The sequence below is a fragment of the Peromyscus californicus genome, unplaced genomic scaffold (genome assembly GCF_007827085.1).
Source record: "Peromyscus californicus insignis strain IS unplaced genomic scaffold, ASM782708v3 Scaffold_13__1_contigs__length_99412109, whole genome shotgun sequence".
In the NCBI taxonomy this organism is placed as follows: Eukaryota; Metazoa; Chordata; class Mammalia; order Rodentia; family Cricetidae; genus Peromyscus; species Peromyscus californicus.
In genome coordinates this window covers 13866733-14370237 of record NW_026294424.1, presented here as the reverse complement: position 1 = coordinate 14370237, position 503505 = coordinate 13866733, and the positions used below count along the sequence as shown (strand labels likewise).

The window sequence follows — 503505 nt, the reverse complement described above, 5'->3', positions numbered from 1 at the left end:
GAAGGAGGTAAGAAAGAGAAGGGGTTGAGAGTGACTAGACTACATTACATACATACATAAAATTGTTGAAGAATTTAATTAACAAAAGAAAGGGGCAGTAGCTCATGCCCAGTGGAGAGAATGTGCTTCTTAAGGGAGAGAGAAAAGATGTACTGAGCAGCACATCCATATCTCTTCTGGGCACATGGAAAAAGGTATCAGGGGAAGAGATTGGAATCAAGAGAGGACATAGTGGGCTGGTGACATGGCCTAGCACAGTGGCTCTCAACCTTCCTAATGCTGCAACCCTTTAGTATTGTTCCTCATGTTGTGGTGATCCCCCAACCAAGAGATTCGTTGCTACTTCATAACTGTAATTTTGCTACTGTTAAGAATCATAATGTAAATAACTGTGTTTTCCAATAGTCTTAGGCTACCCCTGTGAAAGGGTCATTTGATCCCCAAAGGGTCGTGACTGACAGGTTGAGAAGCAGTGAAACAGTTCATAAAAGTCTGGTGTCTGAGTTTGATCCCTGGAGCCTATGATGGAAAGAAAGACCTAACTCCCAAAAGTTGTCCTCTGATTTCCACATGTGCTCTGTGACACACGCACCCCCACACTCCAACAATAAACAAACAAATAATATATTACGAAGAGAAGATTCAAGGATCTGTAAGATACCAAAGGCAAAGGGTAGGTTGGGCTTATTATATTGGCTTTACTGAGCTGGAGCTGGGCTGATGGAGATTGGGATCCACATTCCTGACTGTTCTTCAGTGTTGTCATAAACCTGGGATAGGAGAGTTCTTCAGAAAGCACTGATGGAATATTCAAGGTATACATCCATGTGCCAAGTTGTTCTCAAACTTTACAGTTAAAGTAGTCTAAGGGAGCCTTAAGGTTACAATTCAGCTGCTAGCCCAGAATACAGTCATGGAAAGAAGATAATTTGGCAGCAGAATTTGGTCAATTTGGTCTGTGGAGACACTCACCATATGGCAAATTTGCTTACCTAAGAGGGAGAGAAGAGACAGATTTTCTTTCTCTCAGAGTTAATACAGAGGGGTGAGGAGGACCACCAGAGGGAAGGAGAAAGGAGAAGAAGGAAGAGTCAGGGTATGGATTAGTTACTTGTCACACTGCTGTGACTTGTGCCTTGACAAAGGCAAGATAAGCAAGGAAGGGTTTGTTTGGCCTCAGTGTTCATAGTGCACCAGAGCAGAAAAGTTGTGATGGCGAGAGCTGGGGGTGGCAGGTCACACTGTGTTCGTATAACAGGAAGCAGAAGGCAATGGATGCTGGTGTTCAGCTAACCTTAGGGTGGATCCTCCTGCATAAGTAATCTAATCTAGATAATCAGTCACGGCTGCTCTCGTAGACGAACCTCTTCGGCAATTCTAGATGGTGATACATCAATATTAACTATCAGAGGGTGGACAAGAGGGCAAGAGTGCAGCAGGCAGAAAGTGCAACTAAAAGAAGATGCCGGAGCCGGGCAGTGGTGGCGCACGCCTTTAATCCCAGCACTCGGGAGGCAGAGGCAGGCGGATCTCTGTGAGTTCAAGGCCAGCCTGGTCTACAAAGTGAGTTCCAGGAAAGGCGCAAAGCTACACAGAGAAACCCTGTCTTGAAAAAAAAAAAAAAAAGGAGAAGGAGGAGGAGGAGGAGGAGGAGGAGGAGGAGGAGGAGGAGGAGGAGGAGGAGATGCTGGATCCCTGACTTAAATATGGCTGAATTGTGGATTACAGTGGCATCATTTCTTAGAGCAGATATCACTGTTTATCCCTGGATCAGTGAGGCAAAGATGACAGGACTAAAAGGAGACCAGCATGGCTAGCATCTTCTGGAGCTGCCTTGCCCCATGGTCCTATAGCACACCGTGCACCAGCACCCATCATATCTATTCCTTCACCAAGAGAAGATGTGGGTGAACTCATACCTCACACCACATTCCGGATAGGCCATCTTTTCCCTCAGCAGTGAAATTCCATGTGACCTGTTCAGTGCTGGTTTACAGATGTCTAAAGAGGCACCTCTATGCATGACAAATGAACACAAATAAAGAAGTATCTGCTAATTCAAAGAAACAATTCTGTCATTTGATTTTTACTTCCTGTATCCCTCAAAATGACATAACAGAATGGTTCCCTGTTTTTCTAAATGCTCATGGAGCTTTGGTCAGGGCAACAACCGGGGCAAACTCACTCCAATAAGGATAAGGGCAGCAAAGAAGAAAGAGGCAAGAAGACTAAGAAAACAGAGGAGGCAGGTCTGTTGTGGTGGTGTCTGAATCTGCTAGAGCATATATGGTGGTTTGAATGAAAACGGTCCCCATAGGCTCAGGGAGTGGCACTATTAGTAGGTGCAGCCTTGTTGGAGTAGATGTTGCCTTGGAGGGAGGGCTTTGAGGTTTGAAATGCTCAGACCAGGTCCAGTGTCACTCTCTCTTCCTGCTGCATGTGGTTCCAGCTGTAGAACTATCAGCTCCTTCTCCAGCACCATGTTTGCGTGCATGACACCATGCTTCCCACCATGATGACAATGGTCTAAACCTCTGAACTGTAACCCAGCCCCAATTAAGTGCTTTCCTTTATAAGAGCTGCTGTGGTCATGGTGTCTCTTCACAGCAATAAAAATCTTATCTAAAGCAGCATGTGTTAGGGATGAGGCACAGCTCACTCCGAGCAGAGGGCCTGCTCTTTGTTCTAGAACAGTTAGAAAATTCTGTGTCCAATGTCTAGAGACAGGAATGACCACCCAGGCACTGGACTCTCTGCTGCCAAAACCTTCCAGAGAAGATGGCTGCCTGAAGGCTAGACTCTTCTGTACACATGCACTTGCCAAGCCTTCAGGGCACAGTTGTGACCACCAAGTGTGATTATTTGCTTTGCTTAGAGTTTAAGATACAACACATGATATCTGTATCTGCATACATATATATGTATGTATACACACATACAAGTATATATGAACTTCAACGATTAATATCTCTTTTAGAAAATTCAAAGATTCTTCATTTTAAAATAATTTAATTGTGATTAAAATGCATATGATATAAATGTGCTATTTTGGCCAGTTTTTAAGTTTGTAGTTCTCTATTCTTAAGTTCATTCCACTGTTGAGCGACCACCATCACCAATCCCTGAACACCAACCTAAGCTTTACTCATTGAGTACTGATTTGTTATTCCCACCTCACACTTGCTCCTTGTAAGCACCATTCCAACGTATTTGCCCTTTGGTGAGTAGTTTATCTCACTTTGTATGTTTTCAAGTTTCATTCTGGTGGCTGTGGCACCATTTCATATGCCCATCAGCGGCACACAACATTTCCACTGTCTCTACATTCTCTGAAATGCCTACTTTCTGTTTCTTGGGCAGTAGCCATGCTAATGCATGTGCTTACTGTCGTCACACTGCTAACAAAGGACAGAGCCCCGAGTTGTATGCAGGTAGTCTGAATCTAAAAGGCAGAATTTTAACATTCTCTTCCCAGGATAATGGTTCTCTAACTTAGGTTTACAAGAAGAGTTCCTGCAGGTCACTTGGAACTGTCCAGTCCGGGAAGCCATGCCCAGGGAATGTAGGAGACAAATGTACTGGGGTGGGAGATACAAAGCATTTTCATTAGCAATCAGTTTGGTTAAAAACAAGTCCATAACCGGGACCAGATCAAATCAGAGCAGCTCCCGACCTTTGACGCAAATGTCAAGGGACCTGAACGTGGATAATTTTGGAAGGGTAACTGAAGAGTTGAATTATGACTTGTCTCGATGCTTCCTGCTTTCGGTTGGGACTGGAAATGGAAGTGCCAAGCCCTGCCAGGAAGTCTTCTCTCGTGGTTTTACTGGCCAGGGCTAATTTAGGAAGTGCTGGAAATCTTGTAGAAACCCCTTGGGAAATTTTTACCTTGTTTTCCTGCATAAAAAGTTCCACTTAGCTACAAAACCCTCCAGAGTGGCATCTGGACTCCCTGTTGGCTTCTCTGGGTAAGCCATACCTTTGTTACCAGTGCAATTCAGTGTGGGGTAGGGCAGCTAGAGTAACAACCGCCCTTAAGAGGATATGATATGGTCTGTGGGCACTCTGCTGGCTCTCTCAGATGGTCACCCATCTTATCCACTCACTCCCTCCTCTTCCACTCATCAATGGCTGTGAAGATTTCCGTGTCACCCCCGAAGACTACACGGCCAGAGGAGATGGCCTGTTTACTTAACCACCCAGTTAGATGACAAAGTCAACACACAAACCAAATTCATCAACTTCCCCAAACTACACTTTTACCATCTGCTCTCTGTTTCAGAAGTAATTTTTTTCTTAAAAGAGATCCCACCTTCCACATATTGTGCCACAGAATCTTGACCAGGAAGCTGACATCTGTCTTCAAGTTCACACTGAGGGATCCTGTGGCCTCCTGATATTCCTACCTGTCCTTATTCTCCTACCCACAGCCCACATGTTCCTCACAGCTCCAGCCCAGACTTGAGTTTCCCTCATCTGTACCCATCTTCTTCGTGGAATGTCCCTGTCCCTTCTTCATTTAGCCAAGTTCTATTGTCTGTCAAAAGCCCTGTCCAAGAGATTACCCAGACAAGTCACTCTCTTCTCCTTTTTCATGTCCTCACAGCACCTGAGGTAGACCATTTGGTCATGCATCACAATCTCCTTGCCAGTTGCTAAGTGTCTTGCTTCACTTCCAAGAAGGTGTGGATGTGAGAAGCCTGACAATAGAGGGGCACGCTCGGCAGTGATGCCGCTGAAGTTAATATGGACCATGCATGAGTCACAGTGAAAGGAAAAGATCCATATAAATCAAAGGGGAAGGATAATGAGAACTTGCCTTGGGAAATGAGTCACATCAGTCATCATTCAGATCTGAGTGGTAACAATCTGAGGCTGAGAGACTAGGGTTGCCAACCACAGTGAGACAGAGGGAAGGTGGGTGGTTCAGGGCAAGGAGCAATCCCTCCTGGCTGGAGGCAGTTTCCCTCAGAAGGACTGATGTGAACAAAGGTAGGGCTGGAGTCATCTAGGGAATCAAACGGAGACCATCCCTGTCCTCAAGAAAGAAATGTGGGGTTAAGGTCCTCCATTACACCAGGAACAAAAAGAAAATACCTATCATTAGTTATACCACACTAAAACCAACCACCTTTTCCTGATTTATTTTTAAGCTATCTTCAGGTTTACTATAATCAGTGAACCACACAGACTGTCTCTACCCTTGCAGATAGTTGAAGAAAAACAGAGATCAAGTCCGATGTCTTTTTGTTTAACATCGGCTTCTCAAAAATACCTAGCAAGTATGTGTTGAGAGAGTGGATTAATCCTTTACCCCGTAGTAAATATGCTATAAACATATTTTTCCTCATGGTAATATTTTATTCATGTTTGCTAAAGAGTATTCTTTAAGGGTAGAAGACAGAGATCTAAAATTCAGTTCATTTTTACTCCTTAAGATCAATTTTAAAAAGTAAGAACTATATGTCCTATGAAAGATTAATATAGTTCAATTCCTATGAAAAATTAAAAAGGAAAAGCAGCTTAATTATTGCAGTAGTATTATTTACCTTGACGATAAAGCAAAATTTGGTGTCTTGTTTTTTTTTTATTCTGTGTCTTACATATTCTGAGCAACTTGGAAATTATACGTAATGTTTTCAAATTCAATTTACATATCCAGCAGCATTTTGAGTTAAAACGGAAGTTAGAATCAAAATATCACTTTCTCCAGAACACAGTATGAAGGCTGGTGGCACCTCATGCATGAGTCATGGAATGGTTCTGAAGGCCGTTTTCATACTCACACCTAAAACAGGATAAGGTATCCAGTGCTGGCACGTGATAGGCCACTGAGTCAGAGTAGGCTCTGATCCTATCACTTCTCTGTGCTCTGGTGTGGTAACATGATTCAGTCCTGAGACCCAGCCACTAAAAGCTTCCTAGATCCTACCCATGGGATATGAGCTTCCTATTAGTCCCCAGGATGAGAGCACAAATGCTTTACCTTACTGGATCTAGAACACACACAGTGATCAGGTTCTGAAGGTCTAACTCAGACTTGGGAGTGTTTTTGTCTTTTGTTCTTGGTGACAAAATGAGATGATATGTTTTTAGTAGTTGCTTCTGAGCAAGCTAGCCTAAAGTTAGTAGTGAGGAAATTGGGTTTCTTGAAGCACACATTTCTCTTAGGTTGTACTGATAGTGTTGGAAAGTTAGCTGTTTCTTCTCATCATGGATTACCAGTAGGGGTAAGGATGGAGATGGGCAGTGGATCCCAAAGAGGATGGAGCACACCAAGCAATTTGGCAGTGGAACTGGGACCAAGAAGAGAGTGAGTCTCTTAGATGAGGCAGAAGGATGTCAGGAGCAGGGATAGGGGACATCAGCCTTGAATTTTCCCTTCTACATCTTAATCCCTTTATGCTAGACCAGCATCTATGGAGAGAGTCTGCTAGAAGTTACAGTCTGCAGGTTAGCTACAGTTTGAGGCTAAGGAGGATAAGCTCTGACAGTGATCTCAGCAACTCAAAGACTTTGGAAACCTGGAGGGAATTAAGAGCTATCACACCTGCTAGCATGGATTTGAGGGAGATAAAGCTGCCCAGGGATGTGCTGCTGGTCAGTAAGCTGGGGCCAACCTGATTCTTGATTAGACTATAGTGGGTAAGGGCTGGAGAAATGGCCCAGTAATTAAGAGCCTTTCTTGAGGACCTGCTTTGATTCCCGGAACCCAAAAGTGGCTCACAACTGTCTATAACTCCAGTTCCTGGGGTCTGATGCCCTTTTCTGGCCTCCATGGGAACCAGGCACTCAGGTGGTGCATAGACACACATGTAGGCAAAACACACACACTAAAAAAAATTTAAATTAAAAAGAGCACACTGTGGATAGGTCCAAGAATGTGAGAATAGTCATTCATATTTTCATCATTTTTTCAGAAGTTAGATCATTGTAGATCAGATGTCAAAGCCTAGGGTTTATTCATATACAAAGCTGTAATCCTGTCAGGACTGATGTAAACCATAAAAATAGAAACACCCTGAGTCCTGGAAGCAGAAAGCAGAGAGTGTGGGCACTGGGAGACAAAAAGTGACCAGCTCAAAAGACTGGAGACAGTCTGGGGTAGGAATTTACCACAGACTTAAATATTAATTATACGGTCTCAACAAAATAACATCTCTACCCAAATCAGGGTTATGTAGAATCATGCACCCACGCCTTCACTCAGTATAATGGTAAATTTTAGGTGTCAATTTGGCTCCGCAGTCATGATCAAATCTTAGTCAATCAAGTCTAAATGTTACTGTAAAGTAGGTTTCAGCAGATAACCCTCACTGATTGGGGAGGACTCAACCAATCAGAAAGAGAACAGACAGGTTCCCAGGAAGGAATGAATGTACCAAAGGACATGTAGACTCCAGCTACAACATTGCCCCTTTCCAGAGTCCCTGGGTATTAGTCACATTTCTCATTGTGGTGATAAAATCAGACAAGAAGTATTTCAGAAAAGACGGGTGCCTGTTGACTCACAGTTTGAAAGTAGAGCCCATTATGGGGAAAGCGGCGTGAGGCCACTGGTCACACTGTATCCACCACCAGGAAGCAAAGGAAGAACGTGGTACTTGTGCTTTCTTTCCCTTATTCCACGACCCAGTCTACCCTCTGGGGCCAGGTGGTCCGTGTTGAGAGCAGGGCTTCCCACCTCTGTTCAGCTTCTCTGGAAATACCATAACAGATTATCCTAGAGGTTTTTCCCCGAGGTGATTCAAATACTATCAAGATGACAAGATTCAAATTCTAGCTTGCTTCCTTGCCGGTCTCAACATTTCCATGAGCCATCTACTTGAAATTCACTTGTCTGGACACTCATTCTATGGATCGTGTTCCCTAGGGAACTCTGATTAACGACAGGTGCACCTGGTGCTCTCTGTTTGCTTCTCCCAGTCCCAACATTTCCGTCACGTGTTCCTCCTCTGCTTTTGCCGTGTGAAGCACCTGTGTTCTTTTCTCTGCCTTATATGTGGGACATAGTGATTCTTATGGCCAGTATCACCTATTTCCAGGGTGGATCTTCTCCCCTTGGTTAAACCTCTCTGGCAACACTCTTACAGACATATGCAAATGTTTATCTCCTGGGTGATTCTAAATTCGGTCAACCTGGCAATCGAGATTAACCACTATTTGTACGTGTAACCCTAATTTTGCTTCTCCAGGCCAGCCTGGCCCCTCTCTGAGAATCCAGCTTTACTGGCAGCCACACAGCATGTGGGAAATCTGTGTGGGGATGCCTCCTGAGTTTTTCCTCTATGTGATAGTGAAAGCATTTTTAGCTTTCAACTGCAGGAAATAGACTTTCCCATCTCAATGGCCAGACACAGCCAGTTGCTCAGGTCTTTAATACATCTCCTTCCTTCTACCCTATGGTTTAACACTTTCGTTAAAATACAGCTTGATGACAGAAAATAGGCAATTTTTATCGTATACTTTTTAGAAGTATTTACAGAGCTCTGAAGTCATTACGACTGTGCATAGAAAACCTTTTCATCTAGTGCTTGTACCTATTGGTAATCCATCCCTGTACTCTGGTCCCTTTCCTAACTCGGTTCTCCTCCCTGGCACCCAACAACTGGCTCTGTAGACTTGCTTCTTCTGTACATTTTAAGTAAACAGAATCATAGGGTTCTTGTATCTGGATTTTTCAATTATGCTCATGTTTTTGAGGTTCATCTATGATGTGACATATATCTGTACTTTATTCCTTTTATTGTCAAATACTATTTTGTTGCATGGGCATACCAAAGTTTGCTTATGGATTCCTCAATCAACAGTTGGTCTGTTTCCATTCTTTCTCATTATCGAAAATGCTACTGTGAACATTCATGCACAAGGTTTTGTGGGACACAAGTTCTCATTTCTCTTGGTTATGTATCCCAGAGTAGAATTGCTGGGTCATATGGTAACTCTGTTGCCACCATTTGAGGAACAGCCCAACTCCTACCCATTCTATAGGTATACATAATGAATGCTCTCACTTCTCTACATGCCTGCCAACTTATGTCTGTGTTTGATTACAATTGTGCTGTTGGGGAGACTGATTTCTTATGTACTTGTTGCACTATGGCTCACTTTGGGGAAATATTCATGCATGATAAACCACCATCAAGCTGAGCAGGGATCTTTAATTCCTACTGCAGTCACGCCACTTTGTTGGTACTTAGCATGGGCTAAATGAAAGACAACTGAGGTATGATCTATGTTATAAAGTGACTTGTTGCCTTGTTCATTAAATACGTTGTAAAAGTTACCTACATTTAGGATCAGATAACATAAAGATCTTCTTGACAGAGTTAATGGGAACTTCTCTTAGCATCTAGAATATGATTGGTGCTGGATGGAGGAGGAGGGTTTCAGTGGATGTAGATAAAATGAGGAGACCCTTTCTGGAGGAAAGAGGAGCAGAAACGTTAACTTTCCAAGGAGTAAACACAACATCAGACAAATGACATGGTATTGATATCTTGTGCCCTGCCACTGAAGACTGCTCTCTAATAGTGATCTCTCTCTCTCTCTCTCTCTCTCTCTCTCTCTCTCTCTCTGTGTGTGTGTGTGTGTGTGTGTGTGGTGTGGTGTGTTACAGATGATTGAACTGAGGGCTTTGCAAATGCTGAGTGAATAGTCTACTAATGAACTACATCTCAAGCCCTGTTGATTGACATTTGACACAAGAAGTTTTAATAAGGGAGTCTTTAAGCATTTTTGCCCATTTTGTGGTTCTCTTTCTGATCACTTTTCTTGCATATTACATCAAAACTTATTTCCCATTTCAACAATAGCCTTACTTCACTCATCGTCGTCTTGTTTCTCAGTCATACTTCATGCGTATGCTGTGGGATCCAAGTAATGTTCGTATTAGAACTTCCTGCCTTGGGTGAAGCCATAGTGGGAATTGAATGCCCCCAAATCAATAGGGGGAAGTTATCTTCACTGGATGTTCTGAGTAATGAAATGTTGGAAGGTGCTTTATGAAGAGTGCCCTAGTAGTGAGGTAAGAGGTCAAGTTGAGGCACAGAGACCAATAAAGAGCTAGTGCCTAAGCCAAATGGAAGTTCTAGAGAATCTAACTAGGGTGTCAGACAGGAATAGCATGGTATAGTTTACACAAAAGATGCAAAGACAGACTTATTTGGACTTAGAAAAGGTTGGGAAGTTAGTGATGTTTTCAACAGTGCTTCCTCTGCCTTCTTACCTATTATAGGGTATTGGGATTGAAACAATGTAGAAACCACTTTACCTATTTGTTTTTGCCACAATTTGTGAGGCAGAAGTTCACTTGGAAAAGATGTCCCTTGTTAAGCAAGGAGTCCTTTGAGCAAAATATCTCACAAGCAGAAGGACATATAGTAAGTAGCTCCCCTATAGCCATGGTTTCACTTCCTGAAGTCTTAGCTACCTCGTTTCATTACAATCCAAAAATATCAAATGGAAAATTCAAGAAAAATATCATTCTTAAGTTATAAATCACTGAATGTTTTGAGTAGGATGATAAAACCCTGCGCTGCCTCTCTGACTTGCATGGGATGTGAATCATCTGCTTATGCAATGCGTCCATGCTGTATATTGAGCCTGCCCATTGTCACTTAGTAGATAAGTTTTCAGATCAATTTTCATACTGTCACATAATAATGCCATGCTCAAATAACACATTTATCTAACCTGACGATGGCCCGAAGCACAAGAAGGGTAAAGATGGCAATTTAGACATGCCGAAGGGAAGGAAGCCCTAAAGCATTTCGTTTAATGAAAAGATGAACATACTTGACTCAGTGAAGAGAACACCATGTCCTGAAGTTGCTAAGCCCTATGGTAGAAGTAAATCTCCCCACATCATTGTGAAGAAGGTTGGAATCCAGCACGCAAAGGATAGTTGCATGGCTGATGCTTCTCGTTGGAGCTTCAGGCAAGTCACTCTAGAAGTAGTAGACAGGACATGGTGGATGACCCCTGAACAGAGGGGTCCAGATGCCAGGCACCAGTGTGGCCCTTGTGGGTGACTAGGTCAGCCCAGTAGCATGACATGGCTTCCCTGTGGAAGTACCACCCCAGTGGTCAGCACTGAGGACTTGGGGGAAGCATTGGAGGTTCCCAAGGTAAACTTTGCCAGATCTTTGCCAGATGGCCTCCTTGGACCAAGTTAAGCCTGGCAGGAAAACATAGACCTTGACAGTGCGGGGAAGTAGGAGTTCAAATAACAGAGGGAAAATGTAATCTGTATAAAACATGTCACAGGTAGATATTAAAAAATGTTTTCTATTCCAATATGTAAAAATGGCTTTTCTTCTTTGGTTATAACTGATGGGCCATTGTCACTTACAGTCCACAGAAGGACTAATGGAAAGTCACTATTCTTAAGTTTTCTGCTGTGAGAAAGAACCATCTGTGTATATTTAAAACCCGTTAAACCATGGTTAAATATTGTACCAACTCCATGTCTTCACCTCTTTCCCCAAATTTAACAGGAGAGGTGGTAATGAGCAATCTAGTTTCTCCTCTTCTGAATTTCCTCAGCTCGGTGGTCCATGACATTCCTGCGCCCAGCTGTGCTCATCGGGCTTTGTCCTGTGTGCACATCATCCTTCTTGTAACGACTATGACCTTTTCCTATCAGCAGAGAGAAGGGGCAAGTCTGAAATTTATCCCCAGGTTGATGATCACAGCTTTTATGGTCTGAAATCTAAGCAAAATGATATCGCCATCCTCTCTCAGCTCAGCTGTTCGCGTTGAGAGGACGCGTGAGGTTCAATGAGACGCGAAGCAAGGCTCACCTCCCCTCTCACATTACTGACTGCTTGGAAATAGTTTGTCAAATTGTATTTACGGTGAGACAGGTTCAAACAACAGCTTAGAGTTACCCGCCCGGAACTATATTGGAAATGGGAAATGACGGGAGCAAGAGAATAATAAAGGGTCAATTAAGGCTCGAGGGATGACAGGAGGAAGACAAAATCGGAACGAATGTGTAGAGACTAGCTTTTTTTTTTATCACTGCTTTAAAGTATCAAGGGAAAAAGAATGCACAGAGACAAATTATCTCTGTTAGTGCAGAGATACAAGGATAAGTTCATTATATTCGCAGTCACCGTAGCCCCTATCTCTCGAGTGATGGCAAATTAACAATAGTAAGCATCATGGACCCCATTTGCCAAAAGACTCCTGTGCCTCAGTGAGAGTTGGTACCGCTAACTAGGCTTCCGGACTCCTAAACTCTAGTGAGTTTTCAATACAACTGTCACTAAATGAAGAGACAAGAATAGACTTTGGCCAACTTCTGTTCCTTTCTGAGCCCCATTTGTGAGTGTTTCATAACTCCAGTGAGTCCTGGTCTTGGCAAATGTGGAAAGGCTGGAGCCCATGGGCAGGAGCTACCTTGATACCTTTGGGCCACAGTGCATTTCCCTGGATTTCTGGAGTCAAGCAGAAGCAGTCCAGGTGCCAGAGAAGAGAATGGTCCTGAGGACTAGCCATGGCAAAGGAGAAGATCTAAATAGGATTGGGGGTTGGAGAGGGGGACACGCCTGCCAAGCCCAGGTCTCCATCTGCTGTGGTCTTCTGTATAGTAGCAGAGTGCTTCACAAGTGCTCCTGACTCTTGGATCCTGCAACTTTTGTTCAATAATACTCCCCGACACTCTACAGTTAGTTCATATAGGTGATGTTTGCCTATGAGCAGGGCTGGGTTAGGAGAAAAGGAGCCTTGTATGCACAAAGGCAGGTGCTATTGGCAACATCCATGGCCAATAGGATGGCTGCTTGGTAGAGGCCAGAGCCAAAGGCAGCAGAGAAGTGAGTTCTGGGATAGAACTGGTACTGGACCCACCTACTGAGAGGTGAGTAGGAGTCAGCAGCTATTAGCCAAAGTGTGGTTAGGGCAAGAGAGCAGACTTTCTCTCCACTCTCTGAGGGCCCCATGACCTTTTGACTTTAGACAATGACAGTCAGATGGAGAAAAACTAGACAAGTACATTCATTGTGTGCACAGGGGCATCCCAGGGAAGAAAGCAAAGACATACCCAAACGATTGAGGACTACCAGCTTAGATGCCCTCTTCATAAAGAAAAGTGATGAGTAGATGGAAGGGCCCTTGGAAAAACAGGACTATTGGGACAAAGTCTGCCATGGTGTGATACCAGTTTCTGACTTCTAGGCTTCTGTCCTGTCTCTGGGAAGATGACCAGGACACTCGAATACAACAGCCAAATGTCTGCACGCAACTTCCGTTTCCCTGATATTTCAACAGCATGTCTTGAGGTTGAACTTCCTGGGCTCCATGGTTAGGAATTCTTTTTCCCAAGACGGTAACTTCCTCCTGGCCAAAGGGAGACCAAGGGTAATGACCTCGCTTTGGGAATCCCCAATAGTCTTTCCAGGTCAGACAAATAATCTTTTTTTTTCTTTTTATGCCTGTATTCAGTTTCAGTTTATAAAGTGCTCTTATGCAGACCATTTCATTCGACCCTCTCCGAAATCTAGGGTAAGTTATCATTCAAAACTCATGTCACCAAGAAGCCACCTGAGGTCCCGAAGGATGACCAACATTTTTTAAAAATATTCTTAAATATGTATAATATCCCACACACTTTCCCCTCCCTCCTCTCCTCCCAGTCATTTCCCCCATCCCTCCTGTGTTCCCATCCCCAAATCCCCTCCCTCTCCCTTTCTGTTTAGGAAAGAGCAGGTCTCCCACGAGTATCAACAAAACATGGCATATCAAATTACGGAAGACTAAGCATCTCCCCATGTATTAAGGCTGGGCAAGGCGACCCAGTATGAGGAGTAAGGTCCCAAAAGCCTATAAAAGAGACAGAGACAGCCCCTGTTCCCATTGTTAGGAGTCCCACAAGAGGACCAAGCTATACAACTGTAGCAATATATGCAGAGGGCCTAGGTGAGTCCCATGCAGGCTCCCTGGTTGTTAGTTCAGTCTCTGTGAGATGATATGAGCCTAGTTTTAGTTGATTCTATGAGTTCTCTTGTGGTGTCCTTGACCTCTCTGGTTCCCACACTCCTACTTTCTCCTCCCCTTCTGCAGGATTCCCTGAATTCCACCTAATGTTTGACTGTGGATCTGTATCTGTTTCCATTGGTTGCTGGATGAAGCTTCTCTAATGACATTTGGGCTAGGCACCAATCTGGTCATAGGAGATGACCAGATCAGGCTACGTATCTGCTATTGCTAAGATTCTAAGCTGCGGTCTTCCTTGTAGATTCCAGGGAGATTCCGTTTCACCAAGTTTTTACCTGACCCTGAAATGTTCCCCTTTCCAGTAGTCTCTTTCAGTACTCTCCTCCTCCATTCCCCGCCCCCACAGCCTGATCACTTATGTTCCCATTCCAGCCTGCCCTCAGTCCACTCATGAAATCTCTTCTTTTCCCCCTCCCCAAGGAGATATGGGTGTTCCCCCATGAGCCCTCTTTGTTACCTAGCCTCTCTGGGGCTGAGGATTGTAGCATGGTTTGCTGGATTCCTTGCTCTGGACCAGTTTGACGACCTGGAATGGATGTGTGAAGTCAGTGCCATGGAGAAATTGTGACCACCTGTTGTTCAATACTCCTCACCATCCTCTGGCTTTTACATTCTTCCCACCTCCTCTTCCTTGATGTACCCTGAGACTTCATGGTGGTGGTGATGGTGGTGGTGGTGCTGGTGCTGGTGCTGGTGGTGTGATATAGTTCAATTTAGGGCAGAGCACTCACTCTCATTCTGTAGAGTTTGACCACTTACGCACATCTGCATTTACTTCTGCCTACTGCAAAAAGAAGCGTGTCCGACCAAGGTTGAGAGCAGTCAAGATCTATGGGTATAAATATAAATTTTTAGATGGTACTTTCACAGCATGACTATTTAGCAAAATAATAGTTGCAGTTTCTACCCTAGGGATTATGACTTTCCCAGTCATGGGCTTCTGACCAGGATTATAATACAAGATATGAAATTCCTTTTTATGGAGCAAGCCTCAAATCCAATTAGAAAGCTGTTACTCACCCTATAGTTGTGCCACTATTGGACCAGTGGGAACTTCTCCATGGGTGATTTTAATGTCCCCAAGTTCCATGTATCCAGTATCGGTTTCTTAACTCCACAGATGGCTTTCTAGAAGCCTGATTATAAGGAAATCATTATCCATGCTTTATGAATAATAAGCTGGGAACTCTGGGAAGACTAACATCTTATTTAGCTAGCATCAGAGAAACAGCCAATCCCACCATCCCCCACTGGAAATAGAAAGGATAATGGAAGATATTTGAGGGACATTAACCTTCATTTTCAAGAAGTTATTTGTTCAGGTCATGTAGGTAGACTCTTGATCATGAGGGTGGTCCTCTGGTTTTATTTTATGTTATTTTTAACTTTAAAATTTTATATTATATTTATTATTTATTTATTTACTCTGTGTGTGTGTGTGTGTGTGTGTGTGTGCGCGCGCGCGCGCGCGCGCGCGCGCGCACATGCGTGTACATACACACCACAGTGTACTTGTGGAGGTCAGAGGATGACTTATAGGAGTTGGTTCTCTCCTTCCACACATGAATCCTGGGGATCTAATTCAAGTTGCTAAGTTGGTGGCTAGAGCCTTTACTTGCTAAGCTACTTCGCTGTCCCTGGTTCTATGCCTTGAAAACCATCTCAAATGCCAGGGAGGGCCATCTTCCAGTTGCAGACTGCTGAGTTCTAGCTCTATTCTCCAATGACAGAGAATAGAGCAGAGATAAAATGTGTCTTTATATGCACACAGATCCCACTCATGGTGGCTCTGCCCTGGTGGCCAGATCACCTCCCAAGGCCTCATTTCCTCATGCATCCTTTGGAATGAGGCTTTCTATGCAATTTAGGAGGACACAGAAATGCACTCCATTACACTGAAAACATGCCTATTTGGAAATGCCAATGAGCTAGAACATTGTCTAGTTATTTTAATAGGCACGTGCTTTTTAGTGTAAACTCCTTTGCTAGAGGGAAGGCACCTAGAGAGATTAATAAAACCAGATTGTCTTCAATGAAGCTGACACCTAAGTAGGGGATAGACTTGTACACAACTGTAGAGGAAGTAAAGCAGGGGCAGGATAGGCCCAGTAGGAACTGAGAGTAGGGTCACACCTAGTTTTCAGGCTGCAGACTTCTCACCTGATGGCTGGGGGTAGAGGACTCGCTAAAGATGGTAGTCAGGAAGCGAGCCCCCCACCTCTGTTTAGTCCCACTCTGAGGATCAAAACCAGGACTTCATTCATACTTGCTAAGCAGTCAGTGCTGGTTTTGAAAGTGTATGGTCTTTGTAGAGTCATTACATCACCATATCTCATTCCTCTCGGGGATTTAAAACCTGCCTCCTTCACAGCAGTCTAAGGGGCCTATTCCTGTCTGTTGTCCCCTTTGGAGTAATAGTCACTCTTGTTATACCACAGCCAGTCTGGGATCATGGTCCCTGCCACTTTTCCCCCCTGAGACAATAGATTATAGAAATAGATATGATTGTTATTATGAATCTTTAGCTTCGAATATAAAACTTTAAAAAAAACCCTCGTATTCTAAATTGTAGCAGTTGAATAATTTCTAAGCTACCAAATGGAATTTATTTAGGCTAGTTTAAAGGCTAATTGATATAATTTCAATTTCAAATGGAAACAGTACTTATAATGCATTATCATTCATTTTAATGGGTGTTAATGTTGAAACATAATTGTGACTCTTTGGATGAGAGCATCATTAACCCTGTTATTGCTGATCGATGTACAGAGATGTTCTAAGAAAAATACGGTTGGGTAGGACTGGATGTGCAACCGTGATTCTCCAATCAAGAGAGTTTCCAGAAGAAAGGGGGCTATCCAAACGCTTTGGCATTTAGTCTTAGGATAGAAATAAACAAATTGGCACACACAGTGTCAAACATCGTACAGGGGACATGTAACTGCTCCAGGAACAGCTCCAGATAGCAGGTCATGATTTTTGCAGCTCCTCTCAGAAACTATTAGCTTCATTTTCTATTTCCTAGTCCCTTAAAGATTTCTACCAGATATAGAATATATGTAAATCTGCAGAAATGTTTTGAGTAACTTTAATTTTTATAGCCATGAGTTGCTGCATTTTCTGAATTCGTAACAGGCACTCTACAGAGTCTTTCTGATACAGTTAAAATCTAGAAAGTAGATGAGGACACTGAGGTTCAGTGATGTCCAGGCTTAAGTCCCCCAAATCATACTTAACTAGTCACTGAGTAGCTGAAATTTCCTGCACCGTTTGGGTGCATCCTCTTTAACGTGTTGCTCCCAGCTGTATGGGAGGATCCCCAGTGACACTGTGCCACTTCTGCCTCTGGTCTGAGTTTTCACAGATCCTCTGATTTCCAGAAAAATAACTCGAGCTGGTCTCTTGTGTCAGACAACCACTGCCCCTTTCAGTTCCCTTTGCCTCAGTCACCCGTCACCCGAAGAGCCCAAAGCCCACCACTGTGACCATTTCCCTGAACAGATCCTCTAGTGCTTCCTTATAGATGTCAAAGCCACGATCAATTCCACCTCTGCCAGCTCTCTGTGGCCAAAGTTGTAATGTTTCCCTGAGAGCTGTGCTTCAAGTCTTGGCTTTTCTATCTAGTGCCTCCAAATGTCTCTCATGATGGCAAAGACTTGCTATAGTATGGTGTCTAGCATCCATACCCCAAGGCAGTCCTGTTTCAGTCTACTGAGCTGGGAAATGCAGAGACTTTGAGTATTGGTAGGCTAAACCTATTCTCGTTGGCCATTTTGCCATTTATCTAGAGAGATTTGGTACCGTGGCTCTCATCTATGGGCAGGTACATATAGAGAGATCCAAGCTCTTTTAGGATGAAGTTGCCATAGTTCAGTGAAGAAATTGGGAAATAGGCAATACAGTAGTACCACATAATTACTGTAGTTACTTTTTCCTGAACACTGCATACTAGATAATGTGGTAAGTAGTTGAAATACATACTATTAATCCATTTCCACACTAACATTAAGAAGTTACCACTACTGTTCCCATGTGGGGCACCTGAGGTCTGGAAAGGCAAATTTATTCCCTCATAATGTCTTGATCACCTGGTGACAGGGTCAAAATGAACAGCAGTCTATACAATATTAGCTTGCACAAGGCTCCATGGTAGACAGGTAAGTCAAAAAGTTCCACATCCTGACAAAGCCTGAGAAGCACAGAGGAGCCAGGCTTTGACTGGATTCTGACAGTTTGAGTAAGAATCTGCCACATGGACAAGAATATATGAAGTTCTAACTGAGGAACTAATATACATCCAAGTCTGAAGGAGGTCAAGGTCATTTCACGCTGTGGGAACTACCTGTGGTGTTACTCAAGTGAAGTTCCCAGTAGGGTGTGGTTACTAAGGCACTTGAGAAGGGAAGTGGCAACGTTGAGGCTGGGGCATGTCAGAGAGGACCATGTGGACCATGAGGACCATCAGGGCCATGCAAATGCTGGAGATCTTGTTCTATTGGTTTTAGGGTTTCTCTGAGAAAGTCGCAGACCCCCGCCTTAGGAACTTGTCAAAACTGCAGGAGATGGTTGGAGTTAGCAATGGAAAGAGACCTGGATGTCAGACCTACTACATAGTTACTGTGATCCTCCACACAAGGCATAGTGAGGTCATGAAAGAAGCTAAAACAAAGAAGGACAAAAGGTCAATTTACACAGTGAATAGAGTGATCATGACTTGGTGAATGAGTGGGCTTGTGAGTATGGTAGGAAACGTGGATAGCTAAGGTACTCTGCCTAGGTACCAAGAACTGACAAGCTAAAGCATAAAAAGACTGGTTTTTTTTGATGACACTCATCAGCACAGCTTATAGATCTGAAGAGTTGGTTCCCTGCCTCAGGAGGGCATAGCCCTCCGCAGCCAAAAGACCCCAAATAAAGAGAGGGTGAGGATTGACTTCCTAGTCTTGCTAGTGTTGGGACTTGGCTGTAAGACATATCTCTGCCCGCCTTTTTTCAACTTTAAATATGGCCAAATGCTTGCAATGTCAACTTCTGACAGACCATGATTTCAGATGTTCAGGAAGCCAGGTAATGGAGGGATGCGCAAGCAGTTTGACTTCGTGTGGAGGGTAAGGTGGACTCAAGCACAGGTCCTGCAAGGATGTAGTCTAGCTCTTCCTTCTAGAAAAGACTACACTGAGTTTTGTATTTTTAAAGTAAACAGTGTATTTTGTGTTTGTGAACAAAAATTCAACTTTAAGAATTAACTCTTGCTGATTTAAAAGTTGTTCATCTAGATCAGCAGTTGTCTCTGAAGTAGGGGGAGTAGTGAACCAGCTCTCAGTAGCCTACCCCCTCCCCCAAAGTGATCTGTACACAGCTGCTATCAGGAGTTGAAGACTGTAAGATTGAGGAGAATGAATGATAGGGCACAAAGAGGGGAGTCCAGTAGAGTAAATGTACATTCAGAAGGTAAGGAAGCTGGGACTTTAACTCTGGTGTTTACTCATCCTTCAATTCCTGGTTTCCAAGCAGCCACACTCTGCTCCTACTTGTGCCTAGTACTAGGGGTGGAGTTAAAAGACAGGACAGATGGGACGAGCTATTTCAGGGACCTGATGCTCTGGGGAGTACTTACCGACAACTTAACCTAATCAGATAATGAAGTCTCACATCAGGCATAGGGATGGCCCCGGCTGTCACTCCTTTATTATTATATCCTAAAAACATTTTATTAGCAGTTATAGACTGAAGGAAGTTTCCCTTCGCTAGACTTTGGGACGTGTTAGTTGCAAATAAATATCCAAACAGCCCACCTTAGGCTTCAGGAGGCTTAGTGTAGGTAGGGAGGGAGGCATGATTAGGCATTAATGGACCGTCTTCTTCTAGCCTACTGTTTTCTCTGCTGTCCTTGGTAAATCATAGGGGGAAATGTTCATGCTAGTTTGTGTCATTTTTCTGAGCATAATTGTCATTCTTTGGTGTTAAATGGTTGCAGTGTGAGATGTCTAATCTGGTCCATCTAAGCAGATCCCAACCAGGGCAGAATTGTGTCTGAGTTGTTATGCTTCTCTTGAAACCCTGGGAACAAGACCTAGCTGTGGATGCAGGTCAGAATCCGTAGCCTGACTCTGAATGCTATGTACATGTAGCGTAAATAACTGCTTTTCTCATTAGGGAACTGGATGGGAGCAGGTTCAGTGTAGCACAAATGCAGCAATGAGACAGTTAACTTGAAGTGTTTGAGAGATATACATTTCTTTGGGAGCAGAAGTGAGGACCCCACAACTGGCAAGAGTTTGCCTATCGGAAAGAGGAAGCTCTGGCTTGTGCTTTTGTGGTCAGGGTTGGGGGGATGCACTCAGTGTGGCGAACTGGGAAAAGAATAACCAGGGTACGAGGGGCCCTTTGCTATCGTGTGTGTGTGTGTGTGTGTGTGTGTGTGTGTGTGTGTGTGTGTGTGTGTGTGTGTGTGATGAAAACGGGAGTGGCTGGGAGAATTAATGCATTCATACGGGTTCCTAGAGACGTGTGTGGCCTACACATCTTCAGTGCATAGTTGCATGGCACAATTCTTGGCAAGTGTTTGTAAATGACTGACTAATTTGAAATGATTGAGTGGACGATAGGTTCTTGATTGTAACTAAATGAAGCAGTACCGATGGTTCGAGTAGATTGGCTTGAAGGAGGGTGGGGTTGTCATTTCAGCACAGATTAGTAGTTGAGTGGAATCAAAGAGTGGAAGTGGATCTGAGAGGAGTCAGGGGGAGGCCTTGAGGGACACATGATCAGCATGATCAAAATACGTTGTATAAATGTGTGAGATTCTCAAAGAATTAATAAAAATGCATTAAAACAAAAAGAGATAAATAAGAAACCCCTTCATCAAAGTCTCATTTTTCTGCATCTGTGATGTCTGAACAGGAACATCTACCTCACAAGATGCTTTGAAAGATCAGCGGACTTAGGAGGCGGCAGAATCTCTCTTCAGCCTTTGCCCTGGGAATTCTTCAAACCCAGGGCACCTCCTACACGTTTACATGACCCACAGCTTCACTTCCTCTTTTTGCTTGAAGACGCATATACGAATATATTCCCGAGTCAAATTACAGTTAGGCTTTCAGATAATTGGTCAGAGAGAGAGAGAGGTGATGCGCTCAACAGGGCAGAATGCATCACGTTCGTATGTACCACGTGCAGTGTTTAGGTACCAACGCAGGGCCTCTATCTCAGGCGTTTCTACAGCTCTGACCAAACATCCGCATTTGCCAGACTCTTTTTGAAATGGAAATAGACAGTCTGGCAGACATCTAAGCCGAGCCCTGGCAATGAAGAGAACCCCCTGCGTGTATTCAGAAGCCCCTGCAGACCAGGACCACCGCAGCCCCCAGGTTCCGCACCTGGGGACAGGGGAATTCTAAACGAGGACCCTTGGGCAATCCCCACTCTTCCCCCAAACGGTCACAGGGTCTGCAGCACACAGAAGGCTCTGGCTTCTCCCGAGAGGAAACGTGACCGTGGAGAGGCACTGGATAAAGGGAACTTCTGGGCTGGCTTTGTCCAGAAATTTCCTGTTGAGTGTTTCACTTCACGTTTAGGAAAGGATTGAGGAACTCTTGGGAATCAGTTAACAAAGGCAGGGGACGCAAAGAAACATAGCCTGAGCCTGGGTCTTGGGGCTCCTGGTCATACTGCTGCAGCAACCAAGGGCAGGCAGTCCTGGGCTTCCTTGAGCTTATTTTACTTCTTGTCTTTTCGATATTATGGTGACCCTGCGCTCATTGAGCGCTCTCTCTCTCTCTCTCTCTCTCTCTCTCTCTCTCTCTCTCTCTCTCTCTCTCTCTCTCTCTCTCTCTCTCTCTCTCTCTCTCTCTCTCTCTCTCTCTCTGTTTCTTTTCTTTCAAGGCTATAAAAAAAAGAACGAGGAAGCACCGGAAGTGGTTCATCTATCTCTTCCTTCTCACCCATACTTTTCGCCTTTGCAAAAGTGCACCGGTATAACCACCACCTCCAGCACCGTAGTGCTTCCCGTTTCCTCTAACCCTTCATACTAAGAACTTCGACCCAGACCGGACCCAGGGAGATTTAAAAAAAATAAACCAGGACCAGAGAATATAATACGTTCAAGCATGCATTAAAGCCGCGTGCGGAAAGAGTCCGTATCCTTCAGAAGGATGGTTTTAGCATTACTCTGAATGTTTTAAAAGCAGTTCTTGGAAGACTGGAGAGGGGGAAAAAAGAGTGCGGTTCTTTCTTTTCATTTCATGGATCCTTAACCCATATTTAATGCAGAGCCTGGATTTTAGACATAGCAAGTGTGCTTGTAATTATTTCAAACAGTTAAAAAAGCTAGTTAATGATGTTCAACATAAGTAATCATGTTAAATAGTAAAATTTAATTTCTTAAAAACTTAAATCCTCATATCTTCTGGAATGCATTGTACTGGAGGATGTCTGAGTAAATTAAATTCTCTCCTGCACACTAAAGCATCAATTTCCTTATGGTAATTATCTGCTAGATTGGATCTGTCAGAGGCCGGGAAGCAAGGCTGACATTATACCCTCTTTACAAAAAATGATTACAAAAAATTAAGACGAATGAGTAAAATTAAGGCTGTGGCTGGTAAGCCTCTATAAAGCTCTCATGGATCCTTCTACATAAGATACCATTGTACCCCGGACTAAGCTTTTAATGACTAGCGTATAATCAGGTGAAGTCCATTAAAGTGCCGCAGAAGTAACGATAGCAGAGATAACGGCGCGAAATGATTTTCCGCCAAGTAGAAGCAATTTATTATACACAAAAATGAATTTCTAACGGAAGTGTCTGGATGGATGAGGAACTTGGCCAAAGTGACAGGATTTCTTTCCTGGAGAGTTTGAAAGAATGGTGGTAGCACACAAGGGTTGATAGGAGCTTTTTCGCGGTTGGCACTCTGGGAACGGAGTCAGGTGGAATCCTCGGGCTTGTCAAAGCTTGCTGCAGTGTGAGTGGTGCCTACAGAGTCACACTGCTTTCAGAGTGCAGTCTTCTGGTCTAGGTTCTTCAGAAGTGAATCAGTAAAGCCATCTCTTTCAATTCTGTGCTGGGCATCAGCTGATGGTGGTGTGGGGTAACTGACCTGTTAAGGTTGTTGAACCAGCTGTGTATAAAACACTTATGTAATGAAATTGCTGGCTATCAGGGGCAGTGCATTAGTTTAATTAACTGTAAAAGAGTCAACACAACCCCCATAGAATCACAGGGAAATGGGGCATTAATTAGTAATGAAAAATGCATAATGGCATTTGAAGGCTAGAGTGCTACCATCCAGGCATCTTCCAATTTTCATCACTGCTGCCCCAGAAGCTGCCTCACCTACCCCTGGCTGGCTAAGTTTTTCACTTGGGGTTTGTTTCCAAGACTCCTTTCTCCTTGCTGTAGTGACCAAGACACTGAGTCTGCAGTGATCTGTCCCTCTAGATCTCTGTGTCATGATCTATAAAAAACAATATCACTAATGACTTCGCAGCCATCAGGATTGCTGTGAGAGTGGCAGGAGCCTTGGGCTTGACATGGTGCCCACCACTGATTGTAAGGTAGAAGTTTCAGCTAATTGCCCTGGGGGTATCTGTGTCTCTCTTGCCCTCTTCTGTGAACTCTGTGAGAGCAGAAAACGTAGCTTGATTTGAATTAATGCTGTACACCTCTTACAATGTGTATTCAGTTCACAGATCTTGAATCAAGGGAAAGGTCAGAAAGAGCGTTCAGTGGGTAAAAGGTACCTGTGGCCAAGCCTGTGGACTTGAGTTTGATCCCCGAGATCCACCTGGTGGAAGAAAAGAGCTGACGCCTGTATGTTGTCCTCTGACCTCCACATGCATGGCATGGTGCATCCCACCCCCACATAAATACATAAATAAATAAATGTAATAAAAATCAGGGGAGGATAAAGATGGGATCCCAAGGACACAGTCAGTGTCATCCAGGTGTATTTGTATTCACCTCGCCAAATCAACAAAGATTTATGAACTGAATACACATTTATAAACTGAATACACATTTATACGAAGGTAAGGGGAAGTAAATGCATGCAGCAGGCTCAGCTTATGACTCACTCTGCTAGAGTATCTCTGTGGGGACTTGAATCTGTTCTCTTGTTGACAGTTCTACAGAGACAGGAGGAAAGGGTCAAGAGGATGCCAGGAGGAAGTTCTGTGTGACACCATCTGTGACTTTTCTTGTCACTGTGACCAAACACCTGGCAAAATGGATATGGAATTGGGTGGGGGAGGATCTGGGAGGAGATTGGGAGAAGGGATAAATGCAATCAAAATACCGTGGATGAAACTCTCAAAGAATTAATAATATATTTTTAAAAGGCAGCTTATGGGAAGAATGATTGTCTTGTCCTTGGTTCTTTAAGGAAGATGTGTTTTAGAAACAGCAAGAGAGTAAAGACCCAAGCTTACTAGTATAACACACCATGAGAAAATTTGGATCCCTGCCTATATCACATATGTAAACTACTTCAAATGGATTAACACTAAGTGTAAAACTTAAAATGGAAACTCTCTTGGAGAAATTATTAGGCGAAGTCTCTAGGACACTGAATTTGGCAACGTATTCTTGGGTATGTTTCTGAGAAGGTAGAGTCCATCGGGGTCAAGGAGGGCTGACAGTAGGAACATGAGATTGCTGGCCATGTCTACCAACAGTCAGGAAGTGCAGAGAGATTAATGCTGTTTATTCCCCCTTTATGTTCATTCCAGAACGCTTGCCTATTGGATTGTGCCACTTACATTCAAGGTGGGACTTTCTCGCCCAATTAACTTCTTGATGTATCTACAAGTGTGTCTCCTAAGTAATTCTAAAACCAGTAAAGTTGATGGTGGCAATTAGCTCTCACAGCACCCTTGTAGTGAGAAATCTGGTATGTTGGATACTCCCATCATGGTTGTGGGATAAGAACACAAGGGAGAAGGACATCATCTAAGAGCTCAGACGTGGGCCACCAGATCTAGGAAGTCCACGTGAAGGCCCTTGAAATCAGAAAGCATTTACACAAGTTGCTATCCCAGATCACACAAGCAGGACACAGAGAGGAGGTGTGTTGAATGGAAAGTTGGAAGGACGAAGGAGCAGCTACAACAGGTGAAGTGGTTAAGCGGTAACAGTCACAGCCCAACACTGGCTATGAACGCAGTATGCAGGAGGCTGGTTTGCATGAAGTTCTTGTGTTCCTGGGAAATGTACTGGAGGTAAAACTAGTGATTAGAGCTATGTTATGGCCTTCTCTGAAACTCTTTACTCCTTAGGCCCCAGATCTAGATGACTTATTCCTGAGAGTACTTGGAAAAAAACAAAAACAAAAACAAAACAACAACAACAAATCGAGGTCTGAATCAGACCTAGTGCCCTTGGAGTTCTCCAATTTCTCCCTTTACCTTCAAATAAGGTGATTGATAGGAAATTTGTTTGGCATCTAAGACTGTAAGACTGTGACCTGTACTGTGTGATGTATAAACTGAAGTTTCAGGTGGGCAAATTCTTAATCTCACTTTGCACCTGGCATGCTTGGTCTGAATCCCTCTGGTGGCTCTGTAGATGAACACCTAGAAAGAAAGCATGTACAGGTGCAACTGGACTTACATGGGCCTCTGCCCTGGTAAGCCTTTTGTAAATTGTAAGGTTATATCAAAACCTCAGTTTAGCCACACAGCACGCTGTAGTCTGCTGTCTTCCTTTGTGATCTCACCTCTGCTGACCAGCATTATGTCAGAGCATCACTGTGCCCAGGAAAAGATCAGAATTCAAAATTTTAATTATGACTCGACTGAGTACCTGGCTTTCATTCTATCATAAAGTGAAGAAGCCATGTCAAACCATTTACATTGACGATCCTTTGTACGTTGTAGTAGACATGATGGCCCCTGTCTGTTGCCATGGAGTGAGTACTTATAGTCTTCCATATTCCTTTGTTAAAATTTTAATGCCCAAGGTGACCCATCTTCACTATGGACTTGCAGCTTCCCACACTGCAGAAAACGCAGTGTTTCTGTGAGATGGTGTCAGTGCTGTCCTGGAACTCACTGTATAGCTCATGCTAGCCTCAAATTGATGGCGATTCTCCTGTCTTAGCCTCCAGAATTCTGGAATCACTGATGTGAGCATATCTGTTTATTCAAAGCAGCTCTCTTAGGTGCCTCATGACTGGCTAATTCTTCCAGGAATGCTCTAATTATTTTGAATATTCTCAAGATGGAGATGAAAAACAACAATCCTTGAAATCAATAACATCAACATCTCAGGGCCCTTCTGAGACCCAGAGATGCCATTGGACCTGCTGGAAGTCATGCTGCTAGCTGAGGCAGAGCTTACTGCTGCAAGTCACTTAAATTCTCACTATTCCTTACAGCCACTGGCAAGATTTATTGATTTCTTAGACTATCTCAGAAATAAATGTGTGCTATCATATCAAATGTTTTGGCCCAAATAATGATAGACTACTCACCCCAATCTAAAACAATTGGCTGAAAAACAAATTCAACAAGGTGGAAGTCCACACAGAATACCCAGATATTACTAATATTATGTAAAAAAAGAAAGTTTAAAAAGGAGAACAGCCCAGACCATGCCCCAAATGTATTCACCTATGGTACATTATGAAGAGAATTTGCATTTGACAGAAAAACCAAGGGAACAGGTCTCCTGACAACAGACTGGTGGGAGTGCTACTTTTGTGTTAGGATAGCAGAAACCTAGCCTCATACAGAAAGGTTATAAAGAGATACAGCCGGGCGGCACTCGGGAGGCAGAGCCAGGTGGATCTTGGTGAGTTCAAGGCCAGCCTGGTCTACAGAGCGAGTTCCAGGAAAGGTGCAAAGCTACACAGAGAAACCCTGTCTCGAAAAACCAAAACCAAACAACCAAACAAATAAATAAAATAAATAAATAAAAATAAAGAGATACGTACAAACTAGTACGGAACAGTTTCCTTCCTGCACCAACCGACGACACAGATGGAGACAGAGACCTTGGTGGCAGTGGATACTCAGAGTAGAACAAGAACCAAACCCCATTTCACTCTCCACAGGCAGCAACAGAAGCTAAATCAGCTTCCCTCCTCCCTCTCCACACCCTCCTGACAGACCCCCAAAGGGACACTCCTTTATTTTACCCTAAGCTCCAGCAGCAGTCCTGTGCCCACAGGCATGCACAGTCACCCGCATTGGGATTGTCCTGTCTGTGTACCTGCCGCCTCTTACACTTTGGAGGGCTCCCACGTTCCCGGAAACCCCCAGAATCCCATTCCACACAGAATCTTCTCTGAATGTCTGCACACTCAAGTACTGTATGTGAGTCCTTTTCTCCACACGATTCCTAAGCACTCACATTTATTTGGATACATGTGTACTGTGCATGTTCCTGGGACATAGGAGGCATTTAGTAAGTATTGGTGGGAGTCGTGAAAGAGTGAAATCAATGAGTTTGAAGTAGTCTCCTCTCATCTTCTCTATCTTAGGGATCCCATCACATGAAGTGTAATAGTTACAATGAAAAAAAAAAACATTTTATCCACCTCTCCGTTGCTGGATGATCCCTGTGTCTTTCTTAGGGTCCTTTTTACTAGGTAGCCTCCCTGGAGTTGTGAGTTGCAGTCTGGTTATCCTTTGCTTTACATCTAGTATCCACTTATGAGTGAGTACATACCATGTTTGTCTTTCTGAGTCTGGGTTACCTCACTCAGGATGATATTTTGGGCGGGCTGGGGGTGGGAGGGTGATGGAGGGCAAGGGTCAGGGGAGGACGAGCTTGGGGGAGCGAGAGGTCCCAGCTGGATCAGGAACAGAGTGGGAGAGCAAGGAGGGGGACACCATGATAAATGAGGACCCGATGGGAATGGAAAGAGACAGAGTGCTGGAGTGGTCCCCAGAAATCTCAAAGATACCTCCACGGAATGTTGCTGTTAATTATAACCATTGCTAATGTTTATTGAAGGCCTTTATTCTGCCAGGCACTTGAGTGTGTTCTCTTCCTCAATACCTTCAGTGGTCTTTCATTTTCCCAATGAGAAAGGTAAGACTCAGATCACCAACTCCTCCCACAAATCAGAGTAAGAACTGGAGTCATTTTGATGGTCGTGTAGTGTTGACCTGGGCTAGATGTGTTGGCTTCCAGGATAGGGCCTAGGGAGCAATTGCAGATTGGATCTTCTCCATCTTAGGGATCCCATTACATGAAGTGTAATAGTTACAATGAAAAAAAAAATTTATCTACCTCTCCGTCGCTGGGCGATCCCTGTGTCTTTCTTAGGGTCCTCTTTACTAGGTAGCCTCTCTGGAGTTGTGAGTTGCAGTCTGGTTATCCTTTGCTTTACATACATTCCAAAGAACGGATCCTGGTTTTGACAGTACAGATACATGGATTTTAGAAGTTTTAAGCGTTGTAGCTTTGGGAAAATAAGGATTGAGTGAGTGTTAGCAGAATACCTTAATCACCACTAGGTAGATGTTCTCTTCTCACATTCAGGAGATACAGGAGTACGCACCTCAGCCAAGGTAGGACTCCAGGGTCCCTCCATATACAGAACAATTCCTTCACCAGTGTGCCTGGAAGACCCTCCTCCCACCTCTCTGTCCCTGGACTCCAGAGCTTTGCTGCTTCACCTTAGCCAGGACGTACATTTGAGCATTCACTCAGGAGAGGTCCTTCTGGTGGAACTGAGCTCTTTGTCAGCAAGGCCTATGGGGAAGGAAAGGTTCACACTGCAATCTGAGTGGGCTGCAGCCATATGAATACAGTACCCTTCTCTCAGGAGCCCAGGCACCCCAACAGACAAACCCTGAAAAATTCAGAGGAACTGTGTTCAAACTATGGCAAACACAAAACCTAGTACTTTGATGAGAGACAAGGCTCTCTGAGGTTCCTTCCCCTCACTCAAGTTCTAGGAGCAGACACTTCCACAGAGCTGTAGGACCTACTCCTGAATTCCGGTGAACATGAGTGAGGGACAATCTAGGTTGTAACCTGAATATTTCCTCGTCAGGCCACCGTGGAGGTATGGCCACACCACTCATGGACAAGCCAGGGCCTTTTGACCATAGCGTCCACTGATTCTGTGAATTAAATCGAGGAGAGGGCAAACTGGTCAGAATTATTCCAAATATCTACATACTTCTTTGGGTTTCAAGGGATAAAAAGATGGGCACGTACTGACTAGGGTCTGCGATATCCTATGTAGGTACACCCTCGGAGCTGGGTCCTCTCCACACACAGTCTCTATATGCTTCTTGGCTGAAGTTACCACACTTTGGGTGGGTCCACACCTTTTCAACACAACACACCTGTCCCTTTGGGGACAGTTCTTCTTGGAGCTTCTGCTTCTAATCCCAGCAGCTCTGTCTCTCTCAATGCTTGTCTTAGCTGTTTTGTGTATGAGTTACTTGAGGGAGGTCCTTTTATTTTTCTACTGATAAATTCATTATTAAATAATTCTTGGAGATACAGGCCACTGATTTTCTGCAATTTGCATCACCACACTTTGACTTACACTGAAAGCTGAGTCTTTTGGTCCTTTTGTTTTAGAAGCATATTAATATTTCTGTGACCTTTACTAGAAGGCAGTTGAGACATATCCTTTTAAATAGCAAACCAAGGAAACCAATGACCTAAAAGGTATGTTTCTGACCCGAGTTTGATGAGCAAATTGGGGAAGATAAGTTATTTTTCCAAGATAAACATAGTCAAGGGAACTTCTGAAAGTCCAAGGACAATGAGAAATGTACACACATGCACACACATGTAAACACACACACACCAGCACTTTTCAGAAGTGCAATCAGACACATCTTTTGATATGATATAACAGTCTGCTTTCCAAACTTTCATAGCTTACATAATTCCTTCACATTTTTAGAGAATTTAAACTAATCTACTTACAGTTGCAGAATTTTAAATAATTAATTAAATTGATTAATTAATTAAAATAATTAATCAGTGCTTGCAAATCAAGGAAGAAGGTAAGAGAACTACCTGCATAGAAGACACAGGGGCTGTATCAGACACAGATACAAGGTCTCTGTACTTCCTCTTGCTTTTCTGCTCTCCATTTTGACCACTATTGACCCAAACTTCATGGAACCCAACTTGTTTCAGACAGCTGAACAGGGTTCTGAAACTCTGAACCCTGGAGGTCCTGGATGACCGAGGGGTACAGAGATGAGGTGCTGTCTTCCACCCCTGCCTGCATGGCTGAGAGGAGCACACTAGTGGACAAGCATCATGCCCTGAAGCTGAGCTTCTCTCTATGGCCTCAGCTGGAATGGAGGCCTCACACTCTGTGTGTGGGATTTTCCCAGACAGCGGCCCTTCTGATAGCATTGTGAAACCTGTGGTAACTTGTTTGTTTAATTAGTCTTTAGATCTTGAAAGAAGAACATGTGAATGTTCACACTTGTCTTAGAAACATCTCATGGGAGGACTCTCAGGACATCAACCTTGTAAACAGTTTTTCAGCGATCCTCCCAGGGAAGCCTTTGGTTACATTTGTCCTCATCTATAATTGAATGTTAACAGCATAGCACAAAACCACAAGTGTCAGAAACATCGTTGGCCCTCCAAATCTGCCTGTTCTGCATGCATGGATTCAATCTATGGTGTATTGAAAATATTTAGGGAAGGCGTTATGATTCTGTCTATACCTAATATATACCTACCTTTTCCCTTGTCATTATTCCCCAGTAATGCATAACATAACAACCACTTGCATAACAACATTTGATTGTATCAGGTATAATAAGTAGTCTAGGGTTCATAGAGTATACGGAAAGGTGTGGATAGGTTACATGTACATTATGACATGTTATCTAAGCCTCTTGAGTATGTAGATTCTGCTATCCACAGGGTCCTGGAACAAGTTCCCCCAAGAGATACTAAGAGACAGTAGCATTTACCTAGAACACTGGCTTTGTTTTGGAATTGCTGACCTGTGACCATCCTTTCTAGCAGGGAACAGACAACACACTGTTCAGACACATCACCAATGCCTCTTTCTCCCTTCATCTATCTGACAGAGTCTCTGTTTGGTTTCTGCTTTGCTCAATGGTCTTCCCACTAGTCCTAGTGGTGCCCTGAAGCTTAGCAACCACTCAAGAGAACCTATAGCTACACTTTGCATGGGCAAGTAACCACTGAGGGTTACCAGTCCCACCAAAGTCTGCAGCCTTGATCTGGCATTTTGTGAGGTTGACTTGCCCAGACTTCACTCCAGGCCTGCACACCCTAACCCCATAGTACCTTGTGCCTGGGGCCCTTCCCTTCCCTTCTCTGCTCAGATACCTCTTCCTGCTTGTCCCACAGGGTGCTCACTGAGTCTGGCTTTATCTTTTATCTGTGGCTCTGCCCGCAGACAACACAATGAAACGGTCTCCCAGCACTGGAAAAATAGATTTACACCAAACACGTGTTAGGGCTTTATTTCCAAAGTGTAAATGTGACAAAGTAAAGCAGTTTCCATTACAGCTTACAAGCTAGAATCAGCAGAGCTTGCCCTGGAAACCCACACAGAGTAGCCTGTAACATTGCGGGGGGGTGGGGGGGGTGGGGGGGGGGTGGCTGGCAGGAAGAAGCCAGCCCCACCCCCACCTGTAACCACAATAGCAGTTTAGATAGCGGACTACTGGGACTCTCCAGGCCAATCTTCAACACGAGTGAGGAAATGTCCTTTACAGGGGATGGAGCGGGAAACATTTTAACAGCAATTGAGAGTATATTCAAAATCAGCCACAATGAAAGAAGGAAACAAGCAAATTAAAAAAAATGGGCATTAATTAAAACCACAGTGTTGTCTCCGAATACCATTTGGGTAGATCATATAAGAAAGGATTCATGATGTCCCCAAACTAAAACAACCACGTTTGAAAATGATGGTAACTGGCTGAGAATATTTGCATTTTCCTGCAGGATTATCAAAATACTTTCTGGATCCCTCTAGATTCCCAGTCCCTGAGAATCAGCAGTGGCTCTCCCAGTTCCAGAATAATCCATGTAATTTTTTTTGTGTGTGTGTGTGTGTGTGTGTGTGTGTGTGTGTGTGTGTGTGTGTGATGGGGGAGCACTTCTACCATTGCTGCACAACTTGTGGGTTGGTTCTCTCTTTCTCCCATGTGGGTCCTAGGGTTGAACTCAGGACGTGAGGCTTAGTGGCAAGCGCCCTTTACCTGCTGAGCCATCTTGCTGGCCTGAATGTAGTGTTTTGATCTTTGAGAAAGAGGGAATGTCTTCTCTTCATCCAGGGCCAGTGGTAGAGTTGAAACTCCATCCTTTTGGCCAGGAGGAAGTAGCTTTTCATTCATGGGCCTTAACAAAGCCCCAAAGTGTCTGCATTTTCATATGGCTGTTTCAGTATTAAGGTGACAGTTGTGGTGTTTTCATTTCTAGTGCCATCAGGGAAACAAGAGGTGGGATCCAAAGTCAGTCACGAGGGAGGGGGTCCATCCACAAGCCCACTAGTATCTGTCTCGCTGTCTAAAACATATGTGCATGAGTAGCACACCTACCTTAGAAAATGACATTATTTCAACTTTAAAAATGCATCGCAGTTAAAAGAAAATTGCTGGAGATGTAATGTGCTGCTTGTCTGAGCTGAGGCTAGGGTGGGCTCATGCTCATTGAGGCTCCTTGTCATAACTAGGGTTGGTTTAATGACTCTTTGTACATTGCTCCTCGTTGCTTATTGACCCCCTTAGGAATTTCCCCATCATTGTGCCTCGAAGTTTGAATATGAATGCCAGCAGCGTGTTTATATTTATGGTGTACTTTATACATTTTTATTAGGTGACTGAAGTAGCTCAGCTGGAGAGTGGGAGGCAAACCTCAGGCTTGTTCAGGCTGATTATGGAAGCCACAATACAGAGCTGAATGCCCCGGGATGATAAGAGCAGAGATGAAAACATGCTGTTTTTCAAATTAATCTTCTTATTAGCATATATTATTTATACATAATAATGGGTTTCATGATAACATTTTTATACCAATCCTCAAAATGTTTTACAGACAAACAAACCTGTTCCATATTTAATGGTAGCTCTTCAGCTTTGAGTTTTCCTCTGTGCCTTTGATGGTTATTAGTCTACAGTTGTACTAACTACAGTTGTGAATACAGTAAGTCTTAGAGATACAGAAAAGCCATCCAGCCTACCCTGGACTAAGTGGAACAAGTGGATCTATTTTAGGGTATTTTCAATGTCTTCTGAAATAATTCTGGATTGTTGGTTTGTTCTGACTCCCAGGGAACTGTCTTTTCTGGCCACCAAGACAATGCGAGCAGGGAGTAGAAGAGATCTGAGCTCAGCATCCCTGCCCCACTGCACGTTAGACACTTCTGGGAAATAAATGAAAGGTTTGTTTGTTTTTAGTGTGATGGGTGTATTTTCAATCATCTAAGAAGCCTCCTGAGACCATAAGGACCTTGAAGTAGACACAGAAGAACCTAGACATATGTAAAAAGTCAGAGTGGGTGGGGAAGCCAGTTGACAAACCACTAGAATTTGGGTGTGTGCACCAGGATGATTCAAAGGGTTTCTTAAAATAGCAGTTTTAAATGTGAAACCCATCTTTCATTTGTCTGAGTCTCTACGCTAACATGATTATTTAATCAACTCCGAGCTTCCCTGGCAGGCAGAGGAAAACAAGTATTTTACTCTATATTATTGTACTTATTTCTATACTATAAGCTCCCCCTGCCTCAGTTCATAAAAGATTTAGATGGATAACTTATCAGAGTCTTAGACTCAGATACTTTCATTTGATGATACAGGGTCTCTTTTAAAGATTGTTAAGCCTGTATCTCAACGAATTTTAAAAAGGACTTTAAAGGAAACAAGGACAATTTTATTGAAGCTTCAGAGGAAACAACAAGGCAGGCAACTTGCAGAACTTGGTAGCTCATGGTATATGAAAGATGGAAAAAGAGAAAAAGCTAATTTTTTTTTCAGTCAAGAGATGGAGTAAGCAGACAGGCCCAGCAATGGAATTTTGCTAGCCATTGTGTCGGGGTAGGTGGACCCACCCCCACACCCCCACACACAGCACATGCATGCATGAAGAGAGGGGGAGAGAGAGAGAGGAAACAGAGAGGAGAGAGAGGAAAGAGGAGAGAGAGAGAGAGAGAGAGAGAGAGAGAGAGAGAGAGAGAGAGAGAGAGAGAGAGAGAGAGAGAGAGAGAGGAGTGTCAGGGTGAGGCGTCTTCGGATTCTGGCCAAAGTCTAAATAAATAGAGATTAAATGAAGAAAAGAAAAAAATGCTTCCTAAGTTAGAACTCAGAAAGTGGGTGAGCTTAGCAGTGAGGTTGTGTAAACAATTGCATATAGGGAGGGCCTTTGGGGGCCATATAATTATACATCTCATTAAGGGGACAGTCATTCCTCAAGTCTTTTAAAGATGTTTTTAGGTGTGTCTTGAGAATGTAAAGCAGGACTTTTCTCCTTGTCTCCTCACTTTTCTTCTTGTCTCCTCCTCTGAGCAAGAGATACCCCTTCTGTCTCCACCAAAGGGTATTATCAGTTATTGCCAAAGCCATTTGTCAAGTGGATTACTGACTAAGGGACCATGGAGTTTGTGTCAGGAGATGCCACTGCACTGGTAATCATATGTCTCAGAGAAGTCTCCAGATATGGGAGGCACCTGCTGTCAGGGGTGAAAAGGATATCAATGATGTAAATGTCATTTTTACCAGAGGAAGGTGGCCTTGATAAGCATGTGTCCCAAATGGTGCCTGAGAAGCAGCTGGCTGCAAATGGTCCCTTTTAGCCCTCTTCTCTCTGCCTAGCACTACCTCTCAAAACCAATTCTTCAGGAAGGACCAATGCTTTCCTGTTACTCAGTTCTTCAGTCTAACAGTCTCCCATCTGAGCCATGGGGGCTACATCACCACTAGAACAAAAGCAACCAATAGTCTACTCATCCATAAAGCCTATGGCTCTCAACAATGACCAGCATGAAAAGATGACCCCAAGAATGCAGTAATGACACCTATTAGGGACAACCAGTAGCCTTCTAACTGGACTTAAAGACTGTGCAAAAGGAAGGAATTCATGTCTGGTACTGTAAACCTAGCCAATTACCCTACAGGAAAACCTACTGTCTTTCTGTTTCTACATATTTGTCATAATATATGTTAAACAAAATTTATATTGCACCCATGAGTATACAATGATTTCATTTGTCCATTTCTGACGTTATGAGGCTCACCTTTTTCATATTGTGAACTTCCATAACTGGCTGGAGTAATATTAACATGCATTTTTTTTTATCCCAGGTGAATCAGGGCCTTGAATAAGCTGGGCAGTTAGACATGTGCTCTACCACTGAGCTGATATTTCTGGGCCGCTAAAAACAAAACATTTTGAGATAAGCTAAATTGTCCAGGCTAGCCGTGAACTAGAAATCCTCCTGCCTTAGCCTCTGGAGTAGGTGGAATTGTAGGGGTGTACTTCCACACTGGACATGCATGCCACAGTTTATAACTGTGAATTAAATAGCAGAGGTTCAGCCGGGCGGTGGTGGCGCACACCTTTAATCCCAGCACTGGGAGGCAGAGCCAGGCGGATCTCTGTGAGGCCAGCCTGGGCTACCAAGTGAGTTCCAGGAAAGGCGCAAAGCTACACAGGGAAACCCTGTCTCTAAAAAAACCAAAAAAAAAAAAAAAAATAGAGGTTCTTTTCTATATGTTGTTCTCTTTTATATGTCTCACAGATATAAAATTTGAGTGACATTGTATGGGGCACTGAATGAAAGGAAAATGTGCCTATGTGCTAGACCCTGATGTAATCTGTATAATCCAATCTAGGCTGCAGAATTTGAAGAGCAGATGCATGCATATGCCTGTGACATTCATCTTTGACCAGACTGCTAACAACACAGACATTACTATAGCTCATGTTCCCAGCCCAGGAACACTGTTATGGCTCTGTTCTCTGTGATTATTCCTGGCCTGAATTTTAGGTCTGTGGTGAGCAGGATTCACCTTGTGTCTTCACAGATGAGAAGCCTTGTTGGGTTATACACCTAATAGAGTGTCAGCGTGTCTCTTCTAAGTAAGGCCACGGGAATGCTGCAAAACAGAGCCAGCTTTGAAAGAGCACAAGAGCTCTGATGAGTGCTCTAATAGCTGCATTGTAGAGAATGGGAGTGTTTCAGACTACAAAACATCACAATAGGTGAGTTGAGACCATTGATATTGATGGATATTAATGACCAGTGCTCAAGATTCAGACGGATCTCTGCCTCCCAAGTACAGGATTAAGGGTGTGTGCCACCACTGTCTGACCTCTATGTCTAATCTAGTGGCAGGCTCTGTCCTCTGACCCTCAGACAAGCTTTTTTTGGGATACACAATATATCACCACAACAAACACAAATAAATAAATAGTAAGTAAATCAAAAAACAAAACAAAACAAAAGTCACAATAGCTGTAACTGTGTCCTGCTACCAAAAGGCCCAGAAGGATGAGCAGGTGCCTCAGGGTTGAGCAGTAACACTCAACTGAAATATTTGCTGAAAACTGAACCTCAGGTATCACATCCATCTACTTGCTGGATGAGCTAATTCCACTCCACTAAGAATCTTCCAGAACTGAAGGTTTTTATTTCGGTCTGATGTTGTTCCCGAGAGTCACTTTTCTCATTGTTGTGATGAAATACCTAAGAAGCAACTTAAAGAAGAAAGGATTGTTTTGCTTTTTGGGGGATGCGGTCCATCACGGCAGGAGCGTGGGGAGGGGAGAGGACAAGGCTCCTTGCTCACACCTTGGTGCATCAGGAGATGTGTCAGGCCTGGTGACGGTTAGTTTGTCACTTGATCCGAGCTGGAGTCATCGTGGAATAGGCGGCTTCAGCTGAAGAATTGACTCCATCAGATGAGCCCAGGGGCAAGCCTGTGAAGATTTTCTCATTGATGTTTGACATTGAAGGGCTCAGCCCACTGTGGGTGGTGCCATCTCTGGCATGTTGTCCTGAGGTCTACAAGAAAGCAAACTTGAGAAAGCCAGGAGGAGCAAGCCTGTAAGCAGCATTCCCCCGTGGACTCTGTTTTAGTTCCTGCCTTAAGTTCCTGCCCTGACGTTCCTCATGATGGACTGGAAAATATAAGATGAAACAAGCCCAAGTTGCTTTTGGTCATAGTGTTTTAATCACAGCAATAAAAAAGGAAACTAAAGCCGGGCGGTGGTGGCGCACGCCTTTAATCCCAGCACTCGGGAGGCAGAGCCAGGTGGATCTCTGTGAGTTCGAGGCCAGCCTGGTCTCCACATTTATTTGGAGTTCTGGGGTCAATTCCCCTCTTCTGGGTTTTGAAGGAGAGTAAGACGCCATACAGAACCCCTGGGAAGCACTTCAGAAAACTAGAAGCAACTGGAGTTTTCCCTCTTTTTCTAGGTGTTTTTGTTTGTAAACAATTCATGGAAAGTTACCCAATCTGCATAGAAATGGGTCAGAGTTAAGGAAAGTTATCTAAAGCCAGATAATCTGAGTTCCAGATAAGCACCTTACTCTTAGCTTTTCTGTGTTTTATGTATAAAACAGCAAGCTATGTGTGTAACGTTTGCTGCAAGAATGTGTTATGGGGTGGCAAGATCAAATGAGCGAGGGTTGGGAAAGTACTTTAATAACTCTTACAGGCCTGCACAGATGTATACAAACTAGCATGCTTCCTGAACCTATGAATAGAACTGTACTGGGGAGACTCTGGGGCAAGTCTGCTGCTCCTGTTCTCCATGGGTAAGCACGGTCAGGCCACACTAATCTGAAGATGTGTATGGTAGGCCGTGCCTGCCTGAGGACTCCCAGTGAGCCCGGGAATGCTTCCTTCTCCAGAGCAGAAATCCTAGAGTAGGAAAGAGAGTGTTTTGCCTATTTGTCTCTAGATGGTGACCCCCTCCCCCCCTCCCAACGCCCATGTTGTATTGTCCCCTAGGTGACAAAAAGAATGCCATTGTCTGTTGTCACTGCTCAATTTTTAAATGTGAGGATCATCTCTAATCCTCAAACTCATGACCCTCTAGGGAGGGCCCAGTATTCCAACACTGAAGAGGAGTTCTCTGTGGGGGTTCTCTGTGTCCCAACTGCCAGTCCTGGTTTACAGCAGACTGAGTCACCGCCACCAGGGGGAAGAGAGTGCCTGAGCTCAGGCCTGGACATGCTGCCTGTCTGGTACCCCAATTCATTCAGACAGACACGGTTAGAGGTTACACCATTCTGTGTTCTCTTGTTTCTCCATCACTGTGCACAAAGCCTTCCCCCCAGCTGGGGCTCAGAAGTCTCTCAGGGGTGTGGTCTCCTTCAGTACTCAAGGGTTTTTTTCCCAATCCTGAAGGGGTTGTAAGGCTTCACAGTTGTGACCATTCGAGACATTGGGGCCTGGTGACGGAAGCAGTCAATTTCCATTTGTTGTCGTAAAATGCTAGGATCAGAATGGGGACAAGGAGGGAAAAAAATGACATAATTCATTAACATGAAAACAAATATTTCATCTTTTATCCAACTAACAATCCACAGAAGTGGAAGGATAGAGGAGCCAGTAAGGGAAAGGGTAGAGAGTAGCATAGGAGAGGCTGGGAACGACCACCCCTGCTTGGTTTACTGTATCGAGTGCGTTGCACTGTGTTCTGCTTCTGAGAGTGTATCCTAGATTTATAGCAAATGCTTAGAAATGAGGTGGACATAAACCGACCTAAAAACTGCTTTGGAAGTCCATGATAGAAGGACCCAGGAGATAGGTCCACCTCGGGAGGGAGAGGGGCATTTGGATGGAGTCCCCTTGGAGGAGGTGGCAGAGGAAGGTGGGTGGAGAACACATGGGAAGGCAGGCACCTGAGGCTGGGGAGAGGCTGGGGAGTGAGAGACACACATAGGCTGGACAGCCACTGAACTAAGGAGCAGGTGTGGAGTCTGCCTTTCTGTGTCTACCCTGGATTGAAGCCGTCTGCTTGCTCAGCTATAACCCCACTCTGCCTTGGTTTGCTGGTCTGCATAGTAGGAATAAATCCACCCTACCAAACTTTTCCTAAGAATTAATGGAAAGAAAACTGAAAATGTGGACTGCTGTGAAGATAAGGTTTTATCCCTTGTGTTACTACCCCAGAGCAGGGTTGTGTGCATCATACCAATTATTACGAACAAACCCAAGAATCTTCTGTATGTAGACCTCCACTGTGAATGGGCCATGAGGTTGGTCATATACACACACTGCAATGCTTGTGTGAAGCAAAAAGTTAGAGAGCCACTGTGGAAAGGTAACCCCCATGCAGCCATGCAATCTGAAGTAGTTTAATATTTGGGCTGCAATTAACATGATATTGTATGTATGCACCTTTTTAAAAAACGTGTTGTAGAAAATGGCACAGCTTCTGTGCAGGCCACATCCTAGAGTAAGGACCATACAGAGACCACCAGACTCTAACAGAAATAAGAGTTGCTGAGAGGCGTGTTTGCAAACGTATTCCTTCTTATCTACCTCAAGCATGTCCTCATCTACTCCTTGTGCATCTCTTGCCCTTGTTTCTTTCCTACGTATTCTGCATCCTGCCCGCAGGATGAGTCAGAAGGCACTTGGAGTTCACTACACCTGTCTTGAGATTCAGAATGGAGACTCCTTTTCATGTATCCTCCAAAGTCTAAGCAACTAAAAGGCTCACTTTGGCCCTGAAGTTTTATCTAACACAAAGTTTCCTGGCAAATGCACCACCCCTATCCTCAGTGTGGAGAGACATCAACAGTCCCTTCTCCTGTCCCTGCCTAGTCCTCAACCTGGCAGGAGCCCTTCACTCTGCTGGTGCTACCAGAATCCAGATGGTATAAGATTAGGGAACAGCCTGGGAGAAAGTGGAAGTAGGGTGCTAAGAGCAGTTTTGTTTGCTTCCTCCAGAAGTTCAGAAGTCAAAAGAAGGAGAGGAGAAAAAGAGGATGGCAGTTTGGAGGGACGCAGTAGGTCCCCCAAATGGATTTTTCCTAAGCATCTGACCAGTCAGCAGAGAGGAGCCAGATGCTAAGAAGTGAGCAGAAATGGAGAGGTTTCAGAGTTGAGAGGGAAGGGTGAGCCTTTCACAAGTGAGTGCACATTTTCTTAAGAGGAAGAGAAAGACTCAGTGATGGGCTTCTGGGGAGGACGGTGGGGTAGCAGAGGAAATGAGGCAGCCACTTGGGATAGCCCCGGTCTCTTCAGGAGCATGGGGAAAGGACTAGAAGATTACGAAAGGCTTGGTAACAGCCACACCAGACATATGTAGGCATCTAAAAAGAGAGGAGCAGGTTACAAAAGCACAGAAATCATACAGCAGAGCCAACATACCGGAGTTCCCAGATAATGAGATGGCCAGAACAAAACACAACAGGAAACATGCATTAGACCACATAGATACTACCAGAAGGGAAGCCGCTCACGCTTGTGGAGTCCTTGCCATATGCAGTAGGCAGATACATGGCCTTACACTTTCCCTGGAAATTTTCAGAAAAGCACTTAAATAGTGCTACAAAAGTGTCAGCAATGTCAGAGATGGGGACTTCATGGAGAAGAGCTTTGGTTGCTTGCCTTCCTGCTAGAAGCCTCATCTTTATGTCAGTGCAGACATAGTCTAAATTCACACTCTTCCTTTCCCTCTGGACTGTGCTTTCTAAGGCTAGAGGGTTCTGTGTGGGCTGACTGTGTGCTGTAGGCTGGGCAGAGTGGAGTCAACACAAGTTGAGCTGAGGGAAACACTCTGGTGGTTGTCCCTATTTCTGTCTGTTCTTCACTCTCAGATTAAGAGCCTTAGACAAGCCACCGAACAGGACTCCATGTCCTCACTCTGGAGTAATAAATGACATCCATGTGTGTGTTGGAGAAAACCGTGGAAGCAGTCAGGAGCCTGATGGGACAGGAACATCCCTATGAAAGAGTTGAGTTTTTCTCTCTGGTTGCAAAACAAAGGGATACCTTTTAGCTTAGAAGTAGAGGTTTATCTGAAAGACAAAAAGGAGCCTTCTGACCCCTCTTGGATTGTCTGCTTATGTAGCAGTGCGGATGTGTGGGAAGGTGTTACAGCAACAGGATGTCTGGGCAAAGCCTCACACAACTGGGGTTTAAGGAGGACTGCAGAGGAAATGGAGAGAGGTGAGAAACGTCTGTGTTTGCTCTAATGGAAGTCTAAATTATGAACCAGCCTCAGTCAGAATGTTTTACCTTTACTCTTTGTATCCTGACTGGTACAAGGATATATTTAATGGTTGGCATTGTTTCTTTATGTTTTCATATGCAACAAAATTGCAATTGTTCCAGTGCCTACCAACCTTGCTTTCAGAAATGGATTTGTAACATTTGAAATGTGTCTTGACATTGACCTTGGCAATGATATTTTGGATATCACACCAAAAGCTGAGGCTACAAGTCAAAAAATAGATGGGGACGTAGCAAATTAAAGCCACTGCAGAACAAGGAAACAATAAGATGAGAAGACAACCTGAGGACTGGGAAAAATACTTGTGACCTATGTGTCTTATAAGGGTTAACAGCTAAAGATATACAAAACACTCATGCAACTCAACCACAAAAGCCCCCAATGAGTACAGGACGTGCATAGATATTCTTCAAAAAAGACATGAAACTGTGAGGAAAAAAAGCATGTGAAAATGTTCCAAATCGCTAAGGACCTGAGAATGTTAAAAAAAAAAAAACTCAATGAGATACTGTCTCACACTCAGTAGGATGATTCTTATCAAAAGGAGAAAAGACAGGGAACACTGGAGAGACTGGAGCAGAGGGAGTCCTTCACAATGTGGGAGGGAATGTAGATTGGTGCATCAATAAGTAAATCAGCATGGGAGGCCCTGGGCACATAAGAAATGGAGTTCAGAGATGATCCAGCAACCCCATTTCAGGTACATACACATCCAAGGACATGAGAACTGCTTCAAAGAGACACCTATACCACATGTTCATTGCTGTCCCTAACAGCCAAGATATGGATAATCCAAGTGCCTATTGATGGATGAATAAATTATGACATAAATACACATATCAAAATCCCCCCTCCCGGATTATTCTTCAGTCTTACAAAAGAGGCTGAATAATATAAAAAGGAGATTCTGATGTTTGCTATAACATGGGCAAACCTAGAGCGCATTAAGTGAACCATCTAGAAATAGAAAAAAATCTTGTATGATCGCATTTCATGTGAATTTATATTTAAAAAACTAAATATACAAAGGCAGAAAGCAGTGGTTAGAAAGGATGGATGATTAGCAGGAGGAAATGGAGGGATGTAGGTCAGAGGATAAGCCCCAGCAATAGAAAAGAACAAGTCTAGAGATCTAACACAACATGAGGACTATGGGTAATAGCAGTGTACTGCATTCAGAAATTTTATTTATGAGTAGATTTTTGTTGTTCTTGAAAAACTGAGAGATGATGGATATGTTCATTTGTTTGACTATATAACCATTTCATTATCTATATATGTATTCTATAACACCATATTCCTTTAGATACACACAGTAAATTTTATTTTTTAAATTATACTTATAAATATTAAGATTGGAAAAAATGTCTTGGAAGTAAATGAAACTGAATTCTAATTATTAGCCCGAAAAGCACTGACCTCCTATTGAGATGTTCAGCACTAGATGGCTGGATATTCAACAGGGTTGTCAAACCAGAAATTTAGATACGCTGAGAAAGCCCACTGTCAATTGGTACCTTTCCTCTCCTTTAATGTCGCACTTACAGAAGAGGCCTTGTGGGATGTGGAGGACACAGAGGGCTTGACGTGGCCCTTTCCACACTCCTGAGAGTCTCTCTACCCTTTGTGGGGCTGCTGTCACCTGACCCTCAAATATCTGACACCAAGTAAGTCCTTTCCGTCCAAGAGTCACTCCTGGAGGCGATTCCACTGAGAGATCTTCAGCACCCCAACAAGCCCTTGCAGCTTGTAAGTGCGTGCCCCAGTTTCCTCATGTGTGAAATGCAGTTGGTAAGAGCCCCTTCCTAGTTGGGTACCCAGAAAGTAACAGCAACTGATTATCTAGGGCGACTGTCCCGTTTATTCTGGCTACCATCCTTTGCTGCAGTGTCTGTCTTGGTCACTTTCTTGCTTTCTCCTTGTGAGTAAGCTGTGCTCCTATGAATTGCTGGGACACCGTCAGTGTGTGATGATACAATCAGAGAACGTGAGAGTTAAACAAAAATGGATGAGTGAATAGCAAAATGAACAGCTGGGTGACCCTCTTCTTGGATGCTGTTCCCATTTACAGCTGCTGCTTTCCAGAATATTTCAGTCCTTGGAAAGAGGAGCTCTACTTAATGGTCAAGTCCTAGTCTCAGTCCTCAGAAAGCCCTTCCGAGCCACAGAGCACAGACTCCAGATTCCAGCATTATGAGATTATGACATAATGACATCCCTATGATATTAGCCTGCTTCAGGACACCCAAATTCTTCTATTTCTTCAGTTACTTGTAGTTTTTTGTTGTTTGTTTGTTTGTTTTGAGACAGGATCTCAGGATCTAGCCCTGGCTGACCTGGAACTTTCTGTGGAGACCAAGCTGTCCTTGAACTCATAGAGATATGCCTGTCTCCGCCTTCCAAATGAGTGCTGGATTAAAGGCATGTGCCACCGTGACCAGCCTTCCTGTGTGCTTTAGTGTCTGTTTCACAATTCTGGATTTGGATTTAAGTGTGGGGCCATGCACATTCAGTGCCTGACCCAAGCTGAGATAAACATGTGATAAATGGAATATTCACCTACTGAAAGAAAGTGATCTAGAGAAAAAGGTACCCTTAGGGGAGGGCTCTCCATCATAGCTTGTTCACTTGCACGGACTAGCCTTAGCCTCAGGCAGCACCTGCATTTCCAGAACTCCATAGTCCTTTTTGTTCAAGGCCGGGACTTCTCCCAAGTGCTTTCACATTTGAGGTATGATGAGAATAGTGTGCTGCCTCTCATCACCTATTGCCAATGAAGCATTCCTCCATCTTTCCACCCACTGCCTTCTGTTTCAACTTGCAAAAACGGGCATTCAAATACGTGTGAGTTTCAACAGATTTTTTTTTTCTTCATAAAAAGACATTCACAAGAAGCAAATGCATGGCTCTTGTTGCACACACTAGGTAGCATGTAGCTTTGATAACAGCAGATTAATGATGATGTGTGTGCACAACTGGGGGGCGGTCTCAGAGGTGAAGATGCTTTCTTATAATATGCTCGAAATAAGAGCCTTAAGGGACTACCACCATTAGCATTGTCAACAGGACCGTTAACCTGCATTTTTTTCCAAGACAATTCTGAGTAAAGTTCCCCTCAGTAAGAAAATGAACTGCTTTCTTTTTTTTGGCTTGACAATCCATTTTTCTTAAGCATTGCAAATTTTCTCTTAGTATTTAATTGTTCTTTAATGGAATAACCATAATTATCATTTCTCTTTCTAATGCATGTGAGCAAACTGAGTAATAGGATTCCTACTTACCGACTCATCTCTGAATCTGGTGATGGGGTTGTTGATGGAATATTAGAATTTGTTGGGTGGGTGGCTGTGAAATGAACCTTGCCGGTGTATCCTGGAATATTCGCCGCACTGAAGTCAAGAGTGAGAAGAAGGGCATGAGAGGAGATGAAAATAATGATTTGTGAAATAGTCATAGTCACTAGACCCAAATATAAAAAATAGGAAGGAAGATTCAGTCCAGTTGTTTTTCCTTCATAAGCTTGGGTGTATAACCAGGAGAGGAGGCACAGGTATGCATGCATAGACAGACAGGCAACATTTCAACTCTGACACTAAAATACTTACCCTTCAAGTGTGTTTTCACTATTATTTTAAGTGTGTGTGTCCAGGCTTACCACTGACCTCAGTTGCATACTGAAGGAAGATGTAAGTTTTGACAAAACAGTGGATCTATGCCACACATGACTTTGTACTGCAAACTCTGGTATTAATGAAGACATATCCATGTGCTAACACTCATGGTGTTTTTGGTCTGATGTATTTCTTGTCACCATAGTATTTCATATCCTTGATTTCAGACACTTTTCTGAAACTCTGCATTGACCGTCCATGTAAACCCACACAGTAGCTCCCCACTGACTTGTTTCTTTTAGACCACCCATTGGTCTGTTTCCGCCTCTCTTTCCCTGCCACAGACAGAGTGAGAAAAGTCAAACACTGGGGAAGGCTCTGTAGTGTGTACAGAGAACATCTCTCAGGCAGAGGCAGTCAACCAACAACCTAGGATGATTTAACTCAGTCATTCAGGAAAACATGAAAAATCACTAATATGCTTGCCTCGATGACATTCAAAATGGTTTACCCAGATGGCTTCCTGGGAGGAAGGAGAGGGCCCCACATGAGGCTCAAGCCTGGAGGTTGCTTATAACATGCTGCCTTAGCTACCATGAGCACAAGAAAAAAGAAGTAAGATTTAAAGGACACCAAAGAGCATTGGCACATGGCAGGTCACCAAGTCCAGAGCTGATGCCCATCAGTACCACTGTCACAGCCTGCCGCCGCCTCATAGCAGACAAATTACAGCCACCATCACAAACACATAGGAGTTGCAACTTTTAAGCTATGTGGTTTGTGCCTCCCTTCTCTGGGGACTTTCTTTGAGAATATGACATCCCAAGCTTATTTCTTACTCAAAATTTACACTAAGACTAAATACGGGGCTACTAAATACAGCCAAATGTCTACTGAAGGAGAATGCCTTTTCTGTGGATGTCCTGCCTTTGCCCTTTCTACATATCCAATGCACCAAACAAAACCTTCCCTGGGAATGATTTATCTTTGGAGACATTTTGCAAGGTGGAGCTTAAGGAAGGTTGCTTCTTGTTATGGACTGTATCTTAAACATCATCCAAAGGCCCTTGTAGTGACAGATTGATTTTCAGCGTGGTGTACCATTAGACGGCTTTGGGAGATAGGGCCCATAGAGGGGGAGTTAGGTTGCTGGGGGAGTGCTCTTAGGAGGTTCTTAGGAGGCTACTGAGAGGAGGTCTCTGCTTCCTGGTTGTGCTATGAGCAGACTTATCCAGGATTTGTTACTTCCATGGTGTACTGTGTCACCACAGACCCAAAGCAACATGGCCAAGGACCATGGATTGAAACCTCTAGTTCTGTGAGCCAATGTGTGTGTGTGTGTGTGTGTGTGTGTGTGTGTGTGTGTGTGTGTGTGTGTGTGTATTATAGTTGATGCCTTATCTGAGGAATTTTTTTCTCATTGACAGAAATCTGACTAACACTTCTCAGGTAATTGGAAAACGAAAGAGATGTCAGTGAGACAAGTGCATGCTCTAGTGTCAGAGTGAAGGCAGAGGTCTAGTGATTCCCCTTATCAGGCCTAGGATCTGCAGTCTGGATCCTTGTACATTATCGCCTCAGCCATGACATCAGGTAATGGTATAACCTGAAGGACTTGGGGTATAGTCATAAAATTCTTACTGTAATTTCTTGGTGTTCTTCCTACGTTGATTATGTGTTAGTATCGGAATGTTAGGGAAAATTGTGTAGTAAGCAGACAGTTGCTCTAATAAAGCTTACAGCTGTCTTTTGAATGTGTCATTCTATGACAACTGGTGATGGCTTACTGGCTAATCAAATTGGGGACACCTCTACACTTACAAAACAAAGGAAAATCACATCAAGAGCCACAAGTCAGAATAAATGGTATGAATTAATGAATTTTCTGAGGCCAGGAAATGAACATCTAAAGACAAGGCCCTGCATTGAGAGGGTGGGAAGGTCTACTTCTGCAAGCTTGCCTACCGCTCACCACCTGTGAGATGGTACCAACCATAGGGAAAACGCTCTTGCCCCCAGCCCAGCCAACTGCTGTTGAAAGAACAGAGACAAGACAATTTAAAAAAATGAAATATTTACAAAAAGGAAACTTCATAGGTGAAGAATGCAAAATTCATACAGTATACCCAGCTTTAAAGACTTGCAGGTGGTTCCACACACTGAAATCTCCTTAGTAATTTAAAAGGTGGTGATATGTGGCACCAGCTTCCAATATTTGGACTAAATTAAGAATGCTGGGACCGGGAATCTGGGCTCTCCATAACTCTCAAAGGTTCTAGAATAGGGTGAGGATCAGGACCCTGCTGTAAAATGAAGTTGTGAAGTCTTTAGAAGGGCCTGGAAGAGTGAGTGAAAGCTGCCAGGTTCTGGGCACTGTCCCTTGGGATTTCTCGGGAGTTTCTTAAGAGTAGCTGTAAGGTGGAGAGGTACCAGAGAGGAGGCCAAACTACTGATGTGTGTGTGTGTCTCTTCCCCCAAGCATTCTTTGAAGCTTCCATGCATGTTACCAAGGAAATCCCCTCCATCTGGGTGACAGGTTTTTTCCACTGCCTCTGAAACACCTGCAGAAGTAAAGTGCCTCTAAAGTCAGAGTCCTCAGCCAGCAGCTAGGAGGTCAGAGAGATGGACACAAGCATGCTGTCAATCATGAGAGGGGCTTCATTAAAAACCCCATGCAGCTCTGTGAGCCTCTGTGCCTTGAAGACTATTTATTGATCTTGACTGACAGCTGTGTTACATTACATAAAGGCTGTTCTGTGACACATCTTATCTAACAATGACGTACTATGAACTAGTAGACCCGACCAACTAGCTGCTTAGGCTGAGGACAAATTCAGCTGCATAATATAGTGACACATATTTGAAAATGAAAGTTCTCACCCACGCTGTTCTAAACATATTTCCCTTAATCCTGGCCTACAGGGCCATCACAAGAGGACATTTGTGCCCTCTTGTGAAATAAACACTTACATACACTTGCCATATAAGTCCACCCTTCTATGAGGGAAAGAAAGATGACTCTCTGGGACACCCGAGCTGCTTCTAGGAGGGGATGTTTTTCAGCTGAAGGAAACAAAGCCACGAAAGGTACTGAAACAATGGAATGGACCCCTCCATTTGCTGCATGTTCAGGGAACCCTACCTGCCCACGTGAAATCAGAGGGGCATCAGCAATCCACGGGCACTGACACTACATTTGTTTTTATCTTTCTTTCTAACTTCTTGGCCTTGACTACATCTTTTGAGCCCCAATTCCTTCATGGGCCTGGGTTTTGTTTTGTTTGAATATTTTGTTAGCTAAGTTGACAGTTGTTTGTTTCATTACAATAAAGCACAATAAAGTAAAAAATTAACGATTTCAGAAGATAAATCAGCAGTACTAGCAATCTTCCTGGATAAGCCCCTGACTGTTGTGCTTCCAGGTGTGAGACACCATGTCCAGTTCATCATAATTATACACACACGTTGTCTAATACTTACAGGTTAACACAAATAAGGGGAAATACATTTTAAAGTAAAATAGAAAATGAGGAAAATATATTTTACATATAGCATGGGAAAAGCCATCTTGTGTGTAGACTCTATGTATTGCCTACATGGTTAAAGATTTAATTACACACACAAGTTTCCCAATATACTATAGACTTCACACTCATTGTGTATAACAAATTCTCTTTTAAATGATTCATATAATTTAGGCAATTTTTTCAATGATTCTATACCTTACATTGTATCACGTGCATGCATTATACAATGGAATAGGAAGAATAGAATAGAGACAAAGTAATCCACTCAGAGTCAAGCAAACTTCAAGTGGCAGGACCAGTCCCAGTCTGAAAAGCCTGGGCATCAGAGCTCACACAGTGGACTGCATCTGAAAAATCCTGGCAGGTTCTCAGCCAAGCCAGGAGGATAACATATACACATTCGTTACTGCCCTGAGGTACTGGAGACTAAACCTAGGACATTATGCACACTAAACACATCCTCTATCACTGAGCAGTAAACTCAGCCCAGCCATTTGAAAACACAAACATCTGAAGGCTTGAAGAATCTAACTGGGCAAAGACCATGGTGGCAAAAAAAGAAGACAGCCGACGACCAGCTGGGTGACCTCAGATCCAGGTGAAAACTACCCTCCCCTGACACCTTTTTCTTTTTTTTTCTTGTTCTGAATCTTACTAGGTAGTCTGAGCTGGCTTTGAACTCCTGGCATTCTTCCTTCATAAGCCTCCTGAGTGCTGGGCTTCCAGCATGTCCAGTTCATCTTACATTTTTATTTTACTAAAAGATTTAATTTTACATAAAAATGAAAAGATTTTTATTTTTGACATGTCTTTGCGTGTCTTTGGGTTTATGTGCATGTGAGTGTACTGGCCACAGAGGCCAGAAGGTAGCATTGGATCCCCTGAAATTGGATGTGTAGACAGTCGTGAGATGCCTAATATGGGTGCTGGGAACTGAACTCAGGCCCTCTGGAAGAGCCGTACATGCTCTTAACCATCGAACCCATCTCTCCAGTTTCACACAACCAGCTGAGATGGAAACTTTCTGAGCCATCCTCAACTGTACCCTATCCAGGGTCACTGCACCTTCCTTGAAGGGCCCTGGGGGGGCATGTGATGCAGGTGAGGAACTATCATGGCATCGCTCATTATATGCAGAATCAATAAGAGGAACTCAGATGTGCGGCGAGGGGAGGGAGCTCAGGACAGCCAGGGGAAAGTGGATGAGAGAGAAGGATGGGCCCAGAGGATGAAAGGAAGGAAAAGCCCAACACACTGGCAGGGGAAGAGAGAGGGAGAGAGGTGTTTGGAACTATGATGGATCTGATGCTTCCATTCACTGCTTTGTGATGTCATCTGGTGAAGGAATTATTTTTCTGAATGCCTTAAGATTTGTGTTCCAACCTTTTCCAGGAGTTGGCAGTTTTATTATTACTGTCACTATCTTATGGATATGGTTTTTCTCTGCCTTCTTCACTCTTCACACCCTCTTTACAAGGAGATATAGAAATAATATGGCCCAAGGTTTTTCTTCTAGGCAAGGATGAATCCCAAGAACCAGCTCCGTGCCAGACACATAGCACTATCGGCTGTGTGTTAAGGCCAAGATTTGCCTCATGGGTGGGAGGTCCATTCTCTAGATGTGACCTCACAGTTCATGAAGTGAGCTATTTGGGGCTCTTCATGTCATTTCCTCTGACCTCAACCTCCTTGTCTGAAGAATGGGAACAGAACTGGGTTTTGTGCTTCTGCCTTGCTCACACTATTTTGAAAAATAAAGAGGAGCATAGTTGTGAAAATGCTCTGGGAAGGCCGAAATGTCTGGCTACAAGGCCGAAGCATCAGGCTGATACTTTGGGAACAGCTAGTCACAGCCAGTTTTAGTCCGGGTTGTGGTGGAGTTCTGTAAGGCTGAGAGTATTCCACTGAGCTGCCTGTGATCACCCTCTGCTACCCTAGACATTCCCCAGGCACTAGTTGGGAGTCTCTGTTGGACAAGTCCTCTTTATTGGCTGATGTGTCCTCACAGAAGTCTCTGCATTGAAAAAGCAGAGGCAGAGTGAGCCTGTGACCTTTGGAGACCTTTGGAGACCTTTGGTGTTCTCAGTTGTGATGGAAGGGTGGAGGGCCATGGAGGCTGTGATGAGATGACCCACCTGGTTGATCCCTGGGCTCTGTGACCTGGACCTGCATCTCCCTCACAGACCAATCCTCACTCTTCACTGGGAAACACAGTCATGGTGTTTCTATGGCAGGTGCCATGGGCTTGCTCCTTCATTTAGATTCCAATGCCAAAGAAAAGACGCTTTGGGGAACTCTCTTGTTCTCTTATGACTGTGCGAGGGCAGATTGCTCCTGGGCAGCAAGTGTGTACAGGCCTGCAGGTACATGTCACTCAGTTCTGACCGCCTGCCCTGACCACTCCACGGGGTCATGGGGTTATATGTAAAGGAACTGGCCTTGGGTTCAGCCTGGTCAACTGTCTCAGCCACCTCTTGGGTAAAGAGGCAAAGTCAGACTGAAAGCAAAAATGATCCTTACCTTAGTTTTTCTGTTTGATTCAGATTAGAAATGGGGGCTAATTATATAATTGAAAGAAGTTCCCGACCATCACCCATGTCCAGGAAAGGCACTGAATATCTACTAAGGTCTTCTGAATGCCAAGAATTCCTGTTCAACCAGATGGATAGTGTGCATTCTCCTGAATCTTGGCCTCCTCGCAAGCTGTAAGTTCCTTAACTTTAAATGTCTTTTGATATCTGGGCATGCACGCCAAATTAGGAAACTGTTATTTATAATTAGAAAACTCATGTCATAATTTTATTTGTATGGATGTGCTGGACAAGCATGTCAGCATCATTTTGCAAAAATACAAGCAGAAGTTACTTTTTCTTCATTGTTTAATACCAGGAAAACTATTTTAGTCAGAATTTGGACTATATAAACTTGGTGTGGTCTCACAGTAGAATACTATGCAACCATTAAACAAATTTTATTATGAAGAAAATGCTCAGTATTTATTTAAATCTTACATGCAAGCAAGCATTGTATGAATTTGCAGGCTTCTTAGATACATAGATGAAGGATTATCAAACTTCCAACACTGGTATTGAAAACCAAAGAGACAGCTTACCTTTTATACTTTAAAATGCTTGGACTATTGCTATAGTCAGGATATGTAGAAGTTAAAAGGTGATGTTTAATGAGCTCTGCTAATACTAGAGGTGAGCACAGACCTGGGGCACACAGAACAGTTCCAGAAAATCACTGAACAACAGGCTTGAGAGTGTTGTTACATCTTGACCCTGGAATCTATTTCATGGAATCTCCATTAAATAAATAGTTTTAAAACATGAAAGATATATGTAAAAAATATTTGAGAGAACTGTGTATCATAGAGAAAAGAAAAGAGAAAGGAAACAATTCATATATGAACTTAAACAAATCAGTCAATTGCAATATATCTGCAAGAATAGAAGTGGTGTTTAGGAAAGTGTGTTTCATGATCATGCTGTAACTCAGAGGTGGTGCATGTTCCCTTCGGCACATCACAGTGGGGGGTGCTCCCTATGGCACATCACAGTGGGGGGTGCTCCCTATGGCATATCACAGTGGAGGGTGCTCCCTGTGGCATATCACAGTGGAGGGTGCTCCCTATGGCATATCACAGTGGGGGGTGCTCCCTGTGGCATATCACAGTGGAGGGTGCTCCCTATGGCATATCACAGTGGGGGGTGCTCCCTGTGGCATATCACAGTGGGGGGGTGCTCCCTGTGGCATATCACAGTGGAGGGTGCTCCCTGTGGCATATCACAGTGGAGGGTGCTCCCTATGGCATATCACAGTGGGGGGTGCTCCCTGTGGCATATCACAGTGGGGGGTGCTCCCTATGGCATATCACAGTGGGGGGTGCTCCCTATGGCATATCACAGTGGGGGGTGCTCCCTGTGGCATGTGATAGGTGGGAAGGGTCAGAGGCAGTTATGTTCTCATGGGAGAGTTTGGTTTTGTGTTTACTATTGTTCTCTGCACTCAATTCCTATAATCGGATTTAATTCTACAACAAAAATTATAAACTACATTTTCAACTGTTAAAGCATTCTCCATCAATGTTGACCATACTGGTTATGTCAGATGACCTGGTAACTGGAAAAGAAAAAAGAAAGAAACAAAGAAAGGGAGGAAGGAAGGAAGGAAGGAAGGAAGATAGACAGACAGACAGACAGACAGACAGAAAGAAGTCATCTGAGGAAAGTTTGAAAGATAATGCCTCAAAGGTCAAGCCACTGGAGGTCTACTCAGTGACTTTTTGCCTTCCTGAAGGATCGTATCACGGCAAGGGTAAGGGCATAATTAGACATCAAACTTCTGGACTCTAAAGATAATATCGTAGGGTATCTAGGTAAGACATTCTTTTAAGTTGTCAAACTCCAAGGAAAATCATGTTTGCATTTGAATAGGACAGTGGTGTTTTGTTTTTCCCTGTGTGGCACAAAATAAAAATGTGCATTTCTGGACTTCAGACTTTGTGGAGATGAAATCATATTTTTATAAAATTTATAATTTTATTGTTAGCCCAGTGTCATATTGTGCAAAACACATAATATTTAATTTGAGACCCATCCGTAGGTAGCCAAACTCGCAGGTGGGGCAAACAAGAGATCAGCACAAAGCAGAGCTTCTTGGTTGGGGCAGGGGAGGAGATGATGAGGTCCCGGGGCACAGGACACATGGAGTTCAGAAGAGTTCACTAGAAATCTATTTCTCAAGCTCAATGTGGACAAACACAGGCATTTACTATGCACTTGTGTGTGCTTGGTACGACACTACGTGTCACCACATGCATAAACACTTCATGATAAAATTGGAAGACATTTGTTGTGTTAAAAGGTTATGAGTCAGTTAGAAAACAGAATCAATCAGAAGAAACTTTGCAACCTGGGACGCCCTCTAGTGCCCACATCGGAGAAGCACAGCTAAATGTCAGTTACAGGCTTCTCTTCTACTCAGCGTCCTTAAAACACAAGCTTCAGTAGGACAAAGTAAATAAGCACTCTTCCAAACTCAAGGAAATATCATTTTTTCCTTTTTTTTTTGCATAAAAAAGCCTTCTGTTTTTATTTCAGTATCTTTTAAGAATGATCCCAAAGAAAGTTTGATTTTTTTTTCCAGCAAGATTGTTTCACAAAACACTTCAAAATTCAAGTATATATTTGAATAAAAGGAAACATTAATAAAACCAGATGCTTGGTGAACATTTTAAGATTGGCTTTCTCCTTATGTTCCTCCTTTAATTTTTTTATAATGATTGTTTAATAGCAATGATTTCCTTGCAGAATTTATGGAAGAATTTTACATCTGACTCTTTCAGACTTGATAGAGCATGGCAGGTTTCAACAGCCTTCAGAACGCCACATGTGGAAGGGACTTTTCTCCTCCTTCTCCTTCTTCTCCTTCTTTTCCTCCTCCTCCTCCTCCTCTTCCTCCTCCTCCTCCTCCTCCTCCTCCTCCTCCTCCTCCTCCTGCTCCTCCTCCTCTTTCTTTGGTTAATCGAGACAGAGTCTCTCTATGTAGCCCTGGCTGTCCTGGAACTCACTCTGTAGACCAGGCTGGCCTCAAGCTCAGAGAGATCCACCTGCCTCTGCATCCTGAGTGCTGACATTAAAGATGTGGGCCAGCACCGCTCAGCAGAGTGACTTCTTTATAGTCATGAGTCAAAATCAAAGCTCAGGTTTTTGTGAAATAATCTGTCCACCAAGATTTTTAGCTTGTTGGGGGCAAATCTTTTTTAAAAAAAAATATTTACATTAGGACAGTTCTTAGCATAGCCTCCAGCTCTGGACAGATATGCTTAAATTTTTCAATTGAGACTATTTACATAAGTGTACTAAAGTCAAAGATAGTTTTTAAAGATATTTTATAGCTTGACAGAGAGTAAAAAGAATTAGGTAAAATAGATAATAGAAATAAGTAAATAAATAACAGGAAAAAACTCCCAAATTCAAAATTATAGTAAGAGTTAGTGTTACAATTAACAAACAATAAAATATAGCAGAAGGTAAGCTAATCAGAAATTTATCTACATTGGTTTGTGGGCACAATATGTTTTTAAAAGGTAAAATTGGTTAGCATTTAAAATGTTGTGACATGGGCTGGAGAGATCGCTCAGGGGTTAAGAGCACTGGCTGCTCTTCCAAGGGACTCAGGTTCAATTCCCAGCACCCACATGGTGGCTAACCATCATCTGTAACTCTTAATTCCAAGAGAACCTAACACCTTCTTCTGGTCTCTGTGGACACATACACAGGCAAAACACCCATACACATAAGTAAACAAATACTTAAAAAATGTTGTGACTATGACTGTATGAAATCCTTAGTAAGCTGTCAATCATAGAAACCAACGTGAGAGTATCTCTGGTACTTGGCAACTCAGTGGTATGGAGGAAAGAGAATGAAATGTCTACTTCAATTAGCTGCATAAACAAAATACTTTAAAAAATGTGGCCCTCAAAATGATGTTTTATTTTTTTGTCATTGTGTCTAAACAATGCAGTATGAAAGCTACTTAGATGCATGCCCAGTCAGTGTACTAGGTACCACAAGGAATTTAGGGAGGATGTGCACAGTAGGTTTTAGCAATCATTAAACCATTTTATATGGATTTGATATCCTCAAACCTTAACATCTTCAGGTCTTTGGAACCAAATTCTCTACCCCTATACCAGAGGACACCTAACATGACTGCTCTGAGCCTGTGTGTATATGTCGTATACTTTATGGAAGACAATAAGAACTATGGAGGTTTGAAAAAACGTCTCCCATAGTCTAGGGCATTTTAATACTTGGTCCCCAGTCAATGGCACTCTTTGGGCAGTTTAGGAGGTATGACCTTTCTGAAGGAAGTACATCATTGAAGCCAGGCTCTGAGGTTTCAAAGCCTTGCACCATCCCAGTACTCTTTCTCTGTTTCCTTGTGTGTGTGTGTGTGTGTGTGTGTGTGTGTGTGTGTGTGTGTGTACTCTCAGCTTGCTGCTTCGGCTGCTCCCATGACAGACCCTTATTTATCTGGAGCCATAATTCCAAACAAACCCTTCCTTCTACAAGCTGCCTTGGTCCCGGTCTCCCTATTGCAGCAATAGGAAAGTAACTAAGATAACCATAAAAATATTTTGTGACATCTATTATAGAGGGATGTATAGGAGCTTAACTCATTTTCTGACTTCAACATAATGGTGCAAAAGAGGTATGGATACAGTAGAAAGTGTGTCTTGACTTGAAATGTGAATCTTTCCCCTGACCGACTCTATGTGATCCAGTTCTCTATTGGGCTGCCAGGATGCAGTATGCAATATGAGTTAGCCCAGGATTGCAAACAGGAGCAGCTCCAATCCTATATGCATTGTGTGTTGCAAAGTGAGAATAACTTAGGATGAATTTATCTAATCGCAGGTCAAAGAAGGGCTGACTGAGTATATTCATTCTATGGCCCCGTTTCTTAGACTATGCGTCATGATCCATATGCCATTTAACTGAATGTGGGGTCATAAAAGGGATATGGTAATAATAAAATGTTTCTGGACGCACAAGAACCTGAAACTGACTCACAATCCACTTACAATAAATCTGAGGTGGTTCTGGCAGTGTGACCTGTGTGTCATCATTTGACATCACCACAGCCTTGGTTCTGAACACACAACTCAAGCACTTTGCACTGCTCTTGCTGTCTGCCATGTGACACCAACACTCACTGAAACACACAGGCTCAGATTCCAGACAGTGTATGCTAAGACCTACACTGACCTACTGTATAGACAGAGTTTTCCGCTTTCCTAGAAATTTTATGATTCAATTATGAAAGAAAGACTTTTAGTAGTTTCTTACCACCATTCTTAGCACGTAAATATCAAATTAGTATAACTTTAGAATGTACTGTTAGGTGGTTTGAGTTAAAAAAAAAGATTTATTTTTATTTACCCACATATCTGTGTGTCTGTGCACCACATGAATGTGGGTGCTGCAGGAGGCTGTAAGAGGGAATCGAATCCTCCGGAGCTGGAGTAACAAGTGGTTGTGAGTGCCTGGCCTCAATTCTGGAACTAAACGTGGGTCCTTCTCAAGAGCAGAAAGCATTCATAAGCACTGAGCCATCTCTCCAGCCCCAGAATGTTTGAGTTTTAGAATGACTGAGTTGTCTTGATTTTATTTAAAAAGTTGTTCAATGAATTTTCATTTTTGGTCAGTACACAAGTACCAGTAATTTCTGCCATTTTATAGCTATTTATACAAAGTGGTTTTCTCAGCATTGATGGTTATAAAATTGAATGACTGATGGATGACTTGTTGGTCAGCCAAGTCCTTTTACTAATGCTGTTGGCAATTTGTGACAGATGAAGACACTGAAGTCACAGTGATAAAGTGGCTTGCTCAAGGAATTCCAGGTGAGTCCCCAAACTGTTAGCCCTCAGGTCATCATTTCTTTTAAGAAACTCACATTTTTTCTTCATAAGTTTTGGCCCATAATGAGCTAGGCCATTTCTTTCCCTTCCATTTGCAATTCCATGAGCAAGTTTTATCCTTATTGATCAGCAAATAAGTGAGGATGGCACTTACCAACTTGTGTCTGTATAGAGAAGTTTAGAGTGCCGAGGCTTGGCCACGGATGTGATATTTCCACAGGGGTTGTCCACATCATCAGCGTTTGTACTCTGCACATGACCACTGTTACAGTGAAAAGCAAAGTTGTAGAAAACTTAAGATTAGTTGGGCAAAGCAAATAAGGGATGTTTTATTTGTCAGAGTAGATTAAAAGCCCAAGCAGGAAAAAATATGATGACAAATGGCAATTGGGATTAAAAACAAGAAAGGTACGGCTCTTTGTTTTTAGAATATGAGGCCTCTACTCTGGGATTGGAAACTTGAGCAGGAGGGACAGTGGCAGCTGTTCAGGATTTTCTGGTTCAGAAGCTGGGGCTTCTGCAGCCCCAGGACACAGGGTGGATGCCAGGGCATGGGGGGGTTGATATCTGTCGGAGACAGCAAGGCTCTGTGGGCACTGGAGTCTAGCTTGGAAGGTGTCAGGAGCATGGGCCACATTGCTGAGCTGTGAGAAAAGGCTGGAAGGCTGATCACATCAGCAGGTCAGTGTCCCAAGGGCTTCTGGGATTAAAACACCAGTAAGGAGGAGGGAGCCCTGATCAAAGTTTGAGTGTCCCCTCCATGTCCTCTCATCTCCTTCATTTCAAGGTGACCTTTCAAACTAAGAACAAAAAGGAGAGAAGATGGCTGAAGATGAACAATGCACTTCTGCCATTCATAGAGCCAGAGTTACAGTAGGGAAGGACAGGATCGTCCTTCCTGCGTTTCCATGTTCATGACTACAGTGTTACCAACTGCACGTCGTGTCTGACTGACAGCATGAGTAGGAGTAACAGGGTTATTTTATTTCCTAAATCATCCTATTGAGGAAAACAGAAAATGTGTCACTCCTTATTTTAAAATTTAACTAAAATCTGTGGTAAATCTTCGATTAAATTCTCAGCACTAAACAGGCATGGACCAGAAGCACACTGAAGGATGCTAAACACGTATGTCGACTTAAGAGTGGACTGAAGCACATTGAGGTGAAATGAACTACGATTTAGACTTAAGTATGGTTTATTTTAAAGCAACAAGAAATGTCACTTACGTATAGAGAGGGATGTATTTACTCCTAGAACTTGGACTCACACTGAGAAAAAGAAAAAAAAATAGGCAATTGAGTTATTGATATTTTAAATAAATATCAAATTACTATAACAAGTCTCAAATTAAAAGATCTTGAGAGATACGGATATTGGCCTCTAAAATTTTGTTTTAGAAACAATGGAGTGGTTTCAGAGCATTCCATTGCTTTGTAATACTTCCGAATGCCGCCTATCCAACTCCTGCTGAAGGGTGCTTTGGTTGTGTTCAGACCTTAGAAGCTGTGAGTAAAACCATTATGAACAGCTATATACAGGCTCCTGTGGAAGTTCCTGGGAATGACTTTCCATGGCTCCACCTTGAGCGACGCCCTGGTGAGTTTGGAGGAGTGCCATAATAAGAAGGAGCAGAGCTTTCAAGTGCTGTCTCATTTGTTAAACAAACCCCCTAAAACACAGCAAATCCATCAACAACCTCAACAGAAAGATTTAAGTAACATGCCTTCATCAACACCCGGGCATTTCATTCACACTCATACAAGAAAGATTAGTATGAAGCTGAGCTCCTTGGCATAGGCCCATAATTCTAGCACTTGAAGGCTGAGGCAGGAGGATTATGAGGTGGAGGTCAGGTGCCTCAGAAACAAAGCAGAACAAAATAAAAAAAATCAATGATATATATTATTTATAAAGGTATTTGAGGAGCATTATAAACAAGTCTAATTTGCTATGTAGATGCGAAGCTTATTTTTTTAATGTTCCTATCTTAAAAGAATTATCCTCAATTTGTATGCTAAAATCTACACTGAGGTGTGATTACACATTTGAAAAGACAGTTTAACAATAATTCAAAAGTCTTACATATTATTTATATATTTGGCTGAATAAAATGTACTTTAAAATTTTTATTTAAAGGATTTTAAATGTAAACATAATTACATCATTTCCCCCAATCCATTTTCTCCCTCCAAGTCTTCTCAGGTTATCTCTCCAACTCTCTCTTGAAATCATGACCACTTTTTATTTGCTATTGTTACTCCCCTCCCCAAATACATAAATAGAACCAGCTGAATTTGTTTAGTGCTACTTCTATGTATATGATTTCAGGACTGACCACCTGTTGTTGGGTAACTAACTAGGGGACTCATCCCTTGGGGAAACTATGTCTTCCATTTTCTTTCACACGACTTGGTATTTTTCTCAATATCAGGAGGTACAGTGATCACTTCCTGGGACTGTGCATGCTCCTCTGTGGTGGTGCCTGTCTGACTCACACTGTACTTGTGAAAAGCACAGTTTCACCACATTGCCTCTCACAGCTTTGCAGTCATTAGCGATGTTTGTTGTGACTCACCGCACATCAGACCACACACCATCCGTTGGGCTACCGAGGAAACTATTCACACAAATGAACTCGAACTTCATAGTTATGGTGATGGACTGGATCCCTGACTTATACCCAAAAAGAATGGTGAGAAAGACATTTCCATGTGTACCGTTAAGAAAGAAAATTGTCTATTTTTATTACATTTATTTATTCATTTCTTCAGTATGTAAGTTTGAATGTGTATGTGTGTGTGTGTGTGTGTGTGTGTGTGTGTGTGTGTGTGTGTGTGTGTGTGTGTGTTGGGGTGCTACACATGCTTTGGCATATTTGTAAAGATCAGAAGGCAAGTTTTGGGAGTCAGTCCTCTCCTTCCATCATGTGGGTTGCAGGAACTGTACATACAATCAGATTTGGTGGCAAGTGCATTAGGTGTATGTAATCTGCAATTTTAATACAGTGTAACTTCATATTTATAAGAATGAAAAATTATTTTTAATTGGGCAAATTCTAACATTGTCCCCAAGGTATTGTAATGTGAACTTTAGCACTACTGGTGGGACACACCATTGGTTCAACTCATTTGATGAAGAATATGAAAATAACTAGAAGATAAGAAGAGATACCCTTCTTGATCCAGAAAGTATAGACATGAATCGGTATGTGTTAAATCCAGAAATATTTTTACAGCTGAGTATGTGAAAGTACATGTATATTGTTACAACTGAAATTAAATCAGAAACAAATTATGTGAATGGGTAAATGAACTGTGGTATAACTATTTAATGGAATTATATGCTTCAGAAAAAATGAACACCCAGAGAGCCAGAGAGACTAGATATGAATCTTATGAGCACAGTAGGGGATACAAGGCTAGGAGGCATAAACATAAGCAAGATACCATGTATCTTTACAAAAGTTTAAAAAAGGAATCTAATACTGTATGTTGGTTAACAATAGTAGACTTAGGAATCTACAAGGAAGACCCCAGCTTAGACTCCTAGCAATAGCAGGTAATTAGCCTGAACTGGCCATCTCCTGTGACCAGACTGGTGCCTAGCCCAATTATCATCAGAGACATCCAGAAAATGATGGAAACAGATGCAGACCCACAGCCAAACCCTCAGGGAACGTTGCGGAGAAGGAGGAGAAAGGAGTGTAGGAGCCAGAGGGGTCAAAGACACCTCAAGAAAACTCATAAAATCAACTAACCTGGGCTCATAGGAACTCACAGAGACTGAACCAACAGCCAGGGAGCTGTTGAGACTAGGCCCTCTGCACATATGTCACAGCTGTGTATCTTGGTCCTCTCGTGGGACTCCTAACAATGGGAACAGGGCCTGTCTCTGACTCCTTTATAGGCTTTTGGGATCCTAGTCCTCATAAGGCCTTGCCCAACCTTTATACATGGGGAGGTGCTTAGTCTTACTGCAACTTAATATGCCATGTTTTGTTGATACTCATGGGAGATCTGCCTTTTCCTAAACAGAAATGGAGGAGGAGTGGATGTGTGGGTGGTGGGAATAGAGGGGAGCTAGGTGGGGGGAGGGACTGGGAGGAGAGGGGGGAGGGGAGACTACAGCAGGGATGTAAAATAAAAAGTAAGTAAATTTATTAAAAAACAATAGTAGGCTAAAGATTAAAAGACTACATGAAAATGTGGAACATCAAATCTATAATAACGTTTCTGGAAGGAGGTAGACATGCTGTTGGAGAGGCGCAGGCATTCCCACTGTAATTTTTTTCTCAATAGAGGGAAGTGATACACAGAATATATCATATTTTTGTTTATATATTTTTAAATAGGAAATATTTAGAGTGAATTAAACAAGTGTAGACCATAACCAGAGTTGTATCAGCTATAAAGAACAACAAAATACTGATGTTTTGGAAGACCAAACCACCAGTTTTTTTTATACTAATGTACAGAATTGTACATAGGAGAACATCAATAATAAAGCCATAGCTTTAAGCATGAATACAGCACAAATACATGATATGAAAGTTGATGTAACATCATTTAGAATCCCCTTTAGAAGAAGTCCATGGAGTACCACAGCATTGTAACTGTCCACATCAAATTGTTTATACAGTACCATTTTAAAATGTAGTACATTTAATAGTGTTCATTTTGAGGGTAACAAGAGGTCAGGCATTGCCTAGTAACTGAAACGGGATTTGGATTCTCTTCTCCGCCCAGGACCGTTGGATGAAGGTCTCTGGGACACTCTTAATCTAAAGACCCGGCCCCTCTCCTGCCCTCAGCAGGGTATCAGGTTCCTGGTGAGGAGGGTAAAGCTAGCAAGGGCAACAGTAGGAAGGCAAACTTACAAACTGATTGGTTTGACTGGCGCTGAGAACAATCTCGTCTGGAATCTGTCCCAGAGTCCTCCGACCATCTAAAGCATTATGGAGATAAGCAAAAGCTAGTAAACGATCTTATTGTAATTTCATAAATTCAAGCTCTGGTGTCCTTAGCAGGTCATCATAGCCGAGTCTTAACTCTGGGAAAACCCTTTCCAGGCATCCTGGCAATTCTGGGTGGGGTGGGGCAGGGCTTTGCTTCTGAGTGATGTGGCTCTTGGCTCTTTGCTCAAACTTCCACTCCACTCTGTTTCCTCCAAGCTGGAATCTGCCGCGTGTGCACCTTCTCCAGGTGACACGGTTTTTTCCATGTGAAAGGTTTAGCTTTAGTTTCATGACAGAGCCTTCTCCTCTGAGATCCATCGTGGTCTTCCCTTTACGTCTTTGCACAGAGACTAGGTTCAGAGGACTTTAGATATTCAAATTATTTAACATGGGAAATACAATGAAATACCAACTTTTTATGAGATATAAATTTTTTGAGGTAATTTGAAGATCCTTAAAAATAAATGAAGTCATACACAGTTTTTGACCTTTAACTGGTTTTCACTTCTATGTGACAATCCAATGTTTGAGTGTCTATATTAAAGCTATGTTTTTCCTCTTATTATTTCTTTCTCTATGAGAATGGAAGAAATTTTACACGAGAATGCAGATTTCCTAATTGGGGGCTTAGGGACTCCTTAGGGTATAATCGGTTTCTCTCTTTATATGTGGATTTTCTATGCTCAAAAACTTCATTATGAGAAATCATCCAACAGCTGACCCAGACTTACTCTGTGAGCTGTGGCATAGAACACAAAGGGACAAGGAAGCAGGGGTGTCTGAGGCAGTGTTGGGAGGACAAAAGCCAGGGCTTCGTGAATGCTTGGGGTTCATCCTGGCACAGAGTTATTAAAGTGATGAGACACTGCACAAAGCAGGACCCGCTGGGCAGCATGGTGGAACTGGGCACCGAGCGTTCACTAGAGAAGGAAGATAACACAGAACAGGCAAATGACTGGCTACGTGTCTTGTCAAATAGCATGGGTTCCATGTTCTGGAAAAAAAAAAAAACCAGACACAGTCAGTGTAGTAACATGAACAGATCTATACTCTAGAGAAAGTGCTCCAGCTGTAGTAGGGATCCACGGCCAACAGTTGACATGACAAACTCTGACATTCAGAAATGAAACCGATGGTCATCTCTCTGAGAGCCCTCTGGGCTTTGTTGGGTCACATAACCGGAAACATGAGAGAGCAGTCTACAACTCATGGATCTTCCTATTCGGTTTGAGGAGTGGGCAGCTAAATTAGGTCCTATTTCCAGAACTATGCTCAGCATAGATTATCTGAAGGAACAACATCTCTGTGTCTCTTTCCTTATTTAACATTCTTCTGTAATTTCCAAAATTCACAGCCACCACAAATGACTGTGAGGGAGAAGTCATTCAGTAGTAAACATTTTCAGTATGGACAGTGAGAAAGTTGTTTACAGTTACCAGTGACTTGTGATTATATAACTTTCAATTTCACATGGAATTCTTTATGTATACAGTATTCCGCCTGCATGTATCCCTCACATGGAATTCTTAACAAGAAAATTTCACTGTGGCTTGAGTGAAGGCAAACAGTAGGCACCACGGTCAGGCACGCTCACTGACCTGGGTTATGGCGGGCACTCTTTCATATCTTTTCAGTGTGAAACACTGTGAGATGAGGTCAGCAGCCCTTTCCACTGTTGTCTCCTCTGGATCAAGTTTTGGTGGTATCATTTTGTCCCAAGGAACAGTTTCAAACGCTCTGGGGAATTATTAAATAAGGACACATTCAATAAAGAATACACAAAGCACATATTCAGAGCAGGATAGGAAGACCACCCATTTTACAAATAAATTATGTCTTTCAAAATTGATTTTGGAGGCCAGCGTATCAATCAGGTAGGCAATCTATATTCTCCCTCCTATCCCCAGCTTTGTAGTAGACAACCTGCTGTGGCTTCTTCTTCCTCTCTGTCCCCATTCCCAGGGCACTAAGCAGATCCTTGTGACAGACCCAACTTTCCTCCTTCCTATGGACTCTCTCACCCCTCCCCCTTCTAGGTCATTCCCATTCCATCCTTTTAGCTCCCAATACCTAGAAATATATTCTCTCTGGAACCCCCATACCTGGAAGGGTATCAGTAGCACTCCCTACCATGCAACACACAACCACCATACACTCCTAAGATCCAGAGAGGGCAATCCAAATCAAATGAATGAAACCCAAAGAAGACAAGACCTATATCAAACCTAGAATTACAATCATTCTAAACCCAGATGTCTAGATGCCAGCGTAAAAAAACAATGTCAGCTATTAACACAATATGTCTCCACTAAAGGCAAGCCAGACTGCTACAGTAGGCAAAGAAATGCGATATAGCTGATACAGAAGACAAGAACTTCAAAATAGCTATTAGGAATATGTTCAAGGTCCTTAAAGGATGGTATGAACACATCCATTAATGAAACATATGAAAACATAAGCAGTGGAATGAAATAATAAAACAGTTCAAAACATGAAAGTAGAAATGAACTTACTAAAGAAAACCCCAAAACTGAGGTAAAATCAGAAATAAAAAATTTAGGAACTCAAAAAGGAAGCTAATAGGCAAGCCTTACCAACAGAATATTAGAGATGGAAGGGAGACTCTCAGGCACTGAAGACAAGATAGAAGAAATGATACCTCACTCAAAGAAAATATTAAATCTAAAAAAAAAAAATCAAGGCACAAAACATCCAGGAAATCTGGGACACTATGAAAAGATCCAATTTGTGAGAAATGGGGATAGTGGAAGGAGAATAAACCCAAGTCAAAGGCATAGAAAATATTTTTAACAAAGTCATCAAAGAAAATTTCACTAACCTAAAGAAGATGCTATCAAGATAGAAGCATACAGAGCATCATATAGACTGAATAAGAAAGTCTCCATAGTACACAATAATCAAAACACTAAATATACAGAACAAAGAAAGACTATTAAAAGCTGCAAAGGAAAAAGATCAAATAACATAAAAATGCAGACCTGTTAGAATAATACCAGACTTCTTAAGGGAGACTCTAAAAACCAGAAGAGCCTGGACAGATGAGCTAGATGATTCTAAGAGACCACAGATACCAGCCCAGACTACAATACCCAGCAAAACTTTCAGTCACCATAAATGGAGAAATACATTTCACAATAAAACCAAATTTAAACAGTATCTATCTATAAATCCAGGTCTAAAGAAAGTGCTAGAAGAAAAATTTCAACCTAATGAGGTTAACCACAGGAATAAATAACCTCAGACCAACAAATCAAGAGGGAGAAAACAACTCATGACACAACAACAAAATAGTGAGCATCCACAAACACAGTTCATTGGTAACTCTCAACATTAGTGACCTCAATTACCAATAAAAAGACAGAGATTAACAGACCAGATTCAAAAATAGGATCCATTCTTTTGCTGCATCCAAGAAACACACCTTAACATCAGGGACAGACATCATCTCAGGGTAAAAGCATAGAAAAAGATATTCCAAGCAAATGGACCTGAGAAGTAAGCAGGTGTAGCCATTTAAATATCTGACAAAATAGAGTTCAAATCAAAACTTATCAGAAGAGATAAAGATGGACACTACATACACATCAAAGGAAAAATCCACCAGGAGATATCGCAGTTCTAAACATCTATGCACCAAACACAATTGTATCCATGTTCATGAAAGAAACAACACTACAGCTAATATCACACACTGATAGTTATGATTTCAATATCCCACTCTCACCAATAAACAGACAAAAACCAAACAACAAATTGCTGGAGCTAAATGATGTCACAAACCAAAAGAATATATAACAGATATTTACAGAACATTTCACACAAACAAAAAAGAATGTACCTTCTTTTCAGCAGCTCATGAAACTTTCTCCAGAATTTACCACATGATGGGACACAAAATAAGTCTCAATTGATATAAGAAAATTGAAATAATGCCCCACATCCCATCTGATGAGTACAGATTAAGTTGGATATCAGTAACAACAGAAACAACAGGAAGCTTACAAACTCGTGGAAACTGAACAATTCACCACTGAATGAAAAAAATGCATCTAAACAGATATTAATAAAGACATTAAAAACTGTTTAGAACATAATGAAAATGAAAACATAAACATACCCACACTTCTGGGACACATGAAGGTGGTTTTAAGAGGCAGGCTCATAGCACTAAGTGCCTACATAAACATTAGAGAGATCTCAGATTAGTAACGTAACAGCATACCTGAAAGATCTAAACAAAAAGAAGAAATAACACCCAAAAGGCATAGGTGGCAAGAAATAATCAAAATTAGGGCTGCAATCACCAAAATAGAAATAAACAAACAACAACAAAAACCATATAAAGAATCAATGAAACAGAGTTGGTTTCTTGAGAAAAATCAGTAAGATTGACAAACCCTTAGCCAAGTTAAGTAAAAGGCAGATAAAGTCAACTAACAAAATTAGAGATGTACATAACAACAAACACAGAGAAAAATCATAAGAATATACTTTAAAATCTGTACTCCACCAAATCGGAAAAGCTAAAAGGAAATGGATAATGTCATAAAAGAAACCCTACTACACCTAATAAGAAACTCTAAAAGGAAGCCCAGAGGCAAGCCTCACTAACAGAATACAAGAGATGGAAGAGATCTAATCCAATTATTGGCCAAAGGGGGGACCTCATGGCAACCCCCAAAACAACCCAGGCTGTTGACAAGACTATTGGTCATTCTTTAGAAACTGATAGTGAGGGCCTGTTGCTGAAGACAACACCTACACAACTCACTGAATACGGTGAAGTTGAGCTGGCATTTAAGTAGAGCTCTCATCCCACATGCTAGTGTCTTTGGTATGGGAAGGTGCTGTGCATGCTACCAAAGACGAAAGGTAAAAAACAACCCAGTCACAAACTCCTATATCTACAATGACGACCTGCCTGCAATATGAGCTAGTACAATAGTGGTAGCAAGTTTGTGGGAGTAACCAACCAATATCTGATTGGATTTAAGGCCCACTCTGTGAGATGAAGCACATCCGTGACACTGCCTAGATGACCAAGAAGTTGATACTGATAGGACAGGATAGGGGAAAACCAAATGTTACTGTTCTGTTAAAAGAACATAGCAGTAAAACGACTCCTAGTGACATTCTGCTGTACTCATAGATCAGGGTCTTACTTCCTCCTCTTGCTGTACATGGGAACAAATATAGAGACTCACAGCTGGACAATGTGCAGAAAGTGAGAGACCTTGAAACACTCAGTCTTAAGTGGGATGCCACCATTAAATTCTTCTCCTAGGGGTTTATGGAACCCTTGGGTGAGGGGAAGGAGAAAGATTGTAAAAGCCACAGGTGATGGAGGACATCAAGGAAACAAGGCCTTCCAAACACAGCAGGACTGACATGAACTCACAGAGACTTGGCAGCATGCACAGGACTTTCATGGGTCTGGGCCAGATTGGGTAGCAGGGTTGAGAGGGGAAGTGAACATAAGCACACATCCCTAATCCAGAAACTATCTCCAACTGACAATTGTTTTCAAATGAAAAATGAGTTTTCTCCAACAGAGTCTCAGTTGGTATGTAAATAACTCTTAAGGGTAGGCTTCATGTTTAGCTATCAGTGGCCAACACATAATGAACTCAATAGCATTTTTGGAGGTTCTTTGTCTCATAATGCTTTGTCGGGACATTTTTAAAAATAGTTCATAACAACATCATATATGACTAGTAGGCTTATTTCTAAGACTCTTGTCCCCTGGTGTTCACTACATAGATCCTTCAATTTTAATGAAGGAATGAAACTGAAGTATGAAGCGTGTCTGTAGTGTTCACTGCACAAGGCGAGGCAGGCTGTGACCATCACGGAAGCTCTGCTTTCTTATTCTCATCTATTGCTTCTCTTTTCTCCATGCCATACCAGCCATGCCATGTCATTTTTTTTATCATCTACTCTATCTCTTTAGTAGCTTCTAAACATCAGATGAACCTCATAAAGCATCCTTGGACCGTATTTTACTTGATGTAGGTGTATGACATGCAACATCGCCCCTTTCTTCTTGAATTACATTTTTACCTTGTCTTCCAGGCCCTGCATTCTCCTCTCACTTCTGTCTTGCTGGGTGTGCCTTCTTAGGTCCTTTTACTGTATCTTTCTCTTTTCACCAGAATTTTAAATGTAGAAATAGCCCTGTGACTACATGGCTCCTTTAGTGTCACCATCCAGTACCATCATTTTATAGACCTTTCTTGAAGCTGGATCTATCTCTCTAGCTAGACTGTAGCCGAATTTCTAAATGGTCTTATTAAATTCTACAAAACTCCAGATTTGCATACCCTGTTGCCAATCTAAGAGATCCTGTTGGATGGCTAAAAACCATCTTTGTATCAAAGCCTGTCCTTTTTTTTTTTTTTTTTTTTTTTTTTGTTTTTTTTTTGAGACAGGGTTTCACTGTGTAGCTTTGCGCCTTTCCTGGAACTCACTCTGTAGCCCAGGCTGGCCTCAAACTCACAGAGATCTACCTGCTTTTGCCTCCCCAGTGCTGGGATTAAAGGCATGCACCACCATTGCCTGGCATCAAAGCCTGCCTTTGATGCTTTCCCCAAGACTTCCTCCACATGCCTTCACAGTACCTTCATTCAATCCAGCTTTATAGGCCAAAGCACTCCCCCTGTCCCTTAGGTACATTTCCTCTGCTTAGGGAGATATGATGGGTCTGCATTCAACATTTACCCAGAATTCAGCCATGGCTCACAGTCTTCTCTGCTAAGTGCAGCCTTCTCTGAGATAGCATTAACTCTTCCTCAGAAGATATCCAGAGCCCAGCCTTTCTCCACATGTAACTCTGAATACATTAGCCACCACCACTTCTTCATAAAATATCTGGTCTTACCACTTTTTCTTTTTCTTTTTGCTAAGATGAATTCAATCAGAGTGACAATCATTTAAGTGCCCTGCACAGTTGCTCCCTCTCCCCCTGAAGGTTTCTGCTCACACCACATAATCCTGTTGATGACTCTCCACACCTCTTAGCTACCTCTTTCTTTTATTCATGGACTAACGGTTTTCAAAACCTGGTTCTGTTTGTTTTCTCATTAGGTTTTTTCTTACTATCTGTTCCTCTTTAAAATGAGAACTCCTTCAAGAGCAGAGAACATGGTCTGTTTATTCACAGATGATCTCACAGCCTCAGACATAGATATGTTGATATGAGACTGGATATAAGATCCCCTCATCCCAGAGTCTAGCTGAAGCCCATCATCAGCTGACATGCAAGAATTTGGCACAATGAACATTTTCTGCAAAGGAAGCCTATGTAAATTTGACCTTCCTTATAATTTTATATAGATATTTCATGTTCAAATAACAATGAACCAAGCTTAGGGCTTGAATGTATGTGATCTTATAGGACCTTATTCCTTTCCCCGGATGTCACCTGAGAGTCTCAAACAAGACTGCAGTAAAGTCTATCCTACTTTCCTGTAGCCTGTGGGTCTTATCAACTGTAATCTTGCCAGGTGCTCCTGAGGAACCAGCCTGTAATTCCATTCACATGCCTTAGGAATCCTTTAAAGATAATGATGTCAAACCCCACCAAAGTCCGTGGCTATTGTAGAATAATGGGCTTCTAGTCTCCTCTGAGGAGCCATACCTGCACTTTGCTGCACCTTGCTTCAGTGATTCTCGTAGGGAAGACCACATCCATACTGCCAAGTACGTCATCTTCTAAAAGCTCCTTTTTCTTAGATCTTGTGCTTAGGCCCATGTAAATGATATTTTTATTAAAACCTAACTCTGCCTCATTAACTGGCTAGTCTTGAAATTCTTTCCTGTATCTACGTAATGAATCAAAAGTTTCCCTAAGTTATGGTCAGTAAGTCTAGGAGAACTCAGGTTGCTAAAGGGTGACAGTGGGGTGTTGCCAGATGTTTGATCACACTGTGAAACTCTGAGACTGTGTTAATAAAATTAACCTTGGGTCAGGGGGTGGAGCCAGTGACTAGTTGACAAAAATTAGCCATAGAGAGGACAGAGGAGCCAGGAAGACAGAAGGATGTACAGGAAGGAGTAGGGAGGGACTTTGAGATTAATGGTCCTTTTTGGTGTGGGACGAGTGGAGAGGCACTCTTATGCTGGGTCTCCAGCCAAAAAGGAAGATCAGCTGATTGCTTCTCAGCTTCTCTGATCTAGCAAGTTTTCACCCCAACATCTAACTCTGGAGTCTTTATTGGTAAATAGAACAACATACATAGAAAAAACAGTGGAGAGCTTGGCCTCTTGCCTCTGCCCCACAAAGTGCTGGCCGATTGATTCAGTGAATTGTCTTCCTTTAAGCTTTCTTCACCATTGTTATCTGTGTTGTAGAATATTATTTTAAGGGGTGTTATATTAGTTTTTACTCTGTAACATTTGCTTTAAGGATGCAAAGAAGTGCTGCATTGCTTTATGTTGTATTTGCTTAAGTCTGTGAAGCTGTGTTACTGTGCCTGTCTAAAACACCTGATAGTCTAATAAAGAGCTGAACGGCCAATAGTGAGGCAGGAAAAAGGATGGGCTGACAGGCAGAGAGACTAAATAGAAGAAGAAAGAGAAGAGAACAAGGAGAGGAAGATTCAGGGGCCAGTTACCGAGTCACCCAGCCAGCCATGGAATAAGAGTGAAAGCAAGATGCACAGAAGTAAGAAAAGGAAAAAGCCCAGAGGCAAAAGGTAGATGGAATAATTTAAATTAAGAAAAGCTGGCTCAAAGTACGCCAGGCTAAGGCCAGGCATTTATAAGTAATAATAGGCCCCTGTATGTGATTGATTCGGGAAATGAATGGTGCCTCCACAAAGGAGCCAAAAAGAGTAAAGAGTTAAAAAAGCAACAATAATAGTGTTTTTCTCCTCTCCCCTCTTTCCCCCCTTCATTCCCCTCTCTCTGAATGTTGGTTGTATTGACATAGTTCTCTTCTTCCCGCCTACCATTTCTGAGATAGTGTCTTATTCTCCAGTTAGTCCAGGCTTACTTGGAACTCATGGTAATCCTCTAGCCCAGGCCTCTGAGTACTTGGATTACAGGTGTGAACACTTGTCCTCTTCAAGCCCTGATATGTTTGTTATTTAGTCAACATGAATAACTTAGTGCCTTTGTTTGATGTTTTTGAATTATTAATATGATCCAAATCATTTTTGACAATGCGCCATTAAACATTAAGAAATATACTTAAAATTTTTTCATTGGAAAAAGAGCTTACTTCTGTGTTGAGGATTTGTAAAATGCATTCTTTATATTATATTTCTTGTCTGGCTGGACAAGTGGTTCACTGTTATCCTGCAAGATAGGAACAAGAAGTTAAAGCAGACCAAGCATGAATAGAATTGCTATATTTTCACATACACAATGTTTTCTAGATTTCCTTATTCTTCAAGATGTACACAATGACTTGAAGTATGTGCACGTATACATGGTTTAAAGATTAACAAACTCAAATTCCTTAACACATTCATCTCCATCCAAAATTATACTTGGAGTTGTTGAAAACACCTAAAATCTGTTTTTCCTCTTGAAATCCCAGCAAACAGTACTGGATTGTTAGCTATAAACACCATGATATACATCCTATCTCCTGATAATCATCCTTGTTTATATCTTTAAATTGTATCCTCTTATCAACATCTCTCCATTTTTTTCTATACTTACCCCAATGTCTACTCAAATGTGTTGTTTATTTGTCTTAGCATAAGGTTCTAGAGGTTGTTCATGTTGTTGCAAATAGCAGACCTACATTTATGGTTGAAAAGTATTCCATCGTATGCACATATATCCAATTTTCTTTACCTATTCATCTGTAGATGGACACTAGGTAGTCGATCATATTTCATTTTATATATTTTTTCTTTACCTAGGCAGAGGCCAGATGCCTGTAATTCCATCATTCAGGCAATGGAGATTGGAGAATCAAGAATAAAAGGCCAGACTCAGCCACATAGCAAATTTGAGAATACCCAGGGCTACATGATATCTGTCTCAAAAAAACTCAATAAATTTAATTAAAATGAAAATAATTATCCTGTGTATAAATTCTGCATTTCATTATTTTCTAACTTTATATGCTTTAATCTTGCATATATTTTGTTTGATGTGGTCATTTTTTCTAATATCTTAAGATTGAAAAATATCAATTCCTTTTTTAAAAAATCTAATTATGTAAGGCTAAATTTCCTTCTTAGCAAAATCTTAATTGCATGATACCCATTGTTTAGTTTCTTATAAGGCACATCTATTGGGAATTTATTTTCTTCCTTTTTCTTTGATCAAAAACTTCTTTATTTAGCATCCCAATACATTCAAGATATTTGGGTTCCCAAATATACCCATGTTCTAAACTTGGAAAAGGATAATTTACTTTGCAGATGGAATTAAATTGCTTATCAAGTGACCATAGAATGAGAAAAATTATCCTGGACATCCTTATGGTACAATTTAATAATAATTATTAGGAAGTTGGGAGACTGAGGCAGAAGATTATATCAGTCATTCTTTGTGATGAAAGGATTCAGCCCCTCGGTGCTAGCTTTGAAGATGAAGACAGATGCCATAAGCCAAAGAATGCAGGAAGGTTATGCAAGCTGAAAATGTAAGAAATGGGTTCTTTTCTAGTAACTTTAGAAGGAGCACAGCCTCACCAGCACATTGATTTTTAGCTTAGTGGTAGTCAGTCTTTTCTTCTGACCTCCTGGATGGTAAGATAATTTATTTCTAAGCTAGGCATTGATGATAATTTGATGCAAAACCAACAGAAGATGAATGTAGTCTTCATCTTTAAATGACTAAAATATTTTGGGATAAACTCATTGTATTTTTGTCTTCCAGTTTCTGATGACAAATTAAAATATTCTAATTTAATTTTCTTTATCTTATTTCAAGTTTTTTAAAAAATTTTTGGTGTTAGCAATTTGAAAATGATATTCTCATTCTCTATGAAAAGACCTTTATCCTGGCTAGAATTCAGTGAGTCTTTTGCTACAAATGTATGTCTTTTGTTAAAGTTAATGAAATTTCAGAAGTTATTTCTTCAAAGTTTTTTTACTCCCCCGCCTTTTCTGAAAATTTTTGGACTCCAATAAGTGTGTTTGGGGATTTTTCAAATGTCCTAACAGTATATGATATTTTCTGTTCATTTTTAGTTTTTTTTCACCCTTCTTTAAATATGCTCCCCATTTATTTTCAAAATGTCAATACTTCCCTGGTCATATTCTTTCTGTTATTAAGCTCCTGAATCTTTAAGATATTGAACCTTTTAGTGATGTAATTTACATTTGCTTTTTTAAAATACATTCTTTTTCTGCACTATGATTTCCAGTATTTTCATTTTTATGAGACTATTTTTCCACTATATCATTGGTATGGATAATTTTGATACATCTGAGAAGAGAGAACCTCAATAAAGGAACTGATTTCATCAGATTGGCCTGTGGGCATGTCTCGAGGGCATTTTCTTAATTGCTAAATGATGTAGTAGGACCCAATCCACCGTAGGCATGTGTTTCTCAGCAGGAAGGCCTAGGCTGTATAAGAAATGCAGCTGAGCAAGCCAGGGAAGTGAGCAGTGTTCTTCCATGTTCTCAGCTTCAGTTTCTGCCTCAGGGTTTCTGCTTGTGATTCTTCTGTCAGTGATGGACTGTGATGCAGAGGTGCAAGCCAAATAAACCCTTTCATCCCCCAAGTTGCTTTCAATTTGTGTTTACTATGGCAAATGTTTATTTACCAAATGAGAACAGCCATTGAACATAGAATGTTTCATTAATATCTCTACCAAATTTTAGCATTAGAGTCTCTCTTCTCTTGACAGTGTGCCAAATTTCATGGCCTTTTTATGTGGCATAATGATGGACATTATAAATGTTATATTGTAGAGATATTGTACTCAGTAATATTCTGCAAGGGTGTGCTAATTGTCAAAAAATGGGATGTTGATATGATTTACTCTAATGCTAAATGCTCTGAGCTTGTTCTAAGCAAAGCCTGAGCAAAGACTTAATTGTAGTGCACAGAAATAATTGTAGCTCCTGCCCCCTCTCATGTGTGTTCCATTTCTTTCTGGATCCATGACCATTCAATGATCCATTCTTACATATTTAAAACACAAAGAAAGTCCTTTCTGCAAAAGTTTTGACTACTTCTGATTTCTGAAAGCATTCCACCTTCAAGACAAAGACCCAGTAGGAAATTCAGGCTGGTCTTATCTTTTGCTCTAAGTTTTAACTCCCTTTTGAAACATGCCTGACACTGTTCAGTCACCAGAGGGTGTCAAGTAAATGGACATGTATTCTGTCAGGGTTTATAGCTATAATCTGTGGGAGGATTAATCTGTTATACACTTACTCTGTCACACAGGAAGCAAAAGATTAATAATTTTTGATAAATAAAAATTTAATTTACAGAGTTACATTTGATTCCCTGTCATATGTGCCTATCTGTTTTCCTTAGAAATTCAGTTTCTTACTTTCTTTCTGTATTTCAGATTGCTCTGTTACTGCAGATTGCTTGTTCAAGGCACACTTTCCTCTGTGTCTGCTACTGTCCCTTTGTGTTTGGCACTTTTCACTACATTATAGTTTTGAGCATAAATAAGTTCGTGGAATTTGTCCTCTGTCCTTTCCCTTTTGTGTATCTTTTCTATGAATTACTAAGAATGGTTTCCAATTATAGCTGTAGATCTATCCTGACACTCTCCCAGTCTGGGATTAATGTATTTTGAGTTCTGTTATTAGGTGCATATGTATTGTATGTGTTACCATTTTATCAATATAGAATATGAATCTTCAATGAAATTTCTTATTCCATCTACTTTGATGGGATCTTAGTTCCTTCTGCTACTTTTGATGTTTTCTTGTGTGATATATATGTTAACATCCTTAGCATAAATTTACATTTCACTTAGTTTTTTTATTGTTAGCATATAGTTTGGTCTTATTTTCAACATAACTTCTGAATTTTAATTAAATTAAATTAAGCCATGTTTTACATGATAATCAACATTATTTAGTTTAAATCTGTTTTCATTATCTATTTCATCTGCTCTCCTTTCTTTTGAATTAATGATTATTTCTTTGTTAAGTTTTATTTTGTTCACTATAACCATAATACCTGTGTCTCTTATCATACCTGCTCTCCTCAATTCTATACACTCAAATCCCTGCTTATTCATTACTTTCTTCTCTTTAGTGGCTGTTCTCCATGTAGGCTGGCAATATTTTCAGCACTGGTTTTCTAAAGATATCTTTACTTTGGCTTTATTTTTAAAATCTTATGTTGTGGTGGTGGTTTGAATAAAATGGCTCCCATAGGTCCATAAGGAATGGCATTATTAGGAGGCGTGGCCTTGTTGGAGTAGGTGTGGCCTTGGAGGAAATGTGTCACCCGGGGTGAGCTTTGACGTCTCAGATGCTCAAGCCAGGCCAGAGTGTCCCAGTCTCTTCCAGCTGCCTGAAGATCCAGATGTAGTACTCTTAGTTCCTTCTCCAGCACCATGTCTGCCTGCATTCCACCACGCTTCTATGATGTAATGGACTAAACCTCTGAACTGTAAGCCAGTCCCAATTAAATGCTTTCCTTTATGAGTTGCCATGGTCATGATGTCTCTTCACAGCAATAAAATCCTTAACTAAGACAGAGGTTGGTACCAGAAGTGAGCTATTGCTGTGATAGGTCTGACCACGCTTTTGGTTGGAGGAATGTGGACTTTGGGACTGTGGATTAGAAAAGTAGTTGAACAGCTTAAGTGAGGCTTAGTGGGCCATACTAGTGGAGCATTGAAGAAAGTGGTGTGGAGGGTGATTTAAACTGTGGCGGGGTCAGGGGGAGGCTGCCTCAAGATGTTTCAGAGGAGAAGAATTTTAGTATGTGGCCATCAACTGCCAACAGTCCCAAGAAAGGGGTGGGACCTTAAGAGTTCTTCCTTTTCCATGCTGGAATTATTTACTTGCTTGATCTTTTGCAGTCTTGGGTAAGTAACCAGAACTGCTATGAGTTAATGTGTGCAATGGCATCTCATGCCCGGAGAATAGCATCTCATAGCATTCTCCCCATTGTCTGGCTCTTACATCCTCTCCTGTCCAATGCTTCTGAGCCTTGGTGGGGGTGGGTTGTGACAGATGTCTCATCTAAGGTTAAGCACTCACAGTCACTATTCTCAGTGCTTTGAACAGTAAAGACTCTCTGTATTAATCCCTACCCACTCCTATAAGAAGCTTCTCTGACAAAAGTTGAATTTCACACAAATCTGACAGCACAAGGAAATTAGTTGCCAGAGTAGTAGGATCTCAAATTAGTTTCGTAGAGAACCCAGTTGTAACACGGATAATCTTACATTTGTTTTCTATATCCTTAATTTATTTTTCATTTCCTTTACTTTGTTCAAAAATTGATTTTCCCTCACTTTCTAATTTCCTGAGATGTACCTTGCTTATTTCTTGAATTGACAGGTTTTCTTATGTTCTAACATACACTTTAAAGACAGGTCCTGTCTTCCAGGGTTTATTACAGTTGCCAGGTATACATTTGGCTACAACATTTTAATTTTCATTCTGAACACTTTTTAGCTTCTTTTGTGGTTGTGAATTCTTTGGATGATGGTTCATTCCATAAACACATCTTCCTGTTTCTAAATACATGATTTGGAAGGGTGTTTTGTTCTCTTATAATTGTTCTATGTTCATAGACTATGCAGTTTATGAGTCAAAATGTAATTTGTAGAGACTTGTTTTATGACATTGTCTATAGTAATTTGTATAAATACTCCTGGAAAAAGGTATATGTGTGCATTATTTTTCATAGTTTTATATACCATTTTCCATAATGCTTAAAATATTATATGTGAGTTTTTGTTCCTAGTAGGGTAAGCAGGTGTTTTATATCCATGCATTCAGGCAATCTGTCTTTTAACTGTAGAATTAAAATTTTACGTAGAAAGTAATTGCTGATTCTGAGTTTGAAACAACCACCTCATGTGTTCTTCATGATCTACATGCCTTTGTTATAGTCTTTTTATTTTAACATTGTTTGGACTGATTTTCTGTTATTCAATGAATTCTGTTGTTTTTCTATTTTTTTTTACTGTTTAATCTATAAATTGCAATGTGAACACATATTTTTGAGGATTAAATATAACTAGTGCTTTTATTCTTCCCTCAGGAAAGATGAAAAACACTTCCACACTTAACTTCTGACCCTCCTTCAGATTAATTATTCACTTATATTTACATTCAATATATTTGTGTTTAAAACACCACAGGATAGTTAATATTACTTGATAGACTCATTTATACTAACTGTGCTCTTAATATAGTTTGCTCTTCATTCTTGCCTGTGTCTCTGATCACAGTGTTTCCTCCCTACTGACTAATGAATACTTCATATATATTTTCTTTAATTTTTGTCTGCTTTAGGATAGACTGTCTGAACTTGACTAAACTGTCTTCAATTATTAACATTTCTATAGTGCATTTCAGGGGACTAGAATTCTAACTGGCAGAATGGTGAAGTAGTGATAACTGTGTGACTTGGATTGTAGCAGTGATGGGATTCTAGCATTGCCTACTTTCTGTTATATTCAGAAGGATCTGCTATGGCTTTGGAGAATGACTCTGTTGTTTTGGCTGATTCAAGGCACCTTCATTGCAGTTTTTGTTTGTTTGTTTTTTTTCCCTGGAGATTATGGTATGGATGTCTTTTTATATGCACTGACTTTATTTTTATTCTTTAAATTACTGGATTGATGGTTTCAACATTTAAAAAATGAATCTTGGGTCTGTGGAGATGGCAAGGTGGTTAAGAACAGGTGTTGCTTTTGCAGAGGACTGAAGTTGGTTCCTAACACTGACATCAACATATCATGAGGCTCACAATTGCTGTTAACTCCAACTCCAGGGAATTCAATCCCTTGTTCTGGATTCCACAAGCACCTCCACACGCACCTCCACACACATACATACAAATAAAATAAAATTAAGATCTTAGTACATGAATATTTAGTTCAATCTTATTGTATACAAATGCTATCAATTCTATAAATGACTAAGTACCCAAATTCTAGCAAATCTTATTATTCATAAATTTTTGTTACTCTGAAATTTCCTTTTACAATACTGTCTTATCAAATTAATCATGAGTGTTCTAGAACTCACATTATAAGTTACACTGGTAGTTATTTGAAGAAAGTATCATCTACACCAATGCTGCATGGCAAGATCATTGCTTTAGAAAAAGCACAGCTTTTCTTATGATACTTTCTTTGGGGGCAGTAAAACCCACTTTATTACACTGTAGAGATTATCAGATTGGAATTCTATGTATATATAACAAAGCATAAATCTTTTTGACAATATAAAATAATCACTCTATTTGAGACAATTTGATGTATTTGAATGCTATTCCTGACACAAATATTTGTATCTCTTTAAGCTAATGTTTATTGTATGACTATGATGTATCTATTTTATTTTCTGAAATATAAATATTTCCAAGATAACACTAGTTCTGACTCATAAATTGATAAATCTCAGAGAAAGCCCTTAGTTTAAATATGAAAATGGCTCATACCAGTTTTCTTTTCCTCCTAGCAATCAGAGTCTTCAAAGGCTGCCATCTGTCTGTCTTTATTGCTCTTCACAAGGCAGACAATTACTTCCACATGTGTGTTTAAACTTTCTCTAGGAGTACTCCAAGTTCATGTATCATCATGTTCTGGGGGTCACATGTTCTTGTTGATCATCATCTTGGTATGCCATTGGTATTCTGATAAACTTCCATTGGAATTTGGATTTTTTCCCTGACATATAATCTTCTTCTACACCCTGACTATAGACTTATAAGCTGTTACTTCTAAATGTTATGTGTCCTAGCTTCTTTATGAAATGTTGTTAAGTCTGTGTCCTCAGATTTATTAACTATGTGGTTCTCTGAAATTATTCTCCTCATGGCATCTTCTGTTGGAGTCTTCTTTGTGTTCTTGGGTTGATCAGCAGAGATCCTGACTTATAATTCCCCATGTCTTTTAGGTACTTTTGACATCTCTATTGAAACTGAAGCAGAACTATATTTATGTTTATCCTAACAAGATACCAGTAGCACCACAATAAAATTCTTTAATGTCATCACAAGTATCTGCACTGCAAATATCTTACATTCTCTTAGAATGTCTTCATATTAAACATGACAAGACGAAAGATGGCTACTGTTTTTCCGATTTTAGATAATGCAATCACTGCACACTGCATGAAACAATGAACTTTCAGGAGTTTGCTACTTTGTTCTCATGATCATCATGGAAACTTGTGCTGTTATCACTGTTAGGGCTGACACTGGCAGAGATGGTGCTCTTGCTGTCACTTTTGCTCAGGCCTTCTATTTAAGGTAGAGGAGAAATGTGAAAGGGTGCCCCAGAAAGCCCTAGAAAAACGGAGACAAACAATTGTGTCTTATATATTGCTTCTGTCTTATTCTATCTTCTATTTCTCGGACTCCAATAAGCACATGTACTTTCTTTTCTGTTCCTGACTCCTCTCTATTTTTACCTTTTTGTACATTTGTGCTTCATGATATATAGTTTCCTCTGATTTATTTATTCATATTGAATTGTATCTTTAACCATGTCTAATTTGCTGCCACACCACCAAAGAGCTATGAATTATGTTTCTCAATTTCTTCCTTTTTTGTTCTCATAGTTCTTTTATGTAGAATTTCATGAAAATTATGATCTTTGCTATGACCCAGAATTCAATAATTTCTCAATTGCCACTTACACACACACACACACATACACACACACACACACACACACACACACACACACACACACACAGTGTATGAAACAAGACATGTAATTATTATCTTTGAGTCTGGTTTATTTTAATTAGGTTACACAAAATTGAAAGAATAATTAAATTATAACTCATGTAATGCAATGGAATGCTTTCCTTATGAAGCTAGGTAAGGTAAAGATATTTATATTAACATCATGTTGATAGGTTTTCAAAGTCTTCAATCTGTGGAGCCCCCTTTTCATGGAATAGGAAACTAAGGTATATGATTGTGTGCTGTACTGGGATATGGTAAGGATGATCCCTATGTGAAAAGCAGTTCTCTCCAGCTGAAGCATTTTAAGGTTGCTGTTATGTTTTTTACACATTTTGGTATTATATTAACTAATAAAAGGGTTTTATTTATTTTAAAAGCTAGAAAAGGGATACACTTTGTGAACAGTAGCTATTTTTTTTCTCTTGGGAAGAAAATACCAAACACAGAGATGCTGATATAAACAAGCTATATTATATAATACTGTTTATTAAGAAAATCTTACTGTACTTGTCTTCTCATCAAAGGAATGTATGAGACTTAATGAGCTTCTTTTGTTATCATGAGCTGGTAAAGGAGTAACTTTCATTGGGCTTGTCCAACCTGAAAACCAAAAATTCATGCATTTTAGATAAAAAACACAGTGATAATTTTTCTTCCATTAGAAACTTTTAGTTCATGTGCATTAAAGTGTAACAAGGCTTCTGGAAATTGTAGGTTTAGTTTGATGCTTCCAAAATTGCATAAAATTCATGCTAAGATTACAAATTAAAAATTTGGGTCATAATTGCCAATGGTACTGGACTCAATTTAGTGCTCTGAACTAGTTGGTCATTTTTTCAATTCCCACATGTGCTGTGTGCATCAAAGGAAACAAAAAGTATGTATGCTGACCAAACTTTACAAGCTTTAAATTGTGTTAGAGCAAAGATCTAGAATCTAAGCATGTTACATGGACTCTGTGGACATTTGCATCTATAGTAAAACCAATGTCCACTTTGAGCGGCGGCCATTGTAGCCACAGAAGGTACAAACCACAGCTTAGAGTGTGAGCCAGGCAGAATATCTGACCCAAGACCGTTTCTCTAGCCATAGTATGCTTCATTAAACCTGAAGTAAATAATAGTGATTAATTTACCCCACAGATAGGATATGTGGGTCCTTGGTGAAATACTCTGCTTAAAAAAAATCTTGGAAACAAACTTTCACGTTCCTTTATAAAGCTTATTTGGTATAGTGGAGCCATTTCTAACCCTTCTCTGGGAATAATTCTTTGAAGTGTACTGTAGGCAAACCATTTTAACACCTGGCTGGTACCATTTGGCTTTCTTCTCCGGTCTGCTATGGATCCTCCTCATTTTAAATGCCATGCAGTAGATAGTAATGTTAGGAACGTTCATGGTTTGAATTTACGAAAAGGCTACTTGCCTGTGGCCTTGTGGGCCCTAGGTCAGACCCGAGCTACCCTCAGCCGGTTGTGGTGGAGCACACTGGTTGGACTTACTGAAGGAGGCAGAGGCGGGAGGATCCCGAGTTTGAGGCCAGCCTAGGAGGCTTCCTAAGGAGAAGCTTCAGCCGGGGCCTAGCCACAAACATTTTCAGTGGGGACCATGGAGGCAGCGGCTGCCGCTCCAAATTGCTGGCTCCTTCTCATCATGTTGGTGACTGCGGTGATGCTGCTACCTGGGATGAAGAGTTTACTGCTGCTTGTTCAGAAACGAATTGCCAGGACCATCGTGTTACAAGAAAGCATCGGCAAAGGTCAGTTTGGAAAAGTTTGGCAAGACAAATGGTGGGGAGAAATTGCTGTGAAGATTTTCTCTTCTAGGGAAGAATGTTCATGGTTCCAAAAGACAGACATTTATCAGACTGTGATTGCTCCAAACCACAGAGGAGGCAAAAAAAAAAAAAAAAAATCTGCAGGGAACCATGACCACACACGCCTAACAGTGACTTTGAAAACTTCAAAAGGAAGACGGGACTCCACAAAGATAATTCCACATGGACTATGATAAAAACATTAAGCTGATTAACACCACCAAAAGATTGACTTTGGACTACAAACTGTTCAGGACAGTTTTGAGATGACTAGCTGAGATGATCCAGCCTGACAGATTACTAGAGCAAGGACTTGTGACAAGCCCTGAACTTTCTTTTTATGCAGAGACTGGACAAATGATACAGGACTTGACAATTAACCCAAAAATTTTCTTTTCAAGATTCCCTAAAGATATCTTCACCCCTAGAAAGCAAAAAGAAAAAGAGAATATAGGTATGAGATAGATCATCGAATCTACTCTGAGAAAAAAGATAAAGAAATAATAGGATAAATGGGTAGATCACTGAATCTACACTGAAAAGAAAAAGGGGAAGATATAAAAATGACAAAAGGTAGATTATTGAAACTTTTATGAAAATATGAATATGGTAAGATAAAAAGGTCAATTTTTGAATCTACTTTTAAAAAGGAACTACTTGTTTTAAATACGATAAGTAATGAAAATTTTTTGTCTGAGTTTATCAAATGTTACTGGACTGGGCATTGTTAATATATATAATGAAGTTTTTTGTCTGAATTTGTCAAATGTTAATGGACTAGATATTGTTAATGTAATTTTGACTATATATTGTATATACTTATTGGATATAATTTTTCTTGTACTAGTTATAAGCTTTTTTTTAAATTTTAGACAAAAGGAGAAATGTGGTGGTATTGTGTTCCCTAAAATATTGTGCATGCTAATAAATTTATCTGGGGTAAGAGAACAGGACAGCCACAATATTAAACATAGAGGATAGGCAGTGGTAGGACACGCCTTTAATTCTAGCATTCCAGAGGCAGAAATCCACGTGTTCAAGGATACAGCCAAGCATGGTGACTCACGCCTTTAATCCCAGGGAGTGGTGGTAGAAAGCAGGACGGTATATAAGGCATGAGGACCAGGAACTAGAAGCATTTGGCTGGTTAAGCATTTGGCTGGTTAAGCTTTTAGGTTTTGAGCAGCACAGTTCAGCTGAGAGCCATTCGGATATGAGGACACAGAGGCTTTCAGTCTGAGGAAACAAGATCAGCTGAGAAGTTGGCCAGGTGAGGTTAGCTGTGGCTTGTTCTGTCTCTCTGATCTTCCAGTGTTCACCCCAATAACTGGCCTCAGGTTTGATTTAATTAATAAGACCTTTTAAGATTCCTGCTACATCAAAGCTTCTATGTAACCGCTTCATGCAGTTTAGAGAAGCATACTCTAATTCATACATCGTTACCAGCCTTTCTTAGGTTAATTTGCGGTTGCTTAAACTGTGACTTCTTTGTCTTTAACGGACTTCTGTATTTTCCATGTTTTTTTGCTTACAGCTTTGTCAATTGCACAGATCTGTCTAAACATTTGTCTTAGGGTTTTTTGTTTGTTTGTTTGCTTTTTGAGACACGGTTTCTCTATGTAGTTTTGGTTCCTGTCCTGGATCTTGCTCTGTAGACCAGGCTGACCTCCAACTCACAGAGATCCGCCTGGCTCTGCCTCCCAGTGCTAGGATTAAAGGCGTGTGCCACCACCGCCCGGCATTGTCTTAGGGTTTTTATTGCTATGAAGAGACACCATGACCACAGCAACTCTTATAAGGAAAACATTTAATTGGGGTGGCTTGCTTACAGTTTCAGAGGTTCAGTCTATTATCCATCATGGCAGGGAGCATGGCAGCATGCAGACAGACATGGTGCAGCTCCATCTTGATAAGAAGGCAACAGGAAGTGAACTCAGACATTGGGCAGTATCTTGAGCATAGGAAAACTCAAAGTTTGCCCCCACAGTGACACACTTCCTCCAAAAAGGCCATACCTACTCCATCAAAACCCCATCTTCTAATAGTGTCACTCCCTATGAACTAATGGGGGCAATTACATTCAAACTATCTCAACATTTATACTTGAAAATAACAGTCTTTAAGGTTCATATTAGACACAAATCTAGATGTACTGTCTTGCTCATGAGCTTGAATTCAGATCTGGCCCTGTCAACTGGACAATGGCCACACCTGGAAGTACTTTCTGCCTCCAAATCTTCATTGATTTAGATAACTTCTGTAGATAAAACAGTGAAAGGTCTGAAAGCTCCAACCTTCAAGTCTCTTTTCTGCCTTCACTCTGGCCCTTTGTCTTGTTCTCTCCTTTTTGTAATTGAGGTTTCGCCAGCTCAAACTTCTGAACCCAATTCCCTAAACTCTCTTTCAGTTGCCAATCTGGCTGAATCCCCCTCCACCCTCCAGCCCCCATCAAAAGCAGAACATACTGTGATAGCAAATTTTTCTAGGCCATTTAGGCTGACATCCTGCCTTTGGATAGGATCTGGCCTTTCCACTACTGACTCACATGTTTGTCCTGGGTGGTCAGGCTGTCCTTCTGACTCTGTGACTGGGATAAAGAGAGCACCACAGCTCAGTCTTTACCCCATCCTGGAACTGGATTGGGGATGTTCCTTAGGAAGTCACTCTTCTGCTGCTCTAAAGACACCTCCTAACTACTCTATCAGCTGCTTATGGACTCAGATTCCTTGAGCTGCGACCATGAGATTCCTTCCCCTTTTCTTTATTTAGATATTTGGGGCCAACTTGACAGGTACCACCCTCTCCTATATCCACACTAATCTACCTAACTAGTGTATTTCTAAAGAAAAAGGTATAACAATTCACATTTGATCTTCAAAATGGTGGATTCCACAGGGACTCATGCCACAATGGAGAATGGGCTCACTTTACCATGTGGCTGACTTCACTTCAGCAGAAAACAACAACCATGGTTTGCTGCCATCTTAGCTAGGGAGTTCATCAAGACGGAAGCAACCAAGTGTCTGGGCTTCCATCTTTGCTAATGATATCACAAAGGCAAATTTCATGTGACTTCACCACCATTTTGGTTAAACATCACATGACACAAACCAAAATGGTGGCACCCATAAAACTTCATTGTCCCAGTGAATCCATTAGGAATCAGCACACCCCTTTTATATTAGACTAAGGAGAAAACATCAAACATCTAAAATGGTAATTTTATAATTTTAATATTTTGGTTTGTTTTAATTTTGATGGTTTTTACACAATACAGTTATTGGCTTCTGAGGTGAATCTAAATTTTTTTTCCTCACCACCTGCTTCCAATGCTGGCATACTAACAGAGGGAGCTAACGCTCTTGAGGTTCACAGGTCCCAACAGAGACTCGGAGGATAAACGGCCAAGTACTAGACAAGCTGCTGCCAGTGAGGAGCCGCTGCAGCAGGCTCTGCCAGGTCGCACTGTCGGCTCTTTTTGTCTGATATCTTCAGGCCCGTGTTCCTCTAACTTCAATAAAACATTCCCCTCAATACTCCACTGACACGTGTATGCTTTTGTTTCTGCCTGATCTAACAATATCTTTTAAGTTTTCCTTGCACAATGAAAATTATAAAACCATAATCCCAACAAACAGTAATGTTCAAAATATTGGTTTGTCAAAGCATATTTCCTTTTATGTCCATATAAATTGCCCATATGTGATTGTGATATTTTTAACATCATGTATTTAGTAACAAATTGACTTATAAGTAAATGCTCCTATAAACTAAAGTTGTTGACTTGGCTCAACTTCATTTTGTTCATAGTAAAACTAAAATTAATCATAATAATGGTTAATTGTTCTGAATCTTTGAAACAATTAAGGTGAGTTTTTTAAATATAAAAATGTTTAAATCTGCTTTTAATTAATAAGACATATGGATAAGATATACATAATCATATAATGCCACTCAAATGTTATCTCCTTGATCCAGCCTGATTTTTCCAGACTCTTACCACCCCAGACTCTTTCTGAAATCCTGAATGGCAAGATATTGCTCTTCTCAAATTTATCAACTCTCCTGGCATCCTTCCCATTCTGACCCAACTCACCCCTGCCAAATACTCACAGCCCTTTGAGACACAGTATGAATCCTTCCCCCACAATATGGACCCCCTATCTATTGACACCCTCTTCCTTTCACTGGCTCACTTCTGTGCCTCCCACTTCTAATCCTTCTCCTCCATCTCTACCTTTCGGGCAATCTCTCAGTTTTACTTTGTAACCAAATCATCCATTTCAGCCCTCTAACTTTGTAGAGGTTTCTCTAGGAGTGCCCGAAGGAGATAGCATGATGCATCACAGCTGATCAAGTTAAAACTCTCCTCTGCTACATAAAATCAACCCAATCTATGCTCCCGTAGAGCCTGGGGACAGAGCCTAGCCCCTTATCCACTGTTCCCCTTTCTGCAGTAAGTAGCCAATGGAAAAAAAAAAGTCACCCCTCTCTTCCTTTTTGTCTGTCCTGAGGGTTGATAATGAAGGGTAATTAACTAAAAGCTTCAGGTAGACTGAGAAACTTTGGACAGGACGGTTGACTTGGCTGATAAAACCTGTGCAAAATTCTGATAAGGCGGACCACATACCAAACCCGCTGGTATCTACCACTTCCAGACTGCAGGGGAACTTACCTTCAGATGGAGTCTTCTGTCTCTAAAGCCCTCCCCCACTTTGTCCTCTAATGCCTCGAGACCCACACACCCCATGCACACAAGCTCCCATTCTGCAGAGGGACCTACAGCCTTTCCCTACGGCCCTTCCCTTCAGCTGCTCTGAGTAGAGCACAGATCCGCTTCTGGAGAGGCTTGTCAGCTTCCTTTCCTTTCTGCAGCACCTCCATCAATCCCCATCTAACACTATGTATGCTCGAATAGAATTCCTGTAACTTTCCCATTGAGTTTTAGTCTGTTTTTAGACAGAATCAAAAGAAATTATATAACCAATTAATATATTAGCTAAGTTGTCCAACTCTTGACACGAAGGAATCAAGATAGTAAAATATTATTCATTTCCAAAATCCGACCAAACGAAAACCCCAATATTCCTCTACTAGAGAGCTACATTATATGGTATTAGGTATTTAGTAATGAATTATTTAATCAATTTCCTGGATCTTTGACAGAAATGGGTAAGGATGATCTCTGCAATATGAATTGCTATGAAGACACAGTATTTCTCAGATTTATGTAACTAGCAAATTACAACAGGGGAGAGAACTGCTTGGATGTTTAATGTGCTATTGTGAAAGGGCTGTTGAATACTAGGAATTTGTATATATATACATATATATCTATGTATATATATATATATACACACATACATAGTGTGTGTGTGTGTGTGTGTGTGTGTGTGTGTGTGTGTGTGTGTGTGTGTGTGTACATACTAGGAATGGTAGTTGCAAAAATAATTCTGGATACTGTGTAGACAACCCATCTAATTACAGATTATAAATCTTAAGACATTAGCCATATATTTAACAAAAATATAGCCTTCTAAGTACTTGCTATACTGGAATAGAAACGAATGGGCATATCAAAATGAAAAGCAGAGTTTGGTTCTGAGGTTCTGATAAACAAGCAGAAACTTCATACACAGAAGCACTGAAACCACTATGTGGCAACTGCAATAATAATGGAGCCCAGAGTTCTGTGAGGTTGCAGAGAAGGGTTATCTAGTCCAACCAGATTGTCAGGAGTTAGGAACATCTTCCTGAAGATGACAACTGATCTAATCTTGAAAATTAAATAGGACTTAAATTTTTGAAAAAGGGGAAGTGGATGAAAAGCAGTTGTTCCAGGCAGAGAAATAGCATGTACAGCAGTAGCCAGGTCTATGAAAGTATAATGCTGTTAGAAAACTACAGAATGTTATAGCTATCGTACAAAGTGTCAGGAAGGGAATGGTGGAAGAACAGGAGAAGAAAGGGTCAGCACAGGGAAAGCCTTGGACTTAAACTGTAGATGGGTTTCTTTGGAGTTTTAAAACTTTCAGAAATCACTATGATTTACTCAGGTGACTAACAGAAATGATGATGCTGTAGTAACTCTGGTAGTTTCCATAGACAATCCTTCTTCCATCCCCTAGGGACAGAAGAGTCTTCTTTGTCTTCCAATCAGAGTTTTGCTCTGTGAGTTAATGCACTGTACAAACTTTGGATCCAGAAGTTAAAATTTGGGAGCTATGTGGACAGAGATGTTAGAAAAGGAAAGATTGCAGATGATTTGTGCAGTTCAAGTGCTCAGTGGTCATCTCTGAATTCCACTCTGGTACCTCACCCCCAGCTTATTCTGGGTTACAATAGTGAATATATTTCTTATTCAGATGGAGTTGTCTTGACCATTCTGAGCTGTATTTTTTCATTTTTACTGTTATCATTATTGAAAGAAGAAATTAAAGAATATCAAAGAGTAAGCCAAGTTTGTGGTATGCAGTTTAAGTGTCCAACATGTTTATGAACCACTGATTAGTACATATAACTTTATTTCATAATGGCAATGATGATTCATTGAAACTCTATTTCTCTCTGCCACCTGAGGGACAGAGGTAGTAGGCAGCTTTCTGCAAGGCAGGAAGGCTTCATGAAGAGGCAAATCTCCAAACCACTTGACTTTTGATTTCTCACCCTCTAAAACAGTGAGAAATAAGTGACTTTGTTTCAACCAACCAGTCTCCTATATATATATATATATATATATATATATATATATATATATATATATATATATATATATTTATAAAAATGCCTAAGGTAAGGTAGTTACCTCAGAAAGATGGAAAAGATGATTAGGAAGATAGGAAGATATACAGAGAGCTTAAATATTGATATTAGTTGGAGTCCAAAATGAAGAAAAGCAGGTGACAATAGGCAAACTTATTTTATTTATGATAAGGAAAACCAAGCCATCTGCTGCAAGGAGAGGCAGAGTCCAGGAAAGAGCTTAGATGTAGAGCAAGTTTAGAACCATTGCCTAGTAGAGTATTAGAAGAGCCATTCAGGAACAAAAAGTGAAAAGATTGGGATGGGAAGAAAAGTCATCCATGTAATCTTTCATGACCTCACCTTAATATTTGTGAAACTCCACTGAAAATATTAAATGTGGTGTAATTCATTCTAAGATTTCTTTCATTGTCAGGATTTATTGGGGGGTGTGAATTTGGTTTTGCTGAAATCTGACATGCTTGTCATTTATGATTAATAAACATTTCTATGGTCTTCAAAGTCATTAAAACACTTCAAAAATTATGCAGAACTCAATCCCCAAATCTCAAGTATTACTCCTTGATAACAATAGCTATTATTTACTTAATGTTCCTTCAGGTTCCAGAAATTTTTCTGGGCATTATGCATTTTAATTCTTAGAATTTTGTAAGAGATAAATTGTTTCCAATTTATGTATAAAGCAACTGAACATTCTGGGGGTTAATGTATCCTATCTAGTACACTGGTTCTGTTTTTCACATTAGTTATTTTTACATGAAACATATTCATATAAAATAGTAATTATTTTCATGGTATGAATTACTTTCCATAGTTTATAAGTAAGGACACACAGGTAGAGAATTCTAAGTGTCCCTGGGTCACATAACAGATAAGCTTAGAATTCAAGCTCAGATTGTCTTGATCTAAACTCTGAGGTTTTGTTCTGAATCAGGCAGTAAAATATGCAGCCTAGATAAGTCCTAAATTTGATTCTAAGTGTTGTCACCATGTTTATCAAAACTATTTTGGTAATTTAGTGCCTTTAATAAGCCCTTTCTTTAACCTAAAGTCTTTTGTAATGATATTTTAAGAATTCAGGGTGAGAACTACTTTCAAGAACTGACCAACAATGTTCCCTTTAAAATAATATTGGACTGGGGTTTTGTGCTTGCCTGGTAAGTAGCATGTGACTACAAATGACTTTATCTCTTTTAACGATGTATTGTTGGTAATAAACTATCATGCATTGGAATGTTAACAAAGAATGAGTCCATGCTCCTGTTTTTTTTTATTTCTAGTAACTAACATGTTTATTTTTTGTTGAGATAAGTGTGTTTGATTCTCAGTAATATTTTCCTAGATAGAATTTTCAGATAATCAACTCAAAATACGCTGACCTCATTAATACTTTCTATAGGAATTCTATAACTCAGGCATTTCCCTAAGCCCACCTTGAAGACTTAAAGTGGAGTGATACACAAAAAGCACCACTCTTTCCCCTGCTTATGACTCTCCAGTTTCTCCCCTTACAGCTTAAAAGTGGTTGGAAGGTGAGGCTGGAGTCATGCTGACTGCCCTTTTCTTTTTGATTTCTTCATCTTGCTTTGTACTTTCTTCTTGGTCCCTAATAACTACAGTCTTTCTCTGGGAGGAATGTCAGAAAGTATGTATCTCTACTGTGCCAACGTGGGTAGCTTTTCCCTTCCTTCACATATTGTCTTCCTTCATCCTCTAAGGTTTTGGATGAAAGCTGAGGATGAACTGTGAAAGCGTCCTGCAGTTTCTGACACCACAGCAAGCCAAGCACCTCCACCACAGGTTTGATCTTTTCCTTTTCCCACAGTAAGAGATGCTAATCTTCTATCCCTCCCTCCCTGCCTACCATGCACACTTCCCTACACAGGAAGCAGTTGTTGTGGTTTTCCTTTGGAGATATTTTTCACTACAAATGTGTCCAGAGAATCCTAGTGCAGATGACGGTAGGACCATTAATTCAGCCTTCAGCAGCATAACACGATTTATGGAGGGCTTGCTTTGCTTTAGTTCCCGTTCTTATCCAATTTACTTACATCTTCTTTCCCATTTCATTTCAGTCCCTGAAACCTTAATTTTTCAATCAGCAGATTGTTTATAAGGGAGAGAAACAAAGAGGGAAGGTTGTGATACAACTATGAAAGTGATACATAAATCCTCCTTTGGTATTCTATATAACTAGAATAAGTTATATGTTAATATTTTTGTTGTTGATCACTGCAAATAATATTTAATTTTTTTAAACAAAATTTTGTTTAAGCAGTTTTATACATTGTATCATTTTAAATAAGACCTTTTTAAAATCTAATTTGAAATAATTTGTCCAGTTAAAATTTATGCTAATTTAACTGCTAAAATTCTAAAAAGCTCAAGTTCATGTTCCTTTACCTCACTTGAAAAGTTCTTGAAAGACATATAAAGGCTATGTTACTTTTCTTACCTCCAAGTTTTGCCCTGATGGAAATGTCTGGTACTTTCCTGGAACTCCATCTCCTGCTCTGTTGCAGTTCTTCTGATAGTATTGTTTGCCTTTTTATTGTTGTTTGAAATCCTTTGTCTGGCCTAGGAACTCGATTTTGAGGTTTCACATCACTGAAACTCACCAGGTTTGGTATGACTCTGCCAATGCCAGGCTTTAAATCAGCATCAGCACCAGCACTCATGAGTCCTGAGCAGGGATCACCTAAGGGCACATCATCACGAAGTGGAAACAATGGATATGCCTGTCCATATGGTGGGGGATAAGGGTAGTGCACATGACAGTCTGGGAGGACTGAAGGGGGATAAGGATGGAACTTTAAAAACGCAGGGTTGCATTTCTTTTCAAATCTGCCATAGTCATGTCTATCTTCAAGTCCTTTCACAAAGGGCATGTTCATTTTCCGTAAGAGATCATGGTAGTGTGGGTAATCTGGATACTCAATAGCCTTTGCTCCTGAGAAGATGAACCTTTTAGAGACACTAATCTTTCCAGGTTGGTTCTTAACCTCCATATCCGTGGAATTTCTCATCATTTTTGAGGATTGTGAATTAAATTCTTTTGATAATTCTTTTCTCTTTAACTATTAAGAACCCATATTTCCAGTAATGGAAGATCTAGCACAAAATTATTAATTCAATTTTCTAAAGGTTAGTAATTTTTTTATCTTAAGGTAATTTTTTTTTCTGGTGAAGGAGTGATAGGAAAGTACAGAAATAGGGCAGAATAATAATAATAATAAAAAAAACCAAAGAGCCTTTGTTGCTTGGCAACTGGTAGAACCATAACTCATGGAACTACTTATTATGTACATCATAATGCATTTTTAGGACCCCACCCCCAAAAAGTGCTAGTAATATTTCCATTACACTTCTTTTTCCAATACTCAGGAAACTAATATCATATACACATCTACATATATGTACATATATGTATTTTCTATGTTTATATTTTGTGGGTAAGATAGCCACTTAAAGAATATACTGAAATTTATCTAGTGAATACATACACATACAGTCTCTCTCTGACACACAAACTACAACTAAGTATTAGCTGATATGTGATAAATTATAAAAATTGGTATGTTTAATTTAAACATACTGCAACAATGAACATGCATTATACTCATTTTTAAGGACAGTAATTCACAAATTATAGCCAAAGTAAAGGTGCATTCCTTATGTGCCTAAAATTATCCTCAGTTTCCTTAAGGCTACCACAATGTACAGAGTGAAAGCAATGAGGGTTTTTATGTTATTTCAGTTAATGGCAACATGAAAAAAAAATCTGTTTCAAATGTTGTGTACCAGTCCACTTAAGATCTGTTTTTAACTAGACAATTTGGTGTTGCATGAAAACTATAAATTGAAGTATTAGAATTTGGAGGATAATAGCCCACACCTTCCTTAAATGAATCAAGCAAGCAAGCCACCAACCAACCAACCAACCAACTAACCAACCAACCAACCAAACAAACAATAGAAACAAACAAAACAAACCAAGCTTCTACAATATCCAGGAACAGAATATATAAATCAGGTCAACTGTATGGCAGTATGTATAAGCAGAATGCGGCCACGCCCACCTTTGATGATGACTGAAATTTTGAGATATACCATTAAGGAGAGGTAAAGTTGAAATAAATGGTTAAGTCTTTCAGCATGAGGTCCTGGACACAATATATCGAAAACATGAAAGTCAGTGAGTTTTTGTCCACTCAGTACCACTCATTTCTTCATATTAAAGTGAAGCCAGATTGTTTTTAGTTGTTCAAAATATTTATATAAGATTTATTTCCATCATATCTCGACTATCATTAAATCCTTCCAAAGGCAGCAAAGTGGATGTATGGTTCTCTTTCCATTTAAAATACGTTTTCATTATAAATGGCCGCTTAGCTGGCTTGGTATGTATTCCTGAATCCAGGTTATGAAAGGTGATCTTCAGTTTCATCTATGGTCATTTCCTCTGCTTTGCTATCGTGCCATCTCTTTAGGCAATACCTTTAATGCCTCCTAGGTGTCCACTGCATCTATCTTCCGTGAAGTTCCACACATTGACAATGTACAAACGGCTGGCATTACTATCGACAGAAACTTTGTGAGGGCTGTACATGCACTGTCACTAGTTCTCAGGATGTGCAGCCATGAGCGGGCACCCAAAGGCTGGAATGTAACACACCGCCAAGGTGATTAAGAAGGGCTTTCCCTTCGACCACAGGCACCACAGAGAAGCAGTTAGAACTTGGGGGCACAAGATTCTTCTCCCAGCTTTGGAATCTCTGACAAGACTTTTAGGTTCTGGAGGGTTCCCTGGGTGGTGCGGTGACCTCAAAGGCAAAGGAGCCCCCTTGGGGATCGACCCCCCTGCCTCCCATGGGCTCCCAAGCCAGCTCCCAAGCTAGCACACCGGCCGCAGACGGCCCGAGCGGAAGTGGCGGCGTGTCCGTCGGTCCGTCCTTCCGGCCCGCCGTCCGCCAACTTCCGGCGGCGGGTGGGCGCGCGCCAGGTAACGACCTTCAGCGCCGAGGCTCGGCCGGCGGCGGTGGCGTGTGGATGGAGGCCTTGGCCCCGGGCCGGGCTCCGCGGGGCCGGCGGCGGGCCGGGGCCGCGGGCTCCACGCTCTCGGCGCTGTCGGTGGCCGCCGTCCTGCTCTCCGCCTTGCTGCGGGCGCCCCCTGCAGGTGAGGCTCGGCGCCGCATGGCGGGCGCATTGCGTTGGCCCCCCCCGAGTCACGTGACCCCGGCTCACACAAAGAAACCCTCCAACCCTCTGTGGCTGATACTGCGCCAGAGAGCCTGGATTTGTGTGGGCGTCCTAAAGAGAACTGCGTGTGCGCAGAGAAGGTCGCGGTTTGAATAATCAGGAGATTATTTATTCAAACGTGAAACTTGAAATGAAAAGTGCCCTAATAAACTGAGGTCCGTGGGTCATCGCCAGCTTTGTGTTTCTGACATGTGTATACAGAGACGTATAGAAAGTGATGTATTGTGAACCCAGCGAGCCTTAAAACATCCTTGATAGTGGAGCGCCCTCTGTTGGTTCTGGATGTAAAATGCAGGGTGTAGCCGGGGTTTTTAAGATTAAACTGTAACACTTCTCACCCTTTCAAAGTATATTTATGCTGGAGAAAGAAAAGAGCGTTTACTAGATTTGCTTTTTAAGTAGAAGAGTTTGGCTGCATTTGTGTGTTTAAACTTACTAACAATAAGCTGTGTCCCATAGATCCTAAAGAAATGTACTAGAGATAACACTTGTCAGAAGTTAAAATTTGTTCCAATAAGGGAGAATGAAAAGCTAAAGTAACCAAGGATACAAACAGAAGGAATGTGAAGAAAGGGATATGGCGGAGAAAGGAAAGAAATGGGGCTTTTTAATTTTTGTTAACTTAAAAGAAACTATAGCCACCTGGGGATAGGAAACCTCAGTTGAAGATTTGTCTCTATCAGATTGACCCCTGAGAGTGCCTGTAGGGGTATTTTCCTAATTGCTTTCGATGTGGGAAGGACCAGTTGTCTGGGGGTGGTGCCATCCCTGGGCAGGTGGTCCTGGGCTGTGTAAGAAAGCAAGCTGAGGAAGGCTGAGGAAGCAAGCCCGCAAGTAGTGTTTCCCCATGCTTCTGCTTCGCGTCCTGCCTCCAGGTTTGTGCTTGAGTCCTTGCCTTGGCTTTCCTGGACAATGTACAACCTGTAAGGTGAAATGAACCCTCTCTATATCCCCCACCCCCAGCTGATTTTGGCAAAATGTTTATCACAGTAACAGAAAGTATACTAAGACACGATGGGGGGGGGGTTATGACGATTACTCCCTATAAAATATAGTCCAGGTGTTTGGTGCAAAGATAGTTCTGTGAGAATAAATTGTCTTTAATTATTCTGTCTAAGAAAGATGCATTGGAATATGGCTCTTGGCCTTATATCTAGTAATGAAAGTTTCTGTTTTTGTTTTAAAATTTTGCCTGGCTTTCTTTTTTCTCCAATAAGGACTATCAAAAATAGGATAAGCAATTAGTATCTTAAAATGTAAACTCTGAGTAGTAAAGGCTGATACTCATATAGCACTTCACAACTCCTATGATAAACCTGTAAGGTTGGAGTTACTGTCAATCTCATTTTGCAGATGAAACCCTCAAACTGGTAGTTTAAGGTAACTTTCTCGATTTCAGTATGTGGTAGAATTTCCATTAAACTCCACTCCAGCCTTTAATGACATGATCTCTCCTTTACACTTGCTTGCTGTTAAGATTCTTTGGGGGTTAATGCTTTACAGTCACTGCATGGCCTTCCCCATTCATTCTGTTCAGAGCATCATGCTGTCATATGTGTTCATTCAACAATGAATGAAGACTAGCAGGATGTTTTTCATAGTCATTGTTTTAATAGTTTCTGCGGCAAAGGCAAGGTGCTTGCAAATAATTCTTGATAAGTTGACTTAAACGCTGGTGCTTCCATCAATGGAGTTTGTACCAAGAAAAATGATGTATGTGTATGAATAACTGCATTTCATTGTAGATTGAGTGTTAAAAGAGAGATGCCAGTTACAATAGCTGAGTAATGAGGACAGGAGGAGGATTTGAGGGGGGAGGTTTCCGATTTGGGTCCTGTAAGGCAGGAGAGTATTAGAAGTAGGCACAGAAAGGTTGGGTTGATTTATAACAGGTGTAAGTCATAGGTATATTAAATTCTTTAAGGAGTATGCAGAACAGTATATAGCAGTCATAGAAAACTGATTTATACTTTTTTGCAATGGAGGCAAGATACTCTTATTTTAATATTTTGGAGCTTTTATAAGACAGACTTAGATCACTTCTTTTTTCTTTTTGTTTTTCATAGTTGGATATTTGGCTCGATTGCCAAGAAGTTTTCGCTTGATTCAAGATTCACTGAAAATAGTGGGATCATCACATTTTCCCGGTACTCATGAATAGCTTTTCAATAATAGAATGTTACTAGCATCCGTTTACAATTTGACAGTCCTGTTGAAAAGGCTAATGGTCCCCAGTTACTCTCCTTCCCGAAGTTGGTTTCCTTCTGCAGAGCTGAATTAAAGTGGTTTCTGTAGAGCTGGAATCATTCAAGTCTAATTCTGTGTGCCAAGAAAAATTATTTCTAAAAGTTAACAAAATTTTCCTATAGTGATTTTACTTGTAACAGATACACTGCTCACTATAATATTAAATGTGGAAAGCTTAAATATGCTAAAATAATTTTCAGTTGAGATCTAAACACCATAAAGATTTTGGATATATGTTTTCAGAGTATTCATATGCGACACAGCAGCTGCAACTTTTTTGGAACTTTCATTGAGTTCATTTTATTTGCCACAAAATGCCTTCTTGCATGTTTTGTAGTTTGTTGACAAGTTTGACAGCCATCAGAACTCTCTAATTCCACATTGTTATTGTATTGTAAAGAAGCTCTTATGCTCACTGAGCAAGTATTCCCGGTCCCCGAACACTGCTAATACTTTGTTTGGTATTTGCTGTTCAGGACTTAAGTAAAATCGCACATTATATGGCCTTTGTGTTCATTTGGTGTGATGGTGTTTTTTTTTTGTTGAGATTGTGTAAATACTTCATTTTATAGTTCAATAATTTTTTTGTATATGAATGTATGTTTTTATTTCTCTTAAGTATATCGTAGGAGAATAGTTCGTGGTTAACATATCAATTATATATATTCAACATATTGAAGAACTGCTAAAATACTTTCCAGAGGGCCTGAACTTGTTTTCCTTCATAGCAGCAGTATATGAAGGTCCAAACTTCTTAACATTCACAACAACACTTGTTACTATCCATCCATGTTTACTATGACCATCTCGTTGTGTGTGAAATGATAGCTTATTGTGGTTTTGAGTTGCATGCTCCTAATACTAATGAGGTGCCTCTTTTCATATATATCTGTATAATATGTAGGTATCTTTTTGTAAGAATGCCTATTTGAGACCATATCTGGTTCTTACTTTTTGTTGTTTTTGTTGAGTTGTAGAGTTTTTTTTATTATGTACTAATACTGTATATAATACTATTTAGTATCCTGGCTGTTGGAAGCTTATTAAACAATATGACTTGCAAACATTTCCTCCCATTCTGTGAATTATATTTTTACTTTTTAAGTCATTTTGAAAAGTACATTTTAAACTTTGATAGTCTTAGTTTATTCTTTGTTTCCTTTTAAGAGTCTCATAGTCTTCACTATGATCCATTCTGAGTTATTTTTTGCTTTTGATACATTAGTGTATGACTGTCATGTTGTTGAAGTCTATCTTGTCATTGTTATTTGGCTGTAGGGTTCATAATGGGCTCTCAATTCTGGTCCATTGGTCTGCATTTCTTTTTCTTATGCCAACATCTTTGTTGTTTAGATTGTTGTTGCTTTATAGTAAGTCTTTAAGTGATTAAATGCAAAGTCTTCAGTTTTGTTTTTTTTAAGATATTTTTGTTGCTACTGTGGGTCCCATGCAATTCCACATCAATTTCAACAAAAAGTACATTGGGCTTTTAAAATAGGAGTTGAATTGAACCTATAGATCAATTTTTGTCACTTATTAATCCTTTCACTCAATGAACATTAAGTAACTTCACATTTATTTAAGCCTAGTTTATCTTCATGTTGCTTTGTAGTTTTCTTTTTAAACTGGAGTGTAAGTTCCCAATTATTGTTTTTTAAAAAATATTTTTAAGAATTTTTAAAATTCATTTTACATACCAACCTCAGATCCCCCTATTATCCCTCCTCCCCCCCTGCCACTCACCCCTCATCCCTTCCTCCAAAAGGGTAAAGGCTTCCATGAGGAGTCAGCAAAGCCAGGAATATTCAGTTGAGGCAGGACCGAGCTCCTCCACCATGCATTAAGGCTGAGCAAGGCGTCCCCCCCCTCCCCGCCCCTATAGGGAATGGGCTCCAAAAAGCCAGCTCATGAACCAGGGATAGAGCCTGATCCCACTGCCAAGGGCCCCTCAAACAGACCAAACTACACAACTGTCTCCTATATGCAAAGGGCCTAGTTCCGTCCCACGTAGGCTCCACAGCTGCTGGTCTAAAGTTTGTGAGTTCCCATGAGCTTGATTCAATTGGCTCTATAGATTTCCACATAATGATTTTGACCTCCCATGTTCAAATAATCCCTCCTCTCTCTCTTCAACTGGACTCCCAGAGCTCAGCCCAGTGCTTGGTTGTGCATCTCTGTATCTGCTTCCATCAGTTACTGGATGAAGACTCTATGATGACATTTAAGGTATTCACCAATCTGATTACAGGGGAAGGCCAGTTCAGGCACCCTCTCCACTATTGTAGTAGTCTTAGCTGGGGCCATCCTTGTGGATTCCTGGGAATTTCCCTAGCACCAGGTTTCTCCCCAACTCTATTATGTCTCCCTCTATCAAGAGATCTCTTTCATTGCTCTCCTGCTCCATCTTTCCACCAGGTCGACCATCCTATTCTCTCATGTTATTATACCCAATTCCCTCCCCTCTATTGCCCCCCATCCCCAGTTTACTCATGAATATATCATCTGTTTCCCTTTCCCAAGGCGATCCATGTGTCCCTCGTAGGGTCCTCCTTGTTTCCTAGCTTCTCTGGAGGTGTGGCTTATAGTCTGATTATCCTTTGCTTTACATCTAATATCCACTAATGAGTGAGTACATACCACGTTTGTCTTTCTGAGTCTGGGTTACCTCACTCAGGATGATTTTTTCTAGTTCCATCCATTTGTCTGCAAATTTCATGATGTTATTGATTTTTACAGCTGAGTAATACTCCATTGTGTATGTATACTATATTTTCTTTATCCCTCCTTTGGTTGAGGGGCATCTAGGTTGTTTCCAGGTTCTGGCTATTACGAATAATACTGCTATGAACATAGCTGAGCAAATTTCCTTGTGGTATGATTGAGCATGCCTTGGGCATATGCACAAGAGTGGTATCATTGGGTCTTGAGGTAGATTGGTTCCCAATTTTCTGAGAAGTTGCCATACTGATTCCCAAAGTGGCTGTACAAGTTTGCATTCCCACCAACAGTAGAGGAGTGTCCCCCTTGATCCGAATCCTCTCCAACATAAGCTGTCCTCAGTGTTTTTGATCTTAGCCATTCTGACAGGTGTAAGGTGGTATCTCAAAGTTGTTTTGACTTGTATTTCCCTGATGACCAAGGATGTTGAGCAATTCCTTAAATGTCTTTTGGCCATTTGAGATTCTTCTGTTGAGAATTCTCTGTTAAGTTCTGTAGCCCAGTTTTTAATTGGATTGTTCAGTATTTTGATGTCTAGTTTCTTGAGTTCTCTATATATGTTGGAGATCAGCTGTTGTTGTTAATTTTCCCCCTTTGCTCTTCTTTTGCGGGCCCGCCACCCAGCTCCCAAATAAATTACACATGGAAGCTTATTATTACTTCTGAATGTCCGGCCTCAGCTTGTCTTAGTTTCTAACTGGCTTTCCTTATCTTAACTTATCCCATCTGTCTTTCCCTCTGGGCTTTTCCCGTTCTCTTACTTCTGTAAATCTCACTCTTACTCCCTGGCTTGCTGTGTAGCTGGGTGGCTGGGTGGCTGGGTGGTTGGGTGGCTGGGTGGTTGGGTGGCTGGGTGGTTGGGTGGTTGGGTGGCTGGGTGGTTGGGTGGCTGGGTGGTTGGTCCTTGAAGTCCTCTTCCTTCTCTGGCTCCTAGATTTCTCCTCCCAGATTTCTCCTTCTGTTTATCCTCTCTGCCTGACAGCCCCACCTATCCCTCTCTCCTGCCTTGCTACTGGCCATTCAGTTCTTTATTAGCTCATCAGGTGTTTTAAATGGGCATAGTAACACAGCTTCACAGAGTCAAACAAATGCAACATAAACAGAAGTAACACACCTTAAAATATTCTACTATAATTAGCCCTCTGTCAGATGTGGGGTTAATGAAGATCTTTTCCCATTCTGTAGGCTGTTGTGTCTTATTTACTGTGTCCTTTGCCTTAGAGAAGCTTTTCAATTTTAGGAGGTCCCATTTATTAATTGTTGCTCTTAGTGTCTGTACTACCGGTGTTATATTTAGGAAATGATCTCCAGTGCCAATGTGTTCTAGTCTACTTCCTACTTTGTTTTCTATCAGGTTCAGTGTAGCTGGATTTATGTTGAGGTCTTTGATCCTCTTGGACTTGAGTTTTGTGCATGGTGATAGATATGGATCTATTTGAAATCTTCTAACTGTTGACATCCAGTTATACCAATACCATTTGTTGAAGATGCTTTCTTTTTTCCATGGTACAGTTTTGGCTTCTTTGTCAAAAATCTGGTGTTCATAGGTGTATGGATTAATGTCAGGGTCTTCAGTTTGATTCCATTGGTCCACATGTCTGTTTTCATGCCAATACCAAGCCATTTTTATTACTACAGCTCTATAGTAGAGCTTGAGATCAGGGATGGTGATGCCTCCAGAGGTTACTTTATTGTACAGGATTGTTTTAGCTATTCTGGGTTTTTTATTTTTGGGGATTGCTTTGAATCTGTAGATTGCTTTTGGTAAGATTGCCATTTTTATTATAGGCTCCACCTATCCTTGAGCATGGGAGAGCTTTTCATTTTCTGATATCTTCTTCAGTTTCTTTCTTCAAGGACTTAAAGTTCATGTCATACAGGTCTTTCACTTGCTTGTTTATAGTTCCCCAATAGAGTTTATATTATTTGTGGCTATTGTAAAGGGTGATGTCTCTCTGATTTCTTTCTTGGCATGTTTATCATTTGTATATAGGAGGGGTCTTGATTTTTTTGAGTTAATCTTATATCCTGCCACATTACTGTAGATGTTTATCAGTTGTAGGAGTTCCCTGGTAGAATTTTTGGGGTCACTTGTGTATACTATCATATCATCTGCAAATAGCAAAATTTGACTTCTTCCTTTCTAATGTGTATCCACTTGATCTCCCTTTGTTGTCTTATTGCTCTAGCTAGAACTTCAAATACTGTTTTGAATAGGTATGGGGAGAATGTACAGTCTTGTCTTGTTCCTGATTTTAGTGGAATTGCTTTGAGTTTCTCTCCATTTAATTTGATATTGACTGTCAGCTTGCTGTAAATTTTCTTTATTATGTTTAGGTATGTTCCTTGTATTCCTGATCTCTCCAAGATCTTTATCATGAAGGGGTATTGGATTTTGTTGAAGGCTTTTTCAGCATCTAGTGAGATGATCATGTGTTTTTTTTTTTTCTTTCAGTTTGTTTATATGGTGGATTACATTGACAGATTTTCCTATGTTGAACCATCCCTGCATTTCTGGGATGAAGCCTACTTGATCATGGCAGATGATTTTTTTTGATGTGTTCTTGGATTAAGTTTGCCACTATTTCATTGAGTATTTGCATCAATGTTCATGAGGGAGACTGGTCTGTAATTATCTTTCTTAGTTGCTTCTTTGTGTGGTTTAGGTATCAGGGTAACTGTAGCCCCATAGAAAGAGTTTGACAATGTTCCTTCTGTTTCTATTGTGTGGAACATTTTTTTTATTTTGTAGAACAATTTAAGGAGCATTGGTATTAGCTATTCTTTGAAATCCTTGTAGAATTCTGGGCTGAAACCATCTGGCCCTGGGCTTTCTTTTGGGGGCAGGTTGGGAGACTTTTAATGACTGCTTCTAATTTCATAGGGGTTATAGGTCTCTTTGAATTTTTGATCTAGTCTTGACTTAATTTCGGGTGTGGTACCTATCCAGAAAATTATCCATTTCTTTTAGATTTTCCAATTTTGTGGAGTACAGGCTTTTGAAGTATGGCCTGATGATTCTCTGAATTTCCTCCTTGTCTGTTGTTATGTCTCCCTTTTTGTTTCTGATTTTGTTAATTGGATATTCTTTATGCCTTTTGGTTAGTTTGGATAAGGGTTTGTCTATCTTGTTTATTTTTTTCAAAGAACCAACTCTTTGTTTCATTAATTCTTTGTATTGTTCTCTTTTATTGATTTCAGCCCTCAATTTGATTATTTCATGGCGTCTATTTCTCCTGGGTGAGTTTGCTTCTTTTTGTTCTAGAGCTTTCAGGATTTCTGTTAAGTTGCTAGTGTGAGACTTCTTCAACTTCCTTATATAGGCATTCAGTGCTATGAACTTTTCTCTTAGTACTGCTTTCATAGTGTCCCATAAGTTTGGGTATGTTGTACATTCATTTTCATTGAATGCTAGGATGTCTTTAATTTCTTCTTTGACCCAGTGGTGATTCTGTTCAGCATTATTTAGTTTCCATGAGTTTGTATGCTTTCTATAATTTATCTTGTTGATGAGTTCTAGCTTTAAGCCATGGTGGTCTGATAAAATACAAGAGGTTATTTCAATTTTTTTTGTATCTGTTGAGATTTGCTTTATGACTGAGTATGTAGTCAATTTTAAAGAAGGTTCCATGAGGTGCTGAGAAGAAGCTATATTCTTTTGTGTTTGGTGAAATGTTCTGTAGATGTCTATTAAGTCCATTTCATTCATAACATCTGTTAGTACTCTTATTTCTTTGTTAAGTTTCTGTCTGGAAGACCTGTCCATTGGTGAGAGTGGGGTGTTGAAGTCTCCCACTATTAGAGTGTGGGGATTGATGTGCGATTTAAGCTTTTGTAATGTTTCTTTTACATATGTGGGTGCCCTTGTATTTGGAGCATAAATGTTCAGAATTGAGACTTCATCTTGATGGATTTTTCCTGTGATGAATATGTAATGTCCTTCTCAATCTCTTTTGATTAATTTTAGTTTGAAGTCTATTTTGTTAGGTTAGCTACACTAGCTAGCTTCTTAAGTCTATTTGATTGGAAAGTCTTTTCCCAATACTTTACTCTGAGGTAGTGTCTGTCTTTGAAGTTGAGGTGTGTTTCTTGTATGCAGCAGAAGGATGATCCTGTTTTTGTGCCCATTCTGTTAGCCTGTGTCTTTTTATAGGCTAATTGAGTACATTGATATTAAGGGATATTAATGACCAGTGATTATTAATTCCTGTTATTTTTTGGTGGTAGTGTATGTGTGTTTCCCTTCTATGGGATGCTGGTGTGGGATTATCTATTGTCTGTGTTTTGTGGGTGCATCTAACTTCCTTCGGTTGGAGTTTTCCTTCTTGTGCTTTCTGTAGGGCTGGATTTGTGGATAGGTATTGTTTAAATCTGGTTTTGTCTTGGAATATCATGTTTACTCCTTCTATGGTGATTGTTTTGTTGGGTCTAGTAATCTGGGCTGGCATCTGTAGTTTCTTAGTGTCTGCATAACGTCTGTGCAGGACTTCTGGCTTTCAGAGTCTCCATTGAGAAATCGGGTGTTATTCTGATGGTTCTGCCTTTATAAGTCACTTGGCCTTTTTTCTTTGCTGTTCTTAATATTCTTTCTTTATTCTGAGTGTTTAATGCTTTGATTATTGTGTGGTGAGGGGACTTTTATTTTTGGTCCAGTCTATTTTGTATTCTGTAAGCTTCTTCATAGGTATTTCCTCCTTTAGGTTAGGAAAGTTTTCTTCAGTGATTTTAAGGAATGTATTTTCTGTGTCTTTGAGTTGGTATTCTTCTCCTTCTTCTATGCCTATTATTCTTAGGTTTGGTCTTTTCATGGTATCCCAGATTTCCTGAACATTTTGTGTTATGACTTTGTTGACTTTAATGTTTTCTTTGACCAATGAATCTATTTCCTCTATTGTATTTTCAACACTACAGATACTTTCTTCTATCTCTTGCGCCCTGTTGGTTATGCTTGCATCTGTAGTTCCTGTTTGTTTACTCAGATTTTCTATTTCCAGCATCCTGTCCGTTTGTTACTTTTTTATTTCCTCTATTTCAATTTTCAAGTCTTGAACTGTTTCCTTCACCTGTTTGATTGCTTTTTCTTTGTTTTCTTGACTTTCTTTAAGGGCTTTATTGATTTCTTCCAATTTTTTGTTTGTCTTTTCCTCTATTTCTTTAAGGAATTTTTTATTTTCTCTTTAAAGGCCTCTATCATCTTCATAAATTTATTTTTAAGGTTGTTTTCTTCTGTTTCTTCTATGTTGGGATGTTCAGGTCTTGTTGTAGTAAAACTGCTAGGTCCTGGTGGTGCCATATTGCTCTTTATGTTGTTGAACGTATTCTTGCACTGTCATCTTCCCATCTTTTCCTCCAGTCAGTGCAAGGGGTGTCTGTGTCTCAGGAAGCTGCTCTTGGTCCAGTTGGCACTGGTAGTGTTTGTTTCTCAGGGAGCTGCTGGGGTCTTGGGAGGGTGGGTGGGTTTGGGGGACAGAGTTGGACTTGTAGATTACAGGGTGGGTCCAACGGGTGGTGGTAGTGGGAAAGCCTGTCCACAGAAGTCTTGCCTGCTGGCCTGCAGCTGGGACTGCAATGGGTGAGGGTAGGGGGGCACATGTTGTGCTTCTGGGCCTATGGCCTAGAGTCTGTGGTGACCAACTGAGAGAAGAGTCACTCACTTCTTGGTTCAATCAGAGCTGGTGGGGTCTGTGTCTCAGGGAGCAGCTGCAGTCTGCAGGGATGGGTGGGTTAGGGGAAGGAGCGGGATTTGTAGATTTCAAGGTCCACTGGGGGAAGGGTGGGTGCCTCCCGGCAGGAGTCTTGCCTGCTGGCCTGCAACTGGGGCTGCAATGGGTGAGGGTAGAGGGGCAGGGGTTGTACCCCTGGTCCTAGGGCCTAGAGCACTTTGTAATTTACTGACTTTAAGTTTTGTAGTTCTATTGTTTCTTCCTACTTATTTCATTTTAATGCTATTTTAAATGAATTTAAATTTAAGGAATTTAATTTAACTAGTTTTTAGATTTTTGTTGCTGGTGTAGAGACATGCTGTTAACATTTTCATATTGATATTATACCTTTCTATTTGTATAATTTATTTATTAGCTCTCTTTGGGGGGTATTCTTTAGTATTTTCCATGCAAAATATGACACCTGAAGTTAGCTGCATGCTGTTGTTTCTGGTATGAATGCAATTTTTTTTTCTTACAAGTTGCTTCATTTAGAACTTCCTCATCAATAATGGCTTTGTGTTGCCTCTATCTTAGGGGAAAGGGAATGTCTCAGTTTTTGAGTATTCAGAATAATGCTAACTGTGTTTTTAAAGATGTTCTTAATCTCACTGAAGACGATCCTTTCTGTTCTGTTTTGAGTGTTTTCACTGTGAAGGGTGTTGGATTTGTTAATTTGTATAGCTGGGAGGTTGGGAGGGGTGTATATGAATGCTATGACCTGTGTGTGAAGATCAGAGGACAGCTTAAAGTAATTGGTCCTCTCCTTCAATTATATGGGTCCTGGAAATTAAATTCAGTTTGTCAGGCATTGTGAAAAGTGCCTTTACCTGCTGAGCCATCTCACTGGCCCACTATAGTCCTTTTTGTGACGATGGATTTGTTTGTTGGTACTGACTGTGAGGTCTGTTTCCTAAAGGCTTGTAGTCTCTGAGCATTTCATTTGATTTTAGTGTTAGGGTGATGGTAACTTTGTAGAACAGACTGTGGTATATTTCCTGCTCATACTTCTTGAAATGGTTTGTGAAAGATTATTGTTAATTTTACTTTAATTATTTGATACAATTTGCTGGTGAATCCATCTGGTTCTGGAGTTTGTAGAAATATATTTTAATAGTAATTTATTCTGCTTTTAAGCTTATTCAGATTTTATATTTAATCATATCTTCTAAAGAAAAAAATGAGAAACAAACTATTAGTTAAGGATCACTTATATATAACTAGTTACTTCTCGGTTTTCATGATTCTCTTTGTTTATAGATTCTTATGGATCATAAAGTGTCTGGGTGTGTATCTTCTTGAGTTTTGCCTTGCTAAAGTTCAGTGATCTTAAATTTGTAGATTTATGATATTTGTGAATTTGGGGAAGTGCTAACAATTTCTTCAAACACTCTCTGTAATTACTTCCTCTACCTTTCCCAGGACTCTGGTGCAGTGATGATTTCCCTTATGTCTAAGCCATGGTTCATTTATCTTTATTTTCATTTTCTTGTCTCTCAGCCTGGATAATCCCCAAGTGGCTTTTCTTAAAGGCTCCTGTTCCTTCTGGATGCTCAGTCTCCTGCTGATCCCTGAGATTGGCCTTTTCACTTCAGTTATTACACTTTTTAACCTGGAATTTCTTCTGGTTCCTTTTAATCTTTTTATTGATATTCTCTATTTGAAGTGACTGTATCCCATATTTTTATTAGTACTTTAGGTATAGTTTTCTTGGTTCATATTTAAAAATAGCAAATTTAATATTTTAGTTATTTGAGTCAAACAATTATTCTTTTTCAAAGTTAGTTTCAATTGACTATGTTTTATATGCATATTTCTTGGATTTATTTAATGTCTTTTTTATTTGAAAACTGGACATTTAAAATAATATAGCATAGTGATTCTGAAAATAAGATTATTTTTCCTTCTCAAGATATGGTGGTGATTTTGGCTGATTTTGTTTACTTGCTCATTAATACTGAGGTCTCTGACAATGAATTTAGACTGATGATTAGCCAGAAACTGAAACACTTGCCACCAGCTAGCCCTTTAGCCTTTCCTGAGGGTTCTCCATGCCTTTTTTAGGGGTGTAACTTTAGTTTTTTTCCAGGCAGCTTAAAGTTATATTTAAGATATGTAGAACCTCAATTTCATTCAGAGGTGAGAATTTAGTGTTTGCATGAATGTACACAGTCCTGTACATGTGTCCGTTCTTATGCATAAACTTGATGTTCTGTTCTCTGAAATGTGTTAGAATTTTTCAATGTTCCAAATGTCATTCACTGTTTTTTTTCCTTAAGAATTTTGAATAATGTACTTCCTGAAGTTATTTCACTATATCGTATTTGTATATTGTATCGAACTATACAATCCAGTATATTATAAAATCCCGTAAAAATGTCCAGAGGGTCTTTGAAGAAACTCTTAGAGCCTCTGGGAGAAAAAAATTGTAGTCATTTGAATCTATTTACTCCCTCTAGTGACTGTTAGGCTATTGGCTCTCCTATAATTTCTTTATTTTTAAAATTTTTAAAATTCATTTTACATACCAACCACAGTTCTTCCTCCCATTCCTTTTCCTACTCCAACCCCTGCCCAATTCACTCCATATCCACTCCTCTAAAAGGGTAAGGGCTCCCATGGGGAGTCAACAAAGCCTGGTACATTCAGTTGAGGCAAGACCAAGCCTCTCCTCCCTGCATCAAGGGTGACCAAGGCATCCCACCATAGGGAATGGGCTCCAAAAAGCCAGCTCATGCACCAGGGATAGAGCCTGATCCCACTGCCAGGGGTCCCTCAAGCAGACCAGGCTACACAACTGTCTCCTATATGCAAAGGGCCTAGTTCCGTCCCATGTAGGCTCCACAGCTGCTGGTCTAAAGTTTGTGAGTTCCCATGAGCTTGATTCAATTGGCTCTATAGATTTCCACATAATGATCTTGACCTCCCTTGTTCAAATAATCCCTCTTCCCTCTCTTCAACTGGACTCCCAGAGCTCAGCCCAGTGCTTGGTTGTGCATCTCTGTATCTGCTTCCATCAGTTACTGGATGAAGGCTCTATGATGACAATTAAGGTATTCACCAATCTGATTACAGGGGAAGGCCAGTTCAGGCACCCTCTCCACTATTGCTAATAGTCTTAGCTGGGGTCATCCTTGTGGATTCCTGGGAATTTCCCTAGCACCAGGTTTCTCCCTAACCCCATAATGTCTTCCTCTATCAAGATATCTCTTTCATCATGCTACCACTCTGTCCCTCCCTCAGGTCCAGCATCTAGTTCCCTCATGTTCTCATCCCCCATTCCCTCCCCTCTACCTCTCCCCTACTCCCTACCCCCAGTTTACCCAGGAGACGTCTTTTATTTCCCTATCCCAGGGAGATCCATACGTCCCTCTTTGGGTCTTCCTTGTCCCTAGCTTCTCGGAGTTGTGGCTTGTAGTCTGGTTATCCTTTGCTTTACATCTGATATCCACTAATGAGTGAGTGCATACCATGTTTGTCTTTCTGAGTCTGGGTTACCTCACTCAGGATGATTTTTTCTAGTTCCATCCATTTGTCTGCAAATTTCATGGTATCATTGATTTTTACAGCTGAGTAATACTCCATTGTGTATATGTACCATATTTTCTTTATCCCTCCTTTGGTTGAGGGGCATCTAGGTTGTTTCCAGGTTCTGGCTATTATGAATAATGGTGATATGAATATAGTTGAGCAAATTTCCTTGTGGTATGATTGAGCATGCCTTGGGTATATGCACAAGAGTGGTATCATTGGGTCTTGAGGTAGATTGATTCCCAATTTTCTGAGAAGTTGCCATACTGATTTCCACAGTGGCTGTACAAGTTTGCACTTCCACCAACAGTGGAGGAGTGTTGCCCTTACTCCACATCCTTTCCAACACAAGCTGTCCTCAGTGTTTTTTATCTTAGCTATTCTGACAGGTGTAAGATGGTATCACAGAGTTGTTTTGATTTGCATTTCCCTGATGACTAAGGATGTTGAGCAATTCCTTAAATGTCTTTTGGCCATTTGAGATTCTTCTGTTGAGAATTCTCTGTTTAGATCTCTATCCCAATTTTTAATTGGATTATTTGGTATTTTGATGTCTAGTTTCTTGAGTTCTTTATATAATTTGGATATTAGCCCTCTGTCAGGTGTGGGGTTGGTGAAGATCTTTTCTCATTCTATAGGCTGTCATTTTGTCTTATTTACCATGTCCTTTGCCTTAGAGAAGCTTTTCAGTTTCAGGAGGTCCCATTTATTAATTGTTGCTCTCAGTGTCTGTGCTACTGGTGTTATATTTAGGAAGTGATCTCTTGTGCCAATGAAAGACTACTTCTCACTTTCTCTTCTATCAGTTTCAGTGTACCTGGATTTATGTTGATGTCTTTGATCCACTTGGACTTGAGTTTTGTGCATGTTGATAGATATGGATCTATTTGCAATCTTCTACCTGTTGACATCCAGTTATACCAGCACCATTTGTTGAAGATGCTTTCTTTTTTCCATGGTACAGTTTTGACTTCTTTGTCAAGAATCAGGTGTTCATAGGTATGCGGATTAATGTCAGGGTCTTCAGTTTGATTCCATTGGCCCACATGTCTTTTTATGCCAATACCAAGCTATTTTTATTACTATTGAAGTCAGGGATGGTGATGCCTCCAGAGGTTGCTTTATTGTACAGGATTATTGTAGCTACCCTGGGAATTTTATATTTCCATATGAAGTTGAGTATTGTTCTTTCAAGGTCTGTGAAGAATTGTATTGGGATTTTGATGGGGATTGCACTGAATCTGTAGATTGCTTTTGGTAAGATTGCTATTTTTATTATATTGGCTCTATCTATCCATGAGCATGGGAGATCTTTCCATTTTCTGATATCTTCTTCACTTTCTTTCTTCAAAGACTCAAAGTTCTCATTGTACAGGTCTTTCACTAGATTAGAGTTACCCCAAGGTATTTTGTATTATTTGTGGCTATTGTAAAGGGTGATGTCTCTCTGATTTCTTTTTTGGCCCGTATATAGGAGGGCTCCTGATTTCTTTTTGAGTTAATCTTGTATCCTGCCACATTACTGAAGGTGTTTATCAGCTGTAGTAGTTCCCTGGTAGAGTTTTTGGGGTCACTTATGTATACTATCATATCATCTGCAAATAGCAAAAGTTTGACTTCTTCCTTTCTAGTGTGTATCCTCTTGATCTCCTTTTCTTATTGTTCTAGCTAGAACTTCAAATACTGTTTTGAATAGGTATGGGGAGCGGACAGCCTTGTCTTGTTCCTGATTTTAGTGGAATTGCTTGAGTCTCTCTCCATTTAATTTGATGTTGACTGTCAACTTGCTGTAAATTTTCTTTATTATGTTTAGGTATGTTCCTTGTATTCCTGGTCTCTCCAAACCTTTGTCATGAAGGAGTATTGGATTTTGTTGAAAGCTTTTTCAGCATCTAATGAGATGATCATGTGTTTTTCTTCTTTCAGTTTGTTTATATGGTGGATTACATTGACAGATTTTCCTATGTTGAACCATCCCTGCATCTCTGGGATGAAGCCTGCTTGATCATGGCAGATGATTTTTTTTATATGTTCTTGGATTTGGTTTGCCAGTATTTCATTGAGTGTTTTTGCATCATCTTCAACACCAGAGATTGTCTCTTCTTTGATTTCTTTAATGGAATTTTCATTTCCTCTTTAAAGACCTCTATAATCTTCATAAAGTTATTTTTAAGGTTGTTTTCTTCTGTTTCTTCTATGTTGGGATGTTCAGGTCTTGCTGTTATAGAACTGCTAGGTTCTGGTGGTGCCATATTACTCTTTATGTTGTTGAATGTATTCTTGCACTGGGGTCTACTCATCTCTTCCTCCAATTGGTGCAGATACTGTCTGTGCCTCCAGTGGTGTGGGTACTCTTCATTAGATTGGTGCAGGGGGTGTCTGTGTCTCAGGGAGCCCCTGAGGTCTTGGGGGATGGGTCACTTAGTTGCCTATAGTTCTTTGTGTAGGGCTGAAGCCTCCTGAGCTTTCCAGTCATCCATGTTAGCATGTCTATTGGGATTATCCTCATTTAGCTCCTGTTTAGGCAGTCATGTCGTGGGACTTCATGAGTAGAGCGTTTGATACTCCTTGGAGACATAATCTCACAGCCAACTTCCTGTTCCTTTGGCTCTTACAATCTATTCATGCTATCTTCAGGAAGGATCTCTGAGCCCCAGGTGCAGGAGTTGTGTTGTAGAGGGACTGAAATTGACAACTCTACATTTTGACTGCTTATATTTTTCTATAATGGCTTCACTTTGTTGCAAAAAGACAATTCCTTGATGAGAGGTGAGTATTCCACTTAACTGTGGATGTAAGGACAAATATTTAAAATGTCATTAGAGATTATTATGCTGGTTCAGTGAAGTGGTGGTTAGAGGTTCTTCTCCAAGATTCATGGTTTCACTAGCCCTGTGTAGTTGGATAAGTTTCTAGTCCTAGGATTTCCCTCTTGTTGATCAGGTCTTGAGTCCAATTAGAGAGCTGTGGTTTATTGCCAAGGTATGCATGACACTACTGCACCCTTAAGGCTATTGTGTCATTCTGGTGGTTGTAGTTCATAGGTATCATAACTAGGAAGGACTACTTATTGGTTGTTTCTTTCCTTTGGAAGTTTGTATGGTATCCTCTGTTGCCATGAAAGCTAGTTCTCAGGGAGGAGGCATTCAGGTTCTAGTTCAGGGGCCTCTGGGCCCTGAATCTGATGTGCATGCTGTCTTCAGCAATAGGGATTTACCTTCCACCTCTGGGGGGCAACCAAGGGCAAGAACAATAACCTGTGATGCTTTGGGAGTCTCTTGGACAACCCTGACCAACAGTTCAAAAGAGGACTTTTCATGCCTGTTGCTGGGTTTTTTGTTAGGTGGTCTTTGGCTGTTAGAGCGAGCATTATCAGCCCAAATGGGAAAATTTCATTTGTATTATGTATTTTAGTTATTTTTAGGTAGATAGTTAATAGTATGATTCCTTTTGACTTTTCAGGCATTCTTACTATTTTGTAATTTCCCCCTCCTTCTTCTGTATCTACTTCCCCTTCCTTCCCTAATTAGAGATCCCTATTTTCCCCATTTCCCCTGCTATTTCCTTCTCTCTTACACCCCACTACCCCCTACACTTCCCTACTCCTGGTTTCTGCAGTTACTTCAAGTCATGTATTCATATCTGAAGATTTGGATCTAGGAGCCTCCAGTGAGAGAGAACATGCTGTGTTTGTCTTTCTAGGCCTGGGTTACTTCACTCAATATGATCTTTCCTGGTTCCACCCACTTGCCCTCAAAATTCATGATTTCATTTTTCTTTATGGCTGAATAGTATTTCATAGTGTCTATGTACCATGTTGTCATGATGATAGCCACTCTAAATGGAATGGAATCTCAACAGGTTCTAACTTACACTTGATGAGTGGCTAAGGATGTTGACTTCTTTTCCATGTATTTATTGGACATTTGCATTTCTTTTTTTGTTTTATTTTATTGACAATAGATTTTTTTCATACAATATATCCTGATAACAGTTTCCTTCCCCTCCCTCTGCTTTTCCCATTTCCTTCCTATCTCCCGTCTCATCCAGATCCACCCCATTTCTGTCTCCAAGTAGAAAGTAAACTGGCATCTAAGGGATAATAATAAAATATAATAAGATAAGACAAAAAACAAACACAACAGAAGAAAGATAAAATACAACAAACAAACAGAAGGAAAAGAGCTCAAGAAAGGCACAAGATACAAATATAGATACAGAGATACTCATTCCTTCGCATAGTCACAAATCCCATAAAAACACAAAACCAGAAGCCATATATGTGAAGGACCTGTAAGGTGAGAGGGAGAGGGACAGAGAGGAGAGGGAGAGAGGGAGAGGGACAGGGAGGAGAGGGAGAGAGGGAGAGAGGGAGAGGGACAGGGAGAGAGGGAGAGGGAGAGAGGGAGAGGGAAAGAGGGAGAGGGAGGGAGAGGGAGAGAGGGAGAGAGGGAGGGAGAGAGAGAGAGGGGGGGGGGAGAGAAACTGGACAGTGTGCAAATCTTGGAACACTCAGCCCTAAATGGGATGTCTTCATCAAATACTTTGCCCAAGGGCTCAGAAATATATAGAAGAGAAGGTAGAGCCAGAGGGGATGGTTGACACCAAAGAAACTGTCTTCCAGACACAACAAGCTACATTTATGAAGTTACAGAGACTGTGACAGCGTGTGTATGACCTGCACAGATCCAAATCAGATGGAGGGTTAGTGCTGAGATGGGGAAGTAGACAGAAGGTCTCATTCCCAACCAAGAAGCCATCTCCAGTTAACAACCACTTACAAAAGAAAAAATTAGTTTCTCCCTGGGAGTCTCATTGGGTATACCTTATTTTGAAAGTTATCTCTTCAGTTTACATGCTTATTTCTGATTTGAACATTCACTATTATAGTGTTTAACTTTTGAATTAAAAAATATATTACAGATAATAGTCTGTTGATAGAGTAATAGCTGTCAAAGATTTTCTTCCATTCTGTTGACTCTGTTAATTGTTTTCTTTGGTGTGCAGTGGCTCCTTAATTTCATGCAATTCCATTTGTCATTCTCATTGTTTTCTGAGATGTTGTGGTCCTATTCAGAAAACCGTTGCCTCAGCCTATATATTGAAGTGTTTTCTCCTGGTCGTTTCAAAGTTTCAGGCTGTACATTGAGATCCTTGCTCTATGTTGAGTTGATTTTTTTGTGGAAGATGAATGTTAGAAATATACTTTCAGTCTTCCATATGTGAGTATCTGTTTCCTTCCATTTACTGGGGAGGCTCCTTTTTGTCTGAGGTGTTTTTGTACCACCTTTGTTGGGAGTCATGTAGCTGTAGCTATATCTGTGTTGGTTCAGTTTTGGTTCCTCTGGGCAATTGGATTGGTCTGTATGTCTGTTTTGTGCCAGTATTATGCTTTTTTGCTATGATTATACTGTCATATAATTTAAATTTAGATATTGTGGTACCTCTAGCAGTGCTGTTTTTTTCCTTAGGATGTCTTTGGCTATTTGGGGTCTTTTGAACTTTATGAGTTTTTGAATTCTTTTCTATTTCTCTGAAGAAATTGAATGCCACTGGCATTTTCATGGAGAGTATGTTGAATCTGTAGGTTGTTTTCAGTAATACAGGTGTGTTCATAGTACTAATTCTACCAATCTGTGAACATAGGAGTCTTTCTATCTTTTAAGTTTCTTTTTTGTGTTTTCAAGTTTTTTGTTATAGTTTTTGTTTTATTTTTTTCCCTAGGTATTGTTAAAAGGCTATTGTGAATGGGGTTGATTTCCTAGTTTCTTTCTAAATTTGTTTCTTATTGGTATATAGAAAAACTATTGAAATCGGTGTGTTGCATTTTTGTCCTGATACTTTGCTGAAGGTGCTTACTAGAGATAAAACTTTGCTTGTGGAGTCTAAGGCATTTTAAGTATAATGTTTGTTAGTAAGGATGATTTAGCTTTTTCCTTTCTTATTTGTGTGTCTTTTCTTTCTTGACATAAGCTATTATTTCACCAGTGTTTCATGCAAGCAAATCACCATTGTAGATGTCATGGTTTGTAGATGTCATGGTTTGTAGATGGCATGGTTTGTAGATGGCATGGTTTGTAGATGGGTTGGTAGTAGATGGCATGGTTTGTAGATGGCATGGTTTGTAGATGGCATGGTTTGTAGATGGGTTGGTAGTAGATGGGTTGGTAGTTAGCTTTCTCCTCTGGAACATTAGTCAGTAGGGGTGATAGTTCTAGTTAGACACCAGCTCAACTTCTCGGTGTTAAGTGAGATATTAGATGTTGTCTTCAGCAATAGGACCTTACTGTCAGCTTGTGGAGAGCAACCAATAGCCTTGGGGAATAGCCTGGGTTGTTTAGGGTTCCCATAGGGCTGTTTTGGCGAACTACTCAATTAGATTTAACCCATTCCTGGACTTGAGGTTTCATATGGTGGTGAGAGATGTCTTGTTTGGGCTTTGTCTTCCATGTTAGATTTTTTCAAATATATATATATATATATATGTTTTCAAACATATATATATATATATATATATATATGTTTTAAGAAGCTTCTGCTGTAGTAGGTTTCCATATGACCTCTCAAAAGGCCCTTAGTGTTAGCAGTCCTGTGTATTCCCTTTTCTACCCCCTCTTCACTCCTCTTTCCATTTGACTGTCCTGTTCCAGTCTCCCCTTTGTTTCTATCTAACTATATATTCTGTTTATAGATATCCTTCCACCTCCGCCCCCAGTTCCTTATTCCACACCTAACCTCTGTGGTTATTCACATAATAGCATACCTATTGAAGGCTTAAAAGTTAACATTCACATTTAAGAGAATACACCATATTTGTCTTTTGGGGTCTGGCTTACCTCACTCAGGATGATTTTTTTTCTAGCTCCATTCATTTACCTGAAATTTCATGATTGTTTAAACAGCTGAATAATAATCCATTCTTAAAATGTTCTGTGTTTTCCTGATCTTTTCATCTGTTGATGGGTTTCTAGGCTAATGGGAATTATTACAGTCCAGCCCTAATAATCTCCTTCTCATGGGCCCAGAAGAGACACTACTATCAGTGCAAATGATTTTTGTGAAAGGAATCTATAAACACACAGAGCTCTTTCATTCATCCGCTTTATTCCTCTGCCACCATAATTCTGCCTCAACCTCTCAGGGAACCAGTCTATATCTCACCAAAACAGCAACACTCTTATGTTTACAATACAATACAAGACTTGCAAGGTTCCCACCAGAGCCATCCTGGTCAACTTCATTTGCAACCCAAAAGGGGAGTAAATAGAGGTGGAGTCTGATTAGGGCTGGAATCAATCAGAAAAGGAATTTATATGCTCAAAATATATTCTTATAAGTGGTTAGGTGAAATGTTATGAGTCTATCATAAATGCGCTCAACTACAATCTTACAGGTGGTTAGGTGAAAGAAGCTGTAAGTCACTGAAATAAAACTGCCTTATTTCCCTATGCCACCCTTTCTGGCAGAGAGGAGGAAGGAGTATGTGATAGCTAGGTAGCTTGTCACATAGCTTGAAGCACCTGGTATGAAGAAAACCTTTTTGTTCTAAGAAGTTGCTCTAGGGTTGTGAGGGGAAGGGAGATCTGAGCTTGATTTGCTTAGGAAGCAAAGCTATGCACCTAACTCTTGCTCAGGGCCAGTCAGTGTCTCCATAAGGGTGTTTATCTTAATGCAGGGGCCTCAGGCACCTAACAGGTGGACAGGTAGTCTGGCCAGCCATTCCACTTGTCCTTGGATGTAGATGTAACAGTCTTATTAAATAAGAAACACAGAGCCAAATGCAGAGTTAAAAGCCCAAGAGGTCAGAGCAGTAGCTAAGAACTGATACTAAAAAACCTTTCTTACCCTTCGCTGCTGCTGTCGTCCTTCCCCTCTGAAAGAGACCTGCTTCCTGTGTATCTGTCTTTTTATTGACTTTCTGTTCTGCCTTCTCATTGGTTGTAAACCCAACCACGTGACCTCCTCGTCACTGCCTGTCTATACAGACCTCTAGGTCTCTATGGTTGGTATTGAGATTAAAGGCATGTGTCTCCATGCTGGCTTTATTCTTGAACACACAGAGATCTGCCTGTCATGTGATCAGGATTAAAGGTGTGTGCCACTACTGCCTGGCTTCTGCTATGGCTTGCTATTAGCTCTGACCCCCAGGCAACTTTATTTATTAAGTAAAGTACAAGTAAAATCACATTTCAGTACAAATAAAATATCACCATACTTGGATGCTTACTAAAGGGAAGTTGCCGAAGGCAGACATACAGTTCAAATGCTAAAAAAGGAGCTGAGGGCCTGGAAACAGTAGACCTTGCCTACATGCCTTTATTCAGATATCTAATATGTATGCCCAAGAAATGATTCATCCACACCATTATAAGTTCTTGGGGAAATTATGAGAGCATAAGAGAGATTCATAGCAGAAAATAGCTGATATATTAAAAGCCAAATAATACCAAATACTCTCTGAGATTTGACTTATTTCTCTGGAAGGCACTTAGCTTCTTCCAGGTATTAGCTTGTCACAAACAGCTGATTTTCTACTTCATATTTCTGCTGCAGCCTGTGGCACTTTGCAATTTCTGACTATTATGAATAGAACATGATTGGCAGGTATCTCTGTGGTGTGATGTAGAGTTGGATAGACAAGTGTTCCTCTTACTCTACATCCTTCTGAGCATGAGCTGTCATTTGTATTTATTGATCTAGGCCATTCTGACTGGTGGAAGATGAAATCTCAAAATAGTTTTGATTTACATTTCCCTTAAAGAAGTATTGAGCACTTCTTGAATTGTTTCTCAGCTATTTGTGTTTCATCTTTTGAGAATTCTCCATTTAATTTTGTATCTTTTTAAATTTTTAAACTTTTTTATTTATTCTTTGTTTCTTTTACATCATGCATCTTCATCCCATTCATTTTGCATCCCTTCATATCCACCTTATGTCCTTGCAACTCCCCAATAAAATAAAATAAAATTTAAAAGGAAAAAAAAGACAAAAAAAGAAGAAAAGAAAAAAAAATCAGTCTCATCATGGAAGCTGTAACGTGACACAGTGAGTCACACAGTAAACCTTTTATCCATGTATCTTTACTTGCAAATGCTCCTTGCAAAGAGTCATTGGTCTAATTTGAGGACTCTGGTTTTTGCTACACTATCGATACTGGGCCCTCAATAGAACTCCTCTTGGTTATCCTGCTGTTGCTCTGTGTCATGGAGATCCTTCAGCTTTGGATCTGTAGGACTGGTCTGTTATGTACTCCAGCACATCACAGATGTGGTGGATGTTGGGTTGGGCCAATCCATAATCCTGGTTCTGGGCCTGGGTAGTTGCAGGGTTGGTCGGCCCATCAGCTGTCCCTTGTCTCACCACCAAGGTGAGCTCTTTTTCATTGCCCTGGCTAGTTCACCCTAACAGCAATGTACAATGGTGGGGTCAGTTCTCCTACACCTACACCCTCAGAGCCAGCTCTACTGTGTTACCCAGGTCAGGTGTAGAGGCAATTCTGTAAAGTGCTGCAGCTGGTGAGGTGCAGGGGCAGCTCTCATACTCTTATGACCTTGGGGCCAGCTCTCCTACCTGCCATAGGACTCGAGGGGTTGGGGGGATCTCTCCTTAGCCCACACCATCATCTGGCAGATGAGGGGCAGGACCTAATCTCCTGTGCTCACATTCTGGGACAGCTCACCTGTGCCCCTATCAGCAGGGTAAACTGCTGTGTACAGATGAGGTGCAAGGCTTCCTTTCCCAAGTGTTGCAGCTGATAAAGGAGGGGAGGGTCCATTTCCTGGCCAGCTGGAGGCCATAGGGACAAGGGGGGAAGGCATATTTCCTTCACCCCCCCACCACACTGTAGATGAGGGAGGCTGCCTTAGTTAGGGTTTTTATTGCTTTGAAGAGACACCAGCACCATAGTAACTCTTATAAAGAAAAACATTTAATTGGAGTGTCTGGCTTACATCTTCAGAGGTTCAGTCCATTATCATCATGATGAGGAGCATGGCAGTGTGCCAGCAGACATAGTGCTGGAGCTGAAAGAGTCCTACATCTTGCAGGCAACAGGAAGTGGACTGAACAGTCACACTGAGGGAAGCTTGAGCAAAAGAGACCTCCAAGCCCACCCCCACAGTGACACAGTTCCTCCAATAAGGCCACACCTCCTAATAGTGCCACTTCCTTTGGGGGCCATTTTCGTTCACACCACCACAGAGGGGGTACCAGGTGTGCTCTCTTACACCCTCAGGGCTGGCTCACCCACACCACATCAGCAGGGTCAACTCTACTGTGCTGCCCAGGAGGTGCAGGGCCCATTTTTCTGAGTACTGCAGCTGGTGAGGGATGGGGTCAGGTCCCCTACCTGCTGCAAGTGTTGAGGGGCAAGGGGAAGAGGGCAAATTTCCTTCACCCATACCACCACATGGCAGATGAGAAGCACGACCTACTTTCCCATTCTCCCGCTCTCAGGACCAGCTCTCCCATGCTCCTGCAAACAAATTCAGCTCTATTGTGCTGCCCAGGTGAGGTGTAGGACCCTCTCTCCTGAGTGCTTCAGCCTGTGAGGAGCAAGACCAGTTCTCCCTAGTGTTGCAGCCAGTGAGTAGCAGGGCCAACTCTCTACAGTTCTATCCTCTTGACCTTCGGTAGTATCAGGAGCGACAGACATCAACACAGTCCGTGTCTACATCAGGACTGTGAACCTAGGCATGGGTTCGGGCAGCAGCCCAGGCCCAGACATCACCTAAGTCTTTTTGTCACTGCTTTCACTTCTTCAGCTATTCCTCTGTCCACAGGACATGAGCCATTCTGTCTGTCTCTCTCCCATATCACACCATACATTTGCTCACCATAATAGTGCCTATCTGCTTGGTGTTGCAAGGGCCTGTGTTTTCTCCTCACAGACCAGGGCAGAGGGCTCCAGGCCTACATGTGGGTCTCTCTGCCTGGCTCAGTCCATCATGACAATGAGCAGGAACACTTCCTTCTCAAAGCCTAGGGAAGTCTGCCCTGGGCCTGTGTCTGGGTCTCTTTGTCCTGCGCAGTCTGTCATGGCTTTGGACAGGACCATGCTTCCTCCTTGGAGCCTGGGGCATTTGGCCCTGGGCCTGTGTGTGGGTCTCTTAAAAATCCTGTATCCCAATTTTTAATTGGGTTATTTGTTTTCTTGATGTACAGTGAGTGTTTTCTGCTCTTTATATATTTTAGATATTAACCCTTTATTGGATGTATAATTGGTAAAGATCCTTTCCTATTCTGTAGGCTGCCACTTTGTCTGGGTAGTGGTGTTCTTTGCCATACAGAAGCTTTTCAGTTTCATGCAGTCCCATTTATTAATTGTTGGTCTTACTGCTTGTGCTATTGGTGTCCTGTTCAGAAAGTGTTTCCTGTGACAATGTGTTCAAGAACATTCCCTATATTCTCTTCTATGAGTTTCAGTGTATGTGATTTTATGCTGAGGTCTTTGATCTATTTTGAATCGAATTTTGTGCAGGGTGATAAACATGGGCCTGTTTCCATTCTTCTACATGCAGCCATCCAGTCTGACCAGTACCATTTGTTGAAGAGGCTGCCTTTTTTCCAGTGTGTCTTTCTGGTTTCTTTATAAAAAACTGGTGTCCATAGGTGTGTGGATTTATGTCAGGGTCTTCAGTTTAATTCCATTGATCAATGTTTCTGTTCTTATGCTAATACCATGCTGTTTTTTATTACTATTCTCTTCTATAGTAGACTTTAATATCTGGGATGGTGGTACTGCCATCTGTTCTTTTATTATTCAGAATTGTTTTAGCTATTCTTTTTTTCAGTGTTTCCATATGAATCTGAAAATTGCCCTTTCAGTTTCTGTGAAGAATTGTGTTGGAATTTTGATAGGACTGTGTTGAATTTGTGGATTGCTTTTGGTAGGATGGCCATTTCACTACAGCAGTCTAACTGATCCATGAGCATGGGGTTCGTTCATTCCATCTTCTGCTATCTTCTTCAATTTCTTCTTTTTTTTCAGTCTCTTAAAATTTTTATTATAGAAGTTTTTCACTTGCTTGGTTAGAGTTGCCTCAAGATTTTTTTTGGCTGTTGTGAATGATATTATTCCCCTGATTTCTTTCTCAGTCATTTGTATATAGGAAGGCTATTGATTTTTGTGTTAGCTTCATAAGCTGCTGCTTTGCTATAAGTGTTCATATGCTATGGAAATAGTTTCCTTGTGAATTTACTTTACAGGGTCATGTATGTATAAAATCATCTACAAATACAGATACTTTGACTTCTTCCTTTCCTGCTTGCATCCACTTGATCTCCTTCAGTTGTCTTACTGCTCTAGCTAAGACTTCAGGTACTACATGGAAAGAGTGCTTATCCTTGTCTTGTTACTGATTTTAGTGAACATGCTTTGAGTTTCTCTCCATTTAGGGTTACACTGGCTGTGGGCTTGCTGTTAATCACCTTTATTTATTTATTTATTTATTTTGAACTTTTATTCTTCTCTCATACATTACATCCCAACCACAGTTTCCCCTCCCTCCACTCCTTCTCCCAGCCCCTCTCTCTAAATCCCCTCCCCCAGATCAGCTCTGCTTCTCTTTCCTTCCACCCCCGCAAAAAAGAACTGGTTTCCCAGGGATTTCCACTGAACACGGTTTAACAAGACTGGGCACAATTCCTCATATCATGACTGGATGTGACAACCCAGTAGGTCCCAAGCACAGGCAAAAGAGTCAGAGACAACCCCCTCCACTCCCATTGCTGGGAGTCCCACAAGAACACCAAGCTACATAGCTACATAACCATAAGATATATGCAGAGGACCTAGCTCAGATGCATACAGGGTCTGTATTTGTTGCTTCAGTTTCTGTGAGCCCCTATGAGCCTTGCTTAGTTGATTCTGTTGGCCTATGTTCTTGTGGGTATCCTCAACCCCTCTGGCTCCTATAATCCTTCCTCCCCCTCTTTTGTGAGGTTTGTCTGGCTCCGTCTAGTGTTTTGTTGTGTGTCTCTGTGTCTGTTAGGCCATGGTTTCGCTTTTATTGTATTGAGCTTTGTCTCTTGTATTGCCAGTCTTGCCAGGACTTTTATCATGAAGTGATGTTAGATTTTTGTCAAAGGCCTAATGAGATGACTGTGTGGTTTTTATATTTCAGTCTGTTTATATGGTGGATTACATTTATTGATTTATGTATATTGAACTATGTGCATTTCTGGGATGAAGCTTACTTCATCATGGCAGATAATCTTTTTTGATGTGTTCTTGGATTTGGTTTGCAAGTATTTTATTGAGAACTTGGCATCTATGTTCATATGGGAAGTTGGCCTGTAGTTTTCTTTCTTTCTTGGATCTTTGTATAGTTTAGGTATCAGTATAATTGTGGGCTTGTAAAAAGAATTGGGCAATATTACTTCTGTTTCTATTTTTATGGCATAATTTGAGGAGTATTGGCAATAATTCTTCTTGAAGGTATGGTAGAATTTCACACTGAATTGATCTGGCCCTGGGCTGTTTTTGGTTGGAAGACTTTGTTTTTTTGAGACTTTTAATTACTGCTTCTATTTCACTAGGGGCTATAGGTCTGTTTAGATTGCTCATCTGATCCTGATTAACTTTGATATGTTGTATATATCAGAAATTTAACAATTTCTATTGGGGTTTCCAGTTTGGTGATATACAGATTTTTAAAGTATGTCCTTGTGATTCTCTGAATTTCATCAGTGTCTGTTGTGATGTGCCCCCTTTCATCTATAATTTTATTAACTTGTATCTTTTCTCAGTGTCTCTTAGTTAATTTGACTAAGGGTTTAATCAATCATACTGACTGTTTTGAAGAACCAATTCTTTATTTTATTGATTCTTTGTATTGTTTTTTGGTTGTTTGTTTCTGTTTTATTGATTTCATCTCCAAGTTTGGTTATTTCTTGCTGGTTATTCCTTTTTGGTTGTAGTTCTTTTTTTGTTCTGGATCTTTCAGGTGTGTTAAATTACTAATATGAAATCTCTCATATTTCTTTATGTGGGTACTTAGTGCTATGATCTTGCCTCTTAGAACACCCTTCATTGTATTCCATAGGTTTTGTGTTTTCATTTTATTCACTAAAAAGTTCTTAATTTCTGTCTTGACCTATTTTCCATTCAGTAGTGAATTGTTCAGTTTCCATGAGTTTATAAGCTTTATATTGTTTCTGTTATTGATATCTAGTTTTAATCCATGGTGGTCATATAGAAAGCATGGTGTTACTTCATTTTTTTGTTTTATTTTGTTTTGTTTTGTATCTGTTGAGACTTGCTTTGTGTCCTAGTATGTGGTCAATTTTGGATAAAGTTCTGTGAGCTGGGGAGAATAAAGTATATTCTTTTGTCTTGGAATATGTTCAGTTATCTGATAGGTCCATTTGATTCATGATGTCCTTTAACTCCAGCTTTTCTCTCTTTATTGTTTTGCTGGATGACCTTTCTATTGGCAAGAGTGGTGTATTGAAGTCACCTACTATAACTGTGTGAGATTCAATATGTGATTTTAAGTATAGTATTGTTCTTTGGATTTTTCCTTTGAGTATGTAGTTTAGGTATGAGCATGTCCTTCACTGTCTCTTCTCATAAGTTGGGGCTTGAAGTCTATTTTGTCTGATATTAAAGTGTCTATACCTTCATGCTACATTGGTTCATTTACTTCAAATATTTTCTTCCATCATCTGAGGCGATATCTATTTGCCAGTAAGATTCATTTCTTTGGTTCATAAGAAAGATGGATCATGTTTTCTTGTCTGTTAGTCTGTGTCTTTTTATTGAGGAGGTGTGGCCATTAATGCTGAAAATTATCAATGAGCAATGTTTATTGATTCCTGTTATTTTGCTGTGATGTATGTTCTCTCCTTTTGATTTGCTGGTCTGGGATTATTTATTCTTAGTTTTTTCTTGGGTGTGATTAGATTTTGATTGAAGTTTTCCTTCTAGTGCCTTCTGTAGAGCTGGTTGGTAGCTAGATACTGCTTAATTTTGGTTTTATCATGTAATATTTTTCTCCATGTATTGTAATTCATAGTTTTGCTGGGTATAGAAGTCTGGGATGGCATCTATGGTCCCTTAGTATTTTTCGAACATCCATCCATGCCCTATGGCTTTTATACTCTCAGTTGAGAAGTTGTGTGTTATTCTAACAGGTCTGCCTTTATATAATACGTGGTCTTTTTCCTTGAAGCATTTAATATTCTTTGTTTTTTCTGTACATTTAGTGTTTTGATTATTATATGTCATGTGGAATTTCTTTTCTGGTTTAGTTTATTTGGTGTTCTGTATGCTTCTTGAACCTTGATAGGTGCCTTCTTTAGGTTAAGGAAACTTTTTTTCTATGATTTTGTTGAAAATATTTTCTGTGCCTCTCATCTGGGCTTCTTTTCCTTTATTCCTTTTATTCACAAATTTGGTCTTTTCATAGTTTTCCAGATTTCCTGGATGCTTCAAGTCTGGATATTTTAACATTTAATATTTGCTTTGACTAAGGTGTTCATTTATTTTATTTTATTTTATTTTTTTTTTTTACCTTGTCTTCAACACCTTTTATTCTGTCTTCCATCTCTTGTACTCTGTTTGTGAGGCTTGAGGTTTTTGTTTGACGTCCTATAGCTTTTGTTTCCAGTTTTATCTCAATTTGGGTTTTCTTTAGTGATTCTATTTCTACTATCATGTTTTGAACTGTTTTCATCACTTCATTCCACTGTTCATGTTATCAAAGACTCCATTAAGGGATTTATTTTTCCTATTTAGGGTTCTTGAACATCTGAAGTTCTTGTTTTGTGTTTCAGTTTTATTACATTTTCAGTGTCTACTTAGTAGGGTTACTGGGTTCTGGTGGAGACATAATGTCCTGGATGTTATTGTGTTTTACAGTGATGTCTAGATATCTGGGGTTAGGATGATTGAGGTGATTTTAGATATTGATATGTGGTCTTTGTTGAGTGGGTGTTCTGTTTCTTGGTTTGTTTTGTCCTCTCTGAGTGTTAGGAAAGTGTAATGGTGGTGGGTTGCCTGGGTGGGGTGTGCTTCTGAAGGTCAGTAGATAACAGAGAGGAATGGAGGTGGGCTAGGAGAAAAGGCTGAGAGGGGCTTCAGGAAAGAGCTAAAGGGATCCTGTTCACACTTAGAGTTGTGATCCCCAGGGAGTTGGAGGTGTGGTGAGAAGAGATCCTGTAAGAAGGTTGTAGTAAGACATTGAATGATCTGGATTCCCAGGAATGAAAGGAAAAGCAGGATTCTTGGTTTGAACCAAGAAGAATCTTCAGTGAATAGAGTTTAGGAGGAAGGAATGGCACCTGTAATCAGGTTGTTACTGGGATGAGGGTAAGAAAGGAAAGATCATAAAGGAGGGCAAGAAGGAACGTGAATTACCTGCCTAGTTCCTGCAGGTTTGGCTGTTGGGGATCGCCATAGAGAATGTTTTTAGATATTGGCTGCTGACATTAAGGGAGAAAAGCTGGGTCCACCAAAAGGTTTGGCAGAGTTCATAGGGAGGTTGGGAGGAAAAAGGCCCCTGCAAGCAGTGTGCTCCAGGGCTGGGAGGAGACTGGACAGATGAGGTGGCAGACATCTGTTATTTATCTTCTGAGCTTAGTTGTGGTAGAAATTTATCACTTCTAGATTTTCTAACTTACTAGAATGTTAAGTTTTCAAAAATTCCTTGATGATCCTATGGATTTTGTAGGAATCTGTTATAAATATTATCTCTGTCAGGTCTAATTTTTACAATTGGATCTTACTTTGGCTTAATTTGGCTAAGGGTTTGCTAATTTTTTTTTAAAGAACTAACTCTTAGTTCTGCTTATTTTTTGTATATTTCTTTAATGTTCTTAATTTGTTAATTTCTGCTTTTATATTTATTTTCAATTATTTCTTAGTTTTTAAAATTTTAATTTCCTCTCTTATTAAAAATAGATACTTTTCTCATATAATATATTTGGATTACAGTTTCCCCCCATCTACACTTCCCAGTTCCTCCCCACCTCCCCTCCCATCTGGATCAGTTCTCTTTCTGTCTCTCATTAGAAAAGAACAGGTTTCTAAGAGATAATAATAAAACATGAGAAAATAAAATATAATAAGATAAAACAAAAACAATCACATTGAAATTGGACAAGGCAAACCAATAGAAGGAAAAGAGCACAATACAAGGTACAAGAATCAGAGACCCACTCATTCACAAATTCAGAAGTTTCACAAAATTCTAAACTGAAAGCTATAATATATATGAAGAGGACCTGGTATAGACCCACGTTAGCCCTGTGCCTGCTGTTTTAGTCTCTGTGTGTTGATAGGAGCCTATCTCAGTTGACCTACAGAGCCTTGTTCACCTGGTGTCATCCCTTCTGGCTCTTAGACTCTGCTTCCTCTTCTTCAGTGGGGTTCTCTGAGCTCTGAGATGAGGGATTAGATGGAGACATCCCATTTAGAGTTGTGTGTTCCAAAGTTTCTCTTTCTGCATAATGTCTGACTGTAGGACTCTGTATTTGTTCCCATCTGATGCAGAAGGAAGCTTCTCTGATGCTGGCTGAATAAGGCACTGGTCTATGAGTATAGCAGAATGTCATTAGGAGTCATTTTATTGTTATTTTTTTAAAGACCAGTAGTATTTGGTTTTACCCTCTGTCTCTGGGCTATTTGGTCTTTGGTTCTTGGTCAGTCAAGCAGTATTGGGTGTGGACTTTGTCTTGTGGAGTGGGTCTTAAGTTAAATCAAACATTGGTTGGTTATTCCCACAAGCATTGTGCCACTATTATCCTAGCACATTTTTCAGGCAGGACAGATTGTAGATCAAAGGTTTTGTGGATGGGTTGGTGTATACATTTCTCTTTTGGTAAACTGCAGAGTACCTTCCTATACCAAAGACACTAGATGTAGGAACAAGGTTCTATGTAAGCTCTAGCTTTCCCTCTCTTTGTTCAGCTAGTTTGTTGTGTGGGTGTTGTCTTCAGCATTGGGGTCTTGCTATCAGTTTGCTGAGAGCAACCAATTGTCTTGGCAACAACCTGGGTTGTTTTGGGACCCCTTTGGCCAACAGCTCAAGTCAATGCAACCCAGTCTTGGTATGTTGTTGCTGGATCCTAATGGCCCCCTTGAGGGAGTGAGTGAGAAGGTGTGGCATCAACAACACAGATACCGGGATTCAGTTGAAGGCAAACAGCAGACTCATTTATTCAATAATGGCAAATTATCTTATATACCTTCCTTCCAGCACCCAAGCTGTGTCCCAATCTGGTGGCATTGTGTAGTCATCCCTCATTGGTTGGGCACAATCAGGAACTCTGACAGTACCTGTTGCTAGGCCCTTAGGAAGACTCCAGGTAGGCTCATAAGGAAGTACATTATGTGCATGCCTTGGCAACTGGTTTGAGCCAATTTCCTTGACCCTTTGAGCCTGTCCTACTACATATCCACCCTTTTATTTTATTATGTGGGTGCTCAGTGGGAGTCAGAGTTCTTTGATCCGGCCTTGTTGACCCCACCTCAAAGGGGGCTCAGCAACTGGGTGCCTGTTTTAGGTTGGCTTGCCAAACAAGTGCTTACCCATCATTGACTATCTGCCCTCGAAGAGCATTGATCCCTGGGGAGTCACCCCAGGTGGGGAGGGTCAGGCAGTAGCCTTTTGAATTTCAGAAAGCCAGGTGTGCATAACCTCTTGTGGAGGGCTATGATTTGGATGTCTAAAAGCCATTAACATCTGTAGAGTTGCCTTAGTGGTTGCCAGTTGTTGTTAGATGTGCTGTAGGTAACACTTGAAAAGGAGAAAGAGTAAAAGCACCCCCTGCCAATCAAAACATATGTGAAAATCCAAGGGGGATAAAACAGCCTTTTTATATCAGTACTGGAAGCTTTTATTTGGTGACAAGAGATGGGCAGTTGGGACTCTGTCTCCTTCATTATTTGAAGACTTCATTAATATTACCTTCATATATTTTAGGAAGTTTTGGCTGCATGAGGTTTCCATACCACCCCTCAATTCTAGCTGTCTCTCCCTGCATTCCCTCTCTCAACTCCATCTTCCCTCCCCTCCCCACCTGATCCTCCCATTTCTGTCTACCAACTCCCAGTTCAACCATAAAATATGTTCTATTTCCAACTCCCAAGGAGAGCCATGTGTCCCTTCTATTCCCTTCCTCTGTACCTAACTTCTCTAGGTCTATTGATTGTAGCTTGGTTATCATTTATTTAGTAGCTGATATTCACATATAAGCGAATACATACTGTATTTATCTTTCTGGATCTGTGTTACCTCACTAAGGATAAGTTTTTCTAGTCCCATCCATTTGCTTGAAAATTTCAAAATGTCATTTTTGAAAACAGCTGAGTAATACTCCATTGTGTAAATGTACTACATTTTTAAAAATCATTCTTCTGTTGAGGGGAATCTAGGTTTTCTTGCTATTATGAATAGAGCAGCAATGGACATGGTTGATCAAGTGTCCTTGTGGTAGGATCAAGCATCCTTTGGGTATATGCCCAAGAGTGGTATAGCTGAATATTGAGGTAGATTAATTACCAACTTTCCGAGGAACTGCCATATTGGTTTCCAAAGTGACTGTACAAATTTGTACTGCTGCCAGCAATGTATGTTGTTTCCCTTATTCCACATCCTCACCAGCATGAGTTGTCATTTGTGTTTTTGACATGAGCCATTCTGATAGGTGTAAGATGCAATCTCAGAGTTGTTTTGATTTGCATTTCCTTCATGGCTAAGGATGTTGAACATTTCTTAAAGTATTTCTCAACCATTTGAGGTTTCTCTATTGGTAATTCTCTGTTTAGATCTGTATCCCATTTTAAATTGGATTATTTGGTTTGTGGATGTCTAGTTTCTTGAGTTCTTTATATATTTTGGATATTAGTCCTCTGTTGGATGTGGAATTATTAAAAAATCTTTTCCTATTCTGTAGGTTGTCACTTTGTCCCAATAACAATGTCTTTTGCCTTACAGAAGCTTTTCAGTTTTATGAGGTCCCATTTATTAATTGTTGATTGTAGCTAGAGTTTTCCTTCCTGGCCCACAGTCAGGACAAATCTTTGTCACCCGCCAGTCCCACAGCTGCTCAGACCCAACCAAGTAAACACAGAGACTTATATTGCTTACAAACTGTATGGCTGTGGCAGGCTTCTTGCTAACTGTTCTTATATCTTAAATTAATCCATTTCTATAAATCTATACCTTGCCATGTGGCTCGAGGCTTACCGGCATCTTCACATGTTGCTTGTCATGGTGGCAGCTGGCAGTGTCTCCTTCCGCCTTCCTGTTCTCTCAATTCTCCTCTCTGTTAGTCCCACCTATACTTCCTGTCTGGCCACTGGCCAATGAGTGTTTTATTTATTGACCAATCAGAGCACATACAGACTATCCCACAGCAGTTGATCTTAGTGCCTGTGTTAATGGTAATCTGTTCAGAAAGTCTTCTCCTGTGCCAGTGAATTCAAGGTTTCCCCCTACTTTCTCTTCTCTCAGGTTCAATGTTTTTGATTTTGTGTTGAGGTCTTCCACCCATTTGGACTTGAGCCTTGTGTAGGGTGAAATATGGATCTATTTGCATTCTTCTACATGCAGACATCCAATCTGGACTGTCACCATTTGCTGAAGATGCTGTCTTTTTTTCCAGTGTGTATATCTGGCTTCTTTACCAAAAATCAGGTGTCTGTAGATATGTGGATTTATGTCTTGGTCTTCAGTTTGATTCCATTAATCAGTGGGTCTGTTTTTATGCCAATGCTATGCTGTTTTTATTATTATAGCTTTGTAGTACAACAAAATAGGGGATGGTAAGATCTCCAGCAGTTATTTTACTGTTCAGGATTGTTTCAGCTATCCTGTCCCCCACCCTCCATATAAAGCTGAAAATTGTTCTTTCAAGATTTGTGAGGAATTGTGTTGGAATTTTGTTGGAGAATCTGTGGATTCCTTTTGGTAGGATGTCCATTTTTACTATGTTAATCCTACTTATCCATGAGCATAGGAGATTTTTCCATCTTCTGATATCTTCTTTAATTCTTCAAAGACTTGAAGTTTTTAGCATACAATTCTTTTACTTGCTTAGTTAGAGTTACTATAAGATATGTTATATTATTTGAGGCTATTGTAAAAGGTATGGTTTTCATGATTTCTTTCTCAACCCATTTGTAATTTGTATATAGGAGGGCTAATGATTTTTGTGAATTAATTAGTATCCAGCTATTTGTTTATCAACTACAGGAGTTCCCAGTGGAATTTTTAGGGTCATGTATGAATACTATCATATCATCTGCAGGTAAAGATGCTTTGACTCCCTCCTTTCCAGTTTGTATCCCTTTGATCTCCTTCAGTTGTCCTATTGCTCTAGTTAACACTTCAGTTACTATATTGAATAGGTATGGAGTGGACAACTTTCTCTTGTTTCTTATTTTAGTAGAATTGTTTTGAGTTTCTCTCCATTTAGGGTGATGTTGGCTGTGGGCTTACTTTAAACTGCCTTTATTATATTTAGGTATGTCCCTTGTACCTCTGATCTTTCCAGGACATTTATAATGAAAGGGTGTCGGATTTTGTCCAAAGCCTTTTCTACATCAAGTGAGATGATCATGTGTTTTTTTCCTTCCAGTTTGTTTGTATGTTGGATTGCATTTATTGATTTCTGTATATCAAACCACCCTGCATCTCTGGGATGAAGCCTATTTGATCATTGTGGATGATCTTTATGACGTGTTGTTGGATTTAGTTTTCAAGTACTTGATTGAATATTTTTGCACCAATGTTCATGAGAGAAATTTGTCTGTAATTCTCTTTCTTTGATGGGTCTTTAAATGGTTTAGGTATCAGGGCAACTGTGGCTTCATAGAATGAATTGGGCAATGTTCTTTCTGTTTCTATTTTGTGGAATAATTTGAGGAGTACTGGCATTAACTCTTTTTTGAAAGTCTGGTAGAATTCTGTGCTAAATCCATCTGGCCCAAGGCTGCAGCTTCTCCTCCTCCTCTTTTTCCTCCTCCTCCTCTTCCTCCTCCTTTTTTTTTTTTGGTTGGGAGAATTTTAATGACTGCTTCTATTTCACTAGAGGCTGTAGGTCTGTTTAAATTGCCTACCCGATATTGACTTAAGTTTGGTAAGTGATCCCTTTTGAGAAAATTATCCATTTATTTTAGATTTTCCAATTTGGTGGAGTTTAGGTTTTTAAAATATGTCCTTATGATTCTCTGGATTTCCTCAGTGTTTGTTATGTTCCCCCTTTCATTTCTGATTTTGTTATTTTGGATAGTCTTTCTCTGCCTTTTAGTTAATTTGGATAAGCATTTGTCAATTTCACTTATTTTCTCAAAGAACCAACTCTTTGTTTCATTGATTCTTTGTATTGTTCTCAATGTTTCTATTTTTTATTGATTTAAGCCCTGAATTTGATTTTTTAAAAAATTTTTTGCTGTTTGCTTCTCTTGTGTGTGGTTTCTTCTTTTGATTTAGAGCTTTCAGGTATGCTGCTAATTTGCGAGTATGAGATCTCTCCAGTTTTTTAATGTAGGCACTTAGCACTGTGAACTTTCCTCTTATAACCACTTTTGTGTCCCAAAAGTTTGGGTATGCTGTGTATTCATTTTAATTCAATTCTAGAAAGTCTTTCTTACTTGACCCATTTTTCATTCAGTAGAGAGTTGTTCAGTTTCCATGAGTTTGTTAGCTTCCTGTTGTTTCTGTTATTGTTGATATCCAACTCTAATCTGTGGTAGTCTGATAGGATGCAGGAAGTTTTTTCATTTTTTTTCTGTAGCTGTTAGGACTTGCTTTGTGTTTATATATGTGGTCAATTTTGGAGAAAGTTCCATGCTTGAGGTGCAGTAATGAAGGTACATTCTTTTGTGTTTGGGTGAAATGTTCTGTAGATGTCTGTTAGGTCTGTTTGGTTAGCTCCAGCCTTTCTCCATTTAGTTTTTGTCTAGATGACCTGTGTATTGTGAGAATGGTATATTGATGTCTCCCACTATCAGTGGGCAATGGCCAGTATGTGATTTAAGCTATAGTAGTGTTCTTTTTACAAACTTGACTGCCTTCATGTTAGGCATAGATGTTAATCGAAATGTCATCATGGTGAATTTTTTTCCTTTGATGAGTATGTAGTTTCCTTCCCTATCTTTTCTGATTAGTTTTGGTTTGAAGTCTGTTTTGCTATATATTAAAATGGCTACACCAGGTTGCTTCTTGGTCTGTCTATTTGCTTGGAATACTTTTTTCAATTCTCTACCCTGAGATAATGTTTCTTCTTGATGTTGAAGTGGTGTATATTTCTTGGATGTAGCAACAGGATGGATCCTGTTCCAAATTCATTAATTTAGTCTGTATCTTTTTATTGGGGAATTGAGTCCATTGATATTGAGAGATATAAAAGACCAATGATTGTTGATTCCTCTTATTTTGTTGGTGTTGAAGTGTGTGTGCCTGTGTTTCTCTTCTTTTGGTTTTGCTGGTGTGAGATTATTTCCTGTGGTTTCATGGATGTAGTTAGCCTCCTTAGGTTGACGTTTTCCTTCTAGCACCCTAGGGCTGGAATTATAGATAGATATTGTTTACATTTGACTTTATCATGAAATATCTTATTTTCTCAATCTAAAAGTTTTGCTGGGTATAGTAGTCTGGGATGACATCTGTGGTCTCTTAGAGTCTGCCAGACAACTGTCCAGGTCCTCCTGGCTTTTAGATTCTCTGCTGAGAAGTCCGGTGTAATTCTTATAGGTCTGCCTTTATATGCCATTGGCCTTTTCCTTTGCAGCTTTTAATATTCTTTCTTTGTTCTGTATGCTTAGTGTTTTAAATATTATATAACAAGGAGACTTTCTTTTCTAGTTTAGTCTATTTGATGTTCTGTATGCTTCTTGTAGCTTGATAGGCATGCCCTTCTTTAGTTAGGAAAATTTTCTTCTCTGATTTTGTGAAAGTATTTCCTGGGTCTTGAGCTGTGATTCTTTTCCTTCCTCTATTCTTATTATTTTTAGGTTTGATCTTTTCATAGTGTCGTAGATTTCCTGGAAGTTTCATGTCTGATTTTTATATTTAATATTTTCTTTGACTGATGTATCCATTTCTTCTATTGTGTCTTCAACACCTGAAATTCTCTCTTCTATCTCTTATATTCTGTTGGTGAGCCTTGCCTCTGTAGGTCCTGTTTGAATTTCTAAATTTTTCATTTCCAGAATTCCCTCAGTTTTGGTTTTCTTTATTGATTCTATTTCCATTTTCAGGTCTTGAACAGTTTTTTTCTCTATTTCCTTCCACTGTTTTTGTTTTTCTGGATTTATGTGATTTATTCATTTCTTCCCACTGTTTGTTTGGTTTTCCTGGATTTAAAAGATTTATTAATTTCCTCTTTAAGGACCTCTATCATCTTCATACAGGTGGTTTTAAAGTCTTTTTCTTGTGTTTCAGCTATTTGTGTTTCAGCTATGTTAGAATATTCAGGACCTGCTGTGGTGGTAGGATAGCTGGTCTCTACTGTAGACATACTGTAGACATGGCTAGTATTGTGTTTTTACACTGGTGTCTAGACATCTGGGATTGGGATGATAATAGGTATAGGTGCTGATTTATGGTTTTGTCTTTGTTGGGCAGGTGTCTTGTTCCTTTCTTTCTGTTTCCTCTGTTTCCCTGGATTTCTTAGTTGATGTGTTAACAGGGAATGGCTGTTGGTGTTGGAGGCTAGGATGATGGCGTGAACTTGGGGAAGATTGGAGAAGACCCTTGTTATTTATTGGGGATGGAGTCATAGAGGAAAGAGACACTTCAGCAGATTTTCTGTTACAGACTTGGGGATGAGACCAGGGATTAGAGTGGGGGTGATTGGAACTGGAAGAGCAGAAGGAAAGGTGAAGATCTGCAGTCAACCTATCTAGTTTCCTAGCAGGAGTGGCTTGTGGGTTAGCAGCAGCTACATGCTGGAGTTGGGGGCTGGGATAAATCAACAAATTTGGGGGCAATTAGGAGAGGAAGATCTGTGGGATCCACAGGAGATGTGGGCAGTTGGGGAAGGAAGACTGCAGCAGGTGTTCTGTTGCTGAGCTAGTCCAGGGAAAAGACTAGGGGACTGGATTTTGAGGAGAGCAAGGAATGTTGAAGGTCTTCAGTTAGCTTACTTGTTTGATCTAGTCCATATTTATTCTTTATGTCTACTGATTTGGGGTTTGGCTTATGTTTTCTTTTAATCACCTTCATGTCATCATTAAGTTATTTATATAAGTTTTTTCTAAATCTTGAATATAATCAATTACAGCTACAAACTTCTCTATTATGACTGCCCTTACAGTATCCTAGGGGTTATGATTCATTTTCATGATAATTTGATTCAAGGAATTTTTAAATTTTCTCCTTGATTTCTTCAGTGACTCAGATGAATCAAGACTTCATTATTAAGTCTCCATGTATTTGTATAGTTTATCTTAGTATGGATTTCTCATTTTATTCTATCATAATCTGTCAATATAGTAGAAATTATTGGCTTTTTTTGCCTTTGTTAAGAGTAGCTTTATGGTCCAATAAGTGTGTTGTATTGTTTGGAAAGATACATGGATTGCTGAGAAGGTATTCCACAGCTATTGGATAGTATATCATATAGATGTCTGCCTGTTAAATTAATTTTTCTTTATTTAACCCTGGCTTTCCATTTATTTATTTACTCTGAATGATTAATCTATTGGCTAATGAGAATGGGGTATTGAAATTGCCTATTACTACTCTTCCAGACCTGTCTTTCTCTTTACATTTGAAAGTGTTTTATGAAGTTAGGTAAGCTAATATTTAATTCATATCTATTATAGTCATCTTTGTGAAGATCGGTTACCTTTATTATCCTGTGACCTTTCTCATTTCCAACTGACTTAGGCTGGGATATGTCCTTTGTTAGGTATGAGGGTAGGAGCTCCTAATGTTTCAAATTTCCTTTACTTAGAATATCATTTTTTCTATCATTTCACTGTAATGTGTGTGTTTACAAGTGAGGTGAATTTTTTTTAATAGAGAAAGTAGCTGAATATTGTTTTTTAAAGTATCCATTCACTCTACATTTAAGGTTACTGTTGAGAGGTGTTTAACATCTTTCTTCATCTGAGAGGTTTGCTGGCTTGCTGAATTAATAAAACATGAATGTCATTTGTTACCTATTCTGCTAGTGAGGTTTATTCCTGAGCTACTGTGCTTGTATCTTCTGTTTCCTATTCTGTTAAGTTTTTTCTGTAATTGCGGGTTTTGTGTTTAGGAATTGCTTAGTTTAAGATTATCATAGATCTTTATTCTTTACTTTCAATGGATAACTTTGTTAGATTTGATAGTCTTGGTGCACAATTATTTTGTTGCAGGGCTTGAAATATATTAGGCCATGTTCTCCTAGATTTTAGATTTTTTGCTGAAAAGTCTGCTATTACCTTGGTATATCTCTTTTGTAGTTTTGAGTGTTCTTTCTTGCATTTCTGTTCTTGGCATTGTTGTTGGTGTCATAACTCTTTTAGGGTTTCTAAATTCCTCATATAACTCATGTTCCAGAGGTCTTTGATTTGGTTATGGTTGCCTTTTTTCTTTGTTGCTATATGAACAAACTGATTCTGAACTCAGTCTTCAGTTTCTTGTCTTCCTTCTTTTGCCTATTCTAGTCTGTGATGATGCTTTATAATGAGTTTTTCATTTCCAAAATTTCTGTTTATATATTTTGTTTAAGAATCTGTCTATTTGCTGATTTTCTGTCTAGATTGTTGCCTTTCTCATCCAGGACTTGAATTGACTTCTTTCATCCGTTTGAATTTTATTTAATGTCAACCATCATTTATAAAGCAAGACTTTTGAATTCTTTGTCATTTTAGCCATGTCAGCATCCTCAGATGTAGTTATTGAGGGCTTTGGAACTTTCAGAGAAGTTGTTTTTCTTACTGATTCTTCTTACGTTTGTGTGTATGTGTGTTTCTGAGTTGCACTTTGTGTATGCTTAGGAATGAATATTTATTTCATGGAGTCTTTATAGTGACCTACTTTATGAAGGAAATTGAGGGCTCACTTTCCAGTACCACTCAGGTAGGAGAAAATGAAGTTTTATAATAGCAAGAATGTCAAAACAAAATAAATGCAGAAATATAGTTAAAACCAAAGCCAATTAGGTCTGATAAACTATGCATCGTAGAATCTCCCTGTCTTTGTGTATCCAGAGGCTCTTCTGGCCCCATGAGTTTGATGATCGGTGGTTGGGAAGGTCTCTACTTGCTCCAGAAGGCCACTGGTTTGTGTCCCTGTGGACAGTCCATGTCCCAAGCTTACGGCTATCTCCTGGGCACGTTGGAAAGGGTGCTGACATCTGTACTGGAGGGGAGCCTGCAGGACACAGCACTCTCCTGAAGGTCTGAGCTTTTGCATCCTCGCTGTTGCTTTTCTTGTATTAACATTTTCTAGGTTGTTAAAGTCTTTAATTTCTTGAGTTCTAAAAATTCTTGTTTTCATCCATTTCATAAATGGGATGATTTTCAGTTTTCACTGCTCTGCTACTTTCATCGGCTGCAAGTTTTAAACTTGATAGTAACTGATCTCCTGTTTATTGCCTCATTTTATTGGAAAATATTAAAGTCATTCTTAAAGTTATGATTTGAATTCTGCAGGTAATGTCTGTATAAAGGGTTATTTATTTTTAATTACCAAACTTTAGGTTGGTATTAGAAGTTTAAGTACTGTGGCTTCATATTTTCTGGCTCTCTGTGTTTCCTTGTGTTTCGTATGTTGCTCAGTCTTTTGGTATCTATTTTTGGCCATATTTTTGGCCTAGTCTGTGATCCTCTTTAATGTGTTCGCTTTTTATTTTTTTATTTTCAGTTCAAGTTAAGTTTTGGTTTTTATTCACTTGGACATTAATTTTCTTCACTGAGAATTTACATTTTTATTGTACCTTAGTTCATGTCATTTAATGTGTGTGTGATTAATGCCATTTTATATGTCTGTCTTCACGCTTACTCAGAGAGTTCTTTGGTCATTTTCATCTAGAGGTAGAGGTTCAGTATTAGAGGATATGATGATTTCTGTCACTCACACACCACTCACAGCTCCAGTAGCTAAGTCTAGTGCAGCCCATCTTCCCGTGTCCTTACAGTACAAAGCATTACTCAACACTTCCACTTCTAAGTTAAAAGTTAAGTTGCCTTTGTCCATGATTTTGCTCAATTGTATTTTTGTTGGTGTTACTTTTGTATTTGTATTTATAATATTTATTCCAGTCGATTATCTTTGGTTTTACAAGTGACTTCTTTATTATGTATACAGAAGAGGGCGCCAGACCTCATTACAAATGGTTGTGAGCCACCATGTGGTTGCTGGGATTTGAACTCAGGACCTCTGAAAGAGCAGTCAGTGCTCTTAACCTCTGAGCCATCTCTCCAGCCCACAAGTGACTTCTTAAAGTTAAATCTGTTAATTTATTTTAGGCTATATAGGATTAACAGAAATTATTAATATTTAAAAAATCAATATTTCATGTGTACTTTTGACAGTAAAGATTTTTTGATAAAGAGACAGAAATATTGTTTCAGATTTTAATTAAATAATGATTTGGCTTTTAGACAATAGTATACCTGAAATTTACTTTTGTATATAATGTAAAGTATAAATGCAATTTCAACTTTGCCTATATATTGAGTTAAATTTTTGATCATAATTAATAGTGATGCGTCTTTTTTCCCCCTAGCAACTAAAGATACTATTTCCATCCTATATCCATTTTCTCTAGACTCACTCATCTGTTCATACATACTGTGCTTTATTTGGTATAACTTCTTTTTGGTTTTTCGAGACAGGGTTTCTGTATGTAGTTTTAGTGCCTGTCCTGGATCTCGCTCTGTAGACCAAGCTGGCCTTGAACTCACAGAAATCTGCTTGGCTCTTCCTCCCAAGTGCTGGGATTAAAGGCGTGTACCACTGCCACCATATAAAAATGGTATAACATTTTTATAATATTAATGTCTTTTGAAAATTTTTTTTTATGATTCAATTTTCCCTCCCCATGTCCTCCCAGATCCTCCCCAACTCCTCAGTCACCCGAATCCACACTCTTTCCTCTCTCTCATTAGAAAACAAACAACTAAAAAATATCAGCAAAGAAACCAGACTAGAACAAGACAAAACAGAAAAAATGGACCAAAGGAAAAAAAATACAAGAAACATACAAATACAGAGACACACACACTTGACACAGAAAAATCCCATAAATATAAGATTTGTAAGGTAAAACAAAAACACCAAAAAGCAAGACGAAACAAAACAATGCCCAGACAAAGAATGGTGAGACAAAAACCTCCAAAGATACCACTGAGAACATTTTGTGTTGACATCTACAGCTGGACATGGGGCCTGACCTTAAGTGTAGTTTGTAAACACAGTGAGACTTGATTGGAGAAAAAGAATTTTCCTTTGTGAGCAGTTGTTAATTGGAGATAGCGTCTGGGTTAGGGATGTGGGCTTGTGTTTGCTTGGTGCTGGGACCTCATCTGGCTTAGATCTGTGCAGACTGACACAGTCTCACCGAGTTCATGTGTGTGTCAGTCTTGTGTTTAGAATGCCTTGTTTTGATGGTGTCTTCCATCCCCACTAGCTCTTGCAACCTTTCTCCCCCTTCTTCTTCAGGGTTCACTGAGCCCTGAGAAGAGGGACTTGATGGAGACATCCCATTTAGGACTAAGTCTTTCAAGGTTTCTCCCTATTTGTACATTGTCTAGTTGTGGGTCTTTGTATTTGTTCCCATCTGTTGCAGAAGGAAGCTTCTCTGATGATGGCTGAGCAAGGAACTGATCTTTAAGTACAGCGGAATGTTATTAGGAGTCATTTCATTGCTATATTCCTTTAGCAGAACAATTGTATTTGGTCTTCTCCTAGGTGCATAGCCTGTTGAGTCTCAAGTTCTTGAATAGTGTTGGGCATGGGTTCCATCACATGGATTGGTTCTTAAATCTAATCAGATAGTGGTTGATTACTCTTGACGTTTGTGCCACTGTTGCACCAGTGTATCGTCCAGGCAGCTTACCACTGTAAATTGCAGGGGTTCCAGATGGGTTTGTAGTTAGCTTTCTCCTCTGGTAGCATGCAGAGTACCTTGCACTAGTTAGTAAGAGTGAAGGTTCCAGATAGGCAGCAGGTCAACTTCTCCGTGTTTAATGAGTTACTTAGGTGTTATCTTCATCAGTAGTATTTAACCATCAGTTTGTGGAGAGCAGCTAATAGCCTTGGGAAGACAGTGTGGGTTGTTTGGAGGTTTCCATGGCTTTGACTAACAACTCAATTAGATGTAACCCATTCCTGGCACTAGATGTCTCATTTGGTGGTGAGAGATGTCTAGTTCAGGCTTTGGCTCTCCTGTTATTTGGTGATTCCATTTAGATTTCTTTCATATATGTATATATTTTAAGAGGCTTCTACTGTAGTAGGTTTCTGTATGAACTTTCAAATAGCCTTTAGTTTTAGCTGTCCCTCCTCATATTCCCTTCATTATCCCTTATTTCCTCCCCTCTCTGTTTTTGCCTCCCATATATCCATCTATAATTATATATTCTATTCCTATTTCCTTTCTTTTTCCCCACCCCCTCCAGTTCCTTACTTGATACTAACCTCTGTGGTTATACATATTGTAGCCTGTTTATCAAAGACTTAACAGCTAGCATCCTCATATAGGAGAATACATACAATATTTGTCTTTTTAGGTCTAGGGTACTTTTACTCAGGTGATTTTTTTTCCCCTACCCTCATCTGTTTACCTGCAAATTCATGTTTTCATTTTTTAACAGCTGAGTAATAGTCTATTGTGTAAAATGTACCATGTTTTCTTGATCTGTTCATTCACTGATGGATATCCAGGCTGCTTACCATTTCTGGCTATTATGAATAGAGCAGTAATGAACATGGTTGAGCAAGTGTCTCCATGGTAGGATGTAGGGTCCTTTGGATATGTGTTCAAGAGTGGTATAACTGGATATTGAAGTATATCTACTCCCAGCTTATTTCAGTAATTTTCATTGTTGCTTTGTAGACGAATTTCTAAACAGTCTTATTAAATAAGAAACACAGAGCCAAAAATACAGGGGTGAAAGCTGTAGAGATCAGAGAAATAGTGAGAGCTGCCAGCTAACCTTAGCTCACCATGCTGCTGTAGCTTCCCCAGAGAGAGAGAGCTTCTCCCTGTCTAACCTGTGCTTTCATTGGCTTGCTGTTCTGCCTTCTCATTGGCTCTTAGCCCAGCTACTGCACTTCCTTGTCACTGCCTGTCTGTACAGACCTCCAGGTCTCTATGGTTTGTACTGGGATGAAAAACATGTGTCACCATGCTTGGTTGTTCCCTAGTGTGTCCTTGAACACTCAGAGACTCTGCTTGCCATGTGATGGGATTAAGGACATGTGCTACCACTGCCTGACTTTTGTTTATGGCTGGCTATGTTCTCTGATCTCCAGGCAAACTTTATTTATTAACATACAAATAAAATATCAGCACAAATAAAATATAACATACAAATAAAATATCAGCACAAATATCACCACATTGCTTTCTTAAGTTTTCCTTAATTAGAATTATTTTACACACATACACACACACACACACACACACACACACACACACACACACACACACACTAAAAATCACTATTTAAAAGATTCTTAAAACAAACACTTCTGGTATGTTGCTTACAACTGTGTTGATTATATTCCAAGTATGGTAATGAATTGTATTTAAACATAATTGTACTCCATTCACTTTTGGAACCTATCGGCTGTGACATGTTCTCTTTCTAGCCATGGAAGAGCTTTTACTATTGGAAAAGCTGTTAGCTTTTACATGATATTAGGTTTGAACTTGCGCAAGTAACATTCTTTATTGTTCAACACACTTCTGTATTTGAAGGGCTAGAGACCATATTGTCTGTCTTCACATGACAGAGAACTGTTCCACAAGGGACCGTGTCTTATTGTCAATAGGCTCTGATACAAAAATAAAGTTTGTATTTGAGTATAGTTACAAAGAAAAAGGAAATCTTTGGAGCCTTCACTTCAAATGTCACATATGATTAAATTGGCAAGGGTTGATCAGTTATTATTAATAACTTTGGAGAGGTATGTGTATAACAATGTAAACTGATGAATAAATAAGAAATGTGGGTATCTTCATTCCTAAGTTATTTTCTGTGTATCTCCATGAAATAAATGTTGAATACATTTTTACAAAATAGAGAGACCCACAGAAATCCACAAAGATACCCCCACAACAGACTGCTGGCAATGGTCGAGAGACAGCCGGAACTGACCTACTCTGGTGATGGGATGGCCAAACACCCTGATTGTCGTGCTAGAAACCCCATCCAATGACTGAGGGATCTGGATGCAGAGATCCATGGCTAGGCCCCGGGCGGAGTTCTGGGAGTCCAATTAGCGAGGAAGAGGAGGGTTTATATGAGCAAGAATTGTTGAGACCAAGGTTGGATAAAGCACAGGGACAAATAGCCAAATGAATGGAAACACATGAACTATGAACCAATGGCTGAGGGGTCCCCAACTGAATCAGGCCCTCTGAATGGGTGAGACAGTTGATTGGCTTGATCTGTTTGGGAGGCATCCAGGCAGTGGGACCGGGTCCTGTGCTGTTTGAAACCTGGGGCCTATGCAGGGTCGCTTGACTTGGCCTGGGAGGAGGGGACTGGACCTACCTGGACTGAGTCTACCAGGTTGATCTCAGTCTGCAGGGGAGGCTTTGCCCTGGAGGAGGTGGGAATGGGGAGTGGGCTGGGGGAAAGGTGAGGGGGGGCAGAAGGGGGGAGAACAAGGGAATCCGTGCCTGATATGTAGAACTGAATTGTATTGAAAAAAAAAAAAAAAAAGACCATTTAGCAATTCGAGCTACAGGCCACCTTGTGAAAAACACCAATTGCACATTTCTGCATAGAAAAGCAGTGTGCTGCTTCACAGATTCCAGAATGAAAACCGTACACAACTCTACACAAGCCACTTAGAATGTTTCAAAGCCCCACAAGCCAAAGACATTTGTGAGTTTTCAATAGAATACTTCTGGATTTTAAGATTCAAACTCCTTAGCCCTAGTTCTTGATGTAACATTGAGAAATTTAGCAACTTGTCATGAATTTTAAAATTCTCTTTCCTCAACTATATCTTTGTATGTAATTCAGTCCTTCCAAATATAATTAATTCTATCTGCTACTGAGAGTAGTGTGAGAATTCATCGCAACTGGGTATGTAGGTGCACAGTGCCATGCCATTTAACATTGTTATCAGATTGGAAGGGATAATATGTAATGAGAACTGTTCAACCTTTTAACATTACAATAAAATGTGCTATGCAAAAAAAAAAAAACCAACCATACATGACCAGCTTGTTGGGAATGCTTTTCTAAATTATTACTAAAGTGTTCCAGAAAAAAATGAACCTGTATATTCCAATGATTGTAACAGTATCTTCTAACTATACTTTTTTTCTGGAGTCTGAATAAGTTCTTCATAGAGGTCTTATTTCTTTAGTAGCTAACATCTGTTTACTTTCAAAATGTTATGTTCATTTTGATTGTTGATGTCCTGAAATATTTATTTTGGTCTGTTGATAGTGCTGAGAAACTCTTGAACTCAGTTGAAGTTACTGGGATGGAAATCACAAGAATTAGTAGGAGGCTTACAGGAAAGTCAGAGTGATGGCTTCAGGTCCTGTCAAAGAAGCCAGAGCAGAAGGATAGACTTGCACTCACCTTCCAAAGTTAAGAGAAACAAGGTAGTTATAGAATAAGATCGGAAAGGGGTGACCCTGAGGACTGCTGTGTAAGGAAAAAATACAGGAAATGGAAAGAGGTAGAGAGATACAGGCAAAAGCTAGCTCAGAGAAGGTGGCAGCTGTGAGTCATGAGTCATGCTGAGGCATGAAGAAGTGTGAATATTTATTAGAGAGGATGGAAAGACCCTTAAACTGAGAAAAGTGGGGTAGAAATAAGAGAAGAGCAGGAGCTGTTGAATGAGACCATACAAGGGCAGTAGAACATTGAATGGAGTCAGAAGCTGCCTTTGGAACATATAATGGATAGTTTTGGGCAAATCACTTTCTAAGAAAATCATGAAAGTAAAGAAAGGGGTTATGAATAAAGAGAGTCAAAACTTAACTTACTCTGAGTAATTTTATATCTTTTATATCTTATATAAATTTTATATCTTATAAAATTAGCTGGAAAATTTCTAAACTAGGTTTTATTAAATTATTTATTAGACTTGTAGCTATTAAAGTCAGCCTTAGTGTAGTTCATAATGCATTTTCCTGCTCTCTCCCTTACCAAATGCAAAAGAAAAAACCTGGGAAAAGCATTCTTACAGAGACAGATTATAGGAGGAAACATACCAAGTCCTTTTCATATGGCATTATGATCCTAAATGATTAGCTTATTTATAATTCTACAATGTTGAATGTTAAATATTTAGTGATAGTAAATGCTTAAAATTGGAAAAAAGAAGAAAAGGGTAATTAAGAAAATTATACATGGTTGTATTTATTTTCAGTTAGACAAATTTTTTTATTTTATAATATAATTTAATTTTACATATCAGCCACAGATTCCCCTGTCCTCCCTCCTCCTGCATTACCCTCCCCCACCCCACCCTCCTCCCAACCCACCCCCCATTCCCATTTCCTCCAGGGCAAGGACTCCCCTGGGGATTCAGTTCAGCCTGGTAGATTCAGTCCAGGCAAGTCCAGTCCTCTCCTTCCTTCACCCAGGCTGAGCAAAGTGTCCCAGCATAGGCCCCAGGCTCCAAAAAGCCAGCTCATGCACTAAGGACAGGTCCTGGTCCCACTGCCTGGGAGCCTCCCAAACAGTTCAAGCTAATTGACTGTCTCACTTATCCAGAGGGCCTGATCCAGTTGGAGGCTCCTCAGCTATTGGTTCATAGTTCATGTGTTTCCACTAGTTTGGCTATTTGTCCCTGTACTTTTTCCAATCATGGTCTCAACAACTCTCGCTCATACAGTCCCTCCTCTTTCTCGCCGATTGGACTCCCAGAGCTCCACCTGGGGCCTGGCCGTGGATCTCTGTATCCACTTGCATCAGTCATTGGATGAGAGTTCTGCCACAACAGTTAGAGTGTTTGGCCATCCGATCACCAGAGTAGGTTAATTCGGGCTTTCTCTCAACCATTGCCAGTAGTCTATTGTGGAGGTATCTTTGTGGGTTTCTGGGGACCACTCTAGAACTTTGCTTCTTCCTATTCTCATGGGGTCTTCATTTATCATGGCTTCTCTTTCCTTGTTCTCCCCCTCTGTTCTTGATCCAGCTGGGATCTCCCGCTCTCCTAAGCTCTCTTTCCCTTGACCCTTGCCCTTCATTACCCCACTCATGTCCAGGCTGTTCATGTAGATCTCATCCATTTCTCTGTCATTGGGCGATCCCTGTGTCTTTCTTAGGGTCCTCTTTACTAGGTAGCCTCCCTGGAGTTGTGAGTAGCAGTCTAGTCATCCTTTGTTTTACATCTAGTATCCACCTATGAGTGAGTACATATCATGTTTGTCTTTCTGAGTCTGGGTTACCTCACTCAGGATGATTTTTTTCTAGATCCATCCATTTGCCTGCAAACCTCATGATGTCATTGTTTTTCTCTGCTTAGTAGTACTCCATTTTGTATATGTACCACATTTTCTTTATCCATTCTTCAGTTGAAGGGCATCTAGGTTGTTTCCATGTTCTGGCTATTACAAATAATGCTGCTCTGAACATAGCTGAGCATGTGCCCTTGTGGTATGATTGAGCATTCCTTGGGTATATGCACAAGAGTGGTATAGCTGGGTCATGGGGGAGATTGATTCCCAATTTTCTAAGAAAGTGCCATATTGATTTCCAGAGTGGCTGTATAAGCTTGCATTCCCACCAGCAGTGGAGGAGTGTTCCCCTTGCTCCACATCTTCTCCAGCATAAGCTGTCTTCAGTGGTTTTGATTTTAGCCATTCTGACGGGTGTAAGATGGTATCTCATAGTCGTTTTGATTTGCATTTCCCTGATGATTAGGGATGTTAAGCAGTTCCTTAAATGTCTTTCAGCCATTTGAGCTTCCTCTGTTGAGAATTCTCTGTTTAGCTCTAAAGTCCATTTCTTAATTGGGCTGTTGGGCATTTTGATGTCTAATTTCTTGAGTTCTTTATCTATTCTGGATATCAGCCCTTTGTCAGATGTGGGGTTGTTGAAGATCGTTTCCTATTCTGTAGGCTGTCTCTTTGTCTTGTTGACCGTGTCCTTTGTTCTACAAAAGCTTCTCAATTTCAAGAGGTCCCATTGATTAATTGTTTCTCTCAGTGTCTGTGACTGGTGTTATATTTAGGAAGTGATCTCCAGTGCCAATGCCTTAAAGACTACTTCCTACTTTCTTTTCTATCAGGTTCAGAGTAACTGGATTTATGTTGAGGTCTTTGATCCACTTGGACTTAAGTTTTGTGTACGGTGACAGATATGGATCTATTTGTAGCCTTCTGCATGTTGGCATCCAGTTATGCCAGCACTATTTGTTGAAGATGCTTTCTTTTTTCCATTATACAGTTTTGGCTTCTTTGTCAAAAATTATATGTTCATAGGTGTGTGGATTAATGTCAGGGTCTTCAATTCGATTCCATTGGTCCACATGTAGGTTTTTATGCCAGTACCAAGCTGTTTTTATTACTGTAGCTCCATAGTAGTGCTTGAGGTCAGGGATTGTGATGCCTCCAGAGGTTGTTTTATTGTACAGGATTCTATCCTGGGTTTTTTGTTTTTCCATATGAAGTTGAGTATTATTCTTTCCAGGTCTGTGAAGAATTGTGTTGGTATTTTGATGGGGATTGCATTGAATCTGTAGATTGCTTTTGGTAAGATTGCCATTTTTACTATGTTAATCCTGCCTGTCCATGAACATGGGAGATCTTTCCATTTTCTGACATCTTCTTCAATTTCTTTTTTCAGGGACTTAAAGTTCTTGTCATATAGGTCCTTCATTTACTTAGTTAGAGTTACCCCAAGGTATTGTATATAATTTGTGGCTATTGTAAAGGGTGATGTATCTCTGATTTCATCTCAGCCTGTTTGTCAATTGTATATAGGAGGGCTACTGATTTTTTTGAGTTAATCTTGTATCCTACTACGTTGCTGAAGGTGTTTATGAGCTGTATGAGTTCCTCGGTCAAATTTTTGAGGTCATTCATGTATACTGTCATGTCATCTGCAAATAGCAAAAGCTTGACTTCTTCCTTTCCAATTTGTATTCCCTTGATCTCCTTATGTTGTCTCATTTCTCTGGCTAGAACTTCAAGTACTATATTGAATAAGTATGGGGAGAGTAGACAGCCTTGCCTTGTTCCTGATTTTAATGGAATCACTTTGAGATTCTCTCCATTAATTTTGATGTTGGCTGTTGGCTTGCTGTAAATTGCCTTTAATATGTTTAGGTATGTTCCCTGTATTCCTGATCTCTCCAAGACCTTTATCATGAAGGAGTGTTGGATTTTGTCAAATGCCTTTTCAGCATCTAGTGAGATAAACAAGGATACAAGAAAGAAAGAAAACTACAGACCGATCTCCCTCATGAACATTGATGCAAAAATACTCAATAAAATACTGGCAAACAGATTCCAAGAACACATCAAAACAAATATCCACCATGATCAAGTAGGTTTCATCCCAGGGATGCAAGGGTGGTTCAACATATGAAAGTCCGTCAATGTAATACACCATATAAACAAACTCAAAGAAAAAAACCACATGATCATCTCACTAGATGCAGAAAAGACATTTGACACAATCCAACACCCCTTCATGATAAAGATGTTTGCCAGTATTTTATTATTTTTGCATCAGTGTTCATGAGGGATATCGGTCTATAGTTCTCTTTCTTTGTTGCATCTTTGGCTTAGGAATCAGGGTAATTGTAGCCTCACAGAAGGAGTTTGGTAATGTTCCTTCTGTTTTTATTGTGTGGAACAATTTAAAGAGTATTGGTATTAACTCTTTGAAGATCTGGTAGAATTCTGCGCTGAAACCATCTGGTCCTGGGCTTTTTTTGGTTGGGAGACTTTTAATGACTGATTCTATTTCCTTAGGGGTTATTGGACTATTTATATAGTTTATCTGGTCTTGATTTAACTTGGGTATGTGGTACCTATCCAGAAAATTATCCATTTCTTTTAGATTTTCCAGTTTTGTGGAGTAGAGGTTTTTGAAGTATGACCTGATGATTTTCTGGATTTCCTCATTGTCTGTTGTTATGTCTCCCTTTTCATTTCTGATTTTGTTAACTTGGATGTGCTCTCTCTGTCTTTTGGTTAGTTTGGATAAGGGCTTGTCTATCTTGTTGATTTTCTCAAAGAACCAACTCTTTGTTTTATTGATTCTTTGTATTGTTCTCTTGGTTTCCATTTTTTTATTTCAGCTCTCAATTTTATTATTTCCTGGTATCTAATCTTCCTGTGTGACTTTGCTTCTTCTTGTTCTAGAGCTTTCATGTGTGTTGTTAAGTCACTAGTGTGAGATTTCTCCAACTTCTTTATGTGGGCATTTAGTGCTATGAATTTCCCTCTTAGCACTGCTTTCATAGTGTCCCATAAGTTTGGGTATGTGATATATTCATTTTCATTGATCTCTAGGAAGTCTTTAATTTCTTTCTTTATTTCTTCCTTAACCCATTGGTGATTCATTTGAGCATTATTCAGTTTCCATGAGATTGTAGGCTTTCTGTAGTTTTTGTTGTTGAAATCTAACTTTAAACCATGGTGGTCTGATAGAACACAGGAGGTTATTCCAATTGTTTCGTGCCTGTTGAGATTTGCTTTGTGGCCAAGAATGTGATCAACTTTAGAGAAGGTGCCATTGGGTGCTGAGAAGTTATATTCTTTTTTGTTAGGATGGAATGTTTTGTAGATATCGATTAAGTCCATTTGAGTCATAACATAAGTTAAGTCCTTTATTTCTCTGTTAAGTTTCAATTTGGTAGATCTGTCCAGTGGTGAGAGTGGGGTGTTGAAGTCTCCCACTATTAATGTGTGGGGTTTTATATGTGATTTAAGCTTTAGTAATGTTTCTTTTACATATGTGGGTGCCCTTGTGTTTGGGGCATAAATGTTCAGAATTGAAACTTCATCTTGGTGGATCTTTCCTGTGAAGAATTTGTAATGCCCTTCTTGATCTCTTTTGATTGATTTTAGTTTGAAGTCTATTTTGCTGGATATTAGGATAGCTGCACTGCTTGCTTCTTAAGATCATTTGTTTGGAAAGACTTTTCCCAGCCTTTTATTCTTAGGTAGTGTCTATCTTTGAATTTGAGGTGTGTTTCTTGTATGCAGCAGAAAGATTGGTCCTGCTTTCATATCCATTCTGTTAGCCTGTGTCTTTTTATAGGTGAATTAAGTCCATTGATATTAAGGGATATTAATGACCAGCGATTGTTCATTCCTGTTATTTTTTGGTGGTAGTGTGTGTGTACTTCTTTTCTTTGGGGGTTTACTGCTGTGGTGTTACGTATTACCTGTGTTTTCGTGGGTGTATCTGACTTCCTTAGGTTGGAATTTTCCTTCTAGTGCTTTCTGTAAGGCTGGGTTTGTGGATAAGTACTGTTTAAATCTGGCTTTGTCTTGGAATATCTTGTTCACTCTGTCTATGATGATTGAAAGTTTTTCTGGGTATATTACTCTAGGCTGGCATCCATATGGTCTCTTAGTGTCTGCATTACATCTGTCCAGGTCCTTCTGGCTTTCAAAGTCTCCATTGAGAAATCGGGTGTTATTCTGATGGGTTTGCCTTTATAAATCACTTGGCCTTTTTCCTTTGCTGCTCTTAATAGTCTTTCTTTATTCTGTACGTTTAGTTGTTTAATTATTATGTGGCGAGGGGACTTTTTTGGGGGGTCTAGTCTGTTTAGTGTTCTATAGGCTTCTTGTATCTTCATAGGCATTTCCTTCTTTAAGTTGGGAAAGTTTTCTTCTATGATCTTGTTGAATATATTTTCTGTGCCTTTGAGTTGGTATTCTTCTCCTTCCTCTATCCCTGTTATTCGTAGGTTTGGTCTTTTATTGTGTCCCAGATTTTCTTGGACATTTTGTGTTATAATTTTTTTGGCATTGGTATTTTCTTTGACTGACGAATCCATTTCCTCTATTGTATCCTCTACACCAGAGATCCTCTCTTCCATCTCTTGTATTCTGTTGGTTATGCTTGCATCTGTGTTTCCTGTTCATTTACTCAGATTTTCTATTTCCAGCATTCCCTCTGTTTGTGTCTTCTTCATTGTTTCTATTTCTCTTTTCAGGTCTTAGACTGTTTCCCTCACCTGTTTCATTGCTTTTTCATAGTTTTCTTTAAGGGATTTATTGTTTTCTTCTGCTTTATTTGTCTTTTCCTCTAGTTTATTTTTTATAGAGTTCTCCCCATTTTTTTGTTTGACTTTTTATTTTCTTTATTGATTTCCTCCACTTTTTTGTTTATCTTTTCCTCAATTTCATTTTTGATTTTTTTCTTTAAAAGCCTCTAGCATATTCATGATGTTATTCTTAAGGTTGCTTTCTTCTGCTTCTTCCACTTTGTGATGTTCAGGTCTTGCTTGTTGGAGGAGGGCTAGGTTCTGGTGATGCTGTATTGTTCTTTATGTTGTTGTATGTACTTCTGCCTTGACATCTGCCCATCTCTTCATGGATTCGTTCTTGGTCTTATCAGGGCTCTTGGTCCAGTCAGAGCTGACAGATTCGGAGTTTGAGGAAGCCCCTCTTGGTCCAATGAGAGATTGCGGATTCTACTTCTCAGAAAGCCACTCTTGTTCTAATCAGGGCTGGCAGATTCCCTGTCTCCTGAGTTTACTCTGGGTCCAATGAGGGCTCTTTGTCCAATGAGAGCTCTCTCTTTCTTTGGGATGGGTGGGAGCTCTCTAGGCAAGATGGGAGCCCTCTGGGCCTGATGAGAGCTCTCTGGGCCAGATGGGATTGGGGGGGGGGTGCTGGTCTGTAAGTCTCAGGAAGCGGCAAGGGTCTTGGGCGGATGGGTGTGGGGGCAGGGCATGTAGATTGCAGGGTCTGCTGGGGGGTCTTGGAGAAGGGGAACCCTCCCGCGGAAGCCCTGCCCACTGGCTGGCAACTGAGGCCAAGTTGGGCAGGTCTTCCCCAGAATGGCTGGTGCCCAGGGATGGGACGTAGGGGCGGGCCTCCCTGGGTGTGACACCAGACACTCACCTCTGGTCTGGATGGGAGCTCTGGGCCAGATGGGAGCCCATGGTTATATTTATAAACATAGTGGTTCGGATCCTAAGAAAATGTTTGCAAATTGGATCCAATAATTATTAAGTAAATACACAATCAATCAGACTTACAATAGGAAGACAGCATATTGATAGATGAACATCAACCATTTAAACAAAATATTGAAGAAGAAGAAAAACATTATCGTGGGGTAGAAAAAATTATTTTTCTATCTCATGATAGAAAACTCATGATAAAAACAACCAAATGTAGAGACAAGCTTTCATAACCAGTGTAAGGCTATGAATATCTCAAACATGTTTTGTTGTAAATTATAAAGACTTTTTAATGTTAAGAATTTTGTTTACCAAAAGTAATTTTTATTTTACTCATTCACAACAAATCTTGTCTTTGGTGAATCAGAGAAGCGTTGGCAAGCAGTTGCTGATGGGTTATTGGTAAAGCTTAGTTCTTGAAAGCTTAGTTCTGAGAACATTCAGAACAACTGAATCTTTGACTGTGCTCCTTCTGAATCTCCTAAACCATCTTTGTTTTGTTTATCGTGATTATTTTAAGCAGAGTCTGACAAATGCATGTTTAAAAATCAACCATTGTATATACTTATCAACTTTATGGTCACAATATTATTTGTATCCAATATTCTATGCTATATGATTGTAAATAATATATTGTTCCTCTCATCTAAATGTATATATGCACCATGTTCATGTTTGATGTCTTTGCAGAACATAGGAAGTCCAGCTAGAGAATTATCTTAATACTGTCACTATAGTTATATACTCTGAGAGCAAACTGGGTCAGTGTATGTGAGCTCTGAAACAAAGGACCAATACATTACATTCATGTTTAGGACACACCCTCACACATGTGTTACTAAATGTACACACATAGTCAAATAAACTGTATACTTCTTAATGTAATTACATGGAGACAGTGATATTAAATTATCATTAAGTAATAGCAATAGGTATTATTAGATAAATAAAGAGCATAAAATATTATTGGAACATTTTAATATTGTATTTTCAGTGAGTGTATATGTCATGCTCCATCAAAAGAGTCCGCATGTGCTATGTGTAACCCAACAGCTGAGAAACACTGAACTGGTAGACCCATCATTCCAATGGCATGGGCCAAAAGGAAAAATTGTTTCAGGTAGGATTTTATTTTAGTTATCATAATTAAATAGACATATCTCAGATTTATTTATACTTAAAAGAATATTTGTATCTAATACATTTACCACTTATTCAAATATTTTCTTTGTAGTCTTGTCGAGTTGATATAGCAATGTTGATAGCATGAACATTTCCTATTGTCTTTATTAAGGATAAAGGCAGTAAAAAATTCAACTGTTTCAAGAGTTCTAGAAGCATCTCTGTTTCAAAAGTTATCATTTTATGTGGAAACCAGTTTGTTTGTGATTTCATTACTATCTTTTGCCTATGTACCTATTTTATTGTGGACTGTCTATTTTATCTTTGCTCTAAATCTTGCACTTGATAACTGACTTAATTTACAGTTTACTTTCAAGCTTGTAAAGTTTAGCTGGTTTGAATTTGTTTTTTTTTTCTACCAATGAAAACTAGTGAATGTTCATACTAAAGGTCTATTCAATGGAGGACCCAATCATTTTTGCATATCCTCAAAGGAACTTTATCACCTTTCCTTTTGTTTCTTTTATAAGACCTCACTGGTATTTTGAGACGGTACTGAGGATTAAAGGCTACAGACTTGCTGTTTTATTTGGACTGAGGGAAGTGTGTTTACACAAAGACTTGCCAAAGATCTCATGTAATATATACCTCACTTTAGTGACATAGGAACAGCTGTGCTGCATGATCATGTCTACAGAAGGCTCATAAAAAAATCCTATGGGGCTGGGCAGCTTACATGATAATTCTCATGTAAAGACATCTCATATTGGAATTATAATCAAATCCGTTTTTATTGTTCTCTAGTAGCATATGCTATAATACAAACACTTTATGTTCTGCACTGATTCTGAAGCTTTGTCATTTGAAAAATAAACACCCAAGCATTGAGTTTTCCTGTTGTAGGTTTTGTATTTTTGATTTGGAGGTGGAAATCTGGAGCATTTCTTCTTTAAGATGGCTTACCAGGTTTTGTAGTTTATATTGCAGTGTAGTATATAGTTCAGTTACTCCTTTAAGTTCGGAAGCCTCCTATTTTTCTTTTCATAATAAAAAATAGGTATTCAGAAGTACAATTTTCCAGGTAAAAATCAAATGAAATCAGTACTGCATTTTTACACACACACACACACACACACACACACACACACACACTCACTTCCTAGGATGAATTCTATTCTGAATTCATACTTGATTTATTTAATTTTTTGACAATATCATGTCATCTGTTAGTTTTAAAGCTTATTGATAAGGTATCATTTTCTCAGAGTTTGAATCACTTGTGGACTAAGCATGAGGATCTGAGTTCATATCTCTAGCACCCAATTAAAAACAAGGAGTGGTGGCATTCACCTATAACTTCAGCACTGCAGAGATGCAGGGTCAGGTTGATCCAGGGTTCACTGTCTAGCCAGCCTAGCCAACATGATGAGCTCCACATTCAGTAAAAGACCTTGTCTCAAAAAGTAAGGTGAGGGCTAGCAAGCTGTATGCTGTATTACTAGGTTAATACACTTGCCAAGTTCAGTGGACTGTGTTTATTTCTCAGGTTCCATATAGTGGCAAGAGAGAGTCACCTCCTGCAGGTTGTCCTGTGCCGTCCACATTTGTGTCATGGTCTGTGCTTGCACATGGGTGGAAACATTCATACAAATAATAATAAATGCAAACAAATGAAATTAAGGTGGATAGGTCCTCTGGTCAGGAAGTCACTGTCTTCAGTTGTGAAAACACTGACCCATTGGTTAGTTCTGCAGCCATATATACTCACCAAACAGGTTAAATTCAGTAAGTCACAAAACAAAAGATTTAAATGTGAGAAAAGTTCTTTTAGAGAGGTGACTTAGGAGGAGGTAGGAGAAAGTTAAGAGATGGTAGAGGGTGAAAGCAATCAGAAGACACCATATACTTGTATGAAACCATCAAAGTATAAATTTAATAAAGAAAAAATAAGGTACAGAGCTACAGAGGAGGATGCCAGTATCAACCTGTGGCTTTCACAAGCTCATGCATTTACACATGTACATATGCAAAGAAATCATATATTTTACTGCATCATAATGTTTTTATGATGGAATGTCTCCTGAAAAGATATTTGCTCATTTTGAAGCATCATAAGACTAACATTCTTAAGCTGTCTCTACAGCTAAGATACACTATTACCAAGACACTGGGACCTTTAAGTAAGCTATTTTAAAACTTCTTAGCAACTTGTCCTCAAGCCCCTCCAGTAAATACTATCCTGAAAATTTAGTTCTGTTCCCTTGTGTTCCTTTATGAATTTGCCATATACCTACTCATATACACATACATATGTATACATTCTGAAAGTTACATTTTAGCTTTGCTGTTGTGAATTTTTTCACATATTCCTTTCCCCTCCAGCTTTCTGCAGACATATTTTGTAAATAGAAGTTGTATGTATTTAAGGTGTAAAGCTTGGCATTTATACAGGTATATAATGACCACAATCCAACTATTACTTAGACATTTCATATGATTACTGTTTTTTCCTAGTGAGAACACTTAAGATCTTCTTTTACCAATTTTTAGAAAAAATGAAAAGACAAAAAAATAACAAATACAAAACAAAAAAGGTACACAAAAGCATGGATTCTGTTTTGTGTTGGCCAGCTACTCGTGAGCATGGGGTCTACCCTGGAGTGTGATTGATATGTCCAGTGTCACTCCTTTGGAGAAAACTGATTTTGCATCTCGTAGCAGGTATCAATTGCAAGTAGTTTCTTGGTAAGGGGTGGAACTTTGTGCCCTCTTCCCCTTCTCTGCACTGAGAGTTTGTCTGGCTTGAACTTGGTCAGGTCTTGTGCATGCTATCATAGTCTCTGAATTCATATGTGTTTCTTCCTTGTTGTGTCTGGAAGACACTGTTTCCTTGGAGCCATCCACCACCTCTGACTCTTACAGTATTTTCCCGTTATCTTCCACGTAGGAACCTGAGCCTTAAGGTGGGGGTTTGATAGAGACAACCCATTTAGCGCTGAGTGCTCCAAACTCTCTGACTCTGCATATTGTCCAATTGAAGGTCTCCGTGTTAATTACCATCTACTGCAAGAAGGGTCGTTTTTGATGAAGGTTGAGATATGCACTGATCTATGGGTATAGCAATATGTCCTTAGGAGCAATTTTATTGCTATGTTCATTTAGCAGAATAATAGTACTAAATTTCCCCCTTATATTTTCTCGTCCATATCTAAGCCAACTCATAAGTATAAACATATTTAAAATAATAAACTAAGTTTCAGTGAAATTTTATTTTATAATTTTAACAGCTCTAATGCATGGCCTTCTACAGTTGTGGTCAAACTATGGGTATTTGGATAACAAAGCTAGGAAGGTATAAGGACCAATTTAAATGAAATGATTAATTAATAAGTATCTGTGTTGTGTGATTTCTTATATTTAACCCTATATTTTCTGTGTGAAATACATAGCTATTGACTTTGTGAATTTCCACTTAAACTTAATCGCTTAAGGATCTGTGAATGATCACTGATATTATAGGGTTGATATTTATATTGAGTATGAAATTCTCTGCCTATGTTTTCAAAATGTTTCTTAACTCTTCAAAACTTAAAAGTAACCAGAGGGCACTCTGTTATAGATTGTATGCTGTTTCATTTTCTGGCTTTCCTGTTTAGCCTTGCTGTCTTTATACTCCTGGCATTGAAAGAGATGCTATAAAATATAGCACACATATATATGTGAATATACACACATACATGCAATGTGCATACACATATATTATACACAACATATATATGTATATACAAAATGTGTTTTTGTGTATATACTTATTTACCATAAAATAATATTTATATTTAATATTGAGTTATATTTTCAGTAAGCTTATATTCTGCATATGAAATGTGCCCAGAAGGAAGGCTATTAGAATTTACTCATTAACAGATTTTCTTTACAGAATAGGATGTAAAACAAAAGTTGTTTACTAAATAGCTGTTGTAACGTGAGTTCTTATCCTTTCTTATATCATCTGTACCAAATACAGTGCATATATACATAAGTATATTTATATATTTATTGACACTTCTGGTATAGGAAAATTTCATTTTGAATTATTACTAAGGAATACGTAACTTCATTGATGATGTGTTATTTAAATTTTTTAAAAATTATTATAATACTATGTTTTCTGAAATATATACGAACCACTTAAATTATTGATATCTTTAAGAAGAGCATGTTAAGATAAATATGTAATCTTTCTTCAGAAGATATTCATGAACAAGTAGGCATTAAAACAAATATATTCTTTTATATTACATTTTCAGCTTCATCCAGGATATATAAATGGAGATCTCAAGGCATAATTCTCTATGTAAAGTCCTTGAGGGTGGGTATATCTGTCTATTCATTTCTCCTTCAAAATATGCAGCAGGGATTTTCATATAATAAAAATGTCAGTGCTAAGAGCATTCTGGCATTTTGCTTTAGTGTTTAAAAATATATAATTATTAAATCATTTACTTAAAATGGAAAAAAGATATGCAGTCATTTCCTGAGATAATACTTTCAATTCTAATGAATGGAGTATTCAGTTCTTAATTAAGAAAATGTTAGTATCTGAAAGTTTTATGACACAAAACTGTAGTTATGAACTTTCAGAATAACAACCTGTCTGTTTAATGATTTATTATATTTGCTGAATTGAACAACCCTGTGAGTTAGGCAGCTATATCTTGTCATTCTTCACAAATAAACTGGACTTCAGAAGATGAAGTGGCTACCCATGGTTGTACAATTTGTGAGAGAGAATAGAGCCTTCACATCTATATCTTAATATCTCAAGAATAGGTTTACTCTCCATTTGACAGCATAGTTTTCTTCCAATATAATACTTATGCTGAAGCAAAGAGGGAGCTTACATCCCATTCTTTTTCCTAACACAGCAACACTATGATTGATTGACAAGTCTGATAATCTAATTTTCCATTTATCTACTTCTGTAACCCTCAGTGTTTGAAACAATTCATTGTTTTGTGTACCATTCTGTGTAGTGATAAGAAATCCTAGATGTTAATGGCTATACTGTAATAGACTTTGTTTTGGGTACACAATTTCATGTGCAAATTGGAAGATTCTATAACTCATCCTTAAACTATGTAAATCTTATTTATGGTATAGTTAAATAAATATATAAAATATATATTTTGTATATACATGTTGTTTGTACTATATATGCATAAATGCACTGCATATATCTGTGTATAAACTTTCATAGAATAGTACTATATTTCTGATAGTGCTAGGCTTTTTCTTTGGGGCAATCAACCAACTCCCAAATCATGACACAGAGACTTATTAGTTATGAATGCTTGGCCTAGCTTAGGCTCATTTCTGGCTAGCTCTTTTAACTTAAATTAACCTGTCTCTCTTTATCTACCTTTTGCCTGAGGGCTTTTTACTTTTATTTCTGTATGTCTTACTTTCTCTGCTTCTCTTGTCTGGCTGGCAGCTGCCTAGCTTCTTGCCTAGGCCTGTCCCTCTCTTTCTCCTCATTCTCTCCTCCTCCTTCTTTTCTTGCTTTCTTTTGGAGCCTAGATTTCTTCTCCTGCTAATTCTCTTTGCCTGTTATAGCTCCACCTATCCCTCTCCTGCCTAGCTATTGGCTGTTCAGCTTTTTCTTAGACCAATCAGGTACCTTAGGCAGGCAAGGTGAAACAAGTGTGACACATCTTTACATAATTAAACAGAGGCAGCATAAACAAAAGTAACACATCTTTACACAGTTAAAGTAGTATTCTGCAGCATAAAACAAATGTAACACATCTTTGCCTAGTGAAAGTAATATTCCACGACATGATAGCATCTCTTTCAATGTAAGGAGAATACTAGGAGTGCTTTATGTCCATATGTCATTCTTAGTCTCTTACTACTTAGACCAGTGGTCCTTAACCTTCTTAATGCTATGACTCTTTAATACAGTTCCTCATATTGGCGAACCCCCCCACTGTAAATATCTGATATGCAGTATATCTGATATGTGACCCCATGAAAGGGTCATTTGATCCCCCAAAGGGATTGCAGCCAACAGGTTGGGAACCACTGACTTGGACATCCCACAATTGGCGAACTCTGGTTGGTGGAAATTTGATTTTAAGTCATCCTAGCATCCGCTGATAATAAACATCAAATATATTGACTAACTTTGTGTAACTCCTTTTTGTGGACATAAATTTTGAGTGTTTTTAGATTGCTTTAAGTGTTTGGTATTTTGTCTCCCTGTTGTGATTTAAGTTGCTGTATATTATACCTTTATTAGAAAACAGCACTGCACAAGTGACATCCACAGGAAGCCTCATATTTCAGAACTTTGAGGAGACCATGAGTGGGGTTTATACGTGTTTCCTGGAGTACAAACCGACTGTGGAAGAAGTTGTTAAAAATCTTCAACTGAAGTATGTTATTTATGGTAAGAAGCAAATTTAATTATGTTTTAACATATCTTAATGTTTTAAAATACTTAAATATTTTAACAGACTTGTTATTTTATATATTTTTATTATTTAAAACATTTCTTAAATTTAAATATATTTTGATCATATTCTTCTCCTCCCCCAACTTCTTCCAGATCCTCTCCCCCGTCCTACTCACTCTACCTTAAGTTCTTTCTCAAAAAACAAAATAACCAATACAACAACAGAACCCCTCAAACAAAGAAAACAAAATAAAGCACCACCCCCAAACAAACAAACAAAAAAAACAAACCAAAACCCTGATAACTGTAGCCAAATAAAAGCACACGAACCTATGGAGTCCATTAATTATACGTCAACTATTTCTGGACATGAGGCTTGCCCTGGAGTGGTTGATATACCTAGTGTTACTCCATTGGAGATGACTCATTTTCCTTCTCCCACCAGGTATAAATGATAGTTCAGTTGTTATCCTTTACCCTAGTGGCTAGGTTTCCTCCCTTCCTTCTCTCCCTCCCTTCTTTCTTTTTTATTAATTAACTTAAAAATATAACAAAACATATGATAAAACAAAAACTATCATATCAAAGTTGGACAAGACAAACCAACAGAAGGAAAAGAGCCCAAGAGAAGGCACAAGAATCAGAGACCCAGTCGTTCGCACACTCAGGAATCCCATAAAAATACTAAACTGGAAGCCGTAATATAAGCACCAAGGACCTGGTGCAGATCTGTGCAGGCCTTGTGCATGCTGCTTCAGTCTTTGTGAGTTCCTATGGGCTTTGCTCACATTGGTTTAGAGGGCTTTGTTTTCTTGGTGTCTTCCATAACCCCTGGTTCTTACAATCCTTCTGACTCTTCTTCCTCAGGGTTCCCTAAGCCCCGAGGGGAGGGATTTGATGGAGACATCCCATTTCAGGCTAAGTGTTCCATTACACTCTCTGGGTAATGTTTTTCTATGGATCTCTATATTTGTTCCCAACTGCTGCAGGAGAAAGTGTCTCTGATGATGGCTGAACAGTGAGTGCAGCAGAATATCATTACGAGTCATTTTGTTCTCGTTCTCTCTCTCTCTCTCTCTCTCTCTCTCTCTCTCTCTCTCTCTCTCTCTCTCTCTCTCTCTCTCTCTCTCTCAGTATTATTCGGTTTTACTCTAGGTTCTTGAGTCCTGTCTAGTCTCAGATTCTTGGTCACACAAACAATGTTGGGTGGATGTTGTTTTCATCTTCTGGAGTGGGCCTTAAGTCAAATCAGTTATTGGTTAGTTACTTCCACAAGCTTTGTGCCACCATTGCCCCAGCATATTTTGCAGGTAGTATGCCATTGTAGATAAAGGGTTTGTGGCTTGCTTAGTGTTTAATTTTCTCTTTTGAGGGCATGCAGAGTACTTTCCTGTACCAAAGATGCTGTAATGTAGGGATGAAGGCTATATATAGTCACTGGCTTGAAATCACCATGTTCAAAGAGTTGTGTAGGTGTTATCTTCAGCATGGAGCCTTGCTGTCAGTTTGTGGAGAGCAGCTTACAGTTTTGGAAATAATCTGGGTTGTACTGGGAGTCCTATGGGGGCCCCTTCAGCGAACAACTCAATCAGATGTAATCCAGTCTTGGTACTGGAAGCTTCATTTCATGACAAGAGATAGCCAGTTGTGACGCTGTCTCCCCGAAATTTGGTGATTTCATTTAAATCACTTTCATATATGTGTATATTTCAGGAAGTTTATACTGTGTTAGGTTTCCATACTACCCCTCAAATAGCCCCTAACGTTAGCTGTCTCTCCCCGTAGTCCCTCTGGCAGCCCCATCCTCTCCACCTTCTCACTTGATCTCATTCCAACACTATTTCCATCCATCTCTATCCCATTTTCCTTTCCTAACAAGACCAACCTGTTCCCACTAGTCCCTTATTCTACCTGCTGTGGTTCTGTGGATTGTAGCTTGGGTATCATTGCCTTAACAGCTACTATCTACTTATAAGTGAATACACACCATATTTCTCTTTCTGGGTCTGGGATATCTCACTTAGTTTGTTTTCTTTCTAGTTCCATCCATTAGCCTGCAAATTTCATGATGTCGTTTTTAATGGCTAATATTCCATTATGTTAATATACCATATTTTCTTTATCTATTCTTCTGTTGAGGTACATCTAGATGTTTCTAATTTCTGCTATTAGGAATTTAAGAGGGTAGTTTTTTTAAAAGACATTGTTTTAAAGCTTATGTTTTTAACAAGATTGAAAAAAAGAACTTTACTGTTTTTAGTATTCTAATTAAAATAATTCCTACTCAACCAAGTTGTGGTGTATGTCTTAACAGCAAGGGGACAGACTGGTCACCAAAGCAGCCTTTTAGTCATTTTAGTCAGCCAGTTAAAGCCCCGTACAGAGCCATGTTTTCAAATCACAGTGATAATAATGATCGTAGTTTGAATTGCTTTTCAATTCTGTGTGTCATGGTTGATGGTTTACCTCATCTCTTTATTAGGAGCAGGAAGCATACTATAAATCTCTCATCTTAGAATATTCTACTGAGGAATAAAATTGAGAGGGCTGATTTGATGTGAAATAAGAGAAATAATAATATAAACTACAGTTACTTACAAGTTTAATCAAACTGCTGGGACCCTGTATAGTAGACTGAAAAATGGCAGGGAAAGAGGTCTTCATGTTATCTTCAGAGCATGTGAGTATAAGCATACATGATGAAAGGGACTTGACCCTGTAATTAATTAAATTAAGGCTCTTACCATGGAGGGACTATCTTATATTAGTCATTTTTCTTGCTCTTAGGAGGAACACCTGACAAGAACCATTCAGGAAGGAGGGAATATTTTCAATACTAGTTTAAAAGGCCTTTAGACCATCACAGCAAGAAGGCATGGTGCAGGAAATATGACTTACAGAGCAGTGAGATTAATACTGTGCTCATTCTTTTCTTTTATATTATATCTTTGTTCCCATTTCTTATCTAGTCTGGGATCCCAGTGCATGAGATGATGTCACCATTTGGGGTGGATCTTAGTTCTCAGTTAAAGTCTTCTGGAAACATCCTCACAGACATCCCAGAGGTGTATCTCCTGTGTTATTCCAAATTTAGGCAAGTTGATGATGGAGTGTAAAGGTCATAGTGCTGAACTGAGTGAGTGAGCCTAGTGTAATCATAAGGGGTTTGTTTTGAGACACAACTCACTCCAGCCCTTGCTGGGCAGAACTCAGAGCAACTCTCCATCCTTAGTGCTGGGATTCTGTGTGTGCTACCATGCCTGACTATAAGGTTATATAGAAAGAAGTATAAGGACAAAGTCAGAAAAGGGAGATGTGGTAACAAGGAAGGGGTCAAGTGACTGTCTTTTACATTGGAGACAGGAGTTCCATGTGCCCAATCTAAGCATCTTCCAGTCATGTAGTGCTCAATAAGTGGTCTCCTTACATATGATTTTAGTCTACCAAGACTTTCATATTTGTGTTCTTCAGAACTGAAAGACAATAAACATGTTATCTCTAAACTAATGTGTGTGTTATAGTAGCAATAGGAAATATACATGCTATTGTTTTTAGAGCCAACATGCCATTTATTAATGGTTTCCTGACAACATTTTGCTTACTCAAAAATGCTACTCTGTATTTCTGAGAGGGAGACATTGTTATGATAAATGACATGATTTTAGTTAGGCAAGTCATATTTTAGATTTTTAAGTGGTCATATTTTATCTCCATATTGTTGTTTCCTGTATCTTATCACACATACACTTCACCATTTGCTGCAAGAGCATGTTTTCATAAGCTAGTAAAGATATTTATGCCTGAGAAGTGGTTTGTAAAAATTATAATGACAGGGAAAATTCACCATATACATAGTATGTACCAGGAATGTTGTGCTTTTATGTAAACTTTTTAAACACCAAGGGAGCATACATTTGTGTAGTACAGCTGGCAACTAGGACTAGAGTGAGGAATGCTTATGTCTTGTTTCTCTTGGAAATGGTCCCCACCTAAGCACTGTCCAACTCTGGCTTACAGTGTTATATATCGTTTTTAAATAAAAAGTTGTTAGCTGGGCGGTGGTGGCGCACGCCTTTAATCCCAGCACTCGGGAGGCAGAGCCAGGCGGATCTCTGTGAGTTCGAGGCCAGCCTGGTCTCCAAAGCGAGTTCCAGGAAAGGCGCAAAGCTACACAGAGAAACCCTGTCTCGAAAAACCAAAAAAAAAAAAAAAAAAAAAAAGTTGTTAACTATTTAGCTTATATTTCTCTTATTGCCTAACAACTGAAACCACCAAATTCTCATAGTAGTATTGTATGCACTTATTTTACTTCTTTTTTCTTTGAAATTATATACAGGAGAGGGCTGCATTTGTCACTTACAGGTGTGCTTTATTTTTTTCCATTCTCTTCCACCATTCCCTTTTTTTACCTCCCATCTTCATGTCATGTATTTCTGATTGCCCTTCTTTTTTTCTTCCTCTATCCTTTAAGCCCTCCATGTTTTCCATATGATCCCCTTTTTAGCTTCATGAACTGTAACTACCCTGTACATATACATATATATGTGTACAAAAATTACAATATAGGCTATGAACATGAGAAAGAAAGTGGTACTTGCCTTTCTGAGTCTGGGTGACCTTGTTAAATAATTTCGGGGTATATCTATTTTCCTTAAATTTCATAATTGCATTTTTCATAACTAAATAAAGTTCCATTGTGTGTTATATTTCCTTTATCCATTTAACTGTTGATGGACACCCAGTCTGTTTCTGTTTCTGTTTGTTTCCTAGCTATTACATTAATATAGCAATAAATACAGCTATGCAAGCATCTCTGTGGTGTGTTCTTTGCTTAGATACCCAAGAGTAGCTGGGTTGTTATAGTTCTTTTTAGTTTTTTGAGGCTCCTCCATATAGCTTTCCATAGTGGCTGCATCACTCTACACTCCCAGCAGCAACAGGGAATAGAGATCATCTTACCCATATCTTCACCAGCATTTGTTGTGATTTTTTTTCCTTAATGAAGGCCATTCAAACTGGGATGAGATAGAATCTCAAAGTAATTTTAATTTGCCTTTTTGTAATGGCTACAGGTGTTGAACTCTTAAAAATATTTTTTTGTCATTTATATTTTCTTTTGAGAACTCTCTATTAAGTTCATTAGCACACTTACTGATTGACAGTTTGTTTTACAGTTTGATTTTTTTTTTTTTTGCGTTTCTTTGGTATTCTGTATATTAACCCTGTGTCTGAAGTAGTTCCACTTTGTTTCTTTTGCTGTGCAGAAGTCCTAAAATTTCACATAAGCCTCTTTCCACTGTAGCATGACTGTGTCTCCAGCTGCCTTTTTCCTGCTCGATCATGTCCCCCCTTCCCCAGTTTCTTTCTGGTGCTCACATTTCAAAGACACCTTAACTTCTTTTGGATCACAAAACTTGTGCCCTTTCTAATCTCTCACAAATCTCCCTGCATGCTGCTGAAAAGAAGATGGAGCTACAGACTTTTTCCTGTATTTGAAAATTCGTATGTTCTTTTTAAAAATTAACTTTTGACAGTACTTAATTTATAAATAAGTAGTACATTTACACTGTTGCTATTCCTCCTTCTCCTCCCTCAACTCCTCTCATATACTTCTCATTCTCTAGAATTCATGACCCCTTTGTCTATAGTTAGTATTATTACACACACACACACACACACACACACACACACACACACATACACACACACACACACACACACTCACACGCACTCACAGAGTTGTATGTGTGCATGAGTATGTATGTCTGTATATATATAATTTATAAACTAGTATGTTTTATCATGGCTTATCAAAAATCCTTAGTGTTGTTTATCTCTCCTTCCTCCCCCTCTCTCTGTATCATCTTCTCTGCCTCCTCTGCCTTTCTTTCTGAAAGGCTACAGAAAGAAAACAAATGAAGGCATTATTACCAAAATACAAAGTAAGAATAAGGGCATAAACAGCAAAAGAGCAGCAAATGACAACAATCAACAGACGCCTTTCAGTAATAACTTTAAGTATTAATAGCTTCAGTTTCCTAGTCAAGAGGGAAAACTGGATGGGACTTGGCTTTCTGTTATCTTGATGTTTTGTAATGGGTTTATTGCTTTTCTATCTTCTCACCTAAATGAGCTGTTTTCCGTATTTTAGTAATGCATTTCTATTTCTCATCTGCTTCTTCTTGGTTCCTCCTTTCCTGTGCTAACTGTAGTAGTGTTTTTTTAAACTGTTTGGCTTAGTAGTTCATTTTTTAAAAAAAATTATCTTGGTAATTATAGTTAAAGATAAATGTTTGCTGTTATTATTTTGATTGTATCCTTCGCTGTTTATACGCTTATCTATCATTTCTAAATACTTGCATCTACTCTAATTTAATTTCCAACCCATTTGTGCATTCCTCCTGCTTCGGTCTCATGAATGCTGGAAGTACAGGTATGTACCATTGTGCCTGTCTGTTACTTTCCTTATTTTCCAACCATTTGCCTTAAAGCTCATCATGTTTTATGAATTATATTTTAATCATTGTATTAGATTTTAAATTTATTTTAATACCTCCTACAGCGGTTTTCTTTTATGTCTTTCTAAAAAATTAAAAGTTCTGATTTGTATTTTCTTGAAGTTAGGGTGTTGATAGTCTTCAGCTTTCCCTTGTGTTCATGAAGCTAGTAGGTTCCTGTCAATCTCTGTACTACGTCTGACAACAGTAAGTGTGTTTAACTTAAGTACAGGTAGGAAAATGGACAGTGGTAAGGGACATCTGTATGAATAGGGAGCTGTTGCTCAAAATGTGATCCAGAAGCAGTCTGGGAGGATGCCCATGATTGACAGAAGCTGCAAAAGAACTTTTGTCTCACAAGATGACCTTTTAATGTTTTAGTTATTAGGGATTTATTTTCATTTTTAGATTTATTGTGTCTTTCCAGTGAGATTTTGAGATCTGCTTTAAATATGTGTGTCTTCAATTCCAGATATTGTACTGGAATTAAGTAAAACTAACTGTATATTACCAGAAGGATATTTTGAGAAGTATTGTTGCTAATTATATCTCTGGAATTTCTTCTAAGATTTAATATTTTAAAACAGAGCAGTGTGATTTCTTCTAAAATATAAAATTTCAAAGGAATGATGCCAGCATTTGAGCAGCCGTGTATTGAGACCAGCCTTCCTAGGTTTGAATCTTAGCTTTAGTGGCATGGGCAGTACACATGACAAAATTCTTGTGTCTTGATTTCTTTGTTCTAGATACCATAATAATAATGTGAATCTTAAAAGAATCACTGTCTTAGAGTCCCTGTGATAATATTTAATACAGTTACTATGAGGTAGGTGTTTGTTAAGGAAGGCGAATGTAGCTGTTTATAGGGAATGAATATGAATTTGTTCCAAATAGTTATTTATTTAAAATAGTAACAATGCATTTGAATTGCTTGAATGATCATGTTTTTGTCTTTTCTTTTTAATCTTTGTAGCTTATCGTGAACCTCATTTTTATTACCAGTTCACAGCTCGATACCACGCAGCTCCCTGCAATAGTATCTATAACATTTCTTTTGAGAAGAAACTTCTTCAGATTTTAAGTAAACTGGTTCTTGACCTTTCCTGTGAAGTTTCCTTGCTTAAGTCTGAATGCCATCGTATTAAAATGCAAAGAGCTGGTTTGCAAAATGAATTATTCTTCACATTTTCAGGTAAATATACAAAATACCTTTAAGAAAGACAATTTGGGAACACAACCAACTGTTATTAGAATATGAATGTTACAAATCTAAATGTATTTCTTCCCCTCGAGTTTGACTTAGTGCTAATAACCCTCTAAATAAAATCCTGCTGATTCATGCTGTTAGTGGGCAGTGTGCTGTGACACTGTACTGTTGAATGGACGTTTGAGTAAGGACCTGTAGTATTCAGTTATAGTGTCAGTTAGTGGAACTGCACGCATCTGCTTGTAAGGCGGTTAACACTGTAGACCAGACACTTCATCCCGTTGAATGTGTTATCATTAATTCTGGAGACAGAAGGCACATAGTCTCAGGAATACGCATCCATGCGGTTCGTAGGATGTCCTTCTCCTCCTCTTTCCCCTCTCTTTCTCCTGTATTTGTTGTCTAGAGTTTAATTTTGGTAGAGACAGTAGAGAGGCAAGATCAAGATAAACTCTTGTCTTCTGTAATTCTTGCTTTTCTCTTCTTCAGGAAAATTTCAACAGTTTTTTACCAACTTCAAGTCAGATGATGAGCCTAAGCTTTGCTCTAGCCTGTCAAGGACACATTATTAGTGTACAGAAGCTTCATGAATCTTTGTTTCCTGGTTGTTTTAATGGATGGACAAGCTCTTAGAAAGCTTACATTTGAGTTTATCATAGGGAAGAGATGACATCCACTGTAAATATTGCAGTTAGGATCCAGCTTTGTGCTTCCTCAAATGACTAATACTTTTGAGTATTTTTTTTTGAAGGCAAACAGCAAACTCCTTTATTCAATAACAGGGAAGGCCTATATATCCTCTTCCCAGCACCCAAGTTGTGTCCCAATCTGGTGGTGTTGCGTGGTCATCCCCCATTGGCTGGGTACAATCAGGAACTCTGACAGCTCCTGTTGCTAGGCCCTTGGACAGATTCCAGGTTGATTCATAAGGAAGTACATTATGTACATGCCTTGGCAACTTGTTTGAGCCAGTTTTCTTGACCCTATGGGCTTACCCTACTACATCCCTCCACCTGAGATTTCCTTCATCCTCCTTGCAATTTCAAATCTTAGTATTCTTCTTTATGTCTTGGCTGAAAAGCTATTTCCTCCAATAAACTTTTTTTAAATTTTATAATTAATCTAATTTTACATATCAGCCACGGATTCCCCTGTCTTCCCTCCTCCTGCCCCCCGCCCCCGCCCTCCCCCCAATCCATCCCCCATTCCCACCTCCTCCAGGGTAAGGACTCCCCTGGGGATTCAGCTCAGCCTGGTAGATTCAGTTGAGGCCGGTCCAGTCCCCTTCTCTCTTCACCCAGGCTGAGCAAAGTGTCCCAAAATAGGCCCCAGGCTCCAAAAAGCCAGCTCATGCACTAAGAACAGGACCAGCCTGATCCCACTGCCTAGGGGCCTCCCAAACAGTTCAAACTAATCTACTGTCTCACTTATCCAGAGGGCCTGATCCAGTTCCATGGGGGCTCCTCAGCTATTGGTTCATAGTTCATGTGTTCCCACTAGTTTGGCTGTTTGTCCCTGTGCTTTTTCCAATCATGGTCTCAACAATTCTTGCTCATACAATCCCTCCTCTCTCTCGGTGATTGGACTCCTGGAGCTCCACCTGAGTATTTTTTAAAGTGTGTTCAGTGGTCCTTCATTTATCTTTTTGGGAAATTGTTAACTCATTCTTTTTTACCTTTTAGATTGTGGGGATTTTTTATTTCTTTTTGTGCTTTTAATGTTACATTTAGAAATCTGAGGTCATTAAGGGCTGTCACCTTTTAGTTCATTTTTTTTCTGATGACATTAAGATGCATTTTGAGTTAATTTCTGTAAATAGGGAGGTCTGGATTTGACTTTATGCCTTTGATATGTGAGGGTTTAACAAAATAATAAAGAGGAATGAAATCATGTCATTTTATGGAATATTGTTGCGAGTGGACATCATCATATTAAGAAAATCAGCCACAGATCTTTTATATTATGGTATACTTTATTATTTTATAGTTGTCATTGTTCGATTATTCTTACTTGTTTACCTCTGTCTTCAAGCTCTGAAGTTCTAACTTCTGTTTATCGATTGACCAGGTGTTATATTTTTTTTTAAATTTTATCGACTGAGCTTTTCAATTTCCAAAATTTCAACTTCATTTTTCTCTGTTTCTATTTCTTTATTGAAATCCTCATTTATATTCTGCATCAGTTTAGTTATTACATTTAGCTGTTTGTATTCTCAGTGAATTCATTCATTTTCCTGGTGACTTTTTGATTTCCTTTAACACTCTTAGAATAGTTCTTAAGAATTCTTTGGTCACTTTCTCAATTTCTCTCACCTTAGTCTATTGCTATAGAAGTAAAAGTGTTTGGAGGAGTCATGTTGCCTTGTTTTTCATGATCTTTGTGTTTCTGCATTAGAACTTGTACATGTGGGATTTCATTTTGGGACTGATTTTGCCTCTTTTATCACATGTATTCTTTCATTGCAAGTATTTTCAGTGTTTGGGGTGGGGGGACTGAACTGTAATAAACTGAAGTATCATTTGTCCCCACCGGTCTTAGAGTAAAGCAGCTAAACCCTCAGCTCCTGTTCAGGGCATTTAGGTTGATCTCTAGCACCACTCCAAAAATAGAATACTGTCTGTGAAAGCAGCCACAGCTGCTAGATAGGCCAGCTACAAAACAGCAACGGTGAATTAAATACAACCATCCCTTCAACTGCAGTGAGTTAGAGGAGTAAGGAGCAAGGGCGGAGTAGTGTATACTAGTATATTAGTTACTAAGGGTAGAGATGGAAAGGGAATAAACCCAGTAAGACCAGTGATTAGTACTAGAGCAGTAGATGAAGAGAGGAAAGTAAGTAAAAGGAAGGAACAGTAAAAGGGAAGAAGGGAAATTTAGCAGTTCCGGTTAAAGGAAAATGAAAAGAGAGACAGGTGAAAAAATGCAATCTGTCAACCTAAAACAACCCCAGAGCTCAAGAGGCAGAAACATGCATACTGTCAACTCTGGGGGAGGCAGTGTTCTTGGGAAAACTTAAAAAATCTGGGTAGAGGTGCCATCTGTATGTGGTTTTGTACCTGACCATGGAGGCTAGGCTTGATTCTGTGCAGTCTCTTGCTAGAGTAGGGCACAGGGCAAGTTTTGTGTGATTTCATGGGGATGTGGTGTGGATGCCAAGCCTTTTCACAGGGTTGAGGTGTGTATGCCAGGCCTGCCAGTGTGAAGCTGTCAGTGGGCATGGGTTGGGGACCTGGGTTGCTGAGGTATAAAGCCTGCCCTCATGTAGTCCTCTATGGCGCGGGGGGGGGGGGGGGGGGGGAGGTGGACCATGGCTGTTGGTCCTGCTATATGCAGTCTCTTAAAGGGACAGTATTAGGTCCCAGATCTGTCTCTACACTGTCTACTTTGGTCTGTGTCTCAGACCAAATATCCACCTCATGGAACACTGCATAAATTCTAACTCAAAACCACAAAGTTTTACTTCTCTGTTTAGAAGTATTCTGAAGGCCAAGCCTTAGACTATAGTCCTGTGACATGTTTGCTCTGGGTTGCCAGCATAAGCCTTGCAGTGTGGCCCCTTTGGCCATATAACTGCTTAGCCACTGAGTCTACAAGGCCCTTTAGGAATGCATTTTTTGGCACTGTGTCACTGATCTGGTGGAATAGTGAGAACAGGATTTCCCCAGTACTAATCCTCCCTTGGTAGTGCAGCTTTCATGCCTTGCCTCCTCACCATCTCCCAAACCCCCAGTCTACCTTTCCTTAAGTAATATGTTCCTTAAAATATAGTGAACCTCTCTGAGTGCTCTATCCATAGCCATTGTTCGGACACCACAGTTGCACTCTCAATGTTAATAAAGCACTCTGTCATTGGGCTGAAGCCACTGGAATTGACCTCAGACTCTGCCGTTCTGTTTTCTTTCTTTGCTACTGGAAGGAATGCTTCTCTGCAAGCACTCACTCTGTAGGATGGTTGTTCTCCAGCTATTCAGGGCTGTACTGCAGGTACTGTAGTGGTTCTGCTGGATGCAGTCTGCCATCTTTTGTTATCTTTATTGCACTAGCTATAGTCCTAGAATTGTGATGAATGGTAAGAGGGAGTCCTTTGGCCTTGTTCCTATGTGAAGCCATCTGGCTTCTCGCTCTTAAGCATGGTGGTGACTGCAGTTTGTTGCAGCTGTTCTTTATCTAGCTGAAGAAATTTGCCTTAGTCACGAGTTAGTAATGCTGAACAAGAATGACATTGGGTTCATGCTGCTCTCTTGCTCTCCCTTTTCCTTAGTGATATGGTCTCATGATTGTTTCTCTTTACATTGTCTTGTGGAGGCTGGTGTAAACCCTACTTGATTATGTCATATTGTTCTTTTGATATATTGCTGGATTTGATTTCATATTGTTGAGATTTTTTTGCATCTATGTTCACAAGAGTTATTGGTCTGGAGTTTTTCTTTCTTGCAATGTATTTATCTGAGTTTCATATCAGGGTAAATATTTCATTGTGAGATATCATTAGGTAAATAATCCCTAATGCATTATCTTATTCTGGAGCAAATACATCTATTGTTTGGGATATATTGTAAGCATTGGTAAACTTTATTTATAAATTTTCTTCTTTAACATTTTTATATACATGTGCAATATATACCAGTTACTCTCCCCATAGCCCTCCCTTATTTCATTCTCAGCCATGCCAGCCCCTATTCTTTCCTATGGATTTCTTTCTTGTATTCATTAATTGTTGTTTTGTGACTCACAGAGTTTAACTAGGGCTATCTGTGTCATCTGAGGTTAGAGCTATCCTTTCCAGTTTGATATGCTTACTAGCAGCTAGAAACTATGCTTCTCCATCTGCTGGAATCCAGTGGTTACTAATAAACCTTGAGTTTATTATTAATGGTAATGGTAAGGCCCTCTGAGCCCTTTCCCCATCATAGTTGACTGTTATTATTAATGGTAATGGTAAGGCCCTCTGAGCTCTTTCCCCATCAAAGTTGTCTGTTAGAAGAGCTTGGAATATGTGGACCTAGTGCCGCTATATACAACTGAACCTCAGGTCTACTAGAAGAGCAGCAGTAGCTCTTCACTGCTGAGCCATCTCTCCTGCCCACTACTCACCATCTTAATGATATCTACTCTAATTTGTTATATTGTTTCTTCTCTTTTCTTTTAACTGAATTTTCTTTTAGTTTTTCCAGTTTCTTATATATAAGCTTCTATTGAAATCAATCTACGTCTTCCTTTTGTCTAAAAATATATTGTTATTATTGTGTGTCAGTATATTTGTGTGTGGGCATATATTCTCCAGTGCACACATGGAGGCCAGAGGACCCCTTTGAGGGTTGGTACTCTCCTTCTCCATCTATCCAGCTCCTGGGAACAAACTCAGATCTCAGATTGCTTCCTTTACCTACTGAGCCATTTGCTATCCCATGGCTTTCCTAATATTTGTTCTCAATGGTATAAACAACCTACATTTTTAGTATAAACTTCTGTTTACTTTTCATTTCATGTCACAGATTTTGGTAAGTTTATTTTACTTTTATTAACTTAAAAGTATTGACTTTTTTGATACTTCATATATTATGCATTAATATGTTTCACCATGCCCAAGTATTTGAGGATTTTCAATCTGTTTTCCTGGTACTGATTTCTAGCTTAACATTTTTTTTTTTTGGTCTAGATGTATAAACTACATGATTTCTAGTCTTTAACATTTCAAGCTGCCTTTTATGACTCAAATGGGGAGAGTTCATTGTGAAAGTTTTATGTGAGTCTGAGAATAACATGTGTTCTGCATTGCTATATGAAAATATCTCTAGGTATCATTTGTTTAGTTATTGAAAGGTGCTCTATGAGTTAGCCGTAGTCTATTTTATATTCTGGTTTCTTTGTTTTTCAGTTACTGATATGGAGGAATATTGAGAGATAATATTAGATTTTGCTATTTTCTTACAGTTTTTCTTCAAATTGTGTGTGTGTGTGTGTGTGTGTGTGTGTGTGTGTGTGTGTGTGTGTGTGTGTGTGTGTGTGTTTTTACCTTATGTGTACATGTGGAGGCCAGAGGTTGACCTTGAGTGTCATCCTCTGTCACTCTACAATCTACTTTTTGACATGAGTTCTTTCCCTACACTTGAACTTTGCTGTCTCTCCTTGTCTGACTTGCCAGGATCTGCCTTTCTGTGCACATCAGTTCTGGAGTACAGATGCACATCACCACCCAGCTCTTGCTATTGTCTTCTGAGTTCTGGGGATCTGAACTTGGCTCTTCACTTTATCCAACTGTTTAAAACATAGATAACAGGGATTCTTAAATCCTTGTAATGATCAATCCTACTGTCATTACATAATGGCTGTATTATTCCTTGAAATCAGGAATAATACTTTTTTTTATTCTGATTTCTATTTTGTACAAAAGAAGCATTGTCTTCCAGCTTCTTTTGTGTTCCTGTTAGCAGCAGTGTACTTTTCTCCATCTTTTCCTTATATTTTATGTGTATGCTTATGTTTAAGATAGGTCTCTAAGGAAAATTTACACTCTGGCCTTAAAAAATCAAGTGCTAAATCCTGTTCTTGTTTAGTATTGTATAACCCTTATGTGCAACACATTACCTGTCCTTGATCCTTTTGGGATTATCTCTTTCTCTTTTGTTTCTGATGTTTGATTATAGCATATTTCACAGTATACATGTAGGCTCCATCTGCTTGTGTGTGCAAATGTCTGTCGTGTTAGATTTGAGACAGTTTGGTCATTCTTTACTGAACCATTCCAATGCTGCATCTCTCCTCCCTTCACTCTTGTCTTACGTGTACGTTGGTAGACTTGTCTCATGATCCTTTGTGCCCTTTCCCTTTTGTTCACTTCCTTCCCTTTTCCTTTGACCAGATTTCAGTGACGACTTACCTTTCAGTTCTCTAATTGGTTCTCCAGGTTGCTCAAATATGTTGTTATAAACTTCTAGTGAATTTCTCTCAGCTATAATTCCATTTTATGTTTTATTTATGTTATTAATATTCTTTTCCTGGCAACATGTTCTGTTTTTTTTTTATTATTTGCCCATTATTTCCTCCAGCTCTTTGAGCATATTAAAAATTATTCTCTGAGTCTGTGCTGTTTCAGGTAACCTGCCACTTCTCAGGAACATTAGAGTTAGTAAATATGTAGGCAATTCAACAGCTCCATGGAAAATTATTTCTGTTTGAAGGGTTGTGGGGGAAATGAGCCAATTAAGATTATGCGTACAATGAGTTGGCTGTTTGAAACCTGGGGCCTATGCAGGATTGTTTGGCTCGGCCTGGGAGGAGGGGACTAGACCTACCTGGACTGAGTCTACCAGGTTGACCTCAGTCTGTGGGGAAGGCTTTGCCCTGGAGGAGATGGGAATGGGGGGGGGGGGGTTGGGGGGAAGGTGAGGGGGACGGGAGGGGGGAAAACAAGGGAATCCGTGGCTGATATGTAGAACTGAATTGTATTGCAAAATAAATTAAAATAAATTAAAAAAAAAAGATTATGCGTACAAATGACATAGGATTTGCCCAGAAAATAGTATAGAATGGCTAAAAGGATGTAAGTAGCATTAGTGGAAAATTATAAAAAATTAATATTGACTGTTTTATAAGTAATTTTAATTAGAAAACTGAAGTACATTTTTCATTGTATTCTCTTAGCTGTAAAAGATGACAAAGCTAAGTCCTTTTTTTTTTTGCAAAAATAAGGTAAAAGTCTTAAGATATTAAAACACTATGTTTCTGAATTAGTTATAGATTTGAGGTCTCAAGTAAGAGTTTTTTTCATATTTTTTTTATTGGTACTGGGCATTAACCAAGGTATTTGGGTATGAGATTGACATTATACTCTGTAAGGATTATCTATTGGAAATCCTTGTGATGCCTGTTTCTTACCCCAGCTTTGAGATTGAAGTCTTAGTACAGCAGGAGTTTCCTCAGTGACCTTGCAGAGATACTTGTCAGTCCAATATTGCTTTGTCATTGAGTTTTCCTAATGCTCACTTATTTATCTCAAATAAATAGAATTGTAGTTTGCACATAGTTGCTCCTATATGTGCATAAATAAATATGTGCCTATATGAATAAGCATGATTATATTGGTTAAAATGGTCACAACCATAGTCCAATCCTGTATTGTTGTTACAGTTTATCTTTCCTTTTTAGTTTTTACCTATACACTAGGCATTGAATTAGGGTAGTGATACTCAATATATATGAATAGAGATTGATAGCGAATGAATGAATATGCACACAGTTATAATACTTATGTTGTAAAAGTCAAAATAATTCTGTTGTTAAATACTATAAAATCAAAATATCCCAGCATCAGTTACTGAGAAACTTAATTCCTAAGATTATTGTCGAAATGAGGTTTTCCTGATTTACAGAAAACAAATATTTGGCTTAGGGTTTTGCTGAGAAACTTAGCATTAGAAAAATCCAGACTTTTTTTATTGGAAGAGATGTAGTTGACAAGTGATATTTCATTTTTCAAAATTTAAGTATTTTGGTATAGTGTATCAGAACAAATATAAAATATAATATATTTTCTCAGTTTCATCTATAGACACTGATAAAGGAACCAAGCCATGTACAGAGCCAAATTGTGATACTTCCAAAAGATTATCTAAGGTATGTTATGTGCTGTTGGAAAAGAAGGAAAAAATAGAATGAAAAATGCCCAGTGTTTAAGTAGTCAGTCTTTGTGTTAGCTATTCATAAAATACATGGAGTCCCACAGTGAGGGATTTTAACAGTGAAGTCAAACTTCTCCCACTACAAAAAAAGAAATCAATATAATTGAAACTTGACAAACTACTTTAAATTTAACATTGTGTAATTGGTTATATAAAGAATGACTTTTCACTTGTTTGGCCTTATTCCATATGGCTAACCAGTTTATATTAAGGAGAAATCATGGCTGTAATTTTTCCAGTCATTTCAGTTTCCATAGATGTTTGCATATTAGCTGTGTATAGTGCCACTTCGCTAGACTTTTATATATTTCATAGATATTAGTATTTTTGTGCAGTCATCGTGTTCTACAGATACAGTGTCACATCTTTCTCTTCAGTCTTTACTCATTTATCTGATCTAATCTGAATGTCTAGAGTCTGCACAAAAACGAATAGACGCCGTGAGACTGGAGATGTTCTGTCCCTAGACCGAAAGCATTTAGTCTTCAGCAGTCAAGTCTGATGGCAGCTGTAGATTTTCACCTTAGTAGAATGATGCTCTTTTCTACTTTTCATTGACTGGATTTTTTTATGAATGGCTGTTAAATTTTGACTAGTACATTTTCTTATTTTTGTTTTTAGGAAACACATCAGTATTATATTTGTTAGAGTCCAATAAAAGATGTTTCTGTTTTTTTTCTCTCACACACTCTGTTCTATGCAATGTGTGTTATAGGATTAATTCTTCGAGCATTTTAGTGTAAAATTATGAATGTAATATAGCTTAAAGTTTATTTTTACAAGAACAATAAGGTATAGACATATAGTATAATGTCACCATTTAGGGATATTGGTATTGGCATAATCTCATGATTTATTTAGCTTTTCACATTTATTTATATCCATTCTGGTGTGTCAGGCTATATATGGTTTCATAGTTTTGGATAGTGTTACATTTCCACCACTGTAGTAAAAAGAAAGAACAGCTCCAAACTGGATCTTTGTGGTGCCTTTTTAGAACCTTATTTATGTCCTCATGACTCTTCTACTGCTTCCCGAGTCTAAGAACTCATTCTTCTATCCTCTGTTTTAAAATTTTCTCTATTTAAAAAAATCTCACAGAGGTTTATCCAATAATATACATAAGTAGATGGTTGCAGCCTTATGATAATGTTATGGTTTATGTATATATGGATATAAATACATTTATGTATGTATATAAAATTAGGTTAACATATGAAAAAGAACATGTAGCATCTATATTTTCTACTTATACCCTTTCCTCACAGTAGATCCTTTTATATTTGTTATATTGTGTGTGTGTGTGCATGTGTGCACATGTTTATGAGTCTTTATTAGTCTTATATAATATATGTATATATACATATATATGTTTTCACATTCTCTAGCCATTCATTTCTGTATGGACATCTAGCTAAGTTTCATATCTCTGTTATATTTAATAGTGCTGCTGTAATAAATATGGACGTTAAGATTTCTTGTTGGGAGACTGACTTAGATTGTTTTGGGGTGTGTATATGGGAGTGATATAGCTGGATCATAAGGTAGTTTCTATTTTTGGCTTTTCGAGAAACCTCCCTACAGATTTCCATGGAGGCTGGACTAGTTACAGTTTCACACGGTGTAAAGGCTCCTGTTTCACCATCCATCCTCACCAGTTTTGTTGTCATTTGTTTTCTTTTCTATAGCCATTCTGGCTTGACTGAGGTGGGATAGAATCTCCTTGTGGTTGTGTTGATGGTGTTTGGTTTTTGATAGTTTGAGACCAGATCTCACCCTGCAGCCAAAGCTGACTTTGAACTTATGGCAGTTGTCCTGCCAAACACTCCTGAGTTGTGAGATTCCTAGTGTATGTCATCATACTTAGCTCTTTATGTAGTTATTCATACTTTTATTTATTCTTTGAGAACTTTATGCATGTATACAATGTATTTTTATTTATTAATCAATTAATTAATTTTTCCCAGCCTGATTGATTACAGTTTCTCCTCCATCCTGTCCTCCCAATCCTTCCCCCCAAACCTCACCTCCATCCACTCCCTCTCCCTTCCCTTCAGAAAAGTGCAGGTCTCCCATGTATATCAGCCAGTCATGGCATATCAAGTTGCAGCAAGACTAGGGCACCTCCTCTCCTATTAAGGCTGGAAGAGACAACCCAGCAGGAGGAAAGGATCCCAAGAACAGGCAACAGAGTCAGAGACAGTCCCTATTTCCTCTGCCAGGAGTCCCACAAGAGGACCAAGCCATTCAACTGCAACACATGTGCAAAAGGCTCAGGTCAGTTCCATGAAAGTTCTTTGACTGGTGGTTTCAGTCTCTGTGATCCCCCATGAGCCCAGGTTGACTATGGGTTTTACCATGGTATTCTTGACCCCTCTGACTTCCATAATCCTTCCTCCCCCTATTGCACAGGATTTCCTGAGGTCCGCCTAATGTTTGGCTATGGGTCTCTGCATCCACTTCTATCAGTTGCTGGGTGAAGTCACTCTGATGACAATTGGGCTAGTCAACAATATCTGAGTATAGCAGAATATTATTAGGAATCATTTCATTGACTTTTTTTTCTTTTTTGCCAGTCATGTTTTGTTCTCTTCTTTTTGGCTATCTAGCCTCTGGGTCTTGGCCCTCCAGGCATTGTCAGGGGTGGGCTCTCTCTCATAGTATGGGTCTAAAGCTGGACCTGTCATTGGTTGGCCACTCCATAATTTCTGTGCCACCTTTGTCCCAGCATATCTTGTAGGCAGGGGAAATTGTTAAGTCAAAGGTTATATGGTTGGGTTGATGTCCCAATCCCTCCATTGGAAGTCTTGCCTGGTTACAGGAGATGGCCAGTTTAGACTCTGTGTCCCCCATTGCTGGGTGTCTTAGCTAAGGTCAACCTCAAAAATTCCTGGGAGTTTCTATTGCACTAGGTTTCTAGCTCATCCCAGAGATAGATGCCCATGATTCCAGTTGTCTTTCCCAGTACTCTATCCCTCCATCTTCCCCGACCTATTCCCTCCTGTTCCCATGTCCACACTTCCCCTTCGATCCAGACACGCCTCCCACCCCCGCCCTGTCCACTTGTGATTTCTATTCTATTTCTCCTTCACAATGAGTTTCTTGTGTCTCCACTTGAGCCTTCCTTGTTATTTAGCTTCATTGGGTCTGTGGATTTATACAATGTATTTTGATCATACAATCTCCCAATTCTCACCTCCAACTCTTCCCAGATTGCCCCCATATACTACTCCCTACTTTGTGTCCTCTTTTTCTTCTTCTTTTTTTAACCCACTGAGTTTAATTAGTGTTGTCACATGCGTAAGTTGTGGGGCCTTCACTGGAGCATCATCAGTTTACCAGAGGTCACACCTTTAAAGGACTTCTCCTGTGTATGTTCTTGGTACCTTGTAGCAAGTGGATACAGCTGTTGTGGGTTTGCTTCTGAGTCTCCTCTTTGATCCATTAGTCTCCATGTCTATTTTTGTGCCACTACCATGTTATCTTAGTCACCGTGACTCTATGGTATGTCTGAAGTCTCCAGAAGTGTTCACTCCACTTAGTGTCATTGTTATTTAGGTTCTTTTGTGCTTTCATGTTAATTTGGGGATATTTATTTTTTTTTACTGAGTTTCATGAATAATATCATTGAAATTTAAATGGGTAGTTTTTTGAATTTTCAAATTTTATTAATATTAGCATTACCATAATATAAATTCTGCCAGACTGTGATCATGGGCAGACTTCCCATTATTTGTAAAGGTATTTCAACTCCCTTGTTAGGTTTATTTCAAGGTATATTTTAAGGTAGTGAATTGGACTATTTTCCATAATTCTTTTTCAACAACTTTATTAGTGATATATAGAAAAGCACTTGATATTTCATGTTGATTTTGAATTCTGCTAATTTGCTGAAAGTCTTTATCAAATTCAAGAGTTTTCTGGTAGCATCTCCAGGATTTATTAAATATAGGATCATACCATCTGAAAATAAAGATAATTTGACTCCTTGACTCATTTCTTTTTCCCTCTTTTTAAAAAATGTGTGTGTATGTACTGATTTAACAGGTTATAGTTATGTTATATGTGTGTGTGTGTGTGTGTGTGTGTGTGTATGTTGCTAGAGTTTTCCTGCCTGGCCCACAGTCAGGACAAATCTCTCTCACCCGCCAGTCCCAAGCCGCTTAAACCCAATCAAATAAACACAGAGACTTATATTGGTTACAAACTGTATGGCCGTGGCAGGCTTCTTGCTAACTGTTCTTACAGCTTAAATTAATCCATTTCTATTAATCTATACCTTGCCACGTGGCTTGTGGCTTACCAGTACTTTACATCTTCCTTATCCTGATGGCGGCTCGCAGTGTCTCCCCCACCCAGCTTCCTGTTCTCTCAATTCTCCTCTCTGTTAGTCCCGCCTATACTTCCTGCCTGGCCACTGCCAATCAGTGATTTATTCATTGACCAATCAGCAACACATTTGACATACAGACCATCCCACAGCATGTATATATATATTACATGCATATAATAACAGTTAATGAAAGAAGAAGCCATGAATTTGGAGGAGAATGAGAGGTATATGGCAGGATGTGGAGGGAGGAAATGCAAGTGAGGAATACCATAGTTATAGTATAATATAAAAATTTAAAGTACAAAAGAAGTATATGTGTGAATACCAGCATGTATGTATACATGCACTCCCATGTACACCTGTGGTGCCTGTGGATGGGAGAGAGGATAGGACCTCCTGGGACTGGAGTTGCAGATGGTTGTGAGTCACCATGTGAGTGTTGGGAACTGAACCCAAGTGCTCTAAATGATGGTGCCAGGTCTCCAGCATCTCCTTTTTTTAAAATATCCTTTACATGCCTTAGATAAGGCTAAGACTTCATTCACTATATTGAATAATAGTGGAGAGAGTGGACATACTTGTCTATTTCTGAATTTTAGAGAACATTCCTTAAGCTTTACCCAATTTACTACCATGTTGGCCTTAGATTCTATGTATATAGTCTTGTTAATATTGGCATATGTTCCTTCTATTCTGACTTTTTTCAGGGATTTCATTATGAAGGGGTTCTAGACTCTATCAAAGGATGTTCTGCCTCTCTGAAATTGCTTGTTCTTAAATTGCTTGTGTGCTGCTATATCACATTTATTGACTTGTGTATGCTGAAACATCCTCACATCCCTAGATTGAAACCAATTTGGTGGTAGAGTTGTTTTCAATATGTTGTTGAATTCAGTTTGCAAGTATTTTATTGAGAACCTGTTCTCCTGTGATCAGTAGGAAATTTATATTTAGTTTTTTTCTTTTTGTTGTGTCTCATCTAGATTTGATATCCAGATTATAGTGACTTCATAAAATGACTTTGGTAGTGTTCCTTAACTTTCTATTTTATATTTTATTAAATACTAGGAGGAGCACTGTTGTTAGCTATTCTTTAAAAGTCTTGTAGAATTTAACAATGAATCTGCCTGATTATTGCTTTGCTAGGAACTTACTTATTACTTTCTTTGATCTCATGGCTCATTATAGATTTTCAGAATTTCCTTGACTTAAATTTTGATAGATTGTGTTTTTGTCAATTCATATATATCTTCTAGTTTTTTTTCTTTTAGCTTTTTGGAACTTTAGTTTTCAAAATATTCCCTAATAACCACAGGGATTTTATTGGTATTTTATGTAGTATCAGCTATTTCAATTTTAATTTTTTTAAATTTGCATCTATTCTCTGTTTTTTTTTTTTTGGTTAATTTCCTTAAGAGTTTGTTAATCTTGTTTTATCTTCTTTCAAAGAACTCTATTATTGAATATATATATTGAAGTTTCTATTCCACTAATTACTATTCCGAGACTATTACTTTTTTTGTACTGGTTTTAGGCTTGTCTTATTCTAGGTTTTTACAGCACTGAAGAACACCACTATTTGAATTCTTTTCGATTTTTCAATGTAAGCACTCACAGCTGTAGACTTGCCTCTTAGAATTGCTTTTGTTATATACCAAAGATTTTGGTGAATCGTGCTTTAAATTTCATTTGTAAATTTTCTCTGAATTTTTGAATGACCTATATGTCATTTAAGTGTGTCTAATTCAGTCTCAATTTTAGTTTCTCTTGTTAATGATTTCTAGTTCTATTTTACTAAGATTTAACAAGACAAAAAAAATCCTGTTTTTATGTGTTATCATTGCTTTATGGACAAACTTATTTAGTTCATAGAATGTTGAACTCCTGAGAAGTATGTGATTTCAGCAGTGTTGGATGAAATACTCTGTAGTTAGTTGTTCAGTCCATTTTATCTATGATGCAATTGAATTTGGATTTTCATTCCCAAGTATAATTTGTGGGTGATCTAGTTATTGTTGAAAATTAGCAGTAAGATTACCATTATTTTATCTACCTATTGTTCTTTTATATCCATTAGTGATTACTTTGTAAAAGCATTCAGTACGTGCATAGTCACAGTTCTTATATATTCTTTTAGGATTTTTAGCCTCCATTAATATGTAAATGACTTTCTTTAGCATTTCTTACTTTGCCTGGAAGTCTACTTTATCAGAGATCAGGCGCTGCATTGTGTTGTTTTCAACTTCTGTTTGCCTGGTTATTAACTTTCATCCTTTCAAACATCCTTGTATTTGTTTTTGACAGTGAATTGTGTTTTTATTTTTTTAAGACAATAAATAGTGGAAGCTTTTTCTTTGAAATATGAATTATCTGCCGTATACCTTTTAATTGGAGAGTGAAAACCAATGATGTTTAGTGTTGTTACATATATACACTTGCTGGTCTGTGTTATTTTATTGGCTGTTCTTCTGGTTGGTTGTATTAGTGTTTGTTCTTTTCTTTCCTCCCTATTTTTAAAAAGTATTTTTTTTTATTTTATGTGTATGAGTATTCTGCCTCCATGTATGTATGTCCCCATGTGTGTGCTGGTGCCTGCAGAATTCAGGGGTGTCAGAATCCCCAGAACTGGAGTCCTGATGATATGAGCTGTAATGTGGATTCTGAGAACTGAATCTAGGTCCTCTTCAAGAGTAGCAAGTGCCTTTCACCACTGAGCATCTCTCAAGTCTCCTCTCCCTGATCTGTATGAAGGGTTTGCTGTTTGCTGTGTTTGCTGTGCTAGATTCTTCCCTAGTTCTCATTGTTTTTTCCAGTCCTCTCATGAATATATTCCATTTTGTGCTATTACAGTTGAAACTTTCATCTCCTTTTACGTTTAGTGTTCTTGTATTTATTCTTTCTGCAGTGCTGGCTTGGTGGTCACATATACAGCTTTAATTTTACCCAGAAATGTCGTTATTTCTTTGATACTTTAAAAAGGTAACAGTTTGGCCAAGCGGTGGTGGCGCACGCCTTTAATCCCAGCACTTGGGAGGCAGAGCCAGGCGGATCTCTGTGAGTTCGAGGCCAGCCTGGGCTACCAAGTGAGTTCCAGGAAAGGCGCAAAAGCTACACAGAGAAACCCTGTCTCGAAAAACCAAAAAAAAAGAAAAAAGAAAAAAAAAAAGGTAACAGTTGGATATAGCAATCTTGGTTGACAGTATTTTACTTTAGAGCTTGAAATCAATCATTGCATGCTTTCTTAGATTTTTAATATTGTATGTTAAGAGGTCTGTTATTATTTTTACGTTTACCTTTTTAAATGACTTGCTGTTTTTCTCTTATGGCTTCTAACACTGCTTTTAGTTTTGTAATTTGAGCATCTTGATTATATTTTTTTGTAGAGAGGTAGCATGTGTTTAAAGTTCTAATGCCTGTTGTTTCCTTGTCAGTTTTCCCCTACAGTTCACTGAACTGTCTGATCTACTTTGAATGGATAGATTTTCTATATATTTGTTTTTTTTTTAATCTCTGCTCTTCCTTCTGCAACATGGATTTTTAGTTTGGTCTCTGTATTATATCCCAGAGTTGGTGGAAATTTTAGTCATGCTTGCTTGCTTATTTATTTATTTTTCTTTATTCATGTCTTCCTTCCTTCCTTCCTTCCTTCCTTCCTTCCTTCCTTCCTTCCTTCCTTCCTTCTTTCCTTCCTTCCTTCCTTCCTTCCTTCTTTCTTTCCTTCTTCCTCTTGCTTGCTTTCTTTTTTTTTAAATTTAATGAGAAAGGGTTTCTCTGTATAACAGCCTTGGCTCTCCTGGAACTCACTCTGTAGACCACCAGGCTGGCCTTGAACTCATAGAGATCCACCTGCCTCTGCCTCCCAAGTGCTGGTTGGTTGTATTAGTGTTTGTTTCACTTGCCTGGCCCTACATTTTTCATTCCTGAAATTAATTCTTGTGTTTTGTTTGGGAATATTAATGTAGAACTGGTTTATGTTTTATTTCCAACATTTTTGGGGGTTGGATCTCAATTTTCTTACTGACTTTCTCATCTATGTTCTTGACTTTTTTTTAAGTCCTGAACTGAATTTTCTGTACTTTATCCATTGCTTGTTTGAATCATCTTTGAAGTCACTAACAATCTTTACAAGTAAATTTTTGAAATTCTCATGGAGCGTTTTCCCATTTCAGTATCTTTGGATATAGTACTTTAAAGTTTATGACCTTTTGAAGGAGTTGTGTTGCCTTGCACGTGTCTTGTATTTCTGTATATTCTGTGAGCATAAGAAACAAGCTACCATAAGAACTAAAGAAGATACAGAAATGCATTTAAAATTGATTCAATCCAACTAGCACCTCCAAAGGCCATAGTACAAAAATGGCAAAAAACAATGTAGGATGAGATTTATAGTATCAGATATGGATTTTCACCATATGGAGTCGGTCTTAAATTCAAATAGAAGACAGTTATTTACCCCTTAATATTCATGCCACTATTGTACCCTTGGACCTATCTTACCAGGGCTGTCATCATTCTAGCTTGCAAGATTCACAGCTGGTCAGACTGCTTATTGCTTTTCTCCCCCAGCAACCTGTTGCCTGGACAAGACCTGTACAAGATCAAACTAGTAAACATTCCAGCCTAAATGGGGGAAAGGCTCATTAGGCATCACCCCTATCTGAGATGCAGTTGAGGGCTGATGGCAGAGGGAAAGTCAGTTTTCTTCAGGTTTTTCTCTCCTAGTAGTAGGTTGATCATGCTCCAGAGGATGGAACCACACCCATGTGCTTATGAGCAGCACTAATTGGACTTATTGTGTAATAAAATATAAGACGTGATTTAGGGGGCATGTGGGGAGAGGTGAGATGAGATGGGGAGTGAATATGATAAAAATTCATTGTATACATGTAAGAAATTCTCAAAATGTTAGTAAAATTATATTTATAATATCATAGCATGCCCTCTGAAGTTATTTTCATCTACTACAAATGTAAAAATAGTAATGAATTAGTACATGAGATGACTAGGGAACAGGAAAGAACCAATGTTAAATAAAGGGAAAAATTGAGGTGGAAAGATTGTTATAAAGGAAAGGAAATAGCAATAAATAAAAAATGATTGCCCATTAATGAAAAAAGTATAAAATACAAAAATAGAAATAGAATACAAACCATAAAGAGAACCTTTACTGAAGGCAATTTAGTATTACAATACTATTAAAAACAGTAAGAAGTTGAAGAGGGAAACATAAGCACACAGAAGGAATATGAATATTCAGGTGGCTTTTCTAGGTTCCCTGAAAAAGCAGGTGGATCATTTGATTTTGGAGACTTGTTTTTCCTATGGTGTAGGGTTGGTGCTGGGCAGGTCTCACTGGTTTAACAGAGCTGCTATACCCAGTAGCTTGCCTTCCTCGAATACCACTAGCCTCTAGTGAGGATACTTGCTTACAGTCTGTGTACATGCTCTTGAGACTCCATAGTTCACATGGAGGGGGGGCGGGAGGGGCTAAGGAATCTTTCTTAATCAAAGGTTTTGAATTTCATTAATCTGGATCTTTTGAAAGGGGTTTGTGTGTTCAAGTGTGTTGAGAAGTATGGAAGCAAACACTCTGAGATATTTAAGTGTGCTATCAAAGTCCACTAAGCATTAAAACACCTTGCTTGAGGGACAATCTGCAGCTACCTAGGAGTCAGCTAGCATTTCAGACATGTAAATCCCTATAACAGTGAACTGCACAGTAGAGTTAATTCCTAAGCAACATTTTATAATTTTCAGCAAAGAAGTTCTTCAAGTTCTTGGCTAACTTTCTTTTTGATGCTGTTGTGAGTGGAAACACGACTTTAATTTCCTTTGGGGGATGCTTCTGTTTTTAATATATGGTAAGCCAATTGTTTTATTTCCTATAAATTATGTGTCCTATAACTCAGGTGAATTTATTTATTTTAGCTTCCCAAGTTAATGACAGTGTGGAGGCTTCTAGGTTTGCTGCTTATAAGAGTATTTCATCCACAAACAGAGATAATGTTATAGTTTTCTTCCCAAATCAAATTGTTCTTTTATTTCCTTATTTGTCGTACCTGTGATTTCCCCAGACTATTTTTAAATAGAAGACTCAAACCAGGCTTCTTTTTTATCATGGAGGAAAAGCTTTCAGTCTTTTAATATTCCCTGTGATGTTATCTTAACTGCTATGTGGTTTGGATTTTGTTAATTATTTTTATTCTTATATTTTTGTCATGGATGTGTGTTAACATCTTAAAATACCTTTTCTGCCATCAGTTGAGGATGAAATGTGCTTTGAAAATTCCACTGTGATGTATTGTCACAATTGGTTTTTGTATGCTAGCCTGTCAGTGGTAGTGAGGCAGAGCTGGAAATAGCTCTACCCTGTTCTGTGCCAACCTAGGTGTGCTTTTTAGAGACATCTACTAAGATGGGGGCTCAGATTCTTGAGTTCATGGTAGATAATAAAAGAATTTCAGGACAAATCAGTTTGAAGCAGAATTGGAGCTTACTGAAAAGATATTTTTAACATACCTTTAGGCCTGTGGCTAATATAGGGACTGCTTAAGAAAAGCAGAGTAGAGTACAACCCAAGCATAGGGACCATGCATAATTGTCATGTGTAAGTGTCTTTACAGTAGCTGTTTATATGATTTTGGTGTTTCTGAAGTTAGATTTCAAAAGGTTATTATGGAACTTTTGAAAAATGTTTTTGGTCTAAGTAAGTTGATAGGGTGGTTTCTGGAGCACATTGTCTAGGATTACAGTTGATAATGTCATCCTCCACCACAGGGTTGCACTGAAAGTTGAGATACTTTTATTGTCATTGAAGTTTAGTTTTAAATATGTAATTTCCAGAAAATTTTAGGCTTATGTATTGGAAAGCTGTGAGGCCATACTCAGTGGACATACATGTGTAGGGCTAAAGCATTGTTCAGTGCTGTTTTAGCATTCTTATTTACATCTTAGCTGGTGAGAGACTTCAGTTAGATGTAGGTGACAGAAATTAATATTTCCTTAATTTTTCTCTTTGATTTTTCTTTTTTTATTAAGAAATTTTTTATTCATTTTACATACCAACCACAGATCCCCTTCTTTTTCCTCTTCCTGCCTCTCATCCTCTCCCCCAACCCACCCCCCTTTCCCTCTTCAGACAAGATAAGGCCTCCCATGAGGAGTCAGCTGAGCCTGGTACATTCAGTTGAGGCAGGTCCAAGCCCCTCCCCCTGCATAAAGGCTATGCAAGGTGTCCCACTATAGGCACTGGGCTCCAAACAGCCAGCTCATGCACCAGGGATGGATCCTGATCTTACTGCCAGGGGGCTTCTTAAGCAGATCAAGTTACACAACTGTCTCAAAGAGGGCCTAGTCCAGTCTCCACAGCTCCACAGCTGTTGGTCTAAAGTTCATGAGTTCCCACTAGTTTGGTTTGGTTGTCTCTGTAGGTTTCCCCATCATGATCTTTTTTTTTTTTTTTTTTGAGACAGGGTTTCTTTGTGTAGCTTTGCACCTTTCCTGGAACTCGCTTTGTAGACCAGGCTGGCCTCGAATTCACAGAGATCTGCCTTCCTCTGCTTCCCGAGTGCTGGGATTAAAGGCGTGCGCCACCACCGCCCGGCCCCCCATCATGATCTTGATGCCCCTTGCTCATAGATTCCCTCTTCTCTGTCTTTGACTGAACTTGTGGAGCTTGACCTGGTGTTTGGTTGTGGATCTCTGCATCTGCTTCCATCAATTATTGGATTAAGGTTCTATGATGACAGTTAGGGTATTTACCAATCTGATTACTGGGATAAGCCAGTTCAGGCACCCTCTCCACTATTGCTAGTAGTCCAAGCTGGGGTCATCCTTGTGGATTCCTGGGAACTTCCCTAGCACCAGGTTTCCCCCCTTATCCCCATGATGTCTCCCTTTATCATGGTATCCGTTTCATTGCTCTCCCACTCTGTCCCTGTTCCAGCTGGACCATCCCATTCCTTTATGTTCTCATCCCCCATTCCTTACCCTCTATTGTCCCCCTCACCCCCAGTTTACTCATGGAGATCTTATCTATTTCCCCTTTCCAGGGTGATCCATGTAGCATCATGCCTTAATTTTCCACCATGAAACTTTGATCCCTAAACTTAAGGTTTAGTTACTGCTGAAGATGCATTTCTATAACTTCTTATCTGCTGACCATAGTCAAAGCTCAAAAGTCTCATCCTAGCTGATGCAAGTAGAATCCTAGAAGATTTGAATTTAGAGATTAGAGATTAAAGGATCACTAGTTTGTTTTTTTTTTTTTTGGAATATGGAAGAAATGACACCATTACACAGGACACCAAACCATATAAACAATAAAGCATACAGCAGCTTGTTACCTCAATATTAGCACTATATGGTACCTAATAATCATGTTACTAGTAAGTCAACTCTGAGGGAGAATCGTGACAGATTAAAATGGAGTTCTTAGCATTGGAGCACTGAGAATACATTATCTGAGTTGTCAGGTATATACACAGCATCCTTCTTTAATTATAACACAGCTTACCCTGTGCTGTTAAAATGTCAAGGGCCATCACACCTAGTGCTGCAGCTGTCCTCATTATCTAAACTTCTGAGTTTAGAAGTGGGAGCCCTTAGTCTATAAAACTATGTACTGCTGGCTGTACACTGAGAATGTGGAAAAAGAGGAAAGAAGAGTTTCATGGAGGAATGCAATGATGCCCGAGACTTAAAGGAAAACCATGTGAGGCTGTAATTATTGAGTATGCATATCAGAAATTCCTAAAGGAAAAGCAACGAAGGAAGCAAAAATGTAAGGGTATAGCTACTGATAGTTCATGTGTGAGCTTTATCTTTGCAATTAAGAATTTAAGATATCCATTTTCTTGTTTGAAGAGAATTTTCAGGTCTTCAGACAGGTCACAAGAGTAACTAACTGTATCCTCCAGTGCTCTTGTGACTGTGGAGACTCAGAATAGATTTTACTATGCTTTACAACCTTGAGTTCTTCCAGTATGGATTGTGGATTGTGTAGGCCTCTGACTACCCTAGTAGGAGTCAGCAAACATCAGCTCTTTATATCCTTGACAGGGAAGCATTTGAGTAAAATTGAATTGTTGTCCTTTTCTAGAAATATTCCTATGCTTTGTACTAAATTAAGAAAAAGCAATAGCTTAGTTTTGCTTCCTGTGTTATTACAGAGGCAAGAGACAGGCTCTTATGACTCTTTGAATTGTGTTTCATTTTTCTTTTTTTTGGTTTTGTTGAGACAAGGTTTCTCTGTGTAATCCTGGCTGTCCTGGAACTTGTTCTGTAGACCAGGCTGGCTTTGAACTCACAGAGATCCACCTGCCTCTGCCTGCAAGTGCTGGAGTTAAAGGCATGTGCCACCACCCCCCAGCCAAGTTGTGGGTTTCTTAATCCTTTCTCTCTAAATTCACAAGTGACTGAAATAGTTAATGTTTATCTTTTGTGGTGTCATAAGTCATAGGGTTTTTCAGTAGTTTTTTTTATTGCATATTTGTTTAGAAAGGGAACTTAGTTTCTCATTTATCAGAAAACAAAGCCATCATGCAGAAAAAGGAAATGAAATACTTTATCTACCATAGCAAGAATTACCTGAGGTAGTACTTCAATTTCACTGCTACACTGATTTCCATATTGGCTGTACCAGTTTGCAGGCCTACCAGCAAGGAAGTGTTCTCCTTTTCTTTCCTCTTTGCCAGCATGTGCTGTCATTGTTTTATTGACTTGGCCATTCTAACCTGGATAATATGTAATCTTAGAGTAGTTTTAATTTGCATTTTCCTGATGACTAAGAATGTTGAACATTTCTTTAAGTGTTTCTCAGCCATTAATGTTGCATCTTTTGAGAACTTTTCTTAGATCTGTATCCTATTTTTAAATTTGGGTTATTTGTTCTTTGAATTTTCAGGATGTTTTTGGTTTTTTACATATTTTAGGTTCTGAGCTTCTATCAGCTATATAATTGGTAAAGGTCTTTTCCCACTCCCTAGGCTGCCACTGAATATTAACTTCTAGTGCAACCGACCGTGTTTGTTTTTGTTTTGTTTGAAGTAGTGTCTCTCACTGAACCTGGTTCTCCAGCCTGTCCCTGTCCCACTGTAACACTGGAGTTACAGGTGTCTGCTGCTGTTCTTGGCCTTTGACCCTGGTGCTGGGGATCCAGTCTCAGCTTCTCATGCTTACGCAACACTTTACTCACTAGTCATCTCTCCAGCCTTAAAACTTTTTCTTAATAAAATATTTAAATCCCAGTGAAAACTCAGGAAGGCATATCTGAAACACAGGCAAAACATCATTTTAATAGTCTTAGAGACATTTTCTATTACAAATTTAGATGAACCAATTTGCTAGACATTTTAATCTTATTAACAAATACTTAAGACTATTTTTAGAGTATCTGTTTCTTATTAGGGACTAAAATGCAAACAAAGGCAGAGCAAAGTCTGGTATATCTTTTATTTTGTGTTTGTGTCCCTCTTTATTTGGGCCATTTTTACCTCTGCAGCTAAGCCATATTAATCACATTTGTAGATTAAGTAAGCTCATTATCACTAGCCTGCTCAGGAGAAATGCTAAACAAACTACTTGAGGTTGAAACAAAGGACTCTTTAAAGTAAACTGTATGGTGATATTTTATTTGTGCTGAAATGTGATTTTATTTGTATGTTAATAAATAAAGTTGCCTGGAGATCAGAGGTCAAAGCGAGCCATAAGCAGAGTCAGGTGGTGGTAGCACATGCCCTTAATCCAATCACATGGCAGGCAGAGTCTCTGTGTGGTCAAGGATACAGCAAAGTGTGGTGACATGAACTTTTAATCCCAGTATCAACCATAGAGACCTGGAGGTCTGTATAGACAGGCAGTGATGAGGAAGTCATATGGTTGGGTTTAGAGCCAATGAGAAAGCAGAACAGAAAGATAATAAAAAGACAAGTCAGAAAGGAAGAAGCTCTCTCTCTGGGGAAGCTACTTCTGATGATAAGCTAAAGTTAGTTGTGACTATTGCTCTGATCTCTTTGGCTATTTCCTCTGTATTTGGCTCTGTGTTTCTCATTTACTAAGACTGTTTTGAAATTCATCTACAAAACTAAATCCATGTGAACATAAAATTTATCTTAAAAGTAAAATATATTAAGAAATATAAATCTCTGAATTTGTGATATTTGTTTATATTATAATTTGTATATGAGACTCAAAATTATAAAATAAAAGCAGGAAGTAAATATACACATACTAGTAAGTTCATTGGGAATGAAGGTCTAATTAAGGAGAATAGCTATAGAGCAGGAGAGATTCTGTATACAACTCATGATAAGTTATCAGTTTAAATAGACTATTTCAATTTTGCTTTCTGTAATGGATAAAGTAATCACAAATAAAATATTTGAAAAGAATAAAATATATTTGAAAAGAAATGAGAAAAAACCCAAAGAGCTTTATTTCAAATATTAACTACACACAAAAGAAGACAAAAGTGGGTCAAAGTGGGACAAAGTGTTGTAAAAATGCAAAAAACAATTAACAAGATGGTATGGATAAAACATTAGCTATTGATAAAATCAAATATAGACACATCATAAGATCTAGGTTACAAAATGGAGAAATAGATGAATTTAAGCATATACTTGGTATGAGAGATTCACTTTATATATAAGAACGTATAAAGCATAAAGTGAAAGACTGAAAAATGAAATTATAATGGTAGGAAAGTATATTAATTTCAAAGAAAATAACTATGTGGAAAACTTCTGTAAGAAGCATAGAATGGGATTTTACAGTGATTAAATGGCCAATAAACAACAGGAGGTAACAATTAAAAATAAGCACCTAATTCCTGAAATCCTAAATGTAAAAAAAATATTAAGAGACTTAAATAGAAGATACAGATAGCAGCATCATGCAAGTCAACATCAGACTTCAATATCACACTTGTGTTAATGGATAAAACAACTACACACACAATCATGAAGAAATAGAGGAACTGAAAAATAATACAGATAGATTATACTAAAGCACATATATAGAACACTGTATGAACTAGAGCAGAATGTGCATGTTAGCAGAATCTGCTAAGTGTACACTGGGAATTCTCTAGAATAGAAAACATGTATTGGACATGAAAGAAGTCTTTATAAACAGTAAGGATATCTCATGTAAAGTATATTTTCAGGTCATAATGGAACAAAATAAAATATACCACAAGGAAAACTTGGAAATCTCTCTCTCTGTCTCTCTCTCTGTCTCTCTCTGTCTCTCTCTGTCTCTCTCTGTCTCTCTCTCTCTCTCTCTCTCTGTCTCTCTCTCTCTCTCTCTCTCTCTCTCTCTCTCTCTCTCTCTCTCTCTCTCTCTCAGATTAAACAACAGACCTGGGGCTGGAGAGGTGGCTCAGTGTTTCAGAGCCTCTACCACTCTTGCAGATGACAAGAGTTCTGTTCTTGTCACTTTCATGAGGAGGATAATAATTGCCTGTAAGTGCAGTTCAGGAGATTCCATGCACTCTCTCTCTCTAGTTATGCATTTAAACATGTGCACACACATTGTATATAGAATTTAAAATAAAATTAAAGTCTTTAAATGTCTTGACCACCCAGTATATCAGAAAAAGCTGTTGGCATTTCTGTTTATTACAGAAGCTTTTTTTTTTTTTTCATTAAACAGTTTAAGTGTCATATTCAGCAGATCTCTGATGAGTTTGAGGACTATTAGCTATTAAGTATATCTAAGTTTAAACAAACTTTCTTTTTAGTTACTTGCTTTAGGCTTAAGCTTGAAAAATATGTAGAGGAGGCCAAATGAAACTTGTCATTGTAACTGAATTACACTGGTGCTTAGCATGAGTGTAAGTCTACTTCTGAGCACATTAAAGAATTTGATCATTTATAAAGTGACTGAGCATTAACTTCCATGTCTTAATTATCTTTAACAGTTTACAAGCTAACTTTCATAGGACAAGAATTTTGCAGCTTTGTCCCTTTTAGTTTTGAGCCTTAAACATTTGAGTTGAAGATTTAATTGAAGATCTTTCAGTATCAAAATATGACTTTAAGCCATAAATGCATTCTATAGAAAGACATGGAGCCTTACATTTTTTATTTTTTTATATTACACCCATTACAGAATATTACAGGTTCTTTTTTTTCATAAGACTCAGTTTATCCAAATAGCTAAAGCTTAACAAAGTTAGTAAAGACAAAGAAGCTACACATAAATCTTCAAGTCAGTTTGTTAACCTGACTAACCTTAGGAATTTATAAACTTTATTTATCAAACATATGGTGTCCCTTATTTAAATTTTTTTGTAAGCCTGATGTTGAACACAGCTAGCAAAGACGTAAGTGGTTAGACATAAATCTCTAAGTTATGTTCTGTTAATCTGAATATATTACTACCTTTCTCAGGGTTATATCACCTCTTTAAACCTAGCTCCTAGTTTAGTTCATGGGGTTCGTGGCTGCTTTTCTTTCCCAGAAGGTATCACAGGGTCCAGGGTATGAGAGCACTGTGCTAAAGTATGTGAAGGGGCTAAGTGAAGACCCTGCAGAAATGGCTACTCCATTAGGAGGAAGGTCTTCATTGTGGATAAGAGAGAGAAGATACCTAGAGGCAACTGAAAGAGTCCGGAGCAGAGAGAAAAAGAAATAGACTGGACATGGCCAGGGCTAGCTATGCAGGTACAGCAGGGGGAGAGAGAGAGAGAGAGAGAGAGAGAGAGAGAGAGAGAGAGAGAGAGAGAGAGGGAGAAAGAGAGAGAGAGAGAGAGAGAGGAGAGATATGAGAGAATAGAGGGTTATAAGGAGAATGGGTAGCTGGGGAAAGGGAAGCCCTTGAGCTAGAGCAGTCCTGCTGTAACCAAGTCTCTCCAGTCTTGTGGGACAATTCTGTTAATAGGTGACCATGAATTTAACATCTGATTCACAAAAGGTGAATGCTTACCATATGAGACTATTGCTTTCTTAAATCTCCTCAAATCTAACATCGCCATAGGAATCCAGTTAGCTCATACATAGCCTTGGGGATATCTGTCATTTGGCAGTTGTTCTTGTAAGGTGACTGGATAAATTAAGGTTAGTTGTTTGAAAACCTTGAGCCATTCCTCTCTAATTATATAATGTAATGGTGAGGTTGGTTCTCCTTTAAATTCCTCTGTCTGGGTCTGGATATCTCTATGATCTGTTTTAGTAAGTTTTTCTAAGGCCTGTATCTTGGCACTCATATCAATCAACTTTTTTAGGGATAAAACTAAGAATTATCAAACTGACCGTAAGGATTATCAAAATGATAATTAACATTATGCCAATCCCAGTTAAGTTGCTTATCCCTTCATGTAATTGTTCTATTTTTAAACCATGCATTATGGAATCATACAGAGACCTAACTCCCTCCATTGTAGTAGTGTTTCCCATTTTTTTAACATGGGGAAATTCTCTCTCTCTCTCTCTCTCTCTCTCTCTCTCTCTTCCAATTCCCTCCTTTAAAAATTCCCAGTTGTTTCACCAAATCTGCTGCTGCTGGTGGTGAAGATGATGGTAAAGTGTGAGGCTGACTGCTGCTGCATAGAACAGTAGAAGCCCCAGCCAGTGTCAAGGCAGCTACCTAGTGTGGCAGCAGCTTGAGGAGGGGGTCCAGGGAAAGCCCACAACCCACTGGGAGAGAAGAAGCCAAGGAGCCAGCCTTTTGCACTGGGGAATGTGTGAAAGCGGCTAACTCTAGTGTTGTTTGGAGCCCAAGGGCCTGTGGAGTTTGCTGCAGAGAGGCTGCAACAAAAATCCCAAACTCACTCAGAGGCTTGGAGAGAAAAGGAAGGAAAACCTAGCTGGCAAGGTGACCCCAGTGCAGCTCCAGTGTTTGCCAGTGGCTGGTGGCTGCAAAGCCACAAGCAAGTGGCTTTTTTGTGATTTTGTGCCTCATAATTTGACGCCACATGAAGTGTGATCCTAATTAGCCTTAACAATAAAAACCCAGAGTCAAATATCAAGGGTGAGAACCTAAAAGTCAGAGAGGCAAAGCAGCAGCCACTAGAAATTTCTTACCTCTGTGAAGCCTCAGTCTGAATGGAGTGGGGGGATCCTGTTTCCTCCTGCCTTATATTTCTGTCTCCACCTCCTGAGTGCTGGGATTAAAGGCCTGTGCCACCATCACCCAGCTGTTTCTCTTTTAGACTGGTTCAGTCTCCTGTAGCCCAGGGTGGCCTTGAACTCCTGATTGTCCTTCTTTTTCTTTCCAAGTGCTGAGATTAAAGGTGTTTGCCGCTACTAACTGGCCTCTGGTTAACTAGTGACTAACTCCACCCTGTGATCTCCAAGCAAGTTTTATATGTAAGAACACAAACAAAATATCATACAACACATCATGTAGGTTCTAGGAATCAAATGAAAATCCTCTGGAAGAATAGCCTATGTTCTTAACCTCTGAGCCATCTCTGTAACCCTCAAAATGTGTCTTTGATTATCTCATGAGTAAGATAACTTCTGTGGCTTCTGGTCATTCATTTTTTTTTAGCCTCCTCTCTGTTATGAGACAGGTATTGTGGCCAGGGAAGTTATACATAAGTTTAGCAAAAAGTAGACCTGCTACCAGCACTTCTGAGTACCCAATCTGCCTGTAGGAGAACCTGGTATGATGTCATACTTAGCCCAATATATTCTGTAACATACCTGATGGCAGGATGAGTGAACTAGACCTCTTTATCCTGGAATGGACAGTGCTTTGTTATTAGTGGAATAAGCACTCCAAATATACTTATAGCTTCCTTGTGGCAATATTTATGAGAGAGTTACTCATCATGGGTCTGTGGAATTCTTAATCACATGGTACATAGACAACACAGCATTGTTTCTGTTGTTTTTTGGGGACAGTGTCTCATTATGTAGCTTCAGTGTTTCCTGGAACTGATGTAGCCCAGGCTGCCTTCAAATGGACAAGGATAGAACCTCTTATCTCAGAAGTGGTGGATTTATAGGCATGTACCACCACACCTGGCTAACTGCCCTACTTTTGATAAGGGAATTCACCATGTGACACTGTGCACATGGTTCCAGGTGACAGTCTTTCTGTTCACTTTGTGAACTTCAGTAGTGTCAGTGCAAATTCATACATGCAGTAAGGAAGGGTTGAAGGTTGTTTCCTCTTACAATTTCCAGCTTTTTTTCTATTGATTGTCTTAGCCTTTACAATTACTATTGTAAACCTGAACATATTGGTCTGCCTCCAAAATCTGTTCTGTTTCATTGATCTTCATTTACTCAGTAAGTGTGACTGTTTTCACAAACCTGATACCAAATCAATCAGGTTCTGCAGGCCCTCCAAAATTATTCTTATTCAAAATTGCCTAGTCTGTTTTGATTAATTGTCACCATTGAAGCAGTATAAAAATCAATAATTCCACAAAAAGTATACTTGAATTAAGATTAGGAATACATGGAATTTTAAAATATATTTGGTCAGAATTGGGACTTTGAACATGTGTTCTTGCTATCTGCATTTGTTACATTTTCCATTCATGCATGTCCTCTTTAATTTTTCTTAACTATATTTTTATATTTTAGTGTTTTTCACTTGGGCAGAATATATATATATATATATATTCATATTCTATCAAGGGCCTCTTCTCCATACATTGAGATTATCATATGATTTTTGTATTTTAGTCCATTAATGTGATGAATTTCATTTATTAAACCATTTCTCCATTGCTGGACAAAAGCTAACTTCATATGAGGAATGGATTTTGTGGAATGATTTTTGAATTCAGTTTGCAAGTATTTCCTCCTGAATTTTTCATGTTCATCAAGGATATTAATCTGTAATTTTCTGTTTTATTGTGTCTTTGGTTTTGTTGTCAAAATAATACTGGCTTCATAGAAGTTGGGTAGTATTTTTTTCCTTTTTCTCTTTTATGGAATAATTTGAGAATGTAGATGGTAATTTTTCTTTCAAGTTCTGGAAGAATTCTCTTGTGAATAAGTCTGGATCTAGGTTTTTGTTCTGTTGTGTTTTGTTTCAGCTTGGAGATGTTTTATTGTTTTTAGAGTTGTTGCTAGTAATAGATTTGTTTATTTCATTTTGGTTTAGTTTGATAGTTCATATATGTCTAGAAATTCATCTCCTTTTTAGATTTTCCAATTTAGTGGAATATAGGTTTTAAGGGATATCCTTATGATTTTATTGGTATCTGTCCTAGTTAGTTTTTTGACAGCACAGGGTAGAGTTATATGAGAAGGGGGAACCATGATTGTGAAAGTGCCTCCCCAATATTTTCCTGTAGGCAAGGCATCTTCTTAATTAGAAATATAGAATATAATTGGGCATTGCTTTTAAAAGCATAAGTTCTTGGATATATTTGACCTTCTAAAAGAACACAACATCCACAATTTCGGATATGCAACCCCTGAGCAGGTGGTCCTGGGGTATATAAGAAAACAGAATGAACAAACTGTGGGGAGCAAGCCAGTAAATAGCATTCCTCCATGACTTCTGCTTCATTTCCTGCATCTAAATTCCTGCCTTGAGTACCTTAGATGATGGAATGTGATATGAAAGTATAAGAGGAAAAAAACTCCCCAAGTTGTTTTTGGTCATGGTGTTTTATCCCAGCAATAGAAACTGTAAGAGTATCTGTAGCAATCTCTTCCCTTTTCATTTATAATTTTGTTAATTTGGATGATCTCTCTTGGTTAATTTGGCCAAAGGTTTGTCAATCGTGTTTATTTTTTTCAAAGAAATAATGCTTAATTTCATTAATGCATTTTGTTTTTGTTATTATTGTTTTTATTTCATTAGTTTCTGTTTCAATTTTAATTATTTCTCTGTATACTGCTTTTGGGTTTGATAGTCTTATTTTTTTCAGGCCTTGAGTTGCAAAATTAGGCTATTTATTTGAGATTATTGAGGCTATTGATTTTTGAATGTAAGCACTTAAGACCATAAACTTTTCTATTAGCACTGTCCTTGTTTTTGTCTGATAGAGTTTAGTATATTGTCTTTTAATTTTTGCTCTGTTCTAGATATTTTATTTCATTTTCAATTTTTTTGGAGTTTCACATGGCATTAAATAGTACAGTTTTATGTTATTTTATTCTTATGGAAAATAATTTTTACTTATATTCTGATCACATTTTCCCCTCACTTGACTTCCCCAGATAATTCCACACCCCAACCCTCCAATTCTATACCTTCTCTCTCTTTTTAGAAAACAAGCCAATAAATAAACAAACAAAATTTAAAAAAACAGAAACAAATCAGACAAACAGAAAAACAAACAAAGAAAAGCATGAGAAACACATACAAACACAAAGAAATTAAAATACAAAATTAGAAACTATATTAGATAAGCAAAAGACAGGAGTGGTGGTTCCAATAAAAATGTCCCCCATAGGCCCATAGGAAGTGGCACTATTAGGAAGTGTGGCCTTGCTAGAGTAGGTGTGGCTTTGTTGGAGGAGGTGTGTCACTGGGGTAGGCTTTGAAGTTTGAGAAGCCAGGTTTAGTGACTCACAATCTCTGCCTGCTGACTGCAATATGTAGACCTCTCAGCTCCTTCTCCAGCACCATACCTACCCTCATGCCATCATGCTTCCTGCCATGTAGATAATGAACTAAACCTCTGAACTGTAAGCCAGCCCAAATTAAATGTTTTCTCTTATAAGAGTTGTCACGCAGGATACAAGATTAACTCAAAAAAATCAGTAGCCCTCCTCTATACAAATGATAAATGGGCTAAGAAAGAAATCAGAGAAATATTACCCTTTACAATTGCCACAAACAATATAAAATACCTTGGGGGTAACTCTAACTAAGCAAGTGAAAGACTTGTATGATAAGAACTTTAAGTCTCTGAAGAAAGAAATTGAAGATACCAGAAAATGGAAAGATCTCCCATGTTCATGGATAGGTAAGATTAATACAGTAAAAATGGCAATCTTACCAAAAGCAATCTACAGGATTCAGTGCAATCCCCATCAAAATCCCAACACAATTCTTCACTGACCTGGAAAGAACAATACTCAACTTCATTTGGAAAAACAAAAAACCCAGGATAGCTAAAACAATCCTATACAACAAAGCAACCTCTAGAGGCATCACCATTCCTGATTTCAAGCTCTACTATAGAGCTATAGTAATAAAAACAGCTTGGTATTGGCATAAAAACCAACTTGTGTACCAATGTAATCAAATTGAAGATCCTGATATTAATCTACACACCTATGAATACCTGATTTTTGACAAAAAAACCCCAAAACTATACAATGGAAAAAAAGAAAGCATCTTCAACAAATGGTGCTGGCATAACTGGATGTCAACATGTAGAAGATTGCAAATCTATTGCCCTATACAAAATTCAAGTCCAAGTGGATCAAAAACCTCAATATAAAACCAGTTACACTGAACCTGATAGAAGAGAAAGTAGAATGTAGTCTTGAATGCATTGGCACAGGAGACCACTTCCTAAATATAACATCAGTAGCACAGACACTGAGAGAAACAATAAATGGGACCTCCTGAAACTGAGAAGGTTCTGTAAGGCAAAGGACACAGTAAATAAGACAAAATGACAGCCTACAGAATGGGAAAAGATCTTCACCAACCCCACATCTGACAGAGGGTTGATCTCCAAAATATACGGAGAACTCAAGAAACTAGATATCAAAATACCTAACAATCCAATTAAAAAATGGGCTACAGAGCTAAACAGAGAATTCTCAACAGAAGAATCTCAAATGGATGAAAGATATTTAAGGAATTGCTCAACATCCTTAGTCATTAGGGAAATGCAAATGAAAGTGTCTCTGAGATACCTTTTTACATCTGTCAGAATGGCTAAGATCAAAAACACTGAGGACAATGGCTGAGGGGTCCCCAACTGGATCAGGCCCTCTGAATGGGTGAGACAGTTGATTGGCTTGATCTGTTTGGGAGGCATCCAGGCAATGGGACCGGGTCCTGTGCTCATTGCATGAGTTGGCTGTTTGGAACTTGGGGCCTATGCAGGGTCGCTTGGCTCGGCCTGGGAGGAGGGGACTGGACCTGCCTGGACTGAGTCTACCAGGTTGATCTCAGTCCACGGGGGAGGCTTTGCCCTGGAGGAGGTGGGAATAGGGGATGGGCTGGGGGGAAGGTGAGGGGAGCGGGAGGTGGGGAGAACAAGGGAATCTGTGGCTGATATATAGAACTGAACTGTATTGCAAAAAAAAAAAAGCACTGAGGACAGCTTATGTTGGAGAGGATGTGGAGTAAGGGGAATACTCCTCCACTATTGATGGGAGTGCAAACAACTTATACACCCATTTTGGAAATCAGTATGGTGGTTTCTCAGAAAATTGGGAATCAATCTACCTCATGACCCAGCTACACCACTCTTGGGTTTATACCCAAGGCATGCTCAATCATACCACAAGGATACATGCTCAACTATGTTCATAGCAGCATTATTCATAATATCCAGGACCTGAAAACAACCTAGATGCCCCTCAACTGAAGAATGGATTAAGAAGATGTATATATACACAATGGAGTACTACTCAGTAGAGAAAAACAATGACACCATGAAATTTGCAGGCAAATGGATAGAACTAGAAAATACCATCCTGAGTGAGGTAGCTCAGACTCAGAAGGACAAACATGGTATGCACTCACTCATAAGTGGATACTAGATGTAAAGCAAAGGATAACCAGACTACAACCCACAGCTGCAGAGATGCTAACTAACAAGGAGGACTCAAAGAGGGATGCATGGATTGCTCTGGGAAGGGAAATAGATGAGTAAACTGGGCTTGAGGGGTGGACAATGGAGGGTAGTGGATAGGAGATGAGAACATAAGGGAATGGGATAGTCAAGCTGGAACAGGGATGGAATGGGAGAGTAATTAAAGAGATAACATGATAGCGCAGACACTGTGGGGATAGAGAGAAACCGGGTGCTGGGGAAGTTCCCAGGAATCCCAAGGATGACCCCAGCTTAGACTACTAGAAATAGTGGAGAGGGTGCCTGAATTGAACTGGCTTACCCCAGTGATCAGATGGGTGAATACCCTAACTGTCATAGAGCGTTTCTCCAGTAAGGAATGGAAGCAGATGCAGAGATCCACAACCAAACACCAGACTGAGCTCCATGAGTCCAGTCAAAGAGAGAGAGGAGGGATTCTATGAGCAAGGGCATCAAGATCGTGATGAAGAAACCTGCAGAGACAACCAAACCAAGCTAGTGGGAAGTCATGAACTGTGGATCATCAGCTGTGGAGCCTGCATGGGACTGGACTAAGCCTTCTGTAGCTTGATCTGCTTAAGGGGCCCCCTGGCAGTAGGAGCAGAATCCATCCCTGGCTCATGAGCAGGCTTTTTGGAGCCCACTCCCTATGATAGGACACCTCACACAGCCTTGAGGCAGGGGGAGGGGCTTAGATTTGCCTCTACTGAATGTACCTCCCTATAGACACCTTACCTTCTTGTAGGAGGGAATGAAGGGTGGGTTGGGAGCATGAGGGTGGAGGAGTGGGAGGAAGAGGAGGATCTTTGATTGGTATGTAAAATGAATAAAAAAGTTTTCTTAATTAAAAAAAAAAAAAAAAAAAAAAAAGGGCCGGGCGGTGGTGGCGCACGCCTTTAATCCCAGCACTCGGGAGGCAGAGCCAGGCGGATCTCTGTGAGTTCGAGGCCAGCCTGGTCTCCAAAGCGAGTTCCAGGAAAGGCGCAAAGCTACACAGAGAAACCCTGTCTCGAAAAACCAAAAAAAAAAAAAAAAAAAAAAAAAAAGGAAAAAAGTTGCCATGGTCATGGTGCCGCTTCACAGTGATAAATCCTAACTAAGAGAACAGGTCAGGTAAAAAAGTGCCCAAAGAATTATGAAATAAAATATCTCTAAAAATATTACTGAGTTTGTTTTGTGTTGGCCAGCTATGCTGAGCATGGGGCCTGCCCTTAAGTGTAGTTTGTATATCCAGTGAGACTCCATTGGAAAAAACTGATTTCCCTCTTTGAGTGGCTGTCAATTTGAAATAGCTTCTAGATTAGGGATGAAGATTCATGTCTATCTCTCCTCTCAGTGCTGGGTCCCCATCTGGCACAGACCTGTGTAGGTCCTGGGCATGCTGCCTGTCTCTGTGTGTTCATGTGTGTGTCAGTCCTGTTGTATCTGGTTTAGTGCCCCATGCATTAAATAGCATAGTTTTAATTATAAGAGTTTTAATATTTTAAGTAGTTTTTTGGGTTGTCCATATTTTTATTAGATAGAATACAATATGTAATATCATTTTTTCTATACTTTTTGTGAGTAATTTTTTTGTCCCAATATGTGATCTATTTTGGAGAAACTTCATGGACTGCTGAGAAAAATGTGTATTTCTAGTGTTTGGGTGGAATGTTCTATAAATGCCTGTTCGGTACATTTGATTTATGGTGTCCTTTAACTCCAGTGTGTCTCTATATTTTGTCTGAATTACCTGTCTGTTGGTGAGAATGATTTATTGAAGTTACCCAGTATAACTGTGTTGGAGTGGATCTGTGGATTTATATGTATTAGTGTTTGTTTTATGAAATTCAGTGTAACTCACTGGGATGTATATGTTTAGAATTATAATATTCTCTTGATGAATTATACCTTTAAAGTATGAAGAGACTTTCATTATGTGTTCTGAAAAGTCTGAGAAGTCCTTTTTGTCATATGTTAGAAGAGCTTTGCCTGATTGTTTCTTAGTTCCATTGCTAGAAATAGCCTGATTTCACCCTTTTACTCTGAGATCATATCCATCCCTGAGGATGAGGTATGTTCCTTTGAGGCAGCAAAAGAAAATCCTGTCATTTTATCCAGTTTTTATTATGGAATCAAAACCTAAAATTCAGAGTTATGATTGAGAGATGTGTTTGGTTTTGCCATTTTCTTAATTTTATTTTGTTTTCTTAGATCTCTTTTGACTGACTGTCCTCTTCTTGTTTTCTCCTCTAGTCTCTAGGGTATGGTTATTCTTGTTGGTTTGAAGTATTCCCTTCCAATAGATTTTGTAGAGTTGGCTTAGTGGTCATGTTCTTTTAGTCTGTTTTTATCAAGAAGAATTTTATTTTTCCTTCACGTAGGAAAGAAAGTTTTTGCTGGTTATAATTGCCTGAATTGATGATTGCATTCCTTTAGAACTTTAAATACTTCCAAGAAATTCTGCCTGTGTAGTTTCTAACTAATCAGCTGTTATTTTGATGGGCCTGCCATTGTGTGTGACTTTTCCTCTTTCTCTTGCCACTTGAACTATCCTAGTGTTTTCACTATGACATGTGGTGGGTACCTCCCGTTCTTTAGTGTTTTCACTATAACATATGGTGGGTACCTCCCGTTCTTTAGTGTTTTCACTATGACATGTGGTGGGTACCTCCCGTTCTTTAGTGTTTTCACTATAACATATGGTGGGTACCTCCCGTTCTTTAGTGTTTTCACTATGGTGTGTGGTGGGTACCTCCCGTTCTTTAGTGTTTTCACTATGACATGTGGTGGGTACCTCCGTTCTTTAGTGTTTTCACTATGACATGTGGTGGGTACCTCCCGTTCTTTAGTGTTTTCACTATGACATGTGGTGGGTACCTCCCGTTCTTTAGTGTTTTCACTATGATGTGTGGTGGGTAACTCCCGTTCTTTAGTGTTTTCACTGTGACATGTGGTGGGTACCTCCCGTTCTTTAGTGTTTTCACTATGGTGTGTGTTGGGTACCTCCCGTTCTTTAGTGTTTTCACTATGATGTGTGGTGGGTAACTCCCGTTCTTTAGTGTTTTCACTATGGTGTGTGGTGGGTACCTTCTGTTCTGGCTCTCTCATGTGGTGTTCTGTCGGCTTCATATAATTTGATGGGCTTCCATTTTTCTAGGTTTATAAAGTTTTTGTCTATTGTTTTATTGAAAATATTTTCTATACTTTTAGTGGTATTTATTTATCCTTGTATACTCATTATTTATAGTCTTTTTCTTTTCTTGATGCCCCAGAGATCTTCCATGCTCCATTCCTGTTTTTAAAAATTTATTTTCTTTGATTGAATGATCTAATTCCTCTACCCTGTCTCTAGTTTAGTTTTACAGAGAGAGCTTTATATGGCCAATTCATTTTTTGTTCACAACTTCATTGCATTTGAGTTTTCTTCAGTATTTTTTAATTAGAGTTAGTCTCCCCCTACTCCCCATCCCTCCAGTCTTCTCCCCACGCCTTCTTGATTAAGGGTCTCACTATGTAGCCCTGGCAGTCCAGAAACTCCCTATGTCTGGCCTGTATTTTTATATCCTTAATTGTCTTCTTTGAACTGTTTGTGTTTGGAGACTTTGATAATTTTATTCCCGTCTTCTCTAAGTTCATTCTCTAAGTTGTGTGCTATTTAAATTCTTTTGAACTCTTTGAATATGTTTGTAGCTACAATTTTTTGAATTCTATCTATGTCTTTAAAATCTATGGAGTTTATGTTTTTGGAAATCAAGAGATGCACTATCCTGTGGGTATAAAGATAACACTATGTGCACTTAGCCAAGTAATAGTATTAGGTTATTTCCTAGGGCTTATTACTTAGCTAGTTATGTTTTGGACCCAGTTAGCAATACCAGGCATGAGCTTCATCTTGTGGAGATGGCTTTAACTTCAATCAGAAAGTGGTTGGTTGCTCCCATAACATTTATGCCACTTTTGTACCTGTCAACATTTCTTGCCAGGCAAGCCATTCTCATAGATCAAAGACTCACAGCTGGGTAAGATGGATGATTACTTTTCTCTCCTAGCGGTTTGCATAGAAACATCATTATGAAAACTAGTCAGCCAGGATAAAGCTTTCAGATTGATACAAGCTTGATTTTTTCCTGTCTTATGATTCAAGTGTTGTTATCTTGTTGTCAAGGTCTGAAGCCTAATCAAGAGCAGTGGCAGTCACATATAGTGTTTTAGGAGAGCATATGGGACCCAGTAGAGCAAGAATACCTGGCATTGTTTGTTTGTATTTTTAAGTCTATGGTGTTTAGAAAAGGCTCTCCCCCGCCCCCATTATAGGGTAACCCATATGTGTATCTATGTTAGGAAGCTTCTACAGTACTAGGTTTACATATGGTATTTCAAAGCTCTTAATGAACCTATACTTCCTGTTTTACTATGTCCTCCTCTCCCCAGCCACATTTAACCCTTAATGGAGTTTGAAATTATCATTCTTTGTAAGGTAACCCAGATCCAGAAAGACAAGTACTGCATGTTCTCTCTCATATATGACGCTAGCTTAGAATTTCCAGATATGTGTGTTTGAGTTGGAGTGTCCATAGAAGTTAGAAATCTAATAAGGGTCCCAGTGAGGATTTTAAGACAAGAAGGAAAGAACCTCATCTTTCTAGAAAAAGTTTCAGTTTTTATGGGATAGTCACCACTTCAGTAGCATCACAGAGTAAAGAATGGACTCTTCAAATTTTGCTATAGGATCCAATATGTCTCAACATTGTATAGTGCACATTAGTTGTTTGTGCTGAAATCCTTAAACTTAGGAATAGATTATAAGTTCCATTGAAGTCAAGTTGCTACAGGACCCTTTGTTTTTTTCCTTTTTCATTTTTTTTGGTTCTGCCTTTAAACTTCACTTTTCTTCACAAATGTTTGTCTGACTCAGATACCAGATCAAATTATCCCTGATCTGGTATGCTTAAGAACGACAAAGACACTTTCAAGCTTTGAGTTCTCACTTGCCATAGTTCTCTATTGGGCCATTATATTGAATCATCTACCTCTCATTTGTTGCCTGAGTATCAAGAAAATTCATATTTTTTGTTCTTTGAAGACACCTTTAAGATTCCCTCCTTCACATTAAAAATATTAATTACAACCTCAACTGATGACTGTAATTTTCCCCCATAGATTCTTATTTATGTATCTGTCTATCTATCTATCTATCTATCATCTTCATCATCATAATCATCATTACTATTATTCTCTCATCCTGACCCTACTCCTTTCAGAGTCCTCCACCCCCTAATTCGACTCTACCCCAGATCCATTCCTCCCCCATTTTCCTTCAGAAAAGAGGAGGCCTCCCAGGGGTATCAACCTAACATGGCATAAAAGTTATAATGAGACTAGGCACATACCCTCATATCAAGGCTGGACTAGGCAACCCACCAGGGGGAAAAAGGTCCCAAGAGCAGGCAAGAGTCAAAGACAATCCCCATTCCCACTTTTTTTTTTTTTTTTTGGTTTTTCGAGACAGGGTTTCTCTGTGTAGCTTTGCGCCTTTCCTGGGACTCACTTGGTAGCCCAGGCTGGCCTCGAACTCACAGAGATCCGCCTGGCTCTGCCTCCCGAGTGCTGGGATTAAAGGCGTGCGCCACCACCGCCCGGCCCATTCCCACTTTTAATAGTTCCTTAAGAACATCAAGCTACACAGCCATAACATACATGCAGAGGATCTAGGTCAGACCCATACAGGCTCCCTGATCGTTGCTTCAGTCTTTATGAGCCCCTATGAGCCCTGTTTAGTTAATTCTGTGAACTATGTTCTTCTGGTGTCCTTGACCCCTCTGGCTCCTACAATCCTTCCTCCCCATCTTCTGTGGTTTGCCTGGCTCTGCCTAATCTTTGGTTATGGGTCTGAGCATCAGCTTCCATCAGTTGCTGATGAAACCTCTCTGATGATGCGTGGGTTAGGCTCTGGTCTATGTGTAGCAGAATATCATTCAGAATAATTTCATTGACTTTTTTTCCAGTTGTGTTTGGTTCTATTGTAGGTCTCTGGTCTATTCAGTCTCTGGTTCTTGGACATCCAGGCAGTGTCAGGTGTGGGCTCCCTCTCATGATGTGAACCTCAAGTCGGGCCAGTCGTTGGTTGACTATTCCCACAAGTTCTATATCACCTTTACTGTAGAGTATCTTACAGGAAGAACAAATTTTAGGTGAAAGATATTGTGGCTGGGTTGATGTCCCATTCCTACCAAAGGAAGACTTGCCTGGTTATAGAAGATGACCAGGAGCAGTGATGGTGGACACCTTTAATCTCAGTACTTGGGAGGTAGAGGCAGTGGGTCTCTAAGTTTGAGGCCAGCCTGGTCTACAGAGTTAGTTCCAGGACATCCAGGGCTACACAGAGAAACCCTGACTCATGTAACAAAACAAAAGTCAAAAACAAAAAATAAAGAAAACAAAACAACAAAACCTGACAGAACTAAGTTGTTTAGGCCAAGTGGTGGTGGTGCAAGCCTTTGATCCTAGACCTCAGGAGGTAGAGACCGACAGTCTCTGAATTCGAGGCCAGATTCGTCTACAGAGTAAGTTCCAGGATGGCCAGGGCTACACAGAGAAACCCTGTCTTAAAAAAACTAAAACAAAACAATAAGACAAAACAAAACATTGAACAAATGAAAAAGAAGATGGCCAGTTTAGGCTCTATATCCCCCATTTCTAGGAGTCTTCACTTGGGTTACCCTTACAGATTCCACATTGCCCCTGAAATGGCCCCCAATTGCCATCATCTTTCCCAGTATTCTTTCCCTCCATCCCTCTGCCCCCAGCCTGATTGCCTCCTATTTCTCTCCCCACCCACCCCCAGTCCACTTGCAAAGTCTATTCTATTTCCTCTTCCTAGAGAGCTCCATACATCCCCTTCTTGAACCCTCCTTTTTCCTTAGCCTCTCTGGGTCTGTGGATTATCCTTTACTTAACCACTAATATCCACTTATGAGTGAGAACATACTATGTTTGTCTTTCAGGGTCTGGGTTACCTCACTCAAGATTTTTTTTCTAGTTCCATTCATGGAACCAGAAAATTTCATGATGTTATTTTCTTTGACAGCTGAGTAATACTTCATTGTGTAGATGTACCATTTACATTTGTGTATCCATTCTTTGGTTGAGAAACATCTAGTTTCTGGCTATTCTGAATAAAGCTGTTATGAACATAGTCAAGTATTGTAGGATGGGGTGACTATTGGGTATATGCCCAGGAGTGGTATAGCTGGGTCTTATGGTATATCATTTCCCCAGTTTTGGAGGAACCTCCATATTGATGTCCATAGTGATTGTACAAGTTTGCACAGTAACCAGCAATGGTGGAGTATTCCCCTTGCTTCACATCCTTGACAGTATCAGCTGTCACGTATGTTTTTGATATTAGCCATTCTGAAAGTTGTAAGATGGAATCGCAGAAGTCATTTTGATTTACATTTCTCTGATGGCTAAGGATGTTGAACATTTCTTCAGGTTTTTCTCAGCCATTTGAGATTCTACTATTGAGAATTCTCTACTTAGAGCTGTACCCCATTTTTAAACTGGATTATTTAGTTTGTTGATATCTAGTGTCTTGAGTTCTTTATATATTTTGGATATTAACCATCTGTCAGATGTAGAGTTGGTGAAAATCTTTTTCCATTCTGTATGCTACCATTTTGACCTATTGACAGTCTCCTTTGTCTTACAGAAGCTTTTCGGTTTCATAAGATCCCATTTATTAATTATCAGTCTTAGTACCTGCACTGTCCATGTTCTGTTTAGGAAGCTGTCTCTTGTTACAGTGCATTCAAGGCTATTCCCCACTTTCTCTACTGTCAGGGTCAGTGTATGTGTTTTTATGTTGAGGTCGTTCATCCACATGGATTTGAGTTTTGAGCATGGTGATAGATATGAATCTCTTTGCATTTTTTTACATGGTGATATCTGATTAGACGAGCACCATTTGTTCAAGATGCTTTTTTTACCATTATATATGTTTGGCTTCTTTATAAAAAATCCATAGGTGTGTGGATTTATGTCTGGATTTTCAATCAGTTCCATTCATCAACTTGTCCGTTTTTAATGCCAATACCTTGTAGTTTTTAATTACCTTAGCTCCTCAGTACAGCTTGAACTCAGGGATGGTGATAGTTCTCCAGGAGTTCTTTTATTGTACAGTATTGTTTTAGCTATCCTGAGTTTTTTATTTTTCTGTAAGAAGTTGCATAATTGTTCTTTCAGGGTCTGTAGAATTGTGTTGGGATTTTTATGAAGATTGTGTTGAATCTGTGCTTTTGGATAGATTTTGGTAAGATGACCATTTTTTACTCTGTTAATCCTGCTGATCCCATGAGCATGGGAGATCTTTCCATCTTCTGATATCTTCTCCAAATTCTTTCTTCAATGACTTGAAGTTATTGTCATGCAAGTCTACTTGACTGGTTAGTGCTACCCCAAGATATTTTATATTATTTGTGACTATTATAAAGGGTGTTATTTCCCTAATTTCTTTCTCAGCCCATTTGTTGATTGTATATAAAAGGGCTACTGACTTTTTTGAGTTAATTTTGTATCCAGCCACTTCACTGAACGTATTTATCAACTGTAGCATTCTATCCCTGGTAGAATTTTGGGGATCACTTATGTATACTATCATATCATTTGAAAATAATGATACTTTGACTTCTTCCTTCACAATTTGTATCCCCTTGATCTTTTTCAGTTGTTTTATTACTATAGCTAAAACTTCAAGTACTATATTGAATAGATATGGAGAGAGAGGACAGCCTTGTCTTGTTCCTAATTTTAGTGGAATTGCTTTGAGTTTCTCTGCATTTAATTTGATATAGGTTATAGGTTTGCTATAAATTGTCTTTATTATGTTTAGGTATGTCCCTGTATCTCTGATATCTCCAAGATTTTTATCATGAAGGGCTGTTGGGTTTTGTCAAAGCCATTTCAGCTTCAAATGAGATGATTCTGTGGATTTTTTCTTTCAGTTTGTTTATATGGTGGATTACCATGATGGATTTCTATATGTTGAACTACCCCTGCATCTCTGGGATGAAGCCCACCTGACCATGGTGGATGATCTTTTTTATTTGTTCTTGGATTCAGTTTGCAAGTATTTTATTGAGTATTTTTGCATCAGTGTTCATGAGGGAAATTGATCTATAATTTTTTTTCTTTGTTGAATCTTTGTGTGATTTTGGTGCCATGGTAACTGTGGCCTCATAAAACAAATTGGGCAATGCTCTTTCTGTTTCTTTTTTGTGGAATAATTTGAGGAGTATTGGCATTAACTCTTCTTTGAAAGTTTGTTACAATTCTACACTAAAATGGGGTTTTTATGCTTGGGAGACTTTTAATTATTGCTTTTATTTCCTTAATGGTTATAAGCCTATTTACATTGTTTATTTGATCTCGACTTAACTTTGGTACGTGGTATCTACAAGAAAATTGTCCATTTCTTTTAGATTTTTCAATTTTGTTGAATACAAGTTTTTAAAGTATGACCTAATGTTTCTTTGGATTTCCTCAGTGTCATTTTTGATTTTGTTAATTTGGGAATTCTCTCTGTGTCTTGGATAAGGGTTTGTCTTACTTGTTGATTTTTCTCAAAGAACCAAGTCTTTGTTTCATTGATTCTTTGTATCATTCTCTTTGTTTATATTTTATTGATTTCATCCTCCAGTTTATTTACTATCATATACTTCTCTTGGATATGATTGCTTCTTTTTGTTATAGAGCTTTCAGGTGTACTGAGATTGCTTCAGTTTCTTTGTGTAGACACTTAATTCTGTGAACTTTTCTCTTAGCACTGCTTTCATTGGGACCCATAAGTTTGGGTATGTTGTGCATTTGTTTTTATTGAATTCTAGAAAGTCTTTAACTTTTCTTTATTTCTTCCTTGACCCATTTTTTCCTTCAGTAGAGAGTTGTTCAGTTTTCATGAATTTTTAAGCTTTCCATTGTTTCAGTTGTTGTTGAAATCCAGCTTTAACCTCTGGGAGGTTTAATATGATGCAAAGGGTTATTTCAGTTTTCTTATATCTTTTGAAACTTGCCTTGTGACCAAGTATGTGGTCAGTTTTGGAGAATGCTCCCTGGAGTGCTGAGAAGAAGGTGTATTCTTTTGTGCTTGGGTGAAATGTTAAATAGATATCAGTTAGGATCATTTGGTTCATAATGTCTGGTAGTTCTACTATTTCTTTGTTTAATTTTTGTTTGGCAGACTTGTCCATTGGTGAGAGTAGGGTATTGAAGTCTTCCACTATTAATGTGTTGGTCAATGTGTGATTTAAGTTTTTTTTTAACTTTAATTTTTATTTTGCAATACAATTCAGTACTACATATCAGCCATGGATTCCCTTGTTCTCCCGCCTCCAGCCCCCCTCACCTTACCCCCAGCCCACCCCCCATTCCCACCTCCTCCAGGGTAAAGCCTCCCCCCGCGGACTGAGATCAACCTGGTAGACTCAGTCCAGGTAGGTCCAGTCCGATTTAAGTGATTTAAGTTTTAGTAATGTTTCTTTTCACAAATGTGGGTGCCCTTGTGGTTAGGCATAGATTTTAAGAATTACAATGTCCTCTTGGTGGATTTTTCTTTTTATGAGTATGAAGTATCCTTCCCCATCTGTTTTGATTAATTTTTGTTTGAAGTCTGTTTTATTAGATATTAGAATGGCTACACCAATTTGCTTCATAGGTCTATTTGCTTGGAAAATCTTTTGTCAACCCTTTACTTTGAGATAATGTCTATCTTTGATGTTGAGGTGTATTTCTTGTATGTAGTGGGAGGATGAATCCTGATTTTGCATCCATTCTGTTAGTCTGTGTCATTTTATTGTGGAATTGAGCCCATTAATATTGAGAGGTATTAATGACTAATGATTATTAATTCTTGTTATTTTGTTGTTGTCTTTGGTGATGGTCATGTGTTTGTTAGTGTGAGTGTGTGTGTGTGTGTGTGTGTGTGTGTGTGTGTGTACATGCACACATGCAGGCACTTCCCTTCTTATGGTATTTCTGGTGTGAGATTATTTCCTGTGTTTTCATGGGTGTAGTTGATCTCCTTGGGTTTGAATTTTCTTTCTACTGTCTTCCGTATGGCTGGATTTGTAGATAGACTTTATTTGAAATTGACTTTATCATGGAGTATCTTGTTTTCTCCATCTATGGTGAGGGCTAGAAGAGCTTGCCAGATCTCCAGAACTGGAATTACAGGAAGCTATGAACTGCCATGTGGGTGCTGGGAATGGAACTCAAGTCCTCTGTAAGAGTGGCAAGTGCTCTTAACTACTGAGCCAACTATCCAGCTCCCTATAACTAATTCTTTCAGTACTTACGTAATTTAAATTTATGTCTGGCCAAGTAAATGTGAAAAATTCATCAGACAGAGCTAATCAAAATTGCAAAAATATTTAATATGTGAAAACATGTAATTGAGTAATAGAGAAAATAGAGTCATATTTATGTTAAGTGTAGTTTATTTAAAAAGGTTTAATAATTCTTGAATTTTTCATGGAAATAGCATACTTATGAGGGTAATTAAAGAAGTCAGACAAGTTGGGGTTCACAGTTATCCTGACTTCTGACGAAACTGGAGGTATTGATTCTTGATGCTGAGGAAACTCACGGTTTGCAGTGGGTTTGAGTTCATGAATATATTTTGTATTTCATGTAGAGGTGGGACACCATAGAGGAAAACACAGCCCCTTATTACTCTAAGGAGCCAAGTCAGAGCCAGTAGTGCAGATATCAAGGTGATTATCTGTCAATGATGTCTTACTATTTGTAAGTTTAGTTTTATAACAAAGAACCAGAACTGAGCACATTTTATCTTGTTTCTAAGCCTAATTTTCCTTCATAAAGTAAGGAAGGGGGTGGTAGAAGACATTCTTTTAGTAACTTATAAAATATTTTAAGTAAATTTGATTTCATAGATGTGTTTAACTTTAAACAGCTGACTTAATTTTTCTTAGTTACCTATCTGTAAATTACTCAAAGTCCAAAAGGACCAAAATTTGCTAAGTAAAAATCATTTATTTCTATCCCATATACAAATAGAAGTACATTTTGAAACATTTGAGGTGTTTGCATGAGTGGCAGACTTTCCTTTTTTGTGTTATGTATATCTTAACTAAAGATTCTGAGACTTTTTCCTCTGCATTATTTGTTCTAAATTTATATTAGCCTTACAGATAATTAATATTTAAAATTCTATTTCTAATGCAGGCTAAAAATCTCATAGAGAGATTTTTTAATCAGCAAGTAGAAGTCCTGGGCAAACGTGTGGAGCCACTGCCTGAAATATACTACATTGAAGGAACCCTTCAAATGGTGTGGATTAACCGCTGCTATCCAGGGTACGGGATAAATGACCTGAAACATCCAAGGTGCCCTGAGTGCTGTGGTATGTAATAAACTACGTTTCATGTTTTATGTGGATACAAGTTCACTTACTTCAATTATGTTTAACTGAATGTTTTCGTCTTTTAAAACTGTTGTTTAGATTTTAACTTAAATAATATATTTGAAGAAACTGCATTCTAAATATGTACAAAGAAAAAACTGCCTTAACTTTTAAAATAACATATTTTATTATAGTTTTGAGAATTCTATGCAGTTTATCTCAGATCCCATTCCCGCCTCCTCCTCCTGACCCTTCCCACAGATACTGTCCCTTTACTCCTCCACTTTTTGTCCTCTTCAGAATTGAAAAAGGAGAAAGAAACTGTCTTGTCGCAGATGTCCTGGTCCTCTGGCTCTTCCAGCCTTCCTGCCTCCTCTTCTATAATGTCCCCTAGGTCTTAAGTGTAGAGGGTGTTTTGTAGATCTATAATGTTTCAAGATTAGTAGTTGTGGCGACATGAGCGGTTGTGGCGTTTGAGAATTACATCTATCAGCTGCAAAGAGAAGCTTCTTTGATGAGGGGTGAGAGCACATTCACCTGTGGATAATAAAGGCGAGTGTTTAGACAGCAGTTAGAAATTATACTGGATGAGCAGAGTGACAGTAGTCGGTTCTCCTCCATGACCTGTGCCTGAAGTGTGTCTTCAGCATTAGTGCACTAACTTCTTTTTCTAGAAGGCACCTAGGGCACAGCCTATAATGGTTTGGGGGTCTATTGGGTTCTCCTGACCAATAATTTGAAAGCAGATTTACCATGCCTGGCATTGGGGGTTGTGTTAACCTATGCTTTGAGGGAGAGTATTGCCACCCCAAGTGATCTAACTTCATTTAAAACGCATCTCTCTCTCTCTCTCTCTCTCTCTCATATATATATATATATATATATATATATATATATATATATATATATATATATATATATATAGCTTAATATTATATGTCATTTGAAGGAAATCTAAAATGATTCCTTATGGCATTGTCAAATATTCTTAGTGTTATTTATCTTCCTGTAACCTTTTCACTCTCTGCTCCACCCCAGGTTAGTCTCCCTGACCCATTTTTCTCATTTCTTCCTTCATAGCAACTGTGTCCTACTATTCCTCTCTCTAATGCCCTTGCCTCCTACCTTAGTTCCTTTTTACTTTTCTATTATTTGCAGTTGCTCTAGGTTATATACTCAGATCTAAAGATTTGGAGCTGATATCCACAGAGAAAACATGAAGTCTTTGTCTTTCTAGGTCTGGCTTACCTCATTCAGTATATTTTCTAGTTTCATCCATTCACCTAAAAATTTCATTATTCCATTTTTTCTTTATTCTGGGTAGAATTTCACTGATTATAAATACTATATTTTCATTACTCATGCTTCAGTTGGAGGACGTTTAAGTTGTTTCCACTTCCTAGCTATTGTGAATAGAACAGCAGTGGACATAACTTAGCAGGTATCTATGAATTATGATGTGGAGTCTTTTGGCATATGCTGAGGAGTGGTCATATGGTAGTTTTATTTTTAGCTATTTGAGAATTTTCCACACTTATCTTCATAGTAGCTTTACCAGTTTGCAGTCCACTATTGGTGAAATTATTAAGGCCACTCCACGTAGTTAAAAGGAAGAATTATTTAGTGGGTAACTTACAAATGAAGGGATAGGTAGGTTGCAGGGTCTGGGGAAGGTGTATTGCAGTCCAGCAGTGTTCTCTGGAGCTCTGCTTGGCCCACCTCCACCATCCAGGATCCAGGAATAGAGAGCGAGCTGGCCCATCTGGGTCTCGGGTCCCCAGGGTCCTTCCTTGGCCCTGCCTTGTAGGCGTGACAGTTGCCGAAGCCTCAATGAGGGTTGGAACTTCCAGATCAAATCTGGAATGGCTACCCACTAAATCTCCCCCTTTTTGTCTAAATAAGAAGGTTCTAACCTAATACAAGACTATATACAAAGGAATGGTTATCAAATATTGTCCAGGAATAATGAGGGATAATGACCTAGATAAGATGGAAGTACAACCAATGCGAACAATATCAAGCAAGAAACACATACTAAAATCCAGAGATGTATAGAGCATAGGTAAATGGCATGTTACAAAGATCATTCCAAAAGGTGTCCTATCCTAAAGAACCTGAATCTAATACTTAATATGTTCTATCTAAGATAAGACTCTTAATCTCAGGGTCGTGGGTTTGTGCCCCACGTTGGGCGCCAGATATTGGTGAAATTATTAAGGCCACTCCACGTAGTTAAAAGAAAGATTTATTTAGTGGGTAATTTACAAATGAAGGGATAGGTAGGTCGCGGGGCCTGGGGAAGGTGTATTGCAGTCCAGCAGTGTTCTCTGGAGCTCTGCTCGGTCAACCTCCACCATGCAGGGTCCAGGAATAGAGAGCGAGTTGGCCCATCTGGGTCTTGGGTCCCCAGGGTCCTTCCTTGGCCCTGCCTTGTAGGCGTGACAGTTGCCAAAGCCTCAATGGGGGTTGGAACTTCCAGATCAAAGCTGGAATGGCTACCCACTACATCCCACCAGTACTTGCATCTATGATAACATTTGTTGTCAGTTGTTTTCTTTATCTTACCTATTCTGACTGGGGTAAGATGATGTATTAGGGTTCTCTAGAGGAATGGAACTTATAAAATGAATATATACATATACGTGTGTGTGTGTGTGTGTGTGTGTGTGTGTGTGTGTGTGTGTATGTATGTATGTATGTATTTATATGATATTTATCAGAATGGCTTACATGCAGTAGTCCAGCTAGTCCCACAATGGCTATCTACCAATGGAAGGCGCAAGAATCAAGTAGTTGTTCAGTCCATGAGGCTGGATGTCTCAGTTGCTCTTGAGTATACATCAGAATAGAAGTAGGCTCTAATACTATTGAAGGAGTGGACTTGACAACTAGAGCAAGCAGGCAAAGAGCAAGCACTTCCTTTTTCCGTGTCATTTATATAGGCTGCCATTAGGTGTGGCCCAAATTAAAGGTGGGTTTTCCTACATCAAAAGATCTGGATTAAAAGCTGATCTTCCCACCTCAAATAATTTAAGCAAGAAAAATATTCTCTCAAAGGTGTACTCAGACACTTTGGTATTAGTTACTTCCAGATGTAGACAAGTTGATAACCAAGAATAGCCATCTTCTCAAAGTTGTTTTGATTTTTATTTCCCTAATTGCTAAGCATGGTAAATATTTCTTGAGATATTAGCCATTTTTTATTTCTTCTTTTGAATCTTCTCTGTTCAGAGATATAGTATACTTTTTAGTTGGGTTGCTTGTTTTCTTGTTTGTGTCTGTGTCTCTGTGTGTGTTTTCTGAATTTCAATCCTCTATCAGATGTAAAGCTGGAAAATATTCTCACTTTGGGGGCTCCTCTTCACTCAGTTGATTATTTTCTGAATTTCAATCCTCTATCAGATGTAAAGCTGGAAAATATTCTCACTTTGGGGGCTCCTCTTCACTCAGTTGATTATTTACTTTGTTGTACACAGTTTTTAGCTTAATGAGACCCCATCTGTTGGTCTTAATTCTTGGGCAAATAAGGCGCTTTTAGGAAAGTACTTTCCTACTACATTGTGTTATAGGGTGCTACTTGTCTCCTTGTTTCTGCGTTTTAGGTTGTTGTTGGTTTTTTTTAATTTAACTTCTTTATTGACTCTAGGAATTTCACATCATGCACCCTAATTCTGCTCACCTCCCAGTCACCCATCTCCTCTCCTCATCTGAAGTCTTTGTTCATTTGTAGTTTGTTTTTTGTGCAAGGTGATAGATATGGGTCTAATTTAGTTCTTCTACATGTACATGTCCAGTTTTCTCAGTACCATTGGCTGTCTTCTCCAGTATGTACTTGTGTCAAATATCAGATGACTGTAATCACATGAACCCATATTTGGGTCACCTGTTTTCTTCCATTGATATAAATGTCTTTTGTTTTGTTTTGTGTTTGTGCTTGTACTATGCCATTTTTATTACTATAGCTATGTAGATCCATTCCTTCATTTCAGGGATAAAGCCAACTTGATCAGGATGGACAATTTGATATATGCCCCTGTATTTGGCTTAAAAGTATTTTTGATTGACTTTTGAATCTATGTTCATTCAGAGATGTTGTACTAATTTTGTGTGTGTGTGTGTGTTTGTTTGTTTTAGTTTTTTCATTTTTCTGGTAGAGTTATACTAGTTTCATAGATAAGTTTGAGGGAACACCTTCTGTTTCTATTTCTTTGAGTAATTTAATAAGTATTGGTTGTAGATCTTCTTTGAAAGTTTGGTAGAATTCTGATGTGTATCCATCTAGACCTGGGCTTATTTTAGTGAGAAGGCTTTTTATCACTATTTAGATCTCCTTATTTGTTAATGAGTCAGTTTAAATTGTTACTCTTCTTCCAGCTTTTGGTGGTTTGAATGGATTTAAATGTTTGTCCATTTATTTTAGGAGTTCCAACTTAATGAATTATAGGTTTTTAAAGTATTTCCTCAAAATATTTTGGATTTTTGTGGTGTCAATTATAATGTTTCCTGTTTTGTCTCTTATTCTATTAATTTGAGTTCTCTCTTTCTTTTGGTTAATTAGGCAACTAATCTGTTGAACTTGTTTATTTTCTCGCAGAACTACTTCTTAGATTTATACTTGATCCCTTGTTCTTTTTCATATATTAATTTTGTAATTTTTGTTCTGATTTTTATTATTTCTTGCCATTTACTGAAGTTTTGCTTGATTTGTTCTTGTTTTTCCAAATTCTTGAGTTGCATTATAAAGGAATTTATTCATGCTCTTCCTGGTTCTGTGATGTAGGTGCTTAGAGATGTAAATTCCCCTAAGACTGTTTGTAGTATGTCCCAGTGGTTCTTCTATGTTGTGTTTTTGTTTACATTTAGTTCCATAATTCCTTTTTTATTTACTGAGTTCCTCTTTGACCCATTCATTATTCATTATTGCATTGTTTAATCTTCATGAATTTGTATTTTTACTAGAGATGAACTTGCTGTTTGATTATAAGTTTTATTGCCTTGTAGTCAGATACAATACATGATTTATTTCAGTTTTTCTGAATTTGTATAGATTTGTTTTGTGCCCAGTATATAGTCTATTTTAGAGAAGCTTCCATGGGCTGTCAAGTAAAATGTATATTCATTGGTGTTAGGGTGGAATATATTATAGATACCTTTTAGGTCCATTTGGTGTATGATGTCATTTAATTCTGAGGTTTCTCTGTTTTTACCCAGATGATCTGTTTGTTGGAAAAAGTGAGGTATTGAAAGTCACCCACTATTATTGAGTTGGAGTTAATCCGAATTTTTAAGTCCAGTAGTATGCATTTTACAAAATTGAGAAGGCCAATGTTTGTTGCATATATGTGTATGATTGTGATGTCTGCTAGGCTAGTTATTCCCTTGATTAGAATGAAGTGTTAATAATCCCATTGATTGAGAATAAGATTACTACCACAATTTAAAGCCAAATTTGAAGCAAGCTTTAATTAAATACTGGCCAGGTCAATGGGTTCTGGCCAGGTTCACACCCAGGTTCCTGAGAAATGGCCCAGAAACAAGTATGGTTTAAGAAGGGTTTCAGGCACCAGGCCAAGCTCCAGGAGTCCAGTTGAAGAGAGAGAAGAGGGATTCTATGAGCAAGGGGCTTCACGATCATGATGGGGAAATGTACAGAGACAACCAAACCAAACTAGTGGGGAGCTCATGAACTTTAGACCAAAAGCTGTGGAGCCTCCATGAGCCTGGACTAGGCCCTCTGCATAAGTGAGACAGTTGTGTAGCTTGATCTGCTTAAGGAGCCCCCTGGCAGTAGAATAAGGATCCACCCTGGGTACATGAGCTGGCTTTTTGGAGTCCACTACCTATGATGGGACACCTTGCACAGCCTTGAGACAGTGGGAGGGGCTTGGACTGCCTCTGCTGAATGTACCAGGCTCTGTTGACTCCCCATGGGGAGGCCTTACTACCTTGTCAGAGGAAGGAATGGAGGGTGGGTTGAGGGGGGAAGGCTGGAGGGGTGGGAGGAGGGAAGAGAGGGGAATCTGTGGTTGGTATGTAAAATGAAAAAAAGTTTCCTTAATAAATTTTAAAAAAAGAAAGGATTTTAGGACTTATAAAGGAAACACTATAATTCATTGCATTTCCCATCAGATCCAATCAGGGGCAAGCATACATCCTGACATATTTCCTGCCTACATACCTCCTGCCTACATGTGACCAAGCACATCTGGTGCAGATGGGTCAACCAAACTCGATAGGAGCGTGAAAATGTGTGGCTTGTTATCTCTCAAAAAATAGCCTCCAGCATTTCAGGAACTATCTGTCCTTGGGCAAGGGGCTTGCAGATTAGAGGCATTTTTGTTTTATAGATCTCTAAGGCGTAGTAATTAAAACTTACAATGTAACTTTGACTTTCATGATGTCCTTCTGTATCTCTTATTTGTTTTAGTTTGAAGTCTATTTTGTCAGGTAATAGGAAATGGATAGATACCTACTTGCTTTCTGATCTCATTTGCTTTTATCCCTCATTCTTTTACTTTAAAGTGGCCCCTATCTTTGAAGGAAAGATGAATTGCTTTTAGAAAATAGACACATGGATTTTGTTTGTTTCTTTTTTGTTTGTTTGTTTTTTGAGACAGGGTTTTTCTGTGTAGTTTTTGGTGCCTGTCCTGGATCAGGCTAGCCTCGAACTCACAGAAATCTGCTTGCCTCTGCCTCTCGAATGCTGGGATTAAAGGCATGCCACCACCACTTGGCTGATTTTGTTTCTTAATCATTCACCTAATCTTTATCTCTTGATTGGTGAGTTGAAGCTGATGAAAGGTAGGTGTCATTGTAGTCATTTTGTTGTTGTTGGCTCTTTGTGCTCTTAATCTTACCTTTTTTTTTTTGTAACAACACCATTTGTTTTCTTTCTACAGTTTCTGGACTATACTTAGCGTCAGTTTGAAGTATTGTTTCCAGTGTTCTTTGTAGAGCTAATTTGGTTGACATTTTTTTTCAGCTTGCTTTTGTTTCTAGCAAGAAGTATAGTTTTATTTTTACTGTACATGTGTAAAACATTAGGACCAACATTTTAACCAAAAATGAAGAAAAAGCTCCTATGGAAAAAATGACATTGAAATTGGGATGTAGATGCTAAGAGGGGGTAGTACTTTAGCCCCTTTGAGCTATAGCAACTCTGATTGGTCCAAGAAATGAAGATACTGAGAGGATGTAAGAGGGAGACAAAGGATAGCAATTTATTGAGGAAATGGGCCTGGAATCAGACCACATGGTGGAACTGGGGCTGTAGAGGATGTCTGAGTAAAGGAAGGGGGACACCACTGGAGGGGGTCTCAGAGAGCCGGTGTATCCATGAGGGGGCATCAGTGGAGGAGGTCCACACATACCATGTGGAGGCATGGGACCTAGGTGATTCATGAATGTCTTAGGGTTTCTGTTGCTGTGAAGAGACACCATGACCATGCAACTATTATAAAGGAAAACATTTAAGTCAGTGACTTACAGTTTGAGAGGTTAAGTCCATTATCATCATGATGGGACATGGCGGCATGCAGGCAGACATGGTCCTGGAATAGTAGCTGAGAGCCCTATATCTTGTAAGCATCAGGAAGTCAATTGAGACACTGGGTAGTATCTTGAGCATAGAGAGCCTCAAAGTCTGCTACCACAGTGACACACTTCCTCCAACAAGGCCACATCTACTTCAACAAGGCCATATCTCCTATTAGTGACACTCCCTATGAACTTATGGGGGCCAATTACATTCAAACTACCTTATGAGAGATCCAAAAGGTGGCCCTCAGAGGCAGGGGTTGTGCCCATTGGTTGAGGTCCGGGATGATGCATTACAGGAGGTGGATAGAGGGGGTGGCCATGAGAACCATGGTGAGCCAGCTGCATCTGGGACATGGGGGTATCCCACCTGGTGGGAATGAATGAGGATGTGAATGTCTGTGTCCAGGATGTCCTGGAGTTCCTGCTGTTGGGGGGCATGTCCTCTAGCTCCAGATGGCATAGGTGGAAGTGCCATGGCTGGGCATATCCTAGAGGGAGGGCTCCAGGAGTTGGCACTGGAGGTGGGAAGGAGCCAGGAAGAGGCATGCCTGGTGGAGGAAGCCCAGAGCCCAGACATGAAACCATAGGATTGGGAGCACTGAGGAGGTGCATCTACAAACAGCTGATGACGATAGTTAGCCTGGACAGTGGCTTCTAGGCTGTCAGAAGTTGTTGAACTACTGAGCCATGGCACTCCTTAGAGTCCTTTTTGAAGCCATAAGACAAAGTGATACCACGGTACAGAGATATTCCCCATTTGTAGCACGAATTTCAAAAGGTCTTATTAATAAAAACAAACCCAGAACCAAGTATTGGGGTGAATGCTGAAAGATCAGAGAAACAGAACAAGCCACAGCTAACCTCGCCTCTCCAGTTCCTCAGCTGATCTTGTTTCCTCAAACTGGAAGCCTCTGTGTCGTCTTCGAATGGATCTCAGCTGAACTGCTGCTAAAAGCTAAAAGCTTTAAAAGGCTCTAGTTTCTGGTTCTCATACCTTATATACCTTTTTGCTTCCTGCCATCACTTCCTGGGATTAAAGGCATGTGTCATCATGCCTGGCTGTTTCTAGTGTGGCTTTGAACTCACAGAGATCCAGACAGATCTCTGCCTCTAGAATGCTAGGATTAAAGGCATGTGCTACCACTGCCTAAACCTATGTGTAATATAGTGGCTATTCTGTTCTCTGACCCCCAGATAAGCTTATCGGGGTACACAATATATCAACCACACCCATTTATGACCTCAGTTGCTGCATCCAAAGCATATGAATCAAATTTAATGAAGGCATAACCCTTAGAGTTTCCTGTGTCAGAGTCCTGAATAATCCTGGGGGAGGGGGTTGTAAGATGATCCCCAAGAAAGTACTCTGAAAGAGTTATAAGGCAGCATCTCAATTTCTGGGTCCAAGTTCACAATGAAAATATTGGTTCCTACATCCTTGTTTTTGTTGTGAGCTGATGCCTTGTTCACCGGTATTTGCTTCCCCTAGAATTTGATCATGTTCATAATTTTAATGATACAGTCATATCTTCCTCACTCAAGAATTCAACAAAGCCATAGCCTTGGGACTGGCAATGACTCTGTACTTTGGCATGTGGATGTTGACCACTGACCCTGCCTGGAGAAAGAGCTCCCACAGCAGTGGTTCACTTACTTCCTCATTTAGACCTCCCACTGCAACGGTATATCCTGGCATCCCAAGTCATAGATCCATCTGGCAGCCATGGTGAAAAGGCTTCCTCTGCCTCTAAGCAGCAGTGTTACCCTCTTTGTAGCTTGTTTATATGATGGAAAGTTTTTCTTTAAAATATGACAGAATGTTCTGTGGGATACAGTAGTCTAGGTTGACATCAGTGGGTTTAGAATTGGGTTACATTTCTCTAGACTCTTTCAGCTTTTAAAGTTTCTATTGAGAAATCAGCTGTTATTCTGATGAGTTTTTTCTCTTGGTACCTTCAAGTTCTATTTTTGTTCTGTATACTTAATGTTTTTACTATGATATGGCATGGAGAGTTTCTTTTCTGGTCCTATTTGGTATTCTTTGTGGTTCTTATGTCTATATGAGTATGTCTTTCCTTAATTTGGGCAAATGTTTTATGATTTTGTTGAAAATCTGGTCTATTCTGTTTGCTTCTTTTTTGGTTTTTCGAGACAGGATTTCTCTGTGTAGTTTTGGTGCCTGTCCTGGGTCTCACTCTGTAGACTGGCCTCAAACCCACAGAGATATGCCTGGCTCTGCCTCTGAGTGCTGGGATTAAAGGCATGTGCCACCAACGCCCAGCTGCTTCAAATTCTTAATCTATGTCTATAACTCAGTAGTTTGGTCTTTTCATTGTATCTTACAGTTCTTGTTTGTTTCTTTTGTGTATTTAAAAATATTTATATTCTTTGTTTGCTTGGTCTAATTCCTCTACTTTCTCTTAAAGTCATGGTATCTTCTACATGATCCTTTCTACTATAAGACTTTCTCCTGAGTTTTCTAATTGGGTCATTGAATTTTTCAATTCCAAGTTCTCTTCAGTATTTCAATCTCTTTTCTACTGAATTAATTCCCAATCCTGAGTTTTCCTCACCATTCTATTCAGAACTATATTTGTATTTTCTTAGACATCACTGATGTGTTATTGATACCCTCTTAAGTTCAGTGAGGTGTTTTTTCACATCTTCTTTAAGCCCTTTAGTTTTTTGATTATAGTTTCCCTTTTCAATTCTGCATCCTTGGGTTCATTTATGTAATTCTCACTAGAGAACATTTCTACAGGTTTGATAAGAGATGAACTGTCTTTGCTTTTCTTGTTGTTTGTATGTGACCTGTGCATGTAGACTTTCTTTGGTTTTGTGGATTATGAGAGATTCTAGCATGCCTTAGCTTAGATCAGGTCAGGAGCTGAGTGATGGGAACTAGGTAGGAAAATCTGGTGCATGAGCTGCTTGATGGGACCTAGGTCAGTAAAGCTGGATTGTGAGCCATGCGTCTGGAGCTAGGCCTGTTGGTGTGGAGGTAAAGGCTGGGGCGGAAGTTGGGCTAACTCATCTGGCAAAGCCAGCTGGCATCCAGAACTAGGTCTACAGGTGTCAAGCAGCCTTAATTTTGAGTTTGATTCTAACATTACTACAAAGAGTATTTAGGAGCAGTATTGAAGTGATATCAGGAGAAAGAATTCTTTACACTAAAAACAGCAGATAAGTGACACTTCTTGAAGCATCTGGTTTTTATTTTTGTTTTGTATAGTTCTGCAGTTCAGTATGGGTATTTGTGACTTTTGTTTGTCTGTGTTTTTAAATTTTACTTCCCTCACTGATTTGACAGTTTCACACATGTAAATAACACATTCTTGTCACACTCATCCTTCTACACGCCAGTGTCTCCTGCCCCCAACTATCTACCTTCCACCGATCCCCAGCCCCACTTTAATGTCTTTTTCCCCTCTTTTTGTGTTGTGAACAACTGATGTAGTGGGACAACTGAGTGGACATAGATGTGAAGCTATCAAATGGAACATGAGTAACTCACTGCTAGTTACATCCCTGAAGACAGTGGTCTCCTTTCCTCCAGCAGCCCTCTGTGGCTCTTAGCTCCTCTGGGCAGAGGGGGGCTCCAGAAGTCCCTGACAAATAAGTGACTGAGTATCTTCTGGTTTAGTCTTATGGAACCAGCTACATTTGAGTTCATAAAGGCTTCAGTGATGTCATACCTATTAGCATTGCATAATGCCCCTGCCCCATGTGTCAGTGCTTATGTTCTTTCTAGCCCCTCTTCTGTGTTCCTTGATCTTAGGAGAGGATACTATGGATGTGGCTTCTCTTTTCATCTGAACACTCAGCTGTCACATGCTCTCAGCTCCTTGAACATCCATGACTTTCTGCATTATCCACTGCAATGGTGGCTTTGATCTAGTCTGAGGACAGTACTGGTCTGTGGGTGTAAACATAAATATTTAAGAGGTTGCTTGATACCCATCCATATTCCTGTTTGGACATTGTCACTCCAGTATTCCCTCCTGTTTACATAACACATGTGTTCTACCAGCCTCAGCCTCCTTTACATTTCTTCTCTCTTCCACCATGTTCCTTTCTCACTCCCATGTCTCTGCAGACATTCCAGTTTAATCAAACAAACATAAATATTTTAAGCTCTGCTGTATATATGATAGAAACATGGAGCATTGATTTTCTAGACTTGTATTAATATGCTCACTATTTTTTCCAGTTAGACCCATTTTCTTGAACTTTTCATAATCTAACCTTCCTTTATAGCTGAATAAAATTCCACACTATATATGGTGTGGAGTAGATTGTTCTATAATTTCCTTTTCTTTTGTTTTTGTGTCATTATATAGTTTTAGAACCAGGGAAATATTGGTTTCATAAGAGTTTGTAAGTATTCTTTCCATTTCTGTTTTACAGGCCAATTCAAGTAGTATTAGTATTGTTACATCAGTCTATAATTTTTTGGTCTGTAATTTCTTTTTCTATTATTTCTGATCTGCTTTTGTTATCACTTGATTCTTGCTTTGTAGAAAGAAATGAAAAGTCTTTTTTTTTTCTAGTTGCTTTAAGGTGTTCAATAAAGGTCTGGTAGAATCCTACAGTGAAACCTTCTGGACTGTGGCTTTTGTTAGTTAGATTTTTTTTAAAAGAAAATTAATTGCTTCAATCTCATTGCACATTATGCATCTTTTAAAATTATTTAAATCATCTTTGGTAGGGCATTGTGCTGGCCTAGTCTTCTGTCAACTTGACATACAAACTAAAGCTATCTGAAAGGAGAGAACCTCAGTTGAGAAAATGCCTATATAAGATCTGGCTGTAAGGGATTTTCTTAATTAGGGATTGATGGGGGAGGACCCAGCCCATTGTGTGTGGTGCCATCCCTGTGTTGGTGATCCAGAGTTCTATAAGAAAGCAGGCTGAGCAAGCCATAGGGAGCAAGCCAGTAAACAGCACCCTTCCATGGCCTGTGCATTAGCTTCTGCCTCTAGGATCCTTTCCTGTTTGAAGTCCTGTCCTGACTTCCATTGGTGATGAACAGCAATATGGAAGTGTAAGCCAAATAATCCCTTTCCTCCCCAACTTGGTTTTTGGTCATGGTATTTCATTGCAGTAATAGAAGCCCTGATTAAAACAGGCATATGTATAAAAAAATTCATCTATTTCTTTTTTATTTTTCTAATTGGAAGAAAATGCCATTTGTAAGATATGATTTGTAAGGTTTTTCCAAAATCCGTTGGTATGTTTTAGTGTCTCATCTCTCTTTTCATTTCTAATTTTGAGTTTTATTATTTCTAATAAATTGAGTTTCACTCTATTGTTTAATAATTAATATATTTATTTTTGTTTTTGTAATTCCATATTTTTATATAATGGACAATGATCATATCCACTCCCACTTCTCCCCTCAAGCTCTCCCCAGCTTGGACTCCCCACAACACATCTACCTCCCAATGTCATGCCCTTTTTTTTCTTTTATATCCTGCTGTGTCCGGTCAGAGCTGTCTGTATGTGTGTGGTTGTGGGATTATCCACTGAAGTGTGGGCAACCTACTAGTGGCCACATCACCAAAGAAAAACCACTGTCCCTTTCCCAGCCACCATCAACTGCCAATAGTTTGCAGCTAGTGGCAGATCCTCATGAACTAGTCTCATATCCATACTGTAATTTTGACTAGCTTGACCTTGTTCAGGTCGTACACAAGTAACCACAGCTCTGTCAGTTTATGAGTACAAGAGCTGTGGCATGCACAGAAGACAAGACTCCTCAATACTCTTTCCCATTCTGCAGCTCCTACCTTTTCTGCCTCCTTTGTGATGTTCCATGAGTCTTTGTGGGGTAGCTTAAAAAAGATGTCCCATTTAGTACTGATTCCTCACAGTAACTTATTCACAGCATTCTGACCAGTTATCAGTCTCTGTATTAACTGATGCCCATTGTACAAAAGCTTCTCTTATTAAGGTTAACAGTCTGGGTTTATGTTTACACACAAAATATTTAGAAGGTAGATTGTCAGCATAATTATTTAGAGAAATAGCAAGTTAGTTTCTATGTAGGGCCTATGACTTCTCAGCCATGACATTTTGACTATGCATGGATTTCTGCCAATGAAGCAGGCCTTAGATCCAATTACAAAGTGGTCCATTACCTTATAGTTGTCATACTACTATTTTTCCAGTGATAACATTTTGCCTGATAGATTAATATTTTGTAACATGCAGAAGCCAGTGTAGGATAAGATCATTGAAATCTTTTATCCCCCAACAGCTTGCATATTACCTTTGGCATTATGAAAGCGAGTTAGTATATAGAAGAAGATTTCCTGTTTGGTTCAAAATTGATGTCTCTGTCTTGCAACCAACATGTTTTATGTATTCAGCATTAGTATCTTGCTATATAGTTGTGGTGGGTAATCAAGAGGGCAATAGTGTTTGTTCTTTAGAGACTTCTAGAATCTCTGACCAGTAACTCATAGTGAAGTGTCTCGTGCCTGGCACTGCAATTTCATTTAGTATCTCTTATCTTCTTGGAGCAATATGCATGTACCTCTGCTCAAACTCTTCTTTTTAAAAATTATATTTTATAATTAGCTTACTAGTCACTGGGCTTCCATAAGGCTTTTTTATACCTCCTTAGTTTTGGTTAACCCATTCCCTTCTTTTTCCTGTCTCCCATCCTCCTGCCCATATCTCCACTTAAACCTTTCACTTCCAGTATTTCCTCCTTTCATATCATGTGGGTCCTGCCATCTTTTCCAAGTATATCTTTTATTTAGTTCTACGATTATAGGTTTCCATTTGGTTTTTCACATACCCTGCCTTCTGATTAACCTTACCCCTCCCTCAGGCCTCAATCTCTGCACCTCTACCTTCTTAAGCCTATTTGGCCCAAGTATTCTACCTCTTTATGTTTATTTTACTGACACTATACTCTTCTTCCTCCCTTAGTGCATCCCCATTGGACAAGAGTCATCCCCTCCTGGATTCCCCTTGCACTATAAGTTAAGCACATGAAACAGAGTTGAAGCCACGATTCTTGAAAGAGAACATGTGACATTTGTCATCCTGGACCTGTGTTACTCAGTATAATCTTTTTCAAATTCTGTTCATTAACCTGCAAATTGCTTTATTCTTATCAGCTAAACAATCCCATTGTGTATACTATAGTTTCCTTATCCATTCATCTATTGATGTACATCTAGATTAGCTCTATTTTCTAGCCATTCACAGTAAAGCAGCATTGGACATGAAATTAATGTTAAAGTATCTTTGTAGTAGGGTATAAAGTTCTTTGGGTAGATGCCAGGAGTGATATAACTGGGTTGCATGGCAGGCCAATTTTTAGTTTTTGTTCGTTTTTAAAGTTAACTGCACACTTATCTACAAAGTAGCTACACTTGTTTACACTCCAGTGGTTTAGAAGAGTTCCCTCTTCTCCACATTCGCTCTAGCATTTGTTATTTGTAATCTTGATGGTGACTGTTTGAACTGAGGTGGGTTAGGTCTTAAAACAGCCTTTAGTCTGTTGTTTCCTGAAGACTGAGGATGGTGAACAGTTCATTGTTTGCTAGTCCTCTGTGCTTCTTTTGAAATTTTTCTCTTTGGTTCCATGGTCTACTGTTTTTGTTGAGTTGTTTATTTTCTCACCGTTTTTAAATTTTTAAAAATTTATTCTTGGAGAGTTTCAAGTTCTGTACAATGTGTTTTGGTCATGTTCATACTCCCTCAACTCTTCCCAGATTCATCTCTACTTCCCTGTCCAGCAAAATTTGTGGCCTTTAAAAAAAAAAAAACTGCCCAAAATATTCATGGATGGGTGCTCTTCCAGTGCAACATGGTCAACTTCCCAGAGGCTGCATTAGAGAAAACTGGACCCTCCTTTCCTAGCAACTGACAGTTACCAGTTGTTTCACAACTGTGGATGAAATTGGGTGCCCAACCCCCTTTCTGTGTGGGGATTTGGTCTGGCTTGGGCTGGCACATGTTTTATGTGTGCAGTCACAAAATGCAGTTACTTCATATGTGGAATTGTCCTGCTGTGTCCTCCAGATGGATCCTTGTAGTCATCACAACCGCTGTCTCCTTACACTCGTTCTACCCCCTCTCCTGTAGTGATTCTTGAGCCTTGGGTGTGGATGTGTGTGGATCTATCCCTTTAGGACTGATCACTATGCAGTCTCTCGTTCTTTGCATCTTGGGTAATTGTGGGTACCTGTGTTAATTGCCATTTATTCCAAATAGAAGCTTCTCTGCTGAGAGTTGAGAGATGAACTAATTCAATCTATGGGTATATCAATAAACTACTAGGAGTTTATTTTATTGCTATTTAATTGCTTTAAGTTTGAATATGGTTCATTCTTTATCATTCTCCAGCCACTTTTCGGCTAATGACTTGCTAACTTTCATTTGCTTTTTTGTTGGTGGTTTCTCTATAAAAACATTGTCCAAGCCTTTTGGGAGTCAAATGATATCCATATGGAGCTTTTTTACAATAAGGCAGACTTACTTCAGTTTCACAAGTGACTTGCTTGTGGGTTAGATTATTTAATTACCTTTTGATGGCTTTATCAATAAAGTATACCATCGTATGATATATTAATTGGACAGTAAAGATGATTTGTTCAGCAGATACAGTTGTTTGATTAAAATCTTGTAGAATCTATGGATTTATCATACTCAGCCAGCCCTAAATGTTTTAAAAGTCGTTTACACAGAAGATTAGAGGCACAGAAATATTTTTTTGGCTTTCCTATTCACTGCACATACTTAAGCAGTTCAGCTTTAGTGTGAAGTACAACTGATCTTCTCTTTAGAACCTCAATGGCCTCTTTCTCTTTTTTGATTATTATATTCTTGAAATAATATAAGTAATTGAAAAATTATTACCAGTACATATGTCACCTTATAAATTGACAGAATATATTGCCTGGGTTTTCTTTAGAAAGATACCTTTTGTTCCATAAAAAGCATGTTGTATGAAATCATTCATCTGACTAAAATGGGATGAAACTGCTCTAAATATTTTAAAGAATTAACAATTCTAAAATTTAAAATTATTCTAAAATTTAAGAGAAATAGTGACTATTCTATGATGTGAAAAGTTAGACCAGTTCAATCTCTTGCTGAGAACACTAGACAAGTCAATTAGAACATAATAATTTTAGGTTCTGTGCCAGGGCATGAGGTTAAGGGAGAATAGAGCCTGAAGAGAAGAAAAGCATGGAAGTCAGTACTGAAGCCGGGGTGATATGCTGATAAACTGAAATAACAGAACCGCCAAATTAGAATACTTTGATCAATGTAAATACCTGTCAAAGCTCATGGCAAAATAAAATTCCTCCAGACAGCGTATCAGAGAATTTATTCAGAACATGCACTAAAAGAAATATTAAAATAAGTATTCAAATAGTCATAATGGGCAGCAAAAGGGAAAATATACACACTAATATAAGTAACTACTATAAAATATAATACTCTGTGTTGCTAAAAATATGTAGAAGTTATATATTTGGCCATATATCATTAATAGCAGACAGAAATGGAATTGTTATGCTCTAAGGGTCAGATACTTTCTAGTTGTAGTGTATGTAATGATTTGTACTATATTGTAATATAGGACTATGCATATTCTTTATGGCAACAACTAAAACACAGCAAAATAATGTGTATATACAGTGAGATGGAAAATAGTGAAAGTAGCAAAAACTGTAAGTTCAAAAGATTACAAATCTGAATGCATGGATAAAGACGCAATTGGAACAAAAAGCAAATCTCTACTTAAAATGGTGATTTTAGATTCAGTTAATTTAAATGGTTTACTTCAATTAAAGAGGAAAAATTTGAGATTGATCTAATGAACCCAAACCAACACTATGCATCTATTGATGCTTCTTTAAATACAGAAAAGCCAAAGGTGGAATATCAAAGACTCGAAAATAAATCAAGCAAAAATAACAAAAGGTGGTATAGAAAATGCTCTTTCTTTCTCTCTCCTCTCTCTCTCTCTCTCTCTCTCTATATATATATATATATATATATATATATATATATATATATATATATATATATATGATATAGGATAAAAAAGACAGAGTGTTGTTACTGATGAAACATACTCTGGCAAGAAGTATAACTGCATATGCAGAAGAGCATTAAATAACGATTAAGGGAGAAATTATCAATACAACCTAGTAATATAGTAGTTTTAAATTTTGGGGTACTTAACAAAATTTAAGGTACACAAGAAAAAAAATTTCAAGGAGCATCAAAACAAAACAAAACCAAGCAAAAACTACCTCTGGAGTTTATAGACCTAAATGCTTTAGGAAAAACTGTAAACATGTTAGAATATAACTTCAAAAGATCTATCATCAGAATTAGCAAACTTGTCAAAAAATATCACAAAATAACTCTGATATTAGTATATATACTTTAGCTACATTAAGATTAATTAATTTTGTTTATGAAAAGATACTACAGATAGAAAAAGGATGAACTATAATTTCAAAAGTTGGGAGTTGTGAAGGGTTAAATAACATTAAGGATGTTTGTAAAGAACATGTGAAATACATCTACTTCATAGACTAAAACATAAAAACAGTCTGAACAGAGGTACATACATGGACAGACAGTGGGGCTCTTATAAGTGATAGGTTTTTAAATAAAAAGTCCAGTGCCAGATGGATTTACATAGTGGCTCATCCAGTTTGTATCCCGTCCCCAAGCAATGAATAAGTGTTCCCCTTTCCTTGCATCTACTGTTATTTGTTTTGTTAATCCTGGCCATTCTGATTAGGCTAAGATGAAACTGAAAAGTAGTTTTAATTTACATTTCCCTGATATCTAGAATGTTGAACATTTTTAGGTGTTTCTCAGCCAGTTGTATTTTATCTTTTGAGAACTCAGCTGCTTACTACTATACTCAATTATTTTTATTTAACCTTTAAAAATTTTTTGAGATTATGATATAACATTTCTCTCTTCCCTCTCTTCCCTCCAAACCCTCCCATATACCCCTCCCCACTCTCCTTAAAGTTCATTGACTCTTTTTTTACTAATTGTTATTGCATGTGTATATTTATATACATACATATTCTTAAGTATAAACGGCTCAGTCTGTTTAATGTTACTTGTTTGTATGTTTTCAAGGCTGATCGTTTGACACTGGACATCGAATTTGTATGCTCTTCCCTGGTGAATACCACCTCTTTCACTCCCAGCTTTCTTCACTTGTCTCTATAGTTTTTTTGTGTAGGGTTGAGGCTAGATGGGCTTTTCCCATCCAGCTTACATGCCCTTTGGTGCAAGTGTGGGCAGTCATGACGGTGAGGTGAGACTTTATGAATGTAGCTTCTAATGATACTAGGAGACACAATCTCACAGCAAACTCCTTGGTCTAACTCTTACAGTCTTTCTACCCTCTCTTTTACAATATTCCCTGAGTTTTAGGTGGAGGAGTTGTTTTGTAGATTTATCTGCTGGGACTGGGCTCCATACTTCTGCATATTGATTGTTTGTGGTTTTCTGTAATGATCACTGTCGGTTGAAAAGAGAAGTTTCCTTGATGAGGGGTGAGGACTACATGTGCCTGTGAGTATAAGGACAGGGATTTAGAATGTAGTTTGGGATTATGCTGGGGTTTAGTAAATAGTGGTTGTAGGTTCTTTTTTAAGATCCATGACTTCACTACCCCAGGTATTTGGCTAGATTTCTAGCATGTTTTCCCTCTTGTTAGCAGGTCTCCAGTCCAATTAGAGAGTCGTTGGTTATGGCCACTCCTACATCTTTATTGTTATTGTGCTGTAGTGGTCATATAGATGCCATAGCTGGGTAGGTATGTTGGTTGCTATTCTCCTTTGGAAGCTTGCATGGTACCATGTGGTGCCATTAAAGCTAGTCCTCAGGGATGAAGCTTTCAGGTCAGCTCTAGCTCAGGGTCCTCTGGGCCTTGTTCTGAACCTTCCACCTCTGGAAGACAACCAAGGGCAATAGCAATACCTGTAAAGTTTGAGGAGTCGCTTATACAACCCTAATCAACAACTCACCAGAGGGGAAGGAAAGATTTTAGGAATCAGAGAGGACGGAGGATACCAGGAGAACATGTCTCACTGAATCAACTACGCAGGGCTCATATGGGCTCACAGAGACTGAAGCAGCAAGCACAAGACCTGGAAGACTTCACCAGGTCCTCTGCATGTATGTTATGGCTGTTAGCTTAATATTTTTTGTGGGACTTCTAACAGTGGGAGCGGGTTTGTCTCAAACTCTTTTGCTTGTTCTTGGGACTCTTTTCCTCCTGTTGGGTTGCCTTGCCCAGCCTGATATGAGGACTTTTGCCTTGTCTTATTGTGTCTTGTTTTGTCATAATTGGTTGTTGTTTCTTGGAGGTCTGCTCTTTTCTGAAGGAAATCAGAGGGGGAGTGTATCTGGGGGAGAAGAGAGGTTGGGAAGAGCTGGGAAGAGTAGAGGGAGGGGAAACTGTGGTCAGGGTGTATTGTAGGAGAGAAGAATCTATTTTCAATAATAAACTAAAAAACAACAACAACAACAACAACAGGGTTATATCTAGGGTTGGGGCTTTTGTTATGTGGTCTTTGTCTCTTGGGGGGAGAATTGTCAGCCCAAATGAGAAAAAATTTCTTTAAACTATACATATTTCTACACAGACTTAAATGTATTTGATTTTTTTTTTTTTTTTTTTTTTTTTTTTTTTTTTTTTTTTAGGTAGAAAATTGATAGAGGATCCTTATGGCTTTTTTCCCCCTCAAGACAGGGTTTCTCTGTGTAGTTTTGGTGCCTGTCCTGGATCTCGATCTGTAGACCAGGCTGGCCTTGAACTCACAGAGATCCGCCTGGCTCTGCCTCCTGAGTGCTGGGATTAAAGGCGTGCGCCACCACCGCCCGGCTCCTTATGGCTTTTTCAAACATCCTTATTACTATTTACTCCCCATGCCTTCTCCTGTATTTATCTCCTCCCCCTTTCCCTTAATAATATCCTGCCTTTTCCCATTTGCCCAATCTTATAATTTGTATCCTGCTGTTTCCCCCTTTATTTTTATGCAACTATTCTACCCCAGTAATGGTCCCTGCTTACTTTCCTGGTTTCTGCAGTTACTCCAGGATATGTACTCAAATCTGAAAATTTGGCTTTAAGAGCTCTGATGACAGAGAACATGTTTGTCTTTCTGGGTCTGAGCTAACTTACTCAGTATGGTCTTTTCTGGTTCTATCTATTTACCTGTAAATTTTATGGCTTCATTTTCTTTACAGCTGAATAGTATTCCATAGTATGTGTGTACCACATTTTCATTATCCATCCATCTCTTGAAGGATATTTAGGTTGCTTACATTTCCTTTCTATTGTGAACAGGGCATCAATAAACATGCTTGAGCAAGTATCTATGCATTAGAATGTGGAGTCCTTTGGGTGTATGCCAAAAACTTGTATAGCTATGTCATATGGTAGTTGTTTTGTTTGTTTGTTTTTCTTTTTGAGAATTCCCACACTGATTTTCATTGTGGCTGTACAAGTTTGCAATCCCACCAACAATAAATGAGGGTTCCCTTTTCCTTGTATCCCCTCCATCTTTTTTTGTTGGTTGTTTTGTTGATCTTTGCCATTCTGACTGGGGTAAGATAAAATCTCTGAGTTGTTTGAATTTGCATTTTTTATTTGCTAGGGACAGTGAACATTTTTTGAATTATTTTGTAGCCATGTTTTATTTCTGTTCAGATTCCAGGCCCATTTTTCAAATGTGTCTTTGAGCTCGTGTTTGGGTCTTCAATTTTATTCCATTGGTCTACTTTGTTTTTGTGCAAGTACCATATTATTTTTATTGAACTGACTATGTGATATAACAAGATCTGGAATTGTAATTTCTCCAGCATTTTTATTTTTGCCCATGATTGTTTCAGCTACCTGGGGTCTGTTGTGCACCAATTAGGATGATCATTTGTGATTTTTCTTTTTAGTCCATTGTAATTTATTATGGTTATTGACTAGTGTATATTGAACCATCCCTGCATTTCAGGGTTAAAACCAAGTTGGTCATGGTGTATAATCTTTTTGATGTACGACTATATTCTGTTTGCAACTAAATTTTAAGTTTTTTAAGTCTGTTTTCATCAGGGATATTGGCTTGTAACTTTGTTTTTTATTGTTGTGTCTTTACCTGGTTCTGGTATTAGATCAAGGGAGTTTGGAAGTCTTCCTCCTGTTTCCATTTTCTTAAAAAATAGATTAAGAAGCACTACATGTCATGTCTAGGTCTGTGGACCAACAGCAGCCAGGGTCTGTGTTGATGTCCATGACTCCTGTTGCTACCGGGGGCTGAGCAGATACCCGGGAACTGGACAGCCACCTGAGACCATGTTGGTGTCTGAGGGCCTTGCTGCCACCTGGGACATACTGACCTGGGTGGCTTGTGGTGCCATCAGGGCCATGGTGACATCAGGCCTAAGCTGTTGCTGAGGGCATGTCTGTGTTTGTGTTCCTGCTGCAGCTGGGGTCTGGGATGATGTCCATGTCCCATGTTACCATGAGGGTTAACCATGCATGTTGAAATCTGAGGACCCTGCTGAGTGGGTCCTGCCCCTCACTGGCCCTGGGATAGTTGGCCCTGCCCCTCACTGAACACTGCAGAAGGAGAGCTAGCCCTGTCCCCCATGGGAGAGCTAGCCTTTGCACTCAGGAGAGATGCTCGCCTCACTACAGATGTAGGGACAGCTGGCACTGATGGCATGGGCCTAGGAGAGCTGACTCTGCCCCTCGCCTGAGGAGGTAGTCCCAGTGGCCAGGACCAACCAGCTCAGCTACCACCCAGACCTACATCCTGGGTCTTGGGCTGGCCCACCCTAACATGTACCCCATCTGTGTCCTGCTGGAGCATGTGAAGGGACTGGTCATGTGGAATGATAGCCCCAGGATCTCCATGAGTCAGGGCAACAACAGGATATCCAAGAGGAGTTTGGGTGAGGGTCCAGTGATGATGGTGTGCCAGAGGTCTTGAACCAGACCAATGACTATGAACATTTTGCTGGTGGGGCTGATTGAACAAAAGGGTGTACTGTGTGACACACTGCAGCTCCCAATACCACTGGAATGAAGAGATGTTGGAAAGACTGAGGATCAAGGTGGGTTTTGTTGCTGTTGTTTGTTTTGTTTTTAATTAATTATGGGGGGCATGCTGCAGGGGTGAGGGGAGGATATGGAGGGACTGGGGGTTAAGTGGGATAGGGGTGCATGATATGAAATTCCCAAAGAATCAATAAGGAATTATGTTAAAAATTAATTAATTAAAAATTAAAAAAGAAGCACTGGCCATAGATCTTATTTGAATGTCTAGTAGAACTCTGCTGCGAGTCCATATGGCCCTGGTTTTTGTTGTTGCTGTTGTTGTTTTTTAAATAGCCCATTGAGTCCAATTATTGCTGTTCATATATACATAGTGCAGTATACCATGAACTGGAGCATGAACAACTTACTATGGGTCACACCACTGAAGAAAACTGAATCTGTCCCTTCAATCATTAGTTGCCAGTAGCTCCTCAGCTAGGTGTAGGGATTGTATGGTGCTACTCTTTCCATGCTGGGATGTTTATTGGCTTGGTCTTGTACCAATAACCACAGCTGCTTTGAGTTCATGAATTCAGTTTGCCCTGTTGTTTCTAGAATATATTACTTTGTCCCAATCTTCTCTGATCTCTATTACAATCTTTTCACCTCCTATTAACCAGTGTTCCATGAGCCTCAGCAGGGACAGGAGGTGGAATAGATGTCCCATGTAGGGCGTGGAGGGTTAATGCTGCCAAAAACAAAAACAAAAACCAACACTCAGTGCCAGCTGTAGGCTATATATACTCTGTTGAGTTGTTGATTAGGGAGGTCCCAGAAATCCCTAAACAATACAGATTTTTGCATTTCTGTTGGTTAGGAACAAGAAGTTGATAGTAAGACCCGCTTGTTGATAACACCACATACTTTGGTCACAGGACATGGAGAAACCAAGCTGGTACTGACAATGAAGCTGCCCTTCTGTTGGGTAGCTTTTATAGTACAAAATGGAGCTCTGTAGACTGATGGGAGAGAAAAGCCATCAACAGTATTACCCAGTTGTGAACACTGAACTGTAATAATGACTGACCTGCAAGATACGCACATTGATTTAATAGTGACAAGAATGTTACAGGGTAATCAACAGCTTTTTATTTGGATCTAAGACCCCCTCCATAGAAGTGAACTTAAGGCCTGATACTATGAAAGTATTCAGTTAAATGGACATAGTTTCAAAAACTCATATTTGTACCTAAGGATTTGTCCAGTGAGTCTACTTTTGTTGTTGTGGCTTAGATGTCCATGAGAGAAATCATTGCAAAGTTCAAGTCATAAAAGTTTTCTCAATTGATTTTTTTTCTTAATGTAAAACAGTTATACAATGTTATTCTGATCATACTTTTCCCCTCTCCCAACTTCTGCCCATCTCCACACTCATCCAACCATACACCCATTCTCTCTCTTTATAAAACAGACAAATACAGTGGAGGTATCTTTGTGGATTTCTGGGGACCTCTCTAGCACTCTGCTTCTTCCTATTCCCCTGGGGTCTTCATTTATCATGGTATCTCCCTCCCCATTCTCCTACTCTGATCCTGATCCATCTGGTACCTCCTGCTCCCCTAAGATCTCTTTCCCCCGATCCTTGCCCTCCATTACCCTCCCATCCCCCCATCCCAGTTTGCTCATGTAGTTTTCTCTGTCATTGGGCAATACCTGTGTCTTTCTCAGGGTCCTCTTTACTAGGTAGGAGCCTCCCTGGAGTTGTTGGCAATGATTGAGGGAGTGCCTGAGCTGACCTGCTCTAGTGATTGGATGGCCGAACACCCTGACTGTCATGATAGAACTCTCATCCAGTGTCTGATGGAAGTGGATGCAGAGATCCACAACTGAGCCCCAGGTGGAGCTCCAGGAGCCCAATCAGCGAGAGAGAGGAGGGGTTGTATGAGTGAGAGATATTGAGACCATGACTGGAAAAAGCACAGGGACAAATAACCAAACTAGTGGAAACGCATGAACTGTGAACCAATGGCTGAGGAGCCCCCATAGAACTTGACCAGACCCTCTGAATAAGTAGGACAGTTGATTAGCTTGAACTATTTGGGAGGCCCCCAGGCAGTGGAGCCAGGACCTGTCCTTGGTGTCTGAGCTGGCTTTTTAGAGCCTGGAGCCTATGCTGGAACACTTTGCTCAGCCTTGATATAGGGAGGAGGGAACTGGACCGCCTTGGCTGAGTCTACCAGGCTGGGCTGACTCCCCAGGGGAGACCTTGCCTTGGAGGAGGTGGGAATGGGGAGTGGATTGGAGGGGAGGGCTGGGGGGTGGGAGGAGGGAGGATGGGGGAATCTGTGGCTGATATGTGAAATTAAGTTAATTATAAAATAAAAATATATATTAAAAAAACAGACAAATAAAAACCAAGAAATGTATACAGCAAACTTCACTAAAACAGAATCATAAATATAAAAGCAAAAGGCCAATAAAGTGAAAAATGAGCAAATTAAGCAAAATGAGATGAAAAGTCTACAAAAATATTATTGAGTTGGTTTTATGTTGGTCAGCTATTCCTGGACATGAGGTCTACCCTAAAGTGTAGTTGATATACCCAGTGAGACTCAATTAGAGATAACTATTTTTTTCTTTTGCCTATAGGTATCAATTGCAGATGGCTTCTTGGTTAGAGGTGGGAGACCATGTCTATTTTCCCCTCTCACTTCTGGGACCCCATTTGGCTTGAACCTGTGCAGGCCTGGTACATACTGGCACAGTCTCTGTGAGCTCATGTGTGCTTTAGTACTGTTGTGTCTGGAAGACACCGTGTCCTTGGTATCATCCACCCCCTCTAGCTCTTCTTACGGTCTTTCTTCATTCTCTTCTGCATAGTTCTCTGAACCCTGACTGGAGGGGTTTGATGAAGGCGTCCCATTTAGCACTGAGTGCTCCAAAGTCTCTCACTCTATACACACTATCAATTTGTGTGTTTCTGTGTTTAGTTTCCATCTACTGCATGAAGCTCCTTGATGATGGCTGAGTAAGGCATTGATCTATGGGTATAGAAGAATGTCATTAGGAATCATTTCATGGCTATGTTATTTTAGCAGAACAGTAGTATTTGGCATTCTCTGAGGCCTGGGTCATATCCAGTCTCAGGTTCTTGGCCACCCTAGCAGGCGTGGCTTCCTTCTCATGGAGTGGGCCTTACATCCAATCGGAGAGTGGTTGTTAGGTCCAGTGATGTTGGTGTCACTATTGCATCAGTGTATCTCACCAGCAGGTCACCATTGGTTGCAGGGTTTGTAGCTGGGTTGGCGATTGCCTTTCTCTACTGTAACATGTAGAGTAGGACCATAAACACCAGTGAGTAGGGGTGAAGGCTCTAGGCAGGCACCAGATTGACTTCTCCATATTCAAAGAGATATGTGCTGTCTTCAGCAACAGGGATTTTGCATCAGTTTGTAGAGAGCAACCAATAGCCTTGGCAATAGCCTGCAATGTCTGGGGGTTTCCATGGGACCTCTTTGATCAACAACTCAGCAAGATGTAACTTACTCCTGGCAGTAGAGATTTCACTTAGTGACTTAAGAATCCTTTCTGCATCTAATGAGATGACTGTGAGGTTTTTGTCTTTCATTATGTATATATGGTAGATTACATTTATTGATTTATATATGTTGAACCATGCTTGAATCTCTGGGATGAAGTCCTTTTCAGAAAGTGGATAGTTTTTGATGTATTATTATTGGACTCATTTTGCAAGTATTTTATTGAGAATTTTTGCAACTATGATTATAAGGGATATTATAATTCTTTCATTGTTCAGTCTTTGTGTAGATATGAGGGTAATAGTGATATCATAAAAACTTAGGAAATGTTTCTTCAGTTTTTACTTTTCAGAATAATTTGAAGAGTATTGGCATTGAAGGCCTGGTAGAAGTTTGTGGCTGGATCCATAGGCATTTTTTTGGTTGGGAGACTTAATTAGTGCTTCTGTTTCACTAGGGGTTATACATCTGTTTAAATTACTTATCTGATCTTGATTTAACTTTGGTAGGTAGTATATATCAAGGTCATCCTTTTCTTTTAGGTTTTTCTGCTTGATGTAATACAGATTTTTAAAGTATGTCCTTATAATTCTCTGAATTTCCTTGGTATGTGTTGTAATGTTTTTCCTTTCATTTTTAGTTTTATTAATGTGAATATTTTCTCTTTGTCTTTTAGTTAATTTGGCTAAGGTTTTGTCAGTCTTATTAATTTTCTTAAAGAACAAACACTTCATTGATTCTCTGTACTTTTTTTAAATCTGTTTCTAGATTTCATCCCCCTAGTTTGAGTATTTCTTGTGATCCATTTTTGGGGGGTATTATTTCTTTCTGTTGTTCAAGAGCTTTCAGATGTGCTGTTGTTGCTAATATGAAATCTTTCTGATATTTTGATATAAGTAGTTAGTGCTATGAATTTGCCTCTTAGAACCACCAAGCCACTTTTATTGTGTCCCATAGTTTTTGGTATACTGTTGTGGTAGTTTCGACATAATTTGCCCCCATAATCTCATAGGGAGTGATACTATTAGAAGGTGTGGCTTTGTGGGGATGGATATGGCCTTGTTGAAGGAAGTTTGTCACTGTGGAGGCAGGTTTTGATGTTTTATATGCTCAGTCAACCCAGTTGACTTTCTGTTGCCTGCCTATGTAAGGATGTAAGGACTCTCAGCTCCAGAGCCATGTCTACCTGCATGTCACTCTGCTCCCCACCATGATGTTAATAGACTGAACTTCTGAAAGTATAAGCAAGCTACCCCAATTAAATGTTTTCTTTATAAGAGTTGCCATGGTCATGGTGTCTCTTCACAACAATAAAAACCTAAACTAAGAAATTGGTACCAGGGGTTGGGGTATTGTGATAGGCTTGACCATGTGTTTGTTTGGAAGAATTTAGACTTTGATACTTTGTGTTTGGAAAACAGTGGAATGCTTTAATCGCTATTTAATAGGCCATACTAGTAGGAGCATGGAAGACAGTGGTGCTAAGAGTTATTTGAACTATAGGGGTCTCACTCAAGAGGTTTCAGAGGAGAAGAATGTTCCTCTGAAATGTTGTCTAGAGATCATTCTTGTGATATTTTGGTGAAGAAAGTGGCTGTTTTTTGCTCTTGTTCCAAGAGGCTGCCTAAGGCTAAAATGCAGAGTTTTGGATTAATTCCATTGACATATAAATCTCGAAACAGCCTAGTATATACTCTGTCATATGGATATTAGTGGTAACTCTAAAGAAGATTTAAAATGAAAGGAGCAAGCTGAGCAGAGTAAATTACAAAAAGTAAAATTTGAGGAGAAAAAGAGCACCAGGAAGTGGGATGGAGCTAAATCCTGTGTTCAAGGAGATAAATGTATTAAATAATGTAATGAAGAAAGTGGTGAGCTCAGGTCAAGATCCCACCCAGCTAAGTTTCTAACTTGTGAAAAGGAACTAAAGAAAAGCTTAGATAGATGTGTGGTGGGGCACACATTTTAATCCCAGCACTGGGAAGGCAGAGGCTGACAGATCTCTGAGTTTGAGGCTAGCCTGGTCTACAGAGTGAGTTTAGGGACAACCAAAGCTTAGGTAGTGAAAGACAGAAAGTGGGTGAAGATGTACCTGAATGAGGGAGTCATGTTCCAGCCCCAGTAAGCAGCAGAACTTAGCAGCTTTGGCCATGTGGTTCTGGCTTTAGAGTTAAGGACAGAAGAAATGGGTGACTGAGATCACATTTCTTCTACCTTATCCCCAACACCTGAGATATTATCCGTATTTTGTAATCTGTTTGTGAGGCTTGACATCCTAAAGTTTTAATTGCATGATTTTTTAAATTTACTTCATAGTTTAGGTCTTTGATTTATTTTTAATTCATTTTATATATGAAGTTAGATAAGAGTCCAACTTCATTTAGTTGTGTGTGAATATTAATTTTTGCAACACCATTTGTTGAAATATATTACAATTTCTTCATTGAATGTCTTACTGAAAATAATTTGGTCTGGTGCAAGAATTTATTATTGGTGTCTGTATTCTGTTCTCTTGGCATGATATGTCTATCTCAGCCACACTATCTTAGTATTGTAACTTTGCTATTATGTTTTAAAATTAGGAAGTCTGGGACTTAAAACTTCATCTTTCATTTTCAAGGTATTTTGACTATTTGGTTTTCTTTGATATTATAAATTAATGTTAGGGGGTATTTGTCTATTTCTGAAGATAATAGTCCTTGGAATTTTGATAGGGATTGATTGTATTGAATCTAACAATAGCTTTTGGGGTAATTGATGTTTTAGCAATAGCAAGTCTTCTAATCCATGAATGTGGAATGTAGATCTTTTTTCATTTGTGATTCAATGATTTCTGATAGTTTTCAAATATATAAAGTTTTGACAGCTTAAATAAGTTTATCTGACAATGTTATCTTTTGTTAAATTGTAAATGAATGTTTTCTTAATTTGAATTTCGGATTGTTTACCTAATATATACAAACACACCTTTGTAACCAAAACTTTATATACATTTACTAACAATTTTCCATTCTCTGTGTCCTAGCTGCTGGCCACAGTTTTACTGTTTTCATGAGGCTAGCTAGGTGGTACTTGTGTAAGTGTTAAGTCTTGAGGCTGGCTAGGTGGTACCTGTGTAAGGGTTAGTCTTGAGGCTGGCTAAGTGGTGCTTGTGTAAGGGTTAGTTTTGAGACTGGCTAGGTGGTGCTTGTGTAAGGGTTAAGTCTTGAGGCTGGCTAGATCGTACCTGTGTAAGGGTTAGTCTTGAGGCTGGCTAAGTGGTGCTTGTGTAAGGGTTAGTTTTGAGACTGGCTAGGTGGTGCTTGTGTAAGGGTTAGTCTTGAGGCTGGCTAGGTAGTGCTTGTGTAAGGGTTAGTCGTGAGGCTTCACCTGACTGACTTGACTGAGAAGCATTTCAGAGGCATCAAGCACACTGGTGACACGTGTATATCTGTGTGTGTTTACAGAAGAGGACTAAGGCAGAAAGGCCCACCCTGAACGTGGGGTGTGCATAGACTAGAGTCCCCAGAGCACTGAAGGGAGCAGGGAAGCAGACTAGGAGTTGACTATGACTGGCACAGGCATCCTAGACCTTTCTCCCCACTCTCTGCTTTCTGGTTGCCATGATACAAGCCACTGTGTTCTTGTATTGCCTTCTCCACCTTTGAAACTCTGAGCCAAAATAAATCTTTTTCCCTTAAGTTGCTTCTCTCAATTATTTGGTCACATCATTTATATATACATACACACACACACACACACACACACACACACACACACACACACATACACACACTTTTTGAGGAACCTCCATACTATGATTTTTTCTCACAACTTCAACATTTCCTCTTCCCACTAAAACTGTGCAGTTTCTATCATGCTTACCCACCATTATGGTTTGGTTCTTCTACCTTTTGTTTATCCTAATGAGATAAGTGGGAAGTGATATCTCTCATAGTTGGTTATTTTTTAATTAAGAAATTTTTTATTCACTTTACATACCAACCACAGTTCCTCCTCCCCTTCTTTTTCCTACTCCAACCCCGCCCAATTCACTCCATATCCACTCCTCTAAAAGGGTAAGGGCTCCCATGGGGAGTCAACAAAGCCTGGTACATTCAGTTGAGGCAAGACCAAGCCTCTCCTCCCTGCATCAAGGGTGACCAAGGCATCCCACCATAGGGAATGGGCTCCAAAAAGCCAGCTCATGCACCAGGGCTAGATCCTGATCCCACTGCCTGGGGCCCCTTAAACAGACCAAGCTACACAACTGTCTCACTTATGCAGAGGGCCTAGTCCAGTCCCATGCAGGCTCCACAGCTGTTGGTCTAAAGTTCATGAGTTCCCACTAGCTTGGTTTAGTTGTATCTGTAAATTTCCCCATTATGATATTGATGCCCCTTGCTCATAGAATCCCTCTTCCCTCTCTTCAGCTGAATTTCTGGAGCTCAGCCTGGTGCTTGGCTGTGTATCTCTGCAGCTGTTAACATCAGTTACTGGATTAAGGCTCTAATGACAGTTAGGGTATTCATCAATCTGATTACCGGGGTAGGCCAGCTCAGGCACCCTCTCCACTATTGCTAATAGTCTATGCTGGGGTCATCCTTGTGGATTCCTGGGAACTTCCCTAGCTCCAGGTTTCTCCCTATCCCCATGATGTCTCCCTCTATCAAGATATCTCTTTCATTGCTCTCCCACTCTGTTCCTGTTCCAGCTCGACCATTCTGTTGCCTTATGTTCTCATCCCCCATCACCTACCCGCTATTGCCCCCCACCCAGTTTACTCCAGAGATCTCATCTGTTTTCTCTTCCCATGGCAACCATGCATCCCTCTTAGGGTCCTCCTTGTTACCTAGCTTCTCTGGAGCTGTGGCTTATAGTCTGGTTACCCTTTGCTTTATATCTAGTTTCCACTTATAAGTGAATACATACCATGTTTGTTTTTCTGAGTCTTGGTTACTTCACTCAGGATGATATTTCATAACTCCATCCATTTGCCTGTCAATTTCATGATGTCATTGTTTTTTACTGCTTAGCAATGATTACTGATGTTCATCATCTTTTACAGCCTTGGTTCTATGCTGTGCTTTCTTTCTTCTACTTCTCTCTGTATAGTCTAGGATACATTTAAATGCCTGCTTTTTATAAGTCTTACCCTTGCTCTTCTGTGGGCCTTAGGTGATTCTCTTGCATCCCTCAATAGTTTCTTGCAATTGTGGTTTTCAGAAAGCATCCATGGCTGGAGGTCAGAGCTGTGCTGTCACAGAATACAATCAGAACAGCCCTGAGATTAGGGCTGTGGACTGAGTAGGCTTTGTTTTTCTGATGTATGTAATAACCTCACAGAGTTGTGTTGCTGGGTGGAGTGGGACAAGAGTAATTGAAATCAACATACAATTTCTCACCATTTTGAAGATAGAATTTTTTTGATTTTGTGTTAATTTGGTTTTTTTTTTTTGTAGATCTGTGTCTGATTTCCAGAGCTCTCTTGCAGTGAGTGTTCTCTTGGCCAATTGCCAGTGGCTTTTTAATGTATCCATAAAGGGATGAAGGCCCAGTGCTTTCTAATAGCCCTTTGATGAATTTTTTCTCAGTTTAGTACATTTTGATAAGTGCCTACATTGCCTAGATTGCTGATATGATTAAAAACTTTCACTGACACAACTTAAATAATATTGATCATTTGTATAATATTTTATAATAGATACCAACTTTCAATTTTTCTATACTTTTCTATCAAGTTATATGAATTTTTATATTTTTAATTAATGTATCTAAAATAGTTTCCTACATTTGTTCATTGACTATTGCTTTTATACCTTTTTATTAAGTTTTAATTTTAGTGTATAATTATAAGATAACTTTTATTTTGTAAACTTTATTTTCCCTTTTAAGACATCCCCTGTCCAAAGTTCATGAAATTTATTTTCTAAATTTCTTTTTTAATGTCAGTACTGGTCACCAAATGCTTCCTTCTGATTTAATTCAATAAATGTACTTTGAAAATATTATCCTTTATATTTAAATTATATTTCAAAAACTTTCCTTAACTCTAAAAACAGAACAAAATGTTTTAGTATGTACATTACTAGAAAAGAATGCTCCAGACAAGGATTCTATGCTATTGTGCATTTTCGATCAAATTTGAATTCTAAACTTATTAGATGATCATTGATTGTATCTTGAACCCTTTATATTTTCATGCTACTCTCAGTTCTGTTTTTAACAATCAGTATGAAATATGTTGCAATCTATTTACATGTAGATTTTTCATCTGCTTTCATTGTGATTTAAGAAGTTTTAGTATATTTGTTCAGCATGTCTGTATTGGTTTTTTAAGAAATGTTAATACGTGATTTGAGAGAAAGGGTGCTTTCAATGCAACATTGTATTTTATTGTTGGAAGTTTATAAGTGTCTAAGGATCCTTAATATTACTAAACGAAAAAAGTTTTAGCTTTGTATAACCAACATTTTCCACATTAGAAATATCAATCTACCAATAAATTGTCTGTTGTAACTTGAAGAACCCTAGAATACAGTATGGTGGGTGAATACTTCTTCTGAATAGGCAGTTAAAATATTTCTGTATTTTTGGAAAACACATCTCAAACATAAATGACACAAAATAACATAGTAGAGTATGAGGCAGATTTAAGTAGTAACACATAGTACTGAATCATGGTACTGAAAAGTTAGATGGCCCATAATAACATGCTTTAACATAATGTACAATCATTCACCAATGCTTGCAACAGGGAAAAAAAAAAAGATCTGGTTTATCAGAGACCTCAGCCCGCTTAATGGGTTTGGTGGATCATGTGACAGGCTTGCCCCAACTTGAAATGGATACAGTCAATACAGGCAGCTGCCCAGAGTACAACATTTGGCCCAGAGTTAGCATTTGTTGAATGCCTGCTTTTTCATATCACACTTCTGGTTTTCATTTTCATGTTAATATTATGACGTTGGCTGTCTGTTTTTCTTTTGCTAACAAGGAAAGAGGAGGCTAGAGACTTGGTTGCTTCATCAGTGGTATTTGAACTTGGTTTCTTTCTGCACTTTTTTTTAACCTTCTGCTGGGCAGTGACAGCTACAGCAGTATTTGTGATAACATTGTCTTCAGATTAGGAATGATCAAACTGAGATAAGTTAAGAATTTCCCCCAAATTGTACTTTTTATCAAGTGATACAAATAGAACTAGAAATGAGAAGATTAGAAATAAGCTTCAGTCCTCTTGCAGCTCTTGGCTCTTTGTACACATAAAACATAGTTCTTATGGACTGTCCTGTAAGCAGTTACTTTTATCTAGGGTGTTAAGCTCTGCTGTAACTTCAATGATCATGCACTCAGCCTTTAAACTCAACAGTATATGATTACTAAAATTATTTTAGGTGATAATGTTGGCCATATTCACAGTGCTAAACATTTTACATGTATGAGGACTGTTGGGTAGTCATATTCAGAGAAGCAGGAACCATGATGGTTGCTAGCAGGTGGGAAAAATGCTAGAGAGTTGCTCAGTTGGCATAGCCATACAGCTTGACAACATGAAAGTGTTTTGGAGATTGGTGTACATACAAGTATACATAACACTACCAAAGGGAATACTTAAAATGGATAAAGTGGTAAGTTCTATCCTAGTATTTTACCTCAATTAAAAATACAGAACATCAGTCACATGATAGTGTATGCCTGTAATCCCAATACTTTAGGAAGATCAGGAGTTCAAGACCAACTTGGACTGTATGACTGACTTAAAACAACAACAAAATTAAGATCATGTGTGACAACTTACCATTATGTTAACTTATGTGGCGCCCCGGGGAATGTTGCTAATGAATTGATGTTTTATTCACAGTGATCTGCAGCCCTGGATCCTACAATCCCCGGGATGGAACTCACTGCCTCCAGTGCAATAGCAGCATGGTGTATGGAGCGAAGGCATGCGCATAGGCCAGTGCCTCGTGCGACCCAGTGGTTTATTAAACACAAAAGTATATTTTTTGAAGTGCTAAATTATAATAAATCACTATTATGCTAAAATTAAATAATCATAATTTACAAAGACATGGTGTCCTCATTCAATCCAGTACTATATGTATCATCTTTCTTGGTTAATTAATACTAGAGCTGCATTTGACACCAGATGACTCGGGTGTCACTGCATTTTAAAAACTGGTTCAAATGTTCTGTATTGGGTGATGTTGAAGATTTTTTCAGGAATTTCAAAAGTATCCCATTTTATCTTTACTATGTATCACCTAGATTCAGGCCATCATATTCTAAGACCTTTAATCTTAATAGAACTTTATTTATTTGAGCTTGGCCTTTCACAGCTCAGAGCCAGTTTCAAAAATATGTTCTGGGTCTCATCACTGTACTTGTTAGCATAAGACCTACACCTATGGAAACTGTGGGTTTTCCTGTGGGTCAGTGTGTTGTCTTAAACTATCAGTTATTGACTTTCAAGTCAGACCTGGTAGCACAGGCCTGTAATCTTAGTACTTGGGAGGCAGAGGTGGGAAGATTAGGAGTTCAAAGTCCAAGGACAGCCTGGACTACATGAGATCCTGTTTCAAAAAGTGTCTTACATTACCTCCTTGACATTTTAGAATGGAGCAACCATAGAATTTTCTCAGTAGACTAACGTGGTGTGTCTTCCTTACAGTACTTCCAGGACAAAGAATTAACAATCATCCCATTTCATTTACTGTACCATTCAAATGAGTACTGTGTGCCAGAAGTCACTGCTGCTTCCACTAATACCTTCTTTTACATTGGGATACCACATTTGAATACAAGGAGTTGCCAATTTGTAACAATTTAAATAGAGGAAAATTCACAAGGAACTTTGGTGTCCTTTTCTGAAGTCCCTAGTGATCACCTGGTTCACATTTCCTGCATCTTCTCTGTGAGACATTGCCTGCTTTGCTCCTGACATTTCCTGTCTTAAAACACAATGATTGAAGAATGAAAAGAATAAACAGTGGAATTTCAGCACCTTTGAGCAACAGGTTAGCTAACAAGGAGCTATACTGTTGGCTTGTAGAGACTAAGCCAACTAGAAAATATCCTATTTCATTTCTCTGTGGATAAGCACAGCCTCAAAATTCTCACACAAATAGCAGAAGGCAAATGGCCTGTGGTTGTTCTTGGTTAGCCCTCATAGCAGTTACTTTCTGTCTCTGGGCTTTCATCATCATAATCTGATTGCTCCTCTATAGAAGTAGAGGTATTTCAGATGCCTTCTTTCCTATGGCAGGCAACATAGTGAGCATAACATAGTTGGGGTGAAATAGTTGCTTTTCTCTAATTAGCATATACATTCTGTAGCTTCTAAAACGCCAAGTCTCCTTTGCTAAAACTTCCTGAAGCCATCCCAGTTTCTTAAGTATATATTGGAATTGATTGAATATGTTCTTTCAGTTGTCAGTCTGGAAAGCAGAGGTAGAGCTGTAATGGTGGTGGTAAGTCTGGAGAGTCATGCCAACCTGGAGGCACAGATGATCTGGGGTTAGAGTAGACACAATGGAAGGCTGATCAGAGTTAAGTTCCTAGTTTATACAGGCAGACTTTACAACAAAGCCTTACTAATGTTATGTCAGAACAAGGTAGAATTAAGAAGCTAGGTCAAGAGAGCTATCTTTAGCAAGAGAAGCAGGGGGCAACACTAGCAAGAGAAAGGGAGACATTAATGACTACTTTTTCCTGTTTCCCATAGCGAAATGAACCATTTTTATTGTGTAATACCACAGTTATTTGAGTCCATTGCTTGTTTGTGTTCAACATTCAGTTATACTAGCATATCCCTAGTTCCATAGCTCACTTCTTATGATACAGTTAGGTTTTTTTAATACCAATTAAAGATCTCTGAATGAAAATATGTCAGGAACTATAAGAAGAGTTACTTCTGTTATAATGCCAGATAAGATGTGCAGTGTTGACTGTTGTTGAAAATGATGGCACTATGTGCCCAAAGCTGCAAACTGTCTCTAAAGGGCAGTGTCATAAAGCAGTTTCTGGTAATTCTGTTTATGTTAAGACAATTTCTTCCTGTATAATACCTTTTCAATTATATGATCAGATGATTTTACCAACACCTAAAGATGTTTTTACCACCATTCAAGGGGAAGTAATTATTCCCATTTTGTATTCAATATATTTACATTAAATATGTAATATATGTTTATTTGGCAGTGTGGAAATAAAGATGCTTAAGTTTGTTCAGTAATCTCAGTTTCTGAAGATTCTCACAAGTAAATCAGAGATAGATGAAATACTATGTCCAGTGGTACTAGGGTCACAGTATATACAGTGATGCAATTAGCACAAGTGCCCTACAAGAAAGAGTAATAAGCTATCCTCCTTCCGTACGACCGACTGTCACCAAGCCAGTAAATTGACTGTCACATTTTCAAATTGAATGAATTAACTTAAATTAACTTTATATTTAACTGTATTGGTTTGCATTATTATTATTTGTATTTTGAGTTTTAAACAAATGCACTAAAATGTTTATCTCGTGATTGTCTCATGTAATAGGATTATGCGTGAGTTTTTTTTATGCCTTCTGTTTCCCAAAATTTCTTCAATGATATGAATTGCTTTCATAATGTTGGAAACAATAAACTTACTTTGAAAAACTGCAGGAGTAACCATGAGAGAAGATGTTGTTATTCATCTTTCCAGCACCGGTTTCTTTCATCCCCCTTCCCAGCAGAGCAGCAGGTTTGCCTACACAGAGCATGAGCTTTCATGCTAGAGGTAGACTTTCCTAGATACCATGAGGTGAACCAGCCATAGGAGTAGGAGGAACCTTTTGCTGAGGACAGAGTAGAGATAAGAACTGGGCCTCCAAGGATGTCACTGCATCATTGCCGTTGTTAATTGTGCACCCCAGCCTGCCCTGCACTTCACAGTTCTATGATGTAGGACATTCATTGTATATAAGCTAGTTACGTTTTCTGTTACAGATAAATGATCCTCATTGATAAAGCACTCACTATAAGGGTGTTGTAAAAAGAACACCAGATGAGGAAGTTAACAAACAGTTTTAGAACTCAGCTATCAGTAATGTTAGCTTTTTGGTAAACTTTCCATATTTACCCTTAGGGAACATTTCTCTTACTAGTATGCGTTTTTCCAAGCTATTTGACTTACCAAGTTCATGTAGAACTAATGGCTATAGTATTTCACTTATTTCAGCAAAAATATGATGAAATGGTTAAGCATTCTAGTTGTGGGCTATTTCTGTTGCTTCTAGATTCTCAGTTGTGTGTGTCACTATAGTTATCTTCTTTCTGAGCCTTCCGTGGGATTTCTAATCTCCTTTGTATCAAATATGCAGAAACTGGTAGGCTTAGAATTTCTAATCTTCTGGACAATTCCCCAAATTATAGTGATACCATGGAAAGAGTAAATATTTTACTGCATTCTCTCTGACGCCATTCTTAAGAATATTTAATTTGATAGATGAAACAGTTCCCCTGAGTATTAGTGAGTTTGAGATCTCCTCATGGTAATGCTGCTACTGTGGCTGATTGTATTGTTTACTGAGTGCTTATTTAATTTGCCTCTCTCTTTTAATCACAATTCTGACTTCATAGAATCTGAAAAAGCCAAAATAAGTTAATAACCTGCCTGGAATTTTACACAGCAGGTAAGTACTAAAGACTAGTGTCAGTTCTGACTTCACACTCCTGCACATTACCCAGAGCCTTGACTTTTCTCTCGTAGATGGTGTATCCCGACCTCCATCACTTGTAGGGCCTCTCTGCTCCTCCATCTCCAGCATGGGTTATGTCCTTCCAGTGTTGGGTCTCCAGGCACTTAGTTTGCCTTTCATCCCAATAAGAGAATAAATTGAATACTCTCTGTAAGACTTTTACATTATTTGGAGTAGTGTCTCTAACCAACTGACACTGTTAGGGAAGCTGGGAATTAATATATTCAGTTAATTCCATTAATGTGTATGTTAAGTATGCTTTACCAATAGAAAACTAGTGATCATGCAACTGAAGTGCTGTAGTAACACTAATTAGTTTCTCTCTGAACAAGGCTTGAGATGTTGGTGCTTGTTGACAGTGTTGTAGACATAGTGGTCTTCAGGAAGATGTCAGGTAGAGATTTTTTGTTACAGTATCTAATCATAACTCAGTTGTTGTGAATCTTCTATAATTGGTGTCCATTTCTTCTACCATCCACATGCCCCTCTTGATAGCAGTGACTACTTCTGCCAGTTTCTGCAGAAAACTTCCGTGAAACCTTGGGTATAACTTCTTCCTCACTTTGCTTTTGGCTTCTCCCCAGGCTGCAGACATGTTTCAAATAGCATGTAGAATGTTGAAACTGTTCCAAAACTTGAGGATGTGGTTAATTCAGTCATTTCAATAGCCCTTTCACATGCCTGGCAAATGTAATCTACATTGAATATAGCTACTACGTTTTAATATTATCACTGAATGAATAGTTGTGTTCAACAGACAATATATAATGTTCACAATAGGCTATAGTTCACCTGGATCATTGTCTAAGATCAAAAGGACATTGAATAGATTGTTTTGTCTATAACATGTATTAGTGATTTTTCTCAGTGCTGTGACAGAACACTTGATTTTGATAAAAGGAACTTAAGAAAGGGTCTGTTTAGGCTCACTGTTTGAGGATGCATTTACCCTGGTGGGAGAAATTTGGTTTTCAGAAGTATGGGGCAGCTGGGTTACATTGCTTCTGTAGCCAGAAAGCAAAGAGGAATGGAATGATGGTGAAGAGTTCATTTTTTCCTTTGAATTCAGTCCAGGACCCCCATGAGATGGTACCACCCACATTAAAGGTGAGTCTTTTCTTCCTCCATTTAAATCTTTCTTGAAACACCCTCAAAGAAAACTCACAGAAGCGTTCCTTGGTAATTCTGAATCTAGTCCAGTGGAAAATGAATATTAACCATCACACCTCCACCCCTTGCCAGCTTGACACCCAACCCATCACTTTAAATGGTAACACTTTATCTTTAGTCACTAAAGTCATTCTTGTCACATAATTCAAAATGCATGTAGTCAATCTATAAAAGTTCCCGCTGTCTTTAATGACTCAAACACTTTTCAGAAGTCCATAGTATCCTTTGAGACTCAGAAAAGTCTCTTTGTTATGAACTGTATTAATATAAAATCATAAATCAAGTTGCATACTTCCAACATACAGTGGCACATATTCAATATTTTTATTTCAGAATGGAGTAATGGAGCAGTATCAAGGAAAGGCCAGACTGAAAGAAGATCAAAACAAACAGGGAAGACACCAAACCCTGTAGCTCTGTAATTGTCATCAGACTTATGATGGCATCATCTGGGCTCCACTGTCTCAGGCAGCCCAGGCTCTGATGCCTACAGCACACACATTCTCTTCCTTGAGCCAGTTCTGCTCTGGGCCTGCAGCTTGTCTTGGTAGATACCTCACAGTCCTGGCATCTCTAGCATGCTGGGGTCTCCATTGCAAAATTAGGTTTTACTCTTTCAGGTTCCTACAGTGACCTCCCAGGGCATCCTTGCTGGGAATTTTAAGTCTACCATACATTCCCTGCAGCTTTCTTAAACCTTGAGGCAAGACTCACCCCTTTATTTTTGCATCTTTGATGCCTGAAAAAATTGTTCCATATGGATGATCCTGCCATGTTAGGCTGCCAAATTGAGGTGTCGCTTAGCCTTCTTGGATCACATTTGTAGCAGGCTCAGTGTCCTTTTGAGGCTGACTCCAGGGAAATACTTTCACAATTGGCCACTGGAGCAAGGAAACTCTAGTATAGACTCCCCCTTTTCAAATGAATTTGAGTTTTCATAAGTGGTAATCTTGTGTGTGTGTGTGTGTGTGTGTGTGTGTGTGTGTGTGTGTGTGTGTGTGTATGTGTGTGTGTGTGTGTGTGTTCAGGGCATTTTTTTAACTCTTTCTAGTGATGTATGTTTCTCTTTGATGATGTGAATGTACTTAATTAAAGAAGCTTTCTTCCGACCTTGTCTAAAACGTTAAACTTACTCATGTTCTTTCCTCTCCAGAATGCACATACTTAAAAATAGTTTATTATTAGATAATTTCACATGTGTATGTAATGCACTTTGATCACACACAGCCTACATTACCCTCTCTTATTCTCTTCAGACTTTCTATTGCACCCCTTCTTCTTTTCATTAAGTATTACTCCCATTTTCATGCCACTGAGTTTAATTAGTATTTCTTGCATGAACATTGGTAGGGTATTTTTTATTGGAACACAGGAAACTGTCCAGTGTCTACATTAATGAAGAAAATGACCCTCCCAGTCCATGATGGAACATAGACAGACCAAATCTTGTATAGTGTTGTGTAGATAACCACAGCTGCTGTGAATTCATGAGTATAATAACTCATGTCCAGAAGACAGGCTTCCACGGCACCCATCCTCATCCTTCAGCCTATTATATTCTTTCTGTGCTCCCATACACAATGTTTACTGAACCTCAGAGAGAATGATATGGGTGTCCCATTCATGGGTGAGCACTCAGTTATTCTCAGCACTTTAACCAGTTCTGAATCTGTGCACATTTTAATCTTTCTGTTCTATCTTATTATAGATCTGAATAACAATTGGAATCAGTAGCTGTGCCACAGCCTGAGTGCTATGTTGTCCTAAAATTTCCCCCGCCAAAGAAATTAGTCCATTGTATGCTTTTAACTTCTGTTATTGTTTTGTGTGAAGATGAAGGTAGGTATATGCATACTCTGGCATGTGTGTGTTGGTCAGAGGACAACTGGTGGAAATCAGTTCTTTCCTTTTACTTTATGAGTCCAAGGGCTCAAAGTCAGATTATCTGTCGACAAGTGCCTTAACTGGCTGCACCATCTCATTGGTCCTCGCCCATTAAGTTTTGATTCAGCTTCATTCAGGTTCTTAGGACATGGGCGGGATAAAACCAGATTCTTTGGCAGAGTATAACATGAATGGCTTCTAGTCAAGGTCCCAACAGAGTCTTTGTTCCCCCTCTGAAATCTTATGAGTAGGACTTCAAGTTCAGCATTTGAGGGCATCTCTTGAACGTAGCTTCAAATGCTTCCATGTTCATTCTCACAAACCAGAACTACACAGTCAGTTTTATCACAGTAGCCTCATTTCTTGGTACCAATTTCCTGTATTAGTTACTTTTTACATCTCTGTAACACAGTAGTTAACAAAGCAACTTAAGGAAGAGGGCCTATTTTGGGCAACAGTTGGAGTGTACAGTCCATCATAATGAGGAAGTCCTGATGACAGCAGTGTGAGTTGGCTGATCGTATTACATCCTCCGTCAAGAAGGAAATGGAGAAATGCTGGTGTTTGGTTCAATTTCTCCATTCAGTAAGAGACCCCAGCCCATGAGATAGTGCCATCCACATTCAGAGTGGATCTTAAAGTCCTGTGGGGAATGCCCTCATGGGCATACATAGAGGAGTGTCTGTATGGTTAAACTCAAATCCATCAAGTTGACAAGTCTGTTTCACAGTTCTCGTCTCTGTGAAACAGAAACAGTTTACAAAACATTCTTTACCCAGTAATGGTGGTTTATCTGAAACCTTATACTTGAAAGGCTGAGGCAGAAGGATAATGAGTTTGAGGCCAGCCTAGACTAAGTAATTCTAGGCTATACTGGGCTACAGTGTGAGTCCCTTATGTTAAAAAATGAAAAACACAGTCTTCAGACAGTGTTGTTATCTAGGCTTTTTTGTGTGGTGTGTCAGTAATAAATGAAGAACACGTGTTCACTCAGATTCTTGGGTGTTCCAGAGTTCTTTAGTTTATTAAAAGAGGCTTTATTTAAATTCTGTATAATTCCACAAAACGTTAAGAAAAACTGTTAAGCATGTCTGAATACCCTTGATACTGTCTGTAAACTCCTGATATGCTTAGTATGTGCTTCCAGAACAAACTGTTCTGGTGTTAATTTTATTAACATCAAATATTTTGTCAGATAATTCTCATCCAGTTACCCTCTAGTTGTTCCTTAGAAGCTCTGCAGTCTTCAGTGTTGGCTCTTGCAGCCTCACCTCTAACCTTGGCATTATGACAACAATGCTGCCTCTTCCAGTGCTGGACTAGCCCATGGCTTGTTTCGTGTTTCCATACATGTAGGATCATTGGTCCACTCAGTAGACTATCACAAAGCTGCTTGACTTTCCTGTCATCAGGTCATCTTTTTCCTGTCCTTTGATTTATCTTGTTATCCCTGAGCCTGATGGCTGGTTAATCATCTGAGACTATTGATAGTGTCCTTGAGTTCCAAGTCTTAACACAGGCACCATCTTTCCACTTTTCTTTGTTGTGCCAAGTCGAGAAATTTTAATAGTCAAGGAAAGTATGGGAAGCAAATCCCATTCTATTCTGGAAGAAGCAGAAGTCTCCCATCATGTAGTGCTCCCATATTCCTTCTGTCTGCAGACTCTAATGCCAGTGTCTTCTCTATTCCTCATTTTTTTTATAGTTTCTCTTCCTTTTTGTTGTTGAGCAGGTATAGAAGATTTATAACTTATTTTGACATCTTCTTATGAGGTATTTGGAATTGTGTCTTAATTATCAACACTTATTGACTTTTGTTCTTCTTGTTGAGTTAGAGTTTAGTCAGACTGTCATCAAGGTTTATTATCTATGTGCTGTCAGTTCTTTATAATGAGCCTTTCTTGTGACTCAGTGTCAATTCATTGCTTGTAAATTATCCACATGTGCTCATGAAGCATTAGCATTCTGATTTTTCATGAAGACTTAACATGTTCATTAAGTCAGATTCATGCATCTCAGGCCTTTATAAATTATGGTTTTCTCCTAATTGTTGGATCAGTTGAATATGAAAGTATCAGCTGGGCAGTGGTGGCACATGCCTTTAATCCCAGCACTCGGGGGGGGGGGCAGAGCCAGGTGGATCTCTGTGAGTTCGAGGCCAATCTGGTCTATAGAGAGAGATCCAGGACAGGCACTAAAACTACACAGAGAAACCCTGTCTCGAAACTCCCTCCGCCAAAGAAAAAGAAAATAAAAAAGAAAGTATCCTATATAGCACATACTTGTCTTATAAATATCCAATGGTGATTTATTCTTTATCATTTGATAGACTCATTTTTTTAAAAGAAGAAATTGATATAAAGATGTTTCACATGAAAACTGGAAGACTTCACCATAGTAGAAATTTACTAAAAGCAATACCAAAGAATTTTTTTTCAGAAGAAAGCATTTTCAGTGACAGTAGAAGAAACAAATTCTAACAAAATGATAAATGTGGTCCTATTAAAAAAATAGTACATCTGGCAAGATGGCCTAGTGGCTAAAGGTGCCTATTGCCAAGTCTAATGACCTGAGTTCCATCCTGGGGCACCACATGACAGAAGCAAGAACTGACTCCTACAAGCTGTCATCTCACCTTCGCACATCTATAGTGCGCCTCAAAGAAATAAATAGGAAAAAAATTAAAAAGGGAAATAATTGGGACTGGAAAGGTTGCCCAGGGGTTATTGCTCAGCACTTATTGCTCTTGCAGGACCTGGGTTCAGTTCCTGGCACCCACCTGGTAGCTCACAACCATCTGTAACTCCAGTCTCTGGGCATCTGATGCCCTCCTCTGACATCTGAGAGCAGCAGTTACAACATGGTGCAGAAACAAACATGCATGCAAAACACCCACATCCATCAAGTAAAAAAGAAAACAATTTTCTTTAAAATACACAGAACCACCATGCATAAAAAGACTAGACATATGGAAGAGGTAAATGGAGATGACGACTAAGGCTTTCTTACCAATAAATATGAATTTTCAGCCACTCTCCCCTGTCTGAATGTGCCACTCGGTATCAGCCGCCTTTTCCTTTAATGTGCTGCAGATGCTTAGTTGCCTTTAGAATTCCATGGCTTCTTTTGATAGGAGCTGCTGACATCATTATTTCACTTTTGTAGATGTTTCTTCTGGACATGTTGAGCATTTTCAACTCACTTTTTCTGGTTCATTGCAAGACTGCTTCTTGGGAGTTCTTCTGTAGATTGTTGTTCACCCACTTTAAAAGACTGTCAGACGTTATCGTCTGCTTCTGCCCCTGCTTTTCTGATTCCTGTATTCACCACATGCATGACACTCATACGTTGCCTGGACTGTTTTGCCTTTGGCTTGTCTTCAGATTCACCATTGCATTAAGCTCTGAATGATAACCTGTCAAATCCTTTCAGTAGAATCATTAATTTTAGTCATTTTTCAAAATTCTTACTAGATTATTTTAAATTTTGCTAGGTGGTTTATATTTCTAATCTACTGCTGAAATTTCCAGCATTGTCTTGTAGCCTTTGAATACAACATATTTATTTTTTATTCCAGGTCTGATTGTCCTAAGGAGATCCTGTGGCTCCCTTCCCATTGCTCCTTATTTCTGCTCCTTTGTGCATATTGACTCATAACCCTCTGTTGCTAGAGTTTTCCTGCCTGGCTCACAGTCAGGGCAAATCTCTCTTGCCCGCCAGTCCCAAGCCGCTCAAACCCGATCAAGTAAACACAGAGACTTATATTGGTTACAAACTGTATGGCCGTGGCAGGCTTCTTGCTAACTGTTCTTACAGCTTAAATTAATCCATTTCTATTAATCTATACCTTGCCACGTGGCTTGTGGCTTACCGGTACTTTACATCTTCCTTATCCTGATGGCGGCTGGCAGTGTCTCCCCTCAGCCTTCCACTTCCCAGCTCTATTCTCCTCCTTGTCCCACCTATACTTCCTGCCTAGCCAATGGCCAATCAGTGATTTATTTATTGACCAATCAGCAACACATTTGACATACAGACCATCCCACAGTACTTCCCCTTTTCTTTTCTTAAAAAGGAAGGTTTTAACCTTTACACATCTCCAAAGTCAGCTTGGTATATTTGGGAATTTGGGCGTAGCTTCTCTTACTACTTCCTGCTGGAGGGGGGCGCTGTATCTTCTGGGGAAACAAAGAAAATTTTAGGATCATGGAGTAGTCCGTGAGGCTGTATCATCTGAGCCAGTTGTCTTGAAACGGTTCTGGATGTTGGATCATCTGGGCCATGGTGTCATCGGAGACCTTTCAGGGGGTCTTGGCTGGTCAAACCTGATGTATCTTACTCTGGAACAAATCCATAGCCTCTTGCTTTCTGTGGAAACAAAAGAGACTCTTTTCCAAAGCAACATATCCTTATATCCAAATTTTGAAGTCAAAGTATCTTTAAAATATACATACTGGTTTAACTCAGCTTCCTTTACAATCAAATATCTCTCTGTAGTTAAGAATCCCAAAGACAACACAATCCAGACTCTCTGTGTAATAGTCATCTCTATGTGGCTTATTTTTTATATTAATTTTACTGTCTCTTTAAAGACTTTATTTTTTTTAAACCATGTATTTGTTTCTATACTGTATATATCACCTTTTTTTTTGTCTCTTTTAAGCCTACGTATATTTTACACACATTTTAAACTATTACATCTGAATCTGTCTTATTATGAATCTGTTGCTTTAAGCTGTAGCAGCTGTGGCTGCTGGCTCCGCCCACCTCAGCTTCCCAACATGGCGGTGTATGCTTACCACCAGCTCTGGGAGCTATCGTGGGTCTATGCTTTTATCCAAGCAGCATGTAGCTCAGAAACCTCTTTTTTTGTTTTGTACTAGCAAAGGCTAAATCCATCAAGCAGCTTAATGTGCCATTTGCAGAGACTTCATTCCCGCCATACTGCAGGTCGAGCGCGCACGCCAGCAACCCGCCAGTAGCTCAAACCGGCAGCTGCCGCTCATTTGAGAGAAACAATTAGGAACTGTTTTTAGCTCCGTTTTAGAATCTTTTTTCTCAGGTTTTAGGTGGAAACTCTTGCCACCACGTTGGACGCCATTTGTTGCTAGAGTTTTCCTGCCTGGCTCACAGTCAGGGCAAATCTCTCTCGCCCGCCAGTCCCAAGCCGCTCAAACCCGATCAAGTAAACACAGAGACTTATATTGGTTACAAACTGTATGGCCGTGGCAGGCTTCTTGCTAACTGTTCTTACAGCTTAAATTAATCCATTTCTATTAATCTATACCTTGCCACGTGGCTTGTGGCTTACCGGTACTTTACATCTTCCTTATCCTGATGGCGGCTGGCAGTGTCTCCCCTCAGCCTTCCACTTCCCAGCTCTATTCTCCTCCTTGTCCCACCTATACTTCCTGCCTAGCCAATGGCCAATCAGTGATTTATTTATTGACCAATCAGCAACACATTTGACATACAGACCATCCCACAGTAACCCTCTGCACCATTTTAGCTTTGATAGCTTGTGAGATGTTGTGCTTCAAAAACGTCTGAAGTCAAGTTCAGATCAGAGACAATGCTAGTTCCTTAAAAAAAGAGTACGAGGCCATAACCACCTTGGGGCCACTTGACCCACCCATTCTGTAATGATATTCCATTGGCAATCCAGAGATTCAGATGTAAACTGCTGTTGAGGGGAGGCCTGTCTGAGCTTCAGTTTACTTGTACACCATGCAGCTCATGGGGCCATGGACTGAAATATGGGGAGGTCATTGAAGACACATCTTTAATGTACTTTGACCACACTTTTATCCCATGAAATATCAAAATGTGTTCTTTGGCCTCTCAGCATATAACTCCAAGCATGAAACATACTTAGGGCAAAAATGCAGAGAATATCTGGCTTCATATTCCAGTCTCTTGGTCTCATAACTTTTCTCCTATGCTTTGAATTTTCCAGTTACTTCAAGAAAATGTCTTTATAGATTAGTTTTTCCTCTGCAGGATGATTACTCTAAATTACTTAATCTTCCAAGGTATGTGAAGTTCTTCATTTTGAAAAAAAGCATAGTAATTTTATATTTATCAAGTCTCATGTAGTCCAGACTGGCCTCAAACTCTCCATAGAGCCATGGTTGGCCTTGAACTCCTGATTCTCCTTATTCCACCTTCTGAGTACTGGGATTACAGGCAGGCACATTACACCAGGCTTTTCTCATTTATGTTTGAAAAGTGTTCAATATATGTTGTCAAAAAGCCATAGTAGAAATATGATGAAATAAAATCATGTGAGGTTTAGAGATCTACTGTTAGTCCAGACTTCTGGATATATGGTTTAATGTTCACCACATTTACTTTTAGAAATGACAAAGTAAAAACACTTCATTACAGTCAGTATCATCAGACATGTTTATATTGTAGATCTACTTCACTGTAAATTGTTGTCAATAATTTATTTGAATACTAAGTAAAAGTATGATGTATGTTTGAGGCAATATTGAAGACTGTATTTAAATACTTTATGTACATTAATGATATTTGAGGCATTTGGGGTATTTTAATAGTACTTTTTATTGACCTCACTTAAAGTGTTTTAACAGACTGAGAAACATTTTAAAAGTGACTCTACCTGGGAGTGGGAAATGCATTTAATAAATAATTTATTTTGTAAATCAGTTTCTCACATATGTACTCATCCAACAACATATACAAAGTAGGCCTGATGGTATAAATTTAGTTCCACATAAAATTATGGTAATACAAAAACATTTTCCAGGTAGACACAACACATGAATGGATAAAAATAGGATATTATGTAAATCATACTCACTTTTACTGAATTAGAATCTCTAAAACTTTTAAATCTCAGTCTCTTCATATTTTTCACTTCTCTAGCTAATGAATGCTAATGTATAACTTGTGCTTTATAAATTCCATCTATCTCATTCTATGTTTGAAATACTCATTCATTTAATCTTCTCAGGAGCTGGTGCTCTCATCCCATTTTGCAGATGAACACTGAGTTACAAAGAGGTAGGTAATGTGCACTGGGTAAGCTGAGTGACAGACTAGACTCAGACACCCAGTCAAGGAGACAACAAACATTATGAAGACTCTTCATGGTCCAGACGCTATAACAGTGACCTGGCCTTGTTTCTGGAGGCACTGATTTTGTAAATGTGCAATAAGACCAAGGCCAAGGATGAGAAAACCTCGTGACGCCTTCTAATTCTAGTCTGTTGGCTGAGTCCTGACCCCATCCCACCAAACAGGCTTTTGTTTGTTTACCAAAGGGGCTCAGTATGTATTAATATTTTTAATTTCACAAATGATTCTTGCCAATGGTTTAAAGGATTTTAACACACCACTTATTACCTGCACTGCTCTAAATTTTAACATCTCCATTCCCCAAAAGTAACCACTTGTTTCCCTCTTTATAATGGGATTTGTCCTTTCAATTGTAGTTATATTCTTTAGTGTACAAAAAAAACCCACTATGTATATTTTAAAGACATTTAGTCTTGACTTAAATAGAAATCCTTTTCTGTTTCTGATTTAAGGATTATATACACATATGTGTGAATTTTTAATGTATCAGTTGGCTATAATTAACATGTAACCTACAAAAAGATACATAAAAATAGTATTTTTCTATCAACCACTTTTATTGAAGCCATACTTATTGTAAGCAGGATTACATTCCTGGGCCAGAAATAAAAAAGACATGTGGGCATGACTGATGGACATGGACCCTGCCTGGTACTGGAGGGTCCATCCCAGTCAAGTTACCTCCATAATCACTGTCATTATTTTGATTGGGAAGAATTTGTATTGTTGTTTTTGTGTGATGACTAACAGACTTAAAATTACAAACCTGTCAGTGTGTAACATGGACAGGCTGCCTTTGCAATGAGTTTATATTAATCTACAGTTTCATAGGATTGAGTAAAAACAAAGCAAGCAAGACGTATTGAATAGGCACTTAATTTTCATAAGCCATTGCTACTATATAATGTTAACTTCCCAATTTTACCACTACCTACTGTATATAAAAAGGTAGCTAAAGCATTGTTTTTAAATGATACTGATGTAAGGTACTGACCTGAATGTAAAAGTTAAGAATGACATGTGGCATGATCACTTATTTTCATTGATTTAAGGCCTTTAGGGAGTATGCTGGAGTAAGTGGTCTAAGGAGCCAAAGATTATACACTGCTTACTCACCCTGGCCTGAACTGGATTCAGAACCCAAAGTGCACTTATTACATGTGGAATGAAATGAAAGACTGACTAAGGCTAGCAGCTGCTCCCCAGGGGGAAAGCTGCGTGGAAGCTGCACTACCCCTTCCTTCCTTGACCATGACTCATAAGGAAAGTGGGTTTTCTGGGCTTTCAGATGGATTTGACCTCAGAGATAGCACTGAGACTTGCACAATGCACCTGCAGTGTGATATTTTCCCACAGCAGAAGTGATAATAGCAGATGCTAGAATTTAAAGTTTGAAAATGTAGTATTTGCCACGGATTGACAGCTAATAAGTGATAGTTTTCTTCATTAGTTCTAAAATGCTAATACTGGTTCATTAAGATTAGAATATGGAGTGTCCCCCACAGGCTCACATGTTGACTACTTCCTGATGCAAGCTTATGTGTTAAATGTTTCACCAAACTGTTTTGGAAGCCGATGGCAACTTTGAGAGGCTTGAGGGAAGCAGTAGGTTCCTGGAGGCATGCCTGTGGCCATCACACCTCGTTTCTCGTCACTTCCTTTCTTTGCTTTCCACTGCCAGGAGATGACAACCTTCCCAACCACCTTCCACCATCATGATGTCTGCTGAGCCACATGGAGCAAAGCAAGCATGAGAGAAAGCATGTAAAGCCATACGCTAAAACAAATCTTCCATCCTTCACATGGTCTATGTCAGCTATCTTACCACAGCAGGAAAAATAAGTCACCATTCCAGAAAGGGTTATAAAATTTGGCCATATTTTATAAACTCAGTACAACACAAAACCATAAAAATCTACTAATGTTTGAAAACCTATTTTAACAAGACATTTAGAAACAGTTTGATTAGAAATTAAAAGATGTGGCAGATAGAAAATGAGGCCATTAACACCTTTGTGAGGAGCGACTCTTAATTGGGAAGTGTCAGGACTGCACAGCTGAATTAGGAGAGCATGGTGCTGTCCATTCCCTATGCTTCTTGGGGGTAGGTAAAAGAGCAGTTTGGATACGGTGTCTCATTTCTAGAGGTAATTTGTCTAAACATGAATGACAAGACTTTGTGTCATGGGTTCTGGCATAAAGCAAACTTGAATTCTTGCCCATTCATTCACTAGATTGAATCATTAGGCATCTTCTCAACTTTCTGAATGACCTGAGTAGAGACGGTGCTGGCTACTTTTGTGATATTGGGAGTATAAATAAGATAATGAAAAACCCTATAGACAAACAAAAATAAAATAGAATTGCATTTAGTTTAGAATGTAAAATGATAGAGAATAGGGAAATGAACATTTTCATAAATGTATCTAGAAACAAATTGAAATGTAAATTCCAGAAATTGAAGAAAAATAGTAAATGTTAGTGAGCAAATAAAATATTTTTAAATATTAATAAAATTGGGAAATATTTCTACTTCCTAAGAATTGAATTCTAACTAAAGTGGGATATATTTAGAATTATTTTCAGTTAACAGACCACAACAGTAATTTAATAAATGACTTCAGGTTTATTCATTGATTGTATTTGCTATCACTGTGTCTATATTATGGGTTTTATGTCCTTGTTATAGAATCCCAGGTATGCATTTCATGTATCATAAACTGTGACTAGGCACAGCAATAGAGCACATTGTCATTGAAATGTTCATGTTACTGAATCTTTGAGTGAATATTCTTACCCTGATTGTCAGTATCACTTAGAAGTTGATGGAATTCAGCTAACAATTAGGAATTTAAATTAGGGGTTTTTTTTTCCTACAATTTGTGTTTGTGTGTGTGTGTGTGTGTGTGTGTGTGTGTGTGTGTGTGTGTGTGGTAAAGCAGAAACAGTAAACGCTTTGCAAATGAGAGTGCAGTCTGACACTGTGGTGAAATATCAACAGCCATCGCTTTTAGACCTTTTTCCAGCACACTTGGAGCTACTGTGTTTCTGTGTGTACAATTCAGATCACTGATTTAATAACAGGTCCACAGAAGCCAACTGCAGTACTCAGTCATAGTACACAAAAACACAGAGAGATGCAGAAATACTCAAAATCCTAAAACAAAGTCTAGGATAGGAAATTTTTATTTAAAAATGGTATCAACAAGGAAATACCAAAGCTGTAAACTTGATTGCATTTATTGTGAGTATCATCATGTTTTCATTAGAGGCTTTCTTCAGTGTTAGAACTTTTACATCAAAGCAGTTTGTCCTGACTTTGATCAGAATTGGCAATTGATTGTCACATCCATCCTCAACCATTACAGCAGTGAGGGATTTGATTGGTGGGAGGTTGTGGTCTGTATCCTGAGTGTGGGAAATGTGCTAGAAATCTGAAAAACAAACGAAACAAAACAAAACAAAAACAGGGCAGCAAACAGCAGTGGGAGCTTCCCACCACTGTTCGATACACAGGTAGAGTGGACTGTATGTGATTCAGTAAACCAAACTTAACACTTAGTAGATGATACTTGAAGTGAATGCCTCATAATGTGAATGAAAGGGAGTTAGGAATTAAAGGAAAAGCACATAAAATTTACTATTAGCTATGATACAAACTTCTTTTTGAATACTACAGTAGATTGAACTGGGGCGTTCTACATGTGAAGCAATTCAGTTTTTGTTGCTTTATGTCTATTATTCAATTTATCATTGAGGTACATCCCAGCTGTTAACTGGTATAATTATCTTTTAGTGATGCTGGAAGCAAAACTGAGGTCCTTGTGCATGCTAGGCAAACACACTTCCACTTAGCCACCTACATTCTCAGCTTATGATACAATTTTTAAAGTATGTGCTAAAAGGACACCAAATTAGTGCTGTGCCAGAGACTTACAATGGCAATCTAATTACCTTACTTACGACAGAATCCTCCTCAAAAGTCATGACACTTGAGCTGGTCATTGAAAAGTGACTACTGCTGCCCAGAACACAGTACATGCAGCAGCCTTCCTCTTTGACAAACTCCTACGGGTGCCCAGCTAAGACACTCTGAGTCTCTAGCTGAGAGACTTCATGTTCCAGGAACTGTTACTTGGGGACTGAGTTTACATCAAATGGGGTATTGGTGGTCACATAGCCCATTTCCCATCCATTTCCCTACCTCCAGCACAGGAATCAGAGCCTGGCTGGAGACTTGTGCTCTTCTGCACATCACCCACCTCTAGAAAACTACGAGACCCTCACTCCTGCTGCTTGGATTCTGATTTCCTTTCTCCAGAACCCCTGTCATGTTGTCTGCCTGGTACTGGGGACTGATCATTCCTCAGAGGCCCTGTCTTGCTGTTCCCAACTGTCTGCCTATCCACAGCATTAATAACTTTCCTAGTAAATTCTTTACTCCCAACAATACATCTTAATGTCCTCTTGAACCCCATTCTGAGGTCTTTCAGTACTGAAAAGAAATGGAAAGTCTTAGAACAGTTCGGAGAAGGGTCTGGGCAAGAGTCACTGCTAACAGAAGACTGTGTCCGTCCATAGCCCCAGGCTGATTTTAAAGACAACTGTTCTGAGGGCGGTTGGCTGATCTGTTCAATTAGGATCCCCAAACAACCAAATGAAAACAAGATCCATGTTTAGAAAGCTAAAACATCAGATGAACCCCCAAAAGAAACAATCTATCTTTGTAAACTTCTGAAAAGTCATATTGGATTATTTCTGGAGCTATTCTGTGGCTCACTTGAGCAGCTCAAATTTTCATACCTAAACATAGGTTGGGATTTTGGGAATAAGTTCATGTAATTAATTTGTAAGCACAGCTGCTTTTTTTTTTAACTCGATTAAATCCCTAATAATTAGCCTATTAGAACTTTAGAGAATTGTGACATTTAAAAGATAAGTGTATTTGAATGTTGAGACTTGTGCAATCAAATAACTTGAACTCATACTATCCCCGAGTTATTGTGCAGTTAAAGTTATCTAGCTTATGTTGCACTGTTGAAAACTGGAGCAGACTTTTGTGCACACAGGGAAGAAAAAAAAAGCATCGATCTGAATCAGCTGTGTAGACCTGAAAGTCTAAATGATCTGCAAGAGGAGCAGTTCCCGATTAAAAATAATAATGCCAATTTCATTACTTAGGATATGCAGTGCAGAGAACCAAGGTTCATCCATGTTTGTCTTATGTTGATGTGAGTTATTCTAATGCAATCACAGCCACTGAGCTCCAGCTCCCAGAAATGTGCCTGAGACAGTGTGGGGTCCAACGATTTATATCAAAGTAATTCCCCAGACCACATTGTGTTCACTTTCTCTGCAGAAGAATGAGATTTGTTGACATTCTCATAGCATTTATGATTTGTTCCACTGCAATAATTTGAGAACCCATTTTCCATTCTGTAGGGATCCTATTGCCAAGGGAAATAAGAAAAATGAGCCCCATACACTGAAACTGTAATTCGCCATGTCTCATGTAGAGAGAAGAGGCAAGTTGTACGTAGTTACATCTAGCTCAGTAGCCCATGTATTTTAAGAGGACAGGGTCAGTTGTTGGCAAGATGCTAACCTTATATGACCTTTGTCTCAAGAAAATCTACTGTTGAATAATGGAGGGACAGATGATGCCTAACAGTCTTTCATACTAAGATTTAAGTTTTGGAAAGCTGAAAACAGGTACCTGAGAGTAACTAGCTAATAATACCCCTGAGTATTTTTATGAAGTTGATGTACATGCTAGTCTACCTGACCCCAGATATTTTTCAAAAACAAGATAAAAATATAAGCATATACAAATGCCCTGGTAATTTTTGTAATTATTATAATGATTCAAATTTTCAATTGTCATTGACTATCATTCAACAATAAGTTATTGAAATTAGTATATACTGGCAGGGTTTGGGTGTATGAACTATGCTGTTTTTAGTAAGTCTTTGTAGAAGTCTTCATTTTCTAGCCTCTGATTGGGTTTATAATATAGTATAGTGTAATTTCTTAGTCCTGTTGTGCTATAGAAAAAAAGCATAGAGAGAGAACAAACCAGCCCTCATTTCCTCTTTGTCTCCACAAGATGTTTTGTGTAATAGATACTTAATTTTAAAATTTAGTAGAAATAAATGTGGGGGTATGTACGTAAAGGTTGCAAATAGATCCTTTGGTTTTGTTTACACATATTAAGACCCTGACTGCCTCTCTCACTCATGTACCAAGTGTTGATGTGGTTCATGAAACGGGAACTTCTCCATAGTCACTGTGGCCCCATCAGCAACACTTACAGCAGCTTTGATTAGTTCACATGAAGATCATTTGGATTATATATGACTGTAGGGAAGACTGTACTTAGCTTTTACTCCCTTGTTTAAACATAATTGGACAAAGAATTCTACTTGCACCTACACTATTCTTGATGCAAGACAGATTTATCATCTCACTCTGTCTATTACTGAGGACAGATTTCTACCTCAACTAACAGTATGGGTACACTAAGCTGAGATATGTGAGATGTCTATAGCATATTTTTTATTTCAGGCATAAGCTTGTTCAGGAATTTGACTTTCCTTAACTATTCTCCAGAGAATCCAAAGACATCCCCCACCCCCATACACATGCAGAGTGCTTTAGAACAGCTCCAGCCTCATGGGACTAATGCAGAAGTCTCAGCTTTCTGAGGGAGTGAATTCAAGTTATGCTTAGTAAAATAGGTAATGTAAATGAAAATGAAATACATGTAAATGTTTACTTATGGATTACTATGAGAACTGAAGAAATGTATGGTAGCAGTCTTTATACCTACATTTCCCAAATGAGTAAGGATGAACTGCTAAAAGAAATGGGCTATTAAAATATGGAAGCCTATTTATGAGAATTAGATTGTGTCCTAAGGGCAAGCTTTAGATACACAGCATTAGTTCAATAGCATTTGAACAGGATTTTGCTATAAAGCAGTCATTATTTTTGCAGTCCCTTAATGGGGTGCAGTATTGCATGTGCAGGTGTGAAGGATTCCTGGTACCACCAGCACCCCATGATGGAATGAAGGCTACCACAGTGAGGACGGTTGACAACAGCATTTTTAATATATAAGACTCTAATAGAGGGATTATAGAAACACATTTAATATATAATAGTGAACTTTAGTGTACTTACTGTGAAAATAGCACATTTATTTAGAGAGGGAGTTTATGTCCAAAGTTCTTATTGATGTTTTGAAATACATCCATGTCTGTCTCTTGCTGTAATTGTTACCAAGAAAAGGAAAAGTGCCAACCATTTCCCTTGACTCCTTATCCAAAGTCTTCTCTTTTTGATTGACATTTCTCAGAGTCATCTAGAATGTCAACATTAGTAAAATATTCTAGAAAAACATGAGAGTTTTGTATTGTGAAGTCTACATTTGCCTGCATTCATGTCTTGTGCACATGGCTTGCCGTTCAATTCTCCACGTACCCTCCTCATAAGTACAGTGACATATGGTGCATTCATCCGTCTTCACTTCTCTACCAGCTGGGATGACAGCAGTTTCTGCAAAGCAGTTTGGACCTGAAATGCAGAAAAAGGTTTCATACTATTGAGTGCATATAAGTATAATATATATAATTAGGTAAGTAGCACGACAATGTGTTTCGTTTACCCTTTTATAAAGGACAGTTAGAAAAGCCAGAACTAGAAACACAAAGAACACCAACTTTTTTCTGAAGTGAAATGAATGTTACTTAAAATTTAGGACTGAAGCATTACTATTTTCATAAGTAGACTATTCTGTTTGGTGGGAGACTTTCTAGAAGTCACATCTGTAATCATTAGATTTAACTAATGTTGTTAAATAATTACTTAAAAAGCCCAACCAACCAGTAGCTTCAGAAAACCATGCTTACTCTTCGTGGCAGTTTTAGCAGAGAACTCAAACAAGAAAACAGTCTTCCCACAACTTTCCCACATGGATTAAAACATCTGTTGTCACAATTATAGGATTTCTGTTCAGTTACTGGCTGCAGGCCCCAAAACCAGAGTTCTTTAAGTTTAGGGGGGCAAAGAAGTAAGTTCCTAGGTGATGCTAATGCTTATCTGGAGACACAGTTAAAGCAACACCCCCCAATTACTATACAGGAATATGTCTTCCACAGTCCCTAAGAACCAAGAATGACTGTAATTCTTGCTAGTAACACCAAGTAAAAGCTTAGCAGCACAAAGGTGTGTCGTCTGTGCATAATTTTAGGTATAAATTCAAGGGCATGAAAATTGAGTAGGAAAAATATTTCCAGTGTGACTTGAAACTAATGCTGTTATAAAAGATTATTTGATTGGTCCTCAGTGTTGGAATCTCTAGCCACTCCCCCATGACTGCACATGCTCTGGCAAAACGCTTAGTCATTCTGGGGCCTTACATCCTACGTAATTTGTGGCCAGTGTGATCATGTAATATATGCACACAGCGTACTGTAGCTACATAAGCCCATCTGCTCATGTGCGGGGGAATCCATAAAAAGTGGGTCACAGACCCCTCCCTCCTGTCTCCTTGCATGACCATTTTTGTCGGTCTAAGCACTCCCCTCTGTTTCTTCTCTTAATAAGCTCTTACAGTGGTTTTGCTGTGCCTTGTGGTTTTTCTCACACAGAAAACAGCACTGCTTAATAACAGAGAACCACATAATAACTAACACTCAGGGGAAGAGGCTTGTAGGCCAGTTCTCTTCAGCAACAGGCACTTACCTTTCACCTCTTGGGGACAACCAAGGACAGTAGCAAACCAGAAGGTGCCATGCAAGCTTCCAAAGAAGGGAAGCAACCAATTGTCCTACCCAGCTGTGATAGCTGTGAACCACAACAATGACTATCATGACACCATAATCCTAAGGGTAGAGTACTGGCAGACATACCTGGATGGTAACCAACAGCTCTCTAATTGTACTTAAGGCCCACTCAACAAGAGGGACGTCATGCCTGGTACTGGAAATCTAGGGCTAGTGAAGTCATGGATCTTGGAAGAGAACTACAACTTCCACTTTACTAAACCAAAATAATCCCTTACTACATTCTAAATATTTGTCCCTATGCACACAGATAAGTGTAATTCTTATCTCTCATCAAGGAAACTTCTTTTTGCAGTAGATGGAGATCATTACAGAAAAACACAGCCAATCAAAATGCAGAATTGTGGAGCACAGTCCCAACTGATAAATTTATAATACAACTTCCACACCTAAGGTTCAGAGGTCATTGCAGAAGAGGGGACAGAAAGCTTCTAAAAGCCAGAGGATGAGGGAGCATGATGTAAGATTATGTCTTTTATGAATGTCAGAAGCTACATCCATGAAGCCTCACTAACATGGCTGCCTAACCATGACCTGAACAAAGGTGATACTAATAGACACATAGGGTGGCATGTTCAGGAGGCCTCAACTCTAGACAAAGAACTACAGGCAATTAAGGAATAATGAGAGCATAACTGAAGTCATCTTCCCATGGAAGAGCATACCAATTAGTAGCAAAGGGTCAATCCTGAAAACATACACATATAGGTAACATTATCCAGAAATAAGCAGATTGCATTTATGGATGTAGGAACACATACATGTAATGACATTTTTTTTAAGGTCATGAATTTGAAAGAGTGTAAGGGGGCAATACATGGGAGAGTTTGAAGGAAGCTTCAGCAATTACCCATTTGGGATGATGGTATAGAGAAGATCTCCTGTTTGGACTGGGGGTGGGTGGGCATGGAAACTTGAGAGATTGGGTTGGGGGGTGGGCGGAGGGGGAAGTGCTGAGAGATGACTGGAAAGGGGGGCTTTACAGAGTGGGGTAGAAGCTTGATACAAGGGAAACTTCATGAGTTTACAAGGATGGCTCCAGCTAAGACTCTTGGCAGCAGTGGATGCACAGCCTGAACTGATTGGATTGATAACTACCCCGGTTGTCATCAGAGAGCCTTCATCCAGTGATTGATGGAGGCAGATTCAGAGACCCATGACCAAACACTAGGCTGAGCTGAAGAGAGGAAGGAGGGATTGTAGGAGTCAGGGGGTCAGGGACATCACTGGAAAATCCACAGAAACGGCTAGTCTGGCTCATGGGAATTCACAGAACTGAACCAACAACCAGGGAACCTGCCTGGGACCAACCTAGGCCCTCAGCATATATGTGACAGATGTTTAGCTTGGTCTATTTGTGGAACTCCTGTCAATGGGAGCAGAGCTGTTCCTGGTGCTTTGGCTGGCTCTTAGGAACCTGTTCTTCCTGCTGAATTGCCTTGCCGAACCTGAATACAGTGGGAGGTGCTTGGTTTTATGGTAGCTTGATATGCCATGCTTTGCCCATGGGAGGCCTGGCCCTTTCTGAGTGAATACAGAGGAGGGGTTAATTGAGAGGGAAGGTAGCGGGGAGTGGGAGGAGAGGAGGGAGGGGAGGCTGTGGTCAGGATGTAAAATAAATAAATTAATTAAATTTTAAAAAAAAGTATAGATTCAGCTTTATTTTTCTCTTGATTTTTTAAATTAATGAATTTTTAATGAATTAATTTTTTCCCAGCCCAATCACATTTTCCCCTCCTTTCTTCCCTCCAAGCCCTTATCCCCAAACCCCCTCCCCAATCTAGTCCTCCTTTCTCTTCAGAAAAGGGCAGGCCTCCTGTGTATATCAGCCAGCCATGGCATATCAAATTATAACAAGACTAGGTACTTCATCTTCTATTTTGGCTATGGAGGGCCATCCCACTCCCACTTTTCCTCAGGGTACTCTTGATCAGGAGCAGCAGGAAATATTAGATAGAAAGATAGCTAGAAAGAGAGAGAGAGAGAGAGAGAGAGAGAGAGAGAGAGAGAGAGAGAGAGAGAGAGAGAGACAGAGACAGAGACAGAGACAGAAACACAGAATAGCCTCAGGAGGGCCTGGATCCTAATCTGTTGGGCCATGACTGTCTCTGCCAAAGGGCTTTTAAAGGAATGCTAAGGGGTCATTTCCTATAAACAGGCAAGACTTCCAGTGGAGAGACTGGGACCTGAACCCAGCCACAGAACCTTTGACCGACAATTTGCCCTGCCTACAAAGATATGCTGGGACATCCAGAAGAACTTTGGACTGAACAAAATAAGATGGGCAATGAGATAGTAAAAGATTAACTGAGTTAAGGCAAGCTGTTGTATTGTTAGGGGATCAGTTAGAAATTTTGAAGGTGCAGATAAAATTAAAATGTGATTTGAATGTTTCTTCTCATTGTATCACATCCTTAAGATTTAATGAAAGCAAGTTTGATTGGGATAAGGTTAAGATGCATTTGTTGGGTCACCCTAATTCTTCTCAAATAGTTTATGATTTACAGAAAGAAATTTAAAAAAACTTTTGCAAAAAAAAGATATGCTGGGAAAAAGAAATTGTGGGAGTGACCAACCAATGACTGATCCAGCTAGAGACCCATACTATGAGAGGGAGCCCACCCTGACAGTGCCTGGAGGGCTAAAACCCAGAGGCTGGACAGCCCAGAGACCTATGATAGAACCAAACATGACTGTCTTTAGAAAACCATTCTTTAGATCCTGCATCCAGGATGGGCAGTGTCTTTAGCAATAGCATCTAGTTATGGTGGACAACAAAAGCATCCTTAGGAGCTTTTGGCTTCGTCACATATATTAGCTTAAGCCATTCTGAGAGAGAAGTAGTACTCTTCCAAATTTGAATGTTTGTTCCTTTAGTAGATAATGACCTTCATCTATTTTCCCTTAATCCATTTTGATGTTCTATTTGTAAGAAAATATCTTGTTTGAAGGCTGTTTTGTCCTTTTGGAAAAATCAACACCTATCATCATTGTAGAATATCTCAGTAAATGTACATTGCAAACTTTATGGTAACCAATGAAAAATGTTAAGACTAGGGAGGGTCACACATATACTATGAACCCATAAAATGCTCAAGTGAAATCACAAAGTGCGGAAAAGAACTAGAGACAAAGACAGGAACAATGAACAAAGGCAACAGATAGAAAAGAGTAGCAAATATCACAGATACAAATAAATAAGAAAAATATAGCAATTATCACAATGAATGTCCACTAGACTGAATATATCAAGAAAGAGATTGCTAGAGTGGGTCACCAACAAATCTGATAGACTTTAGGAGAAATATATGAACCTCTTATCACACTCCTATACTAGAATGGACACATGCAGCAACCAGGAAATCAGTGAGGACAAAGGGACCAGAAGAGCATCAGCCATCCACTGGGTATCACTGGCCTTTGTTCATGTCATTCACCAGCAAGAGAACACACCTTTCTTTTCTCAAGAACATTTGTACTGTTCACTAATTATGGACCATGCAACACACTTTAAGTTCTATCAGATTTGTTTGTTATCCATTCTAACAAGTTTAAGAAATTTGGAAAATCATAAGTGCAGTTAGATTGGAATTAAATTAGCTATCATTAACAGGAAAGCATCAGGAAAAACCAAAAGACATGAAGATTATACAGCATACAATAAGAATGGGGTGGTAGATAAAATCCAAAGAGAAATTTAATAATATTTTAACTTAAGTAACAATGAAAACACATAAAACCTGAGAGATAGCAAAGTTGAGAAGGGAATTTTTAGAATTAAATGCATTTAAAAAGAATTTTAAAGTATTTAAGTTTCTACCTTAGAAAACTAGAAAAGGTGGAGACAGTTAAATCAAAATCGGCCCAACAAAACAAGTCTTTCAAAATGTGGTACTAAAACCACTGGATTTGCAGGATTAGAAGACTCAATCCAAATGTTCCACTTGAAACAAAAATTACTTTAAAGGGATAACATACTTAAATTTAAACAAAAATTATAGTACTTTTATAAAATAACAGGGTAAAGCTGTCAAAACACAGAATTCTTGATGAGTTTTTGAATGAACATTAGTGTGCATGGCCAAGATGGACATGGCAGTACATGCCACCCATCAAATCAAGCATCGAGAGGACAGAGAGAAGAGGATAGTGAATTTGAGGACTGCCTGAGTTCTATAAAAGAGAAAATCAGTGCATTTTATGTCATTCAAATATAAATTATTACTCTGTGAAGGTAACAAAAAAATAGGAACACAAGCTCCAAGATGGAAGAAAATGTATTTGCAAGTCTTTCATCTGGTAAAGGAAAAGTGCCTAGAATATAGACTAGCCAGAGGTAGTGGATCACTCCAACAAAATAGCTTTTTCCAGACATAACAGGCTGATGCACACAGAGACTGTGACAGCAGGCACAAGACCTGCACTTGTTCAGACCAGATAAAATCCCAGCAAGGGGAAGGGAAGTGGACACAAAATCTTACCCTAACCAAGAAGGTATTTGCAAATGATAACTGCTGAGAAAGGGAAAATCTTTTCTTCAAGAGAATGGCACTAGCATCTCTACCACACCCAAGAGGTAAGCCACTCAGGAGCAGTTGGCCAACTCAAAATGAACTCCTTGTTTGTTTCTTTTCCTCTCTCTCTCTCTCTCTCTCTCTCTCTCTCTCTCTCTCTCTCTCTCTCTCTCTCTCTCTGTGTGTGCGCACATGTGTGCTTATTGTTTTGTTTTTAATTAAAATATAATTATATAACTTCTATCCTTTTCTTTCTTCCCTCCATTCCCTGCCTCCCATGGCCCTTCTCTCTAACCCTCTCAGCTTCATCCCTCCAGTTTCAAATTGGTAGCCTCTTTTTCTTTGATTATTTTATACAATATAAATATATGACTGCATCTCTTTTTTTGTCATTCGTGTATATATGGTTTCAGTTATGGCTACTGTGTAATTGATAACTAATTAGATGGCTCATTCCTGGAGAAGCTAATTTCCCTCCTCTCAGCAGTCGTTAGTTGTCTGTAGTTCTCTAAGGAGCCCATAAGATTCCCTCCCTTCCATGTTAGCATGTCTATTGATATTGCCATTGCTCAGGTCTCGTTCATGCAGCTATTTCTAAGACTTGCGGCTACTCTTGCTCTCGCAATCTTTCTGCCCCCTCTTCTGTGATATTCTCTGAGCCATGGATGTAGGAGCTGGGCTGCAGGTACAGCCACTGGGGTGGGGCTACACAGGATCTGTTAGTTTCTGTATTGTGCCACTTGGCCTGGCAGTGTTCCCCACAAGATGCATAGACTAACAAAAACCCCAGTATCCAAAGGTTGGTTATAGTAGTCCTAGTGACCCCCAAAGCAATGTAGACTATTATTGTAAGCCTTGGTTGCCTTTTAGAGGGTGAGGGGTCAGGGATAATGTTGAAGAAGCTGAACACTTAGATTAGTGTTAGAACTTAGAACACTGGATTGAGATATCAAGATAGACCTAATTTAAAAGCCTCCTTCCTGAGATCTTACTTCCATAGTTCCAGAAACTAAGATGCAAGCTTCCAAGGGGTGGGGGGCAATTAAACAGTCCTTCCTAGTAGTGACTTCTATGAACCATAACAATGACCAGCATGGCAAGATATCCAAAAAGTGGAATTCATATATTTGTGGTAAACAACAGCTGTCTTAATGAACTTAAGGCCACCTTAAGTCAACAGGAGGGAACTTGTATGTGGTACTAAAACCTAATCAAATATTGGGTCTACTGAGGTAGGTCACAGATCTTAGAAGAGAAACTACTACTGCCTCTTTGCTAGAACAGCATAATTACTAACAATACTCAAATTTTTTCTTATTCAGATTAGTGTTGCTATCTTCCCTCATCAAAGAAACTTCTCTTACAGTAAATGGAGGCCAGTACTGAAAACCACAACTGGACATGATGCCCTGACCAATGGGTTGTGAGGAGTCCAGGTCTAGTTATTTAAGAGAGAGAAAATATGAACTGAGGTGGTAGGGAGGGGGGATATGGAAAGAGTTGTGTGAGGGAAAAGAATATGATCAAAATATGTTGTCTGAAAAAAGTTAAAAATAAAATTTAAAAATGAGAGGCACATTAAAGGTGGTAAGAGAGAAATTTAAAGTAAGTCAGTAAAGAAGGCTGACCCATGTGAACACTAATCAAAGGGAAGCAGAGTTGTCTCTCAGTTTTTAACAAAGCAGACCTTTAGAATTCTGGGAAAAAATTATCACTTATAATTACCTGATGGAAAAATATAAATGAATTAACAATATTGCTGCATGAAATTGGATTCTGGTAGTATAGTCACTTAATGAAAAATGAACACCCATACATTTAGCTGCATTTATAAGGAGGGAAATGGAAAGAATAACCATAATCCTAATTACTTCATTTTAATATATAATGGATAATCTTCTTAGTCATTTATTTGCTCTGCAATAGGCAAAACAACTTCATAACTATAGAAAGTACATTCAGAAACTGTAAGTATTAATTGAGTCATATGGGTAATAAGTACTGATTAATTATATTATTATTGACTTGCCCTAGGTAACTAATGATGGCTAATTCCAAAATGATTCTATCCTATAACAATAATGCTTTCTTTCCTCAGGGACAGTTGATAAATAAATCTTGATAAACTGAACCTCCCTGTGCTGGTTTGACTTCAGGATGGAGGCTTGACAGTTGTTCATAATGTCTGGATCCCAAAGATATGTCAACCTCAACTGATGCACAGTGATATGGTCTGCATGCTAATGTTACTCAAAATCACGTACAGACACTTAATGATTGACAGTGTGACAATATTGAAGTGGGGCATGTCAGAGCAGTTCTGAATTATGAAACACCCTCAGGACTGAACATGTATTACAGAAGGGATTCACAGAGCCATTCTGCCCCTGCTCCTACCTACCACTCCCTCTATGTGGGGATGCCACCATAAGAAAGCACCACTATGGTACAGGTACCCACAAGGTACACTGAACTTGATAGCAACCTGAGCTTGGGCTTTTTTTGCCTACAGAACTGTAGAAAAATATGCTCTGATGTTTCTAAATCATTCAGTCTGAAGTGTCTTACATTATTTGTTTTTATTTGTTTGTTTATGCAACCTACATATGTGTGGGTGCTAGTGGAGGCCAGAAGAGCATCAGATATCCTGAAGCCATGTGGATTCTAGGACTTGAACTTGGGTCCTCTTGGAGAGCAGCAAGTGCTCTTAATGACTGAACCATCTCTCTAGCCCAATGGTGTTTTGTTATTGACACAAACAGGCGAAGACACATAGTATCAAGAATTGAAGGGCCTAGTAGCACGGTTAGCAGAACTCACTTTTGGATGAGTATTTACAAGAACCTTCCTCCCTTTAATACCTACCAGTGTCTCTAGAATAGAACTGGAATGGAATGTCGGTGCTGTGCCGTGGATATCAGCACAGGGTACGCCATGACAGTACTTCCTCTTAGCATGTTCTAGCCTGATGATAAATTATATAGAGGCTCACAGGTCCCAAATCAAGCTGGAACCTTGTGAGAGGACTGAAATTGGGTACTTTGCTGCTGTCCTTGCCTCCAGCAGAACTGCCTTCCATAGTGCTAGTAATCAGTACTCAACACGGACAGAACCCACAAGAACACTGCAGTTTCACCCCTGGAACTGCAACACAGACTGGATCTCAGCGCATGTTTAAAACCTTTGCTGAAAGTTGAGACTCAGCTAATGGACTGTCATTCTGGACATCCTGCTAAAAAAACCACACCCCTGTTGACGTGTATGCCACTTGTATGTTTTAGATTTTTACTACAATAATGGTAAGGAATAGAAAACAGAAAGCTAGTGAACAAAGACACAAATAAGTGTGTGAAGTCATGCCCTGTTCCCTTTCACAGGTCATTGAACACCCAGGAGGCAGAACTCCAGGTAGTTGAGGCAGTATTTGTTTATGTTACTGCATTTTACTTAGAGATTAAATATTATTTAGAGATTAAATGCAGGTGACCTTTCCTTTGAAACCATGAAATTAGAATACAATAACAACTAAATGCCAAACTTCACATCCCATACCTGTTTGGTGTCAGCCACTTTTCTTTCTGCCTTCCTGTGAATCACTCTCCTTAGCAGAGGCCTGATTCCCAACTATGAATCTCCTCCACCATTATTTCCATAGATCAGTGGTTCTCAACCTTTCTAATGTTGCAACACTTTAATATAGTTCCTCATGTTGTGGTGACCCCTAAACATAGAATTTTCCTTGCTACTTTATAACTAATTTTGCTAGTTATAAAATACAATAAAAATATCTGATATGCAAGATATCTGATATGTGATCCCTGTGAAAGGGTCATTCAACCTCCAAAGGGGACACGACCCACAGGTATAGAGGAACCAATCTCTTACATCTCAATTTCTTTTTTAAGTACCTAAATTCCTAATTTATATGAAGTTCACCGGGCATCATCTCCAAAAGAGAGGAAAATTTGTTTCAAGATTCATTTTCCCTGTCATTTAAGAGTGAAGCAACAAAAGCCTGAATTTGTGTGTGCATGTGTTTGTGCACATGCATTGTATGTTTGCACACACAGTATGTGTTTGTGCACATGCTTCTTTGTTAATGATCTACTACAAAGTCATTTTTAACTGGAAGAGTTAAAGGAAAAAGCATAGCACATGATTCCAAAGCAAGCATGAAAATGAAGCAAACTTAGGTTCTTCAGAAAAACAACAGACCCCTTTAAAGAAAAATGTGTCAGAAAACCAACCCACCCAACCATCTTCTGTTCCCAGCGTGGTGCTCATACTCAGGCTTCCTTTCTGCCTTCTGCTTCTTCCTTAGGTTCCTGGGAGCCACACAGAGTTCTCTAGTCACTCTGTCCTTCACATTAATATGGTATCTCATATGCCACTCAGTCTTCACAAAAATTCATGAAATAAGACACATTTCTGGCCTGGTATGGCGGCAGATGTCTTTAATCCCTGCAGTCAGAAGGCAGAGGCAGGTAAATCTCTGAGTTCAAGCCTGGCTTACATACTGAGTTCCAGGAGAGCCAGGGCTACATAGTGATAAATTTTTTCAATATATTTTTATTTATTATTATTAATTATATAAATTGTTTTAAATTATATCACTTATGCCCCTTTCCTCCCTCCAAGACCCCCTATGTCCTATCCCCTTCCTCAAATTAATGGCCTCCTTTTCTCTATTTTTTTATATATCACACATACACACAAATATATATACATACATACAACTTGCTGAATCCATTTAGTGCTGCTTGTGTGTGTATGATTTCAGGGCCAACCCTGGGAGAGGCTATTTCTCCTTTTCAGCAGTCATTAATTGCCTGTAGTTCTTTTTGTAGTGGTGAAGTCCCATGATACTTCCACCTTCCAAGTTAGCACGTCAACTGATACTGTACAGGTCTTGTTTAGGCAGTCATATTGTTGAAGTATCATGAGTGAAGCTTCCCTGTCACTCTAGAAGACAAACTCTCTGGCCCTCTGGCTCTGACAGTTTTTCTTTCCACCTCTAATCTTTCCACCTCTTCTGTGATGTTTCCCGAGCCTCTGGGGCAGGAATTGTGTTGTTAAGGTATCTGTTGCTTCTGGGATCCCCATGATCTCTGCATTATGACCAGTTGTGGTTTCTGTAATAGTCTCCTGCTATGGATCCCCAGCAGGAAGTAGCCTAGAAAACTATGCCCACATTCCCAAAAAATGGATTATGGATGTTTGTCTTTGTTTAGGTTATTGGTTACAAATTGTAATTGGTCATAGTCAATGTCTTTCTAAAAGAAGAAAGGGGATATGATATAGAAATATAGGATATACATATGATAGGATGAAAGGGTAGATTATTGAATCTACTTTTAAAGAGCAACAACTTGTTTGAAATGTTTTACATTGCTATGGATTTTAATTTATTGATACAAGTTTAAACTTAATTTTGTTATACTGTATATATATTTCTACTCTCATTTGAGGTATTATGTTTATGTAACTCATTTAAATTGTAATGGATAATTAAGAAATACAAGTTAATAACTAGTCTTCTATGATAGTCAAACTTATAGTCATGTTAAGTTTTTTTCTAGGTATACATAGATATAATTCAATTAGGTAGGTAATCTTCAAACACTTCAAAGACCTACAGAATATGGCATTTAAAATGTTTAAAAAATTTAGAGTTTCTGGACAGTGAGACATGTCTGCTCCTGGCAGCATCAATTTACTTCAGAAAGGAGGATGGACATTGAAGACACTCTATATGGAGTTTATCTTCTTCTTGGCAAAAATAGCCATTTGGGCAAGAAACTGTTCTTGCCTAGACTGCTTGATTGACTAGACATGCAGGACTCATAGGAAGGTGACCACTGAACTTTGCTTGGCAAAATGGTCCTTCAGGTTCCTGCTTCACAGAGGAAACTGCCAGACATTATACAGGACACAGAGAGAAGTGACTGAGAAACTCTAGGACTGTGGGCTGAAAATAGATGCCCCAACTTTATAGAGGAACTTTGGATGACTGTCCAGGCTGCCAGCTGTCTCTGTCTATTCTCGCAAGACTCCCAAAAGTTGCTTCCGTCCTTCTCCCATTTCTCAGTTAATATTATATCCTTCTGAGGTCTTTGATGTAGTTGAAGACTAGATAGTTATAATTTTCCTTGGTTGTGATAAGAGATAAGGTAGATATGAAACCTTGGACTCACAAATATAGGATAGATAGGATATCTTCTTTAATTTTGCCAAATACAAATAGATTAGATATCATAACTATAATTCCTGCTTGATAACTATTTTGTTATATGTAATTTTACTATGTTAAAGTTAAAGCCTTCCTTTTTGAAAGAAAAAAGAAAAGGGGAAGTGCTGTGGATATCACTCTGTATAAATAAAATGCTGATTGGCCGGTAGCCAGGCAGGAAGTATAGGAGGGACAAGCAGAGAGGAGATTTCAGGGAGGTGGAAGGCTGAGTCAGGAGATACTGCCAGCTGCCACTGCCACCACGAGAAGCAAGATATAAGGTACCAGTAAGCCACAAGCCACGTGGCAAATTATAGATTAATAGAAATGGGTTAATTTAAGATATAAGAACTACATAGCAAGAAGCCTAAGCCATTAGGTCAAACAGTTTAAATAATTTAAGTGTCTGTGTGTTTATTTGGGTCTGAGTGGCTGTGGGTCCGAGCAGGACTGGAGAAAACTCCAGCTACAGTCTCCGTTTACTGGAAAGAGAAACTTCTTTCATGAGGGGTGATAGCTACACTTACCTGAACGTATAAGGATAAGCTTTAGAATGTAGGTAGAAATTATGCTGGTCTAGTAAAGTGGTGGTAATAGGTTCTCTTCTAAGATTCATGACCTCACTAACCCTAGGTAGTTGGGTAGGTTTCTAGTACCAGGCATGATTTCCTTTCTATTGAGAGGCCCTAAGTCAACTAGCTGTTTGTTATCACTAAGACATGACTGCCTTTAGAGATAGCTTGCCATGCTGGACATTGATATAATTCATAGGTATCACAGCTGTATAGGACTACTAATTGCTTCCCTCCCGTAACAGATTACACAGTACTCACATAATACTTATTTACATAGTACTTACATGTACTCTGAAAGCTAGACTTCAGGAAGAAGTCTTTCATGTTAGAACCAGCTCAAATCTTTCATGTCTTGTATCTGAAGTATGTACTGTCTTAAGAAATAGGGCGTACCTTCGACCTCTGAGTGGTGTTGCCTTGGTTATGCATAAGTTCATTTAAAACACACACACACACACACACACACACACACACACACACACACACACACACACACAAAAGCATACATGCACCATGAGTGAGTGTGTGTGTGTGTGTGTGTGTGTGTGTGTGTGTGTGTGTGTGTGTACCTATTATATATACTTTTAGGTAAATAAAAAATAATTCATGGAGGCCTTATAAAGCATTCTTGATGTTATTTGTCCCTCCTCCCCAACTCCTTCTGTTTTGACCACCCTCCTCCATCCCAAGGTAGGACTTTCTTCTCCCAATTTTAAGGGCAAAAACATTCACGTACTCTAAATTCTTAGAAAATATATATAATAGTATGTCCCACTCAAAAGAATGAAGAATGAGAAATATTTTCCAATGCTTCAAGCTTGAATATATAAAAGAAATCATTTTTAAAAATTAAGACGTTATCTGTTGAAGTAACTGGATATACAGAGTTTATTAAACAAACTAAATGAGGATTCTTTACAAAAAGCCCACCTTTTTCAGAGCCTCAATCATGTTAATAAATAGTGAGAAGCAGAGAAGCAGGCTTGGAGTGTAGAGCACTTCCTAAATTCATTTGGCCATGAAAACCTCCATTCACAAGTGGGTGCTAGCATTTGAGGGACATGGGTATTTCAGAAATGGGCCAATAAAGCATTTGTAAAATATGTCACAGACCTCTTTGATTTGTGCAGAGCTGAGAGACACACTGGAGCATGAACAAGCTTCTTTACTGACTTACGAAGATGGTCCTGCATTGCCCAGGACAAAAACAGAAACACATGCATCAAACTGCCACACAACTCAAGGGACAGGACTTTACCAAGACTTGAGAATCTCTTTAATCCCCCTACCTTGGCCTGAATTCCTATATAATTGAACAAGATTGCATTTTTATTATTCCTAAGAACACTTAGAAGTTATGTAACCCTCTGATGTAGGCTTCTTGTCCTCAGCATTGTAGTTGTGAGATTCATTCACCTTTTTGCATGTAGCTGCATTGCTTTAATTCTCATTCTTATGTAGTGATACATTTGTCACTGTACCAAAATTTGTCTGCTATATTGTACTACTGATGCTTCCAAACATCTATCAGTAGTGGAAGGTTACAGTAGCTTAGTACTAGCTTTTAGAAAGAGCCATTTATAAAACAAAAACATATCTATATCTATACACACACACCAAGATACATATATGCATACAAAATGTCCTTGGTATGCATGAATACACATTGTTCAAGGGTAGGATAAATGGATGGTAGAACATGTATTCCTGAAGTTTTATTAGAGACCAACATTTCTCTACAGCGGTCACACCCATACTGACACCTGGAGTCAGTGTTTGAGGTTTTTAATTGATACAGATCTTTCATTTTGTTGTTGTCAGCTTTTAGTATACTTTATTTGTCTTGGGAGATATGTTATAATATTGAATGTGGCTTTAATTTTCATTTTTCCAATGATAATAATTTAGATCTCTTTCAATACATGTGTCATTTCAAATCTTCAGTGTTAGAATAGGCATTGCTTTTGGCTGAGTTGCTGACACTTGTGTAAATCTTCATGTGTTATGAATGAGCCCTTTATCTGGCACATGACTGCAGATAGAACTTTGAAATAGAGTCATGAAATCATTCTCTTGGTTTAGTCCTTTCAACGGTTGATTACCTGTTTCAAAGCTATGCTCTGGGTCTATGATCTTTTAGCAGAGTAGCATCTTCCACTCTGAATATTGTGTGTGTCATTAAAAGAAAAGAAACACCAAAATACAACTTTCAAGGAGCCTAAATAAAACAAGTCAGAAAGGATAAACAATGAGGGAGACGAGGAACCTCTGCTAAGCTGTGTTCCTATTCTCATTCACGGAAAACTTCCCTGTGACTTCCAATCACCGTTAGGAAAACTCCTTGAATAGTCAGGTATAACTATATTGCAATTTGAATATTCAAAACTCTCCTCATTAGTCTGACATCCACATTGTTAATTCAGTTTCATGTACCTTCTAAGCCACCTCTAATCTGCCATATGTTGATGAAAGTCATGAAAATTATGTGACTACTCTTAAATTTTTATTCCAAATAGATTTTGTTTAAAGTTTTTAGTTAATATGCACTTTGGGATGTTGAAGCTTAAGATGTCATTTCTTTATTGTGTTTTAGAAATTTAATTTGTTATATAAAATGTTCCTATTCAGTTTTTATAATTTTATAAATATATCATTCTCTAAAGGAAGTAACTCATTACATAAAATTGAACAACACAATCAAATTAGAAAGGAAATGCTCATGATATCAGAGGTCCACTCAGTGCAGAGTTGACCCCATTATTGTTTTCAGTGAGGCAGAGCATCATGGGAGGTAGCATGTGCTAGAACAAGTTGCTCACCCCAAGGCAGCTATGAAGCAGAGAGAGGGAAGGCATTGCCATTTTCTATCTCCTTAGCAGGCATGCCACCAATGACCTAAAGTCTGCCTACTGTGTCCCCACCACCTTCCAGTAATCCCAGTCTGGGAACTAGCCTTTAGCATATAGACTTTTGGGAGAGATTAGAGGCGAATAATAGCACCAGGTATCTGGTTTGTCATTTGCCATATCCAGGAACCAAGAGTGTCTTACCAAGTTTATCTGAGTGTGTAGGCACTCAGTTCCTTCTTTCCATCTCTACTACTACCTGCCTGTTCCAGAGACCATGTCCCCGGTGCAGTCACAAATGAGTTAATAATCTAAAATTAGACCCAATGATGAGACCTTCTCAAACTCACACACACTGTGTTGGCAGCTCTGTGTATTTCTACCAGCCAGAACTTAGAGAATTACACTATAAAAATACTTCATAAAAAATGTGCTTTGCTGCTATTGTGACACTGAGTCTTTGTAGTTTGAAAGGGTTGCCAGAAGAATCCTAAATATGGAGTATTACATTACTGGATGTGATTTAATAAGGTTACCCTCTTCAATCAATAAGTGGAATTTTCCTGTGCTTTTCTTTGCAGAGCTGTTTTTAATGAGGTTGCGGTTTAGAATTATCCTAATTTTATTAGATTTATTGAGAGTTTTCTGCTTTTATGTGCTAATTTTAATTATTATATATATTACTTGCTTCTCAAAAACTTGCAAAAGTCATTCTGTAACTAAATTATTTAACAAATAGTTCACTTTTTACATGTGTTTCACACCATTCAAATTCTCTATTATTTCTTTTGAGTCATTTTCAATAAGGCCAGAAAATAGCCCACCTAATTGAGACTTTAATCATTTATGATTATCGAGTTATACAATATCTCCCATAATAAATTTAGCTCCAGAACCATGGTGTCCTCTGTAGACTTCATAATTCTTTAAGCTAATGCTTCTAATCTTTTATTTTGATGGATTGAAAGCCATTATTTTATTGCTCTGGTCAAGGCATTTGCTTTTGGGTTTATCATTTTTTTTCTGTAATTTTTTTCAATTTTCCATTTTATTTATTTTCTAAATTTCAGACTTCTGTGTTTCTGTCCTTCAGGTTCCTGTGCTGACTCATGCTTGTCCTTGTTTAGCAATGAAAATAGTAAGGCCTGGATCACATGAATGGAGCTGCTGGTGGAACTCAGAGGGTCTGAGGTCTGTCCCCGCAGCTGTCATCTCATCCTGCTTCTGCCCTTCTGGACGCACACCTCTGCTTCCTTCCCCCAGTGTCTCAGCAGCTCCTCACACAGCAACAGGACCCGCTTTCTTGCCCAAAGCTGATAGGCGTGGCCACAACTGTGTCTTCAGGGCCCCCAGCCTGGCTCTCTCCTCTGCCTTCCTAGAACTTGAGGCTCACTGTGAGATGTGCCAACTCCCCTCCACACTCAAGGCAGCATCTTACATTGGCTCTTCCCACCCTACTTAGTGGCACAACTCCAGCGAAATATAATAGTGTGTGTGTGTGTGTGTGTGTGTGTGTGAGTTCCACTGCAGTTGTACATAACTTGAAGTTTTCATGGAAAGCATTGAAACTTTTAGTGGATTTTGGTTTTAGGAATTGAAGATCAAGGAAAATTCAGACAATAAAAAAGAAGACAGAGTGGAAGCTTTTGATTGCACTAATTCTGATATGTAAAGAAAAGCAAAAAAGCAAGACTCCTCCAATGACTGTTCTGTGCTTCTAGTGTGGTGTGAGAAAGCTGCACACTGACCTCAGCAGTGAAAACCTGGAGGTGGGGGAGCGGAGAGCTTCAGAGGAACTTCACAGGGTCTGCCTGTAGACAATTTCTCTCTTCCTCTGTTCCCCCTCCCTCCCTCCCCCTTCTGTCTCTTCCTCTCCCTCCTCCTTCCTGGTCTTTACAAAGACACTATAACAGTATGGGATGTGTGTAGAAGAGAGGACAAATGGAGGCAGTGGGTAGCACATCGGTGTGAAATACCCGTACCGTTGCTTTTCTCTTTCTAACTTGTTTTTCTGTGACCTTATATGCCTGCAATATTAGTGGCATGGCAGAGGAGAGAGTTACCCAGAATCTCTTCGGACATCTAAGTAGAAGTGGCATAAACTTTCAGCAACTTCACATAAGCGTTGGCGGCTTTCATTTGTTTTGTTGTCTGTTCAGTCAGCTAAGCCAGTGAAAAAAAAGTGACTGCACCACCAGCTCATTTCGAAGTTTACGGCACGTGTGGATGCATTCTTAAATATTTATACACAATTACTTTATGCTTTAAATAATTTGTAAAACAGAAAATCTGTGTGTGACTGATAAGCAAGCAGATGGCACTTGGATGCTTGTCTAAAATCTGTCTTCATTTCTTGTGGGCTCATAAAATAGTATGAAAACCTAATTTACATGACGAGTTTTACACAGGAAAGGAAAATTTTATTCAATTAAATGGATACTAAGTATGCTGTAAAATAGATATTATTATTTTAATATTCATCCTTTATAAATGTGTCTGTAAATTCAACTTAGAAATATATCTGTTTTAACAGTATAAAAATAAATGACTAATTATTGTAGTAAACCATATTACCATATGAAAAAAGATTGCAATAAATATTTTTAGGAGAGAAACTGCCTTCAAATGCCTACTTATAATCATTCTCTATGAAATGTAACCAAATTAAAGACTTTTGGTGAAAGTGAATATATTCTGAAATAGTACTGTGGCAATTTAAGGCAAGCACATCATGACAGATGGGAACTATCAGAGGGTCTCAAAGAGGCTATAGGACACTATTTTATGGCTCTAACAACACAGATCTTGGGAGTCTAGTTTACTTCCTGCAATAAACCAAAGAACCCAGGCCTTCTTGAGAGGAAGTAGAAGAAGCGTGTGGGTATGAGGAGAGACAGGGGAGGCGTAGGCTGACCCACTTCTGTCTATCTTTCACTAAATTTCAAATTCATTACTAATATACTAGAGTTCCAAGCATCCCCATTGTAATTTCAGGCTGTCCTTTTGTGTTTCAGAAGTCCCACAGGTGTATCGTCAGATGGGTGGGGTACCTCTGCAGGCTGAGACCACTCCAAAGTATGAACCCACTGGTGAAACCATTGCAGCCCCACAGAAGTGAGGCACTGATGTGGGGCTCTCTCCTCCCACTTGAGCATCTTTGTCAGCACCAGAGCTGGGCACCTTTTAGAGCCTGGGCACAGAGAGCATAGGAGGAACCAAACCTGGCCGTCTGAAAACTTAAACACAGAAAAACGAAAAACAAAAGAACCAGAGAGTATAAAATAGCTTCAGTAAACATTTGGGACCAGTGATAAGTCTGTCTAAAGAAGACTGCACCTCTTAGAAAAACAAATAGGCTTCAAAGATTTGAAAATAAATTTGTAGAAAAGGAAAAGATAAAAAATGTCCATTGACAATAAAAATTGTACCTCACATCATAAAAGGAAAATGGTCTAAGACAGCAAAGAGCATACAGTAACTATCCACAGAAATAACAGAGCAGCTGAGGATAAAGGTTCACTGGGTACAAGAATTGGGAGACATTTTTATCATATAACTTAGTCCAAAGCCACATGTAGGGTTGGGAGAGATCTGCCCATCCATACCACTTACTGTGAATTAGGAGTTAGAATTGATGACTTCCTGTTTACTCCTAAGAGTAAATAAAGGAACACAGTGGCCAGAACCTTATGTGTGGTGAAGTCCAGATTGTCTAGGTTATTTGTATGGCAGTGTACGTGCTCATGTATAACCTCTCTGGTAAGGTAACATTAGCTTTGGTCTTTAGTTCTATAAAATACCTCAAAAATAATGCCCAACCAATTTTTTTAAATGACAAGCACATGAGATTGCACAAGGATAAGACCATTAAAGCAAGTTGTTCCACATTCTGCAATTATCTAATACAGAATTTCATTTTTTTTTATTCATCATACTCAATAACAGAAATCAATATCAAGATTTTAGAAAGAAAATAGGAATCAAATAAGCTGAGATTTTTCAAGTGGTAATAACATAAAGAAGTCAAAATATAGAAATAAGATAAGGTAGAAAATCTGAAGGCAGAATGAACTGAAAAATATTCAGAAGAAAACTGTCAGCACAAAATAACAGATTAGAACATTCAGAGATCCTGGAACAGACATAAAAGATATAGTGACGAGATCTAGCCACAATTGTCTAATGGACCAGAGACTAAATATTTAAACTTGGGCAACATAGTATCTGAGGTCAATTAAGCTTTGCCATTGTGCACAAAGGCACAATATGTAGGAAAGAATAAGTGCAGTTCTAATAAAGATTAATTAACAAAATCCTGGAAGCTGGTTTGACTTGGTTAGGGAGTCACACAGTTGCTCATTCCTAGTCCTATCTTTGGAAAGTTAAGGTATGATATTATTACTAGACGAGACAATGCAACAATTCATTTTAACAAGATTATAGTTGGAGGGGTTGGAGATTTAGCTCAGTGGTAGAGCGCTTGCCTAGCAAGCGCAAGGCTCTGGGTTTGGTCCTCAGCTCTGGGAAAAAAAAAATTATAGTTGGTAACTTAGAAACGATGTCAGGTTACATACAGATGGAGGCTTTAGAAAAAAAGGGGATTTTTTTCTGTTGTAATATACAACTTAGGAAAACATTTTGAGCCTGTTGAAAAGAGCAAAGATAACCATTACTGGCAAAACAAAAACAAAACAACAAACAAACATCAAGCTGCCTCCAAAGAACCGAAGAGCAGGAAGAAGGGACAATCTCTGCCCTGGAATTCATGGGAGAGCAAAATGCCTTCTGAGACTCGAAAGAGGTTAATAACTAGAGGTTCAGAGTGAGCAAACAGATTTAAAAATAAGTAGGATATATTAGTCATAATTGGGTTCATCATGCCATTTCATTCATGTATATAATGTACTTCAATTATACTACATGCGAACAGATTCTCTAAAAAGGAAGGCAAAATAAATAGCTTCAAATGAGCAATTGGTGGTAAATTTCATCTCTTGTGCCTTTTTTTTATGGAGTTATACTGCAGGGAACCTTGAAGCAGAAGGGGAAGTGTCCTGAAAGGAAGTTGGAGAGGCACTGTAGGCACACAGTCAGGTAGGCAGAACTTTTGATGACAGTAAACAACAATAACACCTTAAAAATAAAAGCAGCTTGTGCCTAAAAAGTGACTGTGACTATCCAAAGTACAAGACAGTATGACTAGATCCAAATGGTTGTGACCACCAGGTAAGTGCTGTCTAGGTTCTGCTTACATGCATTGAGCAAGTCATTATTTTTACAGCATATTCCAAATCTGGGATACAGTTATGGAAGTGACCACAGAGAAAGATGGCTATTGATTTCTGCATGAAGAAATGACTCCAGGGCTATTTATGACAGAATGCCAGGAAACAGCCATGTGCCTTGAGTGTCTTCTAATACATTTTCTCTTATGACTCTTAGAGCAGTGTCGTGGTAGATGCTGGGAGCACCGTATCTCCTTTCCATTCCTTGGGACATCAGTTCTAATTATGGAAGAGACTTGACAGTCACATGGAGCACTCTCTACCCCCAGACTGTCCTCGAGAATAAGTGTGGCTAAATGTATTTGAACTCTGGAGACCTGTCAGGAGAAATTGTGCAAAGCCACAATAGTGTGAGCACATCAAAAGGATGGCATGTATAAATTTAGACTTTGTGTTGTAAGCCGTCTTGGCAGGTTGTGTCATCTTCTCCAGACATGAAGGCTGAGCAAATAAGGCACCTCTACAACTGTAATTAAGAGAATCGTCTCCAAGCTAATTATGCCATATTTATTCATACAAAATAAAACCATGTTGACAGGTAGTGATTGAACACAGACATGGGCTGTCACGAAAAAGGAGGAGGAAGGAAGCTCTCGAAATAGGATAAATGTTGACAGTTTTGCAAAGCATGGGGACTAATTTCTGGATCTGCTCCTGGATGCTCTCAGTTCATGCTGCAGAGTCCCTCCAGGTAGCTACTTAAATGAAGCACTAGATAATGCAAGCGTCGTGTCACAGGCATAACCCTGAACACTACCTGAGCATCCTGTAGGAGTCAGTGGTCTTGAAAGAGCTTCTATATCCAGTGAATTATTTTTGTAGCTAGGAGGCAGATGCTGCATTTCTACTTTATACTGGTGGAAGCTGAAGTCCCCTAACAGATCACTTGCCTGAACTTGTCATTCACATCATGGTAGATAGAAAAGCCAAACTCATGTCTTTTAAGTGAAAGCCTAATGTGTTTTCCACAGAACTAACCACACACATTCAATAAGGAAAACATCAATATTTGTCAAATTAGCATGCAGATACATTCCTGTGAGCTTCCGTCAAACCAGGACTTACTGCACTTGTGACTTAGCATGCACAGAACCTTACTGAATTCTTCTTTCATGGCAGGCACAGGCTCCATATAAATTCTGCTCCATGAATTCAGTTCTTTCCTTAGGGTAAGCTTCTAGAAGTACAATCCCCAAGGCATAACAAATTCTGAACATTTTCAGAACTTGATACACATTGTGGAGCATAGATATATAGATACACGTTCATAATAGAAAACAAGTATGTCAGAAAAGTACAACACCATTTTTCTCTGTTTATACTTTGGCAACTAATTACTGGACACAAGCAATCTCTCAGGACTCAGTGATGAGAAACAAGCATTAAGCAGGGATCTCAGAGACTAGTGGGAAGACAGATGCCAAGAGGAATAACAGTTCCAATGTGAGCCACATTCTGAGTGCATCTACCATGGCTGGGCACTGTTTTGGTACTCAATGCATGTTAATGCAATTATCACACAATTCCATTAAGACACTTAAAAAAGGAATATCTCTAAGACAAAACCACCAGTGTGATGCCAGAGGAAAATTCCACAGCATAAAAATCTCATTTCATGCACAATTTTTTTAAAAAAAATCATAGATTAGCATGTATTTATGAGCTATAACAATTTTAATATACCTAATGTTTTTATAAATACTCCCAAATCTGAGAAAATAGAAACCACAATGTACTTTGCCTTTGAAGTACTCTGAGTAAGGGAAACTCAACCTGTCAGCACTCTTACTGCACAGAGGAAGAGCAAGGGAGAGTGGGACAAGTGTCTGAGAAAGGCCACCCGGTAGGGGGAAGGAGCTGTGTCTGCACCCAGCAATGCTCAGCACTTACACTCACTGTCCTGTGTCACTGTTGATAATCATTTGAATGAATGTTAAGCCACATGCCAGGGTCACCGGCTCTCCTTCTTGGTCTCTAGTTTACAACACTGACCCTGCATTGTAAATAGACTTGGGTACAAGCACTTCTACCTTTTTTTCTTATTATATTAGAACTTTTTTTTTACACAGAGACAGCATCATAAATGGTTCCCTGCTCTGTCTTCAGACATCTTTTACCCATTTGAAGGCATGTTATAGTAATAAATTCAACTCCATCCCTGCACAGCTTGAAGTTGTTTCTAGTGGACATTGCAATTCTAGGCATGCAACTCTCTTATAAAGCTTAGAGGTAGCTTTGATGTTTTCTGCTCCCTCTCCATTCTGAAGAAAAGAAGAAGGGACTGAGTTTACATTGGAAGTAGGAACAGGATGAAGAAATGGGATTTGAAATTCTGTGTCCTGTCACTTTGTAGTGCTTCTGACAAGAGTGTTCCATCCGCCGTCTGTCAGTGTTAGCTCGCCAGGTATGTAGTAAATGTCTAAATTCCAGAAAGAAAAAAAAAAGACAGGGATCCTCCAATCCTGTCACCCAGGCATGAGAAATTACTAGTTTCTAATGGTCACAGACGTAGGGTATGGGCGCATCTAGTATGTATTTAGTTTTGCTTTACACAGACCGTTAGTATGGCACAAAGAGTGAGAACTGCTCCCAGCTGCTGTCCCATTCTTACCAGTTTCACAAGGAAATGATCTATCTCCATCACACACACACACACACACACACACACACACACACACACACACACACACCACTATATTGCACTGGTTTAAGTTGTTTTCTTTTTACATTAAATTTATCTTACTATGTCAACAGGGCTTGTAACATTTGAGTATCCCCACACAAACTCAGGATGAAATTTAAAGTATCAGGAGATGGGGCCATTAAGAGGTAAATGGATTAGTCACTCCACAACCGAATGGATTAGTGGATAAATGGTGTTCTGTTGGGGTTTTGTTATAAAGCTGAGCTCCCTCTGCCTGGTGCCTGGGTAGCCTGCTCTGAATGATGACTTCTGATCCAGCAGAGAGGCCCTCACCAGATATTCAGCGGCTACCTCCCCTTTTCAGTCATTAACAAGAACAATATAACACATACCCATGTTCAAGATTCTGTGTAGAAGATCCATTAGGGAGTCTCTCTTTCATCTACCCCAAATTGATGATTCCTGCAATCTGTCTGCCTATGCACACTTACCACTTTACACACACTGCCCAACTTTAGAACAAAGTTGCCTTTCAATTCCTCTGCAGAGTAGCTGGATGCCACAGTTTCCTCACACCTCACCCAATGGTTATGCATAGTCTGAATGTTCCTGTTTCTTCAAAATGGTTAAGCTGAAATCATACAGTGATCATATGGGGACTTACAGCATTTGTGGAAGTGGTTACATCATGGTGGTGGAATCCTCCTGGTGGGGTTGGTGACTGGTAAATAAGTCTAGAAGAGGTCATTCCCCAGTCCACAACAAATTGGCCAAAACCAGGAAGGGAGTCCACCCTGGATCAGGAATTGGCCAATACCTTGGCTTGACCTTGACCTTTCCCAGAACTGTTAGAAACCAATTATTTCTGATTATAATATACCTCATTATGATATTTAGTGCTGGCAATCCAAATATATAAATCAAACACAGGCTGTGATTTTTTTTTGCTTCAAAATAATGGGGCTAGAATTGTCTTTCCTCCATATTATTTTATATTTCCCTGAAAATCACTAAAGTGAACATTTTTCATATAATTTGCTTTATGAATTCTCACTGTGTTTGCTTGTTTTGTGTGTGGGCACTCACATGTGGAAGTCAGAAGACAGCTTCAGGGAGTCATTTCTCTCTCTCTGGGCTGCACACGCCTTCACTCACTGAGCCATCCCAGCAGTCCCTCAGTGTGATTCTTGTTATCAATATTTCTGTTTCTCTTCTTGTTGCTCTCTCCCATGTTGCTCTCTTCTTGATTTATAGCATAATTTACCTAGATACCAAGTTCTACTGCCCATGGTTTTATTGTATATTATTATAAAAATATGTTATATAATTTTCCTTAATATTTTGTAGTTTCTTTTCCATATCCTAAGGAATTCTAATTTCCCATAAGCCATAGATCTTCACGAATTCAATTTTCACAAATTTAATTTACTTATTTTTCACATTAGGATCCCAAATGCCTGGATTTGTTTTGCTTAGCTATGATGCAGAGATCTAATTAAATTTGTTTCCATATGGAAACCCAATTTTCCTGGTAACATTTATTGGATAATATCAGTGGGAACTAGGCTTGTAACCAAAACCTAAGTTTTCTTTCATGACGGGGAGTAAGAAGGCATCAGTTCAGGGCTGTGCCAGCAAGGGTGCATCTAAGACCATGCGCCTTCTTGTGGTCTGTCCCACAAGTTTCTGGCTCCCACAGTCCATTTCCAGAAGTGAATACAATACTGAATCTTCCCATCCATAAGCTTACTATGTGCTTTTTTTTTCTTTGTAACTGAAATGGTATAGATTTATTTGTTAGAGGCTTATTGTCATTATGCTATACATTTTTGAGAAAACAAAAAGTTTAAATGGCTTAGGATAGTATTATTTAGTACTACACAGTCAAATATTATTTTCAAGTGAGAATATGCATGGATACTGGAATTGAAAACACCATTATTTTCTCTCAGGACTAAGCATTTCTAAGTATTTAAATTCTTCCTTCCTTCATGTCCGGTTCTGGTTGAAGGTGATATTACTTTGTTTGCTAGAGTTTCATAGGAATTTGCCTTTTTTTCTGGGATAGTCAGGTATTTCTCCTGCAGTTTCACTGTGAAACTGTAGCTAGACATACGGCATGGTTTGTATTGTGGTTTCTGGTAATCAGAATTAATATTGACAAACATTTAAGTTTGAGGCCTTTTGTTGTGTTTATTTCTCAAATACCTTCAGTTACTGTGACTTCAACAATGGCCTCTTTGCCACTCCCCACTCAGGCCACTTCTCAAATCCATTCTTTAATTGTAGCTAGGTAATTGGATTTGAGTTTTGATGACAATGAGTGTTTTCAATTGTGGGGCCACTTTCTGTACCCTACATGTTCAGTCTATAGTTCTTTAAATATATGTTATTTTTCATTTGTTTTATCTTTTGTTAGATTCAATCATTTACATCAATTCTTTTATCTTTGTGTCATTTCCTCCTCCTTTCTTTCCTCCCAGTCCCTCCCATGGGTTTGTCTGATAGTATGTATAATTCCTACAATCCTGTTTATAAAATGCAGGCCATTTTCTAAGGATAATATAGTTTTAAATAACTTTAATTGTTTTGATTTTTTTATCTCACTCAAATTCCCTGCTCATATTCAAACAGTATCACCAAGCATTTCACCTTTTGTATCATTCCATTCTCAAGTCAAAAAGGAATAAAATGACTAAAACTGCAGAATTTCTTATTTTGTTTTATTTAATGCTCTTCATTAAATGGGAAAAAATGAGATACTACATTAACTTGTCTGCCATTTGTTGTTAAAAACTCATAGAAATTCCACCAACTCAACTTGTTCCACTTAAGTTATTCATTTTCAACACTATTTATTTGCATATTTTACCCAGTCACTCCATTACTAACAAATATTCATCATAATTCCACAATTTTAATGATAAGAAATGAAATAGCAAAAAATGAAAACTATAGAATATACGGTCAAATGCCGGCATTTTAATGCCCTGTAGTTCTAGGAATAAGAGGTCGAAAGATCTTGAATGTACCCTGACTGGAGAAGCCAGAGGAATAATTAGAGACCTCAGGAATGCTTGTTTTCCCATGCAAACCAAGGAAGGGGAAGCCAAAGGATGTAGGTCCACCAGCTCACATAGCACACATTCCAAGTCCTGGCTGGTAAGGCTAGAGGACTCATCACACTCCTGACCCTGATGCATAGCTTCCCCAACACACTCACACACACACACACACACACACACACACACACACACACACACACACACACATCCTTTTCCCTTTTTTTGTTTTTGTTTGTTTGTTTGTTCTTTCTAGACAGGGTTTCCCCAGCTATCCTGGAACCCTCTCTGTAGACCAGGCTGGCCAGGAACTCATTGAGTTCTGCCTGTCTCTGCCCCCTGAGTGCTGAAATTAAAACGTGCTCCACTACTGCCTGGGTATACCCTGGAATCCTTTAAATTTAAATAAAAACCAAAATCAGTGCTTCTCAAATTATTCCATAAAGAAGAAAAAGAAGAAATACTTCTATTTTTTCCCAAAGCTAGCATTACACTGATAGGCAAAGCAGATTAAACCACAACCACAAAAAGAGAAAATTACAGACAAATCTTCCGGATGATCACCATAACAAAAATTTTGAATTAAATACTTACAGATCAAATTCTAGAATCTATCAAAAAGATCATTCACCATGATCAAGCAAACTTTTGTGTATATAAATCAGTAAACATAATTCACCACAGAAATGGATGTAAGCACAGAAATCATATAAGCAACTCAATAGATACAGAAAAGTCCTTTGGAAAATTTAACACCCCTTCATAATAAAAGCCCTGGACAGAATATGAATGGGAAGAGTGCAATTCAACATGATCAAAGTTATATACAACAAGTCTATAGGCAACATCATGCTAAACAAAGAAAAATTTGAATCTTCCCTGCTAATATTAGAAATAAGACAAGGGTGTCCGCCTTGTGCAATCTTATTCAATGCAGTGCTCAAAATCTTAGAGCAATAAGACAACAGAAATAAACAGATATAAACAGGAAAAGTCAAAATATCCTTATTTGCAGATGGCCATGATTTTATATATAAAAGACTCTAAAGATGATTCCTGGAACTGATAAACACTTTCAACAAAGTAGCAGGAGACAAGCTAAACATAAAAAAGCAGTAGATTTCTTTTTTCTGTTTTCTTTTCTTTCTTTTTTTTATTTCGAGACAGGGTTTCTCTGTAGCTTTGGAGCCTGTCCTGGAACTCGCTCTGTAGATCAGGCTGGCCTCGAACTCACAGAGATCCACCTTTCTTTGCCTCCCGAGTGCTGGGACTAAAGGTGTGTGCCATCACCACCTAGCCTAGATTTCTTATATACCAGTGACAGACATATTGAGAAAGATATCAGAGAAACAATCCCATTCACAACAGTCTCAAAAAAAAAAATAGCACCTTGTGTCTTAGTTAGGGTTTCTATTGCTGTGAAGAAACACCATGGCCGTGTCAACTCTCATAAAGAAAACATTTAATTAGGTGGCAGCTTATAGTTTCAGAGGTTTAATTCATTATCACCATGGTGGGACATGGCAACATATAGGCAGAGATGGTGCTGGAATGGTAGCTGAGAGTTCTACACTTGCAAACAACAGAAAGTGGACTTAGATGCTGAACAGTATCTTGAGCATAGGAACCTCAAAGCTGGCCCCCACAGTGACACACTTCCTCTAATAAGGCCATATCCACTCCAACAGAGCCACACCTCCTAATAGCACCACTCCCTATGAGATTATGGGGGCCAATTACATTCAAACTACTGTACTTTGGAATAAACATGAGGAAATGAAATATGTCTGCTGTGAAACCTTCAAAACACTGAAGAAAGAAGTTGAGAGACACAGGAAGATAGAAGGACCTTTCATGCTTACAGATAAGAAGTATTAATGTTATGAAAACAATAATCCTCCCAAAATCAATCTATAGATTCAGTGTAATCCCAATCAAAATTCCAGCTCTGTGCTTCACAGAATTAGAAAAAAAATCATAAAATTGAAAGCAATCCTGAGCAACAAGAATATTGTTATTTTATCTGAATTCAAGTTATACCATAGAGACATACTAATAAAAGCCAGTAATTTCACCAAACAGTAGTGGGAAAGCTGGATATCTACACACAAAATGAAACTTGGGTTTTCTCCCTCACTATCTTAGTTTCTTTTTCTATTGCTGTGATAAAATAACAAAACAAACAAAAGTACCCAAAACCCTCAGACATAAAAACTTAGGGGAAAAAAGGATTTATTTTGGTTCATGGTCCAAGTTACAGTTCACAATGGTAGAGAAATCACAATGGCAAGAACCTGAAGGAGCTGGTTATCTCATATTCATAGTCAAGAAGCAAGGATGAATGCACGGCTGCTACTCCATTACGCAGTCAAGCATCCCAACTAGGGAATGGTGCTGCCCATGATGAGTGAGTCTTTCTACTTCAATTGACATAATTAAGGCATCCCTTCACAGCCATGCCCAAGAGTCCATCTCCTGTGTCATTCTAGGTACTGTCAACTTGACAGCACTGACTACCACAACTCTAGATATCCTTGTTCATCCAAACAAGCACTAAGCGCCAGCTTTACTGCCCTAGTGTCTTGATAGTTCCTTTAACAAATGAATTACTCCATTATCCTGAATTCAGCTATACTTCAAATTGATGATGTGGGCACAATGAAACCAGGTTCTTGGCCAAATATCACACAAATAGCTTCTAGCCAGGTTTCTGATAGAGATTATGTTCACTTCTGAAGCCTTATGAGCTGGGCCTCCACTGACCATGTTTCTCTCAGCATCAATGCTTTTTGGGCTCCCACCAGAATATTCCATTATTTTCTGTTGACAGCGTTCAATGGCTTTCCTAATGTGAAGTTCCAAACTCTTCCATATTCTTCTCACACAACAGTTCCAAGGGCCTAAGAACCATATGGTAATATTTATCTCAGCAAAAGCTACATTTCTTGTTACTAAATTCTTTTCCAGTTGCTGTATCTGCCCCCTCTCTCTCAGTGCCCACCCAGCCTACTCCCAACTGGCCCTCCCCTCCTCATCACCATATCCCAGCCCACAGTTCCAGAGGAAGCACCTTGCCGACCAGAGGACACACTGACCACCAGAACTCCAGGCCCTCAACTCTGATGGAGGACTCTCACCTGAACAAGAGGCCACTCCAGCTGCCAGAACTCTAGCCCTCAACTCAAGCAGAAGCCCCCAGTAGACTAGAGGCCACCCTAGCTATCAGAAGTCCAGCCTCCAATTCAGGTGGAGACCCTCTACTCAACAGCAGGCCACTCTGGCCAGAAGACCAGAGAGAAAACAGAAACCAAGGAACAAAACACCCAGTCAACAAAGACACCTCAAAAATTGGTACTTAGACCTATAATCACCCAAAACCCAGATGCCTAGATGCCAGGGTAAGAACACAGCAGCCAAGGTAATATTACCACTAGAGCCCAGCTATCCTACTATACAGCAAGCCCTGAATATCCCAATACAGCTGAAGCACATGACCTTAAAACCAACTTTATGAAGAAGATAGAGGTTCTTGAATGAATAAATCCCTTAAAGAAATTGAGGAAAAAACTAACAAAACATTGGAGGAATTTTTTTTTTTTTTAAAAAAAGCCAAAAAAAAAAAAAAAAAAAAACCAAACAGCTGAAGGAAACAACCAAAACTGTTCAAGGCCTAGAAATGGAAATTGAAGCAGTAAAGAAAACACTGAGGAAATTCTGGAAATGGAAAATCTAGGTAAGTGAACAAGAACTATAGATGCAAGCATCAACAAAAGTATTCGAGAGATGGAAGAGAGAATCCCAGGCATTGAAGATATGATAGTAAAAGAAAATGTTAAATCTAATAAAATTCCTGACACAAAACATTCAGGAAATCTGGGATACTATAAAAAGACCAAACCTAACAAAAATAGGTATAAAAGAATGTTTGTTTTTGCTCTTTTGGGGGGACCCACCACCCAGTTCCCAAATAAATCATACATGGAGGCTTATTCTTAATTATAAATGTAAGACCTTAGCTTGGCATATTCCTAGCCAGCTTTCCTTAACTTTAAATTACCCCATCTATCTTTTGCCTCAGGGCTTTCTTTTTTCTATTCCTGTATACTTTTCTTTGTTTCTTACTCCATGGCGTGCTGTATAGCTGGGTGGCTGGGTGGCTGGGTGGCTGGTCTTCCTCCTTCCTTTCTCATTCTTCTATCTTTTCCTCCCAGATTTCTTCTTCTATTTCTTCACTCTTCCTGCCAGCCCCACCTATCCTTTCTCCTGCCTCACCATTGGCCATTCAACTCTTTATGCTGGGGACGTTTTTCTGTATGCTGTGAATGTGTTGCTCTGATTGATAGATAAATAAAACACTGATTGGCCAGTAGCCAGGTAGGAAGTATAGTATAGGTGGGACAAGCAGAAAGGAGAATTCTGGGAAGTAGAAGGCTGAGTCAGGAGATGCTGCCAGTTGCTGCCACCATGAGAAGTAAGATGTAAACATAACATGTGGCAAGGTATAGATTTATAGAAATGGGTTAATTTAAGATATAAGAACTAGATAGCAAGAAGCCTGTCACGGCCATACAATGTATAAGTAATATGTCTCTGTGTGTTTACTTGGGTCTGAGCAGCTGCAGGAGCCAGGTGGACACAGGAAAACTCCAACTACATCTTTATTAGACCATGAGGTGTTTTAGACAGGCACAGTAATACAGCTTCATAGAGTTAAACAAATGCAACATAAACAAAAGAAACATGCCTTAAAATAATATTCCCCAACAGAGGAAGGAGAAGAAACCCAACTCAAAGGCCTAGAAAATGTTTTCAACAAAATCATAGAAGAAAAATTTCCTAACCTAAAGAAGGACATGCCTATAAAGATACAAGAAGCTTCCAAAACACCAAATAGATTGGATGAGAAAAGAAAGCCCCCATACCACATAATAATCAAAACACTAAACATACAGAAAAAGGAAAGAATATTAAAAGCTGCAAGGGGAAAAAGCCAAGTAACATAAAAAGGCAGACCTATTAAAATTATACCCAACTTCTCAATGGAGACTCTAAAAGCCAGACAGGCCTGGACAGATGTCCTGCAGACTCTAAGAGACCACAGATGCCAGCCCAGACTATTTATATCCAGCAAAATTTTCAATCACCATGTATGGAGAAATCAAGATATTCCATGATAAAGTCAAATTTAAATAATATCTATCCCCAAATCCAGTCCTACAGAAGGTACTAGAAGGAAAACCTTAATCAAAAAAGGTTAACTACACCCATGAAACGACAGGTAATAAATAATCTCACACCAGCAAAACCAAAATAAAGGAAGCAAACACACACACACACCACCACCACCACCACCACTACCACCACCACCACCACCACCACCAACAACACAACAACAACAACAAAATAACAGGAATTAACAATCATTGGTATTGATATCTCTTAGCATCAATGGACTCAATTCCCAACAAAATGACACAGACTAACAGAATGGTTGGGAAAAAAGGATCCATCCTTCTGCTGCATACAAGAAACACACTTCAACATTAAAGACAGAAATTGCCTCAGAGTAAATGAATGGAAAAAGATTTTCTAAGCAAATGGACCTAAGAAACAAACTGGTGTAGCTATTCTAATATCTAACAAAATAGACTTCAAACCAAAATTAATGGAAAGAGCCTGGGTAGGATGTTTCATACTCATGAAAGGAAAAGTCCACCAGGATGATCTTTCAGTTCTTAACATCTATGCCCCAAATGCAAGGGCACACATATTTGTAAAGTAAACACTAGTAAGGCTTAAATCACACATCAATCCTCACAAATTGGTAGCAGGAGACTTTGATACCACACTTTCACCAGTGGATAGGTTTTCCAGACAAATCTAAACAGAGAAACACTGGAGCTAACAGACATTATGAACCAAATGGGCCTAACAGATATCTACAGAACATGTCACCCAAACACAAAAGAATATACTTTCTTCTCAGCACTCATGGAACATTCTCCAAAACTCACCACATACTCAGTCACAAAGCAAGTCTCAACAGTTACAAAAAAATTGAAATAACCCTCTGCATCCTATCAGATCACCATGGATTAAAGCTGGATTTTAACAACAGAAAGCCTACACACTCATGGAAATTGAACAACTCTCTACTGAATGACTACTGGGTCAAGGCAGAAATAAAGAAAGAAATTAAAGACTTCCCAGAATTCAATGAAAATGAGTGCATGCATAATCAAACTTATGGAACACAATGAAAGTGGTGCTAAGAGGAAAGTTCATATCACTATGTGCCTACATAAAGAAATCAGAGAGATCTCACTCATACTAGCAATTTAGCACATCTAAAATCTCTAGAATAGAAAGAATCAAGCTCACTCAAGAAGAATATACTATAAGAAAAAAACCAAACTGGGGGCTGAAATCAATAAAATAGAAATGGAGAGAACAATACAAAGAACCAATGAAACAAAGAGTTGGTCCTTTGAGAAAATCAACAAGATAGACAAACCCTTATCCAAACTCATTAAAAGGCAGAGAGAGACTACACAAACTAACAAAATCAGAAATGAAAAGGTAGACAAAATAACAGATACTGAGGATATCCACTGAATCATTATGTCACACTTTAAAAATTTGCATTCCAGAAAATTGGAAAATCTAAAAGAAATGGACTTCTACAATAGATACCAATTACCAAAGTTAAATCAAGATCAGATAAATAATTTAAAGAGATCCATAACCCCTAAGGAAAGAAAAGCAGTCATTAAAAGTCTCCCAACCAAAAAAAGCTCAGGGTTAGATGGTTTTCATGCAGAATTCTACCAGACTTTTAAGGAAGAATTAATGTCAATACTTCTCTAATTATTTCACAAAATAGTAACAGAAGGAACATTGCCAAATTCATTTTATGAGGCCACAGTCGTTTTGATACCCAAACCACACAAAGACTCAATGAAGAAAGAGAATTACAGACCAATTTCCCTCATGAACATGGATGCAAAAATACTCAATAAAATAAAATATAAAATACTCAATAAAAATTTCTACCAGGGAATTCCTACAGATGATAAACACCCTCAGTTAAGTGACTGGATACAAGATTAACTAAAAAAAAAAAAAAAATCAGTAGCCCTCCTATATACAAATGACAAATGGGCCAAGGAAGAAATCAGGGAAACTACACTCTTCACAATATCCACAAATAACATAAAATATTTTGGGGTAACTTTAATCAAGCAAGTAAAAGACTTGTATGACAAAAATGTCAAGTTGTTGAAGAAAGAAAATGAAGAAGATATCAGAAGATGGAAAGATCTCCCATGCTCATGGATCAGTAGAATTATTATAATAAAAATGTCCATCTTACCAACAGCAATCTACAGATTCAAAGCAATCTTCATCAAAATTCCAACACAATTCTTTTTTTAATTGATTCCTTGGTAATTTCATATCTTGCACCCCAATTCCACTTATCTCCCAGTCCCTCCCTCACTTTTACCCTTGTAGTGCCCCCCAAGAAAACTAAAAAGGAAATAATAAAAATAAGATAACCAAAAAGTAAATAAATACATTAAAAAATAAAAAATACAAGTAAGAATATCAATATCAATTAAAAACAACAACAAAACGCAAACAAGCAAATAAACAAAACCAAAAAACTTCATTCCTCTATCTTTGCTGCTTTGCCTTCTGGACCATCAATACTGGACCCTCACAAAACTCCTCAGATATCCTGCTGTTATCCCAAGTCATAGAGATCATGAGACTACGGTTCCAGGTCCTTCATGCACTCCAGCAGGTCATATATAGGGTAGATGTTGGGGCATGCCAGCTCAAAGTTCCCAATATGTACCTGGGTGGCTGCTGAGTTGGTCAGTCCTGATTTCTGGGACCACTCCCCTCAGGTGAGGGGTGGGGCCAGTTCAGGGAGGCCCACATACTTCACTGCATGGTTCAATGCATGGTTCTCATGGGCCCCTATGGTAGCACATCCAATAGGCATCAACACAGACCCCAGTTTCGGCAGGACCACCGACCCAGACATAGCCAGCAGCATCAGCTTGGGCCCGGATGTCACCATGGTCCTGGGTGGCGGAGCAGGATTCTCAGACTGACATGGCCTGGCAGCAAGGTGGTCCCTGAACTCCAGAGATCCTGGCTAAGGAAGGGCCACAAACCTAGACATGGCCCTCGGCTGCAGCTCAAGCCCAGATGTCTCCATGGCAGACCAGGCTACTCAGATCAGGATGGCCCCTGTGGTGGCATGGCCCTTTGGGCACCAACATGGTCGCCTGTGTCAGCCCAGACTCCAGGCATCCTCAAGGGCTTTGATGACAACAAGAGCCATGTACAGTTTTGTACATACAGACCGGGATGCCTCTCTCTCCCTCCCACACCTCCATACAGTCGCTCACCATAATGGTGCCTTAGCACCCAGGCCCTTGATTTCTTCCTGCCCTTCCAGGGTAAACTGCTCTGGGTGAGTGTGTGTGAGTTCATCTCTGCTGCTCAGTGCTAGTGATGCTGAATGGGCCCTTGGTTTCTTCTGCATTCCCATGGCAAACTGCTCCGAGTGGTTGTGCAACACAATTCTTTACAAACCTTGGAAGGACAATACTCAACTTCATATGGAAAAGAAAAAAAACGCAGGATAACTAAAACAATTCTGAACAATAAAAGAAGTCCAGAGGTATCACCATCCCTGATTTGAAGATGTGCTACAGAGCTGTAGTAATAAAATCTGCATGGTACTGGAATAAAAACAGACAGGCTGATCAATAGAATCAAATTGAAGATGCAGACATAAATCCATACACCTATGGACACCTGATTTTTTTAATTAAGAAATTTTCTATTCATTTTACATACCAACCACAGATCCCCCTCTCCTCCCTCCTCTGGCCCCTCAACCCTCCCCCTCCAACTTACCCCTCATTCCCACCTCCTCCAAGGCAAAGCCTCCCACGGGGAATCAGCAGAGCTTGGTACACTCAGTTGAGGCAGGTCCAAGCCCCTCCCCCAGCACCAAGGCTGTGTAAGGTAGACACCTGATTTTTGATAAAGAAGCCAGAAATACACAATGGAAAAAGGAAGCATCTCCAACAAATGGTGCTAGTGTAACTGGATACCTGCATGTAGAAGAATGCAAATAGATCCATATCTATTACCATGCACAAAACTCAAGTCCAAGTGGATAAAAAACCTCAACATAAAACCAGACACACTAAATCTAATAGAAGAGAAAGTGGGGCATAGCTTGAATGCATTGGCACAGGACACAACTTGCCAGAAAAAAAAACCAATAGCACAGGCACTAAGATCAGCAATTAATAAATGGGACCTCATGAAACTGAAAAGCTTCTGTAAGGCAAAGGACACCACTGTTTGAAAAAAAATGACAGTCTACAGAGTAGGCAAATAGTTTCACCAACTCTACGTCTGACAAAGAGCTAATGTCCAAAATACATAAAGAACTCAAGAAACTAGACATCAACTTACATTATAAGTTGATATTAACTATTAAGTAAAGGATAATCATACTACAATCCATAGACCCAGAGAGGCTAAGTAACAAGAGGTCTTAAGGGAGGAATGCATGAATCTCCCTGGGAAGGGGAAGTAAAATAGATTTTGTATGTGGACTGGTGGATGGGTGAGGATGGGAAGAGGAGAGATCAAGTCAGGGTTGGGGAAGGGATGGAAGGATAGAGTACTGGGAGAGATGACTGAAATTGGGGGGACATTGTGGGGGCAATTTTGTAACATGCCATTTACCTATGCTCTATACTTCTCTGGACGTTAGTATGTGTTTCTTGCTTGATATTGTTTGCATTGGTTGTACTTCCATCTTATCTAGGTCATTATCCCTCATTATTCCTGGACAATATTTGATAACCATTCCTTTGTATATAGTCTTGTATTAGGTTAGAACTTTCTTATTTAGACAAAAAGGGGGAGATGTAGTGGGTAGCCATTCCAGCTTTGATCTGGAAGTTCCAACCCCCATTGAGACTTCGGCAACTGCCACGCCTACAAGGCAGGGCCAAGGGAGGCGCCGGGGGACCTGAGATCTGGATCGGCGGGCGCTCTCTCTGTTGCGGGACCCTGGACTGGAGAGGTGGACTGAGCAGAGCTCCAGAGAACACCGCTGGACTGTGATACACCTTCCCCAGACTCCGCGACCTACCTATTCCTTAATTTGTAAGTTACGCCATTAAATAAATCTCCTTTTAACTACGTGGAGTGGCCTTAATAATTTCACCAATAGGCAATGTAGAAACTGAGTGCAGTGGAAACTCCCTGGAATCTATGATAGTGACCTAATGAACAATTGGAGTAATGAGGGATATGGAGCTTGAACTGGCCATCTTCTATAACCAGACAAGATTCCTAGCAGTGTAAATGGGACACCAACCCAGCCACAAAACCTTTCACTTACAATCTGCCCTGCCTGCAAGAAGTGTTGGAGTAATGGTGGTACAGAACTTATAGGAGAGGCCAACCAAAGACTAGTCCAACTTAAGGCCCATGCAGGAAAGGGAGCTCATGCCTGATACTGTCTAGATGGCCAGGAAACAGAGACTGGACAGCCCAGTGACCAAGGATAGAACCAAACATGACTGGAAAAAAGTCAATGAAATGATTTCCAATGATATTCTGCTATACTTATAGATCAATGCCTAGCTCAATAGTCATCAGAGAGGTTTTGTCCAGCAACTGTTGGAAGCATATGCAGAGACTCAGTGTCAAACATTAGGCAGCGCTTAGAGAATCCTGCAGAAGAGGAGGAAGAAGGATTGTAGCAGCCAGAGGGGTCAAGGACATCTGGAAAACACAGTCCACAGAATCAACTAAGCAAGGCTCATGGGGCTCACAGAGAATAAAGTGACAATCACAGAATCTGCATGGGACTGTGCTAGGTCCTCTGCATATATGTTATGATTGTGTATCTGGGGGTTCTTGTGGGACTCCTAACAGTGGGAGTAGGGGAGTTTCTCTGCCTAGGCTTAGGAACCTTTTCCTCCTTCTGGGTTGCTTTATCCAGCCTTCACATGATGGTTTGTGCCTAGTCTTACTGTAATTTGTTATGCCACATTCAGTTGACATCCCTGGGAGGTCTGCCCTATTTTTGAAGGGAAATGGAGGAGGAATGAATCTTGGGGAGAGGGGAGGTGATGGTGGGGGACTAAGAGGAGTGGAGGGAGGGGAAACTGTGGCCGGCTTGGATATAAGATATGAGAGAAGAAAAAAAAATAAAAAGTTTTTAAAAAATGAATCAAATAAAAGTTCTAGGACAATTAAATCTTAAACAGTCTATGACACAGGGACTATAGCCCTAATTTACAACATAAGATGAGAAAACTAACCTCTTACATCATAGTTCTTGATTTGTGAACATTATTTGTCCATGTGTAGTAGTCCCCTCCCTACTGCCTATGGCTCACATGAATATACCTTCAGGGCTCGCTCAGTTTTAATTTCTTTAGCTTGCTTCCCTGGGTCTGAAAGTGCAATTATGTCTCCCATTTCCTGTGTGTTTTGCAAACAATCTATAATAATTATACATATGGAATATGAGCAGTGTCTGCCTCTTGTCCCAAGCTATAAACTGCTATGTTCCATTCACGTTTATAGACCTGGATCTGGTGAAGAGTTTGAGCCCATAATTAGTATTCCAAAAGTATTCAGGGGGAATGAATGAGAGTATAAATGTCTCCCCAAGTAGATATGGTAGCCCTGAATTAAATTTGCTTTATCTCTTAGGCATGAATTAAATGTGACCACCAACCAATTTGTGATCAAATAAATGAACCATTAATTGATGCTTTGGAGCATTTATAAAACAAGCTTGGAAAAACAAGAACAAACCATTTCTAGGTATTTGAAAGGAGTCTATGCCTCTTATCAATAAAAGCAAACAGAAATTTTACCAGTTATGTTACCATAAAACACTGTAGCACAGTGACCACAAGGAGAAAGAATTAATTTTAACTTTGTTTGTGTGTTCTTCATGTATGATGTAATTTCCCTTTAAAATACACACACACACACACACACACACACACACACACACACACACACACAATGCTGATATAGACACTAGAGACCATAAAATAACTCAAAAGTACTGTGGAACAATCCTGGAACTGAATATGTGGAATTGAAAAGAACTGTGGAATATGAATATGTATTACTCTCTTATTGGTTAATAAGAAGCTGACAGGCTGGTAGCTGGGCAGGAAGTTAGGTGGGGAAGCCAAACTGAGGATGATGGGAAGGAGGGTGGAGTCAGAACAGATGCCAGCCAGCCACCAAGCAAGCAGGATGTTTAAAAATGAGGTAATAAGACATGAGCCATGTGGCAAAGTATAAATAGAAATATGGGTTAATTTAAGTGTAAGAGTTAGCTAGTAACAAGCCTGAGCTATCAGTCAAGCATTTATAAGTAATATTCAGCCTCTGAGTTGGTTATTTGGAACTGGGCAATTGGGATAGGAAATGTCCATTTACATATGGTGTCCAGTATAGGGCCAAAATTTCCACATAAAACCTGACAAAGCTTAAAAAAGGATTCTAGATACATAAGAACAGAGTCAAACACAGCTTCTTGGTAGCTGCCTTTTCTCCAGAGGGCTCTGTTTGCTGGTGGTGAGCATATGATGGCTCCTTTAAGAGATGGCTTCCTGGCTCAGTGTTAGTGGCAAAAACAAGTGTTTTTGTTGTTGTTGTTGTTGTTGTTTGTTTGTTTCCAGACAGGGTTTCTCTGTGTAGTTTTGGAGCCTGTCCTGGAACTCACTCTGTAGACCAGGCTGGCCTTAAACTCACAGAGATCCACCTGCCTCTGCCTCCTGAGTGCTGAGATTAAAAGCATGCACCACCACCACCAAGCTACAGATGGCTCTTTTAAGAGGTCCTACTACTTAACACTTATATGGTGTTTATGAGCAGCCAGTGGCTCGCTACTTGGTGGTGGCATGGACCCAGAAACTTTCCAGAGTTAGAATGGTAAACATGGCTTTCAGAGCTGATGATAAACATACCTCCACCATGAGACTAGCCTCTCAGGGAACCAAGGGGGAGGAGCCAGCACCAGCACTCCATGATTTAAGTTACACAGCAGTTTTTTGTTTTTGTATTTTTTTCTCACACAGACAGAAAATGTTACAGATGCATAGTAAGGACAGATATAGACAAAAAGAGCCTCTAAATGCACCACAGTGTGTTTAATAAATATACACAGGCTTGGGAGAGAGAAGAGAGAGTATACAAAACATAGTTTAAGAATAAAATAGTGGGGGCTAGGGAGATGGCTCAGCAGTTAAGAGCACTGGCTGTTCTTCCAGAGGTCCTGAGTTCAATTCCCAGCAACCATGTGGTGGCTCACAACCCTCTGTAATGGGATCTGGCACTCTCTTCTGGTATAAATGAAAATAAAAAAAATTCATATACATAAAATAAATATTAAAAAAATAAAATAGTAAAGTCTTTTAAAAAGAAATAGAGTATGAAAAATTATAATAAGTCACATAAAGATGAAAAATACACAGAGAGTCTGGATTCTGTATGTTATTGTGCCGTCTCTAAAATTTTTGGCTGTTAAAAGACCTTGGATTATGGAAACTGCTAGATTAAGCCAACCTATATATTTTAAAAATATCTTGACTTCAAAATTTAAGTCCAAAGATATGTTACTTTGGGAAAGAGGGTCTGCTTTTATTCCTACAGGAAATGAGAGGCTCTGGATTCATTCTGGGTTAAGAAAAATCAGGTTTGATCAAGGAAGACCCCCTGAAAAATATCCAAAGGGAATGGATGGCCCTGATGATCCAACATTTCAGAGCACCTCTGTTGCAGTTCCCTCTGAGTCTTGCTTCTAGAACAGCTTCAAGGCTGCTGGCTGAGATGATCCTGTCTCACAAAATACTTCAGTCAGTACTTGACCATAATCCTGAATTTTTTCAGGGTCACCCCAAAATTACTAGCACCCCCAATCAACAGAAAGTAGTCTATAGAACTATGCCCACATTCCCCAAATTAAATTATAAATGCTTGTTATTGTTTGGGGGTTGGTGGTTACAAGTTATTATGGATAATGGTCAGGAAAAAGCTAAACAAGAGATTGGATTCAGGGATTTTGTTCTGAAAAGTAAAAGGGAGGGATATAGAAATGATAGGATAAAAGAGCAGATTATTGAATCTACTTTAATCCAAAAAACAACTATTAATCTTACATATTTTACATTAGTATGGATTTTTGTTTGTTGATACAAATTTAAAGTTAATTTTGTTATACTCTATGCATATTTCTACTCTTGTTTAAGGCATTATGCTTATGCAGCTCATTTTAAAATGTAATGTATAGTTAAAAATACAGATTAATAGTCAAACTTATAATGTTAGGTATGCTTTCAAGGTCATAAACAGAGATAATTAGATGAATTGCCTTCAAACACTTCAAAGACCGACAGAATATGGTATTTAATATGTTTAATAACCTAAAGCTTTTCATGTCAGTGAGACACATCTGCTCCTAGCAGCACCAATCTCCTTCAGAGAAGATACTGGGCACCTAAAAAACTACATATGGAGTGTGTTTTTTTTAATGGCAAAAGATATCCATGTGGGCAAAGAAACTGTCCTTGCCTCAGTTGCTGATAGTTACTTTCCAAACTGGAGCAGCAGGATGCAAGAAAGGCAATTGCCAAACTTTGCCAAGACAAGGTAGGACAGTCCTTCAGAATTTCCTGCATCACAGGAAAGTTTGTCAGATATTCTAGGCCTATAGACCAAAGATGAATGCCTCAGTGTTTGCAGAGGAATTTGGGGTGACTGTGCATACAGCCTGATGTCCCTGTCACTAGGTAACATTTCATCCTTCTGGGGTCTTTGATAGAGTTGAGGACTAAATAGTTATAATTATAGTTTTCCTTAGTTATAATAGAATGTAAATTAGATACAAAACTTTGGATTCACGAAAATAAGATAGATAATTAACTTTTTTTTTTTTTTTTTTTTTGGTTTTTCGAGACAGGGTTTCTCTGTGTAGCTTTGCGCCTTTCCTGGAACTCGCTTTGGAGACCAGGCTGGCCTCGAACTCACAGAGATCCGCCTGGCTCTGCCTCCCGAGTGCTGGGATTAAAGGCGTGCACCACCACTGCCCAGCAGATAATTAACTATTTTTTATTTTGCCAAATGCAAATGGATTAGATAGTGTTTCTGTAATTCTTACTTAATAACTTTTTTGTTGTATATAGTTTTACTATATTAAGGTTAAAACATTCCTTTTTAATTAGACAAAATGTGAAACGCTATGGAACAATCCTTTTCTATACTAAAAATATGTATTACTCTCATTGATTAATAAAAAGCTGACAGGCAAGTTATGTGGGAAAGTCAAACTAAGGATGATGAGAAGAAGTAGGGTAGAGTCAGGAGAGATGCCAGCGAGTCAGGATGCATAAAAATGAGGTAACAAGCCATGAGCCATGTGGCAAAGCATAAATAGAAGTATGGGTTAATTTAAATGTAAGAGCTAGCTAGTAACAAGCCTGAGCTATTGGCTGAGCATTTATAAGTAATATTAAGCCTCTGAGTTGGTTTTTTGGGGCTCGGCAGTTGGGATAAGAAACATACATTTACACAAAAGGTATTCTACTCTTTTTTTCCTCCTTCTGTATTTGTGTTATGGGAAAGATCCTCATCTCAAGTCCATGGCAACTGACAGATAAACCCTAGGAACAGAATTATATGACTTTAGATAGAATCTCACAGATGGTGAACTCAGAAGTGTAGCTAGAGTTTTCCTGCCAAGGCCATACAGTTTGTAAGCAATATAAGTCTCTGTGTTTACTTGGTTGGGTCTGAGCGGCTGTGGGACTGGCGGGTGTCAGAGATTTGTCCTGACTGTGGGCCAGGCAGGAAAACTCTAGCTATAAATGGCGTCCAACGTGGTGGCAAGAGTTTCCACCTAAAAACTGAAAAAAAGATTCTAAAACGGAGCTAAAAACAGTTCCTAATTGTCTCTCTCAAATGAGCGGCATCTGCCGGTTTGAGCTACTGGTGGGTTCCTAGTGTGTGCGCTGGACCTACAGTATGGCGGGAATGAGGCCTCTGCAAGTGGCACATTAAGCTACATGGTGGATTTAGCCTTTGCTAGTACAAAACAAAAAAAGAGGTTTCTGGGCTACACGCTGCTTGGATAAAAGCATAGACCCACGATAGCTCCCAGAGCTGGTGGTAAACTACCACCGCCATGTTGGGAAACTGAGGTGGGTGGAGCCAGCAGCCACAGCTGCTGCAGCTTAAAGCAATAGATTCACAATAAGACAGATTCAGATGTAATAGTTTAAAATGTGTTTAAAATATACATAGGCTTGAAAGAGACAAAAAAGGTGATATATACAGTTATAGAAACAAATACATAGTTTTTAAAAATAAAGTCTTTAAAGAGACAGTAAAATTAATATAAAAAGTAAGCCACATGAAGATGAATATTACACAGAGAATCTGGATTGTGTTGTCTTTGGGATTTTTAACTGCAGAAAAACATTTGATTGTAAAAGCTGTTGAGTTATGCCAAAATGTATATTTTAAAGGTACCTTGACTTCAAAATTTGGATATAAGGATATGTTGCTTTGGAAAGGAGATTCTGCTTTTGTTTCCATAGAAAGCCAGAGGCTATGGATTTGTTCCAGATTAAGATACATCAGGTTTGACCAGCCAAGACCACCTGAAAGGTCTCCGATGACACCATGGCCCAGATGATCCAACATCCAGAACCATTTCAAGGCTACTGGCTCAGACGATACACCCTCATGGACTACTCCATAATCCTAAGATATTCTTTGTGTCCCCATAAGATACAGCGCCCCCCTCCAGCAGGAAGTAGTAAGAGAAGCTACGCCCAAATTCCCAAATATATCAAGCTGACTTTGGAGATGTGTAAAGGTTAAAACCTTCCTTTTTAAGAAAAGAAAAGGGGAAGTGCTGTGGGATGGTCTGTATGTCAAATGTGTTGCTGATTGGTCAATAAATAAATCACTGATTGGTCAGTGGCCAGGCAGGAAGTATAGGCGGGACAAGGAGGAGAAAAAACTGGTAAGTGGAAGGCTGAGTCAGAGAGACACTGCCAGCCGCCATGATGAGAAACAGCATGTGAAGATGCCGGTAAGCCACGAGCCATGTGGCAAGGTATAGATTAATGGAAATGGATTAATTTAAGCTGTAAGAACAGTTAGCAAGAAGCCTGCCACAGCCATACAGTTTGTAACCAATATAAGTCTCTGTGTTTATTTGGTTGGGTCTGAGTGGCTGTGGGACTGGCGGGTGTCAGAGATTTGTCCTGACTGTGGGCCAGGCAGGAAAACTCTAGCTACAGTTGTGTCTGCTTAGCACCTTCTCAATAAGATGTAAAGTACTGGTAAGACACGAGCCACGTGGCAAAGTAAAGATTAATAGAAATGGGCTGAATATGAGTGAGAGCTAGACAATGATAGGCCTGAGCTATGGCCAAACAGTTTGAATAATGTAAGAGTCTGTGTGTTTATTTTATAAGTGGGTTCCGGAACTGGTGGGACTTGGTGGTGGGAGCTGGAGAAAAATTTTCCAGCTACACAGAAGGACTTTGTATTTTCTTCCAGACCTTCTCAGAGCCTAGCCACTTACAGACCCTTTAGTTTTCTCTGCTAATTGTTCTTAAGACACTAGTGGTCATATCAGCACATGGGGCAACTCTATTTACTGTAATACTTCGTTTTCTAACATTCTTCTTAAATCTGGATACACAGCACTGCTTCTCTACTGATTTGATATCTCCTCCATCACAGAAGCTTCTCAACTTGAGATGTAGATACATCCAATAAGCTCACAATAAGCAGAACATTTATTTGCTACACCCAGCTTGCTAAACATCCTATCTTCACATAGCCTACCTTAAATGTAATCAGGTTGGGTTGAAGATTTTAAATGCTACCACCTTGGGTTCAGGACTGTCTATATGTCACTCTCAAATCTGCTCCTGCCTGCTGAGCAGTAAATTCTGACACTAAATGGATAAACAAGGAGACCACTTTCCTGGTGGTCCCATGACTCCTTTTTGGGTAGCAAACTTTAGAAATGAAATATCTGTAAATGTATATGGGTTTATATTATGGTCAATATTTCCCTGTGGAGTTCATAGAGAATAACAAAGCTTATATTTTTCCTAGGAAGCTGCCTGAGGAAGGTTTTTTCTCATACTCTTTCATGTGTCCTCCACCTTTGAGAAGCAACACCCTTCTGAGGAGACAGGTTGATATTTCAGTGTCTCAATCCATCTTTCTCTTCATTAGGAAATGCAAAGACAAAGTAGTCAGCTCTCAAGTACCCCATTTTTGGTCTACAGTTTCATTTAGAATTCTCTTTTTTTTTTTAATTTTTTTTCTCCCCCCACCCCGAGACAGGATTTCTCTCAGAGATCTGCCTGCCTCTGCCTCCCAAGTGCTGGGATTAAAGGTGTGTGCCACCACCGCCTGGTTTAGAATTCTCTTGCTGACAAAGGGAAGATACTGATCTCCTTGTACTCAGAGAAACAGCATCTTTGTTTTTCTGCTGTTATTGCTGTGTGGGGCCTCTTTTATTTTAGGAACGTACAAATTAAAAGGAAGCAAACATAGGCCCAATCCCACAATCACAAGTCCTCTACACAATAAAGGACAGCTTCAGTAAGTATTGCATGCAGCTAAGGTTGTGTATGAGCACCTTCAGAAGTGGCTATGCATGTGTTTTGCCTCCTTCTTACAAATGATAACAAGATGGATCAGCATAATCCCACACACACTAGGCACCTGGGATGGACACCAGAACTAGTCAGAACATCTCCTCTTATCAAGCACTGGGTTCTACCTTCTTACGGGTTATGTCTGACTTTCTTGTATGACTGCTTTTTTCTATGAACTATAGCAAATGTAATGGAAGCAGAGGCTTGCAAAATGCCTGCACATGAGGATGCTCTGTACCTGTACTTACTATCGACCTGTAAAGTCAGTTTTATGAGTGGACATTGTGGTGGTTTGAAAGAAAATGGCCCCAGAAGGGAGTGGCACTATTAGGAGGTGTGGCTTTGGTGGAATAGGTATTGCCTGGTTGGAGAAAGTGTGTCATTGTGGAGGTGGCCTTTGAGGTCTCATATATGCTCAAGCCATGCCTAGTGTCTGAGACTACTTCCTGTTGCCTACACAAGATGTAGAACTCTCAGCTACCTCTCCAGCTCCACGTCTACCTGGATGTTGCCTTGTCCCACCATGATGATAATGGACTAAACCTGAAACTGTAAAGCAACTCCAATTAAATGTTTTACCTTTATAAGAGTTGCCATGGTCATGGTGTCTCTTCACAGTAATAGAAACCTTAACTAAGACAGACATAAAATAGATAGATGTTGGAAAATCAACTGGTCAGAAAAAATGGCAATCCATGTCAGATGTGGCACAGCTAATACCTCGAGTAATGAGAAGCAATAGAGTACTGATGAACTGTGGATCTGCTAAAGTGTTGGGTGGCTCTCACACTTGTCTCTGATACTCTGCAAGCAAGGGAGTGATAAGATGAACTGCTTGGCTTAAATGCAGAATTTGGAAAAGGTGGACAAGCCAGAACTCTCTAGGTGGAAGACTGAAAAATTTCATGTCTCTTTCTCCAACTAGCCACAGATTCTCAGGAAGAAAGACCCTTAGGAAAAATAATGGAAGCAATTTGTGTGTATGCACACATTCAGATGTGTTATATATCTTCCAATGTTAATACTGAGGTTCGATTCTTTTTGTGAGAGAAGTTAGACCAGGCAGGAACTCTAAGAGATAATTTGGGCTCTGCCCTTACAAATGTATTAATTCATTTACATGATTAATAGATTAATTATCTGGAGTGTGGATCTGTTGCAAAAGCCCACATCATGTGCTTCCTGTCACTTGACATGTGACTCCCAGCACCACCTTAGGACTCCATTTGCAAGGAGACCATTGTTAGATATGTCCCTTCAACTTTGGACTATATCCATGAGCAAAGTAAGCTTCTTTTTAAAATAATTTATTCAGCTTGTGGTATTCTGTCAGCAACAGAAATGAATTAAGCTGAGAAAGCTGGGGCTGAACACTTAAATGACTCATTAAAGCTTACAAAATGGAGAGGAGAGAATCAGTCTGTGCTTTGCTCCATGTTTGTGATTTCAAACCCAATTCACTAATGGTCACTTGTCAAAAAGCTTTCACCCTTAACCATGGTCCTTAAGGAATGTCATAGAAAGTCAGTATGAAAAGTAATAGCATTTCTACATGATGATTCTTAAAAGTTGTTTGCAAACACCAAGTCTTTATAAACAGATAGAAGCGATGTCAGCAAAACAGCTGCAGCCTTCCATCGCCTCCACAGGGACACTGAGCAGCCAGAAGGGATTGTCAGATCCAGTTTTGTTAGAAATGTGGAAAGTAGTCCAGGGCTTACAGCGAGCATGCAAATGCTGAATCAAGAGTAAGGCAAGCCAGGCATGGAAGTGCATGCCTGAAATCCCATCACTCAACAGGGTGAGGCAAGAAAACCTGGAGGTCAGCCTCAGGGCTACAGGGTGAGGTTTTGTCTCAAACAAAAAACAGAAGCATAGGAAAGCTTGAAGTAATTTCCAGTTAAAAGGAAAGAGGGGGTGCAAACCTTTTATTTGCTCTTGCCTCACCCCTTCTAATAGAACCATCTGGAAGATTGGAAATGAAAAAAATATTAGAGCAGTGATAAGCAAAATAGAGGACAGAAAACAAGAGAGAATTCAAATCTAAAAGTTGCTTTGTTTCAGTAAAATATAAGAACCACTGTCTCAAACAATGAAGATAAAGAGATCAAAATTACCCAAATCAGACAAGAAAGTGGAAACTAGTGGGTACAAAAAGCATTACATGATACTAGTGTGACCAAGCCCCACACCCCACTGACTGTATAATATGAATGAAATGAACAAATTGCTAGAAACACACAGCACATACATCCACTCAGAAAGAAATAGAAACTGTTTTTAAAAATTGGCAAAGTCAAAATACCTAATCCAAAGAACAGTTGAGAACTAGGTTCATTATTAATTTGACCAAACTTTTTGATGTGTATGTTTTAATTTGAATGTGCTTTGCTAGTACTGTATTATTTTATAAGCTGGTATTTGAGTGTACATGAGTAGCAGAATGTCTTTGTTACAAAGCATTACACTGTGAAGATCAATTCTGGTTTCTTATTTGACTGTTTTTGTTATTTGAAAATTTCAACGGTGTATTGAAAACATTCTGATTACCCTCTCCTCCACACCCTGTTTTTATCTCCCTACAATCCCTGTCAGCTCTTCCATCTCTACCAGTCCTTTCCCCAAATTCATGACTTTCCATTTACCTTTGTGACCCATTTATTTATCTGGGGCCATCTATGTGACCATTCAATTGGAACTCTCTGTTGGAGCCTGGTAGAATCATCAGTGGGCACAATGCTTCCCCCTCCCCCTGAATCTATCAGTAGAAGATACTTCACAGTGAGGGGCAGGGCACCCTGAGCCTCTCCACCCTCCATGCCTGACTGTTGATAGGCCCATCCTTGTACAGACTCAGCACAGGCATCCACAACAGGGGGTGAGTTTGTTGACTGCAATGGTCGACTCATGCCAGGTGACGGCGCTTCCTAGCCCTTCTGCCTGTCTTTCAGCTATCCCATTCTTTCTGTCTCTTACACAATATTCTTTGAACCTTAGAAGGGATGGTATAAATGTCTTTAGAGCTGAGCACTCGTCTGTCGCTCACAACACTTTATGCTGCCATGAGCCCCTGCATCCACCACTGGCTGGCTGGAAAGAGAGGCTCTCTGAGTAAGGCTGAGGGTATCATCTGTCTATGGGAATAAACGTAAATTTATCAATTTGCCAAAAAAAAAAAACAAAACAGTATCTAGTTTCTCCCTAGGTGTTTCTTTCTTGGTTTAATATATATATATATATATATATATATATATATATATATATATATATATATATATATATATATATATATATATATATATATATATATATATAAAATAAATATATATTTATATATATATTTATTTATATGTATAAGGCATAATGCCTAGACAGGCATTCCCTCCTGTGGTGTGGGTTCCAGATCCCAGCAGAGAGGAGTTTGGTTTATGCCACACCAGTAGTGCCATTCTTGCACAGGTGGGTGGGCTCATCCTTCCTGGCTGGTTGGTCTTATAGATTTTAGTGTTTATAGCTGAGTAAGACCAGTGATGCTCCCCGCCCCCTCCAAGCAGACCACACAGCATGTTCTTGAGCTATGAAAGGTAACTATCACAGAAAAAGCTTCCAGGTCAGTTCCACATTGACTTTTTTTTTCTGTAGTATATTTCCAAGGTGCAGAGTGTCTTCCAAAATAGGGTATTACATTAGCACAAGTCCTTCTCAAGCTCTTCCACATAATAGAAGAGAGGAGATCACTTTCTTGCAGTTGGTTGCAAGGGCCAGCATTACACAATCCCATAGACAGACAGGGACATCATAGAAAGCCATAAGAAAACATCTGCAATGAGCGTAGATTCAATATCCTCAACAAAATGCTATCAAATGGACTGTGACAACATATTAAAATCATCATACATCCTGATACAATGGTATTTATTCCTTGAATATTAAGGTGGCATGACGCACAGAAGTCCATGAACATAACAAGCTTTATTCTCCTCTTCTCTGCGTCCTGAGTGAGCCTGCCTCCCCTGTCTCCTGAGGTCTGCCCTCTGTTACTCCAGGATTCACCTGTCTGTGCTCCACCTGAATGACCCTGGGACTATATTTGACACTCACTCTCGGGTAATTAGATGCCCACTGAGGAACAATGGGGCGTCCTAGTCAAGCTTTGCACCTAACAACAAGCAATACCATAGCAAATAGAACATACCCTTCAGCACTGGTAAGAAAGAGCATTAGATACTACTAAAGAAGAAAATATATCATTAAACCATGACCCCAATTTTTTTTCTCCAACATATATAGCAAAATGCATCCATGCTTCTGAGACAAGAAGTATGCTAAATAAAAAAGCACCTCTTAGGTACCAAGTTATATGGCAACTGCATTAATTATTAAGAACCTAAGGTAAATATGCTTTACACACCATGATATATTTTATTTCTGCATTAATGGCTTTATGAAGGAGCATATTTATTTTTCTACTTTTAAATAAGGAAGCTAAGAACTCCTTGTCACATTCAAATGAGACTGTCATCAGTCATGTGCTACATAACAAGATTTAGTTCAATGGCACGTAGAATATGCAACAGAGCTTCCACAGATTACAGTGGAGCTGAGGCATGTCTATGGCTTAGTGTTTTTAGTGCACCTCTTCCATTCTGATATGCTTAGATGCACAAATATTTGTCATTGTGGAATTCTCATCTATAGCATTCAGGGCAGTACCACGATGCAGGTATGCACAGCCTGCGTGCAGGACTGTGTACACTCTCTAACATGAGGATGATGACAGATTCATTCAACAGTGCTTTACTCAGATCATACCCCAATCATTAAGTCAGGCATGACACTATCTCTCTTTGCCTCTATGTGATTTTTGGTAATTTTCTTATGATATCTAACATGTGTCAAACTGGTCACCCTGGACCAGGCTGTGTGACATTGAACAATAATCTTCATAGTCTCATCTAAAAAAGTAAAACATTATAATGGCTATTTCATCGAGTTGTGGCACACGGAACACACAGTGTGGTGCATGCCTTATATTAAGGGTGTGATAATAAATGGCAATCAGGAACAGGAATTGTATAAGCATACTTTGTGTAAGTCTGCTAATTTAATTTCTCTGTAGGTTTTGTATTTCACCAAGATTAAAAATAACTTTGGAACCTGCTCTGCCTCGTCTGTGTTTTGAACTGCAAGTTACCTGAGGACACAGCCTGGGTTTGGGGCCAGCAGCATCCTGGTGCTGAGCAGGCCGATGGTCCGCATCTCCTGAGATCAAGGGGGAGTGTGGATTCTAAGATGACCACCTGACCCCTGAGGATGATGACACCTCCCCCAAGAGAGGCTGTGATGGCTTGCAGTCATCAGAGGAGACCAACTGCCTTGCTGAACAGCTCAGCCCACACCCTGTATTAGCCTGAATATGTAGGGCCTCACCTTCAAGAAACAGCTTACAGCAAATCAAAGCCCACCCTGGCCACTAACTATTGAGGCTCCGTTGTTCCTCCCCCACTAACTCTGTCAGTCAAGCTAGGCTTCTGGCTTTGAGCAAGATTTGGGCATTATTTGCTAATGATGTTACATTTTTAAAGTGTGAGAAGGAAGGTAAAGATGAGGATTCTGGATCAAAGTAGGTCTGTGGTAAAGATGCTTCTTAGGGAAATTAGTTTCCCTTACCCATCCCTTCTATTACCAACATCAACAGTGGCCCTGGGTTTAACCTGGCTTCCATATGAATCTGCAGTTAAAGGACTCAGGCACTAGATGGCGAGTCAGTCCAAGCCATGGATGAATATTCAAAGTTTGAGGGCAAAGAGAGGGGTCAGTCTTTGTAAGAAATCAAGCAAGGAAAACATAAACTCTTGAAGTTGAAAATCTACAGGAGGACCCCCTCGTAGTCTAGTCATAGGAGGTGTGATGGCTATTCTTGGTTGTCAAATTTGATTACATCTGGAATTAACCAAAGCGCAAGTAGCTGGGCACACCTACAAGGGATTTTTTTTTTCCTTTTTTAATTCATTTGAAGTGGGAAGACCCACTTCTAGTCCATATCTTTTGAGGTGGTAAGATCCACCTTTAATCTGGGCCACACCTTCTGGTGGCAGCCTATATAAAGGACATGGAAAAAGTTCGCTTTTGTTCTTTGCCTGCTTGCCCTTGCTTTTGCAGGCAAGTCCATTCCTTCACTGGCATTAGATTCTGGTGTATACCAAAGACTAGCTGAGACATCCAGCCTCATGGACTGAAAAACTGTGTGTGTGTGTGTGTGTGTGTGTGTGTGTGTGTGTGTGTGTGTGTGTGTGTATGTATGTATGTGTATGCATATATATGTGTGTATGTATATATTCTTTCTATAAATTCTGTTCCTCTAGGGAACCCTGACAAATACACCAGGATAGCAAGAATTTAGAAGGAGGAGGCTAAGCACATGGCTCTCAACCCACTCCACCACTCTTCAAAACACTACAATATCAAAACACCACAAGAATAGCAACAACCACTATGTAGTGTTACCCCAGGTATAATCTTCTGTTCCTCAGTGTTAAAGTATTTATAAAGACTTGCTTAAAACATGGAACAGAATCATCTCCCTAAAGGGCTGAATGAAGAATAAATCTCCAGCAAGGGCTGATCAACAGCAAGTGCTGTGCTGTGAAAGGGTGCATACTTCCAGAATGGCCACTGGCCTTCGCCTCTTCTTCTAACTGGCACTATCAGCACTCATATCCTTAGTCCTGGAAGAACACAACCCACAGGTCTAGGATGCTGTGACCTTGACTCTCCAGGAGAGAACTATTGAGGTTGGCTTTCTATCTGACTTGTCAGTGGAAGGTAGTAGCCACAGGGTTTGGAGCAGACAGGTTGTCAGCATCCACTCTCCACAGAGCAGGTATCAGTAGAGGGGAGTTCAAGACCCTGCAACCTTTGTCAGGCTCCCAGCGCTCTGACTATTCAAGGCATCTCGAGGTTTCATGGATCCAATCTTTATCCTAGGCATGCAAGAATGACCTATAGGAAATGGAGATGTCAAAATGTCTGGAAGCCATCAGAATGAACATGGGAAGAAGTCCAGAGGAGTGAGGAAGAGACCTTGTGTTATGGAGTGAAAGTTGCATGGGTCTAGCCTCTTTCCAGCATTTTTTTTTTAATTCCATCTTCAGTGCCATGCCCCTAGGCTGTCTTTAGTCATATACCGCTGCATGACACTGTTACTAGGTGTGGCAGCTAGGTTTCATCATCAACTTGACACAACCTAAAGGCATCTGGGAAGAGGAATTAATTGAGAAATTGCCTACACCTGATTGGCCTATAATCATGTCCTGATTGAGGATGGGGAGGATCCAGCTCACTATGCATGGCGCCATCCCTAAGTGGGTGAGTCTGAGCTGTATAAGACAGCTAACTGAGATGAGTCTGGGAAGCAGGACTCCTCCATGGTTCCTACCTGCAGGCTGTTGCCTTGAGTTTCTGCCCTGCTTTCCCTCAATGAGGTACCGTGACCTGGTGGCATAAGCTGAAATAAACCCATTCTTCTCCTATGTTGCTTTAATTTTGCCATTTATCATAGCAACAGAAATCAGGCTGGACCACAGTGTTAAATGAAGCATCCTCTTTCCTCTTGGTAGCCGTCCTTCAGTCGCTGTCTGCTATGTGCTGGCTGTGTGTTTAGTACAACAGCTGGGTTGAATGGTGTATGTCAGCCAGTTGTTGTTGCTTCTGCTGCCACAAAACACCTGGCAAAGACAACTGAAGGAAGGAAGGAAGGAAGGAAGGAAGGAAGGAAGGAAGGAAGGAAGGAAGGAAGGAAGGGTTACCTTGGCTCATGGTTTGAGGTGGCACAGTTCATCATGGTGGGCAAGGAGCATGGCAGCTAGAATGTGAGGAGTCTGATCATATTGTATCCCAGGAAGGGGGGAAAAGGGAGATGAATGCTAATGCTCAGCTGTCATCCTCCCTTTTCTCTTCTTATTTAGTCTGGGAACCCAGCCTATTAGGTGGTGCCACCCACATTTAAGTTTGACCTTTCCCCATTTAGTTACAACTTTCTAGAAATAGCCTTGTGTACATGCCCAGAAATAAGTACCTGAGGTGACTCTAAACCCAATCAAGGTGACCATTAAGACTAACCATTGAAATGATGACCTCAGAAATTTATTTTTGCCTAGAACCTATCAATGAGGCCTTCTTTGGAAAGCCTTTGCAAATATAATAAAGTGAAGAATTTCCATATGAGATCATCCTGAATGACCCTGGTAGCCCAAAACCACCAATTGTCTTTTAAGAGTAAAGAAGAAAACACAAGTGAAGAAAACAGCAATGTGTCCACAGTGCAGGAATCCCAGGATAGCTGACAGTCACCAGAAGCTGAAGGGAAGCAGGGAGGATTCCTCTCTCAGAACATCCAGACAGAAGGCTTGCTTGTGAACACCCTGAGTCCAGACTTGGCCTTCAAAACTGCCAGAGAATAAATTTAGGCTGACCGAGCACTAAAACTGTGGTAATTTTGTCAGAGCTTTCTCCCCAACATTTCTCACAGCTTCCATAGCAAGTTGTTGCAAGGATTAGTATACCCTGGGGCTAGCTCAGTGAAAGAATTATCAGCTAAGCTCTACTGCATTTATACATGAACCCCATTTTACTGATAATACTGCAATAGCTGGCATTTTTATAGAGTAAATTAACTTGGGAAGTCACATAGGTTAGATATTTTAGACAGGTATGTGTTTGACATTAGCATTTTTTCATACTATATCTATTTACGTGATATGAAATTAGTTATGACCTTGCCCAGTAAAATCAATATAGATAATGATGTTGTGCAGGGTGTGTGTGTGTGTGTGTGTGTGTATGAGTTTGTGCACCTGCGTGTGTGTGTGCATGCTGACAACTGCTTACAGACATGGGTATACATGAGAAAACAAGTATAACTCTTGTCCCGAGGCCTTGCTGCCCAGCCGCCATCTATATTTTATACAGATGACACCATGTTTACCATAGTTCTAGGGATGCTGGGCTCAGGAGGGTTCTGCAGGAAGACTGGGTCTTCCAAATTGGTCTGAACACATGCACATAAACAAATTTGTTTGACTGTTTTTTCCTGTTGTCAGTTTATTTCATATGCTTAATTATTGAACCCTTAGAAAGTCGAGAGAAAAATCTATCTTCTACAGTGACATGAAGAGGATGTTTTTTACTGTTAGATTCTATCTTATACACCCTACTACAGTACCGGACTCAGCTTCCCTAGGCACTGTGACAAGGTATTATACTTAGTCTGCTCACTGTGCTAGGGTGGAGTACTCAGCCTTCCTGTGTACCATGTTGTGGTACTATGCTCAGTCTTCTCATTATATTACATAGGCCTCAAACGCCCCCATGATCAAGAAAAGAAGTGATGTCTCCCTAACCCCTAGTGTGAGCAGGAGTCATATTTAGCAAGCCAGAATCAGCAGACAGGGCAAACTGGCTCTCACTGAGTGCTCACCTTCTAGCTTCTCTTTGGAATAAAACAGGCGCTTAGCACGGGGTAAAAGTAAATAGCCAGGCTAGAGCTAGTGTCTTAAGTGTCAGACAGATTCTGGATTGGGTAAAAAAAAAAAAAAAAAGCACAGTAAAATCCAGGGCATGTATTTGCCAGGGCTGAAATTTGCTTGCAGCAGAAGCAGATGGGTGAATTGGTTACACAGAAGTCTGCTTGAGATGGGCTGCCCCCCACATGCAAAGCTGTGAGGAGTCCTCCTCCCAACTCTTCTCCCAGCCACAGGGACCATGCTCAGGGCCTGTAGGAGCACTGGCTAGATGTACAAATATCCACAGTACATTCAGTCCCCAGGGATCTCTTGGCCCAGTTTATTTAAATAATGACTTTTGAGCAGACTATTAAGTAGAAATTTGTTTATAAAAGGCAAAAGCATTATATAATCAAGGTATGTTGACTGCTTTTCCCTATGAAGAAGGATGCCTATGTATGGGTCTGTGAAATATGAGCTACTGTGAGAACATTAAGTTAAACTTGGAAAATTTGAATAGAGGACAATGTTCACATCCTCCAAATTCTGGGTAAGTCCAAATACTCTTAAAAAATGGATATGGAATCCAGGAAATTCCTAAAACATTTGTAAAAGTCTAATATTTGGCCAATTCACCTCTTTCTTAAAAATGGTTATTTTTATTATGTGGAAGGTGGTATACATACATTTCTGCAGATACTTACAGAAGGAATCAGATCCCCCTGGGCCTGGAGTTAGTTATAGGCAGATCAACATGAGTGCTGGGAACCGAACTCATATCTTCCGCAAGAGCAGCTCTTGACTGACTCCTGAGACATTTCTATATATCCTGGATAAATTCCTTTTTGATCTACCAATCTAGAGAAAGCATAATCATTCTACTGACTGTGTATTTTAATGTTCTTAATTCATAGAATGCAAATAATTTAAAGAACAGACAACTGTTACAGAAATATCAAGTTATGTCGTTGACATACAAAAGTGACATGCACAAAACAGAGAAATGTGTTTTCCATGTAGAAGATTCTGAACATAGGTGTTCTGAAGAAATAGGAAGTGACAGTCACCGAATCACAGATATATAGTTGTCATGGAGGATTAGTCTCAGGATCGCCCATGGATAACAAGCTCTGTGGATGCTCAAGTTCCTTATATAATGATCCAGTTTGCATATAAAATTAAGGCCTATTGCTCCATGTTGCCTATGTTACCTCTAGATTACTGTAAATGCTTAATGCATTGTGAATGCTGTATAGTTAGCTGCTACACTGCACTGTTTATGGAATAAAGACAAGAAAAGTCTGTACATGTTCAGTGCAGACATGTTTTTTTGGGGGGGAGAGGGGACAGACATTTTCCAACTATGGATGGCTGAATCTAGACAGACATGCACAACCTGGATACAGAGCACTTATCTACACATACTTTTGGCAAGAGTTTTACAAATGGAAAAAGGGAGAAAGATGGCTCCTGGATGTAGCTATAGAAGTGGCTGGCAAATAGGACAATGAGAAGCTTATCCAACATTTGAGGCTTCTGGGTGCTTATCACACAAGACTATATTGCCCTAGGCCTTGCAGCTCAAAAAACAGATATAAAAGAGTGCTATGATGCTTTGTTCAGGGTCTTTGGTCTGGCTCCCAGAGGTCTCAGGGAATCAATTGCTTCTTATCAGTGGAGGAACAGGTTATCAAGGGACTAGATCCCAGGCAGGTCCTACCTTAGCTGAGTGGAAGCACTTCACATTCAGCAAATAGTGCTGTGTAGTGTCTATTCCTGAGATAGAAAAATTCACATGCTGTCGAATCCTGTCCCAAGTCTCCCAGCCACTCTAGCCCTAGCTCCACCTGCCTAGGTAAAGCGCTATATAGACAGAATGAAACAGATCCATGGCAGATTTCTCCCCTCAAGACTGATCTAACCAGTGGCCAGCACTCACTACTAAGGCTCTATTTGGAGAATCTCACCTTAATACTCAACTTTTAATCTCTAAATCTGGATGCTTTTACATCCAGGGCCTTGCTGACTTGGAAGGAGTGCTTTTGCAAGATCAGCATATTTCCAAAGGCAGCCTACATCTAAGAGTCCCTACTCCAACCCGTGGGACTCTCCCTGAGGACCAGTCTTCACCTGTTCTACTCACTTGACCGCAGAGCCAGATCCCAGACAACTAGGCCCAATCCTGTGCCCTAAGCACGCTGATATTCTCTCCCTAGCCAGTCCTAAACCTGCTTGTCCACCTGTGCTGGCTAGTGTTATCTCAACTTGACACAAGCTAGAGTTACCTAAAAAGAGGGAACCTCACTAGAGAAAAGGACCCCACAAGATCCAGCTGTAAGGCATTTTCTTAATTAGTGATTGATGGGGGAGGGCCTAGTGTATTGTGAGTAATGCCATCCTAATGTTGGTGCTCCCAGGTTCTATAAGGAAGCAGGTTGAGCGAGGCCATGAGGAACAAGCTTGTAAGCAGCACCCCTCTAAGGCCTCTGCATCAGCTCCTGCCTCCATGTTTCACCCTGCTTGAGTTTCTGTCCTGGCTTCCTCAGTGATGCACTACAACATGGAAGTATAAGCTGAATAAAGCCTTTCATCCCCAGTTTGTCATGGTGCTTCATCTTAGCAATAGTAACCCTAACTAAGACACCAACCTTATTCATTTGTTATTATCTCAGATGCCACAGTCAAAGCTGTGGTCCTGTCTTCCTCAGGCTGCCTCTGACTTGTGATCAACCTGTACTTTCTGATTTATCCCCTGACTTCTTTTTTTATTAAGAAACTCTTTATTCACTTTACATACCAACCACAGATCCCCCTCTCTTCTCTCCTCCCACTCCCCCTCCCCGTCCCCAGCCTTCTCCTCCAACCCACCCCCCCATCCCCTCCTTGGGAAAGGTAAAGCCTCTCAGGGGAAGTCAGCAGAGCCTGGTACTTTCGTTTGAGGCAGGTCCAAGCCCCTCCCCCTGCATCAAGGCTGAGCAAGGTGTCCCATCATAGGTAATGGGCTCCAAAAAGCCAGCTCATGCACCAGAGACGGACCCTATTCCCACAGCCATTAAACAGACCGAGCTATACCACTGTCTCATGTAAGCAGAGGGCCTAGTCCAGTCCCATGCAGGCTCCACAGCAGTTGGTCTAAAGTTCATGAGTTCCCACTAGCTTGGTTTTATTGTCTCTGTAGGTTTCTCCATTATGATATTGATGCCCCTTGCTCATAGAATCCCTCTTCTCTCTCTTTGACTGGACTCCTGGAGCTTGGCTTGGTGCTTGACTGTGGATCTCTGCACCTGCTTCCATCAGTTACTGGATTAAGGCTTTATGATGACAGTTAGGGTATTCACCAAGCTGATTACCAGGGTAGGCCAGCTCAGGTACCCTCTCCACTATTGCTAGTAGTCTAAGCTGGGGTCATCCTTGTAGATTCCTGGGAACTTCCCTAGCATGGTTTTCTCCCTATCCCCATGATGTCTCCCTCTATCAAGGTATCTCTTTCATTGCTCTCCCATTCTGTTCTTGTTCCAGCTCCATCATCCTGATTTCTTTGATATGTATAAGCAAAAGTAACTTTTCCAGTAGCAACTGTCTTGAGACATTAACCATACCATATCCAAGAAGAAAAGGGTCCTACTTTCTAATCATATGTCTTCAGGAGGTTTATAATGATGGCTGTGATAGTTAGGGATTGGCAGGCTCTGTACCCTTGATCTTTAATGCAACAAACTTCCAATGCAGGTAATACCACTATGCCAATTTAAATATGAAAACTTCAGAGTTACAGATAACAAAGGACTTGGCAAAATCCATGTGACATTTATATACCAATCAGTGCTTACATTGTGAAGTGCTCACACTTTTCCTTTCCTAATATTGTGTCACTTAGAGCAGTGGTTCTCAACCTTCCTAATGCAGTGGCCCTTTAAAACAGTTCTTCATGTTGTGGTAACTCACAGCCATAAAACTGCTTTTGTTGCTAATTGTAATTTTGCTACTGATATGAATTGTAATGTAAATAAATGTGTTTTCTGATGGTCTTTGGCAACCCCTTAAAGGGTAATGCACAGGATGAGAACCACCGACTTAGAGGATTCTTACAGCCTGGCAGTGACCCTTTTAAGATCTATTATTTTTAAAAACAAAGTCATCTATATAACTTGCCATTTCTTTTTTGTAATGAGCTATGTTTCAAAGATGTTCACCCTTTAACACAGACCTTCTACTTAAAGTTGGGTTAAATTATGTAGGTATGAGATTTACAGCTTCCCAGCTTTCCATGCACAAGCTGCCAAACTGCTAATTACCCCTTCAAAGAAAAACAATCATATATTTGTGTCATAATGTTTTACCTCACTGGGGCTAAACTGCCATCATGTCTTTATGATTGGGAAGCCTTCTCTGACTGTGTGGCAATGCTCTGAGATGTTTATGTGTCTACCAAGTAGGGGAATGTATGAATTCCTAGGTCAGAAACTGTGTATTAAATCCTTATGTAGCACAGGGACTTTTGTGTAATCTGTTTTTTAGACACTCCAGTGTCATCCTTGCTGAAATGAAAAAGTCCATATAGTATTTAAAGGTCCACATAGAAGTATGTGAGGCAGGAGAGCAGCAGAGAGCCCTGAGACTGGTTTGGGAGGAGCACTGCAGGCCACATGCAAGCTGGGGGAACTGGGAGTGGAGGCTAGCATGTTGGCTGGTAGGGAAGCAGACATTTCTGGGGTCTGCTAGTGGTCAGATCACAGAGGTGTTGGAATGAGAAGCTGGGTGTGGGAATATTCTGTCTGGCACTACAAGCGCATCATGCAAGGATGCAAGCTGGGAGCTGATGTGAGCAAAGTGTGAGCTTGGAAAAATCAATCTGGCTGCTGTGAAGTGTACAGATGGAAAAAGCTGGAGGCCAGAGAGGTAGAGAGACCTCAGAGGTACTGAAAGGGTAAAACAGGCAAAATTCCAGATTAAGGCCATCGGAGCCACGAGTAAAGAAGGGAACAGGGGAAAAGCCAGTGAAGGTTTCGGCTTTGGCTGTAGAACTATTTGGATGTGGAAGACACAGGGCAAGTGCTAGGGCAGTGGTTCTCAACCTTCCTAATTCTGTGACCTTTTAGTACAGTTCCTCATGTTGTGGTGACCCCCCCCAAACATAAAATTATTTTTGTTGTTACTTCATAACTATAATTTTGCTACTGTTATGAATCATAATGTAATTTTCTTTCTGGAGATAGAGGTTTGGCAAAGGGGTCACAACCCACAGGTTGAGAACTTAGGGGTTATTGCTGATGGAGAGGAAGTGATCAACAGATGGATGGAGAATTGATGATATTAAGGTACATATGGTACTTTCAGGTGAAGGGTTGACTTGGTCAGACATGACTCCAACACTAAGTGGGAATCATGGATTTGGGTTGGAAAATTTCCACATTAGTGTAGATGATATAAAAGTGCAAGGCCTTTGAGAGCATTAATTCTAACTTGTCAGCCTTTAAAGCTTGGCAGCATTTACACTTGGGAAGTTTAGTTAGTAACCTACCCATTTTCACAGTTCCACATCAGTCAGGCCAAACTGCCTTTCCTCTGCAAGTTAGCTAACATAAACATGATGCATTTCTAAGGTTGTACAATAAAACTTACCTAGGAAAAATTTATTCTACATTACTCAATTAGTTGGGGCCATTGGTGAATGTAAATTTTTCTTAATAGGTTATGGAATAGGAGCAAAAGGCAGCCCTAGGATAGGGGGCGGGGACAGAAAGAGTAATGTTTGGGGTCAGTGGATCCAGCATGCAGGGCCTTTTCTTTGGTAAGTCATTTCAGTCTCCAGAGATACCTTTTCTCCAGAAAGATATAGTTCTACAGAAACATACATTTTCTTGGATTCTACATATGGATTGGATATCTATGATTTCTGCAGAATTTTATAAGTTAACATGCAACCTGTTATTTCAGCAATAGCATTAGTGATTACAATAACTGAAACATTAGCTAAATTTCAACCCCATGCTGTTTCATGGTGTTGCTGTTTAAAAGGTCAATAATGAAGGAATATGTCTAAAGCAGAGGCAGGAAATGTGTCTGTTTAAAACCTATATGCAAATAAATTTCTTAACTGTTAACGAAGCACAAAAGTTTTGTAACCAAGAGGAATTCTGTAAAACAGAAATCAGTTTTCAAAGTTAGACCCGTCTAACTTCAGGACACCAACTCTCAGTGATAGATACCTTCAAAGAAAATTATAAATCTGATTAAAAGCACCCATAAGATTCTAAAAAAAAAAATGTGGTTTTCTCTGACTCTTTGGTAAGTCTTGTCACGATCACAGAAGGTTACCATGTTGGAATTATGAAGCAGAGCATCTATTTGGGAGGAAACAGTGAGCAACCCAATAAGCGAACAAGTGAGCTGGGAGTGAGTGGGTGAGTGAGGAATGAGAGAGCTCACCCACAATTCTGCTAGTATTGACTAATCCTCAATGATTTTGACTAAGACTCACCAAGGCCTGTGTCATGGGTGGTTTGATCTAAACCTTTCCTAAGAACATTTTTTATAGAAGATGGCTACACTCAATAAAATTTATTTCTTTCATTCATCTTTCCAAAAATATTTGAAATCACTTAAAAAATACATGTTGCTTTTTCAGACAACTTCACATTGCTTCTTTAGGGTGGCCATCCTAGGGACTGAGGTAAATGTGTTGACCTTCCAGGATCCACACATTCCATACCCCAGCAGACACCACCCATTCCCCACATGTCATGACTGTACTCTGTAGGAAGCATCACTCACAACTGTTGACTTGATCTTTTATCTTTGCTTCTTCTAGAGTAAATATGAAAGAGGATTAACTAACCAAAGCAACAACATAGGTTCTGCCTACACTGTGGATACTTCAGATGAAATGCCTTTTCTGTGCTCAATGAAATGAATCTATTCATCAAAAAGTTATCCTCAATTTAAAGAGTATTTGTTTGCTTTAGTTAAGTATTTTCTTGGTACAATAGTTGAAGTAGTTTGGGTAGTTGTCTGTGTCCATTTTGGCTCTATGGGCTCACTACTTTTGTCCTTTGAATGATAAAAATGACACCAATATAGTTTAGAGATTCTCAATGAGGGTAGATCTTCTCTCCCTGGAGTCTTGGGCTTGATGTCTCTGACCTGCAGAGTTCATGCTCTATGTGCCTGAAGTCATCAGGAACATCCATTACAATAGAGGTTCTACAACAGCTGAATGTGGACTTCTATGAGTATAGCTTGATATTGGAATTACCCTATAGGAATCTTATTACTGCTTATAGTAAGCAAGAAGTTTAAAAAAGAAGAGAAAATCTGGGAGATACATGGCATGGGAAACATGATTCTTCTCTGCATAGTCATACCAGTCCCGTAAATTTGGTTCCACTCTAGTCTACCATAAGATGACCTTAGTCACACATCCATATTCATATTATACAATTTTGCTTCATTTCAAAATGCTCATGGATATAAATCACTAATGTTAGACTTGAATAAATGATTACACTATTTCCCATGTTTATTCTCAATAGTATTAATGTCAAGTAATGTGCAAATATATACACTATTCCAGATGAGAGCTTTCTTAAAGTCACTGATGCATGATGGGAAGGGGGCACATTTATGGAAACAGGTAAAGATATGGGTTCACCATGATGTTACTGAGTCCCACTGGGTAGTTGTTTTCAATACTGCTTTTCTGGTTTTTTTTTCTCACATGTATATCTATGTTCTTAAGGTCTTCCTGAGTCTGCCTTGACTAAACTGACACACCCAAAAACAAATGTCTAATTAAAAATAAAAGAGCCAGTCATGGTGATGCACAGCTGTAATCTCAATAACTGAGAGGGTGACGCTGGAAGATTGTATATGAGACTGGACTACACAGTAAGTTCCAGGCCACTAGGTATTATATATATATATATATATATATATATATATATATATATATAAAATAAATGATGTAGCAAGAATTTATTTAAATCTATTGAAGCAGATACATTTAGGACTTTTAAAATAATTTTCTAAGATGGTATTGCAAAAGCTATTTCTTCATTCATGTATATGTTCTCAAATTTAGTATGTATTTGTCAAATACCTACATAATCCTAATAATATCACTTAGAGTTGAATTCAGAATGGTCTCTAAGAGATGCTTTTTTTTCAATCCTTGAGAAGCTGATGCATGACTATTGCTAAAAGTTCCAAGCCAGTCAGGGGTGCAGAGTAAGAATTTATCTCACAAACATAAAAGGAAAACCTACAACAGTAACAGTGGCTTATTTTAGTCCATGCATCATGTGGACACTATATTATTAATTTGGGGGAGATTTTATTAATATATATATATATACACATATAAATATAATGTGTGTGTGTGTGTGTGTGTGTGTGTGTGTGTGTGTGTGTGTGTGTGTGTGTGTGTGTTGCTTACATGTCTATCTGTGCACAGTGTGCATGCAATGCCTGAGGAGACCAGAAGATGGCAACAGATCCTTTGGGACTGCAGTTCGAAAGGGTCCTTAAGCTGCTGTGTGCTAGGAATCCAACCCAGGTGCTCTTAATGGGTGAGCTATCTTTCTCGTCCCACGAACAACATTTTTAACATGTGGACAAAGTCCTCACTCAGAAACAGGGTTGCTATGATTTGAATAGTTTCTATCAAAGCTCATGCTGAATTTAAATCTCACTGTATGATAATAAGAAAGTGAAACTTAATCTGACTACAGATTGAAAGTAGGATGTTTGGTAGGCAATCAATGCTGATTTTGGCCATAAAAGTGGTGGTCCCATCCAATAAGACTGACACTTTTTAAGAAGAGATGAAGCCTTCCATGTCCCTCTTTCTCAACTGTGTGCCTGCAGTTATCCATACTACTGCAAAAGTAGCTTCCTTGCCCTTTGCAGTCAGTGAGAGCACTGATCATGGACTTCCACATGGTTTCCATTGACAACACAGACCATGGAACAGGGCCCCAGCTGCAGTAGGACCATGGACCCAGACAAGGTCCTCAGAGGCAATCCAGACCATGGACATCAACATGGCCTCAGGTAGCAGTGCAGGCCATCCATATCAATATGGCCAGGTGGCAGCATGGCCCACAGACATCAACATGGTTTCAGGCTGCAGCATAGATCACCAATATCCACATGGCCTTTGGTGGTAACACAGTCATGGTCATCAATACAGACCTTGGCCACAATAGGACCATGGACTCAGACATGGCCCTCGGTGGCAGCATGTATGAAAGCTTCTGTGAGAATCTCTACTCTCTCCCAACACCCTCCTCTACCCCCCAAAATGTAATAGCCTAAACAGGAAGCCATTGAAGAGAAGACTTAAAAAGCATGATAAGGATGCTGAAGTGTAACTCTTCACAGTTGATGGTGTGGGAAGGGAAGGACTCAGTTCTATTTAAGAGACAGGCCACTGAGAGTTTGACTATGCTCCAGTGAGTATATAGATAACACAAATTGGACCTTTTTTTAAAAAAAAATTCTATTTTTTCTTTATTTTTATTATTCATTTAGTGATTTACTTATTTTTGAGGGGGAGGACTCAAGGGTCAGTGGACAGACACAGAAGGACTGGGAAGTGAGTGGGATTACAGTGCATGATGTGAAATCTCCAAAGAATCAATACAAATGTTATGCTTAAGAAAAAAAGAAAGCCAGGTGGCAGTGATGGCACACACCTTTAATCCCAGCACTCGGGAGGCAGAGCCAGGCTGATCTCTGTGAGTTCGAGGCCAGCCTGGTCTACAGAGCGAGATCCAGAACAGGCACTAAAACTACACAGAGAAACCCTGTCTCGAAAAATAAAAAAAAAAAAGAGAAGAGGCCTAAACTGGGACAATTTATTTTTAAGTCATTTAATGCCTTGTATCAACTTAGAACTCTGAAGAGGGTCTCCGCCTACAAAACAGAGCTCACCCTATTTGTCTACCCAAACTTGATGTTGCAAATCTCTAGAACAATGAGCTGAGCAAACCTGTCTTCTCTACCAGTTACACAGTCATCATTATTCAGTTACAGCCACAGAACGCAGATAAAGAAGAAAATAGTTTCTCACAAAACAGAGCTCTATGAAAATGTCTGCATAAACTTTCATACAAGAAATATTAGACAAGGATTTCTAATAGGATGGAGAATCTGAAGAGAAGGAAATCGTCTATGTAGCACCTCTAGAGGTGTTACCTAGGGCCTCTGCCCTTGTATAGGGAAAGTAAAATCCCATCCATATGAATGTAGGAAATTTCTGTACAGTTTCTTACAGGTTTACAAAACCTGCTATAACATTAGAGTTCAGAAGCATGAAATTTCTAAAGAAAAGCACTGTTCAGATGCAAATATGTGAGAATTATATATCAACATAATAAACACTGAACCTTTGCCTTAAATTTTACAACTCATTTAATTGTCTTTGTTTCCACTCTGAAAAATACTGTTCTGCATGACTATGGAACTTGGAGCTGGAGGTCTAGCTCCTGCCATTCCCTGATCAACTTACATTACAAAACACAAATGCAATAATGCTCTTTCTGCAGATGGTACTTTTCATAACATAGCCAAATTCATCTCTATGGGTAGAAAACTGTCAGCCACTTTCTGCCATTGGTTACTTGTCTTGGAGCAGAAAAGTCACTCTTTCTGGAATCCTCCTGGGTCAGAACGAATGGATTCCCTGTATGCATTATTATGTCTCATAATTCAGACAGGAAAAATTCCAAACCCTATTTCTGCCCACATCTAAATAAGACAAAGCATTTCAACCCCTGTCTTCTGAATGAAGGCCAATCAAGAAGGATGAGTTCCTCCTAGACCCCCTCCTGACATCATCTCCATGGGGGCTTTGCACACCTACTGACAGCTGCATGCTGACCAGCTGCAGTCCGGGCCCAATTGCTCTGAGAGGCAGACAGCTTGGGACTGACCTCCAGCAGTGCCTTCGGGGGGCTAGAGAAAAGATGGAGAAAAACAAATAAGGTGTAAGGTGGGCTTGACTCCTTGGGAATATGAAGTACATCAATGCTATGAGTGGAACTTTAGGAGAATTTTCCTGAATGCTTCATCCATACAAATGAGCAGCAAAACAGTGACTAAGCAGGTTTTATGCATAAGGCTCTTGAAGCTGCACTGAAGCAATTTTCTAGAGGTTCAGGAAGAAAAAACAGTCACACCAATACCCTCCTGCTCACAAAATTAAGAAAAGCAGAGGAGCTTACAAACATTTACCCATTCAGAAATCTAACATGGATGGAGGCTCGCTGTCCCATAATCACTCCCTCCCACTCCAAGCACTGCAGCACAGCATTTCAGTTTTACCAAGCAGCCCCCTGCCCAGAGCAGCTCTATCAAGCACTAGCCTATAAATTCTGCTATGCAAATAGATCCATCGAAGGCAGTCACTGATCAGATACAATGAGCTACACAAAGCAGATACCACACGGCAGTCACAACGTTGATATTGTGGAGGTGTTGCTCTTCTATGATTAGAAATTTTCAGAAGTATTACGGGGGATACCCTCCTTTATCCTAAGTCCCATGAACTTCTGGATTTTGAGCATTACTTTAATCATTTACGAATGATAGCCACAGAAACATTTGTTCTTCTGTAAGCCATTTTTGGAAATTATCCCCTGGATTTTTTTTCTACTGTTAACCAAAGAGCAGTCACCCTGTGTAGCATGTGACAATGTGCAGTATGACAGAAGAAGCTTTGCATAGGGAGTTGCTCTCCTTGAGGGTCTGTGTGATTAAAGGGAGGAAGATGTACAACGCCCAAACAATATGTTGGCTCCTTGGGCCTCATCACAACTTTGACTTAAATCAACAGCCCTCTCTTGGACTCCTCTTGCTGTTCCACTCAATGCAGCCAACTTGCTCAGAGATATGAAACAGCACACCATTGTTCCCTACCACATTGAGAACCTGTCCTACCACTCCGTGGTTGGTGGTAAAAGACAAGAAACACCACGACCCTGTCCTGGCCCCTACCACTTCAGGAAACTCCTCCACTGCTCCACTAAATGTGGTCATCTCAGTAAAAGACCAAAATACCCTGACTCTGCCTCTCACTGCCTTGGGAACCTCCCTCATCTTTTAATTTTCCTTCACAAGGCCCATCATCCCTCAAGAGTCAGACCCTCTGGGCTAAAAAACACAACCAAACAGCCTAACTCAGATGCCCATTGCAAAAATACTTGTAATATAAAACACTAAGACAATATGCCCAAAGCCCCAACCACGTAGAAATGGCCCTCAAGGAAAACATTTTAGACAAAATTCATGACACAGAATTCCAAACAACAAATATAAATATGTTCAGTGAGTTTACAGCATTCAAAAAGAACACAAACACACGAATGAACTTAAAGAAGACAGCAATAACATGGTCAAATTCCAAGGATTGAGTGATGGAAGACAATTCATGATATAAAAAATTAAATTCAATAAGGAGATAGAAACACTGGAGAAAACCCAAACTGAAATGAAACTGGAAAGGAAAAAAAAATGATTAGTTATATAATATCTCAATGGCAAGATAACAACAACATCAGGAACAGAATTGATCAGGTAGAAGACAATATCAGAGCTAGAAGTCAGGAGAGAGGAATTTGATCATTCAATCAAAGAAAATTGTAAATTAAAAACAAGACACGAAAAGAACAGAGAGGATATTTCGGGTGCCATGTAAAGACCAAGCATTTAGATTGTAGACAAAGAAGGAGGAGATTCTAGAAGTCTAGATCAACACAGAAAATACTGTCAATAAAGTGACAGAAGAAAAAGTCCCAAATTTAGGGAGAGTGAATCTAATACAAGTCAAAGAGACCCACAGAGAGCAAAATAAATTGGACCAGAGAAGAAGCTACTGGACACACAGTAGAGTTTAAACACTAACAACAGAGTGAATGAGGAGGATTGAAAGTAGCAAGAGAGAGGGGCCAAATGATGTACACAGACAGGCCTATTAGAATAACAACGGATTTCTTTTTGTTAGAAAATTTTTGCCGCTGGGTGGTAGTGGTGCACACCTTTAATCCCAGCACTCGGGAGGCAGAGGCAGTCAGATCTCTGTGAGTTCAAGGCCAGCCTGGGCTACAGAGTGAGTTCCAGGAAAGGCTCCAAAGCTACACAGAGAAACCCCCTGTCTCAAATAAAAAAAGAAAGAAAGAAAAGAAAAAAAAAGAAAACTTTTTCCAACATCATATATTTGGGGATTTCATATGATGCACATGGATCAAACTCAGCCAGTCCTCCCAGGTCTGCTCCCCTACCCTTATGACCACCTCCCCCCAAAATAGAAGAAAAGATAACAACAACAACAACAACAGAAAAGTCCAATTTGTATTGCCTATATACTCACTGGAGCATGGTCAAACTCCTAGCATCCAGCCCCTTCAAGAAAACTGAGTTTTCCCCCACCTCCACCCTTACCAGAAACCATCAGTTGTGGAGAGCTACACTTCATCATACTTATCACAATTTTTAAAAGTAGTTCTCTTCGATGACTTCCTATATAAGCTGTTACTTTTGGGGGGTAGGGGTAGTGGTTATCAGAGAAGCCTTCTGTATGTCTCTTTCTAAAATGTGAGTCTGTAGTCATCAACACCACTGCAAAAGAAGCTTCCTTGCCCTTTATAGTTAGCAGGAGTATGGATCGTGGACTTCCACCTGTCCTTTGGTGACAGCACAGACCATGATCATCAACAAGTCCCTGGGCTGCAGCATGGACCACAGAAACCATCATGGTCCTCAGGGGCAACACAAGTCAAAGACATCAACATGACCTCTGGCAGCAACACAGATCATGGGCATTCATATGGCCTTCAGTGGAAACATGAGCCACAGACATCAACATGGTCCCTGGGACACAGTGGAGTCATAGACACCAATATGGCCCTCTGTGGCTGTATGAACCCTGGAAATCAACATAGCCTCAGGTGACAGCACGGGATATGCATATCAACGTGCACTCCAAGTGGCTCCACAGCCAGGCCCAGTGGCTCTTTCTTCTTCTTCTCCTGCTGCCTGTGGATCTGGATGTAGACCTCTCAGCTACTTCTCTAGCACCATTTCTGCCTGTGTGCTACCAAGCTCCTTGACATGATGATAATGTACTAAACCTCTAAAACTGTAAGCCAGCCCCAGTTCAATGCTTTCTTTTATAAGAGTTGCCATGGTCATGGTGTCTTGTCACAGCAATAGAACACTGATTAAGACAGAAGTTGGTGCCAGGGACTGGGGTAATTGCTGTGACAGGCCTGGCCATGCTGTTTGTTGGAAGAATATAGAAGACTTTGGGACTTTGGACTAGAAAAGTGGTTAGATGCTTTAAGCTGGGCTTAATGGCCTATCCTAGTAGGGGTATGAAAGATAGTGCTGAGGCCAATTTGAACTGTGGCGGGGGCAGGAGTTCAAGAAGTTTCAGAGGGGAAAACTATTAGTAAGTGGCCTAGAGACCTTTCCTGTGACATTTTAGTGAATTGTGACTGCTTTCTGCCCTTGTCCAAAAAATCTGCCTGAGACTGAACTGAGGGGTTTTGGATTAAAGGCCTTGGCAGAAGATATTTCAAGACAATCTAGTATTGACTCTGTCATGTGGTTACTAGTGGTCACTTTTATGCAGGTCCATAATGAAAAGGAGCAAATTGAGCAAGGAAAAAACAAAATATAGTCTGAGGAGAAAAGGAGCACCAGCCAGTGTAATGGAGCTAAATCCAGTGCTCCGGGAGATAAACAGTTTAAAGAATGGGATGGATGCTATATGGAATAAAGGGAGTGGTGACCTCAGGGCAAGACCCCATCCAGCTAAGCTGCCAACTTATAAAAAGGAATTAAAGAAAAGCTTAAGCAGTGAAGTAAACCACTAAAAACAGAAAGCTGATGAAAATGTATATGAATGAGGGGGCCAACCTCTAGCCCCAGCAATCAGCAGAACTTGGCTGTTTTGGCCTCATGGTTCTGGCTTTAGAGTCAAGGATAGAAAATAGGGTTTATGGAATCTCCCTCAGCAGCTAAGGAAAGCTGCTGAGGCCAAGTATGTGTCAGGGGTGTCCCTGAATGGAGGTCCAAAGAGGCATTTTGTGAAGTTGTGAAAGTAAAACCTGGATTATGTTGGAGACCCTAAGATGTTATAGATGTTAGAGATGCCAGAGTCAGGGAATACCTGCTGAGGAGGGCATTGGAAGCTGCTGAAGAGAGGTCCAGTGTGTGGGTACCCCCACCATTTTAAGGAAATAAGGGGCAGAGAATTGGGAGAGTTAGAGAATCAGAATGGTTCATATGCCATGGAAAGACACAAAGGAAGAAGGTAGATGAAGAGGATTGGGCAGATATTGGAGGCAGCTTGTCACCTGGGTCTATGGTGACAGGTATATTTAATGGGGAGGTCTGCTTACCACCCGGGTCCATTGCGATGTCTGGATCATGCTGATACCAAGGGCCATGTGTGGGTCTTGGGTCCTACAGTAGCCAGGGTCTGTGTTGATAGCTATGACTCCTGTTGCTATTGAGTGCCATGCTGACTCCAGTGGGCTGGCCCGCCTCGTGGTTTGGAGTTCGGGTCCATGAACCATGCTGCCACTGGGGCGTACTGATCTGGGGGGCCTTTGTCGTCACCTGGGGCCATGGTGACAACCAACCAGGCCTAGGTTGCTGCTGAGGACCATGCTTGTGCTGTGGTCCTACCCCAGCTGAGATCCATGTCCCCACAGCACCACCAAAGGCCACATGAAGCCTGGGGTCTGGGCTGCATCCTGTGGCCTTGTTGGTCTCCAGGGGCCATGCTGCCCTCAGAGCCATCCTAATCTGAATACCTGGAGCTACCACTCGGAACAAGGATGTGACCAGGCTAAGCTGCTACATGAGGCCATGTCTGGGTCCATTGCCCAACTGCAGCTGGGGTCTGCATTGAACTCTGTGGTTGCCACTAGGGCCTATACAGAGGCTGGGGATTTGGGCCGGAGACTGCAGCTTGGGTAGAGTCAAGGGGACTATGCCACAGCAGGGGCCTTACAGATATGGGTGGCCTGTGCTACCACCCAGGGCCAGGGTTTCATCTGGGCCCAGGCTGCCGCTGAGGGCCATGTCTGGGTCCGTGGCCATGTAGTGGCCAGGGTCCAGATTGACATATGTAGCTCAGGTTACCACTGAGTGCCATGAAGAAGCCTGGGGTCAAGCCAGCCACCTGAATCCAGGTTGTTGTCCAAGGACCAGAATGCATCCATGTCTGAGTGGTCTGCACTGCTACTCAGTGTCATGGCAACATCTGGGCCTGAGCTGCAGCTGAGGGCCATGTCAGGGTCCGTGGCCCCAGACAGCCAGGGTCTGTGCTGGTGCCTGCTGCTCCTGTTGCCATCAAAGGCTGTGCAGACACCCAAGATCAAGGGCCAAGTTAGTGTTTCGGGGCCATGCTGCCATTGGGGGCAGTAGTGATGTCCAGATCCAGCTGCTGCTAAGGACCATGTTGATGTCTGTGGCTGGGGATCTGACCTGAGATCCAGGTCCTGCATTGCCACTAATGGTCATGCAGAGGCCCAGGGTTGGAGCCACAACCTGAGATCTTGGTGATGTCCAGCGACCACTAGGCTGCCAGACCCATTCCCACCTGGGTGACCATTCCTTCCACCCAAAGCCAGGATGACGTCGGGACTAAGCTGCTGCCAAAGGCCATGTCTGGGTCTATGGTCTAGCCACAGTTGGGGTCTGTGTTGGTGTCTGTGGCTAGTGTCACCTCAGGAGGCCTTAGGAATCATGTGAGATGGAATCAGAGGACTATACTGAGCCAGTCCCACTGATCACTGCCCTGAGAAAGCTGACCTAGCCTCTCATAGGCTGCTACAGCAAGAGAGCTGTACTCAGGAGAGAGGGCCCCCACCCTACACCACAAGTGAGGATGAACCTACCCTGGGGGCATGCATGTACAGGAGCTGACTCCATGACTGCATCCCAGGCAGGTGGCTCCAGTGGCTTGATCTGACCTGCCTGGCTAACACCCAGGTCCATAACTGGGCCTTGGGTTGACTCACCCTAGCATCTACCCCATCTAGGTCCTCCTGGAACTCATGAAGGGGCTGCTTCTGCAGAACAATACACACAAGATCTCAAAGACACAGGCTACCCCAGAAGAGCTCTGGTGAGGGTCCAGTGAGGATGCTGTACCAAAAACCAGAGGCCTCGAACCAGACCAACGACCCATTGCAATGAACAGTTGCCAGTCGAGCAGATGGGACAAAGGGGTATACTCTATGACACACAGAAGCCTCCAATGCCATCAGGACAGATGAAGAGGTGATGGAGAGTAAGGAGAGGAGAAGCAGAGATTTTTCTGTTTCTGGTATGGCTTTTGTTCTGTTATGGTTTATTTTATTTTATTTTGTTCTTGCTTTTGTTTGCTTGCTTGCTTACTTTGTTTTGCTCCCTTTCATGGTGGGGATGCAACAGGGATGTGGGGGGACGTGGGAGGAATGGGAGGTGAACAGAATTGGGGTGCATGATGTGAAACTCCCAAAGACTCAAGAAAATTAAAAAAAAAAATAATGTACCATAGAAGAAAAAACAAACAAACAAAAATACAAAAAACCAAAACCAAACAAACAAAAAGCCCCAAAGGCATTACTCAAGAAATAAAGAGTAAGACCAGGGTAGAATTGAATAAAATATAAAAATAACTGAAACGAAGAGATGGCTGTTGGAAAACAGTGAACAAGATTTTGTTTGGTTTGAGCTTATACAAGTGATGTGCATGCTGCCACAGTCTCTGTAGGTTAGTATGTGTGACTGCCCTATGGTGTCTAGAAGATACTGTTTTCTTAGTCAGCCACTGCCTCTTGCTCTTACAATCCTTCTGCTTCCTTTTATAATGACCCCTGAGCCTTGGGAGGAGGGATGTGATATAGATGTCCCCTTTAGGGCTGAGAAACAGTCTTTTAATTCTTACACCTTGACCAGCTGTGGGTGTCTGTTATTGCCATTTACTCTCAAAGGAAGCTTCTCTGATGAGACTGAAGAAATTCACCAATTCATGGATATAGCTATAAATCACCAGAAACCAGTGTAAAACTACATCTATAGATGAGCAGCAGTAGTCGATTCTCACCTGGGTCTATGACCAGTCTAGCCAGAGGTTATTGCTCCTGATAATGTGGTATGGGTTCCATGGAGCGGGCCTTAAATCCAATCACAAAGTGTTTGGTTACTCCTGTGAAATATTTCTAACCATTGAGCATATTTTGCCAGGGCAAGGTATCTCTATTGTTGATCACAGGGTTCCCAAATAGGTAAGGCTGATCGATTACTTTTTGCCTCTGATAGTGTACACAGCACAACCCAGCACTACGAAATCTAGATCTTAGGAATGGAGCTTCCAGGTCAGTACCAGCTTGACTTCTCCATATTCTTTGGCTTAAGTACGTGGGTATCTTCAGCAACAGAGTCTTACCATCAAGCTCTGAAGTATAATCAGGAGCATTAGCAATACAATGCAATGTCTGAGGGTCTATGGAACCTCATTGGCCAACAACTCTGAAAGAGGTAACCCATTCCAGGCACTTTGCTTTGAATTTGTTAGCCTGTGGTAACTAGTAGGGTACTGTCACACAATTGTAGGGTACCTTCACTTAAACTCTTTCTTATATGTATATGTAAATATATGGCTTCTATAATAGTAGGCATTCATATGGTATTTTCAAGGGTCATCAATATTAGTTATCTCTCCCTGCATTCCCTCCTCTACCCTGCCCTCTCATCCATCCCCATTTAACTCTTCCTAGTGGGTACAAACTCCTATCCTTAGCTGAAGAACTATCGCTAATGAGAGCTGCTGGGAGAAGGAGAATCAATTTTCTCTGAAGGTATGGCTCATAATAGGTTGACCACATTCCAGTGGGTGGCCCTACACTTAAGAGTATACAGGAGATAAAATTGAATTTGATGTTTTTTTCTTTTAAAGAGAACACAAAGTTTGGAGGGTATGGAAAGGGAATGGACCTGGAAAAAGATGTTAGAGGGGACCTAGGAGGAGGTGGAGAAAGGGATGAGTATGATCAAAATACATTGTATAAAATGTTCAACAATTAATAAAAGCATTTTTAAAGAAATAAATGAACAAGGTTGAAAACCTCTTATCCAAATTAACCCCAAAGGAGTGAAGAATCAACATAATAAATATAGAAATGAAAAGGGAAGCATTACTACAGATACAATGAAATTCAGAAAATCCTAAGGATGATCTAGATTAGGAAGATCAATGTGCAGGTGGGTTGTGTCTTTTGAAAATTCTCTTCCTGCTGGCAGCCCAGTCTTCACATCACAGAAGAGAGCACACGCAAGTGTGTCTTTCTCTTCTTCTAAGTCCTTTGCCCCATCAAGCTAGGAAGTCATGAAGTAATGAAGGCCTTTATTACTTCATTTAGACTTCATTACTTCCTGCTAGGGCTTTTGTCCAAATTCTGTAACTTGTGATTAAGACTTAGAGGACACCATTCAATCCCGTCGCTCTAAATAGCAGGGCACTCTGGACAAGTTAAACATCCTCCCCAACACTTTATTTTTCTCATTTGTGAAATGTATGCTGTATTTCACAGTATCTGCGAACCTTAAGTGATACATTAAAAGCTCCTAGAAAATCCTAATAAATTTTAGATCTTGTAAGATAAATTATAAGACTGCAGCCATTGAAACTTTACACAGGTTTTTCCTTTAAGAAGCAGTTTGTGCACTACTGTGGTCCACCTAAAGAATAGCAGGCATCTTCTGACATGCACAATTTTTGGACAGGATAGTCTGTAGCCTGGGCATCTGTGTCGCCCTCCCTTTTGTTGACTGCTAGAAGAAGCACTCATGGCTGTGCATCCCCAGAACCAGACACCTGGCTCCTCTCTCCCTGGCCAGATCTGAAGACACTGGATCCCCCACATCCCACTGTCAGAGATCTCTCATCAACATTCAGATGCCTTTTTAAAGAGTCCAGCCAGTTATTCTGAAGAAAATCAAGATAAGCCCTAATCTGATAAAAAGAAAGCATTTAAGAAAGAGGTGATAAATTAAATACATTCCATTTTTCACACAATTTTGTTCAAGAATCTTGGACGAGAAACATTTCCCATTCATTCAATATTTTAACCTTTCATGGTTATGCGCTCTGGGTACTTGCTTTTCACAAACTATGCCCCTAACACTGCCTCAAGGTTCTTATCACAAGGCTAGCATACTTATGATAGATATGGAAGACAGGTTTGGGGATGTTCAGCTATGGTGGATTCTATATCCAGATTAAGCCAGGCCATTGGAGACTTTCTTATCTGAACTAGGGAATGAAGGCTTTCCTTCAAATTGCTTCCACTGAACTGCCCTTGGCTTTATCACATCAGTGTACATGGAGGAAGCACACAGAGGCTGATTTTTGAACTTTATTCTTGTATTGTAAAGGTAGGAAATGTTTTTATTACACAGTATCACAAAGACTAACAGAGAAATTCCTTTCAAATCTCACAATGAGAAAGCATGCCCTCCTGAGCCACTCATTTTATTTTTATTATCAGTGTGAAGGGTTACGGGATGGATTACATTTCTACCTCCCTGTGTGCCATAAAATTAAAAATTAAATTTGTATTTCATCTCTAGTAAGTTCATCTGATGTTGGAAGGCATTTGGGGGTCATTGCCTTACTAGGATTTGTCTTTTTCTTATCCCTCGCAAATTGTGCTGTTTAAAACTGTTAAATCCCTTTGTGCTCTGTATCTTGTGTCAAGCTGCCAAGTCCTTTCTGAAACAAAAAGGGCTTCGACGAATAAAGCCGCTTTCCCATGTAACTCCCAGTTTTGATCTCTAAACTATCTCTTCAGTGCAAGTGATTTCCCCACCACTGGGCCCTGACTAAGTCCCAGAGCTGATTAGGGGCCGAGGCCTTGTCCGAAGGTTCTCTGCTATCTTACCTAGCCTTCAGCAACCCCAGTGTGAAACCTGTTTGCTGATAAGAAGTGACTTAAAGTCCTTCACATAATCTTTGACATCCACCCTCCTACCTGAAACAGTGAGCACATAACTCAGGTAAACTATTTGCTTTGGTTTCTTTAAGGTTAGCAATATTTATTTACTTACTTTGCAAATAGTAACACAGTTTCTAGCAATTACTCTAAGTATGCCTAAATTTAATTATGTTCCATTACTCAGGCCAGAATGCAAAAAAATTCTTGTAAGGTTCATCAGGTCCCATGGAGTGCAGATTAGTTATTGATTATCACAGTCGCAATTCCTGATTTAAATTGTCTACATCTCTATGGAATATGCTTAATAAAGTGCTGGAAAAGAACTGGGTTCTTTTTGTTAAGGGCCTCAGTTCACTTCAGTAGTTGTCATGCATTATTTTCCGTGAGGCCAATTTTTAATAATCATACAAACTGAATAACCCCGACTTCAAAGGCTAAAAATATAGGAATGTAGTGACTGTGGACTTTAGAAATTGATAGTAAACATATTCTCATCATTGTTGATGTCCCCTACAAGGGCAGGACTATCGAAGGCTAATAGGGTCCAGCCTCTAATAGTCTTTTTTTCCCCAGGGTTCCAGAAGAGATGCTATCAATGGTGAGAATAATCTGAGGGAAGGAATCTAAGTACACTGAGCTCTTTAATCCATTCACTTTATTCTTGAGACAAAATTCTGTCTACACAGTTTCAATTCTGTACTCGTACTTAGCTCCTCTCTGTCCCTTCTCCTCCTGTCCTCTCATAGTTTTAAATAACTCCTTTCCACCTAATCCTCATCTTCATTTTTGTTCCTCTCTGGAACCAGTCTAAAACTTTACAAGCACTCAGTCTTTTACAATGCAGTGCAAGGCTTTCAAGGTCCCTGTAACACGAATTGCTAAATGGTCTTATTAATAAAAAACCCAGAGTCAGACATTAGGGTAAAAGCTGAAAGATCAGAGAAGCAGAGCAAGCCACTAGTTCTTACCCTTACAAAATCCTCCACCAAAAGAGAGCAAGCTTCTCTCTCCACCCTGCCTTATCACTCCTCTCTCCACCCAACTCTATCACTTCCTGTCTGCCTGGACAGACCTCCAGACCTCTATAGTTAACTAGTGGCTAGCTCCTCCTTCTGATTCTCAGGCAAGCTTTATTTGTTAGAGCACAAATAAAATATCACCACAGGTTCCCACAAGAGCAGTGATAGTCAGCTTCATTTGCAACCCAAAAGGGGAGTGAATAAAGGAGGTGGGGTCAAATAAGGGCTGGAATAGATCAGAAAGGGAATTTATGTGCTCAAAATATATTCTTAGAAGTGGTTAGGTGAAACGTTACAAGTTTGTCATAAATGTGCTCCAACTACAATCTTATAAGTGGTTAGGTAAGAGTCTATAAATAAAATTTCCCCTTTTTTTCTATGTTGCCATTTTCTGGCCGGGTGGGGGAAGAGTACTCCATAGCTAGGTAACTTGCTTCACAGCTTGAAGCACCTGGTATGAGAAAAGCCTTTTTTCTAAGTAAGTTGCTGAAGATGCCATGTTGGGCTCTGAGAGAAAGGGGTTCTGAGCTTAATTTGCACAAGAAGCAAAGCTATGTACCAAAAGTCTGCCTGGCCTAGGCAGTGTCTCCATAAGGATATTTACCTTAATTCAAGAGACAGCAGGTGGTCTGGAATGCTATTCTGTCTGCCCTTTTGTCCTTGGATGTTTGAGAGGTATCTTAGATAAAATACACTGTTAGAAGTTCTTAGAAGCACACATAACATACAAGAAAATCATTGCAGGAACCAGCTAATATGTATTTAAAAGGCTAATATCACCAAGACTCCTTGAGGCTTGGCTTTTTCTTCTGGAAGAATCCTGCTTCTTTCAGGTACTAGCTTTTGATACAGTCAGCTGAATTCCTGCTTCATATTCCTGTGGCCTGCAGCACTGAACAAAGATGGTGGGAACCTGAGTTCACCCACACACTGAGAGGACCCCCCTATGAGAACATATGCACACCGGAATGCCTACAGTGAAGCAGCAGCTTGGCTTCTTGCTCAGTACCATAACATTTTTGTATATAAAATTGTTTGAAAGTTTTTGTCAGTTCTCAAGAAAGAGTTTCCTTATAAATTCTGGACCTATCAAAATACACATTATAGATACATTTTGAGTAAGGGCATAGATAAAATCTCACAAAATTCTTGATAAGAGACACCAACTTACACATTTACCTACCCATTTTGATATAAAAATGGTCATCATGAATTTAGAAATATAAGTACAATTAGTGTATTTATTTGCCTACAGTATGCTTCCTAAATTAAACCTGATGGTTTGGTGCCTATTGATAACAAAAATAGTGAACATCCAAGACATCTTTTAAAACACAGCATGAAAATATTCCCCTGGCACTTTCTATCAACTTCTGTTTATTATCAATTCTAAGTGTGGTTCAACATGAGGTGGATAAGCATGGAGCTGTATTTTTTTTCTAAAGCCAAAGCTGTAAATAAATTCATTGCCATGTTTCTATCTACCTTCAATATTATTTTCTAATACAGGGAGGATATTTGGGCCCAAGAGCCAGGCCTTATAACAGGGGGTAGACCCAAGAGCCAGGCCTTGTAGCAGGGGGTAGACCCAAGAGCTAAGCCTTATAATGGGGTGGACCCACGAGTCAGGTCTTATAAGAGAGGGTCTGGTAACACATCACAACTCTCATCTTCTATGCCTCTGTCAACACTAAATTTCCAAGGTCTCTGTAACACTGACCACCAGTTATGACTGAGAATCACTTGCATCTTTATTTCTAGCACTTGAAGGAAATTTACTTATATTTGTTTTTCAAAACAAGCTATAGATGTCAAGAATTTTCAAAACAAATTTGCTTGGAATTATTTATGGTAAGAAGGTGTCATGAATTTCATCTCTGTCAGCAATGTGGCTTGTAATCTAGTTCCTCTTGCAACTTTAATATATAATTTAGATACTGACCCTTCCTAGAGCTAACAAGTATATTCAATATTTAAGTCACTCATTAACTTGTCGCCTGAGAATACACTTATGTAATTTTAATTCTATTCTTATAGTTTTGTATCTCATTTATAGTATGGTCTTTTAAAATTAATTATGAAACCTCTCTGCCCAGATTCATTCTCCATATACTATTCGATTACCACTGAGTCCCCCGGGAATAAATTAGCCACAGGGAATAATGAATAGAGGACAAAGAAACACACCAATGGATTGCATCAAGTCAACCTTGAAGTTTGCCCCAAGGCCCACATAACCTACACAATGTTGTTCAGCTAATCAGAACACCCATGCTCACAAGTCAGAGAAGACTCTTTTGAAAATTAGGTTGTTTTGGAAAATAGCAAGCCTCCCTCATTACTGAATCCTATCTATTAGCCTAGAATCTATTACAATCTCTATTGGGTTCAAACATTACCATCCTCATGGTACAAGGTCAACTCTGTGGCTAGGATGTTCCAAAAGTCACCTCCAGATTTTATCATTCTGGCCTGGACCACAACTCTAAATTTCAGACTCTTAACTCTATCATTGAAAAAGTGACTTGGGTCTGAAGGAGGTTTACCAAGCTTTATGCATCCAGCTGAATACCTGTTCTCCTCTTATTCCATCATTTTATGCCCACATTTTTCTTTATATCAAACAATATCATTCCCATTCATCTAGTTGTTTAGATTAAATTCTCTACAGTTAAGCTGGATGCCTCTCATCTTTCATGCATGAATGTAAATTATGATATGATTCTTGTTATAGCCTTTGAAATTTTGCCCTTACTATGGTCATCCTGACGGTTATACATTGACAACTCAAGATATACATGCCCTACAGCTGTGGTCTCCTGTAGGTAGGGTCAATGTTTGGCAGCCCAAGTGCCTAGTGGAGTATCTAGAAGTACTTAAACACATGGCTAAGAATCACTAAATGACACATGGATATAGCCTGATAAAGAAGCTAATAAATACAGAGAAAGTATTAAGTAGGCATGATAGTGAACACCTGTGGTGGTATTGTGTTCCCCAAAATATTGTATACTCTAATAAACTTATCTGGAGTCAGAGAACAGAAAAGCCACTAGATACTTAGGATAGGCAGTAGTAGCACATGCCTTTAATCCTAGCATTCCAGAGGCAGAAATCCATCTGTTCAAGGATACAACCAAACATGGTGACTCACGCCTTTAATCCCAGAAAGTGAGCCTTTAATCCCAGGGAGTGATGGTAGAAAACAGAAAGGTATATAAGGCGTGAGAACCAGAAACTAGCAGCATTTGGCTGGTTAAGCTTTTAGGTTTTGAGCAAAACAGTTCAGCTGAGAGCCATTGGGATGAGGACACAGAAGTTTCCAGTCTGAGGAAGCAAGACCAGCTGAGAAGTTGGCCAGGTGAGGTTAGCTGTGGCTTGTTCTGTCTCTCTGATCTTCCAGCTTCACCCCAATAACTGGCCTCAGGTTTGATTTTATTAAGAACTTTTAAGATTCCTGCTACAAACACTCTGAACCCAAGTCCTAGAAATGCTAAGGTAGGAGGATCTCAAATTTGAGGCCAGCCTGAGTTTTATAAGACCTACTACTTAAAATACCAAGAAGTGAGAGTTGGAGAGATAGCTCAGAGGTTAGAAAAGAAAAACTGATAAAAAATCTTCACAACGATATATTTTGCTTTAGTGTTGTTAAAGCATGGGACCCTTCTGGACCAAGGTCCTTCACCAGGCCCCAGGAAACCAGACCAAACCCAAATGGAACCCAAGTATCAGTTCATCAAGCTGAACCTTAGAAAAGGTCAGTTTTCAAAAAACCAGGAGACTCTAATCAAACTGCCTGAGCCTACTAAGGAAGTCCCCTGTGCTTTTACTATTAAAGAAAAGCAATTGTAAAATCCTCAACCACTTGTACATTTCTGCTTTCTTTGCCACTTGGACTTCTATAAAGCCAAACGTCTCTGCCCAGGTGTGAAAACTTCCATTCTGTTCTATGGAATAAGGTGTTGCCCATTCTACAGTCACAAGTAAAAAGCAACAAGATGCTTAAAGAATTTGCTATCCTCACACCATTTTGTGCTCCTGAAAGCTTCTATATGTAATGAATCATTTCTTCCCATATGGGTTAGGTAAGACTCATAATCCCCTTGTTTACCACGACAAGGCTAGATGCAGACCTACAAATGATGTTCTCTCTCTGTCTGGTCAATGATTACTTGAACCATCTTCTCTCCACTGACCCACCTTTCTCTGGGCTCCAGAGCTTTGGTCCACTCAAGGACAGGTGGTCTCAGGTAAAACAGCCCTGGCCTAACCAGTCATGCAGCTCTTTTGTCCTGCTTCCCACACTCAGTTCTTCCTATCTTTACCTACTCATATCTATGAAAATAGACCCCTGTTTCTCTAACTTTTGGACCTTAGCTCTTTTGTTAAAGACACAGTGCTCCCTCAAGTGCAATAGCCATCTTCCTGGACTCTACCAAGCCATTTTCCCTATAGCAACAGCACACTCCCACTAGAGCAATAGCCACCTTCCCTAATGAAGTCCCCTCTTGCTTTCGGTAATATTTCTGAATAGTTCTTCCTAAAACCTATTTCTTTGACAGTTATCACCTTATTTTTATTTTATGCATGTGAGTGTTTTGCCTGCATATACATATGCATATATGCACAGATATATACATCTGTGTACTGCATGTGTACAGTGCCTATAGAGGCCAAAAGAGGACATTGGATGCCCCTGGTACTGGATTTACAGATGGTAGTGAGATGCCATGTAGGTGCTGGGAATTGAACCCAGGTCCTCTGGAAGAACAGCTCATGCCCTTAGCCACGGAGCCATCTCTTTACTCCCACTTATAGTCTTACTGATAGAAAGAATTTTTGGATTTTGCTGCCAAATTAGGATGTCTTCACACTGTAGCTCAAGTGAAGCTGGTGTGCTTTTGTTCTCCTACCTCTGAGAGCTGCAGATTATTGACTTCCCAGTGTCCATTCTGGCAACTATTAGTTTTCTTTGTCAGGAGTTTCTCTTTTCATGAAGGTAAAATCTGCCACATGTATATGCTACCCATGAGGTCCTAAAGCTATACAGAATAAATATTTTTTTTCTCCTTATGTGATAAGCACAACTATTAGCTACTAGATGAGACAGACACTTTTAGAGGCAGAATCATATATTAACATATTAATGCACCTTTAGTGTCCTTTCACTTATTTTCAGCAAGAATTTAGTGACAAATCTGAGCATGCTCTGATGCATTCTTGTCCACCATTTTGGCCTTTTAAACATGTGTATGACTTTCAGCTGAGCATATCCAAAATGTCTGTCTTTTGTAAATTATGACCTCAAATTGAGCTTGCTTAGGAATGTGCCCACCCTTCAAGTGCTTTCTAATAAGTATGTATAGCCTCCTGGAACAACATTTGCATGAGGGCTTCCTCTGTTGGAGGAGAGCATTGACTTGCAAATGATTCCTCTGCTCACCCTCACCCCACTGGTCATCAATCCTTCTCTCCTCTCTCATGTCTTGGTTATGCTTATTTTGGCTTTGTATTCATGAGGATGTGAACCCATTGTGTTCAGTTACATAATCATTCCTTAGCATCTGTGGGGTCTTGGTTCCAGGACTCCCTGAAGAAACTTGAAATATAGATGTTATTAGGATTTCCGTATCACCTATGTACATGCAGCTGTGTATTTCAAGTCAACTCTAGATTACTTACAGTTTGTAATAAATTGTTTCAGTATTAATAAGTAGTTGTTGAGAACAAGTGCAAACTCCAGAGGCTTACATTTTTATCCACAAAAGCAGAACCCCTCAGATACAAAGAGCAAATTACTATGGTCAATTTTTATAGCATTTCATCCCACTTAACAAGTCTCAGTGTTTCTTATCTACATTAAATAATTATCTTCTGATTAAATAATTGTGCAATAAGTAGGACATTTGTCATAGCATTCTGAAGTCCTGGTATTCAGACAAAATAGAAGAGGTCTGTTTGTTACTACTGCTGAAAAAATAGCTAATGCATATGACAGGATTTAAAAGAGAACCTGTATCTACACAAATTAGAAGTACTGATAAAAGCAATGAGAAACACAAAGGGAAAAAGATGACCCCCAGAAGCATGTTCTGGTGATACAATTATGAGGAACAGGTGGCTGGATGCAGCTCCCTGAGCTCTGATAGAAGCATTTGACCACTTCCTCACCCACAAGTCAGAGAAGAATGGTCAATTCATTAAACAAGGTAGACAAACCCATGCTACAGCGTGGAAAGTGCTAAAACAGAAAATTCTAACTAACTTTCTTGAAGTTTAACCGAATGATAAGAAAGAACAGATCAGCCGGGCAGTGGTGGCGCACGCCTTTAATCCCAGCACTCGGGAGGCAGAGCCAGGCGGATCTCTGTGAGTTCGAGGCCAGCCTGGTCTCCAAAGCGAGTTCCAGGAGAGGCGCAAAGCTACACAGAGAAACCCTGTCTCGAAAAACCAAAAAAAAAAAAAAAAAAAAAAGAAAGAACAGATCAGTGCCAGAACAATGTTAGTCCACAAGAATTACTATTGATTCCAGGGACAAAAAAGATTACCCTAACAGAAAGCTAGCTTACACATGTTGACATCACATCCGGGCAATTCAACATGTGATACCATCAAGATTCCCAAGACATCAGAATTATAATACCCGACAAAAAAGCCCTTTTCTGCTCCAGCACTCCTTCCTGTTAAACATTTCTTTTTGAAATATTGCAAGCTAAAAACAAAGGCTAGAGCATGCTCAGGACAAAAAGGAAGCTGCTTTCTTATACAGGAAAGAGCTGAGGAAGGAGCCCAGGAAAGAGAACAAAGACCATGACCTCCACAATGGCTTCAGCCAGCTAGGCTGATTTTTTTTTTAGTTGTTGTTGTTTGTTTTTTTTTTTTTTTTTGCTTTCTTTTGTTGTTGCTTTGTTTGTTTGTTTGTTTCTTTTTTAAATCAGAAGAAAAATGTCTTAGAAGATGGAGGACCTGAGAAACAAATCTATCTCTATACAGTCCCATGGCTGTAAAATTTTTACAGGCAGCAACAGAGACCCAAGGGCCTCTTAACTAGGGAGAATGACAATAACCCACAGACAAGTAACAATATGCAAACCAGTCAAGATGGAGCTTCGATTCCAGCAGGCACAGAAAAGAGTTCAAGGAACTATCACTTCAACCCTATTAAGAATTCTCTGCGTAAACTACAGAACTACAGATTTTGGTGTGATTGCTAGGTGGTCTTTTTAATGCATTTAATCAACTGAGCAATGAGGACTCAAAGAGAGCCACACAGACTTGAGGCAGACCAAGATAGCCACTTCCATGAGGGCAGAGGCCCACAACGGTCCTGATGTCATCTCTGTCGTGACAGGATGGGCAGGGGGCTGTTTAGGCACAGGGCGAGAGAAAGCAAAGGTTCACTGTTCTTAACTAGAAAAAGTAGATGGCACAGTACTTATGCCCAAGGGGACAACAAGCCAGTAAGCAAGCCTCTCCACAAATACATGTCCTTTATTGAAGGTTTCTGCACAGGAACAGAAGCCATTAGCAAAGAATATTTGGGAATAAGCAGCCAGTGAAGACCTTAACTGAACGTAATGTGGGATCATCCTAGGATATCAGAGCAGACAGACCCCCAACCTGAGGACATCAAGAGCACAGATGGTGAACTAAGTGAATTCCCCTGAGAACCAGAAAGAGACAGGTCATAAGCAAAAGAAGACTCAATAACTTAGGAAGCTGAATTATTACAAAATAAGTGCAAAAATTGAAGAATGTTTGGTTCAGCTCCTAAGCACTGCCAAAAGAAAAAAATCTGATTTGCTCTAAAAACATCTAAAGAGGTGCAGAAGATTTATTTTAAAATATACTGTATTAATAGAAATAAAAGGTACAGCAGGCCCAATACATCAGGAGACAGATCTCGTTGTCTTGATACTCAACAGTCCCCCAGTTCCCAAGAGGAAGGATGTACAACTCTTGGGCTCATACCCAGAGGGACTAGTGTAGAACTGCTCAGGGCAGATAGCTTAGGAAAAGCTTGCCACACAAGCATGAATACTGAGTTCAATCCCTAGGATCCACATAAAAAGCTGGTTATGGTGAGAGAGAGAGCATGTTTTTGTAATTCCACTACTGGAAAGTCAGTGGCAGGAGGCTTCCTGGGGCTTCCTGGCCAGAGCACTAGCTGAATCAGTGAGAGACCTTGTCTCACAAAATAAGGAGTATGGTTGCTAAGACACCCAAGGATAACCTCTGGCCTCCACACATGCACGAGACATGCATGTCAGCATGTACAAACACACACAGAGACACACAGACACACAGATACACAGACACACAGAAAGCTACAAATCTTTTGAAACTTGGCAATTTCATACAACTTTAAACAAGGCTAACTCCTTAGTTATTCCTCAGTATTTATTTAAGATCAATAGAAGCCAGTGTGAAAAACTTTATTGCAGTTTATTCATTACTTGGACTGGAAAGGAACTGGGCATCCATCAACAGTTGGGTGGATTTACAAATTGTGGTTCTTTGTAAACTGGAATGAGAAAGCGTGAAAGAGGAAACAAAATTCAATACATACAACAACAAGGATCAAGCTCAGCAACGTTACATCAGATGAAAACAGACACAACTTTCAGGAGATTTCCGTTTCAATGATATCTAGAAACAAGAAAAATAACCTACAGTGATAGAAATCAGAAAGCAATTTCTTTGGCAGATACAGTTGAGTGGAAGTCACATGGTTATACTCACGGAAGTATTTGGGGAATGAAGACTTGGTTAGGTAGATGTATGTAACAATCAAAACTTACATGAGGGGTTGGAGAGATGGCTCTGTGGTTAAAAACACCTGTTGCTCCTGCAGAGAACCTGGGTTCAGATCCCAGGACCCACATGGTAGTTCATGACTGTCAATAACTCTAGTTTCAGGGGATCCAATGTCTCCAACTGACCTCCAGAAGTGCTGCACTTACCTAGTACACAAACATTCATGCAGGCAAACACTCATACACATAAAATAAAATAAAAAAAAAAATCTCAAAAAAAGAAACAGTACACAACTGACTAAAATATGTATGAATTATTTCATGAGATCCATGCATCAAAAGCAAAAGTTTAATCAAAATATGGGAGGAGAAAGTTTGCTCTAAAAAAAAAACTTACATTTAACAAACAGTCTAGTGTAAGAATTACATCTTATTTAATTGGGGATCGAACTCAATTAAGAGGTTTTGCTGCCAAGACTCTGAGTTCAATCTCTAGTGCCAATAAATAAAGAAGTAATGGGATGTTCAGAGGAGGCTGTCCCTATGCCCTGGCTGTAAAAGTTCCCTCGAAGAGAAGAGAGTCCTGAAGCATAAGAGCCATTACAGAGGGTTAGAATCACTCTTTGTACAAAGCAAACCTCTTACATAGTGATTTCTATCAACAAGGCACGGTGGTAACAAGGGCAGAAACTAAAAAAAGCATCTTAACACAACATAAATAAATTTCTATAAAGTAAGTTGGATAGTACACAACTATCTCCATCCGATATGAAGAAAAATAAAGTATTAGTGTTCCTACCACGTAGCATAGAGAAAAGACCTTGTCACAGGGGCTGAGAAGACAGCTCAAGCAGAAAAGTTCCTACCTCACAAGCCTGGGAACCAAATTCATTTGTTAGAATTCACATTTAAAAAATTCCAAGCATGATAGAATGCTCTGATAACCCCAGTGCTGGAGAAGCGAAGACAGGAGGATTCCTGGGGATCATTGGCCAGTCATCCTAGCCCAACTGGTGAGCTCCAGGTCAAAAGGAGACCCTGTCTTAGAAGAGCTGGATGGTGTTTCTGAGGATGATGCCCAGGGTTTCCCTCTGGACTCCACACACACACATACACACATGTACCTGCACATGTACATGTATGCACACCACACACACACACACACACACACACACACACACACACACACACAATCACATACACAAAGGGAGAAGAGGCTGTCTACGGCCTTTTTGGAATTCCCTTGGTTCCCTGTGACCAGCTGCCCAGGGAATTTTCTAGTTTCACCCTGACATCCATCCCCACTTCAGGAAAGAAGGCAGAAGCAGGAGCCAATCTATAGGATACAGTCTGTGCCAGGTGCTTATGGCTGGCTCATGGTCACCTACAAGCCATCAAAAGTGTCTTAATTCTCCATTCCCCATGGAAAAAAACCTTTGTGATTTGTGCACAAGGTGAAGCCAGTGGGTAAACACACTCTTGTGTCGTGCTTCCCTCCTTTGGAACATTCAATGTTGTGTGGCTTTTCATCTATTTTTGTCTTTGTCAGTCTGGGCCACAGTAAACCTTGTGAGAAGTAAGAGGAAACACCATTTTCCTCACAGAATCTGTATTAATGTAACTGTGAAATGAAAAGGACTCTTCTAAAGAAAAGAAGACACTTGCTGAACTTTAACATGAAGAAACAATTAAAAAGCATGCCAACAAAGTACATATGCACTCTAAAGAATCAACAAAGCTGCTCTCTGGGTATAGAAACCCAAGAATTTGGAAATACACAGAAAATTTAAACAAACATCCAAATCCCACTCAAAAACACAAGCACAGCCCAGGCCTGTAATTACAGCACTCCAATGCAGGGGGATTACCATGAGGATACAGAGCAAAACTACGTCCCCTGAAATATGACTAAATAAATAACACGAAGCTTCCTCCAAAACTGTAATATACTATGTCTATGTCCATGGAATATGAAAGATGAAGCTAAGCAAGAAACAATTTTAAAATTTGAAATTATACTGTGTCATAATGAAATATGGGAAGGGAAGGAGGGATGAAATATTATGTTTATGTGCAACTCTACATAAGACAAAGAACAAGACAATTGGGAATAAACTGTTTTTCCTGACTCTGCAAACTGAGCAAGCTAAAGATTGAAATTTTATCTAAGAAAAGCTTCTAACCATTAGTGTAAAATTTACCATATGATAAATAATATATAGTTCTTCCTGAAAATCATGACAAAAAGTACATTTGCATAGTGTTCCTTATAGTTGCCAACATAACTTTAAGTCAACTTCCATGTCATATTTTTCAAGCTTCCAAATAATTATGCCTGTGTGAATGCTCAAGAAACCCATTAAGGATTTGTTAATGTAACTGCGAAAATTTTCTCACCAAAAACTTAGATATTTGAAATTATCATGGGTTTTGGCATATGATATTTATGTTAATTCATTTCTACACGATATTAAACATTTCTTTAAACTAAAAGTAACTGAAAGAATTTCAGGTTTTGTTTGAATTTTTTTAAAGATTTATTTTTATTTCTGTGTCTGTGTGTCTGTGTTGGGGGCATGTGCCTATGTGTGTAAGTGTCTATCGAGGCCAAAAGAAGGTATCAGATCCCCTGGTGCTGGAGTTATAGACTGTCACGGGTGTTGGGAACTGAACTCTGGGCCATAAGCTCTGTTAATTGCCAAGCCATCTCTCTCGTCTTTAGTTGGATTTTATAAGTTATCATAACTCTATGTACTTTTCATAGACAGACCATGCTTCTTTTCTCTATAACTTATGCTTCCATTTGTCCTTGGTACACGACAGGCACCTGAAGAAGGACTGCCGAGCACTCTACCATAGGCACTGTGAGTTTCTCTTTTATTTATCAATGATTATTTTATCTATAGCTTAAATGTTATAAAATATTTGGAAGAAATTTATTCACAATCTTATTGCCTTAAGGGCAGAGTCAGGATTGGCAAAACATCTGGAGATACTGGTGGGGAGAGGTCTGTGAAGTGAAAGAGGTAGAGAATGAGTAAGGCCCCCAATCTGAGTACGAACTGTCTTCCTTGACCAAATGATAAGCAAGCATGTGCAGCAGCAAGGGTGAAGGGGGCCAGGAGGCAGCACGGTGAGAGGAATCATTCTTGAGATGAGGTCTGCCTTCTCCCATGGTCTCTGCTTCAGTTCTTACCTCCAGTTTCCTGCCTTGGATTCCATTCATGATGGACTGCAAATAAAATAAAACTTTTTCCTCCAAAGTTGGTTTTGGTCATTTTTTTTTAAATCACAGCAATGAAAAGCAAAATAAAACATCTACTTTTTCCCTCCAACTCATCTGTAGATTCAATGCAATCCAATCAAAACCCAAGCAAATATTTTTGTAGAGATGAACAAGATGATTTTAAAAACTTATCAGGATATAAAGGCCAAAGAAGTTTTTAAATGTTTGTCACCAGAATATCTGAATTACTTACAGTAATTCTGGAGTAATCAAGTTGGGTATTGATATAAGAATAAATGTATGGATCCATGGAGCAAAATCAGTAATCTAAATAGGTCTATACTTGTATGGTGAGTATATTTTGATGCAAAATAAGTCAATGGGGAAAGATAATATTTTCCAGAAGTAGTATAGGTACACCTGGATTTCAACATGTAAACAGTTACTATCAATAATTTACTCTCTATCTAAATATATGGAGCACAGACCTAAAATTATAAAACTTCTGGATCACAATGAAAAAAAAAAAAGAGGCATAATAGGCAAACCAGCAAATTAAACTTTATCAAAGTTAAAAGAATTTGCTCTTTCAAAGATACCCTTTAGGGATGAAAACATGCCAAAGCCTGCAAGTGAATATTCACAGCACACATACATACACACATACACAAACACACACATACAACACAGGAATGAGAGAGAGAGATGGGGGGGGGGTTGTTGAATGAGCCATTTCAAATCAAGAATCAAGAAAATCAAAGAAAAGTGAGCCAAAGATCTGAACAGACACCTCAGAAAGTTGACTGTATAAATGGCCATAAAGCCTTAGGAAAGGATGCTCAGACTTTGCAGTTGTGGGAATGGAAATTGAGGTTCACCTTCTAAAATTTCTAAAATTAAGTGCCATTGAGAACAGCTCTTGGCAGTGACATGGGTGTACATTTAATTCAATACTTTACAAGTACTGTTTGACCAAAACTTGATTTCTGACCGAAACTTCTGAATTCCGAAAGCGTACAGAATTTGCTAAGTGCACTCACAGTGATTTCTCTTAGCAGGCTCTGAGAACTGAGAGTTGAGTACACAGGTACCCCATTGCCAGAGGCTTCCCGGGGCACCAAATCTCCAGGAACAGCCCCTCCTCACTTACTTCTTACTTGTTTCCATTTCCCACTAGCTCCACCAAACTTTTTCACCCATTTTGGGGCCCAAAAGCCCCCTCTGGTAGTTTCAGTCACCGTGTGTATAATGCAACACACTGTGTTCCCATCCGTAAGTAACAAAGCATTCGGCATTTCATCTGACTGTCTTTGTGTTAAATCCTGCCATCCAAGAAACCTGTAATCATATGGAACACCATGTAATTATGACACAAATCAGAGTACTCACACTCTCCCGGAAGAAAATGCAAACGGAACGACCACGATCTGAAACCCTGTAGACGTGTCCAAACATAGAAAACCTATCCTGACTCCCAGTATTTCTATTCCTGGAAATCTACCCCAGATAAGTAAAACCTTACTCTCACACAAAAGCTGATCCACAAATGCTCATAGAAACATCACTCACAGTAGTTAGAAACTGAAAGCTGAAATAACGTAGGTGGTGAATGAAGGAGGATGCGTAAATATGCTAAAAACGAGGAGGGTGGTAAAGGCAGCAGCCTAGGTGAGTCGCAGAGCCTTTGCGGTAAGTTAGTCCATCCAAAGAAATTCTGCAAGCCAGACTTAAAAGAAGTACAGCTGCAGAACACACAAGTACTTGCCTGGAGAAGGGAGGGAAGGCTGAGAAACATGCAGCACAGTAAAAGGAAAGCTTATTTTAGCACATGGAATTGCGGACTACATAGAAGTTATATATAGTTGTTTCCATATTAGCAAATTCCTAAAACTCTAAAACCTGGGGCTTTTTATCTTTGTTGAGTACTGTGATTAACCTTTTCTAGCTGATTGTAAGGAACCATGCAACCACAATACACAGAGCTCACTCACAGTCAGAAACTCTGGGGGGTGCTAAGGCTAGAGCAGCTATGCTGAGCTCCAGGCAGGTCGGGAGGAAACCCACTTGGTGCAAATGGAGTCATGACAGCCACGCTGATTTTCCTTTTTATTTGTAAAAAGATGGGTTCATAAAGCTTTTGAAATGTGACAACTGACAATCACAGCTCCCACAAGTACTTCTACAAATCATTTCTTGGATGCAAACGTGAATTATGCACACAGCAGAGCTGAGTCCACATGCATTTCTCTCTGCAGACTTAATCAATTAGCAAGACCACGGTAATACGTTAGTTAATATGTCAAAACCTCCTTCACATCTTCTGTCAAAAAAGCATTTGGTTTTTAATGTTAGAATTTTCAAGCAAATTTAAGATAGAATTAGTAAGAGCATTAAATATTTTAATTTTGGTGGAATTATCTTCAACTAACTTTGATTCTACAAATTTAAAAACACACACACACACACACAAAACCACAAACACACACACACACACACACAACTGACCTTGATTTTGAAATTATTGATTTTCTATGTCAAGCAAATGGGATACTAATATAAAACAATTATGTAACATTTTTGCTGCTTTTTCTTGTGATACTGTATTCAACATATTAGCAACAGTACATATTTCACTCAACCACAAAGGAACCTTGCAACTGAAAAGGACTAATGTTCCCTGAACATTTAAGGCCTGCTCTATAAAACTTAGTTCAGAGAAGGTGGTGGGGTGGTGGGGTGGGGGCCTTCTGTTGCTGCATGGATCACATCACATCTAGAAATCATCTTAGAATAATAGCTAGCCTATGAACTAGGAACAGATGTGAGCTGCTCTCAGCTGCTCCTCTAGTGCCATGCCTGCTTGCTGGCAACCATGCTCCTTGTCATGGTGCTAATGGACTAACTCCTATCTGTCCGGAACTGTAAGGCCCCAAATAAACCCTTCCTCCTATAAAGTTCCTTGTCATGGTGTTTTGTCACTACAATAGAAAAGTAACTAATACACACTGGGATTGAAAAAAAGAATATCTATTAAAAATTGAGTGTCTCAGCACAAGATATATGGAAGTATGAGAATCAAGAACTACATATCACTCATTCTCCAATAAAGAGAGTTTAAGAGCAGTCTGGGCTACATGAGATTCTATCTCCAAAAATAAATAAATAACATTAATATTTAACTGAGCCTGTACAGACACGCCCATCTTTCTTGTCATCTTCCCAGCTAATACAACTCTTTACATAGCACTGACATTGTGTTAGGGTCTATAGACCACATTGAAATGGTCCAAAGTACATAGGAGGATGTAGGTGAAAAGGAAATCACTGATCATTTTGTATTAGTGACAGGGATCCTGGATCCCATCTCACAGATACTGAGAAGTGACTGCAGATGTTTCCCTGCAATCATATTGCTCAATAAGAAAAACAAGCCCTTAATTCAGAATCCTGTTCTGAGAGGGACTGCACAGTGCAGCTCTGGGCTGTGGTCCAGCGTGGTCCATGGCGCAGGTGGAAGGGCAGCTCATGTGTCCCCATCCTTCCCTCCTAGGACTCCTGTCACTGAAGCGCGTGTGTCCTGTACCTTTGAGTAGGATTGTTAGTGGTCACCTTTTGGGTATGCCCCAAGAAATGAAGCATTGGCAGTATAGTTTAAAATTGCAGAGACTGTGCAAAGTTGTGTGATGGGAAAAGGAAAGAGGGGTGAAATGCACTTTATTGTCTGTGTTCCTGGTATATAAAAATAACCATCTTTGCATTTCTTTAGCATATGAGACAAAATGAAATTCCTGTTAGTCGATAATTTTTTTTTGAAGAAATTGTTACTAATGAAACACTTCAGTAGTTAAAAGACATTCTCAGTAACGGAACATCACTTTAATCATTAAAAAAAAAAGTTTACATCCCCTATACTGTTCTTCTAAAGCAAGGACAGACTGGACAAAAGTGAATTTCTTTAAGACAGACGTCCTTTTATTCTTCCTCTACTTATGAAACCCTAGTGAGTGAGCCTTTCCCTCAGGCTTTCATTACCCATGGGAGCCAGCAGGGAGAGTCTGGGCATCTTCATTATTCTGAGGCTACATTTTAGATCATGCCTGTCAGGCTGCTTTGGTGATCATCACTTACGGGGCCTGGGGAGCAGTTATAGTCACTAGTGAGAAGTTTCTTACACTCTGGACAGCCTCAGAGATCCACAGAACCTGCAGGCTACAGATTTCTCTGCTATTTTTAAATGCTTAAAAAAAAAGCAAAAAAACCCAGCATTTTCTTCAAGGGCTCCAGAGCAAACCACTAAGCAGGGTCTCCCTGGCAAGGTCAGGTTGCTTGGCATCTCTAACTGCACCATATTTAGAAGGATTAAACTTGGAGATATATTAAGGGAGAGCAGAATATGAAGGAACTGAAGACAGTCAGAAGTGATCCAAGAGAATACCCTGTGCCCCTTGTATTTACCTAGAAGTTAAACACAAATGGTCTTCATGCCCCTCTTCACTGGGGAGAACAAATGCTGGCCTCTTTTAACAGCTTTGACTCCTCATGAGTCTGGAGACAGAACAAGAAGAGCCCAATAATACGCTTCACTTATTAGCCTTGTCATCTGGCTATTCACCTTCCCACGGTTGCAGATCTTAGAGATTCAAACCCTTTTTCTTTGTTTTGTCACACCTTGCTCTAGAATTGTGTATCTTTGCTAAGTAGATCATATAATCTAGAATCCAGTGCCACAACTGGAGAAAGAACCATTCACTCCCATGTGCATATGGAAATGCCTATCAGCAAACCTCTGCCTTCTCTTAGCAGTCTGTGTTTTGTACCAGAGCACATGACAATTGGGAACCTCTGTTTTTGCCCTCCAGTAGTTACACTGTAGGTGCCATGGCATGGCTGTGTGTCAGCTTCCACATCTTTTGTGCTTTGGTTGACATGGCTGTGGAGGACAGAGAATGAAAATGAGGAAGCACCGGATCCTGGCTTTGTGAGTCCCATGCATTTCACTCTCATCTTCCAAGATGACTTGGCTACAGGCAGGCCCAGTGTTAAGTCAGGGTTGATCCAGGTGATGTGGAAATGAAGGGACTGAAATCGACTTCAATAGAAACAGAAAGCACCTTTATTGCTATGAGGGGCCAGTGACCTTCCCACAGGCATGAAGGCAGTGCCTCATGGGGAAGGGGAAGCCAGGGTTTTATAGCAGATGCGTCTGTGGATGTCTTTCTGTATGCTGTGAAAATGTGTTGCTATGATTGATTGATAAGTAAAACACTGATTGGCCAGTAGCCAGGCAGGAAGTATAGGATAGGTGAGACAAGCAGAGAGGAGAATTCTGGGAAGTGGAAGGCTGAGTCAGAGAGACGCTGCCAGCCACGGCGATGAGAAGCATGATGTAAGATACCAGAAAGCCACGAGCCATGTGGCAAGGTATAGATTTATAGAAATGGGTTAATTTAAGATATAAGAACTAGATAGCAAGAAGCCGGCCACGGCCATGCAGTTTATAAGTAATATAAGTCTCTCTGTGTTTGCTTAGGTCCGAGAGGCTGCGGGACTGGTGGGTAAGAGAGATTTGTTCTGACCATGGGCCAGGCAGGACCAGGAAAACTTTAGCTACAGATGGGAGTTGGGTCAGGACAAGGGATTTTTGTTGCTTTTCTGGGAACGGGTGGTTGGATAGATGCCTGGGGCTTTTCCAGAATGAAAGGTTTAGCTTGGGTTAGGATTCTTGATCATGAGGGGCAGATGGTCATCTCAGGAGATGTAGAGAGTCCTTTGTTTAAGAGGCCATACAGTCCTTCACCCAGTATTTGGTGGCTCTACTTTGAGGTGAAATCTAGTGTGTTTCCTTGTACCTATCCTAGTCTGCTCCTTGAGTAACTAAATATTTCTTCAAATAACTACTATCTTAACCAGTATATAGCAGGAAGGTCTGTCAGGGGCTAAGTACACTCACTCCTCCAAAAGGCACATGGTTCTTATATCTGGAAAACCTAGGTGTTCCTAATTAAAGAATTGGCAACATTTCCCTCCCATCCCATATGCTAATACTTTACTCAGTGATGTCTGATGTGCTTTCCACAGACCTCAGTGAATGTGTGATTAAAAAAACACTCAGCTCACAGCTGTCAGGATTAGCAAGTGGCAAACACTCTTAAGTGGAAGTATTAGTTTTAGAAAAGATGAGATGGAGAAACAATGCTCAGAATTGGGGGTTTATAGGAACCTCCCAGGGCAGTGGACTCTTTTACACCTGAAGTTTATCTTCATGAAAGCCAAATAAAACATTTGGGTTTGGCTGTTAGGTAAGAGCAGAATGTGTCTTCTATCAACAAGAAACACATTCTGCATTCCTTGGATGCCCCTACTAGAACACTTGCTTTGAATATTCATTGGTTCATACTGCTGAGAAGGAGACAGATTGAGCAAGTCATTCATGGGATTATTTGTCTTCAGACTGTCTGCCATCGACAGGTCATTTCTACTAGGATGTGGCCCATGTAAGTGTTTTGGATACAATTCAAGTTACCTCCAGTGATGGTGTCATTGATCATCCTGGGAATGCGGCAAAGCTATCTGTCTTGGATTGAATGGCTTTATTGTGTATTGTGACAATTGATCAACCTTTTGCAGAGGACACAGACTAGGGGGATTTTAGAGCACTGTGTTAATGACCAAGCAGCTTCTAACAGACAAACAATGATGAAGAGAACATGAATGGAATTATCTGAGAGGTCTGGCCTATGCAACACAGCTGGACCGTAAGCCTCTTCTCCAGCCCTGGTCCATAACCTGAGGCTGCACGAACTGTTATAGGGTATTCAGGACAAATTTTGGAGGCTTATTAAAAGGGAGTTTGGCAATAAATGTTACTCTTTTGTTTCTTGAGATGGAGTCTCACTATAGTTGTCTTCAAATTGAGTATTAACTGAAATTTCAGGTAAAGCCCTAGGAGGCAAGAGGTAGGAAGGAAGCAGTCTGGAGACTTGGTCTCAATAGTAGGTTTTTTTTTTACTTATTTATTCCTTATAACAATCCTAAAGTGATATACAGAAGATTGTGCCCATTTGCAGGAGAAAAAAAATGAACATGATAAGCTGCCTTGACCGGACACAGGGGTTGAGGTGAGAAATCACAGTGGTTTAGCTCCAGGCCAAGGGGTTTCACACTACAGTAAGAAATCCAGTCAAACCCAACAGTTGGCCTAGAACTTGGTCTTTCATCAGGAATACTATTGTGGTTGGTTTTAATGTCAAACTACTACGAATTAGAATCACTTGAGTAGTGTGTCCTAATTGCCTTGATTGATGTCCACCTCAACTGTGGTCAGCACTTTCTAATAAAAGAGGTATGACATAAGGAAGATCATCTTGCCTCTTGATCACTTGACCTTCCCTACCATCATGTTAATTTGCTGCTAATGCTGATTTCTCTGCTAATGTCAGAAACAGTGTTACCAAGCTTTCATCATGGACTATGCACACCAGTGCTTGGTGCTCTTGGAACCTTCTGGGTTTCAGGGTCAGATTGGGACTGCTGAGCTACCCAGGCTTGTGGACCAAGCAACTACCCAGTTGTCAGGCCCCCAATAGTGAAAGGCAATAACTGTGAGTCTTCGCATTGGGAATACTCTGACTGCTGAGGTACCCAGCCTCAAAGACTCAGTAACTGGGTTCTTAGCACTCATGTGTGATTCTGCTGTTGTTATTACTTTTACAGCTGACCTAATAAATTCTTTTACACACACACACACACACACACACACACACACACACACACACACACACACCCTATTGGTTTTGTTGCTCAAGAGAACCCTGACCAATACACCTGCTCACCTGTTCTTCCTCCCATTCTTCCTACTTCAGAGACCCTCTCCACTATCTCTGCTGTCGTCCAAATCTGAGGTAGAGTACCATTCTTAAACTTTTGGTTACCACCCTTACAGAGTCAGCATTGAGTTGTCTTGACCTCTAATGTGTCTCTAGGATGCAACTTCTTCCCATAACTACTGTCCACGTTCAAGTTAAGCCACTGTTATCCTTCTCTGGATTCTGCAATAGCCTCTATTCTGAGTCCCGCAATCAGATTGGATTTATAGAGTTCAAATATAACTGTGTTATGTCCATCCTAAAATACTCTCTTTGCATCTCATTACTCAGAATGTCTACCTCCATGACGAGGCATCTAAGTCCTCTATGAGGTGCTTTGTGACCTCACACTTCCTCACTCTTACATCATCTCAGACTCACAGCACCATTTTATGTCCCCAACACCTGTGTTTCCCATCTTACCATGTGCTTTCTTTCTCAGCCACTACAACCCACTGGTATTCTCCTTATGTAAAGAAGAGCCCTTCTTACAGTTTGCCTTACCTACACCATGTCTCCATTCGGGTTTCTATTGCTGCAATAAAACACCACGACAAAACTGGGAGGAAAGGGTTTATTTCTTCTTATAGGTCACCAAGGGAAGTCTCAGGGCAGGAGCCTGGAGGCAGGAACTGAAGTAGAAGCATAGAGGAATGCTGATTACTGGCTTGTATGGCTTGCTTGGAGTGATTTCTTATAGGACTTGGGACCACCTGCCTAGAGGAGGCAGCATCACCCTCCACCCTTTCGGTTGGACCCTTCCACATCAGTCATTAATCAAGAAATGCCCTACAGATTTGCTTATGAGCAATCTGGATAGAGTCATTTACTCAGCTGAGGTTCCTCCAGATAATTCTAGCATGTGTTAAGTTGACAAAAAAAAAAAATCAACCAGGACACTATGCTTCTGAAGTCTTTCTATCTGTCACTTTCCTTTCTGAGGTATAGAGAAGAAGAATCGAGTAATTTCTGCTGAATGAATTTATGAAGGATTTCAAAATTCATCCTTGTATTGAACTATCATGAAACATCTATGTATGTACCCACAGTTACAGATACAAAAATGGTTACAGAGAAGTCAGGTTCTTTGAACATCCCACTCTGGAGACCTTACTGTATACATGGCACTCCACCAACTCTTTTATATCCCCGACTGTAAATCACTAGCAACTATTTAAATTGTGTCTGAAGTTATTTGTTATAAAGGCAGAGAAGTAAAACATATTGTAGAAAAATGCTATCTAGGCTGTTTAAAAGTTTAAATGTTCAATACTGAAAAAATGAACCACTCTTTTCTCTAAATTAAGTGAATGGGAGTTTAGAAGGATTAAAAGAAAACCAGAATGAATCCTCACAAGCTTTTGTTGAACAACATAGCAATATATCAGATCATAAAAATGCTCCAAGCCTCTGGTTTAATCAGCTCACTCCTGGGACTCCGTTCTAATAATTCAAAAGCAAATCAAGGTTACATATACAGTGAGGCTACAGTGGAATTGTAGTTTTTTCCTGTCCCCCTCCCCACTTTTATCATAATTCAAGTAGAACCACAAACACAAGTTATTTACAAGACAGACTCCCCTCTAGGCCATGAGCTCATTATGGGCAAGATGCCATAACATGATCCATTTTGTACTTACAGAGAAATAAATGGTAAGGAACTCAGTGTTTTATAAATAATGATCAAAGTGCACACACACACACACACACACACACACACACACACACACACACAAACACACATCTCTGCAAAAGCAGAACTAAATGCTGAAGAAAGCTCATTTATCACAATGTCTCTGGATTCCCATACTCACAATGCTGCCTGACTGAAACTGCAGACTCTAAGGAAGCAAGACATGGAAAGTTTCTCCAGTGGGAACATGGGCACATGCCTTTAGAGATTCAAGTAGGCTTACAAAGAGGCAAAGATAGGTGGTGGTGGCACACACCTTTAATCCCAGCACTTGGGAGGCAGAGCCAGGCAGATCTCTGTGAGTTCGAGGCCACCCTGGTCTACATGAGAATCCAGGACAGGCACCAAAACTACAGAGAAACCCTGTCTCGAAAAACAAAAACAAAAACAAAAACAAAAAAACCCAAAGAGGCAAAGATGAGAAAGGGGCACCAGGGCTAGTCCTCAGCAAGGTCAAAGGGCACAGAATAAAATAGAAGTGGCCATGTCTGGCAGACTGGAGCTTTTGTTTTCTTTTCTTTTCTTTTTCTTCTTCCTTATTTTTTTTTTTTTTTTGTAACCCCAGGGACACAGAATTAAAGCCACTGACAAGAAGAAGTGTACTTAAACCTAGAAAAATTATACATGTCAATAAACTGGTACCAACTGCTTGGGGTACCCTGACTTTAACTTATTTGATTTTAAAGGTTGAGCTGGGTTTGGTAGCACAGTCTGGGCTATTTACTGAGACACTGTACAAAAAGTCTGAACCATTATTTGTGAGCTTAGCCATTATTTTTTAATGTTCTTAAATTTGCAAAGGAAGGCTAGTATAGAATATTATTTTAGGATGTTTCACATTTGTTTATGCTGTGTAACATTTGTTTTAATGATGCAAAGATGTGTTGCATTCTTTTATGTTGCATTTGTTTAACTCTGTGAAGCCGTGTTACTTTGCCTGTCTAAAACATCTGATGATCTAATAAAGAACTGAACAGCCAATAGCCAGGCAGGAGAAAGGATGGGCAGGGCTGGCAGGCAGAGAGAATATATAGAGGGAGAAATCTGGGAGAAAAAGAAGAAAGAGCAAGAGAACAAGGAAAGGAGGATGCTAGGGGCCAGCCACCCAGTCACACAGTAAGCCACAGAGTAAGAATGAAAGTAAGATATACAAAAGTAAGAGGAAAGGTAAAAGCCCAGAGGCAAAAGATAAACAGGATAATTTAAGAAAAGCTGGCTAGAAACAAGCCAAGCTAAGGCTAGGCATTTGTAGTTAAGAATAAGCCTCTCTGTGTGATTTACTTGGGAGCTGGGTGGCCGGCCCCCCAAAGAGCTAAGAGTTAAAGAGTAAATAAAACAACCAATAGCAGAAGGCTGTTATTTCAAAAATCTGAGGTGAAAGCAAACCAACTTCCCCTGAAGTTTAGAAACCAGCTCCACACATTTCTCTTTATCTACCTTGTTATAAATGAGAGGGTCTCTCTTCTGATGATATAACATGGAAGCCTGGAACAGACAGCAGTAAATGTAGAAATAGTATTAATTACACAAGTGAGGAGAAACTATGGGAAGGATGTATTACTGCAGCAGGGGAATCACATATTTAAGTAAAAACGTTAATTGATGCTCATGGAGCTTTATAAGTATGTATGAGATGCCCCTTGAAGAATTCCTATACCACAAAAATGTGCATAAATTAGAACATGCATAAGAGAAGGAAGTTAGCACTTTTGAGTTGAGTTTCTGACTTGGGGAATGCTGAGAAGTTGAATGTAGTTTTTAGATATTTAAATTTTATTTATGTATTCATTATTAAGAAACCTGATGACTAGAGAGTTTTCTAGGCCTTTGTACCAAGAAAAGCAGAATTTTGCTTCTCTTTGTAGCTAAGATTTATTATGTTTCTTTTTATTTTGGCTCTAAGACAACAGTAAAACTTTGTCTTTAATAACTAACTGTACAGAATGAGAGAACACATTTCTGTTTTAACCTTTTCCAACTTAATTTACCATTCAGCTGTCATTTTCTCTTTGTCCTGGTATTTTCAAAGTAAAAACAAAATTACGTTATGCATTTCTATAAACTCTCAAATCTCTAGGAAAACACGAAATGCAACTAATAGAGTTGCAAATGCATTTAATTCTCAAAACAATCTCATTCCATGTTTAAGGCCTTAGACTTCTACTGTGCTCATCTCTCACTAAATTTGACAAGAAAGAAATATCCAGTTAGAGCAGAAAAATGTGAGTGCAGGGCAGCAATATTTCCCAATTTAGGGTTTAGCCCAGCACTGACAGAAACACCTCAGAAGGGAGGCTGGTTCAACTTAAAAATGCCAAGGCTCTGGCCCCAGGCGAGGTCTTGTGAATTAGAAACTCCAGAGCAGAGCCCAACAGCCAGCCTTCAAGGTGATCTTTCTACACATACCACCTTGTTAGCCAGTGGTATGAGGGAGCTGATGGGCTGTGCAGAGTACAGTGCCTGCAAGAGGCCAGGGGTCTCTTCCTGACTTTGACTCTTCCTGTCTTTTCATAGCCATGTTTGGAGAAGCTGAATTATAAAGTAGAAGAGCCTAGATTGGGAAGGGGAAGTACAGGGCTTGAAAGAGGCAAGAAGGTGTCTGTCCTGCAAGAGGAGGGGAACTAGAGTAGGAGTGGGTGGGGTGCTGGACAGGCACAGTTTGACTATGGAACTCTGAGTGTAAGGAAGGACTCCATTTGATTATTGACTTCTGCTGCGTCACTGCACTTGCTAGCCTTTACAGCTTCCTATCTCAAGGTCAAAATAAAATAAAAAACAGAGTTTGCTACATAACAAACAGAAACCTGGCAGGATGGGACTCTCTGAACTTGTGGGGTTTGGGGTTGCTCAGTTTGATTCATTAATTGTCCTTTGAGCAAATAAAAGCTGTAAAAAGTATATATTCAAAAAGGCCTTAACCATAACAGGCTTAAACAGGAAGATATTTTATAGAATTATCAAGGGCATCAGAACTGGTACAGAATAGTCGATCTCTGAGGGAAAATGTAAGGCTGTGCAACCAAGAGAAGCAGCCTTGGGCTGTGAGTCAAGGCAACTGCCCAAACCGTTCTGTGGTGATTTGAATGAGAAATGTCCCCCAGAGGCTTGGGCAGTACACTTGAATGCCTGGTCCCCAGTTAGTAGTGCTGTGTGTGTGTGTGTGTGTGTGGTGGGGGGGGGGTTCTAAAACTTTCAGGAGGTGGATATTTGTGGAGCAAAGTATGCCACTAGGTTCGAGCTTTGAGAAGCCATAGCCTCACCGCACTTCCAGTTCACGCTCTTGACTTCCTTCTGTTTCTCTGCCTTCCCCACCGTTACTGACTGACTCTCCTCCTGGAACCACAAGCCAAAAGAAACTCTTCCTTTTGCAAGTTGCTTTTGGTCATGCTGTTTATCTCAGCAGCAGGCCAGTAACCAATACACTTGCGTGTCTTCTTCTTAAGAGATCACCAGCATTTTCAGCACTACTATTCAGGTATGCCTCACATACCACAGAACTTAGCCACAGTGACATTATAATTTAACAAATTTTGGTAAGTTTATTTCATTGTGTGGCTAAGTAACCCAATTAATTGATTGGCCCAGTTAATTAATTAACTAAATTAACACACATATCACCACCTCAATAAATTCCCTGTGTCTACATGCAGTAATTTTTAGTTTGATAATAGCTTTATGCTTCCAACAATCAATTTCCCCTTTGTGTAAATTTATCTCCTAATAATGTTCAAATAAATCAAATACACAGTTTTTAAAAACTGGCTACTAAGTTCATTCATGTGGTAGATCATAGCTTTATTCTTTTCTTTGTAAATAACATGCATTTGTTTGGATATGGTACATTTTGTGCATCTGTTCAATGACAGACATTTCTGATTATTTAGTTGTCATTAAGAACGCAGCTGGTGTGGTGGCTCAAACCAATAACTCTATCACTTTAGAGGCGAAGGTAAGAGAGTCAGGAGTTCAAGGCCAGCCTCAGCTGCCTAAGACCTTGTCTGAGGAAACAGAAAGTAATCCTGTTATGAACATTTGTAAACACATATGTTTTGCAAAGACATATGCTCATGGTTTTCTAGGACAGAATTCTAGGAATGAATTATTGAGATGTGTGGTAGGTTTTTCTTTCAATTAGAAAGAAAACATCAAATTGTTTCCATGGTGGATGCTGTTTGGTGTTCCACCAGCCATGTTGAGGCATCTAGCTTTTCCTCATCATTTCCAACATTCATTGGTCTGCCTTTCCATCACAACTGTTTTCATTTCCCCTTTTTCTTTCCTCAAAGACTAATGAGAACATCTAATGCATCTGTTCATCTTCTGTAAAATGCGCATTCAAGTCCTTGACTTTTATTATGTTTTCATTTACATTGTGTGAGCTCCTTATTGATTCTAGATATAAGTATTTTATCAATTATATAATTTCAAACTATTTTCTCATAATCTGTGGCTTGTGCTTTGTTTTTAGTTCTATGTTTTGAATTACAAAAGATTTAAATTTTCACATTCAATTTTTGCTTACCTTTTGTGTATTGTGATTTTTATGTCAAATCTAAGAACTCTGCCAAACCTAAAGCCATAAAATATTCTCTTCCTACCCAAAGGATAACTAGTTTAAACCTCTAGGTAAGTCTGTGGTTCATGAGTGTTAGTGTTTGTAGATGATGTGACTTAGGGTCTAAGTTCTTATCTCTTTCTTGATTTTAATCATGTGATTATGTAATTGTCCCTACAGGATCTGCTGGAAAGGCTCTTTTTACCTCCATTAAAGTATCTTATTCTCCTTGTTTAAAAAAAAAAAAAAGCTAACAAGGAGGACCCTAAGAGGGATGCACAGATGGCCCTGGGAAAGGGAAACAGAAGAGATCTCCATGAGTAAACTGGGGATGAGGAGGGCAATAGAGGGTGGGGGATGGGGGATGAGAACATAAGGGAATGGGATGGTTGAGCTGGAACAGGGACAGAGTGGTTGAACAATGAAAGAGATAACATGATAGAGGGAGACATCATGGGGATAGGGAGGAACTGGGTGCTAGTGAAGTTCCTAGGAATCCACAAGGATGACCCCAGCTTAGACTACTAGCAATAGTGGAGAAGGTTTCTGAACTTGCTTACCCCAATAATCAGATTGGTGAATAACCTAACTGTCATCATAGAGCCTTCATCCAGTAACTGATGGAAGCAGATGCAGAGATCCACAGCCAAGCACCAGGCCAAGCTCCAGAAGTCCAATCAAAGAGAGGGAAGAGGGATTCTATGAGCAAGGGGCATCAAGAACATGAAGAGGAAACCTACAGAGACAACCAAACCAAGCTAGTGGGAACTCATGAAATTTAGAACAACAGCTGTGAAGCTGGTGTAGGATTGAACTAGGCACTCTGTATAGAGAGACAGTTGTATAGTTTGATCTGTTTAAGGGCCTTGCTAGCAGTAGGATCAGGATCTATCCCTGGTACATGAGCTGGCTTTTTGGAGCCCACTACCTATGGTGGGACACCATGCACAGCCTTGATGCAAGGGGAGGGGCTTGGACCTGCTCCTGCTTAATGTACCAGGCTCTGCTGACTCCCCATGGGAGGCCTTACCTTGTCTGAGGAGGGAATCGGGAGTGAGTGGGGGGAGGGAGGCTAGGGGACAGGAGGAGGGAAAAGAGGGGGAATCTGTGGTTGGTATGTAAAATGAATAAAAAATTTCTTGAATAAAAAAAAAGAATGCAAGGATTTGCATCTTTTTTTGTTCCTCAAATATAGATTTTATGCATTAATTTTATATGCATGACATTTAAATCCAACATATTATTTATTCTATATTTAATGTTAATTATATATGTAGTATGTTATATAAATTTAATATATTCATAGTACATGTTAAATATGAACATGTTAATTCATATCTGCATTGATTTTATATATGTTAATTATATACACACAAGCACATACAATCATTTTGCCAGGCATAGTTGCTCAGATTTGTAATGTCTGTGATCCCAGTACTAGGGAGTCTGGGGCAATAAGATCATGACAAATTTGAGGCTATTTTACATAACATAGTCATTTTGAGGCCAGTCTGAGCTACACAGTGTGATCCTGTTTCAAAACAAAGAAGCAAATATTCTTACACCAATATATCAGTATCCTTACAATTCTTCAATGTGTTCTGAAGTTGAATAGTGACATTTTCCCATCTTTGCTCACTTTGACATTGGTTTGTCTATTGTTGGTGAATTTTAGGTTCCATTTCTAAATTTCTGCCAAAATGATTGTTGGTTTGTATAAGAACCACATTGAATTTATTGTCCAATTTAGAAAGAATTATCAATAGTGAAGTTTTTTAATACATGAAATAGCTTTTCATTTATATCTCCTATTGTTTCTTTTAGTAATATTTGTAGTTTTCCGTGCTCATATCTTGCATTTTTTTTTTCAAGACAGGGCTTCTCTGTGTAGCTTTGCGCCTTTTCCTGGATCTCGCTCTGTAGACCAGGCTGGCCTCGAACTCACAAAGATCCACCTGGCTCTGCCTCCCAAGTGCTGGGATTAAAGGCGTGTGCCACCACCACCCAGCCATATCTTGCATTTTTTAAACTATACTTTCAGGTAGTCTATTTTTCTGATACTAGAGTAAATAAAATCATATTAGTTTTTATTTTTCTTGAGGCAAAGACTTTCTTTCTGTGTAGCCCAGGCTGATTTCAATTCACAACTTTCTTGCTTTACCCTTCAAGTGTATGTAGTGTTATATTATCAGTGTAGGCCGATTTAGGGAAAGTTGCTGTGGATGATTGATTGATAAATAAAACACTGATTGGCCAGTAGCCAGGCAGAAGTATAGACAGGACTAGCAGAGAGAAGAATTGAGAGAACAGGAAGGCAGAGAGAAGGAAATACCAGGCTGCTGTCCAGGGAGCATCATGTAAAGGCAACAGGTAAAGCCATAGAACACGTTGCGACATATAGATTAACAGAAATGGGCTGAGTATAAGAGTAAGAGCTAGACAATGGTAAGCCTGAGCTAATGGTCAAGCAGTTTAAATAATATAAGTGTCTGTGTGTTTATTTTATAAGTGGGCTACAGGACTGCCGGGGTTTGGCGGAACCTGGAGAGAAAAACTCTAGCTACAAATGGTGCCCAACATGGGGCAAGAGTTTCCACTTAAAACCTGAGAACAAAGATTCTAAAAAGGAGCTATAAACAGCTTCCTAGTTGTCTCTCTCAAGTTGGCAGGTTCCTGGCATCTGCGTTTGTCCAGCAGTATGGTGGGAATTAGGCATCTACAATATACTGCGTGGTAGATTTAATCTTTGCTAGTACAAAAAAACAAAAACAAAAACAAAAAAACAACAAAAAAAAAGAGGTTTCTGGGCTACACACTGCTTTGATAGAAGCATAAAACCACTGTTTCTAAGAGTTGATGGTTCCCAGAGCTGGAGGTGGCCCAGAGCTGGTGGTAAATATACCACCACCATGTTGGGAAGCTGAGGTGGGCAGAGTCACCAGCCAAAGCTGCTATTTTAGCCTAGTAATGCTACAGCTTAAAACAATAGATTCACAATAAGACAGATTCAGATGGAACAAGACTTTAAATGCTTTACAATGTGTGTAAAAATGTATGTAGGCTTGGAAGAGAAAAAAATAAATATATACAGTTATATAAAGAAATAGATAGTTTTTAAAAAATAAAATCTTTAAAGAGACAGTAAAGGTAGTATAAAAAATAAGCCACATAAAGATGGATATTACACAGAGAATCTGGATTGTTTTGCCTTTGGGATTTTTAACTGCAGAAAAACATTTGATCATAAAAGCTGTTGAATTAAGCAAATATGTATATTTTAAAGATACCTTGACTTCAAAATTTGGATGTAAGGATATGTTGCTTTGGAAAGGAGGCTCTGCTTTTGTTTCCACAGAAAGCCAGAGGCTATGGATTTGTTCCAGATTAAGATACATCAGGTTTGACCAGCCAAGACCCCCTGAAAGGTCTCCAATGACACCATGGCCCAAATGATCCAACATCTAGAACAGTTTCAAGGCAACTGGCTCAAATGATACACCCTCACGAACTACTCATAATCCTAAAATTTTCTTTGTGTCCCCCTCCAACAGGAAGCTACGCCTAAATTCCCAAATATACCAAGCTGGCTTTGGAGATGGAATTGGCTCACTACTTCTCTAAACCCAAACATATTGCTAAAAAATAAAAAAGGGGGTTAAGAAATTCTTTTGTCTCATATCAGAAGAGCCCTCTGGGGTGGGACAGAGGAAAAAAACCAATATTTTTATTTAAATCAGGTTGATTATAAACGTGATCTCTTTCTAAAGAACAAAAAGGGATATGATGTAGATATGATAGGATAAAAGGGTAGATTATTAAATCTACTTTTAAAGAACAACTTGTTTAAAATGTTTTACATTGCTATGGATTTCAGTTTATTGATACAAGTTTAAACTTAATTTTGTTATACTGTATATATATTTCTATTCTTGTTTGATGTATTATGTTTATGTAACTCATTTAAATTGTAATGGATAATTAAAAAATACAGATTAATAGTCTTCTATGATAGTCAAACTTATAGTCATATTGTTTTCTAGGTATACACAGATATAATTCAATTAGGTAGGTAATCTTCAAACACTTCAAAGACCTATGGCATTTAAAATGTTTTAAAAACTTAGACTTTCTGGACAATGAGACATGTCTGCTTCTGGCAGCACCGATTTACTTCAGAGAGGAGGATGGGCATCAAAGACACTCCATATGGAGTTTATCTTCACCTTGGCAAAAATAGCCATTTGGGCAAGAAACTGTTCTTGCCTGTACTGCTTGATCAACTGGACATGCAGGACCTATAGGAAGGTGACACTGAACTTTGCTTGGAGAAATGGTCCTTTAGGTTCCTGCTTTGCAGAAAAAAACTGCCAGAAATTCTACAGGACACAGAAAAAAATGACTGAGAGACTCTAGGCCTGTGGGCTAAAGACAGATGCCCCAACTTTGCAAAGGAACATTAGGTAACTGTCCAGGCTGCCAGCTATCTCTGTCTACCCTGCAAGACTCCCAAAAGTTGCTTGCATCCTTCTCCCATTTCTCAGGTAATAGTATATCCTTCCGGGGTCTTCAATGTAGTTGAAGACCAGATAGTTATAATTTCCTCAGTTATGATAAAGAATAAGTTAAATATAAAATCTTAGACTCACAAATATAAGATAGATAGGGTATCTTCTTTAATATTGTAACTGTAATTCTTGCTTGATAATTGTTTTGTTATATATAATTTTACTATGTTAAAGTTAAAACCTTCATTTTTGAAAAAAAGAAAAAGGGGAAGTGTGGATGATTGATTGATAAATAAAACACTGATTGGCCAGTAGCCAGGCAGGAAGTATAGGCGGGACTAGCAGAGAGAAGAATTGAGAGAACAGGAAGGCAGAGAGGAGGAAACACCAGCCTGCAGTCCAGGGAGCATTATGTAAAGGCAACAGGTAAAGTCATAGAACACTTGGCGACATATAGATTAACAGAAATGGGCTGAGTATAAGAGTAAGAGCTAAACAATGGTAGGCCTGAGCTAATGGCCGAGCAGTTTAAATAATATAAGTGTCTGTGTGTTTATTTTATAAGTGGGCTACGGAACTGCCAGGGCTTGGCGGGACCCAGAGAAAAAAACTCTAGCTACAGAAAGTTGTCATCTCCTAGTCAAAAGAATGAACTGTACCTCTGGGTGGAATAGGCCATTGTCTCTTAAGAGTTAGTCCAGTTAGGCTACTCAATCACCTAAGGAAGGAATCTGGCTCCGCCCCCAAGGAAGGTGGATCCACCTTAAACTATGCTAAAGATAGGAGGACTAAATCTCTCTTTAATGATATAATTTACCTTTCCTTTTCAGAGTTCCTACCTCCTAGTTCAGTCTCTTACGGGGGCCAAACATGCAGTTTGGTAAATCAGACAGCTTTTCTGAATTACTCAGAAAAATACAATTGTTTTTTTTTTCTCTCTTCCTTTCAGCTCTTTTTTAAGCATGCTTTCCCTAACAATTGGGCATTATTTTCTCTAAACTTCCCTCCATACCATGTGGCTGCTTGTCTATGTGGCTGGATTCCTTGATGACTTGACTCAATCATTGTAGATTTTCTTTTCTTCTCCTCTAGGAGGCTGCTGAGACTTAGAGCTTGCCTGCCCTGGGTTTTTTAAAACTCAAATAAAACTGCACTCAAGCTCCCATTTGAGTTTTTAAATTCATTTATTAATAAAATCAAGAACCCCCCAAGGGCCCACATTTCTCCAGCATTGCTTGGTTATCATGGAGGGATTTATCCAAATTTTTGGTAACACTAACACACCAAATAAGGAATTTTTTCTGAATTTAGTTTTTTCTAAAATCCATTATATAGTATGTAAATTGATTTACTTACTTGGTATCACTATTTACTTGCCCTATTAAGTTTGTGTATGTTCCCTGAAAAATTTCACACTCAGATTCAAGATCTCTCTGTCTCTGTCTCTATCTGTCCCTCTCTCTCTCCCTACTATATTGATGTTATTGATGTTACATTGATGAATATAAGAGATAAATAGATATCCTTGTTTGCTCTATGATCTTAAGATTCAGGAGTATTTTGAGAACAATCACGCAAGTTATTAGCTATGAATTATTCAGTTACTATTTATCAACTTGCAAACACTCTTCTTGTAAGTAATTTATTAAAAAGTATTAGCCATAACTGAATATTGGATTTTTGTCAAATAACTTTTCTGCATCACTTGAGGTGATTTTTGTTTCCTTGATCTTGCTAATGTAGTAATTCATTCACTTGGTTTTCAGATGTGAAGTCAACATTCCTTTCCTGGGTTACACCTACTTGATATAGCACTACATCATTTTCATGGTTATGGGTTCAGAGTATTAATACATTCTTAAAGATTTTTCCATTATGTTAATAAAGAATTTTTCTACAGTTTTCTTTGGTTTATGGTACACTGCTGTAACTTTGTGAACATCAGAATCAATGAAAAACTAAATTGGGAAGTGTTCTTTTTTGCCACTTTCTCCCGAGTCAATTTATGAAGAAGAATTATTATTCTTTTCATTATTTCAGATAATTCACCAGGGAAAGCACTTTTGTCTGTTAAAAATGTTTTGCATACATATTATGATGAACCAGCCAGCCTCCATCTTAGACTTGAAAGCCATCTTATAATAAAGAAAAACTAGGCTCCTTCCTGTTTATGATTAACTCTGTTTCTCAAGGATTGGGCTATGCCCCACCTGCAACCTTAACTACAAATGGTTCTGTACTGCCTGCTTCAGGAAATGGTAACCATGTATTTGTTTCAAAATATTGCAACCCTACCTTTGTTTCAAAAGGTTATTATATAATCACCTGTTGTTATGACTACCTTGTTATGACCACTGTGTTATACTCTGCTTCTGTAACACTGACTGTTTGCCTGCCAAATCCTCCATTTGGAAACCCCTACCCCTGAGCTACAAAAACCTTATCTTCAAGTTGGGCATGACTTTAATCCCAGTACTTAGGAGACAGAGGCAGGTAGATCTCTGTGAGTTCTACTGCATACTATATAGTGAGTTCACACTACAGCCAGAGTTATACAGTGAGATCATGTCTCAAAACATAAAACGAGAAACAAACAAGAAAACAAACAAAATCAAACAAATCAAAACCACCCCCTCTTCCCTACATCCAAGGCTGACTTCTTGGACCCCACCTTATTAGGGAGGCAGCCTGTATACATGTATAAAAATGCTTGCTTTAATTGATTTGGCCATGATGATTTGGATTGGTGGTTTTTCTTTTCACATCTTTGGGATTAACATTAATTGTAATTTTTGTGTTTTTTGAGGTATTTGCCCATTTCTTCCAAGTTTTCTAACATATTGTTCCAAAGCTTTTCCTAATATTGCCTTGTGGTTATTGCCCATCTTGGAGGGCCATTAGTAGTACCCATATGCCATTCTTCAAGTCTAGTGGAGGGTGTGATAATTTTATTGTTTCAAATAACTTTCATAGCATTAACAACTTGGCATTTACATCTTCTATTTAATTGAGTTCTGCTTATATTTTGTTGGGTTCTGTCTTTTGCATGCTTCTATATGATCTGCTGTTCTGATATTAGTTAACTACAGGCAGATGTTTACAGTGTATGTTACTGACCTGAGAGATGAATTTCCTTCTAAGCACTATTGTAGCTTATAGGGGCTTCATCAACTAAAACAGGTGCTTTTCGTTTTGGATCAGTTGCAAGTACATCCCTAAAATCTCTGTGACTTCTTCTGACCCATAGGTGATTAAGAAAAATAACAATTTGATTGCCTAATATTTTCAGATTCCTTAGATTGTCTGCTGCTGTTAATTCTAAGTTGATTCCATTGAATCTGTTGTGTTCAAAGACCATACTTTGTGTGGTTATGCCTGTCAAACTTATTGGGAATTGTTCTGAAGCTTAGCAATTGGTCTCTCCTACGGAACACCCATCTGCAGTTTGCAAAATGAGTCCCTCCAACTTGGCAGTGTATTCACACCTCTAGCAGCTGGTGTAAGTCTCTCATAACCCAATTTTCTGTCTAGATTGTCTATTAAATACTGCGTGCAGAAACCTGTCAACATAATGACTTATTTTTCTATTTACCTTTTGAATTCTTCAAACTTATCTCATGTACTTTGGGCTTTATACTGCTAAGAGCATATAAACATTTTATTTTCTCTGTTTCCTGTGTTTGGTCTCTATTTCTCCTTAAATGTCCTTTTTAAAGTTATGCATTTTCATGTTTCAAGTTAATTTTCTTTGTTGATTCTCTTAGTGATCTGGACATTACAAGATGTGCCTTTCTTTGTAACAATGGACCCCATGTTAATTCTAATTCACTTCACCCTTTCAGGGGAAAATTCAGTCTGAAGATCCACAGCTTCTGTTCCTAATGCCCATTCTAGCTGTACAGAAGCTCATTGAGTTGTGTAGACTTTGGCTCTGGTTCATTTTGGTGTGCAATGTTTTTTATTGGCTTGCAAGATTTTTTATACAAAAAGCTCATAAAATTAAAAAATAAATGAAAATACCAACTTATTTACTTATTTCTGAGGCGAGAAATTCCTTTTTTATATACGAACTAAAGACAGGTACTGTAATGGGACCACAGTGTGAGGAAACAGTGATGGAAGTCTGTTATGTAAAATGTATTGAGAATAAAACCTCTCTGATGAGTTAGAAAAGGCACCAGTATTCAGAGGCTTGGGAATCTCCAGAATCTATTTCTGTCCTCTCTCTCTGCTCTGTTTTAATGCATTAGAAACATAGATACTTGTCAGATACTTTTTCTCATGATAAATGGGGGGAGGCTACATTTAACTTGTTAATAGTATTATTTGTTAAACATTCTTTTAATAAAGTTCATCTTATCACCTTTTCCCATATGGCTAGTTGTTTTAGTGCCCTGTTAATTCTCACCTGTTGAACATCATGAAGATGTGTTTCCCTCCCAAATTATTAGTTTCAACTTCCATATTTAAAGATGAAATCTATTGGGAATTCAGGTTTTCTCCTCCCTTTTATATGTAGTATAAGGGAAGAATCAAGACTTTTCTTTTGAACTCATCTGCTATTCAGTTAGAGAAACATCATTATTGGATCGCTCTCCCCTTTGCCCAATGTGCCAAGGATTGGTTGAGTTGCATAGCATGTGATCTTTCCATCACAAGTCCTTTCTCACTCTCTTCTGTTCTGTTTGTCATTGTGAACCTCTGAGGCTTCACAACAGTATGCTAATGTCTATGATGTCGAGTAAGTCCTTTTATCTTACTGTCTACACTCCCAGCTCTTCTTGCATGTTTTTAACTTTTATATTTCTGTTTGGTTTTTAGAAATAATCTGATGTTTTTTTTAAAAAAGAGTAATTTTTATTGGAATTCTATTGGATCAGTAGACTCATTTGAAGCAGTTAAATATCTTTTAAAGTCTGCCTGTTTATAATTTGGTGAATCCCTTCATCAGATCTTCTTGGCTTTTTTTTGGTAAAAATTATTATTCTAGATATGGAACTACAATTTACTAAGATGTGCTTCTATTCATTTGATATGTATGATGTTATTTCAGAATGTTGTTTAGAATTAATTTCTATGTGATTACTGTGGGTATATGGAAAAAATTTCTTGTTGATAGTATTGGGGATTAAGCCTAGGCCCAAGACACTGTAAGTAAGCATTCTACCACTGACCTATATTTATAGCCCTGCTCTTACCTTTTCTTTTGAGACATAAGTTCCTCAGGCTAGCCTTGAACTTATAATCTTTTGTCTCTGTCTACTGGGTGGCTAGGGTTATAGGCCTAGGCCACCAAGTCCAGCACACAGCTGGGTGTTAAAAAGTGACCTGACTAAACTCTCTTGTTACAGCCAATTCATTCTGACATTTTGAAAATTTTAGAAGTTTCATAGATACGTCTGTAGACAATGACAGAGTGTTCTTTGATACTGGTATCATTGCTTTGGTAAAATAATAGAATGTTGCAATTTAAAGGATTCTCCTTATTGAGGGGCTCTGGATAGGAGCCCACACACCTCTATTTTGTCCCAGTCTTTCTCTCAATCTTCACCATAGTTATGTTCTATTTTGAAATACTCAGGAAAACAAACAAAACTCTGCCTTATTTGCTGTCAGTGCTTCTCACATATTCTATAAAAATACATCTAATGACTCGAAATTTCAGTGTTTACCTGAAAATTTCATGTTTTTCATGCTCATCCAAAAAACACCTATATTTTCTTATGAAAATAAAGCTGTAAATAACTACTATCAAATGGCAGTGAGACTCCAGGGAAGAAACAAGCTTTATGCCCCATGCCTTTGTGCTTCTGGTACACAGCATGTTCTCCCTTTGCTATGACTGAATCCCTTCTCTGAGAAGGACAGCTAATCCCAACACTCGGCATCCTTCTTGTAGTTGTACAGTGAGACCACAGCACCCATGCAGAGCTCTTGTGGGATGTTTGTACACTGTGTGAAAATGCAATGGGTATAATAAAAAGTGGAACAGCCAATAGCTAGGTAGGAGGTTTATTCAGGACTTCGGGGCAGAGAGAGCACTCTGGGAAGAAGAAGACAGAGCAGCCAGCCAGACCAGGAGGAAGCAACATGAGCAGTACAGAGAGATGAGGTAACAAGCCACATGACAGAATGTAGATTTAAAAAAAAAATGGGGTAATTTAAGTTATAAGAGCTAGTGGGACAAGCCTAAGCTAAAGCTAAGTTTTCATAGTTAATCATAAGTCTCCATGTCATTTTTTTGGGAGATGGCTCATGGGACAAAGAAAGTATTGCTACATATGGCATCCAATGTGGAGACTCAAACATCCAAACATAGGGCCTGAGAAAGCTAAAAATGTTCTGGACAAGGATGTGGATTCCTAGTCTGCAGTCTCTCAGGATCAGTGCTTGGTGGCATATAGAGATGTTGCTTCAGGCTGCTGCCTGCAGGCTGGAACCAGCCACTAGCACCATGCACTAAGCTGAGCTGCACAGTGGCTGACATGGCAGTTTAATATTTGTCTCACTCTGTCAGAGAATGCTGCAGGTGCTTAGTAAAGCCAAGTCCAGACACAGAAAACCTCTAAAAAGGTACAGTATGTTTAAAAATGTGCTTAGATGCTGAAGAAAGAAAAGAAAATGGGTATAGACAGTCATAGAAAATATAAATAGTTTAAAACTAATAAAGTCTTTAAAGAGAGTGTAAATTAATTTTAAAAAAGCCATGTAAAGATGGGAAATACACAGGGTGTCTGGGTCCTATATGGTGCTTTGTTGACTTTGAACTTTTTAAATCCTAATGTAAAAAAAATAGCTGCTGAGAATCATTGGATTATGGAAACTGCTAAATTACACTAACATATATATTTTAAGAATGTCTTAACTTCAAAATGGAAGTCAGAAAATATGTTGTGCTGGGGAAGAGGTTATGCCTTTGTTTCCACAGGAAATAAAAAGTTATAGTTCTCTTCAAAATTAATAAAGGTCAGATTTGATTTGGGGAGGCCTCCTGAAAATCTTGGCTGCAGACATGAGGGAAAAAGTTAAGAAAGACTACGGGACAGGTGACATATATGCTGATCTTTTGACACGAGGACAGCTCTGAGACTGGATGAGACATGATAAATCTTGTTGGCTATAGAATCCTCATGACTTATTACTGCATGACATACTTTCATATGGCATGGGTAGAGGTTTGCTTATAAAGTCCAAACAAACTTATAAAGTTAACAGATGCCTTTTACCTGCTCAAACATAAAACAAAAAAAAAATATCTTTAGTTGGCTTGTACACACTGCACATTCCACACTTGTGTTAATGGAGATAAATGTTACCTTTAAAAGTTTGTATGTTTTCAGAAATAAATGACCAAACACCAATAAAGATAAGTAGCCCAGGTGATCCAGCTTCTCAGAATGCCTCTGTTACAGTTTCCTCAAAATTCTGCATCCCAAACAACTTCAAAGCTGCTAGATGAGATGGTCCAGCCTCATGCATTATTCCAGCCAGGACTTCTGCTAAGCTCTGCACTTTACCATTACACAGAAATTGGACAAAAATGATACAGTTAGCTCTCCCAGGACTTAATCATTATCTAAAGTTTCTCAGGGTCCCCTAAAGATGTCATCACCCCTAGGCAACAGGAATCAGTCTAGAGAACATGATGCCCACACATCCTAAGACATGGGGTGAGTGATTTTTGGTCATTTGGTAGGTTATGGATATTTGTCATCACTTGGTTACACATTGCTATTGGTAATGGTAAAAAAAAAATAACAAAGGAGATTAGATTCTGGGATCTCTTTCTGAAGAGAAAGGGGAGGTGATATAGTATAGAAATGATGGGCTAAAAGGGTGGATTGCTGAGTATCCTTTGAAGAACCACTAGTCTTAAAGATTTTACATTAGTATGGATTTTTATATATTGATACAAATTCAAGGTTATTTTTGTTATACTGTATATATGTTTCTACTCTTGTTTAAGGTATTATACCCATGCAACTCATTAAAAAGATGTAATGTAAAGTTTTAGATGTTGAAAGCTATTTAGGATAATTAAAGGACAGGTTAATAGTTAGTCATCTATAACAATCAAATTTATAGTCCTGTTAGGTATGTTTTCAAGATTAAACAGAGATATATTTTTAAAAGATAGATAGTCTTCAAACACTTCAAATACCTACAGAGTATGGCATTTAAAATGTTTTAGTAATATAAGGCTTTCCATGACAGTGAGACACATCTGTCCTGGCAGCACCAATTTACTTCAAGAAAAGATGATGGACATCAAAGAACCTCCATATGGAGTTTGCTTTCAATGTGGAAAAGCTAGCCATTTGGGCAAGACTGCCTTTGCCTTGACTGCTGACAGTATGCTGTTCAAATTGGATGAATAGGACACAAAAGAAGGCAACTGACAAACTTTGCCAAGGAAAAGCAAGACAGTCCTTCAAAATTCTTGCTTCACAAGAAAGTCTGTCAGATATTCCAGGCTTGTAGACCAAAGATGGATGCCCAAACATTACAGAGGAACCTTGGGTGACTGTCTAGGCAGCCAGATGTCTCTGCTGTTTCTTAGTTTGGGAAGTTGCTTGCTCTGCACTTCCTGTTTAATCAGGTAATATTATATCCTTTTCAGATTTTTAATGGGGTTAAAGACTAGATAGCTATAGTTACAGTTTTCCTTGTTATCAAATTAAAAAAAAACTCACAAAAGAGGTATAAAGTTTATAAGTTTGAGAAACATAAAAGTGCTGGGCAGCCCTGGAGCACGCCTTTAATACCAGCACTCAGGAGGCAGAATCAGGCGGATCTCTGTGAGTTCAAGGCCAGCCTGGTCTACAGATCAAGATCCAGGACAAGCACCAAAACTACACAGAGAAACCCTGTCTTGAAAAACCAAAAAAAAAAAAAAAAAAAAAGAAAGAAAGAAAGAAAGAAAAACATTAAAAGCTTAAGTTGTTTATCTAAAATATGTTTTAGAATAGTAATACGAATTAAGATAAAAAATGGTTTAGGTACAAAACTTTGGACTCACTAAGATAGGACAGACAATACAGTACTTTCTCTGAATTTGCCAAATACATATGGACTAAGCATTGCAAATATAATTCTTACTTGATAATTGTTCTTATTATATATAGTTTTACTATGTTAGAGTTAAAATTTTCCTCTTTATTTAGACAAAAAGGGGGAAATGTGGGATATTTGTATACTGTGTGAAGGTTGGTTCACTGTTGTGATTGGTTTAATGAAGAGCTGAATTGCCAATAGCTAGGCAGGAGGTGTAGGTAGGACTTCCAGGCAGAGAAAGGAAGTAGGAGGAAATAATCGGGGCACAGAGGAGATGCCAACAAGATGTGGAGAGGAAACAGGAGGTTCAAGATGAAGGAGAGGTAATGCCAAGTGGCAGATTAATATAGATGAGTTAATTTAAGTTATAAAAGCTAGTAGGACAAGCTTAAGCTAAGACCAAGCTTTCATAATTAATAATAGCTCTCCATGTCATTATTTGGGGCTGGCAGTGGAAAAGAATGTCTGTCTACACAGAGCAGAGATCTGATCACTGGTGAAAGCCACTTGCCTATGCAATGCTGAAAATATGCCCATGATCAAGGTACGTAAAGGACAGGGTGCGTCCACCACCAGAGAAAGTGTGAGTTCCCAAAAGTCGATACAGCACCCTGTTTGTATAGTAGTGGGGTTGGGGAACAGTGCCATAATGCATTCCTTTCATTAAAAGAAAAGAACACTGAGAGAATGATCTACACAAGTCAAGAAAGTGAATAGGTTAAAACTGTACTTGATTTATGATCATTTACTTATACTCAAGTCATTCTTGGTTTCAAACTTTTGCTCTTTAGATGAAAGAGACTGACAGGCAGCAACCAAATTGCAATTTCTGTTTTACCCAGAAAAGAGCTGTTTAATGCTGTAGGTCAAGTTATACCAGCATGAAGACAATGTGCAGCTCGGCGATCAGGGTTATACTTCACAGCTTCATCCAAGCTAAGTCTACTCAAATGTTTATGTTCACATACAGCACCCACTCTTGGTATTCTACAATCAACTATATATACGAAATAATCTTTTCTTACAAAAACATCATTTTTGTGTGTGGGAGGCAGGGCTGGGTCACTGTAAATTATCCATTAACTTCAGTTAGTTATCACAGAGTGTCCATCTCTGACAGACACAGATTCTATTCTCAAGCAAGCATTTTTCAGTCAGATTTGACACTCTGCCAAGGTCAGAATATCTTAAAAACAGAGACCCCAAAGTTAAGAACTCTTTGGTGAATAAGGCAAAAAATCTCATCATAGGTATATAGTTAGAAATATTTCAATGTGTTTATAATTGTAGTCTTCAAAATAAGAAGTTATTGCTATTTAGTATAATTGGCTCAAACCTCTTAGTGTGAAGCTTTCCATAGATAAATCTAGTTTATGAAAATATCATCATACTTCTACAGGTTTTTAATAGGCCCCAAACTATGCCTTGGCTTAATCTCTGTTGCCCCAAAAAGCATACAGGTAAAGAATATGTGAATATTTAGAGGTTTAACTATCAGGGCAGCCACCAAGTAGACACTTTCCAAGCCATCACTTTAGTAGTAAAACACAACAAATCTCTGAGTTTATTTTATAGGTCTTATTTTTAAAATACACATTGTTCACTCAAACAATAAAATTATATCTAAAAATGATTTAAAAAATTGAATGCACATAGAAATAAATTACACTGAATATTTGTGATTTTTGAATTTTACTTTTATTTTTAATTGTGTACTCGTGAGTACAGGTGCTTCAAAAGTCAGGGGTATTGGATTCTCCTCGAGCTGGAGATTTAGGCATCCACCTAAAGTGGTCCTGGGAGTGAAACTGGGGTCTAGCTCTGGAAGAATAGCACATGCTCTTAACTGTTGAGCTACCCCTCAAGCCCAAATATTTGCAATTTTGACATATCAACACACGGCAAATAATTCCTTCAAATATCTTTGAGAGGTCTTTGAATGACTCTGTCCCCTAACTGGGATAAATCCTATGGGCAAAACAAACTGTAAGGAAATATTTCTTTATTCAGAAAGTTCCCTATTGGTGGTGGGAGGAAGGGAAGCTACTCTTGTGCAAATGACCTCAGTACCAATGCTACTGGGCCATGCCTTTGCAGAGGTGACTTGTCTGGGGTGGCCAGTAGGCAAGATAAGAGAGTGAAGCCAGGCGGTGGTGCACACGCCTTTAATCCCAGCTTTCGGGAGGCAGAGGCAGGCGGATCTCTGTGAGTTCGAGGCCGGCCTGATCTACAAAGCGAGTTCCAGGAAAGGTGCAAAGCTACACAGAGAAACCCTGTCTTGAAAAACAAAACAAAACAAAAAAAGATAGAGAGTGAAAACCATGAATCAAACAAAGCAGAACAGCAGGCAAATGTGGAGTGGGTGCCCGCTCACTGGACACTTATGCTAGTTAGCACTCTCTGTTGTCTTTTTTACCCCCTGTGGAAAATACACAGGGATTGAAATTCTGACTTCCAAGGCTAGCTAATACCAACACATTGTTACCAATTGTAACTGACAAGAGAAACACAGATTATCTCTGATACTTTGTTTACCAAGCATCTCAGTGTCAGTGTTTAAGCCACTCACTGACTATCATTTGGCTGGAGAAGAGGTCATTCTTCAGCCTCTCTCCCAGCAGGGAGCTGAAGACCTGCCAGCTTTGGCCATCTCCTCGCCATCTGAAGTCCTGACTACAGCCCTTGGCCTTGCTAGTGTACTACCACACACCATCTGAAGGACACTCTGCTAGCCTTATCACCTGCCTCTGTTTCTCCTTCTTCAGTCTCCTTCTCTTATTGTTGATTTACACTAGCAAATTATTTCAATTCCCCACACACTACTTCACTGTTGTAACATTCTTTTTTTAATGTATTGTTTTACATTTTAAATTAAAATGCAATAATTATAATACTTCCCTTCTTCCCTTTCTTCCCTCTAGATCATCCAATGTACTCTTCCTTTCAACTCATCCCATGCTCCCCCCATGCTCAAGTTGATAGCCTCTTTTTCTTTGGTTATTATTGTTACATACATATATGTAACCCATATGATGTTCATATGTATGTATATATGGACAAACACACATACATATATCCCACTGAGTCCATTTTTGTTCTTTGTGCATATATAGTTTCATGTAAAACCACTTTGTATTAGACAATCAGGGGCCTCCTCAAGCCCTTGGAGATGCTAATTCTTCTTCCCCCAGTAGTCATTAGTTTCCTGTAGTTCTGTTTTACATTCTTTCTTAGAAGAACATACTTGAGGGACTTTAGAAATGGTTCATGGGTTAAGAGGACTGACAGCTCTTCCAAAGGACCTTGGTTCAATTCCCATCATCCACATGGCAGCTCATCTCCATCTGTGACTCTAGTTTCAGGGGATCTGACACTCTCTTCTGGCCTCTGATGGCACCAGACATGCAAGTGGTGCACAAACATGTGTACATGGAGCACAATGTCTATACCAAGACAAAAACAAAAAATACTCTTGACTTTCAAAAGTTTCTCCATTCTCATCAAATGGAATCATACCTCATGGTCTCTTCATAAATGCACCACTAGTCTTACATGACACTTCCTAACCCTTTTCCTGGAACACTGTCCATTTGCAGTCAGGGCTGAATATACCATCCTCCACAGTTACTCATTTCTAACACATTGACCTTGCCCTTTCAGGGCTACCCATCTTCAATGGAAACTTCCTTTCCTCTTCTACTTATACATTTCAAGAGTTTCACAATGTGTTGGAGGGAAATTTACGTATGTGCATATCCTTGATCAAAGTTTTAATGGAGTCCCAAGACTCTCAAAATTGGAATGCAACTGGTACTCTTATATAATCATGAATGCAGATCTAACCTGCTGCCTATAAAGCCTGTATCATAGAGCCATCAAGCATTGCTCCAGAAGCACACAAGTTTACAGACATCACAAATTAGCCCTGCAGTACTCACATGTGCACCCTTAGATACCTATGACAAACCATAAGTCAATATAATCCAGAAATCCCGGTCTCCCATAGGGAAGATACTGAGACATGGAAGCACTGGTCAGCTTTCCTATCTCTGTTCTCTTCTAAGCTGCCTACTATGTCTTCAACAATCACCTAATTGAGTTGTAATCCCCTGGTCTATTCCAGTGAGAATGTGCCTTCATCAAACACCCTCCTGGAGAGCCACACCCATATGGTCCTAATAGCTTCAGGTAGAAGAGTGATTAATGCTTCTTAGTAAGTTAGGCAAGCACTCTTCCTTGACAATGACTTCCAGTCTGGCTTTTTGTGTACCAAGGATGCTCCCTGGGAAAAAGAGGGACCTCTCTTCCTGTCTAATTTGCTTTTGAAAAATATTCAATTATGTTTCTACTTTAATTCACTTAGTGATGAAAAGTAAATGAGCCCAACAAACGTGTTTGATTCTTCTTGGAAACAGAAACAGCTTTGCAAGAACAAACGAAGTTAAATTAAAATACGTGATTCTCCACCGTGGCAGAATGGAATTTTCCCCTCCAAACTTCATCACATCTATGAGACACAAGGTAGACACCAGTGAGACAGATGCCTTGGTAAACAGCAAGTCTCACCTGCACCTACCCCCATAACTGGAGATGATCTATGTGACAGGGCCCAGACACATCTACGGAAACCATGCATGCCCAATATTCCACCTTCATAAGCAGAGTGGCTGGGACTGCCGGTCACACTGTCCCGATGGGTGTTCCACCTACCGTTTTTGCAGATGGGGCAGCACTGATCAGGCTCGTACACGGGGTCCACACATTCCGTCTGGGGACACGCCGACACTGTGCACAGTACTTCACCATTGGCTTCACAGCGACACCGCTCACACGGAGACACCTGAGACACAAGCCCATGATCAGGGTCACACCTCCCACAGTCCTTACCCTATAAAGTCCTATCTTTAGTTTTATGAAGGTATGAAGACACCCAGGTGTTTTAGGGATGACATTTTTTAAATGCCTGGGCCCAGTACTTTTTCAAATGTGGACACAAGCTCCTGCCATTGTTGCCTGAGGTGTAAATAAAGGCATTCACTGGGGCTACACAGCCGCTCAGCGCTCAGTTCTGGTAGGGGCAGCTCTCACTGAAGGGACTTCTTTAAAAGCATCTTTTGAAGAAATATTTCTGTTGCTTCCAAAATCAAATTACTACTGATTTCTTGCTCAGCAAAGCCTTACTTTTCCATAGCCCTGTCAACTCTACACTTAGTCTAGCACGGATTGTTCCCAATATTTCTCAGAACAGGGGGGCAGGAAGAAAGGAAAGCATAAGACACTCACGTGGTCCTCCGAGGCCAGAAGCCCCGTGCCAGGAGCTGCATGACCTTGATGTCCCAGAGGTCTTAAAGCCACACTAAGTGCCCTCCTGAAACGGTTGGCCCTGTTTACTGGAAAGGGACCGGAGACTTAGAGGCCTTAGGCAACTTGCCTTCACCAGATATCCTAAGAGATCAAGGTAAGATGCCACAGAGGGCTCTTGACTGGAGGTCCATGCTGCCTCCCCCTTCTCCAGTGTCTCACAGGCTCATTCCTTCATGACATTAATGGTACCATGTTCTTCTGGGAACCAAGGCTTTGAGAGGTATCAGGGTCTCTCTGTTTGTCTGTCTCTTTCTGTCTGTCTCCCTGTACCCCTCCCTCATGTGTGTCTGTTTCTTTCTCCTTCTCTGTCTCTTTGTGTATGTACATATATATATATATATATATATATATGGAGAGAGAGAGAGAGAGAGAGAGAGAGAGAGAGAGAGAGACTTCAACATTTCACAAAAGCCCAGAATAAAATGGTGGCCTAGTTCACAAGTTAAAACCAAGTTTACAACAATATAAAGGCACAGCTTCAGTTTTAAGAAGTATTTTTGGCACAATGTAGTGTGGGAGATTTTGTAATGTTTCTGTGGTTGTCATTGTTTTCCTGGCTAGAGCACTGCGTCTCTGTCTCCAGAGCAGATGTAGACAGCAAGCAACATGAGGAAAATATTCTGAGTTTTAAGAGCAAAGACCTTGAGTTGCAAGAGAAGCAGTCAAGTGCATGTCAGGTCCCTTTAAGTGGAAGGACTTCAGGCAGAAGCCAAGAAGCCCAGATGGTGTGGATTAGAGATGCAGAGCCATGCTGCCCCAAGGGAGCAGAGCCTACCCAGCTTAGGGCAGTAGAGTTAGCAATGGGCAGGGAGGTCACATATCTGCATATGTCCTTAGGAAGCTGCTCAATAGCTAGGCACCCACCCTTCACCTGGGCTATGCTCTAGGTAGAGAGGATGAAGCTTAATGTAGGATGGATTTAAAGGGGACAAAATGGGCCCTATGTCATGTTCCTAGGCAAAATGTGCACTTGAAGATCAGACTGTTCTCAGTATGTAGGCAGGTGGCCTTTGGTGAGTCCATCCTTCCACAGGAAGCCTCAATCGGGCATGGAAATAAAGTTCCCTATCTCCAGCCCAAGGTAAAACCTCCCCATGTGAGGGCTGTAGACACACATGATGATTTTCTATTTTCTGAAAAGTCCTGCAGTTTTATCTAAAATTTGATTGGGGGTTTTACTGTCATTAAATATTTAGAAGTCTGACTCAGCTATTTAGGGATTTGTTCATTTCTCAAAAACCAGAATTAATACTCCATCAGGGTTATTATGAGTGTGCTCCTCTCCAGTCTCTTTTCTACCACACATATCTCCTGTCATCAGCTCCCACTCTGGGGCTGTCTTTACTCCAATCCCGGGCTCAGGCCACCCAGGCTCCTACAAAGAGAGGGTGGTGGTGAGAGGAAGTTTCAAATCTTTGTTGGTTCCCCGAGTTGCCCTAGGCTCTGCCGGTACCATCGTCAGCAGGTCACAGGTCCCTAGTTCCTAAGATATCAGTCTCTCTTGTGTATTAATGGGGTTCCCACCTTGTCCCAGACCCAGCTTCACCTCAGAACTGTGGGTACAGTGCTCATGTTCCTATCTCCCACAGGACAATGCAATCTGATACTTCCTCCCAAGGAATCGCACATCTTTTTGGCCAGCTAGTTTCCACACTCCTCTGGGACCACCCATCAGGTGGTCTTTTGCCACTCCTTGTGTTGATTCCTAGTCATCAATTAAGCTACAGGAGGTGGAATAATGCCGCCTCCTGATTGTGAAGCTCAGTGATACTTAGTATCTGAGCCTCTTGGCTTTCACTCCTCTACTCTTCCCTTGTGCAGACCTGTGCCCCTTTTAAAACTCATACGGAATTTACTTCTGCTGACTATAGACCCAGCTGAGACGTGTCCATCAAAGCATGGATAGAGCTGGGGCCTTTCCTCCAGTAAGCCATCACTCAATTCCATCCCTTGACCTGGGCTATGGCCCTCTTACAGCATATGGAATGTTGCTAAGTTTAAAAATAAATTAAATAAAACAAGATAAAGAGAATGCAAACAAAACCAAACCAGTGTTTCTAGGACCTCAGGAACCAACCAAGGAAGTTGTAAGCATAGCACATTCAAAAGGTGACCCCTGTGATGGGGACCCAGAAGGACGCAGGCTAGATCTTCTCACGCCTCTGGCTCTGACCCAGACTGCCCATCCTCCCTTCTAAAACCAACTCTGTTCAGCAGCCTCAGGCACTGCAACACACTGGGAGCTATCCCAACATGCGTCAATAAGAATAGTATGGCTTTTCCCAACTGCGAATGAGAATGAAGACATTCTCTGTTCATGCCACAACTCCAGCTGCAATTTCAGAAGTGTGAACTTCTGCCACCTTTTTCGAGAGTGAAGATAAGATGGTGTTTGGTGTAGGGTGGTGTGTGTGTGGGGGTGGTGGGGTGGGGGTGGTGATGAACAAATAGTGTAGCTGGACCTGGCCTCTGCTGGAAGAGCTCTAATTTCACACTGCTGGTCATTGTCCCTTATCCACATAGCTCTGTAGTTACCACATGGGTTATGCTTGCAAGCAGCAGTTCCTTAAAGGGAATCTAGAAACATACCCTAAACACAAAGCAGAAATTTTTTCAGTGGCACAACTCTGACTACAGCATAGACAAGAAAGCGTAAATAAATACAGTAATTCAATGGTAATAAAAGTACATCAGTCATAATTAGGGGTGCTCTCACAGTATTCAATAGTTATGTGTGTGCCTCTGTCACATGTACAGCAGTAGTAGGGACTATGCAATAAATACTGAGGCTGTATCATTTGATTCAGGATAAGTGGGTGTGGTGGTTTGAAAGAAAATGGCCCCAAAGGAAGTGGCCCTATTAGGAGGCGTGGCCTTGTTGAAGTAGATGTGGCCCTGTTGGAGGAAGTGTGCCACTGTGGGGGCAGGCTTTGAGGTCTTTTTTTTTGCACAAGCTTTGCTTAATGTGACGCTAAGACAACTTTCCGTTTGCTATGGGATATTAGTTGAAGAAGTGTTACATTTGTTTATGCTGTGGAACATTTTGTTAATGATACAAAGATGTATTGCATTCTTTCATGCTACATTTGTTTAACTCCATGAAGCTGTGTTACTTTGCCTGACTAAAACACCTGATTGGTCTAATAAAGAGCTGAACGGCCAATAGCAAGGCAGGAGAGGGATAGGTAGAGCTGCCAGGTAGAAAGAATAAATAGAAGGAGAAAAAGAGAGAAGAGAAGGAGTGAAAAAAGGAGGAGTGAGGACATCAGGGGCCAGCTACCCAGCTACACAGCAAGCCATGGAGCAAGAAGTAAAGAAAGGTATCTAGAATAGAGAAAGATAAAAGCCCAGAGGCAAAGGGTAGATGGGATAATTTAAGTTAAGAAAAGCTGGCTATAAATAAGCCAAGCTAAGGCTGGACATTCATGAGAAAGAATAAGTCTCTGTGTGATTATTTTGGAGTTGAGTGGTGGGTCCCCCAAAGAGTAAAGAGTGGGGGGGAAACCCAACACCTATTGTTTCCAAGATGTAGGACTCTCAGCTATTTCTCCAGCACCATATCTGCCTGCATGCCACCACGTCCCACCATGATGATAATGGACTGAACCTCTAAACTGTAAGCTGTTCATTAAATGTTTCTTTTAGGAGTTGCCATAGTCATGGTCTCTCTTCACAGCAATAGAAACCCTAACTAGGACAGTGGGCAATGTAGTTAATATATGAAATTAGTCTTGAGTATAAAATGAAGACCATAAAAATGACACTGTGCCTTACCCATAAACTAGGTGTCCCCTAATCACTTCCTACAAGACCTTCCTCTTAAAGAGTCCATCTATCACCACCAGGAGGATCAAGTTTCAAATATGTGCACCCCCACAAGAGGGCAAGTTGTGTACATTTTATATTAATGAACTTGGGTTGAATTAGGTGTCTATCTGTATGAAAGTCTGCCTTGGTCAGTTTGTAACTGCAATTCTAATTACTAATAGCACAAGAGGGACCTGCAGAAAGTTTCTTAAATTTAAATCCTGTTCTTGCCTATGTCTCTAACTTCTTTTCTGTAGCAAAAGGAATATTTTCTTCTCTTCTCTTCTCTTCTCTTCTCTTCTCTTCTCCTCTCCTCTCCTCTCCTCTCCTCCTCCTCCTCCTTTTTCTTCTTCTTCTTCTTCTTCTTCTTCTTCTTCTTCTTCTTCTTCTTCTTCTTCTTCTTCTCCTCCCCCCCCTCTCTCTTTCTCTCCAGAGTCTCACTATGTAACTCTGGCTGTCTTGAAACTCACTGTGTAGACCAGGCTGGCCTCAAACTCACAGAGACCCACCTGCCTCTGCCTCCTGAGTGCTGGGATCAAAGGCATGTACTACCATACCTAGCTAAAAACCAAGAAATCTCTCCAGATATTTCTTTCTGCTCCTTTCTGTCTGCTCCACAACATTCTCTCACCACACCACAATTGCCCCCTGCTCAGGAATACAGCACTTCTTTATTAAATCAGTTCAAATGCATCTACCTGTTCTATGCTGCAGGAAAGGGGCATTGACATAAAAGAGTGAGAAGAGTTGTGTGTGTCAACCACCCTGTCATAATTAGTTCCCTCTATTATACTACTTGTCCGGAGGCTGTCACTAAGAACTATTGGAGTGGGTAGCATGAAATCCCATCATGGCAAAAGGCAGCACTTCTTGGTGCCTAGGGACCAATTCCATGCTAAATGCAGATGCTAACTCAACAACAGACAATGGGAGGGATGAAAATCCCAGAACGATTTCCCCCAATGATTGTAATGCTTTGGTTGATGGGATTAATTTAAGTTGAGAGAAGTATGAGTTAATAGGCTTCAGCTTAGCTCTTTCTCCACTAAAACTTCTCATCACAAAATAAAGCCCCACTTCTCCATTTATTTGATTAGTTTATCTATTTGTCTTCCTAAACTCCAAAGTGTTCATTCTGCAATTACACAAAACAAGGTTATCATGAAAACAAAGAGATATACTAAAACTCATTCCCCCTTCTTTCCTAATCATTTCTTCTCCGAAACTATCTTATTTAGATTGCTGACTGTGGAGCAGAGGAAACCATATGGACAAGAAGACAAAGTTTGAGACACAGATCCTTACACAAAGAATGCTGCCCCTACCAGGCTGGATGAACATAACTACAGTGCAAATACACAGTAGTAGGTCAGAGTCAGCATGCAGAGAGGGAGGGGATACAAACACACACACCGGGGCATGAGATCTGTGGTGATGGACATCCTCCAATCATGGTCCTTGCATAGTAATACAAAGTCCACCTGGATCTACACTAACCAACAATGCATTCAATCCTACTTACCTGCCCTTCTGAATTCACAGACTGTATTACAAAGCTCAAAGACAATGCAGCCAGCCTCATGTTTGTTTTGTCGTTACTGTGCCTCCATGTCTATTACCACGAACTGAACAACTCAATTGCTGAAGTTTTGGAGGTTGAACCACAGGATGGTGCTATTAGGAGGTGATGGACTTCAGGAGGTGGGTCTAGTGGATGGCCTTGAACCATTTGAGACATGTGGAACCTCAGTCTCTTCCTTACTCTCATTTACTCTCTGGTCCTGAAGTGAGCAGCTTTGCTCTCTGTCCCCTGCTCATGTGATTATGTGATGCCTTATCTTAGGCTCAAAAGCATCATGGGCTGAAATCTCCAAAAGTATAAGTTGAAAGAACCTCTCTTCTCCCCCATCCAAGTACTGACCAGGCCCAACCCTGCTTAGCTTCTGAGATCAGGAGAGTTTGGGCGCATTCAGGGTAGGATGGCTGAAAACAACCCCCTTTTTCTTTATAAGTGAATTGCCTTGGGTATTTTGTTACAGTGACAAATGCTGAATCATAGAAAAGCAGTATTTAGTTCATTTGGTTGATATGGGAGATGAAATGAATGAAGACACACAAGGCTCAATAAATATGCGGTTGTTGCAGTTGACACAATCATGATGGAAATCATCCAGAGGGTGCAAGAAATTCTATAAATCAATTGTGACTTATTTTTACAAATCGAAGGGAGAAACAATCAAAACAAATGGCATGGCAGAGACAGTCTGAATGGTTAAGATGTATGAAATAATATGCCATCTGATTAAAAAAAAATCTAGGAAGCTCAAACCAAATGAGGACATATTCATGAGCACTACACTCATATGGTGAGAAAGTAGAGGATATCAAGTTTGGACAAACAAGAATTCTTACCCTTTCTGGTTTGCAAATGGGAACTAGGGCTTTGGGTCATGCTATCCAGGAGGCAACCAGAGAGTAACAGAAGTGAGAGAAATCTCCCAGGTTTTTCTTCTGTCTCCATCCCATCTCTTTAGGGGGCAGCGATCAAGGACACTCTGCAGCTACCTCCAAGGGACTCCCTGAACATGCTCTCCCTGACTGTCAGCTTGCCTACCGGATGACGGAATTTGGGACCTCCTTTCATAAGCTTATAAGATCTCCCTCATAGATACGCTCTGCAGTTGTTCATACTGGAAGAGCATAACCACCCCTTGGGTCCACCAGCAAAATGCCTTCCATCTGGGTATACATCCAAGCCCGAGCTGCGGACCTTGTGGCACCAGCTGAGCTGAGGACTAGAACCTCGACAGTTGATAAAAATAGAACTGAAAGACAGCTGCCTGTTAGAAAGAGACCCGATCAGCCTTGTGTCACCATCATCGTGAGGAATCCGGGACACAGCAAAAACACAGGAATGATCATCCGTGAAACAAATGTGTGAATCTCAAAACCACTGTCGGGCACAAAGCAAGTTACAAAAGAACAGTTATGGCATCCCATGACACGTGCACACAAGCCCCAACCCTCGCGTGTTCGTGCAACAAAAGGCGTGGGTCCTGGGCGTGTGCACGTGGAGAAAACGAGAAAGCCAACACAGGAGGCTAATTTACCTATCTCCTTGTGGCAGGGAAGGGAGAGGAAGGACCAAGGAAGGATGGGGAGGGAGGTTTATCTGTATCCTTTCATCTCATTAGAAAACGGGGATCAGAAACAAGTATGGTAAAAAACAGCACTTGAGAGAAGCATATGGTACCTACACATCTACCCATTGCTTATGCCTGTTTTATATGTGATCTTTTAAAAATACACCTTTTTATGTCAAGACATAAAAATACATTTACTATATACTTAACGTATGCTAGGAAATACCCGCCAGCCCACTCAGCACTCCCACCAGTAACCTGTTGGTGGCGGCTGTATTTCTCTGGGCTGCATCACTTCTACTAGGTGCAAACACAGTGGAGAGAGGACTATGGCTTTCCAGGCTGCTCTACGGGGTCCCATCAGGGGGTCTGCCTGACCTTGACCACAGGGAGGACGGAATTAAGGACGCTCCACAAACTGGGCAGGTGGAGCACCTCTGTTATGTCAGTACTCAGAAAACGGAAACAGGATTAACTGCAGGTTCCAAGCTAGCCTGGGCTACAGAGCAAGACCCAGTTTCAAATCAAACATGAAAACAAGCAAATAAATGATGCCACAGATCTCTAGGGGTGGGGATGATGTTGACACTTAGGTCTCAGCATGCATAAGGCTCTTCTAGGCCCTGGCATCACCGTCCCAGATGAATGCCACAGGCAGAAGAATCCCATGTACTCATGCCCCTGAAACAAGGGGGAAAGGCCATGAAGTAACCCATATGTCAGCCTCCTGCAGATGGCCAAGGAGAAATTCAAAGCTGAATGTGGTGGTGGGGAGGTCTCTAGCCACAAAGATGAAAATTTTTCCAACTTTCCCAAGCAAGAACAAGGAAGGGTCAGGACATAAAGTCAAGGACATCAGGTGGTGGTGGTGGTGGTGGTGGTGGTGGTGGTGGTGGTGGTGGTGGTGGTGGTGGTGGTTTTGTCCATAAGGTAATGGCACAGTGATTTGGGAAGGGAAACTAAGGCTGGTCACACTTCTTGTTGAACCTCTCTGTTTCATATGGCAAAGCTGAGAGGAAGAAGGTATCTAATAAACAATTAAGGTCCAATCAGAGCACCACAGTGCCTGACACACACAGGGATACACCCAATTATCTCCTTTAGTGGGAGAGCAAGATTGATAAGCAGATATTGAGTCCAAGCCCAGTTCTGCCCAACTGGCTGTGCAAACTAGGAGAGGTGACTTGGGTATCTGTGCCACATCTTAAAGATGGACTTAAACCATCACTCACAGTATGCTTAGGCACTAATAAACATAAATTGCTATGGGATATAGACCACAGTTAGGGAAGGCTAGTGTTGTGTGCTCTCACTATTCCTATGGGATTTTTCTTTAATCATAACGACCAAAATCTACAAATACTCAAGTCCTTTCCATAAAATGGAGCTATATTTGCATGAAGCTATGTACATCCTTCTGCACATTTAAACTGATCTCTAGGTGACTTATAATACCTACTTGTATCAAATTTTCTATAAATAGTTGTCTGACTATATTATTTAGGGTATGATAACAAGAAACTTAGGTGCAAATCTTTTAAGTATTTTCAGTCCTCACTAGATTGAACTCACACTGCTAAGCCCATACATAGATTGCTGGGTAAACTCTGAAATGTTGCCCAGCCCAGATTTTCTTCTCACCAGTCCATCCAGGTCTGTATTTTCACCGAGAGTCCAAAAACTTAATTTTCCGAAGAGCAAAACCATCCAGAACCACTAATAACCACTAGCAGGTGCTTATGCTTAATTTGTAGGTGTTACCAGGGAGAGACTTTCCAGAAAGGAAGTGATCATTTGCAGAGCATCTGGAGCTGGACTTTCAGACATCAGGAATCAAAAGTCTGCATGGTGAGCTATAGTGTAGAAAGAATGAAAGCGTGACTTTCAGAACACATCACAAGAAGCCTAATCATTTTTAGTGTTGGAAATAAGGACCTGAGGGACAGAGGGAGGAAGAAGGATGAGAACTGAGTCAAAAACTAAGATTCTAGCTTGAGTCCATTGGGGGCTGGTGGAAGGGGAAGTCAGAAGTATCCCTAGGATTAGGGTGGGGTGGTCTCTGAGAACTGGGAGCCGGCATTCACTAGCCTCGATGGATTTGGAAGACTCCAGATGCTTCTGGGAGAAAGCTGGCCTCGACTATAGTATGGAAACTCACAAGTACAGGAGTCATTCAAGTATTTGGACACAGAACAGGCACCTAGGTACAGGACATAGCAGGGGCCTCTGGTGACCAGGGGTCCCAAAGGAGCTGGAAAAGACAGCTGTCAAGAGTAAAGCTTCTAACACCATCCGGAGCTGCAAAGAGGCAGACAATCATTCACAGACACGGGAGCTAGGATGCTGCTCCCAAGAAAGCACAGGACCTTCAGCACCTCATACAGTTGGCTGGATTCTGTAAAAAGAAATCAGGTGGCAAGGATAAGGTACTCTTCTCAACAACTTGATGCTACGGAAATCTTTCCTCTCTGGGGTAAATGAAATCTGGTCCTGGTGTTATGGGAAAAACCACTGGATCACTGAGTAATTACCCACAGTAATGGGATTTCTGAGAACCTCAAAGACCAGAACATTCTAATAGAAGTTCAAGCAAAAACTAATAAGGACAACTATTTCCAAACTTCTTCTCTTTTAAGGAGTCACAAGTTAAAAGGAGTGCTCCTAGACTAAAGCTAATGATCTTCCAGCTCTTACATGGGAATTTGGTCAGTTCCTTCTGTCCCTGCTATTCAGTTGTCCTGATGAGCTCAGACTCCAGGCAAGTTACTAGACGCAAGAGGGAGAAGCAGAGGGCTTTCCCTGTTGGTTCTGGAGGACTCACAGCACCTCAAAAATCACTGCCACAGTTTTGTCACCAGGTGGCGAAAGTGTCCTTTCTAGATACTCAATCTATCAAAACGGTCCAGTTCACTCTGGGCATGAGCAAGTGCTCTTATGTGTGAATATCTCATTAACTTCTGGTAAGCTGGAACTGCATTATTCAGAAATGGGGCAAAAATCGGAAGTGATAGCCTTGACTTGGCTCTGACAGTGTGAAAAAAATACACCCAGGGATCTGGTCAAATGTCTAACTCAGGTCTGGTCTATAGATAAAAACCTTCACTTGGATGGAATCAGAACACACACACACACACACACACACACACACACACACACACACACACACACACACACACACACACACAGCCTTGACTACAATCACCCTAGCTACTCTGCTGGATGTCTTGCTACCTGTAGGACACACCTGGAATGGACTCACAGTCTCCTTTTCATCGGTTCTACTCTGCTCTCACATTCTCTTCCTGATATTGACTTATTAAACTATTCACCCCCTTTTCCCTGAATCTGACTGGGAGCAGCAGGCTATGAGTCACAGGGTGGTTCCCATGGTCACAGAAATGCTGGTAGGCATCTCCCTGTTTTCTGATGGATGGTGATCTAACAGGGACAGCACAGGCATGCTGTGCTCCCTCTTGGTGCTTCTGTCTCCTTTCCATGGGAAGGTGATCTTTCCAAATTGGAATGAGATAGCTCTTCATCCCTCCTTCCCCTCAAAGCCAAGCAGCAGCAGCAGCAGCAGACAGCCACAGGGCATTCTGCTTGGCTGCCTGTCCTCTTCAGAGAAGACATTTTTTGTCATTCCCTGTCCCCAATGCTCTGTCAGGGAATGGATTTGCACACAAAGGGACTTAATTAACAACTGTCCCCAGAAGCTGTCAGTGTCTGAGAGTCTGGAAGAAACAAAACTCCATGGACCATACTGTAAATTCACAGAGCAGCCTGGGAACAGGGGTGAAGTGGCACAGCATTCTTCTTAAGCACCAACCAGTAACTTGGTAAGATCCTCACCTGTCAAAGTCTTTCAAATCCTTGTTGGAACAGTTCCCTCTGATTATTGCAGATCCTACAGGAATCTGCTAGGGCAGTTCAGAGTAGAAAGTGCTAGTGGTGTTCACATGGCATGTTTATTTAACTTAGAGGAATAGAAGAAAGCCAGATGGCTTTCTCTGCTGATAGTTCAGACATGGTGCCTGCAGACTGATGGATACACAGTGAGAATGGACACATTGATAGAAAATATGCCACTTCTGGCACACCCCTACTTACCATTGGCAAGAGCAGGTGGGATGAGTTTTTTCAATGAACATCAAGGTATCACCCCATTCTCCTTCAAATATGGCCAGCAGCTGGGCTCTGCAAAACCTAGGCAGGCTCCTGTCCACAACCTGAGCAAGTGCTTTTGCTATCTGCCAGGACCAACACAGGAAAGCTTTGCTTCCCAAAGTGCCAAAGGCCACAGGGCTGTATTTAAGCAGTCAGACTCAGAGCCCTCAGCCACCCGCCTTGGGGACCCTAGATGGTATTGAGATTCTTATGAAATAATAATAGTTAATTTGCTCATTTACAGATTCCTAAATTAAGTCCTTAAGTGATATGTACATGGTCAACTACTTAGAGGCCACTTTTGTGAAAGAAGCCCTTTTTAAAACTTTCACTAAAAGCTAAACCACCTTTTTCTTCAAAACAAACAAACAAACAAACTAACTAACTAACTGATTAACTAATTAACAAACCAAAAAAACCTGGAAGATCCAAACTCTTAAGTAATCCTCAGGAGAATGAAGCAGAGGGTGTACTATTCACAGAATATATGAACGACTAAAATCAACTATCTTCCAAGGACTAGGGTGTGAAAAGACCTGTGAACTGATCCCCACTGCAGGGAACATAAATTCAATTCAGGGATCATTCAGATAGGAAAATGAAGCCGTGACCTAGGTGAACGCAGATGGGGTCTGTAGCCAAGTGAAAAAACTTTCATGCACTGAAACTGATACGCATATATCTTCATACACACACACACACACACACACACACACACACACACACACACACACACACACACACACACACACACCACAGTCCCATTCTTCCTTTTCATATTCTTACTATGAGATGGCAGCTGAGATGGCCAACAGTGGTCATCTTAAACAGATAATGATGACAATGCACAAATATATGTTCCTTTGGCTTTGACTAGAGCTGGCAGGGCCATGGCAACAGGGATCATACCCACATCTCTAAGGTGGCTCTCCTGGAAACCAGTGTGACCACCAGCAGTCCAGCTGTCAAGTTAAAGTCCGCCTGAGTGCGTCAGCTGTCAATTACTGGGTGCTAGAGCTCAAAGCCAGCTCACTGTGCACTGCTAGCTCCCTTCTGCTGCCCTTTCCCTCTGACCCAAGCAAGTCCCCTTCGGTGCCACTCACACACATGTAAATAGAGTATCAGCAGTGTTTCCAGGTCACCCAGCCATTTTGTCAGAAGTCTTCACCTCTATGCAAAGGAGCCTACAGAGCTTACCCACAGAGGGACCCATTTTTGCAAGCAGACATACAGGAACCAATATTCCTGCGACCTAACCATTAAAGCATATCCCTCCTCCTTCCCTACTACCCAGGGGCAAGATGATCTTATTTTCTTGGCTTCCTGGAGAGCCCTGGAGCCCAGAAGCTCTGCCAACAGCAAGAAGCTGTCCAAGCCGAGACGTGAGAGCACAGTTTATCCCTCAGGCCACCCGCCTGTCTTCCTCCAGCCAGAGGGAAGGAACAGCCTTGTCAGAATCCTTTTTGTTTTCCAACTCACCCACATTACATTTCTGTATGCTTGACATAGCTAGGTACCAACAGGTAAATACAACAGTGTTCAGGGCAGTCCTGCTCCACATGAGAAGGTATGTGTCTCACTGGCCACATCCAAGGGAACTAAAGACAGCTCTTCTACTATTTGAGGGAGGAAGGGCTGTGTCTCCAGAGTGACTGTCACAACTCCTGACACACCAAAAGTAATTAATGAGAACAGTCACTTGCTTGAAACTAATTTGATGGTGTTGTACTTGAAGCCTTCTAAAAATACTGAGAAATCTTTGTAAAAGGTACCCCAAATTTGAAGGTTAAGTTTAAGGGGGTGTGGTGAAAGCAGGGCATGTGGAGTATCTGTATGGTTGGATACATTGCTTTGGAAATGCCCAGGGTGTGACAAGTATGGAGAACGAACTGAGGAAGATCATTTTGAAGTACTCTGATCTTCATTATAGAAAGGACAATAAAAGACGTTTATGATCAAGGGGACCCTAGTGGTGCCTGCCGTGGGTGGCTTTGGCAGCAGAGGGGACTCTGAATGTCTCCATCTGTTTCCTGATCTGGCCTAAAGCTGAGACTGACCCCTGGATCTACTTCCTGAGAGCACTTGAAAGTTGGACTTAAAGGATTTTCCTATTTAAATTTCCCAATTCAAACTCCAGGGCAAAGAAATCAACCCAGGCATAGGCGTATTTGCTCCTTCTGGTTCCTCCCACCAGGGAGGCAGGCACTGTGCAGGATCCACTCATCTACCACCATGCACCAAGGGTGTGGGTTGTCCAGCTGTTTTGGACACAGTAGGTTTCCAATCTAGCTTCTACTATCTGATGCCAGAAACATCCTTCACACCTCTGGCAGGCATAGGCCATTTTGCCCAGCTTATTATTACTTGAAACTACATTATTAGGCTCCTTCCTGAACGACAGTGGTACTGGATACATTGACCAGATTAACACTTGCTTTTCCTGTTTATTCTGCCTTTGTTGCACAGTCCTTAGTCACCAGGTCAGTCTGCCTTTGGCAGCTCGAAATACAGTATCTTCTCTGGCTGCTGCTGCTGCTGCTGCACGTCTTTCTTCTGTCCCTGTGCTCACTAGTCTCAGAATGGCATAAGTGTAGACACGTTTTATTTATCCTTGCTTATAATTACTGGTTTTCCTGAATCAGAAAAGCGATGTGTGCTGCAACAGCAAAGTCTTGGAATGGTCTCCTGATTTCTCCCACAGTCTACAGTCTAGGAAGAAATCACTAGACCTTATTTCTCCTCTCTGCAGTAGAACGTCTCACTCCTTTATCCTAGCCACATGTCTGCTTCTTCAGACTTCTTGGCTGACTCACTAAATAAACTCTTCATTAGTGTCTAGTCTTATATTAGCTAATTTTCTTATTACTGGCACAAAACAATGGACAAAGGCAACTTAAAGAAGGCTTATTTTGAGGTTTAGAATATATAGTATACCATGGCAGGGAAGTCAAGGTGTTGGGATGTCAGATGGATGGTGCATTGCATCCTTAGTCGAGAGTTTGGAAAGAGATGACTCTGGTATTAAGTTTGATTTCTCCCCTTTTCTTTTAGGCAGTCAGGGTCCTTATTCCATTGGATGACACATCCCAGTCAGGGTGGGTTTTTCCTCCTCTGGAAGTCTCTCATTGACATGCCAGAAAGTATATCCCTTAGGGGATTCTAAACCTAGTCAGTTTAACTATGAAGATTATCCTTCTGCTAAACCCACTTACTACTGGACATGAATTCCTATTTTGACATTACTTCATTAATGCAGGTTATACTTGATTCTTTTATTATTTTTTAAACATGACAAGTAGTTGGAATACATTTCTATCTCTTACCTAGATGTTTAGTTTCAGCATTCATTTTTTGATTCATATTAAATGTACTCATTTCTCATTTAAGAATCTCAGAAAGGCTCAACAGCTTTGCCATTGACTGACTTGCTTAGAAGTCCCATTCTTCCCCTAATTAAGCTTTTATTTGGAGATCACTCACATTGCTTTGAATGTTCTATGTGGTGGTTTTAGTGCCCTCGGTGGAAGGCACGTTTCCTCTGTGTGCACTTGCTTAGGTTAGGTATCTTTCGTCTCTTTTCAAGCAGTTCACTTAAGCAGAAAAGCTTGTGTTTTTCACACCTCTTGGGGAAGAATGAACTCACTTCCACATCTGTAAGAGGGTGTGAGTGCAGAAACTAGAACTTCACAAAGAAACCCCAAGTCTCTTCCTCCTCTGAGTAGTGGTAAGGCCCTTTGAGGGACAGACCCTGGCTTTATGAGGCTAATATTGATCTAATTCCCTCCAAGCCTACATAGACTCATGAGACTGGCCTAATAAGAACTAACAAGAACCAGCAGAGACTTCCAGAGAGCCACTATGTCAAGGCGGACTTTGCTGTGTGGATTATAATTTCCACCTCTAAGGATCAATGTCTTTTACTTTCTTACCATTTCAGCTATGCTTTTCAAAATATGCTCCTTTGGTTGGGTCTTTTATGTCCCTTTTAACCTATACATTAAAGGCTCAGTTCTGAAATGGTACTATTGGGAGGTAGTGGAACCTCAGATTGATAGAGTCTACAGATAGATCCATAGTCTCCAAGAGGATGCCCTTGAAGGGGATTGTAGAACCTTGGTCAATCTTCTATCTTTGATCCTCAACCTTGATATGACTGGTTTTGCTCTACCATGTACTCACAACAGAATGTACACAGCCCCTCACCAATGGCCAAAAACAAAAGGGCCAACCGAGCATGGATTATAACTGCGAGTCATATTCCAAAACTGTGAATCAAAAACCTCTTGTTTTCTTACTTTAATAGAATACTGACAAACATGAATATGTTTTACATCTTATCCAGGATTTTGTACATTTTTAGCCATCTTCTGTATTGCCATGAAAGGAATGGTCTCCTTGTGTTTAATGCAGCATCATTCTGCCATAACTGGAAATGCATCCACAGAACATTTTAAATTTTGGCCTTCATGATTTTCTACTGTCCTAGGGATTCTGAGAGAACTTACAAGGCCACAGGCAGATGCCTGACATCATCCCTTTCTGCAGATTCGAAAGGCAGCCCATGTCCTGGCTGCACCCCAGTGCCTGACAGAAATAGAATGAGAAGAGAGATCCAGCTGGCAGGATCTCAGCCTGGGAACACATGAGCAGCAAGGAGGACTTCCAGCTACATGGTCAGAAAAGTACTGTGAAGGATGGTCACCGAGCAGGCAGGCCTAGTTGAAAGTCTACCCTTCATTAGCTGACGGTGGCTATATTTGAACAGCTTTTTCTGTCCCTTAGGACCTCTGCCCTGAAGCCTCCTCTCATTTAAAAATAAGCCATCAGCAAGAATTGAGTTTATTACTACCAATACCAAGTAATAACAAGCAAGAGGGGCTGTCACCTGTCCACTCCGTGCTCCCCACTAGGACCCTGCGGACATGTCACACCACAGTGACCCTGCTTGTCAACTCGAGGCACACATTTGCTTCTCGCTGTACCTCTAAGATCTATCCCAATATCTGACACATACATGGTAGTCACAGTATTTTGAAGAAGTAAATGCAAGAGTTGGTTTTATGTTGGAATATATCAAACATGGAGATTTTTATCTGAATAAAAATGCTTAAAGCACAGCTCCACAAATCAGCCTTGGATGATTAGGGTATGTTCAGGTGAAGGCCCAGGGAAATCTAAGCCACACCTTAGCATAGCCACAAACAAAAGGGCCAACCGAGCATCTTTCCAGGAGAGAACTCATCTGAGCATCCACACAGGCGTTAAGAATAAGATTTTCCTCATGTCTTTTCAGAGCTTTGAAAAATGCAAACTGTTCTCAGTTACCTCATTCCTTCTGATGGTAAGAGACGTTCAGGGTATTGCCTACTTAACCTGCCAGCAAACAAGACAGCCCTGAAAACGTCCCAGGATGCAGGATGTAGCAGACAGAGACTCACACCATCACGTCCACTCTCTACGAACTCTGTGCCCACAAATGAAGAGAGTGCGACCTAACGGCTAGGGATCTGGGGACTCCAGAACTCCTTCAGTGGACAATTGGCTGTAAGGCATTGAACAAGGCACCCTTTTCCTGAGGTGAAACTTCAGGACCAGAGTCTATAGAAACAACAGCTGCTAAGTGGAGAGGGGGCCATGTGCGGGAGCAAATGGCTTCCTAAGGCACAGTGGGGCGAAGTCTGTCCCTCCACAGCTGCCATCTAAGAAACATCCTATTTTCAGGAACTAAACATCTGCATGTTGACATGAACCTTTCACTTGTTCAATATTGGCACTAGATAAACAAATGCTGTAGACTTGAGCTAGCCACTGGGAAACCTCCAGCTGGATTTGATTGGGCCCCAGGTGGGTATGGTCTTCTCCAAGGTCCTGCCTACATCCTGAGACCTAATGTTCTGTGATTGAATCATTGCCCTTTGCTCTTGTGGAAAGCCTAGGACTAAATGTTTTTATTACATTACACTCAATAGCTCATCATTTTAAATATATAGATATATTATCTTGAGTCTCAAATGTCATAAATTCACATAAACAAATGTTTAGGTAAATGGATCCAATTATTTATTAGGCATAAATGTCTTTCAGGTGCCCGAGTTTGTGTAAATGTTCTTTTGTACAGGTAGGTGGATCTAAACGCCATTCTCACTGCCACACACAAAATGCTACTTGCTCAGTGACAGTAGATAGTAATAGCATTGTTTTTGGCTAAGCATTATCAGCCAAAAGAATATAAATACCATTAGACTGAAGATATGATTGATTTTGTTTTACTGGCACTTATCCAAAATTGCAACAGACATCTATTTAGACAGAAGTTTTGGTTCCAATTTTCATGTAAAAATATTCTTCTCATTGATGAAATTCTAGAAATGAGAATTTTGTGATACAGTTAATAGCAAGCCAGACAATTATTCAGAGAGAGAGAGAGAGAGAGAGAGAGAGAGAGAGAGAGAGAGAGCGAGCTTGCTTTAAGTCAGTAGCCCCCATCCAATTTGCTTGCAGAAACCCCACAGTTCTTTTCTTCTCCACAGTTCTTGAGCACTGACAGGCAGTCCATCAAGCAATTTCTACTAATAATTCATACTTTCTTTTCCAAAGACACAGTGATTGCCAGTTGAGCTTCTGATTGCTGTGATAACAGTGCTGACACCTTGAACTGATACTATCCAACCAGAAGCAAAGTAACATGAAGTGTTAGCTATCCAATACAGTTTTACTTCAGAGAGCCCCATGAGTTCCACCAGCTTGAATAAAACACTGAATATGACTACAGATTCCCATTGAGACCTTCATGAGTCCCCCCGAACTAGAGTTCCCACAATGGGAACAATTTTGTATAGATCCAAATAAAATTATTTCTTGTTAATGGATTTCAAACTCAGTTGGGTTCTTCACTAAATGCTAATCATTATGGGGAACAGGTTTAAAACTCAACAGAGCAGCAGAGTCACCTTCTAGCTATCTGTGACTTGAGAGTGCAGCCGCAGAAGCAACATAAAAACCCCAAAAGTGGCACTCACACAATGGAACTGACATAATTACATGGGTTAAGCTGATGTTATTGGACCTGGAGTTATTATTATCTTTCCCTGTGTCTTCTTCATAAACACTTTCTTCCTTTCTTTATGTAAATATGTCCCTCTTTACTCCAGTTGTCCTGTTTGTCTCTTAGTCTCATTGCCACAAGGTCAACTCTGGTCATTGGCACTCTGTGCTCCAGACCAAACTGTATCCTGATTTTATGGTCAAGTCCCAACCATTATACCTAATAATTTGACTGAATATGGAGATCTAGCCTTTGAGAGAGGAAACTGAGTCAAAATGAGGTCATTGGAATGACAATCGAACAGTACTGGTGTCTTGGCAAGAAATTTGGGGCTGGGGGTTTGGCTTAGGGTGTTTGTCTATCATGTGGAAAACCACTGATTCAACCCCTACAACAACAAGCATGGCCATTAAGAAAGAAGGAAAGAAAACTTTGAGCATCACTGTCCAGAAGAAAGAGCAGTAAAGACACAGAGAGGACAAGCTAAATGGAATCACTCCTGTGCATGCCCTGCTCTCCAACTTCTAGCCTTCAAGACCATGAGGCAATGCATTTCTATGTCTTAAGGCACCATGTTTTTTTTTTCTTTTTCATTTTTTGTTTTGTTTTTAATTTGGTACTTATTATGGCAACCCTAGCCAACTAATATTCCTAGGAAGCACAAAGCAGATGGAACTTGTTCTAATCTTGGATATCTGCTGCTGCCATAAAAGAATAAGACTCTTGATATATAATCAAGAGTCAGTGGAAAACATTCTACTACTAACTGCCCCCCGACCCATTAAGGAATACAAACGAGATTACAGATACCTGGAGGAGTGAGGCCACCATCCTTGTCACTACTATCACCTTTGTGGTATTTTGTTGACTATTAAAGTCTTCTACAGATATGTAGCCATAAATAGCAGGGGTTTTGATAAGGGTTAAAGTATCCAGAAAGAAGATAAAGGCAGGGGTGAAATTCTGTAGAAGGGGTGGGTAACATGTGCCCAAGAAAGGGAAGCATAGGAACCAAGGAGACGCTGATGGCTTAGGAGGCAAATGCCCCACACATCACAGGCACCTGCTGGCAGCTGGCAACCCTGGAGTTTCATCTGCTGCTCACTTCAAATATTCACTAGGCAGGGCTAGCAATTTCCTCAGTCAGGAAGGAGAGACCAGCCTGTTGCGGGGCTCTGTATCTCTTCAGGAAAGGAAGTCTTTCTCTCCATAACTATCTCTAGCTCACAGTTCTGAATATTAGTCTACTATATCATAAAACAGACTGATGGACAGATAACATCTCTCTCTGAATACTCAGAGCAAGTACGTGAACATTTGCAAAGTAAATATCCATCACTGCTATCCACAAACTCCGTGGACCAGAAGCTGACTGCACTCTTCTATACTGATCCTTTGCAGGATCCCCCACCTAAGTGGTAGGTCCTTGTGCAATGTTGAAAAACAACAGCCACAGGCACAAATGACTTCTCTTAGCCATACCAAATAAGATAAATGACTAGAAATTTACTTGATACCAATAGTAAGGAACAAGCACGGCATCATAGAATAAAATGACATAAGAGAAATGTCGTAAGTTAAAACTATGACACTTAGCAATATCCCAACATGTGACACCCTAGCATGTGTAAAGACTGACTGAATGTTAAGAGTGAAAAGTCAGCCTGGAGATGGCTCAGTCAGTTTGCTGTGCAAGTAAGAGGACGAGAGTTTGGATTCCCAGCACCCACATAAAAGCCTGGTGCTGTGGCATACCTTGGTAACCCTCATGCTTTGGGCAGAGGGGAAGGATGGAGTCAGAGGGTCTCTAGAGGTGGCCAACCCGTCTAACTAAATCAGTAAGCTTCAGGGTCAGTGAGAGATCCTTTCTCAATAGCAACTTGGAAACTGAGGAAGACACTACACATTGACCTCTGGGTCTATGCATGTATGTATACACACACACACACACACACACACACACACACACACACACACACATACACACACACACATACATACACAGAGAAAGAGAGACAGAGACAGAGACAGAGAGACAGAGAGAGACAGAGACAGAGAGACAGAGAGAGACAAAGAGTATGAAAAGTCATTTAAAGAAGGAAGATGTGAATACTCTAACACTTCCTGTTTCTTCTGTCACTATTTCCCCTCCCCCAGAACTTGAAAACACATCCTCTCTATCCAATACCAGTTTTTGCAGGTAGAAATCAAACAAGAGTTTGCCTTCCCCTAAAAGGAAAAGACAGCTCCCTTGTTTCTAGTACTTGGCAATGAATTATGAAAACAGAAGTTTGAGTTCTCCTGTATCTGTGATTTCAGGTGCAGGGATGGCTCCTCTGGGAAGTGTTTCAGCTCTCTATTTTATAGTAAAATAATTCCTCAGCTCACCTCACAAAGCTCTTCTAAAGTGCCTTGGAACTCTATAAACAGAACAAGCAACAAATGTTATTAATTTAGAAACAACTGTTTGTTTTCAATTTTATAAGACCCTGATTATCTTATGAACCCAAACCACTTAAGAGAATTGTGCTGGGAATCCAAAACGTCTGGAGAGCTGTCTGGCAGCATCCCGGGTGCACAGGAGGCATTTTTGAGGATAGTGTTCTTGACTCTAACGTATCTCCTGAGTTTGGGTCCTATGGAATTTTCATCAAAGTTCTTTCTCCAAAGGGCCGAAGCCAAAGAATGTGGTACATCTGAAGCTATACCCTGGCTGTGAGCCTTGAGGATAGTAGATCCCTCATCTCACAGAGAACAAAAATAAAATCCAAATGGGGCACGTGCATGCCTTGTTTTAGTCATGCACTTGAGCAGCAGCCAAGTCCAAATGGAAACCCATGTTTCCTGACTAAATCGCAAAGCTGGTTTCCACAGTTTACACACTATCTGTAGATCAGTTCTTCCTGGCTTTGCACTTCACTGTGCTCCCCATGCTGGAATCCACTCCACTCACTAAGGTACCTTTCACCCACGGAGTCTAGGAGTCCACAAATTTACAGGGGATTCCCAATTCCAAAAGGCTTCCTTCCTGTCTTCCAACCTCTGCTTTAGGATTTGCAGCTTCAGGATGCCCTCTGCTGGCAGGGGGGAAATACCTTTGGCATGTTATGTCAAGGGCCAGGGCCCCACTAACTGTAAGCGGAAGCCACGTTGGGGTGTTTGCAGATGCAGACAAGTACATTCCAAAGGTTCCTAACCCAGAGGCAGACATTGCACCTTGCATCACACCCAGCACATGCAAGCATGGCATAATCTTAATGCAAACCTAAGTCCCAGGAGGCCCGGGCTGGAGTTCAAGTGGAGCCCAAGGCTGGAAGCATACGCTAGAGAGTAGAATTGCTAATTTTGGTACAAGAATTTGCTCGGTTGTGAGCTTCCCTGCCACCAGCTCATGATTTAAATATTCTCTGTCTCAGTTTCTTCTTTTTCATGTAACAGAGATAAATAACCTATCCTCTAGCCGGATACATAGTCCCACTAAATCACGGCACGTGAGAACCTGAGCCTGGAACCCAATACAGAGGATCAAGAGAAATAGAATTCCTTGTATTCCTCTTAGATTAAAACTCTTTTAACCAGAAACTGGGCTTCTCGGTGTTGCTTTCCACCATGTTTTGTCAACTGGTAAGATTTTTTTTTTTTTTTTTTTTTTTGATATTTAGGACATGTACTTGTTAGTCTGACCACCAGATCTGGGGAATGGCTTATGTATATAAGTGGTCTTTCTTAATTAGGCAATTACTAAAGACTATGTCCCAAGTGGCAGGGTAAATTACACTGTGTTTGAAAACAGGTTGAGCACTTCACTTCTAAATTAGAAGCAATGAATTCGTGTTGAAAGCACAGCCAACAGCCTGCAGCTGTTCCCTTAGTGCCAAGGCTTCTGTCTAATGAAACCTCTTTACAGCAAATACCAGATCAATCAATACGGACTGGCCACACTGGTCTTAAAAGGACTACCCCAGCACTGAAAAGAGGGTATGTTAAAAAAAGGGTGCCCAAACCACGCTCCCCACCTCAGAGAACCAGAGAGAGCCTTCCCTTCAAAGTGTGTGTGGGGGGGGGGGGGGGAAGTGTCACAGAACCAAAGCCATTCCATCCCTTCCTGGAAGGTGCCAGGTCGCCGGCAGGCGCTTGCCTCTTACCACGAACTCCTCCAAAGTCTGGTAGGTCTTGCCCCGGAACTCGCAGTAGTTCTTCCTCTCCTTGCACTGCGGACAGCACTGGCTAGTGTCGACGTGGATGCAGCGCGGGTGAAGCCGCGGGCACTCTGGCTGTGCGCACAGGGGCCCCTCCTCCGTACACAGACACGGGCAGGCTGAGGGACCTGGGGCGAACTTCTCCCCGATCGCATACACGAAGCCACTCTCATCCACGCAGCCCTTGCCGCGGTAGTCTGGGTAAGCGTATTCCTCAGGCAGCTCTGGTGTGGGCACGAGTTCTAGGCTGATCGCTTCCTGGGCGGCGGCCGGGGACTCTTCCTGCGGGGTGTCCCCCCGAGGTCGGACCTGCCAGTCCGCGGCCTTGACACTCCCGCCCTGGGCAGTCCAGGCCTGCTTCTGCTTGCTCCACGCCTCCCGGCTCGCGAGCGCGCGGCTGCCCTTACTCTTCCAGTCCCGGGCACTGCTGCCCTCGTCCCTCGCGGCGCGCCCGAGCTCGCTCACCCGCCCGGGGCTGTCCCGAGACGCGTGCTCGCGTTTCTCCTGGCCGGGTTGCTCAGGAGCTTGGGCCAGCTTCTCCAGCGGGATGCTCGGACTGCACAGAGCCACCATCAGGCAGCAGGTGACCAGGAGGGAACTGGAGAGCGCGCCAACTGCCATCGCAGAGGAGCTAGGCATCCCCTACCACGTCCCGGCGGGCGGGCGGGCGGGGAGCGCGGACGATGAGCGAGTCGCATTCACAGCCCGGGGGCGCGCCGCTGCCAGCCGGGAGTCGCCGTCCCTGTGGAGAGAACAGCAGCACAACTGAGCTCCGTGGCCCGCGCGCACCACCTCGGCCCCGCCGTGGCCCCCACCCGGCCCGGCGCCGCCCGGGCTCCCGCATCGCTCTAGATTAACGAGCTGGACGCCGGGGGCGGGGGCAGCTTGCCCAGTGTCTGTACACAACGGGCTTCTCAGACATCACACATGTGCAGGAATATGTAGCAAGCAGAGTCCAAGAAAAACACCGGCCGCGGAGTCTCCTGCAGTGGAGATTAGTGCTGGAGATGGTCACCGGGAGGTTGCGGAGCCCAGAAAATGCAGCAAGTCGGGCGGGTGCCGGCTGCAAGGCTTGCACCCAAAGCTCAAATTCCGGCACCTGGGCTGGCCCTCACTAAGTCTTGGCCGCATTTCCCGCAGGTTACTAAAAGGAGAATTCCGCAGTGGAGTTGGAGACCGACAAACGGGCGCACAGATTAAAGAGAAACCCTTCCTCTCTTGCCTTAAGGGGTTTGTGCATGGAAAGGGAGCTGGGGAAGAACTGGGGAAAACAAACAAACAAACAAACAAACAAACAAAGAAAAACCCACTGCTACTCCGAAGACCCCACGAGGCATTTGTAACTTCTTAGATACCTCCTGTCTAGGGAACACATGTCCCCTCCGTTCTCTAACCTGGGCACTACCTGGCCTCTGCCTGGTCGACCGGGTCCGGGTTTCCCGAGGCTTTGCTCCTTTGCTGTTACCCCCCCCCCCCCTTTCTGTACCGGGCTCTTCACTAGGCGGTTTGGAGGGTGACGTGAGCCGCTGTCACCGGCAACAGCGCTGTCTTGGAATAGCTTTTAACCCGGAGGGGTCTTGGTGATGGTGAAGCGTTGCCTGTCCAGGGAGGACCGAGAGGGAAGGTGGGAGGTGCAGGGGTATAGGACTATCTCCTTGAAGGGTGTCTTCCAGCCTTTGCGGATCTCAAAGTTTCTGTTGCCCAAAGGAGCCTAGAGCCCCAGACACCGCTGGGCAGAGACATGCCAGTCTCTATTTGTCTCGTCCAAGCACCCACCCTCCCTCTTGGTGCACACCAGTGCGTCTGCCCTCTGCCTCAGCCTTCTCTATTAGGACTCCAATCATGCTGGCCCCTGGCTCACCGCCAACCCCAGTGGACCTCAGCCCAGGGTTAATCGCCCATATTTAAAACTTGGGAGGCAGGCAGGGTCCTCCCCAGCGGCTGGCTGGGCCATTGAATAGTTTCCGGAGGTGTCCCGGTGCCCGCGGCGTGGACCTCTAACATGCACCCTCACCCCGGCGGACTGGCACCTACATACATGAGCTCAGGACGTGGAAGGGACGCCGGGCTCTAGCGGGCGCGGCCCCGGGGGCTCCAGTGCCCATCCTGGGACTGGCCAGGCACCAACGCAGGGCGGACCGCCGAGAGCACAGTCCGACCTGCGCGCTCCGCCCGGCGCGTGCACCCGGCTAAGGCATCTGACCCAGCTTGCTCATCCCCAGCCGGTGGCGGGTAGCCTTGGCCGGGAGTCCTGTCAGGGCCGGCGCCGCCTTCCGCCGCTCATCCCCGGCTCTCGTCCCCGAGTCTCCAGCACGAAGAGCGCCCTAGAGGGCCGCCGAAGCCCAGCCTAGCTCTCCCAGCTAGGTAGGCAAGGAATTTCTCCAAACTGACTCGCGGGAACCGGTGGACAGCCGCTGCGTCCAGGAAGAGAAGAACAGCTCCGAGCGCTTCCCGGGGGCCAATGGGAAGCAGGCTGGCTGGGAGACCGCGCGCCCGCCGCCTGCCTCCTGTCGCAGCTGCCTGGCGCGGGGCTCGCACCCCGCTCCCTCCTCCGCTGCCCACGCTTGCGAGGCGTCGCCGCCGAGGCCTGCGCTGCCCTTGGTGGGTGGGAGGGCCCCCCGCCGCCACACGCGCGGCCGTCACCACCACCGCTCAGCCCACCTGTCAGCCGCTCTCAAGCTTCCTTTCTTGTCACTCACTCTCCTCTGGACCTTTCATCTGGGCTTTTCTTCCTTCTGTTTATTCTTTTCTTCAAAACCCTTTCCCCTAATGGGCCCCCTCTGGCTTTGCTCTCTGTGGACAGATTGCTTTTGCTGCTGTTGGAAACGTAAACCAAACTGTTGAGTTTGGGATCCCGAGGATGTGTTAACATAGACTGTTGGGAGATTTGTTCCACCTTTACAAATTCGGAAACCCAGAGGTAGAGATGAGGTAGAGTAGGAAAGTGGCAAAGCCTGCTGCTGTTGCTGCTGTTGACTTGTTCGAATGCTGGAGTGGGAAGCAAGTCTGTTAGCTCCACTCTGGTCTTGAACACAGAATCTGCTGCTTTTCTTGGATAAAGGAATAAAAGCCAGCGGTGTCTGCTCAAATTTCTCTCTGAAGTCGGGTGTTTAAAGAAATATCCATTTCCTGGACAGTGGTTACTCGCCATGCCCAGGTTGCTCAGACAGCGACCAACAACTTCACAAGGTCAAGCCCTTTGCTGGGAGCGAGGACTGCCACAGGATGAATTTTCCCCCTTAACTCTATGTAGATGATCAACCGAGGTTTAAATGGGGGACCGGAAAGAACAGGGCCTGGAAATTCCCTGGGAGAGCCTCCACAAGAGAACAAACCATGCACACTGACAAAAATGTAGGGGGTCTCCAGGCTCAGGATGATCTCATGCTTCCTACTTCTGCTGCAGCCAACGCCCTTGTCCCCTTCAGGGCAAAGAATAGCTGTCTTTGCCTGCAGGCTGCTGCCTTACCTACAGTGATTCCCTGCTCCATCTCTGGTACTCATAACTTCCGGGGCTGTATGATGCCTCTAATACAAACACCAGCAAAGGCTACCATGAGAATGGGCTGGAGATGTGACCACTTCTAAAGAGGGAAGTCCTCTATGGAGTACCCAGAGACAGCATCAAATGCTTGCTAGAATCAAGGCTGTTATTGCTAATTGCTCTACTCATGAAATAGCCCAAGTGCTCTGTTTTACCAAGAGTTCCCCCGTCACCCCCCCCTCAATTTGGTTACAGGTGGGAACTCCACATGCATACACTTTCTAGGACTATGTAATAATATGAGTGAAGAGGCACAATGGAAAAACCAGGGGTTCAACTGAAGGAATGAAGATGTTTTATTTGCCTCACCTTGATCCCAATGAGGAAATTTTGTTTGTCTTGCATTGGTCTGAAGTCCCTTTGACTCTGGAGGGACTTGTGACTTGTCCCAACTTCCTGATCATAATGTAGAGATATTAATATGAATATTTAAGCTTTCAAGAAGAGGCTTGACAAGCAAAGACTGGTTATTCTACCATGTGTCCAAACTGGGCTTTTCCATCAGATATTCTGAAGTAGTGCAACAGGGCAGATAAAATGAAGGGAGAACACAATTCCAGAGGAACCCCCTTCCTTGGTGAATAAGGACATTATCCAGACAGCTTGATTAGTCCAATGTCTTAGTTAGGGTGTCTATTGCTGTGATGAAACACTGTGACCAAAAGCAGCTTGGGGAGGAAAGGGTTTACTTCACTCTCATCTCCACATAGCAATTCATCATTGAAAGCAGTTAGGGAAGGAACTCAAACAAGGCAGGAACCTGGAGTCAGGAGCTGGTGTAGAGGCTCTAGAGGAGTGCTGCTGGATAGCTTGCTCTTCATGGCTTGCTTAGTCTTCTCTCTTATTGCACCCAAGACCAATAGCCCAGGGGTGGCACCATCCACAATGGGCTGCTCCCCTACAGCAGTTACCAATTATAAAAATGGCATTCAGGCTTGCTTACAAGCTGATCTTTAGTCAGAAGATTGCCTGTGTTCCGGCCTGCCTGTAATTGGGACAAATCCTTCCACTCATGCCCCCCCAAGTAAACACAAAGAGGCTTATATTAATTATAACTGCAAGGCCATGGCTCAAGCCTTTTGCTAGCCAGCTCTTATATCTTAAATTAGCCCATAACTATTAATCTATGTATAACCACATGTTCCATGGCTTTACCTGCGTCCCATTACATGTTGCTCCTTGGGCAGCTTGCTGGCCTCTCCTTCCGCCTTCTTTCTGTCTCTCCCTTTGAATTTCCTGCCTGCCTCTAAGCTGCCTTGCCATAGGCCAAACAACTTTATTTATCAACCAATCAGAGCAATATATATTCGTGGCAGTGTAGAGAAAGACTCCCCCACCACTGATCTTATGGAGGCATTTTCTCAATTGAATTTCCCTCCACTGGGATGACTCAAGCTTATGTCAATTTGAAATAAAAACCAACCAGGATAATTAATCACTTGTCAGGTTGACATACAAGCACATCACTTTTTGTATGTAACCTTTCTTTTCTCCTTTGTCCCCAAGATGGGATGTTAATATTAACATTTCAATATAAAACATAAATAACTGAAAATTATGTAGTCTTCACAAATTCAAATACTTTAAAAAAATTCAGTCTTTTTAAAATAACTGATTCCTTTTAGAATCCAAAGTCTCTCTTGAAATCTAGGCTCTATAAAACTCTAAAATCTCTTTAAAAATAAAAATCTCTCAACTGTGGGTTTCTATAAAAACCAAATAAGTTAAATGCATTCTTATTCCAAGAGGGAAGAAAGGGGGCACAGTTACAATCTGAGCAAAGCAAAGCTAAATTCCAACAGTGTAAAGTCAGTGTCAGACTTCTGGGACTCTTTAGCAGTCTTCTGGGCTCCTTCAAAGGGCTTGGGCAGACATTCACAGCACACACAACTTGTCTCTCAGGTTCAGGCTGGCTCCATTCTACATCTGCTGCTGCCCTTGCTGGTTGTCCCATGATACTGGCATCTCCAACATGCCAAAGTCTCTACTACAACTGGGCTATACCTTCACTAATAGTCTGTCCTGGGCTTTCTTCAGGGGCTCTAAACATGCTACTTGTGTCACGCTTCAACTTCTCTTTGTAACCCCTCATTCCTGAGGCTTTGACTGCAAGTGAGGCTGCACCTTCACCAGTGGCTTCTCCTGGACCCAGCTACTCTCTATGGCCCGTTCACACTTTTGCATTCTGCAGTGCCTGGGTGACTCTTACACTACCAAGTTTGACAGCATGAGGAGCAGCCTTGGCTGCCTCTGGATCACAGCAGAGGTTCTGTCCTGACTCTGAGGAAAGACTTGCCAGAAGATTTTGTTTCAGTGGTGCTGATCTCTTAAACACTGTTTATTTCTTAGCTCCAGATGATTAGCATCAATCGTTCCAGTAAAGCAAAGGTTTCACTTCAGTGGTACTGGTCTCTTGTTAATTATGACTGACTTTTCAGCCCCAGCTGACCAGAACCGCAGATTCTTATTTAAAAATAGCAAACTATTTGAAGAGAGTCTTTAAACTTTCCTCTAAAACTTCACAAACCTGACCTCCACCATCTGCATTTCTCCGAGCATTCTTAATCTTCCAAGCTTTCAAAGAACATCTCGTTGGTCTCTAAGCATTCAATAGCTTTTCCAGCCCAAAATCCAAAGGTCCTTCCACAATTCTCTCCAAAACACCATGGTCAGGTCTGTCACAGCAACCACCCCCACCCCCATACCAATACGCTCTTACAGCAATACCTCGCCTTCAACAATACCCCCTCAACAATATCCCCTTATGAAAATACCCCCTTACAGCAATACACCCTTACAACAATACCTCCTTACACCACTATGCCCTTACAACAATACCCCCTTTACAGCAATACTCACAGCAATACCGCCTTATAGCAATAACCACTTAGAATAAAACCCCCTTACAGCAATACTCATTTACAAAAATATCCCCTTACAATGATAACCACTTACAGCAATACTCCCTTACAACAATACTCACTTACAGCAATATCCCCATTTAGAATAATACCCCCATACAACAATACCCCCTTAAGGCATTACCCTCTTACAACAATAACCCCTTACAATAATACCTCCCCATGCCCAGCAACTAAATAGAGAGGACTTTGCCGCCACAGGAGGAATTTGTCATTCATCTCTTACCAATGCAGGAAATTTCTGTGGTCCACTTTTTCCTCCCTGCTTCCCACCTTTTCTTTCTTTTCTATTTTCCTTCTACTTCTCTCTCCCTGTCCTCCATACCTTGTCTTCTATGTTAGAGAGTGAAGGACAGCAGCAGAAAGATCTTTTGTCAGAAAGTAAGGTGACATGAGTCTCATCCAACCCTGCCAAGTCTAGCTTTAAAACACGGGGAAATTACCCAGTGTTGCAGGGGTTCAGATGTCTTCAAAAGGAAAAAGAATGGACAATGGTTAGAAATTCTCTGTTTTGAGGAATAGGAGCACTACGTTGCTGCCCCTGTGTTGCTTTTTAACCCCATTTATTCCTTCCCCCCTCTTTCTTTATTCAGGAGTTAAATCAGTCAGCTGCAGTACAGTTATATTTAGTGGCCAGGCTGAGAATGTGTGATCAGCTTCGGGGTAGCCCTGAGCAACAGCAGTGCATGTGGGTTCTAAGCAGAGTTCAACTTTGCCTTGAAAGGTGGGTCACCTTTCCTGTCCCCTTAGGCAAAACTGAACTTACCTTCTGCTTCTCCATCCAGGCATGGTTTATGTCTCTGTTACAGCCTTATAACCCTCAACTTTCTCATAGCTCCAGGGTGTCAGTACTCACCTAGGAAATCACATCTTACTAAATGGCTGAGGGGCGTTTCATTCATCTTTCTATCCTAAGTGCTGAGGGTCCTAACAAGACCCCTTGGGAAGGAAGCAAAGCAAGCAGGGAGTGGGTAAAGAAGGGAACAGGAGGAGGGGCTGAGCTTCACTTCCACTCAGTTACCATCTGGACAGGGCAGATCATTCCTGGCTTCTTAAGGAAATTCAGTTAAGTTGGCTGTCTGTCCAGCAAACACTACAAGGCTTCCTCACTCAGACCACATACCCAGAAGAGCAGAGGCACAATGGTGACACAAGGAACTAGGACAGATTGTGTGGCCCTTGTGGTCAGTTTCTGAGCCTTCTTCATCTGCTTATCACCTCTATGTTCTACACTAGTGCCCCGTTATAACTGGATTCCAGGCTTGTTTACCCCTTTATGGGAGATCAAACCAATGGGGAGCATGGCTGAGGGAGGATACCTTGGTGGAAAACAAAATCCTGAACACCTGGAACCAAGGAGCTATAATTTCTTGGCAGAAAAAGCAAGGTAAGGTGCTTTGGGTTGGGGTGGACATCAGCATCTCATTTGTGAGTGAAGAGAAGTTAAGAGGCAGAGAAGAATCCAATGCAACATAATCATCTGCTGGAACTGAGGGCATTGGCATTTGTGGATTGAGATTAAAAATCATATGGTGTGACATGAAATACAGAATGAAGTTAAGGTGACTAAAAAATGCCCAAGGAACAGAAATGTTCCTATGGGGTCTGGCAAGCAGCTACATGGGATGAACGCACACTCTATGAATTTTCCTGGCAAGAAGGAAGCTGTTAGGCACACAGGAGGAAGGTAGCCCAGAGTGGCAGAGAAGAGATGCGCCTGACTGCCAACATGCTTGTCCTTGGGGCTGGCAAAGCGCAAAGACACTTCCAAGGAGAAAGAAGGCCTCTGTGATTTCATGTTCTCTGCCCATGGAGCAGAGCAAGAAAAGCAGGGAATGTAGAGGGCTCTCGTCTGTGTGTCCTTCTGATTGTCGAAGGTCTAGGCCTAGATAAATAAGAGCGGCCTTCACTTAGTTTACACCTTTGACAAAGGCGCATTCAACATGAACTCTGGATGTGAGCCAGAGAAGGAAGCGATCTCAAACCCTCCTCTTCCAAAGCCAGGGGGAACAAAAGCCACTTGCACCTGAAGTTAGAGTAAGCAGAATTTTTGTGGTTCAGGATGAAGATTGACCATTAACTAAAGCTAATGAGTGAGAGAAGCCACCATCATGTTCAGATGGCTTTTTATGGATGTTCACAGAGCAGGCCTGGCTGTTAAGGGAGCCACTAATTAAAGTTCTGCTCCAGAGCAGGTGACCAGTCGACAGAGCAACAGCTCTGTTACCGCTTACCCTTTTGATACATGCCTGGGGTTGAGAGTTACTGTTCCCTGGGCTGACCTGCTGCACAGGCTGCCTGATTACAACACACCTCAGGGACTCATCCCTTCTGCTATGATGCCAAAAGTCAGCAGCATCTGCTCAGATAATCGAATGGATGACTCAGGTGTTTTTCAAAATCAGTTGCAAAAGCTTGCTGGGTTTCCAGGGATTCATTTTCATATATTATAAATAAGCCAATGTGTGAGCATCACAGACATTGATATTTGTGGGTAGAAATGTTTTTGAAAACAATTATTATGAAATATAATAATTGGTCAGAGTGCATTGGTCTGAAAGTGCTGTAAGGGGATTGCTTTGAATTCTTGGGACTGTCCTGGCAGATATAGTAGTCTCATAGAGAAGGGCCTCTGCGTATCAAACAGAGATAAAAGATTTCAGGTGCTTCATGGTTTTTCGGGCACAAGATCTGCATCCTGGTGGCTTCTTAGTGCCTGATCTTCCAAAGAGTAAGGTATCAGGCCTGACTGTGATGCCACAGAAGATACAATGTTGTTCATACCTTTCTGTAAATCCCCAGATGAGCAGAGTTTTCAGAAAGTAGTGTAAGGGCCGGGCGGTGGTGGTGCACGCCTTTAATCCCAGCACTCGGGAGGCAGAGCCAGGCGGATCTCTGTGAGTTCGAGGCCAGCCCGGGCTACCAAGTGAGTCCCAGGAAAGGCGCAAAGCTACACAGAGAAACCCTGTCTCGAAAAACCAAAAAAAAAAAAAAAAAAAAAAGTAGTGTAAGAATGGGAGAGTATTTCCAGGTAGGCTGATGGCGAGTCAATGGCATGTGGATTTTTGGTAGAAACAGCACCTGTCTTCCTTGTATGGATTGTCCCTTTGACCCCACGCTGATTGGCTTCCAAAACAATCCACAGTAAGGCTAAGGAGCTTTCAAATCTTTTGTGGCATTCCCACACTTTCTGGATATCACCAGCTCCTTGAGCAATGATGGAATCTAAGGGTGGATGGTATTCTGTTTGTAAGTGACAATTTAAAGTACCTGCTGCTCTGATCATTCCTGATGCTCAGATATCAGGCTGCAGATGTGGGCTGGGATAGTGAGTACTTGTTTCACAAGAGGCTCAAATGGCACACAGAGTTTGGCCTTTGCCCCAAACCACCTCAACATGGAATCCAAATGTTCAGGTATTTGGGATACAAAGGACAATGACAACAACCAAGTCATAAATATGAAGCAAAAGCAGAAGGTGTGGGTGATGCAGAAAATGATCAGTAGTAAGTGTGTAGAATGGGGGCACTGAAAACCAAGGGGAAGTAGACCTTAGAGTTTTGAAGTGATGCTCTCCAGGCCGTCACTTTGATGAGACTGCTCAAAGACTTCAGCTCATAGTGACTTCCATGGTACTATTGGTCCTTTGCAGCGGGTACTGATTTAAGTCAGCCTAACTAAAGACACATGGAACCCACCAAATTGCCCAGAGAATCTTTGTTTTCTAATAGAAACCCCTGAACACTTGGAATGTGTTACATATTTAGATGACCTTCAGTATCCACATAGGATTGGTTCTAAGGAACTACCACAGTACAAAAATCTTATGTTTGTGTTTCCTCTTTACAAAATGTGTATTAATATGCTTAGAACCTATACACTTCCTCCAATGCACTTCAAATCATCTGTGGATTACTTACAACACCAAGAGCATTATTTAGGGGATAATGAGAAAATGTCTGTGTGGTTTAGTGAATATGCAGTTTCTCTTCTGAATATTTTTTTATTTTATTTTTAATTACTACCTGCATGTGTGCTCTGTGTCTTCATGGGAGGATATGTGCAAATGAGTGCAGGTGCTGGTGGAGGCCAGAAGAGGGCATCCCAGCTAGGGTTACAGGCAGTTGTGAGCTACTCAACATGTGTGCTGGGAACTGGACATCAAGTGCTCCTAACTGCTGAGCCATCTCTCTAGCCTTCTTCTGAATATATCTGAGGGACAGCTGGTTAAATCTCTGGATGTGGGATCCATAAATAAAGGCCTACTAAGCCTGTTTAATTATCACTTCCAATCTCCATACCTCAGTTACCACCTCAGTCACCTCCGAATTTCAGGCAGTCAGCACACATCACACCTGTAGTATGTAGTAATGGTTATCAGATGAATTTTAAAAAAAAAGAATCATTAAACTATATAGTAGAAGGTGGGTTTCTCTGCATCTCTCAATGTCCCTCCACCTTCAGGCTAGGCTCAATCATATAGCACAGTCCAGCAAAAACACTGAGCTCCCGCATACAAAGTGTACATGGAAGCTTCCTTGATTTTCTCAACTGTTTCTGGATATCCCTAAACTTTTAGTATACTGTTCCCTACTTAATAACCTGCTAGGTAGACACTAGCTTCTGTTACAGAATGGAATGCCCTCTCTTTGACCCCAACATAGAAGTCAGAAATCTCTTTGCTTTAGGGCCCTAAATTCCTGTTCTATAGCTCTGTTGATAGCATTATTTCCTACTCTCATGCTATGTTCAAGAAAGAAACCTTTTGTGGGGTTCTTGGGGGTGTTCAGCACCTAGTTTACACCACAATCCAATGAAGAGGCTGTACAAGGTTCACCAGCATTTGAGAACAGGGGAGCCTTCCCTGTTGACAGTTGCAGGCACTGGGCTATGAGCTGATTCCTGGTCTTTCACTCCAGCCTTTACATAAACTTACTAGATGTGGTTCATTATTTTGGCCATCACTGGTCTACCTTAGAGCAGGTCAAGTAACCAGTCCCTTGCTTCATCAGAGATTGGGTTTATTTTTGATCACAGGAGCTCCTATCATGCAAGTGCTGGCTTGCTTTTAGACTAAATCTAGTTCAGTAGCATTCATTTAGATCAGTGAAGAAAATATGCAAATGTGTTTTTCACTTATTTGGTGACATAGTAACTTGAGTTTACTAGTAACAAATTCTTTAACTTCTGTTACCCTTGGGAAATTTTTATTTTTCCTTAATTTTAAAAATATATTTTAAAACATATCTTTGGTACCTAGGCTTGGAGAATCACTGTTCACTGCTGCAGACTTGATAAGTACTGTATAGTTGATCTCTACTAAATTTATTAAATACATATATATATATATGTATATATATATATATATATGGTTTTTCGAGACAGGGTTTCTCTGTGTAGCTTTGCACCTTTCCTGGAACTCACTCTGTAGCCTAGGCTGGCCTCGAACTCACAGAGATCTGCCTGGCTCTGCCTCCAGAGTGCTGGGATTAAAGGCGTGCGCCACCACCGCCTGGCCTAAATGCATTTTTATATCTTCAATCACAATCAACTTACTTTGACTTTTGACAGAGGCAAGAGTATCACAGGCTTGGAATCAGACTATGTAGTGTTGGCAAGCTTTTTAGGAAGCAGTTGAAGCCTGGGAAAGCTTCTGGTTTACCCTACACAGGGAAATTTTCCGGGGGAATTCTTTTCTTCTTTTCTAGGTTCCTCTTCTGTTGGAAGAGAATTCTCAGAATCCTTTACTGACCAAAATATTGCTGGTGTAACACACAGCTGTGATTCCCAACACCCTTCTTACATGATTTTGAAAATGTTGAATAAATTTTCTGTTTGCTCTTTCATGGGAAAAGTCAGTCCCCCCCCCCCCCCACTATTTCTGGCATTCTGTGAAACTTTTATCTCTCCCCTTTTTTCTTTTGTCCTCTTCCTCCTCCTCCCCCTCCTCCTCCTCCCCCTCCTCCTCCTCCCCCTCCTCCTCCTCCTCCTCCTCCTCCTCCTCCTCCTCCTCCTCCTCCTCCTCCTCCCCCTTTCCTTCTTTGCAATGGGGTCTCCTGGATGCCAGGCTTGTGTCTGACTAGTTACGTAGCCAAGAATGACCTTGAACTATTTCTACCTCCTAATTGCTGGGATTGCTTTTTCTGCTAGGTACCTTTTCTCTTTTCTTTTCTTTCCTTTCCTTTCCTTTCCTTTCCTTTCCTTTCCCCTTCTTTCTTTCTTTCTTTCTTTCTTTCTTTCTTTCTTTCTTTCTTTCTTTCTTTCTTTCTTTCTTTCTTTCTTTCTTTCTTTCTTTCTCTCTCTCTCTCTCTCTCTCTCTCTCTCTCTCTCTCTCTCTCTCTCTCTTTCTCTCTTTCTTTCTTTCTTTCTGTCCTAGAATTTATCCCTCTTCCATTTCTCTGAGATTTGTGAATCTGTGTTCTGTTGAGTTTAGTTTGGGGAAATTCTTAGTTATCAGCTTCAAACCATGTGTCCATCACTCCCTTCTTCCCACCTCTCTTTTTCCCCCTTTCTTAAATTCTCATGGTGCATAACTTCCATGGTTTTTCTTCCAATTATTCGGCTCATTTTTCTAGAACTGTTTTCAGTCTCTTTACTCTGTTTTTTGGTGCAAGACATCCTTAAACTTGTTCTTTCCTCTTGTGCTGCCTGTCAATGAGCTGATGGAAGGCATTCTTCATTTCTGTTAGTACTTTTTGATCTTTAGCGTTTCTTTTTTAGCTCCTTTTGGGGATTTCTACCTCTTTGCTTCTAGTGCCCATGGGCTATTGCCTTTATCCAGTGTGATCCTTTCCATGTCAACCACGGTTGTTTTAAATTCCTGAAAAGTAAGCATCTTTCCCTGTTTGGCTCTGATGCTTGCTCTGTCTTCAAATTGTGAGGTTGCACCTGAGTATTCTTTTCCCACAAAGCAGTTATTTCTGAAAATACTGCATTAGGCTAAGCTCTGGTTAAATAGGATCTTCTAAGGGCAGGCATTGTTAGAAGGAAAAGAGGATGTTCTGAAATATTTCAGAGTATCTCCTATTTCTTGCCCTTTGCTAGAAGCAGAAACTGGGTTCAACTTCAGAAGGTAAAATCATAAAAGTTGGGAGACCCCTGGGTGAGAGGGTCCAGCTGGAGTTGTTGATGCCTGAGTTGCCCACACACCCCCTCCAACAATGACAGTTACAGTTGATGTTTTACTACACACACTCAGTTCCTATGGAAATTGGAAGGTAGATTTCTGCTCCAATAAATTCTAATTCTGCATATCCACTTATCTATTTTATTTGGAGAGCAGAGGTCTGCGTTGTGAACTTCTCTAAAAAAAAAAAAATCTAAGCAGTGTTTATTTCTGTTGCTTGAGCTTTTCACTATAAGAGAGAAGACTTCTCGCTCCAACATTATGGACCAGAAACCAGACTCTAGTATCCTTTGAGAAATATTTTTTCAAGTATTTCTGTTGTAACCTGTATCTTATAACCCATATAATTGCACTCAACTATTTCTTCCATGTTCCTCAAAGACAGCACTACAGTTTGTCCATTAGAAGCCGATTTATGGTCATACTTGGAGGTTTGTGAGGTGACATATGCTGACAGCTATATGGTGATATGAAAGGACACTTAAATATTTGCCACTCAGTACCCATCTCTTTTTGATAACTAACATTAACCGGATTTTTCTGCTAGAGAATGATAACCCTTCTATTTTCTACCTACCAGTTTCTCAGGCAGAACTGCTGCCTGGAACAAGAGACAAGGTCTAGCCGGCATCTTCATCCATAGTCCATGGTGGGTGGTGCAAGGATGTGACCACAATGCCTCTGAGACAGGGAAGGGCAGGGCTAGACTTGTTTGAGCCATCCAAAGATATACTGTCTTTTCTTCCTCCTAATAGTATGGAACTTGTAAAATTCAGGGGTCTGTGTGCTGAAGGCAGCGCACATTGTGTATCTACCTGAAATGGAGACAGCACAGAAGAGAATTCAAACAAGAAGACGAATCAACTCCTGGCAATGCTGGGGTGGGGTTGGGGGCTTCCAGACTTACAGAAGTATTTGTCTCTACAGCTGCTGCATCACCTGTACTCAGTATTTCCCTCTCCTTCTCTTCCTCCTTCTCCTCTTCCTCATCTTTACTCTCCTTCTCTTCTTTCTCCTATCTTTCCTTCCTCTCTCCTCTTCCCTCTCCTCTTTCTCTCCCTTCTTCTATCCCCTTCATCTCTTCCTTTTTCTTCTCTTCTTTCTTACTTTTCCCTTAATCTCCTCTCCCTTTTCCTTTCTCCTCCTCTTCTTGTCTCTTCTCCCTCCCCTTCTCCCCTCTCCCAAGCAGATTTGAATTTGATTTTTTTTTTTTTTTTTTTTTTGCAAATACACATGCACAGCTCTGGCAAATCAAACGCTTCGTTAAGTTCACTAATTGAATTCAGTTCTGTCCCAGTTCAGACAGTGGCTCGCGAGCGTATCTGCAAACGTCAAAATCCCACCGTAATGATTAGACTGTAAGTGGATTTGGAACCTCTCTTCGCAGTTCTCAAATGCGGCCTCTCACTTGGAAATGAAGCCACTGCCCTTTCTGCACAAGAATTTCTTTCATGCCGTCCCAGTAACTCTGCCTGTGTGCTTTCAGAGGCAGAACTGGCCTGCATTGTGCACAGAGTCCCTATTGCCAGCTCCGCTACATTTTTTTTTTTCTTTCTGGCAGCCCCAGCTTCCAGTCAAGATTTCTGGACCATTTCCAATTACAACACCATTTAGAAACACTCAGCATATTCCAGTCTTGAGTAATGTATTGATGTATTTTAAAAAGAGAAACTGTTCACATGGACCCTCAATATAAAATTCTTTTTATTATAATTTTACTTAAACATATGCAAATACAAAACACTGCACATCCTTAGGCTTACAGCTGCTAGACAATTACAAAAATAAATTTACAGATCAGATATAAAATAAACTATAAAACGGATGCAATTGAAGCCAGTCACACTAGTTAGGAAAAGGGGGAGGGAGTCTTCCTGAAGCCCCATGGCTCCACACAGCGTGGGAGGCCCATGTCTCTAATTATTCTGTTCCTCAGGGCCCAGCACTGTCAGAAGATTCATGCCTGGTGGGGCCTGGATCCTCCAACATTTTTCTCTATTTAAACTCTTCAATGCTTCATTAGCAGGGCTTCCCATAAAGTCAGTGGCCTCTATTTAACACGACTACAGCTGTTATTTATGAAGACTCACTGCTGGCTCTTATTGAGTCTCTGGCTATTAAAATTGTGCCAAATGCCAAATCAGCATAATAATAAACATTTTTGAACTGTGAGAAATAAACTCATATGATGGTTCTCATTAGATGATCATCTAAGGATGTAGAATCTGCTTATGTCATTTGAAACTAACTTTATAAAGAAACGGTTCACATACAATGTAATATATATATAATATACAATGCACAGATTTTATAGCTTTTGATGTGTTTTAATCAATGTGCATATATGTGTACCTAACACATTAGTCACAATATTTGCTGTTACCTGTTCAGAAATCTTCCTTTATATTTTCAAGACAATTCTTTATGTGACTGCCAATTCCACCCCATACATCCTAATCTCCAAGAGCCCCTTTCATTTTGCTTATGGATTTCCATCCAGAGGATCATGCATCTTTATCCATTGCCTTGTGTCTGGCCTTTTCCACTATGCTTTTGTGATTCATCCTATGACCACATACCTCAGGAAGTTGTTCCTTTCTTTTATGAAATGTTCTGTTTCATGGCTCTACCATTTTTTTCCCATCCACTAATTAATGGACATTTGAATGATGTCTACATTTGTACTATCAGGATTGAGGCAGATTGAGCACTCTTTACATAAATAATTTTATGAACATATGCTTTCAGAAAAATTGGATTATTGTGCTTATGGTCTGTACACAGCTTTATAAGACATTACCAAGTTACTTTCCAAAATGTCTGTATACCTTTTATGCTTCTACCAGAAGTCCTTGAACGCTCCTGAGGTGCCACATCCTGTCAGCATTGATGTTAGTAATTGCAGATTTAACCTCTCTAGTGGTTGTGAAGGGATATTGTAGTGTGGTTTGTAACTCTACTTGCCTTTTGACTAACCAATGTTGACACTTTCTTATGTACTTTTGGCCTTTCATGTCATATTCAGTCAAGAGTGTTCACAGGTACACTTCTGGAAAAATTGGTTACCCATCTTTCCATCTTTTGTATTGAGTAACTGGAGTTTATATATTTTGGATTGAAATCCATAAAATATTATATTTAACCTCCATTTTCATTAGTTTTAGGAAGGTTGTTTTTTGGTTTTTTTTTGGTTTTTTGAGACAGGGTTTCTCTGTGTAGTTTTTTGTTGCCTGTCTTATATCTCACTCTGTAGCCCAGGCTGGCCTTGAATACACAGAGACCCGCCTGGCTCTGCCTCTCGAGTGCTGGGATTAAAGGTGTGTGTCACCACCACCCGGCATTTTAGAAAGTTTTAGAAGCTTCAACTTTTTAAAAATTTTCTTGAAAAGTAGCATTTTTATTAAATAAATTCAAACTTATAAAACATGTTTTCTTCACTAAAAATTACTTTTGCTACCCTGAAGTTCAAGTGAGTTCTTTCTGTGTTTCCTCTGGATACTTTATAAATTAGGTATTTTTATTTATTTATTTACTTATTCATTCATTCATTCATTCATTCATTCATTTATTTATGTGCGTGTATCTGCATGTGCAGGTGCCGGCAAATGTTAGAAGAGGGTGTTTGGATTTCTTGGAGCTGGAATTGCAGGGGCTTGTGAGCTGCCCAAAATGGGTTTGGAAACCGCACTTGAGTCCTCTTCAAGAGCAGCATGCGCTCTTAGCTGTGGAACCACCCTTGCAGCCCTCCTAACTCAGCTTTTATGCTTAGGTCTATAATGTGTTCTAGGTTTCACAAGTGCAGCCAGATCCATGCTTGATTTATTTTCATATGGACACCTCTAAGTCTTCCAGCATTTTTCACTGGATGATGTTCCTTTCAGAACTTTTCAAATTTTCTATTCTGTTTCCTAAATTCCTATTCTGTTCCATATGTTTCTCTATTGAAAAATGTATGTCTTATGCTAACACATATAATGCCTAAGTTAGTAGTTTCATAAGACCCACAATCAAAGAATGTTAGTTTCAACAGCTTTTTAAATAGCTTTTTAAATATTTGTATTCGTTTTCTAACTCTTGAATTTCCACCCAAATAGTGGACTATTCTTGTCAGTTGAGTCCACGAATCCACTGAGGGAGAAATGTCCTCTTAAAAATCCTAAGTCTAGAACCTCCAACCAGAGAACTTGCATAGGACTGACCTAGGCCCTCTGCACATAGGTTGCAGTCATATATCTTTGGTCCTCTTGTCTGGCAGAGGGAGCAGGGGCTTTCTCTGATTCTGTTGGCTGCTTTTGGGACCCTTCCTCCCGCTGGGTTATCTTGTCCAGCCTTAATAGGAGAGGAGGTGTCTAGTCTTACAGCAATTCGATTATGTCATGGCTAGCTGACAAAAATGGGGGGGCCTGCATTTTTCTCAAGAGAAAGGCTTGGGGAGCAAGAGGGGAAGATGGGGGGAGGGACTAGGAGGAGAGGAGGGAGAGGAAACTGATAATGCTGGGAAAATTAATTAATTAATAAATAAAAAATATTGAGTCTAATCCATGAACATAGTGCATCAATATCTGTGTCTATTTTCTCTGTAATCTTTTAGTGACACATAATTTCTTAAATTAAAAATGTGTTTTTAATAATGGTCAGTGATCAGGATGAATAAGCCAAAAAACCCTCATTTTCCTCCTAAAATACATTTTTAGATGCTGTCATAGACGATGGCATCTAAAATTTCCCAGTTCTGTATTGAGAGTATACAGAAATAGAATTGGGCTTTGTATATTAACCTTCTACTCTGAGACCTAGGTAATTTTAAGTTTTAGTAATAATTGCTTATATATTCTTTAATACTTAAAAAAAGGAGTTGCATGAAATTGAAATAAAGACAGTTTTATTTATTTATTAATTTATTTATTTAATTTTATTTTTTGGTTTTTTGAGACAGGGTTTCTCTGTGTAGTTTTGCGCCTTTCCTGGAACGCACTTTGTAGACCAGGCTGGCCTCAAACTCACAGAGATCTGCCTGCCTCTGCTTCCTGAGTGCTGGGATTAAAGGTGTGCGCCACCACCTCCCAGCCTTTTTTACTTTTAATTTCAATGTAGCATTTCCTTTTTTAGGAATTGCTGAATCAACATTGCATGAAGAAATAAAAATCCTTAGAGCATTGCTTCCAGCCATACATGAAAAGCATTCATAACTGGATTGAAGACATTTCTCACTGCTGTTGTTGTTGATTTTTAGCATTTACGAACAAGTACTGGCTTTCTTCCAGGGCTGATGATAAGGTATAAAGTTCCCGCTTTTTTCCCACGATGGTTCACTAACCTTGGAGCACACCTGTGAGGGATGGCTTAGCTAAAGGCTAACCTCTGAGAATGTCTGTGAAGGACTATATTAATTAAGTACTTGGAGGTAGGAAGGTACAACCTGAAAGTGAGCAGCATCCTTCCCTGACTTGGGATCCTTTTCTGTATAAATGAAGAACAGGAGCTGAGCTGAAGCATCGCTCTCTGCTCTTGACTATGCATGCAAGGTCACCAGTTCTCCCAAACTCCAGCTGCTAAGGCTTCCCTTCTGTAAGGAACTTTCACCTGGAACTGTGAGCTAAATAAACTCTTTTTCCCTCAAGTTGATTATCAAGGTATTTTATCACAGACACAGGAAAATAAGACATTCATTTTGGAATTTTTCCTTTGGTGATTAACAAAGTACATAAGGGCTGGAGAGATGGCTCAGGGGTTAAGAGCACTGGCTGCTCTTCCAGAGGTCTTGAGTTCAATTCCCAGCACCCACATGGTGGCTCATGACCATCTATAATAAGATCTGATGCCCTCTTCTGGTGTGCAGGCATGCATGCAGAACACTCATATATAAAATATAAATAAATAAAAATTAAAAAAAAAAAAGAAAGCAGCAGAAATCTAATTTAAAAAAAAAAAAAACAAAGTACATAATACACTTCAGCATACATACCTACATTGCAGATATTGTTTGCTGTAAAGAATTTGAACTTGATTGGGTAGTCTTCATTTTTACTTGCTATTTCCATTGTATGGTGCTGTTTTCCTACTAAGATTCTCTATAGGAAGACATCATTATGTATTTACAGCATCATATTATATATTATATGTCATCATGCTACTGTAACTTTCTATTATATTTAATCAGAACATTGCTGATATTGTTATAATGTATAAATAATAAATAAAAATAAATGTATAAAGGAATCACTTTATTATCCTAAGTTCTGGAGATCCATATTTTATGGAGCCCAAATTTATTATAGTGTCTTGAGAAAAAGTATACAATTTGCTCACTGATATTAAAACTTACATAAAGGGCATTGGACAAACATATCTGCTCTAATTGGGGCCACCTGGAAAGTTAAAACAATGTATAAGATGCATACTTACAAATAACAATGTGGTCACCCAACAGAGGCTCTTACTATTTGATGAATTGTCTTCACTGGATGTGGGTGTGAGTGTGTGTGTGTATGTACGTGTGTGTGAGTGTGTGTGTAAGAATTCAGTGTCTCAGACTCAAGTAGCCAGCTGTGATAACAGCTGTATTTTGCTAAAAAGTTTTTCTTCCTAACAAATATTTAATTTTTAATTTTTATTTGTGAGTGTGTGTGTGTGTGTGTGTGTGTGTGTGTGTGTGTGTGTGTGTGTGTGTGTGTGTGTACTATGTGTGCTAGTGCTGGAGAAGGCCAGAGGATTAGATCTCCTAGAACTGGTGTTACACGCATTTGCAAATGTTGGTGCTGGGAACTGAACTCCTCCAAAAGAACAGTAAATGCTTTCAGCAGCTGAGCTCTGTCTCCAGCCACACTCCTACCCTCCATCCTCACCTTTAGCCTCTGCCTAAAAGCTTTTATTGAAAGCCTGCAAGTTATCTTTTACACACACATTGTAATTCTGCAGACCTAGGATGCCACTCTCAGTGCTGGTAACTTTTACAGTGACTCTTTGCAGTTTGGAAGGATGCATGCAATCTCTGAAAGCGCAGGTACAGTTTCCCCACTGCCACGTGCAGAACGTCCAGTGTGTTGATCATAGTATTTATTGACTATTGAGGCAGAGTATTGACTGCTATTTGTTGCTTTTAGCCAAGCACATAGTCTTCTTTACCATTCTTCTCTTACTATTGTTTACTGGCTCCTGGATGAGCTGCTTTTACCATTTCATGCCAAAGTGGGCAAGGGCCATATGAAGTTGCTGCTACATGCTGTTGAGGAAACTATAAAACTGAGCCTAGGCTGGGCAGTGGTAGTGCACACCTTTAATCCCAGCATTTGGGAGGCAGAGGCAGGCAGATCTCTGTGAGTTCGAGGCCAGCCTGGTCTACAGAGCAAGATCCAGGAAAGGCACCAAAGCTACACAGAGAAACCTTGTCTCAAAACAACAACAACAAAAACAAAAACAAAAACAAAAACAAAAAACTGAGCCTACCCATAAAGATTCTGTAGCTGTTAGAACTAAGAGTATGCCATTTTCACAGTCTGGAAACAATCTTTGATTTCTTTTTACTGGGAGATGAATTCTAGCCTGTAGGTTTACTATGGTAAAAAAATGACTGATCAGATGACACAGAAGTATGTGTAGTTGGTGTCTTTGTCCTTACAGGTGGTAGATGAATCTAGTATTTCTATAACAACATGTTGCTTATAGTGAATAAATGTGTTTATATGGAAGGTGGCCACAAATATTTCTTGGTCTGGAAAAAAATCGTCAATGGAAAACAAATCACTCAATCAACCACAGGTATTAGAGAACCAAATGATGGAAATAGAGTTTGATGTGATGTAATGCATGTATTTTTATCACACATGCAAGGGAGACCTACACATAGGGTCATTTCTCTTCTGTGTTCTCCAACAAAGCTCTCTAAAATGGTTTAGATTTAGATAGGTGAATCACCCAACTAATTTAACTACTTTATTGGGTTCTGGAATCTAAACATCTTCATTCCACGGGCACAGTTGTTCACATAGATGGATCTGATGCTTGTCCCACCAACTGTCAGGCTCTACATTAATCTCTCCTATTGAACATTCTTCATGATTATCTCTCCCTTATCCTGGAATTTTATAGTCAGTTTTGTCCTAAACTCAACTAAATGTTTGAAGCCCTCAACTAAATGATGTCTTTTCTTCAACCCCCCCATTTCAGTGACCCTGATATATCTATCCTGATATAACTATGATATTTTGTCTGCACATACTGTAGGCCATCTCTAAACTTCAGCCTTGAATTTTATGTATCTTCTTGAATAAATGTTTGTGTGAAGTGCTGATATCTTTCCCCACACATTGCATGTCCCTTGAGACCAGAACCCTTGCTTGATTCATATTTATTTTTTTCTCAGAGCCAAGATCCTCATCTACACAGAAGGCTTACTATAAACACTTTTTAGAAAATCGATTCATTTAGTGAAATATAAAGTACTTTCCCACATAGTCTCTTAGGATCATTTGTCATTTTGTGTCTCTAAAATCTTTTATTGAAAAAGTTGCTTTTCTAGTCTCTAGCTACTTTTAAATAAATTATAGCATACTCAAAGCAGCAGTTATTACAAATGATAATGTTATTTTCTTTCTTATGAACACTGGCATTCTAGGAAAAAACATATTATGAAAACTACATAACTACTGTGTGTGTGTGTGTGTGTGTGTGTGTGTGTGTGTGTGTGTGTGTGTGTGTATGTGTGTGTGTGTGTGTGTGTGTGTGTGTACAAGCCTAAAAAGATATGAGTCAATATATTAATGATACCTTTCTTACTAAATAGAATTTTACATAACTTTTTTATGTTGGCTTATCTGTGTCTTCTAGTTTTCTGAAATGACTCTCTACTACTCCAGTTTAAAAATGAATGTCATACCTAAATGAAATGAAGTGTGGAAGCAGCATCACCAAAACACCCACATATAAAGGTATTAGAAATTACTGCTGTAGGGTGCTTGGGGAGCTGTGGGTGCTGACCAGTTGAGTGAAAGCTTTTCTAAGCTAAAGTGAAGTTCTTCAAAGAGGATTGAGTACCTCAATGCTATGCCAGTAAATAAAGGAAAAATAACAATACGTATCAGTGCCATATTTAATACTATTAAAATCAGAAAAATTATGACCTTTGAAAATCTATTGAAGTCTACATTTCATGAGGTGGTGACAATTTTTAATATAGGATGAGGCTGACATGAAATGAAGAGTTATATTTTTTAATAGAAAATATCCAGGTAACTACTAAAATGCTAGTTCTCTCAATGTCATTTCTAAGTATTCACTACCATTTTATTGTCATCTTTTACTGTTCCCTCTAATATTTCATTCCAAATGGAATAGGACTAGTGGAGGTCAGGAATCAGAGAGACTTAGGGGTATTTTATCCTTTATGTGGATGTCATTTATTAAACCATGAGCAATAATTACAAGCCTTTCCTTGTTTGCTTTCTGGTTCTGTGATAAACACCACAACTTAGGGGAAGGAGAGGGTTCCTTTCATCTTACAAATTGAGGGAAGCCAAGGCAGGAACTGAAGGCAGGAACTGAAGCAGAGACTGTGGAATAGTGTTGCTCACTGGATTACTCTTTGTGGCTTGCTCAGCCTGCCTCTTGTGTTACCTAGCACCACCTGCCCGGGGGTGGCACCACACACAATGGGCTGGACACTCCCACATCCATCATTAACCAAGAAAATGCCCCTGGAGACGAATCAAAGGCCAAGCTGATGGTGGCAATTCTTCACTTGAAGTTTCCTTTTCCCAGGTGACTGGAGTTTGTGTCAAATTGACAGAAACTAACACACACAAATCTGGGCTTTCATTGAAAAGTACTGGCTGTTTTAGTTTTTCCAAAACATGAGTAGATGCTTTACACTTCATTCATAGGACCACCTAACGTGTTCTGTTCACCTGGTCATTGGTTTTCTTAGAAGAGAAGTGATATCCACAGAAATACCTTAATTACTTTGAATATGAAGAATGGCACACTTTGTGATGCCCTTTTGGACATTAAATTTTAAAGTAGGAGATAAATTTGATCCTCTGCTCCTGTCAAGTCTTGCAATGACTCTTATCACCCTATTGGTGTGTCATATGTAGGTGGCAGTGGTATTCTTGAAACATACATTTCACAGGCATGGGGATTAGTGTGGGGATTGTCGATGACCCAGCCTTGCCCTACAGGCTCCTGGGTCATTTCCATCAGGAAGTGTGGATCTTACACCCGACTATACTAGCAATACACTTCACCCAGAGTTCCCTCACTCACTATTCTTAGTGTATACAGTTTTACCTAATTATAAAACATTAGCCACCATCTCTCACCAATCACAGTCATAGCCAGTTGATAGAATACGCCATAACTTTTCATCTGGGTCTGACAGCCAGCAATGCAGCCTGATGGGTGGCAGGCCCGACACTCTCTGCCATTCTCCCGTATCCTCCTGCTTATATGGATTTAGTTTTTTCTTTTCCTGTGCTTTCAAAATAAGAAGTTAAATAATGAATTTGAGACTTCTTTTGTAGTGCAAACATTTGATGATATCAAGGGTTTTTTGTGTGTGTTTGTTTTTTTACACACTGATTTATGTCCATGTGCAATATTTTGCTTGCCTTACCCTTAGTTCCCAAGCATATTTGGGGAGAAAAGCCTGTGAGCTGCTGACATGTCCTGCAGTCCTCTGCTTCTAGGGTCTGCACACTTGTGGGAGTCTAAGCTGGGCCTTTGGCAAGTGTTCACATGCTGTTTTCCTTGAAGGTTCTGGTGGTCACTGAGGCTTCAGGTCCTAGCTCCCTACAGAAACAGTTCTCAGAAGGAATGAGGAAAAGACATGACTCTGTAGATTATCTCCTAGCTCACTGTGAGGGCGTGAGTGACACCTGCCAGCTTCCTTGTCGTTGTCCCACATTTTCTTGTCTCAGGTTTCTTGAATTATTTCCATAACGAGAATCTTGGCATTGTCATCATTATCTTCTTTCAGAATCTCTAGGATTTGATCATTAGAACATTTGGATTGAAACTCTAATTTTCGTGTCTTTTGTAATTTCCACTTTTCAGTATATTTTTTTAAAGAGGCACTCATGTTTTCTGCACTTAATTTTTAAAATGTTTCTATTCAGTTTTACGTCCATGCCTTCATGTCTTCAGTTTTTAAGAATCTTTTGCTATTTGTTCAACATTATATATACAGTATAACTGTGCACCACATATTATCTCAGACATTTATATGTATAATTAATAAAGTATCAAATGTTACAGATTTTATATAGTTTTATGATTAATTACATATTATAGTGATACTTGTTAAATATTTATCATGATTTAATTTCATTACTTATTTCACTGACAGAATAGTTTAGCAAACATTGTATGTGTTTGTGTGTGTGTGAATGTGTATGTAGGTGCATGTGTGTGCCCATGTGTGTAGAGGCCAGAGGACAACCTCAGCTGTCTCTCCTCAAATGCCATCTAACTTGTTTTGTTTTCTGAGACAGAGTCAGTCTCTCACTGGGATGGGGCTTGCCCAAACTTACAAGGCCACGTGGTTGGCCAGGGAGCTCTAGGGTTTGATTGGTGATATCTGCCTTCCCAAAGAAGGTGTATGGTAAGTGCCACAGCATATGGTGTTTGTTTGATTGTTTTGTTTTGTTTGTTTATGTGGGTTTTAATGAATTAAACTCAGGTCTTCATGGTTGCATGGGAAACACTTAACCAACCCAGCCCATAATTTTTATTATAATTTCTTTGCTTCTCCCAGTATTTTATCTGTGTCTTACAAATTTTTATTTCTATTATTCAAGAGCTCTCTGTCTTCCACAGTGAGAGCTGTCTTCTTAGATTATGGAAGGCTGCCTTCTAGTAGTTAAAGTAGGGGACGCAGAGGCTAATTGGAAGTTTAAATATGGAGGATTCAATGTTGATTGTTATGTGAGGCATAAACGGGGTCAAATGATGACACAATCTTTAGGTGTTTCCCACTGAGCTACTTGGATCATCCAGAGGGAGTTGTTTTGTCTCTCACAGGTCAGACAATGTTATGCTTCCCTTCAGCCATCCTGCTATGCAAGCCTTCAGCCACATCCCTGCAAGACTGTGTTCTGAATTCCCTGTTCTCAGAGTTCACTGTGCATAGTGGCTGTATCTTCTCTCTGGTTCTTGGCATGCCTAAGTCTTTAGGTGAGATTTGTCTTACCTCTTAACCTACAGACTTCTGTGAGTGAGAAAAGGGCAGTAGCTAAGCACAAAGGCAGCCCAGCAAAACATGGTCCCTCATCTTGCTTTTATTTGGTCCTTTTTTATTTCAGCCCTATTTCAACAGTAGCTCTACTTACATGGGTACTAAAGTGGTCATTTTATGGTGAAGTCAAACCATATTTCTTCTTGGCTTACCTTGCTGCCTGGGGTTATGTTTAGTCAGTAAACTTTTCAGCCATTTGCTCAGTAGTTTATGTATCCAGGCTTGATCTTCCATCAAAACCCAGAAATCAAATATAATATAGTGGAATTTCTCTCCACTTCCCCCATGTCAAATACATTTTGTAAACGAAGATAATGAAGGGTGGTCTCTCTTTATCCTTATTAAAACACAAATTGTAATTAATTAAGAAATTGAAGATAATCAGAGATAACACTTGGTAAAGCTTGTCTCTCAGACCTGGTGACCTGAGTTTAATCCCCAGAGTTCACATGGCTGAAGAAAAGAATTGACTCCCTAGGGAGCATTATCCTTTGGTCTCCACATGTACACCATGGCATGTGTGTGTGTGCCCCCCACAAAAAAAGGGGAAAAGAAGAAATGGAATGGATAGGTATAAGATATTATGGTAGATTATTGTATATGCTAGTAAACAAATTTAGTAAAATAGCAGCCTCAGATAATTTGCGCTGTAATTTACACTGTTATGGATTCTTATATGTTGATATAAATGTAAACTATTTTTATATTCCTGTTTAAGAAAATTTGTATATTGATACAAATACAGAACTATATTTGTTATAATGTACATGTATTTCTACTCTTATTTGAAATATTTGTATATTGATACAAATGTAAATTTATATCTGTCATACTTTATGTATGTTCTACTTCTGTTTAGGATATTCTGTATATTGATATATATTTAAGATTATTGTCATATTGCATATCGCATTATATATTCCTACCTCTGTTATAAATATCTTGTGTATTGTCACAATTTTGAAGTCATCATTCTTTACCATACATTTGCTTATAGACTGTTTTCCTTGTTTACATGAAGCCTTAAACCTTAGGTTATTTTGGTAGATAAGACTTACAGATTTATAGTCACCTATGCTTGTCATCTCTATAGTTACGTTAGTTAGGTTATCCAGATTTACAGATACATAGGTCAGATGGACAGGTAATCTTCAAACACTTCATAGACCTAGAGAATATGACATTTAAATAACTTAGAATTCTGTTGACGTGAGACACAATTGCCCCTGGCTGCACCAATTTGATCCCGAGAGAATGTTGGGCTTCTAAGACATTTCCATTTGGAAGTCTGTCTTCTTGGCACAAAATGGCCTACTGGGCAAAGAACTGCCATTGCCTCGACTGCTGACAGTATGAATACAGTGCTGTCCTTTCTGGACAAGCGGGACACAAAGAAAGCGAACACTGTACTCTGCCAAGACAGGGTAAGATGGTCTTTCAGAATTCCTGCTTCTGAAAATGGTCTGTCAGATACTCTAGGCCTGTAGCCAATTTGAATGCACCAACAATGCTGAGAAACCTTAGGTGACTGTCCAGGCTGCCAGCTGTCTCGGTCTACTCTTGCAAGATTCCCGAAAGTTGCTTGCATCCATCTACCATTTCTCAGGTACCATTATATTCCTTTTCAGGTCTTTGACGGGATTGAAGACTAACAGTTATAGTTACAACTTAGTATATATATATATATATATATATATATGTATATATATATATATATATATATATAAAATCTTAGATAGAACATATTAGGTATTAGATTCAGGTTCTTTAGGATAGGACACCTTTTGGAATGATCTTTGTAACATGTCATTTACCTATGCTCTATACTTCTCTGGACTTTAGTATGTGTTTCTTGCTTGATTATTGTTCACATTAGTTGTAGTTCCATTTTATCTAGGTCATTATCCCTCATTATTCCTGGACAATATTTGATAACCATTCCTTTGTATATAGTCTTGTATTCGGTTAGAACCTTCTTATTTAGACAAAAAGGGGGAGATGTAGTGGGTAGCCATTCCAGCTTTGATCTGGAAGTTCCAACCCCCATTGAGGCTTTGGCAACTGTCACGCCTACAAGGCAGGGCCAAGGGAGGCACCAAGAGACCCAAGATCTGAATGGGCCAGTGCTCTCTCTGTTCTGGGACTGTGGACGGTGGAGGTTGACCGAGCAGAGCTCCAGAGAACACTGCTGGACTGCAATACACCTTCCCCAGACCCCGCAACCTACCTATCCCTTCATTTGTAAGTTACCCACTAAATAAATCTTCCTTTTAACTACGTGGAGTGGCCTTAATAATTTCACCAAAACACACGAATAACAAAATCTTAAAAGTTTAAAAGAATCAATGAAAAGGAAGTTCTTGAGAATAACTTTCAGTACAACTATGAACACAATATGCTATTAAAGTTTAATTATAAGTCAACAAAACAAGAGGAAATAAAAGTTGGAAATATGGGGCAGGAGACGTGGCTCAGTGGATAAGATTACTTGCTGCTCTTGCAGAAGACCTTAGTTCTGTTCCCAGCTCCTTCATTGGGCAGCTCCCAACTGCCTCTAACTCCAGCTCCAGGGAACCTGCCACCCTCTTCTGGCATCCATGAGTACCTATACTCACATGCACATACCCACACAGACTCACACATATATACATAAACAAAACCAAAAACAAATCTTTGAAAAGAACAATGTAGAAATCACACCAAGAAATTAAAGTTATACATTTAAAATTAATTACTTATGCTTAGTCAAGAAAGTAAGCAATTAGCAGCTGTAATAAACATATTCTTTCCAAATAAAGGCAATATATGAAGCCGTGAAAATATGTAATTGTGTTCACAAGTATTTTCACCCACATTTCTAGACATTTTATTGGAGGCAACTTATTTTTATTTGTATTTTTATGTAATTTCAAAATATTCTGCTTGAGCATGAATTATGCAATAAAATTTGACACTGACTTAGATAATTTGAAGACTTCAATTGTCTGAATTTTAAAAATAGCATTAATGACATTCGTAAGTTTATAGTATAAAATCTTAAGTTTCTTGTCGAGCAAGGATTTTAAAAATATTTGTATCCAATTTCTATGAATGTTATCTGACAAGCACCACTTTTACAGATAGACTCACATGAACTGTAAATTGTTTTTCTTCTATGGCTAAGATGACAAATGTCGATGCAATTGCTACTTTAGCTGCACTATAAAGTGTCCATTCTCCGTTAATTGTTTCTCTGTCAAAGAGAAGATAAAAGAAAGACATCAAACACAGATCATCCTTAAATACCTAAAGTGCTCACAGGGACTAAAAGCTTATTCACAATTTTAACAATGTGTCAAAATTTTTAGAATTTCAACCTTATTCTGGGCAATAAGTGACTAAGAAAACTTAGTTCTGTCCCTGGATGGCTTGCACCTACAAAAAGAAACAGTTAATCTTGGTATTAATATGGTGGATTTTTGTATGGTGTTAGATAAGTGATGTAATATGAGTGAAGGGGCTGGGAGTGTACAGAGCTTGATGTGAATAGCCACACTCCTAATATTCATTGCAGCATGTGGGCAACTTGCTAAGAATATTCTACTGCAACAATTGAAAACACAATAGCGGGGGAAAAAAAAATCCGATTGTCAGATTGGACTAATTTACCACCTGAGTGATTTGCTTCTACTCAGCATGAATCAAGCACACCATTCAAGATCAGGCTTTGGCATGATGCTTTTGGTGACACCAACAAAGAGTGGAGGTGGAGGCAAGCCTGTTCCCATGCCAACACTCTGCCTTTCTCTAAGACTAGGGTGCAGCTGGTCCAGTCCAGGACATCTGAAACAATAGCATATAGACAATGTCCATCCTAATTGGTCAGTGTCTGTTCCATAGCAGTGGATAAATGTTTCTCATATAGTCCCTGTTCATGCTGACAAATTTGAATATCTAAAGGTGAGCTTTGAAATGAGTTTTCTTGATGAATGTTAATTAAGGAAAGCTGTGAAATACTTTGCATATTCAGAAAGAGTGGATACTAAATATAAAGGGTATAAGTCCAGTAGGATCTCTAACCATCTTCCCATTTCCTTGCTGGCTATTATTATATGTTGTTTGGAGATATTGTTTAGTCAATTCCTTTGTGCATTTTAAAATCATGTTGTTTGCCTCGTGTTGTTGAAAGAGTTCTTTATATATCACGAATATTAACCTCCATGTCATGTATATCCTTTGTAAATGTTTTCTAAATTCTGTTTTGCTTTCTAAATGATGCTTTTGATAAATACAAGATTTTAATGTTGATTCACAATTTTAATTCTTGTAGCCCATGCTTTTGATATCTTATCTGAGAATCCAAGGTTGTGTTTGAATAGACCGTCATAAACTTTAGCCCTGTTTTCCTTCTATGATTTTCATTGTTTTAAATTTTATGTCCATGATCCATCTAATGTGATGGGAGGTGAGGTTTAAACCTTTACCTATTTTTTTTTGATTATTGGTGCATAATTCCCCAGCTCTGTTTATTGAATGGGTTGTTATTTCCTCCTACTGAGTAGACTTAGATTTGTTGGAGATATGTTAATATAGCTATATGAGTTTATCTATAGATTACAATTCTTTCCTTGTCTGTACATCTTTACTTATGCTCATATCACTACAGTTTGATTAGTAAACTGTATTGATAACTTCGAATCCTTTAATTTATTGCGTTTCAATCATTTTGCCTTTGCAGCTTTCCTTACAATGGCCTGTGCATTTGAAGATCAGCTTTCCCATTTACACACACACACACACACACACACACACACACACACGAGAATTTTGATGAGATTGCAGTAAAAACTGTAAAGGGCTTTGAGCTGTAGTGTCATTTTAATAATACAACATTTAAAATTCATGACCATATTAGATATATTTCTATTCCTCTGGTCTTCATGTATATTTTTCTTCAAAGGTATTTTGTAGTTTTCCATATAAAAGACCTTTGCATCCTTAGTTAAATTTAAATTCATTCCTGATGATCTCATTGGCATTGTGTTATACATGAAAATGCTTTGTGGTTAGGAGAGTGAATTGCCCAGTTACTGTTCATGGACATTCTTTTGGTTTTCTTTGCTTGCTTTGGTGTCTTGATGTCAGTGGGCTATTACTCAGTGTCTATTCCATGGCTGGGGCCAGGAAGTGTTGAGACAGTGACTTTTAATTACTGTACATACCTGCACAACAAAATTTTGATCTATAGAGTATGGCCATTACCCACTGTGTCTTCCTAGCAACTGCTTAGCTAACACCAAAGGATTCTCTTAGGATTTTTTCCTCTTCCATGACTATGGATTAATTTTCCCATTTTTGAACTTCATCTAAATGAAATCATAGGGCTTGTACTTATTTTTCAAAGGGTTCCTCCCTGCCCTCTGCAGTTTTAAAGTTTTTCCAGGTCGTTGTGTATTTCTTCTTTTTCTTTGCTGGATTGTTTTCCACTTATGTATGTGTGTACATGTCGCCATTTTTTGTTTTTTGCTTTTGTTTTCCATTTTCTTGTTGGTGGATACCTGGGCTATTTCTAGTTCAGGAAAATTGTATCTCAGGACAATAAAGTTTTGTGGGCATGCCTAGAAGTAGAACTATTGAATCATTTGACAGGAGGGCGATTAGTCACCCAGATGTACCCTGACTGAGCTAGAGAATTCTAAAGTGACATGTGTTACCAGGACTGGGTGTTGTCAGTCACTGTGGCAGGTATGTAGTGAAAAATAATTCTGTTTTTGATTATAGCTTTTCTGGTGCATTAAAATGATGGGAAGTGTGTGGTGTTTAAGGCCTGCTCACACCTTTGTCTGTTTTTAATGGGAAGTCTTCCTTTCCTTATTGAGATATAGCATTTATTTATACAGTCCTTTGCTTGATGTGTCTTGCTAGGAGATTTTAGTAAGCACAATTTTAAAATCTAAATGAATTTTAAGATTTTGCTTCTGTAATTGAACCATTAGGCTTAATCTCGATACACATAATTTGTGACTATAATATTTGATTGACATGTGAATATGTTGTACATATGTCAATATGAATGCAACTGATGAATTACATTTCCTAATTAACATCAAAAAACCTTTGTCCCTAAAAATGTGTGTTTCCCAGGTCCCAAACAAATATCACAAGTTTTATTTTTGGTTCTTTTGTGACTGCTGAATTTCAATTTTTCTGAATTTTAAAATTTAGTGTGAAAATTTCTGTTATGTCTTGCAAACTTCTAATTCTTTTGCATTTATTTAAATATATATTTAAATAATAATGATATGTTTGAAAATTTTTAATCATTTGGAGATTTACTCTTGGTGCTTTAGATTGTTTCTTAATATTTTGTTTTTCCTTTGAAATAATTAATGTTAATCAGTATTTTCGTCACTTTCACCAATATAACAAGATATGCAGTGAGTTTGAGAGGAGTCATTTCCTTTCCAAGTTTAAGGTCATACGTTATAGTTTCACTATGGAATGTCTTCCATCCGCACATGTGTTTGAACATCTGGTCTGTAGCAAGTGGCACTAACTTTGGAAGGTTGTGGAACTTCTCTGATGTGGAACCATGCTGGAGGCACTGATTTTAAAGTCTGCCTCCACTTCCTGTCTGCTCTCTGCTTTCTGTGACAAGTGAAATGTGACCAGCCGTCTGAATGTCCTGGCCCCAGGCCTTCTCTGCCATAATAGACTGCACCCCTTCTTAAAGCTTAGCCCAAATAAATCTTTCCATTCTTCAGTTGCTTTTGTCAAGTGTCTTACACAACAATGACAACAACAAAAATAACTAATAACAATATTTGTTTCATTTTTTGGTTTTATCTTGCTTTGTTTAATCTTACACTCTAGACAGTAATATGATTGTTCTGTATAGTAAATTATGTTATTTATTAGCTACTAAAGTAGTTTTGTCATGTTTTCTTGCCTCTTTGGATTTGATGATTAATCCTTATTGGAAACTTGCTTCTTACAGAGTATATAAGTGCTTGTCAAGAAAAATCTACCCTCCACTGATAAGAAACGTTTATCTTTGTAGTTGTTCATAGGGTTCCCTGTGATCCTCATTATAGGGCAAGTTGTATGTCTATTATTCTGAAAATTTCTCCACTTTTATCAAATCAAACATTGATCCTTGATTAATTCTTCACTCTCTAGAACTTCTGTTGGTATTGTCTCAGAGATATCAAACTCTTTTTACATTGCTTTCACACTTCATATTCTTCTCTTGTTGTGTTATATTCTAAATAATTTTTTGTGGACTATATTCTTGCTTACTAATTTTATCCTTAACTGTGTGCAGTGTACCCTTTATCATAGTCAATGAATTCTAAATTTCAGTATATTTTTATTAATCTGTAGAAGTTGCGTTATTTTTTCCCCAGTATACACAGTCCTGCACTCTTTCTTGTATTTCACATGGTCACTCTGGTCTTCAGACACATGTTGAGCATCATCTTCTCTATTCACTTTAACTGAACCCACAGACCTGCTTTGTTGGTGCCTTGTCTCCTTGTGTGTTTTGTTTATTCTCTCTGGATGACTGTATTTTATAAAAATTATTCAGAAATATATTTGTTGGTTTTTTTAATCTGTAGAAGTTGCTTACACACATATTCCAATAAATCATATATATATATATATATATATGCTCATCACATTGCTGTTCAGTCACTGGTATAGCACCAAGCAAGGCTGTTTTCAGTTAAATTATTTACTTGAGGTTTTTGAGTTAACATTAGCAGTACAAAAATCTCGGTACAAATCGTCATTATGTTTGATTAGTGCAGAGATAAGAAGAATTTTCTACTCAGCCTTTAGCTAAAAACTGCATATTTCCTGTTTTCTCTTTCTATTTTTCAGGAGTGAAACTTTTTTTCTTTACATCAACATTTAGCCCAAGAATATGGTTTTCTTATCTCACCTTTAAACACACCTCTCCTTTTAGAAACCTGTGAGCAGATTTCCATGGCATTGAATACTTGTTCATTGCAGAAAGATATTTAAGAAGACAACAGAAATTCTAAATGATAAGACAAACCCTGTCCTTAGAAGTCTTTAAGATAGATGGTACAATAGTTGTCCCAGGGTGATGGCTGGTATTATTGTGAAACCAATCATCTAGGTGGCAAGTCTCTGAGAATACCTGTCAGGGATTGTCTAGATTAAAGTTGCTTTCTGAGAATGGCTAAGGGGGGATTATCTTGAGTACATTAGTTGAAGTGGGAAGACCTACCCACAGCAGATGGCACCATTCCTTAGTCAGGAAATTTGGAACTAGTATGCCTGAACTTGCCCTCTTCTGACTGCTGACATAACGTGAGCAGCTGATTTAAGCTCCTGCTGCATTTGCTTCTTTGCCTTGTTGAGAGGTGACCTAGAACTATGAGCTAAGATAAAGTTTTCTCCCTTTTGTTGTTTTCATGGGAGGATTTTATCACAGCCAAGAAACTAATAAAACCAATTTAGGTGTTTGGGGTATAACCCGAGGTTATAGTAACACACAAGGCTTAAAGATTTACAGTTCTTAAGATGATAATTTAATAAAAGATCATTTCAAGGATGGGGATGCAGAGAGAGAAGGAAGGCCTCCAAGAACTTTTGGTTGCTCTGCTCATCAGACTGTTTTTTTTTTTTGTTTTGTTTTTAGCTTGCTAATCTCATTGAAATTTGATAAAAATACAATCCTTTTTCTAATGCAAATTTTATTTTTTCTAGGCTTTCCTTGGTATTTTTTGTCTCCATATAATATCCCATTACAAATTTTATCTTCTTTTCTAGAATATATCTCTATTAAAAAACAACTGAAACATGTTAGAAGGCATGATTTTTCTCTTTTTTTGTGCCATTTCACTTTTTCTTTTAGTTGAAAAAGGATTCTTCTCTCATACAATAATCCTGATCACAGTTTTCTCTCCCCCAACTCTATTCAATTTCTCCTGCCAACTTCCCCCAGATATACTCCCCATCCATTTCATCTTTAGAGAAAAACAGGCCTCCAAGACATGACAGTCAAATACCATAAAACAAGGTACAATAAGACAAGGTGAAAGCCCTCACACTGAGGCTAGCCAAGGCAACCCAATAAGTAGGAAAAGACTCCCAAGAGCAGGTAAAAGAGTTAGAGACACACCCCCTCCCTGCTGTGGGATGTTCTGTATGTCAAATGTGTTGCTGATTGGTCAATAAATAAATCACTGATTGGTCAGTGGCCAGGCAGGAAGTATAGGCGGGACAAGGAGGAGAAAAAACTGGGAAGTGGAAGGCTGAGTGAGGGAGACACTGCCAGCCGCCATGATGACAAGCCGCATGTGAAGATGCCGGTAAGCCACGAGCCATGTGGCAAGGTATAGATTAATGGAAATGGATTAATTTAAGCTGTAAGAACAGTTAGCAAGAAGTCTGCCATGGCAATACAGTTTGTAACCAATATAAGTCTCTGTGTTTACTTGGTCGGGTCTGAGTGGCTGTGGGACTGGCAGGTGATAGAGATTCGTCCTGACTGTGGGCCAGGCAGGAAAACTCTAGCTAGACCTCCCACTGTTAGGAGTCCCACAAAAACACCAAGCTAACAGCCATAACATACATGCAGAGGACCTGGCCCAGACCCACACAGGCCTTGTGCTTGCTGCTTCAGTGTCTGTGAGCCCATGTTAGCCCTGCAAGGTTGATTTGGTGGACTATGTTCTCCTGGTGTCCACCATTCTCTATAATTTTTCCTTCCCCTCTTCCACAGGTTCCAAGAGCTCCAAGAGGAGGAACCTGTTGGAGACCTCTAGATTAGACTCTTTCTTTGCATAATGCCTGGCTGTGGGTCTCTGCACCCACTCTCATCTGCTGTGGGAGGAAGCCTCTCTGATGATGACTCAACAAGGAAACAATCATTAGGGTCATTTCATTGATTTTTTTTCCAGGACTATTTGGTTCTATCTTAGGTCTCTGGGCTATCCAGTCTCTGATTCCTAGCCATCCAGGCATTATAGAGGCATGGGTTCCCTCTTATGGCATGGGCCTTAGTTTAAACCAGACATTGGTTGGCCACTCACACAAGTTCTGGGCCACCATTGCCCTAGCACATCTTACAGGCAAGGCATATTATAGGCCAAAGGATTTGTTACTGGGTTGGTGTCCAGATTTCTCTTTCCATAGCCTTTGGAGTACCTTCTTGCACCAAAGGGACTAGAACATAGGGGTTAAGGCTCCAAACCTGCAGCAGCTTGACCTCTCTATGTTCAATGAGCTAAGTGTGTAGTTGGAAGTGGAAATTGTCCTTGGCAATGGGGCTCTATTGTTAGTATTTGCAGAGTAATACCCTATCCTAGTATCAGCTTGGGTTGTTTAGGAATTTCCATTAGACCCCTATGGCCAACAATTCAACCCAGTGCAACCCAATTCCACCACTGGAAGCCTTGCCTGGTTACAAAGGATGGTCAGTTAAGACTCTAAATCCTTCATTACTGTGAGTCCTCACTAGGGTCACTCTCATAGATTCCAGGAAGTTTCCACTGCACCAGGTTTCCCCATACCCACAAATCCCCCCCCCCCAATTTCAGCTGTCTCTCCCTACACTCTCTCCCTCCATCCTTTCTTCACAACGAGATCACTCCTGCTTCCTTCCCCACTTGCTCCTAGTCTACTCTCAAAATCTATTCTATTTCCCCTTCCCAGGGATCCACGCTTTCCACCTAGAGACCTCCTCATTACCTAACCTCTCTGGGCCTGTGGATTATAACTTGATTATTGTTTATTTAACAGCTAATATCCACTTATAAGTGAATAAATACCATATTTGTCTTTCTGGGTCTTGGTTACCTCACTCAAGGTTGACTTTTTTCTAGTTCCATCCATTTGCCTTTAAATTTCATGGTATGTTTCTTTTTAACAGTTGATTAATACTCAATTCTGTAAATGTTCCACATTTTGTTTATGTAGTCTTCTGTTGAGGAACATCTAGGTTGTGTCCAACTTCTGGTTTTTATGAATATAACCTCTATGAACATAATTGAGCAAGTGTCCTTGTAGTAGGATGGAGTATCCTTTGGGTAAATGTCAGAGTGGTACAGCTGGGTCTTGAGGTAGATTGATTGACAATTTTCTGAGGAACTGCCATATTGATTTCTGTAGTAGCTATACAAGTTTGCACTACGACCAGCAATGGAGGAGTGGTCCCCTTGCTCCACATCCTCTCCAACATGAGCTGTCAATTGTATTATTGATCTCAGTCATTCTGAGAGGTGTAAGATGGAATCTCAATGTAGTTCTGATTTGCATTTCCCTAATGGCTAAAGATTTTGAACATTTCTTTAAGTGTTACTCAGCCATTTGAGATTCCTCTGTTAGAAATCACTGTTTAGATCTGTATCCCATTTTTAAATTGGATTACTTGGTTTATTGACATCTAGTTTCTTGAGTTTTTCATATATTTTGGATGTTTGCACAGATATTTCATCTATCAGATGTGGAGTTGGTAAAATTCATTTCCCATTCTGTAGGCTGCTACCTGTCCTATTGATGGTGTCCTTTGTCTCACAGAAACTTTTCAGTTTCATGAGGTTCTATTTGTTAATTGGTGATCTTAGTGCCTTAGAACTAGTGGTGTTCTCTTCAGAAAGATATCTGCTGTACTAAGGAGTTCAAGGCTATTCCTCCTTTTCTCTTCGATCATGTTCAGTGTGTCTAGTTTTATGTTGAAGTCTTTGATCCACTTGGACTTGAGTTTTGTGCAGGGTGATAACTGTAGATCTATTTGGATTCTTCTACATGCAGGTATCCAGTTTGACCAGCACCATTTGTTTAAGATGCTTTCTTTTTCTCAATGTATATTTCTGACTTCTTTATAAAAATCTTTATAAAAAATCAGGTGTCCATGGGTGTATGGATTTATGTCTGGGTCTTCAATTCAATTCCATTAATCAATATGCCTGTGTTTATGCCAGTACCATGTGGTTTTTATTATTATAGATCTGTAGTCCAAGTTGAAATCAAGGATGGTGATACCTCCAGCAGTTCTTTTTATTGTTCAGGATTGTTTTAGCTATCCTGTTTTGTTTTTTTTTTCTATATGAAGTCGAGAATTGTTTTCAAGGTCTGTAAAGTACTGTGTTGGAATTTTGTGGGGATTGTATTGAATCTACAAATTGCTTTTGGTAGGATGGCCATTTTTAATAAGTTAATCCCATGGATCTATGATCAGTGGGGATCTTTCTATCTTCTGATATCTTCTTCAATGTTTTTCTTCAAAGACTTGAAGATTTTATTATACCAGTCTTTCACTTGCTTTGTTAGAGTTATCCCAAGATATTTTATAATATTTGAGGCTATTGTGAAGTGTATTATTTTCATGATTTGCTATTTGTTTTCTTCATGATAACCATTCTGTGTGGAGAAAGATATACTACCAAAGTAGTTTCAATTTACATTTTTCTGGTTGATATTAATGTTGAACCTTTAAAAATATTTATTAACCATTTGTAGTTCTTTCTTTGAAAAATTTTAGTTATGTACCATGTGTGGTGGTTTGAATCTAATTAGCCCCGATAAGCTTATAGGGAGTCACACTATTGAGAAGTGTGGCTGTGTTGGAGTATATATGACCATGTTGGAGGAAGTGTGTCACTCTGCGGACAGGCTTTGAGGTTTCCTATGCTCGAGATACCACCCAGTGTGACACTTAGGCTACTTCCTGATGCCTACAAGATGTAGGCCTCTCACCTACTTCTCCAGCACCATATCTGCCTTCATGCTGCCGTATCCCACCATGATCCTAGTGGACTGAACCTCTGAAACTGTAAGCGAACCACCTGATTAAATGTTTACCTTTATAAGAATCATAGTATCTCTTCACAGAAATTAGAAACCCTAACTAAGACTATGGTGTAGCTAGAGTTTTCCTGCCTGGCCCACAGTCAGGACAAATCTCTATCACCTGCCAGTCCCACAGCCTCTCAGACCCAACCAAGTAAACACAGAGGCTTATATTGGTTACAAACTGTATGGCCGTGGCAGGCTTCTTGATAACTGTTCTTACAGCTTAAATTAATCCATTTCTATAATCTATACCTTGCCACCTGGCTCATGGCTTACCGGCATCTTCACATGTTGTTTGTCATCGTGGCGGCTGGCAGTGTCTCTCTGACTCAGTCTTCCACTTCCCAGCTTTATTCTCCTCCTTGTCCCACCTATACTTCCTGCCTGGCCACTGGCCAATCAGTGATTTATTTATTGACCAATCAGCAACACACTTGACATACAGACCATCCCACAGCACTATGATTCAATTTTTAATGGATTGTTTGGTTTCTCAATGTTTAGGTTTTTTTTTAAGTTCATTATATATTCTGGGTATTAATCCTCTTTCAGATGTACAGCTATCAAATATTTTTCTACCATTCCGTTCTTCACTGGATTAACAGTCTCCTTTGTTACACAGAAATGTCTAAATTTCATAAGGACCCATTTTCTAATAATTGGCCCTATTCCCTGAATAGCTAAAGTCTTATTCAGAAAGTTTTTACTTACACCTATATCTTGAAATATTTCCTATATTTTCCTCTAGTGGTCTCATAGTTTCTGGTTTTACATTAAAACACTTGGATTTGATTTTTATGCAAGGTGAGTAATAAGGAGCTAGTTTCATACTTCTGTTAGGTAGGTATATAGGTATTGGCAAACTTAAGGGCCATTGGTTATGAACTTCTATATCACAATTAGCTTTGGACTTCACTTCCAACTTTTCTAGTAACCCATAAAAGGGAAGCATCACAACTGTCCTTCTTTCAGATTTAAATCTCCACATCAAAAGGTGGAAGTTTCAGAGCTTTGTTGAGGTCCATTAAGGGCCTGTTCAAACTAATGGAATGGGAGTTTTACTTCTGGCCCTGGATGGAGACGAGATATTCTAATCTTGTGCCATAAATTAGAATATTACATACTACTATTTCCTTCATTAAGTGAAGACAGCTGTGTGGGTCAATCACCTGGCCAGAGAAAGCTCCTCACAAAAGTTTATTCAACTCAAGACATGCTCACAACATGGGAGGAATAATTGTCTCCTTAATGAGATAGTGTACTTACACCACCCAGAAGCTGCATCCCTTCATGCAGTTGATTGATGATTGTCACTGTTTAACAGTACCTGATTTTGTGAGTTCTAACGGAAAAAGCATAACTCCCGGTTCTATTTATTTCTCAACTCCTCTGCTTGCACTGATGTTCTTTCTCTGAAGACACTCTCCCTCAGCTTCCTTCCTGTTGCTTCTGGCAGACATCCATTACTAAACCAGCCTGATTTCTTCCTCTCTTGCTCAAACGTGGTAGCTATCTCTCTTCCTCTTACCTATCTCTCTCCCCCTAGCTGCTAGAACCTAGCACCTGCTGAGATTCACAGCTTGCCTGCCCTGTTAGTTTTCTCTCAAATTTCAATAACAAAGTCCCCAAGCATTTGGCTCCACTTTTAAGTTGTTTAATCAAGGAGAGTAAGAATGCATAAAGGGGTACCTTGGTTTCTTGTAACACTTTTACACGTAGGCACCCAGTTTCCCTAATACCATTTGTTTAAAAGGTGTACTTTATTTTTTTTTCTTCTGTGAGTGTTTTTGACATTTTTGTCAAAAACTGGGTAGCTGATGATTTTACATCTGGGTTACCTACTCTGTTCCATTGATCTATGTGTATGTGTCTTTTTTTGGTTCATTATCATGCCAGCTGATTTTGTTACAATGGCTCTGCAATATACTTTAAAATCAGGTAGTAATATCACCAACTTATTTTTTTCTGCATTACTTTGGCTAGCAAGATTTTTCTTTATTTCCAAATTGTTAGGTTGAAAGTACCTCCCTGCAATCCCTCAATGGCAGTACAAGTGACAATGTCCTAAACAGAAGGACTTTGGCCAGGTAAACAGAATGATTGTTATTGGGTAAACAGAAGCCTAAAGGCAGTTTCTGTTTACCAGGAACCTCTCTTAATTCAACCCCAAAGGTAAAAAATGTAGGGCAAAAACACCTAGTTCCTGGGTTAACCTGAACAGCCTGCATCAACTCAAAGACCCCCACCCTGTTGACTGTCATATAAAATCCACTTGCTTCTCTGTGTTCCACCCATCCCTTGAGAGATAGTCTAGGCAGTTTGGTTCCCAATAAGCCTTTCTTCCTACCCATGGAGTAGTCTAGTTTGGAAATTGCTTACATTTGGCCTCAAAACTCAGGAGGAAAACACTAGGTCCCCTTTTCAAAGAATCCTGCCCCTCCTAACATAATGAAAATACTGATTTAGCTCTCTTGAATGTGGATCATTTATGTATGCTGGCTCCTGCCACTCACAATGTTCAACTTCAAATTATAGAGTCCACCTCTCCAACCATTTTTCTCCACCTGCTGTGCCAATGTATCTCTTTTCACCTTGGGTAAGTATCCTTGTGGAGCTCCTACTCTGTCTTTCTCTCTCAGTCTCTCATTGGCTCACTAGAGCCTGCTGTCTCTTTGGCTCACTGGAACCTTCTCAACTAGAGTCATGTCAGTAAGTCAGGCACTCTCACCCCATCCTCCTGGGTGGCCGTTGCATGGAAAGTGATGCCTCTCTATTGTGATTCAGGGCTTCTCTCTGATGAGTTTCTTTTCTTTGCGGGGGACAACCTGGGATTGAGACTCTGTCCATGGCACTTACCACCTACCTTTTTGCCCAGCCTCCTTGTGTTTCTGATCCTATGCTGTTTGAATTCTCCTTCTGGTGGCATTCGTTTTTACAGCCTCTCTTCCTAATTCTTTCCCACCCCTTCCTTGCTCTGTTCTTGGAAATTCTTTACTGACATGCTTTTAAGTATGCCTTCTTTCCCAGGTCCTCTGTTGATTGCTTGCTCCTAGAACTTGCTCTGTTTCTCCCATTGCCTATTAGAGCCTGAACTAACTATGGTCTCTTATTAGACTCATCAACTTCACTTGTCTGCCTTTTCAAATCTCTTCCTCTCCTTGGACGCAAGGTTTCCACTAAGCCTTGCTGCTTTATTTTTATTTTACTACAGTATGATTTGGCCTCAATACAAACTTAACAATCAGTTTCATTGGGCAGAAAATGGCACATTCAATTTTTAAATCCTGACAAATTGTGACAATTCCTGCAACTTCACAAGCAAATGTTCTGAAAAATTCCTTTATCTCTAAGTTTTCTTTGTTCTCTGATTCCAAACATTCCTTATCTCTTTCTAAACCTTCTTTATTCTTTTCTCTTGTGACCACCAAGCTCAGTCTTACACATAATCAAATGCCTTTGGGTATGGATAATATTAAAATATTGTCACATGCTATTCTACTCTACTCTACTCAAACAAACAAAGAAAAACTGGCTGTCGAGATGGAATTTGGCCTGACTGCTCTCAATCCAAGCACATTTATTTAAAGCTTGCCTCCAAAGTCTCTGTCCTGGGTCAGGCTGGCCACCTGACTCTGTAACGGGGAGTAGAACAAAACAAAATGGCTCAGTTAACACTTTGCACTTGAGAACAGTGCATTTTCAATAGAAGTCACTGGTGGCTAAATGCAATGGAAATGTTTTACTCTCTAAATTACCCCCACCCCCACCTTTTCCCCTTGGTGTTGTTCACTAACTGTGAAGCTTTTGTTGAAATGTAAACTTCCTTCATCTCAGGATTTGTAATATCATTAGGGTATGGATTTCAAAAATCTATAAAATCCTAAACAGAAAAAAAAGTTAGATTAAAACTAGTAACAAAAAGGGGGGTGATACTTAAAAAATCTATGTATAGGTAATTTTAATTTGCTACAATATAACATGTATGTAACTTGGATCCAATTCTTGTTTAGAAAAACAGATGTTTGAAGATGTTTTGTTGTATTTATCTTCTCTTGACTAGGAATACAATACCAGGCCTCTAAGATATTTTGGATAAGGATGGATTTTTGTATGGTGATTTTTGTCCTAAGAGTAAAAATAACAGATGAGAACAATAGCATAAACCTTGTTTATAGAAAATAGGACTTACTGCAAAGTAAGTGAACGTTTATAAATTCCCAAGGTTATAATGGTCTGTTCAGGATAACAAAAACTGACTTAAAAACGTATGTCTAAGCACTTACATTTCTGCTAACTTTGTTAAGTTTTAGCTCTTTAGAGAAACTGAGTCATATTAAACAAAAAAACTATTATATTTTTCAAAAGAAAACTATAAAAGGATCAGAAAATGAGGTTCCCAGTTTCTCTGTGGACTGCATTTATGGTTTGAAGTTTATTTTGATTCTAAAGGGTTTTCTATTAAAAATTATAAACATTAAGGCTCAAACTTACTAGATGATGGTTTTTAAGTCTCTCAAAGAAATCTGTTAAATATGGAGTTTGGTTATATAAGGAATAAGTAGAACATTTTCTTATAATTTCCTTGGCTTGTTGCCAAGTGATGGAAAAATCTTTTTTCAAACCCTTGCTATTGACATGGTGTTTGTTTGTTTTTTTTTATGAAATTCTGAGGCCTCTAGCACACTACTAACAACTGATCAATGTCACCACTACCTTGTGCTAGAGGGCCTTGTTGACCTGTATGGGATCTAATATGTGTTATATATGAGGTATGATTTCTATTTCTGATTATTTCTTGTAACTGGCATCCCTCTACTGCTGCTTGAGTGCTCATGTGGGCGGGGCCTGGAGACCTTCCAGGTTCTAGGGCATCAGTAGTGCCACACGCTGGTGATATGGCCAACTTGCCAGCTCATTTTACACATTAAAAAAAAATCAAACCTTACTTTTACTAAAGCTACTAGTTCTCTTGACACAAATAAATGATTTAAATACTTCAGATTACTTCCCCCTTCTATGATATTGTTATATTAAGATTTTAAAATTTCAGATGTTTACATCAATAGAGTTCTGATGCAGTTTGGGTCACAAACTCAGGATTTTGGGTTTTCTTTGATTGTCTTCCAAATATAAACCTATAGGTATGAGTCTACTGCTCTTTTTCAGATGTCCAACCCCTGCTACAGATAAAGGAGTTTTCCTTGCCTGTCTATTCCTGAGGATGATATTCTTCTCTCTCTTGGTCTCCCTTTCCCAATTACTAAGACCGTGGGCCTAGAAGTTCCAAATAAGTTCATAAATTTTAACTCTTGTCTCTAGTCTATATCTGTTTCAGTGGGCTTCCATTTGGCTGACTGACACATCCAGGCATCGGCTGCTGACTTCAACCTGTGACACATGGACTTGCTGAAAGCTGATATGGACCAAGCCAGTTAATATGAATGCTCCTTATTTCCAGCTGGATCAAATCAGATGCTTCTGGTAATGCCCCATTGCCTAAATTCCCTTCTTATCTTTAACTTGCCTTTCAGCCTCCCTGGACTCTGACTACCTGTGCCCCGTTTAAACTTGAAGCAGTTATGGAAGAGAATACGTGGTCCTGTGCTCTGTGTTCCCAAAGGCTAAGTTAAAGATAAAACTCCTGACATAGGGGAACAAATTGGCTATCTAATGACCATTGATATACCAGGAAACTGGACCTAATGTTGTCAGTTGATAGATTTATTAACCAAAGTGGTTCTGCAACAGGATAAGACACTTGACCTTCTTTATGCAGAACAAAGAGGTATTATATGACCTAAAGAAATAATTGTTTCTATATAAACCATCCAGGATTATAATCTGGCTGTACTCAAAGACCAGAATTTCAGGGGTTTAAAAATGGTAATAGATGCAGATATCACCAACAATAGCTTAAAAGGGTCTCTCCTTACACAAGGTCTATTCAGACTTAAGAATATAAGCCCCCTGTTCTAAATTTAATCTTTTCAGATGATGGAGTTTCTGGTCTCCCAAAAGGGTCCTTTTCTCAGACTTGGGTCACACCCTGACTCACAAGTCCCTTTTCTCCTATTCCCATTCAGCTCTGGGATCTTTTCCCCATCACTCTTCTTTGCCTTCTCAGGAGACAGTAAGTCTTAGCATATGGAAGCTGCTAACATCGGAGACTGTAAGCTGATAGTCAGCCATTCATACCTAATAGACAGGCAGTCCTCAAATGCTCAGGGATCTGCAGAACATGGCATTTAAAAAATGTTGATCAAAAAGCTTATTATATCAGACGGAGAGTTCCAGATCCTATCAGTGACCCAAGGTCTCTGAAGAAGAATACAAGGCACCAAGATGTCTCCGCCTGGATGATGGCAACACTAACCTCTGGGTGAGATACCCCAATGTGACACCAGCCGCCAAGACCCAGCAAGACTGTGGATAAGTAGCAGGACATTGGAGAATTGATTGAATCCCTTTTGCCTAGACAAAGTAAGATCAGTCTTCTCTATGTCCCTCTTCCATAAGAAAAACTCCTGTCTTACGGCCCTGGCGGCTGAAGATTTATGCTGTTCTGATACTTCTGCCTCCAAGATGTAGAAACCTAGATATGGACTGGTCCCTATAATTTTTAATAGATTCAAAAGCTGTATAACTTACCCTTCTCAGATCTCTGATTCCATTTGATGACCAGGTTTGCTTCAGCTGCCTTCTCAGTTCTCTATATAAAATTCACAGGTCTCCCTCTCCTAGGGCTACTACTAGGTCTAGACACAATTCACTTTGTTACCAGATCAGATAAACTCACAGAACAAATTTCAATATAACTTTTTACTATTGACTGATCTCAGTTTCTCCTGGAGAATTAGATTAAAAAAAAACAACTTTAAGGTTTGTTTATATGAAGATAGGAAAGTTGTCTCACTTCTGTTCACTTATATATCCTTCTTAGATCTGATGATGTTCACTCACTCAACCACTTCCATTCAGTAAATTTCCTCTGGTTATAGATTGAAAGATGTGTTTCATTGAGCTGAAGCCAGGTCCTACAAAATGTTCATACTTTTTAACCCAAAGCCATAGCCTTTTGCTATGACCCCAAGGATGTAAATATGTTCCAGTTTTACACACTGACAGGTGCCTGCGTAAGTCTACCCCTCCTGCCAGACTTGTGCCAAGATCAACCCTCAGGGGCTCTTCAGATAGACCCCTGGCCCCTTCACCAGCTCTGAGGATCCCAACCACCAACCGGGTAGCCAACCAGGTGAGTACTGACAGGTTAACTTCACCCACATGCCCACTCATAAAAACTGTTATCTCCTAATTCACTGACACTTTTTACAGGATGAATGGGGCATTTCCACCTCCAGAGAAAGGGCAGATGTGATGGCTCCCGTACTCCTGATTTGGCATGCCATTCCCCCAAGCTCCTGGAACATCACTGCTGCAACCTGCCTTCTCAAGGAACAGACCCTTGAGGACTCCACAATGATACTTCTTCACTCACACCTCCCACCCTTAGTGATCCCAACTCCCAGCTTCCCCCTCCCACTTTGCCCCCAAATCAGCAGGAAGCAGTCTTGAGAATTTAGCGCCCTTGTTCCCCCACTTGCTGTCCATAACTCACCTTTTTATAATAACCAAAACAGAGGAATGTCAGTATTCTGACCTGCCCAGCGTCCTGATGTCATCTTACATTAAAGCCCCCTTAAGAGGAAAAAAAAAAAAAAGCCCTTCCCCCCCTTGCCTGAGATAGTGTACACCTCTCTCTCTCTCTTTCTATCTCTCTCTCCCTTTTTTCTCCTTCCCTCCATTCCCTCTTACCTTCCCTCAAACCCCAAAATAAACTTGCCATGTGGACGTCCCATCTGCCCTGTGAGTCTGTGAGTAACTTTTCACCATCTGCCGGACTGCATGGCTTGTCTCACCTGCCGAGGGGCACCTTGGCTCCAAAACCCGCCGAGGCCTCCTGCGCGCTGTATCATTGCAGTGATGATGGTGAAGTGTGAGGCTGGCTGTTACTGCATAGGATGTCTGAGCAGAGGACACAGGTGGTGCACAGCCTGGCTGCGGACAGCAGCCACTGATTGGGTATCAACAGCCTGAGGAGTGGGCCCGGGGAAAGCCCACATCTCATGGCAGAAAAGGAGCCAAAGAACCAGCTGTCTGTACAGGGGAACGAACATGTGAATGCAGCATGTGTGACCAGTGGGAAGTGAAAGCACAGAGCTGCCTGAAGGCGGAGATGGCCGGTGGTAAGGGGCTAATTCTGATGGTGTTTGGATCCCAAAAGGGCTTTTGGGGCTTGTGGAGATTGTTATAGAGAGGCTGCAACAGGAAATCCTAGACTTGCTGGAGGGCTTGGGTAAGGAACGGAAAACCTAGCTGGTGCTGCAGTGACTCTGCCTGGTGGTGCATTTCCAGTGAGCGCCGCCGGCAGCCACTGGCGGCAGCGGCTATCTGGTGAATTCATGCCCCCAAAGTTAGACACCAGATGAAGTGTAAATCTAATTAATCTTATCAATAAAAAACCAGGAGTCAGATATTGGGGTAAAACCTGAAAGATCAGAGAAGTGGGAGAACAGCCATAGTTGCTTCATTCCTCTTCCATCCCTTCAGTCCAAAAGGGCCGAGATCCTATCTCTGACCCGCCTTTCTACTTCCTGTCCCTCTCTCTACAGTCCTCCAAACCTCTACGGTTAGCTAGTGACTAGCTCTGTCCTCTGACTCCAAGCAAGCTTTATTTGTCAGAACATAAACAACATATCACATAACAAGTGACTCTGGGGGGTTTGGGCAAATAAGAGGACCCGTTTTCCCCCTGTCACCTGTCCTTCCAAAGAGCTAACTACAACAGGTGATGGCAACCTTTTCTGTGGGTGCTAGCGGCAGCCTCCATATGGGCACAGGAGACCTCTAAGATCACCTTTAGTCCTCTCATTAGACTGGCTCAGGACCTCCTTTAACACAAGAGCTTCTCTATGTTGTCCCCTTTTAAGCTTCAATTTGTTCACATCAACTTCCTAGAAAATCCTGATGTCTCACTTCATTTTTGCCCTCTGAGTCTCAACCCTGGTACACTTCATGCCAAGGCCACTACTCTCACCCATTCCTACCTAGAATCGCTTGAAACCTTTACCTACAAATCCACAATTTTCTATTTCCCCTCTGTCACATCCTGACTATACTCAGTTCATAGATAGAAGCTCAGCTCTCGGCTGCACTGGCTCCCGCCAAGCAGGCTATGTTGTAGTCTCATTTGATCAGGTTATAGAATGCGCCCCTTTACCAACAGGCTCTACTAATGCTGTAGCTTTGGAAAATGCTTTCCCTGTCAGCACTGCTAAAGTCAGCCAATACCCTCACCCTACAACCTCTATTTTCTTCTTGGCTCCTCCAAGCTTAACTTCTACAGACTCTGAATCCCTCCCAACTGCAGGCCTTATTATCACCAGACAGTTTAGCAGCCCTGCCACTTGCTGCTACAGCAGCAAGCAAGCCTGGCCAGATCCTCCATGGAGGCTGCAACTGCATGGTCAGTCCATTCATAGCTAGAGAGTGCTTTCACCTTAAAAACGTTCTGGATTTACAATAACTCTGAGTGCAAAAGATGTACGTATGTGTTGCTTGCTGATGGTACAAATTTGAGAGCTTTAAAAGAAAGTTTAAATTACTCAAGTCTCCTAAATAAAACAGCTTGGAAATGAGGTTCAGTTACCTATCAGCCTAAATTAGTTTTAAGTGTAAAAGTCAGGCTTTGCCTTTTCCTAGAGTTAACAAGACAGGTTTCAATAAAAAAAAAAAAGTAAAGTAAACTCAAAACTATCCTGCTATTGTCATTGACTTTAAAATTGCTTTTTACTATCCCTTTATGCTCTAATGACAATTTTCAAAGAGTCTGGCTTTTTCACTGACTACTGGCAATAATCAGGCATCTATGTCTCATGGTAAATGACTAGTTGTTTCCACATGGAAAGAAAAAGCAATCATTTAAGATTAGGATGGCTGGATATTTCCAGAATGGAAAGATACAAGTTGTGAGGGACTAAAGAAGTGACCTACGGTTTATGAAAAATGAGACTTAAAGATGATGCATATGAGGCTAAAACTTCAAAGTTAACACATTGATCAGTGGAGTTCTGCTAAGTTATTAATCTAATCTTGATAACAGTTATGAGCACTGGCTGCTAAAGCTTTTTAAAACATAATTAAAATTATTATAGAGGCTCAAAAAATTTAAAATTTCTTTGATTGTTTCCTTTTCTAAATATAGACTTAAAAATTCTTCTCATTGTGTTGGAAACATTTCTGTCCCATCTCTGTTTCCTGTCCTCTGGGTGGAGAAAAGAGTGTTTATGTTTCTATCATGTCAACAACTTTCCAAGCTTTATTTTGCTATAGTTTTAGGAAGTTATGACTTGGATTCATTGCCTGTCAGTCAACAGCTTAATCTCTCCTCCTACTGCCTAGCTCTAAGGTTGGGCACTTTTCTTCCCCATACTGTTGGGAGCTCTCTTTACCTTCTAGACCTTCTAGGCATCATGGCAGGCCTGGAAGTTTCAAGTATATCCCAAAGATTAGGATCCTCCTAAGCATCTTAACTTTAACCTTCTGTTCTAATTTATATCTATCCCAGCAGATTTCCACCCAGCTGGTAGATACCATCAGTGAATCAACCTCACCCCTGTGAGTGCTCCAAACCAGCAAGACTTCAATTTGCTCACAGCAGAAAAGGGAGGCACTTGCCTCTATTTCAATGAAGGATATTGCTACTATGTGAACCAGTCCTGCCAAGTGGAAGAGAGGACTAAAAACTTACACAAACTAGCTTACAAACTATGGCCTCCAGGTACCAGCTGAATGAGGGATTCTCCATATGGTCCTCTCTGGGACACGCCTTCTACCCCTCCTCTACCCACTGGGCTCTACCATTCTCTTAATAATGATCCTTGCCTCTTCATGTTCCTTTGGGAGAGTCAGTAAACCAGATGATTTTCATAGAATTTCATCAGGTGTCCTACCATCACCTGCTGCTTGAGCCCTTGCTTTGGACTAACATTCCAGACCTCCCTTCTCAAGCCCCTAATCATCAGGAGGCAGCCAGAGGGCTGTCATTGTCCCCTATCATCAACAAAAGACTGGAGCTTCAGGTCCAAAGTGCTTCCATCAAATGTCAGTGCTAGTGACAATGTCCTAAACAGAGAAGGGCTTTGGGCAGGTAAACAGAAAGGTTGTTATTAGGCAAAGAGAAGCCTAAAGGTGGGTTTTTGTTTACCAGAAAAGTAGATTTTGTAAACCAGGTTTTTGCTTACCAGGACCCTTCTTTAGTCTGTCCCCAAAGGTCAACTGTCTCACACCAGGGAGTCTAATTGTCAGGTCATTCTGAACATCCTGTATCAGCACAAAGGCCCCCACCCTGCTGACTAATATAAAATCTGCTTGCTTTCCCATCATTTTCTCTCTGTCCCTGAGAACAGCCTTGAAAGTTTGGATCCCAATAAACCTTTCTTTCTACCCATGGAGTGGTATAGTTTGGTGGTTTTACTGTGTCCTTTATTATACAAATGCATTTTAAAACTGTTTTCCCTTCTGGACATGATGGCACATGCCTGAAATCTCAGTACTCAGGAAGGAGAGACAGGCCGATCTCTGTGAGTTAGAGGCCAGGCTGGTCTACATAGCTAGTTCTAGGCCAGGCAGGGCTATATGGTGAAACTCTGTCTCAAAAAAAGAGAATACTTTTTTTACTTCTCTGAACAATGGTTTAAGAATTTTAATGGGGATTACAATGAATACATAGATTGCTTTTGGTAAGATACTGATTTTCACAATACTGATTCAGGCAATGTATGAGCATGGGCAGTATTTCAATCTTATAGTAACTTCTTCAAATTCTCTTGAGTGTTTTAAAGTTTTAATTGTATGCATCTTATACTTCCTTGGTTAGGTTTATTTTAAGTCTATTTGTCTATCTGTCTTTGTCTGTCTCTGTCTCTCTCTCTGTGTAAACTATACATGATATTGTTTTTCTGCATTTTTCCTCAGCATGTTTTTTAATTTAATATAGGAGGAATGCTATTCTTTTGAGTGTTTTTTATCTTTCCAATTTACTGAAAGTATTTGTCAGCTCTAAAGTTTTTCTGCAAGTGTCTTCAGGGTCTCCAACTGTAGAGTTGCATCATCTACAAGTAAGTATACTCTACATTTTTCTCTTCATGTTTAAATTATTTTAGTTTCTCTTGTCTTATTGATCTAGCTAAGACTTTTAGCATTATATTGAATAAGAGTGGAGAAAGAAGATACCCTTGTTGTGGGAGTCCACAGAGGTTTCCTAGTGAGATCTGAGCTTGCTTTACCCAGCAGAGCCGCATAAGGGTATGACTTGAGCACATGTATGGTTACCAGGTATTTGGAAGGATCTGCACTTGGCTGTGTGGTGTGCTTTGATCTAGCAAGGGGGATGTCTTTTGCCGCACCCCTTGGCATTGTTATAAAAAGCCCTTTTGAAGAGACAGAGGGGACCAGTGGATTTTGATCCAGGACCTCCAGAAGCTATCCTTTGTTTTTGTCTGTCTCATCTCTGCTATCTTTCTGTCTACAAATTCCTTATTCCTTTCTCCTCCTCATAGGAACCCTTTAAAAAAGTAGAAACTGGCCTCCCATAGATGGTGCTGTTGTGGGATAATACTTTTGTACACTGGTTTAATAAAACAGTGGTTGGCCAGTAGCCAGGCAGGAAGTATAGATGGGATAAGCAGATAAGGAGAATTCTGGGAAGAGGAAGGCTGAGTCAGGAGGCACCAGCCCACCATCCAAGGAGCAGCATGTAATGGCACACAGGTAAAACCACGGAACATGTGGCAACATATAGGTGAACAGAAATGGCCTGAGTTTAAGTGTAAGAGCTAGTCAGTGGTAGGTCTGAGCTAATGGCTGAGCAGTTTTAATTAATATAAGCCTCTGTGTGTTTACTTGGGTCTGAGCGGCTGTGGACTGGGCAGGACACAGGAAAACTTCAGCTACATGGTGCCCTGAACAAGGACTTAAGTTCAGGGACTCCTGTACCTTGTTTCCTTATTTTAGTAAAAATCTTTTGGATTGCCCACCCCCTTTGAATATAAGGTTGGTCATAGGTTTTTTGAATGAATTCTTTATTATGAAATGATCCTCCTTTCCTCAGTTTTTTCAAGACTTTTATCATGAACAAATGTTGAATTTTGTCAAAAGCCTTTTCTGCATTGAAATAAATGTGATTTCTGTCTTTGAGTCTCTTTATATGACATAGTATGTTTACCTGTTAATCTATATTAAATCATTCCTGCCTCTCTAGAATGAAGCCAACTTGGTTATAGTGAATAATCTTTTTATGTATTTCTGTATCCTGTTTGCAAATAGTTTAACAGATTTTTAATCTATATTCATTGAGGATAGTGGTCTATAATTTTTGTTGTTTTGGCTTTATCAGCTTTTTTTTTAAATCAGGGCAATACTGCCTCCATAAAAAGAGTTTCATACTGTTCTTCCCTCCTTTATTTTATCAGTAATTTGATAAGAAATGCTGTTGTTTCTTATTGAAGGTCTAGTAAAATCTGGACCTGGACTTTTTTGTCAAGAAATTTTTTATTATTGCTTCAACGTTATTGCTTAATAATGCCATCTTTAAATTGTTTATGTCAACTTAATTTAACTTGGGAGGAAAAATGTATCTGAAGTCCACCTATTTCTTTTAGATTTTCTGATTTAGTGTTTTAAGACACATCCTTACAATTTATTGAATTCCATATCTATTTGTCATTATGGCTCCATTTTTTTAAAATCTCTAACTACATATTACTTCAATTCTTTCTCTTTTGGTTAATTGGTTGATTTGGCTAGATTTGTTTGTCCTTTCAAAAAACAAACTCTTTGTTCTCTTTTTTTCTTTGTATTTTTTTCATTCTATTCTATTAGTTTCTGTCTTGACAGCAAGTATTAATTTCAATCCACATATGTTGAGTTTGTCATTTTTTTGGCAAATGCCTAAGGTGTATCATTTACTTATTTAAAACCTATCTTAATAAAAAATGTAGACACTCAGAGCTACATGTCTGAAAAGGTCAAAAGGGAAATTTTATTTTGATTAACAAACTAATCCAACAAGAAGACAATTTTATTCTAAACGTGTAAGCAGCAGGTATGGGTACACCCAATTTCATAAACACGCAATACCAGATGCAAAGGTGCAGAATATCCAAAGAACAACATTAGTGAGTGACTTCAATACCCCATTCTCACCAATTGATAGCTCATCATCCTAGCAAAAAAGTAAACAGAAACACATGGATTAAATGATATCATACATTCAAAGGATATCCTATCCCCAATGAGCGTACTTCTTCACAGCCCGTGAAATGTCCTATAAAATAGATGTTTATTTGGTTTCAAAGAAAATCTTGGCAATTGGGGACAGTGGTCTACAGGAAAACAGAAACAATTCCTTGTATTTTGTCTAATCAGACAGAGTAAAACTATAAATCAACAGCAGAAGTAGCTAAAAGTAGATACTTGCTACCTTTATGCAAACTCATACCTAGAGTAGCCAAAGAAGATCCATTCCAAATATCACAGCCAAACAAACTGAACCCTGATTCTGTGGTCTTAACAGAAAAGCTACTGGGGACACTATCTGTTACATTTTGCTTATCCACATGCAAGTCTTACTTGGTGTCTGATCGGATTTTGTTATTATTGGTTTATTTGAGTATGTTTTTCTTTTTCTTTTGGTAGTAAGAATTTTCAGCAAAGTGGGATTGCTAAAAAGGCAAAAATAATACTTTGAATTAAGTAAAATCTTGCATTTGTGTACTACTTTACCATTTATAGTAACCAAAGCAATTGCAAGAGAATAAACTCCTTAATACTGGGTTATGCTACCATCCTTAAAAGGATGCTACTTGTTTAAATTGCTTTTTTACTGTATAAATATGTATGTTCAAAAGTAATTCTGAATTGTGATTATGCCGAATTTTGTACATAGACATTCCTTGTTCAAATTTATAGAGGACAGAAAGGTAATTCAGCAACTGAACTCAATTTCAGCTCATCTAACAACCATGCCTTTATTCTCATTTATAGATTATTATCAAAACCGATAGCACAGCTGGAGATGGCTGGGTTCAATTCCCAGCACCAACATGGTGGCTCACAATGTCACTACAGTTCCAGAGAATATGATACCCTTTTCTGACCACTGTGGGAACTAGACATGATATGCACATGGATAGAACACAGACATACATGCAGGTAAAATAGTCATGCATATGAAATAAAATAATTTTTTTTTTTTAGATAAGAGATTTTTTTTTTCTTTTTCGAGACAAGGTGAAATGAAATAAAATAATTTTTAAAAACTGGTAAACTACTGGTTAAGTGAAAATAAAACATTAATAAAAATCATGGCAGAAGACATGGTAGGCTGCCTGCAGACCTCCTTCATGCTCTCTCTTCTCCCAGACCCAGTACTCAGGATCTCCCCTAGCACTACAACAGAACATCTCAGCTGCATCTCTCCCTCGCTCCCAGTCCATGCCTCTTGTGAATCTCACAGACCATGCCTTCTGGTCTCCCCTCCCCACCTCATCATTGTGCCTTGGAGCCCAACTCAGGTGGATGCCCCTGCCCAACCACAGGCCATACCTGCCTGAAGACCAGAACAACCTGTCTGGCTTCCCTTCTCCCTCATCACTGTATTCCAGACCCCAACTTAGGCAGACACTCCTGCTCAGTCATATACCACAACTTCCAGAAGACCAGGTAGGCTACCCATGGACCTTCTCCATTCTCTCTGTTCCCCCAAACCCAGTTCTTAGGGTCATCCCTAGAGCTACAATAGAACACCAACTGAAGCCTCACCTCCCCCCATCCAGGCCCCTGTGGAACCCACAGACCATTTGCCACTAGCTCCCCCATATCATTGTGTTCCAAGCCCCCAACTCAAGTGGACACCCCCTTCTCAACCACAGCACATGCCTGGCAGAAGCCCAAGTAGGCTGCCTGTGGACCGTCTCCACTCTCTCTCTTTCCCCAGACCCAATCCTCAGGGTCACTCATAGCCCTGCAATAGACCTCCTCCCCCAGGCCTAACCTTACCCCAGTCTCAAACACCAGCAAACATTCCTTTTAATAAACCAGCTGAGTAGGCCAGTAAAACAGGCAACACACAGCCAACACACTCTCTAAAAATACAGAGGAAACAGAAATGAAGGAATCAAACACCTAACCAAAAAAGACAAACCCAGAAATCAGCACCTAGAACTACGTCTAGACACAAGCACAAGAACGCAATAACAGCTAGGATAATATGTCTCTGCCAGAGCCTAACTAGCCTACCACAGCAGGCCCTGAATATTCCAGCATAGCTGAAGCACAAGGAAAAGATCTACATACCAGCAAGACAATAGAGGTCCTTAAAAAGGAGATGAATAAATCTCTTAAAGAATTCCAGGAAAACAGAAACAATTGAATGAAATGAATAAACCCCTTAAAGAAAGCCAAGCAAAAACAAACAAACACGTGAAGGAAACAAATAAAACTGTTCAAGACCTGAAAATAGAAATAGAAGGAACAGTCCGGGCAGTGGTGGCGCACGCCTTTAATCCCAGCACTCGGGAGGCAGAGCCAGGCGGATCTCTGTGAGTTTGAGGCCAGCCTGGGCTACCAAGTGAGTTCCAGGAAAAAGGCGCAAAGCTACACAGAGAAACCCTGTCTCGAAAAAACCAAAAAAAAAAAAAAAAAAAAAAAAAAAAAAAAAAAAAAAAAAAAAGAAATAGAAGGAACAAAGAAAACACAAATGGAGCAAATTCTGGAAATGAAAAATTTAAGAATGTGAATAGAAAATATAGAGGCAACCAACCATCACCAACAGAATACAAGAGATGGAAGATAGAATCTCAAGCATTGAAGATATGATAGAAGAAATGGATACATTGATCAAAGAAAATGCTAAATCTAAAAAATTCCTGACACAGAACTTCCAGGATATCTGGGACATTATAAAAAGACCAAATCTAAGAATGACAGGAATAGAGGAAGGAGAAGATTGGCTCAAAGGCCAAGAAAATATTTTCAACAAAATCAGAGACATGCCTATAAAGGTGCAAGAAGCATACAGAACACCAAATAGATTAGACCAGAAAAGAAAGTCCCCTTACCACATAATAATCATAACACTAAACAAAGAAAGAAAGAAAGAATATTAAAAGCTGAAAGGAAAAAAAGACCAAGTAACATATCAAGCAGACCTATTAGAATTATACCTGACATCTCAATGGAGACTCTAAAAGCCAGATGGGCCTGGACACTTAGTGAAAACACTAAGAGACCACACATGCAATCCCAGATTACTATACTTAGTAAAACTTTTAATCACCATAGATGGAAAAAATAAGATATTCCATGATAAAGTCAAATTTAAACAATATTTATGCAAAAATCCAGTCCTACAGAAGGGGCTAGAAAAAATTTCAAAACAAGGTTAATTGCATTCATGAAAACACAGGAAATAAACAATCTCACATTAGTAAAACCAAAAGATGCAGCCCTTCTGCTTCATCCAAGAAATGCAACTTAACATGAAGGATAGTAATTACTTCATAGTATAGGGTTGGAAAAAGATATTTCAAGCAAATGGACCCAAGAAGCAAGCTGGTATAGCCATTTCAACATCTAAGAAAATATATTTCAAAACAAAATTAAGCAAGAGAGATGGGGAAGGACACTACATACTCATCAAAGAAAAATCCCAAGATGACGACATTTCAATTTTATTCTACTGGAGTCCTGGGAGCACTCCCCTTTAGACACTTTCTCATTGGCTTTGTGCCTGGAATTCCTGCCAGTGCTTCTGCTCTTAGGGAAGTAGTCACTGACATTTTATCTCTCCTGGCTACCACCTCCTGACAGGAGCCACATCTGTGTTCTTCTGAGCCATGGAAACCTTTTCAAGTCTTTACTTTTTTTGGAGCCTCATTTTCTCAGGACAAACCTACATGTTTGTCCTCCTTGGTTGACCTTCACTGTATGGCTGCCACTAATGAGGTCACCCTCTGTTACAAGTTAAACTTAGTTCAGGTACCAGGCCAATGCAAGGCAAATATGGTAGTAAATTTGGCACTGAATACTCATTGACTAAGGAAAATAAATAGATTTTTCCATTCCCAAGAAATGTATACTAATATTATTCAGTTAAAAAAACCAAATGGAAACACCAAAGTCAGAACATTAAAGCAAGTAGAAAATATTATATTATTTTCTAGGCTCATTGTACTAGCTAGTTTTTTAGCAACTTGACACAAGCTAGGGTTATCTAGGAAAAGGAAACTTCAATTGTGGAAATACCTTATAAGCTTTGGGTGGTAGTCATTCTCTACAGCATCTTACATCCATTCTTTCCTACCTCACAAACATTTCTTCCCAGCTCCCTGGAGCTCAACTATCTGTTATTTCTGTGATCCTAATAATTGGGAATTCTTCCTTCTGTTCTTTGACTTATACAACTTATTTTATATCTAGTAGCTCTTACCTCATTTTCACAGGTTTATTATAGTTGGAATACAAGAATGTGTACATATGTAATATATATAATTTATGAGTTTGAAAATACCTAACATTTGTAATGCCTTCATCACTGTGATGACTATTCTTGGTTGTCAGTCAACTTGATTACATCTGGAATTAACTAATATCCAAGTGGCTGGATGTACCTCTGAGACATTTCTCTTAATTAAATCATTTCAAGGTTGAAGACCTAACTTTAATCTGGATCATTTGAGGTGGGAAATTCCACCTTAAAGCTAGACAACACTTTCTGCTTGCAGCCTATGTAAAGGACATGGAAAAAGGAAGCTTTTGTTCTTTGCCTGCTTGCCCTTGCTCTTGCTGCAAGTCATTCCTTCACTGGCATTATAGTCTATTTCTTCAGAATTCCAGTGTACTCTGAAGATCAGCTGAGACATCCTGACTTGTTGACTGACAACTTGATTCTTGGACTTTCTGTTGATAGACAGACATTATTGGAATAGCTGGACCACAGCCTGTAAGCCACTCTAATAAATCCCAATTCTGTTTCTCTAGAGAACCTTTACTAATACAACCATAATCAAGGTATAAACACTCTTCCAAAAGCTTCCTTATGTAATTTTCATTTAAATAATGTTTGTAATAATTTTTAACATAACATACAGCTTATGAAAATGTTTTATTGCACAACATTGTGTTATTAGCTATATTCATAGTTTTGAGGAGCAAATATTAAAACTGCCTCTTCTTCAATAGCTTGTAAACAGATATTCATTGCTTACAACTCCTCACTTTCTCTATACTTTTAGCTTTTGTCAACTGCTATTTTGTTCAAAGAAAAATACTCTATTCCCATATCCAAAACAACTCTGTTCACAATATTAAAGCTATGGAAACAATTTAAATGTCCACCCACATATGAATAAATTAAATAAAATATGGTGTATGTATGCAGTAGAATATTTGTTCAGATTTTAGAAGAGGTGATCCAACCATTTATGACAGTGTGGATGATATTATACTAAGAGTTCTTATTACTCAATTTTCCTTATGTTGGGTTTTGATAACCTTTTCATTGGAATGTTTTGGATTTCAATCTATTTATTAGTATCTGATGAGATATCTTAGGTTCAATGTTGAAATACTACATGAGTCAGGACTCTTCAAACTCTCAAGCCAAGTAAAATTTAAATTACTAGAACTTGTGTTTGCTTTTATTTCATTTTTTTCATACTATCTCTCCCTTCAAAACCCCAAAGTTCATTTCATCCATATTACCTCATTAATCATGATTACCATGGCTATCTCTACTATGTCCTGTATCCAAAACCATTTTCCTCTTTCTGGGTGTCAGTCACCACCACGGAATCTTCTAATCTCTGTATTTAGAATTCAAAACCAAGACAATTCAATAATGATTATGCAGGATGACTTTAGCTTGATAATGTCACTTATATTTAATCCAGATTTTAACATGAAATATACAAAGTCAGTGAGCCAGTGCGGACTCTAGAAAGATGAATTAATAAGGTATGTTTTAAATACTAACTTGCTAACTGTTAGAGCTTACCTTTGTATACTGAGTGTTACTACCTATTCTAGATCATGATGTAGGCCCTACTTGGTACAACAAAACAAGAATTAGAAGTAAAATCTATACTAATTGGAGAGGAGTAAACAAGTATCATCATTTCATATTGTATTATCATCTATGTTGAAGGAACAAGAATTTTTGGAATTTTTTAATTAGATGGGTTAGAAAAGAGTTTCAGGAAACATAAAAAAATACCAATTAGTTTTATCTATACAATCAATGAAAAAGAGGAATTTGAAATAAAAATGGGTGTCCAAGTGAAATATATAACTGGAACCTAAGAAAATACATATAATATTATAGAGAAAACTTCAAATTTCCAATAGAAAAAAATCAAACAAGATTTAAACTAATAGACATTCCATGTTCAATGTTAACATTCCGGTCTCCCCCAGCTTCATCTAGAGAAAAAAATATCATCACATTTAAAACTCCCACAAGCAACTTTGTAGACACTGATTAACTGACTCTAAGGTTTATAGGAAAGTCCAGAAGGTCCGCAATAGCTATTAACAACTAATATTAGGTAAGAACAAAGTCAGGTGACTGATACTATCTTACTTAAAGACAGACTATGAAGAGGCAGTGTTTAGAATGTAATGGTGTTATTGAAAGAATAGATGTATAGATCAGTGGAACAAGATAGAGGTGATGGTTTGTACTAATTGTCTGACAAAAGTTAGCATCACCTTGGAGATGGGTTTCTGAGTATGTCTGTGGAGGATTGACTGTGGTAACTGAGGTGGGACACCTGCCTGCTGTGAGTAGTGTAATTTCCTAGGCAAAGGATCCTGGATTATGTAAGAATGGAGAAAGTGTACTGAATACCAGCATACATGCATTTCCTAGGCAAAGGATCCTGGATTATGTAAGAATGGAGAAAGTGTACTGAATATCAGCATACATGCATTTCCTAGGCAAGGGATCCTGGATTATGTAAGAATGGAGAAAGTGTACTGAATACCAGCATACATGCATTTGCTCCTCATTTTTGGCTATTGAAGTAATGTGACCAAATAATTCAAGCACTTGTTGCTTTGGCTGCCCACCCCCCACCCCATTGAGAGAGACTTCTGTACATTGAACTGTGAGCTAAAATAAAACATTTCTGACCTATGTTTCTTTTGCCAAGGAATTTTACCATAGCACTAGGAAAGAAAACTAAGATAAGGGAGAATCCAGAAACAGAATCTCGGATCTGCTCAATGGTTCATTGATGAAAGCCAATGGCAGATGCTATATAGAGAGTTTTTGCAATGACTGGTGCCTCAGGAACTTGCAGTTCCTTCCAAGACATTAATCTGCACACAAGCACACCGTTCAAAAAAAGTAGTGCAATTTTAGACACTATAACTAAATATCAGCTATAAACTATAAAACATGCAACACATTCAGAAGACAGGAGAAAGAAAAGTAATGAGGTTCCCCCTTTTCTATTTAATTAAAAAGGAAGGTTTTAATTTTAACATAGCAAAATTACATATAACAAACAAGAATTATAGTTACAATATCCAGTCTGTTTGTGTTTTATGAAATTAAAGAAAACATTCTATCGATCCAATATTTATTTAACTGTCTATCTTCCTTTTCCTCTTTCTTTCAAGCCCACATACATTTTTACACACACTGTAAATCATTTAGAGGTTTATTTAATCTGAATCTGTCTTATTGTGAATCTATTGCTTTAAACTGCAGCATGACTAGGACTGAAATGGCAGCTTTGGCTGTTGGCTCTGCCCACCTCAGCTTTCCAATATGATGGAATTATGTTTATCGCCAGCTCTGGGAACCACGCTTATCACTGGACTCTGGGAGGCAGTGGGTCTATGCCTCCATACTGCTGCGTGTAGCCCCCAAATACACCCCCCCCTCTCTCTGTACTAGCAAAAGCTATATCCACCACGCACCATGTTGCATGGTTTGCAGGAACCTCTGTGTAACTTGGCAGGAACCTGCCATGCTGGGCTCAAGCTCGAATGCTGCAGTGTTTTGCAGCCTGCATGGGATGTGAAGCAAGAACCAGTATTTTTGGCTCCATTATTGTGTGTTTAGAAGCTCTTTTTAAATTCTTTTAGGCCTTATGGAAAATCAAGAGCCCTGCGTTGGTATGTCAAAATGTAGCTGGAGTTTTCCTGTTTCCCACCTAGCCTGCGGTCAGGACAAATCTCTCTCACCTGCAGGTCTCTCAGCCTCTTGGACCCAAGTAAACACACTGAGACTTATATTAAACAAAACTGCTCAGCCATTAGCTCAGGCTTACTACTGACTAGCTCTTGCACTTACACTCAGCCCATTTCTGTTAATCTATATGTCACCACGTTTTCCGTGGCTTTACCTGTGTGCCATTACCTGATGCTCCCTGGATGGCAAGCTGGCATCTCCTCTGTTTTTTTTTTTTTTTTTTTTTTTTAGGTATGACCTATTGTTACAATATTGCCTAACTGGGTGTTATTACAATTTAAAACTCTGGTTCTGTGAAAGATATTGTTAATAGAACAAAAACCCTAGTTATAGTTTATGAGAAGATATTTCACAATACATGTATTCTAAGTGTTCAAAATTCATAAAATTCAACAATAAAGATTAAACATTTCAATTGAAAACTGAATAAAATATGTCACCTCACCAGAGACTTATTACAATAGCAAAGAAGCATGAGATTTTAAATATCCTTTGTCACCAGAGAACTGCAAACACCGTTATGTACTTACTAATGGCTAAACTCCAAAAATTCTGACAAAACCGAATGTTGTTTAGGATATAGAAGACAAGGAACACTCATTTATTTTTTAGTGGAAATGTTAATGAAATAGCTACTTTGTAGTTTGGCTGTTTCTTACAAAGCTCAACATAACTTTGTCACACAGTCCAGCAATAACCTCTCTCAGGTTATCTTTTTTTTTGTTATTTTTATTTGTTGATATTTGCTATCTAGTGGTAACTCACTCAAGCGATTTGCTAACTTATGTTTATATAAACATTTGCGTAAGAATGCTTACAGCAGAATTATGTGGATCACCCCTAATTGTTGTCAATCAAGATACTATTGATGAGTGACAATTAATGGATAAAAATATGTTAATCCCACTCATAGATTATTATGTGACCCAAAAAAGAAAGAATGAGCTATCATATAATTAAAATACATAGATGAATTGTAAGCACACATTTCTAAGTTAAAGAAAAACTTCACACTATGTGACTTTAGTTGTGTGATATTATGAAGTGAAAACATATTGAGATAGTAGAAAAAGTCAGATGTTGCCAGAGGTTTTGGGAAGTGGTGGAGGACAGGGGTATTAGGGAGGAGAAGCACTGATTGGCTGCTTTTCAGTGTTTTAAAATGACTCTGTCAAGTACTGTAATGATGAATACTTGACTGGGTGTATTTGTTAAATCCCGTAGAGACAAATGAATGAATGTAGTGTGTGAAAAACATTAAAAAGTCATTTAGGAGATCAGGGTCTTCTAGGACGGAGGGAAGAATGTTCTCAAACCATGTAACTATATCACAAATGCAAACATACCTCAGTGGAAAAGGTGGAGAAGAAGATGCTGACTTAAGTTGTTTCAGAGTTATGTGGAATCTGTAAAACCAAGGGCAAAGAGAACCAAATGTAATTATTGCAGTCTAGCAGATAAGGTTATTCCCTGGGCATCTGATGCTCAAACTTATACTATCACAAGTACATACCCAAACTGCACAGCTAAATAATAGTTGATAGAATCCAGGTTCTGACTGTTGTAGTAGCTGTGACAATCAGGAGAGGAGGGGACTAGAATGCACCATATAGCAACACATTAGAGGTGGAGACAAGAGACTCATTTTTAGCATATATATGTTGTTACAAAGAAATATTGATGATTTGTCAACTGGATGGGCCCCCAAAACAAGACCTCAATTATAGTGAACACACCTAGCATATGAGTTATGAAACAGTAAGAGGAACCTAGGAAAAATGGGTAATTCTAGACTGAGGGGAAAATGCACAAAACAAATGCAACTCATTTTGTTAGACTAGAAATTTAGGAGGTGCTCAAAATCAAATTTTCTCCAAAGTCATATAAATACTCCAACAACAAAAATACCCATGATGGGATATGTCAAGAGGTTCAGGTAAAAACTGAAAATCTGACAATGGCCAAAGCTGAAGATTTTGAGTAACTAAGTAAGATACAACTGGGTTGAAATCTTAAGTGTAGAGTAAATATTCACAGACCCATATAGATATAAATTATGTAACAAACAAATTATGTGGAATATTACATCTACAATAACTGAAGAATTCTTAGTAAATTATATAGGTAGTCTTCCATGCAGAAGGAAAGTGGCCCTTAGTGCCTCTTTAAGTGTGGGCTGTGCAAAATGAATCATACAGTAGCTCTTTTGAATTAAGGTATACCCTTCTTCATCTACCAAGCTCTCCTTTTGAACATAAATTCTTGCTTAACATTGGTTTCTGATTTTTGTCATAAATTGTGGACAACCAATAAATAAAGCAGATTGATAACAGTGCAAAAATCCATTTTAATATAGAAATTGCATTTGTGTGGTCAGGCTATTCTACATGGCATAAACTACTTCTATGAGAAAATGGCTAAGATTTTCTGTTCATTATCATCTATCCCTCAAACCCAAATCTATGGCTTTAAGGGCAATTTCATTTGTCTGACTGCTGAGAAAACATAAACAATGACCCTACTTTTTCAACTGAAAAGCAATTGTTTCTCAATAAAATGATATAACCATGGTCCTGAAATTGAGCCATTTGGAGCAACATCCCAGAATATCAAATTTCTGGGACTAATACCACACTATTTGTTTTAAATAGAAAGTATAGCCATACATATATTTTCATCACTGAAAATCACTTGTAGTTTGGCAAATTATCCAAGGATGTATTATGACTGATGAGAAGGAACATTAGGAAAAGATAGGAAGTTAAACTTATTGGATGTAGAAAGAATGTGAAAACTTTGTGTTCTGTTCAAAGGTTCAAGTATGTTTTTGCAGCAGAAAGAGCTCTTGGCAATGTACTAGCTATAAAGAGTCTCCTCTGTGACTGTTGACATCATCCTCCAGTCAACCAGCACACTTTATTGGCTCAGTGCCATGAACCAAGTATGTGTGTCTCTTTCCCATACCTCTTCATGGAAAATCAAGTGCCTAATTGATGGTATTCCAATGTGGGGAGTGATTAGGTTTAGATGAGATAAGGTGTATGGTGCCCTTATAAAGATAGAAGAGACATAATAACTTCTTTCCTGAGTTTACTCACCAAAGAATGCTACCTGAGGAGATTCTAGATAGGCCATTTTCACTGGGAAACTGGCCAACCACACAGGTATCTTGCTGTTGGAGTTTTAGCCCCCCAAATGGTAAGAAATAAACATGTGTTAAGACACCTAGGCTATAGTGTTATAGCAGTCCAAAACAAAGCACTGGTATGCACAGATCATGGTGGCAGGAGTTTTTTGGCGTGGGTTCAATATATGAACATTATGACATTGAAATTGATTTGATGGATGCTGTTATGGGGCCATTCCTAGACTCTTGGCTTGGTCTGTTTCTCAGGACAGATCATCAGCTTCCTGGAAACAAGTCACCGAAACTGTTATATTGGAGCCCTTTTCATCCCACATTGGTGAGCAGAGGTGCTTCACTTCACTTTCCAGGGCAGAGATTTGTCTTGTTTACTTAGAATGTTTCTACCCACTTCACTGGTCTTGAAATGTACTCCATCACCCTGGAGTAGTCAACCAGGAAGAGTTCTTTCATGTGCACAGGTAGATTGGTTGTGTCTAGAATAGAAATACCTTTGCAACTGCATTGCAGTCTGTCACATTGCTCACATGCTGAGCCAGGAGCGTGGTATCAATTCATTTTGCAAGAATTTTGCTTTATTTCTTCAATCCTGACTTCTTCTGATTAGAAGAGTCTGCTCAGTCAGCTGAGACTGCCACCTGGCTTGTTTTTTTTGTTTTTTTTGTTTTTTTTTTTTTTTGTTACTCACTTTGGCATACACAGTGATTGTTTCATGCTTAATGACATATCACAGTTAATAATGGCAAATTGGATTGATAATCACAAATAGTCAAGTGACTTACATTTGGAAACAAGGAAATTTACAGAGTTGCTCAGCAGAATCAGTAGCAGAAGTCACTAGAGGACCACACTGACTCAGTAAAGCAAAGACACTGAGGATTCTACCAGACAATGAACACGCATCAGTCAAGTGGAAGAATGCTTGTCCCTGTAACAGAACTATTTAATTTCAATGATTTCATCCTTTAGAATTGAGCTAGAAGAAGTGAAGCATTTTTGCCATCTCCAAAGACAATATGTCAGAGTGAGCAGCCTATCTCAGGGCCAGAATCCTGGCTAGGCTGCCTGTCAAGAGCAAAACCTTGTGTAAATGTCAACTGCCACAGAAGCAACCTGAGAGCTTAATGTTTCTGTGAAAGTGAATTGGCAAGACTAGCTGCTTCAGTGTTCACTGAAAGTGTGAGTCTCTTGGTCAGCATGGTAACCAAGCATGGGCTTTTTAAGAGTGCCCATTGTACCACTGTGTAGGACCCAGTACCATGGAATAGACCCTATTAGTTGGAGTCCAACTAGAAAATCAGAAGCTACTTGAAATACATGAAACAGAGTTGTTGGTATATAAATACCTTGTAGATGGTGTGGAGCTGGCCATTCGGATACAGAAGAGCAAAGAACACTAGAGGAGACTTCATAGCACAGCAGAGACAAGCTATGTCAGAAAGCCATCATCTTTAGCCTTCAAACCAAAGGTGGGACAGAAGAAGGCTCTCTTGGTGCTTAGCAGATAGGGCCATATAAACTGGAATTCCTAAGTGTCTGAGAACCAGAGCTTCAGCCTCAGTCAACTTGTTGCTATTTCTCTCTATGGTGCTGCTTCCCATGGCTTCTCTCTTGCTTCCTCCTCCCCTCCAGGTTCCTCCAATGCACCTTTACTCACCAACTCTGATTAGAAGGAAGCTGCCACAGAATGTTCAGTACTAAAGAACGAACTGAAGGAGACAAATTCATGGTGGGTATGAAGAACGACAACCTGCACAATACCAAGGAGACGAGCAATAATGCTGAACGACCAGCAATGTGTCATGTAGAATGATGGCTGAGGTGATGATGTAAGATTATAATCAGGATATTGGATGATGAAGTCAGAAGCTGGGAGAATTGGCAAATCTTTGCAAAGGGGCCAGTGTTTGGGCCGACTGAGTCCACGAACAAGACAAAGATATTGCAGTCTGGGTGTTGAAGGTACTTAATGGCATTACATGTCCTGTGTTTTGCTTAACTTGAGACATAGCAGTATGAAAAACATAGCTTCCTTTCTTATGTATTAATGCTGTTATGACTCATTTGAGGAAAATGGATAGTTTCTTCCTTTTTTGGGTCGGCAGTTCAAGGTGTTCAGAAAGAAGGTCTGTTCCCATATTAGGAATATTTCATAAAAAATCCAGTCTTTTGTAAGCCAAAAGAAGCCCAAATCTGCTGATGTCTCCAAAGACAACATATCCAGAACCAGAAGATTCTGCCTCCCTTTTTCTGGTTCATCTTGAAATGTGAGGCCTATAAATTCATAATAAGAGAGACAAACCCACAGTTTTAAAAAATATCTAGCTTATAATGTTAATAATAGCTAACATTTGCATAAAACATACTGGTAGAATCCTCAGTATGTTTCCAATAGCATACTATCTACATGTCTATAAACATTTCCTTTTGTGGTCCCCAAAACCCAGTTACTAACAACTCTTGACATTGAGGAAACCATATGGGTTTTGTAGGCACTTTCCAAGGCCTTATTGACCAGCACACTGACACCATACTTTTTAAGGAAATCAGAACTTCAAATCAGCCCTAGTTTGGGAGCTGAGGGGAGAGTCTTTGATGATTATGGGTGCACTCTCAAGTTTGATAAACTTCCTTTCTCTTTGCCCCTGCTTTAAGTAAAGTTCTCGTTTTTCACATTTACCCATCTAGTCTCCACCTTGTTACCACTATTTGAACATAACAAGAGCTGTGAACTATTGGTTGTAGTATTAAGGCAATTCCACATAGTTAAAAGGGAGGTTTATTTTGTGGGGTAACTTACAAGTAAAGGGATAGGTTACAGGGTCTGGGAGAGGTGAAGTGCAGTCCAGTGGTGTTCTCTGGAGAACTCTGCTTGGTCTACCTCCAGTGTCTAGGATCCAGGAACCAAGAGAACCAGCACAGCCTTATCTCAGGTCTTAAGGGCTCCTGTCTCGGCCCTGCCTCATAGGTGTGACAGTTACGGGAAGCCTCAATGGGGGTAGTACTTCCAGGTCAAAGCTGGAACAACTACCCACTACAGTGAACAACAGCAACAAAATGCTAGTTGTGTTTTTGTCTGTACTTTGATTTAGTTTTAACACTCTCTTTAAAGAGTTTACTTTTCAAATTCTTCTCCAACTAAACAAGAAGATTCTACCAAAGTTGTAGTTTTTGCACATTCCTGATTGAATGTGACATGGTTCCTCAAGTGGGAAAGGCCAAGAAAAATCAAATTTGCTTCTTGATCACATAGAGTTATTTCTCCAGGACAATTGCTGTAAGGTGGAATTATGTAATGACTCAAAACAAGCAAATATTTCCATGAAATTAAATAACCCCTGTGCATTCTGCTTAACTTCCAGCTCTGATGTTCTTTCAATATGTGGTCTTAGGTCTTTTTGCTGTGCTATCTCATAACTTCATTGGCATTGCAAAGAGAACTCTCTATATAAATTATTTGTAATGGTGTCTGGCAAATAGGTATCAAACCTAGGCTTATGCTCTTTCTATGTCTTTAGATTACAGATGGATTTTCAGTAATTCATAGAGTGGACACACTTGATCTGTTTCCAGCATCCTAACCAACTAGGTCTTCCACCCTGCTTGAAACCTCCTTTCTCACTGTGGCAGTCAATTCTGGACTCCAGTAACACAGGCTTTTCTTAGAGTGAGTAGACCAAACAGCAGCATTGGGACTGATGCCCTACCCGTGTTTTAGTCTCCCCGCCTCCATGAACTGACTGTGGCCAACGATAAAGAATCACCATCCTTGAATTTCAACTTCCATCTGCCTGAGAATTCTACTGTAAAGCTTAAAGCAGTATTCGTTAGCTCCAACAATAACAAACAGGTCAATGGTTAATAAAAAACACCACTGGAAACTTTTGGTTTTATAGTGTGGGTGATCAAATTGAAGTCCTCATGCATGCTAAGCAATCTTTTTTACAAGGGAGCAACATTTCCACTCCCAGAAGGCTGGGCTTTACTTGAATGTGGGGTCCATTTTCTCGTTTATCCCCAGGTAGGAAAGCCTAGCATGACAGACAGATTCTGAATTAGCCTTGGGTCTTTCTCTTTCTCTTAGTGCCCATGTCTTTCCTTCATGCTTTCTGCTGAGCTGCTTTCCTGGCTCCTAGTTTGATGCCAGGAAAGGCCTCATTGCCCTTGTCATGCCCTCTTAGGCCTGGTTAGTATGCTGGCATCCTATAAATATGCTAATCACATTGCCTTTCATCCTTTAAAAATGATGAGTGTGTAGCTCAAGTCTTTGATAAATATGTAGAATATAACTGAAAAAAATATTGAGTCTTATTCTCCTATGTTGCTTCAAATAAAGTGCTGTTTTTAAGATTTGTTTTTAATATATATGAATAATTTACCACAGGTTTGTAAGTACCCTGTGTATGAGTGATCACAGAGTCCAGAAGAGGGCATTGGATTTCCAGGAACCAGAGTTACTGACAGTGTGAGCCACCGTACGGGTGTTAGGAATCAAACCCAAGTCCTCTGCAAGAATAACGTATGTTCTTAACTACTGAGCCATCTCTTCAGTCCCAAGTGTTGTTTCAAAATCCTGTTTTTTGTTTTGTTGGTTTTTTTTATTTTTTATTTTTGGTTTTGCACAGGATATAATAAATATAAATACATGGTTTGTCTTGACATTTAATGGAAGGGCTGAAAGGAATGTAAACATCTGAACTTAAGTAATCAAATTCAAATATACTGATTCTTTCCCTTTGTTATTACTATGCAGTTGTTACATGCATTTTAACATTGGAAAGAATACCAAGCATTATAGCACAAACAACGTAAGAATATATATGGAGAAAACTGTCAAATGTAGGCATGTTCTTTATTATGAGTTCTCCTTTAATACGATGTGAATCTAATGTCAAGTTCACCTTAGCTGATAACATTCTGGATTGAGATGCGTAACTTATTGTCTTAAAAGGAAGGAGGGAACCAGGAAGGTCAACGTGTGGGCCTCTTTCCCCCACATCTTCCTGCCTCCTAGCCTTTGTAGCAGAGGCCATGGATCACCCATCAATATGCTTAGTGGATTCTTAACCTGTCACAGGATCTGTGAAGAGGGCAAGCAATTAAAGACATTCTTTTGGCTGGACTAGACACACTTCTCGCCAGCACTTGATTGAGACTCTCACCTTCTTACTGCAGGTCATCAGGCAGTAATAATTTTCACTCTCTACAGTGTAGAATGATGTTTAAACTGACCAGGAAAGATGAGTCACTGATTCTTAAGAAGCAAGAAGTTTTCCCCTTGACTCTAGTTATAGGATAGCTCATTTCTAAACGTAGAGGGAGGGACTTGTTGTGTTGTAACTATGTGCTCATTTTACCCAGGACCTGATACTGTGCAATAGGAATGATAATGTGGCCATCAGGGACATGCGGTACTTCCTATATGTTTTTAAAAACACTTACAATTTCCTTGTAATGTAGGTATTTGTAATCTTTTTTTAAAAAGGGATTAAGACTCAGAAAAGCTTACAGCTAGGTGAGATCTATGTAATTTCAAATTCCAAACATGTAAAGATGATAATTCGATTTTTAATAGGCAAGTGCAAACAGTTTTGTAAATGGTGCATTTTCCAAAGGTGGTATAGACTGGTTCTGCGCTTTGAAAATACTCATATATAAGTTTTAAATGACAACAATAGTATTTCACACTTTTATCAAGTAGAAACACACGGTGAATAAAAATTAGCCATGTGGCAATTTAACACATTGTTTATCAAAATTTTTTTTTCAAGTTTCAAATACTACTCAGATTTGAACAAATTTCAGATTTCATCCTAGTTACTTTTGGTTTCTCTTGTTTTGAACATATGTGTACAAAAACTACAGGAAAAGGTGCAGACACCTGTATTTGTTATCTGTGTCAGGTACAATTCCATTCTTCCTCTTCGGAAGACCCCCATGTGACAGATCAGTCATGAAGGCAAAAAAAATTTATTTCCTAACAAAGCATCCCAAAGGCTTATTTATTCTTGAAAAATTTTCTCTGCCTACCCTTAAGGGAATTTCAACTGTTTTAATTCCCTGGATAAAGTCTGTCAATGATCCCCCAGAAACTAGGTAGTGAATCCAAATCCCTTCAGGCACTAAGGTTGGCTGAAGGACTGTCCCAGGTCTTCATCTGTCTCCATAGTTTTCTTTTTTGCTGAGATATTTCTACCACAAATCCCCAGTGTCTTCCTCAGGCCCCAACTCTGAGTTCTGCCTTGTGCATTGGCTACTGGGCTGACAGATGATTTCTCCTGTATATGGTATGGGCAGATGCAGCCATTGCATATGTACAGGTAGGTAAACTCTGTCACACCTCTGCCACTGCCAGAGAACAAGGTCCTTTGTCATATGGATCCTCGTGAAGAAAGAGAGACAGGGGGAAGGGTGTTGCTGAGACTGATCCACTAGCTGGTGAACAAAAAATAAATGCCTAGTTTTCAGGGCCATGGATGTTTTGGGGATGTTTGTTATGAAGTTAGAACTAGCAGTTACAATTTTTTGTATCTGGTGTCTCCTAATATATTTTCTTCTCTCACCTGGGTTCTGCCAATCCAGAGGATGGTAGAGCCTTAGCATCCTGTATTGTTTCATACTACTTACCTGTGGGAGTACATATCAATTTACTCCTTCCTTTAGCCATCTACTCTTCTCAGAGAAGATAGTAGCCACAGAGCTTAAGGAAATGACTTTGAGAATCAAGTAGCCCCCCATAGTAAACAAAGACTCAGCCATTTAAGCTTGGAGGCATGTATCTGATCCAACCATAATATTATTCTTCTGGAAAATGTGGGCAACAATGATTCACATATGTATTTTAAGATTGTGTTTCAGTATTTGTGGCTCTAGTTTAATCATCTCTGTATGATTTGGTAACGGAGTAAGTCCTCTTTACACAAGGTTGATACAAAGGGCACTTGTGGAATTCCCTTCTCCCATTTCCCACTTTCCTGTGTGACTACCCCCCAATGTAGCATTCTATACTGTTCTTGGTTGATGAGATCTTACATACTCTAAGAGAGGAAAGGCTGGCACATAGTAAGGGTGGGAGGTTCACATTTCTTTTACTATGTTGAATTTTGCTTAAGCGTTATGGTCTACCTGAAGCTCAGAGCCAGAGGAAGCTTGACTTCTCATGTGTGCATTAAAGTTCAAGCTTCTCTGCCTCCCTGCTTCTGACTGTGCTTCGGTTTACTTCATCTAACAGGAACATTAATCATTTTGTATGTTTTGTTCTTCTGGGACACGATGGACATGATTATTCATATGCAGGAGTAAACAAATTCAGCTTGTTTTCTTCTGGGAGCCAATAAACCTAGAAGCTATTAATTTATGTTGGAGAATGGGAGTTTCAGAAGCTTTTCTTTTTTAATGATGCATTCCCTATAACTCTATTGCATTTCATCTGGGAAATAGCAGGAGAGTCCTCCCGTGGCTAATTTAACATCTGCTCTAGTGTGGAAAGGTCTTTTTATTTGTACATTTTACTTGTTACCATTGGTGAATTAATTCTGCCACTTTTCTAAAGAAGATGAATAAGGTTAAGCATCTTTCAAAGAATTAAAGAAGGTGATATTAAGTGAAAATTTGTGGCTCAGGTAGGGATCCTGGATTGGGCACCACAGAACACTATCAACTGCCACACTGACACAATAAAAACTGGACAGATTTTATTTGAAATCTTCTGGTATCAAAAGATTGCTTCTCCATGTAGATGAAGAGGAAATCACAAGTTGATTTCCTATAACCTTTTTCATATTTTTTAAGCAAGTAATTGTCCCACCTTCTTGGTAAGGATATGTGATGTCTACAATAGGAAAGAATTCTTAAAGTTAAAATGTGTTTTAGGGCAATGTAGTCATTAGTTACACATTTTTAAAAATGTCCCTCTGAGCCTCATTTTCCCCAAACATCAAACATTTGCATGCCACAATTGTGAGGTTAAATATAAAAACTTAACTACACCCTGGCTGTCATCTGCATGTTTGCTGGGTTACTAACACAATGACTAGGTGTTAACTTTTTCTTTACTGTTTCACCTCAAGTAATTCACTTTTTCTCTGCAGCTGCAGTTTTGTTAACTACAATGAAGTACAACTATTACAAAACTTTTGAGGGCTATCGAGTAAGGTGGGGCGATAATCAGGCAAATTGCTAGCATTTCCCTTTTGAGGGACAGCTGTATTTGAGCTACCATGCAAATTACAAAGTACATTTGTTTGAAAGGGACACTGCTTTTTAGTTTTGGGCGTTGCAATGATCTCTTGCTGTGATTTGACTATAAAAAGTTCACTGCAGGCTCATGTGTTTTGGAATCTTTAGGAGGTGGTTACTGGGTAAGGATTTGAGGTTTTCTGGCCTTGCTCTGCTTTCTATCTGCTCTCTCCTTCCCGTCTGTCGATGCACTGTGACCAGCCACTTGCTGTTCCTCCTGCCATTGTCTGAGCGCCTCGCCCCACACGACAGACTGCATCTCCTTTACTGTGAACCTAAACAAGATTTCCTCCATAAGTCACTTCTTTTTAGGTATCTGGTTCTTGTAATCTATTTGTGTGGGGGCAATATAGGTATCAGTTACACATAGTTAACTTTTTCAGTTCTTTCCAAAGAATTCTGCACCTGATATATCATGCATTCTTTATTAGGTACACCATTTTATTCCTCTCCGCACAACCCCCATGGCACTGTGTTAAATCTCGTCCTGGCCCTGGCAGGTACCAATATACTCTTTGCAGTTTCACTGATGGACAGTTCTTGTAATGCACAACTAATGTGTGGATTTGAACTCATTTCTTTCACTTGATTTGTAATACTTTTGGCTCACTTTTTTTCTTTCTTATGGATTCTAGGTTCCCCTCCGGAATGTTTAAAATTCCAATTTCATCATATTTTTACCAACATTAGTTTTTCACTGTCTTTTTTTAAAATTTCACACATTGTAGTGAGTGTAATGTGGGATCACATTCTAGTTTGGATTTGCACTTCCTTAGTGATTAATTATTTTGAATATCTTCATTAAAATATTGGCCATTTGTATGTCTTCATTGGAGAATGTTTATTCAAATTCTTTGTCCAGTTTTAGATAGAAGTATTGATCTTTTTTATTGTTTAGCAGAGTTGTGTAAATTTTCATGTTTCTGAAAAATCTTTCATCAGATGTATAATTTATTAACACTAATTATTGCTATATTTTTAATACCCAAGAAAGTAATCATGCTTGAACCTCTGTAGATGGATGAGGGCCATTTTTTAATCTTATAAAACTGAGTGCTGTTGTGGAATATTTGTTTAACTATGCAGAGATGTGTTGCTGTTTTACCTTGCCTGCCTAAGGCACCTGATTGATCTAATAAAAAGCTGCACAGCCAATAGTGAGGGAAGAGGTATAGGTGAGACTTCTGGGCAAAGAGAGTAAGGAGGAGGAGGAATTTAGGCTTGGGAGGGGAAGAAAGAAAAAGAGATGCCGGAGACACTCCAGGGGCCAGCCAGCCAGTCACGGAGGAAGCAGGAAAATAGGATGGATGTAGTGAAAGAAAGGTAAAAAACCCTGAAGCAAAACATACATAAATAAAAACAGGTTAAATTAAGTTAAAAGAGCTGGTGGGAAAAGCCTAAGCTAAGGCCGAGCATTCATAACTAATAACGAGTCTCCATATTTTTTTTTTTTTTTTTTGGTTTTTCGAGACAGGGTTTCTCTGTGTAGCTTTGCACCTTTCCTGGAACTCGCTTTGGAGACCAGGCTGGCCTCGAACTCACAGAGATCCGCCTGGCTCTGCCTCCCGAGTGCTGGGATTAAAGGCGTGCGCCACCACCGCCCGGCGAGTCTCCATATTTTTATTTGGGAGCTGGCTGGTGGTCCAAAGAAAATTACAACTACAAAGTGCATTTGTGCATGTTTTATTAATTCTGTGCCCACTGTGCCCTGTGTTTGTATATGCTGCTCATGGCATTTATTGTACTTTTCAAATTGACCTGACTTGTGACTAAATGTAGCTTGGTTTTAAGTTACTTTTCTTGTCACTATGTCCACATACCTATCCAAAAGCAATCTATAGAAGGAAGGTTTATTTCAGCTCACAGTTTGAGAGGGAAGGGTCCATGCGGTAGGAAGGTGTGGCAGAGTTTGACCAGTCATCCAGTAAGCAGAGTAAAGGCAATGCTGGTGATAATCAGCTAGTTCTCTCCTTTCTCCCTTTTTATTCAGTACCTGCCTCAACCCATTGGTGATGCCTCCCAATTTCAGGACAGGTCTTCTTGCCTCAGTCCTTTCTGGAAAGGTCCACACACCAGAAGGTGTGTCTCCCTAATGGTCCATGCATTTCTTCATCTAACTGAGTTGACAATCGAAATTAATTGTCACACTGGTGAAACAGAGTTTGGCAAACATGGGGTGTTCTTGTAAATAACTCAACTTTTGTGATACCTCAATTTCTTTTTGGGTAAATATGTATAATAAGCTTCTTAGAAGAATGATAAGATGAGAAGGGATATTTTAAGGAGACATTTGTAAAATTGCAAGGCCAACCACATGGATAGAAAGAAAGTGAGTGTTTTTATGTGGAGCATGAGATATGAATATAGAAAAACAGTTAATTACTGTACAACTTCCAAGCTCTCTCTACTTTGCTGAAACTTTAATGTGTTTCACAGAACACCATCAACCTGGTACTGGGCAGGTCTTTCAGGCTGGGCTGGGCATGTAGTGTGAGCAGGAATCCAGAAGGCACAACTGAATGTCACAGTAGAGCTCTTTTTGTTCCTATAGGTATATAGGGGTGGGTGTGGGGTGGGGAGGGTAGGAGTGGTCATTGGGTAGGGAGGGTAGGGATGGTCATGGGAATTGAGCAGTGTTCTTGTCTGTAAGTTAAAACAGATAATACACTTTCTACTAGATATTGGTATTTTCAGAATGCCTGTGAAGGGCTGTGGTCCAGGTGGGGGGAATGGAGCCTTGTCAGCTACACTTACTGCCACTTTCCTGGGAATTCCGGGGGTTTTGAGCCTTTTTGTGTGTAGGGAGCCATCTTCTTTATGCAAAGCTGGCCCAGATCACCTTTTCTACTTCCTGTCAACTTAAAAGGGAAGAGAAAATCCAATCTCCCCTAGCTTCCCTGAGAGGAAGCACTAGAGGACAAGATAGAAAGATGGCTCCAGTTTTAGGGGTCCTCAAAGGACTCAGCAATGAAAGAGCTGGGTGAAGATATAAGATTTGGGGCCTTATTGGTAGCGTAAACATGAACATCCTTCTGCAATGGCAACTATATATCAACATCCTTAGGCTTGGTGTGCTTAATAGGACAAACCTAACATTTTTGTAGTCTTTTTACTTTGCTCTAATTTTTTTTCTTCCCTGGAGCCTACAAATTTTGTAACTCAGCAATCCATGGTTCTACAGACCAGTTTTCCTCTTTGGTACAGAGTACCCTTTTCTAGGAGATGATGTACTGAGTTATGGTTTCAGGGTTCCCCCTGGGCCAAGTCTTCTTTTGGCTATTTGTTACTACAATAAAACCCTGTTGGGTTTGCCTGTGCTGTTCACACTCAAGATGGTACCCAGAAAGTTCTGTATATCCTTGTGCTCAAGAGGCTGAGTAGTGTTTTCATGGATAATTGCTACATAATTATCCAGAACTTAGTTCAACTGTCAGCTCCACTCTGAAATATCTCTTTTCTTAAATATGCTTACTTCTCTAAGTGTCATATGTAGTGATATTTTATTTGTGCACCCCAATAAAGCGTATCTGAAGATCAGAGGAAAAAGTCAGCCATTATATGAAACATAGAAGGCAGGCAATGGTAGCATATGCCTTTAATCTTAGCATTTGGGAGGCAGAGATCTATCTGGATCTCTGTGAGTTCAAGGCCACACTGCAAACAGAGCTAGGTATGGTGGTGCATGCCTTTAATCCCAGCACTAACCATGGAGGTCTGGAGGTCTGTACATACAGACAGGAAGTGATGGAGCTGGGCAGAGAGAGGAAGTAAGAGGGGAGGGAAAGAAAGGCATATAGGTGTGGTTATACAGGAAGTAGGTCTCTCTTTGACTGAGGATTTCTAGCAGTAAGAATGTGTCTGGCTTTTTTCTGCTTCCCTTATCTCTCAGTTTTTACCCCAATATCTGTCTCTGGGTATTTTTTTTATTAATAAAACCATTTAGCAATTCGTCTTACAGTCATATGTGTGTAGAGGGGGTGGGGGGCATGTGTGTGCGTGCATGTGCACATGTGTACATGAGGGCTTTCCTTTACTCTAGTACTTGTCTGCTTTATCCACTCACCAGCTGGATACATGACTTTTGATGCACTTGCAATTCAGGGATATAATACTTGTATTATAATAGAAGACATTCGTGTCTATGGGACTGCACTTGACTTTTCCTAGATGCAATGATTGAGATTTCTGCTTGCTCTCCCCATTGGGAGAGGCTGCCTAGGGTTGCTTTGCTGTGGGATGGTCTGTATGTCAAATGTGTTGCTGATTGGTCAATGAATAAATCACTGATTGGCCCGTGGCCAGGCAGGAAGTGTAGGCGGGACAAGGAGGAGAATAGAGCGGGGAAGTGGAAGGCTGAGTCGGGGAGACACTGCCAGCCGCCATCAGGACAAGGAAGATGTAAAGTACCGGTAAGCCACAAGCCACGTGGCAAGGTATAGATTAATAGAAATGGATTAATTTAAGCTGTAAGAACAGTTAGCAAGAAGCCTGCCATGGCCATATAGTTTGTAACCAATATAAGTCTCTGTGTTTACTTGATCGGGTTTGAGCGGCTTGGGACTGGCGGGTGAGAGAGATTTGTCCTGTGGGCCAGGCAGGAAAACTCTAGCAACATTGCTTGCCAGTTTCCCTACTCTCAATCTGTTTTACACTGTGCAAGCATCAGATTAATTTGGCAGTCCAAGGACAATTTCCCCCCCAATGTATCTCCTAATTCTTCCTTTCTGCTTCCATGTAAACATTTGCACTTGCTGACACAACTTCTAGTTAGCATTTATTTCTCTTTTTTACCAAATTAGGGTAGTTATTCCCTAATTTGCATACAAGACTCACTATTGGGGAAGTGTTCACAAATCACAATAATTAATACTTACTCTCACTCAATATCACCTATCTACAAAGCAATTTAAATTTATTAACGGAGTCAACTAATTGGTAAACAAGCACACACCACTGTGGTGCTGACAGAGAGTGGAAAATTGAGATGTGGTGGTGCTGAGTGATTTGTCTAAGCCATTCAGCAAATGAGTTGCAAAAAGAGTGTCTGTACTAGGCAGTTGTTGGCTCTCGGCCCCACATCTAGACTACTGGCACAGATCAGGCTACACAGACAGCAGAGGGCAATTAGCTATGCAAATCGGGTAATTACAGACGTAAATACTCATTGCCTCTCACCATGTCTGCTGGCCAGAGATGGCCCATTTAGAGCCAGGTCCTGAAGGGCTGTATTAAGCTCAGTAGGACTTGGTGGCTCCACCTGGATAGGAGAATAAATTATTATCTAGTGAATCTTTCTTACAAGTGGGCTGTATAAAGAATATCTGTGCTTTCAAATCCGGTGTTGTTATAAGTGAAGCTCTCATCATTTTGGTGTGAAATATCTGTCTCATTGGGAAAAAAAATGAGTAGTAAGTTCATCAGCCTACAGGTCATTTAAATGAAACAGTTCTTAAGCCTTTCCCTGACAGATATTTGAATGAATGGAAAAACATGGTCTTTCTTTATGAGAGTATCAAGGAGGGCTGGTATATTCTAGGGATGTTAAAACTCAACACTTCTCAACAGAGCTCTGGGAAGCGTCATTATTTTTAATTTATGAATGGAAGCCAAGGCAAACTCGGAGACTTCCAAGAACTAAGGTAGAAAAGAACCCCTGAAGATTCAGACTTGGATGTGTGCAGCCTCAGACCTCAGATATACCACTAAGTGCATTCTGAATGCAGAGAAGTGTGCACGGCTAGAGCCACCAAGTGAAAACACCCGTGTGAGCAGCACTGCAGTTGGTCCTGCCTCAGAGTCAGAGCTGCAGCTTCAGGTTGCTAAGAGATGGCTGCTGTTCCAGAGACCACACACTGGGAGTCATCCCTTTCAAGGGAGGAGGCACAGGTCAAAGAAAAGGTCAAAGCTGCTGTGTTCACGAACCTGCCAGTTCTACTGCATTGCTCTGTGGAAGAAGGCCACTCAATTACACTCACAAAGTGTCAAACCCTGGGCTGTATTCTGATCTTGACATCTCCACAAGGGTGGCTACTGCTTATCTGTGACAAATATAAGGAAAAGACAGAAAAGTCATCACTGCTTGTAGAAACATTGACCACTGTCAGTGAGTGCCTTTCCTCTGTGTAGGGGCCTGGCATTAAGATAGAAGGCTATGGCTACGGGGACAGAGTGTTATGGTGATAAGAGAGGCAAGAAAGAATTGAGAGGAAATGAAGTTAAAATATAGGCTGTACTATTTCAACTTACACATTCTGGTGAGGGCAGGTGGAAGAATGCAGGGCAGGATATACTGCAGCCTGGTCCTGTGGCTGAACTGGTTTGAAATGGCAGGAGGAAGCATGAGATAGGGGAAGGAGGCAGCCAGTACATGCTCTTCAGAAGCTAACTTGGCTCCAGTATCCTCTCTCCTGATACAAGAATTTTGTGTTAGATAATCTCTGCCCCCAAACATTCTGCAACAACATGCTTTTTAGTGAGGATGCCCAGTGCTGAGGAGGGTAGGTCAGAGTCTGGGGACCATTCCTGCCTGCATGTAGACCTGGGTGCACAGCTCATTGGCCATGTGCTTTGGGAAAAGTCAGTAAGGCTTCCAATGTCTATTTTCCTTTGTAAAATAGGGATAGCAATAATGACTTCTGTAAGTTATTTCTTGGGAGTTCAAAGAACTAAAAAATAGTGCCAGGCACCAACAAACCCTCTCCAAAACTTATGTTATCATCAGGCTCAGGAACCACCATGTCCTTTAAGTCACATGAAGCCACTCTCCTTCCATGCGGAGACTTAATCACCATCCATCCCCTCCTTGTGAGATCAGAAAGACAAAGCAAAGAATAGTTCTACCAAACTTCAACCTGGGGAACCAATGAATTTACTGGACTTACTTACCCAGGAAGAATATGAGTGAGGTACTATTTGCTAGCAGGAGTGTGGGTGATGCTGAAACAGTCACATTGGGAAGTCTTCACTTATGATGGATGATGATCTCCCCATGGCTGGGTAGATAGAAGCCTCATCAGTTAACCTCCCCAGGCCAATGTGCTATGTACTCTAGCATCCCCCAGAGAACCTCAGACCTTGAGGCCATGTGCATTTGGGCAGAATTGCATACAAATGGCTGGAGGAGTTACTAGAATCTCAAGTGAGGGTCTCTAGCCCCTCCCCTGTGGGAGTGTCAGCAGTCAACAGGCCCAATTGTGACAGTGTCTTCCAGGAAGTCACAGCTGAGCTGATGAAAATGGCTGTTTTGCCGAGATGGGAGATTATGGCTTATTACTACATTCCCTAAACCTGGTATGTGGTTGGTATTTGGCATGCATTTGTTGAAGCCTATATAGTTCAATGGGGATGAACTTCAGGGTACTGGTGGCATTTCCAACACAATCTCATCTTTGTTTATTCCTTTAAGCATGGCTTTATAGGGGGACAAAAACCTGTCTGCATCATAACCCAACACTACATAGCCTTAACTTGCACTTTTCCAGTGAAGCACAGGGGTGGCCACTTGGAAAGGGTCCTGAAACCCTGGTTCTTTCTGGCATTTGTGAATGAACTCCTCTTCCCACATCACAATGTAGGGTAGGAAGGAGGCAGCAGCTAAATAAGAAACAAGCCAGGGCCTCTTGGGAAGGAGCTACATTGATCATCCTGGAAGAAAGGAACACTGGATAGGTCTGAACATCTCTTTGTTTTGGGTGTGGATGTCACATCTGGACTCTGAGATTACTGGGTTGGTTTGTAAGTGGAGACTATGAAGAGATTCTCAACACTTCAGGCCTAAACTTGCACTGGTTTCAGTGAAACCTGGAATGAATCAGGGTATTCAGGGACTCTGTTAAAACATCTGAAGTCCAGAAAGCAATCACATTTAAATAAAATAATGCCATCCAGAAATAAATAAAAGGAGGCAAACGCACCTCTCAGTGAGAACATCATCTCTCACAGTGGAGAACACAGTGTCTCCTTTGATCTTTCCTCTGCAGATTAATTTTTTTTGTTATTAAGAAGATAAATAGTAGACAATCAACACTTCAATCTGGGTAATGTGGAAGGCAGCCGATTAATTTCAAATGAGAGAACTGCACTCAGATGAACTTATCCTGCAAGGAGAGGCTCATGTATCATGGAGAAAGAATCAGATTAAAATGGGCAAGGTTTGTAATAAAACTAAAGTATCCAGCACCTGGGAATTCAGCCAAGGAGAAGTCCAGAACTCAGTTTTTCATGAGGAAAAAAAAAATAGAACTATAGCATGTCATGTGGTGGCTGTTTCTGTTAGGTGGAATCCTACTGGTTGACTTTTTAACAATAAATATTAACGATAGAGATATATTTGTATTTATTCATGAAGTTTAAAAATACATTGAATATTAATGTACCATGTTTTTTTCCTGCACACCTGTACATGTTAGGAAAGCACAATAGAGTTGGACAAAATATTCTCAAAGTATGCAAGAGAGCAGGGATAACAATGTAGGTACCATCTTGAACATTGGGGTGTTAGGTAAGAGTTTTATTTTTACATACATTTAACAGATTCTAATCATATAGCAATTCACTTTATGTGGTTGTACATATTTATTGAGATAGGACAAGATCATACATAGAATGCTGTCATTTTCCTTGAAGATTTATTAGTCTGCTTTATTAAAAAACAAGCAAACAAACAAACAAAACAAAACAAAACATCACTGAGTCATTTTTATGTGCTTTCATAAGCAAAAATATTCCAGAAAATGAAAGGAAATGTTCTCACTGTAATAGTTAAACTCCAAACTGTAAACTACTCAATATAAACAAGCAGAACCTCGGAGTCTGGGAGATTTCCACCTCGCTATGGACCTCAGTGGATCTTCTCTCACAGAAGCTTGGCCTTGAAATGTGGATCAATCCATACATTCATGTACAAAAAAGAAATTCATGAAGACTTCTATGACTTAATAAACTTTCTATGAATCCTCTTTGTGTATGAACCATTGACCTTCAGCATCAATTGCCTGTGTCTTTATTATTATTATTATTAAATTATTTTAGGAAAGCTAATTACTTTTTTTAACATGACAAAATAAAATATAATAAAATATAACCAAAACCATCACATCGAGGCTGGACAGGGCAAACCAACAGAAGGAAAAAAGCCCAAGAGTAGGCACAAGAATCAGAGACCCACTTCTTCATACACTCAGAAGTACCACAAAATTATCAAGCCAAAAGCTGTAATATATATGCAGAAGACCTGTTGCAGACCCTATTCCTGCTGCTTCAGTCTTGATTATGTATACATATTGTGCCTGCATATAGGCCTGCAGGCCACAAGAGGGCACCAGATCTCATTATCCATGGTTGTGAGGCACCTTGTGGTTGTTGGGACTTGAACTCAGGACCTCTGGAAGAGACCTCTGGAAGAGCAGTCAGTGCTCTTAACCTCTGAGCCATCTCTCCAGCCTCTGCTTCAGCCTTTGTGAGTTTATATGAGCTTTGCTCAGTTGTTTCAGAGGCCCTTGTTCTCATGGTGTCCTCCATCCTCTCTGGCTCTTAAACTCTTTCTGATTCTTTCATGGGGTTCCCTGATCTCTAAGGGAAGGGATTTGAAGAAGACCTCATATTTAGACCTGTGTAATCCAAGCTCGCTCTCTCTCTCTCTCTCTCTCTCTCTCTCTCTCTCTCTCTCTCTCTCTCTCTAATGTCTGGCTGTGGGTCTCTTTATTTGTTCCCCTCTGCTGCAGGAAAAGTCTCTATGATGATGGCTAAATAAGAATATCATTAGAAGTCATTTTATTACTACATTTCTATTTTAAAATAACAATATTTTTGGTTTTGCCTCAGCTCCCTGGGCTAACTAGTTCTTGGTCACCCAAGCAGTGTTGGGTGGGTATGGTTTCCATCTTGTGGAGTAGACCTTACATCCAATCAATTATTGGTTGGTTCCACAAGCTTTGTGCCACCATTGCTTTAGCATATCTAGCAGGCAGGATGGCACTATAGGTCAAAGGGTTTGTGGCTGGGTTTTTGTTTACATTTCTCCGTTGGCAGTTTTCAAAGTACCTTCTGGTGCTGAAGATGCTTGCATGTATGAGTGAAGGCTCTATGTAGGCACCATCTCAACTTCTCCAGGTTCAATGAGTTATGTAGATGTGTCTTCAGCAATGGGGCCTTACTGTCAGTTTGTGTGAAGAGCAACCTATAGACTTGGCAATAGGCAGATTTGTTTAGAAGTTCCTATGGTACCCCTTTGGCTAACAACTCAATTGTGTGTAACACAATCTCTGTCCTGGAAGCTTCATTTGGTGACAAGAGCTGGCCAGCTGGGGTTCTGTCTCCACCATTATTTGATGATTCATTTAGATCACTTTCAGATATGCATGTATTTTAGGAAGCTTCTATGGAATTAGGTTTTCATACTACCCTTCCAATGGCTCTTAATTTTAGCGGTCTCTGCCCATACTCTCCCCTTCATCTTCCTCTTTCCTTACCCCCCTCTCCACTCTATTCTCCCATTCCAGTCTCCCCATCCATCCATATCTATCTTTCTATTTCCCTTTTCTAATACAATCTATCTGTCCCCTGTAGTCACTTATTCTATTTAACCTCTGTGGTTCTACAGATTGTAACTTTTATATCATTGACTTATTTCTAGTTCCATCCATTTACCTGTGAATTTCATGATTTCTTTTCAAGTAGCTGAGTAATACTCCATTGGGTAAATACACTATAACTTCTTTATCCATTATTCTGTTGAGAGATACCTAGTTTTTTTCTGTTCTTGTTGTTGTTTGTTTTTTGCTATTTTTTCTGGCTATTAGAAATAGAGCTGCAGTGAACACGATGGAGCAAGTGTCTTTGTGAGAGGATGAAGGGTCCTTTGGTTATATGCCTAAGAGTAGTATAGCTGGATCTTGAGGTAGATTGATTCCCATTTTACTCAGGAACCAACATATTGATTTCCACAGTGGCTGTGCAAGTTTGCACTCTCACCAGCAATTGAGGAGTGTTCCTATTGTTCTATATCCTTACCAGCATGACCTGTCACTTGTGTTATTGATCTTAATCATTCTGGCAGGTCTATGATGGAATCTCAAAGTAGTTTTGATTTTCAGTTCCCTGATAGCTAAGGATGTCGAATATTTCTTTAAGTGGTTCTCAGCCATTTGAGAGTCCTCCACTGAAAGTCCTCTGAGGGACTAGAGAAATCGCTCAGTAATTAAGTGCAATGATTGCTTTCCAGAGGACCCTAGCTCAATTCCCAGGACCCAGATGGCAGCTTATAACTGTCTGTAATTCCAGTTCCAGGGGATCTGACACTTTCATACAGACACACATGCAGGCAAAACACTAATGCTCATAAAAAGTTAAAAAAAAGAAAATCCTCTGGTTAGATCTGCATTCCATTTTTAATTGGATTATATTTTTTTTTTGATATCTAGTTTCTTGAGTTCTTTATATATTTTGGATACTAGTTCTCTATTGAATGTGGAGTTGGTAAAAATATTTTTTCCATTCTGTAGGCTGCCATTTTGTCCTACTGACAGCATCCTTTGGCTTACAGAAGCTTTTCAGTTTCATGAAGTCCCATTTATTAATTGTTGATTATAGAGCATGCGCTAATGGGGTATTGTGTTCAGAAAAATTTTCCTGTGCCAATAAGTTCAAGGTTATTTCCTACTTTCTCTTCTATCAGGACTAGTGATTTGGTTTAAGGTTGAATCTTTGAACTATGTGGAGTTGAGTTTTGTGCAGGGTGATAAATATGAATCTATTTCGATTCTTCTACATGCAACTTTCCAGTTAGACCAGCACAATTTGTTAAAGAGCCTGTTTTTTTTCCAGTGTGATTTTCAGTCTTCTTTATCAAAAATTCAATATTCGTAGGTGTGTGGACTTATGTCTGGGTCTTCAATTTGATTCCGTGGATCAACATGTCTTTTGTGTGTGTGTGTGCCAATACCATGCTGTTTTGTTGTTGTTTTTTTTAACTGTAGCTCTGTAGTACAATTTTAGGTCAGGACTGTTGATACCTCCAGCAGTTCTTTTGTTATTCAGGACAGTTTTAGCTACATTTTTTTTTGTTGGTTTGTGTGTGTGTGTGTGTGTGTGTGTGTGTGTGTGTGTGTGTGTATATATGAAGTTGAAGATTGTCCTTTCAAGTTCTGTGAAGGATTATGTTAGAGTTTTGATGGGGTTAGCACTGAATCTATAGATAGTAGGGTGGCCATTTTTACTAGGTTAATCCTACTGAAACACGAGTATGAGTAATAGTTCCATTTTCTGATATATCCTTCTATATCTTTCTTCAATGTCTTGAGGTTTTTATCATACAGATCTTTCAATTGCTTGGTTAGAGCTAACCCAAGATATTTTATATTATTTCAAACTATTGTGAAAGGTGTTGTTTCCCTGATTTCTTTACCAATCTGTTTGTCATTTGTATAAAGGAGGGCTACTGATTTTGGTGAGTTAATTTTGTATGATAAAAAGCTACTTTGATGAAAGTGTTTATCAGTTGTAAGAGTTTCCCAGTGGAATTTTTAGGGTCACTTCTGTATACTATCACATTAAATGCAAATAACAATACTTGACATTTTTCTTTCCAGTTTGTAGCAGCTTAATCTCTACCAGTGGTGTTATTGCTTTAGTTAAGGCTTCAAATAATATATTGAATAGGTATGGAGAGAGAGTGGCCAACCTTGTCTTGTTCCATATTTTAGAGGAAATGTTTTGAGTGTTTGTTCATGTAAGTTAATGTTTGTTATGGCCTTGTTGTAAACTGCCTTTATTATGCTTATTAGGTATGTCATCTGTATCTCTAATATCTCCAGAACTTTTATCTTGAAGTGGTGCTGGATTTTGTCAAACAGCTTTTCGGCATCTAATGAGATGATCATGTGGGTTTTTTTTTCCTCCTTTTAGTTTGTTTATATGGTGGATTACATTGACAGATTTTCTAATGTTGAACGATCCCTGAATCTCTGGGATGAAGCCTACTTGATCATGGTGGATAATCTTTTTGATGTGTTCTTAAATTTGGCTTGTAAGTATTATATTGATAATTTTTGCATCCTATGTTCATGAGGAAAACTAATCTGTAATTCTCTTTCGTTGCTGGGTCTTTACATGGTTCGGATATCAGGGTGACTTATAAAATGAATTGGGCAATGTTCTTTCTATTTCTGTTTCTATTTTGTTGAATAGTCTGAGGAGTACTAGCATTAACTATTCTTTTAAAGTCTGGTAGAATTCTATGCTAAACCCATCTGGCTCCATTTCTTTTTCTTTTCTTTCTTCTCTCTCTCTCTCTCTCTTTAGGTTGGGGGACTTTTAATTATTACTTTTATTTTACTAGATATTATTGGTCTGTTTAAATTTATTCTCTGATCTTTATGTAACTTAGGTAAGTGATATATATATTGAGAAATTATCCATTTATTTTATTCCATCTTTTTTAATTTGGTGGAGTAGAGGTTTTTAAAGTATGTCTTTATGATTCTCTAGATTTCTTCAGTGTCTTGCTATGTACCTCTTTAGTTTATGCTAATTTGGATATTTTCTCTCAGCCTTTTAGTTAACTTAGATAAGCATTTGTCAACCTTATTCATTTTCTCAAAGAAGCAACTCTTTGTTGTTGTTGTTGTTGTTGTTGTTTCTCTATTATTGATTTCAGCCCTGAGTTTGATTATTTCTTGCCTTTTGAATGTGATTTCTTCTTTTTGCTCTAGATATTTCAGTTGTACTGTTAAGTTGCTATTACAAAAAAAAAGAACATTGCAGTTTTTAACACCTATGTACCACACACAAGGGCATCTATGTTTATAAAAGAAACTCTACTACAGCTTAAAATTACACACTGACTCCCACACACTGATGGTGGGAGATTTCAATATCCTACTCTCAACAATAGATAGCTCATCCAGACAAAATCAAAACAGAGAAATGCTGGAGCTCCCTGACACTATAAGCCAAATAGACTTAACAGATATTTACAGAAAATTTTATTCTTCGTGGATTTCACATCATGCATCCAGATCCCATTTATCTCCCCACCTGCTTCAAATCCACCCTTTGCTCCAGGGGGCAGAGCTAGCCACTCAGCTCTGTATGGCCTTGGCAGTGGTATAGCTCTTGGACACTAACATGGCCCCAGGTTACTGCCCAGACCCCAGATATTCGTGTGGCCCTTGGTGGCAACATGGGCCATAGATATAAACACAGACCCCCATCTGAGGTTGAACCATGGACCTAGCCCAGGACCCAGAAGTCATTATAGCCCCAGTTGGTACTGTGGCCCTTGAACACCAGCATGGCCCTAGGTGGTGACCCAGGTCCTAGACATCCACATGACCCTTAATGGCAGCAGGAGCCTTGGACATCAACACAGATTCAGACTGCAGCAGCACCACAGACCCAGACATGGCCCTCAGCCACAGTTCAGGTCTAGATATTACCCTGGCCCAGAGTGGCAGCATAGGCCACCAAGATCTGTATGGCCCCAGTGGCAGCTTAACCCTCAAATACCAACATGGCCTCAGGTGTCGGACCACAATACAGGCCTCTGAGGCAGCAGGAGCCACTGACATCAATACTGAGCCAGACTGTAGCAGGGCCAAAGACCCAGACTTGGCTCCCAATAGCAGTCTGAGCCTGGATGTTATCATGGTCAGGTAGCTGTGCAGGCCTTCTAGATTGGCATGGCCGCTGTGGGGGCACATCTCTTGGACACCAACATAATCATAGGTGGTGGCCCAGCCTCTGGGAATCCACAGGGCTTTTGGTGGTACCAGGAGCTGTGGAGATCAACACAGAACACCAAGGCTGTGTCAAGGCCATGGATCCAGGCACAGCCTTTAGTACCAGTCCAGGCCTGGATGTCACCATTGCCCTGGGTGGCTAGCAGGCCACCCATATCAGCCCATTCCTTACTGCCCTCTCCTCTTCAGATCTGCCTCTCTCTGTTCAGCACATGAACTGATCTGCCTCTCTCCCATTTCCCCACCACATACTCACTTACCATGATGGTACCCTACAACCCAGTGCCAGAGGTGCTGCTTGGCTTGTTGATTTCTGCCTGCCCAGGCACAGTGTCCTGGGGCAGAGCTGTATCTGTCCTACTTGTGCTGGGGCTCATAGTATCCGGTGGCTCCTTGATGATTTCTGCCCACCCAGACTGAGTGTCCTGAGGTGGAGTTGTCTGCAATGTCCTCTTGATGGATTTTTTCATTTGATGAGTATGAGTTTGTAGTGTCCTTCCCTGTCTCTTCTGATTAATTTTGCTTTGAAATTTACTTTGTCAAAAATTAAATTGACTACACAAAAATTAACGACTATACAAGCTTCCTTCTTAAGTTCATTTGCTTGGAATCTGCTTTTTCATCCTTTTACCATGTTGTGTTGTCTATCCTTTCTGTTAAGGTGTGTTTCTTGGATGCAGCAAAAGGATAGATCCTGTTTTTAAATTCATTCTGTTATTCTGTGTCTTTTATTAGGGAATTGAGACAATTGATGTTGAGAAATATCAATGAACAGTGTTTATTGACTCATGGTATATTGCTATTGTACCATGTGTGTTTCCCCTCTTTTGATGTCCTGGTTTGGGATATTTTATTTATTGTGTTTTCTTGGGTGTTGTTAATGTCTTTAGGTTGAAGTTTTCCTTCTAGCACCTTCTATAGAGCTAGGTTTATAGACAGATATTGTTTAAATTTGTTTTTTTTTTTATCATGTAATGTCTTGTTATCTCTAATGCAGGAAAGGAAGTCTGGGATAATGTCAGGTTTATTCAGTACAGTGTACTCACAATACAGATATGAATCTGTGGCACTGCTGTTGATCCAGTCGTTGACACTTCTCACTCCCAAGGGAGAAGGGGAAGGTCTGGCAAAGGTCACCCAGCTGTGGCTTCAGCTAGCCCTCCATAGTCAGTCAGAGAAGGTACTTCTTCTTTCTGGCTCTTATCTGGTCATGTATCTTCAGAGAAGACTGCCCCCATTGGGCCAAACAGCTCCATTCAATTGACCATTGAACTGAATGGCAGAATTCCCACAACATTTCCCCCTTTTTTTTGGTCTAAAATAAAAAGAAAGGTTCTAATGCTAACATAATAAAAACTATATACAATAAGAACAATTATCAAGTTAGGAATATATTCTAGATGTCCAGACCACAGGTAATTGGCAATTTTTATATAGATTACTCTAATAGTTGTCCTTTCCTGAAGAATATAAGTTTTGTACCTAACATGTCCTTCACTAAGATTTGGGAAGATTTTAACTGTAACCATCTAGTCTTCAACCTCACCAAAGACCTGAAAAGGAAAATAATATTACCTAAGTAAACAGGAAGTGCAAGCAAGCAACTTCCAAAAATGCAAGAAATGACAGAAACAGCTGGCTGCCTGGACAGTCACCTAAGGTTTCTCTGTGACATTGGGGAAAATTTGGCTTATAGACCTAGAATGTCTGACAGACCTTTTTCAGAAGTAGGAGAATTTGAGGGACTTTACTACCCTGTTGTGGCAAGGTTTGGCAGTCACTTTTCTTTGTGTCCTGCTGGTCCAGATTGGATAGCATGCTTGGACAGCAGTCAAGGCAAGGGTAGTTTCTTGCCCAATAGGCCAATTTTGTCAAAAGGAAAACAAACTCCATATGGAGTGTCTTCAGTGCCAATCATCCTCTTGGGAGTCGATCAGTACTGCCAGGAGCAGATGTGTCTCATGCCAAAAGAATTCTAAGTTATTTAAACATTTTAAATTCCATATTCTATAGGTCTTTGGAGTGTTTGAAGATCACCTATCTATTTGGAAAAATATCTCTGCATGCCTAGAAAACCTAACTAATATGGCTGTAAGTTTGACAAATGTGGTAATAACCTATATAGCTTAAGGACTAAAGCTTCACATTATAAAAATAAACAAGCTGTAGAGGTATACCTTATGCAAAAATAGAAACAGATGTACAGCGTAAGGACAAAAACCCTGAAACTGTGACAATGTACAAAAATATCTTAACCAGAGGTAGAAATGTATAATGCAATATGACAAAATAACCTTAGTTTGCACCAGTATATAAAAATATTCTAAGCAGGAGTAGAAACATATATATATAGTATAACAAAAATAATTTTACATTTGTATCAATATACAAAAACATCTTAAACAGAAGTAGGAACATATATACAACATAACTAAAATAATTTTGAATTTGTATCAATATACAAAAATATCTTAAACAGGAATAGAAACATATATACAGCATAACAAAAATAACTTTGAATTTTATATCAATATGCAAGAATTCATACCATTGTAAATTATTTAAACTGATAGCTGCATTTTTAGTTTACAAGTAGCTTTAATAATCTACCTCTTAACCCATTCATATCTATCTCCTCTTTTCTATTCCAAATGAGATCCCTGAGTCTGATCTCTATTCTTCCACCCCCAACCCTATAACAATTTATTACCAACCCCCTACAGATAATAATTATCCATAACCTTGAAAAAAACTCAAACGGAAAGTTTTGCTAGGTACAGCATGCTGACCTGGCATCTGTGGTCTCTTAGAGTCTGTTGCAGATCTGTCCAGGTCCTTCTGGCTTTTAGAGTCTCCATTGAAAAATCAGGTGTAAGTCTAATAGGTCTGCCTTTATATGTTACTTGGTCTTATTCCCTTGCAGCTTTAATTGTTTGTTCTTTACTAAGCAATATTCTTTCTTTGTTCTATACATTTAGTGTATTGATTATTATGTGCCCAGAGCACTTTTTTTTTTCTGGTCCAGTCTATTTGGTGTTCTGTACATTTCTTGTACCTTAATAGGCATTTACTTCTTTAGATTAGAAAACTTTTCTTCTATGATTTTGTTGAAATTATTTTTTTGAACTGAGTTTCTTCTCCTTCCTATATTCCTATTATTCTTAGAATTGGTCCTTTTAGAGTGTCCCAGATTTTCTGGATGTTTTGTGCCAGTTTTCGTTTTTTTTAGATTTAACATTTTCTTTGACCAAAGTTATCTATTGTTTTCTCTAGGGATTTCAATTCTTGTGATTCTCTCTTCTACCTTTTGCTTTCTGTTGGCGAGGCTTGCCTCTAAGGTTCTTGTTTGAATTCCTAAATTTTTATTTTCCAGATTCCTCTCAATTTCGGTTTTCTTTATTGAATCTATTTATACTTTTAGGTCTTGAACTGTATAATTCTTTGTCTTCCACTGTTTGTGTTTTGATAGATTTCTTTAAGGAATTTACTTATTCCTCTTTAGGGACTTTTGTTATATTCATAAAGGGTATTTTAAACTCTGTCTTGTACTTCAGCTATGTTGCATCATTCAGGGTGCAATGTGGTAGGATTGCTGGACTCCAGTTGAGACATTTTGTCCTGGCTGTTATTGATTGTGCTTCTATGCTGATGTCTAGGTACCTGGGTTTGGGAAGATTATAATTCTAGGTGTTTATATCTGGCTCTGTCTTTGCTGGATGGGAGAATTTTTTCCCCTTGGTTCCTGTTGCTCTCTCTGGTTCTTAGGAGAGTGTGGTGGCAGTGTGTTACCTGGTAAGAATTTCTTTTCATATCCTGATAGGTGTGGGCACTGGGTGTCCTGTGTAAAATGTTTTCCTAGTCATTGGGAGACAACACTTCAGAATGGGGAAGGGTTGGGATGGGAGTTGCTGAGGTGATCCACAGAGGGAAGGAAAGCAGAGTGTTCCACTAAGATCTGTTTAGTCCTCTAGAAATAGGGTCAGGGAGTGAGGAAAGGCCACAATAGGTAGTATACTATAAGAGCTGGGGATGAAACTGAAGGATTAAATATGGAAGGGAGGAGGGGAGAGTGAAGATCTAAAGCTCACCTGTTTGCTGGCTTTATCGTTTCTCTGGTAGACTTAGTTGGTGGGCTTTAAGGGAATGGCTGTTGGAGTTGGGGGCTGGGATAACAGGATGAGTGGGGAGAAAGGTCTGAAGAGAAAATCTGCTTGATCTTCTAGATCATGAGAAGATGATCACTAGAGATGGGGGCAGAGAAGCGGGGAGGCTACAGCAGGTGATCTGGTACAGGGATGGGGGTAAAAATAGGGGACTGGTTTTGAAGGATAGGAAGGAGCAGTGAAGATCCACTTGGCTGTCTGGCTAGAGTAGTTTGTGGTTTCCCAGGGAATAGCTGTTGGAGTTGGGGACTGGGATGAAGCAATGAGTGGAGGAAGAAAGGTTGGAGGGGAAGTTCTTGTGTTCCACTGGAGATGGGGGTAATGGGGAAGGGAGGCTGTAGCAGGTAGTCTGCTACAGAACTGGTAATTAGACTAGGGGGATGTATTTGTAGGAATGGAGGGAGAGGTGAAGATCTGCAGCTGGCCTACCTGTTTCCCTGGCCTCCTAGGACTGTGTGTTTCTGGAGAATTCCTGTTGGTAGTAGAGGCTGAGATAGTAGAATGAGTGGGGAGGAAAAAGGTTGGAAGAGGTCTACATAATCCATTGGCGATGGGGTCAGACAGGAAAGGAAGGCTGCAGTAGGTGTTCTGCTACAGAGATGGGGATGAGACTGGGATGTTGGACTTGGAGGAATAGAAGGAAAGTTGCAGATCTGCAGTTAGCTTACTTGCTTCCCTGGCAGAAATGGCCTATGGGTTTCCAGGGAGTGTCTGCTGGAGTTGGGGCCTGAGATAAAGCAACAAGTGGGGGGAAAGAAGTTTGGAGGGGAAGATCTGTGTGGTCCACTAAAGATGGGTCAGGGATGAACAGAAGCTGAATCAGGTTGTCTGCTACATATCTGGGGATAAGACTTTGGAGCTATATTCTGTAATTTATAGACTAGTGTTGCTTCTCCTGTCCACTATATTAACTATGTACCCATTCTCCCAAAGATGAGTATATCCAGTATTTTCACATCTTAAACTGTATCATCCACATGTGTCACCTTCAGTTAAGTATAATCAAGGTATAAAATGCTTTGAGATTTAAATACACCAGTGTAATTTAAACCATTAGTCATGTCCATGATCCCATGATGCTGTGCTCTTTTGTCTTTTAGGCAGCAATGGAGTGAACCATAGTCGAAATGGTCCTATCATTGGACTTTGCTCAGTTTTCCTGTTCTGAAGTGTGTCTTCTCACTCTTGAAAAGTCTGGTTTTATTTACGTGTTTATTTTGAACTCTGTCAAAAGATGTTCATACTCATGTATGGATTATAAGGAGTGTTGTAGCCAAATTTTGTTTAATTTTGCAACTTTAGAAAACATTTTTGATAAATAACTTTACCCCAAAAATGTACCTTGTGTTGCTTTCCAGATGTGGGATTCTTCCATAGGGTTCTCTTCAGCTTTCCTCTGGGATCATATTGGGTTAAGTGGAGGAGCAAGGGAAAAATGAGCTAGAACTGTAGAATTTTGTGAAAAAGAGAGTCTTGGGAGGTAAGGCAATGTATGTGTTTCATTTGCTTTCTCCAATCTATGCTTCCCCTTCTCCTATGTATGTGCTGGTCACAGTAACATATTCTCAGGTGGAGTGACTCACTACTAACTCAGGAGACCCCACTTCTGGGCCAGTGATGATGTGGTACACTAATCTTAGTGGTGTTTAAGAAGGAAAAAAATTGAACTTGAGATTGTTCCCAAATAGTGAAATGTATGACAGTTTTACCAATGTATGCAGAGAGGCTGAAGGTATAGATCAGTGGTAGAGTGTATACTTACCGTACAAAAGGCCTTGGATTCAATCCTATTATTCCAATCCCATCACAAGCGACAACAACAAAAAGCTATGGGATGAACTACACATAGCTTCCCCAGACGTGAAGCTTGAAATCTTTCTGAGAGTAAGGTACTATCATAGTTACTGTTCTATGGTTGTAAAGAGACACCACGAGCATGGCTACTCTTATAAACAAAAGCACTTAACTGTGGACTTGCCCACAGTTTTAAAGGGTTAGTCCATGATCATTATCATGGTGGGACGCAAACAGGTATGACAGTGGAGCCGTAACTGAGAACTTTTCATCTTCATTTGTGAGCAGAAGGCAGAGAGCATGAGAGAGAGAGGGGAGAGAGAGAGAGAGAGAGAGAGAGAGAGAGAGAGAGAGAGAGAGAGAGAGAGAGAGAGAGATTGAAACCTCAAAGCCCACTCCCATGAATACACTTTCTCAAAGCCCACTCCCATGAATACACTTTCTCAAAGCCCACTCCCAGCAACATACTTCCTCCAACAAGGCCAGACCTCCCAGTCTTCCTCAAATAGTTCTACTCCCTGATGACTAAGCATTCAAATACATGAGCCTATGGGGGTCATTCTCATTCAAACCACCACAAGTGTTAACACATATCTGACAATAGGGTATCACGAAA

General features: G+C 39.9%; 3 protein-coding genes, 1 non-coding gene and 1 pseudogene across 10 annotated transcripts; 2 read left to right on the top strand and 3 right to left on the bottom strand.

Moving 5' to 3' along the window:
* Positions 1-34141: 34141 nt before the first annotated feature.
* Positions 34142-265492, bottom strand: Spata48 (spermatogenesis associated 48). 4 transcript variants are annotated; one of them, XM_052734504.1, is made up of 9 exons: positions 265393-265492; positions 80055-80152; positions 70947-71023; positions 63304-63442; positions 61628-61695; positions 57978-58019; positions 56903-57010; positions 44455-44562; positions 34142-38421 (listed from the first exon to the last, which is right to left on the bottom strand). In XM_052734504.1, the coding sequence occupies exons 1-9, from the start codon at positions 265406-265408 to the stop codon at positions 38301-38303; spliced, it is 777 nt and encodes a 258-aa protein (XP_052590464.1). In that variant the 5' UTR covers positions 265409-265492; the 3' UTR covers positions 34142-38300. The 4 variants fall into 4 exon arrangements, with proteins under 4 accessions (XP_052590464.1, XP_052590463.1, XP_052590466.1 ...); XM_052734503.1 differs by lacking the exon at positions 265393-265492 and adding an exon at positions 92209-92315; XM_052734506.1 differs by lacking the exon at positions 265393-265492 and adding an exon at positions 90585-91164.
* On the top strand, positions 92999-246971 carry Zpbp (zona pellucida binding protein). 2 transcript variants are annotated; one of them, XM_052734500.1, is made up of 8 exons: positions 92999-93305; positions 95455-95535; positions 149824-149949; positions 156250-156399; positions 163876-164094; positions 172649-172725; positions 210044-210221; positions 244186-246971. In XM_052734500.1, the coding sequence occupies exons 1-8, from the start codon at positions 92999-93001 to the stop codon at positions 244278-244280; spliced, it is 1233 nt and encodes a 410-aa protein (XP_052590460.1). In that variant the 3' UTR covers positions 244281-246971. The 2 variants fall into 2 exon arrangements, with proteins under 2 accessions (XP_052590460.1, XP_052590461.1); XM_052734501.1 differs by lacking the exon at positions 149824-149949.
* LOC128109185 (small nucleolar RNA SNORA24) lies at positions 139299-139424 on the top strand. Its single transcript, XR_008217724.1, has one exon. It is a non-coding gene; the product is annotated as a small nucleolar RNA SNORA24 (small nucleolar RNA).
* LOC128108994 (splicing factor 3B subunit 4-like) lies at positions 217975-219506 on the bottom strand (annotated as a pseudogene).
* Vwc2 (von Willebrand factor C domain containing 2) lies at positions 257423-412911 on the bottom strand. Of its 3 annotated transcripts, none has more exons than XR_008217370.1 (5): positions 411905-412911; positions 409813-410608; positions 386855-386984; positions 265393-265785; positions 257423-259935 (listed from the first exon to the last, which is right to left on the bottom strand). XR_008217370.1 is itself a non-coding variant. In XM_052734502.1 (4 exons), exons 2-4 carry the CDS (start codon positions 410503-410505, stop codon positions 265634-265636), a joined length of 975 nt encoding a protein of 324 aa, XP_052590462.1. In that variant the 5' UTR covers positions 410506-410608; positions 411905-412911; the 3' UTR covers positions 265299-265633. The 3 variants fall into 3 exon arrangements, 1 of the variants encoding a protein (XP_052590462.1); XR_008217371.1 differs by having other exon boundaries at positions 257423-259932; XM_052734502.1 differs by lacking the exon at positions 257423-259935 and having other exon boundaries at positions 265299-265785.
* Positions 412912-503505: the final 90594 nt, after the last annotated feature.

Bases quoted from the DNA above. Each gene is read 5' to 3' on its own strand.
- Vwc2 (XM_052734502.1), bottom strand. From the start codon at position 410,505: ATGCCTAGCTCCTCTGCGATGGCAGTTGGCGCGCTCTCCAGTTCCCTC. The intron at 386,985-409,812 runs GTAAGAGGCAAG...CTTGTGTCTCAG, and splicing joins AGACTTTGGAGGAGTTCGTG to GTGTCTCCGTGTGAGCGGTG. The intron at 265,786-386,854 runs GTAGGTGGAACA...TCTGCATTTCAG, and splicing joins CTGCCCCATCTGCAAAAACG to GTCCAAACTGCTTTGCAGAA.
- Spata48 (XM_052734506.1), bottom strand. From the start codon at position 91,158: ATGATGAGAAATTCCACGGATATGGAGGTTAAGAACCAACCTGGAAAG. The intron at 80,153-90,584 runs GTAAGAAAAGTA...TTTGGTTTTCAG, and splicing joins CATCAGGGCAAAACTTGGAG to GTTGGACAAGCCCAATGAAA. The intron at 58,020-61,627 runs GTAAGTTTGCCT...TCTTTTTCTCAG, and splicing joins CCAGTCAAACCAATCAGTTT to TGTGAGTCCAAGTTCTAGGA.
- Zpbp (XM_052734500.1), top strand. From the start codon at position 92,999: ATGGGCTCCCAAGCCAGCTCCCAAGCTAGCACACCGGCCGCAGACGGC. The intron at 149,950-156,249 runs GTAGGATTTTAT...TACCTTTATTAG, and splicing joins AAAAGGAAAAATTGTTTCAG to AAAACAGCACTGCACAAGTG. The intron at 156,400-163,875 runs GTAAGAAGCAAA...TAATCTTTGTAG, and splicing joins ACTGAAGTATGTTATTTATG to CTTATCGTGAACCTCATTTT.